Source organism: Pogoniulus pusillus, chromosome 5 (assembly GCF_015220805.1).
Source record: "Pogoniulus pusillus isolate bPogPus1 chromosome 5, bPogPus1.pri, whole genome shotgun sequence".
Lineage (NCBI taxonomy): Eukaryota > Metazoa > Chordata > Aves > Piciformes > Lybiidae > Pogoniulus > Pogoniulus pusillus.
This window is the reverse complement of record NC_087268.1, coordinates 45,950,055-46,526,770: the sequence shown is the minus strand read 5'-3', so window position 1 is coordinate 46,526,770 and position 576,716 is coordinate 45,950,055. Positions and strand designations below refer to the sequence as shown.

The 576,716-nt window shown below is 44.2% G+C and overlaps 1 protein-coding gene and 1 long non-coding RNA gene across 3 annotated transcripts; one reads left to right on the top strand and one right to left on the bottom strand.

The window, feature by feature from the left end:
* Positions 1–91,259: 91,259 nt before the first annotated feature.
* Positions 91,260–574,637, top strand: LOC135175584 (uncharacterized). Of its 2 annotated transcripts, none has more exons than XR_010302399.1 (4): positions 91,260–91,299; positions 91,467–91,550; positions 93,321–93,404; positions 574,213–574,637. It is a non-coding gene; the product is annotated as an uncharacterized LOC135175584 (long non-coding RNA). The 2 variants fall into 2 exon arrangements; XR_010302398.1 differs by lacking the exon at positions 574,213–574,637 and adding an exon at positions 93,931–94,061.
* On the bottom strand, positions 553,179–556,555 carry SLITRK1 (SLIT and NTRK like family member 1). Its single transcript, XM_064143907.1, has one exon. The coding sequence runs from the start codon at positions 556,051–556,053 to the stop codon at positions 553,978–553,980; it is 2,076 nt and encodes a 691-aa protein (XP_063999977.1). The 5' UTR covers positions 556,054–556,555; the 3' UTR covers positions 553,179–553,977.
* Positions 574,638–576,716: the final 2,079 nt, after the last annotated feature.

Genomic DNA, 576,716 nt, shown 5'->3' with positions numbered 1-576,716 from the left:
TTGTTTTCAACCTTTATCTAGCTGTGTCCTAATACTGCAAGGCTTCCAGCATTCCCAGGCTGTACTCACACAGAACTGCACTGTGGATCTGCTGAGGGACACATTAACTGATCCTATCTCCAACAGAATCAATGATAGTGGAACATCTGTCCTGATCTCTGCTCCTACTGACTCTCACAAGTGGTTGATTTGAGCCAGTACAAACTAAATTGATGACTCAATACTTGCTCAGTCTTGCCATTGGAATGGGCTGCCCAGGGAGGTGGTGGAGTTGCCATCCCTGGAGGTGTTCAAGAAAAGACTGGATGAAGCACTTAGTGCCATGGTCTGGTTGATTGGCTAGGGCTGGGTGCTAGGTTGGTCTGGATGATCTTAGAGGTCTCTTCCAACCTGCTTGATTCTGTGATTCTATGACTCTATAATTCTATGATCTGTTATGGATTTCCATGTTGTGAAATTAAGGTGCAAACGAGACCAGAGATCACCACAAAAGTATTTATTAAAGGATAAAGTTGGACAAAACAGAAGGAGAGAGAGAGAAGGGGGAGAGAGAGAGAGATAGAGAGAATGGCAGAGAAGAAGAGAAGAAGCAGGGAAGGAAAAGAGCTGGGATCATATTACCCTCAGTCACAGGCTGGGGGGAGAGAGAGATGGGAGCGTGGCCCAGGGATGATCTGTGGAGTTCGTCAGGGCTTCTTCTGGTGCTGGTGCAGCTCTGGTAGTCTGGTGGAGGTCCACCTTTGGTAGACTGCTGGAGGTCCACCTTTGGTAGACTGCTGGAGGTCCACACTTTTGGTAGGCATTCCTCCTGCCTTTTATACAGTTGATTTTTAGCTCACTGTCCAGGTGCAGCTCCCCAGGAACTCTTCCTGTGTATTCTCATGCATACACGGGGGTCTGGCGCCATGGGGGGGAGGGCTTCTGCCCCTCCCTGGCTGTACCTATCCATACCCTCAATACACAGAAGCCTTTTCTCTTCGGGGTAGCTGAGATAAGATGTATACATCCTGGGAATTCCAGCCAGGCTGAGGTCCAGGAGTTTCCAAGGCATTGTCTGTTGATCTGCATCCCTGAGCTTTCGGCCAAGCACCTGGTCTGAGTCCCAGAAGTGAGCAGAGACAATCTTTGTTGATTAGAGAGAGACAATGCAATCTTTATCTTTGTTGATGAACCAGAGAGAGGATTTAGACTCTCACACTGTGTCAGCTAAAACTGAAAGGCATGAAATCATGACACAGACGAGAACAGAGGATCTAGAACATTTGAGAAATAACTAGCAATGCACAACAAACATTAAACAATTGAACTGGAAAGGATTTTCTTGTGGTTGATTATACTGCTTGCCCACCAGAGGGACTTCACAGACTCACAGGATGTTAGGGGTTGGAAGGGACCCAAGGAGATCATCGAGTCCAACCCTCCTGCCAGAGCAGGACAATCCTATCTAACACAGAGCACAGAGGAACACATCCAGACAGGCCTTAAAAGGCTCCAGAGAAGGAAAAGGAGAAGCTTGAGAAGGTTCTTTCTGCTTAAGACAGAAGGCACTTGCCTTCACTTAGAGTTTTACAGAGTATTGCAAAGAGGCTTTTGAGTATTTGCTCACAAAAGTTGTATCTCCAGAGTGAGTATTTACTCACAAAAGAGTTTAATGAGTATTTACTCACAACAGTTGTATCTCCAGATTCCAGGGGCTAACTACAGTTCCCAGACAGTACCCAAACACTTGCAGAGAGTTGTCAATGTCTTGTCAGCTGTTGAGGTTTCTCATTCTTCCCAGGCTCTACCAAGGTGCTGGAAGAGAGGTAGACAATCTCTTACCTGAGCCTGGTTCCTCTTGGATGATCTGTGTTCCTTCCAGGGCTTCAAGTCTGGGCAGAAGGCTTGCAGGTGTATAATATTGGCACAGATGTCTTGTGAATGCTTTTAAGGAGTCAACAGAAGCATAGCTGGGAGAGTTTTGTTTCTTTAGCTATACTAAACATTCTGGTAAGCTTTTGTCAGTCCTGCAGTTCCATTTTTACACTCCAAAAGATAAGTTCTGTTTGTACTGAACAAAATGACTTGATTTGGCAATGTCTTGCAGGTACTCCTCTATCTATAATTTCAAGAGTCTGAGTAAGCCCACAGAAGTAAATTACTACTAGATTTTTCAATCATTCTTTTACCAAAGTGATGCTCACATAGTGCTTATACATCTTTCATTGCTTTACTCAGTTGATCCTTGTACTACTAAATAGCAAGCACAGTAAATGTCAGAAAATTACTGTTGAGGCTTTTCAATGCGTTTGTTTTCCTGAGAGATGATTGGTATTGCTCCCTTGGTATTCCTGTAGCATTTTACTTATACTTTACTTTAAAAAAAGAGAGGCAGTTGGACTTCCAGCTTCCTCAGTACTAAAGATCAGAAAACAGGTATTGAAACTGTAAAGTTGATGTGTCACTTTTTTTCCCCCAATAATACCTTTTTTTTTACATTGTCAAGGTGTTTTCTAATTGATCTATGTATTTGTGCTAGTTTGAGCCTAGCTAGAATGCTTTGGTGAGAAGAACTAGATTATAGGCTAATAAGGAAGGAAAACAAGGCTGATGTCTGCCTCACTCATTGGCTTGCTGAGATGTATAAAAATAAGAATCAAAACATAGATAAGGCACTTCTGCTGCTGGGGAGCTCCAAGCTGCATCTCTCTCTCTAGGATCTTTGACTAATCCACTTTGCTTCCTAACCCCCCAGCCAAACCTCCATTCTTCCTTGGGACTGGGGTAAGGTTGAAAGGGGTAGGGGGAAGGTGAAGTGGTGGTTGGGAGCCACTCCTGGGGACTCAGGTTTCTGGGAGGGCTGTTGTGTTTCTGTATTACCTTTTACCTTGTCTATTGCTGTATATACTGAAATACCTGCTTGTATATTGTGCTAAGCTGTAAATAATAAACTTGATTCAAAATTTCCAGAGCTGTCTGAGTCTCATCTGGGTGATTTCCAAAGTGTAGATGAAATCAGACACTAACAATGAGCATGGAGGCTCTTGGGTTTCCTACACAGATAGGCATAGGATGAACAAGAATAGATCTATGCTTAGAAGAAGCACAATATAGAGCAAAACATGGAAAAAGAAAAGAAAAGAAAAGAAAAGAAAAGAAAAGAAAAGAAAAGAAAAGAAAAGAAAAGAAAAGAAAAGAAAAGAAAAGAAAAGAAAAGAAAAGAAAAGAAAAGAGAAGAAAAGAGAAGAAAAGAAAAGAAAAGAGAAGAAAAGAAAAGAGAAGAAAAGAAAAGAGAAGAAAAGAAAAGAGAAGAAAAGAAAAGAGAAGAAAAGAAAAGAGAAGAAAAGAAAAGAGAAGAAAAGAGAAGAAAAGAAAAGAAAAGAAAAGAAAAGAAAAGAAAAGAAAAGAAAAGAAAAGAAAAGAAAAGAAAAGAAAAGAAAAGAAAAGAAAAGAAAAGAAAAGAAAAGAAAAGAAAAGAAAAGAAAAGAAAAGAAAAGAAAAGAAAAGAAAAGAAAAGAAAAGAAAAGAAAAGAAAAGAAAAGAAAAGAAAAGAAAAGAAAAGAAAAGAAAAGAAAAGAAAAGAAAAGAAAAGAAAAGAAAAGAAAAGAAAAGAAAAGGAATCAAGCCTAAGCTGCTAGGGTCTCAGAATTATGGTCACCATCTGGTATGCAGACTTTGAAGTTTTCAGCCTCCTGCTAGGAAAATGAAGGTACTGAGTCCTCAGGCCTTACAACTTCTCTGGAAACTGTTCTAAGGATTGTGAACTTTCTGTGTTCTGCCTGCAACATTTATTAATCCTATGTGAAACTCTGAGTAAGGATCGATGCAGTGATGTTATCTGTCTGTGATCTTCATGACTCTGACATCTTTTTGCTTTTTGAGAGTAGAAGTAGCATTTTTGACCACTACTCTTATTTCTGTTCTAAAGAAACATCTCTTTTTCTCCTGTATTTCTCCATTAATTTGTGTGAATCTTGTCAAAAACAAACCAAACAAAAAAAAGCAAACAAAACCAACAAAACAACAACAAACCCAAACCAGAAGTTTTCTAAACTGTGTTGCTTTCCTTATTCTGAGTTGTTTCAGACAAGAAGGCATGCTGCATCCCCTTCAATGGCAAGGGAAGTGTGTAAAGAGCCCCTGTGTAAAAGAATCCTGACCTCTTCCACCACAAACTAAGCACATACTCAACAGGAAGCAGTATTTACATAGCCAGGTATTTGCTACGCATGGACTCTCTAAGAGGTCTGTTTGTGTTTTCCACTTTTCAAGCAGTAGTCCTTCATCAAAGAGTTTAGATGTGCTTGGGGAGCAGAGATTTTCTGCTCAATTTATATGATTTTATTCTGAAAAACAAATGACCAGAAACACTTCAGAGTGACATCTGCTATCTGTGAAGCTCAATTTGCCATGATTGATAGGGAGGTGTTCATTAGCATTGAGTGATGGAAGATCTATGACACAAGTGATGTGCATGTCTACATCTATACATCATAAATATCTATTTGAATAGCTAAGAAGCAGTTCCAGTCCAGATCTCATGATTTTTGTTATTTGTGTGTCACTCTGATTTGATGACACATTAGGAAATACTATTCCAATTCAGCAGTAAGAAGAAGTTTGAATTCAATGCTTCATCTCCATTTTTACAGTTAGGATGATTTATATTTTTTTTACTATACTGGAAGGTGTCCAGAGAAGGATGACGAAGGTGGTGAGAGGCCTGGAGCACAGCCCTGTGAGGAGAGGCTGAGGGAGCTGGGGGTGTGCAGCCTGCAGCAGAGGAGGCTCAGGGCAGAGCTCATTGCTGTCTGCAACTCCCTGAAGGGAGGCTGTAGCCAGGTGGGGTTGAGCACTTCTGCCAGGCAAGCAGCAACAAAACAAGGGGACACAGTCTCAAGTTGTGGCAGGGGAGGTCTAGGCTGGATGTTAGGAGGAAGTTGTTAGCAGAGAGAGTGATTGACATTGGAATGGGCTGCCCAGGGAGGTGGTGGAGTCACCATCCTTAGGGGTGTTCAAGCAAAGGGGCATTTGGTGCCATGGTCTGGTTGATTGGCCCAGGTTGGGTGCTAGGTTGGACTGGGCGATCTTGGAGGTGTCTTCCAGCCTTGTTGATTCTCTGATTCTACCACACTATTTACAGTCAGAAAAATAAATATTGAGCTAATTAAGTCTTTCAGATTAGACTAATATATTTTGGTGCTTTATGTTGATAAATTTCCCTCAAGATATTCAGCTGATGATATGAAAAGACTACCATAAAAGTTGCACAGAATTTTGTAATCAGCAAATAAAAGCAGTTTTTCTCCATCAAGCAGCTAATGGTGTAGGGTTTATTTTGAAACATTCAATATAGAGTTTTAATTTTCCCCAAAGGAAGCCATCTGCCTAATATGTTTTGGTGTTTTGGTCAGACTGTCGTTTCAGTCCAATCGCCATTGCTTCCCAGCTCATTGCAAACCAGTGACAGAATTAGTTCATTAGGATTTTGTTTCTCTTGCATTCAAAATAGATGTTGAAGAAGGCTTACAAAAAAAGCTGGGTAGGGACTTTTTAGGGTGCCAGGGAGTGACAGGACTGGGGGAAATGGAGCAAAGCTGGAGGTGGGGAGAATCAGAGTGGAGGTTAGGAGGAAGTTGTTGAGCATGAGAGTGGTGAGAGGCTGGACTGGGTTGCCCAGGGAGGTGGTTGAGGCCCTATGGCTGGAGGTGTTTGAGGCCAGGCTGGCTGAGGCTGTGTGCAGCCTGCTCTAGGGTAGGGTGTCCCTGGGCATGGCAGTGGAGTTGGAACTGGCTGATCCTTGTGGTCCCTTCCAACTCTGACTGATTCTATGATTCTTTTCAGACTTACTTCATCTCAGTGTAAAATAGATTTCTGTGCAATGTAGGGAATCTGCTCTGCCTCAGAAAGTGGCAGCTATTCCCTGCATCTAATGGTCTTTAAGAAATGAATACTTACAGTACATGAACCAAATCAGCAAAAATTTTTGGGGTTGCATGATAAAACTAGAAGTCAAAATGACAGCCCAAAGTTTGTGAAATATTAAACTAAATCAAAATTCTTCTTCACTCTGCCTTAGTGAGACCTCATCTTGAATATTGTGTTCAGTTTTGGGCTTCCCAGTTTAAGAGGGACAAGGATCTGCTGGAGAGGATCCAGTGGTGGGCAGCGAGGATGATGAGGGGACTGGAGGGCATGGCTGATGAGGAGAGGCTGAGGGACCTGGGGCTGCTTAGTCTGGAGAAGAGAAGACTGAGAGGGGATTTGATAAACGTCTATAAACACCTGAGAGCTGGTCAGGAGTGGGGGGACAGGCTCTGCTCACTTGTCTGTGATAGGACAAGGAGACAAGGAGCAATGGGTATTAGTTGCAGCACAGGGGGTTCCACCTCAACACAAGGGGGAAATTCTTTACTGTAAGGGTCCCAAAACACTGGCACAGGCTCCCCACAGAGGTTGTGGAGTCTCCTTCCCTGGAGACCTTCAAGGCCTGTCTGGATGTGATCTGTGCTAGATTTTATGGTCCTGCTCTGGCAGTGGGGGTTGGACTCAATGATCTCCTGGGATCCCTTCCAACCTCTAATATCCTATGATCTGTGATCCTGTGATTGTGCCTTCAATAGATTGTCCCATAACAGTGATTTTGTGAAAATCCACATATTTTGAAGGAAACATTTAGAGCTGCAGGTGTTTGAGATTTACCCAGAGAATTACACTTACCACTTCACTTTTCTATCAGCAACATTGGATAGTTAAGGGACATTTGCTTCCGTGGCTTTTAAGCTGCATGGCTTCCAGCAAATATAATAATGACAAACTGGAAACATAAAGTGACTTTGACTTCCAGGTTCCTGGAAACAGATAGCTGTCAGAAGGCTTTAATTCCTGCAGAGCAAGACAAATTCAATGCAGCAAACTTTGATAATCCTCAATTTAGCAGAACATGTTAACATCACTTTGTTTTACTTCACGTGGCAGTATCCACACACACTAAGCAGCAGAATGAGAAGCACTTCTTCTCCTCCATTTTACAGCTGTGTGAGGAGAGCAGCAGAATATCCAAGGCTAAACTACATATTTATATGCCACTGTTTGTATTAATTAGTGACAGACAAAATAGCTGGAGTTGAAGCCAAAAGGCCCAAAAGCTGTTTATTGCTATAGCCACAGTCTTTTATTATGCCATTCTACAAGTTGTGGTAGTTCTACAAGTTACAGAATGCAGTGATTGGGTAAAATATTATTCCCAACATTCTTGCTGGATAACAGTGAGGTAATAGCAAGGTGTTAGCTATTTTCACACAGACTTCTTTCAGTTCTTTGTTCTAAGTTATGTCACTTCCATGCAAATCATAGAATCATAGAATCATAGAATCAACCAGGTTGGAAGAGACCTCCAGGATCATCCAGTCCAACCTAGCACCCTGCCCTGTCCAATTAACCAGACCATGGCACTAAGTGCCAATGCTGCACAAAGTGAGAATACCAATTTACTATGTTTGTATCCTCAATCTTATTGTGTCAAGGACACACAGGGATGTGCTCCAGAGATAGACCATTCAGCACATTTAGCTGACTCTCTTTTTTGATTCCTACATTTATATTAAAGGATTCCTGATACATGTTACTACACTTAGAGCATACCACACTTCACATCACTAGATATGATCACAGTATCACAGTATCACCAAGGTTGGAAGATGATCTCATCAAGTCCAACCCTTTACCACAGAGCTCAAGGCCAGACCATGGCACCAAGTGCCACGTCCAATCCTGCCTTGAACAGCTCCAGGGACAGCGACTCCACCACCTCCCCGGGCAGCCCATTCCAGTGTCCAATGACTCTCTCAGGGAAGAACTTTCTCCTCACCTCCAGCCTAAATCTCCCCTGGTGCAGCCTGAGGCTGTGTCCTCTCGTTCTGGTGCTGGCCACCTGAGAGAAGAGAGCAACCTCCTCCTGGCTACAACCTCCCCTCAGGTAGTTGTAGACAGCAATAAACATTTTGTTTCTTTTTTTTTTCTTCTCAAGAAGTTCAGTTTTGGTTCTATTTGATGGCATTGGGAGAACCTCACTAGAGCTGATTTCAGAGTTTATTTCTTTATCAATCAGTATTTGGCTCACTAGAATGAATCCTGTAAGAAATATATACCCTGTATAGGCTGACCATGAGACAGCAGTGTTCCCAGGTGGCCAAGAGAGCCAATGGCATACATGGTCATACATGGAAATACACAATGAATGGTGCCACATCCAGTTGGCAGCTGTCACTAGGTGGTGTTCTCCAAGGATCTGTTATAGGCCAGTCCTGTTCTGTATCTTTATTGATGATCTGGACCAGGGGATTGAGTCCGTCATCAGTAAGTTTGCAGATGACAGCAAGCTAGGAGCAGGTGTGGAGCTGCTGGAGGGTAGGAGAGCCCTGCAGAGGGACCTGGCCAGGCTGGATGGGTGGGCAGAGGCCAATGGGATGGGATTGAACAAGGCCAAGTGCAGGGTTCTGCACTTTGGCCACAACCCTAAGCAGTGCTACAGGTTGGGGACAGTGACCGAAGAGCAGCCAGGATGAAAGGGACCTGGAGGTGCTGGCAAATAGTAGCTGAAGATGAGCCAGCAGTGTGCCCAGGTGACAAGGAAAGCCAATGGCATCCTGGCCTGTATCAGGAACAATGTGGCCAGTAGGACAAGAGAGGTTATTCTTCCCCAGTACTCAGCACTGCTCAGGCCACACCTTGAGTGCTGTGTCCAGTTCTAAGCTCCTCAATTCAAGCGAGATGCTGAGATACTGGAACATGTCCAGAGAAAGGCAATGAAGCTGGTGAGGGACCTGGAACAAAAACACTTAGTGCCATGGTCTAGTTGACTGGCTAGGGCTGGGTGCTAGGTTGGCCTGGATGATCTTGGAGGTCTCTTCCAACCTGGTTGATTCTATGATTCTATGATTCTGTGATTAATTTCCTTTTTTTTTTTTTTTTTTTTAAATTTTTATTCATTTCACTGTATTTACCTAAGGCAAAAGCTAAAAACAATAGTCACATTAATTATATATTGAAGGAAAGTCTTAAATATGTGTTCAATTTATGGCACACTGGGGGCTCTGAACTTTAGTAAAACATTTATAACAAATAATAGAAATACATTTCCAGGCCTCATGAATATTTCAGATGACATTGACCTTGTTAAGGACTTAAGTGGGATGTAAATTTTCCATGAGACTCTACAAAATGAATTTAATTCTCCATAAGCACAAGCAGTGTGTATTAGTGTTTACTAATTCTTGTAGACCACAAAAATGGAAGCTTTAGTTCCTGAGGTCACCTTCCAAGCTGCAGATGTGTCTTCCATAAACACTGCTCATGTTTTTGCCCCTAATAGTGTGAGAGTATTCACCATAAGTTTTTAAAACTGGCAGCTCACCTTCTTCCATTTTGTCACAAACTAGGTAATGACATACATGGAAAACATTCTTGGCAAGAATGTCTTTAATTAGATAGTAGGAACATGACACAAAATTGTGTACAGCACTATCACAGAATCAACCAGCTTGGAAGAGACCTCCAAGCTCATCCAGTCCAGCCTAGCACCCAGCCCTGGCCAATCAACCAGACCATAGAATCATAGAATCATAGAATCAACCAGGTTGGAAGAGACCTCCAAGATCATCCAGGCCAACCTAGCACCCAGTCCTAGCCAATCAACTAGACCATGGCACTAAGTGCCTCATCCAGGCTTTGCTTGAACACCTCCATGGACAGTGACTCCACCACCTCCCTGGGCAGCCCATTCCAGTGCCAATCACTCTCTCTGACAACAACTTCCTCCTAACACCCAGCCTAGACCTTCCCCAGCACAACTTGAGACTGTGTCCCCTTGTGCTGCTGCTTTTTGCCTGGCAGAAGAGACCAACCCCTACCTGGCTACAGCCTCCCTTCAGGTGGTTGTAGACAATGTCTGCTTTGAGCCTCATTTTTCCAGGTGCATACCCCCAGCTCCCTCAGCCTCTCCTCACAGGCTTTGTGTCCCTCTCACCTCCCTTCTCTGGACACAGTTTTCTCACTCTTCTTGGTGTGACAGAGGCCAGAATAGGTATTTGCAGACCTCGATATATTCTGATGAATAGGAGGGTTCAGTAATGACATATAATAAAGCAAAAGATAGTAAATGATATATTTGAAAACTCTCTATCTCCCTTTGCCTTCCTTCAGAACTGCAAGGAAGAAGAAACCTCAGTCTAAGCAGAATTATAATTGCTTATGATTTCAAGTTCATTGTACAGAATAAAGCAAAAGAGCAGTTTCCTTTTTGTCCTGGTGTGCACAACAGCTCTTCTTTGAGCATAATCTTATTTTTTTAGCTTCCAGCTGTTAGAAACATTGCTGTAATTTCCATTGATGTTCCCTTTGGGTAACAAAAGTTAGTAATTTAGCCAAGAGAGATAAGCTTATTAGATTTGTTGCATACTGATCCATCAAATAGTTGTCTTGATCTTACTGGTCTTCAGACAGCACTTTAGAAGGAACAGTCTTTGGGAAAAAAATCATCTTTGTTTCTTTTTCTTTTTATTGATTCATAAATAAATTCAGCAACTTAGAAAAATGGCAAAGAGTTATCTTAATACTGTGTTTTATGTCACAGAAAAATAATGAATAAACATCACATAAATAACAAAAAGTAGAAATGCAGGCAAATAAAAACAAAACAAGGCTTCAGTCTGTAAAGAATGATGACCTTCAAATGTGAACTGAATATGAGGAAGACAGACGTTGAGAAGGAAGACCTGAGTATAAGAATGAGCACAAAATGGAAAACAGGCAGAACCATGGGAAATAGAATCAAGATCTGAAAGAAAATTTACTAACAAAAATACTCTATTGTATCATTCCCTTTTTCTAAGTATTATTCTCTGGAGAGAGAGAGAGAATCACAGACATCACAGACACGTTCTGGTTGGAAAAGACCCTCAGGATCATCAAGTACAACCTTCATCCCTACTCTACAAAGGTCACCCTTAAACATCTTTATCCATCTCATGGTCCACCCATCAAATCCATGTTTCATCAGCTTGGAGACCAGGATGTGGTGTGGGACAGTGTCAAAGGCCTTGCTCAGGTCTGGGCAAATGACATCAGTTGCTCACTCCTCATCTGTGGAGGTTGTGACCTGCTCACAAAAGGCCACCAGGTTTGTCAGGCAGGATTTGCCCTTGGTGCAGCCATGCTGATTGTACCCAATCAACCCTTCACTATTCTCCTGTCTCAGCAGTGCCTCAGTGGTACAGTAGCTTGAGATAGAGAGCTTGCTCTGTTGGCACAGGCATGCTTTCTTCTACATCACCTTTACTTTGATTTTGTTTTTTTGGCATACTTGAAAAACTTTAGTGTCATATTCATTCAAGTCCAGGACAGCTTCCAGTTCTTAATCTTTCTCTTTTTTTTTTGTCTTGGTTAGTTGGGGTTTTTGGTTGTTTATCTGGGTTTGTTTGGTTGGTTTTTTAGGGAGGACTTTTTTTCATAGAATCATGCAGTCATCTGGATTGGAAGTGACTTCCAAACATCACCTAGTCAAATCCCCTCTTGCAGTAAGCAAGGTCATCCTCAACTTGATCAGGCTGCCCAGAGCCCTGTCAAGACTCTCCTTGAATATCTTAAGGGATGAGGCCCCAGCCACCACCCCAGCCAACCTGTTCCAGAGTTCCACTATCTTCATAGTAAAGAACCTATTCCTAACATTGAATCTAAATCTACTCTTCTCTAGTTTGAAGCCACTGCCTATTCTACAGGCCTTTGTAAACAGCCTCTCTCCATCCTTCTTGTAGGCTCCTTTCAAGCACTGGAAGACTGCTGTTAGGTCTCCCTGGAGCCTTCTCTTCTCCAATCTCAACAACCCCATCTCCCACATCTTGTCTTTGTAGCAGAGGTGTTCCAACCCCCAGAGACTTCCTCTGGACCTGCTCCATCAGTTCTGTGTCCTTCCTGTGTTGAGGGCTCCCAACTTGGATGCAATACTCCAGATGAGGTCTCACCAGAGCAGAATAAGGTGGGAGAATCATCTCTCTGGACCTGCTGGTAATGCAGCTTTTGATACAGACCAGGATGCAATTTGCCTTCTGGGCAGTGCACAGTGTCTGCTCATGTCCAGCTTCTCATCCATCAGCATCCCCAAGTCATTTTCCATAGGGCTGCTTTCTATCACCTCATCCCCCAGTCTATACTGATAGTGAGGATTGTTACTTATGTTTGGTTGTTTGTTTTGGTTTTTTTGTTTGAGCTTTTGTTTGTTTGCTTGTTTGGTGGGGTTGGAAGTTTCCAATTTTGTTCTTTAGGTCTTTGATTTTTAGGTCTTTTCACTTTTTACATTCAGTAAAGATCTGCAGAAATAGTTTTAGCTCATTCTTTCAACAATAAAACATATCTGTGTAGGAATCAAAAAAGGGAGTCAGCTAAATGTGATGAATGATGTATCTCTGGAGCACATCCCTGTGTATCCATGACACAGTAAGACTGTGGATAGAAACATAATAAATTTGATATTCTCACCTTGGGTAACATTCGCATGGAAGTGATATAACTTAGAGCAAAGAACTGAGAGAAGTCTGTGCCAAGCTAGGCAACGTCTCACTATTACCTCATTGTTATCCAATAAGAATGTTGGGAACAATATTTTGCCCAATCACTATATTCAGACTGGATGTGGGAGGGAGTTCTTCACCATGAGAGTGGTGATAGCCTGGAATGGGTTGCCCAGGGTGGTATTAGCATCCCCATCCCTGGAGGTGTTTAAGGCCAGGCTGGCTGAGCCTCTGGCCAGCCTGATCTAGGGTGGGATGTCCCTGCCCCTGGCAGGGGGGGTTGGAAGTAGATGATCCTTCCAACCCTGACTGATTCTATGATTCTATAACTTATGAAACTACAACAACTTGTAGAATGGGCTATAAAAGGCTGTGGATATAGCAATAAATGGCTTTTGGACCTCTGGCTTTCTGCTTCAGCTACTGTGTGTTGCTGTTATTTTGACCATCGCTAATTCATATATACGGCAATGTATCTGATGTAGGCATATATAGTTATAGCCTTAAAGTTACTTCAATTACTGGGAGAAAGTTGTGCCTCTAAACAACTTATTTCATAGAATCATAGAATCAACCAGGTTGGAAGAGACCTCCAAAATCATCCAGCCCAACCTAGCACCCAGCCCTAACCAGTCAACCAGACCATGGCACTAAGTGCCTCAGTCAGTCTTCTCTTGAACACCTCCAGGGACAGTGCCTCCACCACCTCCCTGGGCAGCCCATTCCAATGGGAAATCACTCTCTCTGTGAAGAACTTCCTCCTAACATCCAGCCTATACTTCATAACACCATAGTCACCACACTTAACCTTTTCTAAGAAGCAGCTTAAAAATACATTGTTTAGGATGGAAGTCACTGCTAAATGTTTGATTCTGTGCAGTTTTAAGACAACATCAGTGAAAAAGTCATTGCCATCTACTGATATTTAAGTTAGAAAATAGGAGATAAAGAGCATCTATAATGTCTGATTTCATTATCAGATTTCTTTACACCCAGAGAGACTAAATAGGAAACCCAGGAATTTAATTTAGATGCTGAAAAGAGAGTTGAACTTTGCAGTTGTTATTTTACTGCGTACCAAAATTCCTGTTTCAGTGCCCAGGCATCCTGCTGAGTCAGCAGGCAAGTATCTGGTTCCTCTGAGAGTGACAGAGAGAATTTGCTGGGAGCAGTGGGTATTGAGAGTTTATTACTGTGGGGAACTGGATGCTATCCTCTGAGATTTGCTTTCAGAACCTCTTTGGGATTTCACTGTGTGAATCGCTTCATGTTCTATGTAAAGCAGTTAGTGCACTATACACTGGTGATGCATTTGTAAAAGAAAAAAGGCTTGGTGAAATGTAATGAACAGTACTGGAATCAAATTAAAATTTAATGTCATTAAATGCAACATCAGAAGCAAGGGAAAGTTAATATATTGCTTCTGGAGTTGAAGAGGAATAGGATAACAAACACTTGGATAGTGTATTCAGGTTATTATAGAGACTTGCAATAATTAGCAACCCTGTCCATATACACCTGAAAGAAGTGAAACTTTACAGCCATATCTGCTTAGAAACAAAGGAAGTGTATGAAAGTGATCAGTTAGAGCATCACAGAATCTTAGAATTAAAGAATCAAGCAGGTTGGAAGAGACCTCCAAGATCATCCAGGCCAACCTAGCACCCAGCCCTATCCAGTCAACCAGACCATGGCACTAAGTGCCTCAGCCAGGCTTGGCTTCAACACCTCCAGGGACGGTGACTCCACCACCTCCTTGGGCAGCCCATTCCAATGCCAATCACTCTCTCTGACAACAACTTCCTCCTAACATCCAGGTTAGACCTCCCCTGGCACAACTTGAGACTGTGTCCCTTTGTTCTATTGCTGGGTGCCTGGGAGAAGAGACCAACCCACATCTGGCTACAACCTCCCTTCAGGTAGTTGTAGACAGCAATGAGCTCTGCCCTGAGCCTCCTCTTCTGCAGGCTGCACACTCCCAGCTCCCTCAGCCTCTCTTCTCAGGGCTGTGTTGCAGGCTTCTCACCAGCTTGGTTGTCCTTCTCTGGATACGTTCCATAATTGTTGGCTATGGTTCCATACAATCTGTGATCTGATTTTTTGGAGATGAGTTTGTATTAGCATTACTGAAGATCTTCCAGTACTAAGAACAGCCTTCTAACTACACTATTACAGGGTATTGATATTTGCAGACCAGGGAAAAGCCTCGAATGGGATAGAGTGCCAAGTGGGAGAGGAATTGAGCAATTAAGCTTACTCTGAACAGAAACCCACTGTCAGAGCTAAGAATGAGGCCTCCTTAGTGTTCCAGAGCTGTACATCAGAAATGGGGGAGAAAAAAATGTACAGCTCATCACAGTGCACTAGAGCTTTCAAAGTAATTTGATACTGAGCTGTGAATCTTAATCATTTGAGTAATGCTTGAATTTATTATAGGCATCTGTATTCACTATTGTGATGTTTCTGAATGAAAATAAAGCTGTCAAGGTAATAATGGCTTGTGAAATATTTACTTATTCTGGTTAAATGACATTTTTTTAGGTTAAAAATCTCATAGAATCATAGAACCAATCAGGTTGGAAGAGACCTCCAACATCATCCAGGCCAACCTAGCACCCAGCCCTATCAGTCAACCAGACCATGGCACCAAGTGCCTCAGCCAGGCTTTTCTTGAACATCTCCAGGGATGGCAGCTCCACCACCTCCCTGGGCAGCCCATTCCAATGCCAATCACTCTCTCTGACAACAACTTCCTCCTAACATCCAGCCTAGACCTCCCCTGGCACAACTTGAGACCACTCTTTCTGTGATTTTGTTTTCCTAATGTCCAGTCCAAACCTATGCCATAACAGCTTGTGGCCATCCCCTCTTGATCTATTACTATTTACTTCTGAGAAGAGAAAAAGTCCTGTCTTGCATCTATTAATTACCCCTCCATGACATGCTGTGCTAGTTTGAAGCAGGCTAGAATGTTTTGGTGAGAAGAACTAGATTACAGGCTGTGAAAAGGAAAACAGAATGATGTCTACCTCACTCCTAGTCTTACTGAGAGATACAAGGACAAGAATCCAAGCGTACATAAGGCACTTCTGCTGGGGAGCTTGGAGCCACATTTTTCTCTCTAGCCTCTCTGCTGTTTCTCTGATTAATCCACTTTGCTTCCTAACCCCCTGGCTGAACCTACATTCTTTCTTGGGACTGGGGTAAGGTTGAGGTAGGGTGGGGAGAAGATGGAAGGGCTGTTGGGAGCCCCTCCTGGGGACTCAGGTTTCTGGGAGGGCTGTTGTGTTTCTGCATTACCTTTTACCTTGTCTATTTCTGTCTATAACTGTATATACTGTAAATATCTGCTTGTATATTCTGCTAGCTGTAAATATAAGCTTCATTCAATTCCCAGAGCTGGCTGAGTCTAGTGTGGGAGATTTCCAAAGTGGGGGGGTGGGGGGGGGCACAGGGTAATACCCAAATCATCACACATGCTCTTCATAAGATTTATTCTCCAGGCCCTTCAGCAGCGTAGTTGCCCTCCTCTTCACTCACTCCAGCACCTCAACATCCCTCTGGTATTGTGGTGCCCAAAACTGAACACAGTATTCGAGGTGTGGCCTCACCAGAGCCCAGCGCAAGGGGACAACCACCTCCCTGTGCCTGCTGCACACAGCATTTCTTACCCAAGGAAGATATCACACCGTGCCCGGACTCCAGTCACGCTGATGTTATGCTCTCATTATTTAGCTATATTTAAAGAGTATTCCTTTTTTTGCCTTCATTACTTTTTTAAGGTTGTTAAAGAAATTTGGTTCTTTACAAATTCTTTATTCGAGGTCAGATTTCATTTGTGGCCTATTCATGCTCATTCCCTTCCAAGGCAACATTCTTTTTAAGTTAAGATAACTCTTCTCTATATAAAGCAGATAGCTTTCTTCTCTTCCTTCTCCTCCAGGCAACAGATTTCATAAAAATCCATCTTTTCTACCCTAAGATTTCATCCAGTCTGCCTTTCTAAAAGACAAGAGGTTTAATTTTAAAGCCTTGCATAATGAGCTGAAATTACCCAGGTCACTTCTCCCTTCTTCTCTTTGTGGAAGAAAATGGCAGCTGGTTTGTAATCATGGTGGGGAGCTGGGGTGGTTTAGCCTGCAGAAGAGGAGGCTCAGGGCAGAGGTCATTGCTGTCTACAACTCCCTGAAGGGAGGCTGTAGCCAGCTGGGGTTGGGCTCTTCTCTCAGACAACCAGCAACAGAACAAGGGGACACAGCCTCAAGCTGTGCCAGGGGAGGTCTAGGCTGGATGTTAGGAGGAAGTTGTTGTCAGAGAGAGTGATTGGCATTGGAATGGGCTGCCCAGGGAGGTGGTGGAGTCACCGTCCCTTGAGGTCTTCAAGAAAAGCCTGGCTGAGGCACGTAGTGCCATGGTCTGGTTGACTGGACAGAGCTGGGTGCTAGGTTGGCCTGGATGATGTTGGAGGTCTCTTCCAACCTGCTTGATTCTATGATTCTGTGCTGTACTGGCATAAGTTTGATACTCCATTACCACACCTCAATTCTTAAGCAAAATGATTCAGAGAATGTCTGGCTCCTCTCACCAGAACATGTTGGTAAGTAATGTGGGTCTTCACCGGAATAGTGTTGTATATTACTCATGTCATTATATGTGACTTAAGTGGTACTCACTTATCTGGGCATCTCTTTAATGCCTACACATTTCTGAGGGGTGCATGTCAAGGTGAAGGTGACAGCGTTTCTGGAGCACATAAAGTTCCACTGGAACACAGGAATTTCCGCCTGTATCCCTTTGGAGATGTACCCTTGAACTCTCTCCAAATAAATATTTACAATTGAGGACTGCATTCTTGAACAGTAACACCTGCCCTGTGAGAATGCCCCTGGCAAAAAGGCTAAGGCTGGCCCTGCCAAAGGCCAAGGTTGTGATCCTGCTTGATATTGAGGCCTTGAGCAAACTGCTTTAGTGGGAGGTGTCCCTGCCTACTGTGGGGGTTTGGAGCTGGATGATCCTTGAGATCCCCTCCAACCTAGACCATTCTATGATTCTATGATTCTATGATATTCTTACCCTACCACACAAGGTCCTGACCTCCATCATCTCGTGATAGCCACAGCCAAGGCTGCCCTCAACCTTCACTGCTTCAAACAGACCCTCATTGTTATTGAATATCAGGTCCAATACTGCTCCTCTCTTAGTTGGCTCATAGAATAGAATACAATCACAGAATCAACCAGGTTGGAAGAGACCTCCAAGATCATCCAGTCCAACCTAGCACCCAGCCCTAGCCAGTCAACTAGACCATGGCACTAAGTACCCCAGCCAGACTTTGTTTCAACACCTCCAGGGACGGTGACTCCACCACCTCACTGAGCAGCCCATTCCAATGCCAATCACTCTCTCTGGCAACATCCATCCTGGACCTCTCCTGGTCTGTCCCCTTCATCAGTGATTGTTTGTATATTCCTCACTAAATACAATTTTTAGTGTCATTTTCTTGCCTTGTTTTCATTTTTAAGGAAAGGATTTGAAGTAATGAAAATACTTTGCCACAGCTGGTTTTCAAGCTGTTTTTTTTAGAAGGAAAAAAATATGTGCATGATCAAAAGAACTTTTGAAAGATGAATCTTTTCAGTATTTGTAGCTTGATCTCATAAGCTGCACCAGACTTGTCTTTTGGCTTACCCTTGTGAGTAATCACATTGAACTCCAGGACTTTTCTTATAATGAAGCATTTGCAGAACTAGCCCTGAGATAACACAGGAAATTAAAGATTCATAGACTTGCTCGTAGTGCACTTTTCATCCTATCTGTGGGGTGACTTTGCTGTTCCTGGGATTGCAGCCTTTATGATCTTTTTGTCCCCCTTTTCTTATGGCTGAGGTCTGTTGTCTGATTTTACCTGGGGCTGAAATCCACCTTTTATAAATTTGAAGTTAGAAAAATTCTGATGTCTGACAATAATTTCTCTATGCTTCAGGAGCCTTATCTCTCCCCATAGGCACGTGGGAAGGATCACTATCTAGACTATCTGCAGTGTTTGCTGACTCACCAATCTAGTGCTTGGTGTGGAGAATTTCTCTGCTGTGTACTTGTGTGTCACGGAGGGGGATTCTGCTGCCTACGCCGCTTGTGGCAGAGGGGACAAATTAATTGGTGCGAGATAATAGTCTATAAAAATATATTAAATTCAATGCTCTGAACTCTTGCCATCCCCATTGAATTTAATATTAAAAGGGTCTACACGGTCGTGAAAGACATTCTAGGAATAATATCCAACCATAACTTATGAATAACTAGCAAACAGTTCAAACTGTAAACAGAGAGAGGGTTTTTTCCCCACGGCAAATACTGCTTGGGGCTGATTTGCTCTTTGCCCAGCAGGGTGGGCTGAAGGCTCTTTCTGCTCTGAGGCAGGAGGCAATAGAAATTACACAGGCATTAAAGCATTTACTCACAAGTTTTGATTAATTCTCAATCACCCTCCGGAGCTACGTCACAGCCTATACTGATGTCCAAACTTCAGGGGAGCCTTTGCCCATGGACTTTGAGGCTGGAATCCTCCTGGCTTCAGGGGAAAGGAGAATCTTCCCAGTTTCTGGGGAAATGACTGTCTCTGACCTTGTTCTCCGGGTGAAGGATGCAGTCTCTGCCCTTGTCTCCTGGCTTCTTCTGGACACTCTGTCCAGGGCCTCAGGTGCAGAGGAATACAATGCTGTGCAGTCTGAGCATGGTCTAACGCTGGCTAGCAGGGGCCGATCACATGCAGACAATCCATGGTCTGTTCCTGGATAACTCAGTGGCAGTGATAAGGCAGCGGGTGTGCAATAGGATGCATGGCTGCACTGGAGTCTGAACTCCAGATATATACAGGCAGGCTGAAGTGAGCTCTGCAGGTGAGTACGCAGGCAGGCAAGCAATGCAGGGGACCCTGAGCATGTTGTTTACCTTTCTGCCCCATTTATCAAATGTGGCCTGAGATTAATGGCACTTTGGCCACTAGAATGACCAATCAGGTTGGCAGTCAGCCAAAGCTTACCAGAATAGGCAAAAGCCACAGGCCTGGACCTCCCATACATGGCAATCACACAGGCCTTACACTAGGCAGGCACGAGCTGGGCGTGTGGGGGCTTACACAATCACCTTACACAATCAGGGGTCCTGGGCAGACCAGACTTCATGGCACCAGGTCGGTTGTGCCCCTTTTAACCATTCAATGTGTTTACCTCTGGTTTGGGCAGCAAAACATGTCCAGGCAGGGCAAGGCATAAATAAGCCTATTTTCAAGCCTTCGAGCCCTCCACAACATTGTGCAAAAGCCTTATCTACTTGGTTGTCATATTAGAAAGAATAGTAGCAATTTGTTGCAGCTCTTCTGCAGAAGAACACTGCAAATCTCTTTAACATAACTTCTTCAGTCTCATCAACCAGCATGGGAATCTCGTTAATCTTGAAAACCCGACAGCCTTGACGAGTATCCCTGCTGCTTGTGTTTTGTGATTTGCATGCACTCGCATTTGGTATCAGTCAGAAAAGATTTCTGAGTGTTGCTTGAAGCCTTTCCAGAAATGGTGCTGCATTTTCCCATAGAATTATAGAATCATAGAAGGTCAGGGGCTGCAAGGGACCTCGGAAGATCATCCGAGGGTGATGAGGCTGGTCAGAGGCCTTGAGCACAGCCCTACGAGGAGAGGCTGAGGGAGCTGGGATTGGTTAGCCTGGAGAAGAGGAGGCTCAGGGGTGACCTCATTGCTGTCTACAACTACTTGAGGGGTGGTTGTAGCCAGGGGGAGGTTGCTCTCTTCTCTCAGGTGGCCAGCACCAGAACAAGAGGACACAGCCTCAGGCTGCGCCAGGGGAAATTTAGGCTGGAGGTGAGGAGAAAGTTCTTCCCTGAGAGAGTCATTGGGCACTGGAATGGGCTGCCCGGGGAGGTGGTGGAGACGCCGTCCCTGGAGCTGTTCAAGGCAGGATTGGACGTGGCACTTGGTGCCATGGTCTAGCCTTGAGCCCTGTGGTAAAGGGTTGGACTTGATGATCTGTGAGGTCTCTTCCAACCCTGATGATACTGTGATACTGTGATACTGTGATCTGGTCCAGCCCCCCTGCCAGGGCAGGAGCACCTAGAGCACATCACACTGGAATGCATCCAGAATATCTCCAGAGAGGGAGACTCCACAACCCCCCTGGGCAGTCTGTTCCAGTGCTCTGTCACCCTCACAGGAAAAAAAATCCTCTTCAGGTTCACATGGAACCTCCTATGCCTCAACTTCAACCCATTGTCCCTTGTCCTGTTGCTGGGCATCACTGAGAAGAGGCTGGCTCCAGCCTCCTGGCACTCACCCCTTACATATTTATAAGCATGAATGAGGTCACCCCTTAGTCTCCTCCTCTCCAAGCTATAAGCCCCAGCTCCCACAGGCTCTACTCGTAAGGAAGATGTGCAACTTAATCATTTCTGTGGATCTGTGGTAGACTCACTCAAGCAGCTCCCTCTCCTTTTTGAACTAGGGGCCCATAATTGGACACAATACTCCAGATGAGGCCTCACTGAGTAGAGGGGAAGGAAAACCTCCCTCAACCTACTAACCACAGCCCTTCTAATCCACCCCAGAATGGCACTGGTCTTCCTGGCCACAAGAGCACACTGAATTTTCAAATTAATTTAAACTCTGTCTCTATGTCTTAAACAATTAATATTTTACTGACACCTAACTCAGCATAAAATCAAAACTATTTTGTTTGCTCCCACTTTGAAACCTTGGTCTGAGACCCCCGGAATTCCTAATCTGACAGTAAATAGGCTTTATAAAGGGAGGTCTTTACAAGGAATAAGTTACCTATTTAGCTGTCATTTATGAAAATTAGATTCTGTTGAGGAAAATCATGTTTAGCTCAGTTGTCCGATAAAATACTGGCAAAACACACTGGCATTTATACATCTCTTTAGTGCGGTGAATCACAGAATCCTAGAACCAACCAGGTTGGAAGAGACCTCCAAGCTCATCCACTCCAACCTAGCACCCAGCCCTAGCCAGTCAACCAGACCATGGCACTAAGTGCCCCAGCCAGGCTTTTCTTGAACACCTCCAGGGATGGTGACTCCACCACCTCCCTGGGCAGCCCATTCCAATGCCAATCACTCTCTCTGCCAACAACTTCCTCCTAACATCCAGCCCATACTTACCCCAGCACAACTTGGGACTGTGTCCCCTTCTTCTGTTGCTGGTTGTCTGGGAGAAGAGACCAACTCCACCTGGCTACAGCCTCCCTTCAGGTAGCTGTAGACAGCAATGAGCTCTGCCCTGAGCCTCCTCTTCTGCAGGCTGCACACCCCCAGCTCCCTTTGTAAACAGTCTCTCTCCAGCCTTCATGTAGCCCCCTTTAAGGTACTGTCAGGCTGCTATTAGGTCTCCATGGAGCCTCCTCTTCTCCAGGCTGAACAACCCCAGCACCCTCAGCCTGTCGTCACAACAGAGGTGCTCCAACTTCCTGATCATTTTCATAGCCCTCCTCTGGCCCAAAATTTTGTACAAGTTCAAGAGAGGAAACTATAAAAGTATTTGTAAGAAAGATCAGTTAGGAGTAACTGAATAAAACTCATATCTCAAGTTCAGGAAATTCCCAGAGTCAAAGAGAGGTGAAAAAGCCCAGTAAGCCCCCATGAATAATGTGTTTGCTTCCTGTTACAGCCACTTCTGATGGAAAAAGTATCTTGAGCTCAGCTGTTGTTCAGTCTTTGTTCTGAAGCAATAAGCAATTCTGTTTCTATTGAAGATGATGTGAAAATGTTAAACCATGGCAACTCTGACACAAGTGCAGCTTAACCTGGGACAAAATTGCACCTCTACAAACACTAAACTATGTGCTGCTGGACACGGCAAGAACTGCTTGTGTGGTGACATCTTTGAAGTGCATAGAATCATAGGACCACAGAATCAGTCAGGGTTGGAAGGCACCACAAGGATCATCTAGTTCCAACCCCCCTGCCATGCCCATGGACATCCTACCCTAGAGCAGGCTGCACACAGCCTCAGCCAGCCTGGCCTCGAACACCTCCAGCCATGGGGCCTCAACCACTTCCCTGGGCAACCCATTCCAGCCTCTCACCACTCTCATGCTCAACAACTCCCTCCTCATGGCCACTCTCAATCTCCCCACCTCCAGCTTTGCTCCATTCCCCCCAGTTCTGTCACTCCCTGAGAGCCTAAAAAGTCCCTCCCCAGCTTTTTTGTAGGCTCCCTTCAGATCCTGGCAGGCCACAAGAAGGTCACCTGGCAGCCTCCTCTGCTCCAGCCTGCACAGTTGAGTGGTACTTTGCTGAAGTGACTGTAAAACTTAGTTACCTTCCAGAAGGGTAATAATAAGGAAAAATTTAAGAGCCCCTACAGAAGGGTGTATTGGAGTTTGATATAAAATGCATGAATCAAAATCAGATAAAAGAGAAGAACACAAATCTTCCACTTTTAAAAGCAGTTCCTTAGGCATTAGTTCCCTTATGAGAAATCTCACATTCCTTCCTGCGGGCTCAAGAAGACAGCTAAAGGTGCCAGGACAGTCAACTGAAAAGTAGTTTCTCCTGGGAAATGTCAAAACATATAAAGTCAGGTATTCTGTTTTGTTGTTCCTTTAACTTCCTTTAGGTACAATATCACAGTATCACAGTTATCAGTCACAGTATCACAGTATTATCACAGTATCACCAAGGTTGGAAGGGACCTCACAGATCATCAAGTCCAACCCTTTAGCACAGAGCTCAAGGCCAGACCATGGCACCAAGTGCCACGTCCAATCTTGCCTTGAACAGCTCCAGGGACGACGACTCCACCACCTCCCCGGGCAGCCCATTCCAGTGTCCAATGACTCTCTCAGGGAAGAACTTTCTCCTCACCTCCAGCCTAAATCTCCCCTGGCACAGCCTGAGGCTGTGTCCTCTCGTTCTGGTGCTGGCCACCTGAGAGAAGAGAGCAACCTCCCCCTGGCCACAACCACCCCTCAGGTAGCTGTAGACAGCAATAAGGTCTCCCCTGAGCCTCCTCTTCTCCAGGCTAACCAATCCCAGCTCCCTCAGCCTCTCCTCGTAGGGCTGTGCTCAAGGCCTCTCCCCAGCCTCGTTGTCCTTCTCTGGACATGCTCAAGCATCTCAATGTCCTTCCTAAACTGGGGGCCCAGAACTGAACACAGCACTCAAGGTGTGGTCTAACCAGTGCAGAGTACAGGGGCAGAATGACCTCCCTGCTCCTGCTGACCACACCTCAAGAACCAATTATACAGAAGAATGCAGATAGTATCCCTCATTGATATTTCTAAACTGATTGATTTTAACTGAAAACTAACTTTTCTCTTTTTTCTTAAGCTGAGAGAATTTGCCAACTTTGATTTTGATATTTGGAGGAAAAAATACATGCGGTGGATGAACCATAAGAAGTCTCGTGTCATGGACTTCTTTAGGAGGATTGATAAAGATCAGGATGGAAAGAAATCACACTAAACATTACCCAGGTTTTGTTTTAATCTTTGTGCTCTAAGTATTCCAAAGAATCACAGAATCATAGCATCAAGCAGGTTGGAAGAGAGCTCCAAGCTCATCCAGTCCAACCTACCACCCAGCCCTGCCCAATCAACCAGACCATGGCACCAAGTGCCCCAGCCAGGCTTGGCTTCAACACCTCCAGGGACAGTGACTCCATCACCTCCCTGGGCAGCCCTTCTGTCTGAATCATTGCAACATGCATTTGTGCTTTATTTACACACTGTAAAAAAGAGAAATACATGGCAGATAGACACAAACAAAAGTCTTGTGTCAGCTACCTTCAACAGCATCTACTGATGAGTCCAATTTATGGATGGGAGCTCTGAATAAATGAGACTTGTTGAAAGAACACTCGACCCTAAGTATTGTTTTAGAAACTATCAATTACCATTGACAATTTCTGTCCAGTTTAGGAACACTGAAGTCTGGTTTTGTCAAAACCCTTCTGGCCCTCCTCTTTCTCTTGGCTCTGTCTGCCATTCCATCCTTTGTGACGGCTTGAGCCTAGAGTGAGAAAGCTTCACAGAGGGCCAGCAAAACTATAACACCTCACTGTCAGATTTCCATGAACTTGGAAGAAAAGTGATTTGTAAGAAACTAGGTGTGCTGAGAAAAGTATCTTCCACTTGGTTTCAGTAGCAATGAAGTAGTGTCACTAAAGCCAGTTCAATGGTGATTGTTTGGTTTGTCAGTGCACCACACTGATGAAATAATTGCAGAGTACTTTGGATTCACTTTCATACATGCAGTATATGTGCACATGGACATACAGTATATGTGTCACTGGGCAACCAGATCTAGTGGGAGGTGTCATGGAGGTTGGAACTAGGTGATCCTTGATGTCTTCTGTGATGGTTTGGGTGCTACCTGCCCCCCAACACTTAAGAAAATCACCCAGACTAGACTCAGACGACCTGAAAATTAGAATGAAGCTTTCTATTTACAGCTGAGCACAAGATCCAAGCAGGTATCTACAATATAGAAACAGTTAGAGACAGACATAGACAAGGTAAAAAGGTAATAAGGAAACACAACAGCTCTGCCAGAAACCAGAGTCCCCAGGAGGGGCTCCCAACCTCCCTTCCACCTCTTTTCCACCCCTCTACCTTATCCCAGACTTTGCCTTATGTTCAAGGTGAGTTTGGATAATCAGCCAGGGGGGTTAGGAAGCAGAGGGATTAGTTACACAGACAGCAGGTTAGGGAGAGAGAAGTCCAGCCTAAAGCCAGAAAGCAACTTTGTTCATCTCTGTTTGTGTTCTTGTTTTTATCCATCTCAGCAAGCCTCTGAGTGCAGCAGACATCACCCTTGGTTCCTTTCCACAGCCTAGCATCTAATTCCTCTCACTAAGGCATCCCAGCTAGGCTCAAACTAGCACAATGTCCCTGGGCAACCTGATCTAGTGGAAAGTGTCAGGGAGGTTGAAACTAGATGATCTTTGATGTCCCTTCCAACTCTGACAATTCTATGTTCTTCTGTCACTAAATTTTACTAAATGCAGGATTTTTTTTTGCTTAACTTTAAAGTTGATGGTACTAGGGAAAAGCACTGGATTTAATAACAACAGTATAATCAACCTGGTTGATTCTATGATTCTATGAAACCCTAAGGGAGTTGTCTTAAGCAGGCCACATGAAAAGCTTTCCGAAAGTGTCTGTTCACTTGCAATGTCAGCAAAATAAGGCAAGGGTAATTAACACAGTTTCAAATCATTGTTATGTTTGTTACACTGTAAAATGGGCTATGCCTATGAAGTGGCTTGCAATAAATTTAGGGTTGTAATACACCGATTTTCATAACAGTACAGAATGTCAAAACAGCTCACAAAAGCATAGCTCTATCTAGATCCAGATTGTGACAGTTTTATTTGCTTTAAGTAGCTTTTTATTCCACAAATAGCTTTCCTGATTTGTTAGCATTTGCTTTTAATTACAGTGAGTTCCTGAGCCCTGTGAGGAGAGGCTGAGGGAGCTGGGGGTGTGCAGCCTGCAGAAGAGGAGGCTCAGGGCAGAGCTCATTGCTGGCTACAACTACCTGAAGGGAGGCTGTAGCCAGGTGGGGTTGGGCTCTGCTGCCAGGCAACCAGCAACAGAACAAGGGGACACAGCCTCAAGTTGTGCCAGGGGAGGTCTAGGTTAGGAGGAAGTTGTTGTCAGAGAGAGTGATTGGCATTGGAATGGGCTGCCCAGGGAGGTGGTGGAGCTGCCATCCCTGGAGGTGTTGAAGCAAAGCCTGGCTGAGGCACTTAGTGTCATGGTCTGGTTGATTGGCCAGGGCTGGGTGCTAGGCTGGACTGGATGAACTTGGAGGTCTCTTCCAAGCTGGTTGCTTCTGTGATTCTATGATACTACAGGGGATCAGCTGAAACAAACTAAAAACCTGGCTTCTCATGAAAACAGTTACACTTTTACTTTTCACCTATCTCCTTTTCTATGAGGTTTGCCACTGGAATTTAATCATGAGGAGACAAATACAATAGCACATTTGTAACTTAAAAAGTAACAATGAAAGATTTTTTTTCTCTTAGCTGAACATCCTTTAAGCTTTATTTGGAATTCTGTCTGCAGGAGGATTGCAGAAAGAAGTAATTTTTGCAGATAGCTGCTGGAGTGCATCTTAGAATCATAGAATCAACCAAGTTGGAGGAGACCTCTAAGATCATCCAGTCCAACCTAGCACCCAGCCCTATCCAGTCGTCTAGACCATGGCACTAAGTGCCTCATCCAGGCTTTTCTTGAACATCTCCAGGGAATCTTTATCTAATTGCTGCAGAAGGCAGAAGTGCTGTGTGAGAACCAGGTATGTCCTGATGAGAACCAAATGAGTCTCAGGCCTTGAATCCTGTATGCAATCTGTCTGCTGGATGTGCATTTAGGTTTAGAAATTTTAACCTTAGGTAGTCTAAAGTGCAACTGATTGCTGAGAAATGAGACCAAGTGAAAATTAATTTAGGGGCTTTCAGTGGCAAGGCAGTTGTTAAATTCTTGTTTGTTAGGTTGTTGTTAAATTCCAGTTTGCTCCATGGAAACCCCAATCCACCTCACTTTAGCCTCTGCTCTATACTTATGAGGCAATTGAGTCCAATTCCAAGTAACAGCAGTACTTTATGGAAAATATTTGATTGTTAGTGCTCCTGTCCTTGCTCCCTACAGCTTAAAGAGATTTGAATCCACAGCTGATATTTCCCAGAAAGGTGATTTAAACAACAGACTGTCAAGCTCTCTAGAACGTTGCCATTAAATCTGCAGCTGAACTATCCACAGGAACGAATCCAGAATATAATGGGGTAAAAAAAGAGAAATGACCAACATGGAACTTTGTTGTGTAACTCATTCTTTAAGGACATTCCCTCATTAAGTGGATTTCTGTCATCTGGTACGTGCTTATTGGACTGTTTGTTCCTCTTAAAATTAACTGGGTTTGATAAAATGCTTTAATAGTATCAGAGACAAACGAAATATTTAGGTCACCTTCTTTCCATGCTATTTTTGAAGGGGTTCTCAGGAATATAAACTCTAAGGCACGTGGAGACTGCCTGGGTAGGTTCTGACTGGATGTGAGGAGGAAGTTGTTGAGCATGAGAGTGGGGAGAGGCTGGACTGGGTTGCCCAGGGAAGTGGTTGAGGCCCCATGGCTGGAGGTGTTTCAGGCCAGGCTGGATGAGGATCTGTCCAGGCTGCTCTTAGGCTAGGGTGTCCCTGGGCATGGCAGGTGGGTTGGAACTGAATGATCCATATGGTCCCTTCCAACCCTGACTGATTCTATGATTCTACTTAGTGCCATGATCTGGTTGATTGGCCAGGGCTGGGTGCTAGGTTGGACTGGATGATCTTGGAGATCTCTTCCAACCTGGTTGGTTCTATGATTCTGTGATTCTATACTGATGTTGAGAGAGTCTCACATTAAATCTAATGCCATGATGTGCTGATTAGAAAAAGACTAAACTGTATACAAATTGTTGTAACAATTGGAACTTGATGAAAATTATTCAGTTCCCTAAAAAACAAAAGTTTTAGTATTGATGGATTTTTAAACCCTCCAACCTCCAGCCACCCACATTTTTGCACTACATCCCATAAAAACAGAGTTTGACTGTCAGAACTATCATTTATTCCCAAATATGTGAATCTGACATTCTGTATTCACAGCACAAAGCGATACATCAGGAAAAATAGGAAATGAAACCCTCAGAAAATCATAGTCATTTGCATTTAAAGCTAAAAATATATTCAGCCTCTTTGCTCTTCCTCTATCTAACTGATTACTTAGGTGGAAATACGTGAGTGTGCTTCAGCTGCTAGCATCAGTAAGTGTTAAGAAGGCAACCATAAGCACTTTCAAGAGTCTCCAAGATTTTTTTCCACTCTCTCCACTTCTGAATCAATTAGATGACTTTATTAAAACCTTTATTAACAATCCTGAATGTCTTCTGTTTCATTCTCAGCAAGGCAAATCTGCATGCAGTTGGCAATTAAGACTTTTTCAGTAACACTGAAATAGTCTACAACTATCTGGAGGGAGGTGAGGGTCCTGGAGCACAGCCCTGTGAGGAGAGGCCGAGGGAGCTGGGGGTGTGCAGCCTGCAGCAGAGGGGGCTCAGGGCAGAGCTCATTGCTGTCTACAACTACCTGCAGGGAGGCTGTAGCCAGGTGGGGTTGGTCTCTTCTGCCAGGCAAGCAGCAACAGAACAAGGGGACACAGCCTCAAGCTGTGCCAGGTCAGGTGTAGTATGGATGTTAGGAGGAAGCTGTTGTCAGAGAGAGTGATTGGCATTGGAATGGGCTGCCCAGGGAGGTGGTGGAGTCACCATCCCTGGAGGTGTTGAAGCAAAGCCTGGCTGAGGCACTTAGTGCCATGGTCTGGTTGATTGGCCAGGACTGTGTGCTAGGTTGGCCTGTCTGATCTTGAAGGTCTCTTCCAACCTGCTTGATTCTATGATTCTATTGTTTCTATTCCTTGAGCATCCTTCTGGATTCTGAAGCTAAGAGCCATGCAGAGGTTTCTAGTTTTCTTGAATATCTTGGTTTGTTAAAATACATGAGAACATAGGTGAGGATGCTTACTTTGGTTTTGTATAAGGATTTTGGCTTTGAATTTGGATTTGGTTTAGTTTTGGGTTTCATTTTGGCTTGATTTTTTTTGTTTGTTTTGGGTTTGTTTTGTTTCTGGCTTTTGTTCTGGATTTGCACTTGGTTTGTTTTGGTTTTGGCTTTGGGTTTGTTAAGGGTGACTCAATATTGACTTTTGCTAGAACAGCTTCACAAGAAATTTCCCAAGAGCTGTTTCTGTAAAATAATTATGTGGCATTGGCACGGGAGCTTTTAATGCTTGGCTGCACAAAGCCCTCAGAAGAGGTCACAGTTGCCCATGCTTTGAGCAGATGATTGGAACGAGCTGTCACTTCCAACGTGTCCAACATGCTTATGTTAAATCATCACTGCTTATCCCAGATCTTACTATACAGTAACTTCTTAAAGTCATGATTCCATGATTTTAGACTCACTTCTACATTAATGTGGGGATGCTCAAAAAAACAAACAAAGCAAAGAGTCAAAGGTTGGATGTTAGGAGGAAGTTGTTGACAGAGAGTGTGACTTCCCATTGGAATGGGCTGCCCAGGGAGATGGTGGAGTCACCATTCCTGGAGGTGTTCAAGAAAAGCCTGGCTGAGGCACTTAGTGCCATGGTCTGGTTGACTGGATAGGGCTGGGTGCTAGGTTGGGCTGGATGATTTTGGAGGTCTCTTCCAACCTGGTTGATTATATGAGATTCTATGAGAAAGAAGCCCAAGAAATCAAACAAACAAAACATCTTCAAGTTAGTCCCTTAATTTCATAAGCATTGATATATAGAAAACTAATGAATGAAATTAGTAAGACTTAAAAACTCAAGATGGGTGAATGGTCTTACTAATAGTCTTAAATCACAGATCTGCTAAGTGTATGGCATGTGTAACTTTTATGCCAGAAAAAATAAAGCCACATTAGGTAAATGTTGCAGAATTTGTCCTTTATACAAATCTAAATAGCTGTTCCTTACATTCTGAAGAGATCTGCACATCTTTAATTGCTGCTCTCTTTTTTCCATCCTGTTCTCAAAAAGCAGCTACCTATAATTTATAAATCTGAGGGAGGTGAAATCTAAAGCCAGAATTAAGTATTGTCATTGTCAAGCTGGCTGAGCATATCAGCTGCCTCCCTATTACAAGTGATTTACAGAACACTTGAGGGGTACTTACACATTTTAAGTAAGAACACACTTGGAGTGTTGAAGAGATCAGTTACTAAGGGAAACTAAGCAGGGAATTTTCTGGTTTGTGATTCTTGAAATAATTCTCCACTTAGTGTTTTTAAAAAGAGGGCTGGGTGATAGGTTGGGCTGGATGAGCCTGGAAGCCTCTTCCAACCTGGCTGATTCTGATCCCAAGGCAATTTCAGCATTCTGTGGGTGAAACAGTTACATTAGCTATTGTCAGGGTTTGGGCAGAACTGAGTAGTCTGAGGAAACAAGGAGAGTAAGCAGGATTGAGTAACTGAACTGGTAAGGAGGCACAGCTGCAGAAGGGCAGCCTTGGGAGGCTGGCAGAGAAGCTGAGGGAGTTCTGAGCTGCGTGGGAAGAGAGGCTGGTGAGCCCTGGGAGCAAGCAATGTTGTGGCTAAGCTGCCCAAAACGGGGATTAAGGGGGGTAGTTGGTCAGGTCTGCCTCTGTGCATGTGGGCATCCAATTTGTGCCTGTGTAAGCCTATCCAAAGTACATGCTCCTCTACCAAACTCCGCTAGACAGGTATCACACTTAGCTTCAATAAATAGATTGACCATTATGCATCACAGTGATGTAAACTCAGTGTCTCTCCCTCTCCTGCATGGCCTAGAAGAGAGGCCAACTCAGTCTATAGTGATGACTAGCCAGAGGTTGATGTGTGTACATTTGTATATGGCAGATATGGAATGACTTTGAGCTTTACAAATAGAACTCAAAGGATATGCCTGAAGTCCAGATGGGGGTATGGTTTTGTTTCTTTTCCTGCTTGTTTAATCTATCTCTTTTGATCTAAAAAGCAAGACCTGAGATAACACCTTAGAAAAGGTGTGACCTTATTGTGGCCTTCCAAGATCTGAAGGGGGTCTACAAAAAAGCTGGGGAAGGACTTCTTAGGAAGGGACTAGGGGGAATGGAGCAAAGCTGGAGGTGGGGAGAGTCAGGCTGGAGGTGAGGAGGAAGTTGTTGAGCATGAGAGTGGTGAGAGGCTGGACTGGGTTGCCCAGGGAGGTGGTTGAGGCCCCATGGCTGGAGGTGTTTGAGGCCAGGCTGGCTGAGGCTGTGTGCAGCCTGCTCTAGGGTAGGATGTCCCTGGGCATGGCAGGGGGGTTGGAACTGGACAATCCTTGTGGTCCCTTCCAACCCTGACTGATTCTGTCATTCTGTGATTCTATGAAAAGGGGATAAGTAAATTTAACTAAAGTAATTGTAGACAGTGCTTCCTGGAAAACTACCTTCAGAGACAGAAGAATTCTGATGAAAGACTAGCTGAGAGAAATAAGAAACTATTAACTCATGGATAGAAACTTTAAGGTCTATGAGTCATGGAAGTTTAGGCCTTTAAGGCTTTCAGAGCTTGCTGTTACCAGGCTGACAACTGTGAATTAAAATGCAAAGAGACATTAGACCATTAAATTGTGAATCAGTGGGCTGTGATTCTGATGGGAAGTCAAGAGGAAGGAAAGGACTGGAAGTGGACATCTGCATGGAATTTAGTGTCATTTTTACTAGATTGGCTTTCTTGGTTACTTATTTAAAACCGGAGGGACCGAGGTGGAAAATATTTCATTTTTATTACAGTTGCATTATTTACAGACAAGAAATACCAAAGATCTTCCACACTGCTGTGTGTAAGCAATTTAAAACTTCTTGTGTGTAAGTGTAATAAGGAACATGCACCTACTCATACTAGGAAAACCCTAGCTGCTACACCTGTGCAAAAAGTGCACAAGTAGGTGTGGGATTAATGTAACAGTGGTCAATCAGTGGACCAGCTGCAACACAAGCCCTTGGCCAAACTATCTGAGTGGACCTGAACATTGTGCAAGAGGAAAGAATGAGAATTTGCATATCAGAAGAAGCAAGGAGACAGGTCCTTTGCTACCTGATGAATAGGCCAAGGCTGTCCTTCTTATCTGATGAATATGCTAACTGTTGCTCCACGGGAAGCAAATGTGGCAGACAAGAATTTAGGTTGGAAGAAGAGATGGTTTTGCATGTGATAAAATGACTATTCAATATGTAAAAATGTTAAGCCTTCTGATGCCTTCTGACAAAGTATATAAGTCCTGTATGCTGCCTAATAAAGTTGGAACTTAGCTTGCATCAAGCTGCCTCCCCGTCCCTCCGTAGTGGCAAGTAGGCAGTATTCATTAATCATTTGATTTCATAGAATCATAGAATCAGCCAGGTTGGAAGAGACCTCCAAGATCAGCCAGGCCAACCCAGACCTGTGCAATCAACCAGACCATGGCACTAAGTGCCTCAGCCAGGCTTTGCTTCAACACCTCCAGGGACAGTGACTCCACCACCTCCCTGGGCAGCCCATTCCAATGCCAATCACTCTCTCTGACAACAACTTCCTCCTAACATCCAGCCTAGACCTCCCCTGGCACAGCTTGAGACTGTGTCCCCTTGTTCTGCTAATTTAAGGTGATAGTTTACATAGCTGTTTTATTACTTTAGATGTTAGCTTTGTTCTACATGGGCTGTATGCAGGTTAGATTGAAATAATCTGATCACATTCTCAGGGAGTAGCTGCATACATGATTCCTGCTTTGAGCACTGCAATCACATTTTAGCCTACACCAATTTCTTCTCATCACAAAAAATATCTTCCTTTGTTGCTTCTCTGCCACAGTAATAAAGAATAAAACTTTGGGGAATGTAATTTCTCTTGACATTTGCTTCTTTGACTGAGCAAATCATCTTAGGCAGTTGTATTCTGCTAAAGGCTATTTGTCCTTTAAGATAGAATGGTGTGTAGTTTGCAGGGTTCTTTAAATGAACTTAACAGAGCCCTAAATGAACACACTTACTACAATTCATAAGGCATGAAATTCATGGCTGATCCTTCCAACCCTGACTGATTCTATGATTCTAAACCAGAACAAGGCAAAGGAAACACAGGCCACTCCTCCTCATCTCAACCTGTGGAAGGTTTAACTATTCAGTGCATTAAATCCAGTACTCTGCACTGGTCACACCACACCTCGAGTACTGCATTCAGTTCTGGGCCCCCCAGTTTAGGAAGGACACTGAGATGCTTGAGCGTGTCCAGAGAAGGGCGACGAGGCTGGGGAGAGGCCTTGAGCACAGCCCTACGAGGAGAGGCTGAGGGAGCTGGGATTGGTTAGCCTGGAGAAGAGGAGGCTCAGGGGTGACCTTATTGCTGTCTGCAACTACCTGAGGGGTGGTTGTGGCCAGGAGGAGGTTGCTCTCTTCTCTCAGGTGGCCAGCACCAGAACAAGAGGACACAGCCTCAGGCTGCGCCAGGGGAGATTTAGGCTCGAGGTGAGGAGAAAGTTCTTCCCTGAGAGAGTCATTGGACACTGGAATGGGCTGCCCGGGGAGGTGGTGGAGTCGCCGGCCCTGGGGCAGTTCAAGGCAGGACTGGACGTGGCACTTGGTGCCATGGTCTGGCCTTGGGCACTGTGGTAAAGGGTTGGACTTGATGATCTGTGAGGTCTCTTCCAACCTTGGTGATACTGTGATACTGTGATACTGTAAATCACTTTGTACAAGTAGACTTGGAAGTTATTTTCTATATGTATACGTAGATAGAGATGATATAGAGATTGCCACATAACTTTTTCCCCCTTTATTAAATATTCTGATTTTCAGTTGAATTTTGCTCTTATATCCACATCACAGGAATGAAGAGAGGGAATAACAGCATAACATGAAAGCAAGAGTATCTCCCTTGTATGACAAGTAAGTGAATAATAACATAACCATTATTTTCTGGGGTTCTTCTAATAAGCCAGAAAGGTTTTAATTGTGAAGGAATTGTGTTGGAGAACAATGCTGGCAATTTAAAGTGTTGAGCAGAAATAGCTGAGCTGTGTGGTTTACACAGATAACACTAGTTCATTACAGCTTTTTTTGCCATAAATTATATTCCTTTAACCCAAGCATTTTCATTATGCTAACTCTGTAATTAAATTACAACATGAGTGCTGTAATTTGCATATTGCAAAGAAAAGTAATGCTGTTTCACTCAAAAAAAAAACAAACAACCTTAAGTGAAATTTTCAAAATGAATATTTGATAAGTACCATGAAGTAGGTTTGATTATGATTTTAAATTGTGCAGCTTGCCTTTACAGTTACAGCACCATTCTTATGTAAATTGGTGTGTTGAGCAGTTGGAGAAGGGAAGCTCTCTATTTCCCTATCAACTGCCTCCATGTGGGACAGAACAAGAAGTTCTGGAGTACTGCATCCAGTTCTGGAACCCCTATTACAGGTGGGATGTGGAGATGCTGGAGTGTGTCCAGAGCAGGGCCAGGAGGATGCTGAGAGGGCTGCAGCAGCTCTGCTGTGAGCACAGACTGAAAGAGTTGGGGCTGTGCAGGCTGCAGAAGAGGAGGCTCCCAGGTGACCTTCTTGTGGCCTTCCAGGATCTGAAGGAGGCCTCCAAAAAAGCTGGGAAGGGACTTTTTAGCCTCTTAGAGTGTTACAGGACTAGGGGGAATGGAGCAAAGCTGGAGGTGGGGAGAGTCAGAGTGGCTGTGAGGAGGAAGTTGTTGAGCATGAGAGTGGTGAGAGGCTGGACTGGGTTGCCCAGGGAGGTGGTTGAGGCCCCATGGCTGGAGGTGTTTGAGGCCAGGCTGGCTGAGGCTGTGGGCAGCCTGCTCTAGGGTAAGGTGTCTCTGGGCATGGCAGGGGGAGTTGGAACTGGCTGCTCCTTGTGGTCCCTTCCAACCCCTGACTGAGATGATTAAGGGATTGAAACATTTCACACACAGGGAAAGGCTGAGAGACCTGTGACAGACTCTACAGCATCTCTAACAAGGTCTAAAGGCTAATATTTGTTCGACCACAGGGCCAAATTAGATTTAGACCTGAGAAATTACCCTCCCTCACCAATCCAGAATATGTGTGACTTGGGTTTTTGCACTAACAAACATGTTGGCATCCTGCTGTACTGATTCTTTAGCACAGTGACTGTGCTCTAGGTACCATCACAGTGACTATGAATCAGAACACAAATCTGGATCTATGTGCTTCATCTAAATGGTTAATTTGTACTTTTCCCTCAATCTCTTTACCTCTGAAGTATCTGCTTGTGCAGTAGACTTTATACTCAGGGTGTTTCAGGATATTTCAGGACTTACTTTGTCCTGAGCTGATTGTGCTCGTTTGAAGCAGGCTAGAATGTTTTGGTGAGAAGAACTGGATTACAGGCTGGGAAAGGAAAACAGTGATGATGTCTACTTCCCTCATAGGCTTGCTGTGATGTATAAAAACATCAGTCAAAACACAGATAAGACACTCGGCATCACTCTCACTGGGGCTGCTGGCTGAGCTGCACATCTCTAACCTCACCCTCCACTTTGGGCTAATCCACTTTGCTTCCTAACCTCCTGGCTGAACCTCCATTCTTCCTTGGGACTGGGGTAAGGTTGGCAGGGGTAGGGGGAAGGTGCAGGGGTGGTTGGGAGCCCCTCCTGGGGACTCAGGTTTCTGGGAGGGCTGTTGTGTTTCTGTATCACCTTTTACCTTGTCTATTTCTGTCTATAACTGTATATACTGTAAATATCTGCTTGTATACTGTGCTAGCTGTAAATATAAGCTTCATTCATATTCCCAGAGCCAGCTGAGTCTAGTGTGGGAGATTTCCAAAGTGTGTGTGTGGGGGAGGCAGGGAACACCCAAACCATCACACTGATTCTAAGCATGTTTTAGATGTGATATTATTTGGTGTTCAAGCGACTGTTGTTTGACTTGCAGTTTCAGTTCCCTTATCTGTAACAGGCAAAATGATCTTGGACAATTTTGCTTAACTGAACTCATTGTAAATTCATAGAAACTGATTATATTAGATATCATGGGGGGAACATATCTGTGTTTCTCATTGGATCCCAGCAGCTGGATGTGTTGGAATTATGGGCTGATCCAGACTGGTCCAGAGCATGACACAGATGGTATAGAATAAGGGGTAGAGAATGTCCTGGGTTGAGTTGAATATGCTGTTGATACTTGAGTACCAAGTACCATGTCAGCATCATATCAGCTTTAAAATAAAAGTGCTGCCTGAAGCAAAGTCTTATGACACTTGAAATTCACACTGTAACATGAACACTTCCAGTTCTGGTTACAGCTTTTGATTTTCCAGGCTTTTTGAGGCTTTTCCACTGAACTGGCTGCAGGCTGAGAGCAGTGGCAGGCAGGTCTCTGGCTCCTGCTGCTATTTCTGCACTTTGCTGCCCTTGTCAGTGAATAAGCTACAGTAATTGTATATTGCATTATATTATTTTGAGTACAGCTCATTATTGCAATTCTTTATCTCAACCCAGAGGGTTTTTTTGTGTTACTTCACCTCCTGTCTTTGTGGAGAGAGAAGGGGAGTAATGAGAGATAGAATCATAGAACCAATCAGGTTGGAAGAGACCTCCAAGCTCATCTAGTCCAACCTAGCACCCAGCACTATCCAGTCAACCAGACCATGGCACTAAGTGCCCCAGCCAGGCTTTGCTTGAACACCTCCAGGGACAGCGACTCCACCACCTCCCTGGGCAGCCCATTCCAATTAACCCAACACAAGTTATTAGTAAAGTCTTAAGGAAACTAATCATTATAGCTACATGTTGTAATTGAGACAATTGAAGAAAGAGCAAAGAAATGGTAGGCAAAGAAATTAACAGAAATCAATGCCTGGCTAGAATTTTAAAACTAAAGATGTGACTGAGAAAACTGCTGTTATTGATGCACAGAAAATGAGACCTCACAACAGGCAGAGTGTTATCAGGTAAGGCATGTTTAATCAGCGCTGGGTGACAAGGGGAGGTCCTCCTACAAAGCCCTTCCACACCTTCACCTTGTGCAGGTAACATATTTATGCTACAAAGTCATACCTATTCAGTACAGGGGTAGAGTTATTACAATTAGTCCTGGGAATAGGTGGAGTTATTACAGTCAGTTCCTGGAACTCATTTCCATACTGTCCCACCTCTTCACACATGCTCATTGCCACCTGGTGGTCACCTTTTGGGGTCTTTGGGAGGAAGACCAATGTCTTCCTCACTCTGACCTCTCTACCTTTCATCCACCTGCCATCAGTTGTGTGTCACATTCTTGGCTGGAGTCTCCAATGTTCTCATCTTTGAATACAGTAGTATTCATCTCCATGAGAGTGTTTCAAGACCCTCTCAAGCTTAACTCCCCTCCTTTGTGTTTATCTGATTGATGATGCTTTATATCAGTGCTCACATAGTTAATGATGTAACTAGGTTTCTACAATCTATGTTCTCTATCCCTTTTCCCATGTCAAGATTTAAAGTACTAATGGTTAGCAATGTGATTCACACTATGAGGGTGATGAGATACTGGAATGGGTTGCCCAGAGAAGTTATGCCTGCTTCATCCCTGGTAGTGTTGAATAGCAAGCCAGAAGAAGCTTTGAGCAACCTGATCTAGTAGGATGTGTCTCTACCCATTGCAGGGGGTTGGAACTTTAAGATCCCTCCCTTTCAATTCAAGCTATTCTATGATTCTAAGGTTGTATATCTAGATTTAAATATAAGGCACTGGCACAGGCTGCCCAGGGAGGTGGTGGAGTCCCCATCCCTGGTGGTGTTTACATGGAGAGTGGCTGTGGTGCTTGAGGCTATGGTCTAGTGATGAAGGCTGCTGGGATGAAGGTTGCACTGGATGATGCTGGTGGTCCTGTCCAACCACAGTGATTCACAGTGCTGAGATGTTGTGCTGAGGGATTTGGTTTAGTCAAGGACTTGTCAGTGTGAAACTAATGATAGGACTTGATGAGCTTGAAGGGCTTTTGCAATCTAAGAAATGCTGTGATTCTGTGAAATAATGAAAAGAATTTTGGCACACTTTATGTTAACATTTTAAAAGTTGAGTGGGCTTGATGCTGTCAAATTTAATAACATTTTCTACTTTATTTGATAATTATTTAAGAATATTTTCTACTGCAGTTTGCAATTGCCCATATTTTTGGGTGGTTTGGGGTTTTTTGGGTGGGTTTGTACAGAAGAGATGCAGACAATAGCAGCATGTACTTGTAACATAAATCTGCTTAAATTCAATGCATACAAAAAATCCTTTCCCATATTTATTTTTTGTTCCATATTATTATTTCCATGTCTATATATTTTTGTATATATAAAAAAATAATAGATTAATAGTTGTGAGAGACTGAGAAAAATTAAACAGGCCTCTTCTGCCAGGCAAGCAGCAACAGAACAAGGGGACACAGCCTCAAGTTGTGGCTGGGGAGGTCTAGGCTGGATGTTAGGAGGAAGTTGTTGTCAGAGAGAGTGATTGGCATTGGAATGGGCTGCCCAGGGAGGTGGTGGAGTCACCATCCCTGGAGGTCTTGAAGCAAAGCCTGACTGAAGCACTTAGTGCCATGGTCTGGTTGACTGGACAGGGCTGGGTGCTAGGTTGGACTGGATGATCTTGGAGGTCTCTTCCAACCTGCTTGATTCTATGGTTCTATGATAAAGTCCATTGTGTTTTTTTTAACAAAAAAAAAAAAAAAAAAAAAACCAAACCATAAAGCTTGTTTCAAATCAATCTAAACATTTTCCATCACAAAGACAAGCATTTATAGAACTTTGAGAAGCTGAAAGCTATTAAGGGCATTTGTGTGGTTTCATTTCCTTCCTTCTCACTTCACTCAGTTTCCATTAAAACCCCCCATATACTGTACAAATAACTCTTCAAATACATAAATTTGCAATGCTTTCCAAGACTGGATTCAATTCTGAGTTAGACTATGCCAGACAATTATTTCCAGCTATCAGACATATCAGATTTATTCAATTTAAATTTCAATCTCAAAGATTTTCTTTATGCAACAACAGATTCAGGTATTGATACAGTACAAAGAGACGGAAACAGTAAACAGTTTTAATTTCTTTACTGTTTCTTTTGAGGAAGAGAAGAGAATATGAAAAAAGCAATGCATTGTGGGGGGTCTAAAGCTGTTGTCATTCTCAAAGCAGTGCTCTTTTCAGGTACAGACAGGCTGGGGACAGAGTGGCTGGAGAGCAGCCAGGCAGAAAGGGACCTGGAGGTACTGGTAGATAGTAGCTGAACAGGAGCCAGCAGTGTGCCCAGGTGGCCAAGAGAGCCAATGGCATCCTGGGCTGGCTCAGGAGCAGTGTGGCCAGCAGGACAAGGGAGGTTCTTGTGCCCCTGTGCTCAGCACTGCTCAGGCCACACCTTGAGTGCTGTGTCCAGTTCTGGGCTCCCCAATTCAAGAGAGATGTTGAGGTGCTGGAAGGTGTCCAGAGAAGGGCAGCAAGGCTGGGGAGGGGCCTGGAGCACAGCCCTGTGAGGAGAGGCTGAGGGAGCTGGGGGTGTGCAGCCTGCAGCAGAGGAGGCTCAGGGCAGAGCTCATTGCTGTCTGCAACTACCTGAAGGGAGGCTGTAGCCAGGTGGGGTTGGTCTCTTCTGCCAGGCAAGCAGCAACAGAACAAGGGGACACAGTCTCTGGGTGCTAGGTTGGACAGGATGATCTTGGAGGTCTCTTCCAACCTGGTTGATTCTATTCTACAATTCTAATCTATTCTATTCTAAATTCAGTAAAGGATGTGGTTTAATGGCTGAAGTGGTGCTGGGTCACTGGTTGGACTCAATGATCTTAGAGATCTTTTCTGAACAAAATGATTCTATGAATCTAAGATGAGTGTGTGTTTGCATTGTATTTTTATCTCGGTCTTTATTTCATTTGGGGTACCTGACTATTTTCACTGCATGGATGTCAGTTAACTTCTGTTTGTAAATTTGCCATCTGCTTTTTGTCACTGAGAACTGGGGGCAAAATTGAGAAGAGTTTTTGCTTCAGCATCCATTTTTGTGTTCAAAGGCTCTGTAACAAGTTTTACTCTCATTATCTAGGATATATCCCAAAATTATCTCAGCAGGTCTCCAAAACACTGTGTGCTGTTTGCTTGTGGTGACTCTCAGTGTTGTTATGAAAACAACTCCTTGGTAGTCTGTAACGTTGTCCTCACATTATTTCAGACACTTTTTACTTAAAGTAATCAGTAATTACAATACAGACTCTGTATAATGACCCATTAAAAAGAATACTTGATATTGTTAGTGTGTGAGATAGATGTATGAAGCATTCTCCCAGTGATTTAATCCAGCTGGAAAAGACATAAGTCAATCCATTCCAACTGGCCTGGAATTGGCCTTCTATCAGATTCCCAAAGGAGATTAATCATCATTAAAGACACTAAATTAGGCATATCCATGTATTAAAATAACAACTAAGCTACAACTGCAATCAATGGACACCAAGTAACTATTATCACTGCAGCCTAGGAGCCATTCAGCTCACTTTGCTGTACACCTGTCTGATCAGGCCCCCAGACTGCACTGAGACCACTCATGGGATCTTAGATACCTCATTCATAAGCAATCCCTCAGACTTCTGGGGACACAGAATCATAGAATCCAGTCCAACCTAGCACCCAGCCCTGGCCAAGCAACCAGACCATGGCACTAAGTGCCTCAGCCAGGCTTGGCTTCAACACCTCCAGGGATGGCAACTCCACCACCTCCCTGGGCAGCCCATTCCAATGCCAATCACTCTCTCTGACAACAACTTCCTAACAACATCCAGCCTAGACCTGCCCTGGCACAACTTGAGACTGTGTCCCCTTGTTCTGTTGCTGCTTGCCTGGCAGAAGAGCCCAACCCCACCTGGCTACAGCCTCCCTTCAGGTAGCTGTAGACAGCAATGAGCTCTGCCCTGAGCCTCTTCTTCTGCAGGCTGCACCCCCCCAGCTCCCTCAGCCTCTCCTCACAGGGCTCTGCTCCAGGCCTCTCCCCAGCCTTGCTGCCCTTCTCTGGACACCTTCCAGCGCCTCAACATCTCTCTTGGATTGAGGAGCCCAGAACTGGACACAGCACTCAAGGTAAGACACATTCATTACAAGGCAAATCTGTTAAAATCTTTATAAAGCCTGCACTAAAACATAGAGTTTGCAGTTCTGCACTACTGCTTTTGACTTACACTACTTCAGTTCTAGCAAGTTTGAACGGATCAGAATGTGAACTGAGCCACTTCATCCATGACGTTTCACTGTCCACAGGGTTGAAGCTTCTTTCTCTTGTGTGAGTGACAGACTTCCATTGTCCAGTGCCTGAGCACTGCTTACAGAAAGCATGAGTAAAGGGCAGCTAGCAATGGCAAGCATTTTAAAAGCCATTCTGTTCTGACGGAGGAGAAAACTCAAAAGTCTTAACACAATATGTGCCAGGGCAGGTCTAGGCTGGATCTTAGGAGGAAGTTGTTGGCAGAGAGAGTGATTGGCATTGGAATGGGCTGCCCAGGGAGGTGGTGGAGTCACCATCCCTGGAGGTGTTAAAGAAAAGCCTGGATGAGGCACTTAGTGCCATGGTCTAGTTGGTTGGCTAGGGCTGGGTGCTAGGTTGGCCTGGCTGATCTTGGAGGTCTCTTCCAAACTGGTTGATTCTATGATTCTATGAATACATGTGACATCCTTTGTCAGCAGCACTGGAAAGCAGTGCTTTCCTTCATTTACTAGAATAGATTTAACTTTAAGGATACATCTGTTTTTGGGTTGCTGGGGTACATCTTTGCAGTCTTGAATTGGATGAGGCAGGATGCCTTCCAGAGGCACCTGGACAAGCTGGAGAAGTAGGCTTAAGTGAACATCATGAGGTTCAACAAGAGCAAGTGCAGGGTTCTGCACTGGGGCCAGAACAATCCTCACTATCAATGCAGACTGAGGGGTGAGGTGATTGGTAGCCCTGTGGAAAACAACTTGGGGTGCTGATGGACATCAGCACACAGTGTGCACTTGTAGTCCAGAAGGTGAATTGCACCCCGGGCTGCATCAAAAGATATGTGGCCAGCAGCTCGAGAGAGGTGATTCTGCCTCTGTGCTCTGCACTGGTGAGACCTCACCTGGAGTACTGTGTCCAGCTCTGGAGCCTTCAATACAGGAAGGACAAGGACCTGATGGAGTGGGTCGAGAAGAGGGCCATGAAAACGCTGGGGGATTCAGCATATTCTTCAACATGACAGTGTTTTGTATTTCTTGATTCCTGTCTCACTTTCTCCATTTCCTAGCCCTTTCTGCTCTCTAGCTTAGGCCTTTCTTTGTCTGTGTTTAGATTGCTGCCATCTAATGCATTTATCTACCTCAAGTATTTTCCCCGAAGTGCCCATTAAGCCAATGCATCTCAACTGTTTAAACAGCTACTGTAATCTAAAATGATCCCAAAGGAAAAGGAAACAAAACTAAGCATGCCACATGGATGAGATTTATATAACAAGATATAGCTGTTTACATGGAAATGAGTAAATTTGGGGTAGCCCAGGCTTCCTTCAGTGATTCATCTCACATCTATCCAAGTCAGATGAAGAGTGTCCTGAAAATACCTATGCAGTCACTGGAGAGCTTAAGAATAGGAGAGAAAAAGACAAAAGCCAGATAAACAGGAGGAAATTCAACGTAGTCCAACTGTATAAGCTTTGGAGAAGAACCCTGAACATGATGAAAATTACACATAGGGAGGGCTTTTTGCTGATCTCACAGTGTTTTCAGATGATTTCTCATTCAGTGCTGATGAATAGTCATCACAGGCTCACAGGGTATTAGGGGTTAGAAGGGATCCAAGGAGATCATCGAGTCCAACCTCCCTGCCAGAGCAGGACCACACAATTTAGCACAGAGCACAGAGGAATGCATCCAGACTGATGTCATTTACCTGGATCTGAGCAAGGCCTTTGGCACTGTCCTGCACCACATCCTGGTCTCCAAGCTGGTGACACATGGGTTTGATGAGTGGACCACGAGATGCATAAAGAACTGGCTTGATGGCTGCACCCAGAGAGTGGCTGTCAACAGGTCCATGTCCAAGTGGAGGCCACTGACAAGAGAAGTCCCTCAGGGACTAGTCCTGGGACCAGTCTTGTTCAATAACTTTGTGGGTGCCATGGACAGAGGCACTGAGTGCAGCCTCAGCAAGTTTGCTGCCCACACCAAGCTGTGTTGTGCAGCAGACAGGCTGGAGGGCAGGGATCCATCCAGAGGGACCTGGACAGGCTGCAGAGGTGGGCACAAGCCAAGCTCATGAGGTTCAACAAGGACAAGTGCAGTGTCTTGCATCTGGATGGAGGCAATGCCAAGCACAAGTCCAGACTGAGCAATGAGTGGCTGGAGAGCAGCCCTGAGGAGAGGGACCTGGGGATGCTGCTGGATGAGAAGCTCAACAGGAGCCAGCAGTGTGCACTTGCAGCCCACAGGGCCAACCAGATCCTGGGCTCCATCAGAAGTGTGGCCAGCAGGTGGAGGGAGGTGATTCTCCCCCTCTACTGCACTCTGGTGAAACCCCAGCTGGAGTACTGCATCCAGTTCTGGAGCCCCCATTACAAGAGGGATGTGGAGATGCTGGAGTGTGTCCAGAGCAGGGCTATGAGGATGCTCAGAGGGCTGCAGAAGCTCTGCTGTGAGCACAGACTGAGAGAGTTGGGGCTGTGCAGGCTGCAGAAGAGGAGGCTCCCAGGTGACCTTCTTGTGGCCTTCCAGCAGCTGAAGGGGGCCTCTAAAAAATCTGGTGAGGGACTTTTGAGGCTGTCAGGAAGTGCCAGGACTTGGGGGGATGGAGTGAAGCTGGAGATGGGGAGATTCAGAGTGGCCATGAGGAGGAAGTTGTTGAGCATGAGAGTGGTGAGAGGCTGGACTGGGTTGCCCAGGGAGGTGGTTGAGGCCCCATGGCTGGAGGCCAGGCTGGATAAGGATCTGTCCAGGCTGCTCTAGGGTTGGGTGTTCCTGCCATGGCAGGGAGGTTGGAACTGGATGATCCTTGTGGTCTCTTCCAACCCTGACACATTCTATGACTCTAATTCTATGATTCAGAAAGCCCTTGAATGTCTCCAGGGAAGGAGACTCCACAATCTCTCTGGGGAGCCTTGCAGTGCTCAGTGATCCTTACACTGAAGTTCCTTATCGTGTTGAGATCAGAATCAATATATAGCTTTCCCTTCTTTTTTATTACACATTGAAACCTGATTTTAATTTCTTTTCTTCCAGGGAATAGAGTTGAGCTGTTTTCAACAGCAGTGTGCCCAGGTGGCCAAAAGAGCCAATGGCATCCTGGTCTGCATCAGGAACAGTGTGGCCAGTAGGACAAGGGAGGTTAGTCTGTGCCTGAAGTTAACACTGGTCAGGACAGACCTTGAGTGCTCTGTCCAGTTCTGAGACTGGGCAATTCAAGTGATGCATTGAGGTGCTGGAAGGTGTCCAGAGAAGGGCAACAAAGCTGGTGAGGGGCCTGGAGCACAGCCCTGTGAGGAGAGGTTGAGGGAGCTGGGGGTGTGCAGCCTGCAGAAGAGGAAGCTCAGGGCAGAGCTCATTGCTGTCTACAACTACCTGAAGGGAGGCTATAGCCAGGTGGGGTTGGTCTCTTCTGCCAGGCAAGCAGCACCAGAACAAGGGGACACAGTCTCAAGTTGTGCCAGGGGAGGTCTAGGCTGGATGTTGTTAGGAAGCTGTTGTCAGAGAGAGTGATTGGCATTGGAATGGGCTGCCCAGGGAGGTGGTGGAGTCACCATCCCTGGAGGTGTTGAAGCCAAGCCTGGCTGGGGCACTTAGTGCCATGGTCTGGTTCTTGGCCAGGGCTGGGTGCTGGGTTGGACTGGATGAGCTTGAAGGTCTCTTCCAAATTGGTTGACTCTATGATTCTATGAAAAAGAGGAATTGAAAGGAAGCAAAGAGAATACTATCATGCTTTGGAATACTCAAGTAGGTGTTCTAAGTCAAGTCTTTATTTTGTCCTCAACATTTGCAGCTGTGAGTCTATATATTTTGACATGGTCCTTGGGACATGCATTAGATCATTTCTTATTAAAACTTTTAGTATTCCTTGAGGCTGCACAGCACTCTTAAAGAATAATTTGGGAAGGAAAAAAAAGGAATCTTATGAAGAAGAGCTAGTGGGTATTCTTTCCAATTTCTGTTAGGAAAGGTTACATAACTGGAATTCTGACCTGCTTAAAGTCAGCAGAAGATGTTTTGAAATAGAGAGGGAGTGAGAGGGAGAAATTAATAGAAAAAATATGTTATTTATTAATCCAAACCCCAGCACCCACAGAACTATGTACAAAGTTACAAAAATGTACTGATTCAGTGTTCAGATGGAAATTTCTTCACAATATACACATAAAGAGTAAGAAAACACCTTCAGAAACAATGTTTGGAAAAGACAAATCCTCCAGCAGTGAATATTCCCCACTAAAAAGAGGCAGACATTTCCTGGAGACACCAGGAAATATTCCAGTTTCACTCACAAGGAGAGATTGGTAACTGTGAGAATTCCTCTTACAGTCTCCTTTTCTCAGAAAAGCCTTCCAGAACTGCTGCTTGTAGTCCACACACACAATGCCTATGAGGAGAGGCTGAGGGAGCTGGGATTGTTTAGCCTAGAGAAGAGGAGGCTCAGGGCAGAGCTCATTGCTGTTTGCAACTACCTGAAGGGAGGCTGCAGCCAGGTGGGGTTGGTCTCTTCTGCCAGGCAAGCAGCAACAGAACAAGGGGACACAGTCTCAAGCTGTGCCAGGGCAGGTCTAGGCTGGATGTCAAGAGGGAGTTGTTGTCAGAGAGAGTGATTGGCATTGGAATGGGCTGCCCAGGGAGGTGGTGGAGTCACAGTCCCTGGAAGTGTTGAAGCAAAGCCTGCCTGAGGCACTTAGTGCCATGGTCTGGTTGATTGGCTAGGGCTGGGTGCTAGGTTGGCTTGGATGATCTTGGAGGTCTCTTCCAGCCTGCTTGATTCCATGATTCTATAACTTGCTATCTACTAGGACTTCCAAATCCTTTTTCATAGAGCTGCTTTCCAGTGTTTCAGTCCTTAACCTGTACTGGTGCAGGGATTTACTCCTTCCCAAGTGCAAGACCTTACACTTGCCCTTGCTGGACTTCATTAGGTTCCACTGCGTAACTCTCCAGCCTGTCCATGTCTCATAGAATAGAATCATAGAAACAACCAGGTTGGAAGAGACCTCCAAGATCATCCAGGCCAACCTATCAACCAGTCCTGTCCAGTCACTGAATGACAGTTCAGCCTTCTTGTGTGTCAGACACTCTTCTCAGTTTTGTTTCATCAATAAACTTACGCAGGGTACACTATTCTTTTTTTCCAGGTCACTGATGAAGATTTGAACAAGACTGGACCCAGCATTGACCCGTGGGGAGCACCACTGCATATGTTTTTGTTTTGGAAGGGGGAAAAATAAGCAAATCTTTCCTAAACTATCCTTAAAGTAGTATTTCAAAGATAAAAGATACACTAAGTTTATTCTTACTGAACAGTAAAAGTATGGTACCACTTCTAAATTATTTTTATTGCTATTAACTTACATACTGGCACCCAAAAATTTAATGGCAAGTGCATTTTGTACTGTAGCAGAGTGTAGTTGATCATTGGAAACCCTGTGAACTTAACACTGTGAAGGTCAATGGTTTTTCAATGATAATGTAGAAAGTAACAAGATGTTTCCCAATGCAGAAACAAAGAAGGCAATATAATAAGTTGGGAATACAATTTCACCTGAAGCTTCAGGAGGTGATATCAACCAGCAGAGATTTATTGGCACTTCCAGAGTTTATGACATAAGGAACTTAAAGTGGGAGAGACAAAGGTTTTATGAGTTTATTTGAGGACATATCCCTAATTAAGAACCATAAAAAGAAAGCCATAGAAACTCAATTGTTCTGCAGCCATCCACTCTTCTAATATTAAATGACACTCCAAAAAGTTAATGGATTTCCATTAGTTGAAATAATGCTGTTAAAGAGTTTAATGGCTACAGCAGAATACTGTAAATTATGGAATCTATATCCTCACAGCTATTCTGGCCATTGCTGTAGTGAGGTTGAAAAGTCAACATCTCTCTTCTGTTTCTCTGTTTTCCAAAAGTGTCAGTCAAATATTATATTAGTTTCTAGGATCACTCTGATATTGATCTTCTCTAACTCTGCAATCCTGACGTCCCTTGGTGCTCTTTCATATCTTTGTTAGAGTAAAACTCTTTTCCTAGCAGCTTGTGTCGTAGAATCATAGAATCAAGCAGGTTGGAAGAGACCTCCAAGATCATCCAGGCCAACCTAGCACCCAGCCCTGGCCAAGCAACCAGACCATGGCACTAAGTGCCTCAGCCAGGCTTTGCTACAACACCTTCAGGGATGGTGACTCCACCACCTCCCTGGGCAGCCCATTCCAATGCCAATCACTCTCTCTGACAACAACTTCCTCCTAACATCCAGACTAGACCTCCCCTGGCACAGCTTGAGACTGTGTCCCCTTGTTCTGTTGCTGCTTGCCTGGCAGAAGATACCAACCCCACCTGGCTACAGACTCCCTGCAGGGAGTTGCAGCCAGCAATGAGCTCTGCCCTGAGCCTCCTCTTCTGCAGGCTGCACACCCCCAGCTCCCTCAGCCTCTCCTCACAGGGCTGTGCTCCAGGCCCCTCACCAGCTTTGTCACCTTTCTCTGGACACCTTCCAGCACCTCAACATCTCTCTTGAACTGAGGAGCCCAGAACTGGACACAGCACTCAAGCTATAAGCATTGTAGCTTCCAGTATACTTTTCTCTCTGTGACTTTAGTATTTGAGTTATGATAAAGTGTTGAAACTGTACCCAGAGCAGGGTACCTATGTGTGCACGTGTGCCCTGACCCCCAAAGAACCCACTGGAACAGAAGAGCCTCTGTTACTGTGTTGCTGTAATGCAGATAATATCCTGCTTACCAAGAGGATAAAATACCCAGCCATTTAAAAAACAGGTTTTGTGCAGAACTTTGCCATCCTGTATTTTATTGCATTATCTCCTTGTATTTTTTTTCCAAGGATCTAATTAAATTGAGAATATTAGTTGCATTTTCAAAAGTACAGAAACACATCAAACAGCATAGGAAGCTAAGGGGAGACCTCACTGCCCTCTACAACTGAAAGGAGGTTCAAGTGAGGTAGTGGTCAGTCTCCTCTCTCTACTATCAGGTGATAGGATGAAGGGAGATGGCCTCAGATATGGCATTGGAATATGTTGCCCAAGGTGGTGGTGGAGTCACCTGCCTTGGAGGTATTCATGAAATATGTGACCATGGCACTTCAGGGTGTGACTTAATTGCCCTGTTGGTGTTAGGTCAATGGTTCAACTTGATAATCTTAGAGGTCTTTTCCAATCACAACAATTCTATGCTTATATAGTGCTAGTCTAGATCTTTCTGGCTGAGAAGCTTTTAAGACATATTCAAAAAGATAACTCTGTTGTTACCATTGTACTGTTGTGGTTTAATCAGAGTTGAGAACTGAGCACCACACAGCCTCTTGCTCATTCCCTACCCCAGCGAAATGAAAGGAGAGAACTGGGAGTGTAGAAGTGAGAAAAATCATGGACTGAAAAAAACCCCAACTATTTAAAAAGTAAAGCAAAGCCATGCACAAACAAAGTAACACAAGAAGTTAATTCACTACTTGCCAGATGTTCAGCCATCTCTAGGAAAGCACAGCACTATTACACATATGAGTTACTTGGGAGGATGACAAACACCATCACTCTGAGTGTCCCCTCCCTTCCTTCTTCCTCGAGTTGTATATGCTGAGTGTGGAATATTCCTTTGTTTAGGTTGTCAGCTGTCCCAGCTGTGTCCTCTCCCAGCTTTTATACACCCTCAGTCTGCTCACTGGTGAGGTAGGTGGTAGAAGACACAGAAAAGACCTTGACTCTGTAACCACTACTCATCAGTAATAAAATATCCCTGTATTATCAACACTTCCCCATAATATCTACTGTGAAGAAAATTAGCTCTACCTCAGCCAAAACCAGAACACATACATCAACTAAATCTGCACGTCCTCATCTTTACATTTTCAAAGTGGGGGCAAAAGTGCATCACATGTACAGCAACATTTTCCTCCCATGCCTTCATAATAATAGTGGAAAGAAAATGGACTATAACATCTCAGTTTTATTCTCCACTCTGACTTTCAAGTCTAGGCTTTCCAATTAATCTCTGTTTCAGAAAGTGGTCTCTGGAACACTCTTTATACTGCTTTTATAAAGAACCTGCCAAGCAAAAAATCCCCATCTACTTCCACAGCTCGCAAGATATTCCATTATCAGCCCTCTAGTGATTTATTTTATGAACATAAGGATTAAGTAAAATATGAAACACCCTCTAAAACTGTCTAAAGGTACAATCCCTTCAGTAACCTGCTTGGTAGCAACAATTGGAGTACAGATCTTTTGTCTCTAGTCTTATACATACACAGAAACATTCCGGGTGGAAAAGACCCTCAGGATCACCAGGTCCAACCATCATCCCTCATCTCCAAAGTTCACCCTTAAACCATATCCTCAAGCACTGCATACAAATGACCCTTAAACACATCCAGGGTCAGTGACTCAACCACCTACCTGGGCAGCTCATTCCAGAGCCTGACCACTCTCTCCATGAAAAACTTTTTCCTGATGCCCAATCTAAACCTGCCCAGTCACAGCTTGAGGCCATTCGCCCTTGTTCTGTTTCCAGCTACCTGTGAGAAGAGACCAGCAGTAGCCTCTCCACAATGTCCCTTCAGGTAGTTATAGACAGCAACGAGCTCTCCCCTCAGCCTTCTCTTCTTCAAACTAAACAGCCCCAGCTCCCTCAGTTGCTCCTCATAAGATTGATTCTCTAGGCCCTTCACCAGTTTCATTGCTTTCCTCTGGATCTGTTCCAGCACCTCCACATCTCTCTTGTATTGTGGTGCCCAAAACTGAACACAATACTCACCAAATACTCACCAAAGCTGAGTACAAGGTGACAATCACCTCCTTACTCCTGCTGGCCATAGCATTTTTAATACAAGCTAGGATGCTACTGGCCTTCTTGGCCTCCTGGGCACATTGCTTGCTCACATTCAGCTGCCAGCACATATTCAGCAGCCTGTTTACCACAAGCCCCAGGTCCCTTCCTGCCAGGCAGTTCTCCAGCCACATTGCCCCAAGACTGTAGTGTTGCTTGGGATTGTTGTGACCCAAGTGCAGGACTCAGCATTTGGCCGTGTTGAAATTCATTCCATTAATGTTGGCCCATTGATCTAGCCTATCCAAATCTCTCTGAAGAACCTCTCTACTCTCATCTGAATCAACACTGCCACCTCACTAGGTGTCATCTGCAAACTCACTGATGACACTCTCTATGCCCGAATCAAGGTTGGCAATAAAGATGTTAAAGGGAAGTGGTCCCAACACCAATCCCTGAGGAACACCACTAGTGATTGGCTGCCAACTATTTCCCCTGGTATGGGAAAGACTGAAGAACAGTGGAAAACTAAGTCTGCCAAACTCCCTGATACACAGGTGGAATCAACAGTTTTTTTCAGTCTCTAGCAAGAATTGAGCTCCATCATGCCTGTGTCCTCACTTGTTTGACTCCTCCAGATGTTGCTGCAGAGTCCTCCTGGTTCACAAGGCTTGATGAGGCAAACATGAGCTTATCCATGTTGGCTTGCCCAGACATGTTCCCCTGTTCCCCTGCTCCTCCCATGCTGGGGGAGGCAACTGTGGGAGGGGAGGGTGAAAGCCCTGGCTTCACCTAATATGGTGAGTCTTGGCCACCAATTTGACATAGATTGGCTAATCTATGTCCAATGCCCCATTAGTCTTGGGCTGGATAGTAATAAAAGGGATAAGCAGGTAGCATGGGGCTGCTGCTGCTTCATTTTGCATCCTGAATGTGCCTGGAGAGCTTGCCAGGAACAGGCTCTAAATGCCTGCATACCATCAGCCTGCATAGCCAGCATGACATTGTGCTGAGACTGCTCATGAAAGTCTCCTGCCAAGATTAGAAGTCCTGGAGATACACAGATCATCCAGAGGAGCCAGGAGACCAGGTCAGAGATTGTCTGCCTCCTTTCCCCAGAAGCCTGGGTAGAATAAAGTCTCAGCAGCCAACAAGACAGAGTTCCACATGCTTTGGGTCCTGTCTGATTTATACTTTGTGAGTAAACACTTAAAAGCCTCTTCCAGTATAATATTTGTGTTTGCCACAGTAAGAAATAAGTGCTCTAGTTTTGCCTGTGCCCTGTGCATATAAATTTCCAACCTGTGCATTTTTGAACCTGTGAACAAGTTTTCTGGCAAGTTTTAATGTTAATAAACAGTTTTAATAGTTAATAACAATCATTGCCTGGCTAGAAAAATTAATACAGATTATTCATTTTGCATAATCCCTCACAAAACCAACCAACCAAAAAAATCCCCAAACCAACAACTATACATAAATGGATTTTTTATATCAGATTAGGTAAATTCCAGATGATATTTTGGGACCAAATGTGTCATTATATTTGACCCAAATTAATTTTATACATGTAGTAGCATCGAGTAGAGCCTTTCTGCAGTTGTAAAACATTACCATTAACATGTTTTCCTTTTTTGTTTGCTTCATGCTGTATATATGGCCACAATGCAGCAAAGAAAGTAACAGCTTGCTGATTGCTGTCTCAATATTTATCAAAAGACTAAATGTGTTAAGAGCTTCTAAAAGTGTGCTATCTCATATCTCCTCTAACATGTTATTTTTTTCCTCCCCAGTTGCTGACAAACATATCCTTGCAAAGAATTCCATATTCATTCAGTTCCCTCAGAACACAGTGTCGTGGAGGCAGGGAATTAATGTGGCCAAGTCAGGAATTATAAAAACAGGATTATTTTCTGTATATAGTTTGGGGGTGGGGTTCCAGGAAAACAATTTCTTTAGTTTATTAACAGATTCAGTTTGCTCAGCAATATCTTCCAAAGAAGGATATTATAGATAAATGTAGATATTTAGGAAGTCAGGAAATGGAAAGGGCTAAGCTATAAACACAGCTTTACCCCACTATCAATCAGGCTGAGAGGAAGATGAACAGCAGGGCTTACTCACAGAGGTGAGATAGGTGTTTGACAATGATCCCTTGCTGTATTCCTCTGCAGGAGCAGCCTTCTGACATTGCAGGCAATATTCAATAACATAGATCCATGCTGCAGAAGCCTGAGGAGAGTGGCAGAGCTGCCAAACTCAGAAGTGCCTCAAGCACTTCTTCCCAAGTGGGTGGTTGTGGAACAATGCTGCCTTCATAGTGGCAGGGGAGAGCCAAAACTGCTAGGGTCCCTTCGTCTCTGGAGGCAGCCTTCTCTTCTCCAAGCTGAACAACCCCAGCTCCCTCAACTGCTCCTAGTAGGGCTTGTTCTCCAGGCCCCTTACCAGTCTTGCTGCCCTTCTCTGGACACATTCAAGTACATCAACATGTTTCTTAAATTGAGAGGCCCAGAACTGGACACAGTGCTCAAGGTGTGGCCTGACCAGTCTTGAGTACAAGGGCAGAATGTCTTCCCTGGTCCTGCTGGCCACACTATTCCTGATACAGGCCAGAATGCCATTGGCCTTTGTGACATTTGGTGGTACAGACTCCACAGGTTTTTCCATGTGAAGACATTTATTTGCACAACATATTTGTCTTATTTATACTTCCAGTTCTGTTCATATGGCAATCTATAGATAGTCTTCAGATCACACCCATGCATAATAATTACTTTGGTTAATTACATCAGACTTACACCCACATTCCTTCTGTTCACACTTCCATTTCTCTTATCCACCAACTACACCAAGGAGTAGCCATTGTTTCAATACTGAGCTGAAATATGTCATTCCCATAAGCCTTCTTGGCCACCTGGGCACACTGCTGGCTCATGTTTAGTTGACTGTCGACCAGCACACCCAGGTGCCTCTGTGCCTGGCTGCTCTCCAGCCACTTCTAAACCACACACTTAAAACATCCTAACACCCAATGTACATTTTGATCAACTACTATCCCCAGTCCTTTAATAGAGAGATGTTACTCTTCCATCTCATGGGCTACTTCCACTCCTCTAGATGTTACTTGGGCCCATCTGCGGTGCTCACGGCAGAAGTGATATATTCTACTGCTGGCCACTGCTGCATTCTTGTTTCTTGCACAACTCATTCTGAATTACATCTTTGTGTATAAAGCCTACAATGTTAAATTGTTTAATTATTTTTTATCTGATGCTATTCACAAAAAATTATTTTTGCCTCACAGAAAGGAACAGAAAACTTTCAAAGTGCTATATTAATGAAGATAGTGACAGGAAAGCATGAAAAGTAGAAGAGATCCTCATCTTCTTAAATATCTTTTGTGTGAAATGAATCACCTCTCTGTAATCAGCAGTTATTAACCTGGGCTCTCATAGACAACATCCAAAACCCTTAGCAATACAGAAATACAGGAGGCTTATCGGGAGCTGTATCATGTACTACTATTTTGATTTAAATTTGTCAGAGTTTAAAAACAGAATTAAAAGGATGGATTTTCATCTTACATTTTATTTATCTGTAAATATAGCCTTTCCATGTAAAATCACAGAATCATAGAACCAAGTAGGTTGGAAGAGACCTCCAAGATCAGCCAGGTCAACCTAGCACTCAGCCCTCACCAAGCAACCAGACCATGGGCACTAAGTGCCTCAGTCAGGCTTGGCTTCAACACCTCCAGGCACAGCGACTCCACCACCTCCCTGGGCAGCCCATTCCAATGCCAATCACTCTCTCTGACAACAACTTCCTCCTCACAGCCAGCCCAGACCTGCCCTGGCACAACTTGAGGCTGTGTCCCCTTGTTCTGCTGCTGCTTGCCTGGCAGCAGAGCCCAACCCCACCTGGCTGCAGCCTCCCTTCAGGCAGTTGTAGGCAGCAATGAGCTCTGCCCTGAGCCTCCTCTTCTGCAGGCTGCACACCCCCAGCTCCCTCAGCCTCTCCTCACAGGGCTGTGCTCCAGGCCCCTCACCAGCTTTGTCACCCTTCTCTGGACACCTTCCAGAACCTCAACATCTCTCTTGAATTGAGGAGCCCAGAACTGGACACAGTAATGTACACAGTAAAATTGAGCAACAGACCTTGCTGGGACACATTCAGAACTCTTTTTGACCTGTTTTCCTATTATTTACAATCCCATTTATCTTTACTCCTTTATATAAGAGGCTTTAAGAACAAATACATTGCACACTTAAAAGCATCATGGTAAATGTCAGTCAGGTTTAGAAATGTCTTTCATAATATGCCTTTTTGATTCACTTTTAACAATGCAACAATACTGATTTAAGTTGGAAGCAATGTAGCATTTCTTTATGCATAACAAATATTAACAATACATTAATAACATATTTTTTCTAGCCTACAGTTCCCTTACAGAGCCATTGGAATGGGCTGCCCAGTGAGCAGTCACCATTCCTCGAGGGCTTCAAGAAAAGCCTGGATGAGGCACTTAGTGCCAAGGTCTAGTTGACTGGATAGGGCTGGGGGATAGGTTGAACTGGGTGATATTGGAGGTCTCTTCCAACCTGCTTGATTCTATGATTCTATATGAAAAGGAATCACTTTTTTGGAAAGTCCTTATTCCAGTTCATGTAAAGGCTGATGAACTCCTCAAAGACTGAAAACACTGGCCTCTAAAAATAACAAACATCTTTTTTACATACAACCATAGAATCAGTCAGGGTTGGAAGGCACCACAAGGAACAGCCAGTTCCAACCCCCCTGCCATGCCCAGGGACACCCTACCCTAGAGCAGGCTGCACACAGCCTCAGCCAGCCTGGCCTCAAACACCTCCAGCCATGGGGCCTCAACCACCTCCCTGGGCAACCCAGTCCAGCCTCTCACCACTCTCCTGCTCAACAACTTCCTCCTCACAGCCAGGCTGAATCTCCCCACCTCCAGCTTTGCTCCATTCCCCCTAATCCTGTCACTCTCTGATGTCCTAAAGTGTCCCTCCTCAGATTTTTTATAGGCCCCCTTCAGATACTGGAAGGCCACAAGAAAGTCACCTCACAGCCTCCTCTTCTCCAGCCTGAACAGCCCCAACTCTTTCAGTCTGTGCTCACAGGAGACGTGCTGCAGCCCTCTGAGCATCCTTGTGGCCCTGGGAGCAGGCCAGTCTTTAATAGCATCCATCTGTCTAAGCTCTGATTTAATGTAGGTGCCTACCAATTTATTGCATGGATAAACTGTTTCCACAAGCTTCACTTTACACTTCATCACCTTTACACACAGGGGAGAGGATCAAATTAAATATCCACGGGCGGTATTCACTGTGGTGTTCCTGCTTCCCAGCATCTGAGGTTGCAGCCTTGGTAACACTTTTAGATTATTTGTCATTGAGAACAATTTTATACTTAAGGAAAAACTAAGCAAAATACAAATAATTCCTCCTGTAGGGTCATGCTGCTATCCAAATGAATCACACTTACATTATGAGCATTTCCAATTACTGTAACTATCTGTGCTAATAGAAAGGGCGGGAGGGGAGGGGGGGGAGAGAAAAAGGAAAACAACAACAACAAAAGACAGTATTTAATAGAAACAGTCCATGAAGTGATGAGACATGTTAAGAATAGATTTCCTAGGGTTCCTTGGGACTTCTGGAGGTCCTATAGGAGTTAGTCAGTAGGACATCTGCAAAATGACCCTCAAGGACAAGGGAGCAGAACAGAGCTGGCAGGTTTTTCCATACAGTGTAAGTGCAATTGATCCCCAAGTGTAAGAAATCAGCCAAGGAAGGGAAGGAATTGGAATGACTGGATTATGACCTGCTGCCCAAACTAAAAGGCAGGAGGAAATACACAGGTAGTGGAAAGGTATCCTGGGAAGAGTATAGGAGTGCTGTCAGGTTGGGTAGGATAGAATCATAGAATCATAGAATCAACCAGGTTGGAAGAGACCTCCAAGATCATCCAGTCCAACCTAGCACCCAGCCCTAACCAATCAACTAGACCATGGCACTGAGTGCCTCATCCAGTCTTTTCTTGAAGACCCCCAGCGACGGTGCCTCCACCACCTCCCTGGGCAGCCCATTCCAATGCCAATCACTCTCTCTGTGAAGAACTTCTTCCTAATATCCAGCCTATACCTCCCCTGGCACAACTTGAGACTGTGTCCCCTTGTTCTACTGCTGGTTGCCTGGGAGAAGAGGCCACCCCCCACCTGGCTACAATGACCCTTCAGGTAGTTGTAGACAGTAATAAGATCACCCCTGAGCCTCCTCTTCTCCAGGCTAAACACCCCCAGCTCCCTCAGCCTCTCCTCATAGGATTTGTGCTCCAGGCCCCTCACCAGCTTTGTTGCCCTTCTCTGGACACCTTCCAGCACCTCAACATCTTTCTTGAATTGAGGAGCCCAGAACTGGACACAGCACTCAAGGTGTGGCCTGAGCAGTGCTGAGTACAGGGGCAGAAGAACCTCCCTTGTCCTGCTGGCCACACTGTTCCTGATGCAGGCCAGGATGCCATTGGCTCTGCTGCCCACCTGGGCACACTGCTGCCTCATCTTCAGCTTACTATCTATCAGTACCCCCAGGTCCCTTTCCTCCTGGCTGCTCTCCAGCCACTCTGGCCCCAGCCTGTAGTGCTGCTTGGGGTTGTTGTGGCCAAAGTGCAGAACCCTGCACTTGGCCTTGCTAAATCTCATCCCATTGGCCTCTGCCCACCCATCCAGTCAGGGAGGCCAAGGCACAGATGGAGGAGAGTTTGGCAAGGGATGCAAAGTAACAAAATGACTTCTAAAAGTGTGCCAGCCAGAAAAGGACTGTCAAAGGAAGCATGTCCTTCCTGATGAGCAAGACTGACAAGACAGTAACAACAGACAAGGAAAAGGCTGAGGTAATCAGCAGCTTTTTATCTCAGTCTTCACTGGCACCCTCTGTGCCTACATCTCTGAAGTTCATGGATCACAACATGGACATCAGGGAAGAAGATCCCTCCCACTGTGAGAGAAGATCATGTGTGTGATAAACGGAGGAACCTGCACACACACCTGTGTCTATGGGAACCCACAAGATGCTGCTGCGGAGGCAGGGAATTAATGTGGCCGAGTCAGGGACTTACAGAAAAATAGAGTTATTTTATTTTCCCCAAACCCCACAATCATTAATTAGTTTTAATTAGCAGATTCAGATCAGTTGAGAAGATCTACAAGGATACCATAGGTAATTTGACTATTTTGGAAGTCAGAAGTTGGAAAAGGCGTGTTGAGCTATTCACTGATAGCATTCTCCACTAACAATAAAGCTGAGCCAAAGTCACTCACAGATGAGTCAGGCTGGTTGAAAGAAGGGCAGTCCAGCTGCCTGTCCCCTCGCTCTCTTTCAGCTTAGCATAAAACACAAGCAGGTATTGACAACATCTCTACAGCCAGAGACAGACATAGACAAGGTAAAAAGTAATGCAGAAACACAACAGCCCTGCCAGAAACCAGAGTGCCCAGGGGGGGCTCCCAACCACCCTTCCACCTCCTTTCCACCCCTCTACCTTATGTCCAAGGTGAGTTTGGAGGGTTGGCCAGGGGGCTAGGAAGCAAACACATTAGTCATACAGACTAGCCAAAGAGCAACTCTGTTACCTATATTTATGGTCATGTTTTTATCCATCTCAGCAAGCCTCTGAGTGCAGCAGCCACCACCACTGTTTCCTTTTCACAGCCTAGCATCTAATTCTTCTCACCCAAATATCCCAGCTAGGCTCAGAGTAGCACATCCATGCACCCAGGAGTGAGGGTTCCTTGCATACACATCTGATAGGTTCGCTGGGCTGCTGGCAAGGGTGAGGGTCATTGCTAAAGTGCCAGCTGTTGTTTTCCCAGTTGTCCTTGCATGCTTTCCTAATCATCCTTGCCTTCAAGACTCCCTCCTGCCAGTTTCTTTTCTGTGTTCCACCTACAAAGTCAAAAAATTTGTGAGCCACCAGCAGGCAATTTCCCAATTAACCCACTCCAACATATGCCATGCTAACCTGTCCCAATACATTATGAAGCTGTTGCTGTTACTATTATTCCTCACTTTGAGATAAAAGAAACATACACAAAAATGTGTGAACACCAGAGAAGCACCACACATAATCCAGAAAAGAGGAAGTCTTTAGCAGTGTGGGTTTTAGTCACTTTATAGTTTTACCTAGATATAAAGGAGGAGCACATACTAAGCCACACTGCTGTAGATAGCCTACTTCCAGTAACAAAACAAATGTGTGCCAGTTAGATATGTCCACAGATGTGTGTATGTAACTGCATCCATACACTGCCAAGCTTCTCACATATCTCAGATGGACTCTGAGAAACACCATACAAAAACCTGTGCATATCAGACTTGTTTCATGCAGGTGGAAAAATGGATAATTACATACAAGGAGACACAGTCTCAAATTGTGCTGGGGGAGGTCTAGGCTGGATGTTCATAGAATCATAGCATCAACCAGGTTGGAAGGGACCTCCAAGATCATCCAAGCCAACCTTAGCACCCAGCCCTGCCAATCAACCAGACCATGGCACTAAGTGCCTCAGCCAGGCTTTGCCTGAACACCTCCAGGGACGGTGACTCCACCACCTCCCTGGGCAGCCCATTCCAATGCCAATCACTCTCTCTGGTAAGAACTTCCTCCCAACATTGAAAGCCAGTGGCATCCTGGCCTGTATCAAGAACAGTGTGGCCAGTAGGATGAGAGAGGTTATTTTTCTCCTGTACTCAACACTGGTCAGGCCACACCTTGAGTCCTGTGTCCAGTTCTGGGCCCCTCAATTCAAGACAGATGTTGAGATATTGGAACATGTCCAGAGAAGGGAAAGGAAGCCATGGTCTGGTTGATTGACCAGGGCTGGGTGATAGGGTGGACTAGATGATCTTGGAGGTCTCTTTAAACCTGGTTGATTCTATGAGCCAACTAAGAGAGGAGCAGTATTGGACCTGATATTCACTAACAATGAGAGTCTGTTTGAAGCAGTGAAGGTTGAGGGCAGCCTTCCTGGTTGACTCTGTGATTCTATGGTTCTAAGCATCACTGTTGCATCAAGACAAAAGTGGATAATAGGAGAGGAAGGGCACAAATACAAGATTTTCACTACAAGCAAACAGACAAAACAGATGTTTGAGAACCATGCACAGCAGGAACCACAGTTATGACTATCAGAGATATGCTCTAGTTAATAGATCTGAAGAAGTCTATTGACTAAATAATAAACATTTCTACCTAAGAGATGAACCAAAGAGAGACATCAGACAAGGGACTAAGCCATTTCATGAGACACTGATTCATGTGATACATTCATGAATGCATTCATGAATACAAGCAGGCCAGTATAAAGAACTGATCCAGAGAATTTAAACACAACAGGAGGTTCAAAATAAATTTGGAAGATTGAATTGAAGCAGCAGTAGGCAATAAATCTACCTGTTAAGCACAGCAGAAAACAGTACTGAACAATGCAACTTAAATAAAGCGTTTCAAAATTGCATATAAAACATCTATGATCTTTAAACAGATGTTCAGAAAATTTGTAGTGAGTTAAAAAGAGGAAAATAAAAGCCAAAGCAAAACCAAAACAAACCAAAACAAACAAAAAACCTCTGAAAGACAGAAAATTAACTTTTCATAAATAAAAGTCCTGACCATGAGGAAAAGATTATGGCCCAGTTCTGTTCAGTGTCTTTATTGATGATCTGGGTGAGAGGATTGAGTCCAGCATCAGTAAGTTTGCAGATGACACCAAGCTAGGAGAAGCTGTGGAGCTGTTGGAGGGTAGGAGAGCCCTGCAGAGGGACCTGGCCAGGCTGGATGGGTGGGCAGAGGCCAAGGGGATGAGATTGAACAAGGACAAGTGCAGGGTTCTGCACTTTGGCCACAACAACCCCAAGCAGCACTATAGGCTGGGGACAGAGTGGCTGGAGAGCAGCCAGGCAGAGAGGGACCTGGGGGTACTGGGAGATAGTAGTTGAAGGTGAGGCAGCAGTGCCCAGGTGGGCAGCAGAGCCAATGGCATCCTGGGCTGGCTCAGGAGCAGTGTGGGCAGCAGGACAAGGGAGGTTCTTCTGCCCCTGTGCTCAGCACTGATCAAGGCACACCTTGAGTGCTGTGTCCAGTTCTGGGCTCCTCAATTCAAGAGAGATGTTGAGGTGCTGGAAGGTGTCCAGAGAAAAGTAACAAAGCTGCTAAGGGGCCTGGAGCAGAGCCCTGTGAGGAGAGGCTGAGGGAGCTGGGGGTGTGCAGCCTGGAGAAGAGGAGGCTCAGGGCAGAGCTCATTGCTGTCTGCAGCTGCCTGCAGGGAGGCTGTAGCCAGGTGGGGTTGGTCTCTTCTGCCAGGCAAGCAGCAACAGAACAAGTGGACAGAGTCTCAAGTTGTGCCAGGGGAGGTCTAGTCTGGATGTTAGGAGGAAGTTCCTGGCAGAGAGAGTGATTGGCATTGGAATGGGCTGCCCAGGGAGGTGGTGGAGTCTCTTTCCCTGGAGGTGTTCAAGGAAAGGGACACTTAGTGCCATGGTCTGGTTGATTGGACAGGGCTGGGTGCTAGGTTGGCCTGGATGATCTTGGAAGTCTCTTCCAAGCTGTCTGGTTCTATGAGTCTATGGTTCTATGTTACAGGTTTACTTCAGCAGAAAATGAGAGGTGAGGTAATATGTCTTCATTACTAAATTGAAATCATTGTTTCTTACAAAGGCAGTGAGGACCTGCTGAGTGAAGTTGCCATATCTCTTTGACATGCTGCCTGCTGCAACATTATAGAGTTACCTTTGTTCTTTGTCATGCCTTCCCATGACCTTCACACATCTGTTAAGAATATGAAAACAGATCCTGATGAGATGCTGGGAATCATCTCATCTAACTGTAGCTGCCTGCTGCCTGCACAGCTACAAGTGATTCAGTCATCCAGACACTACAGAAGGAGTGAAAATCAAATCATTTTCTGGCACAATTCATCTGACTTATTTCATCTTTATTATGAAATGAGATTCATGCCTTTTCCAAAGTGATTATTTGTCTGCCTTGATTACTGAGAGAGTTGAGGTGACTTTCCCAGTAACTTTCTGCAGTAGTTACCTTGTACCTCATGTAAATTTTACTGGCTGTGTATAATGTCAAGTGTGGGTCATTCATTTCTGTCTGACTGTGAGGGGTGCTGCCAGTGCCCTGTAGGTATCAATAAGGCTTGAGTGCCCTTAATCAGCCTCCTGTGGGGCCACATGTCAAGTAGGAGCACTTGAGCTCCAGAGGTTGCTCTGGTAAGAGCTGTGAGACAGAAGTGAGTCATAAGTGTTAAGTATGAAATCAGGAGTTATTTTCTTGATGGGATGACACAGAGTATTGATACTGTAATAGGTTAAGTGGAAGTAACTAATAAGGGAGAGCAGCATGGGAGGAACTCTAATTAAGAGCACAAAATAGCTACAAAAATGGTGTTTTAAAGGAGGCTGAATGATGCACTTAGTGTCATGGTTTAATTAGAAGGGTTAGGTGATAGGTTGGACTCAATGATCCTGGAGTTCTCTTCCAACCTGGTTACTTCTGTGATTCTGTGATTAGTTCTAACCAGTATCTGCACATTAGGGCTGTGTTTAGGTGTACAGCTGGGGTACTTCAGTCATTGATCCCTTCAACACCTGTAGGGAGGGTGGGGAAGAACCAGGAACTTCTTATCTACTCCTCTGCATAGATCAGATAAAGAACTGGCTGAGACAGTGGATGGATTTGAGCATGGATGCTAAGCAGCTCACTAATTGTTACAAGAGCTCTTGATGTGGGAATTTTGAACTATCCTGCAGACTCCTTTGAGGTGACTCTTGCTAGGCATAGAGTGCATTGGATGTTTAAAAGAACTAATTAACTTCCTAGACTAAGTGTGGAGAGCAAGTTGGGGGGAGGGAAACAGTCAGTCCTTTTAGGTACTCTCCTTGGCTGCTTGTGCTGAGCTGACTATCAACTTCCTCCTAACATCCAGCCTAGACCTCCCCTGGCACAACTTGAGACTCTGTCCCCTTCTTCTGTTGCTGCTTGCCTGGCACAAGAGACCAACCCCACCTGGCTACAGCCTCCCTTCAGGTAGTTGCAAACAGCAATGAGCTCTGCCCTGAGCCTCCTCTTCTGCAGGCTGCACCCCCCCCAGCTCCCTCAGCCTCTCCTCACAGGGCTGTGCTCCAGGCCCCTCACCAGGCTTGATGCCCTTCTCTGGACACCTTCCAGTATAAAGGTAGTCGATAACTTGAAATTAGATCAATTACTTTTGACTTACAGTTAAAAGTGAATTAAAAACCTTAAAAAATGAGCATGCTATCAGAAGAACAGTCAGCAATATTCACCTGAGGCTGTGACAATGCAGTCAGATGTTTTATGAGCTACAGCACCAAATGAAGAAGAGGATGCAATAAAATTGGAGCAGACTGTAGTAGATTACAGGAAATTGAACTGGATCTGTGTATCACAAACAGCCTAGTAACTCAGTGATAAAAGAGCTCAGTGAATTTCTGTTCTTTACTGATTTAAAATAGATTGGAAAAAAAGATCATTGACAAGTTGAAGTGCATTCCAGTGATTTCTGTGAGGCTTGACAGCTCTCTGCCCCAGCCCTGCTTACTGTAGTGGGGCTTGGACTAGATCACCATTGAAGGCTCCTTCCAATCCAGGTCATTTTGTGATTCCATTATGGAAACGGCATCCTTGCCTGGCTCAGGAGCAGTGTGGCCAGCAGAACAAAGGAGGTTATTCTGCCCCTGGTCAGGCCACACCTTGAGTGCTGTGTCCAGTTCTGGGCTCCTCCATTCAAGAAAGATGTTGAGGTACTGGAATGTGCCCAGAGAAGGGCAATGAAGCTGGTGAGGTCTAGGCTGATGTTAGGAGGAAGTTGTTGGCAGAGAGAGTGATTGGCATTGGAATGGGCTGCCCAGGGAGGTGGTGGAGTCGCTGTCCCTGGAGGTGTTGAAGCAAAGCCTGGCTGAGGCACTTAGTGCCATGGTCTGGTTGACTGGCCAGGGCTGGGTGCTAGGTTGGGCTGGATGAGCTTGGAGGTCTCTTCCAACCTGGTCAATCTATTCTATTCTATTCTATTCTATTCTATTCTATTCTATTCTATTCTATTCTATTCTATTCTATTCTACATGAGCTTATTTGTTTTGTTTTTGGCATAGAAGGGAGTAAAATTCCTTCCTTTATTTGGGTGATGTTTTGGTGTTGAAGTTGCTAATCCAATGTTTAACTATTCACTTTGTTACTCTAAGCTATCTTTGGGAACCCTTTTCTATCACAGAGGTTTTAGTTTTGTGACAGTTACAAAAGTGATTTAGATTTGGCTTTGAAAATAATTATTATTTTTAATCTTATGCATGCATTCTGCTGTGTGATGCTATCTGTTAGAATGTTCACTCCTACTTCAGTGACTTATTAGAAAATTGCAAAGTTCATAAAAGTGACAAAATATTGAGATAAATCTCCTAAGCTTTGACAAGCATAATGTATTAACTTGCTTTAAAAGTGGGCAATATTATGTGAGTGAAATGAAGCTCAGGCATGTTCAGGTAATTTTGCATGCATCATCTGACAGAGGAGGAAATTGCTGCACTATGCACTAGTTTCTACTGAGAAGATGAATTGCATCCCCAGTTAGTCATAACACAGAATTATATGGTGAGAGGCCTGGAACACAAACCCTATGAGGAGAGGCTGAGGGAGCTGGGGGTGTGCAGCCTGCAGCAGAGGAGGCTCAGGGCAGACCTCATTGCTGTCTACAACTACGTAAAGGGAGGTTGTAGCCAGGTGGATTTGGGCTCTTCTGCCAGGCAAGCAGCACCAGAACAAGGGGACACAGTCTCAAGTTGTGCCAGGGCAGGTCTAGGTTAGGAGGAAGTTGTTGTCAGAGAGAGTGATTGGCATTGGAATGGGCTGCCCAGGGAGGTGGTGGAGTCACCATCCCTGGAGGTGTTGAAGCAAAGCCTGGCTGGGGCACTTAGTGCCATGGTCTGGTTGATTGGGCTGGGTGCTAGGTTGGACTGGCTGAGCTTGGAGGTCTCTTCCAACCTGGTTGATTCTATGATCACCACTGCTAGAAATATGTCTCAGTTCTACTCCAGAGATAGAAATTTTGTGAGGGAATGGACACAGATATTGCTTTCTACACAGAACTGTCATGGGATTGGTGAAGATGAGTAAGATCTTTTCAAAGTGTGACTTAATTTTTGGTAGTGTCTGACAGCTATTGATGCTTTACTAATACCAGCAGCAATATTTACTCTGATTGACATGTAAAATGCTGTAACGGCATAACAGACACAATATAAACTTACTTTGCTTCTAAGTATAAGGCACACTTTTCTTGGATAGTGCTGGAATATCAATTGGGAAGTGATTTGCAGCAAGAAAAGTCAGTCAAGCTGTTTTATCTCTCTGTCTACATCTTCTTGAGTCTGCAACTTCTCTCCAGCAATTTGAAGCATGCCTTGCTTTTTTACTTTAAAAGCAAGAATGGGTACTTAAAAAAAAAACAACCTCACATACCCAAATGGGTCTGCTTCATACTTTGCTTTTTGTGCTGTGTGTCACTACAGCTGCTTCCCTTGTCCCATGTGAATTGTGTAAAACATTTTAGTGCTTCAGCTGTATTTGATCTCAGGATATGATGGACTACATTCAGCTAGAAAAACTGTAGGTATAAGTACTTGTGCCAAAAAGGATTTCAATTGCAGTTCTTCCTCCTCTTAGTAAGTAGCTGAAAGAAGAAATACTTTTATCTCTAAGTTTCCAGCCTTTAGATTTAACCTACCATGAGAGACAAATGTTGTGTGAAACTTCTGGTTCAATGCATTATTTGAATATATATTGTTTGTTACTGTGAATGATTATGGAAAATGAATAACCTGTATTAATTTTGCTATCCAGGGGATGATTGTTAATAGCTATGAAAACTGTTTATTAGCATTAAAACTCACCAGAAAACTTATTCACAGGTTAAAAACCAAACAGATTGGAAATTTACAAGCACAGGGCACAGGCAAAAGTATAGTATTTATTTCTTAAGGTGGCAAATGCAAATATTGTACTGGAAGAAGCTTTTAAGTATTCACTCACAAAGTATAAATCAGACAGGACCCAAAGCATGTGGAGCTCTGTCTTGTTGGCCACTGAGACTTGATTCTTCCCAGGCTTCTGGGGAAAGCAGGCAGACAATCTCTGACCTGGTCTCCTGGCTCCTCTGGATGATCTGTTTATCTCCAGGACTTCTAATCTTAGCAGGAGACTTTCATGTGCAGGCAGGATGTCTTGTGATGTGCAGTCTCAGCACAATGTCATGCTGGCTATGCAGGCTGATGGCATGCAGGCATTTAGAGCCTGTTCCTGGCAAGCTCTCCAGGCAAATTCAGGATGCAAAATGAGGCAGCAGCAGCCCCATGCTACCTGCTTATCCCTTTTATTACTATCCAGCCCAAGACTAATGGGGCATTGGACATAGATTAGCCAATCAGAATGGCACTTTGCCAAGCCTTACCGTATTAGGTGAGACCAGGGCTTTCAGTGCAGAAGGAGGGATGTGCAGGGGAACATGTCCGGGCAAGGATAAGCTCATGTTTGCTCTATCAAGCCTACCACCACAATTACATGACTTAATTTTCTGATAAAAGCTGCTTTGATAGTCAGAAATTAAAAAGGCTTTCTGAATAACTGACAGATATAGTGACCACATAGATCTCTTTTTTTTCTTTGTTTAAGATCACTCTTTGTACATTCAGCTTCTGTTAATTAGTATTTTATGAGCAGATCACACCAAATAAATAAGAAATGTATCAGTACTTTTGCACTCAGTTATGAAAACATTTATAGGCTGCAAAATGCTATCCTGCAAATCTCATTGCTGTTTAGCTCTTCTAAGTTATACAAGCAATATAGAAACAACTGAAGTGCTATTAATAGACTGTAATGTATCCTAAAGCATTTTATTGGTGTTTGGCAAGGCAATTAGAACAAGAAAATTAGATATTAACAAAATTAATGAAAGCCAGTATTTACAGACTGATACCATATCTAGTTATTTAAAATTAGTATTAGCACTGTTAATTAAGGGCTTAACTGGCAGAAGTAATCCATACATGCAGGCCACTGGGCAGAATAAGCAGGCTGAGAAAATGAGCAATGTAACTCTCCATTGAAGACTCACATGTTTGGAATTTCTATTACGTAATTTTACATATTGAGGTCTTAAAACTGCCAGAACTACAAATCTTAAATAAGATATTTGACAAAAAACCTTTTAAAGACAAAGTAGGCTTAGCTACAGATGTCTTGTAACAGGCATCAGTCTGGCTATCCCTTTGTGTATCATTTACACCTCATTCAAGCACAAGCAATTGAATACATGCAAACTTCCAGCTGGCTTTAGCTGAAAAAGATGAAAATTGAGTAAATGCTAAGAGATTCTTCACTCATCATGATTTCTAACAGAAATATAAAGAAAGAAACTAAGTAGAACAAAAGAAGAATGAATTCTCAGTATATACAGCAGTAAGAACTAATTACAACATCCAAAATAACTTTGCATGTCTGGATCACTTCTAAGCATTAGCTTATTTATTGATATCTTCACAGAATCAGGCAGGGTTGGAAGAGACCACAAGGAGCAGCCAGTTCCAACCCCCCTGCCATGCCCAGGGACACCCTACCCTGGAGCAGGCTGCACACAGCCTCAGCCAGCCTGGCCTCAAACACCTCCAGCCATGGGGCCTCAACCACCTCCCTGGGCAACCCAGTCCAGCCTCTCACCACTCTCATGCTCAACAACTTCCTCCTTATGTCCACTCTGAACCTACTCATCTCCAGTTTTGCTCCATTCCCCCTATTCTTGTCACTCCCTGATAGTCTAAAAAGTCCCTCCCCAGCTTTTTTGGAGGCCCCTTCAGATTCTGCAAGGCCACAAGAAGGTCACCTGGGAGCCTCCTCTGCTCCAGCCTGCACAGCCCCAACTCTTTCAGTCTGTGCTCAAAGCAGAGCTGCTGCAGCCCTCTCAGCATCCTCCTGGCCCTGCTCTGGACATGTTCCAGTACCTCAACATCTCTCTTGAATTGAGGAGCCCAGAACTGGACACAGCACTCAAGGGGTGGCCTGAGCAGTGCTGAGCACAGGGGCACAAGAACCTCCCTTGTCCTGCTGCTCACACTGCTCCTCAGCCAGCCCAGGATGCCATTGGTTCTGCTGCCCACCTGGGCACTGCTGCCTCAGCTTCAGCTCCTCTCTACCAGTACCCCCAGCTCCCTCTCTGCCTGGCTGCTCTCAGCCACTTTGTTCCCAGCCTGTAGCTCTGCTTGGGGTTGCTGTGGCCAAAGTGCAGAACCCTGCCCTTGGCCTTGTTCAGTCTCATCCCATTGGCCTCTGCCCACCTATCCTGCCTGGCCAGGTCCCTCTGCAGGGGTCTCCTCCCCTCCAACAGATCCACACCTGCTTCTCCCTTCCCTCCTTTCTCTCTCTTCCTGTTTATGAGATGTTATGGCATATTACTATGTGGCTCAGTGTTTCAGGTATTCTAGTTTTATTTTCTTTGCTTTAATAAGAAATGCTATAATTGAATTTGGTCTTTGCTCTTTTCAAGAAATGTCAGTCTGTCAGACCCTAAAGGTGCAGCTATCCATGACTCTGATGCATATTTTACTGGAATAATTTAAATTCACTGCACATTTTTAATATGCATAGAAAAACTCAAACGTATTAATATATGTCTTGAAAAATGTGCATTTTTTTCATAGTTGACTTGAGGAGCTGATTACTTTTGTAACAGTGAAGTCATCTGTGCATTGTGGTTTTGTTCCATCATCTACACAACTCTAAGATTTCTATCAGGTTGAGTTATGGTTATATCTCAGACTAACTCATTGCCTTTTAAATTGAAGTGTGCAGTAGCCTAAGAAACTGTCTGAGGGGAAATGTAGGAGCTGTCTCTGGGTTTCTTTCCTTATTTTACTTGTTTGGCTTTCATCCTTGAACAGTTGTGAACTTGCCAGGCTGGATGGGTGGGCAGAGGCCAATGGAACGAGATTTAAAAAGGCCAAGTAGAGGATTCTACACTTTGGCCACAACAACCTCAAGCAGTGCTACATTGCATGAGTTCTGAAAACACAAATGGCATAAAACAGTGTCTTCAGTTTCAAAGCATTCTGCTTCTAACTAGATAGAGAAATATTATGTCAATAACACCTGAAAAAAAATGTTATGTGACTTCAGGGGAAAGCATTGATACATTTCCAGAACATAAGATTCAAAGTGGCTAAAAGGGAAAGATTTTGTAGGGACAAAAAAGAAATAGACTGTCAATGAAAACATATTAAAATAAGCAACAATCTATTCTTTTACAATTCAAAAGCAATTCTTGGCAAAACATAGAAGACCATAACTTCCAGACTCCAAGAAAACACATTGTCCAGTTAATGAAGACACTTTGTGTTCTCCCAGAGAGGAGAAAAGGGCTTTGGTTTCATTATTTCAATTTTTTTTTTCACATAGAATCATAGAATCAGACAGGTTAGAAGAGACCTCTAAGCTCATCCAGTTTAACCTCTCACCCAGCCCTGTCTAATCAACCAGACCATGGCACTTACCCCAAAATTTAACATCCCACCCCAAAATTTAGCATCTCAGCTCCATTTTATATCTTACCCCAAAATTTAGCATCTTACCCCAAAGTTTAGCATCCCACCCCAACATTTAGCATCTTAGCTCCATTTTATATCTTACCCCAATCTAGCATCTTATCTCCATTTTATACCTTACCCCAAAATTTAGCATCTTAGCTCCATTTTATATCTTACTCCAAAATTTAGCATCTTACCCCAAATTTAGCATCTTACCCCAAAATCTAGCATCTTAGCTCCATTTTATATCTCACCCCAAAATTGGATCTTAGCTCCATTTTATATCTTACCCCAATTTATCATCTTACCCCAAAGTTTAGCATCCTACCCCAACATGCAGCATCTTAGCTCCATTTTGTATCTTACCCCAATTTAGCATCTTACCCCAAAGTTTAGCATCCCACCCCAACATTTAGCATCTTAGCTCCATATTGTATCTTACCTCAATTTAGCATCTTAACTCCATTTTATATCTTACCCCAATTTAGCATCTTACCCCAATATTTAGCATCCCACCCCAACATTTAGCATCTTATCCCCATTTTGTATCCTACCCCAATTTAGCATCTTACCCCAAAATTTAGCATCTTATCCTCATTTTGTATCTTACCCCAACTTAGCATCTTACCCCAAAATTTAGCATCCCACCCCATGAACAAGTTCATTTTACAGCACTGTAAACCATGCTGGCACCACTGACACACCAAGACATAAATTAAAGCCAGGGCTTACAATTAAAATGTGGCAACAGGCAGTGAAACGACTACGAAGCTGTGCAATATTATTCTGTGGCGGTTCGCATCTGTTTCAAATGAGCACACAGTAATGAAAGCAAATATCAAAACCAAACAAAATAAAACAAATTGGGTGATGAGTTTGGGGAAATAAACCTAATTGCATTTCCAATCAAAGCTATGGAAAGCAGCTATAATGATTATGACATTTATTGGGAATGAAGTGCTCTGCTAAACCTCGGAAGACTGTCAACAGCGTGAAATCCAAGCAACCATGCCAAGTTGCTTAATAAAATCATTTCCTTTCTAATCTTAAAAAGGAGTATATTGTGATGAACACAAAGCCCAATTCAGTTGTGCAAGGACATATAGAAATTAGAATCATAGACTCATTAGGGAACAAACAGACCTTTAAGTTCTACTGTCAGCCCAACACCACCGTGCCCAGTAAACCATGTCGAACAGGCATCCTGTTTCAATGCCTGACCACTGGTTTAGTTCCCAATATCCAACCTAAACCTACTATGGAACGACTTGAAGCCATTTCCTCTTGCCCATTGCTTGCTGCTTGGGAGAAGAGACTAATTCCCACCTCACCATGACCTCCTTTCAGTTTGTTGTAGGGAGCAAGAATGCCCCTTCTCAGCCTCCTCTTCCCCAGACTGAACAATCCCAGTTCCCTCAACCATTCCTCATAAGACTTCACCAGTTTTGTTGCTCTTTTCTAGACACATTCCAACAATTCAATGTTCCTCTTGAAGTGAGTGGCCCAAAATTACTTTAGAACTTTAATAAGGCATTCAGATGATTCTATGATTCACCAACTCTCATTTCTGCATTCTCTGTTACTGTATCTCCCACATAATTCAGTAGTGGGCTGTATGGGAAAGTAAGAATCTGTTATATTTATTTCTGTATGAATATTAATTTTATTATTAATATTTGAATTTTTCAGGAAATTCCCTGAGATTCTTTGGATTTTCAGTCAACAGGAAGTAGTTGCACAGAGGAGGTCTAGGCTGGATGTTAGGAGGAAGTTCTTCCCAGAGGGAGTGATTGGCATTGGGAATGGACTGCCCAGGGAGGTGATGGAGTCACCGGCCCTGGAGGTGTTCAAGAATCACAGAATCATAGAATCAACCAGGTTGGAAGAGACCTACAAGAGCATCCAGTCCAACCTAGCACCCAGGCCTGGCCAATCAACCAGACCATGGCTCTGTAATCACAATGAGATCCTATCTCTAGTTCATCTTGCTTGTTTCCCATCCTTCTTGTGCTGGCATAGAGACACTGCAGAGAGTTGTTAGAGGAGCATCTGTTACCATCGTGGGTATAACGTAAACCAGCATCCTTTACCACCTCTGGGCTAGCAGTGGAGCTGGCACCCTGCCTCACAACTGTCTCAGATTTTTCTTCAGTGGACCTGGTTTTTCCCTGTACCCCTTTCACAATTAGCTTAAAGACCTATCAGTCAGCCCTGTTGGTTCTCAGCCCAGGATTCCTTTTCCCCTTAGAGACAAGCATTTCTTATCTGTGGTCAGCACACCTGGAATCTTGTAGAGTAGCTTGTGATCAAAGAACCCAAAATGTTGCCACTGGCACCAGTCCAGCATCCATGCATGACTCTTTTATGCTTCCATGCCCATGCCCTCATCAGGCATAGCTAACGATGTGACAGTGGTAAAACCCACCTGTGCTCCTGGTCTTTTCACCATTCATCTCAGGGTTCTGAAGGCTTCCTTCATTGCTCTGAATCTTCTTTTTGAGATTTCACTGTTGCCCATTTGGAAACTCATCAGTGGGTAGTAGGTCTGTTGGGCAGACCAGTGTAGGAAGTTTTCTCACTACATCCTTTACCCTGTCTCCAGACCTGGTTTGCATGTATGTGCTAGTTAGAGCCTAGCTGGGATAGTTTAGTGAGAGGAATTAGATGCTAGGCTGTGGAAAGGGAACAATGGTGATGGCTGCTGCACTCATAGGCTTGATGAGATGGATAAGAACAAGAACACAAACATAGATAACAGAGTTGCTCTCTGGCTCTGGCTGCCTTCCTTCCCTCCCTAACCTGTATAACTAATCCTTCTGCTTCCTAACCCCCCTGGCCAACTCTCCAAACTCACCTTGAATGTAAGGCAAAGTCTGGGATAAGGTAGAGGGGTGGAAAGGAGGTTGGGAGCCCTTCCTGAGCACTCAGGTTTCTGGCAGGGCTGTTGTGTTTCTGCATTACCTTTAACTTGTCTATGTCTGTATATACTGTAAATACCTGCTTGTGTATTGTGCTAAGCTGTAAATAGAAAGCCTCATTCTAATTTTCAGATCGTCTGAGTCTAGTCTGGGTGATCTCTTAAGTGGCAGGGGGGCATGTAGCACCCAAACCATCACAATGTAGGACCCTAAGCACCCTTTAGAAGTGAGTCCCTGATGACAAGTGATCAGCTGTTTGCCCTTCATCTGGTACCATTCTTTTACTAGCAAGTGATCTATATATTTAATCAGTTACATGTTATGCATATTACCTGTACCTCTACGTAACTTGGAGCTTTTAAAACATTTTGAGTGTGTTTTAAGTTGCCTAAATAAATTATACATCTGCTTTTGATTATGCAAAATGTAGAAGGATGTTGCCTGATTACTGCTAATGTAATGATTTTGCCTTTGTCTCAATTGTTGGTGTCAATTTCCTTTTATTTTTAATATGACAGTTGCAATAAACAACTAATTGCTAACACCTGGATGATAAACAACATGAAGTACTGATTGGAAAGAACACCACATTGAAAGAAAGTTGCCAGTATTAAAACTTCAAAGTAAATAACTGAGTTTCAGCAAGTTACAATGACATTATTTATGACAGTGTTTTTACAAACATACACATGAACTTTTTCTGATCTTTCTTTCTTTCTTTCTTTCTTTCTTTCTTTCTTTCTTTCTTTCTTTCTTTCTTTCTTTCTTTCTTTCTTTCTTTCTTTCTTTCTTTCTTTCTTTCTTTCTTTCTTTCTTTCTTTCTTTCTTTCTTTCTTTCTTTCTTTCTTTCTTTCTTTCTTTCTTTCTTTCTTTCTTCCTTCCTTCCTTCCTTCCTTCCTTCCTTCCTTCCTTCCTTCCTTCCTTCCTTCTTTTTTTTCTGGGAGGGAAAGGGGAATGATCTCTTTCAAACATTTCAACTCATGTATACTGTTTTCCATCTAGGCTTAAGCTTTCCTTCTATCTTCTTGGGCTGTCAAGACAAAACCAAAATCATTCTGTTGTGCATTTATGATACCTAGAATCATAGAATCAATTAGGGTTGAAAGGGACCACAAGGGTCATCTACTTCCAACCTCTCTGCCATGGGCAAGGACACCCTACCTTAGATCAGGGTAGGGAGTTTCTAGATGTTCTAGTAGGAAGAGTTTAATAAATCATCCAAGATTTTACCTATGACATATACAAAGCATCGTATGCTACTAGAATGGTTACCTCTTCTATTGCCTTATTCACTCTGCATTCCACTCTCTCATAAATCATAGAATCAAGCAGTTTGGAAGAGACCTCCAACATCATCCAGCCCAACCTAGCACCCAGCCCTATCCAGTCAACTAGACCATGGCACTAAGTGCATCAGCCAGATTTTGTTTGACCACCTCCAGGAATGGTGCCTCCACCACCTCCCTGGGCAGCCCATTCCAATGCCAATCACTCTCTCTGACAACAACTTCCTCCTAACATCCAGCCTAGAACTGCCCTGGCACAGCTTGAGACTGTGTCCCCTTGTTCTGTTGCTGCTTGCCTGGCAGCAGAGACCAACCCCACCTGGCTACAGCCTCCCTGCAGGCAGCTGCAGACAGCAATGAGGTCTGCCCTGAGCCTCCTCTGCTGCAGGCTGCACACCCCCAGCTCCCTCAGCCTCTCCTCACAGGGCTCTGCTCCAGGCCCCTCACCAGCTTTGTCACCCTTCTCTGGACACCTTCCAGCACCTCAACATCTCTCTTGAACTGAGGAGCCCAGATCTGGACACACAGCACTGCTTTTCTTGTTGAACAATGCACTATTTTATAACTATCTGTTTCAAGAAGTCACACTGAAAACAGGCAGAAGTGAAATGACTGCCCAGTGCATGCAAGAATAGTTGCCATGACAATAAATACAACTTCATCACTTATTTACAACTCACAGAGCTACAGGATCTGAACAAGAAGCTTTTATAGTAAAGATACAATTATATTTCCAGCTATTTTTGTATAACTGTTCTCAGAATACCACAAAAAAAGTACAAATCTGTTCAGATATTCTTTGGATGCTATTGAATGAAATTTTATGTAATTATGCCCTGTCCTTTCCTAGCAAGAGTCCTTCATCTTAAATTCCTTTTTATCCACTGTTTTTTTCACTCACTTTGCTGAGCAGAAATCTGATCTGAAGATCTGATTACAGATCTTAAGAGACCATACTTTTATACCTTGTTTTTTTGCAGAAGTAGAGACTTTTGTACTATGCAGAAAGAGAAGCTTCAGCTCCTCCTAACACCAAGCAAAGCTTTTTGCAGTGCTGCACTTGGGCCAATGGAGCAACACCTCTGCAAGGGCTACCAAATGCTAATTACTCAGGGTGAGGACCTCTCTGCCTGGGAAGGGGAGTCTGATAACACAGTGTGATAATCTGGGTCAGGGAACCAATCCATCCTAAAAAATGATGCAACATCACAAAGGGTAAGCCCTGTGGGTTTGATGTACCCCACTGCTCCACACAGGCTTAGGAACCACCTTTTGGGAAGCTGTGGGAAAGAGGATCTCAAGAGAGATGGGAGGTACTGGAACACGTCCAGAGAAGGGTGATGAAGCTGGTGAGGGGCCTGGAGCACAGCCCTGTGAGGAGAGTCTAAAGCATTTGTTACAGTGATCAGTGTGATTACTACCTTGACTTCTATTTCCTATTTTGCCCCTGTTCTTTTAACCTAAGGAATTTCCTTTGCTGTGATATTCAGAGCAAAAGTCACAGCACATATTTCAACTTTCTCAGCATTTTTCTTCCTTTCAAGAAGGACCTGAGGGAGCTGCTTGGAAATGTCCAGTGCAGAGCCACAAAGATACTGCAGGCAGTGGAACATCTCCTGTAAGGACAGCCTGAGGAAGCTGGAGCTTGGAGCAGAGGAGCCTGAGGGCTGCCCTCAGTGCTGCTGATAAAGGTGTGCAGGCAGTGTCAGCAGGACAAAGCCAGACTGTGCTCGGGGATGGCCAAGAACAGGACAAGGGGCATGGGGTGCAAGCTGAAGCAGAGGAGCTGCCAGGAGAACAGAAGGAGAAACTTTGCCTCTGTGAGGGTGACAGAACCCTGGAGCAGGCTGCCCAGAGAGATTGCAGAGTCTCCTTCCCCAGAGATGCTCAAACCCCACCTGGGTGTGTCCCTGGGTGACCTTCCCTGGGTGACCCTGCTCTGTCAGGGGAGGTTGGACTTGGATGATCTTTGGAGGTCTAGCTCCTACCATTCTGTGATTCCATAATACATCTTATGACACATTCAGCAAACAGCACTACTGTGGCCAAGGGGAAACCTATTAGCCATTTTGGAAAGAATCCAGAGTCCCCTCCTAGGATGCTAGGCCCTCATCCAACAAAGCACTCAACCCTGGCTTTGACTACCCTCCTGCTTGATGTCCAAAAAGCACAGACTGTCAGAATCTATTTAATTTAACTCCATAAGGAAAATAATCTGCTTTGCTTTTAACAGTCACAAGAGTATCTGTGAAGTAAGAGTCATAGAATCAGTCAGGGTTGGAAGGGACCACAAGGAGCAGCCAGTTACAACCCCCCTGCCATGCCCAGGGACACCCTACCCTAGAGCAGGCTGCACACAGCCTCAGCCAGCCTGGCCTCAAACACCTCCAGCCATGGGGCCTCAACCACCTCCCTGGGCAACCCAGTCCAGCCTCTCACCACTCTCATGCTCAACAACTTCCTCCTCACCTCCACTCTGAACCTACCCATAAACTACTACTAGGAAAAAAAAATGCTTTGAAACTACAGCAAATTTACTCTGTTGTGGACTTGCTTAGTTTTCTTGTGGTGAATGTACCCTCCCATATGGTCTTCTCAACACATTTCAAAACCTAAATCCTTCTCAATTTCAAATAGTAAAGAGGTTTCACTAACCCCATAGTGCATTCTGAAGATAGATCAGTTTGGCCTGGCTCAGGAGCAGTGTGGGCAGCAGGACAAGGGAGGTTCTTCTGCCCCTGTGCTCAGCACTGCTCAGGACACCCCTTGAGTGCTGTGTCCAGTTCTGGGCTCCTCAATCCAAGAGGGATGTTGAGATACTGGAAGGTGTCCAGAGAAGGGCAGCAATGCTGGTGAGGGGCCTGGAGCACAGCCCTGTGAGGAGAGGCTGAGGGAGCTGGGGGTGTGCAACCTGGAGCAGAGAAGGCTCAGGGCAGAGCTCATTGCTGGCTACAACTATCTGAAGGGAGGCTGTAGCCAGGTGGGGGGTGGCGTGTTCTCCCAGGCAAGCAGCAACAGAACAAGGGGACACAGTCTCAAGCTGTGCCAGGGCAGGTCTAGGCTGGATGTTAGGAGGAAGTTGTTGTCAGAGAATGATTGGCATTGGAATGGGCTGCCCAGGGAGGTGGTGGAGTCACTGTCCCTGGAGGTGTTGAAGCAAAGCCTGGCTGGGGCACTTAGTGCCATGGTCTGGTTGATTGGCCAGGGCTGGGTGCTAGGTTGGACTGGACAATCCTAGAGGTCTCTTCCAACCTGCTTGATTCTATGAATTAATAGATAAGACAATGGATATTTTGTAAGACTGCAGAATTAAATATCAGAGGAAAAAAATATTTGAGTTCCTTGAATGCTTTAAAAAAGGTCTGAAAAATTTCAGCACCACAATCTGTTGAGAAGACAGAGAAGCAGGAGGGGATGAGGAGAGGAGAGGAGAGACTGTTGTGTCTAGTCAGTCTATTCAGATCCTCTTTCTGTTTTTTCTGTTACGGTGCTGCTGAGGTTAATTGAAGCATACTTGTTCAGGTTCTAGTGTGTTATGATGACAGGTTGGTAAGCTTAGTGCAGATGTGTTATTGGCTAATACTTAGTTGGTATTGAAATGACAATTACCTGCTTTTTTATTCAGTAACATATGCTTTTCCTCTAGCATAAACTAAAAGCTCTAAAACAGGCAGAGATGTTTCTCATCCTCCTCCGTACTGTAAAACTCCTCCTTTGATAATCTCTCACAACAATGGTAGAAGAGTTTGGATGACCAAAATTGAGCAGCCTGACAGAAACAAGGGAAAATGTTCACACAAAGGCTTTGGAAAAGTTTTGACACAAAGGCTTAGGTCAACAGTCACAGAGCCCACAGAATTACGGAGCTGCAAGTGGGACACACAGAACTGCAAAAGTTAGGTTACATAAGACACCTTATTAATCTGCATTTCTTTCTTTGGATCAATACAAATCAAACCACCTTAGTAGCTATCGATTTTCTTCCAGGTTCATGTCTTAAATATTTTAGGTGAATTGTTCTATAAACCTGGGTATTCATTTTCATGAGTTCTTGTACTGCTCTATGTCCCTGAGGGAACTGCTACACATCACTGAGGGTGCAGGTGCTGGAGGTGTAGATATCTTCAAGTTTTATATGACTGGTTTGAATCCAAATTTTAAGAGAAAATCCAGGGGGGACATAAAAGGAAAGGGGAAAAAAAGAAGATGAAGAAACAGACTGAAACCTGGCTCAAAAGCAAGGCCTAGATGGGGAAGGGGACACAGTCTCAAGTTGTACCAAGGGAGAGGATGTGAGGAGGAAGTTGTTGGCAGAGTGATTGGCATTGGAATGGGCTGCCCAGGGAGGTGGTGGAGTCACTGACCCTGAGGGTGTTCAAGAGAAGCCTGGCTGGGGCACTTAGTGCCATGGTCTGGTTGATTGGGCAGGGCTGGGTGCTAGGTTGGGCTGGATGAGCTTGGAGGTCTCTTCCAACCTGGCTGATTCTATGATAACAGAATATCTTGTGAGCCTGTGGTTGGTTGCTTTTCTGCCTTTGTTTTGTTTGGTGGTTTGGCTGAAGTGTTGCCATTGCAGTTGCTTTAATATTATCAAAATAACCACGATGGATGTCACACAGCAGAACATGTCTGGATTTCTTTGTAGGCTATCAGGCAGTGACAGGACTAGGGGGAATGGAGCAAAGCTGGAGATGGGGAGATTCAAACTGGACATGAGAAGGAAGCTGTTCAGCATGAGAGTGGTGAGAGGCTGGAATGGGTTGCCCAGGGAGGTGTTTGAGGCCAGGCTCAATGAGGCTGTGGGCAGCCTGCTCTAGTGTATGGTGTCCCTGCCCATTGCAGGGGGGCTTCAATAGATGATCCTTGTGGTCCCTTCCAACCCTGAGTGATTCTGTGACTCCTTTTCCAGAGACTATCTGAATTTTCAACTTTAGCAGCATTGCAGTATCGAGATGGATTACATTTGCACTGCAGAAACTCTTATGGTAATGAAAAGGAGAACATTCTATTTGAGAGGTTCAATGATTTTTCCTGCAAGTAAGGATTTAGCAGCAATGAAGAATCAATATGCAAAGCCCCAGGATGACAATTTCAGTGTTTAAAGTCTACATGTGGTAATTGAACAATTTTAGGCCATTTAGGACCACTAAAGTGCTCCTGTATCTCTTTTTTCCTATTTATGAGGACAATTGCATCTATTAAGAAAAGAGGTTTGGGCTATTTAGAGCATGCATTATTCAATTACAGGATAAAATAAGGACTCAGTTCATGCACTTTTAAATGTGCCACTGAAACATCAGGACCTCACTTGATGGAGTTGTGGTGGTTTAACTCCAGCTGGCAGCTCAACCTCACACAGCTACTTGTTCACTTCCATGTGGTGGGATGCAGTGTAGACATTCCTGCTCAAGCACCAATCCCTTGCAGATACTTGCAAGTGCTCAGGTATGCATTGGGTAGGTGTCACATGGAATTGTGATTCCTCCTGCACTCTTCCTACGGTGGGACAACAGCTATCATCTGACAACAGTGGTCAGAGCTCTTCAGACCTGAAGGGTCTGGCACCTGTATGGACTGGCCTGTCCCTGTGTCAGTCATCCCCCTCATGTTGCATTTGTGCCATGCTCCAAATAGAGGTGTGTGTAAAAAGTGGGTTTTCTCTCTGGGACAGATACCACAGCAACTGGCACTCTGTTCACAGCCTGTCATTACATCATCCCATTGCTAGAGCAGAACTATCATACTTTTACTTGGGTAATTGCCATTCTGCAATCATCTTGATGTCAGGGAACTAGTAAGTGTGATGGTTTGGGTGTTCCTTGCCCCCCACACTTTTGGAAATCACCAAGACTAGGCTCAGACAGCTCTGAAAATTGATTGTTTTTTATTATTTACAGCTTAGCAGAATATACAAGCAGATATTTACAGTCTATACAGAAAGATACCCGCTAAAAGGCAATACAGAAACACAACAGCCCTCCCAGAAACCTGAGTCACCAGGAGGGGCTCCCAACCACCCCTTCACCTTCCCCCACCCCTCTCAACCTTACCCCAGTCCCAAAGAAGAATGGAGATTTGGCCAGGGGGTTAGGAAGCAAATAGGATTAATCAGAGACAGCAGAGAGGCTGGAGAGAAACACAGCTCAGAGCTCCCCAGCAGAAGTGCCTTATCTGTGCTTGGATTCTTATTCTTACACATCTAAGCAAGCCAATGAGTGAGGTAGACATCAGCCTTGTTTTCCTTCCTTATTAGCCTAAAATCTAGTCCTTCTCCCCAAAACATTCTAGCTAGGCTCAAACTATCATAGTAAGGAATGACCTTTTCACCTAACACTTTATATGAGGTAATTGAGGTGCCTTAAGATGGAATAACCTTTAAGGAGTCATCCACATCAACATCCTTTGGCAAGGACTTCCAGATACTTGCTAACCTTTCATGAAGAAACATTTCATTCTTTCCTGTTCTGAACCTGGGTTTCGTCTACCTTTGTGTACCCTCTTCATGCCACCCATGATTTCACAGAAATACAGCATAACTGCATCTATAAAGCAACCTCTGCATCAGCCTGAAGAATCCTAGTCCTTTAAAGGCATCTAGTCCAACCCCCTTGCAGCCAGTGGGGACCTCCTGTGCTAGCCTGAAGCTAGATGGGATATATGGAGAGAAGAATTAGATGATAGACTGTGAAGGGCAACAAAGCTGGGGAGGGGCCTGGAACACAAACCCTGTGAGGAGAGGCTGAGGGAGCTGGGGGTGTGCAGCCTGCAGAAGAGGAGGCTCAGGGCAGAGCTCATTGCTGGCTACAACTACCTGAAGGGAGGCTGTAGCCAGGTGGGGTTGGGCTCTTCTGCCAGGCAAGCAGCAACAGAACAAGAGGACACAGTCACAAGTTGTGCCAGGGCAGGTCTAGGCTGGATGTTAGGAGGAAGTTGTTGTCAGAGAGAGTGATTGGCATTGGAATGGGCTGCCCAGGGAGGTGGTGGAGTCGCCGTCTCTGGAGGTGTTGAAGCCAAGCCTGGCTGAGACACTTAGTGCCATAGTCTGGTTGATTGGCCAGGGCTGGGTGCTAGGCTGGACTGGCTGAGCTTGGAGGTCTCTTCCAACCTGGTTGATTCTATGATAAAAGGAAACAAAGGTGATGTCTGCTGCACTCATAGGCTTGCAGAGATGGATAAAAACGAGAACACGAACATAGATAACAGAGTTGCTGTGTGGCTCTGGCTGCCTGCACTTCTCTCCATAGCCTGCTGTCTGTGTAACTAATCCCTCTGCTTCCTAACCCCCTGGCTGATTCTCTGAACTCACCTAGAATAAGGCAAATTCTGAGATAAGGTAGAGGGGGGCAAGGCAGGTGGAAAGGTGGTTGGGAGCCCCTCCTGGGGACTCTGGTTTCTGGGAGGGCTGTTGTGCTTCTGTAGTACTTTTTACCTTGTCTATTCCTGTCTCTAGCTGCATAGATATTGTAAAAATCTACTTGGATCTTGTGCTAAACTCTACATATCAACCTTCAGTCTAATCTTCATCCTGGCTGAGCCTAATCTGGGTGACTTTCTGAAGTGGGGGGGCAAGCTAATATCCAAACCATCACAGGCACCATTGAGAAGAGTCAGAGCACAGCCCATTCCTAAAGCAGGCATTATACACATTGATTAGATTCCCCCTCCTCTCTCAGCTTTATCATCTCCAGGCTGAACAATTACATTTCCCTCAGCCTCTTCTTGTACATAACCTAACACAGTCCCTTTCTTATCTTATTTTTCCTTTACTGGATTTATTCCATTGTGTCCACATTTCTTTTGTGCTGGGCAGCCAAGAACTGAACACAGCAATCCAAAAGCAGCCTCACTAGCACTGACTGGAGCAAGCTTGTCTCTCAGTGTGCCAGGCTTTCTCATGTTGGGCTGGTTACTGCTGGTCCTTTTTTAATGCCAGAACACATTGCTGCCTTATTCCCCTGACACCAAGAGGTTTCAGCTCTGAATGCACATGGAGACTCCAAATGCCTCCTATGTGCTCCACATCCTTTGTCTTGCAGTGCTCAAGAAGTTCAGAGAGACTTCCAGCCATGCTGATTTCACAGAACAAAAGGCATAAGTTTCCCTGTGATGCTGTCATCTCAGCTCTTGGTCTGTAAGCATTTCCTCGGGGAGGAGCCTGCATTATCGATTGAGATGTCTGCTCCTTTGCTTCCTCAGGGGCTTCACTGCTTTCTCATTTGATGGCAGCTCAGAGCCTCTCCCATTATTCTTATGATGTTCTCAACAGATCATCCCAGGTTAACTCTTCTGCCAGGCAACCAGCGACAGAAGAGGTCTCTTCCAACCTGGCTGATTCTATGATTCTAACCAGCATGCAGCCTGCCAGAAAAGGTGCTTGGTTTTTGCTGCTGTTTTCCCTCTGCTTGGTCAATTGAGTCCTACCCTTACCTCCTTACCTCTCACTCTGCCTGAAGAGCTCTTCTTCTCCACCACCATTTCTGCAGTCATCTCAGAGCCAGAGGCTCAAGAGCTGAAGCAGCCTGCAAAGGAAAGCAGCTCCAGCAAGGACACACACCCAGCACCCGTGCAGGACGTTGTACATTGCAATGGTTATTGAGCCTAGCCCTAACAGCCGGGGGGCCACCACCAGGCCCCCCGGCCTTTGAAATCCTCCACCATGCACCCAGTGCACACCATGGGCACTCACCAGGGACGCCAGGCGGAGGATCCCTTGGCCCACAATGGGCCGAACTTGGAGCTGCAGCTCCCCTGGGGCAGAATATAAAGGGGAGTGGGCAGGGAGGGCAAAGTGGCCACAGCTGGGCTGGGAGGAGACTCCAGTAGCCAGCCAATAGCAAACAGCATCACCAGGTGGCAGCACAGCTGATGGGTTACCATAGGACATGAATTAAATGGTGATGAATTAGCTACAGGCATAACAGATGACAGCAATATCTGTCACCAGAGCTGATCACATTCTGCCAGCACAAACAGCACAATGCAGATAGGTATTTGAACAAATAATGCTGGCCAAAGCACAGCATCGAACTGATCTGCTGAAGGGGGCACTGCAGGGACTGACAGAATATCCTCTGTGTTCAAAGGGGAGGTGTTAAAAAAAGCCTGGCTGGGGCACTTAGTGCCATGGTCTGGTTGCTTGGCCAGGGCTGGGTACTAGGTTGGCCTGGATGAGCTTGGAGGTCTCTGCCAACCTGCTTGATTCTATGATTCTGTGATCATATAATCTTATCTTTGTTATCAACACAGGTAACAGAACAGTTCAAATTCAGCCTGCTTGGGTACAATCTTGTACACAGCTTCCAGTCCCTCATCTTCTACTGGAACATTGAACCCCTTTTACAGTTTCACCTATGTGGTTGCACAGATTCTTATACAAGAGTTATTCTAGAGCAAGAGCTTGTTTTCTTGTGCCAGAAGTCATACACTTCCAGCCTTTGCCAATATAGATGTCTCCATTTTTTTCCCACTCTACTCTGCCTTGGTGAGGTCACATCTGAAGTACTGTGCCCGATGTGAACTGGGCTCCCCAAGGCAAGAAGGACAGGGAACTACTGGGAAAATTCCAGTGGAGAACTACAAAGATGCATCTGTCTTACGAGGACAAGCTGAGAAAACTGGGGCTCTTAAGCCTGGAAAAGAGAAGGCAGAGAGGGGATCTTATCAATCCATACAAGTCTCTTTAGAGTTAAGATCATGAGGATGGGGCTGGTGCCCAGTAACAGGATGAGGGGCAATGGGTACAAACTAGAGCAGAAGAGGATTCACTTGTGTGGTAGTTCAAGGCTTACTGGAGAATTCTCATGAGAGAAATCAGAACTGGCCTGAAAGCTCAGCACTGGATCTGAATGAAGAGGGCATTGGCTGTAAAAGAATAACAATTATAAAGTCTGTATCATTCACTGGTTTGCTAACTGGTCTAAAAAGCTGATGTAGAAACAATTCCCTTCTCTGGGCTTTTGGGCACTGGCTCTGTGCGCTGCTCCTTCGCTCCTCTCTAATTCCTCCGCAACCTTCACTGACCAGGTGAGACCTCCTGGCTTTCCATCTGGGGAGATAGAGGTGGCATTGGCCCCTTCTGGCCTTTTCTTTGTCTGGGGGGCAAGACTGGATTTCTGTTCTGGTTTTGAACTGCATATAATTGTCAACCACAGGTCACAGGATGCTAGGGGTAGGAAGCGACCCAAGGAGATCATCCAGTCCAACCCCCTGCCAGAGCAGGACAATCCTATCTAACACAGAGCACAGAGGAACACATCCAGACAGGCCTGGAAAGGCTCCAGAGAAGGAGACTCCACAACCTCTCTGGAGAGCCTGTGTTAATGCTCTGGGACCCTTACCAGTAAAGAAGTTCCCCCTTGTGTTGAGGTCGAACCTCTTTTGCTGCAACTTACACCCATTGCTCCTTGCCCTATCCCAGGGAGCAGTGAGCAGAGCCTGTCCCCCCCTCCTGGCCCCCAGACCTCAGATATTTAGAAACATATATCAAATCCCCTCCAAGTGTTCTCTGTTCCAGACTAAAAAGCCTCAAGTCTCTCAGCCTCTCCTCGTAAGCCATGCCCTCCAGCCATGTAACAACAATAAATGACAATAAATACATGTACATATATTTTGTGTCCGTGATTGTGAATTTAGCTTTGTTGTACAATATATCTTTATCTTAGTTGCAAGATGAGCCAGTCTGGCAAATTTTAACTTAGGGGGTGATTTCTTATACCTACCACACCTTGAACCTAAGGTAAAGCTTCTTTATTTTGAGGGAGACAGAGGACTGGAACTAATTTTCCAGAGAGGCTGTGGAGTCTCCTTCTCTGGATACTTTCAACCTGGACACACACATGTCTGTGCAACTTAGACATGTCTGTATTATCAGGAGGGTTGGACTAGGGGAACCTCATAAATCCTTTCCATTCCTTACCATTCTGTCATTTCCCAGCTCCATCAATACAGACTCTACCTCTGCCCTCATCAGTACAGTTGAGCCTTCAGGCTTTTCTAATTGCAGTGTCATAAAGATACAGAAAACCTCCTTCATAGTATCTCTGGCGTGCAGTCCGCTGAGCTTCTCCAGCAGCTGCTTAGCAACATGTATTCCTAATCAACTCAAACCTGCAGGCAAAGTATTACATTCCTCTCCAACAACAGCAAAAGGTGAAAGTGAAAAACACTGCTTCTGTTGACTGCACTCTATTAAACCGTGCTGTAGGCTGGCAGTCACACTGGCCCCTCTGGAGCACCCGCAGAAAAGCTTCTTGGACTCCTTATTCAGGAGGAACAAAAGCTGAAAGAACCAGCTGAGGAAAAGTGACAGATTTCAGAAGCTGCTAAAGTTGCAGCACTGGGCAGAGTGATCTTTCTTAAAAAGTTCCCAGGAGTGCCCCAACAACCCTAGATGATGTTCCCAGAAGATCTGGACTCGCCATCCCTGGAGGTGTTGCAGCCAAGCCTGGCTGGGGCACTTAGTGCCATGGTCTGGTTGATTGGCCAGGGCTGGGTGCTAGGTCGGGCTGGATGAGCTTGGAGGTCTCTTCCAACCTGGTTGTTTCCGTGATTCTGTGATTCTAAGCAGTGCCTAGAAACATCCATGCACACTAATTAATGTTGCCCTCAATAATGTTGTAACAGTAACTTAACGTTGCCCTCTGTTCTGACAAAGTTCTGGTGTACATGTCAGTAACTTCTGACCTGCAGCACTATGTTAACTCAGATTTGCAAGATACATCCTCCTTCTGTTCTATTTGGTTGGCTTTTTGGTTGGGTTTTTTTGTTTGCCTGTTTGTTCATCTATATACAATCTGAAATCTCTTCTGACCAGTGTGATGGTTTGGGTATTACTCACCCCCTCATACTTAAGAAAATCACCCAGATGAGACTTAGCAGCTGGAAATTAAGGCATGAAGCTATGTTTACAGCTGAGCACAATATACAAGCAGATATACACAAATATATACAGTTATACACAAATTATAAGTAACACAGAAACACAACATCCCTCCCAGAAACAGAGTGCCCGGGAGGCTGCCAACCTAACTCCCATTCCCTCTCCCTCTTTCCTCCCTTCAGAAATAACCAGATTAACCCACGTATATCTCACGTGATAAATCTGTCTGTCTCTGGCTGCCTGCACTTTTCTCCCTAACCTCCTGTCTGTGTAACTAATCCTTCTGCTTCCTAACCCCCATGGCTGATCCTCCAAAATCACCTTGAACGTAAGGCAGAGTCTGGGATAAGGTAGAGGGGTGGAAGAGAGTGGAAGGGTGGTTGGGAGTCCCTCCTGGGCACTCTGGTTTCTGGCAGGGCTGTTGTGTTTCTGCATTACTTTTTACCTTGTCTTTGTCTGCCTCTAGCTGTACAGATACTGTAAATACCTGCTTGGATCTTGTGCTCAGCTGTAATATAAAGCTTCATTCTAATTTTCAGTCTGGGTGATTTCATAAGAGTGGGGGGCAGGTGACACCCAAACCATGACATCTCTTTAATTAGACCAGTCTGCTCAGAGCCCTGTCCAACAGGACTTTGAATGTTGCCAGGCATGAAGCTTTTACTACCACCTCTGGGCAGCCTGTTCTAGTGCTTTACCACCCCTCTTTGTGTCTATTCTAAGTCCACCCTCTTTCAGTTCAGAAGCATAACTCTTTGCCTTGTCACAGCAAGCCCTGCTAAAGACTGTCCTACTTTCCTGTAGACCTCCTTTAAGTACTGAAATGCTGCAATAAGATCTCCTTGGAGCCTCTGCTCCTCCAGACTGAACAACAGCAATTCTCTTATCCCTTCTTCACAGAAAAGGGGTTCCAGTCCTCTGAATATTTATCTGGCCCTCCTTTTGACTCACTCCAGAAGGTTCATGTCTTTCATGTGTTGTGGACCCCAGAGCTGAGACAGTAGCTGAGGTAAGGTCTCAGATGAGTGAAGTAAAGGGCCAGAATTACCTCCCTTAATCTGCTAGCTGCATCTTTTATTTTGGTGCAGCACAGGATGCAGTTTGCTTTCTGGGCTGCAAATGCACACTATCAGCTCATGGCCAGCCTTTCAATCACCAGAACCCCCAAAGTGCTTCTCTGTAGGATAATCAAGTGCATTCTTCACAATGTGTGTGAGCTATAGCTGTCAATTCTTTATGCACTGATCAATCTTATTCACTGTTGGCTAAATCTTTTTTTCTATAATCATTGAATCAGGCAGGGTTGGAAGGGACCACAAGGAGCAGCCAGTTCCAACCCCCCTGCCATGCCCAGGGACACCCTACCCTAGAGCAGGCTGCACACAGCCTCAGCCAGCCTGGCCTGAAACACCTCCAGCCATGGGGCCTCAACCACCTCCCTGGGCAACCCAGTCCAGCCTCTCACCACTCTCATGCTCAACAACTTCCTGCTCAGCATGCACATGTTAGAAAGTATCTGGTCAGTTAAACCCAGAAGTTGTACAGGCATTGAATCAGAACTACCTAATTTACCATCTGCTGCATAAAGCATTAATTCCTGGTTCTAATTAGCTTGTATTTATCTGTTAATGGGCACGAGAAAGGTTTGAGGCATCTGCACTTCTCCCCTGAGGAATCCATTATTCAGATAAGCAGTGGTCCCAGAAATCTTTTGATCCTGATGGGTCTTTTAAATACAAACTGACAAAGATGCAAGGCACAGTACAACTGCAGTGAGTTAAGATAGAAAGAGAATTATTGTCTAAGGTATAATTTGATAATCTTTAATTATTATCTGGCAGTGACCATTATCAGAAAGAGGAGTTGGGCTTTTGTGTAATTTATTGACAGTGATATGTTTTAATTGATCACATGAAATAAAAGGGAAAGGAGAATGTACCTGTACCAGATTTGTCTGGGCTGAAGTTAATTTCATTCATGGTGATATGCTTTGCATCTCTGCCTAAACCAGCATTGATAATGTACTGATGTTATAGCTGTTGCTGAACAGTACTTGCCTGCTGTCAAGGCTTTCACTTCAACACTCCCTCAGTGACTCCCAGAATAATTGACTGCCTGGTGAATGTGGGGCAGGCTGTGCATGTACCTGGACTTCAGCAAAGCCTTTGACACTGTCTGCCACAACAAGCTCCTGGCAAAGCTGGCAGCTCATGGCTTGGACAGATTCACTCTGATATGGGTCAAGAACTGGCTGGAGAGCCAGGCCCAGAGAGTGGTGATGAATGGTGCTGCATCCAGTTGGCAGCTGTCACTAGTGGTGTGGCCCAGGGATCAGTGCTGGGCACAGTCCTGTTCAATACCTTTATTGATAATCTGGACCAGGAGATTGAGTCCAGCATCACTAAGTTTGTAGATGACACCAAGCTAGGAGCAGGTTGATCTGTTGGGGGCTAGGAGAGCCCTGCAGAGGGACCTTGCCAGGCTGCATGGGTGGGCAGAGGCCAATGGGATGAGACTGAACAAGGCCAAGGGCAGGGTTCTACACTCTGGCCACAACAACCCTAAGAAGCACTACAGGCTGAGGACAGAGTGGCTGAGAGCAGCCAGGAAGAAAGGGACCTGGGGGTACTGGTAGAGAGTTGCTGAAGCTGAGGCAGCAGTGTGCCCAGGTGGGCAAGAGAGCCAATGGCATCCTGGCCTGGATCTGAAGGCACAGAGACTGGAGGGATGGACTGCTAGCTGAGTGTATCACTGACTGGATCACCAAACTGAAAGTTTGAAATTCCACTTGTGGCTCTCTACTATTGGTATTCCTATGGAATAGGTACTGAAGCAAATATTTCATGTCTTTTCTAGCAGCTTGGATGACTGAAAGCAATAGGCTCCCCTACATCAAACTGGGAAATTGCTGATTTCCTAAAGGACAGAGCTGTTTTGACCAGGTGACCTGCAAAGACCCTTGCCAACCTAAGTGTTTCTTATATGCAGTAATTTGGGTTGACTGCACGGAATATGAAGTGTTAGAGGCAATCACTTTGCATATTGAAATGTGATTTTCTTCAATACTAAAATAGCTGGACTACATTTGCCTCCTAAATCTGTTAATTATGGAGTTCCTCAAAGGACAAGTGTTCCACTGTTTCCATTCCATGTTTATATATAGCCTTGGGCTCAGGATGATTCCAGCCATTCTTGGCACAAAAGTGAAATGTCTAACGTAAATCATTTAGATGATTCAGGCACTGAAGAGAGCCATTATACACAGCAGGATTCAGCTCATGGAAGCTTAAAGCTATTTTAGGTGATGTAAGTTTTTACATTCATCTTCAGTCATTGCTCCTAAAAGGCATGCATCTTGTTTGCCAGCCCACTAGGTATAGAATCATAGAGTCAAACATTGGAAGACAGAATCAACCAGGTTGGAAGAGACCTCCAAGCTCAGCCAGTCCAACCTAGCACCCAGCCCTGTCCAGTCAACCAGACCATGGCACTAAGTGCCTCAGCCAGGCTTTGCTTCAACACCTCCAGGGATGGCAACTCCACCACCTCCCTGGGCAGCCCATTCCAATGCCAATCACTCTCTCTGTGAAGAACTTCCTCCTAACATCCAGCCTAGACCTCCCTTCCTAACATCCAGCCTATACCTCCCCTGACACAACTTGAGACTGTGTGCCTTTGTTCTGTTGCTAGTTGCTTGGGAGAAGAGACCAACTCCCATCTGGCAACAGCCCCCCTTTGGGTAGTTGTAGACAGCAATGAGGTCACCCTGAGCGTCCTCTTCTCCAGGCTAAACAACTTGTTACAAGACTCATAAGGGAATACTCACCTTAAGCTAATAGAGCTGAATTATAATCAGGTAGCATCTTATGGAAGAATTTTTTTCCTTTATCTTCAGGAATAAATTACAAATATAAGTATTTCAAATGTCTAAAGTGAGATCACAGGATCACAGATCACACAGGATCACAGATCACACAGGCTCACAGGATATTAGGGGTTGGAAGGGACCGAAAGAGATCATCGAGTCCAACCCCCTTGCCAGAGCATGACAATCCTATCTAGCACAGAGCACAGAGGAGCACGTCCAGACAGGCCTTGAAAGGCTCCAGAGAAGGAGACTCCACAACCTCTCTGGGCATCCTGTTCCATTACTCTGGGACCCTTAGAGTAAAGAAGTTCCCTCTTGTGTTGAGGCAGAACCTCTTAGGCTGCAACTTAACACCCTCATGACCTTACACCCAAGATGACCCTGATTTGGATGACTTGCTTCCATTATCCTGAATCATTTGGCAGCAACAGGGAAGTGATTTTGCTTACCTTTTGTCTGTCTAAATCCATGTGAAAATAACAAGCTATCATATTGAAATGAATAGTAAATAACAGCTACTTAATTCAGTAGTTGAGCAATAGATGAAGGAACCATGCAGTCATCAGGCTTTAATAACATTGAGCAACTGTGGAATCACTTGCCAAATAATCATGCTAATTTAGTATCATTATCTAATCTCTTTCAAGAAGTATTCTGCTTCTCAGAATGCCTTAATATATGTAACAGTTTTGAGGTTGGGCTTCAGTGTTTCATATTTATTCTTATTTTTCATTATCATCATTATTATCCTATATGTCCTGGGATCAAAATATGTAAAAGAGTGTTGAGTGTAACACTGACAATTAACATCATCAAGAAAGAGAACTTTCTCAATTGGTAGGTTCCCAGGTGACCTTCTTGTGGCCTTCCAGTATCTGAAGGAGGCCTCCAAAAAAGCTGGGGAGGGACTTTTTAGGCTATCAGGGAGTGACAAGACTGGGGGGAATGGAGTAAAGCTGGAGGTGGGGAGAGTCAGAGTGGAGATGAGGAAGAAATTTATCAGCATGAGAGTGATGAGAGGCTGGACTGGGTTACCCAGGGAGGTGGTTGAGGCCCCATGGCTGGAGGTGTTTAAGGCCAGTCTGGATGAGGCTGTGGCCAGCCTGATCTAGGGTAGGGTGTCCTTGAGCATGGCAGGGGGATTGGAACTGGCTGCTTCTTGTGGTCCCCTCCAACCCTGCCTGATTCTATGATTCCTGGATAAAGTGGAGCTGGAGTCTGAATTTTATTCTGATACTTAAACTAGGATATCCAGAATATGTATTATAAGTTAAAATTAGGTGTAGTATTAAACTCACATTATAGCCACTAGCTATATTAGCCAATAGAGTGCAAAATGTTCAGATGACAAAAAGTTTACTTGGTTTTTTATTATCTTAATAGATGAACATTTCTATCCATTCTGGATATGGTTTTGCTGACATCCCATCTGACCACCAGCTGCCATTCTACTATCACATAAATTCTGCAATGTATCAGAGTCTTATCTGCTAGACATAGGTCTGTCTTGGGTATTGGAAACTGCCAATTCTGGATATTTGACCATTCAGATATTGGAAAATACCAAACCTTAGGTCTACACTTCATCTTAAATCATCTAAGCAAAACCAAAGGCAAAAGCATCAAGATTACAGAGCATCAGCTGCATCCAGAGCTGAATTCTATCTCCATGTAGTCAATCCATTTGATTGAAAACAATTGACTTAAATTCAAAATATTACAAACTTTAAACCTGAGGTGAGTTCCACTGAGGCTTAGGTATCTTGAATACAGGAATCTATATCTGAAAGTAGTTTGAAGTTCCCTTACACTCAGTGTAGAAGAACAGGTGCTTTTCGGAACAAATCCCATAGCCTCAAGCAAATGTGTAAACCAGATCTGCTTTCACTCTCCAGGCTGAGTACCAAGAGTCTAGGAAATAAGGGGGAATCCAGTTTTGCATATATATACTAGGCAAGACTAATATCATATGCAAAATCCTTGCAGATGTTGAGGTTAATATGTAGGCACAATTCTGAAATTTTAGTAACATACAACCACAGAATCAACCAGGATGGAAGAGACCTCCAAGATCATCCAGTCCAATCTAGCACCCAGCCCTGGCCAAGCAACCAGACCATGGCACTAAGTGCCTCATCCAGGACACAGAGGATATTCTGTCAGTCCCTGCAGTGCCCCCTTCAGCAGATCAGTTCAATGCTGTGCTTTGGCCAGCATTATTTGTTCAAATACCTATCTGCATTGTGCTGTTTGTGCTGGCAGAATGTGATCAGCTCTGGTGACAGATATTGCTGTCATCTGTTATGCCTGTAGCTAATTAATCACCATTTAATTCATTTCCTATGGTAACCCATCAGCTGTGTTGCCACCAGGTGATGCCGTTTGCTATTAGCTGGCTCCTGGAGTCTCCTCCCAGCCCAGGTGTGGCCACTTTGCCCTCCCTGCTCACTGCCCTTTATATTCTGCCCCAGGGGAGCTGCAGCACCAAGTTCGGCCCATTGTGGGCCAAGGGATCCTCCGCCTGGCGTCCCTGGTGAGTGCCCATGGTGTGCACTGGGTGCATGGTGGAGGGTTTCAAAGGCCGGGGGGCCTGGTGGTGGCCCCCCGGCTGTTAGGGCTAGGCTCAATAACCATTGCAATGTACAACGTCCTGCACGGGTGCTGGGTGTGTGTCCTTGCTGGAGCTGCTTTCTTCTGCAGGGTGCTTCAGCTCTTGAGCCTCTGGCTCTGAGATGACTGCAGAAATGGTGGTGGAGAAGAAGAGCTCTTCAGGCAGAGTGAGAGGTAAGGAGGTAAGGGTAGGACTCAATTGACCAAGCAGAGTTAAAACAGCAGCAAAAACCAAGCACCTTTTCTGTCAGGCTGCATGCTGGTTAGAATCATAGTATCAGCCAGGTTGGAAGAGACCTCTTCTGTCACTGGTTGCCTGGCAGAAGAGTTAACCTGGGATGATCTGTTGAGAACATCATAAGAATAATGGAAATAAGACAGCAATGTGTTCTGGCATTAAAAAAGGACCAGCAGAAACCAGCCCAACATGAGAAAGCCTGGCACACTGAGAGACAAGCTTGCTCCAGTCAGTGCTAGTGAGGCTGCTTTTGGATTGCTGTGTTCAGTTCTTGGCTGCCCAGCACAAAAGAAATGTGGACACAATGGAATAAATCCAGTAAAGGAAAATAAAGATAAGAAAGGGACTATGTTAGGTGATGTACAAGAAGAGGCTGATGGAAATGTAATTGTTCAGCCTGGAGATGGTAAAGCTGAGGGAGGAGAGGGAGTCTAATCAATGTGTATAATGCCTGCTTTAGGAATGGGCTGTAAGAAGGGTGGGCTCTGACTCTTCTCGATGGTGTCTGTGATATTTTGGATGTTAGCCCCCCTCCACTTAAGAATATCACACAGACTAGACTCACACTATCTGGAAATTAAGGAATGAAGCTTGATATGTAGAGTTTAGCACAAGATCCAAGCAGGTATTGACCATATCTATACAGCTAGAAACAGAAATAGACAAGGTAAAATGTAATGCAGAAACACAACAGTCCTGCCAGAAACCAGGAGGTGCTCCAAACCACTCTTCCACCTCCCTTCTACCTCTCTACCTTATCCCTGACTTTGCCTTGTATTCAAGGTGAGTTTGGAGAATTGGCCAGGGGGGTTAGGAAGCAGAAGGATTAGTTACACAGTCAGAAGTTTAGAGAGAGAAGTGCAGGCAGCCGGAGCCAGAGGGCAACTCTGTGATCTGTGTTTATGTTCTTGTTTTTACCCATCTCAGCAAGCCTATAAGTGCAGCAGTCATCACCATTGTTTCCTTTTCACAGCCTAGCATCTAATTCTTCTTGCCAACATATCTCAGATAACGTCAAAGTAGCACAGTGACAGGACAAGGGGTGGAAGCTGTAACTCTAGGAAAAAGCATCTATACATGAGAACTCTTACAGTACGAATGGTCCAACACTGGAACAAATTTCTCAGAGGTGTGATGGTGTCTCAGTCCTTGGAGATACTCAAAACCTGCTTGGTCCTTGTTCTCAACAACCTGTCCTGTCTGGACCTGCTTCTGAACAAGGACACTGAATCAGGTAAAACCTAAAGTCCTTGATATAGCTTGATTCAGCCAGTGTTGTACTGCAACACAGCAACAGGGATACTCTCAGTGTAACCTCTGATATGGCTCTTGCAGCCACTGGCCCAGTTGATGCAGAGCAGGCACTGTGTTTTCCTCATTTCCTTGGAGTTTATCAATTTCTGTCCAAGTTTTTTTTGTTTGTTCTATGATGAGTATAAAATCAGACTGGAAGGTAGCATATATAAATGAGTAACACAAGTGCAAAGTAACCTTCATGTACTAACCTCCCATCTTATGACATTTCTCATTTCATTTTGTAATTACACTGAAGAGTACTTTCAGTCATCATTGCTTAATTACAGGATAAGTGTTAATTTTCCAGTTAGAAGCAAATACTTAATTGCATCATTCACTTTTTTTTTCCAAACAACTTTCTCAAGTTTCTGCACTAGAAAACTTAATGGCTAAAACTTTCTTTTTCATAGAATCTGTTGTGGAGGGCTCATAGGCCCCAAGAGGCTTGCACATTCTTTGTCTTGCCTGGACAGGTTTTTCTGCCCACACCAGGGGTAAGCACATTAAATGCATGCAAAAGGGGCACAATAGACCTAGCACCATAAAGTCTGGCCTGCCCAGGGCCCAGGTTGTGTAACGTGGTTGTATAAGCCCATGAGCTTAGCTTGTGAGCCACCAGGTGCAAGGGCCATGCTCTTCCCATATCTGGGGGAAGAGACCTGTGGACCCTTCCTAAAATGGTATATTTTGGCTGACTGCCAAAGCCCAATTGGATGATGTCGTGGCCAAAGGACCATTAATTCCAGCCCACATCTGATAACCAGGGCAGTCCAGGTAAACAAGCTGCTCTCTCTGCTCACCTCTCCCTGCCTGCTGCCTGGGGCTGCTACCTTTGCTTTGTGTGCCCCTTTGGTCCACAACCAGTGGATGATCTAACCATGTGCTCCTGGCCAGCCTTGCTCGTTCCTGGGCAGCCTGCTGCTCCAGCCTGCCGTGCCAGCCCGAGGGCTACCTCCCTGCTGTATGCAGCACTCAGTCGGACTGCTCCAGCCTGCAAACCTGGAACCCTGCTTTGCCCAGGTGGCTGCTGACTACCTGATGACATCCAGAGAGCCACAGAAGACCTCTCTCATGCCCATGAAACCTCCTCAGATGGCGTGCCCCAAAGTGAATTCAGCTATCAGCTCCAGGTGAAATCAGCCACGTGGCTTTCACCATATATGTATTTTGAGAATGTAGATATTGAGACTTCCAACGAGTGAGTATTTGAGCTCTCTTGATTCGAGTCCTTAAAGGAATTGCATTAACTTTACAAGCAGCAGTTTGTGCTGCAGGACTCTGATCAGAAACATTGCTAAAACCTTTACCAAGTTGCTTAATTTGGCTGTGCATGGACATTCTGTGAAATAGCTTTACCAACAGCATCAAAGGATTTGTGTGGGTTAGTTGTATACAAGTTTGGGGGGAAGTTCTTTGTATATATTAATAAATTATTCAATAACCTTTACATCAGCCTCATTGTATTTCATCCAAAACCCAGACTCAAACCCCTCTATAACAGAACCATAGAGTTAATTTTGGTTGGAAAATATCCCATAGTCAGCCATAGACCACCATGGCCACTAAGACATGTCCTGAAACTCCATGCCACTTCTTGAACATGTTTCAGTTCAGCTGACCAACTTACAAGAATGCTACACCACTAAGCCAGGAGAACACTTAAATTCCTATGGAGAATGTCTGACCAAGGGAGACAGCTAACTGCCAAAGCAGCCAAGGACTGTTGGGGTCCTAGTCTCATTTTAAATACTGGTCCCACTCTTCCAGATGACCTCCACTCACTAACAAGGAGAGTAGCGTATTGGACCGATGGTAGGAGGAGAGCCTCTGTTAATACCTTTAACCTCTCCAAAGCTAGTATGAGATGAATTTATCCTGTATTAAAAAAGTAGCAACCAGAAAGCCTTCCATTTATCATACTTTCAGCCCTTGGTTATATACCTTAACATACAAGCTAAACAATCATGCCAAATCCTAATCTGTCATTAAAGCAGACCTCGGTACATAAACTGGATGTTAGGAGGAAGTTGTTGTCAGAGAGAGTGATTGGCATTGGAATGGGCTGCCCGGGGAGGTGGTGGAGTCACTGTCCCTGGAGGTGCTCAAGAAAAGACTGGATGAGGCATTTTAGTGCCATGGTCTAGATGACTGGACAGGGCTAGGTTGGCCTGGATGATCTTGGAGGTCTCTTCCTGCCTGGTTGATTCTATGATTCATCCAGCCTCCTCTTAAACACCTCTAGGGATGGTAACACCACTTAAACACCTCCAGGGATAGTGACTCCATCTCTCCAGTCAGCCCATTCAAATGGGCGATCGCTCTTTCCGTGAAGAACTTCTTCCTAATGATCAATAAATTTGGGCTCAGAAAACAAAATGAGGTTTAATCAAATTTCCATTTAAAATTGTACCTTCTCATTTGTGGTTACTCTGAGCCCAGGGTAAAAAAAAAATAAATAAAAAAAAGAAATGGCTGAGGAATTTTGCTCCATGTAAAAACACATTCAAAGAAAGCAAAACAAAATATATACTTCTGAGGATAGCATTTTGCTTAATGTGGTGTGGTGGTGAACACTTAGCAATGTAATTTTATTGACAAGAAGGTTTTGTGGGTTTATTTCAGTAAGTACAGAAAACAGTCAAAGTTTCCATTCCTATATACTTTGCCTTAAAATCATTCCCTGAGCAAATAAATCACAAAAAAATTTCACCTGCCACTCTCAGTTATTTTATTTGTGAATTCTACTAGTCACAGGTATGAAAATAAAGTGAATTATGGGGGCAAAATGTCCATCTCATGCAGACTATAAAGCAAAACAAGCCTGGAATCAAGACTAGACATTAAATATGGAAGACCTATGTTATGCAATATAAATAACAACTGCAGACCAGCTACTTTAAAACTGCTCAGAGGAGTACTACTGGTGTATTGAGATGTTACTCTGTGGTGTACTTATTGAGCACGTAGTTTACAGAGACTGTAGCCCTGGAAGTGTTTTTCATTGCATTCTGATTTTGAAAGCTTTGCAAAATCACTAAACCTAAAATCCACCTGAAAGTAAAACTAAGTTCTTTTACACTGTTTGCACAAGAGAAATATTTTATCTGTACGATATTATTCTACAGCTAAAGTAGAAGTCTGTTACATTCATAAAGACAGTAGAATAGTAGAGCATATTTCAATATTTGATAGGTATGAGCTGAAACGTAAGCACAATAATAAGCTATAACTATATAAGAAATACTGAACCCAGGAGATTTCACTGAAAAGAAGGCTGCCTCTGGGACTGTGCTAGCTCTGAGTTAAGCTAACTTCATGAAGTCTCCATTCCAGTCCCTCATTAACAATTGATTGTGGAAACAGAAATGTGAAAGCTGGGCCATGACTATGCTTGCTTTAAGGAAAGAAGCAGCAGTGAGGCAAGGAGAAAACAAAACAAAGAAAGCAAAATAAAGATGAAATAAAATCATAGAATCATGGAGTCAGGCAGGTTGGAAGAGACCTCCAAGATCATCCAGTCCAACCTAGCACCCAGCCCTAGCCAGTCAACCAGACCATAGCACTAAGTGCCTCAGCCAGGCTCAGCTTCAACACCTCCAGGCACAGCGACTCCACCACCTCCCTGGGCAGCCCATTCCAATGCCAATCACTCTCTCTGACAACAACTTCCTCCTAACATCCAGCCTAGACTTCCCCTGCCACAATTTGAGGCTGTGTCTTCAAGTTCTATTGCTGCTTGCCTGGCAGAAGAGACCAATCCCACCTGGCTACAGCCTCCCTTCAAGTGGTTGTGGACAGCAATGAAGTCCTCCCTTAGCCTCCTCTTCTCCAGGTTAAACAATCCCATTATCAGTTTTTACTTTAAGTTAAATTAAACTAGAACAAAACAAAACCCACAACTACTGTGATGGTTTGGGAGTCGTTCGCCCCCTTTGCACTTAAGAAAATCACCCAGATGAGACTCAGCAGCTGGGAATTAAGGAATGAAGCTATAGGTACAGCTTAGCACAATATACAGGCAGGCGTATGCAAATTTATACAGTTATATACAAAATCAAAGTAGCACAGAATCACAATACCCCTCCCAGAAACAATCAGAGTCCCCAGGAGGGCTCCCAACCCAAACTCTCTTCCTTCTCCCTCTTGCCCCTCCCTTCAGAAATAACCAGATTAACCCACGTACATCTCAGGTGATAAATCTGGAGAGCTGAGGTGAGATGTCAAAAAAAAAAAAAAAAAAAAAGGATGAGAAGGAGCTTGGAGGAAAAAGGGGTTGGGTGGATTAGAGAGTTAAAGCAGAGTCAGCCCCAGAGACAGACTGCCAGAAAGAAGGCTCAGCCCAAAGTGAGAGCTGAGCAGTGTGTGTGTGAAGTGCCCAGCTTAGATATATTGTGACTGGTTGCATCTCTCAGCAGAGGAATGATAGAGGGCACATGTTGTTTTTATAGTTTCTTTTCACAGCTAAGGATTTAATTTCTCTCAGTAAAAATTAGCCTCAAGCCAGCAAAACTACCTCCAAGAAAACAAAACAGCAATGGAAATACTGCATAGGATGCCTACCTGCACCATTTGTCTCTGCTCTTCTCTGTTATATGACACAGACTAAGAGGGGTGGAGACAGTGGGGTGAGTGGAGGGTAGAAGATAGAACAGATAAGCCCACTTTGGTCTGAGCTCTTCTTGCTGAAAAACTCCCAAGTCTAGAGAGAGTGATTGGCATTGGAATGGGCTGCCCAGGGAGGTGGTGAAGCAAAGCCTGGCTGAGGCACTTAGTGCCATGGTCTGCTTGATTGGCCAGGGCTGGGTGCTAGGTTGGACTGGATGATCTTGGAGCTCTCTTCCAACCTGGCTGATTCTATGATTCTCTTCTATGACTCTACATGCACACATATTCAATTCACCTACAGCAAATAGCATGAGGCAAAATGAACCAGGTGGGATGAAGTCCTGGATGTGTGTCTTAAAGTACTGAAGAATGAATTCTTAACATCCTTAAGGAAACAATCCATTAAGATTCCTGTATTACTTGGAGAAGAGCACTGCAAATTACAGAGATTGTGTTCCAGTTGTGTGAAAGCAAAATTAATCAGATGAATTAATGACAAGTTATGTTACAGCAAAAGAAGCCTGGAATAATTTTATTCAATCAGAAAACAGGACTTGGGCAGATCGCTGGTAAGAATGATAAAGATAATATTGCTCCTGATGTAAAGTACACTGAGTACCACAAGATGTGAGGCATAGCCAGCACATAGACAGTCCTGTCTGCTGCCAGGGCAAAGAGCTCCTCACATGTCAATTCTTGAGTTTGCCTAAATTGATATGGGACTCAGCTTGGCTTTCTGCCTGCTTAACTTTGCCATTTAAATGGAATGAGTCACCTCAATTTTCCCAGTACTCCATTGCTTAGAAATGAAGTTAGTGCTGAGAAATGAAGACTTATATATCATAATTTGATTTTGGCTCTCTAATACATAGTTTTTTTTGATTTCATGCCCCGATTCACCATAGAAACTGAGAACTCCCCAAAGCTTTAAAGTGAAATAGAATGTGGCAGGTGGTGCTGAGTCTAAAGTGAATTCAACCTTGAGTATCACGAAACTGTTGAATCTAATATAGGCAGCTCTGCACTTTGGAGAGATAACCTACTCTGAATTCTGCAATTGGAGTTTCCAAAATGAGAAAGAAAAGACAACATTGTTCTCTTTTTCCACAGAAAATTACCCTTAGGAGGTCTATATTCTTACTGGATTTCACCTTGTTAGGTGTTTTTCCCACCTGAAGATGTTTGAGCTGTTTTCTTCCACATTCCACAACAGCACCCTAATCACCAAACTCTTATGTCATTTCTTAAAGGCATACATTTACCCCTTAGAGAACTGCATGCACAACACCAAAAATATTGACACATTCAAAAGCAAACATAAATAAGAAACTAAGAAAATAAATGAGCAGTGTGCACTTGCAGCCTGGAGAGCCAAGCAGCTGCTGGGCAGCATCAGGAGCAGTGTGGCCAGCAGGGCCAGGGAGGTGATTCTCCCCCTCTACTGAGCTCTGCTGAGACCCCACCTGGAGTCCTGCATCCAGTTCTGGAGCCCCCATTACAAGAGGGATGTGGAGATGCTGGAGAGTGTCCAGAGCAGGGCCAGGAGGATGCTCAGAGGGCTGCAGCAGCTCTGCTGTGAGCACAGACTGAAAGAGTTGGGGCTGTGCAGGCTGGAGCAGAGGAGGCTCCCATGTGACCTTCTTGTGTCCTTCCAGGATCTGAAGGGGGCCTCCAAAAAAGCTGGGGAGGGACTTTTTAGTGTGTCAGGGAGTGAGAGGACTTGGGGGAATGGAGCAAAGCTGGAGGTGGGGACATTCACATACCCAAGATATGATATAGGAAATTACAATTAAATATTACAAAACTACTGTTTATCATGAAGGTGTCCAAAAAGTGGAAGAAGTTGCCCAGGCAGGTCATAAAATCTCCGTACTTGAAGGTAGTAAAGGCTCAGCTGGACATAACCACAGGCAGCCTTATCTGATTACATCTGTTTTGAGCAGACACTGATCTAGATGACCTGTGAGGACTCCCTTTGGTGTGAATGGTTATACAGCACTTCTATGACTGTACACCAAGTTGTGCTGAGAGTTGTCAGCTGTTATTCTCTCCTCATTAAAAGACATGGTTTGGGGTGAAGCTGTTTTCCTAACCTTCTTAGTCTTCTAATTATACTGAATTTCATCTTGTAGTGTAAGTATTTAGGAAGTACAGACTAGAAATAATTCATTTAATTATATTTACTCTTTTCCATTTTTTCATATCTTTCTGAAGATAAACTTTTGCTTCTGTTTACAGTCTTAATGAGTGTGATGGTTTGAGTGTTACCTGCCCTCTCACTCTTATGAAATCACCCAGACTAGACTCAGCTGAGCTGGAAATTAAGATAAAGCTTTAGTTTAGCACAATATACAAGCAGATATTTACAATATAGGCAAGAATAGACAAGTTAAAAAGTAACAGAGAAACACAGCAGCCCTCCCAGAAACCAGAGTCCCCAGGAGGGGCTCCCAACCACCCTTCCACCTCTTTTCCACCCTTCTACCTTATCCCAGTCTTTGCCTTTCGTTAAGGTGAGTTTGGAGAATAGGACAGAGGTCAGAAAGCAGAAGGGTTAGTCACACAGAGAGCAGGCTGGAAAGAGAAGTGCAGGCAGCCAGAGACACACAGAGACTGTGTTATCTATGTATGTGTTCTTGTTCTTATCCATCTCAGCAAGCCTATGAGTGCAGCAGCCATCACCATTGCTTCCTTTTCACAGCCTAGCATCTAATTCTTCTCACCAAAATATCCCAGCTAGCTTCAAACCAAATGAGGCTGTGATCTTCTGCCTAGTGACTTCACTCTTTTTGTAATCACAGCAACCAAATTTATACACTGTCACTGTCTGATTTTCCACAAAACATGTACCATGACAATTTTCCATTTCATTTATATTCTTTATCTTTTCAGTGTAATCATATAATTATTAATATGCTTACATATAAACATTTTGCTTTTCCAAGAGACAACTCTTTGCTAGAAGAGTCCCAATCTAAACACTGCCTCAAAAAAACCTTATTAGTTTCAGTCTTTAAAGCAGTCTTGCTATTCCCTGAAGTTTTGAAAGTATTCTGCTATCTAATTGGTTCTGGCAGCATAAGCTTTAAGAAAAAAAATTAATATGCTGATCACAACTACTAAATTATTTCATGGGAGCTGGAACTAATCAATATAGCAATGGCACCTCCCCAAAGATACACAGATCAGTTGCCTCTATAAACAAAGTGACAATCTTGTATTCCAAGTCATTTAGAGTGACAACCTTGTTTAACACAGCTAATAACATTAGTCTGATGATGGGAAGGTTTATTTTTAGTCATTATTTGTTGTTCCCTTAATTAATTTCATATATGCGAACAAAGCTTTGGGTACTAATGGTGTGTGTGGTTGGTATAGAATAGAATCATAGAATAGAATCATGGAATCAACCAGGTTGAAAGAGACCTCCAAGATCATTCAGTCCAAAATAGCACCCAGTCCTGTCCAGTCAACCAGACCATGGCACTAAGTGCCCCAGCCAGGCTTTTCTTGAACACCTCCAGGAATGGTGACTCCTCCCTAGGCAGCCCATTCCAATGCCAATCACTCTCTCTGTCGACAACTTCCTCCTAACATCCAGCCTATACTGAGACACACAGCACAACTTGAGACTGTGTCCCCTTGCTCTATTGCTGGTTGTCTGGGAGAAGAGACCACCCCCCACCTGGCTACAACCTCCCTTCAGGTAGTTGTAATACAAAGCAAATAATTTACCTGTACTTCATACTTTCATGGTAATCCACTGACCACTTTGTTATATAGATCAGGTGTAAAGTCACACATTCCTTCCACTGGCTTCTGTCCACTTTGTTATATAGATCAGGTGTAAATTTACACACTCCTTCCACTGGCTTCATCTCCGATCCTGATCCTCAGACTTTCAGCCAGCCAGTTGTCCATCCCATATGTGAGCTTCCTACAGATAAGCTGCTCCTTCACACTAAAGATAAAGCTCTCAGGGCTGGGTGCTAGGTTGGACTGGATGATCTTGGAGGTCTCTTCCAACCTGGTTGATTCTATGATTCTATATTTACTGAGAAGCCTGCATTTGCCCCTTGTGCCGTCACAGTTCCATCATGACTTAGTTCACTCAACAACATTGCAGCTGTGCAGCAATATGTGCCATTGCAGAATTGCAGAATCATTAAGGCTGGAAAAGACCTCTCAGATCAAGTCCAGCCTATAACCTAACAGCATGACAGCAGCTAAACCATGTCACCAAGTGCCACATCCACTCTTTTCTTAAAGACCTCCAGGGATGGTGACTCCACCACCTCCCTGGACAGCCCATTCCAGTGTCTAATCACCCTTTCCAGGAGAAAGTGCTCCCTAATTCCAACCTAAACCTCCCCTGGCACAGCTTTAGACCATGCCCTCTTATCCTTCCACTAGTCACCTGAGAGAAGAGCCCATTCCCCATGTGACTACAACTTCCCTTTAGGTGGTTGTAGAGAGTGATAAGGTGGACTTTAAGTCTCCTCTTCTCCAGGCTGAACAATTCTAACTCCCTGAGCCTCTCTTTCTGCTTGTTTCCCTGCCTGTGCTCATTTTGACATGCACCCTTGAGGGAGATTTTCTTCCACTCTGTTCCTGAGGTCCTTTTTGTTCCTGTTGCCATGGATCTTTCATTTTCCATCAACATGCAACCTCTCTCACCTTCCTAGTTTGGAAATCTCTTCACCAACACAGCAATCTTTCTGACTCTTGCCATTGGCCACTTCCATCTTTCTTTGAGCTGCTGGATGTTTTCATAGAACCACAGAAACATAGAAACAACCAGATTGGAAGAGACTTCCAAGCTCAATCAGTCCAACCTAGCACCCAGGCCTGTCCAATCAACCAGACCATGGCACCAGGCTTTGCTTGAACACCTCCAGGAACGGCAACTCCACCACCTCCCTGGGCAGCCCATTCCAATGCCAATCACTCTCTCTGCCAACAACTTCCTCCTAACATCCATTCATCCATTTCTTTTGCCTTATTACTTCTCTGAATTGGTAAAACTGTTTTAAGAGAATAAATGACTTATCTTTTTCCTGCTCTTCAGTCCTTTTGTCATTTCATTGGTTGGTCACTTCGCTTAATTGGTTAGGGCTGGGTGCTAGGTTGGACTGGATGATCTTGGAGGTCTCTTCCAACCTGGTTGATTCTATGATTCATTCCTAAATCAGTCTCTTCAGAGAAATTCTTCATCAATAACTTAATTTTTAAGGCATATTTGCAGTGCAAAAGTTGGTTAGTCTCAGTAGGACTGAACTCATTTTTCAGTGCATTTGTATTTGAATAGAGGTAGTATTCATTTTGCATTCATCTATTGTGAAGTCTGTGTTAGCCTGTATAGGATTTCAGTTAAATATTGAGATAGAAGGAAAACAGAGAAGTGAGAGTACCAATGGTACCTATCATGGCATGGTATGTTGCTTAGAAAATAGAAATGGCAACTTGATAAAGAAACACAGTCTGCAACCTCAGTCAAAAGTCATAAATTATGTAGACAGATTCTTCAACTTGTCATGGATTTTTATCTTCAAAAGTCTATTTAAATAAGTAAGAAATATGTTCTTCTCCCTCTGTTCTATTATGCAAGATTAGTAATTAGAAGGAGGCTTAGCTGGATCATCATAGGAATATATGCAATCCATATTTCATTAGGACAATGATGATCATTACTCTCTGTTGGACTTTGTGAAACGTCTACTAGATTACAGAAAGAAGAATAAAGCATTGGTGATATATTTCATACTCATCAGGATGCTTTGGGCCCTGGTTAAGTCTCCTGTATCAAAGACACTCTCAAACTCATGATAATGATCCTGGAGTACAATGCAAAGTGTTCCAGGCAGAGGGAAGGAGTTGCTGCTAAGTTGGTGGGTGTGAGCTGCATACATGTGGCCTCCTTTAATGAGCTGCAAACAATGAGGGTCAGGAAGGCTCCATGCTGAATGCACAATGGCTGAATGTAGAAAGGCAGGATGCAGAAAAGCACAGTTTCTAAATCATCCCCCTTTAAATACTTCAGATTGAAATCAAACTGGCCAATAGGCACAGCACCATTGTTCTGGCCAATGAATTCAAAGCTTCCTGCCTCTTTTGCTCATGCAGGAACAGTGAGGGCAGCACAAGACACCTAACACGTGGTACTAAGCTCCCCTAGCCCTCAAGGCTTTGCTGGGGCCAAACCCTTATTGTTTGCTCATCTGACTCCACTCCTGGACCCCACAACAGGAGGGGGAGAGCAAGAGTTAAACCAGCCTGGCAGGATTGATGTCCTACAGGACACTAATCAATTAAAAAAATAATGAAAAAAAATCACAGAAGTCCTTAATTTTAATCCATTCTCTTGATTTTCAAATGCATAACATTAATTGGGAAAATTGTAACACAAAGTCCTTTCGAATGTGTCATGTTGGATATGCTTTAGGCAGCCTACAGAGCTCCTACTTGTTGTTCTCAAAAACCATAAATATTTTATCCTGGTCGATGGAGAATAATATATCTGCTTGTGTCCAGTAAAATGGTGTTGATATAGTTGGATCTAGTTAGTACTGACTTTTCTCAAACTCTTCCTATTTCTGCAGCTCTCAAGAACAACTGAGAATGAACATGAAAAATAGAATTTCTGTTTAGAAGAAAGTGTTTTGTGATGGTTTCAGTGTTCCCCACCCACACTTTAGAAATCATAGAATCTTAGAATCACAGAATCAACCAGGTTGGAAGAGACCTCCAAGATCATCCAGTCCAGCCTAGCACCCAGCCCTATCCAGTCAACTAGACCATGGCACTAAGTGCCTCAGCCAGTCTTCTCATGAACACCAGAATGAGAGGACACAGCCTCAGGCTGTGCCAGGGGAAATTTAGGCTGGAGGTGAGGAGAAAGTTCTTCACTGAGAGAGTCATTGGACACTGGAATGGGCTGCCCGGGGAGGTGGTGGAGTCGCTGTCCCTGGGGCAGTTCAAGGCAGGATTGGATGTGCCACTTGGTGCCATGGTCTGGCCTTGAGCTCTGTGGTAAAGGGTTGGACTTGATGATCTGTGAGGTCTCTTCCAACCCTGATGATACTGTGATACCTCCTACCAGCCAAATCTTTATCAAGCCCTCTTTTAACTAGATCTACAGCCAGACTAGACTCAGCCGGCTCTGGAAATTGAGTGAAGCTTATATTTACAGCTAGCACAATATACAAGCAGATATTTGGAATGTATATACATCTATATGCAGAAATAGACAAGGTAAAAGGTAATACAGAAACACAACAGCCCTCCCAGAAACCTGAGTCCCCAGGAGGGGCTCCCAACCACCCCTTCACCTTCCCCCTACCCCTCTCAACCTCACCCCAATCCCAAGGAAGAATAGAGGTTCGGCCAGGGGTTTAGGAAGCAAAGTGGATTAATCAGGGAAACAGAGGATGAGGTTAGAGAGATGCAGCTCAGAGCTCCCCAGCAGCAGAAGTGAGACTCCCCTGTCTATGTTTGGATTTTTATTTTTATGCATCTCAGCAAGCCAACGAGTGAGGCAGACATCAGCCTTGTTTTCCTTCCACAGCCTGTAATCTAGTTCTTCTCACCAAAACACTCTAGCTAGGCTCAAACTAGCACAATTGTACGGCAGATAAAATGGGAATGTCCAATGACAAAGAGCATAAAGAAACCTGGGGCTTTAATCTGCAAAGCTGTATTGAAGTGTCAGAAAGAAAAGATGCTATTTCAAATTGCCTTACTAACAGACAATCACATTTCCCTTTTTGCTCTCCTTTTCCTGCCTTTTCTCCTTTCCTCTGTTTTCAGATTCAGGCTGTTTAGCTGCTGTTTGCCTGCCTAGAAAGGCTGCACGCACACGTGTGTATGTGCACAGCATACCTCTCAGCATCTCCTGCTAATCCTAAAAGTACTCATTATACAGAATTCTTATCTGACAAATACACACTGGCAACATTTGTCTTTGGGATTAGCAGTGTTTTAATACTGATAAACAGGAACTCTTCCAAGAGTCGGTGACTTCCATATTTTAATTGCATTTTACTGCATTGTTTGCCTGTTATGCTAGAAGGATCCTTTCTGAAGCATGTTCAGGGAAAAGACTGGCACTGACAGGGTTTTAAGGGGGCACAGAATAAGATGCTCTGTAAGTTGTTGTTTTTTTTTTTAATCTATCAACATTATAAACTGCAGCAGTAGAGGCTGGGAGGTGATCTGCTGGAGAGCAGCCCTGTGCAGAGGGACTTGGGGGTCCTGGTGGTTAACAAGTTACCCATGGCACAGCAATGTGCCCTTGTGGCCAAGAAGGCCAATGGGATCCTGGGCTGTATTAGGAACAGTGTGTCCAGCTGATCAAGGGAGGTTCTCCTGCCCCTCTACTCTGCCCTGCTGAGACCTCATCTTGAATACTGTGTTCAGTTTTGGGCTCCCCAGTTGAAGAGGGACAGGAATCTGCTGGAGAGGGTCCAAAGGAGGGCTACAAGGATGATGAGAGGACTGGAGGGTATGGTTTATGACGAGAGGCTGAGGGACCTGGAGCTGTTTAGTCCGAAGAAAAGAAGGTTTAGAGGGGATTTGATAAATGTTTATCAGTATCTGAAGGCTGCCAGGAGGGGGGGACAGGCTCTGCTCACTGCTCCCTGGGATAGGACAAGGAGCAATGGCTGTAAATTGCAGCCTAAGAGGTTCTGCCTCAACACAAGGGGGAACTTCTTTACTCTAAGGGTCACAGAGCAATGGAATAGACTTCCCAGAGAGGTTGTGGAATCTCCTTCTCTGGAGCCTTTCAAAGCCTGTCTGGATGTGCTCCTCTGTGATCTGTGCTAGATAGGATTGTCCCGCTCTGGCAGGGGGCTTGGACTCAATAATCTCTTTGAGTCCCTTCCAACCCCTGACATCCTGTGAGCCTGTGATGACCTAGATAGCTTCTGAAATTCATGGGGAACCCTAGTGGTTTAAAAGTATGTATAACATGCATGCTACTGCGTGGATGGGAGACTGAGTCCTCTTGGAAGTAAAAGTAAACAAGAAGGGCTTCTTCAAAGTTTGCAAGTTTGCAGATGACACTAAGCTGGGGGCAGATGTGACTGAGCTGGAGGGCAGAAGGGCTCTGCAGCAGGACCTTGACTGCCTGGACAGATGGGCAGAGGCCAATGGGATGGGGTTCAATAGCTCCAAGTGCAGGGTGTTGCACTTTGGCCATAACAACCCCATGCAGAGATACAGGCTGGGGTCGGAGTGGCTGGAGAGCAGACAGACAGAGAGGGATCTGGGGGTACTGATTGATACCCGCCTGAACATGAGCCAGCAGTGTGCCCAGGTGGCCAAGAGAGCCAGTGGCATCCTGGCCTGCATCAGGAATGGTGTGGTCAGCAGGAGCAGGGAGGTCATTCTGCCCCTGTTTAGACCTAGCTTCACTAACTTACGATGCTGAATGACCCTGAAAGCTGATTTTCCTGAGCACACACGTTGCCATCAGATTACTCATTACAGAGGGAAATTAAAGAGCTGACAATGTCAAATAAACCTCCACTTTTAATACCATCAAAATTGTGAATTTAATTGAATATCTTTTTTATTTGCAGGTTTCTTCTCTATGTAACATCAAGCTAACAATCTACTTCTGACATCACAGGTGCTGACATGCTAACAAGCCTTTATAAATGCAGTATCTAAAGTTCTCAATTCTGACTTTGCAGCAAAAATTATGGAAGTGAATGGAGCACTAAGGAGAACCTCCACCCTTTATTGTATGAAACAGGAAATATACTGACAAAGAATGAGGAAAGGCTGAATTTTTTTCTTTACCTCAGTGTCTAGCAGTAAGACCTCTTGTTCTTTGAGTACCCAGACCCCTGAGCTGGAAGAGGATATTGTTAGTGACCTACTATGCTACTCAGCTATGCACAGGTCTATGGAGCCAGATGGAATCCACGCAAGGGTACTGAGGGAGCTGGTGGAAATGCTTCTCAAGCCACTTTCCATCATTTTTCAGCAGCCCTGGCTAACCACAGAGGTCCCAGGTGTCTGCAGGTTAAAACGTGTGACACATCTTCAAGAGGAGCCAGCAGCAGTATCTGGAGAGCTACAGGCGTCAGTCTGACCTCATTGCTGGAGAAAGTTATGGAGCAGATCATCCTGAGTGCCTTTCCTGTGGTGAATGCAGGACAGCCAGGCAAAAAGGGACAGTCAACATGGGTTTAGGAGAAGCAGGTTTCTCATAAGTAACTTGATCTCCTTCTGTGAAAATATGATCCACTTAGTGGAAGAGAGAAAGGCTGGGAGAGGTTTTTTTAACTGTGATTGGCATTGGAATGGGCTGCCCAGGGAGGTGGTGGAGTCACCATCCCTGGAGGTGTTCAAGCCAAGCCTGGCTGAGGCACTTAGTACCATGGTCTGGTTGGTTGGCCAGGGCTGGGTGCTAGGTTGGGCTGGATGATCTTGGAGGTCTCTTCCAACCTCTCTGATTCTATGATTCTATGCTTCAACTTGTTGAAGCAAAGTTTTCCATGCACTGATTACATGCCGTTAGGGGAAGTATTTAATTTTTTCTCTTGTTTTTCTGCTATGAATATCAGCACAGTGAATCAATGTGTTTTGTACTCTCATTAATCTCATCTCTACATTCTCTCTATCCTTCAAGGAGAAAACACTGTTTTGCCTCAATGATTTTTGTTTTGATCGTTTATGGGCTTTTTCTTAATTCACCTTTATTATCATTCATTCCTTCTAATCTCAGCTTTTTGCATCTGGTTAAGGATAAAAATGCAAGTGGAACATACAAATTTTTCTCTCTGTATTCAAAATGTTTCATTAAAACTATTAGAATCCATCTAGACCAGGAAATTATTCAAAATCTTTACAATTTGTATCAAGGGCAGGGTTCTGCACTTTGGCCACAACAACCCCAAGCAGCACTACAGGCTGGGCACAGAGTGGCTGAGAACAGCCAGGCAGAGAGGGACCTGGGAGTACTGATTGATGATAGTTGAACATGAGGCAGCAGTGTGCCCAGGTGGGCAGCAGAGCCAATGGCATCCTGGGCTGGCTCAGGAGCAGTGTGGGCAGCAGGACAAGGGAGGTTCTTCTGCCCCTGTGCTCAGCACTGCTCAGGCCACCCCTTGAGTGCTGTGTCCAGTTCTGGGCCTCTCAATTCAAGAGAGATGTTGAGGTGCTGGAAGGTGTCCAGAGAAGGGCAACAATGCTGAGGAGGGGCCTGGAGCAGAGCCCTTTGAGGAGAGGCTGAGGGAGCTGGGGGTGTGCAGCCTACAGAAGAGGAGGCTCAGGGCAGAGCTCATTGCTACCTGCAGCTACTTGAAGGGAGGCTGTAGCCAGGTGGGGTTGGGCTCTTCTGTCAGGCACCCAGCAACAGAACAAGGGGACACAGTCTCAAGTTGTGGTGGGGGAGGTCTAGGCTGGATGTTAGGAGGAAGTTGTTGTCAGAGAGAGTGATTGGCATTGGAATGGGCTGCCCAGGGAAGTGGTGGAGTTGCTGTCCCTGGAGGTGTTCAAGAAAAGTCTGCACAATTATGAATTTATTTTATTTGCCAAAGTCTTTATCTGTGTTCTAGTTTGAGCCTAGCTGGGATATTTTGGTGAAAGGAATTAGAGTATAGATTATGAAAAGGAAACAATGGTGGGGTCTACTTCACTCATAGGCTTGCTGAGATGTATAAGAACAAGAACATAAACATAGATAATGGAGTCTTGCTCTGGGGCTGCATGAACTTCTCTGTCTAACCTAACTTCCTGCCTGACCAATCTGTCTGCTTCCTAACCCCCCTTGCTAACCCTCCAAACTCACCTTGACCATGAGGCAAAGTCTGGGATAAGTTAGAGGGGATGGGAGAAGGTGGAAGGGTGGTTGGGAGCCCCTCCTGGGGACTGGCTTCTGGGAGGGCTGTTGTGTTTCTGCATTACTTTTTACCTTGTCTATTCCTCTCTATATTGTAAATACCTGCTTGTGTATTGCGCTAAGCTGTAAATATAAAGCTTCATTCATTCAACTTCCAGTGGTTGAGTCTAGTCTGGGGGGACTTTCCTAAGTGTGGGGGGGCAGCTAACACCCAAACCACATCATCAGATGAATTTGTTCTATTTGGAAATTGCTTTTTAAGGAAAATGAAGACACTTTTTAAATGAGAATGGATTGCTAAATACAAGAACCAACTTTGATAACTTGAGGAGGCCCTTAAAAAAAGTAAATAAACCCTCTCATTTCTTGGTTTAAAAGTACATTAGAAAGCAATGTCAGAAGCAAAAATAAAATGTCAGCTTCACTCTGATGATTCTAGGCTTAATTTAAGACATCATTTTAAATTCCAGCTCATACAAAAAGTGAAGAGCTGTTATTGAGTCTTTCAAGGCACATGCTGCACAAATCATTTCAGAGAGATAAGCTTGCATTCCCAGCAAACCAGAGCTGCTGCAAGCTGGCTCACAATAAAGAAAGCTGCACTGAACAAATGATTGCTTTATTTCAATGTGCCTTAATTGCTATTTCCCTACCTGACTTTCAAATCGGGTGCCTGGCCAGCACTGAACTGGAGCCAAGAACTTCAGAATGCCCAACACATGCACAATTCTCACTAGAGTTTTTCTTCTTTTAGAACCATAGAATCAAGCAGGTTGGAAGAGACTTCAAGATCATCCAGTCCAACCTAGCACCCAGCCGTCCCTGGAGGTGTTCAAAAGAAGCCTGGATGAGGCATTTAGTGCCATGGTCTGGTTGATTGGCCAGGGCTGGGTGCTAGGTTGGCCTGGATGAGCTTGGAGGTCTCTTCCACCCTGCTTGATTCTATGATTCTATGATTCTATGAAATTAGTGTTTGAGAACCACAAAAATAAAATGAGGAACATAAGGCCATAGACTTATCCAACGTATGTGATGTTTTCCTTCCTCTTTGATCACTGTTTAGATATCATAACTAGGAGAAGATTTTCTTCCTCTTGTTCAACCCCAGAACACCCCTGTGACAGTCTATATTAGTTATTTTCAGTGTCTTGCAAACCTCATCGTGTCTGCAGAATTAGTAAGTGAAGTCTTTCTTTTCAGTGGCATGTTAATGGAAGAAGTCTTTATCTTTTCACAGCAATCAGTTACTAAAAATCCATTGATACCTATTTTATCAGTATTTTCTTTGGAATTATTTGAAATTCAGGCAGCTCTCTTTCTAAAGTATAATTTACATTCAATAAGTCATTAACTTTCATTTGAGTCTACGTTTTGAGTAGAAGAAGAAATTGGAAGAGTGGATGTCCAGAATTATACCTTTTCTTTTCCTAAGTAGCAGTTATGCATGATAAAGTAATGCAGTCTTGTTCAACATCTTTGTGTGTGTCATGGACAGTGCAACTGAGTGCAGCCTCAGCAGGTCTGCTGATGACACCAAGCTGTGTGGTGCAGCAGACAGGCTGCAGGGAAGGGCTCCATCCAGAGGGGCCTGGACAGGCTGCAGAGGTGGGCACAAGCCAGATTCACAAGGTTCAACAAGACCAAGTGCAAGGTCCTGCAGCTGGGTTGAGGCAATGCCAAGAACAATTCAAGGCTGGGCATTGATTGGCTGGAGAGCAGCCCTGAGGAGAGGGACTTGGGGGTGCTGATGGATGAGAAGCAAAACAGGAGCCAGCAGTGTGCACTTGCAGCCTGCAGAGCCAACCAGAGCCTGGGCTGCATCAGGAGAAGTGTGGCCAGCAGGGCCAGGGACGTGATTCTCCCCCTCTACTCTGCTCTGCTGAGACCTCACCTGGAGTACTGCATCCAGCTCTGGAGCCCCCATTACAAGAGAGATGTGGAGGTGCTGGAGCATGTCCAGAGAAGGGCCACGATTATTAGAGGGCTGGAGCATTTCTTCTATGAGGTCAGACTGAAAGAGTTGGGGCTGTTTAGTGTGGAGAAGAGGAGGCTCCCAGATGACCTTCTTGTGGCCTTCCAGGATCTGAAGGGGGCCTCCAAAAAAGCTGGGGAGGGACTTTTTTAGGCTGGGGGGAATGGAACAAAGCTGCAGGTGGGTAGGTTCAGACTGCATGTGAGGAGGAAGTTGTTTAGCATGAGAGTGGTGAGAGGCTGGAATGGGTTGCCATGGGGGGTGGTTGAGGCTGTAGGCAGCCTGCTAGGTTGTCCCTGCCCATGGCAGGGGGATTGGAACTAGTCTATCCTTGTGGTCCCTTCCAACCCTGACTGATTCTATGATTCTATTTCTGTATATGATATATTATTACACACCTCTTGTTAGTCAATGTGTACTCTTGTACTGTTGGATAAGAAGAACCACACAAATGTTGGCCTGTTATATAAACCACATTGGTCATCATTTTCAGCTGCACAAGAAAACGTATAGTGATATAAAACATCCCAATTAGATGGAGTTATAGATCTATTCCACTGCTTTCATTTAGCTTACCCATGGAGTAACATGTGGTTGTCACACAGATTCTGGGATCAAAACACAGCTTTCTGTTCTCGAAGCAACAGTGGTTTAGGGTTGTTTTTACCTAAGCAGCACACCTTCAGGCACAAGCAGCTCACTGGCTAAGGTGAATACCAAACCTCTGCCTTTTGTTTTCCATGGCAACTACATTTCTCAAAAGTTTTTTGAGGCTTTTTTTATGGACTACTCTAAATTCTCTCTGAAGATGTTTTGCTTTTATCTGCGAGGTGCAAGAATGCATATTTAGTTGGAAAGGTGTGGGTGGATTTTCTCCTTGCAGTCTAATGAATCAATAAGGCTGCAAAATCCATTTTGTGGGAAAATACTTTAGAAGTATAAAGCATTTGGTTCCATTTTTTTTTGTTTTGTTTGCTTTCATAGAATCACAGAATCAAGCAGGTTGGAAGAGACCTCCAAGCTCATCCAGTCCAACCTAGCACCCAGCCCTATCCAGTCAACCAGACCATGGCACTAAGTGCCTCATCCATTCTTTTCTTGAACACCTGCAGGGATGGTGACTCCACCACCTCCCTGGGCAGCCCATTCCAATAACAATCACTAGGTTGGACTGGATGATCTTGGAGGTCTTTTCCAACCTAGTTGATTCTATGATTCTGTTCTACGATTCTATTCACTCTCTCTGACAACAACTTCCTCCTAACATCCAGCCTAGACCTCCTCTGGCACAACTTGAGACTGTGTCCCCTTGTTCTGCTGCTGGTTGTCTGGCAGAAGAGCCCAACCCCACCTGGTTACAGCCTCCCTTCAGGTAGTTGTAGACAGCAATGAGGTCACCCTTGTTTTTGTTGAGCAGTGCAGAATTGTGCTGCTTATTTTCCTTTATTCTGAAAGAAAGCATTAACAAAGCCATATAATACCTTCCCAGCTGAAGGACTGAGAACTTCATTCTCATCTGTAAAGGAAAACATGCTATTATTATCTTGACAGATTGCTTCTTCAGTGCACAGAGTTTATACAATAATGCATCCTGAATTTGCATACTTCTCCTGAGAGCCAGACAATTAGTCTCACTCACAAATTTATGGGATTTCCTGAAATGGATTTAATCAAAGGAAAATGCTATTCAAAAGGAAATTGAGCAAAGAAATAGATCTGGAGGGGCTCCCAACCACCCTTCCACCCTTCTACCTGTTCCCAGACTTTGCCTTATGTTCAAGGTGAATTTGGAGGATCAACCCAGGGGGATAGGAAGCAGATAGATTAGTTACACAGACAGGAGGTTAGAGAGAGAGAAGGGAGGCAGCCAAAGCCAGAGAGCAACTCTGTTATCTATGTTTATGTTCTCGTTTTTATCCATCTCAGCAAGCCTATGAGTGCAGCAGCCATCACCATTGTTTCCTTTTCACAGCCTAGCATCTAATTCCTCTTAATAAAATATCCCAGCTAGGCTCAAACTAGCACATCAAATCACACAGGTATGCATCCAGGTGGGTTTGACTATCTCCAGAGGAGACTCTGCAACCCCCTGGGCAGCCTGTTCCAGTACTCCATCACCCTCACAGTTAAAAAAATTCTTCCTCACATTTACATGGAACTTCCTATGGCTCAGCATCCACCCATTGCTCCTTGTGCTCTTGTTGGGCATCACCTAGAATAGCTTGGCTCCATCCTCTGGGCACTTCATCCTTTCCATATTTATGAACACTGATGAGGTCAATCCTTAGTCTCCTCTTCTCCAAGCTAAAGAGACCCAGCTCCCTCAATAAGGAAGATGTTCCACCCCCTTAATCATTTTTGTGGCTCTGCACTTGTCTCTCTCATGCAGTTTTCTGTCCTTCTTGAACTGAGTGGCCCAGAACTGGACACAATATTCCAGATGAGGCCTCAGCAGGACAGAGCAGAGGGGGAGGAGAGGCTCTCTTGACTTTCTAATCACAGCCCTTCTCATACACCCCAGAATGGCATTTGCCTTTTTGTCACAAGAGCATTGCTGGCTCATGGTCAGCCTTATCCACTAGGACCTCCAGGTCCTTTCCCCCTTCATTGCTCTCCAATAGGTCAGTCCCCAACCTATACTGATCCCTGGGCTTGTTCTTTCCCAGAAGCAAGACTCTACACTTGTCCTCACTCATTTTGATTAAATTCCCCCCTGCCCACCCTTCCAGGCTATCTTAGTCTTGCTACATGGCAACACAACCCTCTGGTGTCAGCCACCTGTTATCTTTCTCCAATCCCATTCTTTTTTCTTCTTGCACTATCTGGCACTTACATTCACAAATATGTGAGCAGAAGACTGAATAACTCAGATATTCAAACTAGGAGCAGCTATTTTAGTCTCTCTTCATAGTCAGTGGACAGAAATATGTACTTACAAAAATATTAGTTTGCCTTAAAGGCTTATTTTAGAATCTCATTCTTCTTTTTGACTACGAAAATAGCATAAAGTAGTTAGTTGTGGTGTGAATATCTAACTTCTTAAAACACAAATCTGAGTAGAGGAATTCTGCCTTAATTTACTGTGTCCAGTTATGGGCTTCTCAACTCAAGAGAGATGTTGAGGTGTCCAGAGAAGGGCCGCAAGGCTGGGGAGGGGCCTGGAGCACAGCCCTGTGAGTGTGCAGCCTGCAGAAGAGGAGGCTCAGGGCAGACCTCATTGCTGTCTACAGCTACCTGAAGGGAGATTGTAGCCAGGTGGGGTTGGGCTCTGCTGCCAGGCAAGCAGTAACAGAACAAGGGGACACAGTCTCAAGCTGTGATGGGGGAGGTCTAGGCTGGATGTTGTTAGGAAGTTGTTGTCAGAGAGAGTGATTGGCATTGGAATGGGCTGCCCAGGGAGGTGGTGGAGTTGCCATGCCTGGAGGTGTTGAAGCCAAGCCTGGCTGAGGCACTTAGTGCCATGGTCTGGTTGATTGGTCAGGGCTGGGTGCTAGGTTGGACTGGATGAGCTTGGAGGTCTCTTCCAACCTGCTTGATTCTATGAAACTATGATTCTAACCAGAAAAACAACAGGACGAAAACAGCTCAGAGTTTTTAAAATGCAATTAGATTTACTCTGGTGTTACTTTTCCTTAAGCCAAACGAAGCACCTGTTTCCAAAGAGGTTTGTTGTTTTTTCTGGCTCTTGCCTGATATCTCTATACCTTATTATATTTTATTTAGTTCTTGCAACAAAATTCAGTCTAATGTTTCTCAGAACTGTTTAATGTGGGAAATATTGTCTGAAGCTCTCAGATACACTCTCACCTTTATGCATGATCATATTGCTGTAGAATATATACTACTTTCAGGAACTTGTGGGACTGTAGGTGTTACAGTGCATGTCCTGCTTGCATGTGCATGTGTTTTTTCCTTTAGGATCATAGAATCAGTCAGAGTTGGAAGGGACCACAAGGAGCAGCCAGTTCCAACCCCCCTGCCATGCCCAGGGACACCCTACCCTAGAGCAGGCTGCACACAGCCTCAGCCAGCCTGGCCTCAAACACCTCCAGCCATGGGGCCTCAACCACCTCCCTGGGCAACCCAGTCCAGCCTCTCACCACTCTCATGCTCAACAACTTCTTCCTCACGGCCAGCCTGAACCTCCCCACCTCCAGCTTTGCTCCATTCCCCCCGCTCCTGTCACTCCTGTCCTGGAGGGTGGCAAAGCCCCTGAAAGGCCCCCATGCCATGAAGGTTACAGTGTCTCACATTTTAAGCCAGAAGCATCATAAAACCAAAACAATCTTCAGGTCCCATGAGAAGTTTCCTCCCTAGGGAAGATAAAAGGTAAACATGGGCCTTGTTTTCCAGCTTTCGGCCTTGGTTCTCATGCACACTGAGCACCTGCTGAGGGGCCGAGCTTTGGGTGGTCCTGCAGGTTGTGTTGGTGAGAACTGCCCAATTGTACAGGTTGGTTATAACTTTGTACCAGTCTGTAATAATATAGTAAAAGTTGCCAGAGCTGGTGAGCACAGCTCTTTGGACACTATAAATGGTCTGTCTGCCTGGGTCGGGTACGCTGCTGTATGCTGTCGTCGCTGCTGCTACCAACCTACCAGCTCCCGAGCCAGCTGCCGGCCTGCGGCCCGCTCCGACCGACCCGCCTGCTCCAGCACGCTCGCCTGCTCCGGCCTCAGCCCGGCGTAGGACTGCTGACACCCGACCCTCAGAGGCCGAGGGCCTGCTTGGGCCTGATCCTGGCCGGGGAAAGGGACAACGCCCCAGTGGTGTGCTGAGACCCTGCTGAGCTGCTGACTGTGAGTAGACTGATGAACTCTTAAATCAGAACGGAACAACTCCAGAGACTCAAAGAACTCTTCAAAGAACCACAGACTCTCTTTTATTTACCACTCTCTGAAATGTGACTCTAGCCTCATCACAGAACTCCCCTGGGTAACTCGGCTCTGGGGAAGGGGATCTTCGCATTCAGCACTAAATCACTTGGTCTCTGCGAGCCAGCCTCGCCTGTTCTCCCCAGCAATTTCCTGTCAGACTGCGTTCCACAACAACTCCCTCACAGCCTCAAAAGTCCCTCCCCAGCTTTTTTGTAGCCCTCTTCAGATCCTGGAAGGCCACAAGAAGGTCCCCAGAGAGCCTCCTCTGCTCCATCCTGCACAGCCCCAACTCTTTCAGTCTGTGCTCACAGCAGAGCTGCTGCAGCCCTCTCAGCATCCTCATGGCCCTTCTCTGGACACACTCCAGCATCTACACATCCCTCTTGTAATGGGGGCTCCAGAACTGGATGCAGTACTCCAGGTGGGGTCTCAGCAGAGCACTGCAGAGGGGGAGAATCACCTCCCTCCACCTGCTGGCCACACTTCTCCTGAAGTCTAAGTAAAGTGCACAACTCTTATGAGAAACTGATTCTAAATGATAAGTCTGCTCTTCTCTGTATGCATGAGTGGGAGAAGCTTTTCCAGAAGGTAATTTACTTCTGTGCTGAAATCATTTACTCTCATAGGATGTCTATCTTTTTCAATTGACTTCTTTCAGGTAGGTGTTTAATGCAGTATGAGCTTAGTCTGAGTGACTAAACATATCTCTATCAGATTAAAAAATCATAGAATCATAGAATGATAGAATCAGTCAGGGCTGGAAGAGACCACAAGGATCATCTAGTTCCAACCCTCCTGCCATGCCCAGGGACACACTATCCTAGAGCAGGCTGCTCACATCCTCAGCCAGCCTGGCCTTAAACACTATGTTGGAACAAACAGAGGGATGAGATAATATTTCAGATACTTTAAAGGAATATTGATAGTGCAAAAATAATAGGTGTAAGAAGATAATATTAAATCTATAATTATCCATGATGTGTAAATATTTGTCCCTTGGCTGTGTTTTGGAGGACCCTGGGTAATACACTCAAAAGCAAAATATACAAAACACAGATTGACAAAGGCATGTAGTCCTAAAGATCTCATATTCTGGACACAACCACCTAGGACAGGGTGAACATGTGCCAGCAGTGTGCCAAAAGCCAATGATATCCTGGCCTGTATCAGAAATAGAGTGACCAACAGGACCAGGGAGGTCATTCTGCCCCTGTACTCAGCACTGGTTAGGCCACACCTTGAGTACTGTGTCCAGTTCTGGGGCTGGAGCTCAGAGGAGAGTTATGTCTTGGAAGCAAAGACTGCAGCAAAGAAGATATTTAGCAACTCTGCCTTTTCTGCATCCTCAGTTCTCAGGACTGCCTTCTTCTGCAGAAGTGGCCTCACACTTGCTCAGTTCTTCCTTTTTCTGATGACATATTTGAAGAAGCCCTTCTTGTTCACTTTTACTTCCTTTGCCAGTTTTACTTCCAAGAGGACTCAATCTCCCATCCACGCAGTAGCATGCATGTTATACATACTTTTAAACCACTAGGGCTCCCCATGAATTTCAGAAGCTATCTAGGTCATCACAGGCTCACAGGATGTTAGGGGTTGGAAGGGACCCAAGGAGATCATCCAGTCCAACCCCCCTGCCAGAGCAGGACAATCCTATCTAACACAGAGCACAGAGGAACACATCCAGACAGGCCTTGAAAGACTCCGGAGAAGGAGACCCCACAACTGTGGGAATGCAGTGAAGAAGGATGTGGGAATGCAGTGAAGAAGGATAATAACAGGCAGATGCTGACCTTGGTTCCCGCCAGCTGCTGGCTACCTTATCTCAGAAGGGATAGATAACAGACACCTCATTAATGAGGAAAACAAGGCATGGTTTATGCTGATGGAGTGGATTGTCCTTGACCAATTATGCTAATGTGTAGGCTTGTGCCTTGTGGCCTGAGGGGTATTTTTTGAGAGGTGAAATATCAATAAAGGGCTCTGGCATAATTCACATTGAATTGTCTGGAGTCCAGGTGGTATTGCCTTTGACCACACTGATCTGTGAGGGCCTTGACCACATTCCCATGGCATGCTAATCAGGTTTTTGCAACAAACAACCTCTCTGGGGAGCCTGTTTCAGTGCTCTGGGACCCTTACAGTAAAGAAGTTCCCCCTTGTGTTGAGGCAGAACCTCTTTTGCTGTATTTACACCCCTTGCTCCTCATCCTATCCCAGGGAGCAGTGAGCAGAGCCTGTCCCCCCCTCCTGGCAGCCTTCAGACACTTATAAACACTTATCAAATCCCCTCTGAGGGTCATGTTCTATGCAGTGTGAACACTTTGGTTTGCAGACACTATCTCTTACACTGCAACATTGGTCTGTGAGTTAGGAAGCATTTAGAAAGCGTTTCCTGGAATTGAATGCACATTGACTGCACATTGGCTGCAGGAAGTGCTTTAGCATCAAACTGTGAGTTTAACACTACTTGGTGTAGCGTCCCCTTCGGCACACTTTGGATCTGAGAGACTAACATTTTGTACATAACATGCTGAAGTGTACTACTTGTGTAGCTCTGTATGAGTAACCATGTGATTGGTAACTATGGACAGTTATTATCCTTAAAGAGTTGAGAAGAAAAGAACATTTTAAACTCTATGCTGTGTGTTTTTCTCAGGCGAGATATGCAGGCAAATGAAGTAGAATTACTCATCTTAAAGTGCATTTATGTTTGTGTTCCTGAAGTTATGCAAATAAACCACTAAGGAAGATTACATTGAAAATTCTACTTCCCTTTCAGTGGGAATTAGAAAGAGTTTCTTTGCTCTGTTTTAGTGAATTATTCACTTATTGTTAGATATAGTAATATTAAATGCAGTGATTTTATAGAATTGTCCCACTGTGGTGCAGCCATGGACAGGAGAGAGTTCAGTAAGTGCTGACAGAGAGTTGGAATGACCTTAGAGACTGGTGTAGCCAATGTAAACAAGTGTAAGCCTGGAGTCTGTGGGTTTTGCCTATCTCTGCTGACTTAGAATTGCCAGACACATATAGATGTTGTTGAGAGAACATGAAGAATGTCTGTGCCAAGTAGTGTGTAATCCTAACGTAGTCCTAACGCAGGTGTATGTAACCAATCAGAGTCTGAGATGATTTGTAACCTTCCTGTGTGGCCTTCTGATAAAAAAGGATATATAACCCCATGCTTGGGGTGCAGTAAAGGGATTGGGATTCGGATTGGATTTGGATTGGCTTGTATCAGGCCTTTGCCCCATCCCTTGTTACCCCCTGACACTATGGTATTGCAGCCTGTGACAACTTGTCTTACAGGGCACATTGTACTGTGAGTACACTCTTCAGACACATGCTGAAAGCTGAGTGTTTAACTATTTTGATGAAATAAATGGGAGTTTTGTATGAAGGCCAAACTTTTTATTATGAGAAGGAAAATATTTCTCAGAGTCAAAAATTTGATCCTAACGTAAGAAAAAGAAAGCAAAAATGATAAAGTTGAACTTGTCCCTGACAGTATAAAACTATTCATAGAGTCATAGAATCAAGCAGGTTGGAAGAGACCTCCAAGCTCATCCAGTCCAACCTAGCACCCAGCCCTATCCAGTCAACCAGACCATGGCACTAAGTGCCTCAGCCAGGCTTTGCTTGAGCACCTCCAGGGACGGTGACTAGGACAAAAAGCAATAGAGTAATTTAATACATACTAAATGAGTAAGTATAATACATCGATCTGTTGGAGAGCAGGAGAGCCCTGCAGAGGGACCTTGACAGGCTGGATGGGAGGCCAAGGGGATGAGATTTTAGAAATGCTTAACATATTCCCCTTTTCACTTCTTTGGTGTTCTCTCCCTCTGTTCACTTGCATTCGGTTCTTCTCTTCTACCTGTCACTACCTGTCAAGTAGTGACAGGACTGGGGGGAATGGAGCAAAGCTGGAGGTGAGGAGATTCAGACTGGATTTGAGGAGGAAGTTGTTGAGCATGAGAGTGGTGAGAGGCTGGACTGGGTTGCCCAGGGAGGTGGTTGAGGCCCAATGGCTGGAGGTGTTTCAGGCCAGGCTGGCTGAGGCTGTGGCCAGCCTCACCTAGGGTAGGGTGTCTGTGCCCATGGCAGGAGGGGGTTGAAACTGTCTGCTCCTTGTGGTCCCTTCCAACCCTGCCTGATTCTATGGTTCTTCATTCTTTTAAAAGAGTATCCTGCACCTGGATCTGACAAACTGTAAGGTGTGGCACAGGGCATCATTTCATTTGAACTATTATTCAACAACAACCAATTGTGAGGTGTTTCATAACTTGATCTTGTCAACACACAGACTCTCAGTCAATGGGAAATGAAGATATCTGTTACCTAGCTGCAAATGAAAGAACTGATAACCTCAACATAGTTTCTAGGAAGAATACATTGGTCTAAAATAGACAATGCCTCACAAAATCAGTTTTTATGATAAAGACGAATCCAGTGTTCCTTCATTGGTGAATTAACAGGTAGATCAATGAAAGCAGTATGCAGTATGCTTAAAATATATGGGGAGAAAAATAAAGCTCCTTCTTCAAGCTATTTAGTGTTCCATTGAGTTTTGTAATGCAGTGTGAAAAGCAGTGGTTACAGTGGGTCATACATCAATTTATTAAAACTCTGTTTTTAAACCCTAGCAGCTGACTGAAATATTTCAGGTGTAATTCATCTGAAAGCAGGCCTTGCAGCCTGCTGCAGTATGGTTTTGCTATGAAATGCTTTTCACCTAGGGCATTGCAATGTGCTTTTAAAACGTGATTTAGCTCAGTAACTGAACATAGATTAAATTTAAAGCTTCTTGAAGAGAAAAACAAGGTAGTTAATATTTTTGTAGTTTAGCTGTCAATTTTATCATGTTTTATCCTCATTTTTTACTTACAAGCAGCTGATTTCACTGAAGCATATTACACACTCTTTCTCATGCAGAGTCTGTTACCCTAGTTAAACTGCAACTCTACAGCTAGATCCTGTTATTACAAACCACGAATGGCTTCAATAGTAAGGCATAGTTCATTTACTTCATTTTCCATTGCACGGAAAGAGGCATCTGTTTATTGTGCACAGGGTGTTTTTACCAGGAATTAAAGAACAATTAGTCATCTGAGTCCTCCAGCAGATAACTTTGCTGTATTCCTGAGGAGGCATCCCTTCACTTCGAACTTAGAATCAACCAGGTTGGAAGAGACCTCCAAGATCATCCAGTCCAACCTAGCACCCAGCTCTGTCCAATCAACTAGACCTAAATGACCTAAAAAAATAAAATCAGATGTCCTCTGAATTTATAGTATCTTTTAAAATAAAAATACCTCCAAGTCATTATGTATAACTCAATGAAAGTTCTACTACTGTGCAACTGTAGTATTGAAGCAATTCAAGTGGTCTAATAAATGAAGATATCATAGAATCAATCAGGTTGAAAGAGACCTCCAAGCTCATCCAGTCCAACCTAGCACCCAGCCCTGTCCAATCAACCAGACCATGGCACTAAGTGCCTCAGCCAGGCTTTGCTTCAACACCTCCAGGGACGACAATGTGTCATGGTCTGGTTGACTGGCTAGGGCTGGGTGCTAGGTTAGCCTGGCTGATCTTGGAGGTCTCTTCCAACCTGGTTGATTCTATGATTCTGTGACTCTATGAATAATTCATATGTACAAACACATTTACCATTGCCAAAACTACAGTAGATGTTTCAACCATTAGTTCTTTCACTTTGAAAATAAGACTAGTCCACAGAATCACAGAATGCCAGGGGCTGCAAGGGATCTGGAAAGACCATCTAGTCCAGCCCCCCTGACAAAGCAAGACCACACCAGGGTTTTTTTTTTGTTTGGTAGGTTTTCTACAGTCCAGTTTTCATGTTTTTCCTCACTTCTTCTGCCATCTCCCATTTACCCCATCTTCCTCCTTTTCTTTCCACCTCCTTCCTTTCCTCTCCACCTCCCTCCTCTCAGCACCACCTCCCCTTTTCCACCATATCTGCCCCTTTCCCACTCCATACCACATTTCCCCCTTTTTCCCCCAAGCCCAGAGCACTCGGGCTCTGTTGGAGTCTCCTTCCACCCCAGGAGTGACCACTTTGCCCTCCCTGCCCATTCCCCTTTTTAATTTGCCTCAGGAAAGGCAGAAGCCTTTCCCAAACCTGCACACATGATAATGCAGAAAAAGCCGTTGGGATATTGAACAAATTCCTGTCAAAACCACACAAATACACAGACATTATGAGGCAAGCACTTGCTGAACTGCAGAGGACCTCCAGAGGTCCACACTTGTATGAGAAATACCTGTCACCTCAGGTCCCTGATGGCTACTGGGGCAAGCTTTTTCTTTTCCATTTCTGTTTTGCTGACTTCTACTGTGCTGAATCAATGTAGGGCATCAGCTGTATCCCTTGCAATAATATTTGTTGTGTGTGTGTGAGCTTGTCAGAACATGTGAAGGAGATGTAAAGGTGAGAACAATAAGAGAGGGTTCATCCACAACACACAGCCAGAGGCAAAATATTAAAAAAACAACAAAGAAGATAAAAATAGTTACATTGGACTTTGGAGTAAGGACTTTGGAGTTTTGTAAGTGATATTTGATCAAACTCACAGGCAAACATATATAGCCCCTCTTTATATATATATATATATGTATATATACAATACCTCTATGTTACCCTACATGGCAGTGTGCTGGTTTGAGCTCAGCTGGGATATTTTAGTGAGAGGAATTAGATTATAGGCTGTGAAAAGGGATGAGGACTTTGCAGTCCCATGAACACAGTCAGGATAGCATTCAGGTACCTGAGCACAGGTGCCTAGAGTTGCATGACATGCAAGAGCCCTGAGTGATTGTGAGGAAGGAAAGGGAACTGTTGTCAAGTTTGCTAACCAGTTCACCCTGTGTCATGCCTTGGATAAATACTGGCCTCAAATATGACATAAAATGTGTCTATTTAATTAAGTGAAGTTCTAATGTGGCACAGGTGTATGACCTATGCCAGAGCAGGGTATGGGATGGCAGTAAAACTCCATGCATTTCTTAGCAGCGTATTTCCATCACATTTTGGAGTAGATGGGTGTGCTGGTTTGAGCCTAGCTGGGATATTGTAGTGAGAGGAATTAGATGCTAGGCTGTGAAAAGAAAACAGTGGTGATGGCTGCTGCACTCATAGGCTTGCTGAGATGGATTAAAAACAAGAACACAAACACAAATAAAGTTGCTCTCTGTCTCTGGCTGCCTCCCTTCTCTCCCTAACCTCCTGTATGTGTGACTAATCCTTCTGCTTCCTAAGCTCCCTGGCCAATTCTCCAAACTCACCTTGAACATAAGGCAAAGTCTGGGATAAGGTAGAGGGGTGGAAGGGAGGTGGAAGGGTACATATAAAGCTTAATTCTAAATTTCAGCTTGTCTGAGTCTAGTCTGGGTGATTTTCTCAAGGTGGGGGGGGGAAGAGCAGGTAACATCCAAACTATCACAATGAGATTACAGAACATGAATTTCTTTGTCATTGTTGAACCTTGTAACACTTGAAAAAATACTGTGAGGAAACTTTCTAGAATTGTAGAACAATGCTATGTGTATGAATTTCTTGCAGTCCTAAAGCTATTAATTTTTATATCTTCATAAACTTCAAAGTAATTTCACTCTTTCGTCCTTCCAAGATGAAGCCAAATGTGCTGTGACTGAGGGTAATATAATCCCTGCTCTTTTCCTTCTCTGCTTCTTCTTTTCTACTCTGTTGTTCTCTTTATCTCTCTCCCTCTGTTTTGTCCAACTTTATCCTTTAATAAATAGTTTTGTGGTGCTATCTGGTCTCATTTGCACCTTAATTTCACAACATGGAAATCCATAAGAACAGATCTTGTTCCTCTGGGCAGAGATATTGTTAATCTCTGTTTTCTGGACCTTGACATTAGATCACAAATCCAAATCACAGAACCATGCATACTACTATGAAAAAGGGTAGCTTTAACTCAGCCAAAACCAGTACAGTGGTCTTTCCTAGGTTCTTAGTGTCTTACATCATATCCCAGGCAACCAGCAATAGAAAAGGGGACACAGTCTCAAGTTGTGCTGGGAAAGGTCTAGCCTGGATGTGAGGAGGAAGTTGTTGTCAGAGAGAGTGATTGGCATTGGAATGGGCTGCCCAGGGAGGTGGTGGAGTCACTGTGCCTGGAGGTGTTGAAGAAAAGCCTGGATAGGGCACTTAGTGCCATGGGCTGGTTGATTGGCCAGGGCTGAGTGCTAGGTTGGACTGGATGAGCTTGGAGGTCTCTTCCAATCTGGTTGATTCTATGATTCTATAGTATCACTTTTTAACACACAGAGGCATTGTTCTGCATTGTGATATAGTTAACAATGATATATTATTACAGTGGTAGAAACATGAAAACATATGTGACAATATTATAGCAGTAAATGAGGTAACTTCAGCAATTCTGCCCCATCATCGCTGTGGATCTGTCCTGAGATGGAAAAAATTTCTCTCATAAGGTAAGTTTTATTCTTTGTTTCCTGCTACTGACCTCCAGGTATAAGCTGTGACATCCTCTAGAAATTAAAATATCTGCTAACATAGAACTAATGAAATCAGAAATGAGACACTAAAATATTTAGCAGAGTTCATTAAAAAGGAATAGGTAAGTTAAGGCAAACTAAATAGATCAATTTATTCCCTGTCATGTTCCTTACAAGTCACATGACTCAGCACCAAGGTAAAAGTGATTGAATCAGCACCATCTGTGTAGGATACAGTCTGCTGATTTTCATTTCTAAAATGAGATCCAGCAGTGGCTGTGTCATATATTTTCATGCTATTGAGCTATTATTATTTTGCTGGAAAATAAGGAAATCCTTCTTATGTCTCAGGAGGAAAATTGAATCATCTATATAAAGAATGCATTCTGCCTATGTGTAATAAAAGTTTTGCTTTAGCATCTCTTATGCTAAAGACTAAAATCTAGCTCTCTTCTGTAGTAGAAGTCTTCACTGACAACAAAGTATTTCATAGTTTCATAGAATCAACCAGGTTGGAAGAGACCTCCAAGATCATCCACTGCAACCTAGCACTCAGCCCTATCCAGTCAACCAGACCATGACACTAAGTGCCTCAGCCAGGCTTTTCTTCAACACCTTCAGGGACAGCAACTCCACCACCTCCCTGGCCAGCCCATTCCAATGCCAATCAGTCTCTCTGCCAACAACTTCCTCCTCACATCCAGGCTAGACCTTTCCCAGCACAACTTTTTCAGCTCTTAACAGTTGTCCTGGTAGGGCATCAGTGCTGCCAGGCCAGTTTAACCCTCGCTCTCCTCCTTCTATTGTGGGTCTGGGAGTTAATCAGATGATCAAACAATGAGGGTTTTGCCCCAGCAAAGCCTTGAGGGCTAGGGGGGCTTAGCACCACATCAGGTGTCTTGTGCTGCCCTCACCATGCCTGCGTGGGCAAAGGAGGGACAACGCTTTCAATTCATTGGCCAGAACAATGGTGCTGTGCCTGTTGGCCGGTTTAGGAACACCTGAGGGCTGCTCAGCAGTGTGGGGGACAGGCTCTGCTCACTGCTCCCTAGGATAGGACAAGGAGCAATGGGTGTAAGTTGCAGCACGGGAGGTTCCACCTCAACACAAGGGGGAACTTCTTTACTGTAAATGTTACAGAGCACTGGGACAGGCTCCCCAGAGAGGTTGTGGAGTCTCCTTTCATGGAGACTTTCATGGCCTGTCTGGATGCATTCCTCTGTGCCCTATGCTAAATTGTGTTGTCCTGCTCTGGCAGAGGTCTTGCATGGGTTTGAACTGGCAGAGGGGAGATTTAGACTGGATGTTAGGAGAAAGTTCTTTCCAGTGAGGGTGGTGAGACACTGGCACAGGTTGCCCAGGGAGGTTGTGGTTGCTTCCTCCCTGGAGGTGTTTAAGGCCAGGTTGGATGAGGCTTTGAGCAACCTGCTCTAGTGGGAGGTGTCCCTGCCTGTAGCAGGGGTTTGGAGCTGGATGATCCTTGAAGTCCCTTCCAACCTAAACCATTCTATGACTCTATGAGTCGATGATCTCCTTGGGTCCATTCCAACCCCTAATATCCTGTGATCCTGTGTTCCTGTGATCCCAATAAGGGAACAATTTGTCTTCTGAAGTGTCGGCTGGGCAGTTATAACACAACATTACTCACTGTTATCCAGACACTCTCAAAATAATATATACTATGTTACCAAAGGCAAACAAACAGACAAACAAAAAAGGCAGAACAAGAAGTCCCTAAAACCTAACAACGGCCCTCCTATTCCCGTATATTTTGTTGAATGCCTCCTATAAATTCAGGAATGGAATTAGGAAAATCTCTTCTTAATCTACAATCTCGTGGGAAGAATTGAAATCTAGGTTCCTGGTTCTTGTTTTGTTCTCTTATCTCTTAAAATACTGAAAAAGAGGTGAAAAACCCCACCACTGGTACCACATGCCTTTTAACCAGGGGGCAGATCTAAAATAGGTAGTGAAAAGGCTGTAATGAAAGGACATTTTAACTTCTCAACATCAAAAGACTGAGGAGCTTTGTTCAAATTAGCATGAAAATCAATTGAGAGTGAGTGCTTTAATATAAAACCTTTGTTAAATTTGGGGCTGAAAATGCACATCCCAACGAGTAACTGGAAGCCAGAAGCCTTAGAATCTCTTTCCCAAAGCTAATGTACTTTACTGAATCTGGTAAAGGGGAAATCAATCTTGTGAATGTTGTTTTCCAACACCTAAATAGAATTGGTTCTGCAGATTCTTTTTCATGATGAATCCACTAAAAGAGAACAAAGTAAATAGCTACATCACTGATTCTCTGACAATTTGATCTCCTTATAGCAATGAGTGGAATTCCAATGAGCAGATATGCTATGTTTTGCTAACGTTTAACAGGTAAATGCACATAAAAGTCCATGGTTAATTTTCACAGCATTGATACTAATGGAAAGGTTTATGAACAAATGCGTTTGAGTTTTAAGAAGAGTGCATTCAAATCTGTGTTTGAATTGCTGAGGAATCATAGAATCAGTCAGGGTTGGAGGAGACCACAAGGATCAGCCAGTTCCAACCCCCCTGCCATGCCCAGGGACACCCTACCCTAGATCAGGCTGCACACAGCCTCAGCCAGCCTGGCCTTAAACACCTCCAGCCATGGGGCCTCAACCACCTCCCTGGGCAACCCAGTCCAGCCTCTCACCACTCTCAAGCTCAACAGCTTCCTCCTCATGGCCAGTGTGTGTGGTGCAGCAGACAGGCTGGAGGGCAGGGTTGCCATCCAGAGGGACTTTGACAGGCTGCAGAGGTGGGCACAAGTCTACTTCATGAGGTTCAACAAGACGAAGTGCAAGTTCCTGCATCTGGGAGGGGGCAATCCCAGGCACTGATATAGGCTGGGCAGTGCCTGGTTTGAGAGCATCTCCCCCCCACAAACCATTAGATAAGTCGAGATGTGTGCTCTCCTTGGAAAGAAGAGGAGGAAAGGTGGGGAGGAGAAGAGAAATATCAGCCAGACACTGACTTATAAGCTGTAACACTGGAACAATAGAACAACATTATTACAACACCCTGGGAAGAGCAGGTCCATCCCCTGGGATGGGTCTTTGTCTCTGTAGTTTTCTTAAGGGAACCTAGCCCCCCCCTCCCCCCCGCCCCCCAAACTACCACACTATAACATGATGGCCAGTCATAAGTGTAAATTCATTTTTAATGGATTATACATGTCAGTTCAGAAGACACAGAGACAGTTTTCATCGTGGCATTTTCTGCACTGAAAGAAAAGAAGCTGCAGAAACATTAATCATGTGCTGTCTTTTCCATATTCCCATCACTTTCACATAAGATGAATGTGATGCCTCAACTGTATGAATCTGTAATCTTTGCCTTTCTGCTGATTTCAGCTTGTTAGAGAAATGCCTGCTTTCGTAGTCACTTTGAGGAAAGAGTAAGGACTTTAAGAAGAATTTCAGATGTCTGTAGGTGGTATTGTTTTCATGCAGAATGCAGAAAGTGCACCTGGCTCTGCTTGATTTTTGTTTGTGTTTGATAGAACCACAGCATTACCCTAATTTAGATTTGGCACAGAGCACAGGTCGAGCCTAGATTTTTAATTTCTAGTAACACCCTGGTAAATAACCTGCTTGATTCTAGGATTCTACAACAATTCAACCAAGTTGGAAGAGACTTCCAACATCACACACTTTGTAAATCACCCAGACTAGACTCAGCCAGCTCTGGAAATTGAATGAAGCTTATATTTACAGCTTAGCACAATACCCAAGCAGATATTTACAGTATATACAGTTACAGACAGAAATAGACAAGGTAAAAGGTAATACAGAAACACAACAGCCCTCCCAGAAACCTGAGTCCCCAGGCTCACAACCACCCTGCCACCTTTCCTCCCACCCCTCTGCATTACCCAAGACTTTGGCTTATGCTCAAGGTAGCTTGGAGGATCAGCCAGGGGGCTTAGGAAGCAGATAGCTTAGTCACACAATGGCAGGTTAGGTTAGAGAGAGAAGTGCAGCCCACAAAGCCCAGAAAGGGACTCCCTTATCTATGGTTTTGTTCTTGTTCTTATCCATCTCAGCAAGCCTATGAGTGCAGTAGCCATCACCATTGCTTCCTTTTCACAACCTGTAACCTAACTCTTCTCACCAAAACATTCTAGCTAGCTTCATACTAGCACACCAACCTATCACTCAGCCCTATCCAATCAACCAGACCATGGCACTAAGTGCCTCAGATAGAATGAAAAATCTTGAAGTGAGATTCCTGTGACCATGTTTATAAGGATCAGCCTCCTGGTAAGAAGGTTGACAAGAGAACACAGTTGAGGCTATACTCCCCATGATCCATTTGCTTTTCTCTCCACTCATCATTGCTTTAGGCAAGAAAAAGGCCACTTATTTCCTGTTCTCTTCTCCTGCTCTTTTCTATATGCCAGAAATCAAAAAGCAGGTATTTCATCTAAGCAGTGCTAATGCTCTTACCATCTTTATAGCATCTTCAGACTAAGGATTAGTCCAGAGTTGTGTTGATATTGGATTTTTCCACACTTTACACTGTTTCCATGTGAATGCTGCCTGTGATGGTTTGGGTGTTACCTGCCCTCCCCCACCCCCTTGTGAAAATCACCCAGACTAGACTCAGACAAGCTGCAAATTAAGAATGAAGCTTTATATATGTACATCTTAACACAATATACAGCAGCTATTTACAGTATCTGTACATCTAGAGACAAACACAGACCAAGTAAAAAGGTAATACAGACACACAACAGCCCTCCCAGAAACCAGAGTGCCCAGGAGGGGCTCCCAATCACTCTTCCACCTCCCTTCCACCCCTCTGCCTTATCTCAGACTTTGCCTTATGTTCAAGGTGAGTTTGGAGAATTGGCCAGGGAGCTTAGGAAGCAGAAGGATTAGTTACACAGACAGCAGGTTAGGGAGAGAAGGGAGGCAGCCAGACACAGAGAGCAACTCTGTTATCTATGTTTGTGTTCTTGTTTTTATCCATCTCAGCAAGCCTATGAGTGCAGCAGACATCACCACTGTTTTCTTTTCACAGTCTAGCATCTGATTCCTCTCACTACAATATCCCAGCTAGGCTCAAACCAGCACACTCATCTACTCCAAAATGTGCTGGAAATATGCTGCTAAGAAATGCATGGAATTTTACTGCCTCCCTCTACTCTTCTCTGGCATAGGTCATACACCTGTGCCACATTAGAACTTCACTTAATTAAATAGACACATTTTATGTCATATTTGAGGCCAGTATTTATCCAAGGCATGACACAGGGTGAACTGGTTAGCAAACTTTACAACAGTTCTCTTTCCTTCCTCACAATCACTCAGGGCTCTTGCATGTCATGCAACTCTAGGCACCTGTGCTCAGGTACCTGAATGCTATCCTGACTGTGTTCATGGGACTGCAAAGTCCTCATCCCTTTTCACAGCCTATAATCTAATTCCTCTCATGAAAATGTCCCAGCTGAGCTCAAACCAGCACACTGCCATGTAGGGTAACATAGAGGTATTGTCTATATACACATATATATATATAAAGAGAGGCTATATATGTTTGACTGTGAGTTTGATCAAATATTACTTACAAAACAACAGCAAAAATAGATGTTCAGCTTTATGTCTTTTATCATGGGTGGCTGATGTATCTCTCTAGAGCCTCCAGCAGAATAGAAAGTTAGTGTGTCATCTACCCTGCAGCACTGGATCTGGACCAACACATCACAATGCTGTCACACAGTTGTCATTCTTGCCATATGAATGATCTATGTGCTCAACAGCAGGAAACACTTGAGTTGCTACAAGCTATTAATGGACCAGGGCTGCTTCAATTAGATTTGTGATTGCTAACTTACCAAGCAATTCCATTATATTCAGGGAAAAGTTTTTAAGGGAAGCAAAAAAACAACCAACCAACCAAAAAAATGAACTCATATTTTCAGGATGTAATGTGCTCTTTTCTTAAATATTTAAGATAATTCTGATCAAAAAGTGGAGAGTGCAACTTGCTTACTATTTTTCTGGAGATAATGACATGACACCAAGCTAGGAGCAGGTGTTGATCTGTTGGAAGGTAGGAGAGCCCTGCAGAGGGACCTGGACAGGCTGGATGGGTGGGCAGAGGCCAATGGGATGAGACTGAATGAGGCCAAGTGCAGGGTTCTGCACTGTGGCCACAACAACTCCAAGCAGCACTACCAGACCCATGAAGATGATCAGAGGTCTGGAGCACCTCCCCTATGAGAACAAGCTGTGAGAGTTGGGACTGTTTGGCCTGGAGAAAAGGAGGCTTTGGGAAGACCTCAGAGCAGCTCTCTAGTATCTGAAGTGAGCCTACAAGAAGCAGAAAGTGACTTTTGCCAGAGCTTGGGCTGATGAGAGGGAATAGCTTTAAGCTTGAGGAGTGTAGATTTGGACTGGACATTATGAAGAAATTGTTTCCAGTGAAGGTATTAAGACGCTGGAAGAGGTTGCTGTGAGACCCCAGGAGTTTTGGTTGCTTCAAACAGCACCACTGAAGGGCGAGTGTGAACGCAGCACTGCACAGCTCTGGGAAGGGTGCCTGCCACACGGTGAGTGGGGGGAAAGCAGAGGGCTTCTGGGGAAACAGGAGGGAGCAGGAGGTGGAAGGAAGCTCCCCCTCTGCTACTGCCACTCTTCACAGCCCTGTGCCATTCCCCCGTGGCCACTGCTGCACTCCTGGAGGGCTTCATGGCAGGCAGCCTGTATCGCTCCCATTCCACTCCATTCCCACTGCTGCCTACATCCTGAGGAACAGCCATGTGGCACCACCCCACTTTGTGGTGCCTGTGGCCTGAAGAAGACCATGTGGCATGGTTCTGCTACTTCCAAGAAAGATGAAACTGCTCCTGTGACAATGCCATGATTTCAAGCCAGGGAAACAGTGATATCAGTTCTCTTTTATATCTATATTTTTAGCCAGTGCTTTTCCTTCCCATTTTCCCTCTGCTCCAGTCCAGTATAATAAAGCTAGTTCATCAGCTGTTTGGCATTATTTTGCCTTCATTTACTCCAAGGGAATTGTTTGAACCTTAGCATGACCACCCTCCATTCCCTGCTGATCAGGTTTAGCACAGGATAATCAAGTAATGACAATAGCCCAGAAAGGTCATTAACATCTAGTCCTGTCACTCTCTGATAGCCTAAAAAGTCCCTCCACATTTTTTATGGAGGCCCCTTTCAGATCCTGGAAGGCCACAAGAAGGTCCCCTGGGAGCCTCCCCTTCTGCAGCCTGCACAGCCCCAACTCTTTCAGTCTGTGCTCACAGCAGAGCTGCTGCAGCCTCTGAGCATCCTCCCGGCCCTGCTCTGGTCACACTCCAGCATCTCCACATCCCTCTTGTAATGGGGGCTCCAGAACTGGATGCAGCACTCCAGGTGGGGTACTTCAGGTGGATGAAGTACTCCAGGAGTGGCAGGACTGGGGGAAATGGAGCAAAGATGGAGGTGAATAGGTTCAGACTGGACATGAGGAGGAAGTTGTTGAGCATGAGAGTGGTGAGAGGCTGGATTGGTTTGCCCAGGGAGGTGATTGAGGCCCCGTCATTGGAGGTGTTTAAGGCCAGGCTGGATGAGGCTGTGGCCAGCCTGATCTAGCCTAGGGTGTCTGTGCCCATGGCAGGGGGGCTGGAACTAGATGATCCTTGTGGTCCCTTCCAACCCTGACTGATTCTATGATTCTGTGTTTCGTGTTGTTTTTATCCATCTCAGCAAGCCTGTGAGTGCAGCAGACATTACCATCGTTTCCTTTTCATAGCCTATCATCTAAATTTTCTCATTAAAAATATTCCAGTTAGCCTGAAACTAGCACACTTGTGTTCAAGAAACATGAGCTCAGAGTGAAACAAGTACAGACAAGAATGAGTAGAGTGATGAGAGGAATGGAAAGGCATTTTTTACAACAGGAGACTGTAGAAGATTTTCTTATTTAGTAAAATAGAATCTGGATGGAATGCAAAATCTGAATGAAATATGACAGCTTCCTATAAATACCTCAGGGACATGAGGACAAACATCAGGAAAAGTAAAGTGATGTGTAAAATAATGAAAATGTTGGCATGATAAAGGACAGATACAAACTGATCCTGAATACATTAGAAAAAAATTAGTCTTGAAGATGGGAACAGAGTTTATCTAATGGCAAGTAACTTGGCTTCACAATGCTGAGGATTTTTGCTACTGGTGAAACAAAGATTCCAGGTAGTACTGAGCTCATGAAGACAGAAGAGGATTTAAGAAGTCACAGAATCACAGAATTTCTTAGATTGGAAAAGCCCTTCAAGATCATCGAGTCCAATCATTAGTTTCACACTGACAAGTCCCTGACTAGCCCAAACCCCTCAGCACAACATCTAATCACTATGAATCACTAAGTCAAGATCCAAAGAACAATACAAAAGAAAATAACCAACCAACCAAACATCTAGAAACTAACCAGCTAGGGAAATGAGTCATAAAAGCCATAGCTTCTGGGAGACTGTCTTTACAATGCCAAATCACTCCCTACTCACTTGATAAATTAGAACCAGCATTTCAACTAAGTGGATTTCAAGGCAGCTTCATCTTGCCCAAGGCAGGCAAACTGAAAGTAAAAAAAAACCAAACAAACTTGTGGATGAGAAATTTGTGTGTTCTTTTACTAAGAACTTTTTGTGTTCTTTTAGTTAGACTCAAAACCTATGAGTAAAACTGCTGGGCTTAGAGGAGTGCAGTGGGTAGTGATTCTGAGATCATACGTCTAGAAGATGGATATCTACACTCAAGACTTTCAGCAGTCATTTAAATCCATATTTCTCACATATAGAAGTATCCTACCTGCTGCTGTAGGGCATGCTATGAAAGAACAGTCACTATCTTTTTTCTGAAGCCAGGACAAGATACATGAGCTCTGAAATTGAGAAACCAAGAAAAAAGTAACAAACCTCTTGCTTATGCTTACAAAATCCAGAAGGGAAGTACTGAAGTGCAAATATCCTGCTTACATGCTACTTCTGTATCTAATGACTGACTCCCCATGTGAAATACAAGAACAGGAGTCCATGAATGACAAATGGCTACAACTTATAAACCACTATAAATAGACTTGAAAACTTAAGCTATCATTTAATCTTTAACAATATTTTTCTGCTGCAATTCAGTCTGAAAATGCGAGTTTGCAACTCCATTTAGAAGAGGATATAATTAGATGTGCTCATAGATGTCCTCAGTTCAAGAGAGATGTTGAGATGCTGGAATGTGTCCAGAAAAGGGCAACAAAGCTGGTGAGGGGCCTGGAGCACAGCCCTGTGAGGAGAGGCTGAGGGAGCTGGAGGTGTGCAGCCTGCAGAAGAGGAGGCTCAGGGCAGACCTCATTGCTGCCTACAACTACCTGAAGGGAGGCTGTAGCCAGGTGGGGTTGGTCTCTTATGCCAGGCAAGCAGCAACAGAACAAGGGGACACAGTCTCAAGCTGTGCTGGAAAAGGCATAGGCTGAATGTTAGGAGGAAGTTGTTGTCAGAGAGAGTGATTGGCATTGGAATGGGCTGCCCAGGGAGGCAGTGGAGTCGCTGTGGCTGGAGGTGTTGAAGCAAAACCTGGCTGAGGCACTTAGTGCCATGGTCTGGTTGATTGGCCAGGGCTGGGTGCTAGGTTGGGCTGGATAATCTTGGAGCTCTCTTCCAACCTGCTTGAGTCTCTGATTCTATGACAATTTTGTTAGTCTGTTGTTTTTATAATTACACTGTAGCTGATATGCTATACCCTAATGTTATAAATAACCTTGACAAGACAAAGGTAAGTATCATGAATTTAATGATTTTTAAAATTAACAATGTTATGTGAATAATTTAAAAACTAATTAGTAATATGTAACGTGCATCCATTGTCCAGGCTAGAGCAGGAAGAACACCATAGCTAATGAAAGTTTGGGATTGAGCCAATCTGCAATCACTTCAGCAGGATCTAGCCCATTAAAATGATATAAAGTCCCTGGGTTTCTCAAAGGGTGCTCTGACACAGGAATCAATCCTTTCCCAGAACTGCTAATTAAATTACAATAGCAGTGTGTTTCCCAACAGCAAGGTCATACACTTCCCACATTGTTCTGCAAGGCTCCAAGGAATCACTGAACAGGATTTGCTTACCCAGGAGGATATATCAGTTGTGTTCTCATTACTTTTCTCAGTGTACAGGTTTTGATTTATTGCATGTAATATGCTTCTCACATTTTCAATTAAAAAAAAAACCCTCTGTTGTGTTTGTGGTGTATTGTCATGGGAGATTTTCAGGGGATGTCTCCAAATGCAAATTTCAGGATTGCTATTCTCACCTCCTCTTATGGCAGACAAGGTTCAGTGGTTATGCTCCATTTTTTGTTATATGGTGTTTCTTTTTTTCCACCTCTGATTTAAAGAAAAATCTGTCCCCTTGTCAGAGGCTTCTTTTCAACTCTTTTTGCTATTACTAGAGGACATATGGAAAAAAGCATATATATTTTTATATGAATGTTTTCTAACCTTTAGGTGCTATTTACAAGCAACTATTTGATTATTGATCTGTAGCTAGTTTCAGTATACATCCAACTTTTATAATCTTGATGCTGGGAGGAAAACAGCATAGCACATAGATGGAAAGAACTCTGACCTGCCAAATAAAATATTTTCTTTGCAGGATATAAGAAATTAATATATAGCTCTGTCATATATGATGTCAGTAGGACAGAGCTTAACAGAAACATGTAAGCTAGAAAAGAATGGATCCTAGCTTACCCATGGAAGCAACCAGGTTGGAAGAGACCTCCAAGATCATCCACTCCAACCTAGCACCCAGCCCTGGCCAATCAACCAGACCATGGCACTAAGTGTCTCATCCAGTCTTTGCTTCAACACCTTCAGGGACAGTGACTCCACCACCTCCCTGGGCATCCCATTCCAATGCCAATCACTCTCTCTGACAACAACTTCCTCCTGACATCCAGCCTAGACCTCCCCTGCCACAACTTGAGACTGTGTCCCTTTCTTCTGCTGGTGGTTGCCTGGCAGAAGAGACCAACCCCATCTGGCTACAACCTCCCTTCAGGTAGTTGTAGACAGCAATGAGGTCTGCCCTGAGCCTCCTCTGCTGCAGGCTGCACACCCCCAGCTCCCTCAGCCTCTCCTCACAGGGCTCTGCTCCAGGCCCCTCACCAGCTCTGTTGATTCCTCTGTTCGAATTCCATCTGCTGGTTTCCTTTTGCCTCTTTCAATATCAAGGAGTTTCCACCTTTTGAAGTCATCATTTACCATGATTTACCAGTCAGTGCAATGTACAACATTTTAAGTTTCCTTGATTTCTTTCTAAAAGAAAAAGGATCTAACAAATTCCTGTGTCTGTGGAAGATGTTTGTTTGTCTTTTAATTTGGTGATAAGAAGAAACTTTTGTCATAAACTTCGTTCATTAGGACACTTTGAAAGGCAACTCTACAATTAAGAATTAATTTAGATGGCATATGATTAGATAAGGTTGCCTCGTCCTCAGTAAATATTCCTGTAGTTTTTCTTTGAAATAAATTACTTCAACTAACACTTTTCATTTATTTCCTGCCTAATAGATTCTCTAAAGAGCTGAGTTAACTTCACATTTGCGAGAGTATAATAAAGTGGCAGCATTTTGTTCTCATCAGTTAAAACAACCTTTGCCATTTTATTTATAACTTGGCTTTTAAAACACTGACAGGATACCAGGCAACATTTATAAAGCATGTCTGGAAGCAATATATTTGTTCTCCTTAACTGAAATCCACTCACCTTGAAAGTATGAGCTCATGAAGGATAAATGACCCAGAAGATAAGATCATTTCTATTAGGAAAGAAAGTGGACTCACAGTGATTTAAATTAAAGTGAAAGCATGTTTATTGTCTTAACTCATCCAAGTGAATGTATGAATCTAATGATTTCTTTCTTCTGTACATGTTTTGGTGGTTCCATGTAATTGACCTACATTTTAAAGCTTTTTTTTCCCCAATGTTTATCTCATTTATTCTTTACAACACAAATATATAATTTACTTCTTTTTTATTTTTTGTTATAGAAAGGCAGATTTTATTGCAACTGAAAAGGAGTTCTGTGAATAAATTTAAGGAGGACAATTAGACCAGTGAAGTTTTTTGTGATGTTTTTTTCCCTAGCTGTTTGCTATCTGTGAGAGTCTAAATCCTCTCTCTCTTCCATCAAGGAAGATAAAGATTGTCATAGTCTCTCTCTAGTCAGCAAAGATAAAGACTGCCTTTGTTAACCTCCGGGGCTCAGAGGAGGTGCTTGGCCAAAAGCTCAGGGGTGCATACCAACGGACAATGCCTTGCAGGAAATTCCCAGACCTCAGCCTGGCTTGAATGCCCAGGATGGGTACATCTTATGTCAGCTACCCCAAAGAGAAAAGGCTTATGTGCGTTTGGGGTATGGACAGGTAAGCAGTGCATGGAAGGGACTGAAGCCCTCCCTGGTGCTGCCGCCAGATCCCTGCGAATGCAGGAATACACAGGAAGATTTCCTGGGGAGCTGCACCTGGACACCTCTCTAAAAAACTGTATAAAAAGACATGAACAATGCCTGCCAGAGAGTGGACCTCCAGAGCTGCACCTCCACCAAAGCACCACCAGAAGTACTCCTGACAAACTCCATAGAAGATCATCCCTGGACCACGCACACGTCTCTCTCTCTCCCCCCGATCTACGGCTGATGGTAATATAATCCCTGCTCTTTTCCTTCCCTGCTTCTTGTCTTTTTCTCCATTGTTCTCTCTCTCTCTCTCTCTCCCCTTCTCTCTCTCTGTTTTGTTCAACTTTATCCTTTAATAAATAGTTTTGTGGTGATATCTGTTCTTGCTTGCACCTTAATTTCACAACATGGACATCTATAAGAACAGATCTCGCTCCTCTGGACAGAGATATTGTTGACCTTTGTTCTCTGGACCTTAACACTAACTCAGTACAGCAAAGGAAGTATTTCATTCTTTTGGTCAGTTTCCAGTTTCTACCTTCCAAGAAAGAGGTGGGCAATTTCTCCTTTCATCTATGTACATATAGTAAGTTTCTCCTCATATATCCCTTAAGGTCCCATAGTCTTCAGAACAAGGGGACACAGTCTCAAGCTGTGCCAGGGTGGGTCTAGGCTGGATGTTAGGAGGAAGTTGTTGGCAGAGAGAGTGATTGGCATTGGAATGGGCTGCCCAGGGAGGTGGTGGAGTCTCTGTGGCTGGAGGTGTTGAAGCCAAGCCTGGCTGAGGCACTTAGTGCCATGGTCTGGTTGACTGGATAGGGCTGGGTGCTAGGTTGGCTTGGATGATCTTGGAGGTCTCTTCCAACCTGGTTGATTCTGTTATTCTATGATTCTATATGTTCAGGTTCCACAAGTGGTCACAAACATGATCCTCACAGCAGGATGGACTTGTCCACCCACCTTATGTTTTGTAAATTTGGGAGGTGTTGGAAGAAATGTTGCCAGTGAGGTTTGAGAAAAGAAAATCGTGGAGAACCTCAGCCTTCTCCTTATCTGTTGTTACTAGCTCAACATTCTTCAGGCAGGTATACTTTCTCCAAACTTCCCTTTTTCATTGTTTTGACATTGGTTTACATGGTTTATCATCCTCTCTGGAATATTTTTTTCTGAATTGGACTTTGAAATTGGACATTAAAAATCAAACAACATAGAAATCATAAAGAGCATGAACCAAATCTGACTATGTGCAGTAATGGTAACTTCTGTTATGAGTTATTGCTCTAAGTCATTGTTATCTTTTAATATGCAACAATGACCAATGTACACAAAAAGGAATAACAAAAATTTAGGGGTTTGATTGTTGTCCACAAATACTAAATTTCTGAGTGAAGACCAAAAGCACAGAAAATTTCTGAATGTCATGAAGTTCAACAAGGACAATTTCAGAGTTCTCCATCTTGGGAGGAATAACATCAGGCATCAGTACAGACTCAGGGTTGTTGTGCTGGACAGCAGCTCCATGGAGAAAGATCTTGGAGCCCCAGTGGACATCAAGCTATCCATGGGTCAGTAATGTGCCCTTGCAGCCAAAAGGGCCAATGGCTTCCTGGGGTGCATAAAGAAAAGTGCATCCTGCAGGTCTAGGGAGGTTCTCCTCCCCCTCTCCTGTGCCCTAGTAAGACCACACCTGGAACACACTGTCCAGTTTTGGGCTTGCTAATCCTAGAGAGGCAGGGATCTGCTGGAGCAAGTCCAAAGGAGAGCTACAAGGATGATTGCAGGACCTGAACATCGCTCCTATGAAGAAAGACTGAAAGAGCTGAAGCAGTTTAGTCTTGAGAAGAAATGTCTGAGAGGGGATCTTATCAATGTCTACAAATATCTGAAGGGTGGGTGTCAAGATGAAGGTGCCAGTCTCTTTTCAGTGGTCCCCAGTGATAGGACAAGGAAGAGCTGGTACAAGCTAGAGTACAGGAGGTTCCACCCCAAAACAAGTAGACATTTCTTTACACTGAGGGTGGTGGAGCACTGAAACAGCCTGCCCAGAGAGGTCATGGAATCTCCTTCTCTGAAGACTCTTAAAATCCACTGTTGTGGGTTGAATTTAGACCCCAATGAATGGGAATTTAACCCCCAGAGTAAATTACCAAAGAAACTGAGAACTTGGAAGCAAAATGAAAGTTACATTTACAAAGATGGACTAAATATCAAAACAAATAAAAGGCAATAAACACATACAGGCTATATCTACATACATTTATAATTCAACGACAACACAAGGACCCCCTCGTACAATACGTCAGCTATGCCAACACCCTTGGCAGTCCAGACAGACTGCAAGCAGCCTTCCCCATCCTTCCCTTCCCATTATCTCACAGACACAATATGTGAGCCAGCAGAAGGTTAGCAGGGTGACAAGGGAGCCATGCAAGCAAGCAGAGCTGCAGAGAGAAGAGTGAAGAAAAGGGCAAAAGCAAGTCTGTGCTACCAAGTATAAACTACCCAGCAAATAAATGGGATGAGATGATATAAATGTATCAGTAATTAGTATTCTGTGTTCTATCACTAGCTTTGCTTACTCTTTTACTCATAGGCTCTAGAAAATTATTAGTCTTGTTTGCAATTAGGAACTAGGCTAAAGCATTAACTCTAAAACCCACCTGGATGCGTTCCTGTGCTGCCTGCCCTAGGTGACCTTGCTTTGGCACAGTGTTTGGACTGTATGATCTCTGGAGGTCCCTTCCAACCCCTAACATTCTGTGATTTTGAGCCACAAAGAGCATGAAACATGAGAAAAAAGACAGATGTTGAGGTACTGGAATGTGTCCAGAGAAGGGTGATGAAGCTGGTGAGAGGCCTGGAACACAAACCCTATGAGGAGAGGCTGAGGGAGCTGGGGGTGTGCAGCCTGCAGCAGAGGAGGCTCAGGGGTGATCTCATTGCCGTCTATAACTACCTGAAGGGAGGCTGTAGCCAGGTGGGGTTGGTCTCTTCTGCCGGGCAAGCAGCAACAGAACAAGGGGACACAGTCTCAAGTTGTGCTGGGGTGTTGGGGTGCGGGGGCTGGCGAGAGGTGAGATCGGGGTACTGACGAGCCCACTCAGCAGCTGCTATGCATCAGTACATCAGTACAATTTATCAAGGCAATACAATGGCTTATGTAGTGCCTCAGAGGAGGTGTGCACAACCAGCCTGGGGCTGGCAGAAGTGGACAGTACAGATTGGCCCCAAGTTAAGTGTAAGGCAGAGATAGGTTACCTTGTGGTAAACAACCTGTGGTTGCCACCCAGGGGGCTGGCGGGGGTCAGCCCCCTGGAGATCTGCCTGCCTCAGGGGAGGGCAGATTCCACCCCCTGGCAGCTGTGCGTGGGTTGCTCACTGCTCTCAGCCTAGGCCCCTGGGAACTTGCAAGGCTCCAAGGACATCCCCCATCACAGGGCCTGATGTTTACATTCCATATCTCCTTGCAGGAGAAATTCTCCCACATTGGGGGAGGTCTAGGCTGGATGTTAGGAGGAAGTTGTTGGCAGAGAGAGTGATTGGCATTGGAATGGGCTGCCCAGGGAGGTGGTGGAGTTGCTGTCCCTGGAGGTGTTGAAGCCAAGCCTGGCTGAGGCACTTAGTGCCATGGTCTGGTTGGTTGGCCAGGGCTGGGTGCTAGGTTGGCCTGGATGCGCTTGGAGGTCTCATCCAATTTGCTTGATTCTATGATTCCATGAAACACAAGAAAAGAGGAGAAAACATAAGCAGACAGATTAACCAGTCTATTCATAGCATTTTATAGCTGTAAGCAGATACAATGTCATGTAAGAATAAGGAAATAGATGAAGACATATGCAAAGGCTGTAATGTCATTGCTTTGTCTTCCAGCAAACGTTGACAATGTTTTTACACTTCATTATGTGCAATATGACATCCTAGAGAAAGAAGTGAATAGTCAGTCTTCTCTCTTGTCTTATCAGTGGTCTACAGCAAGAAGAATTCATTTGAAAGGTAAGTAGGTTTTTTTTTACACCTAGTGACACAATGTTTCTGGCTGAAAATGAGAAGTAGTTTGTTTTTATTTGATTGAGTTACTGCAGAGGTAAATACATGAAGGTCTTAACAGCACTAATAGCATTCAATCTGTACCAGGGCATTTTGATCTGCAGTCTGCAGAGGCTAAAATAGAGCTCTATAAAATCCTGAGTGTCACAGAGAATGTTGTTTACTCTCTTCCCTAGTGAAAGGTCTGCAGTGCCAGGTTCAGAATAAATAAAAGAGAATATTTCTTCACACAAAACACTACTGAACTGTTTGCCACAGGACATTTTGAGTATTCCAAGTTTATGTGTGTTCAAAAGATGTTTGGGGCAGATTTTTAAAGGAAAATGCTTTGAGGTCTATTAAACAGAAAGCAATCACATCTGGGTCAGAAAGACCTTGAGTCACAAATCATTATATCCTGGAAGAATGCGAGCATCTAGGAAAACATCATTACACCTGTCCTGTTCCTTTACTCTTCCCTAAGTTCTTGTATTGCTCCTGTCAGAAACTGCACATGGAGCTGCAAGGATTTTAGTAATGACTTTCTATGCCATTAGAATAATAGAATCATAGAATCAACCAGGTTGGAAGAGATTTCCAAGCTCATACAGGCCAACCTAGCATCCAATCCAATCCAATCAATCAGACCATGGCACTAAGTGCCTCAGCCAGGTTTTGCTTCAACACCTCCAGGCACAGTGACTCCACCACCTCCCTGGGCAGCCCATTCCAATGCCAATCACTCTCTCTGACAACAACTTCCTCCTAACATCCAGCTTAGACCTGCTCTGGCACAGCTTGAGACTGTGTCCCCTTGTTCTGTTGCTGCTTGCCTGGCAGCAGAGCCCCATTCTTTGGGTATATTCTTGAACATGACAAGATGTCATGAGACTATGTGGGGAGAAAATCTTAAAATCTAATCTGTCTTCTATTATTAGAGACTAATAGGAAATGTTTCCACACATTTGTTAAAAATGAAAGGAGAACTAATGAAAACCTCCATTTTGTATTTGATGCAGGGAGAATCAGTCAGCAAGGATAAAGAAAAGGCTAAAGTAGAATCATAGAATCTTTTAATTTGCCCTGTAATAGAGATGAAATAAGGATCTTCTCCAAGTATCACAGAATCAGTCAGGGTTGGAAGGGACCACAAGGAGCAGCCAGTTACAACCCCCTGCCATGGGCAGGGACACATTACCCTAGATAAGGCTGCCCACATCCTCATCCAGCCTGGCCTTAAACACCTCCCAGCGTGAAGCCTCAACCACCTCCCTGGGAAGCAACATTTTCTGGTATTGGTGCTTGGCGAACCTGGTCTAGGTCATTCTATAAGAAGGTAACCTACTTAGTGTATAAGGTAAAGGCCATGGATGTTGTATTCCTGGACATTAGCAAAGCCTTTGACAGCAATTCCCATGGCATCCTCCCAAAGAAACTGGCTGCTCATGGCTTAGATGGACATAGGCTTCACTGGTTTAAAAACCTGGTAGGATTGCCAGGCCCAAGGAGGGGTGGAGAATGGAATTAAATTCAGCTGGCAACCAGTCACAAGTGGTGTTCCCCATGGTCAGTATTTGGGCCAATTCTCTTTAATATCTTTATCAGTGATTTGCATGAGGGGATCAAGTGTACCATGGGCAAATTTCCAGACACCAGTTTAGGAAGGATTCTTTATCTACTTGAGGGTAGAAAGGCTCTACAGAGGGACCTGGACAGGCTGGATCAATGGGCTGAGGTCAGTTTTAAGAGGTTTAACAAAGCTAAGAGCTGGATCTTGCTTTGGGTCACAACAATCCCATGCAATGCTTGGGGCAGAGTGGCTGGAAAGCTGCCCAGCAGAAAAGAACTTGGGAGTGTTTGTTAACAACCTTCAGAACAGGAGACAAGAGTGTGCCCAGATGAGCATACAACAGCATTTTATGAGAAAGTGTGGCCAGCAGGAGAGGTGGTTGTCCCCCACACTTGGCACTAATGACACAAATATTGTGCTCAGTTTTGGAACCCTCACTATAAGAAAGACATCAAGGTGCTGGAACAGGTTCAGAGAAGGGCAATAAATTTAGTAAAGGGCCCAAAGATCAATTCCAGTGAGGAGCAACTGAAGGAGCTAGGATCCTTTAGTCTGCAGAAGAGGAGTCTGAAAGAAGACCTTACTACTCATGTTAACTACCTGAAAGGAGGTTGTAGTGATATAGGTGTTAGTCTGTTCTCCTAATTATCAAGTGATAGAATGAAAGTAAATGTCCCCAAGTTGCAACAGGTAAGGTTTAGGTTGTACATGAGGAAAAAAATTCTTCACTGAAAGGGTTGTCATTTTCCCTGGAGGCATTTAAAGAACCTGCAGACCCCATGCACAAGGACATGGTTTAGCAGCAGACTTGGTAGTGTTAGATTAATGACTGGGTGAATCTGTGATTTGATGACTGACAACTATCAGCCTAATATGTATGTGTGGACTTGCAAAAGGCTTAAACTCCAACTCAAGAGTTCATAAATAAGCATTAATGAAAATAATATAATAGTGAATAATAGAAATTAGAAATATTTGTGCAAGTCCAATCAACACGAAAGCTCTTCATTATATTCCTGTAATGCTGCAAATCACAGAATTACCAAACATTAGAGCTTGGAAGGGATCTCCAGAGATCATCAAGCCCAACCTCCCCTGCCAAGGCAGGATAACCTAGGATAGTTTGCTCAGGAGGGTTTTGGAAGTCTCCAGAGAAGGAGACTCCACAACCTCTCTGGGCAGCCTGTTCTAGTGCTTTGTCACCCTCACTGTAAAGAAGTTTCTCCTCATGTTGAGGTAAAACCTTCTATGTTCCAGTTTGTATCCACTGTTCCTTGTCTTATTGCTGCTGATGAGTGAAAAGAGATTGGGGTTGGTCTCTTCTCCCAGACAGCCAGCGAGAGAACAGTCTCAAGTTGTGCCAGGGGAGGTCTAGGCTGGATGTTAGGAGCAAGTTCCTGGCAGAGACAGTGATTGGCATTGGAATGGGCTGCCCAGGGAGGTGGTGGAGTCACCAATCCTGGAGGTGTTCAGTAAAATCCTGGCTGAGGCACTTAGTGCCATGGTCTGGTTGATTGGGTAGGGCTGGGTGCTAGGTTGGAGTGGATGACCCCAGAGGTCTCTTCCAATCTGATTGATTCTATGGTTCTATGACACTCACATCTCAGATATTTGTATACCTTGTTAATAGATAAATGTCCTTTAAGACTTCAAATAATCCCAAGACATCCTCCTCTTGTCAGAGTCTCTAACAAGAAAGTTCATCTGTTTTGAAGTCAGTTCAAGGCTGCAATGTTGTTTGAATGTATAATTGTGTATTTATGTATTTGAAATATAAATAATGAAACTGAAATATCAGCACAAGTATAACTGGCAGCTTCATCTGGCCCTTTCTGGGTGTTTTTCTTAAATAATTCTGAAGACAAACCAGAAAGATCCATGGCTGTAGTCAATTTCATGCTGATGCTGCTACTCACGGCCAATTTATTTTGTGCTAATGTGATGAGAAATGCTTAATTTTATATATATAGTTGCTGAGCTTGGAAATGATACAATGACAATTTGTAATCTTATGACAAAACTAATTTCTGTTTGTCTAACATTGTTATTAGGTCTTTGTTTTCCAGCTCAGCTGAGAAAAAACATAACAGCTCTCCATGGGCTAGGAAATGCACGTACCAGGATTTTAATACCAGATATGCCCACTAGATGTACTCAAGGAGCTCTTTCTGCTCATGGCAGAAGGCAATGGAGAATTACAAAGAGGGATTTAAGCATTTACTCACAAATTACTATTATCCAACTCGCAGGGCTTAGCCACAGTGCAGACAGTGCCCAAATGCTTTCAGGGAGTGCAGACAGTGCCCAAATGCTTTCAGGGAGCTCTCCTGTTGGCTGTTGAGACTTCATTCTCTCAGGCTTCTGGGGAAAGAGGCAGACAATCACTGACCTTGTCTCCTGGCTTCTCTGGACAGCCTGTGTATGTCCAGGAGTTCTAAGCAGGAGTTTCAGGTGCAGAGGCAGATGTCGTGCAATGTACAGTTTCAGCACAATGTCACACTGACCGCAAAGGTCAATAGCAGAGGGCATCCAGGGTCTGCTCCCAGTAACTCACTACAGTGGAGTTTACTGGCAAACAATAAGGCAGTAGGAAATTGCAGCAGGCAAGGGCAGAGCACGGCTGAGCACAGCAGAGAGCACAGCTGAGAGAGCAGAGAACAGGGGCGCACATTGTTCACCTGCATATCTCCTTTTATCCATGTGGGCCGAGATGAATTTGCCCTTTGGACACAGAATAGCCAATCAAGATGGCAGTTAGCCAAACCTTACCATATTAGGCAAAGCCATAGGCTTGCTTTTACCCAAATTTGGGAAAAGCACAGGCCTTGTACAAGGCAGGCACAGGCTAATGTGTGTACCTTGTTTACCACAGGACCCTGGGCAGGCCAGAGCCAGTGGCTACAGGTTCTTTTCTGTCCTTTTCCTGCCCTTGCATCTCTGGTGGAGCAGAAAAAACATGCCCAGGCAAGGCAGGACATGTAGAAGCCTATTTTGGGCCTATCAAGCCTACCACAGCAGACTGACAGGTCTGTAATTTTCTGGTTCCTCCCTCCAACCCTTCTTGTGGATGGGCATCTCACTGGCCATTCAAACCCACTAGAACACGTACCACATTCTCTGGATTATAAGAGCAGCCCCAGAAAGATTCCAGAGACACTAAACCGTTAGTAAATCACTTCTCTAAAGCCTCTCTGTAAAAGGTTCTTACTCTGTATCTTGTGCTGTCCCTGTTTGGCAGCAAGGAGCCTGTCAAGTCTCCCCATAAAAGGCAAGCAGCACATTGCACTGTGGATACTCTTTCCAGCTTAAATAATTGTTTTGCATTTTTCTGCTTTTGCTTAGGTTGTATAAAATTGTTTAATACTGCCTGTGTAGTGTATATATCCTGCAAATACCCTGCACAACTGAACACAACCACCCTCTAAATAAGTTAAGGCAGTATTTTTATATTAATAAATAATAATTAATAATTTGATTCATAACAGCCTGGTCGAATGTTAAAATTCATATAATTCACATCAGATAGTCAAGTTAATTTGATCCAGCTTTTAATGTGTTTCAGAATCCTGTACTGTAGAAATCAGTACATTGTAATCAATATAGGTACAGGTATAATTTACAGTGAGCACCTATTGGGCAATGAAGCTGGTGAGAGGCCTGGAGCACAGCCCTGTGAGGAGAGGCTGAGGGAGCTGGGGGTGTGCAGCCTGCAGAAGGCTCAGGGGTGACCTCATTGCTGTCTACAACTAACTGAAGGGAGGCTGTAGCCAGGTGGGGTTGGTCTCTTCTGCCAGACAACCAGCAACAGAACAAGAGGACACAGTCTCAAGTTGTGCCAGGGGAGGTCTAAGCTGGATGTTAGGAGGAAGTTGTTGTCAGAGAGAGTGATTGGCATTGGAATGGGCTGCCCAGGGCGGTGATGGAGTCACTGTCCCTGGAGGTGTTCAAGAAAAGCCTGGCTGAGGCACTTAGTGCCATGGTCTGGTTGATTGATTAGGGCTGGATGCTAGGTTGGGATGGATGATGTTGGAGGTCTCTTCCAACTTGGTTGATTCTATGATTCTATTTACACTTACAGAACTATTTTTTAAGTAAACAGGTAACTCCTATCATAGAATCATAGAATCATAGAATCAACCAGGTTGGAAGAGACCTCCAAGATCATCCAGTCCAACCTAGCACCCAGCCCTAACCAGTCAACCAGACCATGGCACTAAGTGCCTCATCCAGTGTTTTCTTGAAGACCCCCAGGGACGGTGCCTCCACCACCTCCCTGGGCAGCCCATTCCAATGCCAATCACTCTCTGTGAAGAACTTCTTCCTAACATCCAGCCTATACCTACCCTGGCACAACTTGAGACTGTGTCCCCTTGTTCTATTGCTGGTTGTCTGGGAGAAGAGGCCACCCCCCACCTGGCTACAATGCCCCTTCAGGTAGAATCATAGAATCAGCCATTTCATTAATTAGTCTAATACTCCATACCCAATAATTCCCTTTTACAAACGTTCCATAAAAAACTCTTAGGCTACTGCAGATTTCCCTTAATGAACAAAGCCTCAAGTGCTATAGTTAAGACCGTAGTTAATCAAACATTAATCTCCTCATTTACTGTATGTGCAACTTAATTACAGAACTTGTTTTAGAGTAATTTATCATTTATGGAATATAAAATAAAAAGAAATCTGTTTAATCGTACTTTAATCAAACAATCAATTCATCAATTAATTAATCATAATGCACCTAGTCTACAGCTCTCTAATTAGGCCTTTAAATTTTGTAGTTCAGAGTAAAAAATGTCATCAGTGAAATTGGTTGGACAGGGCTGGGTGCTAGGTTGGAATGGATGATTCTGGAGGTCTCTTCCAACCTGGTTGATTTGGTGATTCCATGAAATCTTGTATTCAGTCTTTAATATCTACCTCTGTGTCTTGACAAAATGATTTCATGTCACAGTTAAGGTGAAATAAGCTTTTCAGATATCACTAATATGCTATTTTCTTCCTTAAGAAATGAGTCAGAGATACACAACTTATGCTTTCATTTTCTGTGGTTTAACTTCTCATTAGCACCTTAAACTAAGCAATAATGTCCAGTAGCTAACAATTATGTCTGATTTATTTTCCTTGAAATAGACCATACTCCATAAAGCCCACAAAGCAAGCTCCAAAGTTCCAGCTGACAATGATTTTTCTTAGGCTAGAAAACTACAAACTCATTTTTCAACTCCATCCTAATATAGTTTTATTTTTAGTCACATTTCACAGCTGCTTGATTTACATTCTGCTGATGCATAAAATCGTAGACCAGCAGGGACTGGAAGGAATCTGTGGAAGTCATTAAGTCCAAGCCTGCTGTCAAAGCAGGATCACCCAGGGCAGGCCACACAAGCACTGGTGCAGATGGTTTTCTAAACTCTCTAGAGAAGGACAGTCTACAGCCTCTCTGGCAAGACTGTTGCAGTGCTTTGTCACTCTCACAGTAAAGAAGTTTCTCCTCATGTACAGCTACAGCTTCTTGTGTTCTACTTTGTCTCCATCACACCTTCTCCTGCCACAGGGTACCACTGAAAAGAGATTGGCCTCTTCTTGACATCCATCTGTCAGGTATTTATAAATAGTGAAAAGATCCTCTCACTCTTCTATGTTTAGGCTAAACAGTAATGACCCCGGGTCTCTTGGGCTCTTCTTGTAAGAGAGATGTCCTTCTGTTGGACTCTGTCCAGTCCCTCCTTGTCCTGCTTGACCTAGGGAGCCCAGAACTGGACATAATACTTCAAATGAGGTCTCACCAGGGCCCACTCTTCTTAATGAACACCAGGATACCACTGGCCTTCATGGCCACAAGGGCACACTGTTGTGCCGTGGGTAACCTGCCCATCAGGACTTCAAGATCCTCCTCCATAGAACTACTCTCCAGCAGGTCAACCCCTAACCAGTACTGATGCATGGGGTTGTTTCTCCTCAAGTACAGGCCTCTGCACTTATTCTCACTGATCTTCATTAGGTTCTCCTTTCTACAGCTCTCCAATCTGTCCAGGTCACACTGAATGGCAGCACAGCCTTTTGGTGTTTCAGCTACTCCTCCCAGTTTCATACCATCAGCAAACTTGCCGAGGGTATACTCTATGCCTTCATCCAGCTCATCAGTTAAGATGTGCAACAAAACAGGACCCAATACTGACCCCTGGAGAACACCACTAACTACAGGCTACAATCTGGTTTTATGTGTCACTGGATAACAAAAGCCTGTTCTTGGTCATTTGACTCATTTTGCTTGAGAGACCAGCTTGTGCAATTTCTCAAAGGCAAGCTGAAAAGCACTACAAAAGTTGCTATTTTCTTCACAAACCATGCATTTCTAGTTTTGCTGTTTCTAGAAAGAACACTGAATCCACATAGAGAGTCTGAAGGCCTCATCCTGTCAGTATCAGAGGGATAACATTTTGTTGTCCTGACTTATTTTCAGTTGAATATGACTTCCAGCTCTCAGTTTCACACTACCAGTAAAACTGTCTTCATCTCCTTTGTCTTCAACTAACAGAAAATATTACCTATTTATGATTAATTTTGCATAAAGACAGGTTAAAGCAAACCTGAATGAGTAAGTCTTTTACCTACACACTGAAGTGAGGGGAAAGTAACACATACAAAAAACTCTGAGTTGGGAGAAAGACTTGAGATAAGAGTTCACTCAATAAATGAGATTATGATAATAATAACAACAATAATAATATGCATGATTATCTTAGCCTACTTGCAGAAAAAGCACAGCAGAAAGCAACAGCAAGCAGAAGAAAACAAGCTAAAAGCCCAAGCCAAGAGCTGCTCCCCCACCACTCCCTGTCTTGCTGTGATCTTACATGAAAAGAGCCAACACCCAAAGGTACCCTAGAACCCGAACCAAACAATCAGAACATGAAGTCTCTCATGTTGCAAACTGAATGCCAAGGTGCATAACACTTTGCTCCAGCAAGCCCTTTCATTTTGAAGATAGCATGATGGCAGCATGGTATGAATAACAGCAGCAAATAAGATCATGGTAAGATCATGGAGCAGATCCTCCTGGAGCCACTACTGCGACAGGAGAACAGTAAAGAAGTGAAGTGGTACAATCAGCATGGCTTCATCAAGGGCAAATCCTGCCTGACAAACCTGGTGGCCTTCTAGGAACAGGTGGCAACATGAATAGATGAGGGGTGAGCAACTGATGTCATTTACCTGGAGCTGAGCAAGGCCTTTGGCACTGTTCTGCACCACATCCTGGTTTGATGAATGGACCACGAGATGGATAAAGAACTGGCTTGATGGCCGTAGTGGCTGTCAACAGGTCTATGGCCAAGTGGAGGCCAGTGACAAAAGAAGTCCCTCAGGGATCAGTCCTGGCACCAGTCTTGTTCAACATCTTTTTGGGTGCCATAGAGAGAGGCATTGAGTGCAGCCTCACCGAGCTGTGTGATGCAGCAGCCAGGCTGGAGGGCAGGGATGCCATGACTGCATTAGATCACACACTATCTGCAACTTTTAAAACAACAATCATCATTTCATTTTGAATTAATCTCGTACTGCTTACTAAGTTGAACAGAACTGGAATGCTTACATTCTCTCAGTAGTATCTGTTCTACTAACACAATCCATAACACACAGTAGACTCTTCTTGTTTTCAGAAAATCTGACAACCTTTTTCAGTGGGCTGGAGGAAAGGCTTACTTCCATACAGCTTTTACATAGCTGTGATCTGCTCAACCACACACAACCAGTAAAGTGAAAACACTGACAGTCTCCTTGAGGCTTCCATTTCCTTCCTTTTTCTGTTACAGTGAAGTGTTGTACTTGTTCCTTAATTATGTTATAAGCTCTCTTTGAAAGAGACATTTCACTTTGCCAAACACCTTGACTCTAATCTTGATTAATACTTTATATGGCAACACAAAAACTGTTAATAATAACTGTGAGTCATCTGGTCTTGGCTGCATCTTGAGACTGACAGAGACTCCTCTGACATGTAATCTTTCAGGATGTTCTTCACAATATTTTCATATATTTTCTAGACTTACATTGAAGAAGATTGTGTAAGGAGATTTTTTTAACTAAAAGGTTTAAGAAGCTGTGCAGATATTACAAGAACCTGTAAATGCATGAACATAAGTAGTGATTACCTGCTGCATTTTCAGATTGGCAGAACTTATCTCACTTTTTCTTTGGGGGGTGGGGAGGTGGGGGGACAGAGTGGCTGAGAGCAGCCAGGAACAAAGGGACCTGGAGGTACTGGTAGATAGTAGCTGAACATGAGCCAGCAGTGTGCCCAGGTGGCCAAGAGAGCCAATGGCATCCTGGGCTGGCTCAGGAACAGTGTGGCCAGCAGGACAAGGGAGGTTCTTCTACCCCTGTACTCAGCACTGCTCAGGCCACACCTTGAGTGCTGTGTCCAGTTCTGGGCTCCTCAATTCAAGAGAGATGTTGAGGTACTAGAAGGTGTCCAGAGAAGGGTGACGAAGCTCATGGACTATGTTTTCTACCTCATAATATGAACTAATTAATCAACTGTAGTTCACATCCCCATATAACACAAGAGTTACCAATAGCACCTTGCATTTCAGTTTCGCTTGGGAACAAATGGGTAATTTTGCAGTACATGCAAGTAGTGCAGAGGATGCTTCCTCATGGGTCGTGCATAGAATCATAGAATCAAGCAGGTTGGAAGAGACTTCCAAGATCATCCAGTCCAACCTAGCACCCAACCCTGTCCAGTCAACCAGACCATGGCACTAAGTGTCTCATCCAGGCTTTTCTTGAATACCCCCAGGGACAGCGACTCCACCACCTGCCTGGGCAGCCCATTCCAATAGCAAATCACTCTCTCTTCCTTTCACATTCCTTTGTAAAAGCAGTAAAAAGGCTAAAATGAAATAACAAAAATCAACAAATTGCTGCTTTTATGATTGCTGGAAAGCAGAGAAAACTTACACACACCCTTTGCCCTCCCCCCCTTTCTGTTGTTCATTCTGCATTGCATGTGAAAGTATCTCCTCTCTGCCAAGTTTGGAAAGACATATACTGCCTTTCAAAATGTAATTGTTTTCAAGTTAGAATGCTAAATTACAACTTAAATTGCAACTTAATCCTTTGCCATTGTCTGTGGAGGCATGCAGAATCTCAGAACTTCAGAAAGGGTCACAGTTGTTTCTCTCATAATTAGAATGCTTTGAGTTACACTTGCCAATAGAATGAGTTTCTTCCTATTTGTGGAAGGTTGTTATCCAAAACTTACAAGTTTCTTAAAGAACAAGTCATGTCAATACATATTTAATTCCTTGTTCTCTTACATCACAGGAACTATTTTATTCCCTTTCATCCAGAAACAAATGCTTCTTTTTTAATGTATATTTTACTAGTGATAAACAGATATTTGATGTGTAAGTATAACTCAGAGACAAAACTTACTTTTTTTTCCCCCTATACTCATTAATTCTATAACCTTTAAGGTGTGACCATTATCCAAGCACCCTGGGTAGAACAGAGATGCTTCTTTTTATTTAGTGTGCAGTTAACTGCCTAATTTAGCATCATATCATTAAGAGCAAAGTCTATACAGCATTAAAATTGTCACTCTGTTTCTCTGTCTCTTTCTTTTTTAAAGCTATAGATTCAAACTATGAATGATACAGTAGGAAATGTAAACTACCATCATGAAGGTCTGTGTATGTTCCATGTCTCAAATGTACATTTCAGTAATGCCATTGTTGCCCTTTGGATTGTCCACTGACCACAACTTCTTGGATGAGTAAACAGAGCACAACACTTCACTGCAGTTTGCCATTTGAGTTATTCATTGTTGAAAATTAAGTTGACCTGATATTTTTAAGGAGTAACTCTGGAGCAGAATGATCTGAAGAAAAAAAACACTTTTTCTCCAGGATCCATGTACCACTAAAAATTATCACAGAATCATAGAATAACCAGGTTGGAAGAGACCTCCAAGCTCAGCCAGTCCAACCTAGCACCCAGCCCTGGCCAATCAACCAGACCATGGCACCAAGTGCCCCAGCCAGGCTTTGCTTCAACACCTCCAGGGATGGCAACTCCACCACCTCCCTGGGCAGCCCATTCCAATGCCAATCACTCTCTCTGGGAACAGCTTCCTCCTAACATCCAGCCTATGCCTTTCCAGCACAACTTGAGACTGTGTCCCCTTGTTCTGTTGCTGGTTACCTGGCAGAAGAGACCAACCCCACCTGGCTACAGCCTCCCTTCAGGGAGTTGTAGACAGCAATGAGCTCTGCCCTGAGCCTCCTCTTCTCCAGGGTAAACACTTCCAGCTCCCTCAGCCTCTCCTCATAGGGTTTGTGTTCCAGGCCCCTCACCAGCCTTGCTGTCCTTCTCTGGACACCTTTCAGCATCTCAACATCTCTCATGAATTGAGGAGCCCCAAACTGGACAGGCTACATTGGTAGCAATATTCTACCCACTAGGGACAAACATCAATGGTCTTGGTTACATTTACTCCTCTTGTTAATATATGCTCTAGCAGAATGCTGATATTTCAGGCACTTACTGTACCTCTTTTACCATTTATTTATGATTCTCTCTTTTGATTGAGATTAAAACCTAACAGGACAAAATAGAATCCTGATAAGATAGTAAGATACAATTAGTTTTTCACTACCCTGACTAGCAGAGCCATATAAATCAGCTTGTAGGAAAGGGAAGGGCACTGTCTCCCATTGAACCTTTGCCACTTGGTGTAAATCATTAAACACTAATAGAGATGAGGACAGTAAGAGTGATACAGTGACTGATTGTTGTAATTCAGAGAGCCAGCTGATGCTTATTCTAAATTAGGAAATCCAGGGCACATTCCAGTTCTCCTTTGCAGCAGCATCTTCCAGCTGGTGGCAAATCTAATGCTTTTTTTTCATGCAATGGGGATCTCAACAGATTTTCATATGTGAACATACAAAACATAATAGAGGTCTAAGAGAAAAACACTGTAAAATCCAGGACAGTACAGGTGATTCACGTGGGTGCAATGTTAGAGAAGACATTATTTATTGTTGTACACTGGAAACCAGAACTGCAGAATCACAGAATCAATCAGGCTGGAAAAGACCTTCAGGATCATCAGGTCCAACCTATTGTCCAACAATATATAATCAACTAAATCGTGACACTGACACATCCAGTTTTCTTTTAAACACTTGCAGGAATAGCGACTCCACCACCTCCCTGGGCAGCCCATTCCAATGGCAAATCACTCTTTCTGTGAAGAACTTCTTCCTAACAGCCAGCCTAAACGTCCCCTGGCACAGCTTCAGACTGTGTCACCTCGTTCTGTCACTGGCTGCCTCTTTGTTTGGTTTTTCCCAGGAAAAAAGAGAAAAGTATTTCTGGGGACCCATTTACATGTTAAGTTGTCATGGTAGGCCTGATGGGCCCAAAATGGGCATATGCATGTCCTGGCTTGCCCAGGCATGCCTTGGGCCTGTGGTAAACAAGGTAGACACACTTAGCTTGTGCCTGCCTTTGGGTAAAGCAAGCCTATGGCTTTGCCTTATATGGTCAGGCCTGGCACACTGCCATTCTGGTTGGCTGTTCTGTGCCCAATGGGCAATTCATCTCAGCCCACATTGATAAAAGATACGCAGGTAAACGACGTGCTCTGCTGTGCTATTAGTGCCTGCCATTGCCTGCTGCCATTGCCTATTGCCTTATTGTGTGTCTGGATACTCCACTGTCATGAGTTTACCAGGGACAGCCTCTAAATGCCTGCCTGTGATCAGCCTGCATAGCCAGTGTGACGTTGTGCTGAGGCTGCACATCACAAGACATCCTGCCTGCACCTGAAAGTCTCCTGCTAAGATTAGAAGTCCTGGAGATACACAGATCGTTCAGAGGAACCAGGAGACAAGGTCAGATTGTCTACCTCCTTTCTCCAGAAGCCTGGGAAGAATCAGGTCTCAGCAGCCAACAAGGCAGAGTTCCCTGAAAGCGTTTGGGCACTGTCTGGGACTGGACTTGGCTAGCTTTGGGAGTCAGGTAATAATAATTTGTGAGTAAATACTTAAAAGCCTCTGTAATTCTCCATTGCCTCCTGCCATAAGCAGAAAGAGCTCCTTGAGTCCCTCTAGTGGGCAAGTGGTATATTGACTGCAAGCAGCATTTGGCCACAGGAATACTCTCTTCCAGTTCAGTTAAACTGTGTGGTGCAGCAGACACACTGGAGGGAAGGGATGCCATCCAGAGGGACCTGGATGGAGAGGTGGGCACAAGCCAACCTCATGAGGTTCAACAAGACCAAGTGCATGGTCTTGCATGTGGGTTAAGGCTTATCAGTGCTCATCAGGCACTTAGTCCAGTTGACTGGACAGGGCTGGGCGATAGGTCGGCTTGGATGATCTTGGAGGTCTTTTCCAACCTGGTTGATTCTATGATTTTATCAGTTTTGTGTCCGATTGCCTAGAGAATTATTTTTCTGTTCCTCGCTCCATGAAGGGATAGATTCAGAAAATATTTTTTCTCTAAAACTAGGGGGAAAAAATCAGTATCATCACAAAGAAAATATGCATTCTCTACTAGAGATGTTTGCTGCAGAAATGCTTTTTGTGCTGAAAGACGAGCACGATGCATTGGAAAGAGTTATTTTATTTACCTTGAGAAAGTGAGGGGAGAAAAAAGGTGAAACCTCTGTCTTTAAATTCACTACTCCTTTTATCTTTTAAAAACTCTGATTGTGAATGCAGAATTCTAGAACATTATATATATTACTTCTGTATATATATCACTATTCTGGTAAATGCTTGCTTTGAGATAGAAGATTCCAATTAGCACAGATTGCTCTATGTCACAATATCTTAGACAATTTCCTGATTCAGAAGTTTCATAAGAACATTTCTGCCTGCCCAGAAGTGGAAAAGCTGATATTTGTTTTCTGGTAGCAGGCAGGGGAATCATAGCTTTCAACCAAGCAGAAATGAATCATAAAAATTGCAACAGAAGGACCACACAAAAAATCTCTATGGGGTGCATGTTTAGATCCAGTGTTCATTCAAGTTTTGTCTCTTTGATGCAAAATCCTTAGGAGACTATTTCTACACTGAAGAGTTCTTCCTGCAGCCTAATTCTTATCAACTGTGATGACTATTTATGTTTTTAAACTCAGTATTCCCTCATGAAATGCACAGTAGGGAGTAAGTCTATTGCAGGGCTGTAGCTCAAACAATGTTATCACCATCTTTGAGACAGTCAGTATCAGGGAACTGGGGACCACTGGGATAAAAACAGTCTGAGCAATTCAGACACAAGCCAAAATCTCAGGTCTTCAAACAAGTGTGTGTTTGTTTCATTTGATTAATATGTAATCTGTCTTGAACACTGAGAATCAAACATTAAGCACATACACTAGTGAAGCACTAAATATATGACAGGTTGTTGGTTATGATGGCTGCAGTCTTTGCTATTTCTTAGTTTCCATCTAAGAGAGTCAAACTCAGGGGAGCTAGGCTGAAGGAAGCAAAACCAAAGGGATTCTCTTTTCTGTGTCGCAAACTCTCATGTGTATCACTGGTCAGAGGGTCACAGGATGTTAGGGGTTGGAAGAGACCTCCACAGATCACCAAGTCCAACCCTCCTGCCAGAGCAGGAACACAGAACCTTACCTTCCAACATGCCTTGACAACTTCTCTATAGCTCTCCCAGGTGACAAGCCCCTTCCTCCATGAATTGTGAGCTTCCTTCTTCCATGATATTTTCTTTGGAAGCTCCTTGCTCATCCATGCAGGTCTCCTAGCACATCTATTTGATTTTTTACTCAAGGGAACACACCTATTTCCAGGCTTGGAGGAAATGGCATTTAAAAATTACCAATTTTCTTGGGCTCCTTTACCCTCAAGGGCCTTAGCCCACAGGATTCCTGCAAGTGTATCTCTGAAGAGTACAAAGTTAGCACTGCAGAAGTCCAGGGTTGTAATCCTGCTTAGAGCCCTGCTTCTACCCTGTGTAATGCTAAACTTCACCACTTCATGATCAGGTGTATTTATGTACACTTTCCATGGGTCTGAAGAATTACTGTCTGTTTTCACAGGTTAAAACCCAAATGGTAATGATTTCTGGGATGTGTGTTGCATCAGCTCATTCAGATGTTTGCAGCTGGGTGGCAGTCCCTTATTTCCCAATGGTTGCTATAGGCTGGGTACTGTTATCTTGATCTTGCTATTTTTATGTGATCATGCCTTTCATATTACAAAAGGTACATGAGCAAAAGATGGACAGAATAAAATCATAAATAAGTCTAAATCACTGGTAACCACTGCTGATGACACACTATGTTAAAGACCTTCTATTAATTCTGCTAGGCCTCAGAACTGGACCTTGTTGAACTTGGTTTGCCCAAATTGTTCTAAGGCTTTCTGAAGCTTTTTTATTTTCCAACTGTAAAAGCAGTTGTTTAACAACCACTGAAATATATCAGCTGTTTCATTGTATAACTTGGACTAAACTATGAGCTCCCATACACTGTTGGAGTAAAGCTCCCTTGAGCTCACATCCACTGTTAGAGTAAAGCTCCCCTGATAACAGAGGGAATCTTTGGCCCTTTAGACTTTAATCTACTTCAATCATGAAGGAGCATAACTTCCATTATCCATCACAAAATGAAGAGACTTGAAATCACTTTGCGAGCAAAGTGTCCTGTTTAGGTTCATTAGAGAGGTTCATTCTTCCTGCATTTAAATTGCTCTCATAATAGCAAACCATATTCCCGTGGATAAAGAAGAAATTTACCCAAATTAACTTTGTCATTGATAGGTACACAAGAATGAATCACGTTGTAAGCTGCAAAGAGAACACTTGCAATAGGATAAAACAACACATGTTTCCTTATATTTCAATTGTTCCTTATAGAATTGAATGAAGAGCTATGATGTTCAGTACAAACATTAGGCATGAATTTATATATGCTTATATCATCACAGTATTAGAAAGAAAAAAAAATGGCATTCAAAGATCACATTTACACAGAACATTACAAATACAAATCACAGCTGACATATATGTGAGATTTATGATTTATCCAATGGATACTGCTTGAAAATGAAACAAAATTACCCTGCTATTAATAGCACTGCATCAAATTACATACAATTGGTAGAAAACAGATTAATTTAGGACTACAATTCACCAAGAGCACATTGTGCTTGACAAACTTTTCTCCAAAGTTTTCAGTATGGTTACCCATAGCCTCCTCATAGAGAAACTGATGTCTCCCAGTCCAGACAAGTGGCCTGTGCAGTGAGTAGGGAACTGGCTGGCTCTGGGGAGTGATGGTAAATAGTCATTATCCCACTCAACACTTGTCAGACCACTCTCAGTATACTGTGTTTTGTTCCCACTGAATAAATAAGAAATGGAAAGGCTAAAGAGGGTCCAGAAAAGGGTCACAAAGATAACCTGCCTTATGAGGAAGAGAGAACTGTGTTTGTTGAGCCTTGAGTAAAGAAGGCTTATAGGAGACACCGTTACCATGTTCCAATGTTGAAAGGGTGGCTACAAAGAGGGTGGACTTCACTTTCACAAACTTTTACATGGAAAACATGAGGTGTAATAAGTTACTCCTGAGGAGATTACAAGTAGACACAAACCCCAATTTTTCACGAGAACAACTGGCCATTGGAATTATCTCCTCGGGGAAGTGACAAATTCCTCAACATTGAACTCTTTCAAGATTAAGATGGATTGAGTGCTGGGCCATCTTATCTAGATGTGATGGTTTGGGTGTTCATCTACTGTCTCCTAGCACCCCCAGGTCCCATTCTTCCTGGCTGCTCTCAGCCACTCTGTCCCCAGCCTGTAGTGCTGCTTGGGGTTGTTGTGGCCCAAGTATAGAACTCTGCACTTGGCCTTGTTCAATCCCATCCCATTGGCCTCTGCCCACCCATCCAGCCTGGCCAGGTCCCTCTGCAGGGCTCTACTACCCTCGAACAGCTCCACACCTGCTCCTAGCTTGGTGTCATCTGCAAACTTACTGCTGCTGGACTCAATCCCCTGGTCCAGATCATCAATAAAGATATTGAACAGCACTGGGCCCAGCACTGTTCCCTGGGGCACACCACCAGTGCCAGCTGCCAACTGGCTGTGGCACCATTCACCACCACCCTCTGGGCCCGGCCTCCCAGCCAGATCAGTTTAGCTAAACAGCACAATTAAATGACAGCATAACTGAAGTACACAATAGGCTTTAAGATTGGTTCATGTAAAGTTTTCTGATGATCTAGAACTGCTAGTAGGTAGCTGGTAAAAAAAGCAACAAACAAGTGGCCTGGCTCAGGAGCAGTGTGGGCAGCAGAACAAGGGAGGTTCTTCTGCCCCTGTGCTCAGCACTGCTCAGGCCACACCTTGAGTGCTGTGTCCAGTTCTGGGCTCCTCAATTCAAGAGAGATGTTGAGGTGCTGGAAGGTGTCCAGAGAAGGGCAACAAAGCTGGTGAGGGGCCTGGAGCACAGCCCTGTGAGGAGAGGCTGAGGGAGCTGGGGGTGTGCAGCCTGCAGAAGAGGAGGCTCAGGAGTGACCTCATTGCTGTCTACAACTCCCTGAAGGGAGGTTGTAGCCAGGTGGGGTTGGTCTCTTCTGCCAGACAACCAGCAACAGAACAAGGGGATATGATTGGCATTGGAATGGGCTGCCCAGGGAGGTGGTGGAGTCACTGTCCCTGGAGGTGTTGAAGCAAAGCCTGGATGAGGCACTTAGTGCCATGGTCTGGTTGATTGGCTAGGGCTGGGTGCTAGGTTGGACTGGATGATCTTGGAGATCTCCTCCAACCTGCTTGATTCTATGATTCTATGAAAACAGACACACACAGAGAGAAAGGAGGTTTAATTTTGCTACTATTTGTTATCTGTTTTATTCATGTGTCTTCCTTTATTTCTTTTGGCTATGAGCTTATCTCTAATGGAAAACAAAAGGACACCGATCACCTGTGACACCTGCCCACGTCATATTTCCAATTATCTAAGAAGGATACAAGTAATACAAAAATAAATGCTGAAAGAGTCCAACAAGAATTTAAAGACAAATTCATGCATGCAAAAGTGGTTATGTAGTTGACAGTGGAGTGAATGCAGGCAAGTGCCGCAGAATTCTGATGGAAATGTACTCTCCCCATCTGTAAACAGCTTAAGTGTCACTGGCATTGTGACAATAGATTTTCTTTACCACCGTTTTTATGAGTCTTTGTAATGCAAATCATTCAAGAGCACTCCTTTTTTTTTTCACCTCAGATATCTGCACTATTATTACTTGCTCAGCCTGAATAAAGGACAAGAAAGAAAATCTTTCTGTTGTTAGTAGGAGACACTGTCAAGTACAATATGGAGTCATGTAGCTACTTTTCAGTAGTTTTTATCAGTAATTCCAGAGCCACCAAGACAAGTAATTGAAAAACAAGTTTGAAAAACTAACTTCTGAGATCCCTGGAAGGGGGGTAATAAAGCAGTCATCATAAGAAAGTCAAATATTAATCCTAAATTTCAGTGTAACAGGCTTCTGGTGGAGAGGATGACATAAGAGGAAAAGCACTGGAAAGATTTCAGAAGTTAGTCAGCTACTGATCTTGCCAAAAATGACATCTCAGTAGTCAGAATTTTATTTGAACTCCTCTGAAGCTGAAGCTTGGAAGTTTCACATCTGAGAGATAAGCCAGTGTCAAAGCCTAATACTTGTTAAACTGGATATTAATATATTTTCAGGATTTTAGTTTTATGTAAAGACATATCCAGAACAGGACTCAAACTTTGCACTTAACTGATGAAACTATCTCTAGCAAAACAATTCCCTCTGAATTTCCCATGAGAGTGCTGTTGTAGTTCATAGCCTCAGTCAGTTTGAAACCACATAGAATCACAGAATCAAGCAGGTTGGAGGAGATCTGCAAGATCATCAAGTCCAACCTGTCCCCCAGCCCTATCCAGTCAGCTAGACCATGGCACTAAGTGCCTCAGCCAGGCTTTGCTTGAACACCTCCAGGAACGTCGACTCCACCACCTCCCTGGGCAGCCCATTCCAATGCCAATCACTCTCTCTGCCAACAACTCCCTCCTAACATCCAGCCTAGACCTCCCCTGGCAGATGTAAAAACTTCAAACAAAAAGCTTTAATAATTTGATCTTGCTGCTACAAAATAAGGAACGATGTGAAGACTCATACTGTCTCCAGATATTAACAATAAGGGCTTTCTAAAATCTCAGTAAGGAAATGGTGGTGTAATTATGCAACATATATGCAAGAAAGGAAGAACTGTGAAGGCTGAAGGCAGTCTTGGCTGCAGTGACCATGAGATGGTGGAATTCATGATCATTCGAGAATGCCATAAGTAGGATTTGATAGCCTGGCTATCAGAAGAGCCATCTGTGACCTCTTCACTGGGACACTTACAAGAATCCCATGGATTAGGACTCTAGAAGATAGGGGGGCTGAAGACATCTGATTAACCTTCAAGCACCACCTCCTCCAAGGTCAACATTCAGCTGATGCTGTGATGTATTAGTGTAAACCTGTGAGACATGTCCAGTTCTGCAGCTTTCATTTCAATTTTTAATTGGTTGGTTTGTTTCTTGATTGCTCCTCTCATTTTAGGACAGTATATCTGCTTATATCTAAAATAAGATCAGGCAGTTGGGTAATAGGCAAGATCTGTATGAACCTGCATGATGTACAATACACAAACAAACTTAACTCCTTACACCACACCATTCCTGATACAATATTAATTTTGATATCCAGGCAAAAATTGTTCATAACTATGGAAACAGTTTATTAACATTAAATCTTGCCAGAAAACTTAAAATGTTCAAAATGCACAGTTTGGATAGTTATGCAGACAGGGAACAAGCAAAACTAGAACACCTTAAGAAATAACTAGCAAATGTGAGTATTAACATTGGAAAGAAGTTCTTAGTTTCAATTACACCTCTTGCCTGCCAAGCGACTTGAGAGGCTTCTTTCTGCTATTAAGGCAGAAAAGCACAGTAGAATCTCGTTACAGAATTTCTTAGAGAGTGGCTTTGAATATTTACTCACAAAATAGTATCAGACAGTTCCCAAAACTTGAAGGGAATTCTGTCAGTACCTTGAAAGTTGTTGCGGGCAAAGCAGAGCATAATGTGGCAGGGCAGATCAGGCAAAGCAAAAGTAAAAGCAAAAGCAGAAAAGCATGTGGCAGAAGCCTATTTATTGTTTTGCCTGAATGTAATGGCCACTTTGGCCACTCAAATTCACCAATCAGAATGGCAGTTTGCCAAACCTGACCATATTAGATGAAGTCACAAGCTTGCTTTCCCTTATTTGGGAGGAACAAGTCTGGGCAAGTGTTGGACCCTTGAAGTGAGTGTCTGCAAGCCTTTTGTCTTCTCCCTGTGCTCTGCTTCCTGCCCTCCAGCAGAGGGAAGGCACCATGGGACCATGCCTGGGCAAGCCAGGATATGTATATTCCATGACAATCTCATCAGGTCCCCTGGGTTTACTAATACTCCATTTTTGTAACTGATCCCTAACCCAGTCTTTATTGACTAGTGGAGAGTCTTCCCTCCTCCAGGCTCCCTCTGCTTCATCTAGGGGCTGGAACTCATAGGGGAGTTTAGTCTTGGGAGTAAACTCTGAAGCAAAGAAGGTATTTAACTACTGTGTCTTTTCTGCATCCTCAGTGCTCAGGGCTGCCTTCTCATTCAGCAGTGGGCCCACACTTTCCCTGTTATTCATTTTACTAATGATATATTTGTAGAACTCAGATGGATCCTGTCCTTTCCAAGCAGCTGTTGAGCCACAAAGTCCCACTATCAGAGAAACTAAAACCCTTCTGCCAACACCAGTATCACAAATACAATGAAGTTATCCTGTAATTGCAGGTGAGCAGCTGAGGCAGGAGCCATGCTCCTGGTGTGAGAAGTCACTAGGTTCCAGCCTTCATCATGAGAAGAATTTCAACTCTCGGATTTAATAGGCTAAAGCTCTTCCTCCCCTACTACTGCAGCTGGAGCTTTGGGCTGTTGCAGTTGCAGGGTCTTAGAAAGATCTAGTCAACCTCTTTTCCTTGCTGATGCTGTGCAGTCTGATTGATTACTTCAGTAGTTCATGTTGGATAGAAATTTCTTTTTGCAAAAGCACAAAAGGTATGATTCTGTGTCCATGTTAGTAACCCAGTAATATGCCAGTTTGAAAAATATCTCTGTGCCTTAGACAGACTTGCATTTAAATTTCAGTGTAGCATCTTCCTCTGCTTTGAATCAGGTGTCTGGAAAAACATCAGCACATCCATGTGTGTTAAAATGTATTACCTGCTCAGCATCAATATTTCAAACAGAAATCCTTACTGCAGTTAATTTTTAATATACAGCTGTGGTGGTAAGCCTGATAGGGCAAACATGAGCTTATCCAAGCCCTGGCTTACCCAGACATGTTCCCTTGCTCCCCCTACTTCTGTGCTGGAGGGAGGCAACCGTGTGAGGGGAGGACGAAAGCCCTGGCTTCACCTAATATGGTGAGGCTTGGCAAGTGCCATTCTGATTGGCTAATCTATGTCCAATGCTTCATTGGTCTTGGGCTGGATATTGATAAAAGGGATAAGCAGATAGCATGGGGCTGCTGCTGCCTCATTTTGCAATCTGAATTTGCCTGGAGAGCTTACAAGGAACGGGCTCTAAATCATAGAATCATAGAATCAAGCAGGTTGGAAGAGACCTCCAAGCTCATCCAGGCCAACCTAGCACCCAGCCCTAAACAATCAACCAGACCATGGCACTAAGTGCCTCAGCCAGGCTTTGCTTGAACACCATTCCACGAGGAGGTGGTGGAGTCGCCGTCTCTGGGGCACTTCAAGGCAAGGTTGGACGTGGCACTTGGTGCCATGGTCTAGCCTTGAGCTCTGTGGTAAAGGGTTGGACTTGATGATCTGTGAGGTCTCTTCCAACCCTAATGATACTGTGATACTGTGATACTGTGATACCTCCAGGGACAGTGACTCCACCACCTCCCTGGGCAGCCCATTCCAATGCCAATCACTCTCTCTGACAACAACTTCCTCCTAACATCCAGCCTAGACTTCCCCTGGCACAACTCGAGACTGTGTCCCCTTGTTCTGATGCTGTGTGCCTGGCAGAAGAGCCCAACCCCCACCTGGCTACAGCCTCCCTTCAGGTAGTTGTAGACAGGTCATTACTGTTAAACAAAAATGTAAATTTCAATAACTCCATTGCCAACTTTAAAATAATTTTCTTTCTGTCTTCTTCACTTCTCAAAATATTTTTCTAATTTCCAGTTTAAAAACTCACTTTGAATATTCAAATTTAATCATAATAATATATACATGCATATACTTTTCACTGGCTGCATTTCAGCTGTCTCAGAAAAGATGTGTCTATTCCCTGTTTAGGCTAAGCAGCCTCAAAGAAACAAATCTTTAGTTACAGTTTCAAGCAGAATATATTGTCTGCTTGTCTCAAAGTACAAGACAAAATTGTTTTCAGTGTATCAACAATCAAAGCTTTTCTGTCGTCTTGCTTTGCTGAAAGCTATTAGTACTATCCATCCCTGGGGCACTTTAAGGCAGGGTTGGATGTGGCACTTGGTGCCATGGTCTAGCCTTGAGCTCTGTGGTAAAGGGTTGGACTCGGTGATCTGTGAGGTCTCTTCCAACCCTGATGATACTATGATACTATGATATGATATGATATGATATGATATGATATGATAAATAGTCACTTTTGGGGTAGTTAGCTTTCACATTGAAAAAATAGGTAATTATTGAATCTGAGAGTTCCTACTGGCTTCACAGTTAGATCTTTTTTCATCTGTTATTAACAGCAGTGACTGGGATCACCTGAAAGTAGAAGTTTTTCTGTGATAGCCTCTGGCATGCCTTGTTTTTTTTCTGTTTTCCACAGATCCCTTGAGCCTTTATTATAGTAAGGTTCTACCTCTCAGATCCTGCGTCTCTTTACAAGTCATAGTCTTTTCTGTTGAGAAATACAGTCAGCAATTTCTTAAGGAGCTGGCACTGGAAGTTCTATATTAATGTTCAGTTTTTCACTTACTGCACAATTTAATCTCTGTCAGTGGGGAATATATCAAGAATAACACAGCATTTCCAAAATGAAAACACTTTGTTATTCCCTGTCTTCTGTTGTGCCTCTCTTTTTTACAGCATGTACAAGGAGCAGTGTGGGCAGTAGGACAAGGGAGGTTATTTTTCCCCTGTACTCAACACTGCTCAGGCCACACCTTGAGTGCTGTGTCCAGTTCTGGGCTCCTCCATTCAAGAGAGATGTTGAAGTGCTGGAAGATGTCCAGAGAAGGGCAACAAAGCTGGTGAGGGGCCTGGAACACAAACCCTATGAGGAGAGGCTGAGGGAGCTGGGGGTGTGCAGCCTGCAGCAGAGGAGGCTCAGGGCAGAGCTCATTGCTGTCTACAACTACCTGAAGGGAGGCTGTAGCCAGGTGGGGTTGGTCTCTTCTGCCAGGCAAGCAAGGGCACACAGTCTCCAGTTGTGCTGGGGGAGGTCTAGTCTGGATGTCAGGAGGAAGTTGTTGTCAGAGAGAGTGATTGGCATTGGAGTGGGCTGCCCAGGGAGGTAGTTGAGGCTCCATCCCTGGAGGTGTTTAAGGTCAGGCTTTGGCCAATCTGCTCTAGGGTAGGGTGTCCCTGGGCATGACAGGGGGGTTGGAACTAGGTGATACTTGTGATCCCTTCCAACCCTGAGTGGAAGAGACCAGGTTGGAAGAGACCTCCAAGCTCACCCAGGCCAACCCAGCACCCAGCCCTGGCCAATCAACCAGACCATGGTGCTAAGTACCTCAGACAGGCTTGGCTTCAACACTTCCTGTTGTTGGAGATTCAGTTTTAACTATCATATGTTTCCTGAACTGACCATCATAAACAGCCATTCCTAACCCAGTACTTTTAAAACTTTACTGAGCAGAGAAAGAGAGTCTGTCTATACAGAGGGAGGAGAGGACATGTTATGTATATCTCTTCTTTTGCAATTTTTATATCACTTGCAAAAGAAAACCCTTTCACACACCCTTTATGATGCATACATTTCACAGAACACAAAAATGGAGAGCATGAAAAGAGTTTCACTGGCTAATTTTTGCTTTAATAAAAATGAGACTGTTTTTCTTCAGTACATAGAAAAAGGGATGCACTAGTTAAATGGAAAATGCCTTTTGAACACAGCTGTTTAATATATATCTGTATTGTTCTTGGGAGATGTCTGAGGTCTAATTTAAATTCCCAGAGACTCAAATATATTTGATAGAACCAATAACAATTTTATAGAGTGCCCTTCCCTCTTGCCCCTTCTTTCCCAAAAGAAAGGAATTAGATGTAGAGAGAGGAAAGGTAAAGCACACCCAAATAAATGAATCTCACTCTGATTTGGAAGTGAAAAAGAAGAAAATTAGTTTAACAATACATTAAAAAGGTATCTGAGGTAGGGAAGTTACAAAGGTATAGGGAAGGGAAAACAACTACAAAATGTGCAAATACAACCAGATTTTGATGGGAATGGGTTTGGCTGCCTTGTGGGTGAGGGCCATGTGGTAAGAACCAGCAACAGGACGGTGATGCTGGTAAGCAGGGAGGCAGGGAGCACAAAGAGAGCAAGAACAGCAAGCCCCCCTGCTTTCGTAGACCTCTATACAGGAAGGGGGAGTGAGCTAACCTTCACCTGGTGGTGTTCAGACCCACCCCTGGGGAGGGGTCAAGACGACCTAGGGTCAGGGTCAAGGTCACTCCCCCTGGAGGGCTAACCCTGTACAGTAAAGTACTTTTTATAAAGCATGAAATGATTGTCCTTAGTTTATATAGAGAGTCATTTGTCCTGGTTTCATAATCCAGAAGTCCAGCTTTGCAAGTTTCCCTTTGGATAAGAACATTATCTTTAATATAGTCCTTTCTAACTCTGATAAAAAATGCTATTACATTATTTTACAGTTCTTTGTCAGATATGTTCCTTAATTCTAACTCCATTTTACTCACAGCCTTATCAGACAGAGAAAATGGGTAATTAGAAGTCAAAGGTCAGAGATAGGCATGTTCACAATTTTAATCTGGAAGTTTTTTTATAGCCTTTCAGAAATGACAGTATCAGTGAAACAACTGCAAACTGTGTTCCATCTTGTGAGGTGACAGATAACTAACCAGAAAGAACCCAAGTGAGCTTACAGCATGTATGCTGAGACATCCAGAGGGGTGTAGCAGATACAGAATTGTAAGAAACATGGTATTCTTCCGGAGTGGTGGTTAAGAATCAGTCAGAACACCCTAGAAAATCTCAGGTCATAGAATCAACCAGCCAGGTTGGAAGAGATCTCCAAGCTCATTCTGGCCAACCTAGCACCCAGCCCTATCCAGTCAACTAGACCATGGCACTAAGTGCCTCACCCAGGCTTTTCTTGAACACCTCCAGGCATGGTGACTCCACCACCTCCCTGGGCAGCCCATTCCAATGCCAATCACCCTCTCTGGCAAGAACTTCCTCCTAACATCCAGCCTATACTTCTCCTGGCACAACTTGAGACTGTGTTTCCTTATTCTATTGCTGATTGCCTGGGAGAAGAGACCATCCCCCCACCTGGCTACAACCTCTGTTCAGGTAGTAGTAGATAGCAATGAGGTCACCCCTGAGTAGGTGACACTACATAACAAAATGCTACATCTGCCTCACTATCAATCTGCTGTGATAGTCACCTCTATAACATGATGTATCTCTTCCCAAAATAAATGCTAACAACAGTGTGATTAATCCCATCTTAGATAATGTCTTGAAAATAAAGCAAGCAAAAGGTCTTTCAGCAGTGTCACTGAGAGAACCTAGAGTATCGATTGCTGCTGATTGGAAGGTCAGAGTTTGGTGAGGTAGCTTCCACTTTCAATTTAAAAATAAAATTAATACACCAACTTTACTCAGTGTTATATACAAGGTGCAGAAAAAGTAAGCAATTACTCATTCTGTCCATCTAAAAGAACCAAGTCAGAATCAGCTGTAACTGGAAGGACGCTCTTGTGTCTTTCAGTTGGGTAGAGGTACATGGAAGGTAAAAAGGCAGGATAAAAAGTAAAAATAGAACAGAACAGATGGTGTGATCAGTGCAAACGTTTTGCTGTTATTACCTAAGTAGTTAATTACCAGTCATAGGATTTCTGATTTACTTGCAAATGGTCTTGGAGTTTTCATTTGTTTGTGATGCTTTAAAAGTTGGGATATTAAAACAGGAATTAAATTATCCTTTAGGAATGAATTTGTACAAGAGGTTAGTATTTTGCTTCACAGAATCACAGAAAGTTAGGGATTGGATGGGTCCTTGAAAGGTCATGTAGTCCAACCCCTCCTGCTGGAGCAGGATGACTAAGATTAGGTCACGCAGTAACACATCCAAGCAGGTTTTGAGTATCTCCAGAGGAGACACCACAACCTCTCTGGGCACCCTGTTCCAGTGTTCTGTCACCCTCACAGTGAAAAGGGTTTTTTATGTGGAACTTCTATGCTGCAGCTTACACCCATTACCCCTTAACCTATTGTTAGTCACTACTAAGAAGAGCCTGGATCCATTCTCCCATCACCCACCCTTCACATACTTGTAAACATTAGTGAAGTCACCCCTCACTCTCTTCTTCTCCAGGTGAAAGAGACCCAACTCCCTCAGCCTATCCTCCTCACCATGGAGGTGTTCCATGCCTGTAATTGTCTTGCTGTAAGCATTATATGGATGACTGATACCATTGATTTCAAAACTAAATTCAGACAACATCACTTCCTGGTGAATCTACTTTTCCAGATCAATGTAATTACTAACTATGCTGTAGTTAGTTTTGTACTGAATAATCCTAATCAATAGATAGGCCAGTTTAGTGGATCAGTTCCTACAGTGCATGCAATATTATTGAGCTGTGGTTTTCAGGAAAACTTTCATTTGCTTGTCAGTGAGGTCCTAAGGAATTTCACTGTTTTGAGTATTATAATTCTGTAGTGACCCATCATGTGGATGAGATTCTTTTTATTTCATGACTGCTATCTGGAACGTAGGGATTTAACTTGAACTATTTATTAAGGAATCTCTATATCCTCTCACTCCGTTAGTTTTCAAGGTAGACACCTGCCGCAATTGAGAGACATGGAGAGCAGCTTGATGCAAGCTAAGTTCCGTTTATTGTACTTTCAGCACTTGGTTATATACCTTAACATACAAGCTAAAAGATCATGCCAAATCCTAATTGGTCATTAAGACAGACCTCAGTACAGACCTCATCAAGACATGCCTCACATGTTAGAAGCTAGATAAGCAAAGGTTAACAAAACCACAGGTTCATGCCTTACATTGTTTTCGTCTGCTGCAACTTCCTCTAAGGTCATTTTGACCCTCTATTTACTTACCTCAGTACTTTTCCCCTTTATACAATCTGAACCCATGGCTTATGTTCCAGTGTGTCAACATCAAGCAACTGTACAGCACTAAAAGTCCTACCATTCCCAACAAATACCGTGTTCTCAGCTGGCTGTGAATTATACCTTGGGGATGTGACATGTCTTAAGTGTTACAAAGGGGAAATTAATTGATGTGAGATTGTATTTTTTTCCAGGATTAATATTGTTTATTCATTTTGACATTCAGAACCCTCCCCACCCCTGACCACTATTTTAATAATAATAATAATATTCAGGTTCTTTGCACAGTCATGGAAGCATTTTACAGGTAATATCTAGATCTGGTAATAACCAGCAAAATATATAAACATTAACTGAACTGGAAGAGAAGTTTCCTGCTGTCAAATGCCACTTGCAGTCAGTATACCACTTGCCCACTAGATGGACTCAAGGAGCTCTTTCTGCTTATGGCAGGAGGCAGTGGAGAATTACTAAGAGGCTTTTAAGTATTTACTCACAAAATTATTATTACCCAACTTGCAGGGGCTAGCCACAGTCCCAGAGAGTGCCCAAACACCTTCAGGGAACTCTGTCTTGTTGACTGCTGAGACTTGATTCTTCCTAGGCTTCTGGAGAAAGGAGGTAGACAATCTCTGACCTTGTCTCCTGGTTGTCTGGATGATCTGTGTATCTCCAGGACTTCTAGTCTTAGCAGGAGACTTTCAGGTGCAGGCAGGATGTCTTGCCATGTGCAGTCTTAGCATGATGTCACACTGGCTATGCAGGCTCCTTGCATGAAATCATTCAGAGTGTGTCTGTTCCTGGTAAATTCATGACAGAGTTTCCAGGCAAACAATAAGGCAATAAGCAATGGCAGTAGGCAATGGCAAGCATGACTACAATGGCAGAGCTCAGCAGAGCACAGCAGAGCACATCATTTACCTGTGTATCTCTGTTATCAATGTGGGCCGAGATCAATGGGCTTTGGACACAGAATAGCTGACCAGAATGGCAGTTAGCCAAACCTGACCTTATTAGCCAAAGTCATAGACTTGCTTTATCCAAATTTGGGAAAAGCATAGGCCTTGCACAAGGCAGGCACAAGCTAAGTGTGTGTACCTTGTTTACCACAGAACTCTGGGCAGGCCAGAGTCCTTAGACAGAGTGGCTCCAGGTTCTTTTGTCTTCTTTACCACCGTTGCTTCTCCTGTGGAGCAGAAAAACATGCCTGAGCAAGCCAGCACATGTATTAAACCTATTTTGTGCCTATCAGGCCTACCACAACATTATGTCATCCACAAATGAAGCTTTCACCATGATGAAAGCAAGCATCTTTTGCGTAAACTCTGAGGTCAGTGTTGGTCATAATGGCAAGAGACAGACTGGAAACAAGAGAGGAAAATAAATATGGGAAAAAGATTGCAAAATGGAGTACTGTATTTTTACTATTAAAAAATAATAATCCATTAACATCCAATGTAGGGAAAATATTTAATCCTTGGGACAGCCACAATCACACCACTATAAAGTGCAAGAATTTTGGTTCTATTACAAACCTGTATCCTCTTCCTGAGCAATTCCTATTAGCCATGCCTTCCTGTTGTATTTATGAACTCTCCATCCATCTAGATATTAATCTTCTTGACAGTGCTAATAACCTGTTTTGTAAAATTCTGTTTGTGTGTCCTCTGCCTATTAGCCAAGAAATCCCTGTTGCTAGAAGGAAGAATAATAATGCAAATTCACAGACTGTAACTGCCTTTATGATGATAATTTACTGTTACACCTTGTAGAACATAAACAGCAAGATAACATTAATTCACTTCAGATCCTATAATTTGTACAACTGGTCACTATTTTTTTGGACAAACATTTTTTCTCAGTGCATGGTGTGTAGCAGTGGAGAAACATTATTGCCCTTGAGAATTTGCTTGTTTGCTCTTATTCTGCTGTTTCTTGTTTTGTTTTAGCTAATCAATGGCAGAATACTTTGCTTTTCATAATTACAATTTGACATTTCTCCTTAGCTTCTGTTCATAATCTTTGTGCCATATTCATCACTATCCACTTGGTTGATCAATCAGTCTGTTACATAATGCTAAGTGCAGGGAGTTACAAGAACTTTAAGTACAAAACAGATTTTCTTTTGTTAGCCTTCTGTTTCATCCCTAAAGGAAAAAAGTACATGTAGACAGTATATGTCATGTCACAGAATCATAGAATCGACCAGATTGGAAGAGACCATACATATATATATATATGTGTGTGTGTATATGATTTATTTATTTTAATAAAACACAATACTGGAGCTTTTTTTTTCCTGGTTTTGTTTGTTTGAATCATACAATCAACACAGAATCAACCAGGTTGGAAAAGACCTCCAAGATCATCCAGTCCAACCTAGCACCCAGCCCTGGCCAATCAACCAGACCATGGCACTAAGTGCCCCAGCCAGGCTTGGCTTCAACACCTCCAGGGATGGTAACTCCACCACCTCCCTGGGCAGCCCATTCCAATGCCAATCACTCTCTCTGGCAAGAACTTCCTCCTAACATCCAGCCTAGACATCCTCTGGCACAACTTGAGACTGTTATGGCATTAAATGTAGTTAAGGAAGGAATCACACTTTCCATAACTACCAGTAATAAAATATAACCAATAACATAGCCAGCTGTGCTTAGTACTCTCATTTGCCTGAGCAAATACCTATTTACTAAAAAGCAATTATAGAATCATAGAATCATGGAATCAACCAGGTTGGAAGAGACATCCAACATCATCCAGTCCAACCTAGCACCCAGCCCCATACAGTCAACCACACCATGGCACTAAGTGCCTCATCCAGTCTCCTCTTGAACACCTCCAGGGATGGCGACTCCACCACCTCCCTGGGCAGCCCATTCCAATGGCAAATCACAAAGCTGTGCTTATAAAACGGACATGACTCTTCATTTACTTACTGAAAAAGAAAGCTTGTACAACTCCCAGTATTCATTGCTATTTTTAGTTAAGTTTTTCCTTTGTTTCATGTACTGCTGTTATCTCTATGTGTATTGCTGTGTTTGATTGGATTTGAGGGGCGTTTATGCTTGCATAAACAGAATTGTAATGTTCATGTGTGCTATTTGGGTGGGTGTGATGGTCTGGGTGTTAGCTGCCTCCCCCACACTTAAGAAAAATCACCCAGACTAGACTCAGCCAAGCTGAAAATTAGAATGAAGCTTTATATTTACAGCTTTAGCATGATATACTGCTGGTGTTTACAATTATATACAGCTATAGATAGAAATAGACAAGTTAAAAAGTAATGCAGAAGCACAACAGCCCTCCCAGAAACCAGAGTCCCCAGGAGGGGCTCCCAACCACCCTTCCACCTCCTTTACACCCCTCTACCTTATACCAGACTTTGCCTTACGTTCAAGTTCAGTTTGGAGAATCAACCAAGGGGATTAGGAAGCAGAAGGATTAGTTACACAGACAGCAGGTTAGAGAGAGAAGGGAAGCAGCCAAAGCCAGAGAACAACTCTTTTACCTATGTTTGTGCTCTTTTTTTTATCCATCTCAGCAAGCCTATGAGTGCAGCAGCCATCACCATTGTTTCCTGGAGCATGTCCAGAGAGAGGCCATGAGAATGCTCAGAGGGCTGCAGCAGCTCTGCTGTGAGCACAGACTGAAAGAGTTGGGGCTGTGCAGGCTGGAGCAGAGGAGGCTCCCAGGTGACCTTCTTGTGGCCTTCCAGGATCTGAAGGAGGCCTCCAATAAAGCTGGTGAGGGACTTTTTAGGCTGCCAGAGAGTGACAGGAATGGGGGGAATGGAGTGAAAATGGAAGTGGGGAGATTCAGAGTGGATGTGAGGAGGAAGTTGTTCATCATGAGAGTGGTGAGAGGCTGGACTGGGTTGCCCAGGGAGGTGGTAGAGGCCCCATGGCTGGAGGTGTTTAAGGCCAGGCTGGATGAGGCTGTGGGCAGCCTGCTCTAGGGTAGGGTGTCCCCAGACATGGAAGGGGATTGGAACTAGATGATCCTTGTGGTCCCTTCCAGCCCTGACTGATTCTGTGGTTCTATGATACTTGGAGAAGATCCTTATTTCATCTCTATTACAGGGCAAATTAAAGGAAATGAAATTAATAATACTTAGCAATTTACTTAATAATATGTAATTACTTTCTCTAATGGGAATATCAAAGAATATTCATGCTAAGAATCTTGATTCAGTGTATCAAACACAACCCTGACTCCCTGTTAATCCAATGAGATATTCCTTACCTAGAAGAAAGACACTTAACTTTCCATTTCAAATTGAATAAATGCAGCCCTAATTATCCCAGTCCCATTTTCATACAAGACTGAGGAATTTTTATTCCTTTTGAAAAATAGACAATAAAAAACTCAGAATTAATTACTCTGAGAGTATAGGAAGGTTGGCAGCTAAAATAAACAGAAGGAGGGTTTATTTTCTTTCTAATCTCATTGTCTGCTAACTGAATGGCTCATTGTTATGGCAACCTAAAATTACAGCATAGATAAAAGATTTACTGTTCTTTAGTTCCTGGAACATAGATCCTGTCAAGTGCTTACCACCTCTACCATTGATACTTCTTGACCAGAATATTGGTCTGAATTATATGATATGATTCTTCCCCTTTTCTTATTTGTTTTTATCCATAATATATCTCATGCTGATTTTAAAGCCAAAGGTGGAAAGTCAAACCAGCAAAATAAAATGAAGAGTTAACCAATTGATCATGTAAACAAAGTAATTGAAGGCTTTTTGAAGACATTGAATGTTGGCTTAAATGTCATAGACTAACTAGATGGATTTTCAGAGATGGTTTTTAGAAGCTTTAGAGGACCACAGGCTCACAGGGTATCATGGGTTGGAAGGGACCCAAGGAGATCATCAAGTCCAACCCCCCTGCCAGAGCAGGACCATACAATCTAGCACAGATCACAGAGGAACACATCCAGACAGGCCTTGAAAGTCTCCAGAGGAGGAGACTCTACAACCTCTCTGGGGAGCCTGTTCCAGTGCTCTGGGACCCTTGCAGTAAAGAAGTTCCCCCTTATGTTGAGGAGGAAACTCTTGTGCTGCAACTTACACCCATTGCTCCTTGCCCTATCCCAGTGAGCAGTGAGCAGAGCCTGTGTCCCCCCACTGGTGACCAGCCCCCAGGTGTTTATAAACATTTATTAAATCCCCTCTCAGTCTTCTCTTCTCCAGACTAAGCAGCCCCAGGTCCCTCAGCTTCTCCCCATCAGCCATGCCCTCCTGTCCCCTCATCATCCTTGTAGCTCTCTACTGGACCCTCTCCAGCAGATCCCTGTCCCTCTTCAACTGGGGAGCCCAAAACTGAACACAGTATTCAAGATGAGGTCTCAGCAGGGCAGAGTAGAGGGGGAGGAGAACCTCCCTTGATCTGCTGGACACACTGCTCCTAATACACCCCAGGATTCCAATGGCCTTCTTGGCCACAAGGGCACATTGCTGTGCCATGGGGAACTTGTTAGCCACCAGGACCCCCAAGTCCCTCTCCACAGGGCTGCTCTCCAGCAGATCACCTCCCAGCCTCTACTGCTGCAGTTTATTATTCCTTCCCAGGTGCAGGACTCTGCACTTGTCCTCGGTGAACTTCATCTGGTTCCTCTGTGCCCAGCTCTCAGTCGGTCCAGGTCTCTCTGGATGGCCGCACAGCCTTCAGCTGTATCAGCCAAGCCTCCCAGTTTAGTGTCATCAGTAAACTTGCTGAGCAGACACCCCATCCCCTCATTAATGTCACTGATGAAGATGTTGAACAGATCTGACCCAGCGCTGATCCCAGCTTTAAGATCACGTGGATCTCCCTTTGTAAATCTGAAACACAGTATCAGCAAATTTCACTGCTGTTTGGTGGCAATGGTTCTAAATGTAAGCACCTGTCTCAAGATGCTCTTGCAGTTCTGTCAGCTCAACAGATTAAAAGTGATGTGTTTGGCTTTTTTTCCTATTTCTCTTTCTGATAGTTTCCTCCCACACCTGAATGATTCATGATGTGTAGCTTTGTCTTCACTGAGGTTTGGAGACCACTTGTGTAGATGGGGTGGGGAAGGAAGCAAAATGTCTTCTTATGTGAATTTGACTTGAGATTTTATTTCCAGGGCCAGGTTCAAAGAAAAAGAAAGAAAACCTATCAGCAAACTTCAAACTTGCTAATGGTCTTGCAGTAGCTACAATGCTTTGTTGTTCAGTTTTATTATTTGCTTCTTGAAGCAAAAAGTAAAATAATAATAAAAAAAATTCTTCTTCAAGCAAATAATAAAACCTTTCCCTAAAATCCCTTTCACATGATTAAGTCTTTCTGCTCTGTGTGAGATGAGAAAGTCAACATAAACATCTTCGAAGCCCTTCCCAATCAATAGAAGAGATTGCATCTGTTTGATCTTGAAAAGGCATATTTACTGCAGTCTCTATCGCATTCCCGTAGCAAGGCTTTCTTTGACAAACATTTTCTGTTCTGAATAAAACATTCTCTTTTTTTTTTTTTCTATCTAGATATGTGATTGCTTTCCTTCCTCACACACAAAACTTCTAACATATTTCAGGAGCTTTTCAGGAAAGTGATTTAAAAGTTACAATCATTTCCTGTGTTGGTATCTGCGGGGTCGGGAAAGTCAAGAGACGACTCAATATGAGCTAGCTACAAGACAATGCAAAGTGTATTGAGAGCATCAGGCTTCCAGTTTCAGAGCATCAACTTTTAGGTTAATGCAAACCCAGCATGCAGTGCAGCATTGTTAATTAACAATTGGCACATCTAAAGACTGGAATTTGCATGTTCCTCCTACTTGTGGTTCCTGCTGAAGTTAATTTCCCTCCTAATCTGGACACAGTCCCACAGAAGTTGTTTATCAGAAGGCTCAAGGACAAATGCCTTTGAGCTTCTTCACATACACTAGAATCATAGAATCATAGAATCAGCCAGGGTGGAAGAGTCCTCCAAGCTCATCCAGTCCAACCTAGCACCCAGCCCTGGCCAATCAACCAGACCATGGCACTAAGTGCCTCAGCCAAGATTTTTTTGAACACCTCCAGGGACAGCAATTCCATCACCTCCCTGGGCAGCCCATTCCAGTGCCAATCTCTCTGTTAAGAACTTCCTCCTAACATCCAGCCTAGACCTCTCCCAGCACAACTTGAGACTGTGTCCCCTTGTTCTGTTGCTGGTTGACTGGCAGAAGAGCCCAACCCCACCTGGCTACAGCCTCCCTTCAGGTAGATGTAGACTACCACATTCCCATAGAGCTATTTGCTCACTTACCCAGAATTGGATGAGGAAGAGAATTGGAAAGGTAAAAGTGAGAAAACTTATGGATTGAGATAAAGACAATTTAATATATAAAACAAAAGCTGGTTGGTCAAGCAAAGCAAAATGAGAATTCATTGACTATTTCCCCCCAACAGGCATGTGTTCAGCCCTCTCCACCAAAGCAGGGCCCTGTCATGCATAATGATTACTTGAGAAGAGAAATACCAGAACTCAAAAAATAAAAAGGAAGAAAAAAGTTTGGGTTCTCACCTACAGATAGCATTTTCTAAGAGGCTGTAACTGTTTAATAATACAAACTTATGCCTTTTCTGACATTTTTGTGTTATTCATACATACTTTTTCAAGTGGGTTTACCTTGTCTGACTGCCAGTCCTCCGCCTAACTTCTCTCTCTCACGTTAGGACAGGGAGGAGAAAATAAGACAAATAATCTTGTAGGTCAAGGTAAAGACAGTGAGATCACTTGCCAATTACCCTGCATGGTGAAATAGACTTGGCTTGGAAAACAGTGATTTAATTTACTGCTAATTAAAACTGGTTTGGTAGTTACAGACAAAGACAGAAGCTAATACAGTTTTTTCTTTTACTTGGGCTCAACTTTACTTCTTTATTCCCAATTCCTTTACCTCCACTTCCCCTGCCTGAGAGGCAAAGTGAAGACAGGAAATGGGAAGTGTTGTCAGTTCACATGGTGAAATAGACTTGGCTTGGAAAACAGTGATTTAATTTACTGCTAATTAAAACTAGTTTGGTAGTTACAGACAAAGACAGAAACTAATATACTTTTTTCTTTTACTTGGGCTCAACTTCTTCATTCCCAATTCCTTTACCTCCACTTCCCCTGCCTGAGAGGCAAAGTGGAGACAGGAAATGGGAAGTGTTGTCTGTTCACACTCATTCCTTTTTACCACTCCTTTATGCTTTTTCTTTGCTTCAGTGTGAGCTCCTTTCTGTGAGTTGCAATTCTGCAGTGTAAACCTGAAGAGTAAGTTTATATTGGCTTCTGCTGCCAGAAGCCCTCATGGGCTCTCCATGGGCTGTAGCTTCCTTCATGAAATATCCACTTGCTTCACCATGGTCCTGTCCATGGACTTCTGAGGAATCTCTTCTCCTTACTGTCCTTATTCTGTGACCTTGGTGTTCATAGGGTTGCTTCTCACACTTATTTTCTTCATGCCTCACTGCTTGTGCAATGTTTCACCCCTTCCTAAATGTGTTCTCTAACCCACCCTCATACTCAGTCGAAGCCATCTGAAACTCACACAAGGTAGACTAAGTCCTCTCCGCACAGAGGCAGCTGCTGCAGCTCACCCATGCCACTTCCCACCTATACCCAGTGCACTTAAATAAGTAGGTTAGTTTTAAGAGGAAAGAGAGCAAGAGCAAGGTAAAAATGGGTCATTCTGATCACAGCAGCTGATTTCCCACGGAGAGGTAATTTACTTTAAGTAGACTAAATAAGAGCACACCAGACACAGCAATATCTGATGGAATCTGTAGGCAGCACTGTGAGAGATTGTAGTTTCTGGTGAAAGACAGAATGAGTTTTCCAGGTGGCACTTTTCCTCTTTTTTTAATCCATTAAACAGAAGTGATGGGTTAAGAACAGGATAAGGTTCAAAAGAGGAGAAAGAAACCTTGAGACAGTGAAAATAAACTTCAAGTAATTTTGTTTACACAACAAAAGTCTTTTATCTTCTGTAGAAATTGTATGAAGATGATAACTTTCTAAAGTACTCTAAGTGGTATCTTACTCTCATATTTGATTAACATACATACCAAAAATTATGGTTTCCAGGCAAATCAATATTTATTCTATACTTCTAAAAAGAAAAGGAGGAGGTACTGATCTGAATCCAAAATTAGCTAGAATAAACTGTTTTCTTTTTCCATGCCCTATTGGACTTATCAAGTGGACTGATTATGAACAGTTAGCTTCAAGCACCTGAAACTTCAGGCAAAGTGTTCTGGTTTTCTTCATATACCAAATGTGATAGGAATTATAACCTTGCTCTGTTTCTGGATTTTGTTCACAGGCATGAAACATAGGTTCTGGTTTATGTTATGCATCTGTTTGTACCATATTCTGCCCTTCAAACCTTTACATTTCTGATATTTTTTTGCATAGAGCTTACACTTTTCATAGTAAATCACAAATGAACAATTTAGTTTTTAATAGTCATAGCCTTGTCCCTCTGTAAATGTCTCTCAGACCTGCATAAAGCCTGCAGCTGTATCACCTTATCTGTGTGTAATTGCATAGTCATGAGATAAGCAGAGCAGCAACAATCTTTACTACAGATGTTTATACAACATGATGAGCTCACAAAATTTCCTCATTCTAAATACTTCCCTGACATTCTTAATGCCATAATAATTTTCATCATGCAGAAGTGTGAAACAGATCTTGAGATATCTTAAGACTGCTATTTGACTTAAGCATATCTCAACAAGTTTTTCCTCTTAGAAAGGAAGATGTTGTGCATGTTAACGTCTAGCAGATCCTCAACCAAGGGGGTGTAACAAAGCATGACCTTCCTGTGCTAAGACAACCAAGATGCTCTGCTTAGCAATTTTGCATTTGTAAGATCCCTCATTATTGTAAGCTTCTCTGTATGTTTCTGAGGAGATGTATTGAGAGGCGAAATGATCAATAAAGGTCTCTAGCATAATTCACATTGAATCGTCTGGAGTCCATGTGGCTTTGCTTTGATCACACTGAGAGAATAGAATAGAATAGAATCAACCAGGTTGGAAGAGACCTTCAAGATCATCCAGTCCAACCTATCCCCCCAGCCCTATCCAGTCAACTAGATCATGGCACTAAGTGCCTCATCCACTGATCTGTTGGGGCCTTGACTACGTTTCCTGCTGCAAGCTAATCAGCGTTCTGCAACAGCTGAGCTAAAACAGGTGGGTTTTGCAACAAGATTGGATGTTAGAAACAGGTTATTTACCATGAGGATAGTGGAACACTGGAACTCCTCCTGTGTTTGGGGCCTCATCCCTGGAGATTTTCAAAGTGAATCTGGACAGGGCTCTGGGCACCTTGATCTAGTTGAGGATGCCCCTGCTTACTGCAGAGGAGGTTGGAATAGATGTTCCCAGATCATACTATGATTTTATGGTTCTGTTATATTTATGAACACGTGTTGGCTAAGATCTGATTCTAAGGCTATTGAAATCAGTAGAAAGAACCACACTGTTTTCAACAGCATTTTGTTTAGGTCATAATTAGAATGATGTGATTTTTTTTTTTTAAATCTCATTTCATGCCTGGATGACAGCTATAAAAGATTAATGATCTTAATAAACTGCAAAAGTAAAAGCACTAGAATTTGTGCAAGCAAATGGTATACACAGAGCCTATGCAAGAACAATTTCCTAATGACAGTTTTAGAATTCTTTAATATACTATAATTTGATTTTCTCATACATAAAATTTCTCATACTTGCATTTTCCTGGTATTTCACATTCCTTTTAATACTATTTGAAAGTCACTCACACACACACAAAAAAAGTTTTAAATGAAAGTTCCTGCTAAAAAAAAATACATGGATCATGAATTTATGCAGTTTTTCAGTAACTAAACTCTGAAAGCAAATTTTAATCACTCTAGGCAAAACACATTGTGTATTCTGCACAAATAAAGGTTAATGCCCAAAGAATATTTTTCAATTATATAACCCATCCAGGGAACTCTAATATCTGCTTGCCTAATGGAAGAATTAGGTTGTGCATACTGTTTTTCAGTGCTGTCATTTGCAAGTATATAAGCCATTGCTTACTGCCTTATTGTTTGCCTAGAAAACTGTCACAAGTTTACCAGGAACAGACTCTAAATGCCTCCATGCAATCAGCCTGCACAGCCAACGTGATATCATCCTGAGACTGCACATGGCAAGACATCCTGCCTGCACCTGAAAGTCTCCTGCTAAGACAAGAAGTCCTGGAGATACACAGATCATCCAGCGGAGCCAGGAGACAAGGTCAGAGATTGTCTGCCTCCTTTCCCCAGAAGTCTGGGAAGAATCAAGTCTTAGTGGCTGACAAGACAGTTCCCTGAGAGTGTTTGGGCACTGCCTGGGACTGTGGCTAGCCCTGGGAGTCAGGTAATAATAATTTGTGAGTAAATACTTAAAAGCCTCTTTGTAATTCTCCATTGCCTCCTGCCATAAGCAGAAAGAGCTCCTTGGTCTTTTATTTTTTATAAGAAACCTTCCATAAAAACACAGGAGTTGCTGCTTTAGACTTGATTATTTTTGTAGTTGTTCTGCATAGTGGCCACCTTTGCACTGAACAGGACACTTTATTGCAGGTTGTGATTTTTTTCCCAGCTGCCTATGTCCCAGCATATTTGCATCTGCTGTGAGATTTCCAAGGACTAAGAAAAATCCTTCTCCCCCTAAGGGCATTGAGGAAAGAATTTGAACAATCTCTTACTCTCAGTCCTCTAACCAGCGTCTGAGCATCAAACTTTTCAGGCAATAGGTTAGTTGGGCATTTTGTTTTGCATAATTTCTTTCTTAGTAATAACCCAGCCTGATGTTCTACATAAATCTGCTTAGAAACTTTGGGGGCTGATATGTCTGATTCTCATTTAATACTGGTGGCATTTGAATCCAATCTAACAACAGAGATTTTAGATCTTCTTTAAGTACATTTGATATAATAGTGTAGGTACATTTGATATAATAGTGTAGGTCAAAAATCATCTCCTCTTTTCATGGTATGCTTCACTTGCACAGCTCCAACAAAAGGCCTACAGAGTAGTACATTAAAATGTGCATGCAATATGTGAATTAACAGCTATAGAGTGTTTGCAAATACATTCACACCTGCTGATATATATAAACACATAAAAATACTTACCATGCTTTTCTGACAAATGCATCATGGTATTAAATCACAGAATCACAGAATGAAGCAGGTTGGAAAAGACTTCTGAGATCATCGAGTTCAGCCTATTACCTAACACCTTCTAATTAGCAAACCCATGGCACTAAGTGCCTCATCCAGCCTCCTTTTAAACACCTCCAGGGATGGGGACTCCACCACCTCCCTGGGCAGCCCATTCCGATGCCAATCACTCTTGCTGTGAAGAACTTCTTCCTAACATCGAACCTGAACCTTTCCTGGCATAGCTTGAGACTGTGTCCTCTTGTTCTGTCACTGGCTGCTTGGAAGAAGAGGTCAACCCCACCTGGCTACAGCCTCCCTTCAGGTGGCTGTAGAGAGCGATGAGGTCTGCCCTGAGCCTCGTCTTCTCCAGGCTGAATATTCAACTTCATGCATTTCCAAACTCATCCTTGTTTGGTTCCCTAAATTCTGGGTAGAAATTCTGTCCACAGTGGCAAAATAGTGAGTAAGAACTTGGTAAGATGGGTAAATTCTAAATGAATGCATGGAAAAATAATAACTTCTGATAAAAAGAAATGCAGTTTTGAATCTTTCATATAATCACAGAATCATAGAACCATAGAATCAACCAGGTTGGAAGCAACCTCCAAGATCAGCCAGTCCAACCTAGCACTCAGCCCTATCCAGTCAACCAGACCATGGCACTAAGTGCCTCACCCAAGCTTTTCTTGAACACCTTCAGGGACAGCCACTCCACCACCTCCCTGGGCAGCCCATTCCATGCCAATCACCCTCTCTGCCAACAACTTCCTCATAACATCCAGCCTATAGCACTGCTTGGGGTTGCTGTGGCCAAAGTGTAGGACCATTGGCTCTCCTGCCCACCTGGGCCCACTGCTGGCTTGTGTTCAGCTACTATCTACCAGTACCCCCAGTTCCCTTTGTTCCTGACTAGTCTCAGCCACTCTGTCCCCAGCCTGTAGTGCTGCTTGGATTGTTGTTGCAGAACCCTGCACTTGGCCTTGTTCAATCTCATCCCATTGGCCTCTGCCCACCCATCCAGCCTGGCCAGGTCCCTCTGCAGGGCTCTCCTACCCTCCAACAGCTCCACAGCTGCTCCTAGCTTTAAAAAATACTGCCCTGCTAGTTCATTCAGAAAAATCAGTACATTGAAGAAAGGCTTCAGGTAGCCAAAGGAATAATTTAAACTTTTTTTTCAAAGTAAAATATATCTACATAGATATTGAAATGCCTTAATTTTTTAAGTTTATAATTAATAACTTTGTAATGCTGCTCATCCTAGAACTAAACACTTTCATTCTGCTATAGTGCTGGATGACACAAAGCAACCTAAATAGCTTTTTTTGGTGTTTATTCCTGTTTATTCCACTCTCCCTGCACTTGGCAGAAGAGTACCAGCAGCTTAAGATGTGTCACACTTCCTTCTTTCAGATCCAGTTACAATACTTAAAGTGTAGCTGGATGCAGTGATTGAGAGCTAGCTTTCTCCTCTGTGTTATTTACAGTGGCCTTGTACCTCTTGAGATGCTGCCTTTGGCAGCAAGCACAAAAAAAATCATACCATAAAGATTTACTTGTTTCTGACAGGCATTTTTTATAAAGAACTTACTAGATTGTCAAGACTTCCTAAATGCTCTTTCAAGCTTTCTGACACTTCTGTACTCAGCAGAAGAACAACATAACAAAGTCATTGTTGTTTGTTGCAGTCCTTTGTTATAGTAAGTGCAGCTGTTGGGAAGCTCCATGTCTCTTGCAAAGAAAAAAAATCCAATTTGGTTTTTCCTTTTAGCTGCTTTTCAGTTACTGCTATTAGATCATCCTTACTGTATATATACACACAGAGAGAGACACACACACACACATATATATAATTTATTTATTTTAAATGTTTATTTGTTTGTTTTTTTAATCTTTTCTTACAAAGAATAAATAAAACACAGTAATACTGGGGCTTTTTTTTTCTGATTTTGTTTGTTTGAATCATAGAATCATCATAGAATCAAGCAGGTTGGAATAGACCTCCGAGATCATCCAGTCCTACGTAGCACCCAGCCCTGTCCGGGCAACCAGTCCATGGCACTAAGTCCCTCAGCCAGTTTTCCTCTGAACACCTCCAGGGATGTTGTCTCCACCACCTCCCTGGGCAGCCCATTCCAATGCCAATCACTCTCTCTGACAACAACTTCCTCCTAACATCCAGCCTAGACCTACCCCGGCACAACTTGAGACTGTGTCCCCTTCTTCTGTTGCTGGCTGCCTGGCAGAAGAGCCCAACCCCAATCTCTTTTCACTTGTCAGCAGCAATAAGACAAGGAACAGTGGATACAAAGTGGAACATAGAAAATTTTACCTCAACATGAGGAGAAACTTCTTTACAGAGGGAGAAGAGACCAACCCCTACCTGGGTACAGCCTCCCTTCAGGTGGTTGTAGACAGTAACGAGGTCACCCCTCTCCATCTAATAAGAAGTGGAGGTTGTCCTTGTCCCTTTTGCCATTAATATACTTATAGAAACATTTTTTAATCTCCTTACCAGCAGTGGCAGCCTAAGTTCTAAATGGGCTTTTGCCTCTCTCATTTTTTTCCTACAAGACCTAGCAATATCCTTAAACTCTTCCTGGGATACCTCCCTTTTTTTCCAGAGGCGATACACCCTCTTTTTTATCTTTAATTCCTTCAGAGGCTCCTTACCTATCCAATCTTGCTGTCTCCCTCATGGCTTCATCTTCCAGTACAATGGCACAGCTGCTCCTGCGCCATCAGGAGTTGTTTTTTGAAGTAGGTCCAACCTTTCTGGACACCTTTGTTCTTAAGGGCTGTTTCCCAAAGACCTTTCCAAGTTAGTTCCTTAAATAAACCAAAGTCTGCCCTTCGGAATTCCACTGTGGAGGTTTTGGTGATGCCCCTCCTGGTTTCATCATATATTGAAAACCCTCTAATTTCATGGCCACTGGACCATGAAATTCTGGTCACTGGACCACGGTCACATATATATGTGTGTATACATAGAAATAAATATGCTTTAGCAGTGAAACCAACTTTTATTTAACAAGTCCTCAACTTCATCATCTGTGTCTTCCTTCCAGATCTTTTTTTTTTTTGCTGTCTTATTTTTCAGTTCACTTTATGGAAATACTCACATGGTAAACAAAACCTATTTTTTTCCCAGCATGTGCCCTTAGCACTAAGATACTATCTTAGGTGTCTTTGTGTGTTTAGGTATCTTATGTGTTTAAGATATCATCTTAGGTATCTTAGTGTATTTAGGTATCTTAGGTGCCTGGAGAAGAGGAGGCTCTCAGGTGACCTTCTTGTGGCCTTCCAGGATCTGAAGGAGGCCGCCAAAAAAAGCTAGGCAGGGACTTTTTAGGCTGTCAGGGAGTGACTTGGGGGGAATGGAGCAAAGCTGGAGGTGGAGAGATTCAGACTGGACATGAGGAGGAAGTTGTTGAGCAGGAGAGTGGTGAGAGCCTGGACTGAGTTTCCCAGGAAGGTTGTTGAGGCCCCATGGCTGGAGGTGTTTAAGTCCAAGCCTTATGAGGAGCAGCTGAGGGAGCTGGGGTTGTTCAGGCTGGAGAAGAGAAGATTCAAGGGAGACCTCATTGCTCTCTACAACTACCTGAAAGAAGGTTGTATCTAGGCAGGGGTTGGTCTCTTCTCCCAGGCACCCTGTGACACAACAAGAGGATACAGTCTCACACTCCACCTGGTAAGGTTTAGGCTTGGAGTTAGGAAGAAATTCTTCATGGAAAGAGTGACTGCCCATTGGAATGGGCTGCCCAGGTTGATGGTGGAGTCACCATCCCTGGAGGTGTTTAAAGGGATATTGGATGAGGCACTTAATGCCATGGTGTAGTTAACTAGAAGGTGTTAGGTGATGGGTTGGACTTGATGATCTCAGAGGTCTATTCCAACCTGCTTAATTCTGTGATTCTGTGAATTTACCCTTTCATCTTGTGAATTTCTTAGCCTTGAGCACTTCAAAAGTAGCATCCTGCAAAGTTTTATATCTCAGTATGATATGGGAATTTAAGCTCTTAATTACATTAGAATTCATTTAGCCACCTGCAGCTAGGGAAGATGAATGGACCTGAAAAAACATACTGGAGGAAATTTCTCTAACTCATTCTTCTGATGGGAAAAGGAACAGCATAAATGAGCTAAAAATTACCCATGTATAGACAGGGCAGTATGCAGGTTAAGCAGGGAATGTATGACCAAAATTGACACTGCACAGACTAATTAATCAACCAAATGATGAACCTGTAACTACTGAGATTGCCAGAAAAGCCAAGAGAAAACAAAAATGAGCAAGCAAACAAAACAAACAAACAAACAAAAAAAACTCCACTAAAATAAAACAACCAAAGGAAAAAATCCCATGAAACAACCCACCAAAAAAAAACCCAAACCAAAAAATCAACATTGCATTAGATAGTCAATGAAATGTATGCAATGGTCATGTTCATTCTGTTCCAGTCTTTTGCTGAAGAAAATATTCCTATGCACTGGAATTAAATAATCCCTACAGCCAGTTGTTACAATGGCCCCAACTATGCCCTAGGCCTATAGAATCATAGAATCATAGAATCAACCAGGTTGGAAGAGGCCTCCAAGCTCATCCAGTCCAACCTAGCACCCAGCCCTGGACAAGCAACCAGACCATGGCACTAAGTGCCTCATTGAGTCTTTTCTTGAACACCTCCAGGGACAGTGCCTGCACCACCTCCCTGGGCAGCCCATTCCCATGATGAGTGTCTCAAAAAGTTCCTGGGTATGATGCACAAATTATGGTCATTGTCAGGTGTCATTCCCAAGTAGACAGTTTCTGTTAGCTCACCTGTTTTAGAGAGTGAAAGAGATTGTATTATATGGATTTGGACTATTCTATGCCATCCATTAAGTGACATATTTCAGTTATTTTCAGAGACATTGGTAATATGGAAAACCAAGAGATATATATAAATATATATATTGAGATATCTATCTATATATGTACATATAGATGGAAACCAGGAGATATATATGTCCTTGTGATAGGGCAAGGAGCAATGGGTGTAAGTTGCAGCAAAAGAGGTTCTGCCTAGACACAAGGGGGAACTTCTTTACTGTAGGGGTCACAGAGCACTGGCACAGGGCAACAAAGCTGGTGAGGGGCCTGAAACACAGCCCTATGAGGAGAGGCTGAGGGAGCTGGGGGTGTGCAGCCTGCAGAAGAGAAGGCTCAGGGCAGACCTCATTGCTGTCTATAACTACCTGAAGGGAGGTTGTAGCCAGGTGAGGTTGGACACTTCTGCCAGGCAACCAGTGCCAGAACAAGTGGACACGGGTAGTCTAGGCTGGATGTTAGGAGTAAGTTGTTGTCAGAGAGAGTGATTGGCATTGGAATGGGCTGCCCAGGGAGGTGATGGAGTCACCATGCCTGGAGGTGTTCAAGAAAAGCCTGGTTGAGGCACTTAGTGCCATGGTCTCATTGACTGGATAGAGCTGGGTGCTAGGTTGGACTGGATGAGCTTGGAGGTCTCTTCCAACCTGGTTGATTCTATGATTCTATGATTCTCTGCACTAGATAACATTGTCGTGCTGTGGCAGGGGGGTTGGACTCGCTGATCTCCTCAGGTCCCTTCCAACACCTAATATCCTGTGGCCCTGTGATATATATATATATATATAAAAATATATATTTAAACCGTAGAAGATAAACCTTACCATAAAGTGCAATAACTACTGTAAAAAGATTAAAGGCATACACTCCCATTTCAAACTGGACAAAGATCAATGAGACACATTCCAGTGGCAGAAACATATGTGCAAAGACAAGATGAAGTGCTTGCATAGTCGAGGTTAAGTGAATTAGACTTCAGAATGAAATTGATTAAACAATCCCAAGCGAGGGAGTCTGTGAAGAAATTTCCTAGTGAAATGACAGATTGGAAAACAACCAATTTGCAGAAGTACCCCAGGAAAAAAAGGGAAAACAAAAATAGACAGAAATTTGTCAAGAGTTTCATATCACCAATGGAATGAACTAATTGGACATATGTATAAAGAGATGCACTAATTGGAGTGGAGAAGAATAAAATACAATAAAATAAGTCATAAAGAATTTGAGAAAGTCTCTGGCACTGTGAGCAAACCCTCAAGCAAAAATTAGAATTCCAAGTCCATTTATCTCACCATTCAACAAGGAATCCACTTATTTTACTAGAGGAGAAGTGGCTTGAGAAGCAGAGTGGAATTAGAACCTCTTAAGTCTTTGATGAGGCAAGAGACTCAGCAGAGGACAAACTTACTGATTCCTTTAGCTGAGAGGAGAAGGAAGGAAATAAATAAATATATCTATAGGTGGTGGTAGGCTTGATGGGGTAAACATGGGCTTAGCCATGTTGGCTTGCCCAGACATGTTCCCCTTCTCCCCCTACTTCAGTGCTGGGGGGGAGGCAACCATGGGAGGGGAGGGTGAAAGCTCTGGCTTCACTTAATGTGGTGTGGTTTGGCAAAGTGCCATTCTGATTGGCTAATCTGGTGTAAAATTGCCATACAATATTTTGTTTGCCTTACATCGGAAAAGAGTCTCAAGTTGTGCTGGGGGAGGTCTAGGCTGGAAGTTAGGAGGAAGTTCTTCACAGAGAGAGTGATTGGCATTGGAATGGGCTGCCCAGGGAGGTGGTGGAGTTACCATCCCTGGAGGTGTTGAAGCAAAGACTGGATGAGGCACTTAGTGCCATGGTCTGGTTGATTGGACAGGGCTGAGTGCTAGGTTGGCCTGGATGATGTTGGAGGTCTCTTCCAACCTGCTTAATTCTATGATTCTATGATTCTATATAATGCATAAAACTGTTCTGACAGCAACTATATTGCTGCAGTTTTTGATAGTGCTTCACTTGAAAATGATAGATTCAGAACTCACTAATTGCTTCCTGAAAGCCAATGTAACCAAATGAAACTCTAAATACCCTTAGCAAGATGGTCCAGAATAAAAGTTTTCTACTTCATAATGACATCTACAAGACTCATCACAGCCTGATTTTTTTTCTTTGTTGCAAATGACTAAGGATGCAAATGCAATTAACCATCAAGGTTGCCTCCACACAGAATATACTGTACTCATTAATTTTGACAACTAAGTTTTTACTTTCATTACTTACAATATAATTGTAAATTGTGCTAATAAATCAGGGATGTGCATCTTATTGAAGCGAAACTTCAAAGTATTATGAATTCTCATTGAAGTTTTCTTCTATTAAATCTTCTCTGCAGAAGGAATTAAAACAACTGGATTGCAAATAAGTGAACCTGGAGTTCACAAAAGCTGCAGAGAAGAAAGGTTGCAAGTTTTGTGCGATTTCAAAGCGAGGGAAAGAATGAAAATATGCACACTATGTAAAAATCATAGAGTCATAGAATCAGCCAGGTTGGAAGAGACCTCCAGGATCATCCAGTCCAACCTAGCACCCAGCCCTATCCAATCAACTAGACCATGGCACTAAGTGCCTCAGCCAGGTTTTGCTTCAACACCTAAAGTGGTTAAACAGCTGGAAGCAACAGCCTTGTTGGGAATAGTAATATTAAATGTAGTGATTCTATAGAGGACTGTTGATAAATGATGGAGAGTGGCTTGGCCAGCTCATCTGCCAGCTCTCTCAGCACCCTGGGATGGATCCCATCTGGTCCCACAGACTTGTGACAAACTGACTCAGCATGTCCCTTACTTCTTCCTCGTGGATTACAGGGGGCCTATACTGGTCCCTGACTCCATCTGCCACTTCAGGAGGCCAGTTGTTCTGGACACAACCTGTCTCACTATTGAAGACTGAGGCAAAGAAGGTGTTAAACACCTCTGCCTTTTCACCATCCTTTGTCACTATATTCTCCTCTCTATCTAATAAGTACTGGAGGTTGTCCTTGGCCCTTCTCTTGCCATTAATATACTTATAGAAACATTTTTTGTTCTCCTTACCAGCAGTGGCAGCCTAAGTTCTAAATGGGCTTTTGCCTCTCTCATTTTTTTCCTACAAGACCTAGCAACATCCTGGAACTCTTCCTGGGATACCTCCCCTTTTTCCAGAGGTGAAAACGGGCCTAAGGACCTGCTGAGCTTGTAGACTTGTAGGCAAGTGGGACGAACTGTGCAGGAGTAGGACTGCACAGGACGCTGTGAAAACAGGAGCCATGTAGACGTGGGAGCTGGCCAAAAGCTGTGACAGTCCAAAATGGGAAGCCCTTAAGTGGGAACCCTGCAAAGGCAGCAACTCTGTGCCTTTTCCCTCACTCTAGTTAATATTTTCCTAGACAATGTGTTAACTTGCCATATATACTGAGTGCAAATAGTCCTGCCAGCCACCAGCCGACTCCAGTGCAGACTTCCATACGAGTCAGTACATGTGTGGAAAAGGCACCTTTTGCTGTTCCCCCTTCAAGCCTGCAGGGGGCGAGGAAAGTAGTTTTTTGCTCCTTCTTCCCCCCCATTCAAACCTCTGAAGGCAGAGGTAGAGGGCAGGAAGAGAATTTGGAACACCCCACAACAAAAAGCCACACTGCCTGGATAACTTTGTAAAATTCACTGTCTTTACTGCAAGGATACTTCAGACTTTGCAATTCATAGAATCAACCAGGTTGGAAGAGACCTCCAAGGTCATCCATTCTATCCCATCACCCAGCCCTATCCAGTCATCTAGATCATGGCACTAAATGCCTCATCCAGGCTTTTCTTGATAGAAAGACTAATGGTTTATATCAGCCAAAAGTCACAATATTGGTAGACTGTTTCAGTGTTATTGTTCACCCTGATCACTTATTTGTGTGATGCTAAGATCCCAGGTTCCAGTGCAGAAAACACCAATCTGGTCTATCTTTGCAACTGTAGGCTATTGCTGGCACATAATAAATACAATGGGAATTAAATATTCATTGCCAGAATAGTCATGTCAATCCTTTGATTCTTTTATGGTTTAAAAAGATCAGATGAAACCCCCAAAACTGTTTAGCTGTTAGAACTCTTACAGCATTGTGTCAGTGTCACAGAGATACACTTTTTAATTCTGACCTTATCCACAGAAATATTGAGAGGTACTAGAAGTATTTTTAAATAGTTTTTTATAGTCTGTCCTCCCAGGAGAGGTGCTCCAGCTCTCTGAGCACCCTTATGGCCCTTCTCTGGACATGCTGCAGCATCTCCACATCCCTCTTGTCACAGGGGCTCCAGAACTGGATGCAGTACTCCAGGTGGCATCTCAGCAAAGTGCAGTAGAGGAGGAGAATCACCTCCTGCACCTGCTGGCCTCACTTCTGCTGCTGCAGCCCAGGCTCTGCTTGGCTTTCTGGGCTGCAAGTGCACACTGCTGGCTCCTGTTGAGCTTCTCATCCACCAGCACCCCCAAGTCCCTCTCCTCAGGGCTGCTCTCCAGCCACTCACTGCCCAACCTGTATTTGTGCTTGACATTGCCTTGACCCACCTGCAGGACCTTGCACTTGCTCTTGCTGAACCTCCTGAGGTTGGCTTGTGCCCACCTCTGCAGCCTGTGCAGGTCCCTCTGGATGGATCCCTGCCCTCCAGCCTGGCTGCTGCACCACACAGCTTGGTGTCATCAGCAAACCTGCTGAGGCTGCACTCAATGCTTGTGTCCATGTTACTGACAAAAATGCTAAACAAGACTGGTGCCAGGACTGAACCCTGAGGGACTCTGCTTGTCAGTGGCCTCCACTTGGCCATGGAGCCCTTAGCAGCCACTCTTTGGGTGCAGCCATCAAGCCAGTTCTTCATCCACCTAATGGTCCACCCATCAAACCCATGTGTCACCAGCTTGGAGACCAGGATGTGTTGCAGGGCAATATTTTATGACTCTCATAACAGTTCTGGAAAAATTAGAGTCACATTTTGTTCCAGAGACCAAATGTCTTACTTTGATTTTGAAACTTACAGGCAATACACTTTTTCTCCTTGTCTCTGCCTAAGACCTGTTTCTAAAATAAGCTTTTTTTAATTAATACCTCAGAGGTATTTGGGTTAAACGGGGAGAAAAGCCAAATGTTAATGCAGTGCCTTTTTTTTTTTGCTGGAGAGACAAATGTCCTTCAAGATCTCACAGCACTGACTCTTAAATTAGTAAGGAAAGAAAACTGTTTGTTTCCTGTAGTAATAAATCTTCTTGGTCTCAGTTAAATCTGAAGAGATGGCACAAATGAAGGAATAAAAAGTAGTTCAGTTCTCATGTTTGGCATTTAAATGGGATGAGTAATTTAATTAGCTTCTTCTCATTTATGTTCACACTCCTGGAAGAATATAATTGACAAGGTCTACGGACAGCCTAGCCATTAAGGAAAGCAATCAATAACTTTAAAGTGAAAAAGTCATTCATTTAACAGGTATTATTTTCAAGCAACTGGATGAAATGATAATTCCAAAAGTGTGGAATGTAGGTTCTACTTTCCTTAGAGAGGAATTTTGTCTTTAGAATAATTGAAATTAATTCTTAGTGTGATACTGTTACTTTAAAGTAGTTCCAATGAAGCTCAATGGGCTGCCCTGGGAGGTGATGGTGTGGCCATCCCTGGAAGTGTTCAGGAAAAACTTGGATGGGGCACTTAGTGCCATGGTCTAGTTGATTGGATAGGGCTGGGCCATAGGTTGGCCTGGATGATCTTGGAGGTCTCTCCCAACCTGGTTGATTCTATGATTCTATGATTCAGCTCATTCATGTATGCTCAAGTGCCACTTCACATCTTATGGCAGCCCATCTTAATTTCAGCTGCAGATAGACTCCTATTGTGCTGGTTTGAACCTAGCTGGGATATTTCAGTGAGAAGAATTAGATGCTAGGCTGTGCAAAGGAAGCAATGGTGATGGCTGCTGCACTCATAAGCTTGCTGAGATGGATAAGAACAAGAACACAAAGATAGATAACAGAGTTGTTCTTGGGCTTTGACTGCCTCCCTTCTCTCCCTAACCTGCTGTCTGTGTAACTAATCCTTCTGCTTTCTAACCCCCCTGGCCAATTCTCCTAACTCACCTTGAACATAAAGCAAAGTCTGGGATAAGGAAGAGGGGTGGAAAGGAGGTGGAAGGGTGGTTGGGAGCCCCTCCTGGGCACTCTGGTTTCTGGCAGGGCTGTTGTGTGCCTGCATTACTTTTTACCTTGTCTATGTCTGTCTCTGGCTGTACAGATATTGTCAATACCTGCTTGGGTCTTGTGCTCAGCTGTATATAGAAAGCTCCATTCTGTATTTTCCAGTCACTGAGTCTAGTCTGGGTGACTTTCATAAGTGTGGGGGGGCAGGTAACACCCAAACCATCACATCTATTAAACATGTGTCATTTACTAATCCATCGTAGATGTCCATACTCATTAATATCTCAAGCAGCTTTACCTATTTCTGTTGAGATAACTTGTTCCTTCTCAGTCTCTTAATGTATTGTTTGCATTGACTGGATTAGGATGGAATACATCAGGTGCTTACAAACATGTGGAGAATGGATATAAACCCACAAGTAAAACAGTAGTTAGCACCTATATTCTAATAGCTTAACTCAGGCTGTGAAAACAGAGTCAAGCAGTTCAACCAAAGTGGTGTAACTCAGAGCACCATGATGAAGATTTGAGGCTTAGCTCATGAAATCTAAGCATTATTACTGTTTGGTCTGACAGAATATAAACTGAAAATAAACATTCTGATAAAGTGAGGCAGTTCTCTCCAGTTGTCTGTGATGGGCCAGAGTTAATCAGAAGTGCCTGTCAAAACAGAAGTGGCTGATGTCAGAGGGACAGATTTTTTTTCTAATAAACTGAGGAATCCAGAGGCAAAACATTTTCAACCAAGAAAATACTGAGCTAGATCATGAGCACTGCTGACAAGTGTGAAATTCAAATTATACCTTGGGTTTTTTTAAATGTTAGTTACAAAGGCATGAAATTGCATCCTTGTTTTGCAATCAGCTGAGTGCTGTACAGGAAGAGTCTAATTCATCATACAATATTTTTCTGCCATAAAGGCTCTTTTATAGACAGTTCCAAATGTATCCAGTTGCAACTTGAGCAGGCAGCTAAAAACAAAATGGAGAAAATAATGACTGATTTATAGTAGGTTCTGATTTTTTCTTTACCTTTGCTTTTGCAAACTACGATAGGACTGCACAGACACTGATTTTGCCATCTGTCCTTGTGCTAGAACCTCTACAGTGGAGAAAATATGAATGCTGTTTTAAGTTTCTTTGGAAAATAAAGGACTTACTGTTGCTTGGAAATTAGAATTAGTCAGGTGGCCAATGCACAGAATGGAGGAATCTATGAGATGGGCACAAGCCAACCTCAGGAGGTTCAACAAGACCAAGTGCAATGTCCTGCATCTGGGTCAAGGCAATGCCAAGCACAAATCCAGGCTGAGCAGTGAGTGGCTGGAGAGCAGCCCTGAGGAGAGGGACCTGGGGGTGCTGCTGGAGGAGAAGCTAAACATGAGCCAGCAGTGTGCACTTGCAGCCCAGAGAGCCAACCAGATGCATTCTCCTCCTCTGCTGCACTCTGCTGAGACCCCGCCTGGAGTACTGCATCCAGTTCTGGATCCACCATTACAAGAGGGCTGTGGAGATGCTGGAGTGTGTCCAGAGAAGGGCCAGGAGGCTCAGAGGCTGCAGCAGCTCTGCTGTGAGCACAGACTGAGAGTTGGGGCTGTGCAGGCTGGAGCAGAGGAGGCTCCCAGGTGACCTTCTTGTGGCCTTCCAGGATCTGAAGAGGGCTACAAAAAAACTGGGGAAGGACTTTTTGTACTATCAGGTAGTGACAGGACTAGGCGGAATGGAGCAAAGTTGGAGGTGGGGAGAGTCAGAGTGGATGTGAGGAGGAAGTTGTTGAGCATGAGAGTGGTGAGAGGCTGGAATGGGTTGCCCAGGGAGGTGGTTGAGGCCAGGCTGGATGAAAAAAAAAAATCTCCTGTCCAACGGCTAGAGCCCATCCAGGCTCTCTGTTCCAGTCTGAGAGAACTGGCTGCTCTTTTCCTGTTTATATATTCAGCTAACAGGGAAGTTGAGTATGTCCCACACAGACACACACAGGCAGATGTGTACATCTCATCTGTAAACCTGTAAACACTTATATTAACTGGACTTGCATACCTTGCAGCAAATGGAAGGTAAGGACTATATAACTGGAATAATGGAATGTAATTTGAATAGTTTAGGCAATGTAATTTTGAATGTCTAGACGAGTTTCCCCAGCACTGTTAGTTAACAAATCAGTCAGTAACTAAGTAACAGGAACTGGTGACAATTTTCATTTAATCAGAGGAAGAACTCTGAAGTGAAAAGCTTCCTTTACTGTTATCTCCTTATCCTTTTTTACTATTCATAACAAAACCCAAACAACAATAGCAATGGTGTTTAAATCTTGTATTATCTTACCTATAATAAATTTGATCTCTATTAAATGCACTGTGGGAATTAAGATTGTCTCATTTGTTCAATTAAAATAATTTTAATTTAAGAAGCTAAGTATTTTGGTGTTAGGCACAAATCTTCCTTCAGGAACGTGGTGTAGGTCACCACCTGTTAGTGAGGGATACCACAGGGACTCCACACAATTCAATGTGAATCTCACTGGAGACCTTAATTGTTTGTTCTGACTCCATTTATGTAGTCCTGAGCACAGAGCACACACCGACCCATTAGCATAACCTAGGCCAGCACAACCCAGGCTTTTACATACATCACACCCTGTTCTTCTCATTAACCATGTATCCACTATCTCTCTCCCCCGTGGGAGACATCCTGAAGCTGTGGGAACCAAGGCCAAATGGTCACAGACTGGCTGCTATTATTCCTTCTCACATTGCATTCCCACAGCTTGAACTAAATGTTTACTTTGAATTGCCTATTTTATTTCATTAGCTCTGCTTTGGTAGTTCTCACATACTGTGTATGCCTCCATGTGACAGACCTGACCTCCCAATACAAATACAACTGCAGGTATATCTTTACAAGATATCACAGTATCACAGTATCACAGTATCATCAGGGTTGGAAGAGACCTCACAGATCAGCAAGTCCAACCCTTTACCACAGAGCTCAAGGCCAGACCATGGCACCAAGTGCCACGTCCAGTCCTGCCTTGAACAGCTCCAGGGACGGCGACTCCACCACCTCCCCGGGCAGCCCATTCCAGTGTCCAATGACTCTCTCAGGGAAGAACTTTCTCCTCACCTCCAGCCTAAATCTCCCCTGGTGTAGCTTGAGGCTGTGTCCTCTCGTTCTGGCGCTGGCCACCTGAGAGAAGAGAGCAACCTCCTCCTGGCTACAACCTCCCCTCAGGTAGTTGCAGACAGCAATAAGGTCACCCCTGAGCCTCCTCTTCTCCAGGCTAACCAATCCCAGCTCCCTCAGCCTCTCCTCGTAGGGCTGTGCTCAAGGCCTCTCCCCAGCCTCGTCGCCCTTCTCTGGACACACTCAAGCATCTCAATGTCCCTCCTAAACTGGGGGGCCCAGAACTGAACACAGTACTCAAGGTGTGGTCAAGGTGTTTAAAGAAGAAATAAATTTTTAACATAGTTAAGGCCTCAAAATTTATCAGTTATGTCCCTTCTTGCCATTGGAATGGGCTGCCCAGGGAGGTGGTGGAGTCTCCGTTCCTGGAGGTGTTGAAGCCAAGCCTGGCTGAGGCACTTAGTGCCATGGTCTGGCTGATTGGCCAGGGCTGGCTGCTAGGTTGGACTGGGTGATGTTGGAGGTCTCTTCCAACCTGCTTGATTCTATGATTCTAACTATAAACTAGTCTTTCTTCCTGTATGAGATATTTTTAAGTTCTTTAACAGCAACTTGCTGTATCCTTATGCAGTAATTCAGACACTCTTAATGATGCCAAAAAAGGATATTTTAAGATGTTCTCCAGCCTTGTGAAACCTTCTCTTCTCTTTTCAGCTACCTAGCTAAGAAAATTGATTCACTTTGATCTTTTATAAACTATCTCTTTCTGATTTTCTTCCACTTCTGGAGCAGTTCTACAAGTATTTAGCTATTGGATTTGTTACTTTTTAACTCAGTTGATGAGTTTCATTGATTTTTTTTTTCTTCAAGAGGACAGAAAACAAAATGTTCAGAACATTATTTTTCTTCTAGATTGTTATCATTACCAAATGACTGCCTTTTATCCTCACATTTTTAATAGATACATTATTCCATTATGAATATCTATAACAGTTTCCTTGGGGAAGAATATATTACAGCAATTCCTGAAGCTGTCACTCCCTGAGAGCCTCAAAAGTCTCTCCCCAGTTTTTTTTAGGCCCCCTTCAGATGCTGGAAGGCCACAAGAAGGTCTCCTGGGAGCCTCCTCTTCTCCAGCCTGCACAGCCCCAACTCTTTCAGTCTGTGCTCACAGCAGAGCTGCTGCAGCCCTCTGAGCATCCTCGTGGCCAATCTCTGGACATGCTCCAGCATCTCCACATCCCATTGCAAGTTTTGTGTGATTAAACACAATGTTTCTACCATGTCTCCAGTTGTGCTGTATTGGGAATGGCAGTCTTTTCCCCAAGAAATTAAATTCATGTACTTCTTTAACAAGACATAACAGTTTTGACAAACTATAGTGCAAAACCCAAACCCATATGAGCTCTTAGACATTTATCTTCCAGTCAAGATAATTAGGGCTGTCAAATAGCCTAGTACCAAGGGATTTGCATTTAGAGGATTCCTTGTGTCTGTTTCAGTCTTTCATATTTAACTGTCAATATACAGGACTCATCAATGTCAGTGTCAGAATTTGTATCAGTGTTTATGGCAGACTGAACACCTGTAGTTTAATATTCTTGTGTTGCAGGTTGTCAATCTTTGATAGTCTTGAAGTTTTGAGATTGTTCCTAAGGTTGTAGTGCTAAAAACATGCTGAAAAGATGTGATAAATATCTATCACACTAGCAGAAAAGCAGTGCAGCACATACCATGCAGCAAAAAGGGCTTGATTTTACAAATTTCAGATACAGTTTCTAGCTTCTGCAGCATCTTTTTGCTATTAAAGTAACTCTTTAGGGAAGATGAGAAGAGGAAAAAAAAAAAAAAAAAGAAGAAGTATTAGAATCATAGAATCAAGCAGGTTGGGAGAGACCTCCAAGATCATCCAGTCCAACCTAGCACCCAGCCCTGTCCAGGCAACCAGACCATGGCACTAAGTGCCTCATCCAGGCTTTTCTTGAACACCTCCAGGGATGGTGACTCCACCACCTCCCTGGGCAGCCCATTCCAATGCCAATCACTCTCTCTGACAATGTCCAGCCTAGACTTCCCCCAGTACAACTTTAGACTGTGTCCCCTTGTTCTGTTGCTGCTTGCCTGGCAGAAGAGACCAACCCCACCTGGCTACAGCCTCTCTTCAGGCAGGTGCAGACAGCAATGAGCTCTGCCCTGAGCCTCCTCTGCTGCAGGCTGCACAACCCCAGCTCCCTCAGCCTCTCCACATAGGATTTGTGCTCCAGGCCCCTCACCAGCTTTGTTGCCCTTCTCTGGACACCTTCCAGCACCTCAACATCTCTCTTGAATTGAGGAGCCCAGAACTGGACACAGCACTCAAGGGGTGGCCTGAGCAGTGCTGAGTACAGGGGCAGAAGAACCTCCCCTGTCCTACTGGCCACACTGTCCTGATACAGGTGGTCAGGATGCCATTGGCTCTCTTGGCCACCTGGGCACTGCTGCCTCATCTTCAGCTACTCTCTCCCAGCACCCCCAGCTCCCTCTCTGCCTGGCTGCTCTCAGCCACTCTGTCCCCAGCCTGTAGTGCTGCTTGGGGTTGTTGTGGCCAAAGTGTAGAACCCTGCACTTGGCCTTGTTCAATCTCATCCTTTTGGCCTCCTCCCACCCATCCAGCCTGGCCAGGTCCCTCTGCAGGACTCTCCTACCCTCCAACAGCTCCACAGCTGCTCCTAGCTTGGAGTCATCTGCAAACTTACTGATGCTGGACTCAATCTCCTGGACCAGATCATCAATAAAGATATAGAAGAGGACTGGGCCCAGCACTGATCCTTGGGGAACACCACTACTTGATACTTGTAAGACTTTGACATAAGAGTAAAACTTAGAACTGATTGATGCCAAATAAAGGTTATTCATTTAAAGCAATGTGTGAAAAAAAATGAAAGAACATTTGTTGCAATGTAATAAAATCTGCAGGTATGTCAGGAAGAATTCTGCAGGGCATTATTAGCCTTGGTCAGCCTGTCATTCACATGAATATGAAAGTAAGTGTCAAGTTCCCAGCAAGGTCAAAGTGACTAGACTGATAACTCTTTAGTATTGAAATTGCTATATAAGATGCCTCAGAAAATCATATTTTCTACCCTGGAGGTTACAAGGTCACATTATTATAGTAAGAAATCCATGACATCTGCCAACAACCACTACTTCTCTCTAAAAGAATTTTCAGTTTCAGCCACCTGTGTTAAAATTTAAGAAGAAATCTACACTCATTTATTAGGAGAAGCTAATTTGGAAGAATCAGTTGAGAGGATGTCAGAGAGTGTTCAGAGAAAGGCTACAAAAGTTACCAAATATCTGAAGCATCTTTTGTATGATGAAAATCTGGGCTTGTTCTACCTGGAGAAGAAAAGGCTGTGGAGCACCTTATTGTGAGCTTTTAGTACATGAAGTGCATCTGTAAGAATGATGGAGACAGTCAGTTTAGCAGGGACTGGACAAGGGATAACAGTTTAAAAGTAGAAGAGTGTACATTTAGACTAGATACAAAGAAGAAAATTTTAGACTGAGAGTGGGTGACCTCATTGCTGGCTACACCTCCCTGCAGGGAGGCTGTAGCCAGGTGGGGTTGGGCTCTTCTCCCAGGCAACCAGCAACAGAACAAGGGGACACAGTCTCAAGTTGTGCTTGGGGAGGTCTAGGCTGGATGTTAGGAGGAAGTTGTTGTCAGAGAGAGTGATTGGCATTGGAATGGGCTGCCCAGGGAGGTGGTGGAGGCACCGTCCCTGGAGGTGTTCAGACAAAGCCTGAGTGAGGCACTTAGTGCCATGGTCTGGTTGACTGGATAGTGCTGGGTGCTAGGTTGGACTGGATGATCTTGGAGGTCTCTTCCAACATGACTGATTCAATGATTCAATGATTCTATGATTCCATAAACTATGTATCCTATGTCTGTACAATGTCTGCTGATATGAAGCTTGTCAGGAGTTTTTTGTTTGTTTGTTTTTAATTAAATTAGTCATAATTATGTAATATTTATTAAAACACCATGGATAAGAGAAGGCTTTTGGGAGACCTTACATCTACATTTCAGTATCCAAAATGGATCTAGAAGTAAAGCTGCAGAAAGGCTGTTTAGAAGGACTTGCAGTGATAGGATAAGGTGCAGTGTTACAGAATCACACAATCATAGAATCACAGAAACATTTAGGTTGAAAAAGACCCTCAGGATCATCGAGTCCAACTGATAACCCTACTCTACAACCTTCACCCTAAACCATATCTGTAAGCACCACATCCAAACAACTTTTAAACACATCCAGAGTTGGTGACTCAACCACCTCCCTGGGCAGCTCATTCCAATGCCTGACCACTCTTGCTGTGAATTTTTTTCCCTAATGTCTATTCTAAGGCTACCCAGCTGCAGCTTGAGACCATCCCCTCTTGTTCTATCACTATTTATATCATGACATTCAACAAGGACAAGTGTAAGGTCCTGCACCTGGGTTGGTGCAATCCCTGTCACAGATACAGGCTGGGTGGGGAATGGCTGAGAGCAGCCCTGGGGAAAAGGACCTGGGGGTCTGGGTTGGTGAAAATCTCAACATGAGCCTGCAGTGTGCACTTGCAGCACAGACAGCAACTGTGTCCTGGGCTGCAGCAAAAGCAGTGTGGCCATCAGGGCAAGGGAGGGGATTCTGCCCCTTAGTCTGCTCTTGTCAGACCCCACCTGAAGTCTTGTGCACAGTTCTGGAGCCCCCAAAACAAGAGGGACATGGAACTGTTGGAGCAAGTCCAGAGGAGGGCCATGAAGAATATGAGAGGGCTGCAGCAGCTCTGCTATGAGGACAGGCTGAGAGAGTTGAGGCTGTGCAGTCTGGAGAAGAGAAGGATTCGAGGAGACCTTGGAGTGGCCTTCCAGTATCTGAAGGGTGCCTACAGGAGGGCTGGGGAGGGACTATTGACAAGGTCTTGTGATGACAGGACAAAGGCTAATGGGTTTGAACTGGCAGAGGGGAGATTTAGACTGGATGCTAGGAGGAAGTTCTTTCCAGTGAGGGTGGTGAGACACTGGCACAGGTTGCCCAAGGAGGTTGTGGCTGCTACCTCCCTGGAGGTGTTTAAGGCCAGGTTGGATGAGGCCTTGAGTGACCTGCTCTAGTGGGAGGTGACCCTGCCTATGGCAGGGGGTTGGAGCTGGATGATTCTTGAGGTCTCTTCCAACCTAGACCGTTCAATGATTCTATTTCCCTGCAAGCCTCGTGCTATAAGGGTATCTGAGACATGACCTTGTAGCTGGCAGATATGAAAGTTTTAGACCTACCCTCCAGAAAGAGTTCAGGAAGACTATTCCATGGGTGATATTAGTTTGCATGCACAAATGGTTATTCACATACAGCATGGTGCAGTTGCTTAAGGGCGTTTAGTCCATTTCAGTATGTGCTTTTGGTTTTCCAGCCATCTGTACGTTCTTGGCAGATATGACATAGAGTTTACAGGAGGACAACACTCCCCTGTGTTGTCAGCTGGAGTCTACAGAAAGCTATTTCAGCCTGAATGACACTAGATGTCTATTTATAAGTAATCAAATCCTGCCCCTGCAAGAAGACATTATATTGAGGCATTGCCTGTGATGAACTGAATCCCATCTCAAATAATCAAATCTCTGCATTTGGAGTAGAGACTGAGCAAAGACAGAAGTAGAGATATTATACTTTCAATCTGGCCTCACTGCTGTTCAAGCTTGCAAATGAAAGGGCAAATAATAATATATATTTCATGTTTAACATGTTTAGAGAACAGTTAACACCAAGTGATAGTTTGTATGTTGCATTTACACATATGACCTTGATATTTCCCCTCATAGGGTGACGAGGCTGGTGAGAGACCTTGAGCACAGCCCTATGAGGAGAGGCTGAGGGAGCTGGGATTGGTTAACCTGGAGAAGAGGAGGCTCAGGGGTGACCTTATTGCTGTCTACAACTACCTGAGGGGTGGTTGTGGCCAGGAGGAGGTTGCTCTCTTCTCTCGGGTGGCCAGCACCAGAACAAGAGGACACAGCCTCAGGCTGCGCCAGGGGAAATTTAGGCTGGAGGTGAGGAGAAAGTTCTTCCCTGAGAGAGTCATTGGACACTGGAATGGGCTGCCCGGGGAGGTGGTGGAGTCGTTGTCCCTGGGGCTGTTCAAGGCAGGATTGGATGTGGCACTTGGTGCCATGGTCTGGCCTTGAGCTCTGTGGTAAAGGGTTGGACTTGATGATCTGTGAGGTCTCTTCCAACCCTGATGATACTGTGATACTGTGTGATACCTTCAAAGCAGGACTGTGAATTCTTTCAAAGACAGGAGAACTCTCCATTGTGTTCCTTTCTGTTGGATGATGATCTAGACCTGTAATCTGTGCATTCAGAAGTCATGCCACTGTGCTGGCTATGACAATCAAAATGATGAGGCAGTATTCTGGTCTGGAAATGCAAACCCAAGAATTACAGCCCCTGGTAATTATTGAACAGTGTAGATTAAATATTCTTGTTTAGAAAGTGAAGCAACAATTCTAAGTGTGAAACAGAATTAATTTGTGAAGAAAGGTGGGACTGGAGCAGCAGTGAGACAGCTGCACTGGCCAACAACAGATAAAATGCTCTGGCAGTTCCAAATCACATTCTAGCTCTATCATTTTAATACAGCTTCATTAAGTCTTATTTATTGCCTAACCTGGAAGCTCTATGGTCAGCAGCAATATGAAACATAACTTACACTGTATATCACACAATGCAATGATGACCTTCCAATATCTGAAGGATGCCTCCAAAATAGCTGGGGAGGGACTTTTTAGTCTATCAGGGACTAGGGGGAATGGAGCAAAGTTGGAGGTGGGGAGATTGAGACTGATGTGAGGAGGAAGTTGTTGAGCATGAGAGTGGTGAGAGGCTGGACTGGGTTGCCCAGGGAGGTGGTCGAGGCCCCATGGCTGGAGGTGTTTGAGGCCAGGCTGGCTGAGGCTGTGATAGGTTTTCACCTGTCTCTGCTGACTTAGATTGCTCAGACACAATGTAGGTGTTGCTGAGAGAATATGATGAATGTCTACACCCCTGAGTATGTAATTTCTGAGGCAAGTACATGTAACCAGTTACAGTTCAATGCAGTTTGTAGCCTTCTGATGAAAGGTAAAAAAACACATGTTTGGAATGCAATAAACAGATTGGATTTGCTCACATCAAGCATCTCCCTGTCTCTTCTGATGCCTGTGGCATCGTAGCCCATGGCACCTTAACACAAAATTATGCCTCTTAAGCAGGGATTAGAATATCATCAGGATCAGTGTAATCCTTGGAAGCCTGTCTGTATGTGACATAACATCACACCTCTCACTGAACATTGCTGCAGGCAGTTTGCATCTCCATCCTCTGGGTAAAGCCAAAGCAAAGAAAATAACTGCTTGTAATTTGGAGTTGGCAAAGCAATTTCAGATAGATAGTTTTAAACACCCAAAACATATTGATTTTACAAAGAACCTCCTACAATGAGCTTCCATTATGTTTGTGATAACTGATGTAGGAATGCCATGCTGTGGTTTTTACTGTTTCAAGAGAAAAAAAAGAACCTTCTTTTTCTTATAGCATTGATTGCTCTTATAATTATGAACATGTTTTTTAATCAAATGCTATCACAGCATAATGACACTGAAGCAACAGAAATCGATTCTGCTCTGGGTTTGCCCAATCAATTCACTCATACCAATGAAATTACAGTAGAGATAATTTTAATCCAGGTACAAATCATCTACATTATCTATAAGACCAAAACCATGCTGAAGAGGCTAATACCTACATTCGAGCTACTGTTGTATACCATTAAGAACCACTATACTTTTGGGTGAGAGCTTTTCTGTAACAAAGAGCTCTACACTATCTGATTTCTTAAATGCCTCTGCAGATTTGCTTGATAAAATGTTCTGACACTTTTACTTCAGCTTTAGAAAGCAACACTTGTTATGATACAAGAAAGAAAACGAGTTTCCCAGCTCAATTTCAGAGAAAAATAACCACTTATATGGGAGAAATGTAATAGTTTAATGCATTAAAACTTTTGCCTTCATTTGAAACCATCACTACAGCACACCAGCTTGAAATTATGCTGTTTTCTTCATACCAGTGTGCTAATGGGTATGGAGGCTTGTTTGTCATTGTTTTTCCCCTATTAAAAGCTTTCCTCAGCCCTGTCATCAGTCCTACACTCTAGCCCTTTTCCCACTTAGAATCATAGAATCAAGCAGGGTGGAAGAGACCTCCAAGCTCATCCAGTCCAACCGAGCACCCAGCCCTATCCAGTCAACCAGATCATGGCACTGATTGCCTCATCCAGGCTTTTCTTCAACACATCCAGGGATGGTGACTCCACCACCTCCCTGTGCAGCCCATAGGAACTTCCTCCTAACATCCAGTCTAGACCTTCCCTGGCACATCTTGAGACTTGCAGCAGAAAGAGTCTAATCTTGTTTTCAAATTACCTGGAACATTGGTAACCTCTGCTCCTGGTAGGCTCAAGAGGAAGTCCTTGTTATCCCAAAAGAGACAGCAGCCATGAAGGCATGCAGCACTGATACCTGCTAGTAGATCATGTGTATGCCTGAGCAAGAGCTTATGGATGCACAAAGATGTGAGACACTTCATTTCTGTCTAGTGTAGGTTAATGGCAGATTCAGGGTGACTACACATACACAGTTGCCACATGAATTCTCTTTTAGTCATTTGCTTTGTAATTCCACTAGAGGCTGGGAGGTGAATGCTGGAGAGCAGCCCCAAGGAGAGGAACCTGGGGGTGCTGGTGGCTAACAAGTTCCCCATGGCACAGCAATATGCCCTTGTGCCAAGAAGGCCAATGGGATCCTGGGCTGTATTAGGAAGAGTGTGTCTAGCAGATCAAGGGAGGTTCTCCTGCCCCTCTACTCTACCCTGCTGAGACCTCATCTTGAATACTGTGTTCAGTTTTGGGCTCTCCAGTTGGACAGAGAACTGCTGGAGAAGGTCCAGAGGAGGGCTACGAAGATGATGAGAGGACTGGAGAGTATAGCTTATGAGGAGAGGCTGAGGGACCTGTGGCTGCTTAGTCTGGAGAAGAGAAGACCTAAAGGGTGTATGATAAATAAATGTCTGAGGTCTGGCCAGGAGGGGGGGACAGGCTCTGCTCACTGCTCCCTGGGGAGGGCAAGGCACAATGGGTGTAAGTTGCAGCACAAGAGGTTCTGCCTCTCTCAGCTTTTGGAACTGGAAATAGGAATCAAGTTTTGTTTTGAAGATGGAATATTTCCTGTACCAAATATAGAAAAGAGAATCTTCCCTCTCCTTTTTATGGTGAAATACAGTACATAGTACACTGGTACCCCACAGAGACCATTGTCTGAGCAAAGAAATCATAGAGCAAGTATGAATAGAAACAATATTTTATAAGAAAACAAGGAGGTACAAAACCTGTCCAAATAGTATCTAAACATTTTGTCTAAACAACCTCTTTTTTTCCCATTCTTCAGAAGTTAATTATATACTGATGTGAAGAGTATCTTCACCTGAACAATGCATTTAATTGTATTTAAAAAAATATCATTATGCTTGGAAAGTACATATTAATCCTATCCCTCTGCATGATTTTGCTATTGTAGGCTAATGAGCATTCAGAGAGGCAGTGGCAGCAGGACTAGATCCAGCAGAGAGACCAGCTCTGACTCCTAGTGGTACTGCCTTCAGGCAAACAGAGGGCTTGCTGACGTGGAGGCACCTGGAGAAAGGGGAGGAGGGCTGGCTATGCTAGTTTGAACCTAGCTAGAATGTTTTGGTGAGAAGAACTAGAGTACAGGCTGTGAAAGGGAAACAAGGCTGATGTCTACTTCACTCATAGGCCTGCTGAGATGTATAGGAACAAGAATCAAAACATAGATAAGGCACTTCCCCTGCTGGGGATGCCATTGGCTCTCCTGCCCAGCTGGGCACACTGCTGGCTTTTCTTCAGCCTAGTATCTATCAGTACCTCCAGGCCCCTTCCTGCCTGGCTGCTCTCCAACCACTCTGCCCCCAGTCTGTAGCACTGCTTGGGGTTGTTGTGGCCAAAGTGTAGAACCTTGCACTTGGAACGGAATGGTTATGAAACTTGTGTGAGGTGTGAGCAGGGAAGTGATCTGCTCAGTATGGTGGCTGGGCTGAAGGAGGAAGTTGAGAGACTGAGGTCTATATGGGACTGTGAAAAGGAAATTGACTGGTGGAGCCAGGCTGCCTGGTGAACATGGGGCAGGCTGCGGATGGTCTACCTGAACTTCAGCAAAGCCTTTGACGCTGTCTGCAGCAATACGCTCCTGGCTGAGCTGGCAGCTCATAGCTTCAGCTGCTTCACTCTGGTATGGATCAAGAACTGGTTGGAGGGCTGGGGCCAGAGAGTGGTGGTGAATGGTGACACAGCCAGTTGCCAGCTGGCACTGGTGTTGTGCCCCAGGGATCAGTGCTGGGCCCAGTGCTGTTCAATATCTTTATTGATAATCTGGGCAAGGGAATGTAGCCAGGTGAGTTTTGGTCTCTCCTCCAGGCAACCAGCTCAAAAGGAGGTGAAAATGTGCAGATGATTCCAGCTCTTCTTCCCCCACATCAGTCAGAAAAACACTGGCTGATTCCATGAGAATTTGTTGGCCTCCTGTCCCTTCCTGGGTGTTGTGCTCTGCATCAGCACTTAGCAGCAGTCTTTGCCTTACAGCAAAATAATTCTTGTTTTATATATATATATATAGTTTGCATATTAGCAGCAGCTGTTTCAACTGCACAATGTTCTGAAACCCTTGGGAAAAAATGATTTTAGTGATGATAGAAGTTGCTCTCTGAAATAAATGATTTAGCATTTGGAAAATGAAATACAGAGGTGTTCACCCACGCAGTGCAGCTTACCACTGAGGCTAAGATTTTGGTATAAATGTCAGGCTCTCCCATTCTAGATGTTTGTAAAAGCAAAGTAAAGAAATAGAGGAGAAGCTAACTAATACAATGAGGGATGAGGATGGATTTTTGGGGGTGGAGGGAGAAAATGTGGTATTAGATCAATTATTCTTTTCCAAATAAGACCAAAGTGCAAAGACATTCATAGAATTATGGGTACTTGTCTTTGTACCTTCCTTTTCAAACCACTTTGCAAAAGAAAAGATAGAGATATGTTTTAGATGTAAGTTTTAGATTTATATAGGTATATATATTGTATAGGGTTTATATAGGTATATATATTGTATAGGGTTAACACTCCTGGGGGAGTGACCCTGAACCTGACCCTAGGGGTCTTGGCCCCCTCCCCAGGGGTGGGCCACACTCCAGGTGATGGTTAGCCCACTCCCCCCACTGCCTGTGGTATAAAAGAGACAGGAACTTTCCTCAGTGGTAGAATTCTCACCTGCCATGCAGGAGACCCAAGACCCCTAGGGTCAGGTTCAGGGTCACTCCCCCAGGAGTGTTAACCCTATACATATATACAGACTTTAAACCATGGAACAAATCCTTAGGAAGTGGAAGATATTTAAGTAATCTACTGTGCTAGTTTGAGCCGAGCTGGGATATTCTGGTGAGAGGAATTAGATGCTAGGCTGTGAAAAGGAAGCAATGGTGATGTCTGCTGCACTCATAGGCTTGCTGAGATGGATAAAAACAAGATCACAAACATAGGTAACAGAGTTTGCTTGCTGGCTTTGGGCTGCACTTCTCTCTCTCTAACCTGCTGTCTGTGTACCTAATCCATTTGCTTCCTAACCCCCCTGGCTGATTCTCCAAACTCACCTTGAACATCAGGCAAAGTCTGGGATAAGGCAGAGGGGTGGAAAGGAGGGGGAAGGGTGGTTGGGAGCCCCTCCTGGGCACTCTGGTTTCAGCAGGGCTGCTGTGTTTCTGCATTACTTTTTACCTTGTCTATGTGAGGCCCCTCACCAGCTTCGTCACCCTCCTCTGGACACCTTCCAGCACCTGGACTTCTCTCTTGCATTGAGGGGCCCAGAACTGGACACAGGAATTAAGGTGTAGCCTGACCAGTGCTGAGTACAGGGGAAGAATACATTCCCTTTTCCTGCTGGCCACACTGCTCCTGACCCAGGCCAGGATGCCAGTATTATTCAAACAATTTGCCAAAATAATGTTATGATTAACCTTTCAATATCCACATGCTTGTCTTAGATATTTCTAGATATTCTATTTCAATTTACTTGTGGATAAGTAAATAATAATTAAAAAGCAGTTAAATAAATTAATTTATGTAAGAAAAGAGCTTGTTTGAATTTATGCTTTCTTTTTTTCTCTTTCTTTTTCCCCAGCAGTTTCTGTTGCATAAAATTTGCTCATGATTTCTGACTTGTAATTAACCCTATCATTAGCACTGATCATGCAGTAAATTACAGTCATCTTAAAACGTTTGATGAACTGGAAAATGTTGAGAACTACTCAAGCAAGAGAGCACTTTGCCTACCCTTGTCATATCAACAAAAAGAAACCCCAGAGCAGTGAGTTTTAGATTATTGAATTAGTGTTCAGTGTTTCTAACACCAGGTCAGAAAAACACTGAGATGTGTCAAGCTGACAGATACAAGTTCAAAACGAGGGTAAGTAGGAGCAGCACAGAAGAGTTAGAGACAATCTTAGGAGTGATTAAGCTATTTTCAAATCAATCTAATGTTACCCTCCAAATTTCTCTTTTTCTGCCATATTGTATGTTCTTTACTAACTCTGGGCAGTTTTTGTCCAATTTGTAAATTCAGAAAATTTTGTTGGTCATTCTGTTTCAAAAAATGATGTCACCATCCCTGGAGGTGTTCAAGCAAAGCCTGGATGAGACATTTGGTGTTATGGTCTAGATGACTGGATGAGGCTGGGTGCTAGGTTGGACTGGATGAGCTTGGAGGTCTCTTCCAACCTGGTTGGTTCTATGATTATATGATTCTGTGCCATTTTTTTTTTCTCCAACTATCTTTCCAGAAATATTCCACTGCTTAATTTTCATAAAACCATAGAATCAGTCAGGGTTGGAAGGGACCACAAGGAGCAGCCAGTTCCAACTCCCCTGCCATGGGCAGGGACACCCTACCCTAGAGCAGGCTGCACACAGCCTCAGCCAGCCTGGCCTCAAACACCTCCAGCCATGGGGCCTCAACCACCTCCCTGGGCAACCCATTCCAGCCTCTCACCACTCTCATGCTCAACAACTTCCCCTCACATCCACTCTGAACCTCCCCACCTCCAGCTTTGCTCCATTCCCCCCAGTCATGTAACTCCCTGAGAGCCTCAAAAGTCCCTCCCCAGCTTTTTTGGAGGCCCCCTTCAGATAGTGGAAGACCACAAGAAGGTCACCTGGGAGCCTCCTCTTCTCCAGCCTGCACAGCCCCAACTCTTTTAGTCTCTCCTCATAGGAGTGCTGCTGCAGCCCTCTGAGCATCCTCCTGGGCACTCTGGTTTCTGGCAGGGCTGTTGTGTTTCTGCATTACTTTTTACCTTGTCTATGTCTGTCTCTAGCTGTATATATACTGTAAATATCTGCTTGTGTATTGTGCTAAGCTGTAAATAGAAAGCTTCATTCTTAATTTTCAGCTCAGCTGATTCCAATCTGGGTGATTTTCTTACGTGTGGGGGTTTAGTAACTCCCAAACCATCACAATACCTAAACCCTTAAAATGTATTCAATTAAATTTTAAGGGGAAAATCTTTGTTTCATTGCAAAATCTGCTTTAATAAGCTTTGGACAAAGATTCTTTGTGATAAGTGCTGAAAGTGTATCTGTAGCCTCTTTTTCACTGTCTTAGTGGGGGTGTTCAGTGCAATAGGTTCTGCTTGTTATTGCTGCAGCCCAGTAAGGTTAATCTTCACAGTGGACCACAACAGGGCAAGACTTAAGATGTAAAAAGTTTAAAGTTTTCTTCTTGCCTTGCATCTCTCTGTCCCAGCATGAAAAAGCAAAAGGCAAATCTTTCCCAAGCTTTAAAACCATGGACATTTACACCAGTATTAAGTGCATTTGTTCCAAGATGATGTCTAGGAGTCCCAAACAAAAGCAGATGACCTCGTGTATGCTGAAATCAGCTTTAATAACAGCAAAGTAGAACAGCTATGTGCACAAGTGCCTTTTAAACTTTGCTGACAACTATACACTGTCCCTGAAAAGTTAAGACATAAATAACCTTTCATGAGTAGGGATTTTTATCCTCTCAGTTCAAAGTGGCTAGAATAGCAGGAAGACTTTTATTCAGGGTAAGAGTGATGATATTCATACCATAAAACCGAGATTACCTTCTGCAAGAATGGAGTACAGCCTGAGTACAGAAGAGATTGTTTGAAGACACAAAGATCCCTGGAACAGAAAAAGAGTTACAGCTGATGCAGTCCCATCCATAATACCTCTAAGGAGTATAATGATCCATGAAGTACACTTGGCTATTATTTTGGACACATAGTTCTTGGAATAGCCTGAGACAAGGGGAGCACATGATAAGGACTATATCCTTCCATGAGCTTTTTTTCACATAATAAAACACTTTCCTGGAATTTATTTTCTGCCTTTGGCAATCCCAAATCTTCATTTTTATTTTTTTTTCTTCTTAACAATTTTGGTTATAAATGACAGAGCAACATTTTGACACACTTAGAATCATAGAATCAAGCAGGGTGGAAGAGACCTCCAAACTCATCCAGTCCAACCTAGCACCCAGCCCTGGCCAAGCAACCAGACCATGGCACTAAGTGCCTCAGCCAGGCTTTGCTTCAACACCTCCAGGGACAGTGACTCCACCACCTCCCTGGGCAGCCCATTCCAATGCCAATCACTCTGTTTTTCTTGGTTGTGGTGCTGACTGCTTTTCCTTGGGAGCATTTCCATCTTTGTAATTGTTTGACTGTCTCTCAGAGTCCAGAGCCCCATCCCTGGTATGTAGGGCCAGCTGTGAAGGTATGGGAAGCAGTGGGGGCAGTCACCTGCTGCCTGAGAAGGGACCTATTTCCATTCATCCTCATTGTGAGCTCTTACTGATGGTTGAGTCTGTTTTGGGGAAACCAAGGTGTGACTCCTCTGGTCTGTTTTTCACTCACACTCTCTGATGCTTCTCAGCCTCCTCACTTGCTATTGGAGTTTTGTTACCTGGATACATCTCTCACAGGTGAGCTTTGTGCTGCTCTCCTGCACCAATGCCATAGTTGAGCACACTGTAGCCTGTTGTTTATGTGGTTGCATGTCTCCCCTCCAGCTCAGTCTGGGTAGCTGCACCAGTGGTGGTGAGGATAGCACGAGGAGGCCAGGTGGAGACCATTGCTCATGCACTGCTGAGGTCCTCATCAAGAGCACTTCCTCTGTCCACTTGCCCTGCCTGCATGAAGTTCCCTGTTGTTGCCTTCCTGACGCTGTTGCTGGGGCTCCCTGCGGGTGTTTAAACCCCCTGCACTGGGTTGGAGCTACACTCTCTTGGAGCCACCTCAGTGTCACAGGGTCACAAGATCTGGCAGCGCTTTCCACGGGGTCATGCTGGTCCTGTACCTGCTAAGCTGCCACATATACAGCCGCAGATCAATCCCAGGCCTGCACAACTCCTTCTGCCAATGGTGCAGAGCTGAGTGTTGAGCCAGCTCTACATGGTGAAGATGATGCAAAGAGAACTAAATAGGCTGGAAAGTTAAAAAGAGAAACTGAAGATCTTGTACTTCAAAAGGCATTTGCCTGTAAAACAGAGGGAAAGTGTTTAAAAGGATGTACAGAGGATTCACTGTGCAATGCTGTAGAAACCTTCAAAACAGCAGCCTAGTTAAGCCTCCTTTGTGCTTACTCAGGGAGCATAGCACAGCTTTTGTTCCTGTTAGAAGGGAAGGAACAATCTAAAGCTATCTGATGAACAAACATAAAATGCAAGTAAATAAAGGTAGTCTCTGAAGGAAGAGGGAATGCACAAGACACTGCTTCAAACAAAACGCGCCCCACTAGAACAGATGTCGATACACAGACTACCTAAGATACAGTGGAGGAGTCTGTGATGTATCATGTATGGAAATGAGTGCTTGGATAATTCCATGTCTGCTTAAGCTGAAGCAGCATCAAAACGTTGATGTGAAATAGATGTTGTTACTCTTTCATTACAGAGGGGAAGTGGTGACTAACGTGTCAGAAAGCATAGACTGTTATAGAAAGGAGGGGCAAAGGGAACATCTCTTTAGGAATTCTGATATTGTTATACTGAGTCTTAGGCAGCAGCCCTCAGAGCACAGCATTTTGATTTGTATTATTGGATTAAGCAGAGTTTGTGGATCACAGAATCATAGAATCAGCCAGGTTGGAAGAGACCTTTAAGAGCATCCAGTCCAACCTAGCACCCAGCCCTGGCCAAGCAACCAGATCATGGCACTAAGTGCCTCAGACAGGCTTTTCCTCAACACCTCCAGGGATGTTGTCTCCACCACCTCCCTGGGCAGCCCATTCCAATGCCAATCACTCTCTCTGACAACAACTTCCTCCTAACATCCAGCCTAGACCTCCCCCTGCACAACTTGAGACCTTGTCCCCTTCTTCTGTTGCTGCTTGCCTGGCAGAAGAGCCCAACCCCACCTGGCTACAGCCTCCCTGCAGGTAGTTGCAGACAGCAATGAGCTGTGCCCTGAGCCTCCTCTTCTGCAGGCTACACACCCCCAGCTCCCTCAGCCTTTCTTCACAGAGCTGTGTTCCAGGCCCCTCACCAGCTTCATTACCCTTCTCTGGACACCTTCCAACACCTCAACATCTCTCTTGAATTGAGGAGCCCAGAACTGGACACAGCACTCAAGGTGTGGCCTGACCAGTGCTGAGTACAGGAGCAGAAGAACCTCCCTTGTCCTGCTGGCCACACTGCTCCTGAGCCAGCCCAGGATGCCATTGGCTCTTCTGGCCACCTGGGCACACTGCTGCCTCAACTTCAGCTCCTATCTACCAGTACCTCCAGGTCCCTCTCTCCCTGGCTGCTTTCCAGCCACTCTGCCCCCAGCCTGTAGCGCTGCATGGGGAAGCAGCAGCTGCTTGCCATCATGAAGTCTAACAGGAATGGGTTTGTGAGTCAACATGTCTTCAGCCTATGAGAACACAAATTTCTATATAAATAGGTAGTGTTTCACAGTGACTTCTGTAAAAATCCACAGCCTGCAAGCATCAGTGGGTGTTCTCTTTTGCTTTGCATGAGAAGAGGCTGAGACAGCAAGTCACTCTGGCCTCAGCCAAAACTACAATTCTACTGCTGTGTGGGGACCCAAGCATATATACACAGGAAAGAGCAATGTGGTTAACAGAACTTCATAGAATCATAGAATCAGCCAGGTTGGAAGAGACCTCCAAGATCATCCAGTCCAACCTAGCACCCAGCCCTAACCAATCAACCAGACCATGGCACTAAGTGCCTCAGCCAGGCTTTGCTTGAAGACCCCCAGGGACGGTGCCTCCACCACCTCCCTGGGCAGCCCATTCCAATGCCAATCACTCTCTCTGTGAAGAACTTCTTCCTAATATCCAGCCTATACCTACCCTGGCACAACTTGAGACTGTGTCCCCTTGTTCTATTGCTGGTTACCTAGGAGAAGAGGCCACCCCCCACCTGGCTACAATGCCCCTTCAGGTAGTTGTAGACAGTAATAAGATCACCCCTGAGCCTCCTCTTCTCCAGGCTAAACAGGCCCAGCTCCCTCAACCTCTCCTCATAGGATTTGTGCTCCAGGCCCCTCACCAGCTTTGTTGCCCTTCTCTGGACATGTTCCAGCACCTCAACATCTTTCTTGAATTGAGGGGCCCAGAACTGGACACAGCACTCAACTTCCTCTTAATGACACTAAGAAACTGGTCACTTCCATTGTCCCTCACTCTGTTCACTGTCTTGCCCTCCATTCTTCTAAGGAATGATACAAGCAGCATCTGAGCTGCTGCAGAGGCACAGCATCTTCAGTGTCCTGCAGCATGCCAGAAATGTGAAAAAATAAGAGATTATGGATACAGAGAACCCCTGGACAGAAACAGAAACAACTGGTGAAGAGTGACTAGCCAAGAACTTTAGAACATGAGCTTATGGTGATGCACTTGAATTGGCTGTGCTCAGAACAGTCTGCTAAGGTAGAAAAGAAAAATCTTTATACTAAAAACACTTCTTTAAGAGAGAAATGAGGAGAGCTAGTACATACTCAGAGCTCTGGCTGGCATCTCACAACCTGCTTCACTATCATCATAGCTTTCAGTGGCACCAGAAAAAGAGGCAACATATGACACCACATGCTTAAAAAAGCTTGCCACTGGATGCCATCCTCAGCAGCATGGTGAAACTGGAGATCCTCACCAGCTGTGTAGAAAGAAACATCTGCTCAGGGTGCAGATAAGCCAAAGAGACAAGACCATGGCATAAAATTATACTATCCCTTTAATTATTATAATTTAATTAGCAAGTTAAAAATATGTTTACCTATTTAGGTTTGTTGGTTGTGGGGTTTTTGGGTTGTTGGTTGGTTTGGTTGGGTTTTTTTTTTTGGGTGGTGGTTTTGGTTTGGGGTTTTTTGTTTCTTTTTGTTTGTTTGTTTGTTTGGGGTTTTTTGCTTGGGTTTTTTTGTGTCTTTTTTGTTTGGTTGGGGTTTTATTACTATTAATTAAAGACATAAGACATTATTATAAAGACATAAGACATTAGAATGGGCTGCCCAGGGAGATGGCGAAGTCACTGTCACTGGAGGTGTTGAAGCAGAGCCTGGCTGAGGCACTTAGTGCCATGGTCTGGTTGACTGGCCAGGGCTGGGTGCTAGGTTGGGCTGGATGAGCTTGGAGCTCTCTTCCAACCTGCTTGATTCTGTGATTCTATGATTTTAAAAAAGCTGCTTGGGTGTAAAGTTTTCCATCTTGTGAGCACAGTTATAGAGGCTTCTGTTTGCTTTTCCCTTTCACACCATTTAGGACAAGAGCAGAAACAGTTATTTGCTTCTTACCTCTCTTTTTCTGGGAGCATTCTGCTCTTGTCTCCCCTAGGTATCATTGGAATAGAAAGGCTTCCTGAAATTTCAGAGTATATATAATCATAGGATCCAGGGTGTTAGGGGTTAGGACTCAAAGAGATCATCCAGTACAACCCCCCTGCCAGAGCAGGACAATCCTATCTAACACAGAGCACACAGGAACACATCCAGACAGGCCTTGAAAGTCTCCAGAGAAGGAGACTCCACAACCTCTCTGGGCAGCCTGTGCCAGTGCTCTGGGACCCTTGCAGTAAAGAAGTTCCCCCTTGTGTTGAGGCAGAACTTCTTTGGCTGCAACTTACACCCTTTGCTCCTTGTTCTATCCCAGGGAGCAGTGAGCAGAGCCTGTCCCCCCACTCCTGGACAGCCCTCAGATACTTGCAAACATTTATTAAACCCCCTTTAGGTCTTCTCTTCTCCAGACTAAACAGCCACAGGTCCCTCAGCCTCTCCTCATCAGCCATGCCCTCCTGTCCCATCATCATCCTCCTAGCCCTCTGCTGGACCCTCTCCAGCAGTTCCCTGTCCCTTTTCAACTGGGGAGCCCAAAACTGAACACAATATTCAAGATGAGGTCTCAGCAGGGCAGAGTAGAGGGGCAGGAGAACCTCCCTTGATCTGCTGGACACACTGCTCCTAATACACCCCAGGATCCCATTGGCCTTCCTGGCCACAAGGGCACATTGCTGTGCCATGGGGAACTTGTTAGCCACCAGCACCCCCAGGTCCCTCTCCACAGAGCTGCTCTCCAGCAGATCACCTCCCAGCCTCTACTGGTGGAGTTTGTTATTCCTCAGCTCCAGAAAGAGAGCTCTCTAACTTTGAAGTGCTCTACATGACAACAGACATTCCTGGGCAAGACAGGGCTTTTAGTGGGGGTGGACTGAGCTGGCTTGATGCCTGAGGATGACAACACATCCGACAGACCTTGCAAATACATGGAACAGATATGCAATGATGCACGCTCAAGGTGGCAGCCTGTTATGTGTGATATGCTCTGCACACCTGGTGTAAGTTATGCTGTGACCACCAGTTCATAAAGGATACCAAAATTCAGCATTTTTACATGGAATACTGATCTCATTTTGTGCTTTCACACGAATTCAATAGTGATGCCATCTCTTATTGTGTTCTTTATTCCTTTTCATTGTTTGTGCTGACACCTTTGCAGTGCTTACATGTAATTTCTTTTCCCAAGTAGTACTTGTCAGAAAGTTCAGATGTGATTCTTAAGATGTGTCAGTACAGATGTTGCAGGAACTTTGGCAAAAACTTTCCAGCAGGGTCAAAAATTCTACATAAGCCAAGCAAGTCAGGTACAGCTGAAGGAGTGTAGGTGGATGTGCTGCTCTGAGCCTAGCTGGGATATTTTGGTGAGAGGAATTAGATGCTAGGCTGTGAAAAGCAAGCAATGGTGATGTCTGCTGCACTCATAGGCTTGCTGAGATGGATAAGAACAAGAACACAAACATAGATAACAGAGCTGCTCTTGGACACTGTCTGCCTGCACTTCTCTAACCTGCTGTCTAACTAATCCTTCTGCTTCCTACCCCCTCTGGCCAATTCTCCAAACTCACCTTGAATGTAAGGCAAAGTCTGGGATAAGGCAGAGGGGTGGAAAGGAGGTGGAAGGGTAGTTGGGAGCCCCTCCTGGGCACTCTGGTTTCTGGCAGGGCTGTTGTGTTTCTGCATTACTTTTTACCTTGTCTATGTCTGTCTCTAGCTGTAGAGATATTGTCAATACCTGCTTGGATCTTGTGCTCAGCTGTAAATAGAAAGCTTCAATTCTTAATTTCTAGCTCAGGGTAGAGTGTCCATGTCCATGGCAGGGGGCTTGGAACTAGGGAGCTGGGGTTGTTTAGCCTGGAGAAGAGGAGGCTCAGGACAGAGCTCATTGCTGTCTACAAGTACCTGAAGGGAGGCTGTAGCCAGGTGGGGTTGGGCTCTTCTGCCAGGCAAGCAGAAACAGAACAAGGGGACACAGTCTCCAGTTGTGCCAGGGGAGGTCTAGGCTGGATGTTGTTAGGAAGTTGTTGTCAGAGAGAGTGATTGGCATTGGAATGGGCTGCCCAGGGAGGTGGTGGAGTCGCTGTCCCTGGAGGTGTTCAAGCAAAACCTGGCTGGGGCACATAGTGCCATGGTCTCATTGACTGGATAGAGCTGGGTGCTAGGTTGGACTGGATGAGCTTGGAGGTCTCTTCCAAACTGTTTGATTCTATCATTCTATGAAAATGCTTCGCTGTGAAGCTGTAATCTATACAGTGTCAAAATCTGATTTCTGGTTTTACATCTCATTAAAATTTGCTGAACTGACTTCCTGCAGCTTTGCTTAAACAGTTTCCTGGGGATTACAGACCTAGCAATATCTTGTAAGACATACAAAACAGTGATAACCCAATAGTGTCAGAAGTTATTATAATGCATTCTCTTTGCTTCGTGCCACCTGCCTTTAAATAGATGCTTATCATTTAATTGATGCATGTTATATATATATGTGCACCTGTTTCTATCCTCCACATGAATGTTTCACATTCTTTAATCTTCCACTGAGTATGTAAGATATAACAACAATATTTTATGCCTTTAAAACAGATTTTTTTTTTTAATTAAAGCATTTTGTTGGAGTAGATGCAAACTCCAAAGTAAAGGGTCACTTGCATGATCTTGGTCTTCCTGCCCTTTCTGTCCACTATGGTGTGGCACAGCAGCTGCTCCCTCACCGCCTGCATGGTGAAGCTACATGACACCTGGGGTGCTGTCAGAAGGATGGCCACAAGGCAGCCTGCACTTGGCAGCCAGCAGCCATGGTCCCTGGACTGCCCTCCACTTACATAGAATCACAGAATCAAGCAGGTTGGAAGAGACCTCCAAGATCATTCAGGCCAACCTAGCACCCAGCTCTGTCCACTCTGTCAACTAGACCATGGCACTAAGTGCCTCAGCCAGGCTTTGCTTCAACACCTCCAGGGATGGAAACTCCACCACCTCCCTGGGCAGCCCATTTCACATTGATTTGTAAGTTACTTTGTCTACTGCAATGAGGGGTGAATGAATCACTTTGGTATCAACAAACTGCATTACATGGTACACCCGCAGAGGATCTCATTGAGACAGCAGTAAGAGGGAGAGCCCACATAATAGGCTGCCAGCATACTCCCAGCACCATCACTGTTGGAGTTCCAGTCAGTTCTGCACGTGAGAGCACCTGTGTGCCTCTGAGCGTGAGAGCAGAGGGTATTGGGACCAATAAAGCAGACTGGGGAGCAGCATGAGGCTGCTGGTGCAATCTGAGTCTATGGAATGATCTGAATTTCTCTCTGTTATCTGTGTGGCTGACTATTTATCTATGCCATGTACAGGTGTGCTCTGTGTGCCTGTGCCTGCTCCAGTCTTGCTACTAATTGGACCTGGGGACACAGAACTGTGTCAGCCTCATCTTTCTCGGATACAACATAGTTTCCTCTAACAATATCCATATGCTGGTTGCATAAAATGTCGTCTGATTTCCAGGCAATCCCTTATTTGTGCTGTATCGTTGTGAGGAGAGGGTTTTAATTGTTATAGCTCACAAAAAAAAAAACCTTACTTTGATTTCAAAGAACTTTTGTTAGATGCACACTCCCCAGTTTTAGTTCATCTTGATTTTATACTCCATGACTTTTTCTTTCAGCTTCAGGTTCAAGTGGATTTCTTACCTTGAAGTCAGATTCGATCCATCCAGATGAGTTCCTTAAGCTTTCGTGGCAACACCAAGTGAAATTGCAAGCAGCTAGTTGACACAATTGCATGATAGACCCATTTTGTTTTGTGAAAGCTTTGTGTGCACTAGAAAGTCTGCTGAAGTGTTTCAGATGTGGAGAAGAATCCAAAGCCCAAGAAAATAAGGTGTTACAACATTGGTAGCAAATGGCACAAGGTTCTGAAGCATGGCTCATGACTAAACTACTGAGCTAAACAGAGTAAGATGAGTTGGGCATCACAAATGTGTCAATGAGTGTCATTTACTTGTCATAGGAGATGATTTGTACTTGACTGTGCAAGCTTTTCTGTTCAAGCAAAGCCTGGATGAGGCACTTAGTGCCATGGTCTGGTTAACTGGACAGGGCTGGGTGCTAGGATGGACTGGATGAGCTTGGAGGTCTCTTCCAGCCTGGTTGATTCTCTGATTCTATGATTTTTTGTTCAGCCACTTTTGAAATGGATACTTGCTCCTACTGTCATACCCAAGCTGATTTTTGGGGAAAACAATCTGATTGCTCACCTTTCTTCACGTTTCATAACTCCTCCTTTTTTTTCAAGTCTTTTTAATTAAGTGCAAAGTCACATTTTTGGCTTACATTGAACTATTTCAGTAAAATATTTTATATAACCTTTAAAAATTAAAAAAAAAAAAAACCCAAAACATTATTTCTGAGTGTGCATAGCTCTGTTGTTTGAGTATAATGCCAGGAAAGGAATAATACCAATTTCCTTTTCTAAAATGAGTGCCAAGCATAAAGTTTTTGTTGCTAATTGCCTTCTTTATGTTATTATACTGCTTGGGTTGGTTTGTTTCTTTGTTTTTTAAAGAATGTGGCTGGCCAGCAGGGAATGATGATCTCTGGTTTACTTTAATTGATTCCTGTGTGTTGAATCAAGCAGACCTAGTTGGAAAAGAGAGAAGTCAGCTGTTCTGTGAGATAAGCTAGGGTTGTGATCAGCTGAGCAGTCTAGTTGGAGCCCTGTAGATAGTGGTGCTCCCCAGAGGTTATTACAACAGAGCAAGGGGACACAGTCTCAAGTTGTGCTGAGGGAGGTCTAGGCTGGATGCTAGGAGGAAGTTGTTGTCAGAGAGAGTGATTGGCATTGGAATGGGCTGCCCAGGGAGGTGGTGGAGTCGCTGTCCCTGGAGGTGTTCAAGAAAGTAGTGGATGAGGCACTTAGTGCCATGGTCTGGCAAGGGCTGGGTGCTAGGTTGGACTGGATGATGTTGGAGGTCTCTTCCAACCTGGTTGATTTTCTCTTCGGGGTAGCTGACATAAGATGTGCACATCCTGGGCATTCAAGCCAGGCTGAGGTCCAAGAAAATCCTCACAGGCACTGTTTTTTGATTTGCATTCCTGAGCTTTTGGCCAAGCACCTCATCTAAGTCCGGGAGGTTAACAAAGGCAATCTTTGTCTTTGTTGATGAACAATGGAGAGAAGATTTAGACACTCACAGATGGCAAGTGGGAAAATACCTGGGATGAACAGAAAATTATAATATCACTATTCCTTTCTGATCTTCTGAATAGTGAAAGAGAAGTGTAAGTTAGTAAATTTATTCTTGGGCTCATTAAAAATCAGAAAGCAGAAATCTTCAGAATACATAAAGACTTTTGAAGATAGCTCTTTTGTTCTTCTGGCTGAGCTTCCAGAAATTGTTAACCACAGTCTTCTAAGAGATCAGTCAGACTAGATTAGTGAGACAAACTGCAGAATTATTCAATAAGTTATGGGTACAGTAAAAATATAGCAGTAGTAGGCACAGGTATTTGAGTTTACCACCTGCTAAGCATTAGCTTTCTTGAGAGTCATCATTTTAATGAGGAGTTTGGCTGACAGTGAGATAGTGACTTCATAGTGGGAATTTTTTCTCCAACTGACAATTAAATGCATGCAACAATCTTCAGGGTTTATTTTTGTTTGCTTGTTTGTATAGAATCATAGAATCAAACAGGTTGGAAGAGATTTCCAAGCTCATCCAGGCCAACCTAGCATCCAATCCAATCAACCAGACCATGGCACTAAGTGCCTCATCCAGGCTTGGCTTCAACACCTCCAGGGATGGCAACTCCACCACCTCCCTGGGCAGCCCATTCCAATGCCAATCACTCTCTCTGCCAACAACTTCCTCCTAACATCCAGCCTAGACCTGCCCTGGCACAACTTGAGACTGTGTCCCCTTGTTCTGTTGCTGCTTGACTGACAGAAGAGATCAACCCCACCTGGCTGCAGCCTCTCTATAGGGAGTTGTAGACAGCAATGAGGTCTGCCCTGAGCCTCCTCTTCTGCAAGCTGCACACCCTCAGCCTCTCCTCATAGGGTTTGTGTTCCAGCCCTCTCACCAGCTTCATCACCCTTCTCTGCACACATTCAAACACCTCAACATCTCTCTTGAATTAAGGAGCCCAGAACTGGACACAGTATTCAAGGTGTGTTTGTGGTTGTGTAGTTGTCCTTTGTGCTATTTTACCTAGGTGAAGCCCCTCCAGACCTCCCAATGCAAGGTTTCAGCATCCATAAAGAATGTAATGTAAGTTAAAAGTAGATATGTAAATATCTAGACTGGGAGAATTGTTTCTCTAATCATCAAGACTTGATTGCTATGTAGGTAGTAGCATTAAGTAGACTGAATCCTACTTTGCACAGTTACCTTGAATTTACTCCCATGGAAATGTTATCAGTGACAATTCACAGAGATAGAGACATTTTTATAGACAAAGCATTACTTCCCACAGCAGAAGACAAGCTGGATGAAAATCAGGAAGAAAAAGGGGAACATTGTATGGCTGCTGTACAAAATATCTTTAAAGATGTCTCTTTTTACACATCCTTCATAATATTTTTCCCTGCTTAGGAAATGGGATCAAATATCATAAGACTGTTCTGTGGTGACAGATGTGTGATCATTTTCAATCAGATAGAGGGATACAGACAGTTAGCAAAGTTTTGGTCTCTTTAATCACTGAATAGATTTTTTTTCCCCAAGCTAGCAGTAAAACTGCTCAGTGTTGATGAGTTTTATTAAATTAGCTCAGTGTTTTTCCAAATGAGTATTTGGATGAATCTCTTATGCCTTAGCAACTTCCAATATGATTCAGCTCCACAAACAGGAGTCTGGTGTAATTAACACAGTTATGGAGAAAGCAAGTCTTGGAGTGAGAAGTTTTGCAGAATCTATGTATCATTGAACATGGTCAGGCTCTAATGTTGAGAGATGTCATCTTCTGTGCTTGTTATGGTCAGGCTTGATATCTAGGCTGAAAGAAATGAAATTATTTCAGTGATGAAACATTGAATGAAATGGTCCTGGCCTGGCTCAGGAGCAGTGTGGGCAGCAGGACAAGGGAGGTTATTCTTCCCAGTACTCAGCACTGGTCAGGCCACACCTTGAGTGCTGTGTCCAGTTCTGGGCTCCTTAATTCAAGAGAGATGTTGAAGTGCTGGAATGTGTGCAGAGAAGGGCGACAAAGCTGGTGAGGGGCCTGGAGCACAGCCCTGTGAAGAGAGGCTGAGGGAACTGGGGGTGTGCAGCCTGCAGAAGAGGAGGCTCAGGGCAGACTTCATTGCTGTCTACAACTCACTGAAGGGAGGCTGTAGCCAGGTGGGGCTGGGCTCTTCTGCCAGGCAAGCAGCAACAGAACAAGGGAACACAGTCTCAAGCTGTGCCAGGGGAGGTCTAGGCTGGATGTTAGGAGGAAGTTGTTGTCAGAGACAGTGATTGGCATTGGAATGGGCTGCCCAGGGAGTTGGTGGAGTCACCGTGCCTGGAGGTGTTGAAGCAAAGCCTGGCTGAGGCACTTAGTGCCATGATCTGGTTGACCAGATAGGACTGGATGCTAGGTTGGACTGGATGAGCTTGGAGGTCTCTGTTGATTTTATGATTCTATGAAAGCTTCAACTGTGCAATATAGCTTTGGGCTTTGGTCTGGGGGAGACTCAGGCATTGTTGGGTTATGTCTGTGTGTGTGTGTGCATATATATATATATATATATCTTTTGTATTTTGTCTACTTTTGTAAATAATAATTTCATTTAATTTCCAAATTCTGTGCAAGTGTTGTCACTTACTCTTTTTTTGTGGCAAATTCCACGTTCTGTCTGGTGTAAAACCAGCACAATACATAGATGCACTAATTTTGTTGGGTTTGTCATTAACAAATTCTTACAGTAGCTATTGCATTTCACCCCAAACTCAGATTCAACCAGCCCCCCCTTCATACCAAGAGAATGCAGCTCCAAAACTTTAATGACACACTTGTCCTAAAAAGATCCAATTTTCCCAAATAGCAATGTTAATTAATCACTGTATAACTCATTGCTATTATTAGAGATTAGTTAAATGTTACATGTTCAATTAAAATAAAGGCTCACTCCACATCCACTCCACATTCTACATCATTTTACTTAATAAAGAATTTGCTATTGATTTCACTAAGCTTTGTCTCAAGCCTCATTTAACACAATAGGTAATGCTGTAGTGGTTCATAATAGAGCTTTAAATTAATAACAAATGAATAATCACTCTTTGTTAAGTATGAACAGTTGCTTTGTGCAGCATTGTCCTGGGTTAGGGTAGATCCCTCCCCCGGCACAATAAGCTCACTACAAAGTGGATGTTTTTTTTCAGACAGGGAAAAATGAAATTGTATTTCTTATACTTGAAATAGTACAGTGTTAATAGACTACTAGAGAAATGTAATAACCTTAATGAGGATGGGGAGGGGGACAAGCAGTGGCGAAGCAGCGAAAGCTGCAGCAGCAGCAGCAGCCAAAACAGCAGTGGGGAAAGTTAGCAGCAGGCGCAGCTGAAGCAGCAGAAGCAGCAAGGAGAAGGTCCAAGCTGTGCTTCCAGACATAAAGCTCTTGATGAAATTATATTAACTTACCCATTGCTGCTGTTATATATTCACCTCTCCCCTATATCTGAGCTAGAAATCTAGCTCAAACAGCCACAACAACAGGCTGGGTGGGTGGGCAGAGGCCAAGAAGGACAAGGGCAGGGTTCTACTCTTTGGCCACAACAACTCCAAGCAGCGCTACAGGCTGGGGACAGAGTGGCTGGAGAGCAGCAAGGAAGAAAGGAACATGGGGGTACTAGTAGAGAGCAGCTGAAGATGAGCCAGCAGTGTGCCCAGGTGGCCAGGAGAGCCAATGGCATCCTGGGCTGGCTCAGGAGCAGTGTGGTCAGCAGAACAAGGGAGGTTAATCTTCCCCTGTATTCAGCACTGGTCAGGCCACACTTTGAGTACTGTGTCCAGTTCTGGGCTCCTCAATTCAAGAGAGATATTGACATACTGGAATGTGACTGATTCTATGATTCAATGCATCTGTCCTGACCTTATATAACTTCCATAACTACCCATTAATCATTCTAATTGTATAAATACAGACAAATATTCACATAAGGGATAATGCTGATTTCTTGCTCTTCATACAACAGCAAGTGTAGAGTAAATGCAGCCTTTAAATCATGCCAAACAAGGAAGAGAAACAAGAATAACAGACTTGAAGTACTATGCAACTTATTTAGGTTAGGATTAATAGGAGTGGGCAATGATGAGGGCCTGGAGTCATGTGGAAGCAACCTAATTAATGCTTGACTTTAATTAAGCAATCCCAGCCTAACAAAAGTGTTCACAATTATGTGCTTAAATCCTGTGCTTACGTATTGTGCTAAATTGTACAGTGATAATGTACATGTGTTTGGCACAGCAGAGAAGAGTGCTTTAAAGAGATCTGGCAGCAGGAAAATGCCAATTTATTTGCATCACCCTCCTCATCAAGAGCAGAACAGTTTTGACGAAACAGTAATTGAGAAACAAAAAACAAAACCAAGAACTAAAACAACAACAAAAAAAAGACACTGAAACAGATCAAAGCAATTAGCACTTAGCACTGCAGGTCATATTGTGAGCAAGAGCAGAACAGCTTGGAGGGCATTATTTCTTCCCCCACTCTCACTGACTGCCTTCTGTGCTCCCAACAGGGGAGGGTGGCAGGTGCTCCCGAGAAGCTCCATGATACATGAGGCTGTTGTGTGCCATCAGCATCATCTCACAGTTTGGCCATTGCCACCAGCACCAGTCAGGTCAGCTAGTGGAGAGAAGGGAGTAAACCTCCTCCACTCAACTACCTAAAGGGAGCCTGTAATCAGGTGGGGTTGGGCTCTTCTCCCAGACAACCAGCAACAGAACAAGAGGACACAGTCTCAAGTTGTTCTGGGGGAGGTCTAGGCTGGATGTTAGGAGGAAGTTGTTGGCAGAGAGAGTGATTGGCATTGGAATGGGCTGCCCAGGGACGTGGTGGAGTCACCGTGCCAGGGAGGTGGTGGAGTCACCGTGCCTGGAGGGGTTGAAGCAAAGCCTGGCTGAGGTACTTAGTGCCATAGTCTAGTTGCTTGGATAGGGCTGGGTTGGATAGGTTGGACTGGCTGAGCTTGAAGGTCTCTGCTAATTTCTGTTGTATGTTACCGGAAGACATTCCCAAGAGGCAAGACAAAAAGGCCAGGAGCAGATAACCATCACTTTTTTGTCCAATCATGCCCAGACTTTCCCCAGCATGGTGTCTGTGCCTGGCATATGACTTGAGGGAAGGGCCCATGTGAATCCACTGATCCAGATCCCTGGGTGGGGGAGGTATCTCCCCTGCATCTCTTCATCCCAGCTTCTCTCTTTCTCTCCCCCCCTCTGCCCCCCATCTCACCTTTGAGGGGTGAGACTGGCTGAGGCACTTAGTGCCATGGTCTGGTTGACTGGACAGGGCTGGGTGCTAGGTTGGACTGGCTGATCTTGGAGGTCTCTTCCAACCTGGTTGATTCTATGAGATTCTATGAGATGGGGGGGGAGGAGAAGGGGAGGTATTTTGGATGTACTACCACAGTATTTCATACCTATTTATCTTTCATTTTTCTACTTTCCATGTACATAGGAGAAGACCTTGAAATATCTTGTCACTGCTGGAGATTTTATCATAAACAGACCATATTTGTAAAGCAAGTTGACAGTCACAGTCTAGTTTGCTACATGGAGGTATTGGGGTAATTTATGATCTGGGATTGAAGTAAACACTGCTGTTCTTTCTGGGATGAGGTAGTCTTTCCATCATGGTGAAGGTGAACAGCTTCATTATGACTGTGTAATTGCTGGAGTGATCAAATATTTATCACTTCTTCCTCACAGCAATCTCAGCTCCCAGTTTTTTCCTCACCTCTTTCTGCTTTTTGTTTACATAGATATCACATTTGTATCAACATACCCATAAAGACTAGGAAATCTATGGTTTACAGTTCTTTTTTGAGGGAGAATAAATCACTGCATCTGTTACAGTGTTAAGGCTAGGCCTTGTTTTCCAGACAAAATTCCAGTCTAGAGGATAAACAGTTTTGGGAATTGGGCACAGAATAATACAAGATAAGTTTATCTGCTTCCATTGGACTGCTGAATATCTTATGTTTTGCAGCACCAGCTTGTTTCACTCTCTCTGGCTTCTTTGCTCTGCCTGTGCATGCTGCACCTTCTTGTTTGGGTTTGCAAAGGTCCAGGGCAGGGAGGCAGAGTGCTGACTGCAGATAGCCTCTCTGCACCTCTTTGTTGTTGAACTGTAGATATATGTAAATATACCTTGCACATGTTTATTGCCTTTCATACCTTTATATTTAGCCTGGTTTTGTAAATATAGTTTTATTTAACTTCCAAAACTTTGAGTAAGTTTGGTAAATGTACTCCAGGGGTTAAATTTCCAATTTGTGGGTGGCAAATCCAAACCACAACAGGACCTAATCCACACTTCTTACAGAGTTACATAAATTAACCAGGCTGGAAAAGACCTCTGAGATCATCGAGTCCAACCTGTCACCTAACCCTTCTAATTGACTAAACCCTGGCACTAAGTGCCTCATCCTGCCTCCTTTTAAACACCTCCAGGGATGGCGACTCCACCACCTCCCCAGGCAGCCCATTCCAATGCAAATCACTCTTGCTGTGAAGAACTTCTTCTAACATCCAGACTGAACCTGCCCTGGCACTGCTTGAGGCTGTGTCTTCTTGTTCTGTCCCTGGGTGCCTGGCAGAAGAGCCCAACCCCACCTGGCTACAGCCTCCCTTCAGGTAGTTGCAGACAGCAATGAGCTCTGCCCTGAGTCTCCTCATCTGCAGGCTGCACACCCACAGCTCCCTCAGCCTCTCCTCACAGGGATGTACTCCTCTCTGTTCTCTCTCTGGGAAGAGCTTCCTCCTAACATCCAGCCTAGACGTCCCCTGGCACAACTTGAGACTGTGTCCCCTTGTTCTGTTGCTGGTTGAAGGCAGGCTTTAGTCAGGTGGGGTTGGTCTCTTCTCCCAGGCAACCAGCAACAGAATAAGGAGACACAGTCTCAAGTTGTGCTGGGGAAGGTCTAGGCTGGATTTTAAGAGGAAGTTCTTGCCAGAGAGAGTGATTGGCATTGGAATGGGCTGCCCAGGGAGGTGGTGGAGTTGCTGTCCCTGGAGGTAGTGCCATGGTCTGGTTTCTTGGCCAGGGCTGGGTGCTAGGTTGGACTGGCTGATCTTGGAGGTCTCTTCCAACCTGCTTGATTCTATGATTCCATGATTCTATGAATGAAGACCCTTTGCCATAGATGAATATGACTCATTCTCTTCCTGAAGTAGCACAATCATCGTGGAAAGAAAAATAAAATCAAGTAACAAAAAACCCAGATGAGGCTTCAGAAAGATAAGGATAAGAACAAGGAGATCCATGTGACAAGTGCAGAATTCTTAATGAACACGTGTTTAAGGAATAGTGCATACACAGAAAGCTTGGGTGAATCAGAAACTGCAGGGCACTGTGACTCCATGAGTGTTTGTTCTGTAAGCAATAAAACTGAGTCTTTTCATTTTAAGCAAATAAGAGGAAAATGAATGTTTTCCTGAAGTCCACTTGAAGCTTAAAGGGATACAATGCAAAACGACTTACCTGTCATTGCCTTCAGCTCCAGCTTGTATTCCACAGAGAATTTTGGCTCAGTCTTGAGTACAGAATAAAAATGTGGAGAGATCCCAACTTCTCTGCAGGTTCTATTTACAACTGGCAGGAGGGGGCATCTGTTCTTAGAGGCTGAGGGAGCTGGGGTGGTTTAGCCTAGAGAAGAGGAGCCTCAGGGGTGACCTCATTGCTGTCTGCAACTACCTGAAGGGAGGCTACAGCCAGGTGGGGTTGGTCTCTTCTCCCAGGCAAGCAGCAACAGAACAAGGGGACACAGTCTCAATTTGTGGTGGGGGAGGTCTAGGCTGGATGTTGTTAGGAAGTTGTTGTCAGAGAGAGTGATTGGCATTGGAATGGGCTGCCCAGGGAGGTGGTGGAGTCACCATCCCTGCAGGTGTTGAAGCCAAGCCTGGATGAGGCACTTAGTGCCATGGTCTGGTTGATTGGCCAGGGCTGGGTGCTAGGTTGGACTGGATGAGTTTGGAGGTCTCTTCCAACCTGGTTGATTCTATGATTCTATAATGTTGCAGTGCTGTCCCCAGATCAGTTGAAAGGGAAAGCCTCAACTTTTTATAAATAGCCATAGTTGGAGAGCTTTGCCTTCTACCCTGCAGTGTAAAATATGGGCCCAGAGCAGCAAAATGCATGAACAGCATGAACAGGCTTTTTAATTTAAAAATATGCACTGCTGGCTTAATTATGCCTCCTTCAGAACATATGTAACACTTTTTATTAAGTGGAGCTGTTTAAGTATTTTGATGAGGCAGACCCTGAAAAGGAAATTGTAGATCATATCTTTTGAGCACACAGAAAAGCTGTTTATGCATGTCCTGGCTGTGAAAGTTCAGTGATAAAAGTTTGTGGGTTTTTTTCTATTGTTATGTTAAAATAATGAATATTCAAAAATTCTAGGCTTTCTGGGGAGGAGTCTTCTGAAAGCTGTTGGGATCATAAGGACAAAAGCAGATACTGAGCAGACCTGAGCAAGACCTTTGACACTGTTGACTGGGTTTGATGGGTGGACCACAAGATGCATAAAGAACTGGCTTGATGGCAGCACCCAAAGAGTGGCTGTCAATGGCTCCATGGCCAAGTGGAGGCCAGTGACAAGAGAAGTGCCTCAGTGATCAGTCCTGGCACCAGTCTTGCTCTTTGTGGGTGTCATGGACAGAGGCATTGAGTGCACCCTTGGCAAGTTTGCTGATGACACCAAGCTGTGTGGTGCAGCAGCCAGGGCAGGGATCCATCCAGAGGGACCTGGACAGACTGCAGAGGTGGGCACAAGGCAACCTCATGAGGTGCAACAAGAGCAAGTGCAAGGTCCTGCATCTGGGGCGAGGCAATGCCAAACACAACTCCAGGCTGGGCAGTGAGTGGCTGGAGAGCAGCCCTGAGGAGAGGGACTTGGGGGTGCTGCTGGACCAGAAGCTCAACAGGAGCCAGCAGTGTGCACTTGCAGCCCAGAAAGCCAACGAGATCCTGGGCTGCAGCAGGAGCAGTGTAGGCAGCACGTGGAGGGAGGTGATTCTCTCCCTCTACTGCGCTCTGCTGAGACCCCACCTGGAGTCCTGCATCCAGTTCTGGAGCCCCTGGGACAAGAGGCAAGCCAAACAGATTTCTGCTACAGGTTGACTCTGTGATTCTGTGAATATCTGAAATTGGAAAGTAATGTGGGAAAGAGTTATCACCCCTGTAAAAACAAACTGTTATGCAGGAAAGGGGAGGGTAGAAGAAGTAAAATAAGGTGAATGAAGGACTGGCAAAATGTTGTATTGCTATGAAGAGTTAGGAGGCATACTGAAAACCAAGCCCTAGTGGCTGAATAATGAGTCATTTAATGACTTTAAAATGTATTAAAAAAGAAATCATAGAAAACTGAAAAGAAGGAAATAACTGAAGACTGCTATAAAGGAATGAGTCAAGCATGTAAGGATGGTGTCAGAAAGATATAATCATGAAATCATTTATAGTTACACAAGAACATGAAAAAAAGGAAAGAGTTATGACTGCATTTCAGAGTGAAAATAAGACAGTGAAAAGAACAGTTACATCTACAAAAAACACAGGAAGGATAGAAAGGTGAAGGGATTGCATGCTGCTTGAGTGAATCATAGAATCATAGAATCAACCAGGTTGGGAGACCTCCAAGCTCACCCAGCCCAACCTAGCACTCAGCCCTGTCCAATCAACCAGACCATGGCACTAAGTGCCTCAGCCAGACTTGGCTTCAACACCTCCAGGCACAGTGACTCCACCACCTCCCTGGGCAGCCCATTCCAATGCCAATCACTCTCTCTGACAACAACTTCCTCCTAACATCCAGCCTAGACCTGCCCTGGCACAGCTTGAGAGTCTGTGTCCCCTTGTTCTGTTGCTGCTTGCCTGGCAGGAGACCAATGGAGGATATCTAGGAGATTTCTGGACTGTGTGAAAGACAACTTGCTAACAAAGTTGCTGCATATTACAATAAGGATTGGCATCCTTCTGGAGTTACTGATTGCAAATAACCAAGAACTATTTCCACATATCATCATCAACAGTGTCTCTGGCTGCAGTGACCCTAAACTTTTTGAGGTTAAGATCTCAGAAGGCATGAGAAAGTCAAGCAAGGAAATAAAAAATATAGACTTAAGAAGAACAGACTTCAGGGAACTGTTAGGAGTGGAGACATTATAACTAGATTTAATCATCTGAGGGGGGCATATATGAAGGCTGGGCAAGGATTGTTTAGCAATGGTTTTAAACTGGAGTAGATTTATATTGGACATAAGGAGTAAATTCTTTACACTGAAAATGTTAAAATAATGGAACAGGCTGCCCGTGGATGTGGTTGAGGCCCCAATCCTAGAGACAGTCAAGATCAAATTTGATGTGGCCCTGGGCAGTCTGATTTAGTTGGAGATGTCCCTGCTTACTGCAGGAGGTTGGACAAGATGACCTTTGAGGGTCACCTCCAACCTGGTGTTGTCCAGTTCTGGGCTCCTCAATTCAAGAGAGATGTTGAGGTACTGGAAGGTGTCCAGAGAAGGGTGACAAAGCTGGTGAGGGGCCTGGAGCACAGCTCTGTGAGGAGAGGCTGAGGGAACCGGGGGTGTGCAGCCTGCAGAAGAGGAGGCTCAGGGCAGACCTCATTGCTGTCTGCAGCTGCCTGAAGGGAGGCTGTAGCCAGGTGGGGTTGGGCTCTCCTGCCAGGCAAGCAGCAACAGAACAAGGGGACACAGTCTCAAGTTGTGCCAGGGCAGGTCTAGGCTGGATGTTAGGAGGAAGTTGTTGTCAGAGAGAGTGATTGGCATTGGAATGGGCTGCCCAGGGAGGTGGTGGAGTCACCATCCCTGGAGGTGTTGAAGCAAAGCCTGGCTGAGGCACTTAGTGCCATGGTCTGGTTGATTGGACAGGGCTGGGTGCTAGGTTGGACTGGATGATCTTAGAGGTCTCTTCCAACCTGGCTGATTCTATGATTATTTATAAGTAAATATTCACACACATGCATCCATGCATTTCTATATATACACACACACACATAGAGAGATGTGTCTAGGGTGTGGTGTGTTTTTTGTGGAAGTGGGGTGGGTGTTTTGTGTGTGTGGGCACAGACATTGGGCTCTCCATAGGAGCTTGTACTCACTGGACTTCTCTTTGCTGTCTGTGAGGCTCACTTGAGTGAAATGGCTTTCTTTGTAGTGTTTCCTAGGTTATTTTCGTGGTGTTATTTTGCACACTACAATACAAACCTCTTGAAAAGCTGTGCCTGTAGCTTTCCCTCCTCATTTCTCTCTCGACACGTTATCTGAATGAATGTTTGGCTTTTTATCTTTATCTCTACTCTGAACATCAAATTGTTGGTACCAACACTATTCACTAAGAATACAGGTAATTTAGTGTCCAGGTTATTTAGTGTACTGGGCATTTCTGCCTGCCTTTAAATGTCTTTGTGCTCTGTCTACCGTATCCCCTATTCTCCACTTCACTTGTTCCACTCAAGCCTTAAACTTCAGTATGTAATACCCTTTGAAATATAAGAAGCATTTTCATAAACATCTGCTGCAGAAGTGCAGCTGTTGCCTCTGCAGTCAGTGCTTTTTTCCACAGGAGAGAAACATCTGCCTCAGAAGTGCAGCTGTTGCCTCTGCAGTCAGTGCTTTTTTCCACAGGAGAGAAACATCTGCCTCAGAAGTGCAGCTGTTGCCTCTGCAGTCAGTGCTGCTTTTCACAGGAGATGAACATCTGCCTCAGAAGTGCAGCTGTTGCCTCGGCAGTCAGTGCTGTTTTCCACAGGAGATGAACATCTGCCTCAGAAGTGCAGCTGTTGCCTCTGCAGTCAGTGCTGTTTTTCACAGGAGAGAAACATCTGCCGCAGAAGTGCAGCTGTTGCCTCTGCAGTCAGTGCTGTTTTTCACAGGAGAGAAACATCTGCCGCAGAAGTGCAGCTGTTGCCTCTGCAGTCAGTGCTGTTTTTCACAGGAGATGAACATCTGCCTCAGAAGTGCAGCTGTTGCCTCGGCAGTCAGTGCTGCTTTTCACAGGAGATGAACATCTGCCTCAGAAGTGCAGCTGTTGCCTCTGCAGTCAGTGCTGTTTTTCACAGGAGATGAACATCTGCCGCAGAAGTGCAGCTGTTGCCTCTGCAGTCAATGCTGCTTTTCACAGGAGATGAACATCTGCCGCAGAAGTGCAGCTGTTGCCTCTGCAGTCAGTGCTGCTTTTCACAGGAGATGAACATCTGCCGCAGAAGTGCAGCTGTTGCCTCTGCAGTCAGTGCTGTTTTTCACAGGAGATGAACATCTGCCGCAGAAGTGCAGCTGTTGCCTTTGCAGTCAGTGCTGTTTTTCACAGGAGATGAACATCTGCCGCAGAAGTGCAGCTGTTGCCTCTGCAGTCAGTGCTGTTTTTCACAGGAGAGAAACATCTGCCTCAGAAGTGCAGCTGTTGCCTCTGCAGTCAGTGCTGTTTTTCACAGGAGGTGAACATCTGCCGCAGAAGTGCAGCTGTTGCCTCTGCAGTCAGTGCTGTTTTTCACAGGAGATGAACATCTGCTGCAGAAGTGCAGCTGTTGCCTTTGCAGTCAGTGCTGTTTTTCACAGGAGATGAACATCTGCATCAGAAGTGCAGCTGTTGCCTCTGCAGTCAGTGCTGTTTTTCACAGGAGATGAACATCTGCTGCAGAAGTGCAGCTGTTGCCTTTGCAGTCAGTGCTGTTTTTCACAGGAGATGAACATCTGCATCAGAAGTGCAGCTGTTGCCTCTGCAGTCAGTGCTGTTTTTCACAGGAGATGAACATCTGCAGCAGAAGTGCAGCTGTTGCCTCTGCAGTCAGTGCTGTTTTTCACAGGAGATGAACATCTGCTGCAGAAGTGCAGCTGTTGCCTCTGCAGTCAGTGCTGTTTTTCCACAGTGTTTTTAAGGTTGGGTTTTTTTTTCATTATTCAGTTGTGAAAGCAGCCTGCAGTGGTGCTCTCTCATTTTATTCCTGCCCTTGTGTTTTCAGTTGAATTTCTCATTACCAGTCTATGATCTCTAGATGATTCTTGTCGTTTTACCTTACATTTGCATTAGGAAATGTGAATTCTTCTGTGTCTTCATTAAACTTGTGAAACCCGGGAGCCTTTCTGAATAAGGGTGCAAGTACACACACCAACCTTTGGAGTATCTTGAAACAAGATCTAGGTGTGTAATACCTGCTTTTGCACTCTGGCTTCCATGGGTAAGAAACATAAGCAGCATGCTGGCTGAGGAAAGCCCCATGGCACCTCCTAACACATCTCTTCTCTAAAGACAAATGGGTGTCCTTCAGAGTGAACCACTGAACATTTTATATGGATGAACATTTTATATGTGCCACCTTCTAGGTATTATCTCTGAAGGCAGGAAATCTTGGCTCTAAATCTGTCCAAAGCATATATTCACACTATATATATTCATGCATATGCTCACCACCTTGTATGAACCTCATTGCTGTCTACACTTACCTGAAGGGAGGTTGTAGCTGGGTGTGGTTAGTCTCTTCTGCCAGGCAAGCAGCAACAGAACAAGGGGACACAGTCTCAAGTTGAGCCAGTGGAGGTCTAAGCTGGATGTTAGGAGGAAGTTGTTGTCAGAGAGAGTGATTGGCATTGGAATGGGCTGCCCAGGGAGGTGGTGGAGTCACTGTGCCTGGAGGTGTTGAAGCAAAGACTGGCTGGGGCACTTAGTGCCATGGTCTGGTTGACTGGATAGGGCTGGGTGCTAGGTTGGACTGGATGATCTTGGAGGTCTCTTCCTATGACTTCTCCAGCTCCCTCAGCCTCTCCTCACAGGGCTGTGCTCCAGGCCCCTCACCAGCTTCCTTGCCCTTCTCTGGACACCTTCCAGCACCTCAACATCTCTCTTGAACTGAGGAGCCCAGAACTGGACACAGCACTCAAGGTGTGGCCTGACCAGTGCTGAGTACAGGGGCAGAATAATCTCCCTTGTCCTGCTGGCCACACTGTTCCTGATGCAGGCCAGGATGCCATTGGCTCTCTTGGCCACCTGGGCACACTGCTGCCTCATCTTCAGCTACTATCTGCCAGCACCCCCAGATCCCTTTATTCCTGGCTGCTCTCAGCCACTTTGTCCCCACCCTGCAGTGCTGCTTGGGGTTGTTGTGGCCAAAGTGCAGAACCCTGCACTTGGCCTTGTTCAATCTCATCCCATTGGCCTCTGCCCACCCATCCAGCCTGTCTAGGTCCCTCTGCAGGGCTCTCCTACCCTCCAAAAGATCAACCTGCTCCTAGCTTTGTTTGTTTGCTTTGGGTTTCTTTGTTTTTTTGTTTTTTTGTTTTTTTTTTGTTGCAGCTGTTTTGGGGTTTTTTGGTTGGTTGATTTTAGTTTTGTTTTACTTGTCTGTTGTGGTGTTTTGTTTTGTTTTTTTTTCCTTCTATACTAATATGTTAATGGAGAATATAAATAAGTGAATAAATAAGTCAGTATTATTTCATTATTATAAATTATTATGATTTTAAAACTTGGTGAAATACTTTGGCAGTCTGCCACAAAATTCTAAAACCAGAGAAAAGAGAGCATTAAAGTTTGAATTTGAAAGGTGGTCATTGGTCCACTATTTTTTTCCTCATGTTCTATGAAGGCTTTATTTTGGGGTGTTCTGGTGTCCTGGCTTGCCTCACCCTTTGCTGATGGGGGAAACAAGGATGGGTGGAAAACAAAGCCTTGGGCCATTATGCCCTCTCCAAAAGTGATAAACAGGTACCCACAGGTGTTTAGGTACTTTTTGGTGTCTTGCCTAAATAAGGGTGAGCAAGCCTTGGTTTCACCTAATATGGTCAGTCTGGCAAATGCCATTTTGGTTGGTGAATCTCTGTGGCCAAAGAAGCCATTACACTCGGGTAAGCAATATAAATTGAGCTAGGCTGCAAGCAATTGAGCTGCTTCTGCCTGGCTGCCTTTGCCTCATGGAGCTGGCTCTGCCTTACAGATGCCTCTGCTCTTGGACAACATATTCTGCTCTGCTTTGTGCTTCAGATCAGCTTAGCCCTTATGCTTTGGGCTTGAGTTACCTGGAAACTTAAGTGCCTCAAGTCTCCCAGCAGAAAACATTTAAGTGCCTCACAACGTGGCAAGAAGTGCCACCAACATTGTGCTCTCTGCACATCTGCAGGAGATGCTGCATGCACCTCTGCAAGCCTCCATGCCAAGAGGAACCAGGATCAGGTCAGAGATCCTCTGCCTCTTTCCCAGCACCCTGGGAAGATCTGGAGGCCCCTCAACAGCTGAGCAGTTCCAACACTGCCACAAAGGAGCCAGGGACTATATTGCAATTCCTACTCCCCTGCAGTGAGTAGCACAGACCTGCCCTAGGGCTGCAGGCTGCCTATCTGTAAGTGAGGCAAAGCCATTGTGTGGCTAAACTTTTCCAGTGTTCTGATTCTCCTAAGTGAATGAATTGCCCAGAAGTATCCTTGGGGAGATTTTTCCAGCTGAATTAGAACCCAAATGTAACTAATTAGTGTAGGGTTGTGAGTGTGGCTTTCCAGGAATAAAATTAGCTACATATTTTATAGCTCCTGCCTTGATAATTGCCCCAATTAAATCACCTAGCTATTTTTTAGTTATGTATTATCTTACTTTAAATGAAAAACTTAGATTTTAGACCTGCTGTTTGTTTTCTCTCCTCCTGTGCTTAAAATGTTGAAAAGAGAGCAAAATCTTAAGCACATGCAAACTAATTGCTTCTGAAATTTTCTTCCTTCAGAAGTCTCTGTTCCTCTTAAGAACTTTTTCCTTTTATCTCACATCTTGCAAAACCTGGATGTGTCTGCCTGCTCCATTGGAATGCTTTAGCTTTCATAATTATAAGGATATGCCTTAAAATATTTTTGTCACAGACTTTTTGGAAACCACCAGAGTCATTTAAAAGTATTCTGCATATTGTCCAATATTAACTACAAGAACTTGAAAAAGAACTTGTGTTGTCCTCTCCTTTCAATGTATTCTAGTTACTAAAGAGATACATACAAAACACTGCTGTGATATTTAGAATTGTAGAATCAACCAGGTTGGAAAAGACTTCAAAGCTCAGCCAGTCCAACCTAGCACCCAGCCCTGGCCAATCAAACAAACCATGGCACTAAGTGCCCCAGCCAGGCTTTGCTTCAACACCTCCAGGGACTCCACCACCTCCCTGGGCAGCCCATTCCAATGCCAATCACTCTCTCTGACAACAACTTCCTCCTAGACCTCCCCTGGCACAACTTGAGACTGTGTCCCCTTGTTCTGGTGCTGGTTGCCTGGCAGCAGAGCCCAACCCCACCTGGCTACAGCCTCCCTTCAGGCAGCTGCAGACAGCAATGAGCTCTGCCCTGAGCCTCCTCTTCTGCAGGCTGCACACCCCCAGCTCCCTCAGCCTCTCCTCATAGGGTTTGTGTTCCAGGTCCCTCACCAGCTTTGTTGCTGTGCTAGTTTGAAGCAGGGTAGAATGTTTTGGTGAGAAAAAGTAGATCATAGGCTGTGAAAGGAAAACAATGGTTATGTCTACTCCCCTCACAGTCTCGCTGAGATGTATGGGAACAAGAAGGGAAAACATTAGATGACACTCTCGCCAGTTTTGCTGCACTCTCTGGCTGGGCTCTGGCTGGGCTCTGGCTGAGCTGCATCTCCCTAACCTCACCTTCCACTCACCTTTGCTTCTTAACCTCTTGGCTGAGCCTCCATTCTTCCTTAGGACTGGGATAAGGTAGAGAGGGGCAGGGGGAAGGTGCAGGGGTGGTTGGGAGCCCCTGCTGGGGACTCAGGTTTCTGGGAGGGCTGTTGTGTTTCTGTATCACCTTTTACCTTGTCTATTGCTGTCTATAACTGTATATACTGTAAATATCTGCTTGTATATTGTGCCAGCTGTAAATATAAGCTTCATTCATATTCCCAGAGCCAACTGAGTCTAGTCTGGGTATTTCTAAAAGTGGGGGGGGCAGGGTACACCCAAACCACTACAGTTGCCCTTCTCTGGACATATTCCAGTATCTGCATAGGAACAGTTTTACTTTCAAGCCATCCCAGGGTCAGAAATAACTGCATGTAAACTGCACAATGTAGGTGGCAAAGTCCCAGGTATTATCGGAGGAGATGGAGGACTTTACTGTTTGGTGTGAGTAGCCATGAATGTTAGCAGAGCAAAATTACTGAAAAATAAGTTGCTGAAAAGTACTGACAGAGAAATTATCTGTCAGCTTCTTAGCTGTTAGCCTGGGAACTAGGGCAGGTAACCAGAAACATCCTTGAAAAGCATAGTTGGCATCTTTGAAGTACTGCTGGGTGCCTAGGAACTAGAGACACCCAGAGATACCATCAAGAAGTGAAAAATCTGAGAAACTGTCACAAGAAAAGTCTAGAAAAATAGATTTGGTCTGAAAGAACAAAAAAATACCATCATGTGTTGATTGATACTGGTGAAAAATATGAATTAACAGCTTCTATTGGCTCCTCAATTCAAGAGAGATGTTGAGGTGCTGGGTGCTGGAAGGTGTCCAGAGAAGGGCAGCAAGGCTGGTGAGGGGCCTGGAGCACAGCCCTGTGAGGAGAGGCTGAGGGAGCTGGGGGTGTACAGCCTGCAGCAGAGGAGGCTCAGGGCAGAGCTCATTGCTGCCTACAACTACCTGAAGGGAGGTTGCAGCCAGGTGGGGGTTGGCCTCTTCTCACATGCAAGCAGCAACAGAAGAAGGGGACACAGTCTCGAGTTGTGCCAGGGTAGGTTCAGGCTGGATGTTAGGAGTAAGTTGTTGTCAGAGAGAGTGATTGGCATTGGAATGGGCTGCCCAGGGAGGTGGAGGAGTCACTGTGCCTGGAGGTGTTCAAGAGAAAACTGGCTGAGGCACTTAGTGCCATGGTCTGGTTGACTGGATAGGGCTGGGTGCTAGGTTGGACTGGATGATGTTGGAGGTCTCTTCCAACCTGGCTGATTCTATGATTCTATGACAGAGCTGAGGCTCCTTCAGGGAAGAAGTGAGGAGCAGGGAGATACGAGTTTTTAAGGGACAGTTGCATTTCTCATTGTGCTGCTTAGATTACATTGCTACATTAGTGGTTTTGAAATTAATGTGATTTCTTTCCCCTAGTCAAGTCTGGTTTTCCTGTGACCATAATTGATGATCTCTTTCTGCCTATGTCTGGACCTTCTAACCCTTTGTTATATTTTCTCCTGCCCATCCCACTGACATGGAGGAATGAGCAAGCAGCTGCATGGTATTTAGTGGCCAGCTGGGTGGGCCTAAAGCAGAACACAAAGCTGTTGCAAAGTGCAGTATCTAATGGAAGCACTGCATTTTTAGCCTTAGTGTTACACAGTAGGAGCACTGATTGGAAGACTTCAATGGCCCATGGACTGTGAAATTGGATACCTCCTATGGGAAGGCAGCACCAGTGAGGAACTACCTCCAGAACTACAGTCTGCAAGAGTAAAAGTTAAGTCGAGATTGCCCAGATACCAAAGGGAAATCACAGAGGGCAAAAAGTTCAACAATTTCTGGTTAAAACTGGTCCATCTGATGCAAAAGAACCCCCTGACATACAGAGGGAGCTTTAGAATGGATATTCTCCTGGGAACTCCATGGAGGATTAGCATTTACAACAGGGAACTTACAGAATCTGTGGGATATATTATGAGGTTGCACTGACAGCCTGGATGCTGGCAGAATTGTCCCATCTGCTTCCCTCAATTTCTGAAAACCTCTTTGAAGAGGCAAATTTTTTTGGTCAGTTAATGTTAGTAAAAAGTCTTTAGTGCTCATAGTGAACAAGGGGACACAGCCTCAAGCTGTGCCAGGGGAGGTCTAGGCTGGATGTTAGGAGGAAGTTTTTGGCAGAGAGAGTGATTGGCATTGGAATGGGCTGCCCAGGGAGGTGGTGGAGTTGTCGTCCCTGGAGGTGTTCAAGAGAAGACTGGCTGAGGGACTTAGTGCCATGGTCTGGTTGACTGAATAGGGCTGGGTGCTAGGTTGGCCTGGATGATCTTTGAAGTCTCTTTCAACCTGGTTGATTCTATGATTCTATGATAAAGACTTTGTCTCTTGTCTCACTGCATTCTGCTCTCCTTTCCATTAGAAATATTATTTTCAATTTACTATTGTGTCCTAAACTAAACAACAGAGACTTAATCAAACAGATTTTTAGGCAAAACCTGGCAAGCTGTCAGCTAATAATATCTTACATCAAATCCTGGAATTATATTCACCCTCTTACAAGAAGGAGCTCCAGCAAGCCTTGAGTGCCTTAGGATTTGTGTGAGCATGTTACAGTAGTTATGATTCCTTGCCCCTTATGTAATTTGCTAACAAGTGTATTACCTGGAAGTGGGCAGTTAATTCTCAAGGAAGCTTTGTGCTTATGAATGTGTGATGCTTCAGAACATCAGGCTATCAGTCCTGTAACACTGGACCCTTTTAGATCAATTATAGGACTTGTAGGAAAAGGATTATCAGAGATATTCTGTTGAGTTTTCAATGGAGTTTAACTGACTCCCATTTCATTTGGATTAGAGAGGTGGAAAGGTTCCCAAACATGAAACTTACCTTGGGAAAACTCATTATTGGTACTTACATGTTGGGAATAGTAATATTAAGAGATCATTTGGTTTAACTCTCCTGCTCAATCTAGGGCATTTAGTGCTATGTCCAGTCAGCTTTAGAACATTCCAAGGATAGTGACTCTGCAGGGCTGGGGGATAGGTTGGACCAGATGATCTTGGAGGTCTCTTCCACCCTGGTTGATTCTATGAATACACTTTATTTGTTGGTGCAAGATGCTACTTTGCTTAGTAGTTGCTTGCTTGTTTTGTTTTCCACTCATAGTATCATAGAATTAACCACTTTGGAAGAGACCTCCAAGATCATCCAGTCCAACCTAGCACCCAGCCCTGGCCAAGCAACCAGACCATGGCACTAAGTGCCTCAGCCAGGCTTTGCTTCTACACCTCCAGGGACGGTGACTCCACCACCTCCCTGGGCAGCCCATTCCAATGCCAATCACCCTCTCTGACAACAACTTCCTCCTAACATCCAGCCTATACCTCCCCCAGCACAACTTGAGACTGTGTCCCCTTCTTCTGTTGCTGGGTGCCTGGCAGAAGAGCCCAACCCCACCTGGCTACAGCCTCCCTTCAGGTAGCTGTAGACAGCAATGAGCTCTGCCCTGAGCCTCCTCTGCTGCAGGCTGCACACCCCCAGCTCCCTCAGCCTCTCCTCACAGGGCTCTGCTCCAGGCCCCTCACCAGCTTTGTTACCCTTCTCTGGACACCTTCCAGCACCTCAACATCTCCTTGGAATTGAGCAGCCCAGAACTGGACACAGCACTCAAGTCATCCCTTATTAATTCTTTGTGTAAAGATGGATTGGACTTATGTGTTGTAAAACCTGTTGGCTCTCTTGTGAAAAACTATTTCAAGAAAAAAAAACATGTTTTGATAATATTTGAGTGTTTGAGAACATAACTTGAACTGGTCAAGTAGTATTTTCTTCAGAAAATACATGTGTGACAGCTAAAGTCACAGATTCCAGTGCTAGGAGTTTTCACACCCAACTCAACTTTTTCAGCTGCCTCCCAAAAGTTAGGCCTGCAATTGACTAGGTGATTTTCTTAAATACCAAGCTGTGGAATAGCTAGGAAAGTTAAAATGACTTTCTGTGTCTTCTCATTGTCTGTGTCAAGGCTTCCTTTGATGTATGGAAAAATGGATTTGAATCTTAGCCCTCTATTTTCACCGTGACCAGTCTAAACCACAGACTTTTATTACTCTCTTTGCTATCTTCCCCAACACTCAGCACTTTATTATTTGGAAGTTCTGTGTAGAGCTGAACAATGAAAAAGAGTAGGCATTAAAACTTTCTAAATCTCCACCTTCCTCTAGGAAGTTTTCAGATAACTTGATCAAACTGTTGGGATAAATGGGTTCATTCATTGCCAGAGGGTTTGGTTGATATTGTTCATAGAAACAAAGCCCTCATTTTGAGAGAAGTGTGTAAGCTTCACTCTGAATTTTCCTTAGCTTTGTCAACAGTGAACAGGAACATGAAATGCAACTTGCTGGATTTTAAAGGTAGATAGGACAAGAAACAGAAATGCATGTCTTTTTTTCAGTTAGATAAATTACTGGAGTTCATTAAAGCAGCCTTTGTGTCATGTTAAAAAGTTCTTTCATGAAATCATAGAATCAACCAGGTTGGAAGAGACCTCCAAGATCATCCAGTCCAACCTAGCACCCAGCCCTGTTCAATCAACTAGACCATGGCACTAACTTTGGTTGGAAAAGACCTCCAAGATTGTGTCCATCAACCTAAGATCTCCATGGCTATTTCCTCACATTGCTCTCATTTATGCATATGACAATTCTTGTTCCATTGTTAAGGTTTTGGGTTTGGTTTTTTTTTGATAGAAGGATTTAAGAGGACAGTGTCCTGGCAGGCTAATAGGCCTTTCAGATGTCCTGGCTTGCCCCACTCTTCTGCTGATGGGGGAAACAAGGACGGGAGGAAAACAAAGCCTTGGGCCATTATGTCCCCTCCAAAAGTGATAAACAGGTACCCACAGGTGTTTAGGTACTTGTTGGTGTCTTGCCCAAATAAGGGTGAGCAAGCCTAATTGTTAGCCATAATTGATAATTCTGGGAGTGCATAAAACCAGGATGTGTCAGCATTTGCTTTTTACTTAACCTTTCAATATGTGTCCAGAGAAAGGCAACAAAGCTGGTGAAAGGCCTGGAGCACAAACCCTATGAGGAGAAGCTGAGGGAGCTGGGGGTGTGCAGCCTGCAGAAGAGGAGACTCAGGGCAGAGCTCATTGCTGTCTACAGCTACCTGAAGGGAGGCTGTAGCCAGGTGGGGTTGGTCTCTTCTGCCAGGCAAGCAGCAATAGAAGAAGGGGACACAGTCTCAAGGTGTGCCAGGGGAGGTCGAGACTGGATGTTAGGAGGAAGTTGTTGTCAGAGAGAGTGATTGGCATTGGAATGGGCTGCCCAGGGAGGTGGTGGAGTTGCCATCCCTGGAGGTGTTCAAGCAAAGCCTGGCTGAGGCACTTAGTGCCATGGTCTGATTGACTGGATGGGGCTGGGTGCTAGGTTGGTCTGGATGATCTTGGAGGTCTCTTCCAACCTGATTGATTCTATGATTCTATGAGTCCTCCTTGTAATCCTTTGTACAGATGGGGGTGACATCAGCTTTCTTCCAGTGTCCAGGGATCTCTCATTCCTATGACTTCTCAAGGATTATGGAGAGAGCCTTGCAACATCTGCCAGTTCTCCTAGCACTCTCAGGTGGATGGCATCTGAGCCTATTGACCTGTACACATCAAGCTCCTCTATTAGTTGACAGATCAATTCTTTCTTCACTGAAGGAGGGGCTGTGCCTACATTCACCTGTACCCATCAAGCTCCTGTATTAGTTGACAGATCAGTCACTGGATAGGGCTAGGGGATAGGTTGGACTGGATGATCTTGGAAGTCTCTTCCCACCTGTTTGGTTGATTCTGTGATTCTATGTGACAAACAAAATCAGTTAGCTGACTCAATCTATCTGTGATTTGATTAGGGTATTTGTTCTTATGCTAAGAAACTCATTCGCTTGTACCTCAGTGAAATTCATACTGGTTTAAAACAAAGAATTTCCTCTTTTAGCAGTGGCTCTTGCAGCAATACAGCTGACTTATGCTTTCTTTGTTGACTTTAAAGTTCAACTGATCAATACAGAGAAAGAAATTAAAGAAAGTAGTGATGAAAGCAGAAAAGGAAGGGGAGAGTTCATTTTTGACACTACTGACTTGTTTTTGACATCCATACAAAAATATAGACCGTTCTTTAAATTATGCTTATCTTAACTCACTTTGAAGAGGAAAGGAGAAGGAAACAAAAATAAATGTTTTTCTGTTTTGACTCACTAAGCATCCTTACTAGGTCAGGCTCATGCCCCATCTTGTTACCTGTTGCAAAGTGAAATTGCATGCAATTTGCTTGCACGCTCAATTAGATAAGCAATTGCCAATGGCGACTGTGACAATCTCATCTTTTTGAAACTGTAAGAAACGACCTAAGACAGAGGCAAAACAGAGCAAAGGATAGAATTCAGCTGCATATTTATCTTCTTTATGAGTTCATCCCTATTTTATGCCCTTACAAAGCAGCATTTTGAAACGATGTTAGCGACATACTGTGAGAAGATACTTTTTGAAACAACTTAAAACTACGTGTAAGTTACAGACCATTTTCCTGGAGAACTCTCCTGAGAAATGCACTGCAACCAAGTGGAAAACATATTCCTTTCCCTGCTGTGATTGCACATTTGCACTCTTGAGCGCAGGCACATGCACTTGTGGTTTCTTTCTGACAGCTTGATTAACCTCGAAAAGTTGCAACATGAAAAAAAAATAACTTTTGTAGTTAACTTTATAAATGTACTTGGGAAAAAAAGACCAAACACCCAAATCTAAGAGTCTATAAATAGCTGCTAGTGGATTTTTTTAATTCTTTGTATTCTTCTTGCTGTTGCATGTATAAAGTATTACTTTATAGCAGAAATGATGTCAAAAGAAGAGAGTTAAAGGCATGTATATTTGGCATGTATATATGGCACATGTATAAACCATTTGTATATATGGCATATCACAGTATCACAGTATCATCAGGATTGGAAGAGACCTCACAGAACATCAAAATGAGGCATATATATTTGTATATTTCTCCTTTTAAATATTATATCTATATATAAATATTACATATATACACACATAAATATTATATATACATATAAATATTATATATACATTTATATATACTATATATATATTTACATATATATTCTAATTGCATAAATATATTTGCATTTTATATATGTCTTAGAACCATACAATCAACCAGGTTGGAAGAGACCTCCAAGATCATCCAGTCCAACCTAGCACCCAGCCCTATCCAGTCAACTAGACCATGGCACTAAGTGCCTCAGCCAGGCTTTTCATAGAATCATAGAATCACAGAATCAACCAGGTTGGAAGAGACCTCCAAGATCATCCAGTCTTTTTAATATACATGTATTTATATGTATATATTACACATATATACATATATAAAGCATATATATTTGTATATCCATCCTTTTAAATACTATCTATAGAAATATTACATATATTTAGGTATATTTACATATATATTATGTTTATATGCATATATTTATATTTTAGATACGTTTATTTATATGTTTATTTATATATGTATAGTTAATATATACATATATATGTATATATTACACCTATATATACATATCTATAAAATGCATGTATATTTGTCCATTTACATGTCATATATATTTATATATACTATACTTATATATATGTGCATATATATAATCTTTATATATATAATTATATTTTTATATACATTTCTTTATCTATATTTATATGCATTACACTTATATATACATATGTATAAAGCATGTATCCTTGTATATTTGTCCTTTCATATACCATATATATTTATATATACTATACTTACATATATGTGCATATATATAGTCTTTATATATATAAAATTAGATTTTATATATATTTCTTTATCAATATTTATGTATTTATATGCATTACACTTATATGTACATATGTATGAGGCACGTATCCTTGTATATTTGTCTTTATATACCATATATATTTATATATCCTATCCTTATATATATATTTACATCTAAATAATATTCAAATATATATTGGTATTTAGATATATCATTATTTACCTATAGTTATATTTTTATATATATTACACTTATCTATACATATACATACATATATATATATATACAGTATGTATATTTGTCCTTCTATATTTGGGAAACTTAAAGTAGAACCCAGACGTTGCCAAATTGTGAATTGTTATTATACAATATAAAATGGTATCATAGAATCAGAGAATCAACCAGCTTGGAAGAGACCTCCAAGATCACCCAGTCAAACCTATCACTCAGCCCTATCCAGTCATCTAGACCAAGGCACTAAATGCCACGTCCAGTCTTTGCTTGAAGACCTCCAGGGACGGTGACTCCACCACCTCCCTGGGCAGCCCATTCCAATGCCAATCACTCTCTCTGCCAGCAACTTCCTCCTAACATCCAGCCTAGACCTGCCCTGGCACAACTTGAGACTGTGTCCCCTTGTTCTGTTGCTGCTTGCCTGGCAGAAGAGCCCAACCCCACCTGGCTACAGCCTCCCTTCAGGTACTTGTAGGCAGCAATGAGGTCACCCCTGTTGTTACACCATACATAATTGTGTCATTGTTATTACACAGTGTATTATAAGCTAAACTGAAAATAGGCAGATGGAAAATTAGCTTTTTGTTCTAGATTAGTATTCCTTTAAACTTTACCCAGTTGCATGTGTTTGATAATTATAAAGCTAATGCATATTTCCCCCCCCAAATATACTCTTTCAGTGCATAAACAGCTTAATAGATTTTGCAAAGTATAAATCATGCTGTAATATCTGAGAAGCATTGAAGTCTAAAAAAATAAGCAAGTATCAGTCATGAACAACTGAATTAATAATTTAAAATGAAAAATCCAACCCCTCAGGCATTAGTAATTTATTTTAATGACAAGTCTAAGCAGATTTTTTTACTCTTTCAATTTTTTTTGTTGTTGCTTGGTTTGCTGGGTCTTTTTTTTTCCCTTTTTCTTATATTTTTTAATGTTAATTGTAGCAAATTTTACTTTCACCTTTATATTAATCAAGAATCTTCTTTGTCATCAAATCAAAGTACAATGAATATATATGACTGTATACATACACACACATACCTGCACAAAAAGCATATGCATATCCTTTAGCAGTATCTGCTAGTTTGAGCCTAGCTGGGATATTTTAGTGAGAGGAATTAGACGCTAGGCTGTGAAAAGGAAACAATGCTGATGTCTGCTGCACTCATAGGCTTGCTGAGATGGATAACAACAAGAACACAAACATAGGCAACAGAGTTCCTCTCTGGCTCTGGCTGATCCTGGTGGTCCTTTCCAACCATAGTGATTCACAGTGATTAGATGTTGTGCTGAGAGATTTGGTTTAGTCAAGGACTTGTCAGTGTGAAACTAATGATTGGACTCAATGAGCTTGAAGGTCTTTTCCAATCTAAGAAATTCTGTGATTCTCTGATTTTCTCCCTAACCTGCTGTCTGTGTAACTAATCCTTCTGCTTCCTAACCCTCCTAGACAATTCTCCAAACTCACCTTGAACATAAGGCAAAGTCTGGGGTAAGGTAGAGGTGTGGGAGGAAGTGTGGTTGGGAGACCCTCTTGGGACCTCTGGTTTCTGGGAGGGCTGCTGTGTTTCTCTGTTACCTTTTTAACTCATCTATGTCTGTCTCTAGCTGTAGAGATATTGTAAATACCTGCTTGGATCTTGTGTTAAGCTGTAAATATAAAGCTTCCTTGTCACATCCAGCTTGGCTGGGTCTAGTCTGGGTGATTTCATAAGAGTGGGGTGGTGGGTAACACCCAAACCATCACACAGTGTGAGTAATTAAGTAATCATGTTTCTTCAGAGTGATGTAGGGTGGAGCAAAATAGCTGTTTCTTCTTGAACTATCTCTCATAGCCCTTTCATTTTAGATCACATACAATAAAGAAATCATCTCTACATAGAATCATAGAATCAATCAGGTTGGAAGAGACCTCCAAGATCATCCAGTCCAACCTAGCACCCAGCCCTAGCCAGTCAACCAGACCAGTCAACTAAGTGCCTCAGACAGTCTTCTCTTGACCACCTCCAGGGATGGTGACTCCACCACCTCCCTGGGCAGCCCATTCCAATGCCAATCACTCTCTCTGCCAACAACTTCCTCCTGACATCCAGCCTATGCTTCCCCCAGCACAACTTGAGACTGTGTCCCCTTGTTCTGTTGCTGCTTGCCTGGCAGAAGAGCCCAACCCCACCTGGCTACAGCCTCCCTTCAGGTAGTCGGAGATAAAATTCAGGCTTTTCCCATGCTCAGCCATCATCCCAGTAGCAGAATCCTAGAAACACTCTTTTCTCTGAGCATGGCTGAGCACTGTCACAGATTGTCCATGAAGGTTGTAGATTCTCCATCCTTGGAGGTATTCAAAAGCCCTCTGATCCTGCAGAACTGAGTCTCAGTGGTCCTGCTTGAGCAAGGTAGGGTTGAATCAGACAATCTCCAGAGGTTGCTTCTAACCTCAACAATTCTGTGGCTGTGGTTCTGTGACCCATGATATGAATACAAAGCTTTGATGCAATTAGCAGACCCAGTAATAACAGATTCTTTAAATGAATACATTCTCATCTTTAAACAGACTTTATTATAAATATTTGAGCACTCTTCAAGGAGAATATTAGAGCAATTATTTTCTGATCTGAGGAGATATGAAGGGAAATTCTAACACAGTTAACTCCTCAGGAATTGCAGTTAACTTCAGCATTAACAATACTCATTGAACCTTTATTTATGGAAAGAATCCAGGTATGATTAGATCAAACTGTGTTTTTCTTATCCAACCAATGGTATTTAGCCACTTGAAGAATTTTGATCTTTATAGATTTTTTTTTCTCACAGAGCAGGAAAATACTCAGAATTTAGCATCAGCCTGGTGTTTTCCCAGTAAAAAGTCCTAGGAAGTCAAAGCAAAAAAAAACCTGTTTTCTGCTGAATTAAACTTTTCTTCCCTGTCTCTTTTCTCCAATTACCTTATTTGATCTTTGTTCCAAATACAAGAAAATTGCCAGCTTCAGGTTCCCTAGCAGTATCACACAAAAGCACATGTGGAACATCATATTCCCTGGTAGCTGGCACCCAGAACTCTTGTCCTACTTACTGGTTCATCCAACATGATATTCACACACAAAAGCTCCAAATAGGGAGAGTGCATAGAAGCCTGAAACCCAATGCAGTACAAATGTAGGACAGACTGTGGTGATCACAGTAGCACTCAGTCTGGCAAGTATAATGACCAGCTTTTGCAAACATTTCATCTGCCCCTTTTATCCTCCTTTTTTCCAAGCTTGTTCTTTCCTAGTTGGCCTTGATTCCTTCACCATTCCATAAAAACATTGATATACAATCTCCAGACTTCCTGCTCTATTCCAGAATTGTCTTTCCCTGCATCCCATAGGAAGCCCTATATGCCATCAGCCAATAAGCCCTCTGGTTTGCTTATATACCTGCTAAAAAAAGACCCTTGACATGTAATACTGTGACTTGCAGCTGCATGGTTACAGAAGGACAAAACTCAGTTGCTGTAATGGGAAAATCAGTGTGTGACATTCATGCTTCTTGACAGTCCCTAAAAAACAGTTTGGCTTTAGAATGTGTGTTTCAAAACTCAAGACCAAAGTAAAGTTTGCTGCTATTTACATTAAATCTCACTTTTAAAGCAGCATCACTACTTTTTCTGAAGCATTTTTAGTTAAAGCAGAGGCCTTTGCAATTCAGAAAAGGAGAATGCATTAATTGGGATTAATGCTGGTTTGCCATGCACCCAAGTAGAAGCTCACTAAAGTAGTGTTAGCAACATTATACAGTGTGTGTACTACATAACAATAATGTATAAGAATCATAGACTCAAGCAGCTTGGAAAAGACCTCCAGGATCATTCAGTCCAACCTAGCACCCAACCCTATCCAGTCAACCAGTCCATGGCACTAAGTGCCTCAGTCAGGCTATTTTTGAACACCTCCAGGGATGGTGACTCCACCCTAGGCAGCCCATTCCAATGCCAATCACTCTCTCTGGGAAGAACTTCCTCCTAACATCCAGCCTAGATCTCCCCAGCCACAACTTGAGACTGTGTCCCCTTGTTCTGTTGCTGCTTGCCTGGCAGAAGAGCCCAACCCCACCTGGCTACAGCCTCCCTTCAGGTAGTTGTAGACAGCAATGAGGTCTGTCCTGAGCCTCCTCTTCTGCAGACTGCACAACCCTGAGTTCCCTCAGCCTCTCCTCACAGGGCTGTGCTCCAGGCCTTTCACCAGCTCCATTGCCCTTCTCTGGACACCTTCCAGTATCTCAACATCTCTCTTGAATTGAGGAGCCCAGAACTGGACACAGCACTCAAGGTGTGGCCTGAGCAGTGCTGAGCACAGGGGCAGAAGAACCTCCCTTGTCCTGCTGGCCGCACTCTTCCTGATACAGGTGGTCAGGTTGCCATTGGCTTTCCTGGCCACCTTGGCACGCTGCTGGCTCATCTTCAGCTACCATCTACCAGTACCCCAAGGTCCTTTTCTTCCTGGCTGCTCTCAGCCACTCTGTCCCCAGCCTGTAGTGCTGCTTGGGGTTGTTGTGGCCACAGTGCTGAACCCTGCATACATAATAATACATAAGAATATAGCAAATGCCTGAGAATCTCTATGTTGTGGATAACATTAACTTTTTATGACAAAACCCAGTGTTTTTCTTGTCAAAATAAACTACCCAGACTCTCTTTTTGTATAAGCATTGAAAATTGCTTTGAAAATAGGAAATCCTGAAATGTTTCAGTAATTAAAGAAAAAAACTCACAACAAAAAACAAAAATCAAGACACCAACAAATCTCCTCTATCAGAAATTAAAGAAGGTAGAGTAGTGCAGGCAGAAAGCAAACAGGATAAATGTGAAGCCAAATTAACTGTAAACATTATTGATTTCATCAAAACCATAGCAGGGTTTGTCTCTTGACAGCCTTTGTCAAAGCACTTTTTTCACCTTACTGGGAAATACTCCTCTGGGTATTTTTATGCACAGACACCTACCAATTAAGAGGGAAATATAAATGTACTTACTACATGCAGGACTTTACTTTGCTGTTCAAGAAGTATCACTAGGATTTACTAGAATAATTGATCTAGGGTAGGGTTCAACTGGCTTGATGGTCGCACTCAAAGAGTGGCTGTCAATGAGTCCATGGCCAAGTGGAGGCCAGTGACAAGTGATCAGTCTGGGAGCAGTCTTGTTCAGCATCTTTGTGGGCTCCATGGACAGAGGCATGGAGTGCAGCCTCAGTTAGTTTGCTGAGCACACCAAGCTGTGCGGTGCAGCAGACAGGCTGTAGGGCAGGGATCCATCCAGAGGGAGCTGGGCAGGCTGCAGAGGTGGGCACAAGCCAGGCTCAGGAGATTCAACAAGAGCAAGTGCAAGGTCTTGAATCTGGGTCGAGGCAATGCCAAGCACAAATGCAGGCTGGGCAGTGAATGACTGGATAGCAGCCCTGAGGAGAGGGACATGGGGGTGCTGCTGGGTGAGAAGTTCAACATGAACCAGCAGTGTGCACTTGCAGCCCAGAAAGCCAACCAGAGCCTGGGCTGCAGCAGCAGAAGTGTGGCCAGCAGGTGGAGGGAGATGATGCTCCCTCTCTACTCTGCTCTGCTGAGACCCCACCTGGAGTACTGCAGCCAGTTCTGGAGCCCCCATTACAAGAGGGATGTGGAGATGCTGGAGTGTGTCCAGAGCAGGGCCAGGAGGATGCTGAGAGGGCTGCAGCAGCTCTGCTGTGAGCACAGACTGAAAGAGTTGGGGCTGTACAGTCTGGAGAAGAGGAGGCTCCCAGGTGACCTTCTTGTGGCCTTTTTGTGGTCTTCCAGAATCTGAAAGGGGCCTCTAAAAATGCTGTGGAGGGACTTTTTAGGTTCTGAGGGAATGAGAGGACTGGGGGGAATGGAGCAAAGCTGGAGGTGGGGAGATTTGGACTGGAGGTGAGGAGGAAGTTGTTGAGCATGAGAGTGGTGAGAGGCTGGAATGGGTTGCCCAGGGAGGTGGTTGAGGCCCCATGGCTGGAGGTGTTTGAGGCCAGGCTGGCTGATGCCGTGTGCAGCCTGCTCTAGGGTAGGGTGTCCCTGGGCATGGCAAGGGGGTTGGAATTGGCTGCTCCTTGTGGTCCCTTCCAACCCTGGCTGATGCTATGATTGTATGATAACTAGCTGGAGAGCAGCGATGAAGCACCCTTCTAGCGGTACTCATAATTAGGGAGTGGATATGTCACCAAGGCAAGTTATCACATCCAGCATTCTGGCTGAGAGTTATAATTGCATCTCTCTCTCTCTCTCTCTCTCAGAAAAAAGGGGGGAAAAAGTAGCCTTCCAGTAGTGCATGCAAGGCCTGAAGAACCTGAGATTGTTACCACTTCTGAAGGCTGTACAGGCTTAACTGTGATTAGAACTGACAACAGCTTCCTCTCTCAGCCATGTACTGAGTTGACCTTACTGCAGCATCCCTGTGTATTCATGTATTTGCACTGGGAAGAAAGCTTTGCAGAAACTATCAGTGGTAATTATTCTTTGCAGTCTTTGCTGCCAGAAGTCTAGTTGCACATGTTGTGTACCTCAGTGTTTAATGTTATTCTGTGAAACATGAGAGATTGTGTGAAAAGAAAATGAGACCTTTCTTTTTTTCTTGGTGCCATCTCCATTTGTGGCTGGCAAAGTCTAGATCTGGCTACAGAAAATCAGTATAAAGCAGATCTAAAGACCATGCTTAGTAATGACAGTCATTCTCAGAATAGGGAAAGCTGAAAGAGAGCAAATTCTTAGTATCCTATAGTTACAAATTAATTCACTTTTGATGAAAACCCTGATGTGCTTTTTTTTCTTCTTCTTGTGTATAAGGGAAAAACAAAGCAACCTAAAAGATGCTATCAGCACACTCAGCAGCAGAGTGAAGTAATTCAAGAAGATATAATGAGATGAAACAGAAATCTCCCATGATTTACTTCTTTTAATTACTTGCATTTTTCATCTCTCTCTCTCTCTCTGCAAAATCATATTCATAATAAAGTACAGTTTTGCAAGAATGAGTTTATCAGAGTGGAGTCTCCTATTAGTTAATTTCAGTCTTTGGTACTTGTGCTTGGACTTGCAAATTTAAATGCTTTTTTTCCAGGCATTTTTCTGCAGTAATTTTTCAGCCAGGCCAGTTGCAGAGAGCTTAAATGTACAAGTACTCACACACAATAAGCAAATCACAGCTGATATTCAGCTGACTGGGCAAGGGAACAAACCTAATAACACTGAGAAAATTCTGGATGAGAGAACCCTGCAGTCCATTGATATTACTTCTTTGCTTCTTCTCCCTGAGGAGATGTACTTGCAGCCCGCAGGGCCAACCAGATCCTGGGCTGCATCAGGAGAAGTGTGGCCAGCAGGTCAAGGGAGGTGATTCTCCCCCTCCACTGCATTAGGAGAAGTGTGGCCAGCAGATGGAGGGAGGAGATTCTCCCCCTCTACTCTGCTCTGAGGAGATTCCAACTTGAGTACTGCAGCCAGTTCTGGAGCCTCTATTGCAAGAGGGATGTGGAGATGCTGGAGCATGTCCGGAGCAGGGCTAGGAGGATGCTGGGTAATAAAGGGTTAACAATTGAAAAAATATAACAATAAAGAAGACAGAAAAAGAAAGGAGCAAATTTTTCTCTAGCCATGTCCCAGTAGAATGAACAAAATGTGTAGGATGTACAGAGGATATACTTTGCCATAGTAGCCTGTAGACATGCTGTTATGATCTAGCTAGCTACTCACAACAGCCATCCTATGGTAGGCACTGGAAGAGCTAGGGTAATGACTCATTCCACAAGGGACTTGTTTCAGCTTTTCCTTATAATGTGTGTGTTCTCTGAAACAACTACAACTGCTGCAGTTAGTGTTGAGTTATCCATTGTAAGTGATAAAGACAATTTCTCTCTGGGAGATCTATCCAACAGGTACTGAAATGGTTGAAAATTCTTCTGCTGAAACTGACAGAAGCAAAACTGAGGTTCATGGGGACACTCCTGCTAGATGTTTGAGATGCTACATGTATGGAGGGAGGTTCAGGCTGGTTGCGAGGAGGAAGTTGTTGAGCATGAGAGTGGTGAGAGGCTGGAATGGGTTGCCCAGGGAGGAGGTTGAGGCTTCATCCTTGGAGGTGTTTCAGGCCAGGCTGGCTGAGGCTGTGTGCAGCCTGCTCTAGGGTAGGGTGTCCCTGGGCATGGCAGGAGGGTTGGAACTAGATGACTCTTGTGGTCCCTTCCAACCCTGACTGATTCTATGATTCCATGGACAAAGCCAGCATTGTGATGTCTTTTTAACTGCAATGGATGGGAAAAGTTAATGTTTCTTAAAGAAAAGAGCCTCTGATTTTGTGATTAGGAAAAGAAAATCACTTCTGTGCCTCCATCCGTACTTCATGCTGATGATGGAAAATGTACAAATATAATTGGTCAGAATCCAACACAGTTCCTGTCAATACCTCCTCCATCACACACAAGAATGGAGAACATATACAGAACAAACAAAAGTGAGAAATAGGTTATCTTTGTGTGTCATACTGAAGACACATTGTAAGTGTGTCTACACACTGCTGTCTATAACTACCTGCAGGGAGGCTGTAGCCAGGTGGGGTTGGTCTCTTCTGCCAGGCAAGCAGCAACAGAACAAGGGGACACAGTCTCAAGCTGTGCCAGGGCAGGCTCAGGATGGATGTTAGGAGAAAGTTCTTTCCAGAGAGAGTGATTGGCATTGGAATGGGCTGCCCAGGGAGGTGGTGGAGTCACTGTCCCTGAAGGTGTTGAAGCCAAGCCTGGCTGAGGCACTTAGTGCCATGGTCTGGTTGATTGGCCCTAGCTGGGTGCTAGGTTGGACTGGATGATCTTGAAGGTCTCTTCCAACCTGCTTGATTCTATGATTCTGCGATAAATAATAAGCAAAAGCAACAATAGAGAGCACTTATGTACAAAATCTTACTGTATGAATCCTCAATTTTTCCAACAATTGATGACAAGAGAATTTTTTTTATTCTATTTTTGATTCTATGATTTTATGTTTTTTTAATGAAGAGGAGGAATTGCTTCTGATCTTTGTTTTGGGATAACAGCTTCCTTTTCTTTGTGCCTTATTTCTTTTGTTCAGTAGCACTTCACAGTTGGATGTAAAAGCATTTCTTTTGCAGGATAAAGTGTAAGGCAGCTTCAATGCTCAACCATAATGGAGACAAATGACAGCTTAATTCCCAGCACAACTGTATGGAAGTAATTACTGCTACTGTCACAGGCCTGGCACAGATCACTGCTTATAGAATATCCCTGTACCTACTAAAAGGAAAAATGTGGTTGCCAGAATGAAGGGAGCTTTTCATAGAATCAACCAGATTGGAAGAGACCTCCAAGCTCAGCCAGTCCAACCTAGCACCCAGCTAGGGCCAAGCCACAAGACCATGGCACTAAGTGCCTCAGCCAGGCTTTGCTTCAACACCTCCAGGGACAGCGACTCCACCACCTCCCTGGGCAGCCCATTCCAATGCCAATCACTCTGTCTGCCAACAACTTCCTCCTAACATCCAGCCTATATTTCCCCCAAAACAACTTCAGACTATGTACCCTTCTTCTGTTGCTGGTGGCCTGGGAGAAGAGACCAACCCCACCTGGCTACAACCTCCCTTCAGGTTGCTCCTTCTATAGTTGTCCAATCTGATTAAAAGATTTTTTTATTCTAATCCCTTTATTTCATACTGGATGAGGCACTTAGTGCCATGGTCCAGTTGATTGGATAGTGCTGGGTGCTAGGTTGGACTGGATGATCTTGGAGGTCTCTTCCAATCTTGTTGATTCTATGGTTCTATGATTCTATGGAAAAGAACTAATGAGCCATTACTAAATTGGATGTCCCATTTGTGCATCTTGTTAATGGGAGAATAAACCAATAGAAAACTCCTTTCTGAAGCATTCATGTTGTCTAGCTCATTGTCATCTCTGTATTTTAGATTACATTCTGTGCCAAACATTCTAAAGGCAGATTGTTGATTGTAAGTAAATATGAAAAACTGTGTTTGGACTCATTTAGTATTACTTCCCTCCCCTAACTTTTTTTTAATGTAAATAAAATTCAGTCATAAGGCAGAACAAAAGTTGACAGTGAGCACTCAGAAACCTCTAAGCTGTCCTACAGCTGATTGTTTACAGCTCTAAAAATATCACATCTCTTTTTTTTTTTCTGTATTAGAATAAGAAAATCAGACTATTTATTTAGTCTCTGCTCTCCATTCATGAATGTACAGATATATACTTTGGAAGCAAAACTCATTAATCTCTTGAGGTACTGGAAGGTGTCCAGAAAAGGGTGACGAAGCTGATGAGAGGCCTGGAGCAGAGCCCTGTGAGGAGAGGCTGAGGGAGCTGGGGGTGTGCAGCCTGCAGCAGAGGAGGCTCAGGGCAGAGCTCATTGCTGTCTGCAGCTGCCTGAAGGGAGGCTGTAGCCAGGTGGGGTTTGGCTCTTCTACCAGGCAAGCAGCAATAGAACAAGGGGACACAGTCTCAAGTTGTGCTGGGGGAGATCTAGGCTGGATGTTAGGAGGAAGTTGTTGGCAGAGAGAGTGACTGGCATTGGAATGGGCTGCCCAGGGAGGTGGTGGAGTCGCTGTCCCTGGAGGTGTTGAAGCAAAGCCTGGCTGAGGCACTTAGTGCCATGGTCTGGTTGACTGGACAGGGCTGGGTGCTAGGTTGGACTGGCTGAGCTTGGAGGCCTCTTCCAACCTCATTGATTCTATGATTCTATGATTAGTAATTGTCTTTTCTTCAGATTAATTGAAAGAAACAGCAGCCTGCTAAACAAGGAGGAAATATATAATTACCAAATCAAATATGTAAGTCAATTCAGTAATTAGTGTTGTGTAGCTATTTGTTCCCTTTTAGTTATGGCAGGATAAAACTATATGGGTGTTGGTGCACATGGTGTCTGAAAGTGGTGTGAGAAATAGAACAAGACAGTCTGAACACAGCTGGGGGGAGGAGAACGTACATTGTCCTGAAAGGAACTCAGAGAGGAGATCTTACATCAGCTTCTGCCTGAAAACATCTTCAGGATGTGGGAAAGGAACTTGTCTTCTGCAATTTATTTACTGCCCCTCTCAGAGAATCAGGCCTTTCTTTATTTTTAGTGAATGGAAATGACCATGTCAAACAACTACATGACCCCAGCATCAACTTCCCCTCATTTCAACACTCCAAAAAGAGTACAAACTCTGCCTATTTTCCAGGATAAAAGGACCAATATTTCCAAGTTCTCAGGCAATTTCTGTATCGGTAGTCAGTTTATAAAACTGATGTGTTGAAAGAAATTGAAGGGCTTGATTCTATAAGATGCATAGAGGACTCCTAGTTCAACTCTGGAATTTTTTGGTTGTGCTTTCCAGAAACATAAACTAACCAATCAAAAGTTATGAGTGCAATTAGATCCATCAGAAATAATACTCTCAGGGAGCCCAAAATACTCAGAAGGAGGACAGAAGAAGGTGAGATACTGAGATTTGTCTTTTCTTGCCCTTTTGCTTTTTCACTTCATGGAGAAGGCAGCAATTCAAAGGCAAAGACAGCTGTTTCATAGTGCAAAGACACCTGTTTCATAGTGCAAAGACAGCTGTTTCATACTGCAAAGACAGCTGTTTCATAGTGCAAAGACAGCTGTTTCATACTGCAAAGACAGCTGTTTCATACTGCAAAGACAGCTGTTTCATAGTGGAGTTTCTTCTGAGACTAAATACCTTAAGATATTGTGGTGGTTTGGCTGTTACCTGCCCCCCCTCACTTCAGAAAATCACCCAGAGTAGACTCAGAAGAGCTGCAAATTGAATGGAGCTTTCTGTTTACAACTTAACACAAGATCCAAGCAGGTATTTACAATATCTGTACAGCTAGAAACAAGAATAGACAAGGTAAAAAGTAATGCAGGAACACAACAGCCCTGCCAGAAACCAGAGTGCCCAGGAGGGGCTCCCAACCACCCTAACACCTCCTTTTCACCCCTCTGCCTTATCCCAGACTTTGCCTTATGTTCAAGGTGAGTTTGGAGAATCAGCCAGGGGGGTTAGGAAGCAGAGGGATTAATCACACAGACAGCAGCATGGGTTAGAGAGAAGTGCAGCCCCAAAGCCAGAGAGCAAATAACTTTGTTATCTACATTTATATTCATGTTCTTATCCATCTCAGCAAGCCTATGAGTGCAGCAGACTTCACCACTGTTTCCTTTTCACAGCCTAGCATCTAATTCTTCTCACCAAATTATCCCAGCCATGTTCAAACTAGCACAGATACCTTCTAAAGAATTCAGCATGGGATGACTATGGAGTCAGATCCATAATTTCTGAGCTGTCAGAAAGTGGGGGAAAAAAAAACCAAACTGACAGCAAATGTGTCAAAATGATACAGATGTCATCTACATGTTCTCAGATGGATCTTTCAGAGCTTCTTCCTTATGATCCAGAAACTGTGCTCCTACTTGTCCTGGCAAGAGAAGACTAAATTTCAAGTACTTGTTCAACCTCCTCAGACCTCAGGCTATGGATGTGGTGGTACAATTCTCCCCCATTTATGAGCCACTCCATACACGGTTCAAGTCCCCACCTCTGAATCACAGAACTGTCCATTGGGTAAGTCAGATACAGGTTGTAAGGTACCAGATCATTAAGAACCCCCCCTTAATGTACTTGGCTCCTGATTCCCATCTTCTCTAGGGTGGACCAGAGATTTGAGGCAGTTTGTTGATGCATCTGGTTTTTACTTCTTCCCTTATCACCTGGAAAGAATACTGGACATAATGATCACAAATGCAAGTGAAGTCATCAGTGACATCAAAACTGGGGAAGAGCAGAGCTGGCAGATCTTTTAGACTGTTTTCCTTAGAGCACAAGAGCTCTCAATCCCCACATGTAAGGAAGAAGGCAAGGAAGGCAAGAGACCTACTGGTCAAAATGAAGAGCAAGAGGGAGCTGCACAGATAGTGGAGGCAAGGACAGGTAACCTGGAAAGAGTACAGTACACAGTTGTGTAGGTATTAAGCCAAAATGGTCAAGGCACAGCTGGAGCTGAACCTGGCAAGGGGTGCAAAGAATCATAGAATAGAATCAACCAGGTTGGAAGAGACCTCCAAGATCATCCAGGCCAACCTAGCACCCAGCCCTGGCCAAGCAACCAGACCATGGCACTAAGTGCCTCAGCCAGGCTTTGCTTGAACACCTCCAGGGATGGTGACTCCACCACCTCCCTGGGCAGCCCATTCCAATGCCAATCACTCTCTCTGCCAACAACTACCTCCCAACATCCAACCTAGACCTCCTCTGGCACAACTTGAGACTGTGTCCTCTTGTTCTGTTGCTGGTTGCCTGGCAGAAAACATCAACCCCCACCTGGCTACAACCTCCCTCCAGGTAGGGAGCAATGACGTCTGTAGACAGCAATGAGGTCTGCCCTGAGCATCCTCTTCTCTAGGCTAAACAACAAGGGTGGGATGGGAAGTCAGCTGTTTGAGTGAAGCTTGCCCAGGGAGATTGTGGTGTTTCCATTCTTCCAGATAAGCTGTCTGGACACTGTCCTAGGCAGCTTGTACTTAGTGGCCCTACTTGTATAGGATAGTTGGACAGGCTGGATGAGGCTCTGGCCAGGCTGATCTAGGGTAAGGTCCCCGCCTGTGGCAGGGGGGTTGGAACTAGATGATCCTTGAGATCCCTTCCAACCCTAACTGACTCTATGATTCTATGAGAAGATGACCTCCAGAGGTTCCTTTTAATCTCAATCTTTCTGTGACTCTGTAATTTTAAAGAAAGCTATTAATCCAGTGTAAAGGAGAAGGTGTCTTGAGATAGAAAAAGCTTCACAAAGTTTGAGAACAGAATATTTAGGATAGTTTGTTTGTCTGAGAAATTATTTCCAAGTACTTATTTTGCAAAGACAATATCTAGAATCTTAAGTAATTGTAAAAGAAAATACCATCAGGCCATCCTAACGGACAAGGGTGAGAGAAACAGGCAAGAATCACTGCTGATTGACTCACTCTTGGCTGACACTGCTAACTTGCTGCTTGGTGGCTAGAGTACAAAAGTGGTTATTGCTCCCTTCATCTCCCCATGACTCTTAAACAGATGCAAGCTTCATGGAGGGGACCTTTGGTGGAGCTTATATCTATACAATCTGTTTCAAGAAAGAAATCCTTGAAGCTTACTGATAAAATTCACTCAATTGAGAACAAGCAAAGTTCAAAGATTCAGTGTGGGTAGCTCTCCTGGTCCCCAGAGAACACAGACTTTAAAAAAGAGAGAGAGAGAGTAATCGACCTGAACAGGAGACAGGAAGAGCAGAGAGAATGGAGATAAGGTTCTTGAAGATACTAACTACTTCCAAGCTTAGAAAAGATAAAAGGAAAAGCTGGCTTTAAAGCAGACTCACTGCAGAAAGTGATGCTATAAACATGAATAAGAGTGAGGCAATATGAAAGCACTGAAATGTATAATGTGTGAGCTAGAGAGAACAAGTTCAACAGACTCAAATTTCGTCAGGTAAAAAACCCCAAAGCTCCTCACTGTCTCTGGAGGAAGGGGGGAAGAAATGGTAACTAACAGATGAAGAAATCAGTGAAGGAGATAGCTTAATAAAGTCCTTGGCTAAAAGACTAATAGGTGGAAAAGACCTTCCTCTCTCAGATCCTAACAAATAAGTCCTAGTTTGAAAATACCCAATGTGTTCATGCTTATCATAGAATCAAGCAGGTTGGAAGAGACCTCCAAGCTCATCCAGGCCAACCTAGCACCCAGCCCTGGCCAATCAACCAGACCATGGCACTAAGTGCCTCAGCCAGGCTTGGCTTCAACACCTCCAGGGACAGAAACTCCACCAGCTTCCTGGGCAGCCCATTCCAATGTGTGATGGTTTGGGTGTTACCTGCCCCCTCCCTCTTATGAAATCACCCAGACTAGACTCAGCCTAGCTGGAAATTGAAAGAAGCTTTGTATTTACAGCTTAACACAAGATCCAAGCAGGTATTTACAATATAGATACAGCTAGAGGCAGACATAGACAAGATAAAAGGTAATACAGAAACACAACAGCCCTGCCAGAAACCAGAGTGCTCAGGAGGGACTCCCAACCACCTTTCCCACCCCTCTCTACCTTACCCTAGAGGTTGCCTTGTGCCCAAGGAAGAATGGAGGGGTGGCCAGGGGGGTTAGGAAGCAGGGGGATTAATCAGAGATAGGGCAGGTTAGGTTAGAGAGAGAAAAAAAGCATCCCACAGCCCAGACAGAGAGTGACTCCCTTGTCTATGTATGGATTCTTGCTCTTATACATCTCAGCAAGCCTATGAGTGAAGTAGGCATCACCACTGTTTCTCTTTCACAGCCTGTAATCTAATTCTTCTCACCAAAACGCTCTAGCTAGCTTCAAACTAGCACACTATGCCAATCACTCTCTCTGGAAAGAACTTCCTCCTAACATCCAGCCTAGACCTCCCCCAGCACAGCTTGAGAAACTGTGTCCCCTTGTTCTGTTGCTGCTTGCCTGGCAGAAGAGCCCAACCCCACCTGGCCACAGCCTCCCTTCAGGTAGTTGTAGACAGCAATGAGGTCACCCCTGAGCCTCCTCTTCTGCAGGCTAAACAACCTATAGGAAGTTCCATGTAAGCATGGGGAGGATTTTTCTCACAGTGAGGCTAATGGGATACTGGAACAGGCTGTCCTGGGAGGTTGTGGAGTGTCTCTGAAGATATTCAAAACCCACCAGGATGCATTCCTGTGTGATCTGGGATAGATGATCCTGCTCTGGCTGGGGAATTGGACTGGATGGTCTTTCAAGGTCCCTTCCAATTCCTTACATTCTGTGATTCTGGGAGTCTACGAATAACTATCATCACATTCAGCTTGCTGGACACATATTGCTGTTCCTTTGTGTTATAGATCATGGAGTGAATGAACAAGAATCCAAATACATCTTGTGCATATATTATTGTTTCAGTCAAAAGTTTAAATAAACAAAAAGAAATCCCATTCTTTATAATAGAGTGAATTGGATTTCTATTAGACTCATGCAGTTTATAATCTCTGAGTAGATAATTCAAAGCACTTCCTTAGGTCAGTAGGGAGGCTGTAGCCAGGTGGGGTTGGTCTCTTCTCCCAGGCAACCAGCACAGAACAAAGGGACACAGGCTCAAGCTGTGCCAGGGCAGGTCTAGGCTGGATGTTAGGAGGAAGTTGTTGGCAGAGAGAGTGATTTGCATTGGAATGGGCTGCCCAGGGAGGTGGTGGAGTCACCATCCCTGGAAGTGTTCAAGAAAAGACTGGCTGAGGCACTTAGTGCTATGGTCTGGTTGACTGGACAGGGCTGGGTGCTAGGTTGGACTGGATGATCTTGGAGGTCTCTTCCAACCTGGTTGACTCTATGATTCTATGATGTTTCACTAAGAGAAATATGTCTCTTTTTTTTTTCCTGTGTCAAGTTATCTCAGCGTATTTTAAAACTGCATATTTTACTATCTTCAGAGTACACTGTTGCAGTTCTCGAAGAACTCTGAGTAAAGTATATAAATAATCATTCTTTAACTGACAACAGCTAATGTTAATAATCCCCAGTTGAAGAGGGACAGGGATCTGCTGGAGAGGGTCCAGCAGAGAGCAATGAGGATGATGAGGGGACTGGAGGGCATGGCTGATGAGGAGAGGCTGAGGAACCTGGGGCTGCTTAGTCTGGAGAGGAGAAGACTTAGAGGGGATTTGATAAATGTTTATCAGTATCTGAAGGCTGCCAGGAGTGGGGGGACAGGCTCTGCTCACTGCTCCCTGGGGTAGGACAAGGAGCAATGGGTGTAAGTTGCAGCCAAAGAGGTTCCACCTCAACACAAGGGGGAACTTCTTTACTGTAAAGGCCACAGAGCCCTGGCACAATCTCCCCAGGGGGTTGTGGTGTCTCCTTCTGTGGAGGCTTTCAAGGCCTGTCTGGATGTGTTCCTCTGAGCTCTGTGTTAGATAGGATTGTCCTGCTCTGGCAGGGAGGTTGGACTCAATGATCAACTTGGGTCCCTCCCAAACCCTGACATCCTGTGAGCTGTGATCCTATGAACACTGGAGGTTCTTCAGTGCTGTACTGACCTACTATTGTCATCATGCCTTAATGCACATCTTGGAGAGCTATTTTTTTTCTGACTTTCTTTCTTCCCTCTTGCCTCCATCTCTTCTAAATGGACCTCTAAGGTTCCTGTCACAAATGCACTCAATTGTTCCAAGACAGGCAGGTGCTTTTCTGAATGCAGGCTTCTTCTGCAGTGTTCCAGCCTTTCAATGGAATTGATGGCACCATGGAAACTGTCTGAATGGGTACAACCAGAGGGAAAAAAGCAAGTAAAGTAGGGGGCATAGGAAACATGAGATGTATTTTATGATGCCTTCCTAGTCTTTGGTCTTCATACTCAGTTAGAGGAGGATTGAATCTAAATGCAGAATGTTATTTCTGTATTACTATTTACATTAAGGGAGCAATGACAAGTCCCAAGTTAGAGGGCCTTTTGTAATGGATTTTCTTATTGGAAAAGGTGAAGTTCTACTTGTCCTCATGAGGAATACCTTTATAAACAAGTAATATCTGTATTCCTCTGTTGGAAAGATTCCATTACAGAAAGAGAAACAGAGAAAGCTTTGGGTTCTGAAATATTTCAAGTACTTAAAGTGAGGTGGGTTAGACATTAACTTTGATTAAGGCAATCTGACTGGAAGTGAATCAAGTAGTGCTTCAATATCTTTATTGATGATCTAGGTGAGCAGATTGAGTCCAGCATCAGTAAGTTTGCAGATGACACCAAGCTAGGAGCAGGTTGATCTGTTGGAAGGGAGGAGAGCCCTGCAGAGGGACCTGGCCAGGCTGGATGGGTGGGCAGAGGCCAATGGGATGCAATTGAACAAGGCCAAGTGCAGGGTTCTACACTTTGGCCACAACAACCCCAAAAAACACTAGAGTCTGGGGACAGCATGGCTGGAGAGCTGCCAGGAGGAAAGGGACCTGGGGGTGCTGGGAGATAGTAGCTGAAGAGGAGCCAGCAGTGTGCCCAGGTGGCCAAGAGAGCCAACGGCATCCTGGCCTGCATCAGGAGCAGTGTGGGCAGCAGGACAAGGGAGGTTACTCTTGCCCTGTACTCAACATTGGTCAGGCCACACCTTGAGTGCACCCTTCAGGAAGTTGTAGACAGCAATGAGGTCTGCCCTGAGCTTCCTCTTCTCCAGGCTGCACACCCCCAGCTCCCTCAGCCTCTCCTCATAGGGTTTGTGCTCCAGGCCCCTCCCCAGCCTTGTTGCCCTTCTCTGGACACCTTCCAGCACCTCAACATCTCTCTTGAATTGAGGAGCCCAGAACTGGACACAGGGCTCAGGGTGTGGCCTGAGCAGTGCTGAGTATAAGGGCAGAATAACCTCCCTTGTCCTGCTGGTCACACTGCTCCTGACCCGGGCCAGGATCCATCAGATAAACAAATGAAATATAATCAGAAGTGGGGGAGGTGGGGGAAGGGAGGAGACTCTGCAGGATTAACAAAGGCTATTAACTGAATACTGATAAGTCCTTCCTGAAATGCTTCCATAGGGAATAGAAAGAAAAAAAACCCCAAACGTTTAAGAAGTAAATGTACTTTCCTTGGCCCTGGGTGATGAGTTCAGTATTCTTATTCAAGGTAGATACCATGGGAGTTATTTCTAAAAATGCCTACCAGCAGAACCTGCAATTCCTAGAAAAAAAGATGATAGCAGCAGCTTGGTGCTTCTGTGGAAGGAACTGATTTATTGCCTTTCTAGACAATTTCTCTGTGACATTAAAACTATTGAAATAAACCATCAAAGTTTAATAGTTATAAAAAACAGCCTGAGAAGTAAATGAGTCTTTTATAATTAAACACATAACACTTTTTTTTCCCTTCATGAAACAAAGCAATGCCACAAGACAGAATAAGTTTAGGATTCTTAACAGTTTGTAACGCTGCCTACAGAGTTAGTAAAGCCAGAAGTCACAACAACACTAAGCAGTACTACAGGCTGGGGACTGAGTGGCTGGAAAGCAGCCAGGAGGAAAAGGATCTGGGGATACTGATAGATAGTAGCTGAGCATGAGCCAGCAGTGTGCCCAGGTATCCAAGAGAGCCAATGGCATCCTGGCCTGGCTCAGGAGCAGTGTGGCCAGCAGGACAAGGGAGGTTATTCTGTCCCTGTACTCAGCACTGCTCAGGCCACACCTTGAGTGCTGTGTCCAGATCTGGGCTCCTCAATTCAAGAGAGATGTTGAGGTGCTGGAAGGTGTCCAGAGAAGGGCAACAAAGCTGGGGAGGGGCCTGGAGCAGAGCCCTGTGAGGAGAGGCTGAGGGAGCTGGGGGTGTGCAGCCTGCAGAAGAGGAGGCTCAGGGCAGAGCTCATTGCTGTCTACAACTCCCTGAAGGGAGGCTGTAGCCAGGTGGGGTTGGCTATTCCAGGCAAGCAGCAATAGAACAAAGGGACAGAGTCTCAGGTTGTGCTGGGGGAGGTCCAGGCTGGATGTTAGAGGAAGTTGTTGGCAGAGAGAGTGATTGGCATTGGAATGGGCTGCCCAGGGAGGTGGTGGAGTCACTGTCCCTGGAGGTGTTCAAGCAATGCCTGGCTGAGGCACTTAGTGCCATGGTCTGGTTGACTGGCTAGGGCTGGGTGCTAGGTTGTACTGGATGGTCTTGGAGGTCTCTTCCAACCTGGTTGGTTCTATGGTTCTATGGCTTCTTGTTGGCAGGCAGGTGTTCAGACATCTCCTGGAAAGCAGGCCTCCATCACACATAATAGTGACTCAGAAAGGAAAAACCCATAACTCCAAACACTCAGTTCCTCCCTTTCCCAGCTTTTCTTGCTGAGCCTGACACTATATGGCATATGGGGTGTCCCTTTCACCATTTGGAGTCAGATGTTTCGGATGTGTCCTCTCCTAGCATCTTTAGCACTCCCAACACTCCCAGTGGTGTGAGGAGCAGAAAAGGGCTTAACATTGTTCAAACATCACTCATTAACCAACTAAAACATTCTTGTGTTATTAACATGGTTTTGATCACAATCCAAAACATGGTAGCATAAAAGCACTATGACAAAATTTAGTGCTGCCTCTGTCAGAGCTGGTGTAGCTAACCACTCATGGCAGTCTGACTGCAGATCTTTCAAATATGCCCATTTATTCCAAAGAAATAAAGTTATGAGAGCTAAGAATTACACTTAACCAGACAAAATCTTACTCTTTGTATTTCAGGCTATTTATTTTTACCCCATTTCTTAGCCTCAATTAAGGAAGATTCTAGAAGATATGTTGATAACTACTTTATGAGCCTATCAGCAGTGCAAATAAAGCACACCCAAGCCCCTTCAGCAGCAACTGATTTAAGTTGCTGTCATTTCCTCCTGACGCAGCTGGGGTAGGATAACTGCTGATGCTGTTGTGAAACCAGCTGCACAAACTGTTCTGCCAACTGGAGCTGCTTGGCAGCAAGCTGCTGAATACAAGCTGCTGCTTATTTGCAACAACAGCATCCTACCAGGGAGCACTATTATTTGTTGCTATAGTTGCTTGAAAGTGGTGCCAGGTAGGAATTTCTGAGGGTTTAATCCCAGGTCCTCTTTCCAGCTGGCATTCTGTTACATCCTCCAGATTACTAAAGGCCAAAAGACTAGTTAAGGAATTTGGGATATGATCCCACAATGATGAACACAAAATGAAGAAGCTTTTCTTCTGTGTATCTAGTGGAAAGAGCCAGCTGGCTGTGTGGACATAGCTACTGAGTAATATGAAATAATTAATGCATTCATCATTTCTGAGTGTTCTGCGCAGATAAATCCAAACTTTTGTGAGATGCAACATCCATAAATCATAGATGGTTTTGTTTGGAGGCACTTCCTAGACTGAAAATGTGCCCTCACAGTTCACTTCTGGCTAATGTGATAGAATAAAGCCTCAAATATTAGTAGAAGTTATTCATCAAAAACAATAAAAACAAGAGTGGGATCTCATATGTGTCATACATGTGCAGAATCTCAGAGACAAGCCCTTTCTGCTGGCTACAGCTACCTGAAGGGAGGCTGCAGCCAGGTGGGGTTGGGCTCTTCTGCCAGGCAACCAGCACCAGAACAAGGGGGCACAGTCTCAAGTTGTGCCAGGGGAGGTCTAGGCTTGATATTAGGAAAAAGTTCTTCCTAGAGAGAGTGATTGGCATTGGAATGGGCTGCCCAGGGAGGTGGCGGAGTTGCCATCCCTGGAGGTGTTCAAGACATAACTGAATGAGGCACTTAGTGCAATGGTCTGGTTGAATGGACAGGGCTGGGTGTGATAGGTTGGACTGGATGATCTTGGAGGTCTCTTCCAACCTGCTTGATTCTATGATTCTATGACTCTTATGTTCAAGGTGAGTTTGGAGATTCGGCCAGGGGGGTTAGGAAGGAGAAAGATTAATTACATAGAGAGCAGGTTAGGGAGAAATGTGCAGGAAGCCAGAGCCAGAGAGCAACTCTGTTATCTATGTCTATGTTCTTGCTTTTATCCATCTCAGCAAGCCTATGAGTGCAGCAGCCATCACCATTGTTTCCTTTTCACAGCCTAGCATCTAACTCTTCTCACCAAAACATTCCAGCCAGCCTCAGGCTAGCACATTCTCTAACCTCCTTTTCATCTTTGTTTGACATCTCACCTCAGCTCTCCAGATTTATCACCTGAGATATACGTGGGTTATCTGGTTATTTCTGAAGGGAGGGAAAGAGAGAGGAAGAAGGGGGTTTGGGTTGGGAGCCCCTCCTTGGGGCTCTGGTTTCTGGGAAGGCTGCTGTGTTTCTGTATTACTTGAATTTGTATATAGCTATAAATGTCTGTGTGTATCTGCCTGCATATTGTGCTAAGCTGTTAATATGGCTTCATTCTTTAATTTTCCAGTCATCTGAGTCTGGTCTGGGTGATTTTCTTAAGTGCTGGGGGGTGGGTAATGCCCAAACCATCACAGAGATGAAAAAGAATAAGAACTCTTCTCTGCTCCAGCTTGTTTTGAATTAAGTATGAACTGTTGCAAGCTCAGTTTTGTCTTACCTTTCTTTTTAAGGGCAAGGCATTAAATTTCTTAGGTTTGAAAACTTCATATCCTAGGCTTACAGACTGCAAAGGATGAGAGGACACAACAGTCTTTTCCACAACATTAACAAGTTCCCCATGAAAATTTTTATTGATATAGAATCATAAAATCAAGCAGGTTGGAAGAGACCTCCAAGATCAGCCAAGCCAACCTAGCACCCAGCCCTGGCCAGTCAACCAGACCATGGCACTAAGTGCCTCAGCCAGGCTTTGCTTAAACACCTCCAGGATCGGTGACTCCACCACCTCCCTGGGCAGCCCATTCCAATGCCAATCACTCTCTCTGCCAACAACTTCCTCCTAACATCCAGCCTGGACTTCCCCTGGCACAACTTGAGACTGTGTCCTCTATTGGTGGTTGCCTGACAGAAGAGCCCAACCCCACCTGGCTACAAGGTCCCTTCAGTTAGTTATAGACAGCAGTGAGATCACCCCTGAGCCTCCTCCAGTCTACAAGTTAAATGCAAGAAAGAGAGCACCATAAAAATGCTTCTGTCATGTCATGTCCTATTTCACCTGTATGAAGTGAAAATGTCATAAAGAGTATGAAGTAGTTTTAAGGTAATATTTATTACTACATGGAAATCTGTGCATGAAGCTATTCAGAGGCTGAGGAACAGGTCCAATATGTTGCCTTTGGGAGTAATTTTCAAAGGACAAAAACGGGAGCTCCTTCTTTATAGTTGTGAGGCTACTGTAGAAGGCAGCCAAAGCCTTCCTGGAATGTTTAAACTTTCACTATAATACCATCTACTTCCATCTCAAACTCCCAAGGGACATTTGTGGGGCTGATGGAGAAAGATTAAGGAGAAGAAAAGGGAAATTTCTGCAATCTGAATTTCTCTATTAGAATAGACTTTTTTTTTTTTGGTCTCTAGGGAAGTGGGGATGGTCTTGAGCAGGGGAACTGTTTTGTTTTAAAGCTTCCACTAAGCAAACAAAATTCAGCTACAGTTACTGGGAGAACAGGAGAAGTGAGGAAGCAATAAACACAATACAATAGTGAGTGCAGTATAGTTTTTGTGGAACTATGTGCAAAGAACGTAGATATCAATTACCACATTCCATAAGTTCTCTGAATTTCTTTTTTCCCCCTCTGCTTTCAAGTGTTTTGCTTTGCAAGATAAACAGTATGTTTGTGATTTTATACCTGTGAGATATTAAACCATGCTCTGTATGTCCTATGGAAAGGGGGAATGACCCTCGGTACATAATAGATTAGTCTGAGCACCATGTCTAGGCTAAAGGGTGATGAAGCTGGTGAAAGGCTTGGAACACAAACCCTGTGAGGAGAGGCTGAGGGAGCTGGGGGTGTGCAGCCTGCAGAGGAGGCTCAGGGCTGACCTCATTGCTGTCTTTTCTTGAACACCTCTGGGGTCAGAGACTCCACCACCTCCCTGGGCAGCCCATTCCAATGCCAATCACTCTCTCTGCCAAAAACTTCCTCCTAACATCCAGCCTGGACCTCCCCTGGCACAGCTTGAGACTGTGTCCCCTTCTTCTGTTGCTGACTGCCTGGTAAAAGAGCCCAAGCCCACCTGGCTACAGTCTCCCTTCAGGTAGCTGTAGGCAGCAATGAAGTCAGCCCTGAGCCTCCTCTTCTGCAGGCTGCACACCCCCAGCTCCCTCAGCCTCTCCTCACAGGGCTCTGCTCCAGGCCCCTCACCAGCTTTGTTGCCCTTCTCTGGACACCTTCCAGCTCCTCAACATCTCTCTTGAACTGAGGAGCCCAGAACTGGACACAGCACTCAAGGGGTGGCCTGACCAGTGTTGAGTATAAGGGCAGAATAACCTCCCTTGTCCTACTGGCCACACTGCTCCTGATCCAGGCCAGGATGCCATTGGCTCTCTTGGTCACCTTGGCACACTGCTGCCTCATCTTCAGATGCTTAAAGTATAATAAATCAACCTCTTCTTCCTGGTTGAATGTTCTACAACAGACTCCAGCCAGGATGTCAACCTTGTTGGCCTTCCCTTTAGTTCTCACCCACAGGGGCTCAACCTGATCATCCTTAATCTCTACTTCCATTACTTCCATAACATTCAGAGCATTCCTAATATACAGAGCCACTCCTCCACCCCTTCTCCCTTGCCTGTCTCTCCTGAAGAGTCTGTAGCCATTGATTACAGCACTCCAGTTGTGTGGGTCATCCCACCACGTGTGATGGCGACATCCTAGTTTTCCTCTTGTACCAAGGCTTACAGCTCTTGTTTGTTACCCATTCTCAGTACACTTCAGCTGGGCTGTTGTTTTACCCCTATCTCTGGCCTACCACCCTCAGCCTCCTTTGGATTGTCTCCAGTACTGTTGTGTTTAACCCCCTCCCCATTCCAGCCTAGTTTAAAGCCCTTTCAACAAGCCCTTCCAGCTAACATGCCAGGAGATGACCATTGAGGATCCCTCCTCATCCAATGCAGTCTGTGAATTTCTTGGTTGAAAAGACAGCAGAGGACTGAACAAATGTGATTCATAATGTGTCAATTCAGGCTGAACAAAAGTGCCTGAGTAAAATTTGTCTGTAATCATGCTGATCTTTTCTTTCTTTGTAATTAAACTTTGAAGGGCTTGCATTGAATTTGACTCCCCCCCTCCCCCCTCCTCCACCTGTTTCCAAGGTTTCACTTCATCTAATTCCTTCAATCCTCTATTAATGCTTCCATTTTTTTTTCTTGAGCTGTTCTCTTCCTGTATTGATTACCACTGAACTTACAGGAAATCTTCTAGCATCTTGCCTTCTGCATCAAAACGTTGGCACAGAGTGCAAACAGTTCATAAAGACTCACAGCACCACTTTGTTGCATTCCTTAATCCAATTCCCATTAGAGACCAATATACCCTTGAAATTGTCATCCATCCCATAAATTTATATCCCAGTTGCCACTGCAATGACATCTGTAAAGGCTGTTTAGGGTAGCCATTAAGAGTTTACATCCACAAGCACAGCTAAAGATTAACTAGCTGGGAAGAGCAATGGCTTTCCAAGTAAATGTGGGTTGATGATAATGTCAGTGATTTAGCACACTCATTGCTTTATCAAATGTCAGAGCTGCTGACCTCAAACACAAAGTGTTGCTGAATACAGCTGAAGGGAGGTTAAAAGTGCTCTTAGGATCAATAACTTTAAAACAAAAAGGCTGCTGGTGATCAAAGAGGGAAAAGTTGTCAAAGGTAACACAAATAATTGTATTTGACCTAGGTAATGGGATACTTCTCGGGACAATGCTGCCTAAAGAGCCCACAGGACTTTTCAGGTAGGCCTACCCTTTCCCCTTCAGATTTGTACGTAATCAACAAGAGAGCAAAATTCAAGTGCTTGCTTTTTTCTTTCTCTCTCTCTCTTCCTCTTTCCCTCCCTCCCTTCCTTCCTTCATTCCTTCCTTCCTGTCTCTCACTCAGTCTCTTTCTTTCTCTCTCTTTCTTTCTTTCTTTCTTTCTTTCTTTCTTTCTTTCTTTCTTTCTTTCTTTCTTTCTTTCTTTCTTTCTTTCTTTCTTTCTTTCTTTCTTTCTTTCTTTCTTTCTTTCTTTCTCTCTTTCTTTCTTTCTCTCTTTCTCTCTTTCTCTCTTTCTCTCTTTCTTTCTCTATTTCTTTCTCTCTCTCTCTCTTTCTGTCTCTCTTTCTCTTTCCCTCCCTTCCTTCCTTCCTTCCTTCCTTCCTTCCTTCCTTCCTTCCTTCCTTCCTTCCTTCCTTCCTTCCTTCTTTCCTTCCTTCCTTCCTTCCTTCCTTCCTTCCTTCCTTCCTTCCTTCCTTCCTTCCTTCCTTCCTTCCTTCCTTCCTTCCTTCCTTCCTTCCTTCCTCTTTCACTCTTTTGCTTTCTTTCTTTCTTTCTTTCTTTCTTTCTTTCTTTCTTTCTTTCTTTCTTTCTTTCTTTCTTTCTTTCTCTCTTTCTCTCTTTCTCTCTTTCTTTCCCTCCCTCCCTCCCTTCCTTCCTTCCTTCCTTCCTTCCTTCCTTCCTTCCTTCCTTCCTTCCTTCCTTCTTTCCTTCCTTCCTTCCTTCCTTCCTTCCTTCCTTCCTTCCTTCCTTCCTTCCTTCCTTCCTTCCTTCCTTCCTTCCTTCCTTCCTTCCTTCCTTCCTCCCTCCCTCCCTCCCTCCCTCCCTCCCTCCCTTCCTTCCTTCCTTCCTTCCTTCCTTCCTTCCTTCCTTCCTTCCTTCCTTCCTTCCTTCCTTCCTTCCCTCCCTCCCTTCCTTCTTTCCTTCCTTTCTTTCTCTCTTTTGCTCTCTCGCCTTCTCTTTTCTTTCTTTCTTTCTTTCTTTCTTTCTTTCTTTCTTTCTTTCTTTCTTTCTTTCTTTGTTTCTTTCTTTCTTTGTTTCTTTCTCTTTCTTTCTTTCTTTCTTTCTTTCTTTCTTTCTTTCTTTCTTTCTTTCTTTCTTTCTTTCTCTTTCTTTCTTTCTTTCTTTCTTTCTTTCTTTCTTTCTTTCTTTCTTTCTTTCTTTCTTTCTTTTTCTTTCTTTCATTTCTTTCTTTCCTTTCTCTCTTTCTCTCTTTCTCTCTTTCTCTCTTTCTCTTTCTTTCTCTCTCTTTCTCTCTTTCTCTCTTTCTCTCTCTCTTTCTCTCTCTCTAACAAAAAAATCCTTTCACTTAAGTCTGAACTGTAAGACTTTGCTTTTGTCATAATTGCAATAAAGGCAAAAGGAAAAGTGGAGCTCACCTTGTCTGACATTCTCACATCTCACACCAGCTGCCATGAACCCGAATTTCGGTGCAAAATTCTGGCATTTAAACATTAATGACCATTCTTGTCTTTGTCCAGGCTTACTCTGCAGAGTGAACAGAAAAAAGGGAGATCTGTGTACATGGGTGTAGTGTTTGTTGTTGATAGTGAAGGGTAACTCTTTGATGTAGCAGAACAAAATGATTTACTCTTGGATACTGCCTCAGTAACTTTGGGAGATGAAAAATGTAACATCTGCTCTTGGCAAAGGAGGCTTTTGTCTCCTCTGCCCTTCGATTCCATTTTGAATGCAAATTAAAAAGTGAAGTCTTCACTGCCATCTCTTCCAAAAAAACTAAATGAAATCCTGGCAATCAAAAACCTTACAGGAATGGCTGTTGCAGGTTTGTTATTGGCTTTGTATCCCAGAGTTGTTTAGTTTTGAAATTGGAAGTTATCCAGTGAAAGCAGATAAAAGATAAGCCCCTGAAGAGTCAATTAGAAGGAGCAAAGCTATGGATTTACCTTTCTGATACATGACTAAAAAGAAATATGCATAAATATGATTTCTAGATCATTGTCTTGCACTCTCAGAAACTAGGAGACAGGCTAGGATGATGATGATTATTACTATTATAGATGAAGAATTAGACTATTTGATGGGCAAAAGTAAAGACTGGCCTGAAATTAAATGCTTCAAAATTCTCAGTCTTAGTTTAAAAGAAGTTAGAAACTCACTTATCATTTAATGAGTTCTGGAATACAAACTAACAATAATATTAGAAGTAAAATTGAGATAACAGGGAAGCAGAGCTGGCTGATGCTATGCATTACTTATAGGCTGAAAATGAATCACTAGGGCTACTGCCACTGCAAAATGAGTCAGGTAAGGCAGGTACAGGGTTGAAAGAGTAAAAAACAAAAGAATGATTGATAAGCTAATAAAAAAATCAGTTCTTGGTGGAATACTTAATATTTCCTGCTGGAAAACTTAGTAGTAACTACAGAAATCAACCAAAATAATCAACTAGAAATGAAATGTCAGTAAGCCAAAAAGCAGAGGTTTGGCAGATATGAAATTAGTTAGGTAAACTTTTTTGCTTTCCTCAAAATGTTCTCTATTTTTACCAGGCATTCTGATAAATCTTATTTTAACATTGGCTCATGAATGGTAACAGCAATTTGGAATTGCTTTTCCAGTAATGTCTCAGTGGATATGCCTCTTTCCCCACACAGAAGGGCTTACTGCCTGAAAAGTTTAGGGGTTTCCATAGTAACCTCTCATAGAATCATAGAATCAAGCAGGTTGGAAGAGACCTCCAAGCTCAGCCAGGCCAACCTAGCACCCAGCCCTGGCCAATCAACCAGACCATGGCACTAAGTGCCTCAGCCAGGCTTTGCTTCAACACCTCCAGGGATGGTGACTCCACCACCTCCCTGGGCAGCCCATTCCAATGCCAATCACTCTCTCTGACAACAACTTCCTCCTAACATCCAGCCTAGACCTCCCCCAACACAGCTTGAGACTGTGTCCCCTTGTTCTGTTGCTGCTTGCCTGGCAGCATAGCCCAACCCCACCTGGCTACAGCCTCCCTTCAGGCAGCTGCAGGCAGCAATGAGCTCTGCCCTGAGCCTCCTCTTCTGCAGGCTGCACACCCCCAGCTCCCTCAGCCTCTCCTCACAGGGCTCTGCTCCAGGCCCCTCACCAGCTTTGTTGCCCTTCTCTGGACACCTTCCAGCACCTCAACATCTCTCTTGAATTGAGGAGCCCAGAACTGGACACAGCACTCAAGGTGTGGCCTGAGCAGTATTGAGTACATGAGAAGAATAACCTCCCTCATCCTGCTGGCCACACTCTTCCTGATGCAGGCCAGGATGCCATTGGCTCTCTCAGCCACCCTTAAGTAGTTCAAAGTAACATTGCATAAAATGAAATTGTCACTCAGCAGCTAAAGACAGCTCAGTTGATACAGATGCCTAGTTCGTAGAATCATAAAGTCAGAGAATCATAGAATCAGTCAGGGTCGGAAGCAACCACAAGGATCATGTAGTTCCAACCCTCCTGCCATGGGCAGGGACACCCTAGCCTAGATCAGGCTGTTGTAAATGACTACTGGTGAGTGTAAATGTTTTCTTCTACCTTTAGTATTACCATACCTTTTTTGCAAGCAAAACAAATGACAACGAACAAAATTAATGACAAAACAAAAACCAAACTCTGTTGTCTTTAATAATGCCGAAAACTGATTTGTAACTCAGAAACAAAGTGAGTGCTTAATCTTAGACACAATACCTGCTGGTATCCATGGTAACCCAGGAGATCTTAAAGATCAGGCTGTTCATTTATTGGGAGTATGTGTACATTGTCTGCAAAATGTCTTGTTACTATATGGCTGGCAAAAGACTCCAGATGCCTCCAAAAAGAGCTTCCATTCCTCTTGCATTCCAATGAATCACATCAGATAACACAGAAATGTTATCTAAATATGTAAATATAATAGCAAGTAAATTTTGAAGTGTTTCAAATAACACATGGAACATGTTTGAAAGAAGGGACTGATATATTGAACAAAAATATCTTCTCATAATCACTAGAAGGAAGCAAATCCTTAAAAAAAAAATGTTTTTAGAGCTTTTCTTGCCTCTCATATGCTGACTGAAACCAGACACTAATCACTACAGTGCTGTTGATCCTCAAGGGGGTTTTGTCATTAGTTCACTCTAGGCTGAAGAAGTATCAGAACAGGCTGTAATTAAGTTATTTCTTTATACAGATAATCTGATGCAAGGAAAAGTGAACAAAGCATATTTCGAGTATGGGGAAGAGAAAAGGTTTGCTAGTTTGACCTTTTTCGTTTTTCTTGATGTGCTACTTTGAGCCTAGCTGGGATGTTTTGGTGAGAAGAATTAGACTATAGGCTGTGAAAAGGGAACAGTGGTGATGGCTGCTGCACTCATAGGCTTGCTGAGATATATAAGAACAAGAACACAAACATCGATAACAGAGTTGCTCTCTGGCTCTGGCTGCATGCACTTCTCTCTCTCTCTAACCTGCTGTCTGTGTTACTAATCTGTTTGCTTCCTGACCCCTCTGGCCAATTCTCCAAACTCACCTTGAACATCAGGCAAAGTCTGGGATAAGGCAGAGGGTGCGAAGGAGGTGGAAGGGTAGCTGAGACCCTCTCCTGGGGACTCTGGTTTCTGGCAGGGCTGTTGTGTTTCTGTATTACCATTTTACCTTGTCTCTGTCTGTCTCCTGCTGTTATTGTCAATACCAGATGTACATTGTGCTAAGCTGTACATAGAAAGCTTCATTCAATTTCCAGATCAACTGAGCCTAGTCTGAGTGATTCTCCTTATTTGGGGGGAGGGGAGCAGCTAACACCCAAACCATCACAATTGATATTGTTAGCCTGATTCTTTTGTAACCTCTGCTGGGATGGACATTGGTATGCAATGTGTTGCTGGTGAGGGTTGCTAGTGTCTGTTCCACAGTCTCAGTGAGGAGGTGTCTCCATGAACTCTCTGACTACAAACATTTTGGTAAACTCCAGGACTGCCCAGCTAGGATTTCTGGTGCTAGGTTGGACTGGATGATCTTGGAGGTCTCTTCCAACCTGGTTGATTCTATGATTCTATGATTCTAAGAACCCCTGACACTGAGGTATATGATTTTCAGTTTATTTGGCTTGTGATTGAAGATCAGAAGTAATTTTCATTCATCACACCTGAAGGTGAGATTTCTGTTTTGGATATTCATGCTTCTCACATGGAAGGAGGTTTTGAGTGATGCTCGGGGCCGTTACTAAGCTGGATGTTAGGATGTGTCTTCAGACAGATACAATCTTGCTCTTTTCTAAAAGAGAAATTGTCTCCAGGGTGGAAGCCATGGGATTATGTAAGTCTGATGCTCTGACCAAGATAACAGAACAGTGCTCCAAGCTGTTTTAAACTGCTGTGCACCATAGCATGACATTGCTTTACAGTAACACTGTGCCCACCCTTGGGCTTAAAGCTTTATTTGTGCAATGACTTAGCTAAGCCAGGATTGAAACTGAATCTCAAAATTTAAAGGGTGTTTTGCATAAAATTTCTGTAGAATGACTTTGTAAAAGTCTACAGCTTTGGCATGCCTGAAATGTGGTTCAATGACATGAATGTTTCTTGGAGTGTCATTGTCTATCTATATACTTTAGTTTTATAAATAGGTTCCTTAATACAGGGAAGTCAGCTGGTGATTCACTCATCAGTTGCTTTGGTTTTGAGTGACTTTGACAGAAGAACAAAACAAAAATTAAGGTCCAGTGACTCTGAAGGAAAAAAAAAAAACCCAAACAAAAAGAGGGGGGAAAAGGGTTCTTTATGTTTTCAAACCATCTTCTCTCTAAACTGTCTTTTCTATCCATTCTCAATCATAGAATCATAGAATCAAGCAGGTTGGAAGAGACCTCCAAGATCATCCAGTCCAACCTAGCATCCAGCCCTGGCCAAGGAACCAGACCATGGCACTAAGTGCCCCAGCCAGGCTTTTCTTGAACACCTCCAGGGACATAGACTCCACCACCTCCCTGGGCAGCCCATTCCAATGCCAATCACTCTCTCTGCCAACAACTTCCTCCTAACATCCAGCCTAGACCTCCCCTGGAACAGCTTGAGACTGTGTCCCTTTGTTCTATTGGTGGTTGCCTGGTAGAAGAGCCCAACCCCACCTGGCTACAGCCTCCCTTCAGGGAGTTTTAGACAGCAATGAGCTCTGCCCTGAGCCTCCTCTGCTGCAGGCTGCACACCCCCAGCTCCCTCAGCCTCTCCTCACAGGGCTGTGCTCCAGGCCCCTCACCAGCTTTGTCACCCTTCTCTGGACACCTTCCAGCACCTCAACATCTCCCTTGAATTGAGGAGCCCAGAACTGGACACAGCACTCAAGGTGTGGCCTGAGCAGTGCTGAGTACATGCACATATATGTAGGAAATTACATACTATGCACAAACACTTTAATCACACAATAGGTGAAGGTCCAACATGGGAACTCTTCCATAGTAGTGAATCAGAAGAAGAGTGCACAGGTGGTATTTTTGACAGCATTAATTGTGAAACTTTCATGATTGCCACTTCTAAAAGCATTCTATTTTCTTTCCTTATTTTTTGTTGTAAAACAGTTCAGTATGATTCACACTAGCATTTACACTCCTATCTGAGTTAGAAGTCTTGTTTGATATTTATGAACCCCACTTCAAAACTGAGGAAACTTAAGTTGTAGTCATCTACACCATAGCTGATAAATACGCAGGGAATGAAAACGTATTAATATAGAGCGACAAACTTATCTATGTTTAGCGATAGAGAGCCCAAAATAGAAGTCTAGCTTTTACATTTCTCATTTAAATCATTATCAGATTAAAATTTAACCTTCCCAGAGAGTGGGGGAAAAGCAAAAGACCCCAAAGCAGTCTCAATCTGGCGTAGAATAGAGGGCTTGAAATTTCAGATGATGTACAACAAAGGAGGGACATTAAGCTTCTGAGGTTTCCAGAGGGAACACTAAGTCCTGACACCATCTTTTTCATGGAAAATTTCATCTGTAGTTCAGTCATTCAACTTGAAAGAATAGGTAATGTGGATCAGAAATGCCATAGGATTCCCACATTGAGGCCATCTGTGAGTAACAGTGTAGGAGGGACCATGATTTTGACCTTGCTGTGCACCTGGGACAAGGATAGAATGCTAGAGGCGGTAGGGAAAAATGTAAAGGTTATGTTTGAGGGCATGGAGATAATATTCTTTATTGATGTAGGTCCAACCTCAGTTAAAAGAAGAGACCTGAATGAGAATTAAAAGGCTTCTTTGAAAGGAGAGGTTATGGTCACAGTCTTCTGTCTTGCAAACCGAGAGTAACTTTTAATAACTGGACACCGACTGAGTAAAATGGCAGCAAATAAGCTTTCATACAAAGCCAGAAAAGAAAGCACCTAGGAAGACCCTGAAAGCAAAGACTGTGGAGAATGAACACATTGCTGTTTGGGCCTGCTTGCATCTCTGATTTCACATGGTCTTCAAGCTTCCCATGGTCTGTTACAACCTTTACTCATAATGTCCTGCTAAGTGTAAAACCACTGCAGTCTTAAACAAGATGGTAAAAGGTCATGTGTTAAGTATGTAGTAGCTACTTTGGTACAAATAATTCTTTAAGAATAGTATGAGTATTGCAAGTTGGAGCACTTCTTTGCTTTGATGTACTTTAATGGGATGGAAGGATGAAGACAGCTTGTTTCTTGTTACTTTGTCTTCTTTACCAATCAAATATTAAAGAGCGCTCAATTATATCTATAAACGCTTCTTACTCTACTACAAAAAGCCAAGTGAACAAAAGTCTTCCCACAGAGTTACCTTGAGATTTTTGTTCTTTCCCACTGTCAAGTAAATATTGGCTTTAAGCTAACTTCAGCTCTTCATAAGACTTTTATTGCCCTTGAAGGCAGCTTTTAGGAGTATCACATCAATGAGTATTTAATCTTCTATCTTTGCTATTTTCCTCCAAACTATTCATGTTACTGTTTTTCTAGTAAATAAGTTGCATCTAAAATGATTGATAAGCTCCTTCCATGTAAGCATTACAGTATCACAGTATCACCAAGGTTGGAAGAGACCTCACAGATCATCAAGTCCAACCCTTTACCACAGAGCTCAAGGCTAGCCCATGGCACCAAGTGCCACGTCCAATCCTGCCTTGAACAGCTCCAGGGACGGCGACTCCACCACCTCCCCGGGCAGCCCATTCCAGTGTCCAATGACTCTCTCAGTGAAGAACTTTCTCCTCACTTCCAGCCTAAATTTCCCCTGGCACAGCCTGAGGCTGTGTCCTCTTGTTCTGGTGCTGGCCACCTGAGAGAAGAGAGCAACCTCCTCCTGGCCACAACCACCCCTCAGGTAGTTGCAGACAGCAATAAGGTCTCCCCTGAGCCTCCTCTTCTCCAGGCTAACCAATCCCAGCTCCCTCAGCCTCTCCTCGTAGGGCTGTGCTCAAGGCCTCCCCCCAGCCTCGTCGCCCTTCTCTGGACACGCTCAAGCATCTCAATGTCCTTCCTAAACTGGGGGGCCCAGAACTGAACACAGTACTCAAGGTGTGGTCTAACAAGTGCAGAGTACAGGGGCAGAATGACCTCCCTGCTCCTGCTGGCCACACCATTCCTGATGCAGGCCAGGATGCCACTGGCTCTCTTGGCCACCTGGGCACACTGCTGGCTCATGTTCAGGTGGGTATCAACCAGCACCCCCAGATCCCTCTCTGTCTGGCTGCTCTCAGCCACTCTGACCGCAGCCTGCAGCTCCACATGGACATTATAGACATTTCTCTGTTGTTTTTTTTTTTATTCACTTGCATGTCTATTCCAAAACCTACAGGTCTTTATTCTGCCACAAAGACACAGGAAGCTTGCATTTATTTTGCTACCTGCTCTTACATCAACTTCTTCCAGAATGCTATTTACAAGCTTTATGCTCTTCTGAATTTGCATCTCCATTTCAGTGAGGTTTTATTTTGTCTGGTTTTGGTTTGTGTTGTTGTTTTTTTTTGGTGTCTTGTTTGTTTTTTCAAGTGGGAATCCATTTTTATATTTGCCTGTCTTTTGAATTGTAGTTTTATTTTAATCTGCTCAGATTATTAAGTTTTGAAGTGCTACCTTCCCTTCAGAAGACCTTGTAATTTCCAGTCTACTTGACACTTTAGCATTTAGCAATATGATTTCTTATTCTCTCCAGAAGGTTTTTTACTTCACACTCTTTCAAACATCAAAGATTGCTCTAATTAAATTTGAAGGCTAGAGATGAAGTATGTCAGGCTATTTCAGTACAAATACGCTATAATTACAGAGAATTCTATTTTGTCCTAAGGACAGGGGGGAAAAAAGGAAAATCATGAAAATGTATTCTACATGAATGTTACAAAGGGGAAATTAATTAATGTGAGATTATATTTTTCCAAAATTAATATTGTTTATTAATTTTGATATTCAGAACTCTCACCACACACACACACACACACACACACACACATGACCACCAGTTTTAGTAATATTCAGGTTCTTGAATGGTTATGGAAGCATTTTACAGGTAATATCTAGATCTGGTAATAACCAGCAAAATGTATAAACATTAATTGAACTGGAAGGGAAGATTCCTGTGGACAAATGCTGCTTGCAGTCAATACACCACTTGCCCTCTAGATGGACTCAAGGAGCTCTTTCTGCTTATGGCAGAAGGTGGGGTTGGGCTCTTCTGCCAGACAACCAGCAACAGAACAAGGGGACACATTCTCAAGTTGTGCCAGGGGAGGTCTAGGCTGGATGTTAGGAGGAAATTCTTCACAGAGAGTGTGACTGACATTGGAATGGGCTGCCCAGGGAGGTGGTGGAGTCACCATCCCTGGAGGTGTTGAAGCCAAGCCTGGCTGAGGCACATAGTGCCATGGTCTGGTTGACTGAATAGGGCTGGGTGCTAGGTTAGAGTGGATGATCCTGGAGGTGTCTTCCAACCTAGCTGATTCTATGATTCTATGATTTCTATGACTGAATTGGTTAGTTGCCATTCATTTCTTTATTCCATTATCATATTAATTCCAGGTTTTAAGTCAACTTCTAAGTCACAAAATCATAATTACCCAACTCACAGGGGCTAGCTACAATCCCAGACAGTACCCAAACACTTTCTGTAGGCCACTGATACTTGATTCTTCCCAGGCTCCTGGGGAAAGGAGGCAGGCAATCTCTGACCTTGGCTCCTGGCTCCTCTGGATGATCTCTTTATCTCTGGGACTTCTTGTCTCATCAGGAGACTTTCAGGGGCAGGCAGGATGTCTTTGTGATGTGCAGTCACAGCACAATGTCACACTGCCTATGCAGGCTGATCACATGCAGGCATTTAGAAGCTGTCCCTGGAGTTTCCAGGCACACAATAAGGCAGTAAGCAATAGCAGCAGGCAACGGCAGGCAAGGATACAATGGCAGAGCACACTGTGCTTTCCTGAGTATCTCTTTCATCAATGTGGGCAGAGATCAATTGCCCTTTGGACACAGAGTAGCCAATCAGCATGGCAGTTCCCCAAACCTGACCATATAAGGCAAAGCCACAGGCTTGCTTTACCCAAATTTGAGGAGAGCATAGGCCTTGCACAAGGCAGGCACAAGCTACGCATCTTCTGCGTGCTTTTTCTTCTGCTTCAGCTGGTGATGTGTAAACTTCATTTCTGGCAGTATTTTCCCCTAAATTATGCCTTTTTAGAGCAAATGCAGACATCTGTGTAATCTTAAGCATCATGTGAAGAAATATTTCTGGCATAGATTCCCTTAGGCACAGTTTAAAACTAAGAGCTGTTATTCCTGTAGTGTTCTATTCCACGCTAATTTAGAGCAACTCTCACTGCACTTATAAACTCTGCAAATGTTTGACAGAAAATGGGTATTATAGGAGGATTCCAATGACAACAGGTGTGGAGAAGCTGTGCAGCTGACACATTTTAACTCATTGTAGGTGTAGGATAAAACTGACAAGTGTAGTTCATTCCCAGCTCTTGATTACTTCCCTTAGAATCACAGTTGCACACTGTAAGTGAGTTTCCTGTCTTAGAATCATAGAATTAACCAGGTTGGAAGAGGCCTCCAAGATTATCCAGTCTAACCTGTCATCCAGCCCTGTCCAATCAACCAGACCATAGAATCATAGAATCAAGCAGGTTGGAAGAGACCTCCAAGATCATCCAGTCCAACCTATCCCCTATCCCTATCCAGTGAACTAGACCATGGCACTAAGTGCCTCATCCAGGCTTTTCTTCAACACCTCTAGGGATGGCAACTCTACAGGCATGGTGGTAGAAAGATTGGGAGTTGGGTAGCTGCTGGTTTTGCTTTCTGTGTTATACCAGGTTTGTTTCCCCCCTGCCCTGTTTATTTCACTGTGTTTCTTCTGCAATAGGCTAAGCCAAGGTAATCATGCATTGTGTTATTAGAGTAATCTGATCATTAGCTAGGATAATTGCACATTGTGATTGTGATTATTCAGGGCAACAAAGCAGGTGAAAGGCCTGCAACACAAACTCTATGAGGAGATACTGAGGGAGCTGGGGGTGTGCAGCCTGGAGAAGAGGAGGACACTCATAGGTGAACTCATTGCTGTCTGCAACTGCCTGAAGACAACAGTCTCAAGTTGTGGTGGGGGAAGTGTAGGCTGGATGTTAGGAGGAAGTTGCTGGCAGAGAGAGTGATTGGCATTGGAATGGGCTGCCCAGGGAGGTGGTGGAGTTGCCATCCCTGGAGGTGTTCAAGCAAAGCCTGGCTGAGGCACTTAGTGCCATGGTCTGGTTGCTTGGCCAGGGCTGGGTGCTAGGTTGGACTGGATGAGCTTGGAGTTCTCTTCCAACTTGCTTGATTCTATTCTATTCTATATCTCATGTTATATTAAACTCTTATCTCTTTATCTCAGCCCTGAGTTGTGTGTGTTGCTCCTCCCCTCACTTCTGTATTGGAGCAGGCAGGTCAGCCCTTGCACTGAACCATTGCATTCGTATAAACTGATCTTCAGCACATTGACTTCTTCCAAAAAAAAAGCATTTCCACAGGAGATAAATGCTCAGAACTAGATTTGTGTACAAAGGAAATTATGATGCTCTATTTTCAGAGGTATGATAAAGTTGAAGCAAGTTTGGTTATGCTAATATAAAATCCGAGTAAGCAAAGAGGTGTCTACGAGTAGTGCAACTCTTAATTATAGACCACTTGTATGGAAATAAAATAAAAATAATAACATTTAGAGGCCAGAAATGCACCAATTGGTTTATTTGGAAAACACACCAAAACAAAGAGAATAATGGACTTAAAATGTGATGTTCTTATTAGTGTAATGGCAAGAGATATTAATCAATCAATCAGGAGTTTATTTCCAAATATCCATACTATGTATGATCCAAATGTGATCCAAAGAGGAAGTACTTTAAAAGAAATAGATTGTTCTAATGAGATATTAAGATGGAAGCATTTTTGACTACCAGTTCCAGGAACTTTCTAACTCAGTACCCACTTTCTTGAGATGGAAGGCACAGTGCTTAGTGAGGTTTTTACACAGTCAAAACACAATTGTATGTTTTGATGGTGTTGATTTACTATGATTTCCTTTTTTCTTTTTCCTTGTATTAAATGAATAAAGAGAAGAGATTAAAATGCACTTTACAGCATTTTCCAGGTCTATTTTAGTGCACAAGGCCAGTAATTACTTGATTAAAATCAAATCTGACATGTTGATAACATTTTAATTAGCAATACTTCCATGACTTGCTGGGAGGTGGCGTGCTAATTTTGGATTGCAGTTTGAGAGGCTGGTTGGGAAGCAGATGGAGCTAACTTACACAGTGGTCTCACCCTTGCCTTTCATTTTTATGATCTATAGTAAAATGAAGGGCTCAGAAAAATCATGATGAAATTATTTTGGCTGGTTACTGGACCTCAGCTTTTACAGCTGCAGCTCATGGCTATAAAGCAGCTATTCTATTTAACCGATATGTTGGTAATAATGATCATAGAATTGTTTAGATTGGAAGGGACCTTTAAAGATCATCTAATCCAACACCACATGCAGTGAGCAGGAGCATGTTCAACCAGCTCAGTTCTCTCAGAACCCTGTCTGAACTGGATGGTGGATGGATTTTTGATACAGCAAGGCCTGGGAAAATGACTAAACCTTGGACCACTGCCAAGGAAAGTGCTACATACTCATAGAATCATAGAATCAACCAGGTTGGAAGAGACCTCCAAGATCATCCAGTCCAACCTATCACCCAGCCCTAACCAATCAACTAGACCATGGCACTAAGTCTTTTCTTGAAGACCCCCAGGGACGGTGCCTCCACCACCTCCCTGGGCAGCCCATTCCAATGCCAATCACTCTCTCTGTGAAGAACTTCTTCCTAATATCCAGCCTATACCTACCCTGGCACAACTTGAGACTGTGTCCCCTTGTTCTATTGCTGGTTGCCTGGGAGAAGAGGCCACCCCCCACCTGGCTACAGGCTACTCACCATATTAGAAGCAACTACTGGAATGGGCTGCCCAGGGAGGTGGTGGAGTCACCGTCCCTGGAGATGAGAAGACTGGATGAGGCACTTTGTGTCATGGTCATGTTGATTGGATAGGGCTGGGGGATAGGTTGGACTGGATGAGCTTGGAGGTCTCTTCCAACCTGGTTGATTCTATGATTCTATGGCTATAAACATACCCTGTAAACCACACCTCTGCCCAAAATGCCATCTTAGGGCTTAAAAGGAAAATATTATGGTGATGTAGTACCTTAGAATTAATTGCATCAGGCAATGGGATTTGTTTCTGAAATAACTACATAGACTCCTGGGCAAAGAAACATGGCATTGAGTGGCTGTATCACACCTCTAATCACCCACAAGCCTCTGGGAAGTTTAAGAGATCTAATGAGATGTTCAGGACTATTTTAAGGCTGTTGAGCAATGGGGAGCAGAAACAGTGAGACATAAATTTATCTGAAATCACTTGGCTGGTTATCATTAGCTAATCTGTTAAGCAAAAGATGGTTCATCCCTACATGCTGTGGGAGAAGATAAGAGACAAGGTCACCAGAGTGGATATAGGGAAGAGAGTAGGGAAGATGGTGTGGGATGTGAGGTGTACGTTGTAGGAAGCAATGTATTAGGAAAGAGCCTGACTAAAAGTACAACGTACAGTGGTTACATTTATGCTATAGTTACAACACAATACAATGAAATGTTTAGAAGATACATAGAAGACTTACCAAATTATGTTGGACATGGCTAAGATGCAAATGGATCTGTCTCAGATGGAGTTAGTTTCTCCCCAAAGCAAGCCTCATGGTACTGTACTTTGCACTAGTAGGGAGAACAGTATTGATTGCACAGCAGTGTTTTGGCTACTGCTGAGCAGTGCTGGCATGGCATCAAGGCTCTCTCTCCAACATTCTCCCCTCACCAGCAGACTGGGGGTGAGCAATATCTTGAGAAAGGACAAGACAGCTGACCCAAACTGACCAAAGGGACATTCCATACCATTTGTTTGCTCAGCAATAAAAGCTAAGAGAAGGGAGAAGGAAGGGCAGTGTTCATTATTGCAGTGTTTGTCTTCTGAAACACACACCACACATACTGAAGCCCTGCTTCCCAGGAGGTGACTGAATATTGTCTGCTGATGGGAAGCAGAAAATGAAACATTTGGATTTAGAATCAGAGAATCAGTCAGGGTTGGAAGGGAGCACAAGGAGCAGCCAGTTCCAACCCCCCTGCCTTGCCCAGGGACACCCTACCCTAGAGCAGGCTGCACACAGCCTCAGCCAGCCTGGCCTTAAACACCTCCAAGGATGAAGCCTCAACCTCCTCCCTGGGCAACCCATTCCAGCCTCTCACCACTCTCATGCTCAACAGCTTCCTCCTCACAACCAGCCTGAACCTATCCACCTCCAGCTTTGCTCCATTCCCCCCAGCCCTGTCTCTCCCTGACAGCCTAAAAAGTCCCTCCCCAGATTTTTTGTAGCCCTCTTCGGATATTGGAAGGCCACAAGAAGGTCCCCTGGGAGCCTCCTCTGCTCCAGCCTGCACAGCCCCAACTCTTTCAGTCTGTGCTCACAGCAGAGCTGCTGCAGCCTCTGAGCATCCTTGTTGCCCTTCTCTGGACATGCTTCACCATCTCCACATCCCTCTTACAGCATCACCTCTCTTGGGTGCCTCTTGACATATATAGGCCTACATGTGCACAGCTTCTTGGATGTTTTATTCACAGAGTACAGATTGCAAGGCAATATTGTAAGAGAGTCTCCTATTATTTTATTTTTCCCTGAAACAAATTCTTTTTAATATAGACAATAAAATTACGGATCAACTTTTTCATTTATTCAGTTACATTTTTTCATTACAATCTGGCAATTCAAAGTGCTTATAATTATCATTTTCTTCATTTAAAGACTCATAAACTAGTGAACAACACTGGAAATAAGATAGATCAGTGTGAGAGATGACAGTGAATAAAGTTTTCAAGTAAGTTCCTGATAACTGATAGCTATTTGAAGGGTGTTTTTTTTTTCAACCAGTTGTGCATTTTCCCTGCATGGATTTTCTCTTTAATCAACAATTCTGAACAGACTTCTGTGTTGCCTGCTCCTTAGTAGAGAAATGATGTTTTAGTTCTGACTGAAATGATATCTTCCCAGTACTTGGCATTTATCTGGGTCCCCTGCAGCCACAGCAACTGTGCCTGTTTAAAAACAATTTGTTCAGTTCAAGCAGGATGTATTCTTTTTGAGAGGAATTAAAGCATTGATGCTAGGGAGCAGTGAAACTGTACCATTTGAAAATGTTTTTAAATGGTAAAAATAGAAAACGTTTTTAAATGGTAAAAATATTTCCAGTCACTGCTTAAAACAAAGACACACAAAAAGATATTTGAATGAAAGATTAAGAATATAATTTTCTGCTTCTGAAATTAAAAATGTCATCAAAACCTTCAGATATTGCAATAGTCATGCATTGGGAAGGGGAAGATATGGTAGTCAAGTTCAACTTATCATAGAATCATAGAATCAATGAGGTTCAAAGAGGCCTCCAAGCTCATCCAGTCCAACCTAGCACCCAGCCCTGGCCAATCAACCAGACCATGGCACTAAGTGCCTCAGCCAGGCTTGGCTTGAACTTGAATTATTTAGATATGTATATTGTAACTGCTATTAATTGAAAACAAAACAAAACAAGTCTGAAAATGACAATAGGATGAGGAAATGCATCAAAGGGTTTAATAAAGGCAAGACATAACAATTTCTGGTTACCAAAGAGAAAAGGCATTATTAGTTCTGAGTTCCTCAATTCAAGAGAGATGTTGAGGTGCTGGAACATGTCCAGAGAAGGGTGATGAAGCTGGAGAGGAATGAAGCTCTGTGAGGAGAGGCTGAGGGAGCTGGGGGTGTGCAGCCTGCAGAAGAGGAGGAGGCTCAGGGGTGACCTCATTGCTGTCTGCAGCTACCTGAAGGGAGGCTGTAGCCAGGTGGGGTTGGGCTCTTCTGCCAGGTAACCAGCACCAGAACAAGGGGACACAGTCTCAAGTTGTTCTGGGGGAGGTCTAAGTTGGATGTTAGGAGGAAGTTCCTGGCAGAGAGAGTGATTGGCATTGGAATGGGCTGCCCAGGGAGGTGGTGGAGTCACTGTCCCTGGAGGTGTTGAAGCCAAGCCTGGCTGAGGCACTTAGTGCCATGGTCTGGTTGCTTGGCCAGGGCTGGGTGCTAGGTTGGACTGGCTGAGCTTGGAGCTCTCTTCCAAGCTGGTTGATTCTATGATTCTTTTGACCAAATTTATGAATAACGTCCAACATTTCAGAACTAGACACTTCAGAAATACTTGAAATTGAGTTTCATCAGACCCTGTTGATTTGCATGCATGCAGCCCAGTAATTTGCTCTTTAATCAAATCAGTCCCTGTTTTACCTTGTCATTTTGATTCATAGCAAGTTAAACTTACTATGCATCCTCAGAAAAGTCAAACATTCATCATTTAAGTGTTTTCCACAGTAAGAAATCCTTACTTTTCTTTGCTTCCTTGTTACCCTTGGTTTAGTTATTTTCTAGTCATCTTATATAAAAAGAATTATCCTGCCAGTTTTGTGAGTTGAGTGGAATCAGGATGTACATGTCTGTATGGGTGAGTATGTATGCATGCATGCAATGTTTTGTTTCTGCAGCACCTCCTGTTCACACAGCTAGGGCTTCTGTTATGTATTGAACCTTTTCACCTAAATAATCTCCTAGAAAGCAATTTCACCTGGTTGTAATCCATGTAATCAGTCATCTTGTAGCAAAAGAATCAACACACTCAAAAAAGGGCTATATGAATTGTTTCCTTCTCTATTTTCTGGCTATAAATAGCATTTAATATAAAATTAGAATGTTACTTTTCCTTATAGACGAATCATAGAACAACAGAATGCACTGGGTTGTAAGGGTCTGCTAAAGGTCATCTATTCCAACTACTCCACAGTTAGCAGGGACATCTCCAAGTAGATCTGATTGCTCAGCGCCCTATAAAGCTTGATCATGAATGTCTCCAGGGAGGGGGCCTTCATCACCTCTCTGGGCAACCTGTACCAATGTCCCATCACCCTCATAGTAAAAAAAGCTAGATGAACAACCCCAACTTTGGCAGTCTGTCTTTATAGGAGAGATGTTCCTGCCCTCTGACCATTTTTGTGGCAGTCCTCTGGACCCTCTCCATCAGGACCATGTCCCTCTTGCACTGAGGGCCACAGAACTGAATGTAATACTCCAGGTGAGGTCTTTCCAGAGCAGAGTGGCAGCATCACCTCTCTTTATGTGCTACTCACACTTCTTTTGATGCAGCCCAGGATGTGACTTGCCTTCTGGGCTCAATGTGCACATTGCTGGCTTACATCCAGCTTTTTGGCTGCCAGTATTGCCAAGTACTTTTCCACAGAGCTGCTCTCTATCACATCCTCCCCCAGCCTGTACTGATAAGAAGGATTGTCCTGACCCAGGTTCAAAGCATTGCACTTGGCCTTGTTGAACTTCATAAGGTTCACACAGACCCAAGTCTCAGGCTTATCCAGTTCCCTCTGGATGACCACCTGTCCCTCTAGCATATAGACTGCATCACTCAGCTTGGTGCCAACTATAAACTTGCTGAAGGTGTACTTGATCCCACTGTCCATGTCACTGATGAGGATATTAAACAGCCCTTGTCCTAGAACAAACTCCTGAAGGACACCACTTGTCACCCATCTCCATCTGGGCATCAAGCCATTGACCACTACCCTCTGGATGCAACCATCCATCTAACTCCTTATCCACTGAACAGTCCACCCACTGAATCCACATTTCTCCAGCTTCAAGAGAAGGTTATGAGGGACTGTGTCAAATGCATGTAAAGGTCCAGATAAATGACATTGATTGCCCTATCCTTGTCTGATGATTCAGTTAGTGCATTGCAGACAACCACTACATTGGTCAGGCAGGCCTTGCCCAGGCTGGCTGTGCCAAATCACCTCCATGTCCTCCATGTGCCTTCCTTGGGAGTGCACCTAGGAGGATCTGTTCCATGGTATTCCCAGGCAGGGAGGTGAGGCTGATAGGTTGATAGTTCCCTGGGTTCTTCTTTCCACCCTTCTTAAAAATGGATGTACTGTTTCCCTTCCTCTAGTCTCCAGGGACTTTGCCTGACTGCTGGGATTTTTCAGGTATCATGGAGAGTGGCTTGGGAATTGCAGCAGCCAATTCCCTCAGGAATCTTACCAGAGCAGAAGTAGATGGGCAGAATCTCTACCCACCTCTCTTTCGTGCTTGTCCCTCTCTTATTGTTTGTAACAGGTGGTGTGTGCATTCCTGAGCTGTGATGGACACTTGAAATTAAGTCAGTATGGCTGAAATTAACTGCATAGGAAGATCAAATTACAACTGGCAATTACATCAAGACAAAACAATACAGGAAATTTTAATTAAGTCATGTTTTATCAGACCCAAAACAATGAGTAGCTCTAGAGGCAAGCTTAACAAAGAAATTGAGGTAAGCCAGTAATTCTCTTTAGGCTGTGCTTAAATTGCAGCTCTGCAGCAGTGTAAGTGTTCATGAACAGACCTTAAATCACTGTTTTGCTGACATCAAACGTGTATGTTAAAAGCAGGTGCTGCATAGTCATCACAGTAACCATCAGCATGGCCACACAGAGGAAATAATTGTGTTGAAGCTAGTGCTCTGATTCCAACCCAGCAGAACTGTAGATGCAAGCAAGTCACTGCTGCTGGACACTAAACCCATCTTTTTATACTTTTTTTCCCCCCTTCTGACTGTGTTGAGTCCTGTAAAGTTGATAAATTTGAGTAAACAGACATAATGAAATCTAATAACAGCAACTGAACATGCAGAAAATTGAGTCTTCTCTGGTTAATATCAGTAGAAAATTGCAATGAATCAAAGGCAGAAGGGATAATTTTCTGCCATTTCGAAAATGATGAAGGAAAGGGAGATGTGCTACAGGAGAACTATTTTCTGTTACAGATTTTATGTGTAAACATAGAGGAAAACCTGAAATGTATGATTTCTGTAATTGAAATACTTAGTTTTGAAGAGTCTAGAAACATACAGCCAGATAAAATATACCAAACACATCCTTAAATGATGGCTATGAAAACAGAATTCAAACTTGAAGGTGTCATAAAACTTGATTTAAAGTTAAAGCATCTGGAAGATAGCATTTTCACCAATATCCTTGAAAATGGTAAGGCTTTGACCATGATGCAAGCATTTCATGAAAGAATAAAAAGGAAACAAAAAAGGTGGCATACAGCATAGGCCTGATAAGGCAAACATGAGCTTATCCATGTTTGCTTGCCCAGACATGTTCCCCTGCTTCCCCTGCTTCTGTGCTGGTGGAAGGCAATCATGGGAGGGGAGGGTGAAAGCCCTGGTCTCACCTAATATGGTGAGGCTTGGCCAAGTGCCATTCTGATTGGCTAATCTATGTCCAATGCCTCACTAGTCGCAGGCTGGACATTGATAAAAGAGATAAGCAGGTAGCATGGGGCTGCTGCCTCATTTTGCATCCTGAATTTGCCTGCAGAGTTTACCAGGAACAGGCTCTAAATGCCTGCATGCAATCAGCCTGCATAGCCAGACAGACACTGTGCTGAGACTGCACATGGCAAGACATCCTGCCTGCACCTGAAAGTCTCCTGCCAAGACTAGAAGTCCTGGAGATACACAGATCATCCAGAGGAGCCAGGGGACAAGGTCAGAGATTGTCTGCCTCCTTTCCCCAGAAGCCTGGGAAGAATCAAGTCTCAGTGGCCAACAAGACAGAGCTCCACGTGCTTTGAGTCCTGTCTGATTTATACTTTGTGAGTAAATACTTAAAAGCCTCTCCCAGTACAATATTTGCATTTGCCACTTTAAGAAATGTGCTCCAGTTCTGCCTGTTCCCTGCCTGTATACATTTCAAACCTGTGCATTTTTGCCCTGCCTGTATACATTTCAAACCTGTGCATTTTTGAACCTTGTGAATAAGTTTTCTGGAGAGTTTAATGTTAATAAACAGTTCTCATAGTTATTAACAACCATTGCTTGGGTATCAAAATTAATACAGATTATTAATTTTGCATAATCCATCACAACAGCAGAAAAAGAGTTCCACATTCTAATGAAACAATGTTAATATACAATAATTTTAACTATTTACTGTATGACAGAATGGAGATGGATTTGAAACTTAGTAGTGTTATTGATGCCTCTTTTGTTACAACCATGGGTAAGTTGTATGAAGGAAGATTAATTACAACAGCTTTAATAAAACAAAGAGAGTAACATCCAAAGCAGGAAAAGGAGGAAAAAAAGATCCATTTAATCAAAAATTAAAACTACTAAAACATACCAAACACTTTAGGAAAGTAAAGACACAGCCACTGGAATCTGTGCAAAAGGATCTTAAGGGTTCTGATGATGTGCCTTGTCAGTTGCTACTAGCAACTCAGTAAAAACTTCAAGTGGATCTTTGAATAAATTGTTAAACCAGCAAGACTTCTCACATAAATTGTGAAAAGACAAATTTCAGCAGATTTAGAAAACACAACCTAAATAGTAGCTTGAAGATTCTGGGCACACCATCTGCTACAGGGTAGACAAATTAAAGCCTACAATCTTCAGATTCAGGAGACTGTACCATCACTATTGAAGGAGAGAAAACAAAACAAAACCCAAGCCTGCCTGAACAGAAGAACCACGGCTGTCATTCTATAAAAAGGAGAGCATTATGGAATCAGTCAATAAAAGATTAATAGTGCTGAGAGAGACTGACACAGTGTAGTCTTCAGAGCAGATTGCCAGTGACTGGAGTGACAGAGTTTTCAGATGTGTATTGATGTTCATGTATCATAGAACCAACCAGGTTGGAAGAGAACTCCAAGATCATCCAGTCCAACCTAGCACACAGCCCTGGCCAAGCAACTAGACCATGGCACTAAGTGCCTCATCCAGTCTTTTCTTGAACACCGCAAGGGAAAGCGAGTCCACCACCTCCTTGGGCAGCCCATTCCAATGCCAATCACTCTCTCTGGTATACAAATAAAATTCAATGAACTCCAGTAATTCTCCAGGAAAGAAAAAAGAAGATGAGCCAGCAGTGTGCCCAGGTATCCAAGAGAGCCAATGGCATCCTGGCCTGGCTCAGGAGCAGTGTGGCCAGCAGGACAAGGGAGGTTATTCTGCCCCTGTACTGAACACTGGTCATGCCACATCTTGAGTGCTGTGTCCAGTTCTGGGCTCCTCAATTCAAGAGAGATGTTGAGGTGCTGGAAGTGTCCAGAGAAGGGCAATGAAGCTGGGGAGGGGCCTGGAACACAGCCCTGAGAGGAGAGGCTGAGGGAGCTGGGGGTGTGCAGCCTGCAGAAGAGGAGGCTCAGGGCAGAGCTCATTGCTGTCTACAATTCCCTGAAGGGAGGCTGTAGCCAGGTGGGGTTGGTCTCTTCTGCCAGGCAAGCAGCAACAGAACAAGGGGACACAGCCTCAAGTTGTGCCAGGGGAGGTCTAGGCTGGATGTTAGGAGGAAGTTGTTGGCAGAGAGAGTGATTGGCATTGGAATGGGCTGCCCAGGGAGGTGGTGGAGTCCCTGGAGGTGTTGAAGCAAAGCCTGGCTGAGGCACTTAGTGCCATGGTCTGGTTGACTGGCCAGGGCTGGGTGCTAGGTTGGACTGGATGATCTTGGAGGTCTCTTCTAACCTTCTTGATTCTGTGTTTCTATGAAAAAAAAAAAAATCCAAACAGAAACAAAACCAAACCAGAACAAAACAAAGAAACAAACAACCAACCCACACACACACAAAAAATCTTTACTGTAGTTATAGGTTTGATAATATTGTTTGATTTAGAACTATTTCAACAGAAAACTGATATTTATAACTGAACTGAGGAACTCTGGAAATTGAGTTAGTGGTTTTACAGAATTTGAATAAAAATCAAGGTTCTCAATGTGAAAATTTCTATGAGTTTAGTCTGTTTAAATTAAACACAAATACTTGCATGAATTGCTCCCTCTCCCCAAAAGAAAAAAAGTGAGAATCCAAAATATTGAAAAGGTTTCAAAATAGAAGTGTTGACACATTTTTGTTTCTGAAATGTCATCTAGTTCATAGATGCTGGAGATTTGCAGTGCAGTTGACATTCTCATCAATTTTATTGCTACTATAAAGTGAGAATGTCAACTGTTCTGAGTAACCACCCAGCATCACCTTGTTTCCAGTACAAAGTCAAAGAAATAGAATCTCAGGCAAAGAAACATGAGAACTTATGTCCCAGAGTGCCTGATATACTCCAGTCTCAGGGGCTTCTAAAAGGTCTTGGAATGTAGTTTCTTTATCCAGGCAACTATAGTGTTCACTTTATATTTGACCTAATCATTTAGATTAACTTTATGGATAGGTACTTCCAGAGATGGCTGGACTTGACAGAAAATACACTTAGAGCATCTGTTTGAATTCTGATTCTGGCTATGAACCTCTACTTTAAGAAAGGGAGCCTAATACAACTAGTTCATGAATTAGAATTAGAATTAGAGTTAATCAACCAGATTGGAAGTGACCTCCAACATCATGAAGATGCAATACCGGAGGTTTTTAAAACTAAATGAGAAGAAGCTCTGTGTTTCTTGGTGGAAAATAAAAGCTCTCCAAGCTCTGGACCCTCAGCCACTGCATGTTTTTTTTATGATGTCCTTGTGAGAGTCTAGATCATCTCTCCCTTGTTCATCAACAAAGATTACCATCATCTCCCTCTTGTTCATCAACAAAGATAAAGATTACCAACATCTCTCCCTTGTTCATCAGCAAAGATAAAGATTACCATCCTCTCTCCCTAATCAACAAAGATAAAGATTACCATCCTGTCTCCCTAACCAACAAAGATACGGTCTCTCCCTTGTAAATCAGCCAAGATAAAGATTGCCTTTGTTAACCTCCTGGGCTCAGGTGAGGTGCTTGGCAGAAAGTTCAGGGGTGCAAATCAACAGGCAGTGCCTTTGTGGAAGTTGCAGGACCTCAGCCTGGTTTGAATGTCCAGAATGTGCACACCTTATGTCAGCTACCCCGGAGAGAAAAGGCTTTTGTATATTTGGGGTATGGACAAGTAAGCAGCAAAGGGAGGGAGTGGAGGCCCTGCCCAGTGCTGCTGCCAGACCCCTGCAAATGCAAGAATACACAGGAAGATTTCCTGGGCAGCTGCACCTGGACACCCATCTAAAACCTGTATAAAAAGACATCAGCAATGCCTGCCAAAGTGTGCACCTCCAGGTGTGCTCCTCCACCAGAGCATCTGTAGAGATGCACCTCCACCTAAAGAACTCCTGATGAACTCCACAGAAGAACATCCCTGGGCCATGCACCCATCTTTCTTTCCCCCCCCCCCCCCCCATCTGTGGCTGATGGTAATATAATCCCTGTGCTTTTCCTTCCCTGCTTCTTATCTTTTTCTCCGTTGCTCTCTCTCTCTCTGCTCTGTCTCCCCTATGTTTTGTCCAACTTTATCCTTTAATAAATAGCATTGTGGTGATATATGATCTTGCTTGCACCTTAATTCCACAACACAGAAATCTGTAAGAACAGATCTTGGTCATTTGGACAGAGATATTGTTAATCTCTGTTCTCTGGACCTTGACAGTCCTTGACAGTGACAGGTCCAAATTTGTGAACAGTAAAGGCTATCAATTCAGTGTTAAACCTGGAAGGAAAAAACTTTTTCCCAGAAGGAAAGAAACCAACACGTGGTTATACCTAATATTTTCAATGAAGCCTTCACTGTTTCCACAACATTGTAATAGAAAGCCCTGAAGTTCAATCGACTCAGTGTGTTTTGACCAAGAGAAAGGAAATTGAGGATTTTATTATAAGTGGCCCCATCTAGAGGGAGAATGGTAAAAAGCTGGGTCTTCAGTTATTTACAAACCAGCAGCAAACAGACAGATTAGGGAACATAAATGCATCATCTGATGTCTAAGGAATATTTCAGCAGACAAGCAGGTTGCTGTTATTGTTTCCTCGCTTCAGCTACCAAGATGCTTAGTTTATCCTCCTGAAGAACTCATTAGCATAGTCTACTTTGAAGAGATTAATTGCCCTTGTACTAAAGGAAAATAGACACATATTATCAAATAACCCTGTGAGGAGAGACTGAGGGAGCTGGGGGTGTGCAGCCTGCAGAAGAGGAGGCTCAGGGCAGAGCTCATTGCTGTCTACAACTACTTGAAGGGAGGCTGTAGCCAGGTGGGGTTGGGCTCTTCTGCCAGGCACCCAGCAATAGAACAAGGGGACACAGTCTCAAGTTGTGCCAGGGGAGATCTAGGCTGGATGTTGTTAGGAAGCTGTTGTCAGAGAGAGTGATTGGCATTGGAATGGGCTGCCCAGGGAGGTGGTGGAGTCACCATCCCTGGAGGTGTTCAAGAAAAGAATGGCTGAGGCACTTAGTGCCATGGTCTGGTTGACTGGCCAGGGCTGGGTGCTAGGTTGGACTGGCTGATCTTGGAGGTCTCTTCCAACCTGGCTGATTCTATGATTCTATGAAATTGCAGTAAATAAAATAGAGGAATTTCAGAATTCAATCAGAACTGCTTTATCACTACATGCCCAGGAAAAGAGAAAGGTTACCTAATAGATATCACCTTACTATATCAAAGACAGGCTGCAAAGCTATCCATACCACTTGTTTGGCACTTCAAACACCAGGCACGATGCCTCAGTTTATAATCAGTTTTATCAGCTATTGGTAGTCAGCTAGGAATTATTCAGTTTCTCATTAAATGTTTCTTCACCATCTCTGTTAAATAAGTTTCCTCCTACTTGTATTACTAGAAGGTTTTAACTTCCCATATGAGAAATGCAAAGCAATTTGCAATGAGAAGCTAACTTCTGAAACCATGACCAGGAGTTCAGATAGCACAGGTTTTCTTTCTAAATCTAATTAATATTTTTGTGTCCTGTAGTTAAGTTTTTAATGATTCTGGAATCATAGATTGATTTAAGATCACTGAGTGCAGCCTTTAAGCTAACATTACTAAGTCTGCTGTTAAGCCATACCCCTATTGTGGAGGGCCTGCAGGCCTGAAAAGAGGCTTGCTTATGCCTTGCCTTGCCTGGACATGTTTTTCTGCCAGGACCCCTGGTTGTAAACAAGTTGTGTAAGCCCACACACACCCAGCTCATGTCTCCTTGGGGCAAATCCAGGTGATCGCCGTAGTTGGGAAAGTCCAGGCAAGAGCTTCTGCCTATTATGGTAAAGTTTGGCTAACTGCCAACCTGATTGGTCACTCTGGTGGCCAAAGAGGCCATTAATCTGGCCCATAGTCAATACATAGGGCTGCACAGGTAAACAACGTGCTCTGACCCTACCTGCAGCTCAGCTCGGACCCCACTGCAGTGTGCTCAGCTCAGCTCTGACTCACCTACATGGCAAAGACCCTCATGCTGGGATGCCATTGCATAGCTCCGATGCTCAGAGGCTCAGACCCTCATGCTTTGACTTAGTCGCAGCTTACCTGCCTGCATACCTGAGATACAGAGCTCATTTAAACCTGCACATAATATATGTATAAGGAGCCTATAGCCTCCTAAGCCAGCTGTGCACATCTGCACACTATTGCTACCAGGACCAGATCCTGCATTGATTTAACCTACGGACCTCAGGCTCCCAGCAGCCACGCACACTTTGCATGCCCACTGCCTGTCATTGCCACTGAGATAACCAGGAAGCAGACCCTGGATTGTCTGCACACACACAGCCTGAAACCATGAAAAACCATGCCAGAGACAGCACAATATTCTTCTCCTGCTCCTGAAATCCTGCCAGCTGATAATCCCTGGACACAGCATCCAGAAGAAGCCAGCAGCACCAAGACAGAGATCACATCCTTCACCAGGAGAAAAGGTTAGAGAAAAACAATATTTCCCCAGAAACTGGGAAGATTTATCCTCTCCCCTCAAGCCAGAAAGATTCCAGCCTCAGAGTCCACAGGCAGAGATCCCTGGAGAACTGGACACTAGGCACAGGCTGTGACACAGCCCCAAAGGGTGATTAATAATTAATAACACTTGTGAGTAAAAGCTCTGATACCTCTGTAATATAAGTTGTCTCTGCCATAGAGCAGAAAGAGTTTCAGCTCGCTCTGCTGGGCAAATAGCATAAAGATCCCAAGCGGCATTAAGCCGCAGGGAAAACTCCTCTCTCTGTTTGTAGTTTGAATGTTTGCTAGTTAAATAACAAATTCCATGTACATATTTTATCCTAAATTGTTTTCATAACCATGTCCTGAACTTTAATATTAATATACAGTGGTTGGGGGGTGGCGAGAGTTCAGAATATTGAATTTAATACATCTCTATTTTTATATAAAATTTGTTATTGCCCCAATTAATTTCTCTCTTCTGCAAAATAGGCATAGGTACTGAGAATTCCCCTCTGAAACCATCCCTAAACACTGCATTTACGTGTCTTCCAAATATCTCCAGGGCTGGTGTCACAGCCACTCCTCTGCAGGCTCTTCTAATACCTGACGACACTTTCAGGGAGGGATTTTTTTCCCAATGTCCAGTCTAAAAATCCTGTGGCACAACTTGATCATTTATTATTTGGGAGAAGAAGTACACACTCACCTCACTACAACTTCCTTTTAGGTAGCTGTAGAAAGCAATAAAGTCTCCCCTTAGACTCCTTTTCTCCAGGTTAAAAAACACAGCTCCCTCAGTTGGTCCTGAAGATTTATGCTGTAGGCATTTTACAGCTTTGTTGACTTTCTTTATACACACTTCAGTAGCTCAATGACATTTCTTATAGTCAGGGCCCCAAACTGAACACAGAACTCAAGGTGCAGCCTCACCAGTGCTGAGTACAGGGGCAAAACTATGTTCCTTCTGGCCATGTCATTTCTGATGCAAGTCAGTATGCTGCTGATCTCACTGGCTTCAGCAGCATTTCTCTGTTCACAAAAAACATTGCCATTGGGGTAGGCTGCCCAGGGAGGTGGTGGAGTTGCAGTCCCTGGAGCTGCTCAAGAAAAGCCTGGCTGGGGCACTTAGTGCCATGGTCTGGTTGACTGGACAGGGCTGGGTGCTAGGTTGGACTGGATGAGCTTGGAGGTCTCTTCCAAGCTGGCTGATCCTATGATTTTTATGAACAGGTTCAGAGAGCCACCTTCCCTAGCTGGCTCCCTCCCAAGTGTGTCCTCCGCACAGTTTTCCTCCGCACAGCCCAGGAAAGCCCTAGCAGACTGTTCCCTCTCTGCTACATTGTATTTCTAGCAGACATCTAGTAGGTTGGAGTCCTTTACCAGTGGGATAGTTTGAGCCTAGCTGGGATGTTTTAGTGAGAGGGATTAGGTTACAGGCTGTGAAAATGAAACAATGGTGATGTCTGCTGCACTCATAGGCTTGCTGAGATGGATAAGAACAAGAACACATATATAGATAACAGAGTTGCTCTCTGGCTGCCTGCACTTCTCCCTCTCCCTAATCTGCCATCTGTGTAACTAATCCTTCTGCTTCCTAACCTCCCTGGCCAATCCTCCAAACTCACCTTGAACATAAGGCAAAGTCTGGGATAAGGTAGAGGAGTGGAAAGGAGGTGGAAGGGTGGTTGGAAGCTCCTCCTGGGCACTCTGGTTTCTGGCAGGGCTGTTGTGTTTCTGCATTACCTTTTTACCTTGTCTATGTCTGTCTCTAGCTGCATAGATACTGTAAATACCTGCTTGGATCTTGTGCTGAGCTGTAAATATAAAACTTCATTCTTAACTTGCAGCTCAGCTGAGTCTAGTCTGGGTGATTTTCACAGGTGTGTTGGCTAATACCCAAACCATCACATGAGAATAAGGGCTAGTGATAGTGAAACTTCTTCCAGCTGCTTATAGAATATTTTGTCTGCCACTGTATCTTGATTCAGTGATCTATTACAGACTGTTATTACGATATCTGCCTTGTTGATATCCCCCCTGATTCGTAGCCATAAACATTTAATCTCATCATTGCCATTATTATGCTCATGACAATCACAAGACTCCTTAACAAAGAGGGCTGCATCAGCACCTCTCCTTCCTGACTATGCCTTCTGAAGAGTTTGTAGCCATCCAATGCAGCACTCCAGTTGTGCAGATCAATCTGCTATGTTTCTGTGACAGAAACTACATCATAGTTTTCCAGATGCACAATGGCATCCAGCTGCTCCAGTTTGTTGTCCATGATGTGCTTCTTGGTGCAGATGCACTTCAGTTGGGCTACTGATCCCACCACCTTGAGAGGAAGGAGTCCTACCTACTACAGGAACATTCTCAGGTGTTTCTATTGTTTTGATTACATTAATAACCATTTTATCTATGCTGCCACATGGATCATAATATTCTCCCTCCATTGGGAGGGCAGACCCATTGTGTCTCAAACACTCGTGTGTTGCACCCAACCTTATCTCTGGTGATAGAGATAAGCTTAGATGCAGCTTAGGTGCTGCTTATGCGTGATGGAGAACTGGTTTTGTCTGTTTCGCCCTACAAATCTAATTTAAAGCTCCTCCAATGAGTTCTATTAGGTCCTGTGTAAATATACTTTTTCACTTTAAGACATGTGTGCCTTGTCTGTCACCAGTTATATGAACCAATCCATGACTAAAGCTCACAGAATTCTTCTGGTGGCACTAGTCTAAGATCCATGTATAAATCTGCTGGATTTTCCTGTTTATTCCCTCATCATTCCCTGCAACTGGAGAGCTAGAGGAGCACACAAGCTGTGCTCCTGATCCCTTAATGATTAGTCCCAAGGCCCTGAAATCTCTCTTAATTTTCCTTGTAGTTCTTCATTGCTGCTTAGCAGATAAATAAACAGTAGATAGTAGTCCAAGGACCATACCAAAGTAGAGAGATTTCTCTTCACATCTTTAACCCAAGCCCCAGGGAGGGAGTGGACTTCCCTAAGAACTGAGTCTGGTTGCATATTGGGCCTTCTACCTGCCTCAGGAATGAATGTCCTGTGACAATGACTTGTCTTGTTTTCTCTTTCTTTATGGAAGGGGGTTTGATGCAGGGTGTAAGCCAAGATAACCTGAGCCACACTTTCATACCTGCTGAACCATTTTCCTGGTTCAAGTTCCATTTGCAGAGTCTCACATCTACTGGGCAAGGGCATCTGGAAGGTGAAACAGTCAGAGGGGATAAAATGCCTGCTGTGCAAGGCAGGAACTAGTTACCATTGCCACCTATCTCTTAAGTCACTGGCAGGGAGAGGATATGGAATCCTCTGTATCATATCTCCTGTCTGCTGTCAAGTCTGCCTCAGAGAAGACAGCATGTGGTTCCAGTAATCAATTTCTCTTTCACACTCCCTGATGCTCTTCAGCTTTGTCACCTCCTCCTGGAGCTTTGTCACTAAGTGGAAGAGTTTCTGCACCTCAGCACACCTCTCTCAAGTATACTCACTACTGCTATTGGATACCCATGTAAGAGGCACCTGCTGCAGCCTGGCACCTGGCTGGATGCATGTTACCATTGGAACACTGTCTGCTCAGGTGCATCAGTTGCTTTGGGTATTGAGATTAGAGTGGACACAGCCTTCTCCCTGGTGGATGCTATCACTCCCTGGTCAAGCTGGCAAGGCTTCAGGGCCCTTTTTGTGCACCTTTGTGTGTAAACTGCCATACCATGCTCTTGCTGATACGCCACACCACGTGTGTCTGCCCTATTCATGACAATCCTAGTCACTAGTGCTCAGTAAGGCTTTCTTTTATGTGTAGGGGCCTGCCCAACGTTCATCCTGGCTCTGCCTGGGTCCTGTCAGCTGCTATTGCACAAGTTGCTGTCTGGCAAAGGGTCTCTTGGCTCCCCTTCCCCCAGCTCAGGAGTCTCCCCTGTACACTGCACTGGAGTCCTGTGCTGCAGATCCTGCCAGCACCAGAGCTGCTTGCCTCAGTCACTGAGGAGCTGATGTTACAAATGAAGATTAACTACACTGTTATACTTAAGCTAAGTAAAACAAATGCCACACAAATGTAGGCAATCTGTCAGGTATGTTAGGTAACATTTAGATACATCTTAGTCTTTTTTGCCTCCATTCAACAAAATCTGTTCATGTGGAACTAGGTCCCATCTAGCAGAGAAATTCTCCAGATCACCAACTGAAGATCTCTGTGTCTACAAGCAGTAACATATCCCTTCCTTTCATTATATATTTTTTATAATGCTTATGTGTTGTCATCCTTAAAGGCTCCATCTAGATCTATTCTTAGACAATACACTAAGATTAGACATTGTTTGAAACATAATAAATCCATAGTCTTGGAGCAGACTGAAATAAAAGACATTACGAAGTAATTTACTATTTTTCCTCTTTGTCCTTCCTGTATGAGGCTCTCTTTGTCCTTAGGTCTGAGTTTAAGAACAAATTTATTATTTCTCTCTCTTTGTCCTCCCTGTATAAGGCTCTCTTTTTCCATAGGTCTGACTCCACAAACTCTCAGGCTTCTGTTCTACTTCCCCCAGGAAGATTTCCACTTTATTTTTTCCCATGCCCAAAAGAACAGGCTTCTGCCTTCTCTCTCTTCCTTTCAGTACTCTTAGTATTTGTGCAGTTTCGTGATCACAGAATCAGAGAATGTTAGGGGTTTCCAGGGACATAAAAAATTGATCTAGTCTAACCTCTCAATGAGATCACCCTCAGTCTCCTCCAAGCTAGAGAATCATATCCTTTCCTCATAAGGAAAATGTTCCACTCCCTTAATCATCTCTATGGCTCTGACAGAGCTTTTCAAGCATTTCTCTACCCTTAGAATCATAGAATCAGCCAGGTTGGAAGAGACCTCCAAGATTATCCAGTCCAACCTAGCACCCAGCCCTAGCCAGTCAACCAGACCATGGCACTAAGTGCCTCAGCCAGGCTTTGCTGGAACACCTCCAGGGATGGTGACTCCATCACCTCCTTGGGCAGCCCATTCCAATGCCAATCACTCTCTCTGTGAAGAACTTCCTCCTAACATCCAGCCTATACCTCCCCCAGCACAACTTGAGACTTTGTCCCCTTTTTATGTTGCTGGTTGCCTGGCAGAAGACACCAACCCCACCTGGCTACAGCCTCCCTTGTGCTAAGCTGCAAATATAACTTCATTCCTTAATTTCCATCCACCTAAGTCTAGTCTGGGTGATTTTCTTAAGTGTGTGTGTCGGGGTAGGTAACTCCCAAACCATCACCAACCAAAAAAAGTAAACAAAGAAAAAAAAATCCTTGGAGAATGGATTTCTAAAGGACCTAAATATTTGTACTTTCTTATGAGGAATTTGACTCTATTGTTCCCACATAAAAGCTTTAAGGCTAAACAGCATTCAGATGCCAGGGCGAATTCCTTCCGTCTTAAGACACGCCGTTAAGCACTCTAATGTTGCACTGGCAGCAAGATGACAGGTCGGTGTTTCCTATTGCTTTTGAGAAGTTTGATGTGCTCTTACTCTGTGCTCGAATCAGATACAACATGTAACAGATTGTAGTCTCTTACACTAGAATGCTGTACTCCTTTTAGCAGCCACAGACCTCTCTGTGAAACGCTTTCCCCATCCAATTAGCGCAGCTGCAAAGGGAAATATGAGGATTTTGGCTCGATCTCTTGGCTAATGCAGCCAGTGAATCAATTCAGCAGGGAATTCATTTATAGAATGAAATGGGAAGAGCAATGATTTTACTAATCTTAATTTCTTTTTTTTAGGTCAAAGTCTGAACATGTGCACGGATTTAGGCACCTGAGTGAAATATTTATGTAGTGATTAACTTTCCAGAAGCTTGCTCAGCTCTTTCTAAACCTGTAGAACTCATGTATGAAAATATGCTTCTGTAAATGTTCCAGAAATTCAGAACTGTTTGTGACCCCAGCTGACCTGAATCTGACTCTTAGACTAGTGATCTCTGCAGATAACCTATTTTGTGGACACAAGTAGAAATCATAAACATTTTCAGAGTCTATTCAGGAAACAACCTTGAATCATAGAATCAGAGAATCATGGAATCAACCAGGTTGGAAGAGACCTCCAAGCTCATCCAGTCCAACCTAACACCCAGCCCTAGCCAGTCAACCAGACCATGACACTAAGTGCCTCATCCAGGCTTTTTTTTAAACACCTCCAGGAATGGCGACTCCACCACCTTGGAGGTCCACCACTTGGGGGTCCTGTGGACCAGAAGCTCAACAGGAGCCAGCAGTGTGCACTTGCAGCCTGGAGGGACAACCAGAGCCTGGGCTGCAGCAGGAGAAGTGTGGCCAGCAGGGACAGAGAGGTGATTCTCCCCCTCTATTCTGCTCTGCTGAAACCCCACCTGGAGTCCTGCATCCAGTTCTGGAGCCCCCATTAGAAGAGGGCTGTGGAGATGCTGGAGTGTGTCCAGAGAAGGGCCAGGAGGATGCTCAAAGGGCTGCAGCAGCTCAGCTGTGAGCACAGACTGAAAGAGTTGGGGCTGTGCAGGCTGGAGAAGAGGAGGCTCCCAGGTGACCTTCTTGTGGCCTTCCAGGATCTGAAGGGGGTTACAAAAAAGCTGGGGAGGGACTTTTGAGGCTCTATGGGAGTACCAGGACTGGAGGAAATGGAGCAAAGATGGAGGTGGGGAGGTTCAGAGTGGACATGAGGAGGAAGTTGTTGATCATGAGAGTGGTGAGAGCCTGGAATGGGTTGCCCAGGGAGGGGGTTGAGGCCCCATGGCTGGAGGTGTTTCAGGCCAGGCTGGCTGAGGCTGTGTGCAGCCTGCTCTAGGGTAGGGTGCCCCTTTGCATGGCAGGGGTGTTGGAACCAGATGATCCTTGTGGTGCCTTCCAACCCTGACTGATTCTGTGATTCTATGACATTAATAACACCCCTACATGTATTCCCTTAGATGAGCAGTGAAGCTCTGTATTTGATGTGCACTCCTGTAAATATTTCTGGATTTAAACCAGATTGCTGTTATTATTGTGAAGGATTTATTCTGACCCATGGAGAAAAGGCATAATGATAGTAATACAGCTGTGCCATTTCTGCAGCAATGCAGCTCCAGAATTTTTGAAGCCACTGTGTTTTATTAAGGCTTCTGTGGGAAGTGCTGAGAACTGTTCATTTACTAACATGACTGAAAAGCACTGTCACTCCCAATCAGCACAGCCACTTAATGAAAATGGGATCTTCAGTGATACAACAGATGCTGTCAAAGCAGTGATCAGAAAGGGAAGGGAGTGAACTAGATAATGTGAGCAGTTAGAAACTTCAGCTGTGTTTTACTAAGCTGTCTGACACAAGATCATAGAATCATAGAATCAACCGGATTGGAAGAGACCTCCAGGATCATCCAAGTGCTCCAGTTTTGCCTCTTCCCTGCCTGTATACATTTCCAACCTGTTTGTTTTGGAACCTGTGCATAAGTTTTCTGGTGAGTTTAATCTCAATAAACAGTTTTTATAGTTATTAACAATCATCCCCTGGAGAGCAAAATTAATACAGATTATTGATTTTGCATAATAAAAGCCCTGTGAGGAGAGGCTGAGGGAGATGAGATTGAGAAGAGGAGGCTCAGGGGTGATCTTATTGCTGTCTACAACTACCTGAAGGGAGATTGTGGCTGGGAGGAGGTTGCTCTCTTCTCTCAGGTGGCCAGCACCAGAACGAGAGGACACAGCCTCAGGCTGTGCCAGGGGAAATTTAGGCTGGAGGTGAGGAGAAAGTTCTTCACTGAGAGAGTCATTGGACACTGGAATGGGCTGCCCGGGGAGGTGGTGGAGTCGCCGTCCCTGGGGCTGTTCAAGGCAGGACTGGACGTGGCACTTGGTGCCATGGTCTAGCCTTGAGCTCTGTGGTGAAGGGTTGGACTTGATGATCTGTGAGGTCTCTTCCAACCCTGGTGATACTGTGATACTGTGATAATCCCTCACACTATCATTTGCTTGATTTTTCTTACTTACAGTGTTGAAGCAAATGCTTTATTTTTCACATATATTAACACTGAATTGTTTTGTTTTGTTTGAAGTTCTCCATAGGAGAAAGAAGATGGGTTAGGGTTAGGGTCAGGGTTAGGGGTTAGGGTTAGGTGCTGGTAAGGAGGGTTCAGACTGAAGCTAGTTATTCATTTGTTTTGCTGGCTTTGTTGATCAAAGGAGAATGACAGACAGAGAGTCTCTATGTGTTCCTTCAATATTGCATTTGAAAATTACTAACACCTGCAGATATTTAGGAGGAGACAATGAAACTTCTCAAAGCAGAACATTAATTGTGTGTGAGTCTACGCATAAATATGTATATAAATACATCTATATTTAAAAATGCATATAGAATCATAGGATCATAGAATCAACCAGGTTGGAAGAGACCTCCAAGATCATCCAGTCCAACATAACACACAGCCCTATCCAGTCTGCTAGACCATGGCACTAATATACAAAGGCACATGCAGTTGCAAACAGATTCCTAGATGAAGCAAATTTGTTCCTCTATTGACTGAGCTTCATTGATAGGCATCTATTCATTTGAAAGGATTTGGTTTGATCACAGTTAAAACTAAAGATGTCACTGATCTCATAGAATCATAGAATCAAGCAGGTTGGAAGAGACCTCCAAGATCATCCAGGCCAACCTAGCACCCAGCCCTGGCCAAGCAACCAGACCATGGCACTAAGTGCCTCAGCCAGGCTTGGCTTCAACACCTCCAGGCACAGTGACTCCACCACCTCCCTGGGCAGCCCATTCCAATGCCAATCACTCTCTCTGACAACAACTTCCTCCTAACATCCAGCCTAGACCTACCCTGGCAGTGAACAGTGTGTTCCTCCTTAAAGAATATTCATAGTGCCAGCAAAAGACTTGTGAAACCAGAGGTATGCTGGTATCAGTCCTACTGTGACAGAAGGCAAAATTGTCACTTTCAGTATAGAATTAATATCTTCTTTTTTGTTTGTTTGTTTTTTTTTTCCCTTTTTTTTTTCCATTTATGACTGTGTGGCTTGGGGGGGGGGTTAATTTTTTTCTTTCAATTTTTGTTGGTTGGGGTTTTTTTTATATGAGAGAAAACTAATTCTACTCTAAACAAATGATGTGCTCAGAATTTCTCGGCACTGTTGCCTTTAAAACTGTGATAAGGTTGTTTTGCTGTTTGTGTTTTTTGCTGTTGAGAACAATGACACCGTTTTAGATTGGGTGTAATTCTACCTGTCTTTTAAGTGTTTCCAGTTTAATTCTTTTCTTCCTTTGTCTTCTACTCAGGAAACTTAATTTCATTCAAATGATGAACTACAACCCCAAAGCAGTAACTTCCCTGATATCAATTTATAGTCATTTGCAAGAGACTGGTGACTCCAGACAGTAACTGTGAATAAAAGCCTAGCCTTAGATTCTTTTTTATATTACCTCTCAAAAAGCCTCTTTCCAACTTTCCTCTTTTCTCTACAGAGCCAGTTCTCTGAAATCAGCTTCCACAGGATAAAATCAACTTTAGTGAATCCATCTTTTATCTCTACTCCCCTGGCTTCACCTGTGGTTTTGCCTTCTCTCAGTTCTTTCTTCCTGTGAATTCTCTTCTACAGTAGGTCAGGTTAAATTCCACCTGTCCTTTAAAAGCCATCTGAAACTTACAGTATCCTCCTCTGCTTCTCATAAAACTTTAAATCAAGAAAGCCAAAAAAAAAAAAAAAGTGCCCCAAACTGCCTTACTTTTTCTGTCTCTGCTTGCAGAGATATAGGAGAGTTGAAGTTGCTTCCTACTCCTCTGACATTTGATGACCAGAAGAGGATACACAGAGAATGTGGGGGCTTTGCTTATTTTCTTCTTGGTTTGTGTTTTTTTCCCTTAAAAAAAAAGCCCCCAAAACATTTATCTCTTTTTTTTTGAGGGGTGAAGTCAGTGTCCATACACTGATTTTTACTGATGTAAACTGATTCTCCCCTTCTACTCTGCTCTCATCAGACCCTACCTGGAGTACTGTGCAGAGTTCTGGAGCCCCCAGCACAAGAGGGACATGGAACTGTTGGAGCCAGTCCAGAGGAGGGCCACGAAGATGCTCAGAGGGCTGCAGCAGCTCTGCTATGAGGACAGGCTACAAGAGTTGGAACTCTTCAGTCTGGAGAAGAGAGAAGGATTTGAGGAGACCTTATAGTGGCCCTCCAGTATCTGAAGGGTGCCTACAGGAAGGCTGGGGAGGGACTATTGACAAGGTCTTGTGATGACAGGACAAAGGCTAATGGGTTTAAACTGGCAGAGGGGAGATTTAAACTGGATGTTAGAAGGAAGTTCTTTCCAGTGAGGGTGGTGAGACACTGGCACAGGTTGCCCAGGAAGACTGTGGCTGCTTCCTCCCTGGAGGTGTTTAAGGCCAGGTTGGATGAGGCTTTGAGCAACCTGCTCTAGTGGGAGGTGTCCCTGCTTATGGCAAGGACATCCTAATGGGTATGCTGGACATGTCGATACTTACTTCTCTTTCCCTGTTGAATTTAAAGTCTGTTCTCATCACTTTATATATAGAGAGAGAGATTCAAAAATCTAAGGGAACAAAAGAACACAATTACTTTCTTACAACCTTAGCAGCTTAATGAAGATAATAGTTACTATTTCTATTACAACAAATATTTTACCATTGTCACAGACAATACCCTGACAATTTCATACCTTTTTCTTCTGTGTTACATTCATCCAGCATCCCTCTGCACCCAGAGGGCAACATCTCCCAAAGTCAAGCTAAATAAGGGCGTACCAGGTTAGAGTAGAATCACATCGGTGCCCCACAGTCATTGTCAGAAGTACAATGCCTGTGCCCCTCTCAGGCCAGGACATCATTTCAGGCTTCCTGTGTGGCTTCAAAGAAAGAAAAATTCTGTGTCATCACAAGGTAACATTGAAAAAGGAAATGAAATGGCAAAATCTAAGCATTAAGCCACACTCGAAACTACTATTTCTTAGACCATAAGTCTGTCACTATAGCTACTGTGAGAAAAGACATATAAAAGACACATCTTGAGTACCATGTCCAGTACTGGGCTCCTCAATTCAAGGGAGATGCTGAGATACAGGAACATGTCCAGAGAAGGGCAACAAAGCTGGAGCAGAGCCCTGTGAGGAGAGGCTGAGGGAGCTGGGGGGTATGCAGCCTGCAGAAGAGGAGGCTCAGGGGTGACCTCGTTGCTGTAGCCAGGTGGGGTTGGTCTCTTCTGCCAGGCAAGCAGCAGCAGAACAAGGGGACACAGTCTCAAGCTGTGCCAGGGGAGGTCTAGGCTGGATACTATGAGGAAGTTGTTGGCAGAGAGAGTGATTGGCATTGGAATGGGCTGCCCAGGGAGGTGGTGGAGTCACTGTCCCTGGAGGTGTTGAAGCAAAGCCTGGCTGGGGCACTTAGTGCCATGGTCTGATTTATTGGCCAGGGCTGGGTGCTAGGTTGGCCTGGATGAGCTTGGAGGTCTTTGCCAACCTGCTTGATTCTATGATTCAGTGAAAGAGCTACAATATTTCAGGTGAGAATTCAGCAACACCACAGGCAGAATATATACATTTAGCTAATCATGGTAATTCTGTCAGGCACTTCCTCTGAGTGCACAGTGGTTTGAATAACACTACTCATTTTTTACTGTGTTTTTATTCTTCGTGTTTGTTTTCTTCTGATGATTTTTTCTCTTATATTTAAGTTACTCTGTGTAATTATGTGTGCTAAAATCTTTGAGAATCGTACAGAAAACATTGATTAGCAGTTTTAATACAGAATTCCTATAAAAATAGCCATTTTGCAGTGGTCCACATCATCTGTCCCAGTCTGGAGGAGTCCCAGGTATGGGAGGTTTGGATTCTTGGGCACAGAATTAAGGCACAATCAGTGTCAAATGCACAGGCTGGTTTTGTTGCACATACACTGTCTTGGCTCTAATTTAGATTCCCAGAGACTCAAATATATTTGATAGAACCAATAACAATTTGTAGAGTGCCCTTCCCTCTTCCCCCTTCTTTCCCAAAAGAAAGGAATTAGATGTAGAGAAAGGAAAAGGTAAGCACACCCGAATAAATGAATCTCACTCTGAATTGGAAGTTAAAAAGAGAAATTTATCAATAAATAAGAAGGTATCTGAGGTAGGGAAGTTACAAAGGTATAGGGAAGGGAAAAGAAACACAAGCTGTGTAAATGCAACCAGATTTTGATGGTAAGGGTTTGTCTGCATTGTTCGTGATGGCCGTGTGGTAAAACACAGAGAAGCAGGAGCAGGATGGTGATGCTGGTAAGCAGGGAGGCAGGGAGCACAGAGAGAGAGAACAGGCAGTCCCCCTGCTTTTATAGACCTTTAGCCAGGAGGGGGGAGTGAGCTAACCATGAATCACCTGGTGGTGCTCAGACCCACCCTGGAGGAGGGGTCAAGGCCACCTAGGGTCAGGTTCAAGGTTACTCCCCCTGGAAGGTTAACCCTGTACACGCACAAGGATAGGGAAGGATGAGGAGAGGGAAAGAGACAGAAAGACAGGGGAGGAAAGAGAAAGCAAAGAAAGCAGTACCCCCACGCAGAGAGAAGGAAGGTCACCCTGGAGTCACTGGGCATCCCGAAAGTCTGCTTGGAGAGAGTGGGTGAGGAGTGCTCCGTCTGCGCATTGGAGCTTCTCTTCTTTCCCCTGGATGCCCCATGGAACATGCAGGTGTTTCTGGGAATCACTTAGCATTTTCCAGGAGTGACTTGCTTAGCCAGCCCCACTGGCCAGTTGGATTGGGCATGCTGGGTGTGGTAGGGGCTTTCCAGAGTTGAACCCCCTGATCTGGCTGGTTCCTCCAAGTGATGGCTGCTGTTGATAAATCAGGAGCTGCCAGACTGTGGTTGGCTCGGAATCAGCATCATCTGTCACAACAGAAAGCCAGCTTCTATGTGCATTAGGTGACAGGAGCTCAGTTCCAGGTGTGGTGGTCCAGAGTCTTTCAGTGTATGCAAGCTGGGCAGTCAGGCAGGTGGTCCCATGTTAGCATGCACAAGCTCACTCTGCATTCCTTGGCTGGTTTCTTGTTCAGTTGGTGCATACAGGGGAGCTCCTGGGGGTCTGAGCTCATGCAAGAGGGGACTTTCAGGACAGTGAGTACAAACAAGATGTTGATTTAGCACTTCTCAGAAACTTACCTCAAAACAAGTTCTTTCTGATGTGTTCATAGAATCATAGAATCAGCCAGGTTGGAAGAGACCTCCAAGATCATCCAGTCCAACCTAGCACCCAGCCCTAGCCAGTCAACTAGACCATGGCACTAAGTGCCTCATCCAGGCTTTTCTTGAAGACCCCCAGGGACGGTGCCTCCACCACCTCCCTGGGCAGCCCATTCCAATGCCAATCACTCTCTCTGTGAAGAACTTCTTCCTAACATCCAGCCTATACCTACCCTGGCACAACTTGAGACTGTGTCCCCTTGTTCTATTGCTGGTTACCTGAGAGAAGAGGCCAACCCCCACCTGGCTACAATGCCCCTTCAGGTAGTTGTAGACAGTAATAAGATCACCCCTGAGCCTCCTCTTCTCCAGGCTAAACAGGCCCAGCTCCCTCAACCTCTCCTCATAGGATTTGTGTTCCAGGCCCCTCACCAGCTTCGTTGCCCTTCTCTGGACATGTTCCAGCACCTCAACATCTTTCTTGAATTGAGGGGCCCAGAACTGGACACAGTACTCAAGGTGTGGCCTGACCAGTGCTGAGTACAGGGGAAGAATAACCTCCCTTGTCCTACTGGCCACACTGCTCCTGATGCAGGCCAGGATGCCATTGGCTCTCTTGGCCACCTGGGCACACTGCTGGCTCATCTTCAGCTTACTATCTCTCAGTACCCCCAGGTCTCTTTCCTCCTGGCTGCTCTCCAGCCACTCAGTCCCCAGCCTGTAGCACTGCTTGGGGTTATTGTGGCCGAAGTGCAGAACTCTGCACTTGGCCTTGTTCAATCTCATCCCATTGGCCTCTGCCCACTCATCCAGCCTGGCCAGGTCCCTCTGCAGGGCTGTGTTGAGACATATTGTTTATCTCAGCCTCTGACATCATCCAAAGACAAATCTTTCCTCCTTGTTTTTAACTTCTATCTATAAAATACACTGATACTTTGTAATTAAGACCCAATTTGACTCACACCATCCTCTAGATTGAGTGTCAAAACCCAAAAAGTCTTTTGAATGTCTTTCTTTGCCTGAACTGGCCTTTTCCAGGGATTGCTCTACCCCAGAAATCTGTTCAAAACAGGGAAAATGAAGTTTTGCATCAGGGTTATGACCTTAACAACATTTAAAGCAGTCTGTTTTGCTACTGCAGTGACAGTGAAAGCCCTTAACACATTGCGACATCTCTGGGGACTGCTACTTTATGATCTGTTGTGCTGTCTCCCTGCCAACTGAAGTACCAAATCTTGAAGTTATGACATATTCTAACTGGCACTCACAGAAACTGTCCTTTGACATAGTCAGATATTTTGGTATTGTTTTTATGACTGTATAATAACTCCTGCTTTTTCTGCCTGTGTAATAAAGTGTCTTCCAAAGATGTATTACATTGTATTTTTCTTACAGAAATATGAACAACTCAGCACAGAAAAATAATAAGGCACAGTGAAAGAAATCCCAAGAAAACTTCTTGGTTTAGTTGGTCATCTTACTATAGAATTCTCTGTGATCTCTTCCAAGTCTGTGAACTCCCACTGGCTGATATGCAATCCTTGTGGAAATTCATTAGTGGAAGCTTCTTTAAAAAAAATAATCAAGCAGGTTGGAAGAGAGCTCCAAGCTCAGCCAGTCCAACCTAGCACCCAGCCCTATCCAATCAACCAGACCATGGCACTAAGTGCCTCAGCCAGGCTTGGCTTCAACACCTCCAGGGATGGTGCCTCCACCACCTCCCTGGGCAGCCCATTCCAATGCCAATCACTCTCTCTGCCAACAACTTCCTCCTAACATCCAGCCTAGACCTCCCCTGGCACAACTTGAGACTTTGTTCTCTTGCTGGTTGCCTGGGAGAAGAGCCCAACCCCACCTGGCTACAGCCTCCCTTCAGGTAGTTGCAGACAGCAATGAGCTCTGCCCTGAGCCTCCTCTTCTGCAGGCTGCACCCCCCCAGCTCCCTCAGCCTCTCCTCACAGGGCTGTGCTCCAGGCCCCTTGCCAGCTTCGTTGCCCTTCTCTGGATACCTTCCAGTATCTCAACATCTCAACACACACCCAGCTCCCTCAGCCTGTCCTCATAGGGACAGGTAACATTGTGATCTCAGGCACAAATATTCCAACTCACATAACAAAACTTGTTGGTTCTCTCTACAATTACTGTGAGTCCTTGGCCCTACATGAGGAAGACAGTTCTGCTCAAGCTCTGCTTCCATGGCTTTTTACACTTTTACCACTTAGATTTCTATGAACACATAACCCATTCATGGAAGGATGTTTTGATACAAGTTTTCTACCTCCTTGGTCTAATGTGTACCAATAATTTAGGTCTGTTTTCTCTGTGTTGTCACTTTAAAAACTCTACTCTTTAAAACACTAGTTTTAAAGAAATTGAAGATAATGATGGATGTAACAGAGGCATTTTAGTTCTTTAAAATCCATAATAGCAACAAAATTATTTAAGAGAGACACAAAGCTTCAAAAGTAAAAGAAATCTACCTTGTTTCTGCTGACTTTGGTATGAAATAGCTACAGACAGTAGATTCTCATTAATTAATGAGTAGTTCCAAGGACTGGCTGAGAAAAGCCTAAGGGGTATCTCTTCTGCTTCTCTTGGGATTGTCCCTGAATTTGATATTATTTAGAGCAGACTTGCACATTTGGCCTACCAGATGTTCATTCTTGATTGAGCCACAAAAGAGCATGCACAGGTAGCACCTGCTAGTGTTCTTCTATCCATTTTCTGGTCGTATGATTAGGATTCATCAGCATAAATAAATGATTCAGAGGGAATGAGTAAATCTGGAGAAGCTAATGAGAATTATTTCTGGGGCTTTTCCATGTGTGTTATATTGCTAGTTCACTGGGAATTTAAATACCTTTGCTGTATGAGTGTTACATTATTGAAAAGAATTTTGAGAATGAAATACAATTTTTCACCACCAAAAAAAAAGGAGATGGAGAAGAGCTCCTTTCTGTGTAAGCGTATTGCACAGTGACTTTGTTGAGATACTGGAGTGTGTCCAGAGAAGGGCAATGAAGCTGGTGAGAGGCCTGGAGCACAGCCCTATGAGGAGAGGCTGAGGGAGCTGGGGGTGTGCAGCCTGCAGAAGAGGAGGCTCAGGGCAGACCTCATTGCTGTCTGCAGCTACCCGAAGGGAGGCTGTGTCAGTTGTCTACATCTGAGCAGGGAAAGTCTCCAAGATAATTTTATCTTGATTGCTTCCAATTTCAAGTAAAAATAATAACATGCCTAAAACTTAATCCATTCCAATCCTCTGTTTCCACCCTCTCTGTGAAAGAGAGAGAGTGATTGGCATTGGAATGGGCTGCCCAGGGAGGTGGTGGAGTTGCTGTCCCTGGAGGTGTTGAAGCAAAGCCTGGCTGAGGCACTTAGTGCCATGGTCTGGTTGCTTGGCCAGGGCTGGGTGCTAGGTTGGACTGGGTGATGTTGGAGGTCTCTTCCAACCTGGTTGATGCTATGTTTTTATGAAAAAATCTGAATGCACAGTGAAAGCCATGCCAAACCTCTCACTTCCTCTGACTTCGGCATGCAACTTAAAGTAAAAATACACAGGCTTTTAAAAATTCAAACAACAAACTTTGTGGGCAGCCACAGAAGTCAGAAAAAAAATAATGATGAACTCATTTTAACCATCCTCATATTCTGCACTCAAAGAGACTTGACACTTAAAAGACAGCACATGGCATTAATTATTTACCTAGAAAAACTCCTTGCCTTTGTGGAAATGGAGAGAAAGTAATGATTTTGGGGGGGAACCTAATGACTGTTTTTCCTAATTGTATTTCTTTAGGAAGATCTTGAGAGAATCTCTCCACTTTCTCCTTAATGAAATCCAAATGCTAATGCAGTTGATAGAAGGGTTTGAAATTTCATAGAATCATGGAATCATAGAATCAAGCAGGTTGGAAGAGACCTCCAAGATCATCCAGGACAACCTAGCACCCAGCCCTGACCAATCAACCAGACCATGGCACTAAGTGCCTCAGCCAGACTTTGCTTCAACACCTCCAGGGATGGTGACTCCACCACCTCCCTGGGCAGCCCATTCCAATGCAAATCACTCTCTCTGGGAAGAACTTTTTCCTAACATCCAGCCTAGACCTCCCCCAGCACAATTTGAGACTCTGTCCCCTTGTTCTGTTGCTGCTTGCCTGGCAGATGAGACCAACCCCACCTGGCTACAGCCTCCCTACAGGTAGCTGCAGACAGCATATACCTTTGTAACTTCCCTACCTCAGATACCTTTTTAAGTTATTGTTAAACTTTTTCTTTTTTTTTTTTTTTTTTTCACTTCCAAATCGAGTGAGATTCATTTATTTGCCTGTGCTTACCTTTTCCTCTCTACATCTAATCCCTTTCTTTTGGGAAGGAAGGGGCAAGAGGGAAGGGCTCTCTATAAAATTGTTATTGGTTCTATCAAATATATTTCAGTCTCTGGAAATTTAAATTAGAACCCAGACAATAATGCAGGCAGAAATCAATCTTTCAAAACCAGGAGAGGTTGGACAAACCTCTTCTAGATGACTAGACATATTTGACAGTTGTACATGCCCCTTTCACCCTTGTTTAGATGCAGTCTTACATTACCATTGAAAGGTTTAGGAATAAAGGAACACATATTTGCCAGGAGCATATAACAAGCTAAAAAATGACAGCCCACTTGATGGACACTTGGAAGAAAGGAAATAAATTTAACATAAGGGACAGTTGCACATTACCCAAACCTTTCCTGTGCTCTGGATATTGCCAAAGAACTGAGATGAATTTTGCATTCACAAATGAAACACGACACAATCTTGTTTTGCATGGGCTTACTTTCCTGTAATGAAAATTTGATACAGCTGGGCTTCAGGAAGTGAAATGTTGAGTGAAAATATTTGTGACAGTTGTGGGCAGTTGTAGCTATTATAGTACTGCAATAAAACGTTGCTACTTCAAGTGTTAGGTACTAGATTGGTTGAGGTACACAGCATCTCCTGACACTGTCTTGTCAATGTGTGAGCTCACATTCTATTAAGTGAGTCACTTTTCCTGGCTGACACTCTATTTACTCAGTGAAAAGAGTGGAGTTACTTACTGGACAAAAAACAAAACAAAACAAGCCAAAAATTCACCCAAACCCACAAGAAACATGAACTAGAGACACTAGACCTAACATCACAGCTGCAAGGGTTTTTCCCTTTATTGTATTTCACAGTATCACAGTATCACAGTATCATCAGGGTTGGAAGAGACCTCACAGATCATCAAGTCCAACCCTTTAGCACAGAGCTCAAGGCCAGACCATGGCACCAAGTGCCACGTCCAGTCCTGCCTTGAACAGCCCCAGGGACGGCGACTCCACCACCTCCCCGGGCAGCCCATTCCAGTGTCCAATGACTCTCTCAGGGAAGAACTTTCTCCTCACCTCAAGCCTAAACCTCCCCTGGCATAGCCTGAGGCTGTGTCCTCTTGTTCTGGTGCTGGCCACCTGAGAGAAGAGAGCAACCTCCTCCTGGCCACAACCACCCCTCAGGTACTTGTAGACAGCAATAAGGTCACCCCTGAGCCTCCTCTCCTCCAGGCTAACCAATCCCAGCTCCCTCAGCCTCTCCTCGTAGGGCTGTGCTCAAGGCCTCTCCCCAGCCTCGTTGCCCTTCTCTGGACACGCTCAAGCATCTCAATGTCCCTCCTAAACTGGGGGCCCAGAACTGAACACAGTACTCAAGGTGTGGTCTAACCAGTGCAGAGTACAGGGGCAGAATGACCTCCCTGCTCCTGCTGACCACACCATTCCTGATGCAGTATTTGTTGCAGTTTGTTGCTTTCTCAGTGTACCTGAGCCTATCAGTCAAACGAAAACTCAAAAAAATGGATATTTTGGTGCAAAAAATTCAAACTTGCAAAACTATTTTCATGGGCATTACTCTTGTATTCTGCTGCGTTAAACAAACAACTTTGTAGATTGTTCTTGCCTTTGAGGAATAATAGAACTTAAATCTACCCCACCTAAATATGGAATCATAGAATCATAGAATCAAGCAGGTTGGAAGAGACCTCCAAGCTCATCCAGTCCAACCTAGCACCCAGCCCTGTCCAATCAATCAGACCATGGCACTAAGTGCCTCAGGAGGCTTTTCCTGAACACCTCCAGGGATGGCAACTCCACCACCTCCCTGGGCAGCCCATTCCAATGGCAATGTTGTTTGAGAACAGACAAATGCTAGTGAAGCTCTCTTGGCCACCTGGGCTCACTGCTGGCTCATCTTCAGCTACTACCTACCAGTACCCCCAGGTCCCTTTCTTCTTGCTTGCTCTCCAGCCACTCTGTGCCCAGCCTGTAGTGCTGCTTGGAGTTGTTGTGGCCAAAGTGCAGAACCCTGCACTTGGCCTTATTCAGTCTCATCCCACTGGCCTCTGCCCACCCATCCAGTCTGTCAAAGTCCCTCTGCAGGGCTTTCCTACCCTCCAACAGATCTACACCTGCTCCTAGCTTGGCATCATCTGCAAACTTACTGATGCTGGACTCAATCCCCTCATCCAGATAATCAGTTACAATATTGAACAGATCTGGGCCCAGGACTGATCCCTGGGGGACACCACTAGTGACAGCTGCCAACTGGATGTGGCACATATTATGTTTATTAAATAATTGTTATATATATCCTAAGCTCCTCTACATCAAATATGCATTAACAAAGTATCCATAATTCAATCACAGATTTGCATAGCAGAAACAAGTTTAAATAAGTGAGTTTGATCATAGAATCAACCAGGTTGGAAGAGACTTCCAAGATCATCCAGTCCAACCAATACGATCCCTGTATCTCCAGCAAGCAGGAATTCCATAGGAAGTAAAACCTGTTTCTGTCACTCTACTTTCCTGCATTTCCTTTATTTCCTTTTTGGATGAAAGGAACATGGATGTTCTTAAGGGAAAGCAATGAACAAAGAATACAGAACACAGCTGCGCAGTGGACGAGATTAAAAATCTGCTTCAGGTGCAGTTCAAAGCAGTTCAGCATCCCTGTGGGATAAAAGTGAATAACTAATCTGACAGTGCTCATTCTGTGCCATTAAGTGTGCATATCAGACATAGATTGGAGACAATGGTCTGGAACACATACCTACCTGTCAGGAATAATGTGGCCAGTAGGACAAGGGAGGTTCTTCTGCCCCTGTACTCAACATGGCTCAGGACACACCTTGAGTGCTGTGTCCAGTTCTGGGCTCCTCAATTCAAGAGAGATGTTGAGGTGCTGGAAGGTGTCCAGAGAAGGGTGACAAAGCTGGGGAGGGGCTTGGAGCAGAGCCCTGTGAGGAGAGGCTGAGGGAGCTGGGGGTGTGCAGCTTGCAGAAGAGGAGGCTCAGGGCAGAGCTCATTGCTGTTTGCAACTACCTGAAGGGAGGCTGTAGCCAGGTGGGGTTGGGCTCTTCTGCCAGGCAACCAGCAACAGAACAAGGGGACACAGCCTCAAGTTGTGCCAGGGGAGGTCTAGGCTGGCTGTTAGGAGGAAGTTGTTGGCAGAGAGAGTGATTGGCATTGGAATGGGCTGCCCAGGGAGGTGGTGGAGTCACCATCCCTGGAGGTGTTGAAGCAAAGCCTGGCTGAGGCACTTAGTGCCATGGTCTGGTTGATTGGCCAGGGCTGGGTGCTAGGTTGGACTGGATGAGCTTGGAGGTCTCTTCTGACTTGGTTGATTTGATGATTCTATGAAGCCAGGAAACTGCACATAAGACATACACACCAGAAAAAAAATACACAAACTGTGTTCTAGGAACCCAATAAGAGGTTTTACTTTTTCCCTTCCCATTATGTGAGCTTCTCCGAAAATAAGTTAAAAAATAAAGGTATAAAAAGAATGAAATACAACTAAAGGCTACTTACTATAAAATCAGAAGATATTTGGTATTTCATACAAGTGGCAAATGAAAATTGAAGTTCTGATTTGTATTCAGTCTTGTAGATCTGATAACTCAAAGTGAAGATTCAGAGATACTTCAACTCTGAGGTGTAGAGTCAGAGTCACATCAAAGCTCCTTTTCAAGTCATTGGAATACATTTCCAGCTAGTGAGTCACTCTGTTTTAAAGTAGATAAATGATGTGGATTGTCCCCAGGATATAGCTGGAGATAGAAAACTACTGGAAGGTAAGCTTTGCCTAGACACTTATTTTCTGGATGCTGGAGTTAGATAAGTTGAATTTTATATTTTAGTCTTTTTCCCTTCAACATTCATAGAATCAGTCAGTGTTGGAAGGGTCCAGAAGGATCATCTGGTTCCAACCCCCCTGCCATGGGCACAGACACCCACCCTAGCCTAGATCAGGCTGGCCAGAGACCCATCCAGCCTGACCTTAAACACCTCCAGCCATGCGGCTTCAACCTCCTCCCTGGGCAACCCACTCCAGACTCTCACCACTCTCATGCTCAACAACTTCCTCCTCACACCCACTCTGAATCTCCCTCCTCCAGCTTTGCTCCATTGCCCCCAGTCCTGCCACTCCCTGAGAGCCTCAAAAGTCAAAGGTGTTGAAGCCAAGCTTGGCTGAGGCACTTAGTGCCATGGTCTTGTTGACCGGCCAGGGCTGGGTGCTAGGTTGGACTGGCTGAGCTTGGAGGTCTCTTCCAACCTGGTTGATTCTATGATTCTATGAAAATATAAGCTGAGAATACCTTATAAAAGGCATTATATACAAAAGCCAAACCAAACAACTAAAACCCCATGAAAGCTCTCATTTAAAGTGCATGTAACATTATCACAGTATCACAGTATCACAGTATCATCAGGGTAGGAAGAGACCTCACAGATCATCAAGTCCAACCCTTTAGCACAGAGCTCAAGGCCAGACCATGGCACCAAGTGCCACGTCCAATCCTGCCTTGAACAGCTCCAGGGACGGCGACTCCACCACCTCCCCAGGCAGCCCATTCCAGTGTCCAATGACTCTCTCAGTGAAGAACTTTCTCCTCACCTCCAGCCTAAATTTCCCCTGATGTAGCTTGAGGCTGTGTCCTCTTGTTCTGGTGCTGGCCACCTGAGAGAAGAGAGCAACCTCCCCCTGGCCACAACCACCCCTCAGGTAGTTGTAGACAGCAATAAGGTCACCCCTGAGCCTCCTCTTCTCCAGGCTAACCAATCCCAGCTCCCTCAGCCTCTCCTCGTAGGGCTGTGCTCAAGGCCTCTCCCCAGCCTCGTCGCCCTTCTCTGGACACGCTCAAGCATCTCAGCATCCCTTTTAAACTGGGGGGCCCAGAACTGAACACAATACTCAAGGTGTGGTCTAACCATTAAAAACTGACAACAAATAACAAAATTCATGTGACATGTCATGAATCCAGAACATAGAATCATAGAATCAAGCAGGTTAGAAGAGACCTCCAAGCTCATCCAGGCCAACCTAGCACCCAGCCCTATCCAGTCAACCAGACCATGGCACTGAGTGCCTCAGCCAGGCTTGGCTTCAACACCTCCAGGGACAGTGCCTCCACCACCTCCCTGGGCAGCCCATTCCAATGCCAATCACTCTCTCACATATATCATAGAATCATAGAATCAAAAATAAGAACTACTTCCTTTGATATTCAAGGAGGTGCACCATAAGTTGTAGCTATTTCTTCAGAAAGAAGCAAGAGGAAGCACTCCTTACAAAATTCTTTCCAGAAGCCAGTTTTTATGGATGATTTTACATGAGGCAGAGGAGATTTAGCTAAAAGGTGCTGAGTATGAAGTTTTGGCTGTAAATCAAATTCCCTCTGTAACTTAGAAGCACACTCTCAAAACAGCTTTTCTTCTCCAGCTTCTATTAAAACTGATCTTGACTAATCAGATTCCTTTCTGTCACTTTTTCCCTGCATCTGAAACTGCAAGAATTCTATCTGAAAATATTTAAAAAGAAGGCAAAAAAAAAAAAAAAAAAAAAACAAACAAACAAAGCAACCAACCAAAAAAGCCAAATTAAAGGTGTGTTTGAAGTCAGCCAAAAGGTGTAAAATCTCTCAATGTACTAGCTGGAGTACATCAGTGAGACAAACAGTCCAGAGCATGAACACTGCTTGCACACACTTGTGCCACAACATAAGAACAGAGGTTGAAGGCACAGGCACTTATAAATGAGTATCATCCTAAACCTTGGGAAACAAGTTGAAGTTGTTGGGAAGTTTACAGAGTAAGTAATGCCTCAGTATAATTTTGGGGTTATTATCATGACAATAGCTCCTGCAAACTTGGAAACAGTGCTCTGTGTTTTTCTTGACTCTTGTGTTCTTTGTCTATCACAATGTTATGATGTTTTCATTATACTGACAGGTATAATAATACAGATTTAAAATAAGAACATTTTATAGGTAGTGGTTACAACTATAGACTGTGAGGCTCAGGAGTGACCTCATTGCTGTCTACAACTAGCTGAAGGGAGGCTGCAGCCAGGTGCGGTTGGTCTCTGCTGCCAGGCAACCAGCAATGGAAGAAGGGGACACAGCCTCAAGTTGTGCTGGGGCAGGTCTAGGCTGGATGTTAGGAGGAAGTTGTTGTCAGAGAGAGTGATTGGCATTGGAATGGGCTGCCCAGGGAGGTGGTGGATTTGCTGTGCCTGGAGGTGTTCAAGAAAAGCCTGGCTGAGGCACTTAGTGCCATGGTCTGGTTGGCTGGACAGAGTTGGGTGCTAGGTTGGATTGGATGATGTTGGAGGTCTCTTCCAACCTGCTTGATTCTATGATTCTTTGGTGGAGGGGCGATCCAGCTTTCTCTTTCTTCTCTTTCTTCTTTATGGCCCTCCTCTAGACACTCTTCCTCTGGTCCATGGTCTTAAAGAATTATGGGGGCACATTTAGGAATGCACATGTTGATTATAGAACAGGTTTACACTCACATAAATCAGGATGCTTTGATGTCCCTGTGTAGGTTTTGAGTAGGCTCAATCTGTCTGAGCTGCTTACTCACAACCTCAGGCATAAACTGAATATATGATGTCTGAGTGGTTTTCTAGTCAGGAGCTTGAATTTGAACAAAAGTGACAATCTTTGACTGGATGGATTCCAAAGACATCTAAAAGTAAAACAGCTGTGGATCTATCATGCTCATGCTGTTGCTGCTGTATAAAGTGGAAGTCCAAACTTCTGTCCTGCACAATAGTTAGCTTCTAAGTCTGATTCCTAGAATCTTAGAATGGAATCAATCAGGGTTGGAAGGCACCACAAGGAGCAGCCAGTTCCAATCCCCCTGCCGTGCCCAGGGACACCCTACCCTAGAGCAGGTTGCCCACAGCTTCATCCAGCCTGGCCTGAAACACCTCCAGCCATGGGGTCCCAGCCACCTCCCTGGGCAACCCAGTCCAGCCTCTCACCACTCTCATGCTCAACAACTACTTCCTCACGGCCACTCTGAATCTCTCCACCTACAGTTTTGCTCCATTCCTCCTACTCCTGTCACTCCCTGAGAGCCTAAGAAGTCCCTCCCCAGCTTTTTTGGAGGCCCCCTTCAGATACTGGAAGGCCACAAGAAGGTCACCTGGGAGCCTCCCATTGTGCAGACTGAGCAGCTGATGCTGATAAAGAGAGCAGGATGCAGCGGCTGAGTTGTTAAAATCTGTTAGGCTGTCATTGCTCTGTGTTGGATGAAAACTTTCTGTGTTTGTGCTTTTGAGAATTACCACAGGAAGTCACCCATATGACAGACACTATGGAAAGTTTCCTGCTGCCTCTTCACAGGCTTTGACAGATACAGTACTTATGAAAAGCTGAAATAAAGCCAACACATCACCAAGACATGCTGAAGAAACCTTCAGGGGATGTTACTGGTGATTGCACCTTCAAAATGACAATCTCTAAATGAGACTTGTCCTACAGGATATGTCCTCCTCACAGTACTCTGCTGTTCTCATTTGTTTCTTGACTACTTGGCCACTGACAATCTGGGGTTTGTTGTTGTTGTTGGTTTGAGGTTTTTTTGAGGGAAGGTTGTATTGTGTGTTTGTACTTCAGCTGTGCATACAACTATAGCATTAAAAATCTCCAAACACATCATAAGCATAGATATAGGAAATATTTTACAAAACCTGACTAAAAATAAACAAAGCAGGTGGGAGGAATAGTAAAGCAAAAAGCAAACCTTAGAATCATAGAATCAACCAGGTTGGAAGAGATCTCCAAGATCAGCCAGTCCAACCTAGCACCCAGCCCTGTCCAGCCAACCAGACCATGGCACTAAGTGCCTCAGCCAGGCTTTGCTTCAACACCTCCAGGCACAGTGACTCCACCACCTCCCTGGGCAGCCCATTCCAATGCCAATCACTCTCTCTGGCAACAACTTCCTCCTCACATCCAGCCTAGACCTCCCCTGGCACAACTTGAGGCTGTGTCCCCTTGTTCTGTTGCTGCTTGCCTGGCAGAAGAGCCCAACCCCACCTGGCTACAGCCTCCCTTCAGCTAGCTGTAGACAGCAATGAGCTCTGCCCTGAGCCTCCTCTTCTGCAAGCTGCACACCCCCAGCTCCCTCAGCCTCTCCTCTCAGGGCTGTGCTCCAGGCCCCTCACCAGCTTTGTCACCCTTCTCTGGACATCTTCCAGCACCTCAACATCTCTCTTGAATTGAGAAGCCCAGAACTGGACACAGCACTCAAGGTGTGGCCTGACCAGTGCTGAGTACAGGGGCAGAATAACCTCCCTTGTCCTACTGGCCACAGTGTTTCTGAGTCAGTCCAGGATGCCATTGGCTCTCTTGGCCACCTGGGCACACTGCTGGCTCATCTTCAGCCTACTCTCCCCCAGCACCCCCAGGTCCCTTTCTGCCTGGCTGCTTTCCAGCCACTCTGTCCCCAGCCTGTAGTGCTGCTTGGGGTTGTTGTGGCCAAAGTGCAGAACCCTGCACTTGGCCTTGTTCAGTCTCATCTCATTGGCCTCTGCCCACCCATCCAGCCTGTCCAGGTCCCCCTGCAGGGCTCTCCTACCCTCCAACAGATCAACCTGCTCCTAGCTTGGTGTCATCTGCAAACTTACTGATGCTGGACTCAATGCCCTGGTCCAGGTTATCAGTAAAGATATTGAACAGGACTGTGTCCAGCACTGATCCTTGGGGCACACCACCAGTGACAGCTGCCAACTGGATGTGGCACCATTCATCACCACTCTCTGGGCCCTGCCCTCCAGCCAGTTCTTGACCCATTTCAGAGTGAATCTGCCCAAGCCATGAGCTGCCAGCTTGGCCAGGAGCTTCTTGTGGCAGACAGTGTCAAAGGCTTTGCTGCAGTCCAGGTAGACTTTAGTAAAGTCATTAAAATTTAACATTTGTACATGTAAATACCACTCCAATGAAAATAATTCATTCTATAAGGAAAATGCTATATTATCCTAACCACAGTAATAGCTCAAAAGAGATTGAAGGTTCTATCCATGCATCACACATTCACTGGTCTTGAAAAATACTGATTTGTTTCATCCATCAGGAAAAGCATAGAGCAGTAAGCCATGGAGTCCAAAATCAATAGCAAGGAAAGCCATTCTCAGATCCTTTTAATAGGAAAGTGATTTGCACCAGAACCTGTTAAATTAAAGTCAGAAGTGTGCTGATGCAAACAGATCTTCCTTCTCCTAATTTTGTTACTGAGGAATAGAACTCTCAAATTTTTCATGCCTTGTTCCTTTTTTTTTCTGAAAAATTGAATAAAGCCTATTGGTCAGCACAGAACAATAAGAAGGAAACCACAGTTCCTGGCTCAGCCTGGCTCTGAATTAAATTTATAGGACTTTGTTGCTCACCTTGTCCTCTTCATGTTCTTTATTTTACTTCCCTCTCCTCTGTGTTGATGAGCAACCAGAACTGGTAGCATTCACTGCCTCCTGCTTGGAATTTCCTGTGTCTGCAAGTAGTGTCTGTATTGGAAATTAATAATGGTTATGAATACGAATTTATGTATGAATATTAATTTTTATTAGTGTTTAAAATTCGAAAAAATTCCCTGAGATTCTTTGGATTTTTGGTTGACAGGAAGGAATTGCACAGAACTGAAGAGTTTAAACCATCAGAACATGTAAAATAGTAACTCGAACCCAGGACAAATTCTAACTATGCTTAAGGGGTCTTGGCATTCACTCCAGCATAGGTACTCACGATTTTTTGTTGCCAGAGAGAGAGATTGCCATTGGAATGGGCTGCACAGGGAGGTGGTGGAGTCACCATCCCTGGAGGTGTTCAAGCAAAGCCTGGCTGAGGCACTTAGTGCCATGGTCTAGCAGACTGGATAGGGCTGGGTGCTAGGTTGGACTGGATGAGCTTGGAGGTCTCTTCCAACCTGGTTGATTCTGTGATTCTGATTCTATGATTTTCCAGATGCAAGAAGGAAGCTTTTTTCTCCAGGATTTTACAGGGAAGACCTTTTGTCTAGCTGGAAAAGTATCTGAATCATGTCACACATCATTCCTTTTAACCTATTACCTTGTCTTTGTGCGTAAATACATACTGCTTTACCTGACCAAACATTGGGCTTTCCATCGTACTAATTGACAGACAAGTCCTGACAGGTAGAACATTGCAAACAGAATGAACATACCAGAAATCATGTTTAAACAAAAGGGGGGAAAAGCTAATTTTCTGATCAAATCTCTCTGTCATTCTAGCATGATTTTGCAGATACTGCCAGAAAGATGACAAAATGTTGGGAATGGAAGGACTTTTAGTGCTGTACAGCTGCTAGATCTTGACACACTGGAATGTAAGCCATGAGTTCAGAATGTGTAAGTGGAAAAGTACTGAGGTAAGTAAAACAGAGGGTCAAAATGGCCTTAGAGAAGTTGCAACAGATGAAACAATGTAAAGAAGGAACCTGCGGGTTTTGTTAACCCTTGCTCCAAGCTCAGCCAGCCCAACCTAGCACCCAGCCCTGCCCAGTCAACCAGACCATGGCACTAAGTGCCTCAGCCAGGCTTGGCTTCAACACCTCCAGGGATGGTGACTCCACCACCTCCCTGGGCAGCCCATTCCAATGTCAATCACTCTCTCTGACAACAACTTCCTCCTAACATCCAGCCTAGACCTCCCCCAGCACAGCTTGAGACTGTGTCCCCTTGTTCTGTTGCTGGTTGCCTGGCAGAAGAGACCAACCCCACCTGGCTACAGCCTCCCTTCAGGTAGTTGTCGACAGAAACAAGGTCACCTCTGAGCCTGTGTTTATACACTTATTTGTGCTCTGCCCTAAGAGGTAAAAGTAAGCTCTGACTTCACCTAATGCGATTAAGCTTAACAAAGTGCCATTCTGATTGACTGATTTCATAGAATCATAGAATCAAGCAGGTTGGAAGAGATCTCCAAGCTCATCCAGTCCAACCTAGCACCCAGCCCTGGCCAGTCAACCAGACCATGGCACTAAGTGCCTCATCCAGGCTTTTTCTTGAACACCTCCAGGGATGGCAACTCCACCACCTTCCTGGGCAGCCTATTCCATTGCCAATCACTCTCTTTTGCCAGTGTCTGCTCACCCACTTTAATCCGGGTTGTGTTACCTCATGTACCAGCATTAGAAGCCAGGCATTGCATCTATCCTGACTCATTATAGACACTCAGGAGAATAGCAGCTCATCTTCTTTCTACAGATGATTGAGTGAAAGGCCGTATCCAATGTTACCTCTTTCCATAAGCAGAGCTACCTCGCTCTGGTCAGCCACACTGATTGGCTTAACAGTGATTTGCCACTCATTACTTTTTCCAAAGCACTGTGGCATGTAGGAAATGAAATACTGGATAGAGACAAGCAGAGGGCACCTAGGATAACATGCTGCACAGAAACATGAGCTCACAGAACACAAAATATTTCTCTCTTCTGAAAGAGTATATGTTATTTTATGAATTCTTTTTCTGCACCTGTTCTGCCCCTTCTAGCCAAGTATTATGTGCTGACCTCAGATGCTCACATCCCATCACTTGCTTACTCTCACTCAGCAGAATCAGAGAGAGAATGGGAATGGAAAAATCAATACAAACTTGTGCATTGAGACACTTTCAGAGGGGAAACAAAGATGCATGAGGAAACAAACAAAACAAGGAATTCACTTACTACTTCCCATTGACAAGTAAATGTCCAGACACTTCTTGGAAAGTCAGATCTCAGCATGTTCAGTGGTTACATGGGAAAACAGAGCAGGGACTGGCTGGAGAGCAGCCCTGAGGAGAGGGACTTGGGGGTGCTGCTGAACAAGAAGCTCAACAGGAGCCAGCAGTGTGCACTTGCAGCCCAGAAAGACAACCAGAGCCTGGGCTGCAGCAGCAGAAGTGTGGCCAGCAGGTTGAGGGAGGTGATTCTCCCCCTCTGCTCTGCTGAGACCCCACCTGGAGTACTGCATCCAGTTCTGGAGCCCCCATTCCAAGAGAGATACAGAGATGCTGGAGTGTGTCCAGAGCAGGGCCAGGAGGATGCTCAAAGGGCTGCAGCAGCTCTGCTGTGAGCACAGACTGAAAGAGTTGGGGTTGTGTAGGCTGGAGCAGAGGAGGCTCCCAGGTGACCTTCTTGTGGCCTTCCAGGATCTGCAAGTGGCCTCCAAAAAAGCTGGGGAGGGACTTTTGAGGCTCTCAGGGAGTGACAGGACTGGGGAGAATGGAACAAAGCTGGAGGTGGGGAGAGTCAGAGTGGACGCGAGGAGGAAGTTGTTGAGTACAAGAGTGGTGAGAGGCTGGACTGGGTTTCCCAGGGAGTTGGTTGAGGCCTCATGGCTGGAGGTGTTTGAGGCCAGGCTGGCTGAGGCTTTGGCCAGCCTGCTCCAGGGTAGGGTGTCCCTGCCCATGGCAGGGGGGGTGTAACTGGATGATCACAGTATCATAGAATAAGTCAGAGTTGGAAGGAACTACAAGGATCACCGAGTTCCAATCCCACCTGCCATGATCCTTGTGGTCCCTTCCAACTCTGACTGATCCTATGATTTGGATACATTTATATATACCTTTGAGACATATGTTTTTGTGATGATAACATGGAAAAGTTGCATAAAGCATGAGGAAGCACTTGTACTTAAAACATAATGGCCGTTTGATGCACCAGTTCTTGTTACAGTAATTTGTACACCTAAGATTTATGAGCTGTGTTTTCCTTCTGTGTAGCAGAATACTAGCATCTGGAAATCAGTAAGCTTTAAAATGCTTTTTTTCAAGAAATATGCAGACTTCTAGAATCTTTGATATACAAATTAGTGTCTTTGGAGCCAATGTCAAATCAACTGGGAATGGGATTGTAAAATGTCACTTCAAAAGCTTGGTCTTTAACTAGCCCTTCACACATTTCAGTAACCACTACCAAGAGTGGTATGAGCTACAAGACCATGAAAGAGATTAACCAGGAAATTATAAACCCACAGGACATGATGGGAAATACATTCCAGATTTGGCATCTGGTTCCATTGTTGAAGGAGATAAGGAAAGATTCCTTTTCAGAAGCAAAAAGCAGAAATCACTGCAGAGTTGAAGCCATGCAGTAAAGACACACAACAATGTATTTAATATATCATCTATAAAATTAAGTAATTTTTGACTTTATAAATTCAGTCCTTCATTGTCAGGAAAGCTTCTGCCTTAGAATCATAGAATCAACCAGGTTGGAAGAGACCTCCAAAATCATCCAGCCCAATCTAGCACCCAGCCCCATCCAATCAATTAGACCATGGCACTAAGTGCCTCAGCCAGGCTTTGCTTGAACACCTCCAGGGATGGTGACTCCACCACCTCCCTGGGCAGCCCATTCCAGTGATAAATCACTCTTCAAAATAACTCTCTATTCTTTACACTTTAATTCATTAATTAATTTCTGTTCTCCACATATTTAATTTGTTACATTAAAAATTATTGATTACATTCATGCTGCTTGCGTTTCTTTCCTTTTTTTCCCCACTGTATATAAATTACCTAAACTTTCCAACTTTTTTACTAGATACTCTGTAGGAGATTTTAATCCAAGCCATTGTTGGTATAATATAACAATTTTATTCTAGAATGCTTAGAATCATAGAATCAGCCAGGTTGGAAAAGACCTCCAGCAGAGTGCACTTTGTCAACAAAAGCTTTATTGTTCAGAATCTATTACTGCTATGTATGTCTCCAAAACACTTTAGAGAGCAGGTTGATCAGTTGCTGAAAGAGTATGTTACAGTATCTAAACAAAATAGTATGTGGTGCTTCAATCTGTGATTGCTCCTGAGTCAATGCCAGAGCTAGTGTGGTGGAGGTCCCAAGTGATCATAGTATCGACCAGGCTGGAAGAGACCTCCAAGGTCATCCAGTCCAACCTATCCCCCAGCCCTACCCAGTCACCAAGCCTTTCCTCCAGGCTGCACACTCCCAGCTCACTCAGCCTCTCCTCTCAGGATTTGTGGTCCAGACTCCCCACCAGCTTTGTCACCTTCTCTGGACACCTTCCAGTATCTCAACATCTCTCTTGAATTGAGTGGCCCAGAACTTGGCACAGCACTCAAGGTGTGGCCTGACCAGTGCTGAGTACAGTGTCAGAATAACCTCCCTTGTCCTACTGGCCACACTGTTCCTGATCCAGGCCAGGATGCCATTGGCTCTCTTGCCCACCTGGGCACACTGCTGCCTCATCTTCAGCCTACTATCTACCAGTACCTCCATGTCCCCTTCTTCCTCACTTCTCTCCAGTCCCCCTGTCCCCAGCCTGTAGCACTGCCTGGGATTGTTGTGGCCAAAGTGATGATAGTATGCATGATTCATGCTTAATGGTGCATTCAAGGGCCTGGTAATAAACATCTACAAAAGATGATTTGGTTCCTCTAAATCACAGAATTACCCAGGTTGGAAAAGACCTTCCAGATCCCTGAGTCCAACGTAATACCTTCTAATCAACTAAACCCCGGTGTTAAGTGCCTCATCCAGTTTCCTTTTAAACAGCTCCAGGGACAAGGCCTCCACCACCTCTCTATGCAACTCATCCCAATGCCAATCTCTCTTTCTGCCAACAACTTCTTCCTAACATCCAGCCTAAACCTGCCTTGGCACAGCCTGGGGCTCTGTCCTCTTATTCTGTCCCTGGGAGAGGAAACTAAACCTTCATGTAGCTGTAGAGAGCAATGAGGTTTCCCTATCAACTGGAGTGCCTTCATCAAGAAAAGGCTTGTTTTGTGGCTGGAATATGAGCTCAGGCAAGTGACAAGATAAGAAGCAGCTCAGGCCTGGCAGTCAAAGCTAAAGGAGATGGTGAAAGAGCTCTTTTTCTGCCCCACCCTTCATTTTTCCCTATTATTCCCCAAACCCAGAGCACCTGGCTTCTATTGGTGTCTCCTCCCACCTCAGGTGTGGCCACTTTGCCCTCCCTGCCTGCTCTTTATAATCAGCTCCAGGAAAGGCAGAAGCTCCAAGTTTGCCCAACTGGGCAGAGGGATCCTCTTCGCGTCATCACTGGTGAGTCCCCATGGTGCGCACTGGGTGAATGGTGAAGGGAACCAAAAGGCCGGGGGGCCTGGTGGCCCCCCGGTTACACATCAGTAGGCTAGATCCTCCCTAACCTCATCCACGGGTGCTGGCTTGGCTTCCCTCCTTAGGCTGATCTCCTCCCTATATTTAGCTGCTGCTTTCTCAGCCTTTATGATGAGTTTAAGATCTTGGCTGAAGTGGAAGCTTGTGGGTGAGTAGTATTGTGTTGTCCTAGAACTGTTTGGGTTGGAAAAGCTCCCTAAGATCATCCAGTCCAGCCACCAACCCAGCACCACCATGGCCATTAAACCATGTCCTAAAGTGCCATGGCAATGTGTTCCTTGAGCACTATGAGTCATTGAATCATTTTGGTTGAAAACTGATTGAATGCATGAATTGTTTTAGTTGGAAAGCCCTTTAAGATCATGCAGACCAACAATTCTCTAGCTACCAAGTCTGGGCTTCTTCCATGGCCCTCAGCATCCCATCTCTGCCTCTTTGATACATCTCCAGTGATGGAGATTCTAGAACCACTCTGAGCAGCCTGTGCTGGGCTTGGAGAACCCTTTCAGTCAAAAAATTTCTTCTCATATTCACTCTAGATCTATCCCAGGGCAACTTGAGGTCATAAAGTCTATATCCATAGCTGGAAACACAAAATTATTTTTACTGAATGTGCAGAGGGTAGAGATTGAGTTGGCTCCTTGGGAATCTCACTCTAGTTCATAAAATGGATCTGAGCATATGAATGTGCTTAATATGCCATTAAAAAGTTCAAGAAATAAAGTGAGCCTAAAGAAATCCAGTTTAAAAACACATGTTGTAATCACCATCTAAAAGATAAAATTACCACCAAGAGAATGATGAATTGCAACCTTTTTGCGGTCAGAAAGACACTTCCTCCTGAAATATAATCAGAGACAAATTTACGGGTTTTGATGTTTGGGAGTCTGTTTAGCCTGGAGAAAAGAAGGCTCAGGGGTGGCCTCATTGCTGTCTACAACTACCTGAAGGGAGGTTGCAGTCTGATGGGGATTGGTCTCTTCTGCCAGGCAACCAGCACCAGAAGAAGGGGACACAGTCTCAAGTTGTGCCAGGGCAGGTCTAAGCTGGATGTTAGGAGGAAGTTGTTGGCAGAGAGAGTGATTGGCATTGGAATGAGCTGCCCAGGGAAGTGGTGGAGTCACCATCCCTGGAGGTGCTGTAGCAAAGCCTGGATGAGGCACTTAGTGCCATGATCTAGATGATTGGATAGGGTTGGGTGATAGGTTGGACTGGTTGAGCTTGGAGGTCTCTTCCAACCTGGTTGATTCTATGATTCTATCTTTGGGATAATGCTTAGCACCTGCCATAGACACTTATCAAATGAGATACCATCTGCAAAGTGCAAACAATCACTGTTGCTGTTAACTACCTTAATTTTCTTCCTGTTTATGCAGTTACCCTAGTCCATGGCTAATTTGACATAATAATAATGAGAATAACAACAGTCTGAAAATAAAGTAAATATGTAAATAAGGATCTGGCACCCAGCAAATAACCTGTAAACTAAATTTATGAACTGTCAGGCCTATATACATTACATGGGCTAATAATAAGACTGCCAGTGTCACACCCCAGAGTAACAACTGTGACACCAGTGTGGTTAGGTCACTGTCCTCCAATAATCTCCTTCATTGCAGTGATACAGTGATTTATATGCCAACTTGGAAGAGGTGTGCACAGCTAGCTTAGTTAGGATTGCTACATGTGTGAGGCACAGAAAGGTTAAACTTATCTAAACAACCCGTAGGGTCAGCCTCCTGCAGCCAGCAGACCCTGCCTCCTGCAGCCAGCAGACCCTGCCTCCTGCAGCCAGCAGACCCTGCCTCCTGCAGCCAGCAGACCCTGCCTCCTGCAGCCAGCAGACCCTGCCTCCTGCAGCCGCATGTGGGGGGTTTGTTCCACTGTCTTAGTTCCTGCCTCTGGGATGGACTCAAGGACACTCCACAGAATGGGTTGCTCATGTTTATCAATTCATGTCCTCTGTTAGCAAGAAATCTATCCACATAAGATGACCTAGCTAGTTATTGCCAGGGCAGGCCCAAAATGAGAACTGAAGAAGCAGAACATATCTGTTTGTTAACTAGTCTACAACTACATGAAGGGAGGTTGTAGCCAGGTGGGGTTGGGCTCTTCTGCCAGGCAAGCAGCATCAGAACAAGGGGACACAGTCTCAAATTGTGCTGGGGGAAGTACAGGCTGAATGTTAGCAGGAAGCTCTTCACAGAGAGAGTGATTGGCATTGGAATGGGCTGCCCAGGGAGGTGGTGGAGTCACTGTCCCTGGAGGTGTTGAAGAAAAGCCTGGCTGAGGCACTTCGTGCCATGGTCTGGTTGACTGGCTAGGGCTGGGTGCTAGGTTGGACTGGATGATGTTGGAGGTCTCTTCCAACCTGGTTGATTCTAAGTATAAATTTGAATTAAAGGGCATTTTGCAGTATGTCTTATCTACATTCAAGATACGTTTTGGAAAGGACAGATTTACCTAGAAATTGTCTACAGAAAAGTTTTCAATAATAAATACTTTCATAAATGAACTTTTATGCAGATATAGTCCTTGAAGCTCTGTAAATCTTAATCATTTAAATGATAGAAATAAAAGCTAATGTAACAGCCCATTTCATGTAATAACATGGAATGTTTGAACAATGAGAATAACATAGATAACTACTCTGGTAACAGTTACACTCTTGCATTATACACAATTCAAAGCAGAAGGTCTAACCATTATACTTAGAATTACCTGAGTCATTACCTCTTCTCTTTAGCCTCCTTAAGTAGACCTCCACAGGCAGACCTTCATATTACAAGGATGCATGAGCTCATGCTTGTGGTATCCAGGGAGCAGGAAGGTAAAAGCTATAGAGGGAATCACAGTTAGCTCAAAATAGTTATCACCATAGAATCACACACACTTTTATTGAAGAAGTGGTTGTTCTTCAGTTTCCACTAGCACAGTAATTCTGTGGACATTGCCTCAGCTCACTAAGTCTGAAATGGCCTTTTTCAGTCCTACTTTGAATTATTATGTTAACAATAGTAATGCTACAGTCCCAAGACTGCTGATGCAGTAATTCTCCAAGCTAATCATACTGAACTTTAAGCATATTTATAGAAATTCTATTGAAGTTACTGTCTCAGAAGTACTTCTGCAGCGTGTGTATCACACACAGCAGCACAATTGCTAGGCAAGTGTTAGTACACTTCATTGGAAATGAAATGAAGGAAGACACTTTCTTTGTTGGCGCTGTGGACAGTGGCACTGAGCGCAGCCTCAGCAAGTTTGCTGATGACACCAAGCTGTATGGTGCAGCAGACAGGCTGGAGGGAAGGTGCTGGGTAGAGTAATCTAAAGATGTTTGTAGACATTTTTGGTGAGCTTTTGCTACTTTGGGAATTCCTGAAAAAGTTAAAACTGACAACAGGCCTGCCTATGTTTCAGCAGCCACTCAAACATTCTTTGCTACCCAGGGGATTACTCATATTACAGGCATTCCTCATTCTCCAACAGGACAGCTGATTATTGAATGTGCTCATTGTTGTGGAGGGCCTGTAGGCCCAAAAGCAGGCTTATTTATGCCTGCTCTGCCTGGACATGTCTCTGCCTGCACCAGGGGTAAACGAGAACAAAGGGACACCTGATTGTGTAAGTCCCCACACGCCCAGCTCAGGCCTGCCTGGTGCTGGGCCCACATGATTCCCACACCTGGAGTCCAGGCCTGTGGGTTTTACCCAGTGTGGTAGGGTAGGGCTGACTGCCAACCTGATTGGTTCATTCGAGTGGCCAATGAGGCCATTGACACTCAGCCCACAATTGATAACTAGGGGTGCACAGGCTCATGTGCAGCCTGCCCCACATTACTTGCTGCTCTGCCACGTGCTTGCCTGCCTGCCCACGTGTGCACTTCCTTGCAGCTGTATGCCTGCCTTTGTATGAGTGCCTGGGGTGCACGTTGCCGCGGGTTGCCGGGAGCAGACCCACCTGTCTGCGTTCGATCAGCCCAAGGAGCAAGCATTGGACCAGCGCTCAGACTGCACGGAATCCTGCCTCTACACCTGGAGATCCTGCCTGTGTACCCCTGCAGAGAGCAGCCAGCAGGATCCAGCAGCAGCAAGGAGCAGAGCCTGCCATTTCCCCTGATGCCGGAGGATTCCAGCCTAAAGATCCACAGGCAGAGACCCTGAAGAATTGGACACTTGCAATAGGCTGGTGCAGCCCCGGAGGGTGATTAATAATTGACAGGAATTGTGAGTAGATGCCTCTGTAATTTCTATTACCTCTGCCATAAAGCAGAGAGCAGTTTTCAGCTCAGCTTTGCTGGGCAAACCGTATAAGACCTCAGGCAGCATTGAGCTGTGGAAAAACTCTCTCTCTCTGTTAGTAGTTCAAACGTTTAATAATTAGGAACAAGTTTTCTGTAGATATATGTCCTAGAATGTCTTCATAACGGTGTAAAAAAGCCTGTTAATATTAAAGTTCAGTGGTTGGGGGTGGCGAGAGTTGAAATATTGGAAGTTGATAAATATATCTATTTTATAAATATCCTCTCACATTAATTAATTTCTCCCCTCTGCCAAATAGGCACAGGCACTGAGACACCCCATCGGTGACACTCATCAAACACTGAAGCATCTTTTGCTTAGACAAAAAGGGGGAATGGAGGCAACCACCCCAGAAGAGAGGTTACAAAAAGCCTTATTTGTTTTCAATTATTTAAATTGCTCTCTTATGGATAATAACCCCACGGTCATTGGGCACTTGAATGCCAGTGATTCTTTTGAGAAAGAAGAGAAGCCACCTGTTACAATTCCTGACTTAGAGTCTGGGAAAATTTTGGGTCCATATCCATTAATAACATGGGGCAAAGGTTATCACAGTATCTATCAACAAGGTTGGAAGAGACCTCACAGATCATCAAGTCCAACCCTTTACCACAATTCTCAAGGCTAGACCATGGCACCAAGTGCCACGTCCAATCCTGCCTTGAACAGCTCCAGGGACGGCGACTCCACCACCTCCCTGGGCAGCCCATTCCAGTGTCCAATGACTCTCTCAGGGAAGAATTTTCTCCTCACCTCCAGCCTAAATTTCCCCTGATGTAGCTTGAGGCTGTGTCCTCTTGTTCTGGTGCTGGCCACCTGAGAGAAGAGAGCAACCTCCCCCTGGCCATAACCACCCCTCAGGTAGTTGTAAACAGCAATAAGGTCACCCCTGAGCCTCCTCTTCTCCAGGCTAAACAATCCCAGCTCCCTCAGCCTCTCCTTGTAGGGCTGTGTTCAAGGCCTCTCCCCAGCCTCGTTGCCCTTCTCTGGACACGCTCAAGCATCTCAATGTCCCTCCTAAACTGGGGGCCCAGAACTGAACACAGTAAACAGACCACAATGCCTCCTGGCAAAGAACATACGTCTGTTCCAATAGAGATTGTCAAACACTGAAGACTGAACTACAGTACAGCCTCTGGAAAGATGTTACTCACAGAAGAAAATTGTATTGTATATCTTCTCTAAAAGAAAGTTGTATTATATTATATATCTTCTCTTTGTGTGTAAAAGAAACTTTTCCCTTTATTCTCTTCTTTGCACAAAACCAATGTTTGCGTTACTGTGCTAATGTAACAGGACAGAGTTCTCTTTGTTTAGCCACAGCATCTTCAGAAAAATCCCTTTGCAACATGCTTGGTAGGTTTGCAGAGCATTGTAAAAACATTAGTATATGCTTTTGCTGTCTTTGTTTTATTGCTTCTGTTTTTTCCTTGCTTATTGCAATGTATTCAGAAAATGATAGGATGATCCACTGTTAAAATTCGCTTTATTCAACAGAGAGGGGGAGATGTTGTGTATAATAATGTTACTGTACTAGTTTGAAGCAGGCTAGAATGTTTTGGTGAGAAGGACTAGATTACAGGCTGTGGAAGGAAAACAATGGTGATGTCTACTTCCCTCATAGGCTTGCTGAGATGTATAGGAACAAGAAATAGAAACATAGATAACCACTCTCGCTTGGGCTGCTGGCTGAGCTGCATCTCTAACCTCACCCTCCATTTCTTTTCTAATCCACTTTGCTTCCTAACCCCCTGGCCAAACCTCCATTCTTCCTTGGGACTGGGATGAGATGGGTAGAGGGAAGGTGAAGGGGCAGTTGAGAGCCTCTCCTGGGGACTCAGGTTTCTGGGAGGGCTGTTGTGTTTCTGTGTTACCTTTTACCTTGTCTATTTCTGTCTATAACTGTATATACTGTAAATGTCTGCTTGGATATTGTGCCAGCTGTAAATATAAGCTTCATTCATGTCTCCAGAGCCAACTGAGTCTGGGTGATTTCTAAAGTGTGAGGGGGCAGGGAACACCCAAAGCATCACAGTTACATATAGTGATTTTACAGAAATGCCTGGATTTGGTACACTGAAGCACAAGCCATGGGCTTGAAAGCAGGCCATGGAGCTGGGCAAAAGTGTAGGATCAAAGTGCCTCTGAAAGAAATGTGGTTTGTAAAAGAAGAGGTCTCCAGTCTAAACTAATTGTTTCATGGCCTTCACAGCCTGGTACAATTTGGTGCCTGTTTTCTTACTTAGATGCCATAACTGTCTGCTTAGGATTAAGTTGAGCTTTGCTAAGAAAAGTTATTGTGCCTTGCTAGAAGATAAGAAATACATAGCTCGTGTATCCTAGCAATTAGTGTGTAATCCTAATGCAAATGTATGTAACCAATCAGAGTCCAGCATGATTTGTAACCCTGTTATGTAGCCTTCTGACAAAGTATATAAACCCATGCTTGGCTGTAATAAACTGGAACTTGTTTATATTAAGCCTTCTCCCCGTCTCGTCTTCTATACCCATGGTACTCAGCCTGTGGCAGGAAGGGATCCATCCAGAGACACTTGGACAGGCTGGAGAGGTGGGCACAAGCCAAGCTCATGAGGTTCAACAAGAGCAAGTGCAAGGTCCTGCATCTGGGTCAAGACAATGTCAAACACAAATAGAGTCTGGGCAGTGAGTGGCTGGAGAGCAGCCCTGAGGAGAGGGTCTTGGGGGTGCTGGTGGACAAGAACATGAGCCAGCAGTGTGCACTTGCAGCCTGGAGGGAAAACCAGATCCTGGGCTGCATCAGAAGTGTGGCCAGCAGGTGGAGGGAGGTGATTCTACCCCTTTACTCTGCTCGGGTGAGACGCCACCTGGAGTACTGCATCCAGTTCTGGAGGCATTATTCCAAGAAGGATGTGGAGATGCTGGAGCATGCTCACAGAAAGGCCATGAGGATGCTCAGAGAGCTGGAGCAGCTCTGCTGTGAGCACAGACTGAAGGAATGGGGGCTGTTGAGTGTGCAGAAGAGGAGGCTCCCAGGTGACCTTCTTGAGGCCTTACAGTATCTGAAGGAGACCTACAAAAATGCTGGGAGGGACTTTTTAGGCTCCCAGGGAGTGGCAGAACTAGAGGGAATAGAGCAAAGCTGAAGGTGGGGAGAGTCAGACTGAATATGAGGAGGAAGTTGTTGAGCATGAGAGTGGTGAGAGGCTGGAATGGGTTGCCCAGGGAGGTGGTTGAGGCCCCATGGCTGGAGGTGTTTGAGGCCAGGCTGGCTGAGGCTGTGTGCAGCCTGCTCTAGGGTAGGGTGTCCCTGGGCACGGCAGGGGGGTTGGAACTGGCTGCTCCTTATGGTCCCTTCCAACCCTGACTGTTTCTGTAAAAATATGTCTGACATAGAGCTGTGAATTTTGACTCCCAGTTTCCAGAACAGAGGCTGATCACCTTCAAAGTTTTCAGACATACTTTTACTTGTGCCCCCAGCAAAATTTGTCAGAACACATGCATGTTAAATGTACATCTATCTACAGTAGTTTACTTTTCAATTTTGTTTATTTCCTAGCAGCTGTGAACAACAGAGCCATAGAGAGCACAGATGGGTTTTCTTCAGCATGTTAATTCTTTTGGAATAAGTACTGCTAATATGTTTTGAGCTTCTGGGTATTTTTCCACCTTCACATAAATTTCCTCTTTTCCCTTCTCCCATCTTTATTCTTTCTTTTACTGGGAATTTGGTGTCTCCAGCAGTGAATCTGTGTTGCTTAATTTTTCCTCAATACATTCATCAGGATTTATATGCTCCTATTCTCTCTGCATAGTTGATGACTTGAACTGTTGATAGAATAACACTATGTTTAACACTACTGAGCAGAGAGTAATAGATAGCATGGCCTACAAATTCAATAACAGAAGGGCCTGAGTGGGAAGATGTAAGCAGAAATATTGTGAATATTGCATCTGAGATGAGCTGTAGACAAGATGTTTAACCAAGAGTGAAATTGGCTAAACTGTGAAAAAAAAAAAGAGGAAACAAAGTGCTGGCCTGAAATCAGTGTTCTTACAAAGAGTGGCACTGCAGCCATGATTGCTTGGAACCCTTTACAGTTGCCATCCAACTGCAGTCCTCTTCTGAACTCAAAAATATAACTTATTTATCATAGAATCAAGCAGGTTGCAAGAGACCTCCAAGCTCATCCAGACCAACCTAGCACCCAGCCCTGGCCAATCAACTAGATCATGGCACTAAGTGCCTCATCAGTCTCCTCTTGACCACCTCCAGGGACAGTGACTCCACCACCTTCCTGGGCAGCCCATTCCAATGCCAATCACTCTCTCTGCCAACAACTTCCTCCTAACATCCAGCCTAGACCTCCCCTGGCACAACTTGAGACTGTGTCCCCTTGTTCTGTTGCTGATTGCCTGGCAGAAGAGACCAACTCCATATACAAACCAGCAACTCTCTTAGTAAAGCCATAAAGTCCTGTCTGTGTCCTTTCAGCCCTTAGCTAAACAATGCTGGACTCCCCAGTGCAGAGTGAGGAGTTGTCCCTAAGCATGGAAGAATGAAAGTCCAACTCACTGAAGAATCGATTAATGGTCTAAGAAAAAACATAAACAGTGAAAATAGTGTGCCCAGAACTGACAGTTAAAACTCAGGCCAAAGACATTAGCATCTCAGAGATACACAACAAAAGAATTAATTACAATGGTCATAAGTTACAAGAAAATGTATGAAATGGCCAATAAACATTACAGGGAAGTAAACTTCCTGCAGGTATTTAAATCTGGGCACATTGTTGAATCTTCATCCTTACAGACAGTGAAAACTTGACCAGACCCAGCCATAATCAACCAGCTTGGGAGAAGGGGTGAGATAGGTAAAGGTGACATGTAGAGATTGCTTTGTATGTCTGAAGTATGACACAGCTGAGAATTATGAAATCACAAAAGCAGTGGGCATGATGATCACAGGATTGCTATTCACCAAATTTAGCTGTATTAGAAATAGAAATCACTCATTAAATTAGCTGAGAGAACCACTTAGAAGGAAAAGTATTGCTCCTGAGTGTTCAGTGAGTTGTCAGCAGTTGGAGTTCTTTGCCAGAAGTAGTATTTTGCTTAGGTTGGTGTTTTCTTCTTTCTTTGTATAGGGACAAGCTCTGATCTTTGTTGCTAACATCCTTTTAAACATCGTTGTTCTGCAGGTGCATTTCATAGTTTAATTTACAGTGTATGATGATGCCTTTTACATATCTTAGATACTGTTATTTTCTTTATTACCATGTTTATCCATCTCCAAGTCAGCATCTCTATTTAACTAAAGGCTGAGTTGTTTATAGCAATGGCATCTCCAGCACTAAGCCTGTGCCCTGTATTGTGTATGCCTGTGTTCCTCTATACCACATTCTGAAGGCACACTACACCACCTCTGAAGGCTTTTGCCATGGTATCAGCCTTTAATCTTTACACTCCATCACTGTCCTAGCCTTATAAAGATCACACTCTGTACAGAAAACCTGCTTCTTTCTACTTTCTATATGTGTGAAATGGCAGTTGTACAGTGTGGAGCTAACTAAAAGTAAAGCACATTGACTTTAGATTCCTGGTCAGTCAGAGATGTTCCTGTCACAATTGAAGTAAAAACAGAGTTTGAAGCAGGTCAAGAAAAGTGCCAACACAGCAAGTTCAACAAACCTCAGCTTTGACCAGCAGCAGGGTGATGGAAAATCAGGACACTCACTCTAGCTGGTCAAGATCTCCAAGGACTGAGTGACCTGGTTCAGTTTCACTGTCACTTGAGCTTTCAGCATGGTCTGTGGATCTGTATGGGTTGTGTGTAAATGTGGAGACAATAATTTTTACTGTTTCTTGCTTTGCAACTTCAATAGTTGGCATTAGCTGCCAATGGCCACTGTCAAAGATATTTCATTTAGATTATTTCATTTAGGTTTACTATGTTTAGTTCTGGGCTCCTCAATTCAAGAGAGATGTTGAGATACTGGAATGTATCACAAAGCTGGTGAGGGGCCTGGAGCAGAGCCCTGTGAGGAGAGGCTGAGGGAGCTGGGGGTGTGCAGCCTGCAGAAGAGGAGGCTCAGGGCACAGCTCATTGCTGTCTACAGCTACCTGAAGGGAGGCTGTAGCCAGGTGGGGTTGGGCTCTTCTGCCAGGCAACCAGCAACAGAACAAGGGGACACAGTCTCAAGCTGTGCCAGGGGAGGTCTAGGCTGGATGTTAGGAGAAAGTTGTTGGCAGAGAGAGTGATTGGCATTGGAATGGGCTGCCCAGGCAGGTGGTGGAGTCTTTGTCCCTGGAGGTGTTGAAGCCAAGCCTGGCTGGGGCACTTAGTGCCATGGTCTGGTTGATTGGCCAGGGCTGGGTGCTAGGTTGGACTGGATGAGCTTGGAGGTCTCTTCCAACCTGGTTGATTCTATGATTCTGTAGTCTATTTGTACATCTGAGCACAAAAGACCCTGTAAATGAGTTAAGAAAATTAATATTTGTATTAATAAATAACATTTTATAGTTTTACTAATATTATTAATTCACATTTCATAATTCCATAGCACCAAGCCAACTTGAATAATTCTCCATAAATAATTCTATATATAACACAATGTGCTCATGACAAGACTGGATGAGGCACTTAGTGCCATGGTCTGGTTGACTGGCCAGGGCTGGGTGCTAGGTTGGCCTGGATGAGCTTGGAGGTCTCCTCCAACCTGGTTGATTCTATGATTCTGTGATCATAATGTAAAGCTATATGAATATGAATAGTTCAAGAAAGTACACTTCATTATGGTAATCTGAAGTCAAAGTAGTGCTACCTACCCCAGTTGCATCATCCTGTGTTTAAAAACATCTAAATGTCAGCTGTGGGATATTCAGCACCTCCTAAGTGTTCTCATCTGCGATTATTTCCTCTTCCATATATTTCCTTAAAGATTTGCTTCTTAATCTGACTTATGTTCTTAGGATAATTTATTGTAATGTATGTTAAATAATGCAGCTTAAGACCTATGCAAATGTCTGAGTGTTTGAGAATAGAATTATCAAACACACACCAGGATCCTGGATGAAACAAAGGATTTCAGCATTGTGCTCATCTGCACCCTGATACTAGAAGCATAGAATCAACCAGGTTGGAAGAGACCTCCAAGATCATCCAGGCCAACCTAGCACCCAGCCCTGTCCAGTCAACCAGATCATGGCACTAAGTGCCTCAGCCAGGCTTTGCTTCAACACTTCCAGGGATGGCAACTCCACCACCTCCCTAGGCAGCCCTTTCCAATGCAAATCAATCTATGTCAAGAACTTCCTCCTAACATCCAGTCTACACCTTCCCCAGCACAACTCAGGCAGTGAAAGGACTAGAGGGAATGGAAGGAAGATGGAGGTGGGTAGGTTCAGATTGGATGTGAGGAGGAATTTCTTCAGCATGAGAGTGGTTAAAGCCTGGAATGGGTTGCCCAGGGAGGTCATAGAACCATAGAATCAGTTAGGGTTGGAAGGAACCACAAGGATCATCTAGTTCCAAACCCCCCTGACATGGGCAGGGACCAGGGGCACCCTACCCTAGAGCAGGCTGCACACAGCCTCAGCCAGCCTGGCCTCAAACACCTCCAGCCATGGGGCCTCAACCACCTCCCTGGGCAGCCCATTCCAGCCTCTCACCACTCTCATGCTCAACAACTTCCTCCTCACCTCCAGCCTGACTCTCCCCACCTCCAGCTTTGTGCCATCCACCCCTAGTCCTGTCTCTCCCTGACATCCTGAAAAGTCCCTCCCCAGCTATTTTGTAGCCCCCTTCAGATCCTGGAAGGCCACAAGAAGGTCACCTGGGAGCCTCCTCTGCTCCAGACTGAAGGTGGTTGAGGCCCTGTCATTGGAGGTGTTTCAGGCCAGGCTGGCTGAGGCTGTGGGCAGCTCTAGGATAGAGTGTCCCTGCCCACTGCAGGGACAGGGTGGAACTAGATGATCTTTGTGGTTCCTCCCAACCCTGACTGATTCTGTGATTCTATGAACTGCCTATCTGTTAAGTTGTTGCAATCTTTCTGCAAAAAATAATGTGGAAAGTAATGCAAATCTAAAGAGCATGGCTAAAAACTGGCAGCATGCAGGTTTCCTTTGAAGTATGGTTCTTAAAATAAAAGTAAGTTGGTGCAGTTATGAACGAGCAGGGCAGTGCAAATATATAGCTGAACATGTATGCTGATTCAGAATCCCTATGTAAGAATATGATCTGTAGCATCATGACTGCCTGACTCATATATATATACAACTCCTACATCAAAATGGTTTTCTCTATGACAAACTTTTTTCTGTTTCAATTTGGAAGTTGTTTCTATTTTCTTCTCTTTTTCTTGGTGCAACTCACTAGCATCTAGTAAAATGATAGACTATTTCAACTTGGTTCCCAAAGAGCCTCTGTTAGGACTGCACTGAAAATGTCAATTGTCATTTGTTAAGGTGTGCTGGTTTCATCCTAGCTGGGGTATTTTAGTGAGAGGAATTAGCTGCTAGGCTGTGAAAAGGAAACAATGGTGATGGCTGCTGCACTCATAGGCTTGCTGAGATGGATAAAAACAAGAACATAAATGTAGATAACAGAGTTTCTCTCTGGTTTTGGGCTGCACTTCTGTCTCTCTAATCTGCTGTCTATATGACTAATTCTTCTGCTTCCTAACCCCCCTGGCTGATTCTCTAAACTCACCTTGGACATAAGACAAAGTCTGGGATAAGGTAGAGGGGTGGAAAGGAGGTGAAAAGGTGGTTGGGAGCCCCTCCTGGGGCCTCTGGTTTCTGAGGAGGCTGTTGTGTTCCTGCATTACTTTTTAACTCATCTATTTCTGTCTCTGGCTGTAGAGATATTGTAAATATCTGCTTGGATCTTGTGCTCAGCTGTAAATAGAAAGCTTCAGTCCTTAATTTAGATTCACTGAATCTAGTCTGGGGGATTTTCTTACGTGTGGGGGTGTACTCTGCACTAGTTAGACCACACCTTGAGTACTGTGTTCAGTTCTGGGCCCCTCAATTTAAGAAGGACATTGAGATGCTTGAACGTGTGTCCAGAGAAGGGTGATGAGGCTGGGGAGAGGCCTTGAGCACAGCCCTACGAGGAGAGGCTGAGGGAGCTGGGATTGGTTAGCCTGGAGAAGAGGAGGCTCAGGGGAGACCTTATTGCTGTCTGCAACTACCTGAGGGGTGGTTGTGGCCAAGTGGGGCTTGGTCTCTTCTCCCAGTCAATAGAACAAGGGGACACAGTCTCAAGTTGTGCAGGGGGAAGTACAGACTGGATGTTAGGAGGAAGTTGTTGTCAGAGAGAGTGATTGGCATTGGAATGGGCTGCCCAGGGAGGTGGTGGAGTCACCGATCCTGGAGGTGTTGAAGCAAAGCCTGGCTGAGGCACTTAGTGCCATGGTCTGGTTGCTTGGCCAGGGCTGGGTGCTAGGTTGGCCTGGATGATCTTGGAGGTCTCTTCCAACCTGCTTGATTCTGTGATTCTATGATCTTGAATTTTAATCCTGTTTAATATAAAATGATGACTGTGTGACATTTGTTAAATTCTGACTTGGATTTAGGCTAAAAGGCCACATAATTTTTTTTATGTTTGTTTTGTGGGTTTTTTTTTTAGATTCCTCAATTGTCTTCTGAATCTGATTCCTTGGTATGTAGAGCACTGAGTGCAAAGGAGGATTCCCTGAAGTATTTGCCATGCATGATGCATTGCAAACGCTTCACAGAGTCAGTGGGAGGTATTGCCACTCAAGTGATATTGAGAGCTTTGTAAAACCATCTGGGCAAATAAAATTGAACGGGAGGAAGGGATGAATAGCTGGTGCTTTAATCAGAAATGTGCTCTGTGTCTTCAGCCCAGTTTAGGAATAACTAAACTGGATTTAAGAAGCTCTGAAAATAATCGCAAGTGCAAAGGAGTGTGAAATGAGAGCTGACTCAGATCTGAGTCACATGATTAAAAAGAGGCAATTAGGCTTGCACAGCCCCTAACATGTTACCAAAAATGACAGTTATGGAAGAAGAAATTAAGAGGCTAGGCAGTCAGTCACCATCCCTGGAGGTGTTCACGAAAATCCTGGCTGAGGCACTTAGTGCCATGGTCTGGTTGACTGGATAGGGCTGGGTGCTAGGTTGGCCTGGATGATCTTGAAGGTCTCTTCCAACCTGGCTGATTCTGTGATTCTATGATTATATTCCTTTGGCCCCATAATCCAAGAATGGTATTAGGACTCAAGAACAAGCATTTAACCCCAGATTTTCATATGGGGATGTGGAAGGTGTGATCAACAACCTCTTCAACTACCTAAAAGGAGGTTGTAGTGAGGCTGGAGCTGGTCTCTTCTCCTGAATTACTAATGATAGGACAAGAGGAAATTGCACCAAGGGAGGTTTAAGTTGGCTGTTGGGAGGAAGTTCTTCCCTGAGCAGGTGGTCAGGCACAGGCACAGGCTGCCCAGGGAGGTGGTGGAGTCGCCATCCCTGGAGGAATTTAAAAGGAGAGTGGATGTGGTGCTTGAGGCTATGGTCTGGTGATGAAGGATGCTGGGATGAAGGTTGGACTGGCTGATGCTGGTGGTCCTTTCCAACCATAGTGATCCCTAGTGCTTAGATGTTGTGCTGAGGGCTTTGGCTTAGTCAAGGACTTGTCAGTGTGAAACTAATGATTGGGTTTAATGAGCTTGAAGGGCTCTTGCAATCTAAGAAATGCTGTGATTCTGCGATTCTTAGCCATAAGACAGCATTCCTTACTTGAGATGCTGTTAAATTGGCATAGCTGCTTATAAAGTCACCCCACAGGTGACAGGTTGTACTGTTATGTCTGTTCTTTCTATGTTTCTAAGATTCTTTTGCCCAGTTTCTGAAGGAACTAATTAGGAAGCACACCCAACACTTTTCTCAGTCTACTGACTCTGTACATGACAGCAGTCCTCCTGTAACACGAGCAGAAGAGCAATCCAGAACATGTGTGCTCTAGAAGCAGTGATAAAAGAAAGGTCTTTGAAGAGACTGAGGAATGGGAGGGATTCATAACTTGTCCAGAGATTATTGACCTCTGTGTAGGTAGCATCCTGAAAGAATGATTAGAATATGCTGTCCCCATGCAGAAAATAGTCCCCTCTTGACACTCATTTTCAAGTTTACAATTGACCAGAGAGTAAATAGGTATGATTAGAGGCAAATGAAGTAACACTTCAAAACTTTAAGCAAGAATTTAAGCTAGAAGATCTCCAAGTGTTTCCTTGAAACCACTTTTTGCTCTGTATTTCTGTAGGTCTTCAGAACACATCCACTCCAAATTTGTGGTGTGCTAGTTTGAAGCTAGCTGGAATGTTTTGGTGAGAACTACATAACAGGCTGTGAAAGGGAAACATTGGTGATGTCTACTTCACTCATAGGCTTGCTGAGATGCAGAAGAACAAGACACCAAACACAGATAAGGGCACTCTTCTGACTGGCAGCTCTGAGTTGCATTTATCTCTCTAGCCTCTCTGCTGTATGTCTAATTAATGCACTTTGCTTCCTACCCCCTGGCCGAACCTCCATTCTTCCTCAGGACTGGGATAACCTTGTGAGGAGTGGGAGAAGGTGAAGGGGCAGTTGGGAGCCCCTCCTGGGGACTCAAGTTTCTGGGAGGGCTGTTGTGTTTCTGTATTCCCTTTTACCTTGTCTATTTCTGTCTATAACTGTATATACTGTAAATACCTGCTTGTGTATTCTGCTAGCTGTAAATATAAGCTTCATTCAATTTCCAGAGCCAGCTGAGTCTAGTCTGGGTGATTTCCAAAGTGTGTGGGGGGAACACCCAAACCATCACACGTGGATATGGAGACACATATGGGAAAGTGATCAACCAGATCAAAGGAGCTGATATTGCTTTACCTACAAAGACATTTACTGTATGGGACTGGGGCTGTGGTTTTGTCATAAACAGCAAAAGATTATAAGACCTTACATGTATTCTTCCTGAAGAGATAAAGTCATTGTTGTTGCTGGGGGGGGGGGGGGTTGTTTGTTTAAAAACAAAAGCATTGAACAATGTAAGAAACATAAAAATAGGAGACAAATCCCCAATGATCAGTGGGCATGTGAATTCTTTTGCAGTTTCATTTCAGAACTAACTTTATGTGCTGGGAACATACTTTTTTTATCCATCTTGTACAAACATCTTGACTTCTTGCTGCCGCTGTCTAGCACGTCAAGATTTGCATTGTGATATATTAACTTAGCATCCTTTCTAGCCACATTATGTGCCTTAAAATACATCACCTGAGACAAATAATCAAGAGGAGCTCGTTGAAGAACTGCTGCACATTTACAAGTGACTGTGGCTTTATTATGAGCCATGAACTATCACAATATCAGGTAGTGACAGGGCTGGGGGGAATGGAGTGAAGCTGGAGGTGGGGAGAGTCAGAGTGGACATGAGGAGGAAGTTGTTGAGCATGAGAGTGGTGAGAGGCTGGAATGGGTTGCCCAGGGAGGTGGTTGAGGCCCCATGGCTGGAGGTGTTTCAGGCCAGCCTGCTCTAGGGTAGGGTGTTCCTGGCCATGGCAGGGGGGTTACAACTAGGTGACCTTTGTGTTTTCTTCCAACCTGGACTGATTCTATGAATCTATGAACTATACATTACTTAAAACTTGGTTAATACAGCAACAAGGCAGATGATGTTCTGAGCATCTCTGTGGCTGCAGTTCTCCACAGATGCTGATTAGCTAACTTTACAGTGTAAGAAGACCATGGCTTTCCATATTTTACAGTCTTGGTGTGATGGTTTGGGTGTTCCCCCCCCCCAACTTTAGAAATAACCCAGACTAGACTCAGTGGCTCTGGAAACATGAGTGAAGCTTATATTTACAGCAGGCACAATATACAAGCAGATATTTACAGTATATACAGTTATAGACAGAAATAGACAAGGTAAAAGGTAATACAGAAACACAATAGCCCTCCCAGAAACCTGAGTCCCCAGGAGGGGCTCCCAACCACCCCTGCACCTTCCCCCTACCCCTCCCAACCTTACCCCAATCCCAAGGAAGAATGGAGGTTCAGCCAGGAGGTCAGGAAGCAAAGTGGATTAGCCCAAAGTGGAGGGTGAGGTTAGAGATGTGCAGCTCAGCCAGCAGCCCCAGTGAGAGTGATGCTGAGTGTCTTATCTGTGTTTTGACTGATGTTTTTATACTTCTCAGCAAGCCTATGAGGGAAGTAGACATCACCACTGTGATGAGATGCAGCTCAGCCAGCAGTCCAAGTGAGAGTGATTATCTATGTTTTTATTTCTTGTTCCAATACTTCTCAGCAAGGCTGTTAAGTGAAGTAGCCATCGCCGTTGTTTTCTTTCCACAGCCTGTAATCTATTTCTTCTCACCAAAACATTCTAACCTGCTTCAAACTAACACACAGGTGTATTTTGCCCTTCAAAATCCAGCTCTATCCACTTTGCAGCTCTACAGCATGGTTAGAACTGAGTGCAAAATATTCCATGTCCTCATTTTCATAAAAAGAGAAGCTCAGGCTACAGACCAGATGCTATCAGTGGGCTCCAGCAGGCGTCTCATCTAGTCAGTTATAACAGCAAAGATCTCTGAGCTGTTTTGCAGCATGTCTACAGACAGTAAGTCTAAGTGCATCAGAAAACCTCAGATAAAGAACTTGAAGGAATTGCTTTTGACTTTTCCAGGAGTCCTTTTCATTTCATTTCATTTATTATTAAAATCCTATGGCTGTGCTTGTGTCACTTCAAGAGCTTCTCATCAAAGGAGCAATGGCTGGGCTAGCATTAATGTGAACATGCAAAGCAGATTGAGGACTGGCAGTGCTAAGTCCACTCTGCTCAATAATTGCACATTGCTAGAAATAGAAGGTGAATTTTTGGAATATCAAAACAAAAACTGTGACAGGCAGCTGAGGGCATGAGAATATTCTTCTCTCTGATTAAAGTCACCAAAATGTACACTCACAGGCTAGTCACAGTAATTCATGTTTTGCCCTGATGACACATAAGTTCAACATATGGGCTGTTCCATAGAAAGCTTTTCTCTCTATACCCTCCAACTCCCAGAGTTAAGAAAATAGCACATAACACTGAAAAAGGCTCCAGCAGTGCATTTCATAGAACCATAGAATCAACCAGGTTGGAAGAGACCTCCAAGATCATCCAGTCCAACCTAGCACCCAGCCCTATCCAATCAACCAGACCATGGCACTAAGTGTCTCAGCCAGGCTTGGCTTCAACACCTCCAGGGACAAAGACTCCACCACCTCCCTGGGCAGCCCATTCCAATGCCAATCACTCTCTCTGCCAACAACTTCCTAACAACATCCAGCCTAGACCTCCCCCACCACAACTTGAGACTATGTCCCCTTGTTCTGGTGCTGCTTGCCTGACAGAAAACCCCAACCCCACCTGGCTACAGCCTCCCTTCAGGTAGTTGCAGACAGCAATGAGCTCTGCCCTGAGCCTCCTCTTCTGCAGGCTGCACACCCCCAGCTCCCTCAGCCTCTCCTCACAGGGCTCTGCTCCAGGCCCCTCACCAGCTTCATCACCCTTCTCTGGATATATTCCAGCACCTCAACATCTCTCATGAATTGAGAGCTGGACACAGTACTCCAGGTGTGGCCTGACCATGTTCTGTGCTTGGCATCTTTTCCTGTGGCCTTGTTATCCAAAAGGACAGTCCACGGTTTTTTGCTATCATGAGCTAAACCTGGAGGTTGAGGAAATGTTCCCAGGTCCCAGATGTATAAATTCACATGAATTCTGTTTCAGTGTTCAGTAGCATTTTAAAGGGAAAAGACATGTAATAATGGAATTTATACACACTTTGACCATAGGGAACTCTTGTTCACTCAGAGATTGATGCAGTTTTCTTCCCTTTGGGCTCTCTGAAGGAGCTCTTCTCTCCATGCAGCTGACTTGCTGAGAGCTGAATAAACATACACTGCAGAACACAGAACTGTGTCATTAGTTTTTATTTAAACAAAACAACCATTGCAGTGTCCTTATGCTTGTAGTTATTCCCTGAGGATGATTCCATGCATGATTCCATGAGCTGGGGCTCTTCAGCATGGAGAAGAGAAGGCTTCGAGGAGACCTTACAGTGGCCTTCCAGCATCTGAAGGGGGCTACAGGAAGGCTGGGGAGGGACTATTGACAAGGTCTTGGAATGACAGGACAAAGGCTAATGGGTTTGAACTGGGAGAGGGGAGATTCAAACCAGGTGTTGGGAAAGGGCTCTTTACAGTGAGGGTGGTGAGACACTGGAATGGGTTGTGCAGGGAGGTTGTGGCTGCTCCCTCTCTGGAGGTGTTCAAGGCCAGGTTGGATGAGGCTTCGAGTGACTTGTTCTTGTGGGAGGTGTCCCTGCCTATGGCAGGGGCTTGGAACTCGACGATCTTTGATGTCCCTTCCAACCTAAACCATTCTATGAGTCTTGTAATTCTGTTCACTGCATATGTGTAGACTGTGCTCAGTTACATAAGGACAGACATAATTTGCATTGGCATAGTTTTAGATCAGTAACACAATCCATTGCTTTATATTTAGAAAAGCCTACTTTTTGTTAAGTAAAAATGAATATTAGGCATAGAATTACAAATGGGAAACTAGATCTTAGTCACCATAAATTAGCATCACTCCATGAAATTAAATTGTTACACAAATTAACTCTACCTAAGGGTTGTCCAATCTTCTAATTAGAAATGTGATGTCAAACCACTAGCAAGATACTGTTCAAAAAGTGAAAGACAGGCAGAAAATAGTGGTGGGTTTATCTATTTTAGGAAACTGGATGAAGGCTTCAGTATAGAGACAGTCAGATATCTTTGAATAAAATATAGAACTGCAACTATAGCAGAATTTAAAAAAATGGGAAAGTAATTATTTGATTAGCCTGAACATTCAATTATTTTTAGGAGAGTGAATGTAGAGATGGTTAAACAGAGTTACACCTTTCTCTTTTGCATTCAAATATTCTCCTGTACAGACACTGACAGGAAAAGTGACTTTTAAGAAGATGGGATCACACCAGGATTGTGCTGGTTTGAGCCTAGCTGGGGTATTTTAGTGAGAGGAATCAGATGCTAGGCTGTGAAAAGGAAACAATGGTGATGGCTGCTGCACTCATAGGCTTGCTGAGATGGATAAGAACAAGAACATAAATGTAGATCATAGAGTTTACTCTCTGGTTTTGGGCTGCACTTCTCTCTCTCTAACCTGCTGTCTGTGTAACTAATCCTTCTGCTTCCTAATCCCCCTGGCCAATTCTCCAAACTCACCTAGAAAGTAAGGAAAAGTCTGGGATAAGGTAGATGAGTGGAAGGTAGGTGGAAGGGTGGTTGGGAGCCCCTCCTGGGCACTCTGGTTTCTGGCAGGGCTGTTGTGTTCCTGCATTACTTTTTACCTTGTCTATGTCTGTCTCTAGCTGTAGAGATATTGTCAATACCTGCTTGGATATTGTGCTAAGCTGTAAATATGAAGCTTCATTCAATTTCCAGCTCAGCTGAGTCTAGTCTGGGTGATAGTCTTAAGTGTTGGGTAACACCCAAACCATCACATTGCAGTGTGGTTCGATCAAATCATTAATCCAGTAATTTATTTCTTTAATGAAATGAGACAGACCATAATTATTATGTAACAAAATGAGAAGGTCATTATCTTTTCTCCCTGCTTTTTTATTATGAAATTGTGAAGTTATTTTCTGTATCAATAGGCTTTAATCTGCTTTATCTTTTTAATCAATTCAAGGAAAGCCTGGCTGAGGCACTTAGTGCCATGGTCTAGATGACTGGATAGGGCTGGATGACAGCTTGGACTGGATGATCTTGGAGGTCTCCACCCACCTGGTTGATTCTATGATTCTATTCTATGATCCCATTTTGAAAGTGTGAGGTTATATAGTTTATGTTTACATTAAATAACCCTTTGCATTTCTTGTTCCAGGGCATAATCATACAAAAGTCAAACCAGGTCCTGATGTCCTTTTTTGGATGGACTTATTTTCAGATGCCCATATGAATCTTTGACCCTTATGGTGGATTTTGTTACATGCAAAAGCATACAGTCTAGTTAATGCATGTGAGTTCAAGACAATAATAGAGAGAAATCATCTGAAAAATGATAGCACTGCACTCCACTGCACCTCATTGAAATGCAAGCATGCATCTTCACTCCTGTAAAAGAAAAAGCAAGCAAGCATTGCAGAGTGGATTTGGAAACACTGAGGTAGATTTTGTAATAGCTTCTGGGAAGTTCTTATTGGTTTCATCTTCTCTCATCACTTGCCTTTTCTATATGTTGGCCTATCTTATATGCCTTCTGTTCACTACCTACAAAATCCTGCTCTCTTTCTCTTCATTCTTTCCACTGGAGATCTGGCTCCATCTTCTCCATGATTTCTTCTTGGTAGCTGAAGACAGCAGTAAGCCCCTGTAGTGCTTTCTTCAAGTTGACCAAACCCAGTTGTCTCAGCCTCTCCCCATATTCCGTGAGCTCTTGTGGTAATAGCCATGGCTGAAATCCATTTATAAGGGAATAGCAGAAACAAGGTAATCATTTAAGGGTGAGAGACACATCAGTCTCTGTGACAGAAACAGACAGCCTTTGAGAAAGGCAGATTGCAAGCACCTGCAACAGTGACAGCTTGTTTAGGTGCTTCAGTAATCTGAATGGGCTGATCAGAAATAGGTATTCTCTACCCATCCTTTTAACTGACAGGAGCTGAGGTAATGCATGAAGAAACCTGAAGAGGCTTTGGGAGGTTCAAGGGGACACAGTCTCAAATTGTGTTGGGGGAGGTCTAGGCTGGATATTGGGAGCAAGTTGTTGGCAGAGAGAGTGATTGGCATTGGAATGGGCTGCCCAGGGAGGTGGTGGAGTCACTGTGCCTGGAGGTGTTCAAGAAAAGCCTGGCTGAGGCACTTAGTGCCATGATCTGGTTGACTGGACAGGGCTGGGTGCTAGGTTGGACTGGGTGATGTTGGAGGTCTCTTCCAACCTGCTTGATTTTATGAAAAGGAATAGGGAAGATCCAGGACCCAGCCCCAGGAAAAACACCCAGACTGGACTACTGCTCTGGCCTGCCTCACCATTCTCCAGGATTACATTGTCTTTCTCATGGGACATGGAAGTCACATATCACTTGTGTTAACATTAAACGTATCTGTAACCAATGTGCATTAGTCTCTAAACTGACATGATCTCTGAACTGTTATTTTACTATTAAATAGCAACAATGACCGTGGATGTCAGAAGTAGGATATCATTAGACTAAGCAGATAGCTGTGACACGGTGTTCAAGTGAGCCAGGGCTGGGTGCTAGGTTGGCCTGGATGGTCTTGAAGGTCTCTTCTAACCTGCTTGATTCCATGATTCTGTGATTTCCCCTTTCTTTTGCTGTAACATTCATGTTTACGTACAGGCAGCTAAATAATTGATGAAACACACATTCTGGGCCATAATAAGTCTCTCTTCTGTTATTGAGGGAAAAACAAGTCACAGCAGTCCTATTTTAGATCAACATCCCTGGAAGTGTTCAAAAAAAGCCTGGCTGAGGCACTTAGTGCCCTGGTCTGGTTGATTGGCCAGGGCTGGGTGCTAGGTTGGGCTGGCTGAGCTTGGAGCTCTCTTCCAACCTGGCTGATTCTATGATTCTAACTATAAAATAGGCATATACCTACCACATCTCCTTTTTAACATGGAATCTGATGTTAATACCACATGTGGATTTGTAAAAGACAACACACTTCCTTTTTCACCAGAAAGCCTATTTTCCTTCTTCTCCAATAGACTGACATTTTGTCAGAGCTGACATAATGTTTTACCTAAGCTGACAACTGCCTGATCTGCTTCCTATTTCCTTGTAAATAAATAAATAAATAAATAAAGACTTTAAATTAAGATCAAAGAACTTTCCTCATCTTCACTACTCACTCCAGTACTTAATAATCCCAATTTGACAATTTTTATACAGAGAGAGTGATTTAGTACTTTTTAAATGCTGCATAGTTTAAGAATATTAAAGCATCATTCATTTATATCCTCTTAGAGGAACAGCACTCCAGAGAACAATTTGTCTACACATACTCTCAATTGCAAAGATTTTCTGAAATTCTGTTTTCATAAAAGCATTAAATAGCCTCATATTAAGCAATTGCTAATAAGATTTGGTTTGCAAATCCCTTTAATAAAAAAAAATTAGTTTTGATACCTCTTTATTTCATATTTCTTTGAGAACACTCAAGTTTTTTTGGATACTTAGGCAAAATACTGGGGGGCAGCAAGTGACCTTCTTGTGGCCTTCCAGCATCTGAAGGGGGCCTCCAAAAAAGCAGGGGAGAGACTTTTTATAATATCAGGGAGTGACAGGACTGGGGGGAATGGAGCAAAGCTGGAGGTGGGGAGATACAGAGTGGCTGTGAGGAGGAAGTTGTTGAGCATGAGAGTGGTGAGAGGCTGGACTGGGTTGCCCAGGGAGGTGGTTGAGGCCCCATGGCTGGAGGTGTTTGAGGCCAGGCTGGCTGAGGCTGTGTGCAGCCTGCTCTAGGGTAGGGTGTCCCTGGGCATGGCAGGGAGATTGGAACTGACTGATCCTTGTGGTCCCTTCCAACCCTGACTGATTCTATGATTCTATGATTTCAAAACCCTCCTTGTAAACTCCCTGGTTTTGTCCAGTTCATCTGGTGGATGTCTTCTGCTTTTTTCATGAAGAAAAAATTAGTTGTAAGAAGTGTAAGCATTCTAACAGACAAATCTTTGAAGACTCTGTCTTCAAGCTGCATAAAATTCTGTATCCCACTCCCAGATGACAAACTATCCTCAGGCCCTGTACAGGAAGGATGGGTAGATGTGCAGCATAGCTTATTGGCTCCCACATCTAGAAATCAGTTTTTCTCACCTCCTTAAACATAGTATCAAGACCCCATTGCTGTCTACAACTACCTGAAGGGAGGCTGTAGCCAGGTGGGGTTGGTCTCTTCTCCCAGGCAAGCAGCAACAGAACAAGGGGACACAGTGTCAAGTTGTGCTGAGGAAAGTCTAGGCTGGATGTTAGGAGGAAGTTGTTGTCAGAGAGAGTGATTGGCATTGGAATGGGCTGCCCAGGGAGGTGGTGGAGTCACCATCCCTGGAGGTGTTGAAGCCAAGCCAGGCTGGGGCACTTAGTGCCATCGTCTGGTTGCTTGGACAGCGTTGGATGCTAAGTTGGACTAGATGACCTTGGAGGTCTCTTCCAACCTGCTTGATTCTATCATTCTGTGACACAAAGATAAAACTATGGCTCTGTATCAGAATTTTTTTGAACTATGACAGCCTGTTGGGGGGAGTATTGACAGATTTGTGCTCTGTCTTCACTGCTTCTTAGACATCTACAGCAAGCAACAATTAGGAAGACTGCATGAACTGCAGAGGTATTTAATCTGGTTTGTGTAATCATTCTTACCTGTTTTTCCTTTGTTACCTGAAAGAGACAAGTCTGTATCCTGAACCTAAAATTTCTCCTTCTCTCTGTTGGGTATCAGTAGGACAGAGTTAATTTTCTTAATGTCTATACTGTGATTTGAGACTAGAACAGTGCTGATGACACACTGATTTTTTATCTATTTCTGAACAATGTTAAGGCTTTTATTGTTTTTCATCCTGCTGCCAGCACTGAGTAGGCTAGATGTAAACAAGATGTTTGAAGGGTAGGCAGCCAGGCCACCTGACCCAAATTGACCACAGCCATATTTTGTGACACATAAAATTATACTCAGCAGTTGAATCTGGGGGTTTGGTCTATCTAAGGTAGTTGTTGCTTGGATACTGACTGGGCATCAATCTGCTTGTGGGAGGTGGTGAACGATTGCCTTTGCATTTTTTTCCCCCTTTCTCTCTTTCCTTCACTTATTGAAACTGTCTTTATCCTGGCCCTGAACAGGAAAAAAAAAGGAAAAAAAGGAAAAAAAAAAGGAGAAAAAAAAAAAGGAGGGGGAAAAGAAAAGGATGAAAAATAAAAGGAGAAATAAAAAGGAGAATAATCCAAAAAGCTTTTATTCTTCCAGTTTTCTCCTCTGTCCTGCTGGGAGGAAGAGAGGAAGGGAGGAGATGATCAGCTGAGTGAGTGCTTAGTTGCTGGCCAGAGACAACCCAATGCATTCTCCTTAACATTTGCTGCTGATGGCACTGTGATGGCATACCACAGCTTTTTGCTGCTGAAGTTGTCTTACTGAAGGGTAAGTATGCCCACGCTACTCTGCACAGCCCTGGGGTTTGCTGCCCTGCCCTGCAGCTGCCCTGCAGGGTAAATAGGTAGGAGTTACAATGGGGGACATCCAGGGAAGCAGGAGGGAGCAGTGGGTGAGAGGAAGCCACTTGGTTCAGCTTCACCCCTCCCAGTCAACGCTGCCCCCTCTGCACTACCCCACATCTCCCCATTCCTGCCACTGTCTGTGTGCCTGAAGGGCTCCACAGCAGACAGCCACAGGACACCTCTCATCTCCCACCACTGACACAGCTCCACCGGGCCCTGCTTGCTGCCTGCATCCCAGAGCAAAGCCACGTGCACAGCCCTGCTTCATGCCAGCTGCAGCCTAGAGAGGACCACATGGCATGGTGTTGTGGGGTCAGGGGTTTCAGCTCAGCACAGATTTCCTAAAACAACTATAAGGACCAAGATCATTGACTGCTTCTATCTTAAATAGTCCCTGGGGTGGAAGCACACACCACTTGGACTGGTTGTGAAGTGGTCCACATCACACCAGAACTGAGTGGATATACAAGTGACAGAGTGGCTGGAGAGCAGCCAGGAAGAAATAGACCTGATAAGGGTACTGGTAGATAGTAGCTGAGCATGAGCCAGCAGTGTGCCCAGGTGGGCAAGAGAGCCAATGGCATCCTGGGCTGGCTCAGGAGCAGTGTGGCCAGTAGGACAAGGGAGGTTCTTCTGCCCCTGTATTCAGCACTGCTCAGGCCACAACTTGAGTGCTGTGTCCAGTTCTGGGCTCCTCAATTCAGGAGAGATGTTGAGGTGCTGGAAGGTGTCCAGAGAAGGGCAACAAGGCTGGTGAGGGGTCTGGAGCACAGCCCTCTGAGGAGAGGCTGAGGGAGCTGGGGGTGTGCAGCCTGCAGAAGAGGAGGCTCAGGGCAGAGCTCATTGCTGTCTGCAACTACCTGAAGGGAGGCTGCAGCCAAGTGGGGTTGGGCTCTTCTGCCAGGCAAACAGCAACAGAACAAGGGGACACAGTCTCAAGTTGTGCCAGGGGAGGTCTAGGCTGGATGTTAGGAGGAAGTTGTTGTCAGAGAGAGTGATTGGCATTGGAATGGGCTGCCCAGGGAGGTGGTGGAGTCACCATCCCTGGAGGTGTTCAATCAAAGCCAGGCTGAGGCACTTAGTGCCATGGTCTGGTTGACTGGCCAGGGCTGGGTGCTAAGTTGGACTGGCTGAGCTCAGAGGTCTCTTCCAACCTGGTTGATTCTAGGATTCTATGATTTTGCTCTAGTGAAATCCTCATAATGTCTTTACCAAGTACTTTTTGCAAACTTCTGGCTATGTATTTACTGAAGTCTGGAATGAAAGGATAACCGGTAAATAGTCTTAAAACATTCTTTTTAGTGTAGACCACTTCTGCTACCTTTATTTTATGCTCCAAACAATAGGAATCTTCGGATGCACTGTAGGAAAAAATATTTCTGCAGCTAAGCTGCTATAAAAATGCCACCAAGTCAGAAATTGCAGATCTCCAATTTACTGCTTTCTCTGTTCCACAAGCGTGATTAATAGGCTCTGCAGTTAGAGTAAAGGAAAGGGGTTTCAGAAATAGGAGCTCTGGGAATAAAGTAAAATTAAATAAATAAAGCATTAAAAAAATAAGAGGCAGCACAAGCCCCTGTGGATTAGTGAGGCAAAAGCACTGAGACAAAAACTTCTAAGCTGTTTATGCTCCAGAGCTATGACTCTCACTGAAGGAGTGCCAAAAGGTGCACCGAAACATAGGTTGTAAGATGCTTGTCAGTAGGATGATCTCAGGCCAGAAGTGATCACAGCCTCAAACAGTAAAATCCTAGCACAGCTGGAAGCCTACTCATTCAAGGATGCATTATGAATAAGCCTATGTATCTGCTTAAATTGTCCTCACTTCTGAACAGCTTTCAGGTGAGAAATATGTTTACCTCTCACATTGTTGTGGTGTTTGTTTTTCTTTTCACATATACTCAGATTGCAGCACACTTCAGAGAGAAATTTATGTACTTAAACCAACTGGAAGTATAAACACAAAGATCTGAAGGCACCAAGGTCACTTTACAGTACCTATGTCAAGCACAATAATGAATTACATCCTGCAATACTTAGATGGATATGCCTTGTAACAGATCCAACATAATGACAAAAGCTTTGCACCTCTGAGAAGCAGCAGGAAAAGTGGAAGAGGGTAGTAGAAAAATCATCTAATTGGGCTGCAGGCAAATGCTTTCCATTTCTTATGTATTCTAAACCCAGTCCCAGAACCAGGCACACCGAGAAACCAGGCCTAACCTGGAGTACTGCATCCAGTTCTGGAGCCTCTATTGCAAGAGGGATGTGGAGATGCTGGAGTGTGTCCAGAGCAGGGCCATGAGGATGCTCAGAGGCTGCAGCAGCTCTGCTGTGAGCACAGACTGAAAGAGTTGGGGCTGTGCAGGCTGGAGCAAAGGAGGCTCCCAGGGGACCTTCTTGTAGCCTTCCAGGATATGAAGGGGGCTACAAAAAAGCTGGGGAGGGACTTTTTAGGGTGTCAGGGAGTGCCAGGACTGGGGGGAATGAAGCAAAGCTGCAGATGAGCAGGTTCAGTCTGGACGTGAGGAGGAAGTTGTTGAGCATGAGAGTGGTGAGAGGCTGGAATGGGTCGCCCAGAGAGGTGGTTGAGGCCTCATGGCTGGAGGTGTTTAAGTCCAGTCTGGATGAGGCTGTGTGCAGCCTGCTCTAGGGTAAGGTGCCCCTAGGCATGGCAGGGGGTTTGAACCTTGTGGTCCCTTCCAACCCTGACTGATTCTATGATTCTAAGCTTTTGTTACTCGTTCATTAAATATTTTTATAGTTAAATTAATGGTCAAAAAAGATCAGTGATAAATGTTTTCCTCCTGTCTTCTTATTACAGCGTTGGAATTATGAGGCCATAAGCAGAAGCAGCAACAAACATATTTTTAGTAGCTCTCTTTTTCTTTTTCTTTTCTTTTTTTTTTTTTTTTCAGCTCTTAGCAATTAGCATTGGAGGAAAGCAACTGATTGCAGAGCTGCTCTGTATCAGAATAATTTAATGCTTCTAATAAATTAGTCTTTGCCTCTTAGTAAGTGTAATAGACCCCTGAATGTGGTTGATTTATTACATTATGTATTAAAGTTACTGGAAGGGTCACTGTTCTTAGACAAATCATTGCTATCATTTCATAGACCTGAATCCAGACTTGCTGCAATAGTGTCACTCTTCTTATAGAATCATAGAATCAACCAGGTTGGAAGAGACCTCCAAGATCATCCAGTCCAACCTAGCACCCAGCCCTAGCCAGTCAACCAGACCATGGCACTAAGTGCCTCAGACAGGCTTTGCTTGAACACCTTCAGGAACTGTGACTCCACCACCTCCCTGGGCAGCCCATTCCAATGCCAATCACTCTCTCTGACAACAACTTCCTCCTAACATCCAGCCTAGACCTCCCCCACCACAACTTGAGACTGCGTCCCCTTGTTCTGTTGCTGGGTGCTTGGCAGAAGAGCCCAACCCCACCTGGCTACAGCCTCCCTTCAGGTAGTTGTAGACAGCAATGAGGTCACCCTGAGCCTCCTCTTCTGCAGGCTGCACACCCCCTGTCTTGTTTTCCAGGCCCCTCACCAGCTTCATCACTCTTCTCTGGACACCTTCCAGTATCTCAACATCTCTCTTGAACGGAGGAGCCCAGGACTGGACACAGTCCTCAAGGCGTGGCCTGGCCAGTGCTGAATACAGGGGCAGAATAACCTCCCTTGTCCTACTGGCCACACTGCTCCTGATGCAGTTCAGGCTAGTCAAGTCTGTTTCGCCTGTGCCAGTGACTGGTAAGTGAGCTGTCTGTTATTACGTTGGCTCACAAGCTTTTCATCATATTTTCTTCATCTTGTCCACTTGAGGAAGAGAAGTGATGGAACAGCTTGGTGGGTACCTGGTATTAAATCAAGATCGATTCAGCACAACCATCTATAGGGAAAGAAAATGATCCTCATGTTAAAGAGAAATTATTGAAGTAGAGTGATAAAGACAACATTTTAGGGGGTTGACATGTGATAAGCTCACCCTTAACTTACTGAGAGACTTTTGATTGTTTCTGTGCACTGACATTCTAACAATGTTTTCCTGCAATGTTTTCCTCTCATGCTTCTGATTCAAAAGTTACAAATGCTTAGTGGGTTTGCTGGAGGGGAACATTGCTTTGCAGTGCAAGCAACAGGGAATGAGAAATGCACAGTTAATAATCACCTGTGAACAGTTACACTGAAGTAATTTGTTAAGCATCATCTCAAAATCTACAGAGGAATCAAAGAAATAATTAAACACTTAGTGCTGACATTCAGATGGCTGAGCCATTTCTTCTCTAGTTGTAGTAATTCATGATTTACTTTCCAATTTCAACAAGAAATGACTCTGGCACTTAAAGCTATGATCCTCTGACAGTCAAAAATAGATTTTTATTAGTTTTATCACAGTTTCTAATGTTTCTTTGCCAAGATTAACAATACTTAACAGCACTATTGGCTGGAGAGCAGCCCTGAGGAGAGGGACTTGGGGTTCTCAGTGGATGAGAAGGTCAACAGGAGCCAGCAGTGTCCACTTGCAGCCCGGAAAGCCAAGCAGAGCCTGGGCTGCATCAAAAGAAGCGTGGCCAGCAGGGCCAGGGAGGTGATTCTCCTTCTACTGAGTTCTGTTGAGATCCCACCTAGAGTTCTGCATCCAGTTCTAGAGCCCCTGGGACAAGAGGGATGTGGAGATGCTGGAGAGTGTCCAGAGAAGGGCCAGGAGGATGCTCAGAGGGCTGCAGCAGCTCTGCTATGAGCACAGAATGAGAGTTGGGGCTGTGCAGGCTGGAGAAGAGAAGGCTCCCAGGTGACCTTCTTGTGGCCTTCCAGCATCTGAAGGGGGGCTACAGAAATGCTGGGAAGGGACTTTTTAGGCTCTCAGGTAGTGACATGACTAGGAGGAATGGTGGGGAGATTCAGCCTGGATGTGAGGAGGAAATTTTTCAACATGAGAGTGGTTGAGGCCCCATGGCTGGAGGTGTTTAAGGTCAGGCTGGCTGAGGCTGTGGGCAGCCTGCTCTAGGGTAGGGTGTCCCTGCCCATGGCAGGGGGTTGGAACTGGCTGATCCTTGTGGTCCCTTCCAACCCTGCCTGATTCTATGATTCTATGTATTCCATATATTTTTCAGGAAAAAAGGCTCTGATGGTTTGGAAGCCTCCTCTGCTTTCTGGTTACAGAACCACAGAGTCACAGAATCCATTTCTTAGACTGGAAAGGACCTTCAAGCTCATCGAGTCCAATCATTAGTTTCACACTGACAAGTCCTTGACGAACCCAAATCCCTCAGCACAACATCTCATCACTAGGAATCACTATGTTTGGAAAGGACCACCAGCATCAGCCAGCCCAAAGATGTTACGACTGTGAGGCTGCTGAAGTGGCTTAATTAGCTGTTAATTCATGAAAGCTGTGGGCATTCATATTAATTGGATAATATTTGTCAGATACAAAAAGACATATTACCTTATCATAGAATCATAGAATCAACCAGGCTGGAAGAGATCTCCAAGGTCGTCCAGTCCAGCCTGCCCCACATTCACCAGGCAGGTAGTCTGATCATAAAAGGAGATCGGGGTGGTGAGACAGGACCTGCCCTTCCTAAGCCCGTGCTAGCTGGGCCTGATCCCTTGGCCATCTACTAGGTTCTATTCATTGTGATATGAATGTATAGACTATAAACTATAAGGCAAATGATGAAGGGATCTTAGCACAGACTTTAAAACTTGGAACAAATGAGTAAGGGGATAGGGGAAGAGCAGGTTGGTGATCTGTTCAAACACTAAGTGGTTCAAAGAGGCCTGATTCCACTGCATGCATTGTACATAGTGCTTTTGAGGTAGCCAGGGTGTGCTAGATGGTTCTCCTACACTTCCTACATCTGTTCTGTTAGCCCTGTAAGGTTGCTTCATATATCCCAGGGAATATGCAATGTCATTCAATGCCTTCAGTGTAGCCAAATTGAGCTGTAAATATTTGTTATCTGGTTAATTTATGTCAGCTAAAATGAGCTCTGTTGTCAGTGTTCATTAGTTAGAGAGAAAAAGACTTCCAGGAGGTAATACAGTAGATTTAGATGCTTACAAGTCAGCCCTCTTTTCTGAATGGCTTATTGCATGTGACTGTCACACTCCATTGCATAAAGATAGAAACCCAAACATAATGAAGTTTGAAATATTGGTGCTTATTGCTACTTTTGATACTATGGGGTACCCTTCCTGGTCTTCAGACTGCTGAAGAGTATTGCTGCTTCTTACAGAACCTGTGTGATACTTTGCAGCATCATGCAGAGGTCACACATATCATCTGCTGTTTCAGGATTTCAGCTTTCTACAAAAGGCACTTCGGTTAGTTCTGGAGGTTTGCATGTGTTTAAATACAAACTCGCTGCTGAGGTGGCCATCAACATTGCCAGTATCTTCCACTGGGTGATAATAGAGAGCCCCATTGCTATTGACAAAGCTGATTCAAACCGGTACCATCACACTGAGGGAAAAATGGCTAAAGCACCATCAGCAAAGCTGTCTTAAATGACAGTGGCCAAGGAGGCATGGAGTCATAGAATGAGTCAGGGTTCGAAGGGACACAAGGATCATCTAGTTCCAACCTCCCTGCCATAAGCAGGGACACCCTACCCTAGAGCAGGCTGGCCACAGCCTCAGCCAGCCTGGCCTTAACCACCTCCAGCCATGGGGCCTCAACCACCTCCCTGGGCAACCCACGCTGGCTCTCAGAACTCTCATGCTGAACAGCTTCCTCCTCACCTCCACTTTGAATCTCCCCACCTCCAGCTTTGCTCCATTCTCCCCAGTCCTGGCACTCCCTGACACCCTAAAAAGTCCCTCCCCAGCTTTTTTGGAGGCCCCTTCAGATCCTGGAAGGCCACAAGAAGGTCCCCTGGGAGCCTCCTCTTCTCCAGCCTGCACAGCCTCAACTCTTTCAGTCTGTGCTCACAGCAGAGCTGCTGCAGCCCTTTGAGCATCCTCCTGGCCCTTCTCTGGACACACTCCAGCATCTCCACATCCCTCTTGTCACAGTGGCTCCAGAACTGGATGCAGTACTCCAGGTGGGGTCTCAGCAGAGCCCAGCAGAGGGGGAGAATCACCTCCCCCATCTGCTGGCCACGCTTCTTTTGATGCAGCCCAGGCTCTGGTTGTCTTTCTGGGCTGCAAGTGCACACTGCTGGCTCCTGTTGAGCTTCTCATCCAGCAGCACCCCCAAGTCCCTCTCCTCAGGGCTGCTTTCCAGCCACTCACTGCCCAGTCTCGATTTATGCTTGGCATTGCCTCGACCCAGATGCAGGACCTTGCACTTGGATTAGCCAGGATTGGTATTAAGCCCAGCTTTATTTAGCAACTTTATTCCTGCTTTGGATGGAAGAATAAATAGCACAATAATTACATTTTCAAATGAAATGGAATTGGACTGCATTACAAATATCACTGTTGAAAAAGAAACAATATCACAAGAGCAAGGGAGGTTAGAATTATTGACAGGAAATAAAATAATATTGAGGTTTGGGAAATATGCAAGCTGTACATCTAGGGAATAGCAATTCAGATAGACCATATGAGGGAGGGAAGAAATTTTGTAGGCAATAAAAGCTGGGAGTGAAAGAATAGAAACCCAGATGTGAGCTTCAAGGTGCTATAGCATCCGCAAAATGAAGCAACACTGAAATGCAGAAATAAAGACAGTGGGAAGTAAACTCAGATACTCTGATCTTCATCTTAGAAATTAGGTACTAGAACACTGACCAGACTGTAACACCTGACAACAAGGAAGTTTGACCAGGTAAAAACTTAGAGATAGAAAGTAAAAACAATTCAAAATTTAGAACAACTAAGGGGAATATTAAAGAATGAAAAAAAATACACAAACTCCAGTATGGCTTCATGAAATAGCTAATGAGAGCACCACTTTGAAATAGAATCATAGAATCAACCAGGTTGGAAGAAACCTCCAAGATCATCCAGTCCAACCTAGCACCCAGCCCTATCCAATCAACCAGACCATGGCACTAAGTGCCTCAGCCAGGCTTGGCTTGAGCATCTCCAGGGATGGTGACTCCACCACCTCCCTGGGCAGCCCATTCCAATGCCAATCACTCTCTCTGACAACAACTTCCTCCTAACATCCATCCTAGACCTCTCCTGGCACAACTTCACACTGTATCCCCTTGTTCTGTTGCTGCTTGCCTGGCAGAAGAGACCAACCCCACCTGGCTACAACCTCCCTTTAGGCAGTTGTAGACAGCAATGAGGTCTGCCCTGAGCCTCCTCTGCTGCAGGCTGCACACCCCCAGCTCTCTCAGCCTCTCCTCTCAAGGCTGTGCTCCAGGCCCCTCACCAGCTTTGTTGCCCTTCTCTGGACACCTTCCAGCACCTCAACATCTCTCTTGCATTGAGGAGCCCAGAACTGGACACAGCCCTCAAGGTGTGGCCTGACCAGTGCTGAGTACAGGGGCAGAAGAACCTCCCTTGTCCTGCTGGCCACACTGTTCCTGAGCCAGGCCAGGATGCCATTGGCTCTCCTGCCCACCTGGGCACACTGCTGGCTCACCTTCAGCTCCTCTCTCCCAGTACCCCCAGGTCCCTCTCTGCCTGGCTGCTCTCAGCCACTCTGTCCCCAGCCTGTAGTGCTGCTTGGGGTTGTTGTGGCCAAAGTGCAGAACCCTGCACTTGGCCTTGTTCAATCTCATTTCCTTGGCCTCTGCCCACCCATCCAGCCTGTCAAAGTCCCCCTTGATATAAGAAAAAGCTGTGAATGATTGAACTTGGGAGCAGACTTCACAGTGATATTCTGGAGATATTCATAGTCTCACTGGAGAAAATTCTGAGCAATATGCTATAACTATAGGGCTCTGCTTTATGTAGGGTCTTAGAGGTCCTTTTTGACTTGTATGTTTCTGTGCAAATATGAGCCTTCATGCAGACACAGGGAAAATCTGAGAGGAGGAAAATGGTTCTTATATGTTCAGATAAGACTACAAGTATCTTAATTTCTTATAATGGAAGTTCATCCATTACAGTGCAAGCAATTGTATATGCAGGATTAATTGTTCTAGGGTGACTAGAGATCTCCTTCAATTATAACTAAATATAGATGTTTAGGGAGATGTCTAACTCCATTTTCAGCACTTAATTTTGAGTAGGTTAATCCCTTCTGGTCTTCAATCAGAGAGTCTGATATTGACTGGCAGACTGCAGCTAAATCTTTTATCAGCTGTTCTGTCTCATCATAGGGCCTTCGTGGAATAATAGCCTTGTTGCAGAAGGAAGTATTACTCATTACTACTTCAAACTTACATGGGGAAATAGGGCTGTGAGACAGAAGTAAATGAAGGAGTAGTTTTGTGACAATCTATCCAAAGTCAAAATGCAGGTGTACATTGGAATTTGGCTTGAGTTCTAGTGAGTGTATATTCTTAATGCATTAACTCCCAAACTCACACTGGCCCTAGCTTGCATTCTGCGTTTCTGGATATAGTTTTTTCCCCTGTATCATTAAGATATCACAAATTCACTTCTCCTTTTCCTAAATATATTTCCATGTCTACTTTTTTCCTATTTGAAGACAAGCTTAGAGTTGGGCTTTAGCTTGTCTGTTACTCAATGAAGTACTTGTTGAACACCAAATGAAGATTGTAAGCAGCAAACCCTGGAACTGGAAGGTACAAGGTTTAATAGCTGTGCCACTTCTGGCTTCCAGACTTAACTTGTGGTCTATAGGAACTGCTACAATTCATAGAATCATAGAATCAACCAGCTTGGAAGAGATCTCCAAGATCATCCACTCAACCTAGCCACCCAGCCCTGTCTAATCAACTAGATTGGCATTGGAATGGGCTGCCCAGGGAGGTGGTGGAGTCACCGTGTTCAAGCAAAGCCTGGCTGAGGCACTTAGTGCCATGGTCTGGTTGATTGGCCAGGGCTGGGTGCTAGGTTGGACTGGTTGATCTTGGAGGTCTCTTCCAACCTGCTTGCTTGTATGATTCTATTCTATGATTCTATGCAAATCTTCTGACCATATAATTTCCTGTTGTCCACTCTGGCTTATGATGGACTTGCTGGTTCATTGCATTTGTCATCCAATTTATTTAGGTGACTCTAATATTATATAGGAAATGCCATTTTCTTCATTTCACAAAGCGAAAGGAATGAAAGTATCTGGTGGAATGCAAGGTATAATGGGTGAAACTATCTGTTAAACATATGCTGTATGAACATTCCTCCACATTTTATTCAATACATTCAAGAAAAGAAAAAAGAGTTTTATTGAAGAATGCAAACTTGATAAAAAATATTTTAACTACTTTGTCAAATCCCCATTAAAAAAAGTTTTATTGAAAAATGCAAATTTGGTAAGAAAAATATTTTAACTGCTTTGTCAAATCCCCATTCAAAAAAGTTTCATTGAAGAATGCAAATTTGGTAAAAAAAATGTTGTAAACTTTGTCAAGTCCTCATTCAGACCATCAAAGTCTTTATAAATGTAACTAAAACTGAATGAATTATTAGAATGACAATAAATTTCCTATCTTGATAAACAACAGCTTTACTAATGAAGTGTGAAGACAATTGCAAGGAGACAGTTAATTAGATCATTTATAACTCATTAAGTAGCAAACTGCTGTACCCCCTGTTGGTAACTGTTACTGATAAAGAGATGAAACAGCAGAAGTGTTGTTTCAAATATCAAATTAAATTTACAAGTGCCAAGCAGTTAGTGTACATGTGTCTACTCATTTCAGCAGCATCACTTTTTCTGCTGAAGACTAATTTACAGATCCTTAGAGTGCGAGAGATGAACTGAGAGTGCACAGTTAAATGGTCTCCCTTTGCAAGGTAGCATTTTTACATCCAGGGAAGTTTGCTATGTGCATGTACAAGCAAAAAGTGTACTACAAGTTGTGATGCTTTGGGTGTTACCTACCCACACACATGAAGAGAAAGTAACCCAGGCTAGACTGACCCAAGCCAAGCTCACCTTGAACTTAAGGCAAAGTCTGGGATAAGGTAGAGGAGTGGAAAGGAGGTGGAAGGGTGGTTGGGAGCCCCTCCTGGGGACTCTGGTTTCTGGCAGGGCTGTTGTGTTCCTGCATTACTTTTTACCTTGTCTATGCCTGTCTCTAGCTGTAGAGATATTGTCAATACCTGCTTGGATCTTGTGCTAAGCTGTAAACAGAAAGCTTCATTCCTTAATTCCCAGCTAGGCTGAGTCTAGTCTGGTTGACTTCATAAGTGGCTGGGGGAGATAACACCCAAACCATCACATAGCCATTTGAAAACATAACTGGGCAGTCTTAAAAAAGACATGATCATCAAAAGTTGTTGTAAGAACATCCCAGTAAATATATTAAGCAAAAAGTTGAACTATTTTCCTTTCCCTAGACACATATAAGTGCTATCACCCCCAAGGTACCATTACACTAGTTCTATAAAGGTTTAGATATTCATTTAGTCTATTATATGCTGTTAAATCATTTCCTCTTTTGGTTTCTTTCCGGGTTCAGATGTAAATTCAAAACACACCTCTGACTTGTTTTTTTTTCCCCCTTCCTTTTGGAATTCTGGTGTACTTGACATTTATTTCTATTAATTTCATAGAGGGAATTTATGCAGTATAACATCATTTATTCATTTAAAAGATTTGCAAACTCCAGCTTTCATGAGCCAAGCATTTAAGAAATTATGGAAAAAAATATTTGAGTTGCTAATAATTAACATTTTAAGCTTCTGATGAAGGGGAAAATACTGAATCATGCCCTTGTACAATCTTGTTTATTCCAAAGTACAAAATAGAAATATCTATTGTTTTTCTCTTCACAGTAATTAAAAATTTGGTTTAATTAATGTTATTAATTAACTAATATTTATTAATTAATCAAGAAAAGCCTGGATGAGGCACTTAGTGCCATGGTCTGGTTGATTGGCCAGGGCTGGGTGCTAGGTTGGACTGGATGATTTTGGAGGTCTCTCCTAACCTGGTTGATTCTATCATTCTCTGATTCTATGATCAAGAATCAAATCCTCTGGATTCAATAGGTACAACATTAAATAACAAAGCTAAAATTCTTAATTCCTGTGAAGAGAAGAATAATAAGTATTTCTAATTTATGCTCTGGAATAAGGAAGACAGCTTATACAAGGGCATGATTCAGTATTTTCCCCTTCATCAGAAGCTTAAGATATTAGCAACTCAAATATTTTTTCCATCATTTCTTAAATGCTTGGCTCATGAAAGCTGGAGTTTACAAATCTTTTAAATGAATAAATTATGTTATACTGCATACATTCCCTCTATGAAAATAAATAAAATTATAAAGTGACAAGTACACCAGAATTCCAAAAGGGAGAAAAAATACCCCAAGTCAGAGGTGTGTTTTGAGTTTACATCTGATCCTGGAAAGAAACCAAAAGAGGAAATGATTTAACAGCATATAATAGACTAAATGAATATTTAAACCTTTATAGAACTAGTGTAATGGTACCTTGGGGGTGATAGCACTTATATGTGTCTAGGGAAAAGAAAATAGTTCAACTTTTTGCTTAATACATTTACTGGGATGTTCTTACAATAAATTTTGATGATCATGTCTTTTTAAAGACTGCTCAGTTACATGTTCAAATGGCTATGTGATGGTTTGGGTGTTACCCCCCCCACACACACACTTATGAAAGTCACCCAGACTAGACTCATATGAGCTGAAAATGAAGAATGAAGCTTTCTATTTACAGCTTAGCACAAGATCCAAGCAGGTATTTACAATATCTATACAGCTGGAGACAGAAATAGACAAGTTAAAGAAGTAATCATAGAATGAACTAGGTTGGAAGACACCTCCAAGATCATCCAGTCCAACCTAGCACCCAGCTAGGGCAAATCAACCAGACCATGGCACTAAGTGCCTCAGCCAGGCTTTGCTTGAACACCTCCAGGGACGGTGACTCCACCACCTCCCTGGGCAGCCCATTCCAATGCCAATCACTCTCTCTGATAACAACTTCCTCCTAACATCCAGCCCAGGCTTCCCCCAGTACAACCTGAGGCTGTGTCCCCTTGTTCTCTTGCTGCTTGCCTGGCAGAAGAGCCCAACCCCACCTGGCTACAGCCTCCCTGCAGGTAGTTGTAGACAGCAATGAGCTCGGCCCTGTGCCTCCTCTGCTGCAGGCTGCACACCCCCAGCTCCCTCAGCCTCTCCTCACAGGGCTGTGCTCCAGGCCCCTCACCAACTTTGTTGCCCTTCTCTGGACACCTTCTAGCACCTCAACATCTCTCTTGAATTGAGGAGCCCAGAACTGGACTCAAGATGAAACACAGCAGCCCTCCCAGTAACCAGAGTCCCCAGGAGGGGCTCCCAACCACCCTTCCACCTCCTTCCCACTCCTCTACCTTACCCCAGACTTTACCTTACTTTCAAGGTGAGTTTGGAGAATCGGCCAGGGGGGTTAGGAAGCAGAAGGATTAGTCACACAGACAGCAGGTTTGGGAGAGAAATGCAGGCAGCCAGAGCCAGAGAGCAATGAAGTTTATCTATGTTTGTGTTCTTGTTTTTTATCCATCTCAGCAAGCCTTTAAGTGCAGCAGACATCACCATTGCTTCGCAGCCTATAATCTAGTTCCTCTCACTACAATATTTCAGCTAGCTTCAGACTAGCATAGACTATTACAAAGCTAGGAATATACTCATTTATCTTATTTAGTTCATTTATGTTAGGTGAAAAAAGGAGTTTTATTTTTTAATGGCAGAGCACTAACTATGTTATTGCCTTTAAAGTATTTTCCTTAATATAATTAAGTTCTTCTGCCTCTGTTTTTTTGTGCTGCAGTTTACTTCATAGTTTTTTGGGGGTTTTTTTGGCATTGCTAGCATTTTAATGGGTTCCTGTGGACTTGGAAACATCCCATGGTTGTTTACACAATATTAACTTAATTACACATCTCTACCTCTGTTTGCTGAAGTTGCTATATTTTTAATTGCTTATGACTTTGTTCTTGAGCTCAGATTATTCTAATCACACCTTGACTGCCTCTTTTAAGTATTTTGTTTGATTTTGATTATTCAGAATGGATGAATAATTAGTGGTTTGAACTGTTCTCAAGATCCAAGCTATTAAAGCAAATGTAGGGCAACTAAATGTTTTCTTAAACGTTGCACATTTATCTCGTGCTACCTTGATAATTACTCATCAAAGGACTTTTAAATAATGACTGCTATTTACATATTATTTCTCATAGTTTTATCAATAGAAAGCAACTTTTTGCTTGCAATCTTCCTTGGAGGCTGTAGCCAGGCGGGGTTGGTCTCTTTTCCCAGGCAACCATAGTATCACAGTATCACAGTATCATCAGGGTTGGAAGAGACCTCACAGATCATCAAGTCCAACCCTTTACCACAGAGCTCAAGGCCAGACCATGGCACCAAGTGCCACGTCCAACCTTGCCTTGAACTGCCCCAGGGACGGCGACTCCACCACGTGCCCAGGTGGCCAAGAGAGCCAGTGGCATCCTGGCCTGCATCAGGAATGGTGTGGCCAGCAGGAGCAGGGAGGTCATTCTGCCCCTGGACTCTGCACTGGTTAGACCACACCTTGAGTACTGTGTTCAGGGAGCTGGGATTGTTTAGTCTGGAGAAGAGGAGGCTCAGGGGTGATCTTATTGCTGTCTACAACTACCTGAGGGGTGGTTGTGGCCAGGGGGAGGTTGCTCTCTTCTCTCAGGTGGCCAGTGCCAGAACGAGAGGACACAGCCTCAGGCTGTGCAACCAGACACAGAACAAGGGGACACAGTCTCAAGTTGTGCTGGGAGAGGTCTAGGCTGGATGTTAGGAGGAAGTTGTTGTCAGAGAGAGTGATTGGCATTGGAATGGGCTGCCCAGGGAGGTGGTGGAGTTGCCATCCCTGGAGGTGTTGAATCAAAGCCTGGCTGAGGCACTTAGTGCCATGGTCTGTTTGATTGGCCAGGGCTGGGTGCTAGGTTGGACTGGATGATCCTGGAGGTCTCTTCCAACCTGCTTGATTCTATGATTCTATGATACCAGCTGAGCTAATGTACCTTCTGATAACAATGAAGGGCAATAAAATCAGGGAATGACAGTTGGTGAAATTGCAAGGGGCCTTTTGAAAGCATTTAGTCACTTCTCCAGCTCAAGCAGGGTCAGGTAGATTAAGTTGTTTATGACTGTATAAAGCCAGGCTTTAAATATCTCCATGGATGGAGGAGAAAAAAATCCTTCAGAACAGCTTTTCTGTTTGACTAAGAGAAAAGGTTTGGGTATTTTCTTGTGTTGAGATAGAATGTGTTCTTTGCCTCTTGTCCTGTCACTAGGCAACACTGGAAAGAGTCTGACTTCCTCATCTTCCGTCCCTCCCATCAGGTATTTTTAAGTCAAAGGTGAAAAACATTCACATTCAGGGTGCAAGATGTCTGATTTTATCACATCTGTAATATAATTGGTTAAATTGCACCTCTGCTGCACTCTGCTGAGACCCCACCTGGAGTGCTGCATCCAGCCCTGGAGCCCCCATTCCAAGAGGGATGTGGAGATGCTGGAGAGTGTCCAGAGCAGGGCCAGGAGGACGCTGAGAGGCTGCAGCAGCTCTGCTGTGAGCACAGACTGAAAGAGTTGGGGCTGTGCAGGCTGGAGCAGAGGAGGCTCCCAGGTGACCTTCTGGTGGCCTGCCAGGATCTGAAGGGGGCTACAAAAAAGCTGGGGAGGGACTTTTCAGGGTGTGAGGGAGTGGCAGGAGTGGGGGGAATGAAGCAAAGCTGAGGTGGGGAGGCTGAGGCTGGACATGATGAGATTCATGGCCCCTTGGCCCCCAGCATGACCCATCAGCTCGGCAGTTAACCGAAGCACCCCAGAACAGGCAGGGGGCACAGGCCGTGCTCCCCAGGCACGGGGAGAGCCTGGGCCTGGTTCCCGGGGCCATAAGCTGGGCGTGTGGGCCCACACAGCCACACTACCCAGCCCGGGCCCCGGGCAGCCCAGCCCTCATGGCGCCAGCCCTGCTGTGCCCCTGTGGTGTCCCTGTGCTGTGCTTACCCCCGGCGTGGGCAGGAAGCCCTGCCCAGGCAAGGCAAAGCATGTGTAAGCAGCCTGCAAGCACCGGGTGGGGTGCAGGTGACGCAGAGGGGAGAAGGACCCTGGCACATGAGCTGGCTGGGCTTGCCCAGAGGGCTTGAAACTAGGGTGGAAGGGGGAGGGGGTTAAGGATGGCAGCACAGAGGTGACCCCAAGGAAACTGCGGAGGGCAGGCCAGAGCTCGGGGCCAAAGCAGCAGCCCAGCTGAAGTGCCTGCACACTGATGCACGCAGCGTGGCTCACAGACAGCAGCAGCTGGAAGCCTTGGTGCTGGAGCACAACTGTGATGGTGTCACCATCACTGAAACGTGGTGGGGGGGCTCACATGGTTGCAGTGCTGTGATCAATGGCTACAGACTCCTCAGGAGAGACAGGCAAGGGAGAAGAGGCGGGGGAGGGGCTCTGTACATTAGGGATGCTCTGGGTGTCATGGGGGCAGGAATCAAGGAAGCCTATTTTGGGCGCAGGGGCCCTCCAGGAGGAGGTGCACAGAAGCTTTTAACAAAGGTTTTCTCTGTGCAAAGGCAGTGGCCATGAGCAGCCATGGTGTAGCACAACTGCCTTCACCTCCACTGCATTCCTGAAGTTTGGTTTCACAGAGAAGAAGTAACTCTGATAAAATCCCCTTGGAAAAGCACAGCGTGTCTCCTCCACGGTGCTCCTCATCAGCCCAGAGGCAGCCAATGGCGGCTGCCTCGCAGGGCAGTCTCTGCAAATTTAACAGTGCACTTCAAAGAACACTAAGCCACAAGAGCTACACAGATCCAACCACCACAGGACCCAGCAGGGAAGCTGTTATAATTGGCTTTCCACTGCTTTCCTTAGCTGTAAGAAATGTGTCACTATCAGAGACCCTCGGACCCCTTGTGGGTTGCAGGAGCAAATGACAGAGGAGAGGCTTAGAGTGTGCAGTAAGAATGGCAGAAGACCTCTCTTGTGTCTGACTACAGACAAACTACAATGTTCTGTTCTAACATCTGATGCAGCAGCAAGGGTGTATTTGCAGGAACTGCATGAGGAGAGGCTGAGGGAGCTGGGGGTGTGCAGCCTGCAGCAGAGGAGGCTCAGGGCAGAGCTCATTGCTGTCTGCAACTACCTGAAGGGAGGCTGTAGCCAGGTGGGGTTGGGCTCTGCTGCCAGGCAAGCAGCAACAGAACAAGGGGACACAGTCTCAAGCTGTGCCAGGGGAGGTCTAGGCTGGGTGTTAGGAGAAAGTTCTTGACAGAGTGATTGGCATTGGAATGGGCTGCCCAGGGAGGTGGTGGAGTTTCTGTCCCTGGAGGTGTTGAAGCCAAGCCTGGCTGAGGCACTTGGTGCCATGGTCTGGTTGATTGGCCAGGGCTGGGTGCTAGGTTGGCCTGGATGAGCTTGGAGGTCTCTTCCAACCTGCTTGATTCTATGATTCTATGAAATGATGTGAGCTCTAATTGAAGCATACAGCTATAAAAGAACTCTGCATTTAAGCCCTTTGAAGCAAAGCTGTAAGCAGAGTTGACTCAGCTGTCATGGAAAAATACTTGATTTTTTTCTTCCACAGACATATTTCTGCCTAAATATTTTGGTCTAGGAAATAATACATTTTCTTTTAATAAGTATCTGGCTCTGCTGTTAAAATAATTAGCTACAATTAGGCAGTCAATAAAGACTATAGACTAAAACCTTAGAGACAGAAGAATTGTTTTTCTGGAGCAGTTTTTATTGAACCACAGTCAGTTCCAGCAGTAATAAATGGATGAAGGTTTCTGCACAGACTGATGATTTCCTGGCATGTCTGTGTTGAGGATACTGAAATCCTGTAATTTTTCTTTTCCTGAAGGTGGTGTCACTAACTAATGTGTCTTGCAGCAACATTTAGTAGAAAAGTTAATACTATAAAAACACAGTGATTAAAAAAAAAAAATTAGTAAGAAAACAATTAACCTATTTAAGGACCACATCCTGAGACAATATTTTACCTGCATTTTGACTTCTGCTACCAAAATTCTCAGTCTTCAGGTAGACACTGTACTCCCTCTCAGAATCAGAGTATTGTATTTGTTTTTTTGGCCACATATTTATTTTACTTTATCTCCTGGATTAATCAGATATTCAGGTAGAAGAGAAGCCTATTCCTGCCTGGGCTAGTTTGAGCCTAGCTGGGTTATTTTGGTGAGAAGAATTAGACTATAGGCTGTGAAAAAGAAACAATGGTGATGGCTGCTGCACTCATAGGCTTGCTGAGATGGATAAGAACAAGAACATAAACATAGATAACAGAATTGCTCTGTTTCTGGGGCTGTAGGAACTTCTTTGTCTAACCTAACTTGCTGCCTGACTCATCTGTCTGCTTGCTAAACCCCCTGGCTGACCCTCCAAACTTACCATGAGCATAAGGCAAAGTCTGGGGTAAGTTAGAGGGGTGGGGAGAAGGTGGAAGGGTGGTTGGGAGACCCTCCTGGGCACTCTGGTTTCTGGAAGGGCTGCTGTGTTTCTGCATTAGGGCCACTGGGTTGATCAGAGGGCTGCAGCAGCTCTGCTGTAAGCACAGACTACAAGAGTTGGAGCTCTGCAGGCTGCAGAAGAGGAGGCTCCCAGGTGACCTTCTTGTGGCTTTTCAGTATCTGAAGGGAGGCTACAAAAGAGCTTGGGAGGGACTTTTGAGGCTCTCAGGGATTGACAGGACCTGGGGGAATGGAGCAAAGCTGGAGGTGGGGAGAGTCAGACTGAATATGAGGAGGAAGTTGTTGAGCATGAGAGTGGTGAGAGGCTGGAATGGGTTGCTCAGGGAGGTGGTTGAGGCCCCATGGCTGGAGGTGTTTAAGGCCAGGCTGGCTGAGGCTGTGTGTAGCCTGCTCTAGGTTAGGGTGTCCCTGGGCATAGCAGTGGGGTTGGAACTGGCTGATCCTTGTGGTCCCTTTCAACCCTGACTTATTCTATATTCTATGATTCTATATTACCTTTCCAACTTGCATATTTCTGTCTACAGCTGTACTTATATTGTAAATATCTGCTGGGATATTTCAGGTCTTTCAGTTCCAGAATATCTGTTTCATCAGGTGACCTCAATGTAAAATGCACAACATATCTCTTGAGGTGTAGGTGGATTCCATCATTCTCTTTAATTGCACTCCCTTCCCCCATATAGTGTGGTTTGTCTTCTGGCATAGCTTGATTTGGTTCACAGTTATGCAGATGGTCTCCATACGTTCACTTACGAGCTACCACAAAGTGTCAAAGATGGATATTGTTAGATTAAATCCCCTGTGACTGCAGAAGGAATTAAAATTGGTTATGCAATATTCTTGCTAAGTGCTGCTTGTAAGATATCACAAAACGTGGAAGCACTGATTCCTGCAGACAGACACTTTAACTTTATAGCAGATACCCTCTCTGTGCAGCACGAGGTACAACAAAGTTTGGCTGAGGTTGTTTACCACATGTATTTGACATCTTTTGTTTCCAAATAACTTTATCAAGTCAGATCATAGAATCATAGAATCAACCAGGTTGGAAGTGACCTCCAAGATCATCCAGTCCAACCTAGCACCCAGCCCTCTCCTATCAACCAGACCATGGCACTAAGGGGCACCTCCAGGAATGGCAACTCCACCTCCTCCCTGGGCAGCCCATTCCAATGGCAATCACTATCTCAAAAAATTTGAAAAGTAAATCACTCTGAAAGTCTAGGAGCTGCTGACTGAGATGCTCCTGTTCTCCCAAGAAATCATCATGAGACATTAATTTCCCCAGGTCTTTGGGCAGAGAGAGAGGGATGCTCATTGTTTTAGGATGACTGCCCTGGGAATATGTTACTCAGCAATGGCCAAATGAAAACAGAATGAGTGTCAGTCATGGGTGCTAGGTTTGTTTGCATTTTCCAGTTCAATAATTGTTGTGTTAATAAAGGATTATTGTTATCTGTCGGAAGGGTCTCTTTGTCTATGATAAGATACCTGAACAAAGGAGCCTCAATGAGGGACAGTTGCAGGGGCTGAAGGGACACAAGCTTTTTGTCTTCTGTGCTGGGACTGGACATAGAAATGCTGAATCTTAAATGATAGACTATTTTTTCTCAATATGCCTAAGAAAATATGGTTCCTTATTTAAGTTACTTACAACTTACCTAACAGAGTAACTTCAAAGCATGAAGTAAAGCTGCTGAAGCAGAAAGGTTCCAAATTGACAGCCATAGAAAATATTGTGTGTTCTCACAGGCCCATAGCAGAGATCTCCACATGTACTTTCTTAGTCAGGCTTTACCCTTATAAAGGAGGTAGACAGCCCAGAGTTCAGCTTAAGTGAATTTTAAAGCTCTTGCTGTTGAGAAGTCTGCAATTAGTGGAAGGATGGCAGTTAAGTTTGTGACACTGGAGCTCAAACTGAAAATCTCTCATGTATAAACCACTGAAATTAATTAGATAGCAACAGCTTTTAATTCCTACTGAGCTGGATGAAACTCAAGTGCTAAAGGTGAAAGATTATCTTCTTTATTAATAATAAACTCCCAGTAAGTCGTAATTTAATAATCACTGGTAAAAAAAGTAATTAAGAAACTGAGTTACTGCAAGGTAAATTCATCAAATCAAACTTGCAGTGTTTTGGAGATTAAACAGAGAAGCTTGTTAATTATCTGGGCACAAAGACAATATCTCCCACATATCTCCTGTAAACATACTCAGTTATCTGATGCCCTGTTACAATTTTCTAACTGTAGCAATGTTTTTTATTGCTCTCCCTTAAGCAAATGGGAACATGAAGAATGCAACCACATAAATATAAACACAAATGCAATACATTCTTGTATTTGAAATATAAAACACTGTGAGCAAATTTATAACATACATATTATAAGAAGAGCCCAACCCCACCTGGCTACAGCCTCCCTTCAGGCAGCTGCAGACAGCAATGAGCTCTGCCCTGAGCCTCCTCTTCTGCAGGCTGCACACCCCCAGCTCCCTCAGCCTCTCCTCACAGGGCTGTGCTCCAGGCCCTTCCCCAGCCTTGCTGCCCTTCTCTGGACACCTTCCAGCACCTCAACATCTCTCTTGAATTGAGGAGCCCAGAACTGGACACAGCACTCAAGGTGTGGCCTGACCACTGCTGAGTACAGGGGCAGAAGAACCTCCCTTGTCCTACTGGCCACACTGCTCCTGAGCCAGCCCAGGATGCCATTGGCTCTGCTGCCCACCTGGGCACTGCTGCCTCATCTTCAGCTACTATCTACCAGCACCCCCAGGTCCCTTTCTTCCTGGCTGCTCTCAGCCACTCTGTCCCCAGCCTGTATCACTGCTTGGGGTTGCACTACAGGCTGGGTATCAAAAATAGTAACAAAAGGACTAAGAAATTAGTAATAACTTATTGCAAATGTTGGAAATGTCAGGGAACATCACACAGGAATACAAACATCTTATTGTCTAATGCAGAATTTGGTTACCTTTCCAAAAGTAGGAATACATCATTGAAGAATGACTGAAATATTCCTTCTGGAAAGTCATTTCTGTCCTTTACTCACTCAGGTATTAGGGTTTTTATTTTGAACTTCAGACTCTCAAGTTCTAAAATAAATAATGTAAGGGTTGTCCTCTTTACTCTCAACTCCCAAGTGTCAGGGGAAAAAAACAAAAACAAAGAGAACAGTTTTGCTTTTTTATTTTTGTTTAATTACAACTTTGATTTGCTGTGTACATATGTAAAACCATGCCAGCACTGATTTCTGTGGCATCCTGAATATTTCAAACCACTTCCTGGAAGCAATGCCCTCAGGTAGTCCCAATGCTTGGCAGCCACCATGTGAAGAGCAATGGAATTCCCACAAGAGCTACTTTCCAGAAACATGACCTTTTTTTTTAGCATGGCAGTAAATGTATTGTGACAGATGTGTTTGGTGGAAACAGTAGAAAAAAATCTCTCTTTCAGAGGAAGCTCTTGTAATAATATTTGCTTAATGAATTACAAAGTGGCACAGAGATTTTAATTTTCTAAGTCAATATAGTCACATCTATAAAGATTATCAGAATAAGAAAGTGTCATCTTTCTATCTGCCATTTCATACAATCACAGAGTCAGTCAGGGTTGGAAGGGACCACAAGGATCAGCCAGTTCCAACCCCCCTGCCATGCCCAGGGACACCCTACCCTAGAGCAGGCTGCACACAGCCTCAGCCAGCCTGACCTTAAACACCTCCAGCCATGGGGCCTCAACCACCTCCCTGGGCAACCCATTCCAGCCTCTCACCACTCTCATGCTCAACAACTTCCTCCTCACGTGCTGGCTGAGTCTCCCCACCTCCAGGCTTGCTCCATTCCCCCCAGTCCTGTCTCTCCCTGGCAGCCTGAAAAGTCCCTCCCCAGCTTTTCTGTAGGCCCCTTCAGACACTGGAAGGCCACAAGAAGGTCACCTGGGAGCCTCCTCTTCTCCAGACTCAACAGCCCCAACTCTTTCAGTCTGTGCTCACAGCAGAGCTGCTGCAGCCCTCTCAGCATCCTCCTGGCCCTTCTCTGGACACACTCCATCATCTCCACATCCCTCTTGTAATAGAGGCTCTGGAACTGGATGTAGTACTCCAGGTGGGGTCTCAGCAGAGCAGAGTAGAGGGGGAGAATCACCTCCTTCACCCTGCTAGGCACACTTCTCCTGATGCAGCCCAGGCTCTGGTTGGCTCTCTGGGATGCAAGGGCACACTGCTGGGTTTCAGCCTTATTAAAGCAACAATAAAACCTGCAATTGTGGCAATAAACCCCCTTACTCTTTCTGTCCTATTTCTCCTTTTTTGTTATTCAGTCTAGACTGATTGATCAGAGCCAGCTTGTGTCTAATTTAAACTCTATATAAAATGCAGAACAAGCTCTCAAAAATCAAAGATGAGAGTAATATCACAGCATGACAATAGGATGGACATTTAAATTCACATTCTTCTAGGTTGTTGTATAGTTTTAAGGTTTGATTTTGTTTGCTCTCAGGCAAGAAAACCACAGTACTGGAATAAGATCAAAATTGAATTATGTTGCTAACTTTAAAAAAAAACCCCAAGCCAATTATTAGATATATATGACTGATGTGCAGTAGGGCCTGATCCAGGCAATATTTTACTCAGATTTATATCCAATTTACCTTTGTAATTTACATCTGATTTCTACCAGTGTAGAATCAGAGCATCATGGAATCAGCCATCTCCAAGATCATCCAGTCCAACCTATCACTGAGCCCTCTCCAATCAATCAGACCATGGCACTAAGTGCCTCATCCAGGCTTTGCTTGAACACCTCCAGGGATGGTGACTCCACCACCTCCCTGGGCAGCCCATTCCAATGCCAATCACTCTCTCTGACAACAACTTCCTCCTAACATCCAGCTTAGACCTCCCCCAGCACAACTTGAGATTGTGTCCTCTTGTTCTATTGGTGGTTGTCTGAGAAAAGAGACCAACCCCACCTGGCTACAATTTCTGTTCAGGTAGTTGTAGACAGCATGTACTGTGTAAGTGTTGATGGCCTTAGCATCCATACATTGAAATTACTTCTGTGTTCTCTAAATAGCAATAAAGGTACCTTCCTGTAGCATTCACTGTGATCATATTCATAATGATTTCTGATATGTGTTCTTAAAAAGTATTTATTTACTATGGAGTTTATTGACTTGCAGACAATAATTTTAAATTTAGTAGACTACCTCAAGTGCATCAAACCCCCTCTTGGCTCCTACTGACCTAATGTTGGTAATTACGATCCATTATCTGTGAGCAAATTCTGCAGAGTCTGCGTTGATTGCTCTGCTAATCAGCATTGTTTGTGTTTTCATGATTTGGCATATTTAGATTCAGTTTCCCATCTTTCCAAAAACTGAAATAAAGATTTACATTATGATAGAACAAGGGGGCACAGTCTCAAGTTGTGCCAGGGGAAGTCTAGGCTGGATGTTAGGAGGAAGTTGTTGGCAGAGAGAGTGATTGGCATTGGAATGGGCTGCCCAGGGAGGTGGTGGAGTCATCATCCCTGGAGGTGTTCAAGAAAAGCCTGGCTGAGGCACTTAGTGCCATGGTCTGGTTGATTGGACATGGCTGGGTGCTAGGTTGGACTGGCTGAGCTTGGAGGTCTCTTCCAACCTGCTTGATTCTATGATTCTAACTATAAACAGATTAAGTGCAATGTCCCAGTTACTGAGGTAAGAGAAAAGAGTCACTCAATACTATGTTCCTGATGAGTAATTTTTTGCATGTAAACATCACAAACACCAGATAAATGAACAATTATAGAAATTATCAGAATTAAACTGATTTTAGTTGACAAATTTGTATAGTACTTAACACAGGAACATTGTTCTGTGTCCTTCAGTAATGTCCACTCTTACAGCGCATTCTTTCAACCTTTGTTATAGGCTCTTTGAGTTAATTGCTTCTTAATTATGCGCAATCCAAGTGGGAAATATATTTACTGCCTACTCATGAGTAACAAATGATTTATTCTTTTCCTGTAGAGAAAAAAATGCTCAGGGCCTTTATTTTTCTCCTGCAGTGTCATTATTGTACAAGCAGAAATAATTTATCATAGTGAAAAGCCTGTGGAAGCAGGTCGCTATATACTGGCAAGAGTTATCCTAACAGAATGGCAGATGCACTTCTATCCACAGCTGAAAAAGATGTTTGTGGAGACTGCGAAAACTGAGAAACTCAGGAAGTTGCTCTAATAAATAACTAATAGAATCAACCAGAATCAACCACAATCAACCAGGTTGGAAGAGACCTCCAAGATCATCCACTCCAACCTAGCACCCAGCCCAATCCAGTCAACCAGACCATGGCACCAAGTGCCTCATCAAGTCTTCTCTTGAACACCTCCAGGGATGGTTCCAGTTCTGAGCTCCTCAATTTAAGAGAGATGTTGAGATACAGGAATGTGTCCACAGCAGGGCGACGAAGCTGGCGAGGGGCCTGGAGCACAGCCCTGTGAGAAGAGGCTGAGAGAGCTGGGGGTGTGCAGCCTAGAAAACAGGAGGAGGCTCAGGGCAGAGCTCATTGCTGTCTGCAACTACCTGAAGAGAAGTTGTAGCCAGGTGGGGGTTGGTTTCTTCTGCCAGGCAAGCAGCAACAGAACAAGGGGACACAGTCTCAAGCTGTGCTGGGAGAGGTCTAGGCTGGATGTTAGGAGGAAGTTGTTGTCAGAGAGAGTGATTGGCATTGGAATGGGCTGCCCAGGGAGGTGGTGGAGTCACTGTGCCTGCAGGTGTTCAAGAAAAGCCTGGATGGGGCACTTAGTGCCGTGGTCTGGTTGATTGGATAGAGCTGGGTGCTAGGTTGGCCTGGATGAGCTTGGAGATCTCTTCCAATCGGCTTGATTCTATTGTATTGTATTGTATTGTATTGTATTGTATTGTATTGTATTGTATTGTATTGTATTGTATTGTATTGTATTGTATTGTATTCTATTCTATTCTATTCTATTCTATGCTATGCTATGCTATGCTATGCTATGGTATGCTATGCTATGCTATTCTATGAGGCTCAGAGAAAACCACAGTTCCATCTCCTACAGACTTTTTTGGTGAATTTTGAATTAATTAATTGATTTTACGATGCCAATGAGGTAAGTCGAAGAGTTCCCACTAAGACTGTTCTGCACTGATTTTGTAATTGTGCCCATCTTACCAGATGTTTCTAGAGCTGCACTTTTTGATAGCAGTCTTCAGCCAAAGAAACTCTGAAGAGTCATCTCTTTCCTTCAGCTGACTTAATAAAGCTTTATAAAAAAGAGCAGAGTGTCAAGGCTTTATTTAATCAATTTGAGATTTCACTCACCCAAAGTTCATCCTCCTCAGAAGTAGCCGAGTGCATAATATCTGAATCAGCATTTCTGTCTTGGCTAGCTTTTGTAATTAGAGAAAACAGATGAGAAAATGCTTCCTTTGATTGTTTACTCACCATCCACAGACATTTCATATTTGCAGCTCTTCACACTGGAATACTGCAGCCCTTCTAGTGGTTGGGCAAGATTTTAACCATATTGGCAAGTATCATATCTGAGTGAGAGTTCTGATTTGTGTAAGCACTTGAAAAATGTGATGATGAAGAGTATGTCAAAATGTATTCAGCACTTGGCTAGAACCAAAAGTAAATATTTCTTTCCAGCTGTTTGTCTCCGTCTGAAGGTTGGGCAGAAGATGTGGAGGTTTTTTGGACATTCCCATGACAGAAATTAAGGCACAAATGAAGTCATTTATCAAGAGTCTTTATTAGAGAGAGAATGGAGCAAACAAGACAGAGAAAGACAGGAAAGGGAGAGGGAGGGAGAGGGAAAATAGAAAAGGAAGGAAGGAAGGAAGGAAGGAAGGAAGGAAGGAAGGAAGGAAGGAAGGAAGGAAGGAAGGAAGGAAGGAAGGAAGGAAGGAAGGAAGGAAGGAAGGAAGGAAGGAAGAAAGAAAGAAAGAAAGAAAGAAAGAAAGAAAGAAAGAAAGAAAGAAAGAAAGAAAGAAAGAAAGAAAGAAAGAAAGAAAGAAAGAAAGAAAGAAAGAAAGAAAGAAAGAAAGAAAGAAAGAAAGAAAGAAAGAAAGAAAGAAAGAAAGAAAAGAGAGAGGGAAAATGCAGAAAGAGAGAGCAGGAGAGATAGTTACCAGCCCATGGCCCTTCTTTGGGTGTGTGAGGGAGACATTCTGTTCCCAGCTCAGTAAACTGGCACAGCCCAGGTCTTTTATACTGCTCCTGGTTAATTCATCATAGCTCCACCTGGCTCACATTAACACTACATATGTGGACTTCCAGGGGCGACTTCCAGGGTGTCTTTCCTGTGTGTTTGCAGGGATCAGCACTGAAAGGCCCTTGCCCCTCTTTGCAGTCCTCTAGCACATCCCCTGGGTAGCTGCTGTCTTGGTGAGCAGAGATAATGCACCAGGTGGGTCATTCAAGGTGATCTGATTTTTGTTGAGACACTTAGTTCTTAATGCAATTATCACTATCACAAGGTGCTCTGCATGTTCAAGAGAGGATTCTCTCACTGTTCAGCTGCAATAAAATACTAATATAAACCAGAGTGTTTTTTTCTAATACACAGTTCCTGAAGCACACAACCTTATTTTGAAATACTTTGAATTCAAGTGGTAGTAACCTTTTAAAAACCTAACAGTTGGGTACTGTAACACTACTAAGAATAAATGTGTGTACTTGGCTGGATAGTGTGATACATGAGGCATTGAGCATAAATGGAAAGAGCAAGGTGTGAAACCTCTCTCTTGTTGAATTCAAGTGACGTTTTGACATCTGTTTCTGAAGACAAAAGACATCACTCAAGATGCTCATCATGAGTGCCTGCGAAATAAACAGCCTGGCTCAGGAGCAGCGTGGCCAGTAGGACAAGGGAGGTTCTTCTGCCCCTGTGCTCAGCACTGCTCAGGCCACACCTTGAGTGCTGTGCCCAGTTCTGGGCTCCTCAATTCAAGAGAGATGTTGAGATACTGGAAGGTGTCCAGAGAAGGGCAACAAAGCTGGGGAGGGGCCTGGAGCACAGCCCTGGGAGGAGAGGCTGAGGGAGCTGGGGGTGTGCAGCCTGCAGAAGAGGAGGCTCAGGGCAGAGCTCATTGCTGTCTGCAGCTACCTGAACGGACGTTGTAGCCAGGTGGGGGTTGGTCTCTTCTGCCAGGCAACCAGCAACAGAACAAGGGGACAGAGTCTCAAGTTGTGGCAGGGCAGGTCTAGGCTGGATGTTAGGAGGAAGTTGTTGTCAGAGAGAGTGATTGGCATTGGAATGGGCTGCCCAGGGAGGTGGTGGAGGCATCGTCCCTGAAGGTGTTCAAGCAAAGCCTGGCTGGGGCACTTAGTGCCATGGTCTGGTTGATTGGCCAGGGCTGGGGGATAGGTTGGCCTAGATGATCTTGGAGGTCTCTTCCAACCTGGCTGATTCGATGACAAAACATAAAGAAGAGTACATAGGCAAATAGAGCTATTTGCTAGTGGTTGTTTTTTAGAGCTGTTTTGAGGGGATAAAGACTTACTTAAAGCAGTCAACTGCCTGTAAACCTTATTAGGAGTCTCAAAAACTGGAGAAGAAAACCAAACCTTCTCCAAAACAGCAGACTAAGATTAAAAAAAAACAAATGCCTTAAGCATTCAAATAAGCAGTCCTGATGACACTCAGTGAAGCTGAAAGACAGAATCTGTTCATGGCTTCAGGCCATCAAGTCAAAGAAATATGTACCTACTGTGGTGATAGGTTGGGGGTAGTGACTTGGTGTTCCTGCTGTATGACTGGGAATGTTAACATAGTGTTAGCCTCTGTCTGCAGGAGAAGTTGGATCCCTCCTCACCCCACAAGCTGCCCTATTTCTATTTGTGTTCATACAGATTTCTCAGCCAGGAATCTGTCCTCTCTCAACTGCTACAGAAATGCCATCCAGCTACAGATAGCAAAGGATAGGAGCGTGGAAGGCAGTTCAGGAGGGAAAAGGGGACACAGTGTGAGTTGTACCAGGGGAGGTCTAGGCTGGATGTTAGGAGGAAGTTGTTGGCAGAGAGAGTGATTGGTATTGGAATGGGTTGCCCAGGGAGGTGATGGAGTCACCATCCCTGTAAGTGTTGAAGCAAAGCCTGGCTGAGGCACTTAGTGCCATGGTCTGGTTGACTGGATAGGGCTGGGTGCTAGGACGGACTGGATGATCTTGGAGGTTTCTTCCAACCTGCTTGATTCTGTGATTCTATGATCACAGGAAATGTCCTTCAGAGTTGATGCCATCATAGATGAATAATCAAACTGCCACTGGCTTTTCTGAAAGACCATAATTTCTTTCCTAGGAAATTTAGAACTGCTCACCAAAAACCAGTGGTCAAGGAAGGATTTCTAAGCTTATTTCAAATGTGGTTAGACTGATAAACTGTGCTGTAATAGGATGGACCCTTTAGGTCATCTATTGCCTTTGTTTTTCCTTCCTTGCTTGAATAACACACTAAGTAATTCAGTTCAGATCCTGTGCCATTTTAATTGGTGCAGAAGAGCAATTAACTTCCAATGGCAAAATGTCAAGTGCTTCCTTACCTCATCAAAGCAAATTTGGCAGGAAAAGTCTAGCATCTCATATAAATAACAATCAGTGCAATTAATTTGTATGTTTCAATTATCTCCTGATCTAATTATCCTATGGTCTAAGAATAACAGCTAAGGACTTCAAAGAGAAAAAAACCACTTCTTTTATCTGCATTAATGTTTTCTATATTGTTTGCTGAGCTCCATATTCTGGAATAAATCCTCTGTGACAGTCTGTTGAACTTTACAGCTTCATTTCACACCAACTTTCAACTTAGTTATACCAAGCACCTCAAACCCCAGTGCTACTAAACTGCCAGAGGAATTAAAGCTGGCTCAAGTGATAGAAGAAAGACAGATGTTCTGTGAAATCATGATTGCAGTTAAATTATTAATGCATTGAGATTAAATCCCAAAGACCTCCTAGCACGTTAAGAGAAGTAACTAAAAACTGAAACAAGGCAGAGCCAGAGAGATTCAACAGATTGATGCCTGCACTGTAGTTGCTGCTGCTTACAGATGTTGAGTTTTATGTGTAGCATAACAGAGTGCTATTTAGGACAGTAAGGCAGTTCACAGAATCATAGAATTCTGAGTACAGGAGCATGATCACCTCATGAGGTCTGCCCTGAGCCTCCTCTTCTGCAGGCTGCACACCCCCAGCTCCCTCAGCCTCACCTCATAGGATTTGTGTCCCAGGCCTCTCACCAGCTTTGTCACCCTTCTGTGGACACATTCCAGCACCTCAACATCTCTCTTGAATTGAGGAGCCCAGAACTGGACACAGCACTCAAGGTGTGGCCTGACCAGTGCTGAGCACAGGGGCAGAAGAACCTCCCTTGTCCTGCTGGCCACACTGCTCCTGATCCAGGCCAGGATGCCATTGGCTCTGCTGCCCACCTGGGCACACTGCTGCCTCATCTTCAGCTACTATCTACCAGCACCCCCAGGTCCCTTTCTTCCTGGCTGCTCTCCAGTCCTTTTCCAAAAGAAGATTCTCTCTAGTTTCATGAGAGAAAGAAGTAAATCTCCTTTTCTTCAGTCTTGCAAGCTGTCTAAATGAAGAAAAGCCCATGGGCTGTGAATTCTGTGCTGAAATAGATTTTTCCTTCAGCCCAGGTCTTTGGGCATCTGTGAAGGCTGATGTGGAGACATAGCTTTCTTTACAAAGTGTCCTGCTGACTGCTTCAGGCAGTTGTAGTCTGATTGCTATAAATCCTGCCATTCTGAAACAGTTAATTGTTCAGTGCATTAGCCCAGCAGCTCAGGCTGCTGCACTGTGATGCTGTGATTCTGTGAGTAGCTGGATTTTGCTTCGGGACTCACATATGTAAATGCTCCATTGTGTAATGCCTAGGTTCACAGGACCGTAATTGTCTGTTGTATAGAGTGTCAATCAGTAGTCTTTGGTGTTTTTTTCTCAGTACATGAATCACTTTGACATTTCATTTCACTCTGCTCCAAAATACCCTCCATCTTTTGCATGGATTATCCTGTTTCTGAGTACTTCTCACTTCTGTGAGGGTTCTGGTTTCTTTCAGGGTGGTTTTGAGGAAACAGATTTCATGCCTGGCTGATTCTTCTGTTTAAATTATTCTATAGCTTTAGTAATATTCTCCCTGGATTCATTATTTTGAATCACCTTTTTCTTGAAAGAATTTTCTCCCCAGGTGGTTTTCCCTAAGGTCTTGTTGCTATAGTTATGCAGCATCAACTGATACAGGTAGATATTGTTTACTTCAGCTATTTTTAAGACTGGAGAATATGCTTCAGTATAAAATAAAATATTTCCAGTTGTCCACAGCATTTAAAAGAACAGAAGAAATTTATTAACACACAGATGCTCTAGCTTCACAAATGAATTCACTTTGCAAGTCAGTTCAGAAGCATTTACAATCCAGCTGGCAGCATGTCTTAAAATTATGACAGACCTTTACAGTTCCTGCCATAAATGCCTGACTGTTCTCTTGCTTCACTCTGACTTTCCTTTCAAAGCCAGTCTGAAGTTAGTAATTCATAGGCATTCTAATGGAATTTTATGTTTTTCCTCAGAATTTTCTTGTTTTCCAGGAAATCAAATGAATCATAGAATCATAGGATCAAACAGGTTGGAAGAGAACTCCAAGATCAGCCAGTCCAACCTAGCACCCAGCCCTGTCCAGTCAGCTAGACCATGGCACTAAGTGCCCCATCCAGTCCTTTCTTGAACACCTCCAGGGACAGTGACTCCACCACCTCCCTGGACAGCCCTTTCCAATGCCAATCACTCTGTCTGCCAACAACAACCAATTGAACATTTTGTCCTTTAGCCCAGAAATAAAACAGCTAATTCTTAATAGATATTTTCTTAACATATCCTGATCGAAGGTAGAGTGTCCTGCTCTAGGGTAGAGTGTCCCTGGGCATGGCAGGGGGGTTGGAACTAGAAGATTCTTGTGGTCCCTTCCAACCCTGACTGATTCTATGATTTCTGAATATATATTTTCTTCTCAGGACTGTTTGTGGACATAAACTTCATAACATTATAGAAACACTGAATTTTTTAAGTTGTTCAGCTAGAGACCTACATCTGTTGCCTTTCTCATTCAATTTTGATATATATTAACTTCCTGTCTCTAGAGAAAGCTCTTTGATGGAGACAGCTGCATTCTGCCAGCACTACTACATCACTGTGTGTTTTACATAACATCCTGTGAACATCATAGAATCATAGAATCAACCAGGTTGGAAGAGACCTCCAAGCTCAGCCAGCCCAACCTAGCACCCAGCCCTAGCCAGTCAACCAGACCATGGCACTAAGTGCCTCAGCCAGGCTTGGCTTCAACACCTCCAGGCTCGGCGACTCCACCACCTCCCTGGGCAGCCCATTCCAATGCCAATCACTCTCTCTGACAACAACTTCCTCCTAACATCCAGCCTAGACCTCCCCTAGCACAACTTGAGACTGTGTCCCCTTCTTCTGTTGCTGCTTGCCTGGCAGAAGAGACCAACCCCACCTGGCTACAGCCTCCCTTCAGGTAGTTGTAGACAGCAATGAGGTCTGCCCTGAGCCTCCTCTTCTGCAGGCTGCACACCCCCAGCTCCCTCAGCCTCTCCTCACAGGGCTGTGCTCCAGGCCCCTCACCAGCTTCGTTGCCCTTCTCTGGACACCTTCCAGCGCCTCAACATCTCTCTTGAATTGAGGAGCCCAGAACTGGACACAGCACTCAAGGTGTGGCCTGAACAGTGCTGAGTACAGGGGAAGAATAACCTCCCTTGTCCTGCTGGCCACACTGCTCCTGAGCCAGGCCAGGATGCCATTGGCTCTCTTGGCCACCTGGGCACACTGCTGCCTCATCTTCAGCTACTCTCTACCAGTACCCCCAGGTCCCTTTCTTCCTGGCTGCTCTCAAGCCACTCTGTCCCCAGCCTGTAGTGCTGCTTGGCGTTGTTGTGGCCATGTTAGCATAGGCTGACTTTATTTCCCCCTTATTTTGCATTAAAATTAATTCAGCTACATAAAACCAGAATGAATGCCTTAATGATTAGTTCATTTTATATTTCTTTTTCTCTAATTTAATTTTGGTATCTGTGAAAATGCATTTATAACCACGCAAGCTGATGTGTTTTAAAATATCAAAACTGCTTTTTAACAAATAAGATTGAATCATGAATAAACATAGAAATGCAATTTTGCATTAATGCTTCAAATTCTACAAAACTGAACACCAGGGAGTTACCAAAAGTAATTCAAAGCAGTAGTGAAGCTCTTTTATTTTTAGCAATTTGCATTAAAGGAAAGAATGAAGGCACTTTTAAAAATATATCTTAAAATATATTTTATATCTTTAAAATGTATCTTCAGAGTCAGGAAACTTTGAAACCAATTAGAAGGGAAACTTCTATGGTTGTGGAAAATAAGAGCTAGGGAAGAATTTGGAAGAGCTTGGTGGCATTTATCATAGAATCAGTCAGAGTTGGAAGGGACCACAAGGATCCAACCCAGGACACCCTACCCTAGATCAGCCTGGCCACAACCTCATCCAGCCTGGCCTTGAACACCTCCAGCCATGTGGCCTCAACCACCTCCCTGGGCAACCCAGTCCAGCCTCTCACCACTCTCATGCTCAACCACTTCCTCCTCACCCCCACACTGAACCTACCCATCTCCAGCTTTCCTCCATTCCCCGTAGTCCTGTCGCTCTCTAATAGCCTGAAAAGTCCCTCCCCAGCCTTTTTTGTAGGCTCCCTTCAGATACTGAAAGGGCACAAGATGCAAGGCTGGAGTGATCCCTGGGTATGGCTCTTCAGTGTCCCCTTTGTTCCTGTTGTGTAAGCTCAGCATTGCTTGTAAAATCTATTTCCACATGCTCAGCAGGCCTACATAATCTCAGTCCCTGTTATCTACTGGCTTATTCTATTATTAGTTAGCTCTACAAGTGCCCTTTGTCTCTTTTCACAAGCTTTGTGTAAAAAAAAGAACTTCTTCACAATGTCCTGGTCCCACAGCAGTCTGGTTATCGATCTTATTGATCCTTTATGCTTTCCAACAGGTTTTCCCACTGATACGAATCATCTAGCCCTAATTTATCAGACTGGTAACCAGAGACAGAGCAAAATTGACTCTTTCCTTTATTGCCACTGTGGTAGTAAGCAGAAGTGAAGTAAAAAGGTAAAGCGGTAGGGGTACCTGACAGACCTGAAATGGAAGAGCTGTACATCAAGGCTGTGGGTGTACTCTACCTGGACTGCAGCAAAGCCTTTCACACTGTCTGCCACAACAAGCTCCTGGGCAAACTGGCAGCTCATGGCTTGGACAGATTCACTCTGTGCTGGGTCAAGAACTGGCTGGATGGCAGAGCCCAGAGAGTGGTGCTGAATGGTGCCACATCCAGTGGGCACAGTGGTGTGCCCCAAGGATCAGTGCTGGGACCAGTCCTGTTCAATATCTTTATTGATGATTTGGACCAGGGGATTGAGTCCAGCATCAGTAAGTTTGCAGATGACACCAAGCTAGGAGCAGGTGTGGAGCTGTTGGAGGGGAGAAGAGCCCTGCAGAGGGACCTGGCCAGGCTGGATGGCTGGGCATAGGCCAATGGGATGAGATTGAACAAGGCCAAGTGCAGGGTTCTGCACTTTGGCCACAACAACCCCAAGCAGCACTACAGGCTGGGGACAGAGTGGCTTGAGAGCAGCCAGGAAGAAAGGGACCTGGGGGTACTGGTGGAGAGTAGCTGAAGATGAGTCAGCAGTGTGCCCAGGTGGCCAAGAGAGCCAATGGCATCCTGGCCTGGCTCAGGAGCAGTGTGGCCAGTAGGACAAGGGAGGTTCTTCTGCCCCTGTGCTCAGCACTGGTCAGGCCACACCTTGAGTGCTGTGTCCAGTTCTGGGCTCCTCAATTCAAGGAGATGTTGAGGTGCTGGAATGTGTCCAGAGAAGGGCAATGAAGCTGGTGAGAGGCCTGGGACACAAACCCTATGAGGAGAGGCTGAGGGAGCTGGGGGTGTGCAGCCTGCAGAAGAGGAGGCTCAGGGCAGAGCTCATTGCTGGCTGCAACTACCTGAAGGGAGGCTGTAGCCAGGTGGGGGATGGCCTCTTCTGCCAGGCAAGCAGCAACAGAAGAAGGGGACACAGTCTCAAGTTGTGCAGGAGGAGGTCTAGGCTGGATGTTAGGAAGAAGTTGTTGTCAGAGAGAGTGATTGGCATTGGAATGGGCTGCCCAGGGAGGTGGTGGAGTCTCTGTGCCTGGAGGTGTTGAAGCCAAGCCTGGCTGAGGCACTTAGTGCCATGGTCTGATTGAATGGCCAGGGCTGGGTGCTAGGTTGGACTGGCTGATCTTGGAGGTCTCTTCCAACCTGGTTGATTCTGTGATTCTATGATTCTAAGCAGAACAGAAGTGAACCACCAACTTTATCAGCCATTTTTATAGTCTTTCTTTTACTAGCAGAGTGAAAACAAACTCCTGTTTTGTTTACTCCATTTTAGTAGGACAAAAAGGTGAGTAGAATTGTGTTGTAATGTGGGCTCATACAGCTGCTCTAATTTCCTCATTTAATTTTATAATGGAAGCTCCATGGTTTCTAAGTATCACCACTAACTCTAAGCATTGTAACCAAATGAATGATGAGTTTACCACTTCCAATAAAACAGAGATGCTGTTTCATGACCTCACTTATTATAGGGACACTTGAATTCTGCTAAATGTTCCAGCAACAACCAGACAGAATAAAGCTCTTTTATCACTGAACAGTTTATATTTACTGTAGTGGTTCACCAATTTAAAAGGAATGTTAATGGGCAACATTAGCATAGATGACAAAGTGGAAGTAAATGACAATTAAAATCTTAGAATCATAGAATCAACCAGGATGGAAAAGACCTCCAAGATCATCTAGTCCAACCTAGCACCCAGCCCTAGCCAGTCAAGTAGACCATGGCACCATCTTGCTGGTTGCCTGGGAGAAGAGACCAATCCCTACCCGGCGGCAGCCTCCCTTCGTGTACTTGTAGACAGTGATAAGATTACTGGCCTTTCAGCATCTGAAGGGGCCAACCACAAAAGGTGGGGAGGGACTTTTTAGTCTCTCAGGGAGTGACAGGACTGGGGGAATGGTGAATTCCACAGAGAGAGTGATTGGCATTGGAATTGGCTGCCCAGGGAGGTGGTGGAGGCACTGTCCCTGAAGGTGTTCAAGAAAGGACTGGATGGGACACTTAGTGCCAAGGTCTGGTTGACTGGACAGGGCTGGGTGCTAGGTTGGACTGGATGAGCTTGGAGGTCTCTTCCAACCTGGTTGATTCTATGATTCTATGACTCTCACAAACTACCACAAGGCTGGCAGAACAGAATTATTTCATTAAGTTCAGACAAATGTCTCTTTTATTTATGGTGCATACTTGGCTTTTCTTGCATAACAATGTTTCACCCTCATCAGTTTTAAGGCCTTATAAAGTTGCTTGCCTTTTTTTTTTAATCTTGGAGAAAATATGTCAAAATCCACACAGCAAAAATAACATTTTTTATTTCATTGTGGTTCATTATAAATAGAAAAACATGATGTGATGGTTCAGGTGTTCCCCTGCCACAATTCACCAGACTGACTCAGCCATCTGGAAGCTATGGAATGAATCATAGAGTCACGGAATCATAGAATCAACCAGGTTGGAAGAGACCTCCAAGCTCATCCAGTCCAACCTAGCACCCAGCCCTGGCCAAGCAACCAGACCATGGCACTAAGTGCCTCAGCCAGGCTTGGCTTCAACACCTCCAGGGACCGTGACTCCACCACCTCCCTGGGCAGCCCATTCCAATGCCAATCACTCTCTCTGTCCATGCCTGTGCAAAGAACTAATTATAATTACAATTAGTGGTCAGGAGGGTGAGACTTATGAATATTGAATATTAGTAAACTATATTAATTTTGAAAAAAAAATCATCTCACATTAATTACCTACCCCTCCATTACAGTTATTGGCAGGTTTTATTGCTTTGTGTTACTGAAAAGGAATTTTCAGCTGTTCTTCAAAGAAGTTTACCAGCCTTTCATGCTCTAAAGAATGAAGTTATGTGTGTTAGGTAACAGCTAACTTTTACCAAGTGACTTTATTCTTTTTCTAGGATAATTTTTTGTTGCTTTAGCACGTTAAATGTTTTTTCACACTGTCTTATCACATTTACAGTTACCTTAATGCACAGACCTCTCTCTGAATTTAGTTCATATGTTACCTTTTCAGTAGTAGTCAAGCTGAGGAGTAGGAGATTTTAAAGACATGTTAAACATGGCCATCTGATCATACTTGGATTCAGGTATGTGTTGAGACATTTTTAGGACATAGCCTAAATGAGTTAGGGTGGATCCCTCCCCTGGTAGAATAAACTCACTGCAACATGGATGTTTGGAAAGTCAGGGAAAAAAGAAATTGCATTTCTTGTAGTTTAACTATACAGTATAAGGAGAAATAAACTACTGGAGAAATAAACTGCTAGACAAATATAATGACCTTAACAAAGAGCGGGAAGGGATCGAACGGTGTCAAAGGAGCAAAAGCAGTAGCAGCCAAAACAGTGACAGGGGAATGTTGCAAATCACCCTGGTTTAGCTCAGCTGTTGCAGAACCCTGATTAGCTTGCCAAGGGAATGTGGTCAAGGCCCCACAGACCAATGTGATCAAAGGCGAAGCCACCTGCACTCCAGACGATTCAATGTGAATTATGCCAGAGACCTTTATTGGTCATTTCGGCTCTCAACATATCCTCCAGGTCACAAGGCACAAGCCTACACATTAGCATAATTAGTCAAGGACAACCCACTCCATCAGCATAAACTGTGCCTTGTTTTTCTCATTAACGAGGTGTCCGTTATCTATCCCTTCTGAGATAAGGTAGCCAGCAGCTGGTGGGAACCACGGCCAGCATCTGCCTGTTATCCTTCTTCACTGCATTCCCACGGGGGAAGATAGCAGAGGGTGCAGCAGAAGCAGCAGTAGCAGCAAGGAGAAGTTACAAGCTGTGCTTCCAGACACAAAGCTCTTGATGATGCAATGAAATTATATTAACTTATCCACTGTTGCCACTATATGGCCTATCCCCAGAATGTTCACCTCTCCACTCAGAGCTTCTACTTCTCAGTTTCTCTGTTCCAAATATTTTTATGTCTGAGCTAGAAATCTAGCTCAAACAGCCACAGGACACATCAACTTGATATTGGTCATGGTTTTAACCAATTGAAACCACTGGCGAGTGTTCAATGCCATGCTGACATCATGCCAGCTTTAAAATGAAAGTGCTGGCTGGAGCAAACTAATATAGGACCTGTAGTTCAGATTGTGATATGGGAGGCTTGCTGTTTCCAGTTGCTGCTTCTGTTTGGGTGTTGGTCTTTTCTGCTAGGCTAGCTATGTGCTTGAAGAGGCAGGAGTGAGGGTTATTGTTATCACTAGCTTCTGCTGCTGCTTCTGCTTTTGCAGTGTTTTTCTGCAAGACAGGCTAATTGTACATGGTGTTATTTCCATTAAACTCTCTCTTTATCTCAACCTAGGACTTTTTGTGTTATTTTCCTCCTTATATTTTTTTGAGAGGGGCTTGCTTGTTGGAGCAGGCTGTGTTCACCCAGTCCATATTCTATCTCACTCCACTTGCTTTCCACACTACTGCAAAACAGACTCACAGGACAGCCTTTTCCTGAACCAGGACTTCTTCTAAGGACACCAGGTAAACACAATGAACTTTTTCAGAGTCTGTTTCAAGGTCCTATACTCTCTGAACAGTTTCCTTGAGCTACACATTGTGTGGCATGTGTAATGCTGAGTATCACATTTCATTCTTTGGAGATTAATGATATTACAGAGGATTTCTCATTAAGCCAAGGAAGACAAAACGTATTGAAAACACGACACAAATGTGACCCTTCGCAAAAAACAGCAACCTCAATGCACAACCCAACCCCAACACAAATATGGTTCATGTTACTGATCTCTGTGGCATGGTCACTGTCATGACACTGCATGCTTGGAATGCATGAGTTGAGGCCAGCTCAATGCCAACGGTGTGCCCGAAATTACTTTTCTAGTTATCTAGTTTTTGTAGTCTATTTTGGGCTGAGCTCTGTGTTCAGTCTTTGTGCTGGCCTGATTGAACCAGGGAAACATTCACACTGCCACTTCACTCACTCACCTGTGAATGATAGTTGATAGTTTTCTGTAACAGAATCCACCCGCTGGTCCCCTCTGTACTGAGCTTAAGTCTGCTTCTTTGTGTTATTGTCTGAGCTTATGGGTACATCAGCCTTTCCCATCCACACTGAGCCTTCTTCTATTGTTGGAGTTGACTTTATTCAACTTGGAGCTTGAAGACAATATTGAATTAGCCTAAATGCAAACTATCATGGAATTTCTGAATATTCTAATTCTGAAAAGTAATTCATAACAGTATAATCATATTTACTTTGAAATATGAGCTTTATTTGTCACCCTGTAGCACACACTTCATTCTAATCCAAATTGCCATAGTTTCTCAATTTCTGTATTTGACTAATAACTCAATATTAAAATAACTGATATTTAAATTTGATATTAATTCTAATTTCAATGTAATTTTCCTAACTGTGGCAGTTTGAGCAAGATTTCTAGCTCAGACATAAAAATACTCAGAATAGAGAAACTTAGAAGTAGAAGCTCTGAGGGGAGAGGTGAACATTCTAGAGACAGGCCATAGAATGGCAACAATGGATAAGTTAATATCATTTCATTGGAGCATCAAGAGCTTTAAGTGTAGAAGCACAGCTTGGACCTTCCCCTTACTGCTACATCCACTTCAGCTGTGCCTGCTGCTATCTTCCCCCGCTGCTGTTTTGGCGGCTGCTGCTTCTGCTGCTTTGCCACCGCTCGACCCCTTCCCATCTTTGTTCAGGTTATTATATTTCTCTGGCAATTTATTTCTCCTTATACTGTTATATTTAAACTATAAGAAATACAATTTCATTTTCCCCTGACTTTCCAAAAAAAAATCCATGTTGCAGTGCGTTAATTCTACAGGGGAAGAGATTCAACCTAACCTGGGACACTAACCTTAATAATAAATGCCTAGGTTAAATTCTGTAGCCTTATTTCTTGTCTATGATTTATTTAAATCATTCAAATGACTCAGTGTCCTGAGGTACACAGGATCATAGAATCATAGAATCAACCAGGTTGGAAGAGAGCTCCAAGATCATCCAGTCCAATCTAGCACCCACTCCTGTCCAGTCAACCAGACCATGGCACTAAGTGCCTCAGCCAGGCTTTTCTTGAACACCTCCAGGGATGGTGACTCCACCACCTCCCTGGGGAGCCCATTCCAATGCCAATCACTCTCTCTGGAAAGAATTTCCTCCTAACATCTCATGATTACATGACCCAGGTTAAGATATTACTCTTTAGTATCTAATAGTGACATTGATTCCAACATTTAATGTCACTGATCACTGGGTGATTTTGGAGGTCTCTTCCAACCTGGCTGATTCTATGATTCTATGTTTGATGAGTTTAAAATTAAACTGGAATTGTAAATTAGCCTCAAAACACTTCCTCATTCTTTATGTCATTCTGTTTCTACTTGGGTTGTTGGGTTTTTTTTCAGTGTTACCCTAACCAAAGCAGAGGCCTTTGACACATAAATCACAAACAGAATCAACCAGGTTGGAAGAGAACTCCAGTCCAACCCAGCATCCAGCCCTAGCCAGTCAACCAGATCATGGCATTAAGTGCCTCAGCCAGGCTTTGCTTCAACACCTCCAAGGACAGCGACTCCATCACCTCCCTGGGCAGCCCATTCCAATGCCAATCACTCTCTCTGACAACAACTTCCTAACAACATCCAGCCTAGACCTCCCCTAGCACAACTTGAGGCTGTGTCCCCTTGTTCTGTTGCTGGTTGCCTGGCAGAAGAGACCAACCCCACCTGGCTACAGCATTCCTTCAGCTAGCTGTAGACAGCAATGAGGTCACCCCTGAGCCTCCTCTTCTGCAGGCTGCACACCCCCAGCTTCCTCAGCCTCTCCTCACAGGGCTCTGCTCCAGGCCCCTCACCAGCTTCTTTGCCCTTCTCTGGACACCTTCCAGCACCTCAACATCTCTCTTGCATTGAGGAGCTCAGAACTGGACACAGCACTCAAGGTATGGCCTGACCAGTGCTGAGCACAGAGGAAGAAACATGCTCCTGATCCTGCTCTTCCAGCGAAAGCCAGGTTGCTACATGCAACTTTCCTCAGTCTCAAATTTTAATAGCCTATATTCAATCAGTTTATGTGATTATTTATTCATAGCATCCCAAGGTAAAGTACCACCATCTAATAAATTCTTCAGCTCTTCTTTTTTTTGCATAGCAATTAAAACAGATGAGGTTTTTCATTTAATATGTATGGAATATGTAATGATCACTGACACACATGAGGTAAAACAATGATATTTAAAAAAGATATTACTTTTTAAATTCCTTCTACTAAATCATTTTGTTTCATATATTCTCTTCACTAAAAAATTTATTAATTTCAAATTATCAACATTTTCTATATTTTGGGACCTGTATTCTACTGACTTGGAATGTTATTTGACATGTTCGATATCTTTACTGATGATCTGGACCAGGGGATTGAGTCCAGCATCAGTAACTTTGCAGATGACATCCAGCTAGAAGCAGGCGTGGAGCTGATGGAAGGCAGGAGAGTCCTGCAGAGGGACCTGGACACCACTCCACTTTTCAGAGACACTACTGTAACCTCTTAGAATCACAGAATCAGTCAGGGTTGGAAGGGACCACAAGGATTATCCAATTCCAACCCCCCTGCCATGCCCAGGGACACCCTACCCTAGAGCAGCCTGGCCCTAAACACCTCCAGCCATGGAGCCTCAAACACCTCCCTGGGCAACCCATTCCAGCCTCTCACCACTCTCATGCTCAACAACTTCCTCCTAACATCCAGGCTGAATCTCCCCACCTCCAGCTTTGCTCCATTCCCCCCCTCCCAATCCTGTCACTCCCTGATAGCCTAAAAAGTCCCTCCCCAGCTTTTTTGTAGCCCCCTTCAGATCCTGGAAGGCCACATGAAGGTCACCTGGGAGCCTCCTCTGCTCCAGCCTGTACAGCCCCAACTCTTTCAGTCTGTGCTCACAGCAGAGCTGCTGCAGCCCTCTCAGCATCCTCATGGCCCTGCTCTGGACACACTCCAGCATCTCTATATCTCTCTTGGAATGGGGGCTCCAGAACTGGATGCAGTACTCCAGGTGGGGTCTCAGCAGAGCCCAGCAGAGGGGGAGAATCACCTCCCCCACCTGCTGGCCACGCTTTTCCTGATGCAGCCCAGGCTCTGCTTGGCTTCTGGGCTGCAAGTGCACACTGCTGGCTCCTGTTGAGCTTCTCATCCAGCAGCACTCCCATGTCCCTCTCCTCAGGGCTGCTCTCCAACCACTCACTGCCCAGCCTGGATTTGTGCTTGAGATTTCCCAGCAATCTTCTTATGTCTCATCCTGGACTACACAACCTTTACCACTTTACAGCTGTTATCTGATAACCCACAACTGCTGGAAGAAATTAGAAAAAAAAATGAAGACACAAATAAAAACCCATCATAGAATCAACTAGGTTGGAAGAGACCTCCAATATCACCCAGCCCAACCTAGCACCCAGTCCTGGCCAATCAACCAGACCATGGCACTAAGTGCCTCAGCCAGGCTTTGCTTCAACACCTCCAGGGACGGCAACTCCACCACCTCCCTGGGCAGCCCATTCCAATGCCAGTCACTCTCTCTGACAACAACTTCCTCCTAACATCCAGCCTAGACTTTCCCTGGCACAACTTGAGGCTGTGTCCCCTTGTTCTGTTGCTGCTTGCCTGGCAGAATAGCCCAACCCCCACCTGACTACAGCCTCCTTTCAGATGGTTGTAGACAGCAATGAGGTCACCCCTGAGCCTCCTCTTCTCCAGGCTCAACCAAGTGAACAACTGGAACCAAACCACCAAACCATTTCTGAGCTGTTATTTGAGACAAACAAACCTATCTGTGCATATGGAAGGCAGAAATGATGCCATGAATATACTTGTGTTTCTTGAAATGGAATTTTAGCTTACAAGATGCAGGTTTTTTTGCATGTGGATGCAATTGCCAAGTGCAATCTGATTTAATACAACTGCAGCTGTCTGGGTTTCTCTTTTCTGTGTGCTAAACAAGCCATTGTCAACATCCTCACCACATTTGCAGGACGTGAACTTGTTTAGTCTTCAGAAAGAGGAATATAATAACTGGTTGTGTTACGCATGCCAAGTGCCTTGTTCTTCCTAAACTGACTGACATGTATAGCACAGAACATTGCACAGTGTCAAGTGGGAGTTGCAGCTGGGAAAGGCTTTGACACAAACAAGGAGGATTACAGTTATTTTACCCCAACAGCAGAAACTACAGATCTCGGTGGGTACAATGTCTTTCTTCAATTTGCAAACAAAATAAGCAAGCCTAATGAGCTATTGACTGTTTCAGCTGTAAAACAGAGCCAGAGAAGTGGTGTAGGGTTTTGGTGTGTTTTGAGTTTTTTTTTCCTCATGGATTGCAGTATTTCATACAATCATATAGAATCACAGAACCATAGAATCAACCAGGTTGGAAGAGAGCTCCAAGATCATCCAGTCCTACCTAGCACCCAGCCCTGCCCAGTCAACCAGACCATGGCACTAAGTGCCTCATCCAGGCTTTGCTTGAACACTTCCAAGGGCTGCCCAGGGAGGTGGTGGAGTCACCGTCCCTAAAGGTGTTCAAGCAAAGCCTGGATGAGGCACTTAGTGCCATGGTCTGGTTGACTGGACAGGGCTGGGTGCTAGGTTGGACTGGATGAGCTTGGAGGTCTCTTCCAACCTGCTTGATTCTATGATTCTAAAAGTTAGGCTAAATATAGGTCGTAGAAGTACTGCATCCAGCTCTGTTTCAACCAGGATGGATTGGACAGAGCTGGGTGCTAGGTTGGACTGGATGGTCTTGGAGGTCTCTTCCAACCCAGTTGATTCCATGATTCTACATCAGAAAAGAAACCTAATATTTAATTGATTCATTCTGGAGAAGCCACAGAGTTAAGCAACTTGGAGTCTCAGAACACTAAACATTGCCAGTGACAATTTTCAGTTATGTTACAGGTCACTGACTCAAGAATGGTCCCAAGAGATTTCATTTAACAACTCATACAACTCGCATAAAGTGGATTTTGTTTGTCTGTTTCCTATGCCTCTGTGCATCCCAACATCTGGAACAAGGCAGTGCTGTCAGCTTTGAAAGAGGCAATATTTAAGTGCACTTCTGAACCACGAGGCAGGATACATACTGACAAAAAAATGTTGTATCTTTTAAAAAGGTCAGTCATACTTTTCCATGAGGCTATTCAAGATGGCATAGCACAAAAAAAAAAGAAAGAATAAACTCAAGATGCTGACAGACAAGTCATGTCTCCTTTCTTCTTGTGTTTCTGTCAGAGCCCTCCAGCAAAACTGCATATTGAGGGAGAGGCATGTGCATGGAATACATGGAACCACAGAATAGAATCATGGAATCAAGCAGGTGGGAAGAGACCTCCAAGATCATCCAGTCCAACCTAGCACCCAGCCCTGGCCAATCAATCAGACTATGGCACTAAGTGCCTCAGCCAGGCTTTGCTTCAACACCTCCAGGCACAGTGACTCCACCACCTCCCTGGGCAGCCCATTCCAATGCCAATCACTCTCTCTGACAACAACTTCCTCCTAACATCCAGCCTAGACCTCCCCCAGCACAGCTTGAGACTGTGTCCCCTTGTTCTGTTGTTGCTTATCTGGCAGAAGAAACCAACCCCACCTGGCTACAGCCTCCCTTCAGGGAGTTGTAGGCAGCAATGAGGTCTGCCCTGAGCCTCCTCTTCTGCAGGCTGCACACCCCCAGCTCCCTCAGCCTCTCCTCACAGAGCTGTGTCCCAGGCCCCTCACCAGCTTTGCTGCCCTTCTGTGGACACCTTCCAGCACCTCAACATCTCTCTTGAATTGAGTGGCCCAGAATTGGACATAGCACTCAAGGTGTTGGCTACTAATGTCTTTCTCATTGTACAATTAGATTGAAGTACTCACTATTTATATACTCCTCTTTTTGCATACTGAAACTGCTGCAGAGATCATCACTCTACAGAGTAAGCATTTTCACTTCTTAACTTTTCCTATAAGTCTTTTCTCTAATTCACCAGCAATAAACCTAAGATTTTCATCCATAAATACCATCTGCAGAGAGGAGATGCTTTTGTTGTTTGTTTTTACTTCAAAAATACTCAGTAGTGTAATTGTGCCAGAGGCTCTACAAATACACTGCATTAACGCAATGACATGGTGTAAGAGCAGGCAGGGATGTTTGAGCAAACATGACCTTCTCAACTGTTCTTTGTAAGCTGCATTGGGAAGATGGAATTAACCTGATTGAGTATTTTTTTATTCCTCCAGTTGAGAAATATGCTTTAGTTTCCAGTTTGAGTGAACCCAGGAAATTACTCCAAAATAGAGTAAATAGAGGGCTGCAGCAGCCCTGCTGTGAGGACAGGCTGAAAGAGTTGGGGCTGTTCAGTCTAGAGAAGAGAAGGTTCCCAGGGGACCTTCTTGTGGCCTTCCAGGATCTGAAGGGGGCTACAAAAAAGCTGGGGAGGGACTTTTTAGGCTATCAGCGAGTGACAGGACTAGGGGCAATGGAGCAAAGCTGGAGGTGAGGAGATTCAGAGTGGCTGTGAGGAGGAAGTTGTTGAGCAGGAGAGTGGTGAGAGGCTGGAATGGGTTGCCCAGGGAGGTGGTTGAGGCCCCATGGCTGGAGGTGTTTCAGGCCAGGCTGGCTGAGGCTGTGTGCAGCCTGCTCTAGGGTAGGGTGTCCCTGGGCATGGCAAGGAGGTTGGAACTGGCTGATCCTTGTGGTCCCTTCCAACCCTGACTGATTCTGTGCTTCTCTGATGTGAATTAGCATTCATGCAATGTGTACAGACAGCAACTAAGTATTAGAAGCAAACGAGAAAGTGAGTCAGAGGGCCAGTCTAGGTAACACAGCTGGAGGGGCACCTCGAACCTAATCTGAATTCATGACAAGCATCTTATTTGTTGCCTATCTCCATGAGTAGCTTGTCAGAATGAGAACAGAACACTGGGGCACACGCTACCCAGTTCTCTTTGATTACTTTTGTAGGGATAGCTCTTAAGAAGATACTTTTAACTGAGAAATCATAAACAGCTTGAAAAGTCTTGGAGAGTTCATGATTTTCTTGATACTCCAAAAGTACTTAGAGCTGAGGAGTCTTACATAATGCTTTGAGCAGCCTGAAAAGTTGAACAGTTTTGAAATATCTTGTGACTTCTTGGTGTTCTTTACTTTGCTCTTGCTTCTGTTTCTACAAGTGCATACACTGAGTTAGTATGCTCTTTAGTTACATTTTCAACCATATACCCAACTCTTGAGGGTATTGCTGTGGAGGGCTCATAGGCCCAAAATAGGCTCATACCTGTTTACCTAGCAAAAGGGACACAAGAGACATGGCACTGTAAAGTCTGGCCTGCCCAGGTTGTGTAACATGGTTGTAGAAGCCCACCTGTCTAGCTTATGGCCTACCAGGTGCAAGGCCCCTGCTATTCTCATATCTGGGGGAGCCTACTACTCCAACCTAGCACCCAGCTCTGGCCAATCAACCAGACCAAGGCATTAAGTGCCTCAGACAGGCTTTGCCTGAACTCCTCCAGGGACAAAGACTCCACCACCTCCCTGGGCAGCCCATTCCAATGCCAATCACTCTCTCTGACAACAACTTCCTCCTAACATCCAGCCTAGACCTCTCCCTGAACAACTTGAGGCTGTGTCCCCTTGTTCTGTTGCTGCTTGCCTGGCAGAAGAGCCCAACCCCACCTGGCTACAGCCTCCCTTCAGGTAGTTGTAGACAGCAATAAGTAAGGGTAGAGTGTCAGTAATGGATAGCAAACCTAAAGCTCAGCAATGTCTTTCTTTCCCCAATCTTCTGAGTTTGTATCTGCAGCTATAATTTAGTGCCTTAGAAGCCATAATTTGATTTAAATATCCAGCAATGAAAAGGGAAGACTCTCAAACAAATCAAGCATGAACACTCAATCCTCTTGAGGTTAATGGGTCATTTAGAATAAGGGTCATTGTCTCCAAAATAGAAGCAGTACTTTATTTGTCTCAATGTAATCTGCCCTTTGCCAATTTGCCTCTCCTGTACAAAAGCAGTACATTGCATTGGTGTTACGTAGCTAGCAAAGAGAGATTTTATGTTATTGTAGCAAGCCTAAGAAGTGAAGATACAGACCACAGAAGCATTTGTCTCTCAAACTTGTGCCAAAAGAAATCCTAGGCTACAGAGGAACTAAAACTGCAGGAGATAGACATATTTTCTCCCACTATATTCTTCAAGGAAAATATCAAATTGGAGACATTTCTTTTCTCTCTCCCTACCTTTTATTGGCAGAATGTAGTGGTATGATGCAGCCAGAAGGTAACAGAATATCTTTAATGCTCCCTCTTTTGGCTCAGTGTAAAGCTGATGAGCAAGTAAATCTCTGCTGGATGATTTCACAGCTCAGCATGAGCATCATGTAGGAAGGAAGAGCAAATGCTTGGATTTTTAATGCTACAGGCAGAGATCCAAGAAAGAAAAGGGATTTCAGATAGCTAAGCACAAGGGGCAATCAGCACCTGATAATTAAAACCTTGAATGGCATTCCAAGGGAATGCTGTACAACAAGAGTAACTTTTAACTTCCTACATTTGAAAGAGAATTAAGACCAAGTTTCTCACTATGTGTTGAAGGGATGGGGAACTACTGTCTGAAAGTAGTGACATTAGTATGACAATTCAGACACAATTTAGTTTGCCTGACCTAATCCTTGTGCAGATCTGACAAGCTGGACACTTCTTATCCTTTTTTTCCCCTCTCTTTTGTATTTTTAATCTCTGACATTGCCTTAAGGATTTCCATATTTGCAATTCTAGTTTAGCAGATTTTTACTTCAGCTTGAGCATTAACTCAAAACTTCAAGAGAGAAGCCAGTGGTTTAGTTGAACTGGCCTGAAGTTAAGGCAGACAAACTGTGATGGTTTGGGGGTTACTCATCCCCCCCACCCTGCTCTTGTGAAAATCAGCCAGACTAGAATCAGCTAAAGTGGAAATTAAGGAATGAAGCTTTCTATTTACAGCTGAGCACAAGACCCAAGCAGGTATTGACAATATCTATACAGCTAGAGACAGACATAGACAAGGTAAAAAGTAATGCAGGAACACAACAGCCCTGCCAGAAACCAGAGTGCCCAGGAGGGGCTCCCAACCACCCTTCCACCTCCCTTCCACCCCTCTATCTTATCCTAGACTTTGCCTTACATTCAAGGTGAGTTTGGAGAATCAGCCAGAGGGTCTTAGGAAGCAGAAAGATTAGTCACACAGACAACAGGTTAGGGAGAGAGAAGTGAATGCACCTAGAACCAGAGGGCAACTCTGTTATCTATGTTTATATTCCTGCCTTCATACATCCCAACAAGCCTATGAGTGCAGCAGCCATCACCATTGTTTCCTTTTCACAGCCTAGCATCTAATTCTTCTCACCAAAATATTTCAGCTAGCTTCAAACTAGACACAAACTGAGGTCTGTGACCTCTATATACAACATAACCTGGAGCAAATATGTTTAGCACAGACAAGTAATGTTTTCTTGACCAGAAATTCTAGTACACAACTTCACAGTTATCTTACAGCACATGCATAGGTCAAGTGCTTATGTTTAGTAGGTCTAATGGAGGACATGTTGGACTAATTCTACAATGATGTGCAAATCACATTTCTGTTCATAGAATCATAGAATCAACCAGGTTGGAAGAGACCTCCAACATCATCCAGGCCAACCTAGCACCCAGCCCTGGCCAATCAACCAGACCATGGCACTAAGTGCCCCAGCCAGGCTTGGCTTCAACACCTCCGGGGACAGCAACTCCACCACCTCCCTGGGCAGCCCATTCCAATGCCAATCACTCTCTCTGCCAACAACTTCCTCCTAACAGCCAGCCTAGACCTCCCCTGCCACAGCTTGAGACTGTGTCCCCTTGTTCTGTTGCTGCTTGCCTGGCAGAAGAGCCCAACCCCACCTGGCTACAGCCTCCCTTCAGAGAGTTGTAGACAGCAATGAGCTCTGCCCTGAGCCTCCTCTTCTGCAGGCTGCACACCCCCAGCTCCCTCAGCCTCTCCTCACAGGGCTCTGCTCCAGGCCCCTCACCAGCTTTGTCGCCCTTTTTTGGACACCTTCCAGCACCTCAACATCTCTCTTGAATCGAGGAGCCCAGACCTGGGCACAGCACTCAAGGTGTGGCCTGAGCAGTGCTGAGTATAGGGCCAGAATAACCTCCCTTGTCCTGCTGGACACACTGCTCCTGAGCCAGGAATTCCTATTCATGTAGTCTCAAGAAATGGACTTACTGCATGCACAGGTTGACTCCACAGTACACAGAGAGTGAAAAGCCTGGTGTAGATCTAACTCAAAGTTGTACTTCATATGCTTGATGAATATTTATGATTCAGGATTTATATAGAAGTACTTTTTATGAGTATTTTTCAGAATGTTAATTGAATGAGGTTTTATTAGTAATAATGCTGCTATATTTCTGCCATGCTAATCTTTTGATATTTGCTGCTAATCAAGAGACTTTTACATGTGCTTTAATATATAAGCCTTTTACATTTTCATACATTTATCTCCTGATTAGCATTGAATTTTCTTTTTCACTGTGTTGCAGATCATAACAGAATAGTGACTATTATAAAACCCAATTCTGCATATAATTTCCATGATGAATCACACTGGATAACTCTAGCCTAATAGATGTTTGCTGAAGTCTCCTCCAGAATTAGTTATCTTTCTTCCTGAAAGCAGGGTAAAACAAAACCAGGATAACAGTGATGCAGGAAAAGCAGAGTCCTAATCTCTAAATGTAACCATAAACTAGGTCATTCATTACTGGTTATCTGAACTGCTGCTGACACATCCAGGATAGCATCAATTTTGTCTAATTTTAGTTGTCTTATATACAGATGTCTGCAGCTGGGCTACTCACCCTGGGTTCTCTTTATAGTCAGTAAAGAAAAAGGGGCACTTTTTAGGGAGAAATTTGCCTGACCTATATCTGACATCTGCTTTAGGATGGAATGAATCATGCCCTAAAATTCCTTTTTTCTCTTCAGTGAGTAAAGAAGGAGCATGGAGTGACTAACTTACCTATGGAGACTTACATTGCAAAGGACTGAGAGAAGCCCTGATATTTGTTTGTATTTGAGTTCTCTTCTCCCACATTACTAATGATAGGACAAGAGGAAATGGCCTCAAGTTGTGTCAGGGGAGCTTTAGGTTGGCTGTTGGGAGGAAGCTCTTTACTGAGTGGGTGGTCAGACACTGGCACAGGCTGCCCAGGGAGGTGATGGAGTCACCAGCCCTGGAGGTGTTTAAAAGGAGAGTGGATATGGTGCTTGAGGATGCTGGGGTGAAGGTTGGACTGGATGATCCTGGTGGCCCTTTCCAACCAGAGTGATTCACAGTGCTTAGATGTTGTGCTGAGGGATTTGGTTTAGTCAAAGACTTGTCAGTGTGAAACTAATGATTGGACTCAATGAGCCTGAAGGACTTTTCCAATCTAAGAATTCTGTGATTCTGTGAATCATGTCCTAAAACTCCTTATTTCTCTCCACTGAGTAAAGAAGTATGGAGTGACTAACTTACCTATACAGACTTACATTGCAGAGGGCTGAGTGAGGGGAGCCCTGATATTTGTTTCTTGTTCTTAAACAGTAAATCCTTAGTTTTACAAAAGAAAAGTTTTCAAAGTACCATTTAGATCTGTGCACTTCAGAATATCCTGCTAACTGGCACCATAGACTCATAAAGTCACTCAGGTTGGAAAAGACCCTTGAGATTATCTGGCCCAACCATTAACCCTGCTTGGTTACCAAGTTCACCATCAAACCATATTGTTAATCATCACATCTAAACAACCATTAAATACATCCAGGGACAGTGACTCAAACACCGACCTGTTGTGGAAGGCCAAAATAGGTCAAGTTAGGCCTAAACATGTCCTGACTTGCCCAGACATGTTTTTTGCTCTCCCTCCTTCTGCTGATAGGAGAGGCAAAAGGACAAAAGGGCCTGGTGCCTCCATGTCTATCAAAACTTGTTTACAGGGTACCCACATGTGTTTATATACCTGTTTGTGTCTTGCTATAAAAGGTAAAAGTAAGCTCTGACTTTAATATGGTTAAGTCTGGCCAACTGCCATTCTGACTGATCTGTGGCCAAAGACCCATGAGATTTGGGCTGTCTTGATAACAAGAGATGAGCAGCTAAAGACAGCGTGCTTATGCCAGTGCTTTTGCCCTAATGCCATTGCATCCTGCTGTGCTTTGCAGCACTGTGTCTGCTAAGCTGTAAGCTAGCTGTGTTACATGTAAACAAGCTCTGATACTTTGGGTTTGTCTACTTGGAAACCTGCCTTAAGTTTACTAGGAATAGCCCTTAAATGCCTCCAAGCAATAGACTTGCCAGTTGCCAGAGGGACCTGGACAGGCTTGAGAAGTGGGCACAAGCCAACCTCAGGAGGTTCAACAAGAACAAGTGCAGGGTCCTGCATCTGGGTCAAGGCAATGCCAAGCACAAATCCAGGCTGGGCAGTGAGTGGCTGGAGAGCAGCCCTGAGGAGAGGGACTTGGGGGTGCTTCTGAGAAGCTCAACAGGAGCCAGCAGTGTGCACTTGCAGCCCACAAAGCCAAGCAGAGCCTGGGCTGCAGCAGCAGAAGTGTGGCCAGCAGGGCCAGGGAGGGGATTCTCCTCCTCTGCTGTGCTCTGCTGAGACCCCACCTGGAGTACTGCAGCCAGTTCTGGAGTGCTTATTACAAGAGGGATGTGGAGATGCTGAAGTGTGTCCAGAGAAGGGCCACTGGCTTTATCAGAGGGCTGCAGCAGCTCTGCTGTGAGGACAAACTCAGAGTTGGGGCTGCTCAGTCTGCAGAAGAGGAGGCTCCCAGGTGACCTTCCTGTGGCCTTCCAGGATCTGAAGGGGGTCTACAAAAAAGCTGGGGAGGGACATTTTAGGCTCTCAGGGAGTGACAGAACTGGGGGGAATGGATCAAAGCTGGAGGTGGGGAGAGCCAGAGTGACTGTGAGGAGGAAGTTGTTGAGCAGGAGAGTGGTGAGAGCCTGGACTGGGTTGCCCAGGGAGGTGGTTGAGGCCCCATGGCTGGAGGTGTTTGAGGCCAGGCTGGCTGAGGCTGTGTGCAGCCTGCTCTAGGGTAGGGTGTCCCTGGGCATGGCAGGGGGTTTGGAACTGGCTGCTCCTTGTGGTCCCTTCCAACCCTGACAGATTCTATGATAAATGGCACCAAGCTCTTCCAAATTCTTCCTTAGCCCTTATTTTCCACAACCACATCAGAACCTTATTTTTGCTCTTATTATGAAACAGCTGATTAAAGTATTTTGAAAACATCTTTAAAAAGACAAAATACAGCTTGACAAATTCAGTTATTTTTTGTTTATGTGAATTAATTTAAGAGATTCAACTTAAATCTGCAAATTATTTTCTGTATTACTTTTATCCTCACTGAAAGAAAAAAAATTCTTTGTCTTTTTCAGGAAAAAAGATACTCCTATAAATATCTTAAGGCCTGATATCACTTATACTCCATTTCTTCCCTTTTATTCTGTATAGAATCAAGAAGAGGCCATTAAAGGTTGTCTAGTTCAATCCTCCTGCAGTGAAAAGTAACATCTTTAACTAGACCAGATTGCAATCATAGAATAGAATCATAGAATCAACCAGGTTGGAGGAGACCTCCAAGATCAGCCAGTCCTATCTAGCACCCAGCCCTGTCTTCATATTAAGAGTAGGTTGGGTTTCTGTAGTTGGCATTATCTATTTCCTTTATGGATATATGTTTGGATCACTTTTATTTAGCAATGAAGAAATGAGAAAATTTGCTTTCTATAGACTATTTGAGTTTCCCTTCCCTTTTTTTTTTTGCTGTCTTTTAACATTTACATGTAGATGACTCACTCCTTGACCTATTCCAATATTCAAAAGCCAATCCCTGATTCCTTTAGGTATTGCATTGTGGCTGCATCACTGCTAAGCAAATTTCAAGCTTCATCAGAGAGATTTGTAGGGATTCTGTTTGTAAAGTAACAGATAAATGATCATAGAATCATAGAATCAGTCAGGGTTGAAAGGGACAACGAAGATCATCCAGTTCCAACCCTCTATGTTTGTGTTCTTGGTTTTATCCATCTCAGCAAGCCTAGCAGCCATCACCACTGTTTCCTTTTCACAGCCTAGCATCTAATTCCTCTCACTAAAACATCCCAGCTAGGCTCAAACCAGCACACCATGCGAAGAAAGACAGATTGTGTTTATACGAGGGAAACGGAGCATGTACAGAGTGAACCCTCCAGGAGGAGTGACCTTGAACCTGACCCTAGGTGGTCTTGACCCCTCCCCAGGGGTGAGTCTGAGCACCACCAGGTGATGGTTAGCTCACTCCCCCTTCCTGGCTAAAAGTCTATAAAAGAAGGGGGACTGCCTGCTTGCTCTCTCTGTGTTCCCTGCCTCCTTGCTTACCAGCATCACCATCCTGCTCCTGGTTCTGTTTTACCACACGGCCATCACCCACGATGCAGACAAACCCTTACCATCAAAATCTGGTTGTATTTACACAGTTTGTATTTGGTTTCCCTTCCCTATACCTTTGTAACTTCCCTACTGCAGATACCTTTTTATTTATTGCTAAACTTTTCTTCTTTTTAACTTCCAAATCAGAGTGAGAGTCATTTATTTGGGTGTGCTTTACCTTTTCCTCTCTCTACATCTGATTCCCTTCCTTTGGAAAGAAGGGGGAAGAGGGAACAGCACTCTATGAACTGTTATTGGTTCTATCAAATATATTTGAGTCTCTGGGAGTTTAAATTAGAACCCAGATAACAATGACAAATAAAATAATAATAATAATAATAATAATAATAATAATAATAATAATAATAATAATCAAAAGCTTTCCTACTATTACTTCCAATGTCTAATCAATTCTCACTTCACTACTGTCACTATCAGTTCGGTAAACTTACAGTTTTGACTTCCTTTCAACTCTTCCTTTGTGCCCTTCAGAGGGCTGCAGCAGCTCTGCTGTGAGCACAGACTGAAAGAGTTGGGGCTGTGCAGGCTGCAGAAGAGGAGGCTCCCAGGTGACCTTCTTGTGGCCTTCCAGGACATGAAGGGGGCTTACAAAAAGGCTGGGGAGGGACTTTTTAGGCTCTCAGAGAGTGACAGGACTGGAGGCAAAGGAGCAAAGCTGGAGGAGGGAGATTCAGAGTGGCTGTGAGGAGGAAGTTGTTCAGCATGAGAGTGGTGAGAGGCTGGAATAGGTTGCCCAGGGAGGTGGTTGAGGCCAGGTTGGCTGAGGCTGTGGCCAGGCTGCTCTAGGGTAGGGTGTCTCTGGGCATGGCAGGGGAGTTGGAACTAGATGATCCTTGTGGTCCCCTCCAACCTGACTGATTCTATGTTTCTATGAATATCCATGCTGATACAAAATCCTGATGTTCCTCCCAATAGCATCTAAAAGCCTATCTCTGCCCTTCTATTAAACTTATTATCATTGCTGCCTCTTGGTGTTTCTTACCTGATTTAACCTCACTCCTTTTTGACCTCTTAACATCTTTTTCTCCTTACCAAGAAGTATTAGGAAAGCTAACTTAATCTTCTAATTTCTTTGCCCTTTGAATCATCCCACTATTTTCTGGATCTCTACACCATCTTCAGAAGTTAATCTTTTTATCCTCTTAGTCAGACTTCTACTGCTTGTATCTTTTGGTTCTTCTTTCAGTCATATGTCCTTCTTCAAAATATCCTAACTAATCTGTTCTTGGTAGTCTATTTCATTGTCTCTTCACTTTATTTCACCTGCTTTTAATTCTGCTATTTACTCCTCATATTATGTCACTTTTAGAGCATAATTTTTGTATATTTCAATTCCAATTACATGGTCTTGGACAGACTCAGTCTATAAATATATGGCTCTGTGGCTGGTGTCACTGCCACAATTCTACATTGTTCAGCAATGTCATGGCTGACATAGAATCATTTTGATTGGAAAAGACCTCTGAGATCATTGAATCACAGAATCAACCAGGTTGGAAGAGACCTCCAAGATCAGCCAGTCCTGCCTAGCACCCAGCCCTGGCCAATCAACCAGACCATGACACTAAGTGCCTCAGCCAGGCTTGGCTTCAACACCTCCAGGTACAGCAACTGCACCACCTCCCTGGGCAGACCATTCCAATGCCAATCACTCTCTCTGCCAACAACTTCCTCCTAACATCCAGCCTAGACCTCCCCTGGCACAACTTGAGACTGTGTCCCCTTGTTCTATTGCTGGTTGCCTGGCAGAAGAGACCAACCCCACCTGGCTACAGCCTCCCTTCAGGCAGTTGTAGACAGCAATGAGCTCTGCCCTGAGCCTCCAATTCTCCAGCCTAAACAACCTCAGCTCCCTCAGACTCTCCTCACAGGGCTGTGCTCCAGGCCCCTCACCAGCTTTGTTGCCCTTCTCTGGACACCTTCCAGCACCTCAACATCTTTCTTGAATTGAAGAGCCCAGAACTGGACACAGCACTCAAGGTGTGGCCTGACCAGTGCTGAGCACAGGAGCAGAAAAACCTCCCTTGTCCTGCTGGCCACACTGCTCCTGAGCCAGCCCAGGATGCCATTGGCTCTCTTGGCCACCTGGGCACACTGCTGCCTCATCTTCAGCTACTCTCTACCAGTACCCCCAGGTCTCTCTCTGCCTGGCTGCTCTCAGACACTCTGGCCCCAGCCTGTAGTGCTGTTTGGGGTTGTTGTGGCCAAAGTGTTGAACCCTGCACTTGGCCCTGTTAAATCTCATCCCGGTGGCCTCTGCCCACCTATCCAGGCTATCAGGATCCCTCTGCAGGGCTGTTCTATCCTCCAACAGATCCACACCTGCTGCTAGCTTGGTGTCATCTGCAAACCTACTGCTGATGGACTCGATCCCCTCATCCAACTCTCAACCTAGATCACCATGGCCATTAAACCATGTCCCCAAGTTTGATGTCCACATGTGTTTTGAACATCTTCAGGAACAGTGACTCTGCCACCTCCCTGGGAAACCTATTTAAATGTGTCATCACTCTTCCCATAAAAGAAATTTTCCTAATATGCAGTCTAAACCTCCCAGAGCACAATTTCAGGCCATTTCCTCTTGCTCTACAACCTGATACTAGGGAGAAGAAAGCAACCCTCACCTTACCACAGCCTCCTTTTTAAAAGTTTGCAGAGAACAAGTTTTTGGTGGCACATGTACATTCCAGCAGTGCTTTCTCTGGTAGTTGCACCAGATGGACAGTGGAAGTTGCAGTCCTTTTACATGCCTCGGCGGGGCAGGGGTGGTCTTTCCAGACCACAGAGCAGTGTTCAGAATGAGGCCCACACACTGGCCTTTCAGTGGCACTGTTGCAGTGGTTTTGAAATCAAGCAAGAGGGAATTCCCACTTCCACAGAAATTATCTCTTCATCCTTAAGCCATACTGCAGGGCCAGCATCTCTTCTTGACAGTTATTAAAGGAAATCAAAACCATCACTCTGTCTATTCAGACCAAGTAATGTCACACCTTATCTTAGAATCATAGAACCAACCAGGTTGGAAGAGACCTCCAAGCTCATCCAGTCCAACCTAGCTCCCAGCTTTGTCCAATCACCTAGACCATGGCACTGTGTGCCTCATCATGTCTTCTCTTGAACACCTCCAGGGATGGCAACTTAGACAATAGAGTCATTGGTATCTGGAACACTGACACCCAGTTTAGTGTCATCTGATGTGCTCAGTTCTCTTGTCCAGCTAGAACATAGCTGCCATTACTTAAACTTAGTGAGACAAATGCTGTCACAGGAGTGTGACTTTCAATGTCTATGAGGTGTTCAGAAAATACAGGTGAGGAAGGAGTGGTGAAGTGGTCCAGAGAAGGGTCACAAAACTGATCAGAGAGCTGGAACTCTGTTCCTATGAAAAAATATTGAGAGACTCGGGGTTGTTCAGCTTGAGCTGTGAAGGCTCCAGGAAAGGTGTTACAGCAACCTTTCACCTCTTAAAGCAGCCTTGCAAGGTGGGGACAATCTCTCTAGGAAGGCCTGTAATGGTTTTAAATGAAAAGGGAGAAGAGTAGGCAAAAGGTAGAAATGTATTTGCAAATGAGGGTAGTGAAACACTGAGAGTTGTTTCCAGGAGAGGTGGTAGATACTTCATCCCTAGAAACATTCAAGGTGAGGCTGGACTAAGCTCTGAGCAACGTCATCTGGCTGAAGATACTGTGCTTATTGAAGGGGGTGGGTTGAGTAGGTGACCTTTAAGGTCCCTTCCAACCCAAACTGTTCTGTGATTCTGTGGCTCTCCTTCCCTGCTCTCTGATCTCCATGGCAGCCTGCTGTATGTGAAGGCATGCAGGTTTCCTGTGCTTTTCTAAGCTTACCCTTGCTGCGCTCAAACAGAACCGTGCACAGAAGTGAGGGAGCAAAAGCAAGTGAGGTCACATGAAACATAACGGTGCTGCCATGACCTTTCACACTGTGAAGGCTCAGATATTAGTCAATGGAGCTCAACTAAACTTTGAAGAATGAAAAAAAGAAGAATGTTGTCAGTACTTTGAAGCTATGTGCTGGCCATTTTAAAAGCTCTCCATTTTCATAGCACAAAGTTATTTACCCTTGCTGAGCTGCACATTACACAGTCATTCAGTAGCACCTCCTTAAATGACATTTTGCCTGGGTATGCTTATTATCACCATAGCAACTGAACCCTTCCTTCACTCAATCCAGCATGTGTCTTCCTTTTCTCTCATCCTTCATCCTGTTTCTCAGGAAGAGCTTAGATGGAGAAGCTGTTATATTATTGACACTATTCTATGTTGTGGATTGAAAGTAGCTGAGGTATTTCTAAGTAGTCCCTAAATTTAAGGGAGGCTGATTTTCAACTTTAGATATCTATATATATGAGCAATAATCAGTTGTTTAATTACCAGTATTTGTGCTTGCTTTTAAACTGAAAGGTACTACTGTCTTACAGACCAGACAAAAACTTCTCAGGAAGAGATAGCTGCATGAGCAATAAATCACAGGATCAGAGGATGTTAGGGGTTGGAAGGGACCCAAGGAGATCACCGAGTCCAACTCCCCTACCAGAGCAGGACAATCCTATCTAACACAGAGGAACACATCCAGACAGGCCTTGAAAGGCTCCACAACCTCTCTGGGGAGCCTGTACCAGTGCTCTGGGACCCTTGCAGTAAAGGAGTTCCTCCTCAGGGTTCTGACTTTCTAATTGTTTGGTAGGACTACCTGTCTGGCAACAACAAACTTGCCTGGGCTGGAGTTAAACGATAAGAAGAGAATGAAACTGTCAAGCACAGCCATTCTTTAATGCCCAGATGTGTGATAGATGGTTACTCTTCACTGAAGCACCAGTATTCATTATAATATTACATTTTCAACTTGGCAGTCCTTGATTCTCTTATCTCTTTCTTTCCACGCAGAAGATAAAATAACCAAGAGCCCTTGTAAAGCTGTACCTCAAACTAATCTGCTTTTTTAGTATCTTCTTACTGTGTATTTTTTTACATTAATTAGTATCAAATACCACTTTAATAAATATTAACCTCCATTTACTAAGAATGCTGACATTAGCAAATGTCCTAATCTCTAGTTTCTGACATCAAAACATATGCTAACAAAGGAACCTCCTGTGCTGCAGCTTACATCCATTGCTCCTTGTCCTATTCCAGGGAGCAGTGAGCAGAGCCTGTCCCCTCCACTCCTGACAGCTCTCAGATGTTTATAAGCATTTACTAAATCCCCTCTCAGTCTTCTCTTCACCAGACTAAGCAGCCCCAGGTCCCTCAGCCTCTCCTCATAAGCCATGCCCTCCTGTCCCCTCATCATCCTCTTAGCCCTTCACTGGACCTTTTCCAGCAGATCCCTATCCTTATTAAACTGGGGAGCCCAAAACTGAATGCAGTACTCAAGAGTAGGGCAGAACAGAGGGGTAGGAGAACCTTCCTTGATCTGCTGGACGCACTCCTCCTAATACACCCCAAGATCCCGTTGGCCTTCTTGGCTACAAGTGAACATTGCTGTGCCATGGGGAACTTGTTAGCCACCAGCACCCCCAGCTCCCTCTCCACAGAGCTGCTCTCCAGCAGTCACCTCTCAGCCTGTACTGCTGCAGTTTATTATTCCTTCCCAGGTGCAGGACTCTGCACTTGTCCTTGTTGAACCTCGTCTGGTTCCTCTGTGCCCAGCTCTCCAGTCTGCCCAGGGCTCTCTGGATGGCCACACAGCCTGCAGCTGGATCAGCCAAGCCAAGCCAGCTATATGAGAGAAAAATAACAAAAGCAAACCAAATTATGCAGAGAATTTGTCTTTAGAAATATTCTTGCTGCTGCTAAACTGTGCAAAATAAAGCTCCAGGCAAGCTAAGTTCATATGCAATAAGATTGTCAAACTTCACTTCTGAACTTTTGCAAAGTCAGCACAGAGCACACCTTGGCTGTAAGGTTAGAGTTCTCTCTTTAAGTAGTCCAAACCCTTCTGACAGGTCTCTTACAACCTATGACTCAGAGCTCCTGAACAAAGCACCTTCTTGGACAAATTTGCCCCTTCATACCTGATCTTGCCTTTTCTTGACCTACATAAATCTGAGGCTAGTCTGGAGTCTGTAATTTTGAATTATAACTATCACTTGACTTGCTGAGTGCTTGAATTTTGCACCCAGTGGAATACATGAAACGATTATTATAATTGCTGAAATCAGTTCTGTACCATGTACAGACCAGTAAAAAAATTTAGTGTATGAAAAAGATCACAGAATCATAGAACCAACCAGGTTGGAAGAGACCTCCAAGCTCATCCAGTCCAACCTAGCACCCAGCCCTGGCCAGTCAACCAGACCATGGCACTAAGTGCCTTAGCCAGGCTTTGCTTGAACACCTCCAGGGACAGTGACTCCACCACCTCCCTGGGCAGCCCATTCCAATGCCAATCACTCTCCCTGGCAACAACTTCCTCCTAACATCCAGCCTAGACCTGCCCTGCCACAACTTGAGACTGTGTCCCCTTGTTCTATTGCTGGCTGCCTGGCAGAAGAGACCAACCCCACCTGGCTTGGAGGTCTCTTCCAACCTGGTTGATTCTATGATTCTATGATATCTGTGTATAATTGGTCTGTATACATCTCAAACAGTGGAACCACTCCTTTGGGGGATTAACTTTTCTGAGACACTCTTCTAAGAGAAGATATGCCTTGCCTTTCTTAGCAGAAATGTAGGAAATATGTGATACCAAAAGGTTTCCTTTCATAGAATCACAGAATTATTTTGGTTGAAAAAGACCTTTAAGAGGACCATGTCCAACCATTATCTATCTTCCAAGCCTGGTGCTAAACCTTGTCTCTCAGCACCATTTCTCTCTGTTTTTTAAACAACTCCAGAGATGGGACACAGCTACCTCCTTGGGAAGCCTGTTCTTGGTCCTAGATAGAATATCTGGCCAGGAAGACAGGTATTCAAATACCTAATGCTTAGGACACTGCAGAATATGGAGCCTGCTTGCCCATCCAGAACAGGGGTGGTGACCTATATTACCTATACCCTGTAAAAGCCCAATCTACCAAAAGCTGGCATTTTCAAGTTGAAACTTGGTTTTGTGGCCACTCTCAGGAAGCATTTTGAGCAGCTTTGTCATTACAGGAAAAGGACAGAGTACTTAAACGCTAAATAGGTTATTCAGAGCCTGCTAATAGTTACCCAGTGTTACATGAACTTTTGCTTCCCTAACAATCAGAAGCTGGGCCAGGGTATTGTTATTCAGAAAAGCATGAGCTGAGAGAGATCACTATGAATATAAATAAGGTAAGAACGATTGTCTCTAATAAAACTCACATACCTTATTCCCTTATCTGAATGCAGTGGCGGTGGTTGGACAAGGTTTTGAGGACACTGGAATAGGCAAAGCTGTTAGCAGCTGCACAGTGCTACTTCCATCCCCCCACTGCCCCAGGCAATAATCTGCTTTGCCTATGCTCAGATGCATCTAGGAGGTGAGTTTTCTAACAGCTGTTTTGTAAATTAATAAAGAAATCAGTGGGTTTATAGCAGTTTGCACTAGTTTAGGGTCTGTGTCCCTGCATATATTCTTATTGCTGACATGCAGAATGACAGCTGAAAATGTTGTTGTACAGGCTCCAGCAATGCACATGTAAGTCTAGATTTCATAGAATCAATAGAATCATACAATCAAGCAGGTTGGAAGAGACCTCCAAGATCATCCAGTCCAACCTAGCACCCAGTTGTAGCCAGTTAACCAGACCATGGCACTAAGTGCCTCAGCCAGGCTTTGCTTCAACACCTCAAGGGATGGTGATTCCACCACCTCCCTGGGCAGCCCATTCCAATGCCAATCACTCTCTCTGACAACAACTTCCTCCTAACATCCAGCCTAGACCTCCCCTAGCACAACTTGAGACTGTGTCCCCTTGTTCTGTTGCTGGTTGCCTGGCAGAAGAGACCAACCCCACCTTGCTACAGCCTCCCTTCAGGTAGTTGTAGCCAGCAATGAGCTCTGCCCTGAGCCTCCTCTTCTGCAGGCTGCACACCCCCAGCTCCCTCAGCCTCTCCTCACAGGGCTGTGCTCCAGGCCCCTCACCAGCTTTGTTGCCCTTCTCTGGACACCTTCCAGCACCTCAACATCTCTCTTGAACTGAGGGGTCCAGAACTGGACTTGGTACTCAAGGTGTGGCCTGAGCAGTGCTGAGTACAGGGGAAGAATAACCTCTCTCATCCTACTGGCCACACTGCTCCTGAGCCAAGCCAGGATGCCATTGGCTCTCTTGGCCACCTGGGCACACTGCTGGCTCATCTTCAGCTTCTATCTACTATTTCTACTACAATCTCCATGACTTGCAGAAACAGGTTCTTTAACTCTCCTCTACATGTATATTTTTTGAGGCAGCTAGAGAACAACATCAAAAGTGAAGTGTAATAAATTGTCTAAGGCATAAAGAACATTTCCAGCTTGTTTTCTTCTCTTTAAGGTGAAAATGTACAAGAATTATCTGTTTTTATGACCTATGACCTGAAAATCTCTCTCCCTCTCTCTTTCTAAGAGACTTAGTGGAAGATGAACAAAATTCAAGGGGAAGAACATAAAGGACTTAACCTTTATGATCCTATAAAAAGCTGAATCACTAAAACAGTTAAGGGGATGATTATTCTCCCAGTGAAAGCCAGAAAGAAGATTTTGCAAGGAACAAGTCGCCTTAGCAACTCCCTCACAAAGCAGCTGAGGTCAGTTTGGATTACTGTTAAAGCTAGATACACTTATTTTAGAATGGTGTCAGCAGCTCTATAGATCAGGTTGTCCCTTAATTTATTTGAGAAGCTTCTATTCTCAGAGGGTATTAATAACTTGACCATTTGAAACTGCATCAAAGACTCCACACATGAGTTGTCAGTCTGAACACTTCCTTCTTGTTACATAAAAATGCTCCTGTTTGGTAAGACTTTGTTTCTTCAGTTTTGTGTTAAAACGAAGAAATAAGCAATGATTTATGACCTTTTTCAGAAGATCTTACAATTGATTATTTCTGGTAATTGTTGGGTAGCTGATTTGAGCTACAAAACTGATTCTAAGACTTTTCAGCTCAGGCTCTTCAGAGTAACTGCACTTTCTACAATCAACAGAATATTTTTGCAGTGTCTGTCTCTAGAAGTGATATGACTCCAAGCTAGGAGCAGCTGTGAATCTGTTGGAAGGTAGGAGAGCCCTGCAGAGGGATCTAGACAGGCTGGATGGGTGGGCAGAGGCCAATGAGATAGAACAAGGCCAAGTGCAGGGTTCTGCACTTTGGCCACAACAACCCCAAGCAGCACTACAGGCTGGAGACAGAGTGGCTGAGAGCAGCCAGGAAGAAAGGGATCTGGGGGTATTGGTAGAGAGTAGCTGAAGTTGAGCCAGCAGTGTGCCCAGGTGGGCAGGAGAGCCAATGGCATCCTGGCCTGCATCAGGAAGAGTGTGGCCAGTAGAATGAGAGAGTTTATTCTTCCCCTGTACTCAGCACTGGTCAGGCCACACCTTGAGTGCTGTGTCCAGTTCTGGGCTCCTCAATTCAAGAGAGATGTTGAGATGCTGAATGGTGTCCAGAGAAGGGTGACAAAGCTGGACCTTAGAGGTCTCTTCCAACCTGGTTGATTCTATGATTCTGTGATTCATGGGAAGGATGACTTAAGTACTCTGTCCTCTCCCTGTACAACTATTTCAGAACAGAATCTGTGAAAATTAATACTGAACAGTCCACACTTCTGTACAATGTAAGCTTCTCAATTCATCTTGGATTCAGTCATCACTAATTAATTTGGAAGAACAGGCTTGTTGAGAGTTGTGTGAGTTTGCAGATGTTCTCCTGTGTGAAGTTTTTATATATATATATATATACACACACACATACACACAGAATATACATTTATATCTATTGATAAATATATAATTGTTGGTACACAAACATATATGTACAGAGATCTACATATAAGACCCTCAAACTGGTTATTTTAATGTAAAAAAAAATGGTGAAGTACATTAAAAATGGATAGAATCACAAAATCATAGGGAAAAAAAGGATGTTAGAAGGTCACTTAGTCACACTTCTTGCTCAAATCAGGAACAACTTCTATATTAGTTCAGCTTTCTCATGGCCTTATCTAGGTGAGTTTTGAACATCTTAAAAGAGACAGAAGTTCTATAATCTCTTGAAGTAAGCCTTCCCAGTGCTTAACCTCTCACTGTGAAGAGTGTCTGTATCCAGTATGACCTCCCCTTCTTGCAAACTCATTTTTTTTAGCTCTTGTCCTTTTCCTGTGCACATTGTATGAGTGGCTGACTCCATGAGATCTACAACTTCCCCGTGAGCTGTGGTAGATTAACATGAGCAACCCACCCTAGCCTTTTCTTCAGGCTGGACAGGTCTCTTCACACATCTTATGCTCCAGACCCCTGATGACTCTGGTGTCCCTCAGCTGAACTGCCTCCCATTCACTGACATCTTCCTTGCACTGAGGAGTACAAAATTGAATGTAATATTCCAGAGGCAATCTCAAGAGTGTCAGATGGAGCAGAACAATAACTTCCTTGACCTGTGGATAGGCTCTTGCAAAAGCAGCCCAGTTAGTCTTCTTGCTGTTGGGATACTCTGCTGGCTCATGTGCAACTTACACTGTGTGAGGACACAAAGATCCTTTTCCATTAACAACCAGTTCTGAGCCTATACTGAGTCATGAGTTTATTTTAACTGAAGTAGGACTTTACATCTTTTGTTGCTGAACTTAACAAAGTGTCTGAATGGCAACACTGCCCCCCAACATACTGTAAATTCCCTCTGATTTACTATCACTCACAAAATTGCTGCTGGTGTATGTCATTTCATTATCTAGGTAACTGATTGTTCCAGTGAGTGCTTCAGGACCAGGGAACACTCTTACACGTGGGTACCCCCCTCTGGGTACAGTTTCAATCCTTCATTATAGCTTAAACACTAAATCCACCATGAGAAAGGTATATACACAATACCTACGGCTCTCCTGCTACAGCCATAGGGAGAAACTACAGTGCTGAGTAAGACATGAGAAACAATCACAAGCAGCTCTATTGATCAAAGGGCAGGCTACACTCACTCTATCCCCCTGGCCAGCATTGCTCCTGAGATGCACAGATAGCAGAGCTGTCTGGCCACTGCCTCAGCAGGTAGATGTCCCTACTGGGAACTGCACCATCATGGTGGTCAGGCTGGTGCAGTTCCAGCTCATCTGCACACACTCTCGGTTTAGATATGCTCAGAACTCTGTGATGTGTGTTCAGTGCATCCCAGAATGCTGAACCAAGGAAAACCAAGCTCCTCCTTTATTTTGGAATACCATCTTTCCCTACTGCTCAGGTGTATACCTGCAAGCCGTGCTTCCCCCAGATGTTATCCTTAGTAACCTAGAGATTATCTGCTTGTAATTTCTGATCACACACAAAGCAACTCTTCCCAGACAGGAAGAAAAGGACCTGGGGGTAGTGGTAGAGAGTAGGTGAAGATGAGGCAGCAGTGTGCCCAGGTGGCCAACAGGGCCAATGGCAGCCTGGCCCGGATTAGGAACAGTGTGGCCAGTAGGACAAGAGAGGTTATTCTGCCCCTGTACTCAACAGTGCTCAGGCCACACCTTGAGTGCTGTGTCCAGTTCTGGGCTCCTCAATTCAAGAGAGATGTTGAGATACTGGAAGGTGTCCAAAGAAGGGTGACAAAGCTGGTGAGGGGCCTGGATCAGAGCCCTGTGAGGAGAGGCTGAGGGAGCTGGGGGTGTGCAGCCTGAAGAAGAGGAGGCTCAGGGGTGACCTCATTGCTGTCTACAACTACCTGAAGGGAGGCTGTAGCCAGATGGGGTTGGTCTCTTCTGCCAGGCAAGCAGCAACAGAACAAGGGGACACAGCCTCAAGTTGCGGCAGGGGAGGTCTAGGCTGGATGTTAGGAGGAAGTTGTTGTCAGAGAGAGTGATTGGCATTGGAATGGGCTGCCCAGGCAGGTGGTGGAGCTGCCGAGCCTGGAGGTGTTCAAGCAAAGCCTGGCTGAGGCACTTAGTGCCATGGTCTGGTTGATTGGACAGGGCTGGGTGCTAGGTTGGACTTGACGATCTTGGAGGTCTCTTCCGACCTGGTTGATTCTATGATTCCCTCCTACATTGATGAAGATATTTTCCCTAACATGAGCAAGAAGAATGGTATCTGGAACTCAAGAAGTTGCTGAAAAAAATGATTTTTATTTTCTTCTTCATTGTCTGCAAAATGGTGAAGAACAAATTTCACACTTATCAAAAACCCATCACATTAACTGATCTGGGTTTTGAGAAGATAGAGAAGGGAAGACCAAGAGTTAAATGGTAGTAATCTGAAATTATCTCTGAGGCACAAGATTATTGCTGGTTTGTTTAAACAAAAGTTCTTTTAGAGTGATTGAATGTTTCTAAGCCTTCAGGTTTTGAAGACAGAAAACAATAATCCACTCCTGTAAAGAAGGAAGACTGAAATAAAAGCAAATTATTTTACAGTCAGCTTAGCTGATTTGTCTTAATCTGAAAGCTTGATCATAAGAGGTCTAACAGTTATGACCACAAACATACAGAACAAAAAGAAGCACTAATTGCACTGCTCTATATCTATCAAGTCAATTTTTGTATAAACTGGTTTGAATATATAGGGGGGTTTAAATTAATTTCATGAAGCTAATTTCTCAGAGCTTTGGTTTGGTTTATTTTGGTCTTTACTCTGTTTAGTGAATTACATTTCCATCAAAAAAACCCAAACCTGCTTGCCATTGCCAATGCTAACACCTAGGATAAAGAACAGGAACCTCAACCATTGTATGAATATACCTCTTGGACAAATCTCTCACATACTCCCTTTTCTTCACATTTAATATAAATTCATTCTGCTATCTTCTATTTTTCTTTTTCTTTTACTCTGTCTTCAGTGCCAGTTTTACTCTTTCCTACAAATATTGATCCATTTCTCTAGTAAGAATTACTCAGTCTTCCTAATATGATCTCTATATCCTCTCTGTTTGCCTTTTGCTGCTCTGGGAAGTTTCTATTCTCTTGAATCAATCTTTAGTTTCTCTTTACTCATGTCTGTAACTCATTGAAGACATTCTGGTGTTAAAATGGGAAAGGTTGGGTGCACTCAGCTTCATTTAGCTTGAAAATGCATAATTAATAGACAGCATTATGTCTTTGTGCTAGTTTGAAGCTAGTTAGAATGTTTTGGTGAGAAGAACCAGATCACAGGCTGTGAAAGGAAAACAGTGGTGATGTCTACTTCAGCTTTGAAGAAGTTCAGCACATCTCATACCAAGGAATCAGAAACATGAAGGGCATCTCAAAGGGCATGGAGTTGGGCTAAGAAGCATATGGTATAAAGTACAAAAATGATGCATTATTGTCACTGAAAAGAAATAGAATAACAAGAAATAAGTAATGTGGTTTAGCCCAAAATAAGATAAATTCAACAGCTTCACCTCAAGATGTAAGAGCATGGCTGAAGGCACTTTAACTGTCTGGTGTAGATAAAGCCTGTGAGGTCAGTGTGAGCGAGGCATTGAAAATGCATAGAGCAGCAGAAGTATGAGCAGTCTCATGCAGAATAGACTGAAGGCATCGCTGCCAGGAAGAAGGAAAAAAGGAGAGAAATAAAATAAACAAGAGCTCCCCATACCAATCTGCATTTGTAGCTGAACATTTTCCCTGGAGGTCCCTTTATCTGAATATGCTGTGTGGTTTAAATGCCAAATCCTGAGCATGTGGTCTAAACAGTCTCAGCAAACAAACTAACATGCAATTAAATCTTTTTCCAACACTTTGTATTTATTCTTTCACCCTACATAATAGATCAGGAATTTAGCAAGCTGTACAATGAGGAAGTGAGCAGAGAGTTCTGGCCCTTTAATAGGCATCAAGGGTGTGAAAAATGCCAGTCATGGCAACGGATGTGTCATGCAGCCGTAGTCCAGCTATGAGGATGGTGCCCTACTAATAATGTGCATGTGAACCCTCTTGGCATATTCCACAACGTTAAATAATGATGGCAGCTCTATAAGTGCAATCCCTATAGGTGTAATTTTAGCCTACCCTAGATGTGGACTGTGAACATGTCAGTAGAGTGGTGTTAGAGAATCATAGAATCAACTAGGTTGGAAAAGACCTCCAAGCTCATCCAGTCCAACCTAGCACCCAGCCCTATCCAATCAACCAGACCATAGCACTAAGTGCCTCAGCCAGGCTTTGCCTGAACACCTCCAGGGACAGCGGCTCCACCACCTCCCTGGGCAGCCCATTCCAATGCCAATCACTCTCTCTGACAACAACTTCCTCCTCACATCCAGCCTAGACCTCCCCGGCACAACTTGAGACTGTGTCCCCTTGTTCTGTTGCTGGTTGCCTGGCAGAAGAGACCAACCCCACCTGGCTGCAGCCTCCCTTCAGGTAGCTGTAGACAGCAATGAGCTCTGTCCTGAGCCTCATCTTCTGCAGGCTGCACACCCCCAGCTCCCTCAGCCTCTCCTCATAGGGTTTGTGTTCCAGGCCCCTCCCCAGCTTCACTGCTTTTCCAGCACCTCAACATCTCTCTTGAATTGAGGAGCCCAGAACTGGACACAGCACTCAAGGTGTGGCCTGAGCAGTGCTGAGTACAGGGGAAGAGTTCCTGCGTCTGGAAGCACACTTCAGCCCCACCTAAGCTGTATGCCAAAAACTAAGACAAATGTAAACCATCTTCTTCTACCCTTTTCTCCCCTATCTAATATTTTGATAAATTGAGAAGGGATCCAACTACTATTCTAGAATGGACTAATAAAAAGTATTGGGAGTGAGTGTTCAAACAAAACCACATATTCTGCTAACAGTAACTTTAGAGAAGGAATCTGCTCACAGGCAGACTCAAACACGCCAAAAAAAAAAAGGTCTAACTTGCTTATAGGAAGCCTTTTCTACCCTGAATGTCAGCCTAAGCTTTTATAACCTGCTTATCTTTTTGCTTCTCAGAATAGGCATGGAATAATTAATTTTCTTTACCAGATGCCTGCAGGAAGTGTGGTAGTCATAGAAGCAGTATGCTGCCAGGTTGAAAAAGTGAGCGCACAGCACAACTTACTGAGCCATGATCTTCACTGCTGCAAACACAGATGCAATGCAGCTTGTGTTGAGCTGTTTCATGAACACTTCCAGTAACAGAAGTTACTGGAAGTTAGTATATTGCATGAATGCTTTGTGAGTTATCTCATGAACACTTCCAGTAACAGAAGTTAGTGGAAGTTAGTATATTACATGAATGCTTCATGAGTGATTTCATGAACACTTCCATTAGGAGAAGCAGGTTAAGTTAGGCAATATGATTATACAGAATCACAGAATTTCTTAGACTGAAAAAGCCCTTCAAGCTCATCAAGTCCAATCATTAGTTTCACACTGACAAGTCCTTGACTAAACCAAATCTCTCAGCACAACATCTAAGCACTAGGAATCACTGTGGTTGGAAAGGACCACCAGGATCATCCAGTCCAACCTTCATCCCAGCAGCCTTCATCACCAGACCATAGCCTCAATTACCATATCCATTCTCCTTTTAAACACCTCCAGGGATAGTGACTCCACTACCTCCCTGGGCAGCCTGTTCCAATGCCTGACCACCTGTTCAGTAAAGAGCTTCCTCCCAACAGCCAAACTGAAGCTCCCCTGGTGCAACTTAAGGCTATTTCCTCTTGTCCTATCATTAGTAATTCAGGAGAAGAGCCCAGCTCCAGCCTCACTACAACCTCCTTTTAGGTATACGTTCTCTGATCCCCAGTGGAGGTAACAGGGCTTCTCCACTGAGTCATCAAAAGGCTTCAGTAAGCTTGGGCCAAACACACAAGGCCACAGGTCAAGGGGCAGAAGTATAAAATAGGAAGCATGAGATCTCTAGAAGGGCTGAAATGCACCAATGGCTTTAGATTTTGACGGGGGATTTGCATTGTTAATACTGTGCAGTGAGCCAATGTGCACAATGAATTGGGCATATGTATTGACTTTTGGCAGCCAGTGATTCAGAGGGGCAAAAGGCACCTGATGTAATGCTTAAGTATTTGCAATTTCTAGGTACTTGTTTCTTTTATGGAACACAATAATGTTATATGCCCTGTTGCAGAGAGGCTTGGATCAAACAATGCTTTTAATACATCCAGAACCAACCCATGGCAGGTATTTGTGCCTAAGTGTACCTTCCTGTCTAAAGGTTACACAGAAGCTCCCCTTGAATGGCTGCTGCTTTTGCTTAAAGAGACAAACAGCCACATTGGGCTTAATCACCTAAAACTCAGTAAACACTATAAAAAAGACCAGTTCAAGACTGTCTACACATGTAGGTTTCTAAACTTTCTAAGCACATAATCATCCTACATGCGTGAAAAGTGTCTACTGTAATAAGGCAGGTGTCTAAGTCCCCCTCTACAGAAAACAGAACACATGCAGATAAGTACTCTGCTGAAAGGTGTGTGGTTCTAGGCCTGATAGACCAAACACGAGCTTATCCATGCCCTGGCTTGCCCAGACATGTTCCTCTGCTGCCTCTACTTCTGTGCTGGGGGAAGCAACTGTGGGAGGGGAGGGTGAATGCCCTGAGTTTACCTAATATGATGAGGCCTGGCAAAATGCCATTCTGATAGGTTAATCTATGTTCAATGCCCCATCAGTCTCAGGGTGGATATTGATAAAAGGGATAAGCAGATAGCACAGGGCTGTTTGCTGCCTCATTTTGCATCCTGAATTTGCCTGCAGAGCTTACCAGGAGCAGGCTGTAAATGCCTGCATAGCCAGCGTGACATCGTGCTGAGGCTGCACACCGCATTGCATCCTGCCTGCCCCTCTGCAAGTCTCCTGCCAAGACTAGAAGTTCTGGAGATACACAGATCATCCAGAGATACCAGGTCAGAGACTATGCTGTAGACTCCCAGCTTCCTGAGAAAAGAGCCTGGGAAACTCTGGCAGCAACCCCTCCACGTGCTTAAAAGCCTCTTCCAGTATAGTATTTGTGCTTGCCACTTAAAGAAAGAGGTGCTCTAGTTTTGCCTGTGCCCTGTGTGCATAAACTTCCAACCTGTACTTTTTGAACCTTGTGAATAAGTTTTCTGGGGAGTTTTAATGTTAACAAATACTTTTCATAGTTATTAACAATCATCACCTAGATAGCAACATTAATAGAAACTATTAATTTTGCACAATCCATCACAGGGTGGCAGTGAGTCCTGATATAAAACTGAGTGCCTAGATCATAAAATCACAGAATGGCAGGCATTGAAAGGGACTTCTGGAGATCACCTAGTCAAAATCTCTTGCTAATGAAAGTATGCCTACAGCAGGTTGCACAGAAACATGTCCACACAGGTTTTGAAAGTCTCCAGAGAAGGAGTCTAAACAGAACTGTGGAGTGGGAGTCTTCCTGTCTTATTCTCTGTGCTCTCTTTCCATTCAGAGCATCTTTTTTTTCCTCATTAATCCAAGCTACTGTTAGCTTGGACAACAAGACCTTCTGTTTCTGAAGTGAGATCTGGAACTCCTAATCTGTGATTTTGCAATAGTAGCGATCAAAGCCAAGAATATTTCTGGCTGTTCCCTTATGTGAGAAAGAAGCTCACTGTCATAAATATTGCCCAGAGGGACAAAGTCTGTGGAGTAAAGGTTTATTTACAGCACCAGACACAGGCCCTCAGATGTGCACACCTTCCTGTCCTCCACTGGAGGCTTTTATAACCTGTCCTTGTTACAAGACACCTTCTTGCACAACAACTTGATTGGATCCGAGAACAAATAATCATAGAATCAAGCAGGCTGGAAGAGACCTCCAAGATCAGCCAGGCCAACCTAGCACCCAGCCCTGTCCAATCAACTAGACCACGGCACTAAGTGCCTCAGCCAGGCTTTCCCTGAGCACCTCCAGGGACACACCTGAATGTTTTGCTAATTGTTTGACTTGGATATCACAGGATGTTAGGGTTTGAAGGGACCTCTGGAGATCATAGAGTGCAACCCCCCTGCCAGAGCAGGAAGATGTCTTCATTCCTCCAGACTCCCTCCTATAATATATTACATTTGATTATAGCTATTCCAATTTGTATCATCTGACTATGCCTCACTGAATTCTGTGTGCATGCAAACAATAGGGTAGAATGTGGTTTAAGTGCAATATGCACAAGCACAGAGGTCACCTCTCTGAAGGAGAGGTCTCTCTTCTGCTGGCAGATGACAGCCCTTGCTGGAACAATCTAAGACAGAGCAGTATTTGTAAGACTGAAAAAATAAGAAAGTCTTTGAATAATGAAAGACTGACATAATGAGAAGGAGCAAAAAATGTTCAGTTCCTGGTGCCAGATGAATCTATAATGCAAACCAGACCAAAAATTATCTTCAAAAGCAGGAAAGTAAAATAAATACTCTTTGAAAAGGCTTTGTATGGTCATAATGCTGAAAAATGCATTGTGGATAGAACATCTGTAAGAATAGTCTCAGTGAATATGACAGAGTGAATATTTCTCCTTCCTTGTCACACCACATATCTTGCCATCTGTGAGTATAAATTATAAATAGACTGTGACACAAAGATGTTCTTTTAGAGTCCTCTTAAACTCCTCAGTGCAGTAGCCACCACCTTACCATGATCAAAACTGCAGAACTATTTCTTTAGATTGAAAGTGGCTTTCCCCCTCTACTCTGCTGAGACCCCACCTGGAGTACTGTATCCAGTTCTGGAGCCCCCATTACAAGAGGGATGTGGAGATGCTGGAGCATGTCCAGAGAAGGGCCACTAGTATGCTCAGAGGGCTGCAGCAGCTCTGCTGTGAGGACAGACTGAAAGAGTTGGGGCTGTTGAGTCTGGAGCAGAGGAGGCTCCCAGGTGACCTTCTTGTGGCCTTCCAGGATCTAAAGTGAGCCAAAAAAAAGCTGGGGAGGGACTTTTTAGGCTGTCAGGAGTGAAAGGACTGGGGGGAATAGAGCAAAGCTGGAGGTGGGGAGATTCAGAGTGGAGGTTAGGAGGAAGTTGTTGAGCATGAGAGTGATGAGAGGCTGGAATGGGTTGCCCAGGGAGGTGGTTGAGGTCCCATGGCTGGAGGTGTTTAAGGCCAGGCTGGCTGAGGCTGTGTGCAGCCTGCTCTAGGGTAGGGTGTCCCTGGGCATGTCAGGGGGGCTGGAACTCGATGATCCTTGTGGTCCCTTCCAACCCTGACTGATTCCATTATTCTATGCTCTAGTTGATTGGACAGGGCTGGGTGGTAGGGTGGACTGGATGAGCTTGGAGGTCTCTTCCAATGAGGCTGACTCTATGATTCTATGACAGCCTTCAAGAAGGACTGAATAATGTTTAGCAGAAGTCTCCATTAGGCTGACACAGGACTACTGACTGTTCCTGTGTTCAGTGTGCATCCAGGATAATGGAGATGGTGTTTGTGAGTGCAATGTGTGCCGCTGTGTGGCCCAGTGCAGAGAAAGGCACTGTACATTTAACAGCATGCATTTTCAAGGAGAGGTCCATCATTAGAGGAAATGTCTCACTCTTTCTTCCTCAAAAAGCAGACAGTGATACATTTTTCTTTTCAGAGTGTATAGAGTTAAAGTATCATTTTGGTTAGCAAACACCTTTAAGACCAAGTCCATCCATTAACCCATCACTGCCAGCTCACCATTAAACCATGTCCCTCAGCACCACATCTACACATCTCTTAAATCCTTCCATGCATTTACTATCTTCCTCTCTTTATTTTTTTGCTTATTTATTTCTTTTTCTTCTTTTTTTTTTTTTAATTAAAATTTAAACCAGCTGCAAACTCTTCTACTTTCAATGAGCAGACAACTCTCTGCAGTTCCTGCCTATTTTTTTCACAGCACATTGTATCTTTATGCTCTGCTTTAATAACATTTAATTAGCTCTCCCAAACCGTTTCCTGGGGCAAGGCTTTATTCTCTGTAAAGTAAATCAAATACCATAATCCTAAACCTTAGGAGAAAAATAAATGGGCCAGACTCCAATAAAATATTTTTATCTGAACATGAGGAAAAACTTCTTTCCCATGAGTGTGCTGGAGCACTGGACAAGACTGCCGAGAGGCTGTGGAGGGCTCTGGTGCAGATGACAGGCGTGCTGGGAAAATATAGAAAGAAACAATCCCACTCAGTGACAGTAGATAGCATATTCTCATGTGTGAAAAGAGACAAGTGCAGTGTGCACCTGCAGCCTGGAGGGACAAAGAGATGCTGGGCTGCATCAGGAGAAGTGTGGCCAGCAGATGGAGGGAGGTGATTCTCCCCTCTGCTGCGCTCTGCTGAGACCCCACCTGGAGTACTGCATCCAGGTCTGGAGCCCCCATTACAGGAGGAATGTGGAGATGCTGGAGTGTGTCCAGAGAAGGGCAACAAGGATGCTCAGAGGGCTGCAGCAGCTCTGCTATGAGCACAGACTGAAAGTGTTGGGGCTGTGCAGGCTGGAGCAGAGAAGGCTCCCAGGTGACCTTCTTGTGGCCTTCCAGGATCTGAAGGGGGCCTCCAAAAAAGCTGAGGAGGGACTTTTTAGGCTGTCAGGGAGTGACAGGACTGAGGGGAATGGAGCAAAGCAGGAGGAGGGTAGGTTCAGGCTGGACATGAGGAGGAAGTTGTTGAGCATGAGAGTGGTGAGAGGCTGGACTGGGTTGCCCAGGGAGGTGGTTGAGGCCCCATGGCTGGAGGTGTTTGAGGCCAGGCTGGCTGAGGCTGTGTGCAGCCTGCTCTAGGGTAGGGTGTCCTTGGGCATGGCAGGGGGGTTGGAACTCGATGATCCTTGTGGTCCCTTCCAACCCTGACTGATTCTGTGATTCTAAGTATTCTAAAGAAGTATAAAAAGCAGAGCTTTGTACTGGCTATTGATTCTGATCACAGAAATGTGAGTGGTTGCAGCATCTGACATCAGCAAATTTACTGTTATTGCTACTCCTTCAGCAGGTATTGATCTCTGCTTGTCGTGGTAATTCTTTTAACAAATTGTGCAGCAGCCTTTATTGTTTCATATTGTTGATTTATTTGTTAGGTGCTCTATTACTTCTCAAATTCTTCTCTTCAAAGATAGAAAAAAATGCTGCACTTCAGTGGTTTTGTTGTTCCTGTGTACTTTCCTCAGTTGAGGATGTCCTGGGGTACCCTAAATTCTTTCTTCTCCCTCCTACTCCACAGGTTTGAATGGAGATCACAGAATCAAAAAATTCACCATGAGCTGGCAATGTGTGCTTGCATGCCCTGGGTCCTGCATCCTGGGAGATGATGTGGGAGAGGAAGGTGTGAACACTGCTCCCCAGCCCTGCCCTGCAGGCTTGAAGGGGAGCAGCAAAAGGTTGCCTTCCCGCAGGTGGGCTAACCCACGTGGAAGCCCACGGTGGAATCAGGCTGGTGGTTGGCTGGGTTGTCACACCCAGTACAAGTGGTAAATGGACACTTTGTCTAGAGAAGGATAAATAGGGCAGGGGTTCCTGCCTTGAGGGTTCCTGCCTTGAGAGTCCTCTGCCACTGCGTAGGACAGGCTCCTGCCGTGACTGCACCGTCCCTGCCTTCGGACAGCTCCTACCTTTTGTACGGCTCTTGTTTTTGCCTCATCCCTGCTTTTGGACAGTTCTCCCCACTTCTGCACCCTTTTGTGCACGCCTGCAGGCTTGGCAAGCCTGAAGTCCTTTGAGAGAGAGAAAGTGGCATCTGGACTGCCCTCTCTCAGACCCTATCAGTAGCCAACTTGCTGGCTGCCTCTGCAGACTAAGGGACCCTAGCAGTTTGGGCTCTCCCCTGCCATTGTGAAGGTAGCATCATTCCATGACCATCCCACTCGGGAAGAAGTGCTTGAGACATTTCCAAGTTTGGTTGCTCTGCCTCTCTCCTCAGGCTTCTGCTGTGTGGATCTCTATTATTGGAAATTGCCTGCAATGTCAGAAGGCTGCTCCTGAAGAGGAACCCACCAAGGGATCATTGCCGAATGCCCATCTCACCTCCGTAAGACCTGCTGTTCATCTTCTGCTCAGCCTGATTGATAGTGGGGTAAAGCTGTGTTTAGAGCTTAGCCTTTTCCAGGTCCTGACTTCCTAAATATCTACATTTATCTTTAATATGCTTTTGGAAGAATCCATCAATAAACTGAATCTGTTAATAAACTAAAAACATTTGTGTGCATAGTTTGGGGGCAGGGTTCCAGGAAAATAAGATATTATATTTTTTAGAATTCCTGACTTGGCCACGTTAATTCCCTGCCTCCACAACAGAGGAACAGTACCAATGCATGTATACCACTTCAGACTGCTAAAAAGAATCAGGAGAAGGGTGCCCAGCAGGTCGAGGGAGGTGATTCTCCCTCCCCGACTCTGCTCTAGTGAGACCTCACCTGGAGTACTGCATCCAGCTCTGGAGCCCCCATTACAAGAAGGATGTGGAGATGCTGGAGCATGTCCAGAGAAGGGCAACAAGGATGCTCAGAGGGCTGCAGCAGCTCTGCTGTGAGCACAGACTGAAAGAGTTGGGGCTGTGCAGGCTGCAGAAGAGGAGGCTCCCAGGTGACCTTCTTGTGGCCTTCCAGTAGCTGAAGTGGGCTACAAAAAAGCTGGGGAGGGACTTTTTAGGCTCTCAGGGAGTGCCAGGACTCGGGGGAATGGAGCAAAGCTGGAGGAGGGGAGAGTCAGCCTGGCTGTGAGAGGGAAATTGTTGAGCATGAGAGTGGTGAGAGGCTGGACTGGGTTGCCCAGGGAGGTGGTTGAGGCCCCATGGCTGGAGGTGTTTAAGGTCAGGCTGGATGAGGCTGTGGGCAGCCTGATCCAGGCTGAGGTGTCCCTGCCCATGATGTTGGGGGTTGGAAGTGGCTGATCCTTGTGGTCCCTTCCAACCCTGACTGATCCTATGATTAATATGAACGTATGTATACTACTTTAGACTGCTGAAAAGAATATGTTGAGTAGAAGAAAGAGTAAGATTTACTTTTGGTTACAATTACTTAGGAGTGTGCATTAGAGCTAGGTGTGAACTCAGAAGACACCAAAGCTTGCCACAGAAAATGCATTTTTCTGTCGTGTCTGAAAGTTTGCTTATTCTTCTCGATGCTCTGAATGTGATGCTTGCAACTTATTTCAAAGGGTGAATGCATTACAACAAAAACATGACAGAAGATTGGAAATGAAAAGTGCTAAGGAGTTGGCATATCTACTTGGAAAACTAATGGTAAATCTGCACATTTGAAGGGGTAAGGCTGGAGAAAACTACCCCGACAGATTTTCTACTCACGTCTTCTGCTGGTGACTAAGCACTGCAGAGGTGGCTGTATAATAGCAGTAGGAGTGGAAGAATTTCAGTGCTAAAGCAAATACAGATTGAAATGTCAGATAGGAAACTCTAAGATGCCATTGTCTTTTGCCTTAAGATAGACATCCCTATGGAAAAATTTCCACTTCTTATTTTTGAAACAGACTGAATTACAAACCCACTGCTCCACAAGGAGCCCTCTGGAAGTGCTCACAACTGCAAGAGTGTAGCAAATGCAAGTTTCCCATGATTTATTTTTTTGCTATCAATAAGTAAAGCACAGATAGAAGCCTCAGAATCATAGAATCAGCCAGGCTGGAAGAGACCTCCAAGATCATCCAGTCCAACTTAGCACCCACTCCTGTCCAACCAACCAGACCATGGCACTAAGTGCCCCATGAAGGCTTTTCTTCTCCAGGGATGGTGACTCCACCACCTCCCTGGGCAGCCCATTCCAATGCCAATCACTCAGAGCAGTACTCCAAGAAGGAATTGTTATTATGATCAACCATAACATATTAAGGCTGAAGAAGAAATTCTTGGGTACGTTTTTTGTCTACATTTAGCCCATATCTGGACTTAGACTACCACAGTTATTCCATCACTCAGTGGCCCCTCCTCTGCAGAGAAGGGGGATCAGGAAAAGGACAGAAGAGCCACAGATTAAGATGAAAACAGATTCAATTATGATACTATGCTTCAATAGAGGAGGAAGTTGTTGAGCATGAGAGTGGTGAGAGGCTGGACTGGGTTGCCCAGGGCGGTGGTTGAGTCCCCATAGCTGGAGGTGTTTCAGGCCAGGCTGGCTGAGTCTATGTTCAGCCTGATCTAGGGTAGGGTGTCCCTGGGCATGGCAGGGGGGTTGGAACCAACTGATCCTCATGGTCCCTTCCAACCCTGACTGATTCTCTGATTCTATATTTTCAAGATCTGTGTGTATGGTCTGAATGGAACAGAACACTGCAAATAGTTTTACATAATTAAGTTCTGGAAAGTGAATTAAGCTCATAATTTATATATAAACACTACATTGTAAACTGATGCACTTAGATTTTGAGTGTCACTGCAGATGTTGAAAGGGCTAAGTTACACTGTAAAACACCATCCTTGCTGTGTCTGCAGATCCAGGGTCTGATGTGCTAATTTCTTCGTGATGAATAGGCTGATACTTTGCCTTCTTAATGAAGTTAACTCTTCATGTTAAGATGCAGGAATTTTATATTTAGGTACAGCTATATAATTGTGCCCATTTGAAGCTAGCTGGGATATTTTGGTGAGAAGAATTAGATGCTAGGCTGTGAAAAGGAAACAATGGTGATGGCTGCTGCACTCATAGGCTTGCTGAGAAGGATAAAAACAAGAACACAAACATAGATAACAGAGTTGCTCTCTGGCTCTGGCTGCCCGCGCTTCTCTCCCTAACCTGCTGTCTGTGTAACTAATCCTTCTGCTTCCTAACCCCCCTGGCCAATTCTCCAAACTCACCTTGAACATAAGGCAAAGTCTGGGATAAGGTAGAGGGGTGGAAAGGAGGTGGAAGGGTGGTTGGGAGCCCCTCCTGGGCACTCTGGCTTCTGGCAGGGCTGTTGTGTTCCTGCATTACTTTTTACCTTGTCTATGTCTTATCTCTAGCTGTAGAGATACTGTAAATACCTGCTTGGATCTTGTGCTCAGCTGTAAATAGAAAGCTCCATTCTAATTTCTAGCTCTGCTGAGTCTAGTCTGGGTGACATTCACAAGGTTGAGGGGGGCAGGTAACAACCAAACCAACACTGCAGGTTATTTCCTGAATTTTCTGTTTTCTGCAGGTTGAGACTGCTTTTCTGTGTGTGTGTTTATACTGTATTTCTGAGGACAGGAATGACTGATTGAGAAACCTGGAGGATTCCTTAGTCTTCCAGTTTTCACAGAAACCTGTATGATAACTCTCACTTGCCTCAGAGTTATTATATAAACCCAGAAGGCCAGAAATATCAGTCATTAAACATAACAAAAGTCCTTGGCTTGGCAAGCTGATTACAGTTAGAAAAAGCCCTCAATTTGAACCTAAATATTGATTTATTTTCCTGTTCACGTCAGTGAAATTACTGTCAGTGTTAAGAAACACTTTCCAAAAGGCAGAGCTCTTCTTCAGTGACTGTCCTGAAACAGCTGTAACAGAAGAGAAAATTTCTTTTCTTAATGTTGACAGATCAGACAGGCTCTTTTGTGGCTTTTTCATTCCCTTCTAGAATGAGAATTTGAAAGTAAAATTATTACTTTTTCTTTCCTTCCTTCCCATCAAATAAGACTCAAGAGAGATGCTGAGATACTGGAACATGTCCAGAGAAGGGCAACAAAGCTGGTGAGGAGCCTGGAGCACAGCCCTGTGAGGAGAGGCTGAGGGAGCTGGGGGTGTGCAGCCTGCAGAAGAGGAGGCTCAGGGCAGACCTCATTGCTGTCTGCAACTACCTGAAGGGAGGCTGTAGCCAGGTGGGGTTGGGCTCTTCTGCCAGGCACCCAGCAACAGAACAAGGGGACACAGTCTCAAGTTGTGCTGGGGGAGGTCTAGGCTGGATGTTAGGATGAAGTTGTTGTCAGAGAGAGTGATTGGCATTGGAATGGGCTGCCCAGGGAGGTGATGGAGTCACTGTCCCTGGAGGTGTTCAAGAAAAGACTTAGTGCCATGGTCTGGTTGATTGGCCAGGGCTGGGTGCTAGGTTGGACTGGCTGATCTTGGAGGTCTCTTCCAACCTGGTTGATTCTATGATCCTTACATCTAGTTTACAAGTCATGGTAAAAGCAGTAAAAGAAGCTCTGTATGTACTCACTAATGCCAGCTGAAAAATCGAAGTGAATACGACCAGCAGAAAACTGTTCACTTGACTGCTTTTGATAGCTACTATGAAACAGTTTGAAGACATTTCCTAGTGTTTACTCCTTTTAAATACTGCATCTACACAAAAGACACACTATGTATCTGCAGTTAGCTATTTAGGTCAAACTCAACATACCAGGTTATCCTCAATCTTTTACATCCCTGCTGCCTAGAAACATTTGTGGGTTTTTTCACACCTCCATGAAGGACAGATGGAGTGCTTTTAATACCATAATTTATTATTGAATGGAAACAGCTGCATCTATGCTAGCTCACAAACAAGCTGCTCCTCAGCCTCACTTGCTTCCTCATCTAGTAAACTCTGAAATCTGCATCTCTGTTTTTACAGTTTATTTGGGCACAGCAGCTATTAAATGGCATATTTCTGATCATTAGATCCTGACCCTTAACAGGTGACATTTCAAATGATGTAATCTCCACTGGGAAAAAAAAATAGGGGTCATCCAAACTGTGGAAGTATATGTTGTGGTAGGCCTGAGAGGCCCAAAACAGGCTCATACATGTCCTAGCTTGCCCAGGCATTTTTTTCTGCTCCAGAGGAGAAGCAGTCTCAGGAAAGAAGACAAAAGAACCTGGAGCCACTAAGTCCAAGGACTCTGGCCTGCCCAGATGTGCTAGTCTGAAGCTAGCTGGAATGTTTTGGTGAGAAGAATTAGATTACAGGCTGTGAAAGGAAAACAATGGTGATGTCTACTTCACTCATAGGCTTGCTGAGATGCATAAGAACAAGAATCAAAACAGATATGGCACTACTCCTGCCAGGGAGCTCCGAGCTGCATCTCTCTCTTTAACCTCACCCTCTGTTTCTCTGACTAATCCACTTTGCTTCCTAAACCCCTGGCTGAGCCTCCATTCTTCCTTGGGACTGAGGTAAGGGGTAAGGCACATAGTGCCATGGTCTGGTTGATTGGACAGGGCTGGGTGCTAGGTTGGACTGGATGATCTTGGAGATCTCTTCCAACCTGGTTGATTCTATGATTCTATTATCTCTGAACCTTCTTTTCTTCTTTTCTGTTTCCAGATACAGAGCTGTAATCTGGAGATAAAATAAATGAAAAGGAATAGAATAAAACAGATAAATAATATCTTCAGGCTTTTAAAGTACAAAATTAGTAAGAAAGAATTTCTGTGTGTTATTGTCTCAAACTCTTCTCGGATTTTTTTTCAAGGGTAATATTTTAACAGTTTCCAGTAATAAAAAAGAAAGAAAAAACCCCAAAAGCCTGCAAGCACAAGCTGCTGTTATGAAAACATCACTCTTCTAATTTCAGGCTTGTGTTTAGTGTCCCCTTGGGTGCCATTCTTCCAGCATCATTGGTTTCTCTTCCATTTTTGTGATTCCTGTTGATCGTGTGTACACAGCCTCTACCATCTGCACGTAGTTGGTCAAAGCCATAAGCAGCACTGGTAACTACTTTTCTTAACTATTAGACAAATAAATTAAACAATTCATTTAAGTTTAAGCTCACTGTCATTCTATCAATACTTTGCATTTAAATAATATGTGGGAGGAGATTATAGAGCTGGGGGATAAGTTGGACTGGATGATCTTGGAGGTCTCTTCCAACCTGCTTGATTCTATGATTCTATGATTCTATAAAGTTCGAATATTGTGCCACTACTACAGATAATTTCATTAGCAATAATGCTTTGCTTCCAAGGTAAAGAGTGTACTATCAAAACTCAAAGCAAAGCTAGAAAGGGGAGAAGAGGAGGAGAAATACCAATCTAGTACATTCTGTTACCCAAGATTTATTGGTTAACTCCCACACAGTTAGTTCCAATGTGCTTTTTACACAGATGATCATGCACATACATGCACAAACACAGACACATCATAGAATGAAAATCAACCAGGTGTGAAGAGACCTCCAAGATCATCCAGACCAACCTAGCACCCAGCCCTGTCCAATCAACCAGACCATGGCACTAAGTGCCTCATCCAGGCTTTTCCTCAACACCTCCAGGGAGGGCGACTCCACCACCTCCCTGTGCAGCCCATTCCAATGGCAATCACTCTCTCTGTAGAGGAGATTTGTGGGTTAGATTTTGTACCCCCACAAACTTAAAGTTTACCCTCTGGAGTAAATTAACCACACTTAGAACTTTTTGAAGTTACATGAAATTGCATTTACAAAAGTAGACTAAATGTAGAAGTATAAAAGGCAATAAAGACATACAAGGCATATTAACATACATTTACAGTTCAACAACAGCACAATACACCCTGGTACAGTATTTCAGCTCTATCTTCCCCCTCTGTACAGCCAACACACACTCTCTGTCTCTCCCCTTCACCCTGCACCTCACAATACCAAAAGAGAAGATCAGTCAAGCCTGCATGCAAGGTCAGGAGCAGAGACAGAGCAGGCAAAGCCAAGCAGGAGACAGTCAGAGAGAGCAAAACCAAGGTCATGCTGCAAAATATAAGATAGTCAGCAAGCCAATGGAATTAGATGAACTTATCTTTCATTATTCTCTGTCCTGTCCCTAAACTGTTTATCCTTTAGACTTGAATTTTTTGGGAGAACAAGGCATTGCCTTGTAACAAAGTACATTAATTATACACAGTCATTGTAACTACCCAGCTGGAAAGCAAATGAATAAAGTTCCATTACTCTACTGAAACAGCACCAAACTCTTTTTACAGATAAGCTTATACAAAATCATTAGGAATTTTTTGGGTTTTTTCAGATGTTCAAGGCGTGAAAAATGAGTTATCAAATGTTTAAATAAGAATGTGGCTCCTAAGAGGAAAACAAATGTTCCTAAGATCCTCTAAAGACCTGAGTTCTCTTATTTTTCAAGAGTTTTATACATTAATATGTATCTAATAACATAATAATTTGGTTCTGCTTCACCAAAAGAATTGCTGTGTAGATAAGATTCCAACACAGCAGTAATTTCATGCTAACAGTAGCAACTCTGAGGGAACAAGAAAAGCAGATAGAGAGAAGAGGAACTACCAGAAGGAGTCAAGATAAGGGCCAAGAAGATGATTAGAGAACTGCAGAGTCTGTCTTAGGATAGAAGCAGAGAATTTGGGGCTACTTAGCCTGCAAAAGCCTGAGAGGTGTCTTATCAATGCTTATCAGTCTGTCAAAAGAGTGAAGTCAGTCTCTTTTCAGTAGTGCCCAGGGACAGAACAAGGGGAGATGGACACAATATGAACATAAGGAGAAACTTCTTTACCTTGAAGGTGACAAATAATTAGAACAGGATGCCCAAAGAGGTTGTGGAGTCTCCTTCTCTGGAGAGACTGAAAACCCACCTGGACAGACACGTTCCTGCGCAGTCTGCTCTATGTGAACCTTTGTTAGCAGGAGGTGTGAACTAGCTGATCTCTAGAGGTCCCTTCCAACACATGCCATTCTGTGATTGTTGCTCAGGGGAAGGTTCAGAAAGTCCAGGGTAAATTCTGTTTTTCTAAATCCCACTGCAAACAATATATAGCAGGAAACTAAATGGAGATAATACCTCTAGGGTTCTTGTTTGAGAAAATAGTAGCTATGAGAAAGGGTGATGAAAAATAGAATCATAGAATCACAGAATCAAGCAGGTTGGAAGAGACCTCCAAGATCAGCCAGTCCAACCTAGCACCCAGCCCTGCCCAATCAACTAGACCATGGCACTAAGTGCCTCATGCAGTTCAAACCCCTCTACAGTGATCAGAGGCATGCTCAGCTAGATCATATTGTCCTCAATTCAAGAGAGATGTTGAGATACTGAAATGTGTCCAAAGAAGAGTGACAAAGCTGGAGAGGGGCCTGGAGCACAGCCCTGTGAGGAGAGGCTGAGGGAGCTGGGGGTGTGCAGCCTGCAGAAGAGGAGGCTCAGGGCAGACCTCATTGCTGTCTACAACTACCTGAAGGGAGGGGAGAAGTTGAGTTTCTTTGGTAGGTGTTTTCTGTCTGGTTGGTTGTTTTGTTCATGTTTTGGTTATGAGTTGTTGTTGTTGTTATTATTACTATTTTCATTATTATTATTTTGTTGTTGTGGTTGTTGTTATTATTACTTTGTTATTATTATTTTATCCTTAGAAGGACAATAGATGACTTAAGAGTAAAGCTCCATGGGAAAGTAAGTCAAAATATTTAGATTAAAATTACCACGATTTAAAATTGAAAATACAAAGACATAGCTGTGTAGAACAGAGAAATGGTACTCCATGTTCCAAATCACACTGAATTTCTTAAACTTTCAGATTTAGCAAAATTGTCTTCTATTTTGTCCTTTTAGTTTAAGCTACAGATCATAGAATGATCATAGAATCATAGAATCAACCAGGTGAGAAGAGACCTCCAAGATCATCCACTCCAACCTAGCACCCAGCCCTGTCCAATCAACCAGACCATGGCACTAAGTGCCTCAGCCAGGCTTTGCTTCAACACCTCCAGGGACAGTGACTCCACCACCTCCCTGGGCAGTCCATTCCAATGCCAATCACTCTCTCTGCCAACAACTTCCTGAGTTTCAGCTGTGAGCTTTTACCACCAGCTATTAGAGCCAAACTTTCTTGCTTTTTAGTCAAAAGAATAATTAATTTTTGTACTGGGAGAATTCCAACAAGAATCATCCATACTTTTAGAAGAGAAAAGAGACATTAAAAAATCGACTTGATATCAGAGTTTGACATTTAGGTGTCTAATTTAATTCTACTTTGAAGCAGAGACTAAGGTAAAAAAACAAAATGCTGATTGCTTGCTTTTCTTGAATATGAGAGTGCAACTTATTAACCAGGACATAAAATCCTTCAAAAGTATGGAGTTTTTTACACATGTACCATCTAAATTTCAAATCTAAGTTACATAATCTAATCCATAATATTACTGTAGATTTTTCTTTTGGTTTGGTTTTATTTTAACAGTAGAGAAATAAATCTGGGCAAGTGAATTAAATATCTCTCACATTCCATTTCTTTCATGATGACTGAACCAAACCATAACAGGGCTGACCTCATTGATATCTACAACTACCTGAAGGGAGGCTGTAGCCAGGTGGGGTTGGCCTCTTCTGCCAGGCAACCAGCAACAGAACAAGGGGACACAGTCTCAAGTTATGCCAAGGGGGAGGTCTAGGCTGGATGTTAGGAGGAAGTTGTTGTCAGAGAGAGTGATTGGCATTGGAATGGGCTGCCCAGGGAGGTGGTGGAATCACTGTCCCTGGAGGTGTTCAAGCAAAGCCTGGCTGAGGCACTTAGTGTCATGGTCTGGTTGATTGGCCAGGGCTGGGTGCTAGGTTGGACTGGCTGAGCTTGGAGGTCTCTTCCAACCTGGTTGATTCTGTGCCCGTTGCACACTTTTCTGGGACAGTTGCAAAAACAAATGCATAAACTGCCATAATTTGAACTGTAGAGCTAGCGCTGCAAAATGCCTCTGTATTTAACCTTTCTGACAGCCCTTATCAATTATCAGCTATTTTCCCCAACAGCAGTTTTTCATCAATTGCTCAGTCTTTGATTCTATCTTGTTTCAGAATATAATAAAAGCTATTAGACAACTGTGCTAGTTTGAGGCTAGCTAGAATGTTTTGGTGAGAAGGATTAGATAACAGAGCTGATGTCTACTTCACTAATAGGCTTGCTGAGAGGTATAAGAAGAAGAATCCAAATATAGGTAAGGGAGTCATTCCTCTTCTGCCTGGGAGCTCTGAGCTGCATGTCTCTCTAGCCTCTCTGCCGTTTCTCTGATTAATCCACTTTCCTTCCTGACCCCCTGGCCAAAGCTCCAATCTTCCTTGGGACTGGGGGAAGGTTGAGGGGTAGGAGAAGGTGGAAGGGTGGTTGGGAGCCCCTCCTGGGGACTCAGGTTTCTGGGAGGGCTGTTGTGTTTCTGTATTCCCTTTTCCCTTGTCTATTTCTGTCTATAACTGTATACACTGTAAATATCTGCTTGTATATTGTGCCAGCTGTAAATATAAGCTTCATTCGAATTTCCAGAGCCATCTGAGTCTAGTCTGGGTGATTTACAAAGTGTGGGGGGGCAGGGAAGACCCAAACCACCACAACAATGAATCAGTAGAATTCAGGATACTCAAAGAGTGAGAAGCAACCTTTTTCTTACTAGCACTCTCTTTCTCGCTTTCTCTTTTTCATCACGAATAGGAGTTTGGAACTGCCCTTGAGGGTTGTTACTTTTATGTTGGAGCCTATTGCACAGGAACATGGAAATCACCCCAAAGGGAATATTTTCAGAGTGAGAAACACTATCCCAATACAGATTAAGTCCTCTCCTAATATCTATTGATTGCACACTGATTTCAGCGTTCTGTTTTGTTACAATGTTTTGCCAGGTTAAAAAAGAAACACTGCAGCTGTGCTTACATAAAGCAGAATCACAGAATCATAGAATCAACCAGGCTGGAAGAGACCTCCAAGATCATTCAGGCCAATCTAGCACCCAGCCCTATCCAAGCAACCAGATCATGGCACTAAGTGCCTCAGCCAGGCTTTGCTTCAAACACCCTCAGGGACGGCAACTCCACCACCTCCCTGGGCAGCCCATTCCAATGCCAATCACTCTCTCTGACAACAACTTCCTCCTAACAGCCAGCCTAGACCTCCCCTGGCACAACTTGAGGCTGTGTCCCCTTGTTCTGTTGCTGCTTGCCTGGCAGAAGAGAACAACCCCACCTGGCTACAGCCTCCCTTCAGGTAGTTGTAGACATCAGTGAGGTCACCCCTGAGCCTCCTCTTCTGCAGGCTGCACACTCCCAGCTCCCTCAGCCTCTCCTCATAGGGTTTGTGCTCCAGGCCCCTCCCCAGCCTTGCTGCCCTTCTCTGGACACCTTCCAGCACCTCAACATCTCTCTTGAATTGAGGGACCCAGAACTGGACACAGTAGGAAGGAAATATTCAGGTCTTTCTCCCTGCTGCAGTGGGAAAAAAAATAGTATCAGTGTCATGCTTAAAGAAAAGAAATATATGAGAAGCTAATCACAACATGTCAGGCTTTAACTGAGCAGGATCTAATACTGCAAGGTTATGTAAAATTAGGTAAAACATCAGACTTTGCCTTATGTTCAAGGTGAGTTTGGAGAATCGACCAGGGGGGTTAGGAAGCAGAGGGATTATCAGGTTAGAGAGAGAAGGGAGGCAGTCAAAGCCAGAGAGCAACTCTATTATCCATGTTTATGTTCTTGTGTTTATCCATCTCAGCAAGCCTATGAGTGCAGCAGACATCACCATTGTTTCCTTTCCACAGCCTAGCATCTAATTCCTCTCAAAAAATATCCTAGCTAGCTTCAAACTAGCACAGCCCTGAAACCCTGAGACACTTGTAAGCATCTGAAAATAGAATTCTATCATGAAAAGTGCTAGGCAGTTTTAACTATAGATTTTGCTGCCAGTTTCAGTCATCATCCTTTCTTCAGTGAAGAGGAAGGATGTGGAGAAAAGTTCAGAAAAGCTTGAAGGGACATCTGCTCATTTGGAAAGCAAAGAACTAATAGCAAAGAAAGGAAATACAAATAATGTACTGCTCCCCTTGGAGAACACCACAACAGAAAAAGAAGTCAAATTATTCCTTAGAGTGACAGTTGTCTGGTTTGTCACATATCCCCTAATTCTCTGGCTTACCATTAGTCCTATTTTCTGTGACAGAGTTTTAACTAGTTGAGGTGCTCCTTACTTATATGACCATTGGCTCACATGGCTTCTCCAGAGTTTTTAAATGAGTATTTTTTTAAATGAAAACAAGGGGAAAGGAGAAATTCTAATCCCAGGCACCAATCCAGGCTGGGCAGTGAGTGGCTGGAGAGCAACCCTGAGGAGAGGGACTTGGGGGTGCTGCTGGAGGAGAAGCTCAACAGGAGCCAGCAGTGTGCACTTGCAGCCCAGAAAGCCAAGCAGAGCCTGGGCTGCAGCAGCAGAAGTGTGGCCAGCAGGGCCAGGGAGGGGATTCTCCTCCTCTGCTCTTCTCCAGTGAGACCCCACCTGGAGTACTGTGTCCAGTTCTGGAGCCCCCATTACAAGAGGGCTGTGGAGATGCTGGAGTGTGTCCAGAGAAGGACCACCAGGATGCTCAGAGGGCTGCAGCAGCTCTGCTGTGAGCACAGACTGAAAGAGTTGGGGCTGTGCAGGCTGGAGCAGAGGAGGCTCTCAGGTGACCTTCTTGTGGCCTTCCAGGATCTGAAGGGGGCTACAAAAAAGCTGGGGAGGGACTTTTTAGGCTCTCAGGGAGTGACAGGACTGGGAGGGGGGGAATGGAGCAAAGCTGGAGGTGGGGAGATTCAGAGTGGCAGTGAGGAGGAAGTTGTTGAGCATGAGAGTGGTGAGAGCCTGGACTGGGTTGCCCAGGGAGGTGGTTGAGGCCCCATGGCTGGAGGTGTTTGAGGCCAGGCTGGATGGGGCTGTGGGCAGCCTGATCTAGGCTAGGGTGTCCCTGGTCATGGCAGGGGGGTTGGAATTGACTGATCATTATGGTCCATTCCAACCCTCACTGACTTGGTGATTCTATGCTTCGTCACCACCTGATTACATGAAGTTCCCAAGTATCTCAGCAAAAGCATTGACATTTTCCATAGAATAATTTGTATGCTTTGTTTCCCCTACAATGTACTGAATGAGAATGAGGTGATGAGAAATGGTTTTCATTATTGCTATTGTGGTTTGTTTCTAAATACAGTGTGTAGTATTTTGAGATAAGATGGAGATATCCAGATGGGCACAGCAGCCGTGTGTGCATCTCTGTACTGCTTCTCTTTCAATAGTTTATCCATTCCTTATCACTTCTTGCCCTCCTTTCTTCAGTTCTGAAATTGCACTGTAAAATAATGCAAGAGGAGATGTGGGCTGATCCCTTAGGCATCCTGTAGGTGCTTTGTGATGGCACTCAAGACGTCTCTGCCATACATAGGTCTAAAACCAAGCCTCTGGAGGCTCCAAAACAGGCCTACTCCTGGTATGTTTGTCCTGATTAAAGCAGCTCCCACCCATCAAGGAATCATAGAATCAACCAGGTTGGAAGAGACCTGCAAGATCACCCAGTCCCACCTAGCACCCAGCCCTGGCCAATCAACTACACCATGGCACTAAGTGCCTCATCCACATTCTTATGACATCTTCTTGTTGTCTATTGAACATATTTCAGTACACACTTAATTCATCTTCCCTGTGCTTCAACTAATATATAGCACATTACATAAACCTTTTCTTCTTTTTCAAAGTGATTAATCATAGAATCATAGAATCAACCAGGTTGGAAGAGACCTCCAAAATCATCCAGTTTAACCTAGCACCCAGCCCTGGCCAATCAACCAGACCATAACACTGGTGAAAGGCCTGGAACACAAACCCTATGAGGAGAGGCTGAGGGAGCTGGGGTTATGTAGACTGGAGAAGAGGAGGCTCAGGGCAGACCTCATTGCTGTCTACAACTACCTGAAGGGAGGCTGTAGACAGGTGGGGTTGGTCTCTTCTCCCAGGCACCCAGCAGCAGAACAAGGGGACACAGTCTCAAGTTGTGCCAGGGGAGGTCTAGGCTGGATGTTAGGAGGAAGTTGTTGGCAGAGAGAGTGATTGGCATTGGAATGGGCTGCCCAGGGAGGTGGTGGAGTCACCATCCCTGGAGGTGTTGAAGCAAAGCCTGGCTGAGGCACTTAGTGCCATGGTCTGGTTGGTTGTATAGGGCTGGGTGCTAGGTTGGACTGGCTGATCCTGGAGGTCTCTTCCAACCTGGTTGATTCTATGATTCTATGATAAGTTGCTCATCCAGGCTTTTCCTGAACACCAGGGACAGCAACTCCACCACCTCCCTGGACAGCTCATTTCCCTAGCTGTGTTAAGAAACAGTTATGGAAAGTCTGTGTTTGTTCCAAATCTCTGTATGTATAAAAGGCAACTGTTGCTAAGAATTACTGTCACAGCATTGTTGATTTTTTCACTGTTGAGCACTGCCTACACGCTGTGTACAGAACATCTTCTATAAAATAGGATACTTCTTTTAATTCCTTTATTTTTTTTCCTACTGCAGAAGAGGGAGCTGAAAAGAGAGTATGAAATCAGTTGCATTAATATATGTGTCCAGGTCAACCAAGAACAAAAGCTGGCAAGCAAGGACTAAGTTTCAGGGAGTTTGTGTGTTGGTGTTGATGATAAAACAGAACATTATTTTCTGCAATGTATTTTTGCAGTCAGCTGGAATGCCTGATAGGTTTTCTTTTTATACTCCAGTGTTGTTTCTCCCACACACTACATTTACTTGATAAAGTGAGGATGAATATTTTAATTTGAGTTTAATGGTGTAGTGCAAAAAGAGGAACTTATTCACTGCAAATGTGTTAGCTAAACTGTGATTGCAAGCATTCAGTTGAGAGTCTCTGGATTCCACAGTCACAGTGCAGTGTAAATATATGCTGCTGCTAAAAAAAAATATCATTTACAGGAGCTGGGGAAAAAAAGGTAATTTTCAGTCAAACGATTTACCTGGTAAATATTTAGCTGCTCTTCCCAGCAGGACCTTGAGAATACCAGTGCCAGAACAAGGGATCTAGGGTAGGGTGTCCCTGCCCATGGCAGGGGGGTTGGAACTAGAGGATCCTTGTGGTCCCTTCCAACCCTGACTGATTCTGTGATTCTATGATTCTATGACACAGTGGGAATAAGCATTTAAGAAGGCAAATAAAACTCTATTTTTATGAGGAACTTTCACATGTGATGCACTATAGAGCATGGATTAAAAAAAGATGAAAAATTAGGCCTTTCTGGCAACTATAAGAACATCAAGGCTAGCATCACGTTGTCCTTTCTCATTCTTTTCCTTAAACACTCACTTCCTTGGTGACAAAAGAAAAAAAATTAGAGGGTAGGAGAGCCCTGCAGAGGGACCTGGGCAGGCTGGATGGGTGGGCAGAGGCCAATGGGATGAGATTGAACAAGGCCAAGTGCAGGGTTCTACACTTTGGCCACAACAATCCCAGGCAGCACTGCAGGCTGGGGACTGAGTGGCTAAGAGCAGACAGGAAGAAAGAGACCTGGGGGTGCTGGTAGAGAGGAGCTGAAGATGAGTCAGCAGTGCCCAGGTGGCCAAGAGAACCAATAGCATCCTGGCCTGGATCAGGAGCAGTGTGGCCAGTAGGACAAGGGAGGTTATTCTGCTCCTGTAGTCAGCACTGGTCAGGCCACACCTTGAGTGCTGTGTCCAGTTCTGGGCCACTCAGTTCAAGAGAGATGTTGAGGTGCTGGAAGGTGTCCAGAGAAGGGCAGCAAGGCTGGGGAGGGGCCTGTAGCAGAGCCCTTTGAGGAGAGGCTGAGGGAACTGGGGGTGTGCAGCCTGCAGAAGAGGAGGCTCAGGGCAGACCTCATTGCTGTCTACAACTACCTGAAGAGAGGCTGTAGCCAGGTGGGGTTGGTGTCTTCTGCCAGGCAAGCAGCAACAGAACAAGGGGACACAGCCTCAAGTTGTGCTGGGGGAAGTCTAGGCTGGATGTTAGGAGGAAGTTGTTGACAGAGAGAGTGATTGGCATTGGAATGGGCTGCCCAGGGAGGTGGTGGAGTCACTGTCCATGGAGGTGTTGAAGCAAAGCCTGGCTGGGGCACTTAGTGCCATGGTCTGGTTGACTGGATAGGGCTGGGTGCTAGGTTGGACTGGATGAGCTTGGAGGTCTCTCCCAACCTGGTTGATTCTATGAACAGCAGCTTCACTGCAAGTTGCAGTCTGGTCCAAATAGGTTATCACAGCAAGGAAAAAAAGATCTTACAATTATGCATAGTTAAAATGAGGCTACTATGATCCCTCAGGGTAAATGAAACATTCTTATGACCCAGATTCCAGTTTGTTCAGTGGCACACATTTCAGAAAACACTGTTTATTTCATAGAAATACACATATATGTATGTGTGTGTGTGTGTGTTTATGTGTATGCAGTGGAGAAAACAGCTTAGATAACATTGCTATGACATTATTATAACTGACATTGAAATGTTTCCTGACTTCTAAGTGCATAACTCTGTAACCTGAATGTTTTATTGAGATGCTTTATTGTATTTAATGTATCACCTTATGTACAGATAGGATGTTGTTTTACACATTCAGTGGACCAAATAATTTGTTATTTATAGATGCAATAAACTCACCTTTGACTTGCTTTCCTTCAGGCAGTGTGGTCAGACCTGGTTTTGGAAGGCATCCAGCTTGGTAGATGGTTCTGATATCTTAGCAGTGGGATGGATTATACCATTTAGTGCATAGTGTAGCCTGCAGATATCTTATCAATCCCACTGCTAAGATACCAGAAGCAGTCGCCAAGCTGGATGCCTTCCAAAACTGTAAAGTTTATCAACAAAAATTTCTATCTATGATTTCTTATCAATCCTAGTGGTAAGGTTCTTCGAGGGCATAATAAATCATAGAATCAACCAGGCTGGAAGAGACCACCAAGATCATCCAGTCCAACCTAGCATCCAGCCCTACACAACCAACCATACCATGGCACTAAGTGCCTCAGCCAGGCTTGGCTTGAACACCTCCAGGGACGGCAACTCCACCACCTCCCTGGGCAGCCCATTCCAATGCCAATCACTCTCTCTGACAACAACTTCCTCCTAACATCCAGCCTAGACCTCCCCCTTGGCATAACTTGAGGCTGTGTCCCCTTGTTCTTTTATTAAAATCCTTTTATTGCCTAAAAACATTGCACTTAATACTTTGTCCTGAGAAGGCAGCTGGTGGTATTTAATTCTTGCTTGTCTAACTTTCAAAGCAGGCATTACACAGCAGTCAAAAGCATACTCTAAACATCAGACACTGGTTGATTTTATAATGGGACAAGTCATTGATATACAATCATGTAGTGTTATGTTTTAACAAGACTACTGTTTGGGTTTGGTTTGTTTTTTTTCAGTGAAAACTGCAAGAAAATAAAGTTGCATTTGAAACCACATAATCATTTTCTAAGGAGATTGAGTTGAGAATATATTCAAACACCTGAAAAAGAACATTTTCTGTGAAGGTAATCCAGGTCTGATCAAAATAGTAATAATTATGAGATACCAAAGGGAATCAAGATAAGTGAAACAGAAACCTCTTGCTTGTGAGGTCTCCTCCTTTTTGATAGGTCAGCTTCCCAGTCTTGTTGGACTACTATAATTTCAGATGGAACTAGAGCAATGCATGTATGAAACATTACCAGATAAATGCATAGAGATATTCTTTGTATAGGTGATCAATTTTTTCTCTGCATATTGCTTTCTTGCACTTCATTATGTGTCCTGGGTTCAGCTAGAGTAGGGTTACTATGTATAATTTATGTAAGAGTATATTACCTGCCCTCCCACTCTTATGAAATCATAGAATCACAGAATCAAACAGGTTGGAAGAGACCTCCAAGATCATGCAGTCCAACCTAGCAGCCAGCCCTGGCCAATCAACCAGACCATGGCACTAAGTGTCCCATCAAGGCTTTAAATTGTTGTCTTTTATCATGTTCACTTGTTTGTTCCTGAACCTCCATGCTACGCTAAAAAACTTCAGCCTCCTTTATTTAGAGGGCCCCTTTGATATCATTTGCCCCTTTGAGGGGAATCCATCAGCTGGTAGCATCATAAGATACGCTCCAAAGGGAATCAGCATCCTCCCCAAATACAGCAAACTCCAGGAAAAGCACCCAATGCTGCATAAAAATACAACATAAAGAAAAACCCAACCAGAAGAGGTAAGAAAGATACTTGGGTGACTTGTATGGCCGGAAAGGAGGCTATAACCAGGTGGGGTTGGGCTCTGCTGCCAGGCAACCAGCAAGAGAACAAGGGGACACAGTCTTAAGTTGTGCCAGGGGAGGTCTAGGCTGGATGTTAGGAGGAAGTTGTTGGCAGAGAGAGTGATTGGCATTGGAATGGGCTGCCCAGGGAGGTGGTGGAGTCTTTGTCCCTGGAGGTGTTCAAGCCAAGCCTGGCTGAGGCACTTAGTGCCATGGTCTAGCTGAATGGATAGGGCTGGGGATAGGTTGGACTGGATGATATTAGAGATCTCTTCCAACCCAGTTGATTCTATCATTCTATGAGTCTCTGAAAACAGAATTTATCTGTTGAAAATAGGCCAAAAAATTGACTTTTTGTGAGGTAATTGATTGGTTTAGAAGGTTAAAAAAGATAGAGCTTAGCATGTGACACTAAAATATGTATTGGACTGGATGATCTTGGTGGTCTCTTCCAACCTGGTTTATTCTATCATTCTGTAATTCTGTATGGCCAGCTAACATCAGTTACAGCTTTGCAACTCCTGATGAAAGCAAGTAGCAGGCTCTTTTTCCCTGGTGACTGTTTCTGTGGCAGGTATGGGTGACATGAAGCCTTTCCTTTTTGTCTAGTTTGTTTGTTGGGTTATTTTTTCCCTGTGAATCTCTAATAACTAGGTGTTAACCACAGTGAAGCTTCATATAAATGTTTAAAAAGCAGGGAGCAGCTGTTTGTGCTGTCAACCTAAAGTTCTTAGCATTGCAACTACTCTCTGAGTAACAATGGTGCACAGTTCTTCTGCTTTGCTCTCAGAGACAGGGGTTATTTCTCTTCCCACTTTTCTGCTGCCTAGTTGCTTCGTTGTTGCACTTCTATTGTGTTTATTTCAGTATGTACAGTATAATTTCCATATGACTCTGCTTTTGATGGCAATATGAGTCACTGATAATGATAGGTGAAGGCACAGTTCTTTGAATGTGGCCTCCTTTTTCCACAACTCTGGAGGAACTAAATCAAGCTATTATTTTGTTAATCTCATTTATTATCAAAATATGATCTATAAAAAATAAAGAGCTTCTTCCAATAGCCATTTTACAACTCTGTGTAGCTCACAGAAGATTTCTGAAAAAAGCAGAATATTATAAGGGTACTCTGATGTTGAGATACTGGAATGTGTTCAGAGAAGGGTGATGAAGCTGGTGAGAGGCCTGGAACACAAATCCTAAGAGGAGAGGCTGAGAGAGCTGAGGTTGTGCAGCTTGCAGAAGAGGAGGCTCAGGGCAGAGCTCATTGCTGTCTACAACTACCTGAAGGGAGGTTGTAGCCAGGTGGGGTTGGTCTCTTCTGCCAGGCAAGCAGCAACAGAACAAGGGGACACAGTCTCAAGTTGTGCCAGGGGAGGTCTAGGCTGGAGGTTAGGAGGAAGTTGTTGTCAGAGAGAGTGATTGGCATTGGAATGGGCTGCCCAGGGAGGTGGTGAAGTCACTGTGCCTGGAGGTGTTGAAGCAAAGCCTGGCTGGGGCACTTAGTGCCATGGTCTGGTTGATTGGATAGGGCTGGGTGCTAGGTTGGACTGGATGAGCTTGGAGGTCTCTTCCAGCCTGGTTGATTCTATGATTCTATGATTCTATGGTCTAGTTGATTGGATAGGGCTGGGTGATAGGTTGGAATGGATGATCTTGAGGGACTCTTCCAACTTGATTGATTCTATAATTCTGTGATAGACATTTTTGGCTACCAGAGGATAAACAAGCAGGCAATTTTATTTTGATATGAAGTCAGTCATTTCATTAGTCAGATTTATAGAGCATGGTAATGTCCTCTGCTCTATCAAGTTATCCAATAACAGAAAGCAGACATTTCTCATGCACAAAAGCCTTGGTTTCAGTATATATCCATGCCACATGCTTATAAAACCTGTAGGAGGGCTTTCTACCCAAAAGCACCTCTGCTTTTCCAGATATATTCTGTAGTGCAATAAACATATTACTATTTCCTACAAGGTCTGAGTTAGCTATTAACCCCCAGACAATCACAGATGCAGGAACATAACTCATATGTGATTACCTTGTTGTGAACAACCCTGTACTTGCATAGAAGCCTGTTTAGCAGTTTCTACTGGGAGCTGTTAGTTTTCTTCAAACCTTTCCCAAAATAGCACTGTAGAGTAATTTTTTTAATCAGACTTCCAATCATAAGTTATGTAACATGGCTTTGGGTGGAACCCAAAGTACCATCTAGCCCTTCCTCTTCCCCACCAAAAAAATACTGCATGTGGTATTACTGTGAGAAGATCTCATCTAGAGCAGCACCCAGGGAATTTGAGAAAGATGCAGACATGTGGCTAGAGCTGACAAGATGGCCCAGAAGACAGCAAGTAGAAGAATCCCAGGCAAGCACTGCGAGATTCAACATTCTGCCATTCTACAGTCTGAGCAGTGGCAGCTGCTTACCCACATGTGTGCAGAGGCTTTCTGGCAGCTGCAGGACTTTGTCTGTAGTCGTAATTTAGAAATGTAGGTAATTTAGAACAGATTCATAGAAACATAGAATCAGTCAGGGTTGGAAGGGACCACAAGGATCAGTCAGTTCCAACACCCCTGCCATGCCCAGGGACATCCTAGCCTAAATCAGGCTGGCTACAGCCTCATCCAGCCTGGCCTGAAACACCTCCAGCCATGGGGCCTCAACCACCTCCCTGGGCAACCCAGTCCAGCCTCTCAAAACTCTCATGCTCAACAACTTCCTCCTCATGGCCACTTTGAATCTCCCCACCTCCAGCTTTGCTCCATTCCATATAGACAGATATAGATAGAGATAAAGATGGAGATGGAGAATCATATAATCATAGAATCAGGTTTGAAGAGACCTCCAAGGAACTCATCCAGATGGGTCCTGAAAATGTCTAGAGAAGGAGACTCCACACCTCTCTTATTAATCATGGAATCATAGAATGATAGAATCAAGTAGGTTGGAAGAGACCTCCAAGATCATCCAGTCCAACCTAGCACCCAGCCCTATCCAACCAACCAGACCATGGCACTAAGTGCCTCAGCCAGGCTTCGCTCAAACACCTCCAGGGACAGTGACTCCACCACCTCCCTGGGTAGCCCATTCCAATGCCAATCACTCTCTCTGACAACAACTTCCTCCTAACATCCAGCCTAGACCTCCCCCAGCACAACTTGAGACTCTATCCCCTTCTTCTGCTTCTGCTTGCCTGGCAGAAGAGACCAACCCCACCTGGCTACAGCCTCCCTTCAGGTAGTTGTAGACAGCAATGAGGTCAGCCCTGAGCCTCCTCTTCTCCAGGCTGCACACCCCCAGCTTCCTCAGCCTCTCCTCATAGGGCTCTGTTCCAGGCCTCTCACCAGCTTCATCACCCTTCTCTGGACATCTTCCAGTATCTCACATGTCTCTTGAATGGAGGAGCCCAGAACTGGACACAGCACTCAAGGTATGGCCTGATCAGTGTTGAGCACAGGGGCAGAACAACCTCCCTTGTCCTGCTGACCACACTGTTCCTGATCCAGGCCAGGATGTCATTGGCTCTCTTGGCTACCTGGGCACTCTGCTGGCTCACCGTCAGCTACTATCTACCAGTACCCCCAGAAGCTCACAAGAACTACTTCACCAGCTATCTGGTGTAGATTTATCTGGTAAAGTATCATGGGAGTCTTTGGCATAGAAAGAGCACTGACTTTACCTGTGATACAGGCTTTTCTGGGATTACAGGAAGTTAAAGGATAATTTCTTTATGAACAGTACTACAAAAGAGCCAGGGATACATTCTTTTCATTGCCCACTTTATATGCTAATATAATTTGTGCAAGTACATGGTGATACATTTAAACACTGAATAAAGTTTTATTTACTGTGTTGTTATTCACTTCCCATTTAATATTATTCTCTTCTAATTTTACTAAGAGCAAAGAATGGCTCCAGCTATTACAATATGAGGATACTGTTTACATTCTGTTTACTACAGATATTTAACACAACATTAAATATGACTGGAAATTGTAAGCACTGTGCAGAACTGAAATAGACTGCAGTGACTCTGTCTGCACTAACAAGATGCAAGCTGTGATCGAAGTCAATCTGATACGGTCAATTCTCCATTGTCTGAGGTGTAGCCACAAAGTTAAATCAGCCAGCTAATATTAGTGAACCTGCTGCACTTCTGGGGCTACTGGAGCTGATTTTGAGCTGACATCTGCAATACTTTTTAAACATAACGTGGACCAAAGAGAATTCCTTTGATGTCTCCATACTGTATCCTTCAAGAATATATCATTATGCTGGCCCAAGGATGAACCCAGTCTAGCATTACTACTGTGCTGCTCTCAAGGTAATAGTCTAAGTACAAGAGATTACAATGCAAGAATTTTAACTGTGCTTTTCATCTTTCATGTAATGTTGCATGGATCCAGCAGGATTTAATGTCTTGGCCCTTATCCAGTGTAAAATAAATTAAATACTTTCAAGCCCAAGTGTAACCAAAAATGGTACAGCTGCACTCTTACAGGCTTGTCACTAAGCTAATAGACAAGGGAGGAGAAGGGAGGTTATTCTTCCCCTGTACTCAACACTGCTCAGGCCATACCTTGAGTGCTGCATCCACATCTGGGTTCCTCATTTCAAGAGAGATGTTGAGGTGATGGAAGGTGTCCAGAGAAGGGTGATGAAGCTGGTGAGGGGCCTGGAGCACAGCCCTGTGAGGAGAGGCTGAGGGAGCTGGGGGTGTGCAGCCTGCAGAAGAGGAGGCTCAGGGCAGAGCTCATGGCTGTCTACAGCTACCTGAAGAGAGGCTGTAGCCAGGTGGGGTTGGTCTCTTCTGCCAGGCAAGCAGCAACAGAACAAGGGGACACAGTCTCAAGTTGTGCAGGGGGAGGTGTAGGCTGGATGTTAGGAAGAAGTTCTTCACAGAGAGAGTGATTGGCATTGGAATGGGCTGCCCAGGGAGGTGGTGGAGTTGCTGTCCCTGGAGGTGTCCAAGCAAAGCCTGGATGAGGCACTGCCATGGTCTGGTTGACTGGACAGGGCTGGGTGCTAGGTTGGACTGGCTCATCTTGGAGGTCTCTTCCAACCGGTTAATTCTATGATTCTATGAGCTAAGTCAATAGCTTTATTTTTGTAAAACAGTTAGTAAGGTACATCTCTCACAAATAATCTATATACTATTTTAGTAGGCTTAACATAAAGAGTGGGAGTATATATTGAGGTATAAATTATTAATAACAGTAACAGGAAAAATGGGAAAAATACATACTGGAAGTAGAATTAAACTATTTGAAAATAGAATCATGGAAAAATAGAATTGTTTCTGTTAGGAAAGACCTCTAAGGTCATCAAGCACAGCCACTGACCTGACACCACTATGGCTGCTAAACCATTTCCTGAATAGTTACTACATTGCAATGTATTAAAATCTGTTGTCTCCTTTGATTGATTAGGTGGTCTAAAAGTTGTGAATTGAGGTTCCATTCATGCAAGTTTTCTACAGCTTGACGTGTAGTCTCTAGTAGGCTTGAAATAAACAAGTGAGACTTGAGATAGATAATCTGTCTGGTCTTCAGGTAATATCACACATTTCCCCCTGTCCTAGTTTGAGCCTGGCTGGGATATCTAGGTGAGAAGAATTAGATGCTAGGCTGTGAAAAGGAAACAATGGTGATGGCTGCTGCACTCATAGGCTTGCTAAAATGGATTAAAAACAACACTACAAACATGGATAATAGAGTTGCGCTCTGGCTTCTGGCTGCCTCCCTTCTCCCTAACCTGCTGTCTGTGTAACTAATCCTTCTGCTTCCTAACCCCCCTGGCTGATTCTCCAAACTCACCTTGAACATAAGGCAGAATCTGGGATAAGGTAGAGGAGGTGGAAGGGTGGTTGGGAGCCCCTCCTGGGCACTCTGGTTTCTGGCAGGGCTGTTGTGTTTCTGCATTACTTTTTACCTTGTCTATGTCTGTCTATAGCTGTGTAGATATTGTCAATACCTGCTTGGATCTTGTGCTAAATATTGTGCTGTAAACAGAAAGCTTCATTCTTTAATTTCCAGCTTGGCTGAGTCTAGTCTGGGTAATTTTCTTAAGTGTGTGTGTTGGGGGGGAGCACCCAAACCATCACACCCCCTGAGTGTTTTACAGCAATCTATATTCACAGCTGTTACTAGGTTGAAATTTTCATGTTGGAGTCCTGAAGTTAGGGCATGTAATGGCAAACTGTGGATCCATTCACAATTTCCACCCGTGGGCCAGCAAGTGTAGGTTCAAGAAATTCACTCCTCTGAACTGAATGTAGAATCATAGAATCACAGAATCATAGAATCAGCCAGATTGGAAGAGACCTCCAAGATCATCCAGTCCAACCTATCCCCCAGCCATATCCAGTCAACCAGACCATGGCACTAAGAGCCTCATCCAGGCTCTTCTTGAACACCTCCACGGACGGTGTTTTTCCTCCATTTTATATGGACTGCACATGTAGAAAATATTTTTGAACCCATTATCAGGATGACTTTTAGCAAAACCTAATGCATAGTATGTAGGAACAATTGTTGAAGTGTGTCTGATCATTTATTAGCAAAGCCCAGCTTTGAAAGCCTGAGCACAGAAGCCTTTATTGGTTCTATCTCACTCCAAATAATAGCTTCTTAATTATCTGTTTGTCCAATCTGTGTTGTATTGTAAAAGCCTGCTGATTATATATATTTTGTTAATAATGGATCATCATGGATTGTTGGGCAAATCCTCAACTTAATGGCCTTTAAAATGTCTCTTGCATTGAAGACTCATTAAAAGAAAATAATTACAAGATGTTATGATGTATATAATACACTTCTATGCAGTTATGAATGTTGCCTATTCAAAGGAATAATAAAAACATTGAAACAGACAAAACCAAACAAAAAATATCTTCTCTTCCAAGAAATAATAATTAAACGTTTGAAATCTGGGGGGGGGGGGGGGGGGTGGGTGGGTTGCTGGTGTGCTTTGGTAGAGGGAACAGTAAACTAATATGCTAGGTATACCCACTACAATAAATACTATACAAGAGAACCCTCTGATCACCCCCTTCTACATGACCAGTATAAATGATGAGCTATTAATTTCATCTTCTATACTGTTTGATCACAAAACAATGACCTTACAATCACAGGGGCACAGATATAAGTTGTGCTGGGGGAAGTATAGGCTGGATGTTAGGAGGAAGTTGTTGGCAGAGAGAGTGATTGGCATTGGAATGGGCTGCCCAGGGAGGTGGTGGAGTTGCCGTCCCTGGAGGTGTTCAAGCAAAGCCTGGCTGAGGCACTTAGTGCCATGGTCTGGTTGGTTGGACAGGACTGGGTGCTAGGTTGGACTGCATGATCTTGGAGGTATCTTCTAAGTTGGTTGATTCAATGAATTCTATGAATTCTATCTCATGCACAAGCAGCACCATTTACTTCAAATCTCTTACTGGGGTTCCAAATGTTAGGATGACAGAAAAATTGTAATTATGACTAAACTAAACATTATTTCTAATCTATATCATGAGGTTCAACAAGACCAAGTGCAAGGTCCTGCATCTGGGTCGAGGCAATGCCAAGCACCAATCCAGGCTGGGCAGTGAGTGGCTGAAGAGCAACCCTGAGGAGAGGGACTTGGGGGTGCTGCTGGATGAGAAGCTCAACAGGAGCCAGCAGTGTGCACTTGCAGCCCAGAAAGCCAACCAGAGCCTGGGCTGCAGCAGCAGAAGTGTGGCCAGCAGGTGGAGGGAGGTGATTCTTCCGCTCTGCTCTTCTCCGGTGAGACCCCACCTGGAGTACTGCATCCAGTTCTGGAGCCCCTGGGACAAAAGGGAAGTGGAGATGCTGGAGTGTGTCCATAGAAGGACCACGAGGATGCTGAGAGGGCTGCAGCAGCTCTGCTGTGAGGACAGACTGAAAGAGTTGGGGATGTTCAGTATGGAGAAGAGGAGGCTCCCAGGTGACCTTCTTGTAGCCTTCCAGTACCTAAAGGGAGCCTACAGAAAAGCTGGGGAGGGATTTTTTAGGCTACCAGTGACAGGACTGGGGAGAATGGAGCAAACTGAAGGAGTGGAGATTCAGAGTGGAGGTGAGGAGTAAGTTCAGCATGAGAGTGGTGAGAGGCTGGACTGGGTTGCCCAGGGAGGTGGTTGAGGCCCCATGGCTGGAGGTGTTTAAGGCCAGGCTGGATGAGGCTGTGGGCAGCCTGCTGTAGGGTAGGGTGTCCCTGGGCATGGCAGGGGGGTTGGAACTGGCTGCTCCTTGTGGTCCCTTCCATCCCTGACTGATTCTATGATTCTGTGAACTGTCACACGTTCAGAGAAGAACAAAAAGAATGTTGAAATCTAGGTAACAGCATCTCAAGAACTCTGTATGGGAGTTCCTCTAACTGAAAACAAAAAAAGAAATACAGCAGAGTACAGTACCAAGCTGGTGAACAGGGAAAGTTCTCACCTTTCCTCAGAGAATGAAAGAAGTTAATATGATTTCACGGAGGAGGTCGTTACTCATGCAAAAAAATAAACTTCTGGCCAAAAGACAGGGATAGAAAAGTGTAGAGTGGTTGAAGGAAGCACTGAATAAGTATTTAAAGAGAGCTCTGACAAGAATCCTCAAACTGTTCCGAGTAATCAGGCACATCTCCCCAGGAGGTGAGTATCATGTGAAGCAGGAAGAACACTTGCTTCATCAGTGTTCTTCCTTAATCATCTGTTTATGGTTACTATTTGAGAGAAGAGATGTATTTAGAGGATATCATCTAAACAGGTGAATCTGATATTTATCACTTTTTCATAAGTGAGAAATTAAAGTGTACATTTAAAATGACATTGAAAGGGTCAAGAGCTGTGTAAGTGCAAGGAAACTGAGCTTTGTAACAGCTGATTGATCTTTCACTTTGAGATAAATATCAGAGAATCATAGAATCAGTCAGAGTTGGATCATTCAGCTCCAACCCCCCTGCCATGACCAGGGACACCCTACCCTAGATCAGGCTGCCCACAGCCTCAGCCAGCCTGGCCTTAAACACCTCCAGCCATGGGGCCTCAACCACCTCCCTGGGCAACCCAGTCCAGCCTCTCACCACTCTCATGCTCAACACCTTCCCCCTCACCTCCACTCTGAATCTCCCCACCTCCAGCTTTGCTCCATTCCCCTCAGTCCTGGCACTCCCTGAGAGCCTAAAAAGTCCCTCCCCAGCTTTTTTTGGAGGCCCCTTCAGATCCTGGAAGGCCACAAGAAGGTCACCTGGGAGCCTCCTCTTCTGCAGACTGCACAGCCCCAACTCTTTCAGCCTGTCCTCACAGCAGAGCTGCTCCAGTCCTCTCAGCACCCTCATGGCCCTGCTCTGGACATGCTCCAGCATCTCCACATCCCTCTTGTAATGGGGGCTCCAGAACTAGATGCAGCACCCAAGGTGTGGCCTGACCAGTGCTGAGTACAGGGGAAGAATAACCTCCCTTGTCCTACTCGCCACACTCTTCCTGGTACTGGCCAGGATGCCATTGGCTCTGCTGCCCACCTGGGCACACTGCTGACTTATATTCCGCTACTCTCTACCAGTACCCCCAGGTCCCTTTCTGCCTGGCTCCTCTCAGCCACTCTGGCCCCAGCCTGCAGCATTGTTTGGGGTTGTTGTGGCCAAAGTGTAGAACCCTGCACTTGATCTTGTTTGATCTCATCCCATTGGCCTCTGCCCACCCATCCAGCCTGGCAAGGTCCCTCTGCAAGGATCTCTTACCAACAGATCCAAACCTGCTCCCAGCTTGGTGTCATCTGCAAACAACCACCTAGAACTTGACTTGTTGACAACAGTCACTCTTTTCATTAGTATTCCTATTAATAACTTCATAAAAGACACCATGTGCTGACCACCCCTGAGGTGCCTCAGCACCATTGAGTTTTGTGCGCTCTTGTTTCTTTTCTCCCAAGAATAAAGAGTCTGAGCCAAATGTCAAAATTAGAAGTGATGCTGCCTCTAAATATCTGTCTAGAATGAAGAAGTCTCTGGCTAATAATGTTAGCCATAGTGCTCCTGTGACTACTACCTCTACCAAATAATGACCATAAAAAAATCTGTTTTTCTTCTTAGTGTATAAAATTGGATTAAATCCATCTTCTATTAAAATCTGTCAGACATGCAACACAAACTCTAAGTACTTGGCAACGAACAAAAATAGATGTCTCATCAGTTTCTCATTTGCATTACTCATGTGAGAGAAAAACATCACAGAGAAATGGAAAATAAAAGTAAGCATATCAGCATCAGAAAACAGGCAACAAATTGGGATGGTGTGCAGATACAGAGGTAATGTCAAGGTCAAAGGTTCCTCATTTTGAATGCTCTGTTTATGTGGTTTTCAGGCAATTTGGCTTAATGATAGGCTTTTCAAACGAAAACAAACTATTAATTCTCATAGAATATATTCATGGGCATCCATCTGTTTCAAAAAGGGGGATAAATGGTGTCTAAAGTGTCCAGCACAGATCTATGCATTTAACTGCACATACCCATTCTTTCTAAGGTGAATTACACTGCTTAAGTGCATTTGCTTTTAATTAAGGATGATAGGAATTTCTGACCAATCTAAACGTAGTGTAAAGGGTTAACCCCCCTGAGGGAGTGGTCTTGCCTCTGACCCCAGGTCCTCCTGACTGCTCCCCAGGGGTGGGCCTGAACCTTACGCCAGGTGTAGTGGTTAGCCCTCTCCCACTTCATGTCTAGCCCCCTATAAAAACAGATGAAACTCCTGTTTTGTTCTCTCTTGCCCTGCCTTCCTGCCTGTCAGCACCAACCTCCTGTTCCTGCTGCTTTTTATTTTACTATGTGGCCATCATTCCACAGGGTGGGCAAAGCCATTGCCATTAATCTGGTTGTGCATGTGTGTGTGTATATATATCTGCTAGTTTGAGCCTAGCTAGCATGTTTCGGTGAGAAGAACTAGATTACAGGCTGTGGAAGGAAAACAAGGCTGATGCCTACTTCCCTCATAGGCTTCCTGAGAGATATAAGAATAAGAATCAAAACACAGACAAAAGCCCTTCACTTGCTGGTGATCACCGAGCTGCATCTCTCTCTCTAACCTCACCCTCCGTTTCTCTGATTAATCCACTTTGCTTCCTAACCCCCTGGCTGAACCTCCATTCTTCCTTGGGATTGGGGTGAGGTTGAGAAGGGCAGAGGGAAGGTGCAGGGGTGGTTGGGAGCCCCTCCTGGGGACTCAGGTCTCTGGGAGGGCTGCTGTTTTTCTGTATTAACCTTTTCCCTTGTCTATTTCTGTCTATAACTGTACACACTGTAAATATCTGCTTGTATATTGTGCTAGCTGTAAATATAAGCTTCATTCAATTTCCAGAGCCAGCTTAGTCTGGGTGATTTCCAAAGTGTGGGGAGGGGGAGGGGGGGGTGTGCAGGGAACACCCAAACCATCACAATAAAGTATCTTGTTTAACCCTTCCCTATACCTCTTTGCAACTCCCCTACCTCAAATACCTTTTATTTATTGTTAAAGTTTTCTCTTTTGACTTCCAAATCGAAGTGAGACTATATATTTGGGTGTGCTTTACCTTTTCCTCTCTACATCTAATTCCTTTTCTTTGCAAAAAAAAAAAGGGGAGAAGAGGGAAAGGCATCCATTAATTTGTATTGGTTCTATGAACTATCTTAGAGTCTCTGGGAAATTTAAACTGTAGGCTGGATGTTAGGAGGAAGTTGTTGGCAGAGAGAGTGATTGGCATTGGAATGGGCTGCCCAGGGAGGTGGTGGAGTCTCTGTCCCTAGAGGTGTTGAAGCAAAGCCTGGCTGGGGCACTTAGTGCCATGGTCTGGTTGATTGGACAGGGCTGGGTGCTAGGTTGGACTGGCTGATGGTGGAGGTCTCTTCCAACCTGGTTGATTCTATGATTCAATGAAATGTAATTATCAGATAGCTGGTGTGCAACAATGCACTGAACTCCTATAATATATTGTTATGCAGTAAATGTATTGTGTACAGATTTAAAACTGAATTCTGCCTTTCCTAAAGGAGAACTATCTATCTATCCACCCATCCATCCACCCATACTGGATCCTTTTCAATTAAAGTCAATGAATGGCAAGTAAAATTAGTTTGTGTCCTGTTATGGCAAACTCAGAAGCAGGTGCACAGTTGTGCTCAGCCTAATAGTAATTTTCAAACCAAAAGCAGTTAAGTATGACAAACCTTTCCACTTGCTCTGTGACCACATCCTATTTCTAAGACTGCTTCTCATCAGCAGACTACTCATGGGTTGCATGGGGATAGTCCATCTGTGTATATTCCATGGTATGTTAACCTGTGAAGCATAGGAGGAAGTTGTTGGCAGAGAGAGTGATTGGCATTGGAATGGGCTGCCCAGAGAGGTGGTGGAGTCACTGTGCCTGGAGGTGTTCAAGCAAAGCCTGGATGAGGCACTTAGTGCCATGGTCTGGTTGCTTGGCTAGGGCTGGGTGCTAGGTTGGACTGGATGAGCTTGGAGGTCTCTTCCAACCTGGTTGATTCTATGATACTATGGTTTTGGGGTTTTTAGTGGGGTTTGGGTTTTGGAGTTTTTATTTTTGGCTGTCCAGGGTAACTGGGGAATGCAGCTGTCTCTTCCAACGTGCTTGACTCTATGAAATACTTCTCTTTGCTTAAAGAACCCTTAAATACTCTAGGTAGCCTACTTGAGTGTCTAAAGCCAGGCTGAGGGAATACAAAATCAGTCTTTTTAGGAAGTTAATCTTGGAGGCTGGAGATGCTTTTCATGTAAAATATGAACCAGTAAATGTAGTATTTTCTTTTTCTCTCTGAAGTACAATTAGTAAAGCATTACAGAGCTCTCTCCTTGCTGTTTCCTCTACTTGCTCGAGTGAATTGCATCACATTTAACTTAATTTGGTTCCGGATAAGTCCCTATTTTCATGTGCAAATTATGTTCCCACCTTGAAGGGTGACATAATAATGTCTTTAAACTTTTATATTTCAAACTGATTGCTTTTCTTTTTCAGGCTTGCTACTTATATCTCACTGCAGCCCCCAGGGAGCTGTGCCTTTTTCCTTGCATTTCAAGGTTTATCTTGGAGACAGGTAAAAGGAAGCAGCCTTTCTTCATGAATACTCACACATTTCTACTCTGACACAGATTATTATTGTTCTACTGCCAGTAAAATTAAAAGCACAGGTAGCAACCTGAAATTTGGGTCCAACAAAAACATTATTTTTGTATGTGAAAAACTGGGACAGGGAAAAGCTTTCTGTAAGGTCAAGGTTTTACTGGTGATTTTCTTCCTTGAGGGTGTGATACACCTTGAGTGCTGTGTCCACTTCTGGGCTCCTCAATTCAAGAGAGATGTTGAGGCGCTGGAACATGTCCAGAGAGGGGTAATGAAGCTGGTGAGGGGCCTGGAGCACAGCCCTTTGAGGAGAGGCTGAGGGAGCTGGGGGTGTGCAGCCTGCAGAAGAGAAGGCTCAGGGCAGAGCTCATTTGTGTCTACAACTACCTGAAGGGAGGCTGTAGCCAGGTGGGGTTGGGCTCTTCTTCCACGCACCCAGCAACACAAAAAGGGGACACAGTCTCAAGCTGTGTCTGGGGAGGTCCAGGCTGGAAGTTGTTGGCAGAGAGAGTGATTGGCATTGGAATGGGCTGCCCAGGGAGGTGGTGGAGTCACCATCCCTGGAGATGTTCAAGAAGAACCTGGCTGAGGCACTTAGTGCCATGATCTGGTTGACTGGACACAGAGACGGGTGCTAGGTTGGACTGGATGAGCTTGGAGGTCTCTTCCAAGCTGGTTGATTCTGTGATTCTATTATAACTTAATCAAGATAATTTTGATTACCTCTAATGGAGATTCGTCTTCAAAGTCAATTTTAAACAAAACTAAATTTGTGTGCTGTACAATTATGATACTTACCTTCAATCTCTAGCTGATGCTACATTCCAGAAATATTTTATGTACATAATAATTTTCTTTAAATTTGGAATAATAATAATTTTAATTAAAGTTTATAATTACATCCAAGTGTTTTATTTTTTATCACTATTTTTGTTTTAGAAAGATCTACTGAAATTCAGTTGACGTTTGATAGCCTACATCACATCAGTTCAGCAGATAGCTTTTTTTACAATTTCACATAGTATTCAGTTACAGAATCATAGAATCAAAGAATCATAGCATGGTCTGGGTTAGAAGGTAGCTCCAAAGGTCAGCCTCTCCTCACAGGGCTGTGCTCCAGGCTCCTCACCAGCTTCGTTGCCCTACTCTGGAGACATTCCAGTATCTCAACATCTCTCTCGATTTGAGCAGCTCAGCACTGGACACAGCACTCTAGGTGTGGCCTTCTGTTCTGTTAGGTGCCAGAGCTGTGCTGCATAGAACTGAGTACATCTCTCAGTATCGTACATGTAACACTGAGCATTTTCTTTTTGAATGAATCAAATGATTAATTCAATAGGATTCTACAGGAGACACAGTCTCATGTTGTGCCAGGGGAGGTCTAGGCTGGATGTGAGAAGTTCTTGCCAGAGAGAGTGATTGGCACTGGAATGGGCTGCCCAGGGAGGTGGTGGAGTCACCATCCCTGGAGAAGTTCAAGCAAAGCCTGGCTGAGGCACTTAGTGCCATGGTCTGGTTAATTGGCCAGGGCTGGGTGCTAGATTGGACTGGATGATCTTGGAAGTCTCTTCCACCCTGGTTGATTTTATGATCCTCATGAAAACAAACTAAAAGTTTGAAGCCAGAGCTAGGATTGGATGCATATGTGGGAAGTAAAGATAATAAATATCTTTCTGAGATGAAAATTTTGGCCAAAAGAGATCCTTGATTTTTTTTCTCTGAGGTATCAAAACATCTGCACTATTCTGCAATTACCCTGGACAAACCAGGACAGCTGCATTCCCCAGTTACCCTGGACAGCCAAAAATAAAAACCCCAAAACCCAAACCCCACAAAAAACCCCAAAACCATAGTATCATAGAATCAACCAGGTTGGAAGAGACCTCCAAGGTCATCCAGACCAACCTAGCACCCAGCCCTAGCCAGTCAACTTGACCATGGCACTAAGTGCCTCATTCAGGCTTCTCTTGAACACCTCCAGGGATTGTGACTCCACCACCTCCCTGGGCAGCCCATTCCAATGCCAATCACTCTCTCTGACAAGAACTTCCTCCTAATATCCAGCCTATAACCAAAACCAAAATACAGACTGGAAACTCATCTGCTCTATTCAAAGTTTCAGGAACCTGAGTATGCATCACAGTGTAAATTTAAGGGGAGAGGGAACATATTTAATTCATTTTTTATGTAAAACTAAATAAGAGATTACCTAAGGCACCTTACATGACAAACTAACTTCCTAGCTCTTTGAAGGTTCACTCAGTAACTTATTCCTCATTTTTTCCATTCCAAATTTTCAGCCTTATTGCCTCATTTCAATGTCTGCTTTTTTGTGTGCCTTGAATACATTCTTCAAGGTAACTGGCTTTCAAGTGAGTATAGTAGTGCTCATCCTAAAATAGATGTCTAAAATAGGCCAAATTAAATGGAAGGCTAAACTGCCAGCTCATATGGGGATTACAGTACTGTAGGATAGTAAAGTTCAGTGAGGTGAATCCCACTACTGGTGTGCTATTTTGGGGGTGTTCTATAGCTTATAGAAGTATATAATTACCAGTGTGCACGTGTGTCTTGTATAGGCACTCAAGGAGCCCTTCATCAATTTCATTGCTATTCCTCTCTTGCATAACTACAAAGATAAAAGAAATCTGGGTTATTGAACATGCAGAAAAATTGGCATGTATAGAATCAAAGTAAATATATCTAATGTCTCTTCTGCCAGGCAACCAGCAACACAACAAGGGGACACAGTCTCAAGGGGAGGTCTAGGCTGGATGTTAGGAGGAAGTTCTTGACAGAGAGAATGATCTGCCATTGGAATGGGCTGCCCAGGGAGGTGGTGGAGTCACCATCCCTGGAGGTGTACAAGCAAAGCCTGGCTGAGGTATTTAGTGCCATGGTCTAGTTGATTGGATAGGGCTGGGTGCTAGGTTGGACTGGATGATCTTGGAGGTCTCTTCCAGCCTGGTTGATTCTATGAAAATAACTCACTGGACCACATTACTAAGAGAGTTTGATATATAATAACTATTATGGAAGTAATCTTTTAATTCACACTATGCAAATAAAATGACAAGCTGAACGGTGTCTTTTATCTTGAAAGACATATTATGGTGGAGCATCCTCTACAGTCAATTTAAATGCCTAGAAGTCAGCTAAATCAAATTCAAAGGCATAGGAGTAGCCTGAGTAGTTCATGCTTCAAATTACTCAGAAAATATACCTACTCAGATGTCTGAATTAAGACTGGATGAGGCATTTAGTGCCATGGTCTAGTTGACTGGATAGGGCTAGGTGCTAGGTTGGACTGGATGATCTTGGAGGTCTCTTCCAACCTGGATAATTCTATGATTCTGTAGTCTTTTCAGACATATGTCATGATCTGAAAGAAGTCTGCTTAATTACCAGCCATAATGAGGATGCTCAAAATAGGTAGGCAACATCAAAACAAAACAAAATGAAACAAAACAAAACAAAATGAAACAAAACAAAACAAGAAACCAAACCAAAATAATCACATTAAAAAATCCAAAGAATTACTTCTCATTCCACCTGAAAAATTTAAATCCAACCAATGATTATTTTACTTTCAGGGATTTGTGTAAGTGGATCCTTTGTGAATTTAAATTTATCTTGAGGTTTATATATTTGAGATTGAAGTTAATTTTATTCTGATCTTTCTGCTCCTGTACAGAGCCTGGTGAATAAGTTTCTGTTTATGTTCATATTTATGACTAAATCTTAAATCAGCTGTAATTGGCTGGATGATGGAAAGCCACATTAATGAAGAAATAATTTATTGAATACAACAACAGCAACAACAACAAAAGAAGTAAATTGTTTTATGTAGCTAATTGTGCAGCCGCTGAAAAAGGGAACTGCATAATTGACTGAGAAAATTCATTACTCATGCTAAAATATTCCATCAGAAAGGGGAGTAACAAATAGAAACATTTGTAATTTGGAGACTTGTGTATGGAGATCTCTAGAAATCTCAGGTAAATACATAGAATCATAGAGTCAGGCAGACTTGGCAGGGACCACAAGGATCATCTATTTCCAACCCCTCTGCCATGCTCTTCAACTAAAACATTATTTAGGCCATTGGAATGGGCTGCCCAGGGAGGTGCCAACCCCAGAGATGTTCAACCAAAGCCTGGCTGAGGCACTTAGTGCCATGGTCTGGTTGATTGGATAGGGCTGGGTGCTAGGTTGGGCTGGATGATCTTGGAAATCTCTTCCAACCTGCTTGATTCTATGATTCTGTGACTAAGAAGCTAAGGGTGAGCATGTTACCAAATAAGACGACACTGGGACATGCATGGATAAGAATTACAAATGTCATTATCATTGCAACTTTTCCTCCAGTGCCCTTGAAAAAAGACACTGTTTCTATAAGGCTTTGATCCATGATAACAATAATTCCTAATTAGACTGCTACTGCAACAGTTGGACTACAATAGATTTTGATTTCACTTCTAAGAAATATTCCTATACCTCACAAATGTCGCATGGGATGCTCTGATAATGATTATTAAATCTGATGGTAACAGGAAAAATCCAAGAGACAAAAGTAGTTCATGAAATAACTACTGGAATAAGCAATGCATTACTTCAATGGAGGCAGTTTAAGAGATTGTATGTAACAGAATGGTGTCAGTGAAGAAAGATCAGTACAAAAAACGGTGACATTAAATAGGTATAACGAATGTTTGGGCTTTCTTTTTTCTCCAGTACCTAAAAATACATATTTTAGTGTCAGCTGCTAAACTCTGTCTTTTTTAACCTTCTAAACAAGCAATTACCTCACAAAAAGTCAAACTTTTACCTTTTTACAACAGATATATTCTGTTTTCAGAGAAGAGACTGTGATGGTTTGGGTGTTCACCACCCCCCTCACACTTTGGAAATCACCCAGACTAGACTCAGCCAGCTCTGGAAATTGAATGAAGCTTATATTTACAGCTGGCACAATATACAAGCAGATATTTACAGTATATACAGTTATAGACAGAAATAGACAAGGTAAAAGGGAATACAGAAACACAACAGCCCTCCCAGAAACCTGAGTCCCCAGGAGGGGCTCCCAACAGCCCTTCCACCTTCTTCCACCCCTCTAAACCTTCCCCAGTCCCAAGAAAGAATGGAGGTTCAGCCAGGAGGTTAGGAAGCAAAGTGGATTAATAAGAGAAACAGCAGAGAGGCTAGAGAGAGAAATGCACCTTGGAGCTCGCCAGCAAAAGTGACAGAACTCCCTTATCTACGTTTGGATTTTTGTTCTTATACCTCTCAGCAAGCCAGTGAGTGAGGTAGACACCAGCCTTGTTTTCCTTCCACAGCCTATAACCTAGTGCTTCTCACCAAAACATTCTAGCTAGGCTCAAACTAGCACAGAGATCTCCAAGATCATCCAGTGCAACCTAGCACCCAGCTCTGTGTCCAGTCAACCAGACCATGGCACTAAGTGCCTTAGCCAGGCTTGGCTTCAACACCTCCAGGGACAGTGACTCCACCACCTCCCTGGGCAGCCCATTCCAATGCCAATCACTCTCTCTGACAACAACTTCTTCCTAACATCCAGCCTATACTTCCCCCAGCACAACTTGAGACTGTGTCCCTTGTTCTGTTGCTGGTTGCCTGACAGAAGAGACCAACCCCACCTGGCTACAGCCTCCCTTCAGGTAGTTTCAGGTAGAGGTTTCTACTATTTTGCAGTTCTCAGTATTGTTCCTTCATGCCTCTGAAAAAGCACATAATGAGCCAGGGAAAAGGAAAAATAGGTGGAAAAAAAAGGAAAGAGGAATGGAGAAGTGAAAGGAGTGATGAGGAAGAAAGCAGGACCCCATGGGTATTGTAGAAATTTGTCAGAGGAAAATTGCAAGTTTCTGAGCAGCTGAAGTAAGGGATTGAAGAGCTGAATAGAAGTAAAATATTTAATGAATAGCTGAGTTTGTGGGAAAGAAAATCACTTACCAGAAACAACGAAGAGCTGGAAAGGAAGATGTGTATCTAAATGAGTAAGTCAACATAGGTTAGTGATCGTGAAGATAAAATGTGAAGTCAAGGTCTTATCTCATGACTTACTGCATGAGGAAAAGATATCTTAAATTAGAAAGTGCCCCAAGGGGGAAAAAATGTGTTTCACAATTATGTGTATTTGGCTATTTCTGTTTCACTGAAGAAAACAGTTAGATGATAGAGGTACCGGGGTCCTTTGACTCTATTCCACTGTCGAATACTTCAGACACACTACATGCTGTAAAATGCATTGATACTGCACTCTTCTGTAAAAATAATTTCAGGATTCATTTTCTCATCTTTTCATAATTAAAGTAACAGATATCATGTCCCCTTTCATGGGGATCATAGAATTCATTGAATTAACAACGTTGGAAGAGACCCCAAGATCATCCAGTTCAACCTAGCACCCAGCCCTGAACAATCAACCAGACCATGGCACTAAGTGCCTCAGCCAGGCTATTTTTGAACACCTCCAGGGACAGTGACTCCACCACCTCCCTGGGCCGCCCATTCCAATGCCAATCACTCTCTCTGTCAAGAACTTCCTCCTAACATCCAGCCTAGACCTCCCCTGGCACAACTTGCGGCTGTGTCCCCTTGTTCTGCTGATGGTTGCCTGGCAGAAGAGCCCAACCCCACCTGGCTACAGCCTTCCTTCAGGGAGCTGTAAATAGCAATGAGGCCACCTCTGAGCTTCCTCTTCTCCAGGCTGCACACCTCCAGCTTTCTCAGCCTCTCCCCACAGGGCTGTGCTCCAGGCCCCTCACCAGCCTTGCTGCCCTTCTCTGGTCACTTTCCAGTATCTCAACATCTCTCTTGAACTGAGGAGCCCAGAACTGGACACAGTCCTCAAGGTGTGGCATGAGCAGTGCTGAGTATAGGGGAAGAATAACCTCCCTTGTCCTACTGGCCACATTGTTCCTGATCCAGGTCAGGATGCCATTGGCTCTCTTGGCCACTTGGGCACACTGCTGGCTCATCTTCATCTAATATCTACCAGTACCCCCAGGTCGCTTTCTGCCTGGCTGCTCTCCAGCCACTCTGTCTCCAGCCTGTAACACTGTTTGGGGTTGTTGTGCAGCATCCTGCTCTTGGCCTTGTTCAATCTCATCCCATTGGCCCCTGCCCACCCATCCACCCTGTTATGTTCCCTCTGCAGGGCTCTCCTACCCTCCACACACACCTGCTCCTAGCTTGGTGTCATCTGCAAACTTGCTGATGCTGGACTTGATCCCCTCATCCAGATCATCAATAAAGATATTGAACAGGACTGGGCCCAGCACTGATCCCTGGGGCACACCACTGGTGTCAGCTGCCAACTGGATGTGGCACCATTCACCACCACTCTCTGGGCCCAGCCCTCCAGCCAGTTCTTGACCACAAGGATCATCTAGTTCCAAGCCGTCTGCTATGGCCAGATACACTCAAGCCTTGAGTGTCCCTAGAGTATGGTCATTTGATCTTCTTGTTTTTAAGATTTTTTTTTTTCTTTTTTTTTTTCTGTATAAATTTTCATTTTCTCCTGCATTACCAACATGATTCTCAAATTAAACTAGAAATCCATGTTCTTCCTTGGATTTGCATCTCATCACAGTTTGTTTGGATTGTTTTCCTATTATAATTTTATTACCTATTTGCTCCTTTCTTTTTCACAGAAACAGAACTGCTGTGGAGTTTTTGAGTTTTTATAAGTCCTATAAAAGCCTTCAGTTGCTTAGGGCAATATCAAAGAAGATTTTGTTTATTCTCAGAAGTTTCCCTCAAATAACAGAAGAAAATCAAAACATAAACTTACTGACAACATATCAAAGCAAGACTACAACATGGACTACTGGGAGAAAGTATCTTCTAGAAGATTATTATGGATGCTTATGAAAAAATAGTGAGATAACCAGATTTATTTTTTCCTTTCCTGGTGAACAAATCCTATTTTTAACAGACTTTATATATAATAGAATCAGCCAGGTTGGAAGAGACCTCCAAGCTCATCCAGCCCAACCTAGCACCCAGCCCTGTCCAATCAATCAGACCATGGCACTAAGTGCCCCATCCAGGCTTTGCTTGAATGCCTCCAGGGACAGCAACTCCACTACCTCCCTGGGCAGCCCATTCCAATGCCAATCACTCTGTGTGAAAACTTCCTCCTAACATCCAGCCTATACTTCCCCCAGCACAACTTGAGATTGTGTCCCCTTGTTCTAGTGCTGGTTGTCTGGGAGAAGAGACCAACCCCACCTGGCTACAACCTCCCTTCAGGAGATCATTCAGTCCAACCTATCACCCAGTATTTTGATTTGTGGGTTGGTTTGTTTTTGTTGGTTTGTTTTTGTTTTGTTTTGAAACTAATTAACTCAATTTCAAATGCTGGAGAAACAGCTCCTTGTGTACAGTGTCATACTGGTTGCTATAAAAGTGTTGATTTATTTTGCTGTAGGAGGACCTGGAAAAAAGATGATTCTACAAAATGCAGACTCATTACATGGTTATTGCACATTTAATAATCTGAATGTACCCAATGCTCAAAGTCAGAACGTTATGTTCTGAAATAGTTTTCTTTCTCATCCTCTCTGTTCATCTACTTCTTTCCTTCAGGTATAACAAATCTAAAATTATCTCCAATAATGGTAAATTTTGTATGTAACAAGTGTCTTGGTTCTAGTTTAAATTTCCCAGAGACTCAAATATAGTTAATAGAACTGAAAACAATTTATAGGATGCCTTTCCTTCTTACCTCTTTTTTCGAAGACAAGGAATTAGATATAGAGTAGAAAAGGTAAAGCACACCCAAATAAATAGTCTCTCTTTGATTTGGAAGTTAAAAGAGAAAACTTTAACAACAAATAAAAGGTATTTGAGGTGGGGGGCAAAGAGGTACAGGGAAGGGAAAATAAGATACTATATATATATATATACACAACCAGATTGATGGCAATGGGTTTGTCCACCTCGTGTACTGATGGCCACATGGTAAAACAAAGAGCAGCAGGAATAGGGTGATGATGCTGGCAAGCAGGGAGGCAGGGCAAATGAGCAGGAAACAGGAAGTTCCTCTGGTTTTATAGGGAGATAGACATGAAGAGGGAGTGGGCTAAACACTACACCTGGAGTAAGGTTCGGACACAGTCCCAGGGAGGAGTCAGTAGGATCTGGGTTCAGGGTCAAGACCATTTCCCCAGGAGGGTTAACCTTTCACAGCAAGGACAACAACAAATAATTTACATTTAGAACGTTGGCAAAGACTTTATAGTCATGACAAATAGCTACAAAACCTGTTCATCCCAAACACTATTCTGCCCTCACAGTGAAAAGCAACAGAAAAGTTGCCAGGTGACCCAGACTTCCCAAAGGGATATTCCATACCATATGATGTCAGCTCAGATGTAAGAATGAAGTCTGGGGAGATTCATCCACGGCATCTGTCCTCCAAGGGAACCAAACGTAGAGCCCTGCTTCCCTGAGCCCAAATATCATCCTGCTGATGGGAAGCAGACTAACATCTCCTTCTGCTTTTGCTTTCCATATGGTCTACTACTCTGCTTATTGTCATTATGAATTTGTTTGGATCTTATCACTGGCTTTTGTTGTACTTTCCCCTCTCCCTTGTCCATTTAAGAGGGCGAATGATAAAGCAGCTTCGGCAGGCATTTGGCCGCCAACCAGGGCCAAACTACTACACCTTCTCGTCTCACTGCTGAACAAACACAATTCAGCCTTATTATTATCCCAAGCAGACAGAGAGTCTTTGTTTCAGGGCTTCATCACATAAAGGATTTACTATTGTAACCCTTTGTCGACGAGACTTTTTGTATCAATCCTTGTAAGACTTCAGGCTATATAGAAATGCTGCTGTTTGAAATTGGACTAGCACAAGATTAAATCAGAGGAAGATTAAATCTCAGTAGCGTGGTTTTGACTGATATCCATGAATACATATTAAGCTTTGTACTAACATAAAACCTTTCCTGATAAAAATGTAAAACTATGTAAGCCCTATCCTTAAAAGCTCTACAGTGAAAAAAAAATAAAAAGAGATACATAAGAACTCAGTTTTTTGTTTCAATACATCAATGCATGCAAATGCAACATCATAGCACATCATAGCACAAAAGCCCCAAATATGCAAATATTGTCTTACAGATTTTAGTACTGAAATTGACTGAGAATAGTGAAGAAGTGATTGGGTACAACCAGTATGGCTTCACCAAGGGCAAATCCTGCCTGACAAACCTGGTGGCCTTCTATGAACAGGTCACAGCATTCATAGAAGAGGGGTGAGCAACTGATGGCATTTACCGGAGCTGAGCAAAGCCTTTAACACTGCCCCACACCACATCCTTGTCCCCAGGCTGGTGCCACATGGCTTTGATGGGTGGAGCACGAGATGGATAAAGAACAGGCTTGATGGCTGCACCCAGAGAGTGGCTGTCAATGGCTCCATGTCTAAGTGGAGGCCAGTGACAAGCAGTGTCCCTCAGGGATCAGTCTGGGACCAGTCTTGTTCAACATCTTTGTGAGTGTCATGGACAGAGGCACTGAGTGCAGCCTCAGCAAGTTTGCTGAGCACATCAAGCTGTGTGGTGCAGCAGACAGACTGGAGGGAAGGGATGGCATCCTGAAAGACTTTGACAGGCTGGAGAGGAGGGCACAAGCCAACCTCATGAGATTTAACAAGACCAAGTGCAGTGTCCTGCATCTGGGTCAAGATAATCCCAAACACAAATAGAGGCAGGGCAGTGAATGGCTGGACAGCACCTGGCGACCAGCCCTGGGACTAGTCTTGCTCAATGCCTTGTCGGTGCCATGGACAGAGGTACTGAGTGCACCCTCAGCAAGTTTGCTTCCAACCCTGACTGATTCAACAATTCTATGATTTTCGGGGGGGGTTGGGAGGTTTACCTAGTTCCATATTAAATCTTTTTTTTAATTCTGTGTCTTAACTTTTCTTTTACTTTCAAAGTGACAGAGACACTTCCATTTTTATTCAAATAAAAGTAATCAGCAAATAGTCAAATACATACTGTGGATTTTCATTTGAACAGACTTAAAAGTAACTATTGTTCCTTTTTTTTTTTTTACTGCTTGTGAAAGGCAAAAAAGCAAACAAACAAAACATAATAAATCCATAGTTTCACTAACTTAAAATATTTGGAAAAAACTAGCCAAGGAAAAATACAGCCTGTGCAGATAGGGTCTTCCATTGTACAAAGTAAATTTCTAAGTTCCATGCTCTTTTAGAATCATAGAATCATAGAACCAGTCAGGGTTGGAAGGGACCACAAGGATCAGACAGTTCCAATCCCCCTGGCCATGGGCAGTGACACCCTACCCTAGAGCAGGCTGCCCACAGCCTCAGCCAGCCTGGCCTGAAACACCTCCAGCCATGGGGCCTCAACCACCTCCCTGGGCAACCCATGCCAGCCTCTCAGCACTCTCCTTCTGAACAGCCTCCTCCCCACGGCCACTCTCCATCTCCCCACCTCCAGCTTTGCTCCACTCCCCCTAGGCCTGTCACTCCCTGATACCCTGAAAAAGTCCTTCCCCAGCTTTCTTTGTAGGCTCCCTTCAGATACTGGAAGGACAAAATAAGGTCACCTGGGAGACTCCTCTTCTCTAGACTGCACAGCCCCAACTCTTTCAGTCTGATCCTCATAGGAGAGCTGCTGCAGCCCTCTTAGCATCCTTGTGACCATTCTCTGGACACACTCCAGCATCTCCACATCCCTCTTGGAACAGGAGCTCCAGAACTGGATGCAGTACTCCAGGTGGGGTCTCACTAGAGTGCAGTGGAGAGGAAGAATCACCACCCTCAACCTATTGGCCACATTTCTCCTAGTGCAGCTCAGGAGCTGGTTGGCCCTCTGGGTGCAAGTGCACACTGCTGACTCCTGTTCAGCTTCTCATCCAGCAGCACCCTCAAGTCCCTCCCCTCAGGGCTGCTCTCCAGCCACTCACTGCCCAGCCTGGGTTTCTGCTTGGCATTGCCTCGACCCAGACACAGGACCTTGCACTTGGTCTTGCTGAACCTCATGAGGTTGGTTTGTGCCCTCCTCTGCAGCCTGTACAGGTCCCTCTGGATAAATCCCTGCCCTCCAGCCTGTCTGCTGCACCACACAGCTTGGTGTGCTCAGCAAACTTGCTGAGGCTGCACTCATTGCCTCTATTCATGGCACTCACAAAGATGTTGAACAAGACTGGTCTCAGACTGATCCCTGAGGGACACTGCTTGTCACTGGCCTTCACATGGCCATGGAGCCATTGACAGACACTCTTTGTGTGTGACTATCAAGCCAGTTTTTTATCCACCTCATGGTCCACCCATCAAACCCATGTGGGTTGGAGACCAGGATGTGGTGTGGGACAGTGTCAAAGGCCTTGCTGATGTTTCCTACCAAATCATATGGAATATAAATCTACTAACAAAATAAGGAAAGAGTTTGGCTTTACTTTTCTCCTACAGTGTTCATCAGGATTTTCAGATGCATTAAAATTCCTCTTCATGTGATGAGAAAGGATGTAAGACATTATTTAGTGGGTTGATTTTCAGCCAAAAGAAATATTATCACAAAGTTCTTGTCTTAATTTTTGTAAGTAGTGTTTGTTCTATAACAGCCACACTTCACTGCTCCTAGAGTAGTGTCTTTCATGCATCATTCTTCCCCATCTTGACAGAACTGCTTTCACAGCACAGGCAAGCTTGGCTGAAATATAATTTGTTTCACTAAATCAAGAGCTGGAAAATTAATCACAAAAGTAATAGCCTGCCTTCTTCATGAGGAGAGCATCCTAGACTCAACAGGCTAATTGGAATAGCTGCATCATGTCTCATGTTCCCTCATCTCCGCAAGATAATATTTTTCAAATAAATCTCAGCTCCTTTATAAAAGGCTATGAAATCACCTAATAAGGAAAAGGCACCCCAGCCTGATTATCAAGAGAAGAAGACTTTCATTCAGGCTTTTGAATGTCCTCAAGAATGGAGACTTTTCAACCTCTCTGGGCAACCTATGTCAGTGTTCAGTCGACAATGTTTTCTTAACATAGAATCAATCAGGGTTGGAAGGGACCACAAAGATCAGCCAGTTCCAACGCCCCTGCCATGGGAAGGGACACCCTACCCTAGATCAGGCTGGCCACAGCCTCAGCCAGCCTGGCCTTAAACACCTCCAGCCATGGGGCCTCAACCAACTCCTTGGGCAACCCATTCCAGCCTCTCACCACTCTCATGCTCAACAACTTCCTCCTCATGTCCAGTCTGAATCTTCCCACCTCCAGCTTTGCTCCATTCCCTCAAGTCTTCTCAACTCTCTGATAGTCCAGAATGAGACACAGCACTCAAGGTGTGGCCTGACCAGTGTTGAGTACAGGGGAAGAATAACCTCACTTGTCCTGCTGGTCACACTCTTACTAATCCAGGCCAGGATGCCATTGGCTCTCTGGGCCACCTGGGCACACTTCTGGCTCATGTTTAGCTACTACCTACCAGCACCCCCAGATCCCTTTCTTCCTGGCTACTCTCCAGCCACTCTGTCCTCAGCCTCTAGCACTGCTTGGTGTTGTTGTAGCCAAAATGTAGAACCCTGCACTTCAATCTCATTCATTGGCCTCTGCCCACCCATCCACCCTGTGATGTTCCCTCTGCAGGGCTCTCCTATCCTCCAACAGCTCCACACCTGCTCCCAGCTTGCTGTCATCTGCAAACTTACTGATGCTGGATTCAATGCCCTCGTCCAGATCATCAATAAAGATATTGAACAGGACTGGGCCCAGCACTGATCCTTGGGGCACACCACTAGGGATAGACGCCAACTGGATGTGGCACCATTCACCACCACTCTCTGGGCCCAGCCCTCCAGCCAGTTCTTGACCCATATCAGAGTGAATCTGCCCAAGCCATGAGCTGTCAACTTTGCCAGGAACTTGTTGTGGCAGACAGTGTCAAAGGCTTTGCTGCAGTCCAGGTAGACTACATCCACAGCCTGCCCCACATTCACCACCCAGGTAACCTGATCATAAAAGGAGATCAGGTTGGCCAGGCAGGACCTGCCTTTCCTAAATCCATGCTGGCTGGGCCTGATCCCTTGGCCACCCTGTAGGTGCTGTGTGAAGGCACTCAAGATGACCCTTTCCATCACCTTGCCTGGCACTGAGGTCAGGCTGACAAGTCTGGAACTTCCCAGTTCCTCCTTCCAGCCCTTCTTGTGGATGGGCATCACATTGGCCAGCTTCCAGTCTCTGGGGGCCTCTCCAGTGAGCCAGGACTGTTGATAAATGATGAAGAGCAGCTTACCCAGCTTATATGCCAGCTGTCTTAGCACCCTGGGATGGATCGTGAGTTTTGCTGTGTCCTGTAGATGGGCATCTGCTCCACCATTAATCTCTATGGGCTTCAGGGGTTCATGCTGCCAACTCATCACAGGCTGCAGGGAATGCTTTGGTCCACTTCATTTATCCTCCTCCTTACTCACTGAGTTTGATGCTCAAATAATTATGTCTCCCATGGCCTGCTTCTCTCCTCCACTCCATCTTATCCATCAGGATTTTTCCCTCCAATATATTATTACAGAGCCACTGATTGGTTTGGCCCTGGCCAAATGCTGGCTGGATTTGGAGATGGGGGAGCTTATAGAAGCTTTTTACAGGAGTCAGCACTGTAGCACCTCCCCCACTACCGAAACCCTACCACACACAGACCCAACATACAGTTCTGAAGCATAATGTAAATCAAACTTTGGCTCAGATTTTCCTTTTCTAATTCTGCCTTCTTTGTAATAAGCTTCTACTGACAAAGCCAGAGGTGACTTGGATACCTCAGTGACAGCATGTGATGGAGCAACTCATTTTGTCATGTCTACATCTGAGAAGCAGGTCTTGTCATAACTGAGCATTTCGAAGGAATTAAGGTTTACTCCTGCAGGAGCCTGAACACATCAACCACAGTTTTGGAACAGTTCTCAGTTCTACCACCTTCTCAAGTTAACAGCTCTGAGTCAAGAAGGCTATAGTGGGTTTCTGAAGGTGTCCCTGTAATCCGAGGCAAGTAATCTCAGTTTTAAGTTCAAAATTTATATGTGAAAAAAGTTACTGTGAGAGAAAATAACTTCAGCCACTATATACTAAATATTCATTTTTTCATAACACAGCATTACTCCTTCACAGACAGCAAAGCTGTTCCAGAATATTCTAGGACTTTAAGATGAGAGAGGATATACTATAGAATCATAGCATCATAGAATGCTGTAGGTTGGAAGAGACCTCAAAGACCATCAAGCTCCAACTCACTGCCATAAGCAGGGATACCTCCCACTTCAACAAGTCATAGAATCATAAAATCCTAAAATCAACCAGGTTGGAAGAGACCTTCAAGATCAGCCACTCCAACCTAGCACCCAGCTCTATCCAGTCAACCAGACCATGGCACTAAGTGCCTCAGCCAGGCTTTTCTTCACCACCTCCATAGATGGTGACTCCACCACATCCCTGGGCAGTCCATTCCAATGCCAATCACTCTCTCTGACAACAACTTCCTCCTAACATCCAACCTAGACCTCCCCTGCCACAACTTGAGACTGTATCCCCTTGTTCTGTTGCTGCTTGCATGGCAGAAGAGACCAACCCCACCTGGCTACACCCTCCCTTCAGGTAGCTGTAAACAGCAATGAGGTCTGCCCTGAGCCTCCTCTTTCCCAGGCTAAACAAGCACAGCTCCATCAGCCTCTCTATGTGTTTTCATGAAGTGTTCCTTTCAGCAACACTCTGGCTTTTGGTGACGTGCAGTGGAGACATGTGCTTAAAGGTCATGAGTGCCTCCCTTTACACTTTGGAAGGTTTAGTCCTGTGCTCTTCACTACTGTTCAGGGTAATGCAATATTGAAATTTTGACCTTCCAGTGAACATCTGTAGCAGGGTGTGTCAATATTAAATAAGCAGTGCAGAATTACTCAAAGGTCAACTTGTTTCTACTTAGGTACTGTTCTAAGGAGCACTACTGTTCTAAGGAGTACTCTCAACTTCACTGCTTTGTACCATCTTTCCTTCTAAAATCTTTTTTTTCTCCTGTTATTTTTGTCATTTATTTCTTATGAGCAGCAATCATTTTTGTCATAATGCTTCACTGCATTTGTTTTCATGAATTTTCCAGTAATATCTTTTCAGAAGATTTGCCTTTTGTATCGACTGTACTTTACACGAGTAAGATGACTGCCCAACACTCAGGTCTGATCAACACAGGTAACCTACAGAAAAAGAGAATCACAGAATCAGTCAGGGTTGGAAGGGACCACAAGGAGCAGCCAGTTCCAACCCCCTTTCCATGGGCAGGGACACCCTACCCTAGAGCAGGCTGCACACAGCCTCAGCCAGCCTGGCCTTAAACACCTCCAGCCATGGGGTCTCAAACATCTCCCTGCGCAACCCATTCCAGCCTCTCACCACTCTCCTGCTCAACAACTTCCTCCTTACCTCCACTCTGAATGTCCCCACCTACAGCTTTGTTCCATTCCCCCCAGTCCTGTCACTACTTGATGGCCTAAAAAGTCCCTCCCCAGCTTTTTTGTAGGCCCCCTTCAGATACTGGAAGGACCTATTTAACCTTGCTGGGAAAAGACTACAGCCTTTCTTTCTCCAAAAATCTCCTCTTTGGCCTATATTCTCAAAAGAATGGTGATGTGATGGTTTGGGTGTTACCCACCCCCCCACACTTAAGAAAATCACCCATATTAGACTCAGCAAAGTCTGGAAATTAGAATGAAACTTTATATTCACATCTGAGCACAAGATCCAAGCAGATATTTACAATATCTATACAGCCATAGATAGACATAGACAAGGTAAAAACGAATACAGAAACACAACAGCCCTCCCAGAAACCAGAGTCCCCAGGAGGGGCTCCCAATCACCCTTCCACCCTCTCCCCACCTCTCTACCTTACACCAGACTTTGCCTTACGTTCAAGGCGAGTTTGGAGAATTGGCCAGGGGGGTTAGGAAGCAGAAGGATTCATTACACAGACAGCAGGTTAGGGAGAGAATGGAGGCAGTCAAAGTCCAAGAGCAACTCTGTTATCTATGTTTATGTTCTCATTTTTATCCATCTCAGCAAGCCTATGAGTGCAGCAGACATCATCATTGTTTTCTTTTCACAGCCTAGCATCTAATTCTTCTCACCAAAATATCCCAGCTAGGCTCAAACCAGCACAATTTATTTTTCCCCTCTTCCAGTAATAAATATTTATAAATGATTGCATTACATAAAAAATTGAAATCTTATCTGACAAAACCTGTGTTTCATTTAATTCTCAAACTAAAAAAAGGAACATGAAGGTTTCTCTAAGATGATGAGGTGAATGAATCATTAAAAAAAGAAGGTGTCATGTGGCCCATGTGGAAGTCACTGATGTTTTACAGAATGTCTCACCTTTTGATATGCCAGATTTTTTTTTTACACTTCAAAAATCTTGTTACAAAAATGTAACTCTGGACAGATTAAAATTCTACAGTTTGACTATCACACAGAATCACAGAATTTCCTAGATTGGAAAAGACCTTCAAGATCATCGAGTCCAATCATCAGTTTCACACTGACAAGTCCTTGACTAAACCAAATTCCTCAGCACAACATCTCATCACTGTGAATCACTATGGTTGGAAAGGACCACCAGGATCAGCCAGTCCAGCCTTCATCCCAGCATCCTTCATCACCAGAGCATAGCCTCAAGCACCACATCCACTCTCCTTTCAAACACCTCCAGGGATGGTGACTCCATCACCTCACGGGGCAGCCTTTTCCAGTGCCTGACCACCTGTTCAGTAAAGAATATCCAACCTAAACCTCTCCTGATGAAACTTGAGGCCATTTCCTCTAATCCTATCATCAGTTATTCAGAAGAAAAGACCAGCTCCAGCCTCACTACAACCTCCTTTTAGGTAGCTGTAGAGGGCAATAAGGTCCCCTCTCAGCCTCCTCTTCTCCAGACTAAACACACCCAGGTACCTCAGCCGCTCCTCACAGGTCCTGTTTGCCAGACCTCTCCCCAGCCTCCTCACCCTCCTCTGCACCTGCTCCAGCACCTCAGTGTCCCTCTTATAATGTAGTGACCAAAATTGGACACAGTACTCGAGGTGTGGCCTCACAAGTGCTGAGTACAGGGGCATGATCACCTCCCTACTCCTGCTGGTCACACCACTTCTGATACAGACTAGGATGCTGGGGGCCTTCTTGGCCACCTGGGCACACTGCTAGCTCATGTTCAGCCAGCTGTCCACAAACACTTTCAGGTCCTTTTCTGCCATGGAACTCTCCAGCCACTCCTCCCCAGCCTGTAGGGCTGCTGGGGGTTGTTGTGGCCAAAGCGCATGACCCAGTACAACCTTTAAGTACTCCACAATAATACAGTGAATCAGAGCAAACAGTAGATTTAGCATATGGTGATGAGAACACTGCAATCAAAGTAGCTAAAACTCAAAGCCAATTATTTTTGATAGAAAGACACTTTAAAAAAATCTATGAACCTATTTTAGATTCTGTTGAAATCCATTATCAACCCTTCATTGGACTTGCATTTACACTGCTTCAGGGATATTCTGCTTTCACTGTCTAGCTACAGACTGCCTTTACTGTTAGTTTTGTTTGCCACTGGTTTCCCATAACAATGGGTGAATACATTTTCAGTACAATCAATCACTGAATGAAGTATAGAGAATGACATTCCTAAAGAACTCTCAGACCTACTTTATTTGTTTGTAATGTAAGAAATATAGAATTTCAGAGCAAACTTATTTACTTGGACCTGAGCAAGGCCTTTGACATCCTGCACCACATCCTGGTCTCCAAACTGGTGACACATGGGTTTGATGGGTGGACCACTAGATGGATAAAGAACTGGCTTGATGGACACACCCAAAGAGTGGCTCTTGATGGCTCCATGTCCAAGCGGAGGCCAGTGACAAGTGTAGTCCCTCAGGGATCAGTCCTGGGAGCAGTCTTCACAGGATCACAGGATAATGGGGGTTGGAAGGGACCCAAGGAGATCATCGAGTTCAATCCCCCTGCCAGAGCAGGACAATACTGACACAGATCACAGAGGAACATATCCAGACAGGCCTTGAAAGTCTACAGAGAAGGAGATTCCACAGCCTCTCTGGGAAGTCTATTCTAGTGCTCTGGGACCCTTACAGTAAAGAAGTTCCCCCTAGTGTTGAGGCAGAACCTCTTTTGCTGCAACTTACACCCATTGCTCCTTGTGCTATCACAGGGAGCAGTGAGCAGATCCTGTCCCTCCCCTCTCCTGGCAGCCTTCAGATACTTACAAACATTTATTAAATTCCCTTTAGGTCTTCTCTTCTCCAGACTAAACAGCCCCAGGTCCCTCAGCCTTTCCTCATAAGCCATGCCCTCCTGTCCCCTAATCATCCTCATAGCCCTCTGTTGGACCCTCTCCAGCAGATCCCTGTCCCTCTTCAACTGGGGAGCCCAAAACTGAACACAGTATTCAAGATGAAGTCTTGCTTAATGTCTTTGTGGATGTCACTGACAGAGGCACAGAGTGCAGCCTCAGCAAGTTTGCTGACCACACCAGGCTGTGTGGTGCAGCAGGCAAGCCAGAGGGCAGGGATCCATCCAGAAGGACCTGGACAGGCCAACCTCATGAGGTTCAACATGAGAAAGTACAAGGTCCTGCATCTGCGTCGAGGCAATGCCAAGCACAAATCCAGGCTAGGCAGTAACTGGGTGGAGAGCAGCCCTGAGGAGAGGGACTGGGGAATTCTTCCTTTTGCCCTTCCTCTCCCGATCCTACTCCAGTTATTACAATGAACCACTTAGACTTCAGCCTAAATTATCCAGACTCCTTCCTATTCACTGAGAAGCTACTGTCAGTTAAGAGAAACACCATGTGAGACTGATGTAGAATAACTAAGTTAGGCTTCTACTTGAATATTTTTCTAGTCATTTCCTTTACCAGTGACAGTAAAGAAGATAAAGAAACTGACCTCCCCTATCTAGAAGAGCTTTTTCAATTTTCTCTATTAAGATGGAACAGAATTGTGACATGAAATGAGGGAATATGAAGCAGAAGAGATTCTTTTTAAAGAACTCTGAAGCATACCCAAAATTTTCATCAATAAGAATTTACAGTGAAAAACATTTAATTTTTTTTATGCCATTATTTTTATTCACCTATTTATTTGGCAGTCAACATTTGCTCAAAAGACCAGTTTTCTTCTGAAATAATTTTGGGCTGATTCACAGAATCAATTTCTTAGATTATAGAAGACCTTCAAGCTCTTTGAGTCCAATCATTAGTTTCACACTGACAAGTCCTTGACTAAACCAAGCACAACATCTAAGCACTGTGAATCACTGTGGTTGGAAAGGACCACCAGCATCATCCAGTGCAACCTTCATCCCAGCATCCTTCATCACCAGACCATAGCCTCAAGCACCACATCCACTCTCCTTTTAAACACCTCCAGGGATGGTGACTCCACCACCTCCCTGGGCAGCCCACTAAACAGATTAAAACATCCAGGATAATTATGTCCATCTACACTGACCCTAATTATAGCACTTCTCAGTAAATTTAATCAGTGGAATAATATCTGCTATCTATAATAGTGAATTGGCTGGTTCCGAAATCCCGCCCACAACTCCATACAAATCAGTTCATTTTGGGGTTCTTCATTCGTTTGGGAAAATCGGTACAGTCATTTAGAAAAATCAGAACAACTGGAAAAGGTTTGGCCACAGAAGTGGCTTTGCCTCACTTACCAATGCGAGGCAGCCCCGAGCCCTAGGGAACGTCTGTGCTGCTCACGGCGCTGGAGCAGGGATTTGGAGCTGGTCCCTTGGCTCCTCTGCGGCACTGTCTGGCACTGCCAACTGTAATCCAGCAGAGGATCAGCGCAGCACAGGATCCAATGCGAGCGAACCCGCCAAAGCCCAAAATGACCCTACACGGCTTCCGCAGGCACAGACCGTGAGGCAGCGCCGGGCAATCCAATGCGAGCGAACCCGCCAGAGTCCAAAGTGACTCTGCACAGGCACAGACCGTGAGGCAGCGCCGGGCAATCCAATGCGAGCGAACCCGCCAAAGTCCGAAGTGACTCTGCACAGGCACAGACCGTGAGGCAGCGCCGGGCAATCCAATGCGAGCGAACCCGCCAGAGTCCGAAGTGACTCTGCACAGGCACAGACCGTGAGGCAGCACAGGGCAATCCAATGCGAGCGAACCCGCCAGAGTCCAAAGTGACTCTGCACAGGCACAGACCGTGAGGCAGCGCCGGGCAATCCAATGCGAGCGAACCCGCCAAAGTCCGAAGTGACTCTGCACAGGCACAGACCGTGAGGCAGCGCCGGGCAATCCAATGCGAGCGAACCCGCCAGAGTCCGAAGTGACTCTGCACAGGCACAGACCGTGAGGCAGCACAGGGCAATCCAATGCGAGCGAACCCGCCAAAGCCCAAGGTGACTCCACACGGCTTCCGCAGGCACAGACCGTGAGGCAACACTGGGCAAAGCCAGGCTGCCCGCGGTGTTCCCGCGAACGGCTCACGGCAGGGGCAGGCCCCTGCGGCAGGCAGTCAGGCTGCGGCGGTCCGAGCGCGGGGGCCGTGCGCTCTCCTCACCGGCCTAACAGACGCTCCTCAAGATCCCTGTCAAGGTCCGGCTCCAGGTCCGACTCAAGGTCTGACTAGACAGTGTGTCCAGTTGCCACGTTTATATGCTAGGGCTACTTGCCCTTCCCCGCTGAAGCCCGCGGGGGTGGGGGGTTGGGTTTCGCGCCTATTTCTTTCCACACCCAAGTCCCTGCCCCACCGGACGTACAGAGGGGGAGAGGAAAACAGTTTGCGCCTCACTGAAACCTCCGATGGGGCAGGGGCTTGGGCGTGCCCTGCCGCAAACAGCCACATTCATTCCGATCACATTTGTGCCTATGCTATGTGGTGCAAGTTACTATCACTCATTTTCTACCTGTAATAGTTTTCAGAGTAAATTAATGCTGATCTAGGTCTCGTCTGTCTCATTTTCAAGACTCCTTTATTCATGCTCTCACTGCCAGTGGACAAAAACCCTCAGCACAAGAACTTTCTTCATTCTGAAACTCAATTAATGAAGTAATTCTCTTTGTTTTATTGCATTAATTTGCAGGTATTATGTCTCAAACTTTACTTTTTTCTTCTATCTGAAGTTCTTTTTTTGATTCTAATATCTTTGGACACAGTGCTGCATTTTGATATGCTTGTGCAATGCTCAGCTGCAGAGAATCTCTGTCCCAAATGAGGCTTGTGAATTCAAAGGCAGAGTCAATATTTACAGCTGTATTATCTTAGTCAGAATAATGGAATATAGGCAAACACATATCTGCAGCATGTACACAGAGAGAAGGGTTCCTATCAATATTTATGCTTTGTCCTTCATTCATCTGTTTATTTACAGGATGAAAAAAAGCAGCTTTGTGAGATAAGCTTTGCTGGTAAGAAACATTTAAAGACTTTGTGTTCAGTTCTGGGCCCCCCAGTTTAGGAGGGACATTGAGATGCTTGAGCATGTCCAGAGAAGGGCGACGAGGCTGGGGAGAGGCCTTGAGCACAGCCCTACGAGGAGAGGCTGAGGGAGCTGGGATTGGTTAGCCTGGAGAAGAGGAGGCTCAGGGGTGACCTTATTGCTGTCTACAACTACCTGAGGGGTGGTTGTGGCCAGGAGGAGGTTGCTCTCTTCTCTCAGGTGGCCAGCACCAGAACAAGAGGACACAGCCTCAAGCTGCACCAGGGGAAATTTAGGCTGGAGGTGAGGAGAAAGTTCTTCCCTGAGAGAGTCATTGGACACTGGAATGGGCTGCCCGGGGAGGTGGTGGAGTCTCCGTCCCTGGGGCAGTTCAAGGCAAGGTTGGACATGGCACTTGGTGCCATGGTCTAGCCTTGAGCTCTGTGGTGAAGGGTTGGACTTGCTGATCTGTGAGGTCTCTTCCAGCCCTGATGATGATGATGATACTGTGACTTCTGACTTAGAGTCCATGGTACTTTTATTTTACTATGTTAAGTAGTGACTTATAAGAGCTAATGTATTAGGAACTTAATATTGCCATCACCACATTGCCTGCATTCTGTCTTTTTAAGGAAAATGTCCTAGTCTTCAGTGTTAATGATGTAGTGGCTTGAACTAGTGTTTCATGTGAATTTTATTTCTATTAGTTCTAACAATAGAGTAAGACCAGTGATTTTGGGCAAAACTTCCCATTTATTGTCATGCTGCTTTCTAACATAGCATCATAGAATGATAGAATCAGTCAGGGTTGGAAGGGTCCACAAGGATCATCTAGTTCCAACCCCCCTGCCATGCACAGGGACACACTACCCTACAGCAGGCTGCACACAGCCTCAGCCAGCCTGGCCTTAAACACCTCCAGCCATGGGGCCTCAACCACCTCCCTGGGCAACCCATTCCAGCCTCTCACCACTCTCATGCTCAACAACTTCCTCCTCACAGCCACTCTGAATGTCCCCACCTCCAGCTTTGCTCCATTCCCCCAAGTCCTGTCACTCCCTGAGAGCCTAAAAAGTCCCTCCCCAGATTTTTTGTAGGTCCCCTTCAGATACTGGAAGGCCACAAGAAGGTCCCCAGGGAGCCTCCTCTTCTCCACACTGCGCAGCCCCAACTCTTTCAGTCTGTGCTCACAGCAGAGCTGCTGCAGCCCTCTGATCATCCTCGTGGCCCTTCTCTGGACATGATCCAGCAGCTCCACATCCCTCTTGTAATGGGGGCTCCAGAACTGGATTCAGTACTCCAGGTGGGGTTTCAGCAGAGCAGAGTAGAGGGGGAGAATCACCTCCCTCAACTTGCTGACCACACTTCTCCTGATGCAGCCTAGGATCTGGTTGGCCCTCTGGGCTGCCACGTACATACTGCTGGCTCATTTCTTCCTTCCAGCCCCTGCCATTATCTTCCATGACTCCAGGAGTGTGGCTGTAGGCTTTGCAGTGAAGACTGAGGTAAAGAAGTCATTGAGAACCTCAGCCTTTTCCATGTCATTTGTGACCACTCCACCTGTTTCTTTTCTGAGGGAGCCCACACCTTCCCTAGTCTTCTTTTTACTGTTAATATACCTGCAGAAATCACTAGTGCTCACTCCCAATTTGTGTGAATTATAATTTTGAGACTAATTTATCTATTATTTTATCTTTAGGAGGAGGTAAATGCATTTAATAATTGTGCTTCTTAAAAGCATCAGATTTACATTTGGATCTATTTTCTAATTCTCTTGGGGTTTGTAGGTGGTGTTCTTAGTCAAAGACAATGAATTACCTAACAGTGAGTACACCTCTACTGTCATACTTCCTCCTCATAATAAAAAACATCATGAGCCTCCAGTGTGATTTTTACATAGTTCATAAGAGAAGCTGGCAGATACCTTTGAGAGGCTGGCTCTGGCCATTGTATTTACACCAGTAATAATACAAAGACCCCAAAACAACAGGTGAAGGCAAATTATGATTTTCAACGAAACCAAGAGCCTTCAGGTCATTAGAATCAAAGAGTCATAGAATCAAGCAGGTAGGAAGAGACCTCCAAGATCATCCAGGCCAACCTAGCACCCAGCCTTGTCCAATCAACCAGACTATGGCACTAAGTCTTTTCTTGAACACCTCCAGGGACAGTGACTCCACCACCTCCCTGGACAGCCCATTCCAATACCAGTCACTCTCTCTGCCAACAACTTCCTCCTAACATCCAGCCTAGACCTGCCCCAGCACAACTTGAGACTGTGTCCCCTTGTTCTGTTGCTGCTTGCCTGGCAGAAGAGACCAACCCCACCTGGCTACAACCTCCCTTCAGGTAGTTGTAGGCAGCAATGCAATCACCTCTGAGCCTCCTCCAGGCTAAACAGCCCTAGCTTCCTCAGCCTCTCCCAGAAAGGGTGAAATCAATCATGTACAGAGAAGTCCTTTCCTTAATTTCATTCCTAAACTCATCTGGGCTCGTATTTCCCAAGGATAGTTGTAGCTTCTCAGGCAGAATGGCAAAAGTTTCCTAGTTTTATAAACATCTCACATTATTTGCAACTGAAGTCTACCTTTTTTGATAAATACTGTCAGTTATACTAACAATATTTGTTCACATCACCTGCCATAATCTCAGTGGGAAAGGTAATAGAGAGAAATCTGAAAAATATTATGACCAACCCATTCTAAAATGTTAGCATAGATTGATATGGGTTTTCTCACATAAAAAAACATAGGAGAAAAGTAATAAAAATGGTGGAGATAACAAAGATGTTGTTCTGAGTTGGTAGCGGCCTAATTATAGACCTATTTACACCTTTATTTTTGCTCTTTTATCTGTGTTTATCCTCTTACATAAAACAGAGCAAGACACTGATGACTGTGCATCCACATTTTTAAGACTATTGCTTTATAAACAAATTTGTCATAGATAGAATGCTTTGGAGATGTTCCAAAAAGATCTAAGGACCCAAGCAATAGGATCTGTCAAAAGCCCAACTTCTGTTCTTATTCTCTGGCCTTCATTGATCTATCACTGTATATGTACTTCCCAGAGTAATTTATTCATGCTGTCTCTTGTACTGAAAAGGCATTCTGGCACCCATTTGTACCTGTAGAGGAGAAGAAATTTTTTTTAAGGGACTTGCAGTTTAATTCAGTTGCAAAACCATGGAAATCTGTACAATTTGAGGTACTAAAATGTCACTGTATGTATTTATTGGTGATCGACAACAGCGACACAACAGACAAAGCTGAAGCTGTAAGCCAAGGACAAAAGCTGTTTATTGCTGTATCCACAGTCTTTTATATCCCATTCTACAAGTTGTGGTAATTCTACAAGTTACAGAGTACAGGATAAAATATTGTTCCTAACAGTCTTATTGGATAACAGGCTGGATGTGAGGAGGAAATTGTTGAACATGAGAGTGATGAGAGCCTGGACTGGGTTGCCCAGGGAGGTGGTTGAGGCCCCATGCCTGGGGGTGTTTAAGGCCAGGCTGGATGAGGCTGTGGGCAGCCTGCTGTAGGGTAGGGTGTCCCTGGGCATGGCAGAGGGGTTGGAACTGGCTGATTCTTGTGGTCCCTTCCAACCATATGATTCTGTGATTCTAACAGTGAGGTAATAGTGAGATGTTAGCTATTTTAACACAGACTTCTTTCAGTTCTTTGTTCTAAGTTACGTCACTTCCGTGCAAATGTGACACACACAAAGTGAGCATACCAATTTACTATGTGTCTATCCTCAGTCTTACTGTGTCAAGGATGCACAAGGGTGTGCTCCAAAGATACATCATTCATCACATTTAACTGACTCCCTTTTTTGGTTCCCACCCTAAAAGGTTCATGCATGACTTCAAGACCTTGGTCCAGAAAGATCAGGGTCACCCTGTTAAGGAGAGGTTTGAATCTGGGTTAGGAGTGAATTTTAATTATGCTGATATAAAAATTATTAAATAGTTTATTAAATATATAAAGGAAATTTCCCCAGACTTATTTACAGTCAACCCAGACAGACTCTACCATGCGGTTGGTGAAACTATTTTTGCAGCTTGCATCTCTGCAGTCAGATTAAATTGAAATGATTTAGGAGAGGCTTTTGGAAAATGTTTATCACTGCAGAGTCTTGCAGCACAAACTGCTGCTGAAAGGTTAAGCATGAACTGTCACAACCTTGAGTAAGGAGAGTTAGGTTACTCACTGGTTAAGAGTCTCAGTGTTTGCAATCCAAAAGCATAAACAGGATGGTGCTGGTGCGGCAGGGCTTTGCTGCTTGTTCAGTTCTAATTGGGCAGGTCCTCTGAGAAGGCCCAGGGACACGAGATGAGTCCTGCGTGGCTCTCAGGAAGTCATCTGAGTGGTCAGCAGCCGCTTGGGCAAAGCAGGATGCAGGTTTGTGGGCTGCAGCAGTCTGGTCGGGTGCTGTGTATGGCAAAGAGTCAGCCCTCGGGCTGGAGCAGCAGACCAGCAGGTCCCAGTGTCACAGCTTGTTTCTAGGCCATTGCTGTGTCATTGCCTAGACTCGACCAGGGTCAAACGGACTCTAGTTCAGCTGAACTCAGGTGGGCAGCTGTATCCCCATGTGGGGCAAGCTGTTTTAGCCCCTTAGCTCAGTGTGGGAGACAGGCAGGGTCATGGTCAACCCCCACTTGGCTACAGCCTCCCTTCAGCTAGTTGTAGAAAGCAATGAGGTCACCCCTGAGCCTCCTCCAGGCTGCACAACTCCAGCTCCCTCAGCCTCTCCTCACAGGGCTGTGCTCAGGGCCCCTCACCAGCTTTGTCACCCTTCTCTGGACACCTTCCAGTATCTCAACATCTCTCTTGAACTGAGGAGCCTAGAACTGGACACAGCACTCAAGGTGTGGCCTGAGCAGTGCTGAGTACAGGGCAAGAATAACCTCCCTTGTCCTACTGGCCACATTGTTCCTGATGCAGGCCAGGATGCCATTGGCTCTCTTGGCCACTTGGGCACACTGCTGGCTCATCTTCAGCTACTCTCTACCAGCATTCCCAGATCCCTTTCTTCCTCTCTGCTTTCCAGCCACTGTCCCCAGCCTGTAGTGCTGCTTGGGGGTTGTTGTGGCCAAAGTGCAGAATCCTGCACTTGGCCTTGTTACATCTCATCCCATTGGCCTCTGCCCACCCATCCCGCCTGGCAAGGCTCCTGCAGGGCTCTCCTCCCCCCCAACAGGTTGACACCTGCTCCTAGCACATGACCTTTTGTGAGCTAGGTAGCTAAATCAACATCTTGGTTAGTGATGTTTATTGTTATAAAGTCTATTGCACTGATAAAACTTAACTATATTTATGAGTAGATCCCACAGCTTATAAGGCACTTTGCATAATGCATATTTATACATGGTCAGTAAGCAAAAATACATAGAAGAACATGACTGGAAGCAATGGACTGTATTTTTCAACAGAATGATGTAGAAATACACTAGTACAGTTTGTGTAACTAGTGAGTGAACAAAGAAAATGCAGCCACAGCATGTGTCCTAGTGAAGTTTCACACTGTATGCTCCTATCTGAAATGAAATTTAAACCATATTGATCCATGAGTGGGATATGGATTTATTATTTTTCATTTAACTTCCGCACAACTAATCCTTGAAAGGATTATCTGAGGGCAAAGCAGCTGTCTTCAGATCCCCTATTACAAGTTCCTTGACCTCTCCTGCTGGAAATGTTTACTTCAACCGGAAATTAAAATCATTAAAAGCAAGTTAATGGATTCAGATTATCTCTCTTAATGTACTATTGAAATTTTAATAAGAGACTTCCAGAAGCTAAAGCCATCAATATTCAAGTTCAGGATAACATAGGGTCTACAGCCAAAATAGATTAAATAGTAGGTTGGTCAAAATGGGACTGCATCATTATCACTGAAATGTAATGTGTGAATATATTAGTGCAAAGTAAGCTGCAGGGATAACCATTAGACACATATAAAAATTGTAAGCCTCTTCTCTTATTTACACCATTATATTTCAAATATTCAGAAAACCAAATGAAGGAATTGGGTTAAGTGAAAAGGAATGGATAGGATTTGGAAAAAACAGAGTGGCTGAGAGCAGACAGGAACAAAGAGACCTGGGAGTACTGGTAGATAGTAGGCTGAAGATGAGCCAACAGAGTGTCCAGGTGTCCAAGAGAGCCAATGGCATCCTGGTCTGGATCAGGAACAGTGTGGCCAGCAGGACAAGGGAGGTTCTTCTTCCCCTGTACTCAGCACTGGTTAGGCCACACCTTGAGTGCTGTGTCCAGTTCTGGGCTCCTCAATTCAAGAGAGATGTTGATGTCTAAATAAATTGTTGCATCAGTACTTTTCAGGCTATATGATTTAAATGGCAGATAGTAGGACCTAGAGATGAATCTGCCTGGGAGTGTTATCAGATTACAAATACTTCAAATTGATTTTAAAGTTCTAATATGATTTCCTCCCTTTATATGAATTGCAAATAAAATACTATTGCAAAAGAACGAGAGAGAAAGAAAAAGAGAGAGAGAGGTTTAGCTAATATTATTACATGTTATCCAAACAGAACTTCTTACAGGTTGATTTTATGGAACAAATCCTATTTTCAGATGAATTAGAATTATTAGCTACTATTCCTCCTTTGCTTCATAATGATCTTGTAAAACATTTCATAACTCTTAACAGAAAATAGCCAGAAACTGTTTCACTCGTTTCGCTTATGTCATGCAACAGTGAAGAGATTGCAGGTTTCATAAACCTCTCAGGAACAATACTAATAATTATGAAAAAGTTTAAATATCTGGCAGAAGTGGGACTTGCAATTAAATGTTACAGACTATGTTTAAAATAACATTTGTTCCACATCTAGTGTGAGCCAAGAGACTCACTGAAGATTGCTTTCTAGATTATTCTTTATTCCCAGTAAATTAAAATAAATTACTTATAATCTTTCTCATGAGTGCCAAGAACTGCATTGAGGAGACAACTTTTTAGGTTGTGATGACTAGTCAGAAGCACAGGCTTTCCAATTGCTGGGTTAACTGGCTGATTCCAACCATCTATAGTATACAAGTATTTATCTGACTATGAACTTCAGCAAATTCCATAAAGGCTGGCACAATGGTCAGCAAACCACTGTAGCCAGGTGGGGTTGGGCTCTTCTGCCAGGCAACCAGCAACAGAACAAGGGGACACAGTCTCAAGTTGTGCCAGGGCAGGTCTAGGCTGGATGTTAGGAGGAAGTTGTTGTCAGAGAGAGTGATTGGCATTGGAATGGGCTGCCCAGGGAGGTGGTGGAGTCACCATCCCTGGAGGTGTTGAAGCAAAGCCTGGCTGAGGCACTTAGTGCCATGGTCTGGTTGACTGGACAGGGCTGGGTGCTAGGTTGGCCTGGATGATCTTGGAGGTCTCTTGCAATCTGGTTGATTCTGTGATTCTGTGATAAGACTCATATGGTTCTTTGTAACATACGGGGTAAAGAGCTGTTTTAAGCACAACACAGTAAATCTGAGAGTGTTCCTTTACACTTTTACTTAATCATAATTAAAACAATATAGGTTTTCTTTATATTTTAACACCCTCTGCAATGTAGTTCTATACTACAGAAGAGTAAGACTTATCTGTAGGGGGTTGTTATATTTATGAATCTGACCCAGGTCCTGAAATATTGCAGCCAGTCATTAGTTATCAGGAAATTACTCCTTCTCATCATATATTACATTATCATAAATTTTTAATCATTATTAATAAAACATTGGTCTTGTGTCTATGCAGGGTATGCTAAGAGACTGGAAATGAGTTGCTTTAAGAAAATGTTAGCATACAGGCATTCTTTTCAACTACCTTCCTTTCTGCAATTCTTTTAACCATGAATCAACAAATCACTCTGATTTGCTCTGCCATGTGTTCCAAAACAAGAAATAAGAGAGGACAAATAAGAACTGTCCCTGGAGGTGTTCAAGATAAGGCTGGATGAGACACTTACTGCCATGGTGTAGTTGACTGGACAGGGCTGGGTGCTAGGTTGGGCTGGATGATCTCAGAGATCTCTTCCAACCTGGTTGATTCTATGATTCAACTACTTCTCTGCTGCAGCTTGATAGATCAGATGACTTTGAGTTCATTCTATTTGTGATGACTGCAATCTCAGGCAAAATTATTTAATAATAATAATAATAATAGCAACACAACTAGTATTGTTGTTATTATTCTCTTTCATTTTTGAAGTGTCCTTGAAATAATGCTAAACTTTCACTTTGGAGAAATGTCTCTGTTCATTTTGGTGTATTGCCTTTTTTTTCTGTAGCAAGCCTGACCAACCTAATTTCCTTTTATGATCAGGTTACCCACCTGATGAATGTGGGGCAGGCTGTGGATGTAGTCTACCTAGACTTCAGCAAAGCCTTTGACACAGTCTGCCACAACAAATTCCTAGCAGAGCTGGCAACTCGTGGCATGGACAGATTCACTCTGATATGGTTCAAAAACTGGCTGGAGGGCTGGGCCCAGAGAGTGGTGATGAATGGTGCCACAGCCAGTTGGCAGCCAATCAGTAGTAGTGCTCCCTCTGGGATCAGTGCTGGGCCCAGTCCTGTTCAATATCTTTATGCCACCAAGCTAGGAACAGGTGTTGATCTGTTGGAAGGTAGGAGAGCCCTGCAGAGGGATGTTAACAGGCTGCATGGGTGGGCAGAGGCCAGTGAAATGAGATTTAAGAAGGCCAAGTGCAGGGTTCTACACTTTGGCCACAACAACCCCAAGCAGCGCTATTCCTCAATTCAAGAGAAATATTGAGACACTGGAACATGTCCAGAAAAGGGCAATGAAGCTGGTGAGGGGCCTGGAACAGAGGGTGAGGAGAGGCTGAGGGAGCTGGGGGTGTGCAGCCTGCAGAAGAGGAGGCTCAGGGCAGACCTCATTTGTGTCTACAACTACCTGAAGGGAGGCTGTAGCCTGGGGCTCTTCTCCCAGGCAACCAGCAACAGAACAAGGGGACACAGTCTCAAGTTGTGCCAGGGGAGGTCTAGGCTGGATGTTAGGAGGAAGTGATTGGCATTGGAATGGGCTGCCCAGGGAGATGGTGGAGTCTCCATCCCTGAAGGATAGCCTGGATGAGGCATTTAGTGCTGAGGTCTGGTTGACTGGACAGGGCTGGGTGCTAGGTTGGACTGGATGATCTTGGAGGTCTCTTCTAACTCAGCTGATTCTGTGATTCTGTAAGTGCATCTTTCACTTGTTAGCAGTGCTTATCAAATTAAGGGTTTAAATGAGGAATGATAATTTTACCTGAAAATACTTGAAACCAACTGCCAAATCTTTTGTTATGATCTTGCAATCACAACTGCTGAGCCATAATCAGCCTACAGCTTTAGCATCAAAATGTATCGTGCTGAGTCATTGCTCAAAGGTGGAAAACATTAACTTAGAGAGTATTGAATAACTTTTCTAAGGGCTGCTTCATTTTTTCTAATATTAGAAGAGTGCTGCTTTCTTTCCTCTGGTTTTACTAATGAATATATTTTGCTGAATAATGCAGTCCTAGCTACAAACTATGCAAATAGTCTGATGGGTTTTTTTATCCCAAAGTAATGCATTGCATCTATGTGCAAGATCAAATGAAGATGACTTTCCTCCCCAGGCTTAATCAAACAGCTCGTCAAGATTCCATTAATGCCTTTACAGAGATGCTCCAAAAAAAAATTAAAACAAATCTAATATATACTTGAAAATGTTTGTTTTTAGAATGGTCTGGAGATAGAATTTTGGGTACAGGAAAGCAAAGAGAATGACTGTCCCGTTTTTGCACAACATGCCTGGAGGAGATTTGAGATGTGGCATTTAGCATCAAAGCAGCATGTGGAAAACAACAGAAGGACAGGAGAAAAATCAAGCTTCTCCTTATGCCTAATTGGTAAGGTAGTCACACAAGAAGTAGAAGATTCAGATTCTGACTCTTTCAATTTTTAAGAAATCTAACAGCCATTTGTGAATTTGCCTTGCATCAGTGTACAGGGTTAACCCTGCAGGGGGAGTAACCTTGAACCTGACCCTAGGTAGTTTTGACCTCTCCCCAGGAGTGGGTCTCAACACTACCAGATGATGGTTAGCCCTTCCTGTCTAAAGATCCATAAAAGCAGGAGGACTTGCTGTTCTTTCTCTGCACTCCCTGCCTCCCTGCTTACCAAGCATCACCATCCTGTTCCTGCTTCTCTGTGTTTTACCACATGGTCATCACTCAAGAGGTGGACAAACCCCTTACCATCAAAATCTGGTTGTATTTACACGGTTTGTGGTTGTTTTCCTTTCCCTATACCTTTGTAACTTCCCTACCTCAGATACCTTTTTAATTTACTGTTAAACTTTTCTTTTTAACTTCCAAATCAAGTGAGATTCATTTATTTGGGTGTGCTTACCCTTTCCTCTCTCTACATCTAATTCCTTTCTTTTGGGAAAGAAGGGGGAAGAGGGAATGGCACTCTAAAAAAATTGTTATTGGTTCTATCAAATATATTTGAGTCTCTGGGAATTTAAATTAGAACTGAGACAGTCAGTGTGTGTTCTCATCAACCCTGCATATCATTCCAAACTAGGCAGACCAATTGTGCTAGTCTGAAGCTAGCTGGAGTGATTTGCCATACTTAGTCCTTTGCATGTAAGAATAACTAACTTGTTTGTTGAGACAACTATTATCAAATATAGAATAGAATAGAATAGAATAGAATAGAATAGAATAGGAGTAGAATAGAATCAACTGGGTTGGAAGAGACTTCCAAGATCATCCAGTCCAACCTAGCACCCAGCCCTGTGCAGTCAACCAGACCATAGAACCATAGAATCATAGAATCATAGAATCAACCAGGTTGGAAGAGACCTCCAAGATCATCCAGTCCAACCTAGCACCCAGCCCTATCCAATCAACCAGACCATGGCACTAAGGGCTTCAGCTAGGCTTTTCTTCAACACCTCCAGGGGCAGCAACTCCACCACGTCCCTGGGCAGTCCATTCCAATGCCAATCACTCTCTCTGCCAACAACTTCCTCCTAACATCCAGCCTAGACCTCCCTTGGCTTAATTAGAGATTGTGTCCCCTTGTTCTTTTGCTGACTGGCTGGGATACTAGTGATAACACTTAGACATATTCCTGAAGTGCAAGATAAATTTTGCCACCTTAAAAAAGGGAAAAACAAAAAAAAAGTGTTCTGAAGTCCATAGAAAAAGATTAAAAATGTTCTTATTACCAAAGCTACTGAAGTCATGCGTGATGTGCACCCACTTTTGGATGCACAATTTGGTTTTCTTGGTTTTGCTTCTTGGTTGGTTGAGTTTGGGGGTTTTCTTGGTTGCTTTTGGGGTTTTTTTTTTTGTTGTTGTTTGTTTTTCAATGTTGTTAATCTTGTAATAATTTACATTTATTAGGAAACATACAGCAAATAGCATGTCTCTATCGTGTAATGAAGTGCAGACACATGGACATTTATTTGATTTTAATGGGCTTTGAAAATCATCTGAATAATATATACTGATCTTCATGATAATATGTTCCACTGTGTAATGCTAACATCCATATTTCATGAATACAATTTATACTGGGGAGAACAATGCCTTTATTTACATTTCCAGCCTTCCAAAGAGAATTATTTGGCTTCTGCCTGCCTTTTATGTCCATTTTCTTCTCTACATTTTTTATGAAACCATTTTTCTCCAAGTGTTTCCTTTCTCCATTTTGAAATTGATATAAAAGGGTTGACTGATGCCTGACTCACTGGAAAACATGGCTATCCTGGCAATTTCATACACATGAAAACTGATAGTAGTTTCAGATGTGTCCCTTATATGTCTCCAAACATCCCTGAAATTTTATCAATAATTACACAGTTCAGGAAATATCTAAAATGAGTAAGAAAATCTCTCTAATACAAAATGTTAAGTATCTTTAATCACAAAGTGAAATTCATGGCTTCTGCAACTATATAATCAGCATATAGTCATGCAATTTGAATCCTATAGTCCAATTTCAGATAATCTCTGTTTACCCAGTACCACTGAAACCATCTCAGTTTACCCAATACCCAATTAGTGATACACACTGGAAAAACTGGAAGGTGAAAACAACATTAATTTTGGGAGAAATAGGTTCAGAGGGCTGCAGCAGCTCTGCTATTAGGACGGGCTGAGAGAATTGGGGCTCTTCAGCCTGGAGAAGAGAAGGATTTGAGGAGACCTTATAGTGGCCTTCCAGTATCTGAAGGGGGCTACAGGAAGGCTGGGGAGGGACTATTGACAAGGTCTTGTAATGACAGGATGAGGGGAAATGGGTTTGAACTGGCAGAGGAGAGATTTAGACTGGATGTTAGGAGGAAGTTTTTTACAGTGAGGGTGGTGAGACACTTGGAAGGGGTTGCCAAGGAGGTTGTGGCTGCTTCCTCCCTAGAGGTGTTTAAGGCCAGGTTGGATGAGGCCTTGAGCAACCTGCTCTAGTGGGAGGTGTCCCTGCCTACAGCAGGGGGTTGGAGCTGGATGATCCTTGGGGTCCCTTCCAACCTAGGCCTTTCTATGATTCTATGATTCTATAATCTTACATTAATTGATTTCCCCTTCATAACATCCCTGGCCTGGATTCACACCAAACAGGGACCTCTGAGATTATGGCTAGGCACAGTTCAAGGGATCTAAGGCATCCAAGACCGTTCCCACTGGATGTTATGGTTGAGTCCATTTCACCATACTCAATCTTGTAACATTATTTGAGGAAGTTTTATTTTCAACATCTCTCTACTACCCTCTTGTTCACTCAGGGATAGCCCCAGTTATCTGTCTCACTCATTGAAGACATCATTTGATGTGTTGCAACACAGCTCTCACAGCTTTTTCATATCTGAACTGAAAATGATCACTATTCAGTGATCACTTTGGTGCCAGATGGGGCTGTAGGTGCTGTCCGTGGCCAACTGCTGTACTGTGTTCAAGGAGTCAGTTTTTACCCATCTTCAGGACCAGACTGCAGTGTCTATTATGTCTCTATAATAGGCATAGGCTGAGTAGCTGTCATGGAGCTCAGCAAGACTTCACTGATGCTTCTTCTTTAGCCAGAAATCATTTTGATAGCGTGTTCACCCTGTTTATACTGCTAAGAAAGCTGCAGTGTGGGTGGAAAGGAGAAAAGGACAAACTCAAATGCAAGGGGCCAAAAACCAGAGAACTGCTGACAGTGCTGAAACAGGAGCAAAAGGAGCAGAAGGGGAGAAAGAACAGAACAGAAAAATGAACCACAAAGGAGGTCTGCTTGAGGTGCCCTTTGAACAGATAAAATGTTGTGAACTGTTAAATATGATGAAGATGTGGGCTGCAGGCATATCAAGTGGGACCCAAAATTAATGGACATTTAAATATTCTTTCTTTAAGCTTCATGTATCTCAGATGGGCATAATAGTATTAGCCTTCCTCAAAGTGGTGTTGTGTGCCAGGAGTGGGGGAATGGAGCAAAGCTGGAGGTGGGGAGATTTGGAGCAGCTGTGAGGAGGAAGTTGTTGAGCATGAGAGTGGTGAGAGGCTGGTCTGGGTTGCCCAGGGAGGTGATTGAGGCCCCATGGCTGGAGGTGTTTAAGGCCAGGCTGGCTGAGGCTGTGGCCAGCCTGATCTCGGGTAGGGTGTCCCTGGGCATGGCAGTGGGGTTGGAACTGGCTGCTCCTTGTGGTCCCTTCCAACCCTGACTGATTTTATGATTCTATGGTTCTATGATTCTAATTCTCTTTGGGTGTATAGCTGAAATAACACAGCAGATCAGTGCAAAAGGAAATAATAATAACACCAACAATCTGTAAGAGCATACAGGAATAAAAATAAAGAAACATTCATTCATAAGCCCATGAGAATGACTCTGAATTCTTTTATATGTGCTCAGCAGCTAATATAACTGAGCCACAACCTTTGTTGTACTCTTTGGGGAAAAAAATCAGCATTATTACTATAGAATAGATGACATTTGATTACATTCTCAGTTTTTGTTGCAGTTCTTGGTCAAATTCTCAGAATGACCAGAACTCAAAGGGAAAAAGAAAATATTCCTAGATATCATCAGTTTTCCACTCAGTTTTCTATTTTCTCCTCATCTCCATGGGGCAATGAATTCAACAACTTCATGATTACTTTGAGATTTGTGAGTTGTGAAGTTTTAGTCTTGCACTGCTTTCATTTTCTCCTTGCCATTTAGGGGAATAGTAAGCTAACCATTTATCCCATTTATTTGCCAAAATAACCTTTAAAGTTATGTTCCCTCAAATTGAAGACAGATAGTTGTAAGTTACAATGAAAGAACCTGATTAGGGTTTCTCAGCATCCATCATGACATAGCACTGTCTTGAACAGTCAGTGAAAATGATGTGTTAGGGAATTTTCAGCTAGGAAAGCAGGGGAGGGTGTACCAGACTGCTTCTTCATGAAAGAAAGGCTTTGTCCAGCATGCTAAAAATGAGCTACTTGTTGGTGAGCACAGCTGACACCAGTCCAGAGTCTTCAGACCTCATTTTCTTTGCTTTTATTTGTCTCAGAAACTGAATAATATTTCTAACTGATGTAAAGACATGTATATAACATTTTTCTTCTGTCAAAAAGAACAACAAGGAAAAGAATATTAAGAGAGAATAGCATTTTGTAGCTCATTTACAAAGAGAAGGAGAAGTCTCTTAATTCTAGCTCATTAGAAATGCTAAACCAGAATCGACACATTGTAGTCCTGATTTTAGAGGATAGTCAAATATTAAAGCTGGAATTTGAAGCTTATGATCCTTCATAGTTCATTATTGTGGTGGTTTGGGTGTTACTCATACCACGCTCTTAAGAAAATCACCCAGACTAGACTCAGCCGAGCTGGAAATGGAATGGAGCTTTATATTTACAGCTGAGCACAATATACAGGCAGATAGACAGACACAGACAAGTTAAAAAGGTAATGCAGAAACACAACAGCCCTCCCAGAAACCAGAGTCCCCAGGAGGGGCTCCCAACCACCCTGCCACCTTCTTCCCACCCCTCTACCTTACCCCAGACTTTGCCTTGCGTTCAAGGTGAGTTTGGAGAGTCGGCAGTCTCAGCACGATGTCATGCTGGCTATGCAGGCTGATCACATGGAAGCATTTAGAGCCTGTTCTTGGTAGACTAGCTCAGCTAGCTCTAGTCCTGCTCCTAGCTTGGTGTCATCTGCAAGCTTACTGATGACAGACTCGATCCCCTGTTTCATCCTCTGCTCTGCCCTGCTGAGACCTCATCTTGAATACTGCCTTCAGTTTTGGGGTGCCCAGTTTCAGAGGCACAGGGATCTGCTGCAGAGGGTCCAGTGGAGGGCTAGGAGGAGGATGAGGGGACTGGGGGGCATGGCTGATGAGGAGAGGCTGAGGGACCTGGAGCTGCTTAGTCTGGAAAAGAGAAGACTTAGAGGGGATTTGGTACATGTTTATAAATATCTGAGGGCTGGACAGAATGAGTGGAACAGGCTCTGCTCACTGCTCCCTGGGATAGGACAAGGAGCAATGGGTGTAAGTTGCAGCACAAGAGGTTCCACCTCAACACAAGGAGGAACTTCTTTACTGTAAGGGTCACAGAGCACTGGCACAGGCTGCCCAGAGAGGTTGTGGAGTCTCCTTCTCTGGAGCCTTTCAAGGCCTGTCTGGATGTGTTCCTCTGTGATCTGTGTTAGGTAGGATTGTCCTGCTCTGGCAAGGGGTTGGACTCAATGATCATCTTGGGTCCCTTCCAACCCCTAACATCCTGTGATCCCTTGATCATAGAATCAGCCAGATTGGAAGAGATCTCCAAGATCATCCAGTTCAACCTATTACCCAGCCCTATCCAGTCATCTCACAAGGTCTTAGGATTTTTCTTCTTCATAGCAATGGCTTGGATTTTAAAAGCATGACAAACTTTTCCCTGTACTGTAATCATCTTTCATTATTTCTAATGCTTTTAGCTTCTTTATTTACACCTTACTTTAACAGACTTCCTGTCTGTAACATCATCTTCACTCCTCCACAGATTTCTTGTACTAGAAGCACTCTGTTGAAGTGTGCAATTCTAAAACAAAATCCCATCCAGGTTAAGAAAGGCATAAGGCCCTGGGCTGCAACTCAGGCTTGATCCAGATGTCCAAGTCCAAGAAAAAACTCCAGGCTCAGGAAAATCTATTTTAGCTCACCGTGGTAGAATTCTTCCTATCTAATGTTATATATCAACACTTTAAATGTCTTTTCTTGGTCAGGTGAATCCTACTACCATTGCTTCTGCCTCTTTAATCTCTATGTGGCACAAAATAATACTGAAGTGACCCAATTCTCCTTCAATCCTCCTCTCCTCTGGTAACATCACAGTCAGAATTCCCATTTCCCATGGTAAAAAACACATATCCTGAGTAAAAATTACACATGGCATCAAGTGAGCCTTTAATTGTGAAGATGTTCCTTTGGACAATTAGGTATCTACAAGACTAGACAGTGAAGATTGTCCAGGCATTCTACATAAAGCTGTAACCACAAAAATCATACCTGAAATGCCAAAAGGACTTTCTTTTCAGTTTATCCAAATCACACATCCCAGCATTTCCCACATCCTTTAATACACAATTTCACTTCACAAAATGCAAATCTCTAGCTGTTTCTTCTCCTTATTCCCTTTCTTTATGCATTTTGCTTCACAGCTCTACCTGGTGTCTTGGTTCATATTTTTCTCTACCTAAGCAAATCACTCTCTGCCTGAATTCCCTCTTTTTGACTGTTCCATTTATTCTTTGCTATTTCTTTGCTCTGAACAGTTTGATATTTCACTACATCAAAACTTCATTACTCTGAATGCCACAATTTAGGTCACCTATAGAGAATAAAACCACATTTTTTTCCTGCTCTATACATTGCTGAACTATATTATGAACAACTTTTATTATTCTTGCTCCAGAGCTATAATGTCCTTGTAAAATAATGAATATGGAAACAATTAAGCCACAGTATTGTATATGTCCCAAACATAACCAAACCCTTGCTTGTAAATAATGACTCATCTAATTAGCATTACGTTATGATTTATTTAATTAGTGTTACATATTATTTGCCATTGGAATGGGCTGCCCAGGGAGGTGGTGCAGTCACTGTCCCTGGAGGTGTTCAAGCAAAGCCTGGCTGAGGCACTTAGTGCCATGGTCTGGTTGATTGGCCAGGGCTGGGTGACAGGTTGGACTGGATGTGCTTGGAGGTCTCTTCCAACCTGCTTTATTCTATGATTCTGTGATATTTGTGTTTGTCTGTCCTATGATTCTGTTTACATTTTCACTTACAGCCACAAACTCAATTTACAGTTTCAACATTTTTCTTTGCTATAACTGCTTGATTTTTGGTGACTATGGCACAGTATATGGATTTTATGTAATTCAGACAAGATTATACTTTGTTCACTTACCTAATCAGACTGTGTTCTTCAGCATGTGTTAGTAGAGTTTTTCCAAAGACCCAAATCTTGATTGCTTTTATTGTCCTGAGACTTATTCTTCATCTCTTTATACTCATGAGAAGAGTCAAGAACTGGCAGGAGGGCTGGGTCCAGGGAGTGGTGGTGAATGGTGCCACATCCAGTTGGCAGTTGTCACCAGTGGTGTGCCCCAAGGATCAGTGCTGGGCCCAGTCCTGTTCAATATCTTTATTGATGATCTAGATGAGGGGATTGAGTCCAGCATCAGTAAGTTTGCAGAGGACACCAAGCTAGGAGCAGCTGTGGAGCTGTTGCAGGATAGGAAAGCCATGCAGATGTTTCCAGAAAGGACAACAAAGCTGGTGAGAGGTCTGGACCACAGCCCTGTGAGGAGAGACTGAGGGAGATGGGGGTGTTTAAGCTGGGGAAGGGGAGGCTCAGAGCTGACCTCATTGCTGTCTACAACTACCTCAAGGGAGGCTGTAGCCAGGTGGGGTTGGTCTCTTCTGCCAGGCAAGCAGCAACAGAACAAGGGGACACAGTCTCAAGCTGTGCCAGGGGAGGTCTAGGCTGGATGTTAGGAGGAAGTTGTTGGCAGAGAAAATGATTGGCATTGGAATGGGCTGCCCAGGGAGGTGGTGGAGTCACTGTGCCTGGAGGTGTTCAAGCCAAGCCTGGCTGAGACACTTAGTGCCATGGTCTGGTTGATTGGGCAGGGCTGGGTGCTAGGTTGGACTGGCTGATCTTGGAGGTCTCTTCCAACCTGGTTGATTCTATGATACTATGGTTTTACAAAACCATGTAAGTTTGGTGCAATTCTATAACCTTTTTTGGTTTGTACCTTTCAAAATTAGACTAGATACACACATTTATATATATAAAAAATTGCTTTTAGGAAAAAAAATTATTAAAAAAAATTAAAATATAATCTGGACTTCTCCTGGTAAAGGAAAACATACCTAAATTGCTCATTTAAAGTCACCACAGACATGTGGCCTCACATGGCTTCACCAAGGGCAAATCCTGCCTGACAAACCTGGTGGCCTTCTAGGAACAGGTCACAACATTAATAGATGAGGGGTGAGCAACTGATGGCATTGACCTGGACCTAAGCAAGGCCTTTGGCACTGTCCCACACCACATCCTGGTCTCCAGGCTGGTGGCACATGGGTTTGATCGGTGGAGCATGAGATGAATAAAGAACTGGCTTGATGGCTGCACCCACAGAGTGGCTTCAGTATCTTTGTGGGTGCCATGGACAGAGGCAATCAGTGCAGCCTAAGCAAGTTTGCTGATGACACCAAGCTGTGTGATGCAGCAGACAGGCTGGAGGGCAAGGATCCATCCAGAAGGACCTGGACAGGCTGGAGAGGAGGGAACAAGCCAACTTCAGGAGGATCAACAAGACCAAGTGCAGTGTCCTGCATCGGGGTCAAGGCAATGCCAAGCACAAATCCAGGCTTGGCAGGAGAGCAACCCTGAGGAGAGGGACTTGAGGGTGCTGGTAGATGAGAAGCCGAACATGAGCCAGCAGTGTGCACCTGCATCCCAGAGGGCCAACCAGAACCTGGGTGGCATCAGGAGAGGTGTGGTCAACAGGTGGAGGGAGGTGATTCTCCCCCTCTACTGTGCTCTGGTGGGACCCCACCTGGAGTACTGCATCCAGTTCTGGAGCTCCTATGACAAGAGGGATGTGGAGATGCTGGAGTGTATCCAGAGCAGGGCCACAAGGATGCTAAGAAGGCTGCAGCAGCTCTGCTGTGAGGACAGACTGAAAGAGTTAAGACTGTTGAAAATGGAGAAGAGGAGGCTCCCAGGTGACCTTCTTGTGGCCTGCCAGGATCTGAAGGGGGTGTCCAAAAAAGCTGGGGAGTGACTTCTGAGGCAGTCAGGAAGTGCCAGGACTGGGGGGAATGGAGCAAAGCTGGAGGTGGAGAGATTCAGAGTGGAGGTGAGGAGGAAGTTGTTGAGCATGAGAGTGGTGAGAAGCTGGAATGGGTTTCCCAGGGAGGTGGTTGAGGCCCCATGGCTGGAGGTGTTTCAGGCCAGGCTGGCTGAGGCTGTGTGCAGCCTGATCTCGGGTAGGGTGTCCCTGGCCATGGCAGCGGGGTTGGAATTAGATGATCCTTGTGGTCCCTTCCAACCCTGACTGATCCTATGATTCTGTGCTATTTGCACCCAGGTATGCACTCATGCAGTGAAAAAAAACACCACCACAATGCCAGAAATCAATATTTTTTTCAGGTAACAATGAAGCTTTTCTAAAACAATGCATACTTGACCAACGGACATCTCCTTTTTCCCTTTGATTTTCTCATTTCAGTAACCTATATTTTCTCAACTTCCATGAAGTACTATTTCTGAGGGAAGAATGAAGCAATGAAGGCAGGCATGGTAGAAAGGGAGAAAGCAAAGCTATGTTTAATCCACTTTTTTTTTTTTTTTCTCAAACATCTAGGAATGATTTTGAGAATCAGAGCTTCTGCTTATACAGACCATGGTGTGCATGTGTGCTTGGCTGCATTATCCATCACTCTAGTTTGCCAGGTCCCCTTTCTCATTACTTCACAATCCCCTTATACCCAGTTCTGCACAGTCAATCAATCATTCATTAGGGACTTTTCTTATTTCATTTCAAGTGTGTTGTTTTCCTGCTCATTATTGCACCAGTCATGCTATCAGAGCAGAGTAGAATATCAGGGTGATAAGGGCACCAAAGACAATCTGGTAGAAGCACAGGCCAGAAAAGATGCAGCACCCTGTCCAACTGCATCTTAGAATCATAGAATCAACCAGGTTGGAAGAGACCTCCAAGATCATCCAGTCCAACCTAGCACCCAGCCCTGCCCAATCAACCAGACCATGGCACTAAGTGCCTCAGCCAGGCTTGGCTTCAACACCTCCAGGGATGGTGACTCCACCACCTCCCTGGGCAGCCCATTCCAATGCCAATCACTCTCTCTGCCAACAACTTCCTCCTAACATCCAGCCTAGACCTGCCCTGGCACAGCTTGAGACTGTGTCCCCTTGTTCTCTTGCTCCTTGCCTGGCAGAAGAGAGCCCAACCCCACCTGGCTACAGACTCCCTTCAGGTAGCTGCAGACAGCAATGAGCTCTGCCCTGAGCCTCCTCTTCTGCAGGCTGCACACCCCCAGCTCCCTCAGCCTCTCCTCACAGGGCTTGTGTAAATCTGTCACTTCAGGGTTTCCTTTCATATTAAAATTCTAACCTTCTTGCTAGCTTTGCATAGCTGTAAAAACATTTGCCAATTTACTTCCCCTAATAGCCTGCAGCTCTCCAGCTCTGTTCAGAAACCACCTGATTTCAACGTTCTCAGCTCCTAAAACAACTATGCTGTGTCAACCAAGGTATTTTTAGCATCCTTTCCTTCATCCTCAGTATTAATGTCCAGAATTCTTGTCATCCAGTCCTGCTGCTTTGTTTTACTATTAATTTCCACATTTCTACCTGGTTTATAACATCTCAGCCATTTTCCTCGAGCACCTTTGTTCCTGTCACACACTTCAGTTCAGGTAATGCACTGCTTAAAAAGTATGCAAGAATACTCAGTATCAGTTTGACAATTTTAGTTTGCAGATTGTCTCTTTTCCTTGTTTTGTTTTGTTTTTGATTGCTGGGTGGGGATATTGTTTGGCTTTGTATTTTTCGTGGTTCTTTTAGTTGGTTCTTTGGTTTGGTCTTTTTTTAACTGCAGATATTTAACTATTCTCTGTATCACCCAAGCTGATCTTACCCTCATCTTTTCATACAATCATAGTATCATAGAATCAATCAGGTTGGAAGAGACCTCCAAACTCATCCAGTCCAACCTAGCACCCAGCCCTGGCCAATCAACCAGACCATGGCACTAAGTGCCTCATCCAGGCTTGGCTTCAACACCTCCAGGGATGGTGACTCCACCACCTCCCTGGGCAGCCCATTCTTATGCCAATTACTCTCTCTGCCAACAACTTCCTCCTAACATCCAACCTAGACCTCCCCTGGCACGACTTGAGACTGTGTCCTCTTCTTCCATTGCTGCTTGCCTGGCAGAAGAGCCCAACCCCCACCTGGCTACAGACTCCCTTCAGGGAGTTGTAGACAGCAATGAGCTCTGCCCTGAGCCTCCTCTTCTGCAGGCTGCACACCCCCAGCTCCCTCAGCCTCTCCTCATAGGGTTTGTGTTCCAGGCCCTTCACCAGCCTTGTTGCCCTTCTCTGGACACCTTCCAGAACCTCAACACCTCTCTTGAATCACCTCTCTTTTATTCATCTCTCCCATACATTTATTATTTTCTATGAATAATAGTAAATTTCAATTTAAGAGGGTAGAATAATCACCTCTCTCATACTTTAATTTTTCCTCTAAACTGTATTACATTTCAATTAATACTTCCAAATTAGCTGAATTCTATGAAAGCATATCTCTCTATGCTTGGTCTCATAACCTTGCAAATGAAGTGAACCTATTTAAATGTTGTACTAAGGCAGCTACACGAGTCTTAAAGTATTAAATATGTTTTTCCTGAGCTTGCTTGTTACATTTACAACTTTTTACGTCTACAACTACCTGAAGGGAGGCTGTAGCTCGGTGAGGATTGGTCTCTTCTGCCAGGCAACTAGCAAGAGAACAAGGGAAGACAGTCTTCAGCTGTGCTGGGGGAGGTCTAGGCTGGATGTTAGGAGGAAGTTGTTGGCAGAGAGAGTGATTGGCATTGGAATGGGCTGCCCAGGGAGGTGGTAGAGTCACTGTCCCTGGAGGTGTTCAAGCAAAGCCTGGCTGAGGCACTTAGTGCCATGGTCTGGTTGACTGGACAGGGCTGGGTGCTAGGTTGGACTGGATGATGTTGGAGATCTCTTCCATCCTGGTTGATTCTATGATTTATAAGGCATGAATTAAAAATGTTTGTTGCTGAGGGGTACTCAGTTCAGTGCTCATTTGAATTTGTTTGCATCCAATATTTGGATGCAGAAGAGCATGCTTCTATTTTAGAAATTTAATTTCATTAAAGATTGTCCCTTCAAACCTTTCCTGAATGATGGATATTCAAGGGTAAACACTATCAAATCTGTAGCCATAGCTGACTGCACTTTAGTAATATATTTCCTGAATTCTTTATGATAATGTAATGAACTACAACGTAGCTGAAATTCAAGATGTAGAAGTTGTCTTCTTGTCAACAGAAAGCATATCCAGATTGAAACAGCTAAACTTTTCTAAAGATGAATATGATTTTATGGATAGGAGATAGACATTTTGATTAACTGTACAGAGCTTAGAAGTTTGACATAAATAACAAATGAAGCACTTAGCGTTTCCTTCTTGGTGTTCAACTGTACAGAATAAACAAGAACCATAATATAATTTTGTAGAATCATAGAATCAGCCAGGTTGGAAGAGACCTCCAAGATCATCCAGTCCAACCTAGCACCCAGCCCTAGCCAGTCAACTAGACCATGGCACTAAGTGCCTCAGCCAGGCTTTGCTTTAACACCTCCAGGGATGGTGACTCCACCACCTCCCTGGGCAGCCCATTCCAATGCCAATCACTCTCTCTGCCAACAACTTCCTCCTCACATCCAGACTAGACCTCCCCTGGTACAACGTGAGACTGCGTCCCCTTGTTCTTTTGGTGATTGCCTGGCTGAAGACACCAACCCCTACCTGGCTACAGCCTCCCTTCAGGTAGCTGTAGACAGCAGTGAGGTCTGCCCTGAGCCTCCTCTTCTGCAGGCTGCACACCCCCAGCTCTCTCAGCCTCTCCTCACAGGGCAGTGCTCCAGGCCCCTCACCAGCCTTGCTGCCCTTCTCTGGACACGTTCTAGTGTCTCAACATCTCTCTTGAATTGAGGAGCCTTTATGATCCCTTAATTTTATATTTTTTCAGCAAAATCTGTATGTAAGACTGAGCTGGTCCCAGGAATATATCTGTGAACATCTATCACCTGCTTTTCCACTCTCCTTATTTTATAAAGCTGAATGACTGGACCTAAAATATACCTTAATTAAATTTTTATTATCTCTTTTACCTTCAGAATAGCATCAGGAGCTGCAAGTTTTAATGGATAGAGTCTAAGTAGTTGTATCTCTCAGATTAAACAGGTGTACTTAGAAAATGCACACTTATTAGAAGGTTGTTGTGCATCTTCATAGTTGTGAAAAAATGTGAGATGTGTTCACTTTGGACATTTCCAGGTCCTGCTTCCCTTTTGTAGATATTGCTGGGTGACAGAATCACAGAATCATGGAATGAGATGAATTTTCTCAAGCACATTTAGGAACATAAAATTTTCTACCTGTGCAGCCAGCTTTCTAGGCCAGTGCTCATGACAGCACCAGATATATGGCAGTAGCTTAGCTGTATATTTGTGACCTATTAAGAAATAAAAGGAACTCCAAGAGTACATCAGAATTAAAACCAGGAAAGGATTAATGGCAGCTGGATAGCTCACTGGATGAGTCTTAAATGCTTATTTGAATCTAAATGATGACTGACCGGTTCTAGTGGGAGGTGCCCCTGACTATGGGGGAGGTGAACCTGGATGGTCTTTGAGGTCTCTCCCAACCTAAACCATTCTATGATAAACATGCTGAACAGAGTCAGAAATCTGCAATTACTTTTGAAATATTATATTTCATTTTATGTGATTCACATAGATACACAAGAGCAGTGTGGCCAGCAGGACAAGGGAGGTTATTCTGCCCTTGTACTCAGCACTGGTCAGGCCACACCTTGAGCCCTGTGTCCAGTTCTGGGCCCCTGAAATCAAGAGAGAAGTTGAGGTGCTGGAAGGTGTCCAGAGAAGGGCAACAAAGCTGGTGAGGGGCCTGGAACACAAACCCTATGAGGAGAGGCTGAGGGAGCTGAGGGTGTGCAGCCTGCAGAAGAGGAGGCTCAGGGCACAGCTCATTGCTGTCTACGACTACCTGCAGGGAGTCTGTAGCCAGGTGGGGTTGGGCTCTTCTGCCAGGCAAGCAGCAACAGAACAAGGAGACACAGTCTCAAGTTGTGCCAGGGGAGGTCTAGGCTGGATGTGAGGAGGAAGTTGTTGTCAGAGAGAGTGATTGGCATTGGAATGGGCTGCCCAGGGAGGTGGTGGAGTTGCCATCCCTGTAGGTCTTCAAGCAAAGCCTGGCTGAGGCACTTAGTGCCATGGTCTCGTTGACTGGCAAGGGCTGGGTTCTAGGTTGGCCTGGATGATCTTGGAGGTCTCTTCCAACCCGGCTGATTCTATAATTCTATGATATAAAACTAAGTATCTCTGGTACTCCATTGTTCCGAAGGTCATTGTGATCAGAGAGGTTGAATTGCAAGTGCTTAAAATTAGAATCCTAAAATCCTAATTAGACCTCTAAATATATGTTCTTATTTTGAAATAGTTCACAACCCTGCCTTTCCAATTTAAATGTCATTCCTGCACTGTCTACTTATAGAAAGATTGTGGTCCTTTTGTACCACTACATCAGAAGAAATTTATTCCAGGATGGCCAAGGATTTGCCCTGATTTTAAACAAGCAGTAGTTAGAGATAAATTTTACTTTACTGAAATATGATATTTTGATTTCATGTTTTGTGGAAGGATTTGTCCCCTTGAAGGTGCTGTCAACTTGCCATTTTTCATAGAGTGGGAAAGCATTTCAAGAAGTTAGAGGATGGTGGAGTGGTATAGCCCGGAGAAGAGAAGGCTCAGGGCAGACCTCATTGCTGTCTGCAACTACCTGAAGGGAGGCTGTAGCCAGGTGGGGTTGGTCCCTTCTGCCAGGCAAACAGCAACAGAACAAGGGGACACAGTCTCAAGTTATGCCAGGGAGGTCTAGGCTGGATGTTAGGAGGAAGTTGTTAGCAGAGAGAGTGATTGGCATTGGAATGGGCTGCCCAGGGAGGTGGTGGAGTCATCATCCCTGGAGGTGTTGAAGCAAAGCCTGGCTGAGGCACTTAGTGCCATGTTCTGGTTGACTGGACAGGGCTGGGTGCTAGGTTGGCCTGGATGATCTTGGAGGTCTCTTCCAACCTGTTTGATTCTATGATTCTATGAAAAATACACTTGATAATTCCTCCAAGTTAGAAACTACAAGATCAAAACAATGTGTTACTGTGATACTGTGATACAGTGAAATGTGGAAGAAGTTCTTCTCAAAGAGAGTGATTGGCATTGGAATGGGCTGCCCAGGGAGGTGGTGGAGTTGCCATCCCTAGAGGTGTTCAAGAAAAGACTGGAGGAGGCACTTAGTGCCATGGTCTGGTTGAGTGGATAGGGCTGGGTGCTAGGTTGGACTGGATGATCTTGAAAGTCTCTTCCAATCTGATTGATTATGATGCTGTGATTCTGTAAATGAACTGGCAAGCCATGGTGTGTTCAGATATCTGATTTAAGATGCTTTCACTCTAAATTCCTTTCCAGGTTCACAAAGAGTGCACACATATTTGTCACTGTGACAAAGGCACTGTTGTGCAATATGCATTTTAAACTGTGCTTAGTGAACAAAAAAATCTGTATGAATTGCCTCAGCACAAGCTGCTCTTGCTGTTTATGACTAGTAGGACATTTATGTTCATATGCTGGATGTGCCTTCATGGGAAATAAAGATCCTTTGGATAGCAGTGTGTCACAGCCTCTGAAATTAGTGTACCATTCCTCCAGTTTTCTGCATGCACACCCCCCCCCCCCCCCCCCCAAATATACTACCGAAAGATATAAAGATATTTGTTTGCTGTCTACAAGTAAGTTGCAGTGATTTTGGATGTATAATTGTTGCTCTCTTCTCTCAGACGGCCAGCGCCAGAACAAGAGGACACAGCCTCAAGCTACACCAGGGGAAATTTAGGCTGGAGGTGAGGAGAAAGTTCTTCACTGAGAGAGTCATTGGACACTGGAATGGGCTGCCCGGGGAGGTGGTGGAGTCGCCGTCCCTGGGGCTGTTCAAGGCAGGATTGGACGTGGCACTTGGTGCCATGGTCTAGCCTTGAGCTCTGTGGTAAAGGGTTGGACTTGATGATCTATGAGGTCTCTTCCAACCTTGGTGATACTGTGATACTGTGATAACTGAATGTTCCAGCAGAGAACAGGAATTGGGAAATAATAATTATTTTATTACCGCTGAGGTTTCTGCTGAATATCAAAGGAAACATAAATATTGATGGGGAGTTAGGTTATCCTTTCTAAGAGCACAGCTATACTCATTTAAAGAAAATAGAAAGCAGAGTCTCATGCTTAAATGAGTAGACTAGCCTCACTGTGCTACAGCAACTTGTGAAAACATGTCCTTATACTTCTCTTGTGAAAGCAGTAAAAATCCTGTAGGATCTTTCAAACTCTCTAAGATTCTATAGTAAAGTTACATTCTGAAATGAAGGTGTACTCTGGTCTTGTCTCTCTCTCTCCTTCCCAACATTGGCTTGGGTTGATAAAATTCAGTTTCTGAGTCAGTGACATGACTAGCACTTATTTCAGAGACAGCTCAGGTCTTTTAATTTCAACTTATTAAAATTGATTTGGGTTCCATTTATGTAATTGGGAACAGGATCTTTGCCAGCAAAATTAAACTCTTTTGACCATTTGGATAAGGAAGTTGTGTGCAGTCATCTATATTTTATTTGCACTGTGGCAGAACTGCCTGAGACTGAATGATTCTCTTCTTCCCCATTAAATCAATTCCATTATGATTCAGAGCCAGAAGAAAATGCAGTCCCCCAAAGTCTTGTGCAATTCACATTTATAGGTGTTGAAATATATATATATATGCAGTCTGAGAGTGAATATTTATTCACTTGAATATTCCAGGTTCTTAGGTGTTTAAGAAAAGAGTGTCTGTGGTGATTGAGGCTAGGGTCTAGTGATGAAGGATGCTGGGATGAAGATTGGGCTGGATGATGCTGGTGGTCCTTTGCAACCATAGTGATTCATAGTGCTTATATGTTGTGCTGAGGGATTTGGTATAGTCAAGGACTTGTCAGTGTGAAACTAATGATTGGACTCAATGAGCTTGAAGGTCTCTTCCAATCTAAGAAATTCTGTGATTCTGTGCACAGAGGCTTGATTGGCAACATGAGAAAAAGCTGCAGTCTTGACAGTAGTGAGCAGAGTGGCTGCCTCCAGCATTGGGAGCTGCTGGAGTTAAACATGCTAGAAATCTTCTCCAATGTTCTGTCTTAGCTAACCACGTATGTCTTCTGTGCAAGTCCACCCTAGAGACTGCTCCCATTTACCTCATTGTTCTTCCCTGGTGGTTCAGGCAGAAAATGAAGTGTCAGCCAAATGCTATTTAAGCTGTGTCTAGCATAGAGATGTAAGAAAGACTCTGCCAGCTGATGGTGCTCTGCTACCCCATGGCCACTCACCCCTTGCACTGAGTAAGGGCAGCTGCCATGCACTTTAGCCAGACTTATCCAAGAGAAGCAACAGCAAAGTGTTTTGGCCTGGTATGGGGCAGAAATAGCACAGGAAGTTTTGCAGCTTCTGTTGGGACACCAAGAACCTCAACTCTGGATGTAGTTCAAGTGCTGGTGATAGAATAGCTGATGTGCTTTTATGAAATCTTGATACTCAACTGAGATGTTACTTCAGGTAGTGACCTATAGTGCAATCGAGCCTGTGACAATCAAGACAATCAATGCTTAAAGTCATATCTAGATTTTGTGGACAGTGAAAAGATATTTGTGGATTTCTAATTGTTTTCCCTTATTTGTTGTATCATAACTAATTGTCAAAGGATATGGGAGGGAGGTAGGGAGGTAGTGAGGAAGGAAAGGAGGGAGGGAGGGAGGGAGGGAGGGAGGAAGGAAGGAGGGAAGGGAGGGAGGAAGGAGGGAAGGGAGGGAGGAAGGAAGGAAAGAAGGAAGGGAGGGAGGAAGGAAGGAGAGAAAGGAGGTAGGGAGGGAGGGAAGAAGGAAATGGGCAGGAGGGAGAGAAGAAGGAAGGAAGTGGGAGTGAGGAAGGAATGAAGAAAGGAAGGGAGGGAAAGAGAAAGGGAGAGAGGGTGAGAGGAAGGAAGGAAGGAAGGAAGGAAGGAAGGAAGGAAGGAAGGAAGGAAGGAAGGAAGGAAGGAAATGGAAGGAAGGGATGGAGGAAGAAAGGAAAGGAGGGAGAGAAGAAGGAAAGAAGGAAATGGGAGGAAGGGAGGGAGGAAGGGAGGGGGGGAGAGTAGAAGGAAGGAAGGAAATGGAAGGAAGGGAGAAAGGAAAGATGAAAGAGAGGGAGGGAGAAAGGGAAGGAGGGAGGGAAGAAGGAAGGAAGGAAGGAAGGAAGGAAGGAAGGAAGGAAGGAAGGAAGGAAGGAAGGAAGGAAGGAAGGAAGGAAGGAAGGAAGGAAGGAAGGAAGGAAGGAAGGAAGGAAATGGAAGGGAGGGAGAGAAGAAGGAAAGAAATGGAAGGGAGGGAGGGAGGGAGAGAGAGAAGAAGAGAGGGAGGAAGGGAAGGATATGGCAAAAATGTCAAAATAGGATATTAATGTAATCATCAGAAGCCAATCAAGGTTAATTGTGTTCCTCTTAAACACTTATATTTGGCAAGTAGAATGACCAGCTTTAAAAAGCTGAAGCTGGATGAGGTGGATGTTCCAGATAGGAACATAGTATATAGGTGCCAAATGAAAGTTAAATCTATTCTCAGACACATCAGTGGAACAATGTGCAGGTAGATCACTGAGAAACAGTGAGGAATTAATCCCATTATCTATTTTAGTTTGATTCATTTCTATATAGGTTAAGGGAGGTTTAATCCCTTCCCTCTTTGGAATTCCTTCCCCTCTTTTACAAATCCCTCCTCTCAAAAAAAAAAAAAAAAAAAACCAAAAAAAAAAAAAACACCCAAAAAAACCAAAACCAAAACCAAACCCAAAACTCACCAAAAAAAACCCACTAAAAAGCAAAACTCACCAAAAAAAAAAAAAAAACCCAAACCCAAACACCAAACCACACACAAAAAAGCACACTCACAAAACAAACTAAACCCCCCAAAACAAACTATAAAAACCCACAGCTTGTGGAGTCCCCCAGCAGAGGCTGATTTACAACCTGCATGTATTTGACTAATGCAACTCTCCAGCCATCCCTGCTGCAGTTTGGAAAGTTTAGGATGGTTATCCACTCAGTGTAAGGAGCAATGAGAAGCAGAAGAGAGGTGAAAACTCATGTCATACTTCCTCTCCTCACATCCTCCCTGCGGTTTCACTCAGTAAGCAGGGAGAGTATTGAATCATAGAATTATCCAGGTTGGAAGATCATCCAGTCCAACCTAGCACCCAGCCCTGTCCAATCAAAGAAACCATGGCACTAAGTGCCTCAGACAGGCTTTGCTTCAACACCTTCAGGCACAGCAACTCCACCACCTCCCTGGGCAGCCCATTCCAATGCCAATCACTCTCTCTGCCAACAACTTCCTCCTAACATCCAGCCTAGACTCTCCCTGGCACAACTTGACACTGTGTCCCCTTGTTCTGTTGCTGCTTGCCTGGCAGCAGAGCCCAACCCCACCTGGCTACAGCCTCCCTTCAGGTAGTTGTAGACAGCAATGAGCTCTGCCCTGAGCCTCCTCTGCTGCAGGCTGCACACCCCCAGCTCCCTCAGCCTCTCCTCACAGGGCTGTGCTCCAGGCCTCTCACCAGCTTTGTTGCCCTTCTCTGGACACCTTCCAGCATCTCAACATCTCTTATAGGTGGCTTAGAAAGACAATCCTGGTTGGAGGCAGCCCAGTAGTCAGGAGGAGAATGCAATGAGAACAGCCAGTTAAGAAAGAGAAATATAGATGTAGAGGAAAAGTAAATAAAATATATAAGACCTGAGATAGAAAGAATATTGCTTGCAATTTCATGAAAGGTCATGCAGTTATGATGATTCAGGGACCCCTGCACTCAAACTGCTGTTTTGAAGAAGAGTGAGGAATTAGAAAAAAACCAAACCTCCTGCTGTTGAAAATATGAATAATTATTTTATCTTAATAGCTACCAAAGACAAGGAAAGGTAACAAAATAATAAGGTTTAATCGTCATCATCATGTGTGGAAAATAGGAAGAGACTTTTTTTCCAGAAGGAGTACTCCTCAAATAAAGACAAGATGGTCTCCAGGAGAAGAAAAAAATTATGTTCTGAAACATATGTTAAGAAAAACTGCCAGTCACTACTGAACCATCTCTCAGGGCTACTGATGTATTTAGAATGACAGCTGCCTTCAAAGCAATGATGGCAATATCTCACTCAAAAATAACACCAAAAGAAGCAAGTAGTTATGTAAATAGCAAGTTATGCAGAGTATATTTTGTATACAGAAGAAAAGAAAGTTTATGCTTGCTGATGATGAAAAAACATTTAATGGTGGGTGTCTCATTGCTTAAAATGGATATATTTGCATGTGGGATAGACAGAGTGAGCCAAGGAGGCAAAGATCATTCGAGAACGCATATAACGAAGAAGAAGCAACAAGGGAAAGTAATTATGTTGAGTTCAGCTATGCTATTAAAGCATAAAATAATGATGATTAAGTTGGTTTCTCTATCAACAGACGGAACAGTAGCTATGTTTGGATTCAGAGTTTCATGGCTAATCATCATCAACAAGCACTCAGAGGAGAAGAGATAGGCTTGAAACAGAAAGTAGTAGGTGAAGAATATCTTCTTGTAAGCACAGATCTAAAATCATAGAATCAGAGAATCATTCTTATTTAGAATCATAAAATCAGCCAGGTTGGAAGAGACCTCCAAGATCAGCCAGGCCAACCTAGCACCCAGCTCTGGCCAACCAACTACACCATAGCACTAAGAGCCTCAATCAGGCTTTGCTTGAACACCTCCAGGGATGTTGACTCCACCACCTCCCTGGGCAGCCCATTCCAATGCCAATCACTCTCTGACAACAACTTCCTCCTAACATCCAGCCTAGACCTCCCCTGGCACAACTTGAGTCTGTGTCCCCTTGTTCTGTTGCTGCTTGCCTGGCAGAAGACACCAACCCCACCTGGCTACAGACTCCCTTCAGGTAGTCGTAGACAGCAATGAGCTGTGCCCTGAGCCTCCTCTTCTGCAGGCTGCACACCCCCAGCTCCCTCAGCTTCTCCTCACAGGGCTGTGCTCCAGGCCCCTCACCAGCTTTGTCACACTTTTCTGGACAGGTTTCAGTATCTCAACATCTCTCTTAAATTAAGCGACCCACAACTGGACACAGTAAGACAGTAGTGATTAAAGAAGCTGACTTCATTCAGGTCAGAGACCTTTAATATAGCACTTCATGCAATATGCTACAGACAGTCTTCAGAAACAAAGTTCTGCAAAATTAGGTGAACTGTCTGAAAGAAATTACTGTTCTAAAGAAATATATTGATCTTTCTTCCAGAGATTGAGCTACCTGTGTGATCAATAAGCAAAGAGATGGCAAAGTTCTCTTGCTTCACTTTGCCAAGTTTATGATTAATTTAGTTCAGTCAAGAGCTAAAGGATAAAGAAAAGTTTATTACACATATGGCAAGATGAACACACTAACAAATGCATTTGGCATCGGAATGGGCTGCCCAGGGAGGTGGTGGAGTCGCCGACCTTGGAGGTGTTAAAGTAAAGCCTGGCTGAGGCACTTAGTGCCATGGTCTGATTGATTGGCCAGGGCTGGGTGCTAGGTTGGCCTGGATGATCTTGGAGGTCTCTTCCAACCTGGCTGATTCTATGATTCTAAGTAACAAAGATTCTATGATTCCACGATTTTAGATCTGTGGTACAATGAGATAGTCTTCACCTACTATTTTCTGTGTAAATCTGTATTTAAAAAAATAAAGAGGTGCAGATTTTCTTGGAAATCTCTTCCTTCACTGAGTCAAAATAATTGAAGTTCCATGAAAAACAGACATTTACTTAAAGACTGCTCTTAAACATACTTTTATAATGCTGCCCTCAAGCAATCTTTATTTTTAGTATCTTACCCTGTGTTGCTTTACTATCTAGAACTATCTATGAATTCATCTGTTGATAGATTGATAGGTTCATCTCTGTACTAGGTTGGACTGGATGATCTTAGAGGTCTCTTCCAACCTCGTTTATTCTATGAGTCACCATCTCTGGCGGTGTTCAAGCAAAGCCTGGATGAGATATTTAGTGCCATGGTCTAGTTGACTGCACAGGGCTGGGTGCTAGGTTGGCCTGGATGATCTTGGAGGTCTCTTCCAGCTTGATTGATTCTATGATTTTATGAAAATACACTTGATTGTTCCTCTAAGTTAGAAACTGAAAGATCAAAACAATAACTTTATAAGATGTTTTATACAGTGAAATATGGAGGAAGATCTTCCCAGAGAGACTGATTGGCATTGGAATGGGCTGCTCAGGGAGGTGGTGGAGTTGCCATCCCTGAAGGTGTTGAAGCAAAGCCTGGCTGAGGCACTTTGTGCCATGATCTGGTTGATTGGCCAGGGCTGGGTGCTAGGTTGGACTGGATGAGCTTGGAGCTCTCTTCCAACCTGCTTGATTCTATAATTCTGTTGAGTCTGACTTCCAGAAGCTGTACTACATTTGGGAAGAGGAGGAACCCTAAGAAAATTAAGACAAAATGTCCCAATTATTTTATCAATTCTTTTTCCCCCTCCTAGTTGTTCCCAAAGGTTCCTTCACTTTTGCTCAGTAACATTAAATTAACTACCAAGTATAAAAATAGTGCTAAAAATGCCCTGCAAGTAGGTATCCCAGCCACGTTTTGTGTGTCTGCATCAATTGCAAAATAATTACTCTTAATTAGTGACTCATGTTATCATAGCACGCTGGGCACCAAGAGGAGCAATGGCTGTTTAGTAAAGTTATAATTATTAGTTTAAACAGCATTCATGAACATGATGCTTTTACAGAATTGGTGAAGGTAAACTCTGTGACCCTAACATTTATAATAGATATTTTCTTGATTCTAAACCTCCTGAGGTAACTCGAGGTGTTGAAAAAAAAAATAGCTGCTTTTCTGGGCATGTCTTTGTCTTTCTAAGCCTGGGGAAACTCCATACTAGTAAATTAGGTCCTGCATCTGGGTGGAGGCAATGCCAAGCACAAATCCAAGCTGGGTAGTGAGTGGTTGGAGAGCAGCCCTGAGGAGAGGGACTTGGGGGTGCTGGTGGAAAAGAAGCTCAACAGGAGCCAGCAGTGTGCACTTGGAGCTCAGAAAGCCAAGCAGAGCCTGGGCTGCATCAGGAGAAGTGTGGCTAGCAGGGCCAGGGAGGGGATTCTCCCCATCTACACCATTCTGGTGAGACCCCACCTGGAGTCCTGCATCCAGTTCTGGAGCCCCCATTACAAGAGGGATGTGGAGATGCTGGAGTGTGGCCAGAGCAGGGCCAGGAGGATGCTGAGAAGGCTGCAGCAGCTCTGCTATGAGATCAAAGAGTTGGAGCTGTTCAGTCTGGAGGAGGCTCCCAGGTGACCTTCATGTGGCCTTCCAGGATCTGAAGGGGGCCTACAAAAAAGCTGGGGAGGGCCTTTTGAGGCTCTCAGGGAGTGTCAGGTCTGGGGGGAATGAGCCTTTCCCTCATCCACTAGGTGGGTGTTTTCCTTTCCTTCAGTCTGACTCCTTTTCCCCACCCGAATTTCTGTGCAAGATCCATTGCATGCCTGCCAAAAGAGAGCCACTACATTCTTTCAGCACAGACAATGACACAGCAGCTTTTGGACACTATCACAGAGCCTGAATTTATTTTGAAGCTGGACATCTTTGTCTCTAGTGCAACATACTTAGCATGACTTAATCCAGCAAAGATTCTCTTGCCAGATCTTGGCAGTGGAAAAAAAGTGTTTGCCTACTTGAGAGTTCCTGTTTGGCTGTTTTGCTTACATGGACCCTCACTAACTGCCAGTGGATAATTGATGATTTCTACAGAGTAATCAACATGTTTGCTGAATATGAACTGCAAAACTGAAAATCTAAGGCTCAGAGACACTGTAAAAGTGATCTGTGTAGAAGTTGACAAGGTATTTGAAACAGATTCCCTTCCAAAGTCCCCTAAGCCTGCCTCTTTGGAACATAATTTATGTTACCTCTCAAATTTAAGATGTATTTCTATCTGTCCATTTATGCTATTTTACTAACAGACTGCACTGTTATGTTCCCCAGCTGATGCAAATACTGTACTTTGCTTGACATTATTCAGTAAATTAAGTCAAAATCCAGCTCCTAACTCTCTCTCTTTCATTTTTGTTGTTCGTAACTGTGGGCTGAAGTCTTGCCTTTCCTATATCATGCACCTGAGATTTGATTTGAGGCAATTCAACAAGCACTACTGAGGAAAGAAAGGAAGAAAAAGTATTTCTTGGCATGGAGACTCTGCCTCATTCGACACAATTCTGGCTCTCCTAGAATATCCCTGGCAGCCGCTACAATCTCCTTCCCAGAAATATCCTGTGTCACTAAGCATTGGACTTGGACAACTCCTTCTTCAATTGATGTCATTTCCCTGGACCTGAGCAAGGCCTTTGACACTGTCCCACACCACATCCTGGTCTCTAAACTGGTGGCACATGGGTTTGATGGGAGGACCACGAGATGGATTAAGAACTGGCTTGATGGCTGCACCCAGAGAGTGGCAGTCAATGGCTCCATGGCCAAGTGGAGGCCAGAGACAAGTGGAGTCCCTCAGGGATCAGTTCTGGGACCAGTCTTGTTCAGCATCTTTGTCAGTGCCATGGACAGAGACATTGAGTGCAGCCTCAGCAAGTTTGCCAATTACTCTCTCTGGCAACAAGTTCCTCCTAACATCCAGCCCATACCTCCCCTGCCACAACTTGAGACTGTGTCCCCTTGTTCTGTTGCTGGTTGCCTGGCAGAAGAGACCAACCCCACCTGGCTACAGCCTCCCTTCAGGTAGTTGCAGACAGCAATGAGCTGTGCCCTGAGCCTCCTCTTCTGCAGGCTGCACACCCCCAGCTCCCTCAGCTTCTCCTCACAGGGCTCTGCTCCAGGCCTCTCACCAGCTTTGTCACCCTTCTCTGGACACCTTCCAGCACCTCAACTTCTCTCTTGAATTGAGGAGCCCAGAACTGGACACAGCACTCAAGGTGTGGCCTGACCAGTGCTGAGTGCAGGGAAAGAATAACCTCCCTTGTCCTACTGGCCACACTGTTCCTGATCCAGCCCAGGATGCCATTGGCTCTCTTGGCCACCTGGGCACACTGCTGGCTCATCTTCAGCTACTCTCTACCAGTACTCCCAGGTCCCTTTCTGCCATCTCTGCAGGCAGTGTAATTCAATTAAGGTTCTGGAATGCACTAGCTCAATATTTGTGTAGATGTTAAAAGCTTGAATGGTTCTTTTGTGCCGGGGGAGGTCTAGGCTGAATGTTAGGAGGAAGTTGTTGACAGAGAGAGTGATTGGCATTGGAATGGGCTGCCCAGGGAGGTGGTGGAGTTGCTGTCCCTGGAGGTGTTGAAGCAAAGCCTGGCTGAGGCACTTAGTGCCATGATCTGGTTGACTGGACAGGGCTGGGTGCTAGGTTGGCCTGGATGAGCTTGGAGCTCTCTTCCAACCTGCTTGATTCTATGATTCAAAAATATTATAAAAGAAATCTTGGAATTAAATTGCTCTGAGAGGTTTAAATGAAGACACAGTCAGTTTTGCAAAGCATGCACAGCATAATTGGTGGTAATATATTATTCTGGAATTTATTACTACCTGCTTGTACATGTTCTGCTACCCTTCTGTCTGCTAACACCACTGTACATGTGAAAATTCTGATGGACCTGACCTGACTGACCTGCTGCTGGATCTGGCAAGAGTGTTCTTATACTCTGCCCTTTAAATAATTCACTCTGACTCTGCACAAGGCTGATATGAGCAGCCCTCTATGGTTTGTTTTCCCATCGATGGAAGACATGGATTATATACTACTGTGTGCTGGTTTTATGTAACTTTCATTATCACATTCCACACATCTATACAGTCAGGAAAACATCTTTTCATTTTGTTCTGAAAGGGTGTGATCATACAAGGGAGATCTTGCAGGCAGTGTGTCTTATTATTATGGTTTCAATTAAATATTACAAGCGAAAGGAATCTCAGATTTACTCCATCTAGATGTTCAATGGTCATGAATTCTTGGCCACTCCTGTGGCATACCAATGGCTTCATGCATTTACTACAGCTATATGGTAATTAGGTTTAAATCCCCAAACAAACAAAAGAACAAAGACACAAAGAACCCACCCTGCCTCCCAACAAAACAACAGAACTCCCCAAAACAAAATCCCCCTTTCTATCCAAAACAAAGCAAGTGAAAAGCATAAAGCCAGCAGATCCTTCTTTTACAAGAGCATCATAGCACAAGCTTAAATCATAGCAAAATGCACTTAGAAATGTAAAGTTTATGCTGCAGACCACATAGGGATAATATATCACCTACAATCACAGAATGATAGAATCAAGCAGGTTGGAAGAGACCTTCAAGATCACCCAGTCCAACCTAGCACCCAGCCCTGTCCAGGCAACCAGACCATGGCACTAAGTGCCTCAGCCAGGCTTTGCTTGAACACCTCCAGGTACAGCAACTCCACCACCTCCCTGGGCAGCCCATTCCAATGCCAATCACTCTCTCTGCCAACAACTTCCTCCTAACATCCAGCCTAGACCTTTCCCAGCACAACTTGAGACTGTGTCCCCTTGTTCTGTTGCTGCTTGTCTGGCAGAAGAAACCAACCCCACCTGGCTGCAGCCTCCCTTCAGGTAGTTGTAGGCAGCAATGAGGTCTGCCCTGAGCCTCTTTGACACCCACCTCTCAGGTATTATAGACATTGATCAGATCCCCTCTCAGTCTTTTCTTTTTGACATCTGAGCCAAACCATCACACAAGGCAGCCCCAGGTCTCTCTGTCTCTCTTCACAGAGGAGATGCTAAAGCTCACTATTCATACTTGTGGACTTTCTTCAGCAGATCTCTGTCTCTCTTGAACTGGGGAGCCCAAAATTGGACACAATACCCCAGGTGTGGTCTCACTAGCTCAGAGCAGAGGGGAAGAAGTACTTCCCTAGATGTGCTGGACGCGCTCTTCTTGACACACCTCAGGATACCATTTGCTTTCTTGGGCACACTGCTGACTCATGCAGAACTTGGACTTCAAGGTCTTTCTCCGTGGAGCTGCTCTCCAACTGGGTAACTCTTAGCCTGTACTGGTGTCTGCTGCTACTCCTCCCCAGATGCAGGACCCTGCACTTGTCTTCATTGAACTTCATGAATTTTGCCTTCACTCAGCTCTCACAGGCTCACAGGATATTAGAAGTTGGAAGGCACACAAGGAGATTGAGTCCACCCCCCCCTGCCAGAGCAGGACAATCCTATCTAACACAGATCACAGGGGAACACATCCAGACAGGCCTGGAAAGTCTCCAGGGAAGGAGACTCCACAACCTCTCTGGGCAGCCTGTGCCAGTGCTCTGTGACCCTTACAGTAAAGTTCCCCCTTGTGTTGAGGTGGAACCTCTTGTGCTGCAACTTACACCCATTGCTCCTTGTCCTATCCCAGGAAGCAGTGACCAGAGCCTATCCCCTCCTCACTCCTGGTAGCCTTCAGATATTTATAAACATGTACCAAATCCCCTCTAAGTCTTCTTTTCTCTAGACTAAGCAGCCCCAGGTCCCTCAGCCTCTCCTCATCAGCCATGCCCTCCAGTCCCCTCATCATCCTCATTGCCCTCCACTGGACCCTCTGCAGCATATCCCTGTCCCTCTTCAACTGGGGAGCCTAAAACTGAACACAGTATTCAAAATGAGCCTGTCCAGATCTTGCTGGTTGGTAGCATAGCCTGAAGAGTTGTTAGCCACACCCCCTAGAGTATGCATATATTCTGGCACATAAATTATACTCAAGTGTAGTTCTAAAGTCACTGTTGTAAGTATTATAAGAAGCCATTCCAAGCACAGAATTAGTGCCACAGTCTACAGCAAAATGGCAAACAGAGAGCCTAACAGAAGGGGAACTTTCTCTTCTCTTAACAACCTGTTCAGTCTTTTCGAGGTTGAGCTATTTCCTTGATTTTACACAAGCTTTAGGATTCCAGCCAGGTTTTCAGGGATAGATTCACACACAAAAATAGGCTTGCCTGGTTTCATGTGTTCTGGCATAGTGAATAAGTAATGGAGGAACAGAAGAACATCTAAAAAGTGCAACCATACACAAGCAGTACAAGGTTTACAACAGGAACTGTACTTGCCTAATGGTAGAGCAGAATCTATTCTTTATTTACCAGTTTTGTACAGTATAGATTTGTTTCTTTGTTGGGTTTTTTTCCTTCTTCTTCAATAGAGGCAAAGAAGATTCTTAGCATCAGATTAACATGGCTTTTTATTTTTGATGTCGCATACTGCATGATACCTTTGCTGCTTCAAGGAAAGAGTATTCAGTCACAGTATCACACAGTATCACAGTATCACCAAGGTTGGAAGAGACCTCACAGATCATCAAGTCCAACCCTTTACCACAGTGCCCAAGGCTAGACCATGGCACCAAGTGCCACATCCAATGTCCTAACAACATGGAATGAAATGGGTGATCTCATTGCTGCCTACAACTAACTGAAGGCAGGCAGTAGCCAGGAGGGGGGTTAGTATCTTTGTCCAGTTCTGGACTCCTTAATTCAAGAGAGATGTTGAGATACTGGAACATGACCAGAGAAGGGCAACAAAGCTGGTGAGAGGCCTGGAGCACAGCCCTGTGAGGAGAGGCTGAGGGAGCTGGGGGTGTGCAACCTGCAGAAGAGGAGGCTCAGGGCAGAGCTCATTGCTGTCTACAACTCCCTGAAGGGAGGCTGTAGCCAGGTGGGGTTGGTCTCTTCTGCCAGACTGCCAGCAACAGAACAAGGGGACACAGTCTCAAGTTGTGCCAGGGAGGGTCTAGGCTGAATGTTAGGAGGAAGTTGTTGTCAGAGAGAGTGATTGGCATTGGAATGGGCTGCCCAGGGAGGTGGTGGAGTTGCTGTCCCTGAGGGTGTTTAAGCAAAGCCTGGCTGAGGCACTTAGTGCCATGGTCTGGTTGACTGGCCAGGGCTGGGTGCTAGGTTGGACTGGATGAGCTTGGAGGTCTCTTCCAACCTGCTTGATTCTGTGATTCTATGTTTCTATGGTTATAATGATTACACAGAATTCTGTTGAAGATGATACTGCCTCATATCAGGTAGTGACAGGACTAGGAGGAATGGAGCAAAGCTGGAGGTGGGTGGATTCAAAGTGGCCATGAGGAGGAAGTTGTTCAACATGAGAGTGGTGAGAGGCTGGAATGGGTTGCCCAGGGAGGTGGTTGAGGCCCTATGGCTGGAGGTGTTTAAGGCCAGGCTGGATAAGACTGTGTGCAGCCTGCTCTAGGGTAGGGTGTCCCTGCCCATGGCAGGGAGGTTGGAACTAGATGTTCCTTGAGGTCCCTTCCAACTCTGACTGATTCTATGATTCCCTGAACAGTTTGACATGTAATAAATTAATGTCTTCTGGGGGAGCTTAAATTTTCTGTGGTGGAAATTCCTATCTAATTTCTGAGTTCATTTGTATTCAGTTCTGGAAATGATAATGCTGGCAGGAAAGATGACCAGAGATTTGAAGAATTCTTTAGAAGCTAGGATTTTAAAGATAGGCTTCCATGACCTTTAGACTGTAAACAACCTGAGAGTTAGATATAAATCTATATTAATCTTTTTTGTTTCTAGAAGGCAGGATATAGTTAGGTATTGATTTGGCTACAGAAAACAGGAAGATCATTGGTTCTAAGTGTTGGGTTGGGGTTTTTTTTGGTGTTTGTTTGGTTTGGTTGTTGGTTTTGGTTTGGTTTGGTTTTAGTTTTAACTCTAATCAAAAGAAAAAAATATTTTCACTTGTTTGCAAGACTGAATGGAATTTAAAAATACTTCATTAGCTTTCTCAGCCAGAGACTTTATTTTTTTGGTGACAGTGTTTGAAGTTTTATCTTAACTAAGCCTCACAGTATATATTTCACAGATGGGAGCTCACATGAATCCATCCTAAGAACTGGATCATCCTTGTTTATTCAGGCCCAATTTAATGACATTTATTTCCACCTGTTCATCAGCTGTATAATATGGGAGGAAAATCCCACTTGGGTTTATAGGCAAAACAAAGCAAAAGCCAACAACAGCTAAAAGAAATACATCTGAGAGAGATAAACTGGGTGAATGCTTAGATCTTTGGCAGAGCTCAAGGTTATACTTGTTCCAAGGAATGTATTTGAGGCTGAAAGGCATTTTGCTGCTGTTTTTGATTCATCTCCTTTGTTCTTACATTCGTGGGTGTGCGAGTTACCTTTGAGCTCTCCATACCATGGTGATAATGAATATTAAACTGCAGGGCAAAAAGTAGTTAGAAGTCCATAGAACTATCATGAAAAGCATCTTCCTACTTCTGTAGAGATGTCAGTCCTGAGATGGTAATTTTTATGGTAGTATATATGATATTCTATAGCTATCTATGATATTCTATATCTATAGATATATTCTATCTATATCTGTAGATGTATTCTATGATTCTATAGAACCATAGATGGTAATACATGGTAATATATATGATATTCTATATCTATCTATGCTATTCTGTATCTATAGATATATTCTGCCTATATCTATAGATATATTCTATGATTCTATAGAATTCTATGATTCTATGGAATCAGACATGGTAAAATATGGTGCCATGGTCTAGCCTTGAGCTTTGTGGTAAAGGGTTGGACTTGATGATCTGTGAGATCTCTTCCAACTCTGATGATACTGTGATACTGTGATATTCTATATCTATCTATGAAATTCTATATCTATAGATATATTCTACCTACATCTACAGATATATTCTATGATTCTATAGAATTCTATGATGGTAATATATATGTTAATATACATGATATTCTATATAGATATATTCTATATATATCTGTAGATATATTCTATGATACTATGGAATCATAGATGATAATACATGGTAATATATATGATATTCTATATCTGTCTATGATATTCTATATCTATAGATATATTCTATCTATATCTGAAGATATATTCTATGATTCTATAGAATCATAGATGGTACTATCACAGTTTCACAGTATCACAGTATCATCAAGGTTGGAAGAGACCTCATAGATCATCAAGTCCAACCTTTTACCACAGAGCTCAAGGCTAGACCATGGCACCAAGTGCCACGTCCAATCCTGCCTTGAACAGCCCCAGGGATGGCGACTCCACCACCTCCCTGGGCAGCCCATTCCAGTGTCCAATGACTCTCTCAGTGAAGAACTTTCTCCTCACCTCAAGCCTAAATATGGCAATATATGGTAATATACATCATATTCTATATCTATCTATGATATTCTATATCTATAGATGTATTCTATGATTCTATAGAATCATAGAATCAACCAGGTTGGAAGAGACCTCCAAGATCATCCAGTCCAAGCTATCACCCAGTCCAATCACAGTAATTTAACCTTTTTGAGCTTTTTATCTGTATTTGTAAGTTTAATGCCATGTTTTTAATGTTTTAACTTTAGAAACTGCAGTAAGTGAGAAGAGTTGCTCATAATCTTGACGCCTCCAGGCAACCAGCAATAGAACAAAGGGACACAGCCTCAATCTGTGCCAGGGGAGGTCTAGTCTGGATGTTAGGAGGAAGTTGTTGTCAAAGAGAGTGATTGGCATTGGAATGGGCTGCCCAGGGAGGTGGTGGAGTCACTGTCCTTGGAGGTGTTCAAGCAAAGCCTGACTGAGGCACTTGGTGTCATGGTCTGGTTGATTGGAGAGGGCTGGGTGCTAGGTTGGACTGGATGATCTTGGAGGTCTCTTGGAACCTGCATGATTGAAATAGAAGCATATTAGTAATTCTCTGGTATGTGATTAAGTTTATGGTAGCTGAAAATTAGGCATGTGAATGAGGAGATGATCCCTTCCTGGAAATATTCCTTACAAAGCTAGGTTGGCAGACACCTCTAAACCATGGAAATGGAAAGAATTTTGGTTAGCATCAGGGATAAGGACTTACCTTAAAAGAAAAAGAAAAACTTAAAGCATCTATTCAGCCCTACACAAATATTGTCTGATGGTGAAAATAAAAGTGGACAGGGTTGGGTGCTAGGTTGGACTGGCTGATCTTGGTCTCTTCCAACCTGGTTGATGCTATGATTCTATATAGAATATCATAGATATATGATTCTCTGCTTAGTTTCTGTATCTGGCTTGTAGGCAGTACTGTTTCTCCTGACACTGAAGGCATAAATTGCCTATGTCATATAGAAGACATTTTTGTATGCACTTCAAGGAGATGCTTTTCAGCATTCAGGGCTAACAGTCATATGGATATTATGGAGGGGATGTAATCTAGACATGAAAAAGTGGTCAGTAAGCTGTTAGGTTTTTTGGTTTGGTTGGGGTTTTTTTTGTTTTGTTGTTTGTTTGTTTTTCCTTAAAATAACTCATGTGGCACAACAATCCACTTCCACAAGGCCAACCCCTTAAACAGAATAATTTGCCTTCTAGAATTTTAAGGGGAAATAACTTAAAATAAAAAATTTCCCTATGTTTGCTTAGCATAACTCAGTTCATTTTGAAGCCTCTGTTAGGAATTCTATTAGGTTAAATTGCTCACTCTAAACATTACTTTTTGTGTTCAGCCTCCTAGCAGCGTTGGTAGCCTGAGTGCTAATTGTGTGCAAGTGTTGAACAGAAGCCAACTCTGGTTGCAGTCTCATTAGCATATTAATAAGTCACAGCTTCGTGCAGGTGCCAGAAAGCTGCAAAATATTTTGTGACTATTCACTGCCACAGTAGTAGAAATACTGAATTACTCTAAAAAAATCTATTATATGCTATAGAATGAACTATTTACTATGTTAAAGTAGCTTCAAAAACTCTCAAGCACTGCAAGAACAGATGACATTTCTTTTCCCTTTTCATTTTTTTTTGCCTTTCCTTCTCTCCCTCTCCCATCCCCCCTTGCCCACTCCTCCTCTTTGCCTCACAGAGTGCAAAATTCAGATCAGGCAGATTAAAAAGAATGTTACTTGCTTCATCCCCCTTTTGAAAACCAGCTCTGGTTGTCTTAATAGAGGCCAAGGAAGGTAGTGTGTTAACTGCAAGATTAGACATCTACAGCCCCTGCTCCAGGGGTGATAAAGCAGAATAAAGGAGAGTGATAATCCAGAATAATGGAACTAAGCTTATACTAGATGGAGCAATGCAGACCCTCACTCATGCAAATGAATTTAAACCAACCAAACAAAAGACACCAGCCAAAAAAAGCCCCCACACTTTCAACGGGATGCTGCCATTTGTAGCAGCATGCTAAAAGGATTGTCTGAATCAGTGTATCTCTTCCATGCAGGTCAATTCTATCAGCAAAATGTTGTCTCTCTGTAATGCAAAGAGAATTGATTCAACTCAAATTCTGTTTCAAAACCCTGGCAAAGCAGAATGTTTTAAAGGCTTTTCAGCATTTCTAAACCCAGGTAACAATTCCACAGTTTATTACTTAAGCATGTCCAGATAGTGGCTCTTTTTCTGACTGAAATTGCATTTCTGGTAGGAATAAGAAACTCTTAATTTAGTTAATTTTATTATTGATTTTTCAGTGACTGTTTAATCATGTCTACACTGTATATTAAATTAGCATGTGCATTTTATTTCACCTTAATGGATCCTGTTAAATCACCTTTCCTCTAGACACACATTAGCAGGGCCTCAGTGACCTACACTTCAATAAAACTCGATACAGTGAGCCACAATCACAACACACACTCACACTGGTTTTCTAGACAAAGTAGCTACACTAGTTCATAGAATCATAGAATCAACCAGCTTGGAAGAGACCTCCAAGCTCAGCCAGTCCAACCTAGCACCCAGCCCTAGCCAGTCAACCAGACCATGGCACCAAGTCCCTCATCCAGGCTTTGCTTCAACACCTCCAGGCCCAGTGACTCCACCACCTCCCTGGGCAGCCCATTCCAATGCCAATCACTCTCTCTGCCAACAACTTTCTCCTAACATCCAGCCTAGACCTGCCCTGGCACAACTTGAGACTGTGTCCCCATGTTCTATTGCTTGTTGTCTGGGACAAGAGACCAACCCCACCTGGCTCCAACTTCCCTTCCAGTTATGACCAGTGCTGGAATAAAATGTTTGTCTTTAGAATGCAGATGTGTTTTGTAACAATGAAACTTTGTTCTCAGCTCTCTTGCACAAACAGATTTAGTGAGTTGCTGTCCCAGTGAATTGGAGCATGAGGCTTGAGTACACTGTGCCTTGAGAAAAAAATGACAGCAAGTTTTGCTCTCCAAGGAGAATGTCTGGTTGAAGTAAAATATCCCCACCATATCCTAGGGAGTACTATCACAATGGCTGTTCCCTTTATAGCTAATGGAAAGGAACAAGTACCCCTAGAGACTCATTAATCTCATCATAAGATAGGACAGATAAATATCCCTGGAGGAGCCTGTTTTTCTCCATTAGCTATAAAGGGATCTTAAAATGCCTGTCTCAGATTTCTGATGCCTAACTTTCAGCTGTTAAATTACAACTGATTAAGTCAATCACATGTTGTCACTTAGCAGAATGTATTCATTCCCTCCACAATCAGTCAACTCAGCACCCACAAAAACAAGAACAGTGAAAAAGAAATAAGTGGGATTGAGGAAATAATTCCTGAGTCTTCCTAGGACCTCCTTACACATTTGCAGAAGCTGTCATCCATAACATCAAGAAGGGAATAACACATACTTTTAGGAAATCTTGACTCCAACTCTTGCCTCTTTTTAACAGACTTCATTTTGTTTTCAGCTTTTGAACAGTAGGTGATTGATGAGGAAAGAAACTATCAGAAAAGTATTATCATAGAATCAGAGAATCAGTCAGGGTTGAAAGGGACCACAAGGAGCAGCCAGTTCCAACCCCCCTGCCATGCCCAGGGACACCCTACCCTAGAACAGGCTGCCCACAGCCTCATCCAGTCTGGCCTGAAACACCTCCAGCCATGGGGCCTCAACCACCTCCCTGGGCAACCCATTCCAGCCTCTCACCACTCTCATACTCAACAACTTCCTCCTCACAGCCAGTCTGAACCTACCTACCTCCAGCTTTGCTCCATCTTTTACTATTGCTCCATCTTGTACTTTTGCTACATCTTTTACTGAATCTAGTGGCTACTACCTGGACAGCATTGCACAAGTAAAAAGTATTTGCATCTCTTTTCCATGTTGTTGAAAACACCAGACAGAAAACTCTATCAAGAATCACTGTAATTCTAGCAGTTGGCTGCTTGAGTTGTGGTGCAGTCATTTTCTGTCTGATAGGTACAGGTAGAAGCTTTTTGCTGTGTCACTTGCAGTAACTCAACATGGCTTTGATGTTATGTCCATAAGATTTCTGTTTCCGTAAGACATAGAATCATAGAATCAGCCAGGTTAGAAGAGACCTCCAAGATCATCCAGTCCAACCTAGCACCCAGCCCTGTCCAGTCAACCAGATCATGGCACTAAGTGCCTCAGCCAGGCTTGGCTTCAACACCTCCAGGGACAGCAACTCCACCACCTCCCTGGGCAGCCCATTCCAATGCCAATCACTCTCTCTGACAACAACTTCCTCCTAACATCCAGCCTAGACCTCCCCTGACACAACTTGAGTCTGTGTTCCCTTGTTCTATTGCTGGTTGCCTGGCAGAAGAGACCAACCCCCACCTGGCTACAGCCTCCCTTCAGGTAGTTGTAGGCAGCAATGAGCTCTGCCCTGAGCCTCCTCTTCTGCAGGCTGCACACCCTCAGCTCCCTCAGCCTCTCCTCACAAGGCTGTGCTCCAGGCTTCTCACCAGCTTCGTCACCCTTCTCTGGACAAGTTCCACTATCTCAACTTCTCTCTTGAATTGAGGAGCCCAGAACTGGACACAGCACTCAAGGACATGCTACAAGTCATGTTAGATATTCATAAAGCTGTTCCAACTTCAAAGATCTATCTGCCCCTCATGATGTCTGTCCATTTTGTACATTAGTGAGACTCACTAAGCTGACCAGAGCTGTGCCACATTTGCTTCTGGTATGACTTTAATCAGAGTTAAACACTCCAGTAGGAGTCATTCAGGCTGATGACATGCATGGCAAGGAGCTCTGCAGAAGCAGCAGAAGCTGACCTGTGAGACTGTCTGCTGTTTATAATGAGTTTTAAAGCCAAATTTGTTTGAAATGCTCTCACAGATGCTGAAGAAAGAAAGAAAAAGGGAGGGAGAGGGAAGGAGGAGGGTGTAGAGTTATGTAATATATTATTTGTACATCTTGAAGCAGAGAATATTATGGATTTTTTCCAAGATAGGTATTTCTGTGGGTGTATATGTACCAGGAGGTGGTTTGTCTGCCAGGCTGGCTGTGTTTTCTTTCAGTGCTTTCAATAACAACTTTAGTATTCCTGGGCAAAAAAAAGATACATAAAGCACCAACATAATAGAACTCTTTCAATTCTAGTATGCATTGACTAGGCAAAGGACTGAGTATCTCAAGTGGTAATAAGCTCTTGCATTAAAACAATATTTCTACTCCCTGCAGGGAGGCTGTAGCCAGGTGGGGTTGGGCTCTTCTGCCAGGCAAGCAGCAACAGAACAAGGGGACACAGTCTCAAGTTGTGCCCGGGGAGGTCTAGGCTGGATGTTAGGAAGAAGTTTTTGGCAGAGAGAGTGATTGGCATTGGAATGGGCTGCTCAGGGAGGTGGTGGAGTCACTGTCCTTGGAGGTGTTCAAGCAAAGCCTGGCTGAGGCACTTAGTGCCATGGTCTGGTTGATTGGCCAGGGCTGGGTGCTAGGTTGGCCTGGATGATCTTGGAGGTCTCTTCCAACCTGCTTGATTCTGTGATTCTCTAAACAGGATCTCTTCAAAATAGAAGCATATTAGTAATTCTCTGGTATGTGATTAAGTTTATGGTAGCTGAAAATTAGGCATGTGAATGAGGAGATGATCCCTTCCTGGAAACATTCCTCACAAAGCTAGGTTGACAGACATCTCTAAACCATGGAAATGGAAAGAATTTTGGTTAGCATCAGGGATAAGGACTTACCTTAAAAGAAAAAGAAAAACTTAAAGCATCTATTCAGCCCTACACAAATATTGTCTGATGATGAAAATAAAAGTGGACAGGGCTGGGTGCTAGGTTGGACTGGGAGGCATTCAAGAAAAGCCTGGATGAGGCATTTAGTGCCATGATCTAGTTGACTTGATAGGGCTGGGGGATAGGTTGGTCTGGATGATCTTGGAGGTCTCTTCCAACCTGGTTGATTCTCTGATTCTCTGATTCTCTGATTCTCTGATCTTGGAGGTCTCTTCCAACCTGGTTGATTCTCTGATTCTATGATCTTGGAGGTCTCTTCCAACCTGGTTGATTCTCTGATCCTCTGATTGTCTGGGATCACATAAAACAACTGCAATCCATCATATTTCTGCTTCATGAAAAGAAGTACTATTGCTGCTTTTTTTTTGGGCTCAACAATTACCTAAAGATCTGCCAACATTTCTGCTAAACTAACTGCAAAAATTAGTAGTTCTGTTGTGAAACAGAACAGTACATGCACAAGATGTTTAACTGCTCCTGTTTCTGAAGCTGCTGAACTGACAGCAGAAAAAGCAGGCTTTTGCACAGGAGATGCACAAGCTGCACGATGAAAAATTTAACAGTCTGCAAACAGTGAAAGAAGGAAAAAAGGAGGTGGAAAGTCAAGGAAGAAAGCAGAAAACCTTACCTTCCAAACAGACATTTTGCTGTTCTAAAATTACCCTCTCTACTTCCAGACTTAACAGAAAACAATCACTGCTTTCAGAATGAGGGGTTTGATCTTAAAATAGTGGAATTAATTTAATACAGAAATAGTTCTATGCCACAACAGTAAAACAGTGCATAAACCACTCCTGTCATTACTGTCCAAGGTGTATTTACAATGGCATAGAATCACAGAATCATAGAGTCAGGGTTGGAAGGGACCACAAGGATCATCTAGTTCCAACCCCCCTGCCATGCACAGGGACACCCTATCCTAGACCAAGCTACCCATAGCCTCATCCAGCCATGGGGCCTCAACCACCTCCCTGGGAAACCCATTGCAGCCTCTCACCACTCTCACAATTAACAACTTCCTCCTCACTTCCACTCTGAATCTCCCCACCTCCAGCTTTGCTCCATTCCCCCCACTCCTAGCACTTCCTGAGAGCCACAAAAGTCCCTCCCCAGCATTTTTGGAGGCCCCCTTCAGCTACTGGAAGGCCACAAGAAGGTCACCTGGGAGCCTCCTCTTCTCCAGGCTCAACTACCCCAGCTCTTTCAGTCTGTGCTCACAGCAGAGCTGCTGCAGCCCTCTCAGCATCCTCCTGGCCCTTCTCTGGACACACTCCAGCATCTCCACACCCCTCTTGTAATGGGGGTTCCAGAACTGGATGCAGGACTCCAGGTGGGGTCTCAGCAGAGCAGAGTAGAGGGGGAGCATCATCTCCCTCGACCTGCTGGCCACACTGCTGCTGATGCAGCCCAGGCTCTGCTTGGTTTTCTGAGCTCCAAGTGCACACTGCTGGCTACTGTTGAACTTCTCATCCAGCAGCACCCCCAAGTCCCTCTCCTCAGGGCTGCTCTCCAGCCACTCTCTGCCCAGCCTGCATTTGTGCTTGGCATTGCCTCGACCCAGCTGTAGGACCCTGTCCATTGGTATTATCATCTCAGTAAGTCAGGCTGTTTCCTTCAATACCTAAATACCATTTGATGGTACCTACTTTTAAGGCAACATAATTTAAAAACACATATATATTCTTTATCCTTATGATGAAAAGAGACTTGATGGATTCTGGAGGACTATGGAGTGAAAAAAAAATACTAAAATCAATTCTTCTTCAGAGAAACAACTTTTAAAATTGCAAATATTATTTATAAATAAGCAAACTGAATATATCCTCAATAATACGATTGCAACATGTGTATGACTTGTATAACCATCACGGTCAAACATGAATCCCATGTGCCTGTGTGTGGGAAATCCAAACAGGAATGTGAATGAATGGCACACTTTACTCCTCTGTGTGGGAGGCTTCAGGTGTCAGGAAGCCTGGATGGTGTCTGAGAGTCTCACAGTTGCCACTCCAAGGTATTAGCAGCAAGACAAAAGTAAAGCTCCTTGGTAAGTCCTTTGTTGTCAATGGCAACATAGTGTAAGTTATATAAACACTGGAGGAAGGCTAAGTAGAACTGAGAAAATTCTGATTAAATTGTTTTCTAGAACCTACTGAGCTACTCTAAAGTAAACACTGTTGAATAACTAGGGATCTTGCCAGAACTATCAGCTCTGTTTCCTAGGATTCTATAGAGAGAGGCATATCAGTTTGTACAGATGTATCAGTACATTACAGAATCACTGAAACATTAAGGCTGGAAAAGACCTCTGAGACTATCAAGTCCAGCCTACAACCCAACACCACAACATCAGCTAAACCATAGAATCTCACAGATTTAGTGTTCTGCTGTGGCATCATAGACTCATAGAATCAACCAGGTTGGAAGAGACCTCCAAATCATCCAGTGCAACCTAGCACCCAGCTCTATCCAGTCAACCAGACCATGGCACTAAGTACCTCATCCATAAAATGTCTATGAGATCAAATTCCCTTATTTCCTGAAGGTGAATATATATGAATATGAATCTATAATATAATTCTAGATGTTTATGTCATGCTCAGACCCACGAAGAGGCTTTGGAAGATTCCCTGTTGGTACTTTCAGAGGGAACCATAAAATGTCTATGAATCTCAAGGATGCTTGACATCATCACCATCCTGTTCCTGCTCCTCTGTTTTACCACATGGCCATAGACCATGAGGTGGACAAAACCATTGCCATCAAACTGGTTGTGTGTATATATATACACATATATTTTGTATCTTGTTTTCCCTTCCCTATACCTGGAACACAAACCCTATGAGGAGAGGCTGAGGGAGCTGGGGGTGTGCAGCCTGCAGAAGAGGAGGCTCAGGGCAGAGCTCATTGCTGGCTACAGCTACCTGAAGGGAGGCTGCAGCCAGGTGGGGTTGGTCTCTTCTGCCAGGCAAGCAGCAATAGAACAAGAGGACACAGTCTCAAGTTGTGCTGGGGGAGGTCTAGTCTGGATGTTAGGAGGAAGTTGTTGTCAGAGAGAGTGATTGGCATGGGAATGGGCTGCCCAGGGAGGTGGTGGAGACACTGTCCCTGGAGGTGTTCAGTAAGAGACTGGCTGGGGCACTTAGTGCCATGATCTGTTTGATTGGATAGGGCTGGGTGCTAGGTTGGACTGGATGAGCTTGGAGGTCTCTTCCAACCTGGCTGATTCTATGATTCTATTATTATATTGTGTTTACTGTCTTAGGCAAGTATTATAATAATAATAGTAATAATAACCTTCTTGTCAACAGAATAACTCACTCATTAGCAAGCACTATAAAATGTACAGTCTGTAGTATTACTAATTATGTCTAAATTCCAAATATCTTTAATATTCACAGTTACTTGATGGAAAAATATGAGTGCATTTAATATCACTTTGATGATGCTTGTATAAAATTTGCTAAATCTGTAGACAAAATACACAGAGATGAGGCAAAAATCATACTCTCCATGCTGCTCAAATGATTCAAAAGGTAATTTATTGGTCAATAATATTAATTAGACTGAACATCTACTTCTGTACCATGTAGTATTCTTTGCACATAAAAAAAATGCATTTACAAATTTACTAGTCATAGTATTCTTTTTCCTCTGATGTTACAACATCCTTACTCTAGCATTTAAGGATCTCATTCATTTTTCAGTGTAGTAATGTGAATTTTCAAACTGAGTGCAAGGAATTCTGCAACAGCTCAAGAAATATAAAGAACATGTTTGGCTTTAGGAATCAGCTGAGTTCTTTACATAATATACATATCATCTGTACATATGTATAGTAGACCTGTAAACACTGGAAAGACTGCTATTAACTTCAATGGCTTTTGATAGTGTTTTAAGTATAGGGCATCAGAAAGCATCCTAAATTCAGATGTTCCAGATTCTGCTATTTGTCATACCCAAAAAGCACTTTGCAAGTACCCTCACACACTGCAGAGTGGAAAGAGCTCTATTATATGCATGCAATAAATATTATGCATGGTCTTGAGAATCTTGACAGTGAAACTTAGTATTTGTTAATTAGACAATAGAGAGAGATACGCTGCTCATTATCAACAGCAAAAGTACACTCTCATGCATGTAGCACATCCAGTTGGCAGCTGTCCCTAGTGGTGTGCCCCAGGGATCAGTGCTGGGCACAGTCCTGTTCAATATCTTTATGGATGATCTGGATGAGGGGATCAAGTCCAGCATCAGCAAGTTTGCAGATGACACCAAGCTAGGAGCAGGTGTGGAGCTATTGGAGGGTAGGAGAGCCCTGCAGAGGGATTTGGACAGGCTGGATGGGTGGGCAGAGGCCAATGGGATAAGATTGAACAAGGCCAAGTGCAGGGTTCTACACTTTGGCCACAACAACCCCAAGCAGCATTACAGGCTGGGGACAGAGTGGCTGAGAGTAGCCAGGCAGAGAGGGAGCTGGGGGTGCTGGGAGAGAGTAGCTGAAGCTGAGCCAGCAGTGTGCCCAGGTGGGCAAGAAAGCCAATGGCATCCTGCCCTGGATCAGGAGCAGTGTGGCCAGCAGGACAAGGGAGGTTCTTCTGCCCCTGTACTCAGCACTGGTCAGGCCACACCTTGAGGACTGTGTCCAGTTCTGGGCTCCTCAGTTCAAGAGAGATATTGAGGTACTGGAACATGTCCAGAGAAGGGTGACAAAGCTGGTGAGGGGCCTGGAGCAGAGCCCTGTGAGGAGAGGCTGAGGGAGCTGGGGGTGTGCAGCCTGCAGAGGAGGAGGCTCAGGGTGACCTCATTTGTGTCTACAACTACCTGAAGGGAGGCTGTAGGTGGGGTTGGTCTCTTCTGCCAGGCAAGCAGCAACAGAACAAGGGGACACAGTCTCAAGTTGTGCCAGGGCAGGTCTAGGCTGGATGTTGTCAGAAAGTTGTTGTCAGAGAGAGTGATTGGCATTGGAATGGGCTGCCCAGGGAGGTGGTGGAGTTGCCATCCCTGGAGGTGTTGAAGCAAAGCCTGGCTGAGGCACTTAGTGCCATGGTCTGGTTGCCTGGACAGGGCTGGGTGCTAGGTTGGACTGGATGAGCTTGGAGGTCTCTTCCAACCTGCTTGCTTCTATGATTCTGACTAATTACACAGGGTAAATTGTGTGAATATAACCTGTCACTATATATCCGAAGATATTTGTACCTAAGTCATCAAAATGTACTTTCTCCTACCTATATAGTGTCACCTATCTAATGCAAATTAGCAGAACTAGATGAAGAAACTATATTTGAGCTCATAGAATCAACCAGGTTGGAAGAGACCTCCAAGCTCATCCAATCCAACCTAGCACCCAGCCCTGTCCAATCAAACAGACCATGGCACTAAGTGCCTCAGCCAGGCTTGGCTTCAACACCTCCAGGGATGATGACTCCACCACCTCCCTGGGCAGCCCATTCCAATGCCAATCACTCTCTCTGCCAACAGCTTCCTCCTAACATCCAGCCTATAACCCCACCACATTCTAGTGAGAAATTGGCAAAAAAATAAATGCAGTTAAGCAAAAGGCCTTTGCTCTGAAGCAGAGCTTCAGACAACTCCCTGTAACTAGATTTTGCCTGCAGATATTTGAAGCTGGCAAAGAATTTCCTCAGTCCTGATTCTGCAGTAGATTGACCAATGGAGCAGGTAAAGCTTACTGTAGAAGGCAACCAGTAGTAAATTGCTATGTGAGATGACATGGACATGTGCTTCTTTTCTCCTGCATGCTACTGAGCCAAATTCTATTGAGATTTAAGATCTACTTTCTCTTCCATGTTTAAGAGTTATAGCTCTGCACAGAAACAGACAGGTGTCCTCAGCAGACCACTTTGTTCTCTTCAAATTCTTAATAATGTGAGAGCCTCAGGCACTTTCTGGCTTCTCTCTCTCCTTTGTTCTCGTTTTAACTACAAATATAAAACCATGAATGTACATCTATGTCTCACTGACTTTATGATGAACTTACAACATATTCTAACACTGCTCTAATCCAGGCATGTGGAGCACATCACAACTACTCTTTTTACCAATACAGTGTATACATTTTTGGATAAATCCTACTTTTTCCCTCCTTGGAGGTGTTCAATAAAAGCCTGGAGAAGAAGAATATTGTATACAAAGATGAGAACATTGGAAACTCCAGCCAAGAATGTGACCCACAACTGATAGAACAGCAATAGAACAAGGCAATAGAACAGCAACAGAACAAGTGGATACAGTCTCAAGTTGTGCTGGAGGAGGTCTATGCTGGATGTTAGGAGGAAGTTGTTGGCAGAGAGAGTGATTGGCATTGGGTTGGGCTGCCCAGAGAGGTGGTGGAGTCAACATCCCTGGAGGTGTTCAAGCAAAGCCTGATTGAGGCTCTTAGTGCTATGGTGTAGTTGATTGGCCAGGGCTGGGTGCTAGGTTGGACTGGATGAGCTTGGTTGATTCTATGATTCTAAGATCAGTGTTTTCCTCAAAATTAGACTGTTCTGAAGAAACTGAATAGTTCCCCTGAGGGTACTATTTACTCTTTTTTCCTCTATGTTATCATACCTTCCCAGTTTCACATGTGTCTACTCACCAGATTTGCATTATGTTTATGTGTCAACTCCTTTCTCTTAGTAAAAGTCACCAAGACAGAAGAGAAGCAAAAAAATTAATAACTATTTTTACTTCATTAATTGTGTTTCACTGCCCAGTGAGCCTATTTTGCCTTTTATTGCATATCTCTTTCTTCACCTGAATGAACAGGATACCTGAAGTCTGGGGGAAAAAAGCAAAACCACCAACAGAAACAAACAAGCAAACAACTCCCCATGTATTTCACAGCCCTTTCCTTCTAACAGTCACATCTCACTGCCTTTCACACTGAATCACAGTTTATCTATTTTCCTATGTTAGAAATTTGACTTATGGTGAAGCGTTGCAAATACATTAAGAGTTGGAAATAGAAGAGTGTCATCACTGTCTGGGAAGATGCATCTGCTGCTAGAAGTGAGAAGTTCATTTTCATGGTGTATCTAAAATATAGATTAAATAGGGGGCCTGCACACAGCCCTGTGAGGAGAGGCTGGGGGAGCTGGGGGTGTGCAGCCTGCAGAAGAGGAGGCTCAGGGCAGAGCTCATTGCTGTCTGCAGCTACCTGAAAGGAGGCTGCCGCCAGGTGGGGTTGGTCTCTTCTGCCAGGCAACCAGCAACAGAACAAGGGGACACAGTCTCAAATTGTGCCAGGGGAAGTCTAGGCTGGATGTTAGGAGGAAGTTGTTGTCAGAGAGAGTGATTGGCATTGGAATGGGCTGCCCAGGGAGGTGGTGGAGTCACCGTCCCTGGAGGCGTTCAAGAAAAGACTTAATGCCATGGTCTGGTTGATTGGACAGGGCTGGGTGCTAGGTTGGCCTGGCTGATCTTGGAGGTCTCTTCCAACCTGCTTGATTCTATGATTCTGTGAAAATAAGGCTTTGTAGATCAAAGTTTTTAGTTCTGCTGAGGGATTAAAAGTCATGTTCTGCCTGCATGACATTTATGGCAAGATCAAGGTATTAACTTGTAGATAAGTGCAGGAGAATGCCTATGAGCATGCTGAGTCCCAGTGCTAAAAACTCCTGCAATGCTTTTTCACTCAGGTTGTGAAACATATTTTATTTTTTATGAAAATAATAAAAAGGATTAGTCATGTTACAGATTAATTGCCAGCACAATTTAGAATCCCTACTAAAAAATGAAGCCCTTCAGTTAGCTGAATTCAGAAATCCATCTGAAAATGTAATCTTCTCTTAAATTTGAGGGTCTGTAAAATAAAAAAACTAATGCTTTGCTCTGTTAGTAGCTTTGCATAGCAGTGAGTCTGGAGAAGAGATTTCTGGGACAAAAAATCTGTATTAAAATGAAAACTCAAGCTGTTCACTTCAGAAAATGAAACTGCCATTATTTTGTGGAGATACTAAATGTCTAAATCAATTTATCTGGGTTCTATTACCAGCACCTTTTAAAAAACTATCATAGAGCAAAGGTAGGGAGATTCAGAGTGGACATGAGGAGGAAGATCTTCACCATGAGAGTGGTGAATTGCCTGCAGGGAGGCTGTAGCCAGGTGGGGTTGGTCTCTTCTGCCAGGCAACCAGCAACAGAACAAGGGGACACAGTCTCAAGTTGTGCTGGGGGAGGTCTAGGCTGGATGTTAGGAGGAAGTTGTTGGCAGAGAGAGTGATTGGCATTGGAATGGGCTGCCCAGGGAGGTGGTGGAGTCACTGTCCCTGGAGGTGTTCATGAAAATCCTGGCTGGGGCACTTAGTGCCATGGTCTGGTAGACTGGCCAGGGCTGGGTGCTAGGTTGGACTGGATGAGCTTGGAGGTCGCTTCCAACCTTTTTGATTGTACGATTCTATGGTGAGTCCCTGGAATGGGTTGCCCAGGGAGGTGGTTGAGGCCCCATCTCTGGAGGTATTTAAGGCCAGGCTGGATGGGGCTGTGGGCAGCCTGATCTTGGGCAGGGGGGTTGGAACTAGATGATCCTTGTGTTGCCTTCCAACCCTGACTGACTCTATGACGCTATAGTTGTATGATTCTATGATCTCATTATTTTGAGTATGTTAACTATGGAATAAAATATGTCTAATAAAAGTGAACTGGCATCACTCTTCTATTTATTCATCACTGGACTAGTGCCTTGAGAGAACCTGTTTAAATATTTAGAAGTATCAATGTGGCTGTTTTTCCTGATATCCCAGCATTTCCCTCTATTTGTGTCCACACACTAATGTCTCGCACAAGAGCTGAGACAGCACTTTAGAATACATTAAGTAATGTCTAGTGAGCAGTGATAAGGAAGTAGACTACTCTGATACACCTAATAATGCCTAGCAGATAAAGATAGAGAGCAGAGAGACGGACAGCGTATCTGAAAACCCTCTGCTCTCTGCATTATGTTTGCCACACTGTAGAAGCTTTACTCTGTCTATATCCCTGGTAAATTAATGAGAACCATTCTTTTCCTTCTGTACAAACACATCCTGATTTGTCTAGGTTACAAATTCACTTCTTTTGTAAAAGCTCTTCCAAAAGACTCTATTGTCTGTTTCCATTCTCAGAGACAAACACATAATTGAGCAAGAATTCACGAGATAAAATGGAAATTTTCTTTGTCAAAAGAAATATTTCTCTTAAATTTTTAATTTATTTATGTCCTATTTTGAGTCTGTAGAAAGATACTGATTATCTGCATATGATCTCTGCTTAGTGTGCTTTGCTGTGTTCAGCTCTGGAGCCTTCAACACATGAAGGACATGTACCTGATGGAGTGGATGTCCCTGCCCATGGCAGGGGGGTTAGAAGTAGATGATCCCTGTGGTCCCTTCCAACCCTGACTGATTCTATGATTCTGTGATTCTATGAAAATGATCAGTGGCCCAGAACACCTCTCCTGTGAGGATAGGCTTAGGGAGCTGGGGTTCTTCAGTCTGGAGAATAAAAGGCTCTAGGGAGACCTAATTAGCAGTCTTCCAGTACCTGAAGGGAATCTACAAGAAGGCTGCAGAGGGACTGCTTGCAAAGGTCTGTAATGGTAAGACAGGACTCCATGCTTTGAAATCAGAGAAGAGTAAATTTAGATTGGATAGTAGAAACAAGTTTTTGCCATGTGGGTGGTGGAACACTGTAACAATTTGTCCTGGGAGGCAGTTCAGGACCCATCCGTGGACATACTCAAGGTCATGGTCAACAAGGCTCTGAGTAATTGTGCAGGGGGAAGTATAGGCTGGATGTTAGGAAGAAGTTGTTGCCAGGGAGAGTGATTGGCATTGGAATGGGCTGCCCAGGGAGGTGGTGGAGTCACCGTCCCTGGAGGTGTTGAAGCAAAGCCTGGCTGAGGCACTTAGTGCCATGGTCTGGTTGATTGAACAGGGCTGGGTGGTAGGTTGGCCTGGATGAGCTTGGAAGTCTCTTCCAACCTGTTTGATGCTATGTTCTAAGGTCTAATTTCTAAGTTGTAAGAAACTCAGAGGGTGTTTATCTTGGAGACAACCCCCAAGCAGAAGCTACCTGTAACTGTTGTACTGCTCTGTTAGGGCAATTGAATGGAAGTTCTAACAACACACTGAATCCTGTGACCAAGATAGGGTGGTGATGAGCATTGCAGCAACGTACAACATCTGGTTTGAAGTGTTATATTAACATCCAAAATAATTAAAATTTGCTTACAGAGCTCTGTTCATAGGCATAATTTGCAAGGAATCAGAGCCAATTAGGAATAAAAAGTTCAACTGCTTTTGTTTGTCACACACAGATTGTCTAATGTAGTGAAACATCCAGCATGAAATTCCTCATTCTGCTTCACCCTCCTCAGACTTCTGTTCAAATGAAAACTCTCTTTTGAGTCAGACTTTTGGGTAGTGGATTTGTTTCTTCAGAATAATTTTCTATGAACTATGCATCTGAGTTAGGCTGTGCAGCCTTCTCCAAGAGAGACAGAAGGCAGGCAACAACATTCACTTTCTGTAAAACCATCACTGCTGTTTCTGAAGCTAAGGAACTCAGGCTAATTCGTTCGCATTTTAGCTGTTTCTTGTCATTGCTTGTATCTGAAAATGCCATACAGTTAATTGCTATAAATCATAGAGTCATAGAGTCTGTCAGGGTTGGAAGGGACCACAAGGATCAGCCAGTTCCAACCCCCCTGCCATGGGCAGGGACACTCTACCCTAGAGCAGGCTGCACACAGCCTCAGCCAGCCTGGCCTTAAACACCTCCAGCCATGGGGCCTCAACCACCTCCCTGGGCAACCCATGCCAGCCTCTCACCACTCTCATGCTCAACAACTTCCTCCACACATGCACTCTGACTTTCCCCACCTCCAGCTTTGCTCCATTCCCCCCAGTCCTGCCACTCCCTGACAGCCTCAAAAGTCCCTCCCCAGCTTTTTTGTAGGTCCCCTTCAGGTACTGGAAGGCCACAAGAAGGTCACCTGGGAGCCTCCTCTGCTCCAGACTGAACAGTTCCAACTCCCTCAGTCTGTGCTCACAGCAGAGCTGCTGCAGCCCTCTCAGCATCCTCCTGGCCCTTCTCTGGACACACTCCAGCATCTCCACATTCCTCTTGTAATGGGGGCTCCAGAACTGGACAAAGTACTCCAAGTGGGGTCTCAGCAGAGTGCAGCAGAGGGGGAGAATCACCTCCCTCCACCTGCTGGCCACATTTCTCCTGATGCAGCCCAGCAGCTGCTTGGCTTTCTGGGCTGCAAGTGCACACTGCTGGCTCCTGTTGAGCTTCTCATCCAGCAGCACCCCCAAGTCTCTCTCCTCAGGGCTGCTCTCCAGCCACTCACTGCCCATCCTGGATTTGTGCTTGGCATTGCCTCGACCCAGCTGCAGGCCCTTGCAGTGCTGTTTCTAGTACCTTTAACTTAGAAGCAGATTTTACAATTTGTTTCTTAATCACACAAAGGAACTTTCTTATTAATTTTGACTTTGTTTAACAATTTCTGCTTAAATCTGCCAATACCTGCACTAATCCTTCTTAGAACTTCAGTATTGTTTTCAGGAGGATTGTTCAAACTTTTCTTCACTATGGACTTTTGTGTAATCTTGTGCCAGGGTAGGTCAAGGATGTTAGGAGGAAGTTGTTGCCAGAAAGTGATTGCCATTGGAATGGGCTGCCCAGGGAGGAGGTGGAGTCACCATGCCTGGAGGTGTATAAAAAGCCTGGATGCAGCATTTAGTGCCATGGTCTGGTTGATTGGCCAGGGCTGGGTGCTAGGTTGGACTGGATGATCTTGGAGGTCTCTTCAAATCTGGTTGATTCTATGATTCTCTAAATAGGTTCTCTTCAAAATAGAAGCATATTAGCAATTCTCTGGTATGTGATTAAAGTTATGGTAGCTGAAAAATATTGCATGTGAATGAAGAGATTGGACAGAGCTGGGTGCTAGGTTGGACTGGATGACCTTGAAGGTCTCTTCCAACCCAGCTGATTGTATGATTCTAATGTTGCAACAAATATCACCAAACATAATCAACTATATGTGTAATCTGTAATATTTGGGTTTCCTTCTAATAAGTTGTTATTTGACAGGGTAAGAAAAGTATTTGAAGTATTTGGTTGCCTTCTTATATGTGTGCACGCTGAAATGAAAGCTGCATCCTGAAGATGTTTTTTCTAAGTGTGAGATTCATCCCTGTTTACTGTAGCAGTGGAAAACTTAAAGTGATTTAGCTTACCCAACCTTAGAAGCTGCAATTTAGTTACAGAGTGAGATGTCTAAATCGTGTGCTGTTAGATTTCAGCCAAGGAGCACTTAAGATGTTGTAACATAATCACCCGTTCCACTTAAGGTATGTTAAAGCATCTTGCCTGGACTTCAGCTCCTAGCTCAGAAAAGAAAATATGTACAACTCAAATGTTACATTTCTTACCCCACCAAATCCAGTCTCAAATATCTACCCTGAGTTCAAACAGAACAGAATTATATTTGAGTATCACTGATCACAACTACAGCAGTTTAAATGAACACTGCTAACCCATTATAACAGTCTTAAATATTAGACCATGTGGCAATCAAAACCATTTTTAATTGTTTAAACTAAAATAAAATTCCATTGATGTATGATATGATTAGAATCATACAATCAGACAGCTTGGAAGAGACCTCCAAGATCATCCAGTCCAACCTAGCCCCCAGCCCTACCCAATCAACCAGACCATGGCACTAAGTGCCTCAGCCAGGCTTTTATTGATCCAGCAGTGCTCCCCTCCTACTTTTCTCCTCCACCAGTTGCACCAAGAAGTTATCACCAATGCACTGGAGGAAACTCCTGGACTGTGGCTGGCTGAATAGCCCTTCCAGCAAATATCTGGGTAGATAAAATCCCCCATTGTGGGAATGGAAAAAGCCCAGCCCTGTCCAATCAACTAGATATGGCAATCTGGCTGTGACATCTGTCACCTCATTGATCTCCAGGGTTGCTTTGGCTGATCTGGCTGGCATTTATAATTAAAGTAACATTTATCATGTCCCCTTTCGTGGGGATCATAGAATCATACAATCAAGAAGGTTGGAAGAGACCTCAAGATCATCCAGTCCAACCTAGCACCCAGCCCTGCACAATCAACCAGACCATGGCACTAAGTGCCTCATCCAGGCTTTGCTTCAACACCTTCAGGGATGGTGACTCCACCACCTCCCTGGGCAGCCCATTCCAATGCCAATCACTCTCTCTGCCAACAACTTCCTCCTAACATCCAGCCCAGGCCTCCCCCAGTACAACCTGAGGCTGTGTCCCCTTGTTCTGTTGCTGGTTGCCTGGCAGAAGAGACCAACCCCACCTGGCTATAGCCTCCCTTCAGTTAGTTGTAGACAGCAATGAGGTCACCCCTGAGGCTCCACTAATACCAGGACTATCACAGGCTCCGAAGATATTAGGGGTTGGAAGGGACCCAAGGAGATAATCAAGTCCAACCCCCCTGCCAGAGCAGGACAATACGAACACAGATCACAGAGGAACATATCCTTGAAAGTCTCCAGAGAAGAAGACTCCACAACCTCTCTGGGGAGCCTGTTCCACTATCAATCCGTGTACAGCAATTACATTCATTGTTCTTTACTAAGTGTCTTTATCATAAACTTGCCTCTTCATGATCAGAAATGTACTCTTCTGGAAAACCAGCTACAATGGTAAAATCCATCTACATTAATCATATTGCAACTCTATCTGACCAATACTCTCTTAATTATGTCATACCAGCAGCCAGAACCGATCATAGAATCATAGAATCAACCAGGTTGGAAGAGATCACCAAGATCATCCAGTCCAACCTAGCATCTAAAATGCACAACCTATTTTTAAACCTTGTTAGCAACATGTTTTCACATTTATTTCATTCCTAATTTCATCCATATATCATGTTTGTTACCACACAGGATGAGGCTGAGAATCCTTTTATTCATTACTTAGATAGGAACTTATGAATACTGCAAATGTGTTGAAAGCACAAAAGGGCCTGGTTTAATATACATGCTGGTAACTGAGCTAATAAGTTTGAGCAGAGAGCAGTTTATCTATCTGCAACCAGAATTATTTCCTTCCCAATTTAATTTCAATCCTACCTTATTATAAGGCCCAAATCAACAGTCTAATCATTATCCTAAATATACCTTCACATTTATTTAGATCCAAAGGACTACTGTTTTGGACTAAAATTTTAGTAGGTTAAGATGTTCTTTCATTAATAGCAGCACAGTCACAGAAAGACCTTGCAAAAATGTGCTTCCTGTTTCATGGGCACCTTTAGAATGTCTTATAATCAATCAGGTTGGAAGAGACCTCCAAGCTCATCCAGTCCAACCTAGCACCCAGCCCTGTCCAGTCAACCAGACCATGGCACTAAGTGCCTCAGCCAGGCTTTGCTTTAACACCTCCCGGGACGGCGACTCCACCACCTCCCTGGGCAGCCCATTCCAATGCCAATCACTCTCTCTGCCAAAAACTTCTTCCTAACATCCTATACCTCCCCTGGCACAACTTGAGACTGTGTCTCCTTGTTCTGTTAGCCAATGCCAGTAGCATGTTTCATTCTGCCCTTCAGATCTGTAGCTCTTCTCCCTGAATAATTTCAGTGAACGTTCAGGGGGTATCCACTGGTATTTAGTGCATTCCTCTTGCTCATTCTTACACTCTCTATGTAAATTAAAGCACACACAGAGGAAAAAAGGTGAGAGAAAAAATAGCTTTCAGTGGTTTTGTCCCTATAGGCTATATGCATCTTAATTTACTACACAAAGTAAAACCAAACAGAAAATCCTTGAACAAGAACTGCTACTACTATCCTCTATCACATATAATGTGGTAGGGAAGAACACAGTTTCTAATAAGGATCCAAGATCATATAATCATTGAATAGAATCATGGAATCAGTCAGGGTTGGAAGGGACCACAAGCACCAGCTACTTTCAACCCCCCTGCCATGGCCAGGGACACCCTACCCTAGAGCAGGCTGCCCACAGCCTCAGCCAGCCTGGCCTCAAACACCTCCAGCCATGGGGCCTCAACCACCTCCCTGGGCAACCCAGTCCAGCCTCTCACCACTCTCCTGCTCAACAACTTCCTCCTCACCTCCACTCTGACTCTCCCCACCTCCAGCTTCACTCCATGTTAATAAGTTAACTAAATCAGAGAGAATTCCACCATGCTGACACTTGACAAAATAACCTTTATGACCACACAGGCGATTTTGAAACACTGCCTTCTGAACTGTAACAGTGGAACAAAAATCTTGTGTTCTAATTGTGCTTCTGGTCACTCCATTTGCAGCCAGCCCAAGTTCTGACACTTCTCTCTAGAAGTTTGTATTGCTCATGGTGTGCCCAGTATGCAATACTGTCAGGTTTGTTGTGCCATATTTATCTTGGGCAACTTGATACATCCACTTACAACATGACTAATAGTCTCTGGGGTCCAGCCACATATTTTTACATCCTGCACTTAAATCTTCCCTACCATCTGTCTTCTCTTGCAGATCTCTCATGTGAATAGGTTGTTACTGTAGGTCCATAATTAAATTATATTTTTTTCCCTTTTCAATCCTCCTGTGAAAAACCACTTACAGCTTGGCACTTTCCTCTCAAAAGCTTGACTCTTTTTTTGTTCTGAAACACCTTACACTGTGTTTTCCCATTCCTTGCTGGCATTCATCTCTCATTGTGATCATCTTAATGACTTCAATAATTATTACAACTCAGGAATATTGTATTCCTCGTTTGTATTTCAAGCTTGATCCCAGAACCAGTTATTTACTATTATGCTAGCAACAATAACTGTCAGGATTTTTGTTGTTGTTGTTGCTGTTGCATTTTTGTCTTCTGAGCCTTCTATTACATTTTGACATTTCTATTATTGGTGTTATGTAATACAGCAATTTACAAAGGCATCAGTTGAAATAGGAGTTCCATCTGAAAGCTCCATTATAATGCAGTCCCCAAGTCAAAAAGCTAGTAGTTTGAAAAGACAAAACTAACATCCAAGATAACAGATGGGAAAAGTAAATTGGATGCATCTGACCTGCCTGATACCCTCTAAAAATTAACATCTGTCCTTTATAAATTAATTGTCATGTCTTGCTAACTGTGTCTGAAGGAATGTAGTCTGTATAATTTTAAGGCCTTGGTTTAGTTTTCTTTAAGTATCTTGCCTGGGCACCAGCTGACCATAAAACCATAAGAATCAAGCAGGTTGGAAGAGAACTCCAAGATCATCCAGGCCAATCTATCCCCCAGCCCAATCTAGTAAACTAGACTGGGGCACTAAGTGCCTCATCCAGGCTTTGCTTGAACACCTCCAGGGACAGTGCCTCCACCACCTCCCTGGGCAGCCCATTCCAATGCCAATCACTCTCTCTGCCAACAACTTCCTCCTAACATCCAGCCTAGACCTGCCCTGGCACAGCTTGAGACTCTGTCCCCTTGTTCTGTTGCTGCTTGCCTGGCAGAAGAGCCCAATCCCACCTGGCTACAACCTCCCTTTAGGTAGCTGCAGACAGCAATGAGGTCTGCCCTGAGCCTCCTCTTCTGCAGGCTGCGCACCCCTAGCTCCCTCAGCCTCTCCTCATAGGGTTTGTGTTCCAGACCTTTCACCAGCTTCATTGCCCTTTTCTGGACACCTTCCAGCACCTCAACATCTCTCTCTCTTACTATTATAATTCTCATCTAAAAGAAGCCAAAAAAAAAAAAAATCATTATTTTCCCATTCTTTCGTTTCCTTCAAGTCAGATTTAATGCACCTTGTTTGATTAACTTTGCACTTGCCAGAGTCACAGCTGATTCAGGAATGATAAAGTAACATGAAGAAAGCATGACAACTCATGCTTAGACATGTATTGAGACTAAGGATTGAGGGGTCTGGAAACTCTCTGAGGGGTATTAGTCTTGCTAACTAATGGAAAACAGGAAGGATGGAGAAGGAGTTCTGATGATACTGATGTTATTAGGGGGCAAAAGATAGAGCAGTTTACGCCAAAGACACCACCAAAGCAATGGCACTTAAAGCAGTAATTTGCTTAAGAGTCAACTCAGCATCTTCTACAATGCACAGTCTCCGTCAATCTTTTGGTATGAGTTTTCAGACTTGGCTTCCAAGTGCTTGATGCAGGAGACAATTATTTCCTTCAGGTGAACTTCTGCTGACTTTGCTCCTCTCCAGCATAACTGAAGAATGTATTTAAGAACTATACACAGAAACTGATTCAGATATTTTTTTGCTGATAAATGAAACCATTTAGCATGACAATACATCAGTTGGCCAGGTAATTAATCTTGGAGAACTAATCCTGATGGATCTGATTATATTTCTCCATTTAGAAAACAATTTCATCAAAGCCTCCAAAACTTTCAGATAATAATCTCCTGTTACAAGTTAACCCATTAAGGTACCACTGCTAAATGCTATCTTAATGACTGTAATGTAATACAGCACAACACTTGCAACATTTTCTAGTCTGCATTGTTTCCACTGTTAATATTCCTCTGTCTGGGAAAAAAAATGGTGAACAATAAAAAAGATCCTTGTTATTTTGATTGTCCATGCCCATACAGATTATATACTTTAAACAGATTACACAAATGCCTGCATGATCTTAGGAAAATTGCAGCTTTCCAACAAAAAGCATTATTTTTTTTTTACTTTCTGATATGGTTCCTAATATCAAAGAAATCTAAGTATGCAGTAGGCAGTTCAGAAGTCCTACTCTTTATCTGGAGACTTCTGTACCATAAATTACAATAAATTCCCATTAACTTGAACTGCACAGACACAGGAAGCAAGATTTAGCCACAGCAATTGACCTACTTCACATATATACCTATGGAAACTTCTCTAAATACAAAAGGATTCATCTGTTGAAGTCATAGAATCATAGAATCAACCAAGTTGGAAGAGATCTCCAAGATTATCCAGTCCAACCTAGCACCCAGCCCTAGCCAGTCAACTAGACCATGGCACTAAGTGCCTCAGCCAGGCTTTGCTACAACACCTTCAGGCATGGCAAATCCACCACCTCCCTGGGCAGCCCATTCCAATGCCAATCACTCTCTCTGTGAAGAACTCCCTCCTAACATCCAGCCTAGACCTCCCCCAGTACAACCTGAGGCTGTCCCCCCTTGTTCTGTTGCTGGTTGCCTGGCAGAAGAGACCAACCCCACCTGGCTACAACCTCCCTTCAGGGAGCTTGCAGACAGCAATGAGCTCTGCCCTGAGCCTCCTCTTCTGCAGGCTGCACACCCCCAGCTCCCTCAGCCTCTCCTCACAGGGCTGTGCTCTAGGCCCCTCACCAGCTTTGTTGCCCTTCTCTGGACACCTTCCAGCACCTCAACATCTCTCTTGAATTGAGGAGCCCAGAAATGGACTTGGTACTCAAGGTGTGGCCTGACCAGTGCTGAGTACAGGGACAGAATAACCTCCCTTGTCCTACTGGCCACACTGTTCCTGATCCAGTCCATAGCAATCTTGGAATGCTCACTTGTGACCACACATGAGTAAAAACGTAGTCATACTCACTGTGACTAATTCAAATAGCATTTGGTTACACTAAACTCTCAAACAAAACCCGACTTTATTTTGCAACTGAAGAAGCCACTGACAAAAATACAAAGAGAAAGATGTTGCCTCTTTAGTAAAAACTGTTTGTCTTTGGGAGACTTTCCTATTTGGGAGACCTACAATACTTCTCATGGGTAATGGAAGCTAGAGTTAATCCTTTTGGGAGGGAGGAGCACTATGCATCTTCTTGATGCACTTTCACTCTATTGGTCTTTGTCAGTAGTATAAAAAAGTGTGAAGTGGTCACCTTTTGTAATTAATAGCTATCCTACCATAGAAAAGACTAGTTCACAAGGCCTCTTCTTCTCCAGCAGATGAAAACTGACCACACCTTTCCTTAAAACAAAAAACCCATCACTTTAGTTTCCCAGCAGATCTGAAATGGTGCATTTTCAAGGCAGCTGCAGCAAAGTTATGAAAGAAGCTGACACAACCAATACCATTTAGTACAGCAATACAATAATGCAATCCTGTACACTTCTAACAGCACAGTTCTGCTCAAAATGATAAATATCACCTATGGGTATCAATGTAAAATTTCATCAGGTTGCTCCTAGAGTTCTGTTCAGTCTTCTGCAATGGCAAGCGAGAGGCTACCATGCATACAGGCATACATTTCTATGGCAACAGTTTAAATTCTAGGCTGTTCTAAAACTAAACAGTGTCTATTCCTTCCCTGCCTGTCTTTTCTGCAGCAACAGAAATCTCTTCATTGTGATGACTAAGAAGTGATAAGATGTAATCTAATGTAATATATGTTATGCCTGAAGTCTGAGAGTCTTAAGTTAGTAGGAAAAAAACATCCATGTTTGTTATGTAGGCTTCCACAGTTGTAAGTATTATCACAAAGGGGTTTTTTTTGTTGAGTATTAACAGGATGTTTTGTTATTGTCATATAGCTAAACATATTTAACATATTCAAACTTCACTCTCCTTCAATACGTTTTTGATCATTCCTTTTCTTTCTCTGATTTTTCTCTCTGATTTAGTGTTCTGCTTTGGCATCATAGAATCATAGAATCATAGAATCAACCAGGTTGGAAGAGACCTCCAAGATCAGCCAGGCCAACCTAGCACCCAGCCCTGGCCAATCAACCAGACCATGGCACTAAGTGCCTCAGCCAGGCTTTTCCTGGTGCCTCCACCACCTCCCTGGGCAGCCCATTCCAATGCCAATCACTCTCTCTGCCAACAACTTCCTCCTAACAACAAAAACAAAACAAAACAAAACAAAACAAAACAAAACAAAACAAAACACAACCTCCCTCACACAAAAAAAAACCCAACAACCTAACCAACCAAACAAACAAAATCTACACCTCAAAAGTGACAAACATAAACATAAAATAAACATTGCAATTCAAAGCTTGGTAATCATCACCTCAGAAATTTAGGTGATCTGTGTGTCTTAAGGGCAAGGGTCAGAAAGTTGGAAGAATCTCATGAATGTTAAAATTAGAAACTCACATAGAATGAGAAAGGGTGATTCTATTATTGCTCCCAACCTAGAAGCAGCATGATGAATGCACATCTTTAACGCTCTAGCTGAACCAACATTTCTATTTAAGTATGCCAATGGACTAGCACCTTAAGGAAAGGAAATGAGCAAAAGCTATAAGTTTATGCTGTTTCTCAATGATGACAAATCAAAATGACATATAATTAGTATTATAGTCCCTGGAATATATGCATTGCATGTTGGATCTCAGTCAATGATCTGATACCAGTCAATGCTCTGATATCTTTAATTTAGTGTGCCTTTTGGCTTAACTTCCATAACACTGATTTTAATGTAACTATGATTTTTTTCCCTTCCTTTTTAGCATGGAATGTGTCCTTAATGCTCTCAATTCGTGACTTTTATCACCACAATATCATGGAGAAGGCAGTAAGACTTAGATGGTCACCTAGGGGAGCACCAGCTTATTCTTAAATGATTTTTTTGGACTATGCCTGAGCCAAAATTGATGGCCTCCTGAGGACTGAAACACTGGCTCATATGTAAACGTATTTTCTTCTCAAACTGGTAGATTGCACAATGGCAAACTAATGTCTCTACTTCCATCACTTTGCCTTGTGTAGAATGCCCTGGCAGAACTATCAGTCTTACAAAGAAGCAAGAGAGAATACAGTAGAGCTTTCAAAATAGGACCTGATTGTATAGTTAAGCAAGACATCCCTTTTTAAAGACACTCCCTTTCCAGAGCTACACAACCAAACTTCCAAAGTATCTTCTAGGAGACTGCAGATCTTCCCACAGCAATTCTGGAGGACTGATATCCATTCCCCATGTTTAATAGTTCATGAATATTCAGGATCAGGTTTCTGCCTCATTTTAAAGACTGCAAGTATTGTAATGTGTGTGTGACTATGTCTGTTTTCTCCCTGCATATCTCAAAAGTTGACATTTTCTATAAAGCAAATCAGTATTTAAAGTTTAGCAAGTCCCTATCAATGTTTTACTCCTTAAAGGGATTCTCTGCCTGGAGAAAGCCAGAAGCAACGTTACTGAAATTTCCCATATCTCCACTGGGATTTGAGCTGTGAGTTACAAATGATGTGCAGGGACTTTGGCATTTACAGGTTTGACTGAGTTTAGGACCACTTTCCTTTGCAGCAATGGGATCGAATGCGAGTGCCTGAAGTCCGACTGCGGCACTGCGCTTTTTTTCCTCCTCCTTGTTTTTTATTCCCCCTCCAGTATTTAATATCAAAGGATGCAGCTACCCAGAGCAGGGATGGGAAAATCCCTTCGCTAATTAGTTTTCCCACTCGCAAGAGCAGCAGAGGCAGCTGCTGGAGCTCAGGCGCCCGCAGCAGCCCCGCCTCGCCGGCAGTCCGGCAGCTGCCTACGGGCCTGAAGTGCTGACCGCTGAATTCCAGCCCTGGCTTAATGAGACCGAGCTACGCAGAGTCAATTAAATCAAATTCTCCCCTAACATCCCTAATATATCTGCAGTGTGTGCAGCAGAGGCGGCGGCAGCAGCGACAGCAGCGAGAGATTCACAGCATTAATAAAGGGATTCACTGCCGCATTATATATATTAAAAAAAAGAGAGAGACGACGGAGAGGAGAAGGCAAGAAACTTCTGTGTGTTACTTACACTGGGGAAAGGGTGAAAGAAGGGCGATTGTGCCCCTTTGTGTGAATGAATGAGAGAGAGGAAGGGAGGGAAGGAAGGAGGGAAAAAGAGAGAGAGGGAGAGAAACACACACAAGAGAACACTGAAAGGAGGCTCTGTCCCCTAAACCCAAGTAACCCACTTGCAAGAACTGCTGCTGGAAAAATGGTAAGGACCCAGAGTTGAAAACATTTTCACTTTAATACTGAAAAAATATGCCATTATAAAATCCTCGAATAGAATTAGTAAGTTCCACTTGCTTCCTCTGTTCTGGTTTCCTCAAGTTCTAGTAAGATTTACAACAGCACAGAATTTTCTACCATTAAACTCTGCAGCCTAAGCACTAGAGTGACATTAATTGGTCATGCTTAACCGCCTTGGACTATTTTTGTTGTTTTGTTTTTTTAATGTTTACACTGTTACCATAATAGAAATCAAGGGTATTAATTTTTACATTCAGATGGAAAGGCAATACTGAATTATGTAGCTTGAAAAAGAAGAGAGAGAAAACAAAACCAAAGCCCTCCCCATCCCCCACCCCCCCCCCCCCAAAAAAAAAAAAGTAACACAACCCACCATCAACAAAGCAAAAAAAAAAAATCCCTCCTGGCCAAAGTAATTCCCACCTCCAAAAACAATAAAGAAAAACAAGGAATAAAAAATAATAATCCAATGGGAATATTCATGCAACTATGTCTTAAATAAAAAACCTTTACAATTATTTTCCACGGTAAAAAGTACGACCTCTACTGCCTATAGATCACACAAAAATGGCGAAATGGCACTTTTTATTATCATACTGTATTTTGTATATAGAAGGTTTGATACGAAGGGACTTATCATGGAAGAGGGATGATGGTGTGAACTAGACGCTGCTTCCAGTTGGGGGCTGGAGCGTCCCTGGGGTGCGTTGTATCCATGCGAGCCATGCAGCACTTTTTTTTGTTGTTGTTGTTGTTGTTTTTCCTTTTTATTTTCTTTTTAGGTTTTTCTCTTTTTCTTTCTTTTTTTTTTTTTTTTTATTTTAATGGTCCATTTGTCTGTTTCAGAGTCAGAGTCGTTTATTTACATTACATTCATGCCTTCGTGCAACTTTCCACTCCTGCTTTGAGTTCAAGAGGAGGCCCACACCAGCCTTTCCTCCGCCCTCCTCCCCTTCACGGCCTCTCGGTGAGGGGTCCGTCCCGCAAGGGAAGAGGGCAAAAAATGCAAACCAAACACAGTAGAACAAAAGCCCAACAAAACCAGAAGCTGTGTTTCGCTTTGCCAGAGCAGAAGGAAGAGGATCCTCACTTGTTCGTTGGACGCGGGGGCTGCGCCCCCCACGCCGAGATGCGCGCAGCTGTGGGGGTGAGCCCCGGCGCGGAGCTCCCCATCCCCCCACCGTGCCCCCGGCTTCGCTGCTTGCTTTGGAGGTCGTGAGGAGGAGCGTGCAGGCTTGAGCCTGTTCTGTTCATCACAGAAGGTAGCCGAGGTGCAGAGCCATCAGCGCCCAGCGTCTGCCGCCCCACCGGCCGGAGCGCGAATGGCCGGTCCCGGGCAGCGGCCCGTCCCCGCCCCGTCCGCCGCCTCAGTCCGACAGGGAGTGGGAGCCGCAGTCGTAAACCCTGTGGGCCCCGTCGGCACTGTAGGGCCCGTTGTGCCAGTAGGACGAGTCGCAGACCGTCTGCAAAGAGTTGATTTCAGATGCTGAAGAGTTGCCGTCCCTCCTCTTGGATCGCTTTCTGTTCCTCAGGATGAACACCAGCATGCCAACCACCGTGAAGGCAGAGGTCACAAAAACCAGCAGGAGCCCTGGCACCAGCACCGAAATAGAGACACGGCTGGTCTCCAAGTAGGAGTTGGAGTGAGTACCTGTCTCTGTCAACCCAGTGCTATTTTTGTTAGAAGTTAATGTGGGTGAGATTTTTAACTGAGGGCAAATCACATCATTGGAGAGAGATTCAAAATCCTCCTTAAAGAAATCTTCAGGAGACTCACACCTTAGGTCACTCATAATCACCTTGGGGCGCAGCATCTCTGCCCACTGTTTGAAAGGCACGATAGGGCAAGTACAGTCCCATGGGTTGCCATGCAGGTCGATCTGGGTGATGGAGGTGAGCTGGTCCAGCACCCCTGCCACTGGGAGGTACATGAAATAATTGTTGTGTATGCTCAGCTTGGAAAGTGAGACCCCAGCAAACACATCTACTGGGAGAGACCTCAGCAAATTGTTGTTGAGGATGAGAACTCGCAGTTTGGGCATCGCATTGAAGGTGCCAGGCATGATCAGCTGGATTCCATTAAACTCCACGTTCAGATACTCCAGGTTTTGCAGCCCAGCAAATTTCTCCCTGGACAGGGTATCTAAGTAGTTGCTATCCATATAGAGCCATCTCAGATCAAAGAGGTTCTTGAAGGTGTTGTTCTCAACGGTGGCGATGTTGTTGTTGCCCAAATCGAGTAAATTCAGTTTCCGGTAATCCAGAAATTGGGATTTCCTGATGGTATGTATTTTGTTGTCTCTCAGAAACAGCTCCTGCACGTTGGATGGCTTGGGCTTCAAATCAACCAAGCTGCTCACATTCCTGTCATTGCAATTAACCTTTAAACCTGAGCCAGGGATCTGATCACAGCTGCAGATCTGTGGGCAGGACACGGCAGCTGGTAACTTGCTCTTTGCACTAACTGTCAAGACCGCAGCAGTGGGCTTGGTCTTGATTTGCCAGTTGACGGGAATCTTTGTACCTCCATTTGGACCAGATCCTGGTGTTGCAGGGTCTTCTTTGCCATGTATTTTAAAGGGGGTTGGAATAGGTCCAGGATCACAGGTTTCGTCTTCAGCAGGGGGAGCAGCTAGGCTAGAATCCACTCTGTTCTTTTTGCACAGCTCTTGCTCTGTGGTCTCATTTAAATCTTTGCCCTGCAACCTGGTAGGAGCCTCACAAATCACTCTGCCGATCAAAGCATTTTTGGGTATATTTTCCAGCCATTCCTTCAACGACAGCAGATCACAAGTGCAGTCCCAGGGGTTATCCTCTAGCAGGATTTCAGCAATGCCTGGGATCTGCTCCAGGACCTCCTCATAAGGCAACGTTTTAAGACGGTTTCCCCGGAGGTCGAGGTGGGTGATCGGCACGTACTGAAACACGTTTGGGGGCAAGGTGCTGATGAGATTGTCATTTAAAATCAGCACTTCTAGTTTGTTTAAGTCCCTAAATGCTCCTGGGTCAATATCCCGCAATAGATTAAAATCTGCCTGGAGGTATTCCAGATCGTCCAGCCCCAGGAAAGTCTGCTTCCTGAACGATTTGATCTTGTTGTTGTTTATGTGCAAGCGTTTCACCAGCTGCAGCCCAAGAAAAGCCCCGGGAACAATCTCGTGCAAACCGTTGTTTTCCATGTGCAAACTGACTGCATTGTAGAAGTTAGCAAACTCATTAGGGAAAAGTCGAGTCAGGGAATTGCCATGCAGGAATAAATGGTAAAACTGGGAAGTTGGGGCGGTGAAATGTTGCAAGCTGGTAAATCCCTTTTTCTCACAGTCTACGTGCAAATCCCCTTCTATCTCGTTGCAGGCACAGATCTTCTCTTTGCAAACGTCCCCTGTAACGTTTCCAGCAGCAAAACAAAGAGACGTCTCCAGCAACAGAATCCAAAGCAGCATTTTTAAACCGAGCGATTCATTCCCGATCTCATGACAAAGTAACAGCAACCATCCTCCTCACGCGGAAAGCAATTCCAGTTCGTTCAATCCATGAAATGTCCGAACCACCACCAAAGAGGGAGAAAAAAATATGTGGGGAGGGGGAGCAGGGAGGGTAGATGGAGGGGGGAACTCTGTCTTTTTCTCCCCTCTCCCTCTCTCCCCCCCCCACCTACACCCGCACCAGCCCAGATTTCAGTCAGTAATTATATCCAGAAACTCTCGAGGCACGTACTGCAAGGCACGGGGGAAAAAAAGCCCAAAAAATAGGAAGGGGGAAAAAAAATCCCCCCCCCCCCCCCCCTTCTCGATTCCCCTTCTCGCCGGCTGCCGGGCGCAGCTAAGCGGAGCTCTGCTGGCGGGGCTGTCTCAGCGGCAGGGGCAGGGCGCTGCTCGCCGCCGGCCGCCGCTGCATGCCAAGGAGCGCGAGCGGAGAGCGCGGCCGCGGAGGCTGCCGCTGCGCGCGGCTCCGCGCCGGCCTGACCTTGCCGCGCGGCCGCGCTCCGCCGAGCTCGCCGCCCGCTGGGCGCTGTCCGGCGCCCCGGTGCTGAAAACGCGCCCCAGCCTCAGGCGCTGGCTGCCGAGCCTCCTGCGCCGTGCGGCGCCCACCCCCGCCGCGGTGCGCGGCTGCTCATGCCTGCCTCCGGCCCGCAGCCTACCGCGCCGCCGGAGACGCCCGCCCGCTTCGCGCTTCGCCTCGCCTCGCCCTGCCGGCTGCACTGCCTCCCCTCCTCGGTCTCCCGCTCGCTCGCTCTTTCCTTTTTCTTCCGCTGCTGCCGAGCCGCACGCTCGCACACACTCACATGCACGCAGAGGAGGGAGAGTTGCTAAGAGGCTCTGCTCGTTTCAACCTGGTGCACTCTGAAAGATCTGACACCCTCTGCTGAGCTGCAGTGGCAAAAATCCATCTGCTGAGGGAATGCTGGAGAAAAAAAATCAATCCACGTCCAGGGCGCGCGTTGAAAACGTTGGCATTAAAAGCTGACGATCTGTTTAGATGCTCTCTCCTAAATGGATTATTTTAATTGATTCCTTTCATTTTAGAATGGAAAGTTTAACATTCCCCTCCTCCTGACTGGTTGCTTCTTGCCCCCCTTCGCACACACTCACACCTGCACAAACAGGTGAGGGAGGTCCATTTGCCTCATTGTATTTTTCAGTGGCTTTAGCAGAATTAGTGTCCGAGTGCCAGGCGAATAGCAATTTGAGGTAATTATTCTGCACGCCATTTTTATCCTTGCTTTAAATGCATTTTTTCCCCTCCCCTGCAGTCTACAGTGTTTCATGCTGGATTTGATCTCTTGCTGACATTCTGTATAATGTTGAGCCGTAGAGTATTGCAATATATATCTAGATACATGTATCTATAGATACATAATTTAGATGGTCATGGAGAAGAAGGGGAGTAAGGATAAGGCGGTTGCTGTACTGCTAGCGATTCACAGTACCTGTTCCCAAAGAGAATAGTGTCTCCCTTAAGGAGGGGAGGAGTGGGCTCAACCTGACAGTTGTGCATCTTGACATTCTTATCTATATATAAAAATATGGAGCTGCATAGCTGTTTCTCTAAGGATGCTCCTAATGTCCTCTCCGTGGAAACATAAAGCTTGCGTTCCTCGGTGTGTCCGTCCCCCCCCCCCCCCCCCCCCGCCTTTGCTCCCCCCCTCCCCCCCACCCCCACCCCCTTCGCTGTCCTTTCCACAGAAAGGACAGAAGAGATTACACAGCGGAAAAATCGGTGCCTGGCCTTAAAGAAAGGAGCCAAGCACACGAAAGTTTCTGCATCATTTGGACCCGTTTCAGATGCCTACGAGCGAAGAACCAGTTGCACCGCTGGTGGTGCAAATAGAAACTCGCCTTTCCCCCAGCTTCGTCAAATCGCGCCGAGGAGGCGGAGGTGGAGGCGCGGCGAGGGCGGAGGCGCGGGAGGCAGCCGCAGCCCCTGTGCCGGGTGCCTCCTGCAGCCCGGGGCTGTACCTTTCCCGTCCGACGCCGCTGCTGAACTTTGCGGCATACTGGTAGGGGGGGATGTAAGCGCGGGAGTGGGCTGGAGGAGGGTTATTTATAGGGAAAGCAAGGGAGCCATATGGAGCCTGCACCCTCTGGTCCCGGCGGCATGCTAATTTGGTCAGTGCTTTTCCCTGACTGCCGCTTGCAAGTAAATTAGACATCCTGATGACGATGATCTTATCAAATTAATGTAATTATACCGCAGACGACTTACAACGGTTACCGTGGCCATGCCGGGTACCCAGAATGAAAATTTAGCCTTTCGGTTGGTGGGCAGGGACTACAGAGGGAAGGGAGAGAAGGGAGGAGGAAATGGGACAGGAGGAGGAAAGGAAACAGACTGGGGAAAAAAGGAGAAACCCTGGCCAATAAGAGGAAGCCTGCCCAATAAATTACAAGCAGGCTAGAAGAGATAAAATGCCACTGAGACAGAAAGCACCACAAGAAATATATTAGAGGTTTCGTTAGGAAAAAAAGAAATAAAAGGGAAGGAAGCTTGGCGCCACATCGAGGCACAGCACTTCATTTCCCCTGATGGTTTCTTTGACTTTGGACTTTGTCTCTCAGTGATGTCGGGGGATGTGTGGAGTGGAGTGTGTGCTATGCTGTCTGGAAACCTCCCGTGTAGTCTGGAAGTGCAAGAGGACCAGAAGCAAGGAAGCCCCCAGGAAGTTCCTTGGAGCGAAGTGGGATACTCAGGGGAAAGGGTAAAGGTCAAAATGGTGGTTGGGGTAAGGCACCCACTCACTGGGTGTCAGCAGCACGGACAAGATTACAGTGAGTAAAGTATCTGAGAAGGAAAATTTGGAGTCTTGCAAATTCTCACTAGGATGTGGGGCAGGAGGACTAAAGAGCTTATTCTCCTACTGCCTTAGAATAAAACTCTTGAGCATCTTTACCTTTGTGTTATTACAATTGCTCAGGCACCATGGAAAAAAACCCAAAATACAACAAGAGGACTTGAATACTAATGAGATATTGAATAAATATGGATCAAATAAGAGAAGGGAGACAATGATTTGTTGTCAAAGCATGAATGACAAAATGCATGCTTCTTCCAAGGGTTCTGCTTGGACCGGATGATGCTGGTGGTCCTTTCCAACCATAGCGATTCATAGTGATGAGATGTTGCGCTGAGGGGGTTGGTTTAGTCAAGGATGTGTCAGTGTGAAACTGATGATTGGACTCGATGAGCTTGAAGGGCTTTTCCAATCTAAGAAATTCTGTGATTCTGCTGACAGGTGGAGGCTCCTGAACTCTAAAATTTCAAGGTGAGGAAAAAAATAAGAGAGGGAGTTTGTGTGTGTTCTGTAGCTTCCAAAAGATAATTTAGGTAAGGAATCCATTGTGTTTTCATCTGTATACTCTGGAGCTAGATAAAGAGGTTGCTGTCTTGTACATATCTACTGAGAGAGCATCTGCCATGCAACATTAGTATCTAGAAGGTATGTCAGGAGGTGAAAAAGAGAGACATCATCCATTTTAGATTTGGCATCTGACGTTTTGGTTCTGTAAGTCAAGTGACACAGCAAAGGTGTGTCAGGACCAGGAAAAGAACTGATCTTTACTTGGTGCCACAGTCCGAAATGTCTAGACTTCCTCATCTTGAATCAAATCCAGAAACATGTTTCTCAAGATAAGACACCTGACTTCATGTGTTTGAGGAAGATACCTAGTTGTGGATCGTGTTGATAGAATCTGTCTGGCGGTAGTGTTTTACTCTTCTCTTTGGAGACTCTGATAAGGTGTGATGTGATTCAGCGCTGGTGTGCCAGTGAATCAGTCTCTACAATTCAGCATATGCATCACTCATTTGCAATCTATACACAGGTTGGAACAACCAGAGCTCACAGTGTCCCCTCCAAGTTATCCAGTAGATGAGATAGTAGAAAGAGCACCCATGTCTGTTTTCCTTGACTGCTTTCCTTATCTGATATCTTTTACCTTGTGTTTGTCTTTTGCAGTTTCTAGAAGCCTAAAACAATGAGCTTCCCATATTTAACTAAACACAAGGAAAACGTCTTGGGCATCACAGGTACCTTATGAATAGGAGTGTTTGGGGGTACTTTCACATTTTTCCAGTCTCTCCTCTCACTGTTGCCATGACTATGTAACTAACACCGATTAAGAGTGTGTTTGTGCTATACTGAAGCATGTTCAAAAGCTTGTTACCACATCTCACAGTGTAGAACTTGGAGAGTAGGACTCAGCATCTGTAAAGTTTCTGCAGAACAAAAAATTATTCCTGCAAATAGCCTACTTTCAGTACTTTATGTACTGTAAAATTGGCTTAATTATTTCTGTTGGGGGTATGATCACAACAAAGTCATCCTAAATCGTAGACATGATGCTGTGTGTGGATACACACACACACACATACGTGTGTATATGAACACCTGTGATTGAGTGTGTGCAATACAAATCATAGAATCAACCAGGTTGGAAGAGACCTCCAAGATCATCCAGTCCAACCTAGCACCCAGCCCTGCCCAATCAACCAGACCATGGCACTAAGTGCCTAGAATTGTAGAATGGTTTCAGTTGGAAGGGACTTTGAAGATCATGTAGTTCAAATCCCCTTGCCATGGGCAGGGACACCTTCCACTAGAACAAGCTGGTCAAGACCCCATCCAACCTGAGTTTAAACATCTCCAGGGAAGGGTCATCCATAATGTCCCTGGGCAACCTGTTCCAGTGTCTCATCACCCTCACTGTAAAGAATTCCTTCCTAATATCTGGTCTAAATCTGCTTTCCTCAAGTTTCAATCCATTCACTCTCATCCTGTCACTCAAAGCCTTGCAGAAAGTCATGGGATGGTTATTTCCTTTGAAACTGTGGCTATCTTAAGGCTTTGGCTGTGTTTGGACTGGAAGTTGACACAGGTGCCTCTGTATGTTCATGCAGCTTATGCAGAAACTCTGCTTCTCAATGTATCCAGTGACTTTAAACCAGCTCAGTTACTTGGGGTATGAAGGATCAAACAAATTTTCTGTCTTGGTGTATTTCACAGGGCAGCCTTCACAGAACTACTGCACCTCTACCTAAATTGCATTTAGGCCTAACTAAGTTTGCAAAACTGGGTATTTTTCTTCTTCCTTTCCTGAGAGCTGTGATATGTGAGCATGCTCTGTGTCTCCTTGTGATCTGTTCAGCCTTTGAAGAATGGTGCAGTGGTGGATGATGATGGTGAAGAAAAAAGTAAGGGAAGAGAAGAAAGAGAAGTGGTTTGCCTACTTCTGTCTACTGAGTAGGAGATTGGCTTAGGACAAGGAAATAAAAATTCTCTATCTTTGGCTGTGTAAGAGGCAGCCTGAATGTTTCTCTTGTTTGGCTCATGCCCTCAAATACCAAGCTACCAGCTCTCTTGTTGTGGCTGTTCCTCTTTAAAAGAAAAGTAATTGTGAGATCACTTGAACCAGAGAAAGGCAGTGGGGAAGCATGAGATATGCACCCACTACACTGTGCCAGAGCCCTGGGAAAACTGTGCCAGAGCCCTGGGAACACTGTGCCAGAGCCTTGGGAACACTGTGCCACAGCCCTGGGAGGACTTGCTTGCATTTGTACAAATCTGAGCTTGACCTAATAGACTCCACACAACAGATTCTTAGACTATGCAACTGGTAGCAAAATCAGAGAATCACAGGACTTTAGAGGTTGGAAGGGACTTCCAGAGATCATCCAGTCCAACCTCCCTGCCGAGGCAGGATCACCCAAGGGTAGTTGCACAAATCCACAGACACTCTTCTGCAGTGTTCTTCAGACCACGTGCAGTGTTTCCAGATTAACATTGGGACCATTTGGCCCAAACAGGGTTAGTCTTAAAAGCTTCACACAGTAAGTGTTAGAAAAGTGAGTGGAGGTCACAAAGGTGGACATATTTTTCATTCAGCCTGGGAGTACTCTGCCATAAAAGCCACGGAGTCATTTCACTTTGAGGTTCCAGTGATGTGGTAGCAAGAGGTGTGAATAGGCCAGGCCAAGGTCCTGACCAGAATTTAATATTTAAACTATATGTATTGATCTGAGTTTCTGACCCAGCTTCCACTGCGATGGCTTGTATTAGAGCCCCAGAACTACTACCCTAACTGGAAAGAATATCCAGAGTAGGTGTTTGGTGAAGGATTGAATTCTCACAGACATTTACATTTTAGCTTGCTGTTATTTTCCTTTTTTGTGGTTTTTTTTTGTTTGCATTTATTGCCCCCTTACCCCCTCCCCCCCCCCCCCCCCCCCCCCCCTTGTCTCTTCCAGCTTAGCAGTGAATTGATTCTGTGTCTCTACCAGGAAAGCATACTCTACCCACTATGCTGTTGGTCAGGAGGAGAGAGCTAGGGAGCTGAGTCACCCATCTCCTTTTATTCCTGTCATCCCAAAACTCACACTCATACTTGCACACACGCTCACACACATTTGCTTTTAAGGCTTGCTACAACAGAAGTGTGTCATCTGTTTTCCAGGGAGAATTTCAAGTTCAGGAGCCCAGCTTGTGGGAGATGGTTTTGCTGCAGCACTCGCCCCATAATATGAACTGAGATTCCACTGCAGCATTTCACTGAGATGTCCTCCAAGCTGTATCTTTGATGTGCTTGATCCTGATGTGAAAGCTGATTTCTGCCTTTGCACTATGTGAGATGGTTGTTTGCCTGACTTGGGTCTGGGATTTCATTCCAGGCTTCTGCTCCCTTAGTTTGGCATTGCAGTTTTCAGAAATACACAGGTTATTTTTTTTTCCTCTGTGGCAGAAGACATAGATTTAGACAGGAGGGAAATATTGCAGCAAAATTAACTGTGGGAAATATTTGTTCTTTTGATTATCTACAACAGGGAAAGTACTAGTGCAATGTTATAGCCCTTAATAAGAAGTGATAACAGAGGAACCAGATGAAGTTCACTGAGGACAAGTGCAGAGTCCTGCACCTGGGGAGGAATAATAAACTGCAGCAGTAGAGGCTGGGAGGTGATCTGCTGGAGAGCAGCTCTGTGGAGAGGGACCTGGGGGTCCTGGTGGCTAACAAGTTCCCCATGGCACAGCAATGTGCCCTTGTGGCCAAGAAGGCCAATGGGATCCTAGGCTGTATTAGGAAGAATGTGTCCAGCAGATCAAGGGAGGTTCTCCTGCCCCTCTACTCTGCCCTGCTGAGACCTCATCTTGAATACTGTGCTCAGTTTTGGGCTCCCCAGTTGAAGAGGGACAAGGATCTGCTGGAGAGGGTCCAGCAGAGGGCTACAAGGATGATGAGGGGACAGGAGGGCATGGCTGATGGGGAGAGGCTGAGGGATCTGGGGCTGCTTAGTCTGGAGAAGAGAAGACTGAGAGGGGATTTGATAAATGTTTATTAGTATCTGAAGGCTGCCAGGAGTAGGGGGGACAGGCTCTGCTCACTGCTCCTTGTAATAGCACAAGAGGCAATGGGAGTAAGTTGCAGCAAAAGAGGTTCCACCTCAACACAAGGGGGAACTTCTTTACTGTAAAGGTCACAGAGCACTGGAACAGGCTGCCCAGAGAGGTTGTGGAGTCTCCTTCACTGGAAGCTTTCAAAGCCTGTCTGGAGGTGTTCCTCTGTGCTCTGTGTTAGATAGGATTGTCCTGCTCTGGCAGGGGGGTTGGACTCAGTGATCTCCTTGGGTCCCTTCCAACCCCTAACATCCTGTGAGCCTGTGATAACCTTACTCTAACTGCACCACAACTCATTTATTGTCATTTTTTAAACTGGTTCCAATGTTACCATTCTAAGTTCTCCTTAGACCAATTCTTAACACCCTGCAGGACTTCACTCCTGTGTAGTGTGATCAATACACAATACAGTACTGCACTTTCACTAATGCAACCCATTTGTAGTTTTATTGCTTGCTTATTTTATTCTTTCCTGAAACATTAGGGACTGAAAACAAGCAGAAGGTTGAAGTAGCTGGTCACTGTGACATACTTAACCGACTGAGGTACTTGACTAAAGTTAGTTACAAATTACTTTCATCCTCATACTAAAACTCCTAGGGCAGGAAGGGCCTGAGCTACCTCATGAAACACAAATCACAGTGTCATTTAGATCCAGACAAGGCATTTATTGCTATCCTTCTTGATGAAAAGAAAGGAAAAAACAACAATGGCCAAACTTTTGATCTATTGCTTATACAAGTAAGCCCATTGCATTGATTCAGCTTGAATAATAGATCTATAATCTGTTACCAATAATTCATTCCTTTTGTATCTGTTTTCATGGCACAGTCTCAGAGCAATATAAAGATCATTTAGGAGGACAAACACAGGTAAGAGATAACCAGGTAGCCAGGCATCCTGGCCTGTTTCAGGAACAGTGTGGCCAGTAGGACAAGAGAGGATATTCTTCCCCTGTACTCAGCACTGGTCAGGCCACACCTTGAGTGCTGTGTCCAGTTCTGGGCTCCTCAATTCAAGAGAGATGTTGAGGTGCTGGAAGGTGTCCAGAGAAGGGTGACAAAGCTGGGGAGGGGCCTGGAGCACAGCCCTGTGAGGAGAGGCTGAGGGAGCTGGGGGTGTGCAGCCTGCAGCAGAGGAGGCTCAGGGCAGAGCTCATTGCTGGCTACAACTCCCTGAAGGGAGGCTGTAGCCAGGTGGGGTTGGGCTCTTCTGCCAGGCAAGCAGCAACAGAACAAGGATACACAGTCTCAAGCTGTGCCAGGGAAGGTCTAGGCTGGATGTGAGGAGGAAGTTGTTGCCAGAGAGAGTGATTGGCATTGGAATGGGCTGCCCAGGGAGGTGGTGGAATCACCATCCCTGCAGGTATTCAAGCAAAGCCTGGCTGAGGCATTTGGTGCCATGGTCTGGTTGACTGGACACAGGGCTGGGTGCTAGGTTGGACTGGATGATCTTGGAGCTGTCTTCCAACCTGGTTGATTCTATGATTCTGTGATTCTATGATACCATCTAAGAAACGGTTCAGATAAAAATCTATTTTAAAACATCCTATTTAAACACACGAAATGTGAAGCAGTGGGATTGTCTTTTAGGGAGTTTACCAATTCCTGTTGTTTTTCTGCTACAAAACAAAATGGAAAAAAAATAAAACCAAACAATGAATCCAGTAAAGATGCAAATTGGATTAATAATTTCAGCAGAGTTCAAAATAGAAACCTGAGGTAAACCATTGGATGTGATTAAAATGTATGATCTTCTTGGTTTGGTAGTTTTGGTTTTTAATGTAAAGAAAGGGAATCTTCTCCTGCAGAAGAGGAGGCTCCCAGGTGACCTTCTTGTGGCCTTCCAGTATCTGAATGGGGCCTACAAAAATGCTGGGAGGGACTTTTCAGGTGCTCAGGGAGTGACAGGAGTGGGGGGAATGGAGCAAAGCTGAAGGTGGGGAGATTCAGAGTGGAGGTGAGGAGGCAGTTGTTGAGCATGAGAGTGGTGAGAGGCTGGACTGGGTTGCCCAGGGAGGTGGTTGAGGCCCCATGGCTGGAGGTGTTTGAGGCCAGGCTGGCTGAGGCTGTGTGCAGCCTGCTCTAGGGTAGGGTGTCCCTGGGCATGGCAGGGGGGTTGAAAGTAGCTGGTGCTTGTGGTCCCTTCCAACCCTGCCTGATTCTATGAATCTATGAATACTCACAGCTAATGTAGGAGGTGGTTATTAAGGATCATTTCAATATGCAGTAATTATAACCTTCCAGCACCTCAACATCTCACTTGAATTGAGGAGCCCAGCACTGGACACAGCACTCAAGGTGCGGCCTGAGCAGTGCTTGTTGCCCTTCTCTGGACACGTTCTATCATTACCAGCATCTCAACATCTCTCTTGAATTGAAGAGGACTCATTAATAGTCATCTTGCCCCTGAAAACTGGCCTGTGAGGCCACTTTCTCATTTATATTCAGTGATGTTATGCTGATATAATGCTGGTGTCTTTTTAAGACTATATAGATGAAACGTTATTAATGATAAATACCTTCTTCCTATTTATGCAGTGCCTAGAAACTGTACCCTGGGACTAATCCCACATGGTGTTTTAGTTTTAATTAAATAACATTTTAAGGCCATAAGGGAGAAGAGGTTGGTGACCTGAATAATCACTGTGCTGCTCAGTTTTACATTACAGCATCCAAGCAATTTCGAATGCATTATTTCAGTGTAAAGCTTGACTGTTGCAGTTGTGACTCAGGATGTAGTTTGTTATTTATTTTCTCAACTGGCAAAGCTGATCAGAGAAATATCTCACTGCTTTCACTAGCCTCTAGCCACTAATGCTAACTTCTTGAGGCTCTTTTATTTAACCAAGATGATTTTATTGATCCGGTTGATATTACAGTCCACAAACTGCAATTCCACCCTTCTGAGTTCATGAGAGAATAATCCCTATACCTGAGAGGGAATCATAGAATCAGGAGGCCTTGAGCAACCACTCTAGTGGGAGGTGTTCCTGCCTGTGATGGGGGTTCGAAGATGATTTTTGAGGTCTCCTCCAACCTAAACTAATCTATGATTCTATAAACCATAGAACGATAGAATCAGCCAGGTTGGAAGACACCTCCAAGATCATCCAGTCCAACCTAGCACCCAGCCCTGTCAACCAGACCATGGCACTAAGTGCCTCAGCCTGTCTGTTTTTGAACACCTCCAGGGATGGTGACTCCACCACCTCCCTGGGCAGCCCATTCCAATGCCAATCACTCTCTCTGACAACAACTTCCTCCTAACACCCAGCCTAGACCTCCCCTCTCTTGCTGCTTGCCTGGCAGAAGAGCCCAACCCCACCTGGCTACAGCCTCCCTTCAGGTAGCTGTAGACAGCAATGAGCTCTGCCCTGAGCCTCCTCTGCTGCAGGCTGCACACCCCCAGCTCCCTCAGCCTCTCCTCACAGGGCTCTGCTCCAGGCCCCTCACCAGCTTTGTCACCTTTCTCTGGACACATTCCATTATCTCAACATCTCTCTTGAATTGAGGATAAGCCATAGCATGGTTTAGGTTGGCAAGGACCTTCCAGCATGCTCTATTCAGCCTGCACAATTGTCGTGGATCATTCAGACCTTATTGTTCTGAAATGATTATGTAAAATATACAGAATATAAGATGCAATTTCATGTGGGACTCTTGCAACTGAATATATCTATGTGTACATAGATAGAGGTGTATGTGTGCATCATGGAGTTGGATGTGGTTGTGATGGGAGTACTTAAAAGAAATCAGGCCAGGATCAAAGCAGTGTTTTATTAGATTGACATTTATTAACAACACACATTTTCAAATGGCATTATTAGTCATAATTACTGCATATTGAAATGATCCTTAATAACCACTTCCTACATTAGCTGTGAGTATTCATAAATTCATAGAATCAGTCAGGGTTGGAAGGGACCACAAGAATCATCTAATTCCAACTCCTCTGCCATGGGCAAAGACACCCTAGCCTAGAGCAGGCTGCACACAGCCTCAGCCAGCCTGACCTTAAACACCTCCAGCCATGGGGCCTCAACCACCTCCCTGGGCAACCCATTCCAGCCTCTCACCACTCTCATGCTCAACAACTTCCTCCTCACCTCCACTCTGACTCTCCCCACCTCCAGCTTTGCTCCATTCTCCCCAGTCCTGGCACTCCCTGACAGCCTCAAAAGTGCCTCCCCAGCTTTGATAGGCCCCCTTCAGGTACTGGAAGGCTACAAGAAGGTCACTTGGGAGCCTCCTTTTCTCCAGACTGAGCAGCCCCAACTCTTTCAGACTGTCTTCATATGAGTGCTTCTGCAGCCCTCTGAGCATCGTTGTGACCATTCTCTGGACACACTCCAGCATCTGCACATCCCTCTTGTCACAGGGGCTCCAGAACTGGCTGCAGTACTCCAGGGGGGGTCTCAGCAGAGCGGAGCAGAGTATGCATGGAATTGATGTGCTCGGCTGTCAACCAGATACTTTGGTGCAGAGGACACAGCATTTCCATTGCAAAGCCACGTGGGCGAGCCTCAGACAGATGAGCAGACATAAACATGCTTTGCTGCACACATGGACCGGTTTGTGCTGCCAGAGACCTGCTGAACTCGTCTGAAGTATATTCCTTCCACTTCCAAACCAGGAGAAATCCAATGGTCTAACTCTCTCATGAGGGCAGCATAGATATGCTGTAGCCAAAACATTGAGCCATGGAATTTTGATTGGAAAAGACCTTTAAGATAAATAGACCCATCCGCTGGTGTGCTTCTGAGAACAGATTGAATTCATTATTAACTATTTAATAATTCATTATTAATTAGTGCTATGAAAAGAATGAAGAGTCAAAATGTGGTGATTGATTAGGGTGTTTCAAGAGCAGCTTGACAGAGAGGTGTAATCCAGGTGCAGTCAGATGTTCAGTATTAAAACTGAGAACGGATTTAATTATTTATTAATTATGTAATAATTCGTTATTAACTAATTACTGTTATTAAAAATGAAGTGTTAAAATGTTTTAGTTGATTAAGGTATTTCAAGAGCAGCTTAACAGAGAGATGTAATCCAGGTGTAGTCAGATATTCAGTATTAAAATGGATAACATATTTAATTATTTATTAATTATGTAATAATTTGTTATTAATTAATGTTATTAAAAATGAAATGTTAAAATGTCTTAGTTGATTAGCGTATTTCAAGAGCATCTTAACAGAGAAGTGTAATCCAGGTGTAGTCAGATATTCAGTATTAAAATGGATAACATATTTAATTATTTATTAATTATGTAATCACAGTATCATCAAGGTTGGAAGAGACCTCATAGATCATCAAGTCCAACCCTTTACCACAGAGCTCATTATTAATTAATTAATGTTATAAAAAAAATGAAGTGCTGAAATGTTTCAGTTGATTAGGGCACTTCAAGAGCAGCTTAACAGAGAGGTGTAATCCAGGTGTAGTCAGACACTCAGCATTAAAATTGATAACATGGTTAATTATTTATTAATTATGTAATCGTTCATTATTAATTAATTAATGTTATTAAAAAAGGAAGAGTTAAAATGTTTTGGTTGATTAGAGTACTTCAAGAGCTGCTTAACAGAGAGGTGTAATCCAGGTGTAGTCAGACACTCGGCATTAAAATTGATAACATGTTTAATTATTTATTAATTATGTAATCGTTCATTATTAATTAATTTATGTTATTGAAAAAGGAAGAGTTAAAATGTTTTGGTTGATTAGGGTACTTCAAGAGCAGCTTAACAGAGAGGTGTAATCCAGGTGCAATCAGATATTCAATATTAAAATTGTGAACAGAATGAATGAATTAATTATGAATTAATTAATAGTGCGGACAGAATGAAGAGTGAGGATGCTTTCGTTCGTTAGGGTATTTCAAGATTAGGTTAACAGAGAGGTGTAATCTCGGTGTAGGCAGCTATTCAGTATTGACATTGTGAACAGAATTAATTGATTATTACTTATTTATTAATAATTAGTACTGTGAACAGAATGAAGAATTAAAATGTTTCATTGATTTTTACTTATTTATTAATAATTAATATTGTGAACAGAATGAAGAATTAAAATGTTTCAGTTCATTAGGATATTTCAAGAATAGCTTAACAGAGAGGCATAATCTAGCTGTAGTCAGATTTTCGGTATTAAAATTGTGAGCTGAATTAATTATTAATTATTAATTATTAAATTATTAATACTGTGAACAGAATTAACAGTTACAGTGTTTTAGTTCATTACAGTATTTAAAGAATAGCTTAGCAGCGAGGTGTAATCTAGGTGCAGTCAGATATTCAGTATCAAAATTGTGAATGGAAGTGATTAATAATTAAATTATTAATTAATTAATATTGCAAACAGAATGAGGAGTTAAAATGTGTTAGCTCATTAGGCTATTTCAAGAATAGCTTAACAGAGAGGTGTAATCTAGCTGCAGCCAGATATTCAGTATCAAAATTGTGAACGGAAGTAATTAATAATTAATAATTAAAATATTAATTAATATTGCAAACAGAATGAAGAGTTAAAATGTTTTAGCTCATTAGGCTATTTCAAGAATAGCTTAACAGAGAGGTGTAATCGAGGTGCAGTCAGATATTCAGTATCAAAATTGTGAACGGAAGTAATTAATAATTAATAATTACCATATTAATTAATTAATATTGCAAACAGAATGAAGAGTTAAAATGTTTTAGCTCATTAGGCTATTTCAAGAATAATTTAACAGAGAGGTGTAATCTAGCTGCAGCCAGATATTCTGTATCAAAATTGTGAACTGAAGTAATTAATAATTAATAATAAAAATATTAATTAATTAATATTGCAAACAGAATGAAGAGTTAAAATGTGTTAGCTCATTAGGCTATTTCAAGAACAGCTTAACAGAGAGGTGTAATCGAGGTGCAGCCAGATATTCTGTATCAAAATTGTGAACTGAAGTAATTAATAATTAATAATAAAAATATTAATTAATTAATATTGCAAACAGAATGAAGAGTTAAAATGTGTTAGCTCATTAGGCTATTTCAAGAACAGCTTAACAGAGAGGTGTAATCGAGGTGCAGCCAGATATTCTGTATCAAAATTGTGAATGGAAGTAATTAATAATTAAAATAGTAATTAATTAATTAATATTGCAAACAGAATGAAGAGTTAAAATGTTTTAGCTCATTAGGCTATTTCAAGAATAGCTTAACAGAGGGGTGTAATCGAGGTGCAGCCAGATATTCAGTATCAAAATTGTGAACGGAAGTAATTAATAATTAATAATTAAAATATTAATTAATTAATATTGCAAGCAGAATGAAGAGTTAAAATGTTTTAGCTCATTAGGCTATTTCAAGAATAGCTTAACAGAGAGGTGTAATCTAGCTGCAGCCAGATATTCAGTATCAAAATTGTGAACGGAAGTAATTAATAATTAATAATTAAATTATTAATTAATTAATATTGCAAACAGAATGAAGAGTTAAAATGTGTTAGCTCATTAGGCTATTTCAAGAATAATTTAACAGAGAGGTGTAATCTAGCTGCAGCCAGATATTCAGTATCAAAATTGTGAACGGAAGTAATTAATAATTAATAATTAAATTATTAATTAATTAATATTGCAAACAGAATGAAGAGTTAAAATGTTTTAACTCATTAGGCTATTTCAAGAATAGCTTAACAGAGAGGTGTAATCGAGGTGCAGTCAGATATTCAGTATCAAAATTGTGAACGGAAGTAATTAATAATTAATAATTAAAATAATAATTAATTAATTAACATTGCAAACAGAATGAAGAGTTAAAATGTTTTAGCTCATTAGACTATTTCAAGAGCAGCTTAACAGAGAGGTGTAATCGAGGTGCAGTCAGATGCTCAGTATTAAAGCTGTGCACTGAATTAATTATTAATTATTTAACTATTAATATTGAGAACAGACTGAAGAGTTAGAATGTTTTAGTTCAGTAGGCTATTTCAAGAACAGCTTGGCAGAGAGGTGTAACGTAGGTGCAGTCAGGTGTTCAGTATTATCAATGGTGATTAGCTTTTAAAGGAGAAGTGGCAGAAGAGAAGTCATCAAGTCCTGTGCTGAATTTCCTTCCAAGGGATAAAGCTGCCAGAAGAAAGCTGTGCTCTTAGTTATTAACGTTCATCATTACGGAGGGCTGTTGGCTTAGTTTTGCTTTCACATCACTACCAAAATAACAGAGAGCAGTGAGGGGTGAAACAAAAATGGTCTATGCTGATGACTGCCATAAAAGCTGGATTCCACCGATTATATTCTGTGTATCAGTAGCTCTACTGTTGTGAATCATGTCCAGAGAAGGGCAACGAAGCTGGTGAGGGGCCTGGAGCACAAATCCTATGAGGAGAGTCTGAGGGAGCTGGGCCTGTTTAGCCTGGAGGAGGCTCAGGGGTGATCTTATTGCTGTCTACAACTACCTGAAAGGGCATTGTAGCTAGGTGGGGGGTGGCCTCTTCTCCCAGGCAACCAGCAATAGAACAAGGGGACACAGTCTCAAGTTGTGCCAGGGTAGGTCTAGGCTGGATGTTAGGAAGAAGTTCTTCACAGAGAGAGTGATTGGCATTGGAATGGGCTGCCCAGGGAGGTGGTGGAGGCACCGTCCCTGGGGGTCTTCAAGAAAAGCCTGGCTGAGGCACTTAGTGCCATGGTCTGGTTGACTGGACACAGGGCTGGGTGCTAGGTTGGACTGGATGAGCTTGGAGGTGTCTTCCAACCTGGTTGATTCTATGATTCTGTGATTCATAGGAAAAAAATATGCTCAGGAAGTAATTTCCCGAATTATGACAAAACCTCAATGAATTCTTGATTTTCTGTGAATACTCAGGAGTGCTTTCTTCCATACACCAGTACAAAGAGTTTGGATCTTTTCTGTTTTAGAAAGTAACATTATCTTGTTGTCAGGGAGGAAATCCACCTCTTTTAAGATGTCGCTTTGAGACAGAGCAGCACGCAAATTCAGACACTCTGAGAAGTCAAGTGTATTTGAAATAGTCATGGAGTAAAGGAATAGTTGAAATAGTGATGGTGGAAAGTGTCCAGAGAAGGGCAACAGACACTGCTCAGGCCACACCTTGAGTGCTCTGTCCAGTCTGGGCTCCTCAATTCAAGGGAGATGTTGAGGTGCTGGAAGGTGTCCAGAGAAGGGCAACAAAGCTGGTGAGGGGCCTGGAGCAGAGCCCTGTGAGGAGAGGCTGAGGGAGCTGGGGGTGTGCAGCCTGCAGAAGAGGAGGCTCAGGGTGACCTCATTGCTGTCTACAACTACCTGAAGGGAGGCTGTAGCCAGGTGGGGTTGGTCTCTTCTGCCAGGCAACCAGCAACAGAGCAAGGGGACATAGTCTCAAGTTGTGGTGGGGGAGGTCTAGGCTGGATGTTAGGAGGAAGTTGTTGGCAGAGAGAGTGATTGGCATTGGAATGGGCTGCCCAGGGAGGTGGTGGAGTTGCCGTCCCTGCAGGTGTTCAAGCAAAGCCTGGCTGAGGCACTTAGTGCCATGGTCTGGTTGACTGGCTAGGGCTGGGTGCTAGGTTGGACTGGATGATCTTGGAGCTGTCTTCCAACCTGCTTGATTCTATGATTCTGTGATCATGTTACTCAGAGCCTTGCCAACCATGACCTTGAGTATGTGCATGGGTGGGTCCTCAACTACCTCCCAGGACAACCTGTTTCAGTGTTCCACCACCCACATGGCAAAAACTTGGACTGGTTGATGTTGGAGGTCTCTTCCAACCTGGTTGATTCTATGAGTTAAAAACAAATAAAAAATGGGATTTAATGAGATTGTTGCTAGGAGCTTCTGGCTGCCATTTATGACATGAATGTATCAGTTGTCTTCTCTTTATTTAAAACAACTGGTGAATGAATAAGTCAACAACTAAAATGCCAACCTTTTAGTAAATTTGTGTTGAAGTTTCCAATGTGTAATCTGATTAAGTATCAGCAACAACAAAAACAGAAGCAAATGGAGCATGCCAAGGACGGGGAGCCAAAAGGAAGCCACACTTTCAATTGTTCCTTTAACCTGCAAGCTAAATCTCCCAGGTGCTGCAAACAACCACCTTCATTAATATTGGTTGCTGTGAGAAACAGAAGATAGGCTTAGCCCATAGGCCCAAGAGGCTTATACAGGCCTGGACAGGTTTTTCTGCCCACACCAGGGGTAAGCACATTAAATGAATGCAAAAGGGGCACAATAGACCTAGCACCATAAAGTCTGGCCTGCCCAGGGCCCAGGTTGTGTAATGTGGTTGTATAAGCCCATGAGCTTAGCTTGTGACCCACCAGGTGCAAGGGCCATGCTCTTCCTGTATCTGGGGGAAGAGACCTGTGGACCCTTCCTAAAATGGTGTATTTTGGCTGACTGCCAAAGCCTAATTGGATGAGATTGTGGCCAAAGGACCATTAATTCCAGCCCACATCTGATAACCAGGGCAGTCCAGGTAAACAAGCTGCTCTCTCTGCTCACCTCTCCCTGCCTGCTGCCTGGGGCTGCTACCTTTGCTTTGTGTGCTCCTTTGGTCCACGACCAGTGGATGATCTAACCATGTGCTCCTGGCCAGCCTTACTCGTTCCTGGCCAGCCTGCTGCTCCAGCCTGCTGCTCCAGCCTGCCGGGCCAGCCCGAGGGCTACCTCCCTGCTGTACACAGCACTCAGTCAGACTGCTCCAGCCTGCAAACCTGGAACCCTGCTTTGCCCAGGTGGCTGCTGACTACCTGATGACATCCAGAGGGCCACAGAAGACCTCTCTCATGTCCGTGAAACCTCCTCAGACGGCGTGCCCCAAAGTGAATTCAGCTATCAGCTCCAGGTGAAATCAGCCACGTGGCTTTCACCATATATGCATTTCGGGAATGTAGATATTGAGAGTTCTGATGAGTATTTGAGCTCTCTTGATTCGAGTCGCTAAAGGAATTGCATTAACTTTACAAGCAGCAGTTTATGCTGCAGGACTCTGATCAGAAACATTGCTAAAACCTTTACCAAGTTGCTTAATTTGGCTGTGCATGGACATTCTGTGAAATAGTTTTACCAACAGCATCAAAGAATTTGTGTGGGTTAGTTGTATACAAGTTTGGGGGGAAGTTCTCTCTGTATATGTTAATAAATTATTCAGTAACCTTTACATCAGCCTCATTGTATCTCACCTCAAACCCAGACTCAAACCCCTCTATAACAGATGGACAATTTGTACGATGCAGTACAATGTTTACTATGGTCTTCTGTCCAGCCTGCATGTAATTCAGACTACAATTAATTTAGCTATCACCACCTATCTCAGCAGATATAATGGGATTTTGTTACAGCTTAGAAGCTGTCAGGGTTTCACAGGAAAGCTAAATTGCAAAACACTGCTTGAATACTTCCTTGGCAAGTTTCAAGTTTTCTGTGACAGCCTAGACATTCTCAATTTGTTGTTTAGTTTTTAGTGGTGTGGTCTTAAATATGACTTAAGATAGCACAATGAGATAAACAGATGAACTTTTATTTTCCAACTATCTGGTCCAGCTTTGAAATATCAGCTTAATAGTTTCTGTTTAGTAAAGATATAAAATTGAAATTCTATGAGAAAACCACATTAGCATCATAGAATCAACCAGGTTGGGAGAGAGCTCCAAGATCATCCAGTCCAACCTAGCACCCAGCCCTATCCACTCAACCAGACCATGGCACTAAGTGCCTCAAAAGAAAGACATTAAATTATCACAAAAACAGTCTGAAAAATATACATGTATTTATTAATATCACAGTATCACAGTATCACCAAGGTTGGATGAGACCTCGTAGATCATCAAGTCCAACCCTTTACTACAGAGCTCAAGGCTAGACCATGGCACCAAGTGCCATGTCCAATCCTGCCCTGATAAGGATCAACTAATGCTGGGCCATCTAATCATAGAATCATAGAATCAATCCTCCTCAGGAGTTCAGTATTGGCTAAAGGAGGATTGTTCAAACTTTTCTTCATTATGGACTTCTGTGTAATCATAGAATCATAGAATTAACCAGGTTGGAAGAGACCTCCAAGCTCATCCAGTTCAATTTATCACCCAGCCCTGTTCAATCAACTGGACCATGGCACTAAGTGTCTCAAAAAGAAACCATTAAATTATCAGAAAAGCAGTCTGAAAAATATACATGTATGTATTAATATGATAAGGATCAACTAATGTTGGACCAACTGATCCTTCTTAGAACTTCAGTATTGTTTTCAGGAAGATTGTTCAAACTTTTCTTCATTATGGACTTTTGTGTAATCACATACTCATAGAATCAGGCAGGTTGGAAGAGATCTCCGAGATCATTCAGCCCAACCTAGCACCCAGCCCTGTGTCCAGTTAACCAGACCATGGCACTAAGTGCCTCATCCAGGCTTCTCTTGAACACCTCCAGGCACAGCAACTCCACCACTTCCCTGGGCAGCCCATTCCAATGCCAATCACTCTCTCTGCCAACAACTTCCTCCTAACATCTAGCCTAGACCTGCCCTGGCACAACTTGAGACTGTGTCCCCTTGTTCTGTTGCTGCTTGCCTGGCAGAAGACACCAACCCCACCTGGCTACAGTCTCCCTTCAGGGAGTTGCAGACAGCAGTGAGCTCTGCCCTGAAAACTGGACTGCGGGGCCTCCATCACTAACATTCCTGTTTCAGAACATGGAGTATTTTAAAACTAGTCCACAAGAATAATTTAAAAATATGTATTTTCAGATGCCCTTGCTCCAGGCTTTGCCACTTGAATGTGTTGGACTTAAAACAAGGAGAAAATAGGAAAGTTCAGCTGCTCCCTAACGTTACAGATCACTTCAGGAGGTGTTGAGAGTATTTATTCACATATCCTCACAGCCTTAGTTGTTAAATCAGGAGAAAGCAGATGATGTTTAGTTTACTGACATTTGAAAAGTGTTTTGCAATCTCTGTATGTAGTTTAGGGCAATAATAGATGTTTTATTTGCTAAGCACTTAGGTAGCCTTAGAGCTATCTGGACAAGCTGTCTTGATACCAAAAACAGTAAAAATGCACTGATGCTAAGTTTAAGCCCAGTAATCTTACCTGTCCATTGTGCTTCTAAAAATAGCTATATTCACAGAATTTACAGATCTATCCTTTTACAAATGTATATTCAGTAAGTGGGGTTGGGGTTGGTCTCTTCTGCCAGGCAAGCAGCAACAGAACAAGGGGACACAGTCTCTCAAGCTGTGCCA

Coding starts and splice junctions, on each gene's coding strand:
- SLITRK1 (XM_064143907.1), bottom strand. CDS start 556,053: ATGCTGCTTTGGATTCTGTTGCTGGAGACGTCTCTTTGTTTTGCTGCT.